A 508,380-nucleotide genomic window follows, 5' to 3' on the forward strand; every position below is an offset into this window, starting at 1 on the left:
TCATCCATCAGCCCATCCAAAAGACTCTCCAGTGGGACTCTCTACCTGTGGTAGGCTGAATAATGGTCCCCCAATGTTACCCACGTCCTAATCTCTGGAACCTGTAAACGTTACCTTTTATGTCAAAAACAGCACAAAACTTTGCAGAAGTGGTCACATTATAGATTGTTGAGATGGGGAGACTATCTTTGATTATCCAGGTGGACCTCAAAATGCAATCACAAGTATCCTTATAAGAGAGAGGCAGAGGGAGATTTGACACAGAAGAGGAGGAGCCAATGTGACCACAGAGGCAGATATTGGAGTTATATGGCCACAAGCCAAGGAATGAAACAGCCACCAGAAGCTGGAAGAGGCAAGGCATGGATTCTCCCCTAGAGCATATGGAGAGATGTGGTCTGGACAACACCCTACTCTAACTTCAGACTTCAGACCTCCGGAACTGTGAGGGAATAAATACCTGTCATTTTAAGCCACCAATCTTGTGGTGATTTTTTTAAAAAATACTTTTTAACATTTATTTATTATTGAGAGAGCACAGGAGGGCAGAGGAGGGGAAGAGAGAGAGACAGAGACAGGCTCCAGGATTCAGGAAGCAGGATCCAGGCTCCAAGCTGTCAGCACAGGGCCCAATGCAGGGCTTGAACTCACAAACCATGAGATCATGACCTGAGCCGAAGTCAGATGCTTAATCGACTGAGCCACCCAGGTGCCCCTCTTGCGGTGATTTTTTTTTTTTTTTACAGTGGTCCTAGGAGATGAATGCAGTATCCTCTCTCCAGGTGGCTCTAAGCTGGCTCCTTTCCTTGTGTGCTTCATTTGGTCCCTGAGGAGTACACATTCTTGCCCCTGCTCTCAGTGGAAATGCAGACAGCTCTGAGGACAGCCCATTATCAGAGGATACTTAAAAGCAGTCTCATGGTATTTGATACTAGCTTATGAATAGTTTCTGTCTCAAAAAGAAATGCAGGTGCCAGCATTGACCAATGGTAAATAGATTGACCAATGTAAGGAGTATGTTGAAAGAACTGAATGCACTAAGTAGGCTGTGACCTACTTAGCGAGTGAGGAGTAAGGAGGAAAGGAATTCTCCTCTTGCTCTGTTGGTCTCATTCTCTCTCTCCCCTCAGACAGGTAGCCATGGCCTCTCCTCAGTAGGCATGTGTTACCCTTCAATCCACCATATCCCCTACACTCCAGGGGCCACAGATCAAGTTCTCCAAGTAGTTTCCCTAGAGCCCCTCTCTTTTTGTTAAAGAGGAGAGCTCCCTCTTTCCCTTCCCCTTGGGATATACAACAGCAATCATAAAACTCCTTGCAAGAAAAACTCTTTGCCTCCACTGTCCTCCTTCAGGCCTCAAATACCCCAGCCCTCACTCTCCACCACGGTGCAAATCCATCTAGGACAGGCAGCCCCCCGGTTTAGAAAATTAACTCCTTTCAACAACTCTCAGCCTGTGGGCCTCAGCACAAATATAGGCACCTATCTTATCACCTAGAAATCCCTATGTGACAATTTCATTACTGGGAAGTATGCTCAGAGCTGGGACAAGTGAACAGCTTGCTCCAGCCAGGAACTAATGCCATGACCCCCATTAAGTCATGTCTAACTGTGCCAGGAACTAATGCTGTGACTGCCATCAAGTCACATCCCCACTCAGGCTTTGCTAGTTTCTTTCTCAGGAAATTAAAAGGTTAGAGGAGTCTCCAATTCCAAAGCCACAGCACTGTCAGTGATGTGCACATGTGCAACTTCAGAGCTAAGATGGACCTACCTATGACAGATTAGACAGAAAAGACTCCTTCAGTTTGTAATAGGTTCATAAAAATAGTCTTTGCCAACTCTATACCTCAGCCACAAAAAAAAAAAAAAAAAAAAAAAAAACCAAAAACAAAAAACCTGAGGCATCAGAAAGGGAATTTAACTTTTTAAAATAAAAGTTATCATTACAAAAGAAAGGAAGGAAGGAAGGAAGGAAGGAAGAGAAAGAAAGAAAGAAAGAAAGAAAGAAAGAAAGAAAGAAAGAAAGAAAAAATAAGAAAGAAAGAAAGAAAGAAAGAAAGAAAGAAAGAAAGAAAGAAAAAGAAAAAGAAAATGTAGGATGAGTGGAGACATCAATCTTGGATTTCACATGAAATTTTGCTCCATATGGGGCTATAGGTTTTCCCACCATTTCTGTCTTCCCTTCATTCCTTACTCTGCCAGAATGAATTCTTTCCCCATGGAGTATTTTGCCTGAATGATTAATATTAAAAAAAACTATTCACCACATGAAAAACTGTATCCTTTTCATAAGAAAAGGTACCAACCCATAGCAACAATAAATGTGTCATAATAAGAATAGCTTGTTATTAACAAGAAAAAAGTAAAAACTAAAAATAGTGATTCCACTAGAACTAACTTGAGGAAAAAGTCATGTGCTAAACACGCCATTTCCAGAGGCACAATATACCTGAAGTGTTTATAGTTCCCCAAATTCCTGTGCTCCAAAAGCATTTCTTCAGGGCCTTCTTCAGGGAAAACCCGAGCTAAATAATCTGTTGAAAAAGGAATTGTCACATCTTCCAGATAAGAATATTCTGGCTCGGAGAACAGATCAGCAGCTTGCCCAGGGTCACACTGCTGGTTAGGGGCAAACTCACAGCCAACCCCAAAGCCAGTGTTCTTTCTTCCATTTTATTCCTCCCATCATCCTACTTTATTATCTTATTGTCAAATACAGCTTTTAATATGACATCTATTATTTTTCACTTTTGCTATTAAAAATATTAAAGTAGATTTAAGTTAAAATTTACATAAGCTTCTTTTAAAAAATCCTTTAATCATGTTTTAAAAGCATCACAGTGCAAACCTTGCCAACATACACAAATCCAAAAGGCTATCATTAATCTTGCCATGTGACTCATGGACAACTCAAAATGGAATGTGAAATACTGATTGTGATCAATCAATTCTATTGACCAATACTATTGATTATTCTCTGAACTACACTGACTTTCCACACTATCTGATTTTCTCTCCCATTCCCCCCCCCCCCCCACTATGTAAGGTTTCTCCCTTTTCCAGATGGACAGTATCTGTCGCAGATACCATCAGTGCCCCATCTGGGTCCCCTCAGCCCAGTTCTGAGATCACCCACATCTTTCATGTACAGTCCCTGCCATCTATGGTTTCCTATCTCCAGCACCTGCATTCCTCTGTCTGAGTAGGCTCCCTGACTGCGGGAGGATTCTTGACCACACACAAGACAGGCCAGAAGTGCCAGGGAGCTATACCTCCCAGGAGCATCCCTCAACCGAGGAACAGGAATTCCCCAGTTTCTTTGCCCCTAGTAAGCTGATTTAGAGTCTCTCACAAGGTGTCCAGCAGGCTTGAACCCCAGCTGTCCACTGTAGTAACCTACTCATTTTTTATTGGCTTTCTCCCTTCCATTCTTCTACTCCCTCACCTTCCCACTCCCTTTCCAAATAAACTACTTGCCCTCAAATATTTGTCTCTGAGTGTGTTTTTTTGGGGAACTTAAACAAAGAAAGAATCTAAGGAAAGATCATGTTAAAAATACCAGAAGACAGAAATAATAACCAAGTTGGGAATAAAATCAGCATCTATTTATATACCCACTAGATTATACACTCTGTGGGAGCAGGGACTGTTTATGATTTGTTCACCATTGTATCTTCAGCACCTAGCACCAGACCTGTATATAATTGGTCTCAAATACTTTTTAAATGAGTGAACGAATGAATTCATTAATGAACAAATGGGTGAGAATTCTTAGCTCTCTCCTAAGGTTCTTCAGACTTTAAGATAAGTTATCTAATTAGTGCCAAAGAAAGGACTGAGATTATAAAAGAGGAATCTAAACTAACGTAATAATTGAACAATCATCTGTAAGATTTTAATGAATGGAAACATACATCTTGCACTTCAATAAGATGTCAAAATATAGAGAGGTTAATTTTCCCTAAATAATCCTTAAATTATATAAATACCATCAGAATGCTTTTAACCTATATAAGTTACTTCTAAAGTTTATAAGGAAAAATAAACATAGATGCATAGTAAGGACAGTTACAGAAAAGGGGAGAGAATGAGGGAGAAATAGCTACATTAGCCAATAAAATATAAAGGTATGACAATTAAGCCATTTGAATAAGATAGAACAGAATAGAGCATCCACAAATGACTCAGATACATAAAGTGACAATTCAAATCAGTGAAATCCATTCAAATGATAGGTTATTAAGAATTGCATGCAATGTAAAGTAGCCTGTAGAGTGCGAGGGACACAAATCCCTACCTCACAATTTACATGAAAATGAATTCTAAACACGCAGCTGTTTAAATGTAATAAACATGCAAAAGTATTAGAAGAAAACGTGTGTTTGCTTGCTGTCACCATCTAGGATGCAAAGCTATTTTTTGACATGGTTGGATAAGTACTCACAAACAGCTCCTCTATGCTATGCTGAGACTCTTGATTTTGGCTCAGGTCATGATCTCACGGTTCGTGGGATTGAGCTCCTCGTCAGGCTCTGCACTGACAGTGTGTAAACTGCTTGGGATTTTCTCTCTCTCTCTCTTTTTCTCTCTCCCCTTCTGCCCCTCCTCCACTCACTCACTGTCTTTCTCTCTCTCTCAAAATAAAAAGAAAATGTTTTTAAAAATGTGGTATATCCATACAATGGAATATTATGCAACAATAAAAGAAATGAAGTACAGATACTTACAACAACATGGATGGATGAACATTAAAAGCTGTATGGTGAGTGAAAGAAGCCAGTCACAAATGGTCACATGTTGTGTGATTCCACTTACATGAAATATCCAGAACAGGCAAATACACAGAGACAGAAAGTAGATTAGTTATTACAGGGCCTGGGGGAGATTAGAGAGTGACTAGAAATGGGTGCAGTGCTTCTTTTGGAGGTGACAAAAATGTTCTAACATTAGATACTGATAATGGTTGCACAACTCTGTGAAAATACTAAAAACCATTGAATCATTCACTTTAAAAGTTTGTGGCAAATAAAGCTGTTATTAAAAAGTAAATAAATGGACATAGATATAATAAAATCTTTTTTTAATATATCTTTTTTTAAGTTTATTTATTTTGAGAGAGAGAGAGAGCACAAGAGGGGCAGACAGAGGGGGAGAGAGAGAATTCCAAGCAAGCTGCACTCTGTCAGTGTAGAGCCTGATGAGGGGCTTAAACTCATGAACCGTGGGATCATGACCTGAGCCGAGGTCAAGAGTTGGACACTCAACTGACTGAGCCACTCAGGCATATGATGAAATATTAACAGTTATTAAGGTAGGATTTGGAGAATATAAATGTTATTTTATTCTTCAAATTTTAACTTATAAATATTTCTAAGTTAAAAGAAATTGGGACAATTGTCTGGGACAATTGATGGTTTAGGGGAAAAATCAGGTTATTCCCTCACTCCCTCCAGCATAGACAGTTGGTGCTCATCAATAAATATTCCACATGCTCTCCTCCTACATTTCCCAGCTGTCATTGTGGCTATGCTGGGCCCATGTGACTAGTTCTAGCCAATGAATTGTGAGTGGATGTAATATTTGTTACTTCTAGGCTGAGGCAATCAAAAGTGAGTGTGCTTCTTCCATCCCTCCTTTCCCTGCCAAGAATACCTTAGAAAACACAGGATAAGAACGTCATAGCACAAGATGGAGGGAACACGAATCTGAGTCACCAGATAGAAACCCTCTCTCCCCATCCTATAGACTTCTCCTGTAGGAGAAATTAATTTTTGTTGTGGAAGCTACTGGTACTTCAGAGTTTATCTGTAACTGCTTCCTAGTCTAGACTAAGTCTAACTAAAATAAATAACAGATAGATTAAACCAGTTTGTACAGAACCATTAAGAAATAGCCAAGAAAAAATAAAAACAAACTCAAAAAAATGTTTAACATCCCAGCATGAAGAAATACTTTTTTTTAATGAAGAGCTATTTTTTAAGCACCAAAGCAATGAAAGTTATCACAAAGGAAAATTTGTAAAGATAGAAATAAAACAAAATTTTGGCACATTAACAAAGCCACCACATACAAAATGACAGAAGTGTGGGAAAATGTCTGGGATAAATGTGCCAGAGAGTTAAGGTCCTTAATATTTAAAATAAACTATGAAATAGAAGAAGAAAAGGACATGAAAATACAAATAATTTAAAACATAATCAACATTGACATGTGCTATATTTGCAGGCACTATGCATTATATTATTCTTCCTCACAGTAATTCTATAAAGGGGGTATTCATATCATTTCCATTTTAAAAAGACATAACAGGTTTGGTGAAGCATTTTACAAGGCTCAAAACTCACATAGCTAGTAGGTGTATCTGAACTTGAATCTTAATGAATGCCAGAACTAGCCGCTACCCTTTCACAGGAAAACACATGTACTCATACTTAATAATCAAATTAACATCATGGAAAACAATGATATATTATGATGCAATTATCAAATTGGCAAAGATCTATTAAGTAATTACAACTGAAATAGTGAGGGTGTGGTTAAGACATTCATTCACTCACTCCTCATTCATCTACAATTTTTAAACATTCAATAATTGTTGAACATCCACTAGGAGCCAGGTACTTTCTAGGTGCCTAGAATATAATAAGGGCAAAGTGGACCAAAATCTTTGCCTTGCTGGAGCTGCCCTCTATTCAGCTAAGAGAAGATATATATTTGTACAACTTTTCTAGGATACAGCTTAACAGTAATTATCAAGAACTCTTGGGGCCCCTGGGTGGCTCAGTCGGTTAAGTGGCTGACTTCGACTCAGGTCATGATCTCGCAGTTCGTGAGTTCGAGCCCCACATCGGGCTCTGTGCCAACAGCTCAGAGCCTGGAGCCTGCTTCGGAATCTGTGTCTCCCTCTTTCTCTGTACCACCCCCCGCTCTCAAAAATAAATAAACACTTAACAAAATCAAAAAAGGGGCACCTGGGTGGCTCAGTCAGTTAAGCGTCCGACTTTGGCTCAGGTCATGATCTCACAGTTCATGGGTTTGAGCCCCGAGTCGGGCTCTGTGCTGGCAGCTCAGAGCCTGGAGCCTGCTTCGGATTCTGTGTCTCCCTCTCTCTCTTTCCCTCCCCTGCTCATGCTCTGTCTCTCTCTCTCTCAAAAACAAATAAACACTAAGAAAAGAAAAAGAACTCTAAATATGTTCATGCATGTTAATCTAGTAATTCCACTTAGTAATTTGTGCTATTCATCATGTATATATAGTTCTCTATAATAGAAAAAAGGTTGGAAAAGATATAATACTACAAATCAGAAATCTTTTACTAATGTGTGATACACTCACATGATTAAATGTTACATTGTCTTTAAAAAGGTTTTTTTTTAAAGTGTATTTATTTCGAGAGAGACAGAGACAAAGAGTAAGTGTGCCTACGGGGGGGGGGGGGTGGGCAGAGAGAGAGGGAAAGAGACAATCTCAAGCAGGTGCCACGCTAAACATGAAGCCCAATATGAGGCTCATTCTCACGACTGTGAGATCACGACCAGATTACAACCTAAGCCGATATCAAGAGTTGGATGCTCAACCAACTGAGCCACCCAGGTGTCCCCCAAATTATGTTTTTTAAAGAACGACAGGAAAATGCCCATTATATGTGAAAAGGGCAGAATGGCAAATGATATACTATATGATTTAATTTTTATTATCTAGTTAGTAAACTACTGGACAGATATGAACTAAAATTTTAATGGTGATTAATAGGATTTCAAGGCTTTAAGAATTATCATTTCCCCAAATTTCCACAATAAACATGTATAACATTTATAATGATGGTATGGGGTAATTAGGAAAAATGTTTTCTAAAAAGTCTTGGTCATCTTTGAAGGGCCAGGTCAAATGGGAAGGAAGAACCCTGCCAGTGCAGTATTTATTTCTTACTGGGTACATTCTTCCTGGACAATTGCATCCAGCATTCTCCATCCTCTCTGCAGCCTCCAAGCCAATCAGTCAGTCATGGATTCCTATTGACTACCACCTCTTAGATTTCTCATCCTTCTATTTCAGTCTATACTCACCCTCATCACTGTCCATCAATCTGTCCGGGATGCCTCCCACATCTCATCTGGACTCTCAGATCTCAGGATCTAAATATTCTATCTCCCCTATGGCATTCCTCACACTGTATCCAGAGTGATGTTTAAAAAAAAGAAATTATGTATCACTCCCTCAATTAAAACTCTTCAATGACTCTACATTGCCTTCAGGATGAAGGTCAAACTCCCTATTATTAGTTTGGGTTCCCCTGAAGCAAACCTGGAGACAAGAGCTTGGTATGTATAATCACTTTGTCTGGGCCATAGAAAGCATTCTGAGTTATTTATTACTACCTCATTAATTCTAAAATCATATTTTTCCAAAATTTAACACCTCCAAAACTAGGATACAACTCACAATGAACAGTATTTAGAATTGAAAAAAAAACAAAAACAAAAACAAAAACCCTCCTGTATTGTTTTTGTTCTGCTCTACTTGACTGAGGCCCTTAAATAACCGCGGCCCTTTCATTACACCCCAGTACCTGGCATAATGTCTGGGACCTAGAAGTCACAAATGAATTGGTGGAATAAATGAGATAACAAAGTCTTCCCTGGTACCATTCCTACTGCCCACCCCATAAGACTGCACATCATCTCTCTCCTCTGAATTCCCAAGGCACCTTGGCTGGACCTCTTTTCTGAGTCTATCTCAAACTACAGTGGAGTGTCTGTGTTACCCTATACCACCAAAATGAAGGCAAGGCCCCCATCTTACTTATCTGGGGATCACTACACACTGTTATGTACAGTGCTTTCACATAAGCATCTCAATCAAAGTACTTTTGTTTGAAAAAAAAAAAAAAAGTACAATATCAGCTTCACTGTGGTCTCCAGTCAGCCCAGCTGTTGAACTCGGTGAGGGCAGAGATTAGGTTCCTTCTCATCTCAATAAGCACTAAATGATGAACTTGTCCACACCAACCTTTCTTCCTCTCCAACCCAGTCTGACACACCCTCCCTCTCCAACACAAGTTCATCACGAAGCACACACAGACTCATATGTTTTTATAACCAATATAGCAGCAGAAGCCCTTCAAGTTTCCCAGCTATAACAGAAGGGAGGTTAAAATAGGGTCTGTGATTCACATAGGAGTTTTCTCTCTGCAGGAAAGCTGTTGCTCTAGAGCAGGTTATAAAGCTTTAAAACACACACCACCACCACCACCACCACCACCACCACCACCACCACCACCACCAAATTAAACCAGAATCTTGGGGAGAGGGAGCCAGGCCAGCCAGCCAGTACTTTTCAATTCTGAATGTGCAGTCCCCTGTAATCTGCAACACAGAATCTTGCTTTATACAAATTCAGCATAAGGGGTGACTCCCAAGTTTTGCAAAGAACTCAATAATGGAAAACCCTGAAATGGAGCACTGTGTGAGACCTTGAGAATGTTCATTTGCCATACTTCACAACTCTACCTCTAGCACAGGGGAGGTGTGGCAGCTGGGCCTCAGTGCTGCTGGGGTTGCATGAATGACATCAAGCCTGCCACAGGTCCGTAGATAAGACTCTGGAACACCTACCTTCCAGACCAGACTCTCCAGGACCAGCTAGTGACCTCAGACAAATCTGTCCCTCTGTGGAAGTCAGTTTCCTCAACTGCAAAACAAGACTTCTCTGATGTCTTATAGCTCAAAAATTTTATAATTCTAATCTAGCCTCTCAGACAAGAAAAGTCTATAATAGAAAAATGTTTAAAAATCCTTTCATGTGTGGCAAGAATAGAATTATTTCTTAGACTGTGAGGTTTAATTTAATTCTTAGTTTTTGTTTTAAATTTTTTGACACCCAATTAACTTCATCCAGCATTGGTGCCTGTTTTGATAAACATTTTTTTTTTTTTTTGTATTGTGTGCTTGTGTGTGTGAAATGAGTTATCCTAACTTGTATTTCATTAATCAGAAAATAATGTCTAGGTAAAGTGCCTCTAAAAAAGAAACATTCAATCTTCATCTAGTAGGGCATTAGAACAAATCTCATTTAACTCAGATCTATTTGAATTTTGCCACAGCGGCTAAACAGCTATCTGAGGTTCTGCAATTTATTCTTTTTTAAAAAGGGATAGTGACTTTAAGCAGTATCTGTTTATTAATCAATCTTCTTGTGTGAGCAAGAGGGAATTTTATGTAGGATAAATGGTAAGCTAGCATCACTAAAGAAGTCAATAATTTATTCTTGAAAGCATCTCTAAAACTCATTCTGCCTAGAATAATAATAGCTAACATATGATTATGGGCCAAGCACTGTTCTAACCGAATATATTATTAACTCATTTGATCTTCAGAGCTACCTTCCCGGGAGGATAGTGTATCATCTTCCTTCTTTTACAGAAGAGGAAACTGGGTCAGGTAACTTGTCCAAGGCCACACATTCAGGACAACCAGGTCAGAGTCCATGCTCTTAACCAATGCACTGGACTGCCTTGAGAAAGTTCATAAACAATTTTTCAGGTGAGTAGAATCTGACAATTGTATGTAGGCTTTACCACAACTATTCAATTTAAGAAGCCTATACAATGCCTAGCATTATCTAGCCTAATGTTCCCTCAAACAGGTTCAAGTTTTTGTAAGGTATTCCTTGATAAAAAGGATTATTGGGTTATTAAGTCTGGAACTGACATCACTTCATTAGGCCATGCTGGTATCTAATGGCAGCTGGACATCTTGCCTGGACTTGAGACCTCCCATTCCAGTGTGATGCCCAGTCAGCACTGCTGCAGGCCCTGCTTTTACCTCCCAACATGGTTCTAGTCTTATTCTCTAGGATCAAGCCCTTCTGTTTACCAGTCCCAGCAATTGTGTTCCTGTCCTGTTATCCATATCTAAGTGCTTTGTCTGATACCCAAATTCCATCAGAATAAGAATCTATCCTTGAAGTTCAATCAAGTGGCTGATGCTTGGGATTTGCTGCTGAATGGGCCCAATGCAACTGCTCATCTTTCCAGTCTCCTACTGTTTGCTGTGCTCACAGAATCCACACCCCCTCCCCCATTATTTGCCTGGTGGTGACTCCATCTGGGAGTTCCCTGAGATTGATGAAACCCTGGTTACAGAAGTGCCAGTGCTTCCAAGAGCTGAATATTTAGCTGAAGAGGCAGAACTCATGGACAGGAAATAACATACAAAGTGCTAAAGGAGAGAGAACTAACAAAAGTTCAAGATAATCTGGGATAAGGAGACAAGGTGAACTTGAGCTGGATTTAAAGGATGGCTGAGCTTAGAGCAGAAGGGGCCCAGAAGAGGTTGGAAGCAGGCAGCTGTGCAGGGACAGATTCAAGCACAGGGCTAGCATGTGTTGAAGACAGTGACAGAATTGCCTGCCTGGTTCTACACTAGTTGGGGTGGGAGAGGAGACATGGAGGGAAAGAGTGGTAGTTCTTGCAAGGCTTTGACGCCCCCAGAGAAGGCAGAATAAAATTGTTAATTGCACTAGGTTTGCCACATACAAGACTAAAGTCACATATTGGCTCTGCCACTTATGTGACCTTGAAGAAGTCACAACCTCCCTAAGACTGTTTCCTCATCTGAAAAATAGGGACAATAGTACTAGTATCTACCTCATAAGGAGCGGAGTATGAAGTAATTGAGAATGCACATCAAAGCCTTAGCACACTGCCTGGTAAGAATGCAACACAACTGAACTTTTTAAAAAAGGGCTTTATCAACCTATGACACTGTGGTACAGGTTAAACAAAGCTGCCTGTGTTGAGAAGTTTGGCTGGCTTCTCAAGAAATGATGCGGACATTCTGACTTAGGGATTGCAAAGTACTTTCATATCTATTTCTTCACTTGGTCCTCCAGAGTGCTGCCACTTGAAGCCTGAGCTTTTTTTTTTTTCTTTTTTTCTAATTTATTTTATTTTTTTTATTTTAGAGAGAGAGAGTGTGCACAAGCAGGGAAGAGGGGTAAAAGGAGAGAGGGAATCTCAAGCAGACTCCATGGCTCAGCATGGACTCAATCCCACAACCCTGGGATCCTGACCTGAGCTGAAATCAAGAGTGACTGAAATCAAGACTGACTGAGCCACTCAGGCAGTCCCTGGGCATTTCCTCTTCTTCTTCTTCTTTTTTTTTTTTTTTAATTTTTTAAAATGTTTATTTACTGTTGAGAGACAGAGACAGAGACAGAGACAGGGAGTGAGTGGGGGAGACACAGAATCCAAATCAGGTTTCAGGCTCCGAGCTGTCAGCATAGAGCCTGACATGGGGCTCCAACTCACAAACCGCGAGATCAGGACCTGAGTCGAAGTAAGACACTTAGCCGACTGAGCCACCAAAGCACCCAGGGCATTTCCTCTTCTAATGTAACTTGTCACCAGGATAAGTAACTAGGAACTCTCTACAAGATTCAGGAACACTTCCTAAATGGTAAATGGTTGGTGACTGTAAAAAAAAAATGGCACGTTCCATGGAAAATATAGAGGGCAGTCCATGCTGAATACATAAGAGTCTGGAGCCCTCCTTTTTGGCCCAGAGAGTTACAGCAATGATGCATTCTGGACCACTTGTAAGACTAGGAGCCCCAAGGCAAATCACACTATGCCCACCTTCCCAAACCTCATTCTCAAATGAAATCCAAGATAACTTTGAAGGGAAAAGAAGCCCCCAAACATCAACATGGTGTCTAACAAATAGCAAAAGGAAAAAAAGAAAGAGGCAAACCAAGAAACAGACTCTGAACTATAGAGAACTGATGGTTACCAGAAGGGAGATGGGTGGGGGATGGAGGAAATAGGTGATGGGGATTAGGAAGTGCACTTGTGATGAGCACTGGGTGTTGTGTGGAATTGTTGAATCACTGTATTGTACACCTGAAACAAATACTTCACTGTATGTTAACTAACTAGAATAAAAACTTTAAAAAACAGATAATATTATAAAGGATTAAAAAAAAGAAACTGTGAAGATGAGAGGGCAATCCTGTCCACTTATCTTGGGACACAGCTCCTACACTGGGCTGAATGCTCCTGAGATCATCTGTCCAATGGCTTACTGCCATCTTCCCACCATGACATGAAGGGGTGTCCCTTGGTCCCCTTGGTGACAGAAGCTCCCTATGGCCATTGTTTCCAACAACGGGAAGAAGAGGGAAATGTTTTGTTTGAAAAAGCCCTGCAGAAACTTGGAAGGCAGGTCTGTGGCCTCCTTTGGGACTCACTCAGTACCAAACCTGTAATTTCACAGATGAAAATCCCAAGGTCAGAGAGACAGAGTTTGCCCAAGTATTAGGAACCAGCTGGGCCAGGACTAGACCCAGACCACTGGACTCTCAGTCCCTGCCCTTCCCATCTTTTTTGGCAAGGGCTGGCGAGTCCTCCTTTGGAGTTCTCCCCATCTCCCATTCCCAATGGAAGCATGGACTCCTAACATGCAGAGACGTGGAGCTGCCGCCAGTTGTTCTGGCAGCAGGGCTGCCTCTGACAGAGTTAGCAATGGCATGCTGAGCACATGCAGGAGATTCTTCTACAAGGAGTCTGGACAGTGTCTGGACTGCACGTGCCACTTTGAAAGTGCAATTTACCTTCGCCTGGTTTTAGCAATGGCTAGCAAGACAAGTTCAATTCTGGCTTTAAAAAAGGCTTTTTTAACTACTTCCACAGCATTGTGATCATCTGACAGCCTGGTAATGAGTGTACAATGTTAACACTCCACACTGGTAACAAGTTGTCAGCAACTCAACAGTTAAGGCAGAAGGGAAGGCAGTGAGGAAGCCACATGGACTTGGTTAGCTCACTGAATCCTCAAGGTCAAAATCTCAAATTCCCTGGTTTCATTTTGGATTAGCCCCAGTTGGGCTTCTAGAAAATTGATCCTAGTATTCCTAGGAAATGAAATTTGAGGCCTGCTAAATGTACCCTAGTTCTATTTCGAGATATTATGGGCTCAAACCTCATGGTAAGAATATCCCAGATCCAGGTTTCCCTGAGAATAAAGGTAATATTGGTAGCTTATGCTGACTTTACATAATTTGAAATAAGCAGGCTTTGTTCTATACTTAAAGTAACACCTTGGCATACCCTGGGCACCCAACTTTTCTCAGACAGTATTATTAGTTATCTATTGCTGTATTAAAAAATTACTCCAGGAGTGCCTGGGTGGCTCAGTCAGTTAAGTGTCTGACTCTTGATATCGGCTCAGGTCATGATCTCACAGTTTCGTGGGTTCAAGCCCCAGGTCAGGCTCTGTGCACTAACCTTGCAGAGACTGCTTGGGATTCTGTCTCCCTCTCTTTCCGTCCCTCTCCTGCTCACGCTTTCTCTCTCTCAAAACAAATAAAAACATTTTTTTGGGAAAAAAAATTACTCCAAAGACACTAGCTTAAACAACAAACATTTATTATCTCAGTTTCTGTGAGTTGGGAATTTGGGAGTGACTTAGCTGGGTGGTTCTGGCTCTCTCCTGAGGCTACATCAAGGGGTCAGTCAGAACTACGGGCATCTGAGTTAGATGGGTTGGGGGATCTGCTTCCAATATGGCTCCCTTACAGGGCTGCTGGCAGTTTCTCATCTCTATGTCCCCTCTACAGTGCTGCCTGAATGCCCTCACACTATGGCAGCTGGCTTTCCAAGAGTGGGTGATCCCAGAAAGAGTAAGGTGGAAGCAATGCTTTTCATTACCTTCTATTAGAAGTGACACACCATCTCTTCCATATTCCACTGGAAGGGAAGCACTAAATTCAGCCCATGCTCAAAGGAAGGGGAATGACGCTCCTCCACGTAGCTAGGAACATGTCACAGAGTTTGTGGATAGATTTTAAAACCACCACAAGTACCAAAGAATTATTAACCTGTTAACAACTTACCAGTGCCCACTGTACTTTCCATTATTTGCAAGTTAATATTTTTAAAACCAGCAAGATAAGTATCTGTCAAGTATTCAGGCAGAGAATTAAAGTATACGAATTTCTGGAACGGCAGGTCCACTTATGGGAAGTTTCCCAAAGATAAACTTCACATTATTAATGACAATAATAGTAAGAAAACACCACCCCAACCCCACCACTACAAAAAGCTCAAAACATTTCTTCTTAGGCAACAGAGGCTAAAATAATAACTTACAAAGGACTAAAATAATAATCACTATGCCAAATATCCTTCTTTTTCCCAAATTATCTATTCATATTAATTTCTTTCCTATGCAGAATCCAGCCCACGGTAAAATACTTTTATCCCGTCCTTACTTAAGGGGTATATACGGAGTATAAAAATTGTACATGTCTTCAGCATAGGCCATAGCATCATTGTTTCCACCTAGTAAATAAAATGGTACTGAAAGGGTTTGAAAGACAAAACTTGCTTCATAGATACTTCATGAGTTGCACAACATGTGTAACTTTTTACGGTCATATCACATACTTGATGTCCAGGAGTAGCTTCTATCTCAATAAATCCTGCAGAAATTTTCTATAAAGCAACAATCTTTATTCTTAAAATATAAATATTCATATATACTGCCACTTCTGGAATTCTTCATACCAACAATGTGGAATACTGCTAAGAACCAGGAATAATCCAAAAAGTCTCCTGACAGCCAACAGATGCCCCAGTGCCCATACATGGAAGTCCTGTTAGGCCGCCAACTAAAAGCGGAGCATTGGAAGCCTAGCACAAGAACCTCAGTGAAGATGTGTTAATGGAACCAATAAAGCTCATGCGTTTTACTGCAAGGAAAGTCCTTCTCCCAGAACCTTGTTCCTCTTTCCTACCTTACACACTAGTCTTAGAAACCTTCTAATCTGAATTCTAATCTTACAGATCAGAAAGTAGACTGAGCTAATGAAATTCACAAATGGCAGTAAATAAAAAAAGTATGGGATAAGAGACAAACCACATCATTCTTGGGGCCAGTGTAGGAGCAAGTGATGCAGTACAACTTGAGTTTATGATAATGACTGTGGAGTTATAAAGAAATGGTTATGTTCTACAGATATTTTTCCAAAGAAGACATACAGATGGCAGATACATAACAAAATGCTCAACGTATCTCATCATCAAGGAAATGCAAATTAAAAGCAAAATGAAATATTACCTGCACCAGTCAGAATGGCTAATATCAAAAAGGTAAGAAATAACAATTGTTGGCAAGGATATGAAGAAAAGGGGACCCTCATACACTGTGGGTAGGGATGCAAACTGGTGCAGCCACTGTGGAAAACAGTCTCCTCAAAAAAATTAAAATTAAAAATACCATATGATCCAGTAATTCCACTACTGGGCATTTACCCAAAGAAAACAAAAACACTAATTCAAAAAAATATATGCATCCCTGTTTATTTCAGTGTTATTTATAGTAGCCAAGATACATAAGCAACCCAAGTGTCCACCAATAGATGAATGGATAAAGATGTGGTGTATATATACATATATATAATGGAATATTACTCGGTCATAAAAAAATAATGAGTTCTTGCCATTTGCAACAACATGGATGGACCTAGAGGGTATTATGCTAAGTGAAATAAATCAGGTAAAGACAAATAATCTTATGATTTCACGTAAGTGGAATCTAAAAAAACAAAGGAACAAACAAACAAAAGCAGAAACTGACCCATAAATACAGAGAACTAATGGTTGCCAGAGGAGGGGCGGGGGTAGATAAAATGGGGGTAGGTAAAAGGGGAATAGGAGATACAGGCTTCCTGTTATGGATGAATAAGTCATGGGGATGAAAGGTACAGCATAAGGAATATAATCAATGGTGTTGTGATAGCCTTGTATGGTGGCAGATGGCTGCTGCACTTGTGGTGAGCACAGCGTAACTTGTTGAATCACTATGCTATACACCTGAAACTAATGTAACATTGTGTCAGCCACACAATTTTAAAAAGTTGTTTTTAAAAAATAAATTAAAATAAAGTTTAAATTAAAAAAATAATAAAGTATTGTTGCTTAAAAGGATGAGTTCTTAATTTGGAAAACACAGCTATTCAGAAAAATGACTTGCCTGAGGGTTTCAAACAATTAAAGTTTGACAGATACTTCAAGCAGATATTATTTTTTTCAATATATAAAATTTATTGTCAAATTGGTTTCCATACAACACCCAGTGCTCATCCCAAAAGGTGCCCTCCTCAATACCCATCACCCACCCTCTCCTTCCTCCCACCCCCATCAACCTGCAGTTTGTTCTCAGTTTTTAAGAGTCTCTTATGCTTTGGCTCTCTTCCACTCTAACCTCTTTTTATTTTTTTTCCTTCCCCTCCCCCATGGGTTTCTGTTAAGTTTCTCAGGAGCCACATAAGAGTGAAAACATAGGGTATCTGTCTTTCTCTGTATGGCTTATTTCACTTAGCATAACACTCTACAGTTCCATCCACGTTGCTACAAAGGGCCATATTTCATTCTTTCTCATTGCCATGTAGTACTCCATCGTGTATATAAACCACAATTTCTTTATCCATTCATCAGTTGATGGACATTTCGCTCTTTCCATAATTCGGCTATTGTTGAGAGTGCTGCTATAAACATTGGGGTACAAGTGCCCCTATGCATCAGTACTCCTGTATCCCTTGGGTAAATTCCTAGCAGTGCTATTGCTGGGTCACAGGGTAGGTTTATTTTTAATTTTTTGAGGAACCTCCACTCAAGCAGATATTAAAATTAACTTTACTACTCTCACTCATGCTAAACAGTAAGTGTCCTCAATTAGATGTTAATTTTTCTTTTATTTTTTTGAAAAGCGGTCTCATCTTTGAGATAGCCCAGCATAGACTCCTCCCCAGCCCCACCTCACAATCCATGTATCTGCAATTGGCATGAAAGAAACAGGTAATGTGCTTGGTAAGAAACTTCAAATTTTACAGAAAAATAAAAAAATGCAAAGTACAAGTCTCCTTCCTAACTTCTGATCACTTCCTGCACCCGACAGACATCCAAACATGACAGATACAGACACACCTAGTTTCTCAGCAATAACCACAATTTTGTATGCATTCTTCAAAAACAAATATTAAGGCATATAAACACATGTTCTTTAGGAAACACAGTCACCACAATCGCCATGGAATTTATCTGTTCCTCGGTCATCAGTCTGTACTTTTAACACATAGGGGTTTTTATTTTTTTTCTTTTCTCCCTTCAAATTCTGAAAATTAAGCTTAAAAAAACTTCCCCCAATTCTACTTCCTACATATTCTTTTCCTTTGTGTTAAAAATAAAACAGAAAGCTGAAAAGAGTATCCCAATTTCTAATATTGATAGATTTCCTACCTGAAGGTAGCAAGAATAGGAATTTCTTTTTCTCTTACAAAACTTCTGTTTGTAACTGTAACTTAAGTTTTTCAAAGGATACATTTTCCATATAATTCAATTCAAAATGTAACTGAATATCTACATGCAAAGTACCAAGCTGTGGACAAGGCAGACACAGCCCATACCCAGAAGAGCTTGGTGCCAGTGTGGTAGAGGGAGAGAAGACCCAGGAGGCAAACACCGTAATAACTTACCTAACGCTGAAGAGGAGGCAGCTGGGGTGGTGCCTGGTTAAACGAAAAGGACAGCAAATGGCTCTCAATTGATGGTGATGCAGACTCAGCACTTTTTTCTCTTTTTTTTTTAGTATGGTGAGTTTTGTGCCTCATCCATGTGAACTGACACAGACCTGTTTCTGCTGGGTTTATTTCAACATAAATGATAAATAAACAACCAAGAGCCACCACCTGGTATTTCACAGTGAGGATGAAGTTTTAACACACCTGCTCAGCTGTTCCACAGCACTACATCCTATCTCAAGTTGGAGGAATGGAAGTCGGTACTATTTTATTTTTATTATTTTGTTTTTATTTTATTTTATTTATTTTATATTATTTATTCTTATTTTATTTTTAAAAAAATTATTGGAAGTAGGCTCCATGCCCAGCAGACACTTAACTGACTCAGCTATCCAGGCACCCCGGCACACTCTTGTTTGCTTCCCAGCCTCCTCCCTGATTCCTCATCACCACCTTCTTCACCCTATTTTAAGCCATCTGACCTTGACTGCTTCCAAATTATTTTGATCACTTCTAGATGACAATGGGACAGTGGACCTGGATTAGAATAATAGTGCCAAAGGCCTTAAATGACAAAGGAAAGGCAAACAACAAACAGCACTTTTCATCACTGTGCAGCTCCTTTCACGTGGGATCTTACCTCTGTAATTGTTTAAAACATTCTCTTCCTACCCAAGGTAGGATGGGGGTGTAAAACCCTGGGGGTCCTACCAAGACCATAAAGGTGAAAAAGAAATGATTAGAATTCAGATGCTAAAAAAAAAAAAAAAAAAAATGAGGAAAGATTCAATAAAGAGCCACACTTTTCTAAAGTACAATACTACATGATAGCTCTGGAGAGAGATATAATTCCATGCTGTCTGCACAACAAAGATGACAGTGTGACAAATAATTTTGGCTTAAGTCTCTTAGAACAGTCATTATAAGAACTGTTTTCATTCCAAATAAGCCAGGACTCTAGCAAATCTACCAACCTGTCCTTCCTCTCATCTCCATGGCTATGGCCCTCTTATGGAAAAAAACAAAAGGTCAGAAGGAGAAAAAGGTACAAAATGTCAGCATGAGCAATATTTTTCCATCAAGTCAGGTATTTCTATATGTGAAAAGATTTGTGGACTTTTCAGAGAAATACCTTCTTGCTTTTGGGCTGAATCTGCAAATAAGGCACTCAAATCACTAGGTGACAGTATCCGTCTAAAAACAGAAACCACGTAAAACTGAAATGGTTACTACATGTAGATGTAGCATGAGGTTATTCTAATTACTAGAAGTCTGACAGTACATCACTTATAGATTGCTTTCCCCCCTACCCCCCAGAGAGAGCATGAGCAGGGAGAGGGGCAGAGGGAAAGAGAAACAGAATCTTAAGTAGGCTCCAACACCCAGTGTGGAACCTACGTGGGGCTCAATCTCATGCCTGTGAGATCATGACCTGAGCCAAAATCAAGAGGCAGACAATTCACTGACTGAGCCACCCAGGCACCCCACTTATAGACTTCCTGCTGCAAAACGTAGTAATTTTAGACGTGAAAATTATCCATCTCTGATGAAAATTCTGGACTACATTAACACTGGATAAAATATTTATTGTGATTTTTTCTCCTGTGACATAAGATTATTTATTTTTCCCAGCTCTCCAAATGACACAGTTGCTGAACCTCTTTCAGCTGGTTGGGCCTGAAAATAATGAAAGATTAAAGATATTAGAAATAGATAAATACAGAGCTCTAAATTAAATCCCTTAATGCCATCATGTATTTTTTTAAATCCCCCACCCTATGTAAATAAAAAATTGAAACTAAATAGAAACATGAACCCACTAAGAAAAGTGATTTATCTTAATAACATTACCTGTGAATCATGGTATTTCCATCCTATCATGTAATAGATTTGATACGTGGCAGGTACTGAACCATCCTCATTTCCGTACATTTCTATAAAGACAAATAATATTAAAATCTGAAAAAATGGAAGTAGGAAAAGAAAACCTGCTCAATAAAAGGTCGTGTCCTTCAAAGAGAAATGGATACTGGGATACTGGGAAGACGCTGAAAATGCTTCATGTGAAAAACCCTCAACACTGAGAAGCTGACAGTTATGAACACAGTAAGGGCTGTTTGGAAAAAGGATATGGAACTACAGGATCTGTGTTCTGAAAGGAAGGACGAGAAATCTGATGAGGCCTTTACAGGAAAGGAAAAAGCACTGGCAACTCGAAGGGGCAAACATGGCAGGGCATGGGTTCCCCAGTGAGGCACGGGGGGAAAGGATGCTCAGCTCCCTTACCTCCATACACCGCTGCAGCCGCCAGCATCGTGTCTCGGTGCAGCAGGGCTTTTCTATTCCAAGCACAGTCACTCTCACCCATACCTAAAAATACACTACAGACAGTTTTAGATAATACCGCCAAAAGCATGAGCCACTCACAACACACATTTAACCTCTTCTCACCCAACACCATACCCATCCCCATTCTCTAAAACAGACTATAGCTAGGCTTCTTAGTGACTCTAAGGCCAAACAAAGTACTTGAAGATTATGGATAGTAAAACCAGTGAAGAAGTCAACTTTCAGGAGGAAGGCCCCATAAGCATGCTTTACTTGCCAGCAGTGGTCTAAAGTGGGCAAGAGTAAGGCAACTGGCCCTCCAGGTGAGTCACCAGGAATTGGCAAGTACGTATTCAAAGATGCCACATTTTATGCCCCTTTTATAGCTGCTCTTCAGAGGAGGACAGGGCACTGACTGCTACAATGGCTCACTCCTTCTAAGCCACTGATGTCTGCCTGACCATGAAACTTGGGAGAGGGCTTTGAGACTCATTAGATAGTACTAGAACTACGAGGTGTAGGAAAAACTTAAGTGCATTCTTTTCAGGGCACTTTTCTTAATGTTTCAAAATTTAGATTTAGATTTCTTTCCTTCAAGTTGATAGCTAAAAGCTAGGATTACTACTCTTGTACTGTTCATTAACAATTAATGCTGTATATTTGATTTTTTATGCACGTGTTTAAACAAAATAAATTTGAAAGGCCACATTTTAAACTAGTCCACAAAATCAACACAAATTTCAAAAGTAAAAATCCTTCATGTTTATTTTCTATATACTATGCAATCACAAATCAGTTCTTACTTTTGTTTTTTCTACTTTCACAAAAATAAAATAAAATTCCCAATATCAGTTATTTTTAAAGGTTAAAAATAATAATAATCTTCCAAGTTTTCAATGGCCTTATTAAAAACAATCAACATATCAGCTGTAATAAATGAACCTTTTTCTTCTCTCCAATCCCAAAAGGTTCCTACTATTTCTTAAAGTAATGAATCTCTGATACTAAAAGCAATGTCCAGTGCCCTGTCAGTACAACAGCCCCAATTCATGAAGAAGAACATACAAACTAACAGATTAATCATCATGAAGCAAAAAGTGGATGTTACTCCGTCACAAAGCAGCTAGAAGATCTTAGACCAATTGCTTTGGGTCTTCAAGGTGGCCATAGTAGATGATCTCTAAAGGCTTCTAGGGCTAACATCATAGACCCATTACATAATCTAATTTAAAAACATTCTCACATTGTATCAGCCAGATCAAGTGACCAGAGGTAAACTGGGAGATGGACTGGGAGGGTCTATTGCTGCTGATGGCTGTGCTGCTTTCACTTCTGTTCACCTTCCCAGTGCTGTGACTTACACATTATATGTAGGCAATGCCAGTGGAAATCAGGTTTATTTAATGTAAATACTTAATATACTACGATGGAGGGGCCAAGGAAGGAGAAAAATACTTAATATGCTAGAAATTCTAAAATGCCTTCTAAATAATTGGTATTACAGACACTAACATTATTATGCACAATGTTCTGATATGGAAATTCAAGAGTACTACTGCATAACATAGCAACTCTGCTTCCAGGGCAGCGCCCCCTGCCTCACGAGACAAGTAAACCACCATACCCACCTTCCTTTCTCCTAGAGGAAGCAGTTCAGTGATGCGGGGCAGAAAGTCTAGACTGTAAGATCATCATCCCAGTTCTGAGCCTTAAGGGATCTCGGGCAAAGTTACTTAACTCTAATTAAACTCAGTTTTATCATCTTCAAAATGGAATGCTAGCACTTCAATGTGTCATGGTAGACCACTTGGGAAACACTTTTAGGGACTTTTGACCAGCTCTGTGCTTTGGGACAACAGAAAAATCCAGGAAGCAGGTGTTTAAGACTCTCACAGTGTTTTTAAGGTTAAGTTCAACTGCTTGCATAAAAATCGAATTTTATGCTTTAGGAGTATTGTCTTAAAAAACACAACAACAAAAACTGAACTTACCTTAAAACTACTGTGAAAGCCTCCAAAACTTTTCATGCATTCATCAGCTGATACACAACTTGTTTTGTAAAATTAGGTCAACATTCTGGACTTTTTTCTGTGAATTAATAATAACAGCAGCTTAAATGAGAAATACTACAACCATCAAAAAAATGCAACAATATAAAATATCGAAAACGAATTTGAAGGTAACACCATCTTCCAGTAGGCAAAGCGGCACACCTGGAAGTAGTCACCCAAGCTCCCCACCTCCTCCCTTCATTCTTGGACCACTCTCCTTCCCATCTCAGCTGCCTCTGACCTTTTAAAGGCAGAGTGGTTGAGATTTTGGGATCTGAGGCTGCTACAATGGACTTAAACCCTGGCTCTAGCATTTACAATGTATCACCTGGGGCAAGTTATTTAATTTCTCATGTGTAACAAGAGAGATGAACCATGCTAGCTCTAGTCTTACCTTCCTCATAGAGTATGCCTTATAAACAAGGCTGGAGGGTGAGCTTTTTAAATTTTTTAATGTTTATTTATTTTTGAGAGAGAGAAAGACAAAGAGAGAGAGAGAGAGAGAGAGAGACAGTGTGAGTGGGTGAGGGGCAGAGAGAGAGGGAGACAGAGACTCCGAAGCAGTACCCAGGCTCTGAGCTGTCAGCACAGAGCCCGACATGGGGCTCGAACTCGTGAACTGTGAGATCATAACCTGAGCCGAAGTTGGACGTTTAACCGACTGAGCCACCCAGGCATCCCTGGAAGATGAGCTTTTTAACACACTGATCTGATGGTCTCTCCTCTGCATGAAATTCTCCCCACACACTACCAGGCTCACCTGATAAAATCTAGAAGCCTCTGGTGGACTATTCTTCATCATTTCCCATCATCTCTCCATTCTACATATTCAAGCAAAACAGAATTACTGTGGAGTTTCTTAATTAGGAAAGTGAAGGAAGTGTGTTTTCCTCTTGCATTTCCATTTTACACAGACCATTTCCGTGGCCTGGAAGGCGATGCCCCAAATGCCCAAACCTGCACCCACCCATCCACTCTCCTGGCAAACTCATTTTAGCTTAGGTCCTGTCTCTTCTACAAAAGTACCCCTGACTCCCTAAGCAGATTTAGGGATTCCATTTTTCCATACTTTAAAACACAATGGTCTCATTTTATAGTTAAATGCCTAGGTCTGTCTCTCTATCTGTGTCTCTACCAGAGCACAGGCTCCCCGAGATAAGGAACTATGTATTTTCATCACTGACTCAATAGCTGGCACATGGTAGATGTTCAGTAAATGGTAAGTGAATGAACATAATATCAACCAGTTAATGTTCATATCTACTTTGTTAAATATCACTTTTATAAGTTATCTTTGGATAATACTTCTTAATCCTCCTAAGGATAAGAGAATCAAAGATTAAAATATACGATTTATGTACAAGACTGTACAGCAAAAATTAAAGCAGCACTGGCAAAAGCCTCTTAAGGTAAATATTAGGCAAGAGGTCCTCAAAATATATGACCTATTTAAAACTCTGGGGGGAAGCAGTGACTACCAACTGGGTAGCAGCATCGGGCAACCTTCTGAGAGGGCTGGAAATGTTCTAGTCCTTGTCTGGATAGTGAATAAAAATATGAGTAACTATACAGTCGAGATGAGAGCATTTTACTATGTTAGATTTAATGGAAAAAAATGCACACAGATCAAGTAGGCAGTATTGGACTTTGGATTCCAGATCCCGTGTGACCACAGACAAGACACTTCACAATGTCTCCATTTGCCAATCTGTAAAATTAGGATATCAGAAAACTTCACAGAACCGCACCCAGCACAGAGTAACTTCTGTATTTTTAAATCAGTGGGCAGTAACCTTTTCCAACTGATACATCTAATTTCTAGTCTCTCTTGCTTCTCTCTTAAAATGAATCGTGAGCACAGTATTTATTATATAGCAGAATAAAAGTAAATGCTGCATTTGAGAAATATTTTTATCATTAGAGTCTGAATGATACATCATCAGCCCACCACCAACACTCAAGCCTTTGAGATGAAGGAGCCCCATGATTACATCATGGGGAGCCAAGTGCTTGGGGCAGTGCTTGGGAGGGGATGTGTGATTTATACTGGTCCCCTGTCATCTTAGGCATGCATGCTATAGGCTACCAATCCCTGTATTAAATTATAATGAATGAAGAGTGACTCTAATAGTAAGTTTTCAGCTACATATCTTTCCCCTTGTAAAGCCATCAGAAGTCCCATTCCCAGAGGAGGCTGGATGATGGGTAAAATGAACTGTGTTACAAATGGGTAGACAAAAGCAGTAGTAGAGTCAGGTAAGAGAGTGCCAGAGCAAGAGTCTGGCATCTAATTCTGCCACTAACAGACAAGTGTCCCCTTGGGACTAATATTCCTCACTTATAATCTAGGGATACACTAGTTAGCAGAGGACTACTGAGAGAACTGCAACAACATGTCAGAACAACTATAAATCTGTAAACAACTGCAAGCTACTTATCCTTACAATTCTCTTGCTTAAATCATCTTCTCATTTTTCAGGATCGGATTAAAGTGCCCGTAGGTAAGCAGAGTTCTGGTTTCAAAGATTAAAAGTTTTTAATTGCTTCAGCTTCTCTCATTCATCAAAACTGCCTATGCCGATTGTGTAATAAAAAGCCAAAGCTCACGATTTCTTAGGCAAGTTGAAGCTTTCCTTGGAGAAAAGCAGTTCTCCAGAAGCACCCTCAGTGGCAGATATGTATGTCTGCCTACCTTATCTATTTCGGGATGCAGAGATAGGGTTTGTATCCTTGTTGCTCCTCAAAGCCTCCTCCAGGCCATTACCCCTCTAACTTGTTAAAAACCGTTGCCCTGCTGAGACCTGCACTATTTAGCCATCCCTCTTTCCCACTCTTGCTTGCTGTCAGACTCCCAGTCCTTCTCCTCAATAATCTGAGGGTTTGGCACCTGGTTCAGCTCCTGTCTGTACCCCAAATCCTGCCATGACCCTGGGTGACCTCATTGCTAATAATCACCAGTACCATGGTCTTTAAGATATTTTAGTCCACTCCCCCACTAATGGTTCTCCATTACTCTGCCTCTGCCATCACATCTGTAACATGTCCAGACATGTCCCTCTTCTGTAGTCACTGTACATTAGGTTCCTGAAGGATCAGCATCTGGCTGTGTTCTCTTCTCACTTCATGGCCTCATCCCAGGCAAGTGCTTCAAATACCACCAATTCACAAATGACTCATATTTTAACCAGGCAATTGCCTCCTCTAAACCACATATCCACACACCAACCACCTACTTGACATCTCCTCTTAGATATTTCACAAGCACTTCAAACCCAAAATAGTCACGTGTGAACTTAAGAGGTGTTCCTGCCCATACTTGGTCTTCTACTGTTTCCTCTATCAAGGAAGGGGCACCATCTCTCTGGTTATGTGAGCCAGAAACTCAGCAGTTGTGTTTGAAATAGCTCTCTCCACTCACCCACATGTAATCCATCAGCAAGGACTGTCAAATTTACCTCCTAATTATCTCTAGAATCCATTTACTTCTCTCAATCTCCACTGCTACCACCTTAGTCCAAATCACCATCATTTCTATTTTTTTTAATATTTATTTTGAGGGGGGGAGAGAGAGAGAGCACATGTGAGCAGGGGGAGGGGCAGAGAGGAGAGAGACAATCCCAAGCAGACTCCATGCTGTCATCTCACAAACCGTGAGATCATAAACTGAGCCAAAATCAAGAGTCAGACGCATAACTCACTGGGCCACCCAGGCACATCCACCATCATTTCTTAATAATCTTTATAGCAATGAGTCTCTCTCAACCAGTTTATCTGCCAGTCCATTTTCTTTCAAAATGCAAATCTGGCATCATGACTTCCCTTTACCTCCCCTCCATTAAAATGCCTCAAGGGGTGCCTGGGTGGCTTAGTTGGTTAGGCATCCGACTCTTGATCTCGGCTCAGGCCACGATCTCAGGGTTCGTGAGTTCAAGCCCCACGTCAGATTCTGTGCTGACAGCACAGAGTCTGCTTGGGATTCTGTCTCTCCTTGTTTCTGCCCCTCCCCTGCTGTGCTGTCTCTCTCAAAATAAATAAATAAACAAAAAAAATTTTTTTTAAATGCCTCAAGGGGCATTTTAAGATAAAGACAAATAAATCATCTCAACAGGGACTGTAAGGCCCCCGTTTACTCACCAATTTCATTATTTAATTCTCTTTTCATTCCCTGTACTCTAGCCAAATACCCTTTCAGTACTTGCCATGCTCTTTCTTGCCCCAGAGTCTTTGTACATGTTGTTCTCCCAGCCTGTGACCTACTGCCGTGCCCCTCTTCACCTAGTTAACTCATTTTCATTTTCTAGAGCACAACACCACTTCCTCAGACAAGACTTCATTGACTCTCTCAGACAAGGACTTACCCTTTTGACAAATCCCACTCGTACACTAACCCAACTACCCGCTTTCTTGTGCCTGGATCCAGGCTGCCAACTGTTGTTGGAGAAAATCACCGATATGCTCTACCAGCCTCAGGTGTATGCTTCAAGAAAGTCCCACCATCATTTTATAGGCAGTCATAGCACTCTGCACCCCAATTTGTGGCTCTTACCAGAATTCTAATTTAACATTTATCTTCATGGCAGTTGTGTGATGTCTGCCTCACCCATTTTATTTTATAAGCTCCATGAAGATAGTCTGCTTTCTCCTCACCAATCTATCCCTAGTGGTTAGCCCCTGTGCCCGTCAAGAATCTCTTCTCGAAATATGACTCTCAAATGGAATCTAAACATTCTTTAAAGTGCCTTACCTTGTAAATCTTCCATCAATTCAAACATCCCAGGATAGTTAACTTGAATTTCATCAGTATCCTATTTAAAAAGAAAAAGGAATATTCATTTGACATATATCACTAAACCCAGATTTAAAAACAGGTCATAGAAATTACCCAGAACAATGTTTCATGGTAAACAGAAACTTTTTTTTAAAATTTTCTTCACAGATGTCATCTGGTTTATGCTTGTTTTTTTTTTTTGTTTTTTGTTTTTTTTTTTAATTTTTTTTTTTCAACGTTTTTTATTATTTTTGGGACAGAGAGAGACAGAGCATGAACGAGGGAGGGGCAGAGAGAGAGGGAGACACAGAATCGGAAACAGGCTCCAGGCTCCGAGCCATCAGCACAGAGCCTGACGCGGGGCTCGAACTCACGGACCACAAGATCTTGACCTGGCTGAAGTCGGACGCTTAACCGACTGCGCCACCCGGGCGCCCCTATGCTTGTTTTATGAAAAGGTCAAATTACAGAATAATCCGTCACTATTCTAAGAGAAATTTTCCTAACACTCCATCAACTGGTTCCAGGTCTCTCCCTGGGAACAACACAGAAAAAGTGTTTTGTATCTGCAAATCATCGCCCTCTTCAAGTTTCTGAAAACTCCTCCAGGACATTGTAATTTTTTAGGGGGAGGGGTTAGTCCTCTGGACAAAATTTATAGATTTATAGATCTTTACACATCCTTACTGCATTGCTCTATACGTAGTCAATATCAATCTCCTAAAATGTGGCACCAGAATCAAGCCAAATAGGGTCATCTCTCAAGATGTCTTCAATCTACCTCTAGCAATGCAGTCATACTGCAATGGCTCACTTGAATGTCAGGCACACCACTGACACAAAGTTTATTTCTCAAATGGACTTCTGGGACATTATGTCCCATTCTCTCTGAAGCTTGATACACAAGTTTACTACTGACTGGTACAGTGGCAGAGAGTACTGATGTTCCCCAAATGTCCGGTGCTCCTTGATACTTCCCAGACCCTGAAAGACATTTTTTTCTGGTCAAAGAAGAGAGCAAGGTAATAGAGAACTAATGATCCTTTTCCAAGCCATCCCTTTTGCTGTGGTAACCTCAGAAGATGCAAGAGCCAGATGGCACAACCATGGGATAGAGATGGGCTGCCCAATCAGCACAGGGCTGTAATGTGATAAAAATCTGTGTAAGCATGAAGGTATAGGAGTTTGTCTATATTGGGAATTAGCCCCCAAATACAGGACTCATGCTTTTTTTTTTTTTTTTTTTTCAAGTTTAGTATCATAACGCAGCATATATCTCAAACTTCAACTTATTTGCACTAATCACTTTGGAGTGTCATTTTTTGTGTTTTGTCATTCTATTTAATGTGTTAATTATTCCTGCCAATTTTGGACTTTAACATTACACAGAATTAAGTACACAGCCCAAAAGAACACTTATCAAAAACATCCACTCTAATTCCTAGAGAAATGCAAAACAAAAGAACATTTTTTTAACCTCAGAAATAGAAAACAAAGTACAAGCAAGAGTTCACATATACTGTTGATGGGGCATATAAATTGATGTTACTTTTAGAGAATCATTTGACCCTATCTGTCAAAATTTCAATGTACAGATCTCTGACCCAGCAATTCCATTGCCAGAAATTAACCTGGAGATATGCCAAGATTATGTGAAAGGATATTCACTGCAGCATTGTTTGAAATAGCAACAAAACAAAACAAAAAACTAACTGGAAACAATCTAAATGTCTATAAATAGAGAACTGGCTATATAAATTGTATCTATTTAATGAAATACTATACAGTTGGTTAAAAAAAAAAGCGGTAGATACGGTGGATATGTGTAGGGGGAGATCTCGTAAGATACACTATTGACTAAAAAACCTCAAAGAGTGCTTATAAGAAAAAAAGCAACAGAGTGTATAATTTATTTTTTTTAAATGTTTATTTATTCTTGAGAAAGAAAGGGTGAGTAGGGGAGAGGCAGAGAGAGAGAGGGAGACACAGAATCTGAAGCACACTCCAGGCTCTGAGCTGTTAGCACAGAGCCTGACGCAGGGCTTGAACTCAAAAACCGTGAGATCATGACCTGAGCTAAAGCCGGACACTTAACCAAATGAGCCACCCAGGTGCCCCAACAGAGTGTACATATGGTTGTATATGTAGGTTTAAATGACATAATTGTATTGTGGCCTATGATGAAAAATTGTTCTGAAAGTGTATACAAGACAACAAAGATCATCTTTGGGGTGAGTGACCAAGTATCTGAAGTTAGGAAAAGGAGACTTCTTTCCACTTTAGACCTGCTGTGTTTATCTCATTCTCTTTATACATTTTTTTTACTTCCTTTTTCTTGCTAACATATGCATGATCATGTTGTATGTGCACTTTTTAATAACACCATCTCTGGGTAGTCAATTTCTTCTCTATATTTTTCTACATTGAGAAACTATTTTATGAGATCATAAGATTAAAAAAAACATTCCTTCCAGCCTGATACCTAGCCATTAAGCAATATCCTTTGAAAACAATCTTTCAATGAAACTAAAAGCATTATCTCCATCTCAATCAAAAGAATACAATAGCTTTGTCAAAGTCCTTATTCAAATTAAGATGGACCATATCTGTAGTTTTCTCCTAATATATTATTATATTAAACTGGCAACTCTAAAAGGAAATGAGCCTCATTCAGAATGTCAACTAACTCTGAAAATAATTCACTAAGAAAGTCATATAAAGGTAAACAGGCAATACTGATTTAACTTGAAAATAAAAATCCATCCCAGTGTAAAAATAATATACCTAATGTTGTATGCAATATAAAACTGTGTAGCTGATTATATATAAAAGCTTTGGGGGATGGGATTTTTAGAAAATGAATTATGATATAATGTTAATACCGCACATTAGAGACAGTGTATGTTTCTCAAGGAACAAATTTGGATAGATTATTAAATCAGCAACTCTCTTAATTTTATAAACCATAAAGAAGATTCCACACCAGTATTTTTGTATTATCTTAGTGTTTGAGTTATTCAGCTCATTTTTCAGAGAAGAATATAGAGGGTATTTCCGTAATAGATTTCCCAATTAACAGAAGTGTAGGATTTTAAATGCTTTAATGTTAGGTTAAACATTTCTGGTAGAAATCTTTCTAAAATACACAATCCACTTTACAACCATACAAAACCACAAGGCAGCACACTTTTGGGGGCCCACAAAGTCAGAATTATTCTTAAAATAATACTAAGATGCTATTTGGCTTTTTCACCTCTCAGCCTCTCACGAGTACAACAGATTCTTCGTAAGTTACATGATATGTGACATTCTAATAGACAGTCTCATGACTGCAGAAGCAGACATGAGAATCTAGTGCTCTTTTATCATGCCATACATTAAAGAAATTTGTAAAAATGAAAAGCAATGATATTCTTCTAATTTATTTTCTTTGGGAAAATAGTTTCTTTCTCCCCCAACAAAACACAAGTTATTTATGATAACATATAATAGGCAGACTATTGTTAGTTTTAAACATATTATTAAATACCAAAATTCAGTTTCCATTTCTAATATGGTTAATATTGATAGATATAACCCACATAACAAAAACTCTCTAAGGTCCTCAATAATTTTAAGTGTGTAGCGAGGTCCTAGGACCAAAATTTTGAAAACCGTTACTCTCAGGAGAGAGCTAAGATTTGGGAGATTAAGGGCAAATGACAGACTATCACTTTATCTGTACAGTTTAATGTTTAAAATGTATGTATTACTACTTACATAATTAAAAAATATACAGTGATCCCTCTATGTACAATTGCCAGTGTTTGCTTTAATTACAAAGCAGAACCCTCACATGAGGCAGAGCTATCCCATTTCCAGCTGCCAACATCTCAGAATGCAGTATCTTCTGACTCAGGCCATTAACAGTTTACATAAGACACAGCTGTACAGCTGTGAAATCCTGAAAGTTGCTGTCATTTCCTAATGTACTGTCTCTTCCCTTCCCTTGAAGCACCTTTCCAACTTCAGAGACCCTACTGGTCTAATGCCCCATGCTTTCTACCAAAGCAAGGAAGGACAGGGCAATCTATTTTTGGTTGGTTGATTTTATGAAAAATATTCACATTAAATCTCCTTAAACAGTTATTTCAATCTTAAATCTATCATCAATGAGAAATCTTTGTCAAGAAATTCCTATGTCCTCCAGGAAAGAGATGTGTCTAGACCTGAGCAGTTAGGAAAATCATAACAAGTCTACTCAACCGATATCTGGAGGCAGCAATGACATCCTTTAGAATGACTCTGCTAATGAAAGGAGCTGGAAGGGGGCAACCACTGTCTTTCCACATGACTCCTAGTTGGAAGCCTAGGATGGCAAAGTGCAAGGAGTATGGGTGGGGGAGAGAGGAAGGCAGGAGCAAATATTTACTTAGCATCTACTATGGTCAAGGCACTTCACACCCTTTATCTTAATACTAACATCCAACCTCAGGTGAGAAACATTTGAATTTTTAAAAAAATAATGAATGTTCAGAGACGTGAAGTAACCCCCCACCCCCTGATTCCCCTACCTAGTAACGGGGCAAAGTAAGGAACCAAATTATAACTGTCAGACACCAATGCCCTGTAGCATCACTGTACTGTGCTGACTCTGTATTTCTTCTAACAGCCTACAGGTCCTCTTTCCAGATCTCTCCAGCCCTAATGGAGTACAGCCCCCTTTCCTACATTCTCTACCCTGGATCATGAATAAAGATACCTTCATTTCTGCCTTGTGTGGCACTATTTCAGTTGAGGGCTAGTGGGAGATGCAACACTACAAGTGCTCCTGTACCTCCCCTTTTCCCAATCACCTAAAATGTTCCCTCATATTACACGTTACTCTAGATCTGAAGATTCTAATGCACTGGAATAACAGGTCTTAGAAAATAACCTCCTTGTTAACTAAGGTTTGGGTTTTTTTGAGCTATTTTATTTATTCAGGTAACAAGTACTAAAAATTTTATGTTTGTACCTGTGTCAGTCAAGATATGTTTATATAAACTAAATTTAAAAAGAGAGAAAATGCCAAAACCTTTCCATAATACCATCAATACCTATAATTTTCTATCTTTAAGATGAGAAGTTCTTTCTGAACTGTGTGATTAATGGGATAATGAGAATTAATCAACTCTCTTGATAGTTACCACAGTCAGTGTATTAAAGCCAGCTCTCCCAAGCAGATGTCCTAGGTCACTGACAGCAGTGAAAGGAGAAACATGTGGAGAAAATCCTCCTTCCCTTTCTGTTTCTGCTAACTGTAACGAACACCGAAGTTCATAGAGTGTGTCGCCTCCAAACATTGCACCAATAAACACTCCATCTGGTTTTAAAACATAATGAATCTGTAATAAACACAAGACAACAAAACTACTCAAAATTTCATATAAAAAATTATTAAAAGGATAAAAATACGTTAAAAGAATACATACATGGTGTCTGAATCAATATTTTTACGATTACCATTCTTATTTAATCAGAAAAGTTAATAAATAATATCTAAGGCATCCAGGTCAGAGAAGCACTGTAGAATAATATTACTGTAAAGATAGACAATAATTTATTGGTAGCATTAATACCTATTGATATTAATAATTAGTTGATAGCATTAATACCTACAAAATATGTTCTGTTTTCAACTTTTCTAATAGACATATATTACTTTTGTAACTATTTTAAGTTTATTTACTTATTTTCAGAGAGAGAGCACGTGAGTGAGCACACATGTGGGAGAGGAGCAGAAAGAGAAGGGGAGAATCCTAAGCAGGCTCAGTGCTGTCAGTACAGAGCCTGACTCAGGGTCGGTTCCACAAACTGTGAGATCATGACTTGAGACGAAATCAAGAGTTGGGTACTTAACCGACTGAACCACTCAGGCACCCCACAGTTACTTTTATAATCATAAAAATACTGAAAGAAAAAAAGTTTAAAGTGCAATAGATTGCGAAAATCACAAACCTCTATCTGTGCCCTTTAAATGTCACTTTGTAACAACTCCCATCAAAAGACAAAGTCTACTTCCCCTCTCCCTGAATCTGGGACAGCCTCGTGACTTGCTGTGGCCAAAAGAATGCAGTGCAACTGACAGTGTGCCAGTGTCACACCAAGGTCTGAGATGGCCTTACAGGATTCCCTGTGCTGCCACCATGTCATAAACAAGCCTGAATGAGCTAGCCTGGTAAGGGATAAGAGATAGGAGGAGCAGATCTCAGTCAGGCATTCCAGCTATGGCCATTCTTGACCAGCCAGCTTCAGGACAATCTAGCAGCTGATCACAGACACATGCGTAAGCCTGGCCAGACCCAGAAGTATTTCCTAACTAAGGCCAACCCAAATTCCAAGCCCACCAGATCATGAACTAAGTAAACTGTTGTTTTAAACCACTAAGTTGGAATAGCCTATTATGCAAAAAAGCTAATTTAAACAGAAAGTTTTATGATTCACAACATTAACCTAGTCAAATATTAGTTTCCTGTAATGAGAAGTAACTAACTCATTTTCCAGCTTTGAAACAAAAACAACTTTTAATTGACAACTTAAGCAAAACAGTGGTTGGAATGGATTCCAGAACCACAAATGTTTACTCACTGACTCTTAGAATTACCATCCATAAATAGATTTGACTCTATTCTCAACAATGAGGAACATTACAGGAAAGGGTTGATTCTGAAGTAAACCCCAAAATCACAGTAGGCTCTGCTAATCAAAGTACCCATCTTAAATTTATATTTAATGTATCATGAAACAATTACAAAACAGTATACAAGTAAACCAACTGTAAAATCTTTGCTTTCTTACCCTCTGCCCCTTTGGTGTTGCTTCCTTCTCTTGTCGCCTAGCAAGTATCAAAGATTCCCTCCTCAGCTCCCTGCAGCTTCTCTCTACTTCAGAGGGCTTATCAATTCCCATGGATTTCACATGGATGACTTCCCAATCACTATCTTTAGACTGGACATCTTCCCAGAAATGTGCTAAACTCATTTTCATCTGCCTGTGCCATGGACATTTGTCTCTTGGCACTCACCCTCCCAACACAACCAACAAATACATAACACTTATTCTCAAACCCACTCCCCTCTCCAACTGCCTATTTCTGTCAATTACTATTTTCCATTCTCTTTATCTGATCATTACCAATCCTTCCCCTACTTTTACTAATCATTTTCCCAGGCATCCAGATTCAAAACTTTAAGGTTGGATCTTCAGATACAACCAGCCAAATAGTTGACTCCTCCTTTACAGGAGTCCCAAATAGTCTCTATTCCTGTTAATTCCTGCTACTGCCACCTAGCTTTAGTTTCTCTCATGCCTGGATGACAGAAGAAGCCTCTTTAATTGAACCAACTTCTGGCATCAGTTTTCCAACTAGCAAAATGAAAACATCTTACAGAGTTATTTATTTAACAAATATAAAACAAGGCACAGTGATTGGCAAACAGTATGTGCTTACGATATGGAAGTTATCCTGCCCATCAACCTTTTAATTATGTTATTTTCCTCTTCAAAATTCTCCAGTGGCTCTGAACTGCATAAGGAATGAACTCTAAATTCCTTAATCTGTTACCCAAGTCTTCCTAAATTTGGTCCCAACATACCTCATTTCCCAATACTAAACTAATCTCCAAAAAGGCTCCCTCTCTGTCCTTTCATCCTCGTGAGGCTGTTCTACCTCCCCCCATCCTGTGATTCTGCCTTCCCACCCCAAATCTGACCTATGCTCCAAGGCCCTGCTCAAGTAATTCCCTCTTCCTGAAACTTTCCTCGGCTACTCCATGGCCCAGTGATTTCCCTCCTCTGAACACAATGCTCTTTACTCACCAGTTCACTGATAAATGCCAAGCAACAAATGTACCTCACACTAAGTGTAAGGTGTAGGGAAGATATAAATAAAAACAAATAGGTTCCTACCCACAGAAAAAACTTACAGACAATTAAGAAAAGGAACCCACACAGAAAATGTCTTATATCAATGTGATGTCAATACTATTCAAAGTTATTTGGGACAATATATAAGCTTTTGTAAATATTTAAAACACTTCATAATTAGATTCATTGAATTCCTAGGCAAGGGGGAGTCACCCACTGTACTTCTTCATCATTTCATTTCATTTCATTCTATTCTGAGAGACAGCATGAGCAGGGGAGAGGGGAGAGAGAGAGAGACAGAAAGACAGAAAGAGAGACAGAGAGAATCCCAAGCAGGCTCTGCGCTGTCAGCCCAGAGCCCGATATGGGGCTTGATTTCACGAACCGCAAGATCACAACCTAAGCAGAAATCAAGAGTCAGACGCTTAACCGACTGAGACAACCAGGTGCTCACCCAATGTACTTCTCAATATGCCAAAGGGCATCAGGTGTATTTGGCCCATAGAAGATAATAAATACTTGATTTACTTTCATTTCCAATCATCAGAAGTATAAAATGGAAAACATCTGGAAGTTTCTAGTAAAAACAAATATTTAGAAGTTTCTAATAATAACACAGCCTATTGGAGTCAACATTAAGTTTCTTACCTGTTCAAGTGCTCTAGGAAGGTCATTCACCCAGTGTAAACTAGAATATGAAAACATATTTGCTTTAGCTTAATTCATATAATTAGTGTAATTATCACTCATATAAAGAAAAGCCACAAAAAAAGGTGTTAATTTTGAAGTCTGAAACTGCATATCAAAATTCACTGATTATTTTCATGTAAGTTTTAAAGCAAAGAATATTCCCAGGGGAAAACCTTCCTTCTGTCACACTAGAAAATGTGACAGTACTATAATACTATAAAGTATTTAAAACTTAATTTAGGAAATCTCTTCCATTTTCTTTTGCCTCTATTCACCGTCTCCTAGTGTGTGGTGATATGTGATGGCAAGAATCAGTCTCTGTAGAGTATGGTCACACTATCTTGACTAAGGTGGCATCCTCTTATGCTGACTTCCAGGATAGCACTGAATGCCCATTTCAAACCATACTGTGTTAAGCTCACATTTATCTTTCATAATGTTGTCTAACAATTATTAGATACTTTAAAAATTAAGAAGGTCATACCATATCATAAGGTCTATCATACTTATGGGGAAACTGAAAGCAATGGAATTAGGCACTTGCAAACAGCAAGCAGAGGAGCTAAAACTCACATTCAGACTCCCTGCCCAGGGCTGTTTTCCTTAGACCAACATTCTCTGTAATATTTTTCATTTCATGATAGAACGCAAATAGTTTTCTAAATTTGTTTAGCATATCTTAAGAAGCAGGGAAGAGATTATAAACTCACTGAAGAAAACAGCAAGAGTGCAACTCTCCCAATTTGTCTGGGGCTGAGAGATTCCTGGGACATAAGCCTTTTCAGTGTTAACACTGGCAAAGTCTTGGGTGACTGGTCACCCTAAAAACAGCTATCAAAAGGGCTGTGCTGACATGAAGAGCATGTTGAATCTTTGAAAGAAAATATGACTATAAAACAAGACAGGGGAAGTAAGAATATTTTATTTTGAGGGCACCCGGCTGGCTCAGTTGGTGGAGCATCTGTAAGTTCAAGCCCCCCAGGAGGTACAGAGATTACTGGAAAAAAAAAAAAAAAAAGCCTTAAAAAAAAGGAATATTTAATTTCTCTATTAGACTCTGAGTTCTTTGAGGGCAGGATCTCTGTCTGGGTTCATTTTTGTATTCCCCAAAAGAATCTAGCTCAGAGCCTAGTATATTATAATCTATTCAATAAGTATTTATATATTTATGTAATAAATGTGGAGGGCCACAGTAGGAAGCACAAATGGAAAAAAATAACCTTCGGGACTATATTTCTGTGTGGAAGAAAAACTGATGTTGAAGGAAATACTAGCTTTTCCCTATTTGCCAGAATGAGTTTGTAAGGGCTCTAACGTTTGAATATTGGAGCCAGTATATTCTTTACAACTCCTGCCTCCATTAATATTGATACTAAGTAACGTGTATTAGGAAGGAAAATCCTTCTATCATAGATTAGCTTTAGCAAGCTGAAAAAAGTTGGGGAGAAAAAAGTTAAGATACTATATCATATTATCTCCACTAGGGAGTATATAATTTATAATTCTTTACCAAAGAAATCTTATTGTTTATAAACCAAGAAAACTGGTTTGTGACTTTAAAAAAGGTTATTAAGAATTTACTCCGGGGTGCCTGGATGGCTCAGTAGGTTGGGCAGCCAACTTTTGATTTCCACTCAGGTCATGACCTCACTGTGGGATTGAGCCCTGTGTTGGCTTCACGCTAATAGCACAGAGCCTACTTGGGATTCTCTCTCCCTTTCTCTCCGTCTCTTCCCCACCTCAAAATAAATAAACATTATAAAAAAAAAAAAAACTTGCTCTATTAGCTATTTTACTTATCTCATAACAATTAAAATTTTATAGTACGAATTACCTATTTAAAACATACATTTTGAAGAAGTACAAACAGATTACCAACCTTAAGCTGCTAACTACCAGGTCAAATGTATTTTCTCTGAAGGGAAGGAACTCTTCATCAGCTAAAACACTGACAGTAGGGATTTCCATTTCTAAGGTATTTTTCTAGTGATTAAAAAATAAACACATTCATATAGAATGTCAATTACTAACACAATCATTATTTAAGTCAACGTTATATTTATTTGGCAGTTTCTATCCCTTTTAAAACCAGAGTCACAGAGAAGCTCAAGAAGTGTTTCTTAAATGACACAAACTGGCTAGTTGGAAAAACATAAACAGGATCCTATCTCACACTAAAACAAATCTCAGAAGGCTGAAAGTTTCAGTGGCATAACTTAAGCCATAAAAGTAATAGACGAAAATAGGGGTGAACATTTTCATACTCTAGGTGGAAACATTTTAAGCAAGCATAACTCAAAAGCCAGAAACTATAAAGGAAAAGACTAATCTACATGATGATAAACGAATCAAAAACTTCTAAAAACCCATAAACAATGTAAACAACACACTTTGGGAAATATTTACAACACAGATGATGAAATTAATATCCCCCAAAAACAAACTCTTACAAACTCCCCACAATAAGAACATGCTAAGGCAACAATGCAGGTACAGGCACATCACAAAATTACTTACAAATTCACAAATTAAGAAATACCAATAGCCAAAAGACATCAACAGCTGGTTGGCTGCATTCATAATCAAAGTGCAAATAAAAATATCAGTAAGATTCTACTTTCTGCCTATTAAACTGACAAAGACAGAATCCATTGGCTCAGTGCTGCCAAACAGGAGAAAAAAGTGCTTTCATACAATATTATATCTTTCTAATGGCAGTCTGGAGATGTATATAAAAATTTTAAAGATGAACATTGATGAGTTCATAAATTCCACTACTACGAATTTATTCCCAGAGAGAAAAATAAATCAAATGTACAAAGTTTCTTTGTATAAGGATGTTCTTCCCAGTGTTGGTTATTAAGAAACTAGAAATGTAACTGTCCTTCAATAGAAATTTAGCCAAATAAACCATGGAATATTCTTATATTAGAATACTATCTGGTCATTTTAAAAGGTGGAATTTGTATGTATGTATATCATTCATTGATATAAAAGAATGATATCCTGTGAAAAGCACGGCATGTTATCATTATATCATTTGTATAAAATTGTAGAGATAGCTATACATCTGCAAAGGTGGAGACCCAAATGTCAACAGTGGTTGTCCCTGAATGGTGGGGACCAGGGGTGATATTTTCTTCTCCTTTATATTTCCTCCATTGTCTAATTTTTTTATGTGTTATATTTATAATCAGAAAAAAACCAATAAAGCTATTTTCATTTTGAAGGAAATAAAAATAAAGAACTAAAAATAAAACCAAGAGATCAGAAATCAATAGTGTTAGAAAGCTACCTACCAACGCATTTTCTGCAATGTCTACTTGGAAGAACTTTCCAACAGTTTCCTGCAATGGAATAAAATTAATTAGATAATACAAAACAAAAGCCTACTAACAAAACAAAATAACTACTGAAATTGCTCAAGGAGAAAGTGATAATTCGTAGGTAAATTTTTAGCTTTGTAAGGGTATTTTCCTGCAGTAAAACCAGTATAGTACACAACTAGCTTTAATAACACATAGTAAGTTACACAGATTTAAATTTAAACAACCATGCCTATATTTAACACAGTTAACTATACTTAATAAAATATATAATCCAGGTGTGAGTAATCAACATCCTGAGTTTACTCCAGAGGATTAAGACTTATGTGTGCTGAGAACTGGTCCCTGCTCCTGGGCCACAGAAGTCCTGGATAGTTTTCCTCCCTCTTTTAGCTGTTCATTCAAAGAGTTTACACAGAGTAAAGAAAAGACTAAATAAACACAGATACTTGGGGGCGGGGGGGGGGGGTGTATAGGGGTTCGCTGGTTTCATTTTCCCTGTTTCATGTCTCCCCTCTTCTTTCCAAAAGGAAAAAGCACTGCACCACTTCTTTCCTAAGATTAACACTTTCCACTATGCTCTTTTCTACAGGATCCTGCTCCCTCCATCACCATCTCTATCAAATCTTTCATCTATCTCTTCTGTGTCTCTTTCCCTCACCTCGAAACAGTCATGAGCCTCCCAATCTGGAAAGATCTCCTCACCTCTAACTACCTTCTGGTTGTTCTGTCTGCAATCTGCAACTCTAATTCTCACCAATGTCTTTCTCCTTAATTCTTGATAATCTATTCCTACTCTCCCTGCTCATGCTATTTATAAAGATTACTAACAACCTAATCAACTACAACGGTGTGTCTCCTCTCAAGTCCTATTTCACTTGACCTGTCTGAAGTCCAGCTCTGTTGTAGTCCTCCCCTCCTCTGTTAAAGAAGCCAATCCTTTCCACTTCATGCACACCCCCTTCTTAAAGAACCTCCTGCCCACAACTTGAAAAGATACCCTATCATTACCTGGCCACTGCTGACTACCCAAGTGCAACTGCCAAGTGGCAGAGCTAAATTTGAAATCCCTATCTGCCCAAGTTCAAGGCAATGCTCTTAACCTCAACACCCCAATTCCAAGTACACATTTCCAACTACCTGTCAGACATTAACACTAATATAGTCCACTGTTACCTCAAACTCAGCAAATCTAAAACAGGAATAGCCTGTGCTCCTTGCCCCACCACATCCCCTGACTTTTTCCAGTCAGTGAGGGAATAACTTCAAAGTTACTTTGCATTTATTCATGTAATGTTCATTTAATAAATCTTCATTGTGTATTCTAGGTACTGGGAATTTAGCAGTGACCAAAAACAAGCAACTCTATGGAGTTTACATTCCCTAAGAGAAGACAGACACCAAATAAACAAACACATCAGGTGCTAAAAAGTGCTGTGGAAACAAATAAGGCAAATACCCAGCAGAGAATGGGGACCTTATTTTATAGAATGGTCAGGGAGGGAATTTTTGATGAGGGGTCATTTAAGCAAAGACCTGAAAGAGGCGAGGAAGTAAGCCGCACAGATATCTTAGGGAAGAACGCAAGAACAACTATAATGCAAAGCCCTGGCCAGTTTGAGAGTCAGTGAGAAGGTCAGGATTGCTGAAAAGTAAGGAATGAGGGGAAGGAAATGAGGTCAGGGACATGTTAGGGAGCCAGATCACTGAGGGCCTTATGGATTAAGACTGGCTTATTACTGAGTTAGATAAGAAGCCAAAAGTTCTGAGCAGAAGACTGGCAATGAACTGACCTGTGCTTTAAAAGGATTACTTTGCTGTGAGAATGGACTACTGGCGGCAAAGGTAGAAGCAGGGAGGTCATTAAGGGGCTACTGCAGTGTAGACCAATATAATAGTGAAAGTGGTAAGAAGTAGTAGTTAGGGCTATATTTTGAAATCCAAGTAAAATTTGCTGATGGATTCAATGTGGGAGGGGAGGACACAAGAAGAATCAATGAATAAGTTTTCTGGCCTGAGCACTGTTTGTGTTTGTGGAGCCTCTCACAACCCCCTCCCACCACCCCTGCCCAAGTGTATGCTTTTTCGAAGTAGATTTTACACAGAAAGCCCACTTTAATTGGTGTCCAACACAGTATCATATACACAGGGGTTAAAACAATAAATGTCTTTATGTTCTGAATTAGAAAATGCAAAATAAAATGGTATAAGCCTTAATAATGGCTACTTATAAATACACAAAGATTTCTAATCAAATGATAAAATATTTTTCCCAGCTAAAAAATTAGTTCAATCACATTTTCCAAATGAATGTCGATCTGATTTTAATTTGAAGTATCAAAAACATCTGCACAGAATGGGAATGAAGAGCAACATATCTTACATAGACTTAAACTATAGGTAGGAATCACTGTATAAAATGGATTAAAAAAAAAAAAAGAAAAGCCACTTTAAGAAAAAATACTTAAGAGGAGACACAAAACAACTATTGATTTGCCATTAAAAAAAAAAACTTGGCAATTTTGATATAATCAAAATCTAAATATGATACAAGCTGAATTAAGGAAGACTTTAAGATTAGCCAATTTTATTTCTTAAAGTAAATTAAGTCATTGAATAGATATACCTTATTCAAATGCTGTGCTATGTAACCTCTTCCACAACCAACATCCAAAGCAAGGGAAAATTTTCTAAAAAGTAGACACAGAAGTTATGATTTGTCTGTAATAACAGTCCATAAAACAGTTATTAAGAAGTAATTTTTCTTAAATAAAAACATATTAATGAATACAACTTTCAAAAAGTTATATTATCTGCCTTTTCTGCCTCACCTCACAAGCTATTTCTACCAGAGAACATATTGAAAGAGCAAGTCTGTCTGGTACAGACATTCACAGGACCCCACAGTTAACCAGCTTTCCATGAGGCTGCTCCAAGATATGAATTCAAAGAACAAATTTGGTAGGAGTATTTTAATTTGATAATATATCCAAATAAAGAATGAAGAGAAGCTAATGTAAATTAACATGAAAATATCTGCATACTTATTTAGAACTTACTAATTATCTTTTTCTCAAATTTGTTGAGGCAACAGGTGACTTAAAATCATCATGTAAAATATCATGAACTATTAATATGTTAAGCTAAACACAAAACAAAACACCAACTAAATAGTAGCTAACTTTTACTGAAATCTTACCAGATTCAAAGCAATGTGCTATGTGCTCAAAGTAACTCAACCCAAGGTCACTCAACTAATAAGCAGCAGTCAGAACTTGAATTCAGTTAGTTTGAATCCTGAACCCAAACTACTACCCCTATGCTATGTTGTCTTCTCTAAATAAATGTCATACTAAACCACACCAGTTAACACATCTAAGTGTAGGCCATCCACAGGTTTAGGAAAAATTTGTGACAAGAAAACTTAAAATTGCATCCATTAATAACATATTTTGTATTGGAACCAAAAGAGTCCTTTTCCAATTTCTGTCAAAAACCTATGTCAAAAATATAGAACACCAGTACACAATTGGAGAACTGGCGTGAGAAAGAACTGTTTATTTACAAAATGCTCACTATCTTGACTGTGAACACAGGCAGTGTGACATGCTGAAGTGCACAGCTTTGGGATGAGAAAGATGTGACTTAGAATTCTGGGCCAGCAATTTACTGGTTCTGTGACCATAGACAAGTGACTTAATCTTACTGAATCTGTTTCCCCATCCATAAAATGGAAAAGTTACTACCTCACTCGAGAGAATTTTATGAAATGGGGCATGGAAAGTATCTAGCACAGTACAAATGCTCAACAAATGTTGGATATGAGTTGCTATTATTATCATAAGTTGTAACAGTATTAAGTGGACCTCAGATACCACAAATAAGACATTTAATAATCTGCGGGGCTAGTTTTTAAAAATCAACAAAAGATCAGGGTGGACAATATAAACTATACTTTGTAACAATAGAACATTACTTCAAGGACATTTACACTGGTACTTTTTTTTAGACTGGTATTTTTTAATGATTTAATTCTAAAGAGTTAATGTTAGTTTAAGACATGCCATAATCACAAGTCTCTCTGTAAACGATGTTTTGCTCAGTACTAAGGCATACTAAGACATACAAAGACTGTACAATCCATACTGACTTAGAAAATTCAATGTTTCATTTTTAATAAATGGCCTAAAATCCAAGCAAATGTAGAGAACTATTTGTTTCATTTCCTAATAAAACAGATGAAATGGGGGTAACTATTTGTAACAATGAAGCACTTTTTCTTACCTTATGAAGTTAATTCATACCAAGATTCTAAGTAGCAAGAATATCTCTAAAAAATTACTGTTTTTGATTTTATAAAATTCCTTTTATAGACAAATGTAATAAATTCATCCCATGTTGGTGTAATTTAACCAACAATTTAACCGCAATGTTTTCATTAGTGGCTTTTGGCCAGATGAAATTGGATCAGTCATTCAGGCTCAGAGAGAAGCTAGGAGTTGTGCTTTTTTTTTTTTGCAAGAATGAAATAAAAAGAAAACTTGTTCTCCTATATATGTATATATATATGTATATATATATATATATATATATATATATACATACATATATAAAGGAGAGACTTAGAGTGTAACATTGAAAATCCTGGTAATAAATTCCTCTAGATTCTGCCATTCCATACATTAAGCTCTCAGCATTCAATCTCTTGAATTTCCAGTCAAAAAATTGTATTTTATTATGATAATCATCACTTACCTAGCTATGTCATATACACGGTCTGCAATCCGACTTCCAACCTGAAGGATTACAAGCGGCAACAATGTGTATAAATCGAGTATGCATAACAGAGAAGCAACACTCTTTTTCCAGCATTCAACAATCCATAGGTTACTTATGTTTCAACATGCTGATAAGTACTTCTCCCTATCCCATTTTCAATCTGACCACAAATTATAAATAGGAACATAATTATTAAATTACCCTAGGAAACAGATTGAGGCAAATTACTTCAGAAGTCAATTTAATGAAATCAAGACTAGATATTCATGTATATGTATATATGTATTTGGCTGTAAGATCACAAGGATAAGAAGTAACAGGAGGATAACAGGTACATTATTGTCCACAGAAACCAGCATGAGACATATGAAAGTGAAAAAATATTGTTAGCTGGGGTTTATTACAGATCAATGTATAAGCAATCATGTAAAAACTTTATTACTTGAAAACTACTAAGAAATTCTGTGGAACTACTACACAGGTAAATTTTCTAAGCAACATGTGCAAATTAGAAAGTCAACCAAACCTGAAGAGACTGCACTTCCTGCTATTCTCCCCAATCCCACCCCAATCTAAAAGAGGTCATAAGGTCGGTGCCTCCTTATGCTACGCTAGCTTCATCTGGCAGGAATAAAGATGTGGGAGCCTAATATTCCTCACATTCCACTAATCCTTCATAAACACCCCAGAGGTTTTATTAGGACTTGGGAGTTCAGAATATATGTGTATTTGCTTTTGGGGGGAGAAGGGGAAGGAAAGAGGTACGGCAGAAGTCTTCTAGCAGGGTACACTTGGTGTATCATTCCCACTATGAATACTTTTTGTTTATGTTAAAAAGAACTCTCATACGCTTTATCTCATTTATTCTAGTCCTGTACATTGACAAGGCTTCGGTCAAGTTGTAATCTACATGCTTTGCTTGGAGAAGAGTGGTTAGAAATATACATCTTCTAAGTACATATCATTATGAACCCTAAAAAGAAACAGAGTCAATCACCTGGTCAGGCCAGGCTTGCACAGAGTTCTGTCCAAAGGAGCTCAAAAACTGTTTCCTGCTTTTCCTTGAAAGAGTTCATTATACTTAACTTCAATTTTGCTTCATCCCCAAAGAAACACTTTCTTAGGATGAACTTAGTGCTGCATATACAGAGAGCAGAAACCCATAGTTTCTAGTCCACGTGGACATAGGAAGAGGTCTTTTAAACCAGCACAAATCAGAGACCTTAATTTACCTTAATTAATTTTCCTAAACATAAAACGGATCCCATCGCTTCACTGCTTAAAACCACTCAACAGGCTTGCACTCCTCTAGAGCAGTTGACCAACAGAAAAGCAATGAAAGCCATATATTTAATTTTTAATTTTCTAGTGGCCACTTAAAAAAAATTAAATTTTTTTAATGTTTATTTATTTTTTTAAATTTTAATGTTTATTTATTTTTGAGACAGAGAGAGACAGAGCATGAACAGGGGACGGGCAGAGAGAGAGGGAGACACAGAAGCTGAAACAGGCTCCAGGCTCTGAGCGGTCAGCACAGAGCCCGACGCGGGGATCGAACTCACGGACCGTGAGATCATGACCCGAGCCGAAGTCGGACGCCCAACCGACCGAGTCACCCAGGCGCCCCAATGTTTATTTATTTTTGAGAGAGACAGAGTGCTAGCAGGGGGGTGGGGGTGCGGGGGAGCAGACAGACAGGGATACACAGAATCCAAAGCAGGCTCCAGGCTCTGAGCTGTCAGCACAGAGCCTGACGTGGGGCTTGAACCCATGAACCATGAGATCATGACCTGAGCCGAAGTCAGACGCCCGACAGACTGAGCAACCCGGGCACCCCTCTAATGGCCACATTCAAATAGTAAAAAGAAACAGCAGAAATTATTTTTAACATATTTTACTTAACCCAATATATCAAAACTATAATTTCAACACGTAATCAAGATAAAAAAAAATTAATGAAATATTTTGCATCCTTTTTTCAGTCACTGAAATCCAGTGTATTTTACACTTAACAGCACATCTCAGTTGGACTAGCCACTTTTTTTTTTTTATTATTTTTTTTTATTTTTTAATATATGAAATTTACTGTCAAATTGGTTTCCATACAACACCCAGTGGACTAGCCACATTTCAAGTGCTCAATAGCCACATGGGGCCAGAGATCACCATACTGAATGGGCAGCTCAGTTAGACAAGTAAATCCGAAGTCCTCATCTCTTACCGCCCTAATAACCCGAGTCCTCTCGGCCTGACCTCCTCTTCCACTCTCCTCTTCACGGAAGCTTCACTGGAGGCCTCAACAAGGTCCTTCCCGCCTCACGGACACTTGTCCTTCCCTTTGATTACAAGGCTACTCTCTCCAGATCTCAGCTTGCCTCATCATGTCCTCTGCCTGAGCGGCCTTCTCTGACCATCGGAGTCCTCACCCCACTTCACTTTAGTACCTCACCTTACTTTGGCTGAAATTACATTTCTTGTTCACCTACTCGCATAAGAATGAAACCCCCTGAGGGTAGCGGTCTTACACTGCCCAGGACATACATGTACACAATTCAAGCGATATTTGCTGAGTGAGTGAGTGAGTGAATGAACAGCTTACAAATATCCCGGTCCACCCCTTCAGGGATTACAGTAGAGGCTCAGGCAGAACAGCTGCTCAAGGTCACACGTGATGTGGGGTCGGCTGGGGCTTGGCCGGAGCCCCCGGACTCGGAGCCAGAGCTCGGCGTCGCCCTTCTCCTGCTGCCGCGCGGACTCACCTCCTCCTTCAGATAGTCAAACTTCATGGGTTCGGGCTGCCGGGCGGCCCAGTTCTTCTGTTTTCTCTTCAAATCCCGGTCGAAGATATTTAGGGCTCTGGGCGAGGTGCTGCCCGGGGGAGAGACGCCGGAAGCAACCTTTCTAAGGCCGAGGTTCTTTGCTGGGACCCCAAACACCAGAGGTCTCCGCCGCCACAGACAGAGCACGCCTAACCGCAACATCTCCCCTGGTAAGCAGGCGCGTTTACGTTGCGCCTGCGCCACCGCGGATCCGGCGCCTACGCTACGGGTCGCCGCAGAGGTAAAGGGAACGTAGTTTGGACCAGTTCTCTTGCCGTCCCGGAGGAGCGTCCCGCGGAGGACTCTGGGTCTGCGTCGCATGTGAGACGCGACGAGGAGGTGAGTAGGGTTGGATTTCTGAAAGGGCTGCAGGGGATCCCGAACTAATCTCTGACAGGGTCTCCTTAGGATTCACGGGGGGTTACCCCTTTTTCCCTTGCCATTCTGGTCTCGTTTTTCAGACTTCCTTGATCCTCCCCAGGGTCCTTTTGAGGCACCTCAGTCCGTAGCTGTGCCCTGAGGTTTAAGGTTGGGTAGGAGATCGTCATTCTGGGACCACCCTGGTGTTCTCCGCGTTAGAGGGTGGGTACAGGGGAGAGTGGGCTATGGAAATGAAGGTGGGGGTCAGAAGGTGACGTCAGGTCGCCCTTCTCTGCCTGAATATCTGACGTTTATCGAATGCTTTCAGCGTAAACATTAATACTTACACCTAGATGAAACCTAACTAGATGAAACACCTATTCCGTTCCCACCTGTTCAGAGGGTTAAATGATTAAGTGTGTAAATGCATCATTGAAACCTGTGATTTTTTTTTCTTTTTGGTTATAAAAAGTTGTTTTCAAATTTAAGGAAAAAAATAAGCCTTACTTTCAAAACAAAGCACTACCCTGTTTGATTAGTTCTTTTTTGTTCTTAATAATCAATGACTCTTAGCTCTGCAAAAGCAAATTGAGATGTTAAACCATTAGGAACTATTTTCAAGGGAACAATACTAATCTCTCCCACACCTACAGAGTCTAATATGTTTCAAGGAGAATCAGCCTGTTTGGGCCTTAGTTCTTATAAAATAAGAAAAAATAGAAAGAAGTGAAATTTATTAACTGCGATGAAACTTTACCTGATTTTTGAAGGATGCTCGGATTTATAGAGGGAACTTTGTGAGCTAAACCTAACTGATTTGGATCTGTTAGGACACTAGCCATGTAGAATTAAGGGCTGTCCAGAGTAGCATGAGGTGAAGACTAACAGAGAATGGGACCAGAGTGTGAAGAAACAAATGAGACCAACTGAGGCTTGGGAAACTTTTGATTACATCAGCTTTTAACTTGTAACAAGTACAGGTATATAAAAAGAAATGTACAAACTCTGAGTGCAACTGGCTAGTAAGCATTTTGCCTCCCTCTGTAAAGCCCTGGAGTTCTGTTTGATTTTGCCTTAAATTTGTTTCTCCGAATGCTCTGTAATCAAAAGAGGATGTTCTGATTGTTTTTGCTTTTCTGCATGTGACTAAGATTAAGTTTGGGAAATGAAATCGGATGTGTTAACTTTATGTACGTTTAACTTACAATATATTGTGAATTAGTATTTTTTCCCAAAGCATCTTGTATTCCTAATCCTTCATTATTATAACATCTGTTTTGCTTTTTAGTGTTTGATTTCTTCAAAGCATTTGTCCAGTCAGACATTTAAAAATGGCATCCAAAGAAGAAATAATGAGTGACCAGCGGTTTAGGAGGGTTACAAAGGACCCAAGATTTTGGGAAATGCCAGAAAAGGATCGAAAAGTCAAAATTGACAAGAGATTTCGAGCAATGTTTCATGACAAAAGGTTCAAGTTGAATTATGCTGTGGATAAAAGAGGACGCCCCATCAACCACAGCACTACAGAGGACTTGAAGCGTTTTTATGACCTTTCAGATTCTGATTCAGATCTGTCTTATGAAGATGATAAAGCATTGAACCAAAAGAAAAGGAAGAAGAAAAAACCCCAGACTAACAACAAAATAGAATCAAAAAATCTAGTTGAAGAGAAAAAGAAAGAAAGCAAAAAAATTAATCAAAAGGATTCTGGAGATAAAAATGATTTGGATAACTCTGACAGAATTCAGAAAATGGAAAAGTCATGCAAATCTAAGAAGGTAGATTCAAAAATAAGTTCTAAGAAAAACAGAGAAGAATTTACACAGAAAAGTACAACAGGGAAAAAAAACATTGTTCAACATAGTACAGACTCATGTCCCAAAGGAAAAGTAGACTTGGGCGTCTCTGAAATTGTGAAATCTCCCAAGCTCAAGTACTCTAAGACAAGAAGAGAAATGCTATCAGGTTTGTTGGAAAGAATTACAGATACTTTGATGTTACATTACTAATTTTTATACTGATTTTTTTAAAAAGGAGACGTGTAGTAAGAATTTCTATAGTATAATGAGAATGATCAAATGCTTACTTGGGAGATAAAGCTATGAAAGAAAGAATACCATGTAATGATTATTAATTTTTTATTTTGTGTTATTAATTGCTAGGAGAGAAAAACTTGAGGCTACACAATGATTGTGATTTGTGGTGGGGACTAGTGAGAGCTATGTTCTGTAACCAAATAAAGCGTTATATGTTGTCATCCCACAGTAAGAAGAGGTGTCTGAAGAGGGTTAGTAGAGTTGGGTACTCATTCATCCTTCATTCAGCTACTTGTAGTAACTTGTGGCAGATAAACATGAGTAAGATATGGGCCCCCATCTTAGGCCTACTACTAGCTTATATGATGTCTGTGCACATTAGAAAAAGTTACGCCCTTTTAGACATGCAGAGCTCCCAGAGCTCACAGTTTGGTAAGGGCCAGCAGCTTTGAGTGAAGCAGTTAGGTTTATTTCCCCTGAGCAGACACAACACGCCTGCAGGGTGCAGAGCTTGTTAGTGGAGTTTGGCCTTGATTTCAGCCCTTCCTGGCCCTTTGCAGATCCTCTTTTGTAAATAACGTCCTGCTAAACTCTGCAGTGGCATCAGCTAAAGCGGCACTGTCTAATAAAAAATGTATAATTTTGAATTTTCTAGTTGACACATTAAGAAGTAAAAAAAACAGGTGAAATTCATTTTTAATAACATAATATTTAACCTAACACATCAAAAAGTTCATTCAAGATGTAATCAACTTAAAAAAAGTTTAATGATATAGTTTACATTCTGTTTTCATACTAATCTCAAGTATAAAATTTGAATGAGCCACATTACTCAATTGCTACATGTGGCTGCTTGTACATACTGGACACCACAGATCTAAAGTGGAAGAAATTAGGTCCATAATATATGATAGAATAATGGTAAGTGGTATAAAAGATTTAGCAGAGGGCTATGAGAATTCAGAGGAAGATGTCGCTCAAGATATGGCAACCAGAGAAAAATTGATAGGGGAAGTACCATCAGATTTGGAAAAAGTAAATTGAGGGACCAGAGCATTCTATATAGAAAGGACTTTTTGAGCAAAGATATGGTTGGGTATGTTCAGAAGAGATAAGTATTCCCATTTGATTAGATAATAAAGTCTCCAAAGGGGTGAGTGGATAACACAGCTAAAAGTGGTTGTTTGGAACTAAGAAATGTCTGATTCTAGTTCATGCCTACTTGTTTACTTATTAAAATTTTGTGTCCCGTCCAGCAGCAAGGAATTTTGAGTGTTGGTGTTGCCAGTTGTTGATGTTGTTAATTGAAAATTGGTATTCGGATGAGCCCAAAGCTGGCTGTGATTACGAGACCCAAGGAGGATAGGCATCCAGGAAGAGCCCGAGAGGTCTTGACAGGCTGAGATTATATTGGAAAGGTAGGAGGTATCAGGCAGTAGATAGAATTCTAGATAGGGAGTAGGAGGTCAGGATGGGGTGTCATTTCGTTTGTAGTGGAACCAGGCAGCAAACTGAGGTGTAGGGAGAAGGGATAGGAGTTTGGTTATTGAAATTGGAGAATAAGATCAGAATAGGAACAGCAGCAAGATTTGTTTGATGCTGAGTTTGTGAGATAAGTTAGTCTAGCCTCTTTGAAATTTCACTTGATTTGGGGCATTGGATTAATAAAACATACCCATATAATCCTTTGGATTGATTTTATAGAATCTTTTTATATATCTCCATTAAATTTCTCAGTTAAGCTTGAGAAATTAGGATAGATTAATTGGGAAACAAGACTAAAGTGATTTATGTTAGGATACACAGAACTGGGCCTGCGACTCAAGTCTTTGAATCTTTCTTTCTACCCCATCATGTTTCTTCCAGTAATTTACATCAGTTCTGTAGTCTAGAAAGGCATTAGGTGTAAGTAAGGAATAGTGACTTTGTATATAACCATCTTTTGTTCATTATTCATTTGTCAGTTATCATTCCAGCAACTACTATGTGCAGGGGTCTTTCTAAGTGCTTCAAGGTACAGGTGATGTGAGGAGGTATGGTTTGGTATTATGTGTCATTATGATATGTTGATGCCCAGCACTTGTACTCCTAAGAACTTATTTTAATTGGGCATATGTGCAAATAATATGCATTATAACATTGTTTTAAAATGTAAAATTGGCATAAATCAGGGGATTGATTAAGTAAATTGTGATATATCCAAATGTTTATGATATATGAAGCTTTAAAAATAAGTTGCAAAATAGTGATAATGGTATGACAAGCTACTTAAAAAAATTAATGGATACATCATAGAAAACAGATTTAGGGAATTATGTACCAAAATAGCCATCCAGGTATCTCTGCATGAAAAATTACTAGTCTTTTTATTTTCTTTATTAAACTGTATTTTCTTAATATTTTTCCAATGAGCATTCATTACTTTTATAATGGGGGGGTAACAAAGCATTTTTTTAAGTAGCAAGGTAAGTACTGTTTACAGTTACTGTAGAGCAGTACCATCCAGGAATAGAGAGATAATCCTACATTATCTAGTATTGTATACCTGGTGGGCCCTGAGCAAATAAATCAGTACTCTGAATGTACTCGATATTATCAAAAATATTAAAATACTAGATCTTTTTTAAGTCTTTCGTGTATTGATTTATTATATAACCCAAATCACACACAAAGTGTGATGTATGTGCCATTGTCATACGGGAAAACATGGCATATGTAACAAGATACTCAAAGTTTTTTATGTTAATAGATATGTATTTAGGAGTAAATATTTATTTAAGAAAAAGTATAACCACTACATCACATCTGTGACTTCAGAGATACTTAGAACAAAGCTAATTTTTTTAATTAAAAAAAATTTCAATTTCACTGATGAAAAAACATCAGTGATACGCAAAAATCATGAAAATGGCATAATAATGACTGATGCTTGAGAAATAATTGCAGTATTAGATAAAGGTAGATCTCTGAGGTGTTATTTCTGAGCACGTTGCTTAAAAGTGAATTCTGGTGCTTGCCTCATAGTAACTCTCCTTCACCGCTGTGGTGTTTTTTGATCTCTTATGCAGAACTTATGATAATTCCTTTTTTTGGCTTTTTCACATCTACTGGCTAGTTATTTTTTATGGTCCCACACTCTCTTGTGGTACTAAAATAGAAGCCCATTTCTTTTCCTCCTAGCAGAACTCTTTCATTTAGTCTCATATCAAATGGTATCTTTGTGAAGCCTGTCTTAAATACCTCTCTGCAGGCAAATTTAGATGTCTCTTCTGTGTTACCTTAGAATAAAGCTTCATTATTCAATAAACAATTTCTTTTGGCTTATGAACCATCAGGAGCATAGGATCATGTTACAAGCCATCTCCCTTTTTCTTTTCCTGAGTTCAATGCCTTTTATTTACCTAGTAAAGTAAGTAGTAAATACTAGGTCAATGAATAACTATTATCAGATTATAGGACCAAGGGAAAAACTAACTTTGAATTTCATTCTAAGCATTAAGCTTTTAATATTTTTTTTTATTTCTCCAAATAGAGCTTTAAGCAGAAACATAAGCTCCAACTTAAAGATGAATATAATGTGTGAGATACTGTATATCAACATACACATACCCATAGTAGAAAGAATCATATAAATTGCTTTAGAACTAGAAAATGAGGTTTTTCAGAGTTATGAGGGTTAAAAAAAAAAATCAATATAAGTAAAAACAATCTTTCACTCTTCATGGTATTGCTATTAGTTAACAAAGTGATCTGGGTACATATCAAAATTTCTATCAAGTAAATTAGGCATGAACTTTTGTTGAATTTAGGGTTTGTTTGTTTTTTAAGTCTCTTTCATAGAAATTACTTTTACTAGATTTGAGGTCAGAATAACGTGATTTGAATTTAATTGTGTTTACATTTTCTTAATTTCTCCCTCCTTTAATGTTTTTTGCAGTGGTTTCGCTAATGGCAAGAGACAGTGATGGTTATGAAAACTCGACAGGTGGTAAGAGGTTTGACAAAGATGCTCTGGAGGAAGAATCAGAAAGTGCTAGTGAAATAGGTGATGAAGAATCTGAAGATGAAATTAAAGGCATTGGTAGAAGTTCAGCTGATGATGATGATGATGATGATGATGTTGATGGAAATGAAAATGATGAGGAGGAGGATGAAGATGAGGAGAGTGAGAATGATGATGAAAGTGACAGTGGTCCTGATCTTGCAAGGGGTAAAGGAAATATAGAAACTAGTTCTGAAGATGAAGAAGATATGGCAGATTTACTGCCAGAGGACTCTGGTTTTGAGCATGCTTGGAGAGAATTAGATAAAGATGCTCCTCGGGCTGATGAGGTGAACTTTTGAATAAATAACATTATATGTGATGAGCACAGTACAAGTAGCTTTTATGAATGGTAGAATTGATGTCATTAAATTGGGAAAAGATTTATTGGTAAATACTCTTAATGATGATTCTCATTAAAACTTCTTGATATGGAATTGATTGTTTTAGCTGGTAGTTTTTATTTCAGTTTCTACTGCACCTATTAGAAATGCTATAGGGTAATCTACTTAACCTCCATGCTCATGCATGGGAAGCAAAATAGCTTAACAAACTTGGTTATTAAAAAATCAGCTGATTATCGTATTCTGATTCAAGAACTAAAAACCATATAAGAGAAAGTGTTTATCTGTTGACAGTTTTATCATGTGTGACTCAACCAAAGTTTTCTTTTTCTTTTTTTAAATATCATCTTTATTTTTATTTATTTTTTTATATTAAATATAATTTATTGTCAAATTGGTTTCCATACAACACCCAGTGCTCATCCCAACAGGTGCCCTTCTCGATGCCCATCACCCACTTTACCCTCTCCCTCCCCCCGCCCCATCAACCCTCAGTTTGTTCTCAGTATTTAAGAGTCTCTTATGGTTTGCCTTCCTCCCTCTCTGTGACTTTTTTTTTTTCCCACTTCCTCTCCCCCATGGTCTTCTGTTAAGTTTCTCAGGACCAAAGTTTTCTCTTATAAATACTTCTATTGATGATGTCAGAATTTTGGGGGAAAGAAAGCATTACGTTTTTTGTATATTTTATAAGTGTTGGGAATGATAGAGGTTATGTAATATTTAATTTTTCTCATTTCATAGATTACACGTCGATTAGCTGTTTGCAACATGGACTGGGACAGATTAAAGGCAAAAGATTTGCTGGCTTTGTTTAATTCATTTAAACCTAAAGGAGGTGTTATATTTTCTGTAAAGGTGAGAATTGATTTCATTTTGAAGTAAATACTTCTAAACATTTTGAATCTCATCTTTTTTTTTTTTTTTTAAGTCATACTTTTCCTTTTAAAGAAAATAATCTGGCAGTTGTCCACTGTAGTTAGGCATGAAACCAGTATAACAAATGTAAAAGGAAGGAGTAAAATTATTGCTATTGATGGGTTAGGTGATTGTACGTAATTTAAAAACCCAAAGAGATCAATTGGAAAGCTATTACAATATATAAAGCTCAATAAAGGGACAGAGTATAAAATAAATATTTTTTAATTGCATTCTTCAATTCTTAACCAATTAAGAAAAAAAAAATCTATTTTTACTAACAGCAGAAACACAAAATCCTTGAGAATTCCCTTAAACATATGTGACATATGTGAAATGGTAACACTGGTAAATTTGAAAAACTTAAATTTTGAGATACCATATTTCTGGAGAGCAAGCATAATGGTTAAGAATCTAGGCTTTGTTGTATGACAGACTGCAGGCAGATCTTGATTCTGGGGGCACCTAGGTGGCTCAATCAGTTAAGTATCCAACTCCTGATTTCAGCTCAGGTCATAATCTCATAGTTTGTGGGAACCAGCCCTGCCTCAGGCTTGAACCTGCTTGGGACTCCCTCTCTCCTTCTCTTTCTGCCCCTCCCCTGCTCATGCTGTCTCAAAATAAATAAACATTTAAAAAAAAATACAAATCTTGATTCTGATACATGGCATGTGATTTTGGGCATTTTATTAATCTCTCAGATGTGTTCTCTCATCTGGCAGTGGATACAAAAATAGCATTTCCTAGGGTAGTTGTAAGGATGAAATGAAAAGAAACTCACACTTAGTATTTAGTGTAGTGCCTGAAACAGCTCTAAATTATAATTCTGTTTAAATATTTAAAGATGTCAGTTCTATAGGTTTAGTGTAGTTTCAGCCATAATCTCAGTTCAAATGAAAGTAAAGAAAAAGGATACCAGTAATCATCTAAAAGAATAAACAGTGAGAATGACTAATACATTTTTGGGAAAATACACCAGTATAAAAGGATTCTGTCAGGTACAACATCTAAATCTTTTATATTGCTGTGTGAGTTAACAAGTTTGGGTAAAAATAGAGGGACAAATAGATGGAATGGAATAGATAAATAGAAGAGTTTATATTATAATTTAGACCAAAATAAGTTTGAATACCTGATATTAGAACAAGTGGATGAGTCTTTATATGAAGAGCTTATTTCAGATCTTTACCTCATAATAGCCCAAAATAAACTCTAGATAAAGTATGGGAAAAACTTAAAAAATCAAACCCCAGAAACAGAATAAAATGGAATTGTGTTTTTATTAAATCTGTGTTTCAGGAAATGGGTATTAGGAATTTCTAGACTTAGAAACGGGAAAAGGAATCAACAGATGTGACTACATATATATTTAAAACTTCTACGTGAAAACCTATTGTTGCCACTCACACTAATAGGAAAAACTCAAATCCCCTATTTGATAAATTGCATATTGCACAGAATTGAAAAAAATAGTTTTAGTTAACATATATATTAAGCCCAGTAGTATCCAAACAAGACAAATTAATACAGTTATATTTCTTGACTCTCAAAAGTAGCCAATATACAAAAATACCAAATCCTGGGTTGCCTGGGTAGCTCAGTGGGTTAAATGTCCAACTCTTGGTTTCAGCTCAGGTCATGATCTCACAGTTCTTTGAGTTTGAGCCCCACATTGGGCTCTGCCCTGACAGCATGGAGCCTGCTTGGGATTTTCTCTCTCTCTCTCTCTCTCTCTCTCTCTCCCTCTCCCTCTCCCTCTCTCTCCCTGTTCCTCCCCCATTCATGCTCACACACACACTCCCTCTCTCAAAATAAATAAATAAACTTAAAAAAAAAAATAGTGTCAGATCCCAATGAGGGTGAATCCTTTTTTTATACCAAGATTGTATCTAAACTATGTGATAACTTTCAGTTATATTTAAAGGATTTCTTAATTTTTTTTTAAGTTTATTTATTTTGGGGCGGGGGGAGAGTAGGGGCAGAGAGAGAAGGAAACACAGAATCTGAAGCAGGCTCCAGGCTCCCCAAGTTGTCAGCATAGCCCAACATTGGACCCAAACCCACGAACTGTGAGATCATGACCTGAACCAAAGTCAGACTGAGCCACCCAGGAGCCCCTCTATTTAAAGGATTTCTTAAAGCATTGGATAATGGATATTGGATAAATGATATGACTTAAAAGATAAATTGAGTATTACAAAATTATTTTTTATTACGTATGTTTTATGTCCTTCAGTAATCATTTTTGTGTATTTTGCGTCAACAGTCATTTCTCATGTGTGTGTTTACATTGAGTTCCTTGAGTGCCTAGACTCTTGTTTTGCTTTTATTTTTCCCTTGGATTCCAGAACCATCTTGTCCTAGTTGATGTATGCAGGAGACACTCTGTTTTTGTTCTCAAGTTCCACATCTGTTTCATTCCAACCAAAACAACTATTTTTAAGGAGATTCCTCAGAATGTTTTAGCTTTCCGTAGTAGGTTTGGAAGTGAGTCATTCTTGCTGTTTTCATTGAGTTCAGTTGTAATTCTTGGAGTTCCGGATATTGTAAGTAAAGAATATATTGATCTTATCTTATTTTTTTTTTGTGTGTGTGTGTGTGTGTGTTTAGATATATCCTTCAGAATTTGGAAAGGAGAGGATGAAGGAAGAGCAAGTTCAAGGACCAGTAGAGTTATTAAGTATACCTGAAGATGCCCCTGAAAAGGACTGGTATTAAGCCATTATAGAAAATAAAATTAAATCTCATAAGTTCATGTCACTAACTCAGAATTGTGGTCACTGTAATGGAACTAAAGTTTATGCTCTGCCTGCCATTCATCGTTAAAACAGGTTGCAAAAGCAGATTAAAGTCTGTCAGAAGTGGCACACTATTCCAACAACATTTTGTGTGTATATTTACATTTCAGTATTCACAAATTACTGCAGTTTTGAAAAACATTTCTCAGCCTCATTGCTCTGAATAAGTTTTGTTTTTTTCCTGAGATGTTGCTTTCCATAATAGTGGCATTGAAACCCTATTTGTCTTCAAAATATACAGTTTTTGTAAATTTGAGGATTAAATAAAAAAATAGTGATAACATTGTTTTATCATCATAATGTATTATTGAAAAAGAATTTAAGGTAATTTTTAAACCACTAGGTGGAGCTATGTGCATGTAATAAAAATGGTAATTGACAAGATTGGGGGCAGAAGAGAGCCAATGAAGAGTTTCAATATGTTAAATGAAATTAAACTTACAACCATTTAGACTTGACAACACATAAATCTGAAATAAACATTTTACCAGATCAGGAATTTCTTTGTACTTAGAACTAATGCTTTCCTAGCATAGTTTGTAATATGTTTAATTATTAATATTATCTTTAATTATTAATTATCATTAATTATATTATTGTTAATATATTAATATAATACATTTAATATTATAAACTTGTTCAGCAGTTTTACTTGAGCGGTTATATGTGGTAGCAAAATAAAAAAAATGACTATTCAAGAGTTAAACTCTAGGTAACCACATGTAATTCTTACACTCTTCTAGATACTAATTTTCAATCAAAATACCTAGTCTGTGCCTTGTCAAAATAATAAAATGAGCCTAAGTATTAATGCCCATAAAGGCAGAGTCATGAAAGAAAGATAGATTGGGATGAAACAATTTTTTGAAACATTTACATTCATTTTTTAAAGGAAGATTGGTATTTGTGTTCTAAGCTTAATGAGTTTTCTACCTTTTAGGACTTCTAGAGAAAAACTGAGAGATTATCAATTCAAACGACTCAAGTACTATTATGCAGTAGTAGACTGTGATTCCCCTGAAACAGCTGGCAAAATTTATGAGGATTGTGACGGCCTGGAATTTGAAAGTAGTTGTTCATTCATAGATCTAAGGTAATCCAGTATGTCTTACCAATTTTATCTTGTAGCACATGTGATTATAAGAAGTAAAATAGTAGACTCCTAGTATTTTATGTTGTTTCATGTTGTGAAAGAGGATTTTTTGCTCCTGTGGAGCATCACTCTTAAAGAAAACTATAACAAGGAAATGCTAAACTATTATGTATGAGTCACCCCGCATTTATATCCTGAATTTCAAACATACTGGCTATGTTTTTAGTTATACGTAGTGATATTTCTTTGCAACTCTCTTTTAGAACTAGGAACCAGGTGAATTAACTTAAAAAAAAAAAGCATTGAGGTAGGGGCAGAGGAATTTGCTAATAAACTGGTACCTCTACATCTGTGCTGTCTAATACAGTAGCCACTAGTCACATCTGACTATTTAAAATTTTTAAAAATTTTAAAATCATTCATTTGCTTAGTCATTAGACATATGTAAAGTACTTAATGCAGAGCAGATATAGGGCAGACCATATGTTGGATAGAGCAGATTGCCGTCATCACAGAAAGTTTCATTGGACAATGCCGCCATAAATGCTGTTCAATGAATGAATGGTGTTGCCGGCATTGTCTTTGGACTTCAGCACTTTCACCACGTGCACAGGCTTCACTGACCCAGAGCTGAAAACCCTTAGGTGGTTGTAAATGTCAGTTCTGAGGAAACAGGAAACTAAACTACTGTACCATTTTATCATTAGCCTAGTCCTTTTGAACCCAATACACCATTTTACTATGACACTTTGAATAGAAATCAGTTCTCTGTATCCAGGTTTGTGAGAGGCTTTGTTCTCAAAATGAAATATTTCCGAAAAAAAATGCATCATTCATAGTCTGTGGCTTTCATACTTTGAAAGCATTCCGACTGGTAGAAAAACAAATAAAAATTTTTGAATTGATAATTTGGAATAAAATTTTAGTATGTTTGCATATTTAACACAAAGGGCTTATCTCATCAGACAAGTGTTTCCGAATTCTCTTTTATGTTAAGAGTTTCAGTTGGAGGTACTTGTTCTGAATGTTTAAATAGTAGTTACCAAACATTTGTTAGAATATCAAACTCTTTGGATGTTACGAATTCATGTTAACATGTTGTTTTCGGGATCATTTTGTTCTTTCTAGTTCTGTTTGGGGACATTTCCATACTATGTTAGAATAAGGTCTGGCAGGCCTAGAAAATAAGATCAGTGACCATGGAAAAAATTTACATTCCCTGTTTTATTTTGTTAAGCATGCATCAGAAAAGAAAATTGAGTTTTCTGCTACTGTCCAATTATCTAGAGAAACTTTTTTTCACCTGCCCAAAAATATAAATGCATGCACATTAATAACACTTAAAAATATTGATTTCAGATACCTATTTCTCTTCTACTAAATCTGCAAAAGTGTAGCTGGAGGAGGATACTGTGTAGACCTAGTGAACCTTAATTATCTGTTTCTCTACCAACAAATAATTTTTAGTGGATTACAGAGCATATGCTTTTTTGTGTATGGAACAAAATCTATATAAATTACAAAACCTAAATATATTAACCATGGGTTATTTAACTATGCTTTCCCCCCCTATTCTTTAGCCTGATGCCTAAGCATTGTCAGACAATTACATTTACACTTAGTAGCTAATTATTTATGAAAAAATATTGTAAGATAATATTGTGAAGATTTTTTAGCTTAATTTTAAGCTTATTCCTTATTTTCACTGACACCTTCTGTGTCTGATACTTTATATTTAGAACACTTATCCATTACTAGTTCTATTTGATCTTCAAAATACCATATACAAGCCAAGACTGTGCCATCAGGAGTCTAGGTCGTTTTGACACATGGGGGGCGGGGGGGGGGGGGGGGGGGGGGCATGTGTGTTTGCACCTGATTCATATTAACTGATTCCTAATGCAGGGTTTCTACCTACAGAGTTCATTCAAATTTAGTGGAATTACAGATTTATGGTTTATGAATTTCAGAAATTTTGCGCCAAGGTCATTTCTAACATTGTTTGCCTCATCTACATGTGTGTTTTATAGAAACTTTTTTATGGTATGTATGTATAAACTAGAACTAATTAGGGGAGAATCTAAACTCTGGTTGTTTATCACTACAGCATATGTTTAAATAAATTTATTTTTTGTTTCTTAGGTTTATACCAGATGATATTACCTTTGATGATGAGCCCAAGGACATAGCCTCAGAAGTGGATTTAACAGCATATAAACCAAAATATTTCACATCTGCTGCGATGGGAACCTCAACGGTATTTCTTAACTGTTAAAAGTGTATAGCTGGATTCTTGCTTTAAGAAAAGATTTTATGTATTATTTACTTATAACATCTTTGAAAATGGAAAGTATTCAAAATTTTAATGCACAAATACAAGTAGAAGGGAAACACAAGTATATTTGCATTTTTATTTGTTTGAACCTATTTTCAAATTTTTCTTATGCCTTTAAGCTTGAGTCATTTACCCGCAAATGTTTATCTCCTCTGTCTTTCCCGTACATTCTTATTCAACTAGATTCTTTAATAAGTTATATGTCAGTTATTAATACCCTACAGAGTAAGGAGAAGGAGGTAACAGATTATTTCAAATCACAGTTAAAACCAGTAGAAATTTTAAATAGAAACACATTTTTTCTGCGGATATGATCCAAAATTATAAAAACAATTTAAGTAAAGTAATTCAGGACTCCTAGATGTCACATTAATGCTTAATAATGAACGGCCAGAAGATTTTTATTGAATTAGTTTGTTACTTAGCTGCCTACCTTCTCTCTTCTTTCCCCCCATAAACCTTCTACCCACAGACTCTGCAGCAACTACCCAGTCTTCCCATTGCCTTTTCTGTGACAGACCACTGTGCTCTTCTGAGGACAGGCTGATGGTAGAGAGACCTATTGTATCTGTCTTCCACATGCTATGATGGGCACTATGTAACCTTGATGAGTTACTGAGTATGGTAAAACCCCACCATTGTGATAAGTGTAGTTTAAAAGATTCAGTAACGTAAAATGTAGGGTTGGTTTCTTTTCAAGACTGAAAAATGACCAAGGCAAGACTGTCCAGACAGCTTTTCTGGAATTCCTAGGGTACCATCCACATCTGTACCAGTTCCAGCAGCAGTTTTATGGTTATCATCTCAGGGAAATTTTCTGAATAGGGGTAATTCTGAATCCTGTGACTAGTTAGAGCTTCTAAGCTAGTGACAGTTATCTTAGGGATCCTTTGGTTAACTGGTGCCCATTTTGTTGTCCTGATCTGGGGAGATTAGTCTGAGGAGAAAACAAAACAAAACAAAACATAGGGGACCCACCCTTATAATTCATTAACTTATAATGAAGTTAAAACATCTGACAAGACCCCATCTGAGAATAGCGGCAGCATAGAGGGCAGGAGCCAATCAACAGATTAATCATGTTATAGATGAATTTCTGTATCGTGGGGTTTACTGCACTTCCAACCAGTAGATACATTTCTTATCAGTGGCTCTTAATCTTTTTTTGGAAAAAGGACCCTATTGAAATTGTGTTGAAAGCTTTAATAGATTTCACATAGTTTGTAGCCCTCCTGAAATACTTAGAACTCCAGGTGAAAAACATGTTTTGTTGGTTCATAATAATGTAACGTTTTCACTAATGTGTTTTATTTCTTTTCCCTACAATTAATTAACACACCGATGAATTTTTACTCCTAATAATAGAGTACCTTGCATATAGCAGAGAGATAGAAGAACATAGATTGATGAAAATGGTTCCTCTTTCATAAATAAAATAGTTTTTATTAAGCATGTCATTTATGATTTGCTTTAACATGTCTTAACCTTTTAAATATTGTTAAACATCCACATTAATGACAAATATTCTGATACTTTTTTATTCTTATTGGTGAAGGTGGAAATCACTTGGGATGAGACTGATCATGAAAGAATTACAACACTCAACAGGAAGTTTAAAAAGGAAGAGCTTTTGGACATGGATTTTCAAGCTTACTTAGCTTCCTCTAGTGAAGATGAAGAGGAGATAGAAGAGGAGCTACAAGGTACTTGTTAGTCTTTTGGTGTTCTATGTTCGCAAGCATTTAGATCCCTAATCTAGGCTTATTAGTGGAAATACGTCTTTGGCAGTAGCTTAAAGGGAGTGCCAAGCTAATTCTTAGGCTGCCTGCAAAGCATACTCAAGTGTACAGTATTATATACACCTATGGATAATATTTGAAACTTTTTAGAAGTATTTTTTTGGCCTGAATTTCTTTAACCACAAACATTTTGTTTAAAACTTTTACCAAACAGGGTCGCTTGGGTGGCTCAGTCGGTTGAGTGTCCAACTTCAGCTCAGGTCATGATCTCACTGTTTGTAGGTTCGAGCCCTGCATCGGGCTCTCTCGGCTGTCAGCATGGAGCCTGCTTTGGATCCTCTGTTCCCCCCACTTTTTCTGCCCCTCCCCCACAGCTTATACCAAACAAAAAAAGCCTGACCTTCTAATTCTTTTAATTTTAATTTTTTTTTTTTTTTTTAAAGAGAGCGTACGTGAGCCGAGGAGAGGGGCAGAAGGGGTGAGAGAGAATCCCAAGCAGGTTCCACATTCAATGTGGAGCCCAATGGGTGGCTCAACCCCATGACCCTGGAATCATGACCTGAGCCCAAAATCAAGATTTGGATGCTCAAGTGGCTGAGCCACCCAGGTGCCTAAAGCCTGGCCTTTTAGACTTGTCCTAATTCACATAGTTTTGTAGTCTCTTAACAAACTAGTAAAATGCTCTATAATGCCCCCTTTTTTAATATTAAGAGTTACTTTTGGATTGATTATTTTTTGTATTCCATTTTCTCCTCAACTAGTTTGGAAAGTAGACTGTTTCAGTTCGTTTAGTGATTGTTCTAGAAATTGTGACTTGCATTCTTAATTTATTAAGGCCTAATGGTAATTAATATTTTTACCCTCTTAGATAATACAGAGAATCTTAAAACGACTTTCATGTTATCCTCTGTTTTGTTATCCTCTTTTTTTATAAGTTCCACGGGATATTGATATTTAAACTGCCCTATTTCATTTTACCCACATTTTCTTCACTTTTTTTTGCTCTTTATTCTTTTCTAAATGTCATACTTCTGAGGACCATTTTCCTTCTGTCTTAAATATATCCCTGATAAGTTCTGGTAGTGTTTGCTGGTGTAAAACTCTCTTGAGTTTTAGTAAAAAAAATATCCTTGTTTGGCTTTCATTTGAGAAAGATACTTTCACTAGGTAAAAAAAAAAAAAAACTTCTAGGAAGTCCTCTCCATCCCCACACTAATGATAATGATAATATCCTACTGACTTGTAGTTTCCTCGTTTTTGAGAAATCACCTGTCTGACATTTTCAGTGTTTTGAAGATTGTCTAGAATTTTTTTCGTGACTACTTTTTTTCAGTCTTTTGAAGGTTATCTAGATTCCTGGATTTCTTTTTTCTTTGACTACTTTTAAAGTTTTTTTGTCCTTTTTTTTTTTTTTTTTTTTTTTTGTCTTCAGTTTTACTGTGAACTAACAGATTTATTTGTGTGCTTCGGGTTTATTGGATTTCTTGCATTTGTGGCATGGTATCTTCGATCCCTTTTGGAAATTTCTCAACCATTGTCTAGTCACACATTTCTTCTTCCCTCTCTTTCTGGAACTCTAATTATGTGTGTGTGGACACACACACACGCACACACGTATATATATGTATGTATATAAGATATTTTCACTGTAATTTCCATGTTGCTACTCTTGTATATTTCTTGATCTATCATCTCTCTGTGCTGCATTCTGGGTGTTTTCTTCTGACCTATCTTCCAGTTCCTAATTTGCTTTTCAGTGGTGTTGAATCTGTTGATAGACTTCCAAAAGTCCTCTTTGGCCATTTTTCAAAACAGCAATACCACTTTATATAATTTTCTGTTCATTGCAGATATTTTCAACACTTCCATAAACTGAGTTAAGTATCTTCTTACAGTCTGTATCTGATGATTTCAGTATTTTAAGTCTTTTTGGGTTCATTTCTATTATTTTTGTTTCCTTGTATATGTTGTTAACCTTGTGTGCTAATTTGATAGTTGAGATGAGAGTATCTAATCAGAGAGAACTTTCATTTACTCTGGTCATTCTGGGACTACATTACTCCAGTTTTTTGGTTTTTTTTTTTGAGCCTTTCTTTTCTTCTGTTTTAATAGACTATATTTTTTACAACAGTTTTGAGTTCACAGCAGAAATGAGCTGAAAATACATTGTTCCCACATCCCTCTGCCCACCCTCCTAACACATGGATACACACAGCCTGCCTCATTATCAACATCCCTAACCGAGGTGGCATGTTTGTTACAAATGAGGAACCTACACTGATATATCAGTATCACCGAAAAGTCCATTGTTTACATTATGGTTCACACTTTTTTTTTTCCTTTTTTTTCCTTTTTTCTTTTCTGTTTTTTTTTTTTTAATTTATCTAATTTATTTTTTATTTAAATCCAAGTTAGTTAGTATGTACTGTAATAATGATTTCAGGAATAGAATTTAGTGATTCATCACTTACATATAACACCCAGTGCTCATCCCAACAAGTGCCTTCCTTAATGCTCATCACCCATTCCCAACACTCCACCAGCAACCCTCAATTTGTGCTCTGTATTTAAGGGTCTCTCATGGTTTGTCTCCCCCCACTCTGCTTTTATCTTATCTGTTTTTGCTCCCCTTCCCCTATATTCATCTGTTTCGTTTCTTAAATTCCACATATGAGTGAAATCATGATATTTGTCTTTCTCTGACTTACTTCACTTAGCATAATACATTCTAGTTCCATCGCATTGTTTCAAATGGCAAGATTTCATTGTTTCTTATCACCAAGTAGAATTCCATTGTATATATATACCGTATCTTTATTCATCCATCAGTCGATGGATATTTGGGCTCTTTCCATACTTTGGCTATTGTCGATAGTGCTGCTATAAACATTGGGATGCATGTGTCTCTTTGAAACAGCATACCTGTATTCCTTGGATGAATATCTAGTAGTGCAATTGCTAGGTCCTAGGGAAGCTCTATTTTTAATTTTTTGAGGAACCTCTACATTGTTTTGCAGAGTGGCTGCACCAGTTTTCATGCAGAATTGCATCCTCGCTAACATCTATTGTTGCCTGAGTTGTTCATGTTAGCCTTTCTGACAGGAATGAGGTGGTATCTCATTGTGGTTTTGGTTTGTATTTCCCTGATGATGAGTGACGTTGAGCATTTTTTTCATGTGTCAGTTGGCCATCTGGATGTCTTCTTTAGAGAAGTGTCTATTCATGTCTTTTTCCCATTTCTTCACTGGATTATTTGTTTCTTGGGTGTTGAGTTTGGTAAGTTCTTTATAGATTTTGGATACTAACCCTTTATCTGATACGTCGTTTGCAAATATCTTCTCCCATTCTGTCAGTTGCCTTTTAGTTTTGCTGATTGTTTCCTTCGCTGTGCAGAAGCTTTTTATTTTGATGAGGTCCCAGTAGTTCATTTTTGCTTTTGTTTCCCTTGCCTCCGGAGACATGTTGAGTAAGAAGTTGCTGCGGCCAAGATCAAAGAGGTTTTTGCCTGCTTTCTTCTCGAGGATTTTGATGGCTTCCTGTCTTACCTTTAGGTCTTTCATCCATTTTGGGTTTATTTTTGTGTATGGTGTAAGAAAGTGATCCAGGTACATTGTTCTGTATGTCTCTGTCCAGTTTTCCCAGCACCACTTGCTGAAGAAACTGTCTTTATTCCATTGGATATCTTTCCTGCTTTGTCAAAGATTAGTTGGCCATACGTTTATGGGTCCATTTCTGGGTTCTTTGTTCTGTTGTGTCTGTTTTTGTGCCATAAAATTCTTTTTAGTATTATCATAGGACCATTAAACTAACTTTCTGAGATCCTATGATTGGCCTATCATTTTTTAGACTACTGAAGATACTGCATTATTTTTCTAAGTTTTTCATAACGTGAATTGTACTCCACACATGGAATGGAAAAGTCATCCTAGTTTCTTTGTTCAGACATCTCATATTAATAAAACCACATAATTTCTCAGGTATTTAATAGTCTCTGAAAAAGTATGATTTGCAAGGGTAGTTATGTTGGGCATAAAAGCCTTCTCATTTTTTTCAGGCTTCAGTGACTGTTGCTTATTAATTTTTGGCATTTCAAACTCAACTCCAGATTGAGTGACCATTTTATTTCTAGTATGATCAGAACAACCAAGTCCTTTTTCAAATAGCCTGTCTTTCTCTCATATACATACTGATTTGTCTATAGATTCTTTTTATCCACATGCCTGTATGGTCATTTATCACTTTCTGATAATTCTGGAATAGTTTTTCTTCACTAGCTGCTCTAAGTTAAAGGAAAGAAGAGAACATGTATATTTGTGAAGAATGTTAATAGGTTTCTTTGATTGGTTTGAGAGAACTGACCTAGACTTGAAATGATACTGACATTTGGACAAAAATGTGATGTGTAGTATATTTTTAAGATCTTGTGCTCCACTGGTTTCAAATCCTGAGTTTACCACATAGTAAAGTTACATAGGTTAACTTTCCTAAGCCCTTGTGCTTTTCTTTCCACAGCTATGAAATGAGGATAATAATAGTACCTGGCTCATGTTTGGAAAGATTGAGATAATGGTCACAAAGTGCTTACCATACTACCATGTATCATATATTTTTACTTCTAAAACTTTAAGAATTAATGGCTTTTTGTTTTAAATATACTACTCATTAAGTTTTAAAAGCATGCATTTTTCTTCATTATTTTAATTGATTGCCAGCTTACTTTAATCTGCAGTGTAGTGCCTCTGATAGATACATTAGTATTTTTGAATGCTTTAGAGTTACTAGATGTTCCTGGTGTTGTTTATAAAAGATCATCACAGGGCTTCTTACTGTTGGACTACTTTTTTTATTCTTTATATAGTATTAAGGCTCTCACAAAGTATTGTCCTTGAATTGGGAAAAAACAGATTTACATGAATTATCCCACATTTTAGAGCTTTGGAAAGTAAAATTTTAGTACTGGAAAAAATCAATTTAAAGTAGGCCATCAGAGACTTACCACTAAAATTTCAACCTGGAAGGAGCTTGCTTCTAATTATGTTTTCAGAAGTAAGCTTTTAATAGAAAGAAATACATTGCCATTTTGTTAATGTGTTCCTGATGTTTTATCCATTGAGTTATGGGATACATGACAGAATTCTATCCAACATTATTTTTGTGGCACAAAGCACAAACAGGAAAAAGATGAATTTCAGCTGTTTGAGTGAAAATATAAAAGTGTGATAGGATGGAAAGAATGTCCTGGACTATTTTTTTATTCATTTAGAGAAAAAAACTATGAAAACATTTACTTGACCAATGTTTTTTCCATGTCACCTTTTTTAAGATGTGAGGACAATCTGTTAACATTGATGTTTGACAGCTAAATGTTTGATGATATTAGACATTTTTAGTGACCGGTTAGCCATAGCTTATAGAAGAGAGGGTCTTCATTATGCTGCTTCTAAATTTTCCTTTACCAGGGACATTTAGTCAATTCAATAAGTCTGTATGTTTTGCATTAAAACCTAGGTTCTTAATTTATGTTTTTGACTTGGAAAATTACAGTGGAAATATAGACCGGACAAACTTTTCACGTATTAGTTTTCTTTGGTATTTGTTGCCCTGAATTTTATATTGTTCCTTTGTATTCTAATTATTATTTTTATAAATTAAGACATGGAAATGTGGATATTTTTCCACAGAGGGATATTAATTGAATTAACTTCTAATTTATTTGCTTTTATTCTCAGTGTATTAATGAGATCCTGAGAGTAAGCCTATCAAATGGAAAAGACTCTTTATTGTTCATTTTGGACTACAAGCAGCTTCCTTTATCTGTCTCTTCAGTATAACAGTTATATCCATGTACCACATGCATCCCAACAACATTCACCCTTGTATTGACCATAACATTTTAAAGCCACTATGCCAGATGGTGGAAGACGTAAAGAGGGATAAAAAGCTATCTCTGCTGTCTTATTTATAAGGAAGAGAAGTCCAAGGATGTTACATGTCTATAAAATTATTTTGAAATATGAATTGTAATAAAAGAGAGATTTCGAAGTACACTACTTAGAACTTATATTGCAAATGATTTTTATTATAAACAAGACCTAATTCTTTCAATGAATTCATTTAATATTAAGAAATTTGTCTGATTTTGGTATTCTGTTTTTGCATTATATCTAACAACATCTTTTAGAAGGTGCTATAGTGACTGTGACACAGATTTAAATACTAGATTTAAATGTCAATTATTTCTGTATGTTAGATGAAATTGATTTTTTTTATTAGGTGATGATAAAGTCAGTATGGAAGAAGATGGGAAAACAAAGAAAAGTCAGAAGGATGATGAAGAACAAATTGCTAAATACAAACAGCTCTTGCAAGTTATTCAAGAAAAAGAAAAGAAAGGCAAAGAAAATGATATGGAAATGGAAATTAAGTGGGTTCCAGGTAAGAATTATATACTTACTATGTTCATTTATTTTTCTTCATTTCAGGATATTGAGGGTATTTTAGATATGAAAGAAAAGAAGAATAACTCTTAGAAACAAAAACAAATCTTATTTTCCAGGAATATTTTGGTGAGGAAGTTAACATGGTATTTGCATACATCATTTAATTTTTTTAGGGAGTAGTGTTATGGACTCTTGCCACTTTATTCTTGGTTTCTTTGATTTACTAACTGTAAAGTATTTCTGTCCATTTATGAAGATAGACCTTTCCTAGGTTTGATTCCGGTATTGTTAGGATGTACAAACTTGAATACAGGCACCATGTGTTCTAAGGTCATTAACTTCTTTTTAAAATATGTAATTCGTAAATGTACTTTTCTCCCATAACCCCTGTTAGACCTTAATTAGTGAGGTTTCACTAGCACAAAATACATTAATACATAGTTTTCCATCTCAGTTTTGCTGTGAAGAGTCAAAGAAATATAGTAAGTGATTTTTATAACTGCCTTGAAGGGCTCAACAGTTTTTTTAGAGTAGTACAATACTAATTAAAACCATGTCAAAGCTAAACAAAGATAAAAGCTATTATAAATGAGGATTGTTTTCTAGCATACTCATTTTTTCAGCAACCTGAGAAAAGCAACATGTACCCTTGGAACCAATATTGTTTTTGCAGATTACTGCTGTTTACATACATATATATCTTTTTTTTTTTTTTTAATCCCAGTATAGTTAATATACAGTGTTGTTAGTTTCAGGTGTACAACATACACATATATCTTTTAAAGATAGGTATAATTTTTGACCAGGATTCAGTTCTTTTCCCACAATTCATCTCTAGATCAAAGAGTATTAACAACTTGTAGGAATATCAATTGTTCTTGGGGTGCCTGGGTGGCTCAGTCGGTTAAGTTTAACTCTTGGTTTTGGCTCGGGTCCTGATTTCACGGTTCATGGAATCAAGCCTCACCTTCAGGCTTTGCCCTGACAGTGTGGAGCCTGCTTGGGATTCTCTCTCTCTGCCTCTCTCTTGCTCACACACACATGCATGCACATTTGTTCTCTCTCTCAAAAAATTATAAAACTTAAAAAAAATTAAGTGTTCTATATTCAATTGTATCTATTTCATACAATTAGTATGCTTTTTCACTGGTAATGTTTGTGTAGATTTTTATTGGGGGGGAAACTAGCATAGTTTGATACTTGGTAGTTGTTTGACTAGTGTAATAAAATTCCTAGGGTGGACACATCTCCTGCATATTCCTGTAGGAATGTGGTGCTACGTTGTAGCCCATTTATTTTAAATGTTTGTCTTTTGCAGGAAATGGTGGTAAGAAAAATGAAATTTAGTAGTGTTATTGAAACAGTTGGGAGAACTCAAGTTTAGCCTGGAGAGGAAAAGTCTACAAAGTGACTTACTGGTTATTTTCAAGTATTTGCAGGATGACTGTATTAATGAAGACTTAATTGCTCTTATTATCTCAGAAGTCAGTACTTCTGCTAGTAAGTAAAAATTGAAGGAAGGTAGAGTTTAATTTAATATAAAGAGTAATTCTCTTCATCATTAGAATTATCCACCAAAAAAATCAAAGAGGCTGCTTTAAGGGGTTAGATGCTCTTTTCAGTAAGTCTCACAATAAGGTGATCTAACCATTCCACTTGAGAATGTTTGTGAAGAACATCTTTCACTTTATGATTGAGGTTCTTTACTTTATAATTCCATGGAATGTTGAATTCTGTCTTTTAAGTAAAATACATTGTAATTACAGTTTAATCTTAGAATGAACTCATTGAATGAAGATATTTTAAATGAACATTTTTTTTTAATGTTTTTATCATTTTATTTTGAGAGAGTATGCATGCACATGATCAGGTGGGGGGCAGAGAGGGGGAGAGAGAATACCAAGCAAGATCTGCACTGTCAGTGCAGTCTGACGTGGGGCTCAATCCCATGAACCATGGCATCATGACCTGAGCCAAAATCAAGGGTTGGACGCTTAAATGACTGAGCCACCCAAGCACCCCTAAAATGAACATTTTGAATTGGAGTGTTGAATTGACTGAGAAAGCAGATTTATAATAAACTTGATTGAGAAGTTTTATAGCAAATACTTCAGCTTTGTCAAGTGGACCAGATCAAACTTTTGTCTACATTAATATAGTTATATAGGGAAATTACAAAAAAGTGATATTTATACTTGTTTATACCTGGAAGATATAAGTAATACAGTTTTCCTGGGGCTAAACCTCACTTGGTCATGGTGTATTATCCTTTTTACATATTCCTGAATTCAATTTAGTAATGTTTTGTTAGATTTTTTACACCTATGTTAATCAGAAATATTTGTCTATGGTTTTTGTTTCTTGCAGTGTTTTTGGTATCAGGGTAGTGCAGACCTTATGAAATGAAATGTGAACTCTTCCTTTTTCTGTGTAGCAGTACGTTTTAATCTTGAGTTTAATTTCTAGATGTAATATTAATGTCACAGAAAATATCTTGAAAATGTAAAATGAAAAATTATTGTCTGTTAATTCCAGTACCCTAATTCAGCCACTGAGTGATTAGATGGATTGATTTATCATCTCTCTGTTGTTGAACACTTAATCATATTTCTGATCTTTCACTCTGGTAGACTTAAGGTATTGGAAAGAAATGTGACTGAAGACCATTACTAATTTTAACCTAAAAATATCAGTACTTTCTTAGACTCTTCACATTCATCACCAGCCAAGTAACTGGCTTACTATTTTAGGGCCTTTTATTTTTAATGTTTATTTACTTTTTGAGAAAGAGAGCATGAGCAAGGGAGGGGCAGAGAAAGAAAGAGACAGAATCTGAAGCAGGCTTCAGGCTCTGAGCTGTCAGCATAGAGCCCAACACAGGGCTCAAACTCAAGAGCCATGAGATCATGACCTGACCCAAAGTCGGAGGCTTAACCGACTGAGTCACCCAGGTGCCCCATAGGGCTTTTTACTTTTAAACAGTTTTTTAATGAACATGTCCATTCCCTCTGTCCCCATTTTAGAAATGTTTCTGAGCATCTAGAGAGCAGTCAGACCACAAAGAAAGCTAAATACTGGCAGTCAAGCTCACTTGGTAGTTCTGTGACTTTCTCATTCACATAGCAACTTGACATATGCTGTGGATCAACCTGTGGTTCTCTCACAAGTTGTTAAAACTACCAGTGTCAAAACCTCAAATGTTAAATCTCAGATGCCAAGCATCTAGGACGTTATAAATAATCTATAGCTTTTTCCATATTTTGAATTATTTTTATAGGATAACTTCCCAGAAATGGAATTACTAGGAAAAGGCATGAATACTTTTTGTGTCTTGAGATAATTGCCAAATTGTTTTCCAAAAGGGTTGTACTAGCTTATAATGCCTTTAGCAATAAGTAAAAGTGCCAGTTTTGTGGACTTACCATCAAAATTGGATATATTCTTTTTTTTTTTTTTTTTTTTTTTTTTTTTAACTTTATTTTTGAGAGAGAGAGTATGAGCAGGGTACGGAGAGAGAGAGAGGGAGACACAGAAACTGAAACAGGCTCCAGGCTCCGAGCTGTCAACACAGAGCCTGACGCAAGGCTCAAACTTACGGACCACAAGATCATGACCTGAGCCAAAATTGGACGCTTAACCGACTGAGCCACCCAGGCACCCCAAATATATTCTTTTTTTTACTGCTAATTGAATGGAGGACAGTTGATATTCTAATATATAGTATATATTTTTTAAGTCTTTAGCCATAGTATTTTTGAAAGTCTCAAATAGAGTATTGCTATCTGTGAATCCTTGGTATGTGCATGCACACGAGTATCTGCATAAATGTGCATGTGTGTAAATATAAAGGGCCTTTTATATAATGTATATAGTAAATGACACAAATAAGCTAATCTTCAGGATCTGTTTATTTGTTTGGAAAGTGGGACTAATAATACCTTTCTTGCTGAAACTGAGATATTTATAAAGGTACCTGATAAGCTACAGTACTATTCATGTCATATGTGAATTTTGGTGGATTTGTGTTCAGCAAAATGTGTGTTCCCAGTAATAGTTACCTGGAACCACAGGGATTTTATGTTATACTTCAATAAACCACAAAGGGTCAGTATGAGATTATACTATCTCATTTACTAGATGTTCTGTGGCTTGAATTTCCAAAATATTAAGCTTTTCAGAAAAATAAGTATCCTTAATCACTAACACTTGTTGGAATATGGTTTGTTTGTTTGTTTTTACACTATTTTAAATTTTATTTTTTTTAATTTACATTGAAATTAGTTAGCATACAGTGCAACAGTGATTTCAGTAGATTCCTTAATGCCCCTTACCCATTTAGCCCATCCCCCTCCCACAACCCCTCCAGTAACCCTCTGTTTGTTCTCCATATTTAAGAGTCTCTTATGTTTTGTCCCCCTCCCTGTTTTTATATTATTTTTACTTCCCTTCCCTTGTGTTCATCTGTGTTCCCGTGTGTCTTAAAGTCATCATATGAGTGAAGTCATGTGATATTTGTCTTTCTCTGACTAATTTTGCTTAGCATCATTTGGTTTTTAAAAGGAATTTTATTTTAGAGTATTTAAACTTCTAATCTTTTTACATTGGGTTATATACTATAGTAACAGCATGAGTTTAATTCCTTAAAGGTATAGTATTAAAGGAGGCAGATAACAGGTACATTGATGTAACAACTAGAATAAACTAGACTTTCTGTTGATACTTTAGTTCCTTATGCAAATGTAGTAATACGATCACATTAGTTAGTATTATGAGTAAGTAAAAATGTTGAATGATAAAATTTTTAAATAAAGTTGTGGTTCATTATTTTGATGTTTGTGGAGTAATTTTTCCCATCTCAGTGTGTTACTAAAAATGTATCCTGGCTGACTCATTTTGATAAATAGATAAGGTGATGTATGTTGGGTCTTCACCAGTGAATGTGCCTCATTAGGGAATTTGTAATGTACATATAAATGAAGGATAGTCAGTTTTAGCTCATATGTTAAATAACCTCTCTTACATTATGGTTCAAATAATCGATGTGACAATTTTTTGGTTGTAGATGATACAGGGTATATGTAAATAATATTTTTGAAATTCCATCTAGAATATGAACAAATAATGACGTTTGTTTATAATCTTAAAACATTAGATATGATAGAAGTCCTCTTTTCCTTAGTTATCTTTGGTTTAATAGATGCTAGTGAAAAGGATATCTGTTTCTTTTTTTCTCAATATCCTTCAGCACTCCAACTTTCCTTCAAATACTTATTGCTCACCTGCTAATGCCAGGAACTTTTCTAGACACAGTGTGAGCAAAACATACAAATCCTTGACCTCATAAATCTTATGTTCAGATGAGTCTAATAAAAAAAAGTATTTGAGCAGAAACTAGTAGAAGTCAGATAGTGAGACATGCAGAGAAGAGTATGAGAGCAGAGGTAAAAGCAAATACATGGCCCGGAAGCTATAGTTTATCTGTTGTGTTTAAGGAATAGCAAAGACAGCAGTGTGACTGGAGTGAGTAAGTGGGAAAAAGAATAATAGATGAGGTCAGACGGGTAATGTGGAGCCAGAAGGACTTGAACTTCTTCTGTGATTGAGATGATAAACTGTTGGAGTTTTGAGCTGAGGGGTGATAAGATCTGAATTATTTTTTTAACAGGATCATCCTGGGTGCTGTCTTGAGGGTAGATTAAGGTAGGAGGCAAGGACAAAATGGAGAAAATCAGTCAAGAGGCTATTGTACTACTCCTGATTGTGGATGGAATAGGTTTGCAAAGGAACCTCAAAAATTCTCTTTTAGTCACATGTTAATTTTAAGATGCCTATTACATCTCAAAATAGGCATGTCAAGGAGACATTTGAATATACAAGTTAGAGTTCAGGAAAGAGGTCATAGCTGGAGATCTGAATTTGGATATCTTCCTTGTCCACGCCTCTGAAAGTGAAGAGCACCAAAAGAGTGAGTATAGGTAGAAAGGAAGAAAAGAAGTTCAAAAACTGATCCCTGGAATACTGCAGCATTTAGAAGGTGAGGAAAACATACATAGATTTATCCAAAGACAACTGGGAAGAAACCACCAAAAACCACAGGAGGAAATTCAGGATTGTAGGGTATCCAGACAGCCAAGTGAAGAAAGCATTTCAATGAAAAGATGGGTCAATAAAATATAGACTAAAAATGATCGGTGTGGAGATCATCAGATATCCAGTGATTTTTAACTGTTTTGGTGGAATGAAAGGGATAAGATTAATGTGGGTTCAAGAGAGAATGAGGGGTGGAATTGGAGACAGCATGTACAGACAATTCCTTTTTCTAAAGTATTTAACTGTTCAAGAGTTATAGGCATCATGACAGTTCATCTCTAAAAAGTACTTCAACATGTAACTTCCAAAAACAGAGTCTTCTACATCAGCACAGTATCACACTAAAGGAATTTAATATTGATAAATAGTCAAATTTCTCATTCATTCCAATAATATTCTTTATAGTTCTTTCGTGATTGTGTCAGTCAGTTTTAAAGTCTACAGTAGTGAGTTATAGAATACCCACAATCTGGATTTGTCTGATTGTTTTCTCACAGTTAATTCAGAGAGAAAGGTTTTGGTAAGAATTCTCCATAAATGGTGTTGTATACTACCCATTGCTTCATATCATGAAGTTCCTGATGTCAGTTTGTCCCATTATTTGTGCTGTTAACTTTGCTCACTCAGTTAAGGTGGCATCTGACTGGTTTTTCCATTGTAAAGGCACTTTTTTTTTTTTTTTTGGTAACTGGTAAGTAATTTGTGGGATGTATAAAATTACCCTATTCCCCAAAATCCTATCTGATGGCATTGCATTCTTTGATGATACTTGCTTGAATCAAGTTATTGTACCATCCATTGAAAACTGCTGATTTTTTGTCATTCCTTCTACGTTTATTAGTTAACATCTACCCCCTTTCTTAATTTCTTATGGACCAATGGATTGACAGATCTGGAGGAGTTTTTCTATATTGGGTCACAGAGGAATGGGAAAGAAACTGGAGGAGGAAGTAAGATCAAGAGAGCATTTTTCTTTCGTATGGGGAAAGTAACATGCTTCTAGAAATGACCCACCAGAGAGAGGAAAAAATGATGATGCACAGAGAACTGTGTTCTAAAGTAGGCAAAAAGAGTTGGAATATTTTTACACAAGTGGAAGAATTGGCTTTTGATCTATGTGCATGGGCATTTCATCCATTGTACCAAGAGAGAAGGCAAGGAGTCTGATCACAGGGTAATGGGTAGAAATGGTAGTGACAGCTTGTAGTGCTCTTCTATTTGCTTGTATTTTCTTAAGTGAAATAGGAAGAAGGTCATCAGCTGAGAGTAGGGATAAGAGAGGAGATAGAGATTTGGACAAAAAGAAGATATGAAATAGTTGTCTAAGAGAGTGGTAAAGAGGGAAATTTAATAGTACTGCTGAACATCAATAAGGGTGCACTTGCAGTTCATGTTCACGTAAAGTTAGATAAGTCAACATAATTATATTTTTCTTTAGCCACATTTAATGATGTGGTGCAATCATGGAGTAAGGGGAGATTTGGACTAAACCAGTCTAGTAGATTTGTCAACCAACTATGACCAAGCAGGAGAGGGGTAAGGGGATTGAAAGTTATATGCAAGGCAGTGATTGTCATGATGGACCAAGGGATCTATATTGGGTTAGGAGGAAAATGAGGGTATGTTGAGCATGAGGGATGGGGAAGAGGTGAGAAGATCGATGGATTGTAGGTCCCTATGAGACAGAAGGTTAGATACTAGAGAGAATATAATGGAAAGATTACAGCTAGTGTTTGAAGAGTAGGATACTTGAAATTAAGATTATGCTGAGATTACAATTTAGGATTATGACATGGTCTAGTTATGGTCGTGGGAGTAAGTTTTTAAGATGGAGTATAGAGTAATAGGAAAAGAGGAGGTCAGTGAACTATAAGGCCCAAGATCATCTGTGTAGATATTGCAATCACCAATATGACAGCGCTTATATTGGAGAGTGGCAGTGAGCCAAGGGCTTAGCTTTTCAAGATATAAGGGGAGAGACTAGTTATTAGGTATCTACAATAAGAAGAGCTTGTAGGGGTGCCTGGGTGGCACCCAGTTGGGCATCCGACTCTTAACCTCAGCTCAAGTCTTGGTCTTCAGGGTTGTGAGTGCAAGCCCCTCACTGGGCTCTGACACTAGGTGTGAAGCCTACTTAGAAATAAATTAAAAAAAAAAAAAATTAAAAAGGGCTTGTAGGTAGTATAGTCTAATAACATGCCATTCAGAGTTGGGGACTTTAGGGAGAAGGGCCAGCCAGTGGACTGGAGGTGGCAATTAGTAGTAAGGACAAACTATGGGAAAGAAAAATTCACCACCTAAAAAGGATATTTGGGATATAAGCCCCAGAGGAGAACAGGTTTCAGTGAGACTCAGATTAGCAGGTAAATGAAGAAAATTCTGTTAATGACTACTAATGAACGATTGTAACTGACTAACTTGTAGAAGGCCTTCATTGTTGGGGAAGAGTGAGAAATGGTAATGTTCTCAATCTTTATTAGATGAGTCGGAAGTTGTAGACTTCTTGTGGTGACAGTTTAAAATAGGGATAAAGGGCATAATGAGATTAGTACTGGTGGTACTAAAGCTTTAATGTGGTGAGACTGAATTTCTTGAGGGAGCTCTTGTCTGATACCTAGAGCTGTAGGATTCTTTTTCAAAGGAGACATGGAAGCCAGAGGAGAAGCAGCAAGGACTCCTCTTACTGTCTCAGTCAGTTCACTCAGCCAGAAGGTATGGGTACAGCTCTTCCTTAACTTACTCTTTCTTCTACCCTCTACAGTTGTAATTCTGTTTTTATTCTGGTGTCCACTTTGTCCTTTGTCCTTCCTTTTTTCCCCTTTATTCCACCCTCATGCTTCTGTTTAGTGTCCAGTGGGAAGCTTAAACACAGAGACCCATTAATGACACATACCTATGTTCTTTGCATTATTTATTCTCTATTCAAAACTAAAATGTTTTTGAATCAGTTGGGTATTTTTTGCTAGGCAGCCCAGTTTCAAACATTTTAATTTTCATACATCTCAAAACCTGTTCACTATTTACTTTTGGCTATATCAGTATATCCAATCATTGTCAATGTATTCATTATTTGAAATGTATTCACAAAAATGTTTTTTGGTTGGAACTTTTAAAATAACCAGATGTGTAAAGTTTTGAGTTGAGTGGAGAGGAAAGCATTAAATGGGAAACCTGAACTTTAGGCTAAAGAATTTGCAGTATGCTTTGTGTTTTGATGATGGGATGGAAATGAGTTTGCAGCACATTATTCTGTCTTGTACACAGCTAGTAAGTGGCTAGAATTGTAGGGTGTGTGTTCCTTCCATGAATCATCCAGTTAACACATTGACTGTAAGGATTTTGTAAGGTTATAAGCTGAAACTTTTTGATGTGAAAAAAAGAAAAAAAGAATCATTTGTGGAATGTGTAATAAAAATGAAAACAGCTAGGGTTATCTAAAAAACATTGATTGGTAGCACATTTTCTACATAGAGTTGCCAGTAAATTTCTCTGAATTTCCTGGATTATTTTAAAGATTATTTTCTCTCTTAACAATATTAAGACTTAATTTTAAAAAGAGCTTTCCAAAAAGCTTTAAAAAAATATCTGAAGCAAGAATTGAGGATATTTTTGTATACCAGTCATAGTTTCAGAAAGTGCTAAAATTCCTGTATGTTTTGAAGTTTCAGGTTAATTGGTCTGCTGTCTTGGAATGCTTGCAAACATCTAGGATGACTTTTTTTTAGTCAGTCATTCCTTCTCTGCCCATATATCACTTCAGTTGTACTGTTTGCATCTGTAGCCACTATTTCCAGACAGTAGTACTTTTGCCACAGATTTATAATCTCCCTGAAGTCAGTTCAAGAAGAGTGAGCTTGTTTCATGTATTGTTTTCCCACAGCCCACAGCTATGCTGATTTGTTTGAAGTTGTGAATTCTTTGGTCTTTAAAGCAGAACTTTTGCCTATTCTGTTTGAGGTTGCCCCACGTCATCATTCTATATGCTAACTGCCTCGCTAGCCAACCATCATTTTTCTCACACATGTTCCATATGTTATTCTGATAGAATCCACTCAGACTACTTACTTTCAGCAGTTTCATTACTGTTCTTTTTTTTTCTGAAACTGGAAAATCATATAACGTTATGTTTACTAAACACATTGATTTTTTTCTTGATATTTTTTATTGTTATGAAATACATATAAAATTTACCATCCTAACCATTTTTTAAGTGTACCATCAGTGGTATTAAGTATATTCATGTTGTTGTACAGCCATACCCTCATCCATCTCCAGAACTATTTTTCATTTTGCAAAACTGAATCTGTGTCCATTAAACAGTAACTTTTCATTCTCCCTCTCCCCTGCCCCTGGCAACCACCATTCAGCTTTCTGTTTCTATGATTTTGACCACACTAAGTAACTCACAAATGGAATCATACAAGATTTGTCCTTTTGTGATTGGCTTATTTCAGTTAGTGTAACGTCTTCAAAGTTCATCCATGTTGTAACATATGTCAGAATTTCCTTCCTTTTTAAGGCTGAATAATTTTGTTATTACACACACATGTACATGCATGCCCCACATTTTACTTATCCATCCAAGTGATGGTCACTTGGGTTGCTTCCATATTTTAACTGTAACACATTCATTTTCATACATTTTCTATAAGCAGACATAATTGATTATATTAGACCCTCATTTTCAGTTCTCCTTTTTTTGTTTCATTTTTCATACTTATTTTTATTTGTTTCTAAATAATCTTTATAATCATAATGCCTGTACCACATTCCATTGTGTTTCTGATATATAAATGATGAATCACTCCCCTAATGTTGTGTTTTAGGCTCTTTCTAATGTTTTGCTGTTGTGGATAACATAATAACCTTATATTGGGGTTTCTTAGGGTAAATTCCTCTTTTTAAAATTAATTAATTTATTATTGTTAATGTTTATTTATTTTTGAGAGAGACAGTGCAAGTGGGGGAGGAGCAGGGAGAGAGAGGGAGACACAGAATCTGAAGCAGGCTCCAGGCTTTGAGGTGTCAGCACAGAACCTGATGCAGGGCTCAAACTCAAGAACCATGAGATCATGGCCTGAGCCAAAGTCGGATGCTTAACCAACTGAGCTACCCAGGTGCCCCTAGGGTAAATTCCTAATAGTAGAACATCTTCACGTCTCTTATCATATATCTTGAAACAGTTCTATTAATTCATGATGCTAACTGGGAAACATTTTTTTCACTTCTGAAGATGCCTCAGAAATGCTAATAACATTTTGCACAGAATCAAAACTAGCTTCTACAGTAGGTTCAGGTTTTGAAGCCACATAAAGGAAAGGACATATGTACTTTCTGCAGATCTTTGGTTTGATACAAAACTTAATCCCACTGTGGGACCATATGCCATATTCTGGTTCTCTGAAACATTTGCCAGCCTTTCTCAGTGCCCTTTCGGTTAGACTATTGTAGACAGATGTTCACTGACTATATAGTGCAATGATAATTTTCAGCTATGAGGTCCAAGATAAAGCCAGTAAAAATGTCTGTGGCTTGAACTGGTGGCTAGGCTAAGCAGGCTGAATCTGTCGATTTTCATGTGGGAAGGGCTCTGTATTACTCATTTCACATTGACACTGTTTGCCTGATGAGACATTGTTTGCCTACTCGAGAAAGAGGTTGCAGACCTTCTTCCCTTAGGATAATCTTCATTAATGATAGCACTCATCAAATGAACTGTCAAGAGATATATCCTTAACTCAATTTACTCATTCAGTGACATGGAAAACCTGTATCTGTTAAATTATTTGGCATAGCTTGAAAACCTGATCCTCTGTATGCCAAAAGAGGAGTGCCAGTAATTGTGACTTGAGTGAGTTCCCTTTGGTGTTTGAAATAATATGCCTTAGTGGTAAGTTGAAGCATGTACTTTGAAGGCATATGCTTCCCTAAGAATTGACTCACATAAAATAGGGAATTCTGGCTGCAAAGGACTTAACCAAGATTTTTCTAAGCATTTCAGCTTTGGTTGTCATAAAATAGATTTCATTTTAGATTCCCGTTAGTCCTTTATGTAGAAGCATGGGGGAGATTTTAAAATATTTGTTAAAGTAATTTGGATGCATAATTTTGATCAAGAAGAATTACATTTTTTTTTTTTAAGTTTACTTATTTTAAGAGAGAGAGAGAGCACGTGAGCAAACACAGAGGAAGAGCAGAGGGAGAGGGAGAGAGGGAGAATCCCAAGCAAAGCCCAGTGTGGGGCTTGATCCCACAAACCATAAGATCATGACCTGAGCCAAAAACCAAGAGTTGGACATTTGACTGACTGAGCCACCCAGGTACCCCAGAAGAATTACATCTTAAGATGCTCTTTGGGGATGCCTGTGTGGCTCAGTTGGTTGAGCAGCTAACTCCTTATTTCAGCTCAGGTCACCATCCCCGAATTGTTGTGATTGCAGGATTAGTTATGATCTCCAACTGTGCTGAGCATGGAAACTGCTTGGGATTCCCTCTTTCTTTCCCTCAGTCCCTCTTTCCTGTGTACACTCGTGCGCTCTGTCCCTCAAATAAAAAATAATAAGTAAAAAATTCAAAAAAAATCAATAAAATAAATAAATACAATGCTCTTAGAGGAGAAATTTGCACTTACTGGATGCCTATTCTGTATCAGAAACTGTGCTAGGTGCTTTATAAAAAATATGACATTAAATTCTTCCAGCAATTCTTTAGTGATTATTAATGCATCTTACAGAACACTTAACTAGGCACAGACTTACACAAGATCACAAAGGTGGGAGATAGAAAAACTATATTTCAAACCTTGATGTGTCTAACTTAAGTACCCATTAAAAATTTTAAAGAGTATTTTCCTTGGATTACTAATTAAATCTGGTGCCTACTATCTTCATTTAGTGCTCTTCTCAACCTGTATATGTTTACTCTTGTGTACACAAAGATACGTAAAGATGTGTTCAGTGAATTTTATTTGAGAATTTGGAGAAATTTTATTTAAAAAAAAACAATAAGCACTTACCTGGGATGACCTAGTGTGTACTTTCATAGACTTCTCAGGCTGTTGGGAACATTTTGGTCTGCAGCCAGGGTCACCTGTGTGATGATGTCAGAGAAGGCTGTCCTCTGACTAATAAGCTGCTTTGGAAGTTAACAAACAGAGAAGGCAAGAGAAATCTTTTGAGTGTTTGTTGTTGAACACTACAAGCTTCTGGGCCTACATGTTATTAGTTGGTATTCCAAGATTCTATCTTTTGAGGCCTAAAGAATGTCTGGTCTGTCATGGTTTCCTTAGTAGATTATGTCACCAAAGAATCCCTAAGAATAGAAGCAGTGCTGACATAAGATAAACTGTGGAAGTATTGAAGTCCTAAGGTTTTGTTGTTGTTTTTAAAAATTTTTTTTTAATTTATTTATTTTGAGACAGAGACAGAGACAATGTGAGTCTTTGTGAAGAGGGGGAGAGAGAGAATCTCAAGCAGGCTCCACACTCACAGCACAGAGCCTGATGCGGGGCTCACATGAGATCATGAGCTGAAACTGAGAGTTGGACGCTCAACCAACTGAACCACTCAGGCGCCCCAAAGTTTTTTGGGTTTTTTAAAATGTTTATGTGTTTACTGGGGGGAGGGAGGGCATGTGAGCAGGGGAGGGGCAGATAGAGAGCCTCAAGGAGCCTGATACGAGGCTCCATCTCACAAACTGAGATCATGACCTGAGCCAAAATCAGGAGTTGGATACTTAACCAACTGAGCCTCCCAGGCATCCCAAAGTCCTAAGTTTTACTGGTACTTTCATTCTATATCACTCTCATTCTATAATTTTTTAAATGTAATGGAGGACATTGCCAATGAAATAGACTCTGGGTTAATTACACATCCTGGAAAAGTTGAAAGAGTAACCTTTAAATGATAGTCTGTGTCAGAGATTCCCAACCAATATACTGCCTTTGGATTACAAATTTGCCAAAGTGTTGATCCCTTTAGACCTTAGGCCAACCAGAGCCCTCAGGTTGGTTTCCTTCTCTGGTTGCCTCCTCCATTTATTCCAGTGTGCTATGTAAACATTTATCATTTATACTGCAATAGGAAAAAGTTTGCCAGGGTACTGCTACCTAGCAGTTATTTGCAAAATCTTTTTAGAAGTAGTCAGAGTGTATAGTTTACTTATATATAAACTCCAGCTAAATGTGGAAGGAAATACTTAGGTTGCAGCAAGAAAAATCTAACTTGAAAAGTTGTTAAATACTGAAATGCTAGGGAGGTTGATGTGTTTTTCATTTCCTTTTACTTTTGTAATATAAAGTTTTTTCTTTAATTGACTTAGAAATACAATTTTGGTTGGACCCTGGCCTCAAAATGTCCTTCTATATTAATAGCTTCTGTGGTCAGAAACTCTTCCAGGGAGGAAAATAGTTAGGCTCAGTTTCAAGCCACTAATTTATAGGTAGATTTTTCAAATACACTGTCTAGATTGAGACCTGCTTATAGTGAAATTTGTCATAGCATTAATAGTTTACTGTGATTATGAAAAGAGCATAGAGGGCTTGGTACCAGAAAATCTGGGTACAAGTACTTATTATTTTGATGGAGAGTAAATGACAAAAGACAACTGAAAGCCATTTTAATTTTAGCACACAGCTGTCAAAGAGTAAGCACTAACTACTTTTTTTATACTTTACTACCTGTATAAAAAAACAAATTCAAAATGTAAACAGTGTATTCTGCAGTTAAAAATAATAACAATAAAATGAACACCTGTGTACCAGCTTAAGAAAAAACATTACATTAATGTTGGTGAGAATGCAGCTGGTGCAGCCACTCTGGAAAACAGTATGACAGTTCCTCAAAAAATTAAAAATAGAACTACCCTACAACCCAGCAATTGCACTACTAGCTAATTTATCCAAAGGATACAAAATGCTGATTCAAAAAGGCACATGCACCCCAATGGTTATAGCAGTGCTGTCAACAATAGCCAAATTCTGGAAAGAGCCCAAATGTTCATTGACTGATGAATGGATAAAGAAGATGTGGTATATACATATATTGGAATTCTCGGCGATGAAAAAGAATGAAATCTTGCCATTTGCAATGTTGGGGATGGAACTAGAATGTACTGTGCTAAACTAAATAGCTCAGAGAAAGACAAATTCCATATGATTTCATTCATGTATGGAATTTAAGAAACACAATAGGTGAATATAGGGAAAGGGAAGGAAAAATAAGAAACAGAGAGGGAGGCAAACCATAAGAGACTCTTAAATACAAAGAAGAAACAGGGTTGCTGGAGGGGAGGTGGGTGGAGGGATGGGCTAAAAAGGTGATGGGCATTATGGAGGGTACTTATTGGGATGAGCACTGGGTATTATATGTGAGTGATGAATCACTGGGTTCTACCCCTTAAACCAGTACTACACTGTATGTTAACTAACTGGGTTTTAAATAAATACATTTTAAGAATTAAATTAAAAAATGAAAGAACATTACTAATATCTGTGGTCCTTTATGAGACTCCTCAGTTACAACCTCTTCCTTCCTCTACCAGAGGAAACTATGAAACTACATTTCATGTTAATCATTTTCTTTTTCTGTGTAATCATTTTACCACATATACATATATCCCTAAACAGTTTTGTTAATTATGACCTTTATAAAAAGTATCTTCTCTGTATCCTTCTATCATTTCCTTTTTTCTATTAACATTCTATTTTTGAGATTATCCATATCAATATATAAAGATATGGTCTATTAATTTTCACTATTACACAGAATTCCATTGTAGATATGTAACAATGTGGCTGTTCTATTGACAGTTATTATAGTTTATTCCTATCATAAACAATATCTTTGTGAACATTCTTGGACTTCTCACCTAGGAACACAGAGAGAGAATGCCTTAGGTATATGTAGAATTCCTTGGTTGTGGAGCCTGCTCACAGAATTACCTTGACTAGGTCGTGCTGAATTGTTTTCCCAGCTTTTACTCTAACCAGTAGTTTCCGTGAGTTCCCAAAGCTCTTTATCCTCATCTTTAATTGATATTGTCAGGCTTTTCAGTTTTTGCCAGTTGAATATATAAGTAATGGTATCTCAGTATGGTTTTAATGTGTGTGTTACTGTCAAATATTTGTTGAGTTCCTGCCATGCGTGCCAGACTCTTCTTTTCTCTGGACATGGAACACTGAACAGACTTTTATGGGGTCCTACATTTTAGGTTATGGAGGTTAGGAGAAAGGAGAGAAGGGAAGATAGAAAATGAATAGGTAAAATAATGAAGTGGTGATTAAGGGCTATAGAAACAAAAAGATAAAGTCTGGATGGGGAGTAGGAAGTTCAGGGGTGAGAGTAGGTAGTGATTTAAATAGGACAGTCAGGAAAGGCTTCATTGAGAAAGTGGTGTTTGCACAAAGACCTAATGGAAAGGACAGTACACACTAGTTGTTATCCTGGGAAAGAGCATTTCAGGCAGAGGAAAGAATAAATGCAAAAGCCTTTAGGGGGAGTATTTCTGATATGCCCAAGAACACTAAAGCAGAAGTGACTGGAGCAGAATGAGCCAGGGAATGGAGAGTAGTAGAAAATGAGGGCAGAAAGGTGGCCAAATCACAGAGGGTTTTGAGACCTCTGGATGGACTTTAGCTTTTACTCTAAATGAAATGTGAAATGGAAGTGATATGTCTAACAGTCCTTTGTCTTTTATAGGATTTTTGATAACAGTCCTTTGTCCTTCTTCAATATGAAACTCTTCCCCAGCCTCCACCCCTTGCCACACACTCTCTTGGAGGTTTATCTAATGAATAAAAGTTCTTGATTTTAATATTGCTAAGTCAGTCATTATAGTTAATGGTCTCCGTGTTTCATCTAAGTAATCCTTTTCTATACAGATGAGACTGATATTCATCTTTATTTTCTACTAAAGGTAGAAAGTTTTGATGTGTTTGACATTTAAGTCCTTGATTAATCAGGAATTGATGTTTTATATGATATAAGGTAGACATCCAGTTTCATCTTCTTCTACATGGATTTTTTTAAATGTTTATTTTTGAGAGAGTGTGAGCGGGGGAGGGGCAGAGAGAGAGAGGGGGGGGGGACAGAGGATCTGGAGCAGGCTCCACACTAACATCAGTGAGCCAGCTGCAGGGCTCAAACCCACAAACCATGAGATCATGACCTGAGCTGAAGGTGGACGCTCAACCAATTGAAGGTGGGCTCTCAACTAACTGAGCCCCTACATAGAGTTTTTTTTTATCCTGTTCCATTTATTAGATAATCTCTCCTTTTCCCCAATAATCTGACCTATCACCTCTGTCATGTACCAGAGTTTCAAAATTGCATGGATTTTGTCTATATTGAATATATTCTGCATAAACAAAACAAACAAACAAAACTGCCTGGATCTATTGCTGGGCTCTCTGTCTTATTAGTTAATCGGTCTATCCCTGGACTAGTACCACACTTCTTAAACTGGATAAAGAGTACAAATGACCCCCATATATACCCTGCCCCCCCAGAACAATTGGTTGAAGGCTCTTTGAAGAAAGCAAACTCTAACAACAACAACAAACCACTTGCGAGTACTGAAGTTTGCAGTATTTTCAGGACAGGGCCAAAATTCAGTTAAAGCAAGATGATGAAGAAAATGTTCAGAGACATAATAATTGAGTTTTTACTGTTAATGCACTGTTAATTCCAGAGATTTAGTGGTAGAGAGTGGAGGGAAGAAGAGATAGTGGCAGAAAAGTAGATGTATAGTTAACTTCTGAGATTAAGAACATGGGAGAGGGGCGCCTGGGTGGCGCAGTCGGTTAAGCGTCCGACTTCAGCCAGGTCACGATCTCGCGTTCCGTGAGTTCGAGCCCTGCGTCAGGCTCTGGGCTGATGGCTCGGAGCCTGGAGCCTGTTTCCGATTCTGTGTCTCCCTCTCTCTCTGCCCCTCCCCCGTTCATGCTCTGTCTCTCTCTGTCCCAAAAATAAATAAAAAAACGTTGAAAAAAAAATTAAAAAAAAAAAAAGAACATGGGAGATTAGGGGGGACCTGATGATTAGGGGCTTTTTGGGGTGACCAAAAATAGGGATAAAAAGCACAGAGATTATTCCTGGTGGGTTCAAGGCGGATTTTGGTGGTGAGGCTGTGAGTATTGAAGATTAGGGAAGGAGGGGTATCTACTTCTGTTGCCATGGATGCACCAAGGTAGTCCCCCTACTTAACCCCATTCTGGGGAGAGGCAAATTTACTGTGTATCACAAGACTCCCCCTTGACTCCTGTTGGCAATTACAGGTGAGGAAGCCAGTATAACTAAAGAACACACCATCTTAATTCCATGTCCCAGGGGCCCACTTCTGAACCCTGCTAGGAAAGGGTTGCCTTTCTCCACAGTGCTATCTTTTGTCCCTGGCTTTTAAGATACTTTAGTGTTCTAGGGTTTCATTTTGGTTTATCTAGATCATATTTTTGCTTGGTAGCTTTAATCTTGTGTAGAGTTAACAGGATACCCACAGTCTTGAAGATTATTATCTTTCATCGGTTCTGAAAACTTCTCAATCACTTTCTCTTAAAATATTGTGTTTTCCTCATGTTCTCTATTTTTTCCTTATGGAAATCCCATTTGATATGTGTGGTACCTTCTCATTCTATCTCTGATAACTCACATGTTCCATACTTTTGAACCTATGAAGCATGCTGGGTAATTGCTTCAGTTTGTCTTTCAGTTCATTCATTTTTTTTCTTTACCTCTGTATAGGCTGCTGTTTAACTTGGCTGTTGACTTTATTATTTCAGTTATATGTTTCATTTGAGGAAGTTTTGTTTCCAAATCTGTCTCATATTTTTGATAATCTTATCTTTTAATTTTCTCTTTTGTTTTTTTTTAATGTGCTGATTTCTTATTCTGTATCTGATAATTCCAAAATCTCTAGCTGTTATAGATCTGGTTTTTGTATTATTTTGTTTCTGCGGACTCTGGCTCATATTGGCTTTTTATTGTGATCTCATTGTTCTGGGATCCGTCTTTACCTATGGGAATTCTCAGGGGCCTGGGTCAAAAGTACTTCTTCAGAGAGTGCTTTAGAAAGTATTTGCCAGACGCCTAAGGGCACTTCCATTCCAAGACCAATTGAAACCAAATTTTTGGTTTGAGGTATTTGGGGCCACACAGATAGTGTGAATTCTAGCCACAAACCCATGGATTTGTAGGCTTGTGGTTATAAATTCTCTGGGGAAAAAAACATGTTTTTACTTCCCTTGTTCTGCTCAAAGCCAAAGCCCAAAAAGGCATGTATTCATTCCCTCTAAATTTTTGGAGGAGGGGCAGCACCCACTGAAGGTACCCTTAAGGATCCTGGCTTCGAGGTAGTGGTCTCTGATAGGAACTTCCACCATAATCAGACACTGAACATTGCCTCTTGCCTCCTTGGCTAGCAGCCCATTAAAACCCAAGATCCATGCTAGACCATAATGGATGGATGTATGTCCCCAAGGGAAAGTCCTTGCTTCTGAGCTAGTATAACATTTCTATTTGAGCTTTCTTATTGTGACTAGACTCCAAAAAATCCCCTTTGTTTCCTTACATCTTAGCCCTTCTTAAAAATTATGTATTAACTTTCTACCTTGTCTGTAAACATTACATGTAAAAAATAAGGGTAGAATAAACAGTTGTCATTCCTCTTTGCCATAAATTAAATAGCAAAATGGCTTCATCAGAGTTAGCCAGAATTTTATTCTGTTATTATTAGGACAGCTTGTTATTATATACATTGTGATTACAAACTACTTGAAAGGGGAAAAAAAAAAAACAAAAAAACAAAGTACAGACAAATACAGAAAACAATAGCTCCCTAATGAGGCCCAAATGTCTTGTATTTGAAGTCGGCTTTTTAAGAACATTCAATTCTAAGAAGTGAGGACAGCTTGGTTCATAATAAATTGAAAATACTTATAAATGGAAGGCATCACTCTTAAGGGAGAGTAAAAGATTTAGAAGAGCTTAGAGTATAAGCTCAAATTCAAGGCAAATGTAAAACAGTTGCTACCCACTGATAGTTTTTAGACATTCAGCAACAACAAAAAACATTAACATGTATTCATTCAGTACATACTTTTTAGGTATTTTCTATGGATACCTCATTGAATGCTTTGGGAGATACAGAATTAAATGTTATGGGAGAAGCCATTTCCAGTCCAAGTAGTTTATCTCTACCCTTTTATCCTTATTATCTTTATTATGTTGTTTCCACATAGTAGGTATAACCGTATTGTAACAGTATTAAGTGTGTACAAGGAGCATTTGTATCAGTTCTATCTGATTGATAATTCTTACTGTTTACTATTGTTCCCCGAACTAGTTATTTTACTTTTTAGTTTCACGCATTGTTGCCCTCTATCTATAGGTTGGGAACAAATTTGACTTGTTTATCCTTTCATTTGTACTTTTCTTTTAACAGACATTAGGTGTCTGTTTAGGTCCTCCACTAGCCACCAGGGTACTCTTGCGAGGCCAGGGGGGAAACAAGCTATGGTCTCTATCTTCATGAGGCTTGCAAGCTAGTAAAGGAGGCAGCCATTAATAATAATTTTAAAAATCACACAAGTATGAAGTTGCAACTGTGATAAATGGTATAGAATAAAAGAATATAGTACTGTAAGAATTTAAGAAAGAGGGATTTACAGAAGTTAAAAAAAAAGAAATTATGAACCAGATTCTGAACATGTTCTAAACAATTTCTTGTTCTGAACAAGTCTTAAACCAAGTTCAAAACATATCAAGTATTTACCTTTCTTATTTCAAAGGTTGATAGTTTGACTTATCCAGTATGCTTTAAGGATACCTAAGTACATAATCACTTGATTATTGTGGAGAAAAAAATACCACCGGGAAGATCCTCATTACTCACATGGACCAAGTATTCCTGTGACTTCTATTATATAAGTAAATGTGTTCTTCCCTCTGCCTACCCCATTGAGGATAACTGGCCCATTTGAACAGATACCTTTGATTTCAGTGTTCTTCAGGAGATGGCTGGTGGTTTTCCTCTAAAACCCTTATACACAGAATGAATTCCAAGTTGGGAGTTCTCTCTGATGGTGGTGGTGGTGGTGGTGGTGGTGGTGGTTAGTTACATTTTAAAAACTGCTTTTGGAATTACAACCATGAATAAAGATTGAATCATTAAATGTTCATAAGTATTCTCAATGGATCCTAAGTCCTCACTTAAATAAAAAGTGCCAGTTTCAGCCTATATCAGAAATCTTAAAATATGCATTTTGTTTTTATAAACAAAACCAACTATACTACCTACTTGAGTTAAGTTATTCATGTCCTGCCCCTTGAAGACTTTTCAAATATTTCAAATGAGTAAGGTCAGGAGAAATATATAGTCTTGTTTTAGTGGATTTTAAAAACATATTTGAAAGTATTTTTGTATATATGCAAACTACCAAAATAATTTTGAATGGATTGTACTTAAGTTATTGTCATAATTGAATCATCTGTTTGTGGCTGGCTTTGAAAGAGTTTTTTACCTCTTATTTGTAGGATTATTGAGTTATTTTTAACTAATTCAGCAGTCCTTGGCTATACACTTAAACTTTTTAAAAACAAATTTGTGCAAAACTAAAAACAGTTATAATGAAGTTGTTTTTTAGTCACATAGTGGCTTCTCTCAAATGAGGCTAAAACTGTCTGAAGAATGTTCTTGTGCATATGCCAAGAGGCTTCTGGGATGGACATATTTTTAAGAACCAGAGCATAAACAACTGTGATCTGTGGCAAGAGATATAAATGACCTCATGATGACAATGAGAACAAAGCATTTTTAAGTTATCATGGTGTTGTGTTCATTCACTGCAATGTGTTTGTCATTCTACTTAATACACATTTGGTGTATTAAGTGAGAGCCAGGCAAAAAAATTACAGACTGTATTGAACTGAAGATAACTATTTCTTTGTTGTTATAAACCAACTAAATATCAGAAAAAAAGTTTAAAATATTTTCTGAGAATAATATTTCATGAATTTTCTACAGCTATAGGTCCTTAAACACACATACCCAGACCACTTTGGGATAAAGGCTATTTATTTATATCCTAAAGTTTTGATTCATTTTCTGTTGGAGAGAATATGTTCCAAACTTACAAGATCAAACAGTTGGCTTGAAATAAGAATTCCTCCTTCAAGACAGATCAATTAAGTGTTTATTAAGTACTTACTATGTGTCTGGCACTATGTTAAATATTATGGAATACAAAAGAAGGTGACTTTAGCTGCCTTTGGTTTAGTTGGAAGAAAACTCTAAAGTAAAATAGATGTTATATAATCAAGTACCAAATAAAATAATATATAACTTCTCTGATACAAGTAATGAAATAGCCCTTCTTTTCAGAAATGACTTCTAATCATTGTTTAGAACAGTGGTTCTCAACTAGAGGTAATTTTGCTCCCAAGAAGACATTTGGCAATATCTGGAGACATTTTTATTTTCATGACTGAGGCTATTGGCATCTAATGGATAATGCAGAGATATTGATAAACATCCTTACAACTACAGGATAGTTCCTCACAACAAAGAATTATCTGGTCCAACATGACAGTAGTGCTGAAGTGAGGAATCCTGCTATAGAACCTACAAATGTCACAGTGCTAATAAGTTTTGAAGTTATGGGAGCTGGCCTCCTGTTTTCCTGTAGACCTCCACTGCACCTGTAAATGTTCTTTGCCTGAGACCCTTAGATCCTTATATAGAAATGACCTTTGAGTATCCATAAGCCCCTGAATGCTGTATGCAAGTGTTTCCAGTACAGTGTTTCAGAGAGAGATTCTATATCTTATCAAATTCTCAAGGTACCCATGTTCCAAAGAATGTTAAGACCCTACATGTGTAGTAGAAGTTCATAGTGATTGAGACACATCAAAACAATGTCCTAGTTACTTAAAAGAGACAATGGTACGGAGCTTTCCTCAGCATCATTCTAAGCATCACGTTAAGCTTCAGGGATCAAAATTAAACAATACTTTTTGGTGAAAAAAAAGTCTCTAAATATATTAATTTAATATTTTGGAATAATAAAATCTTTCTTAGTGTTTGAAGAAATTATACTATAATACCTTAAAGATTATTTAAACATCTTATTTAATAATACAATACTGTGCATGTAGAATTAGACTAGACTGATTGCATGTTAACCCACAGGCATAATATACAAACCTACTATTTTATTATTTGAAATCAACGTCTTTTGTCAGGATTTGTTGCTTTCTCCCAAATGAGGGTCCCAATTTACATTTCCTTAGTGCTGTGTATCTGTTGATTCAGTCAGAGATCTGGACATCATTTTGTACAGTACACATATCTCTTACAAATGGTTAAGTAAAGTGAATTGTATTTTTCTCATAAGAAACATCTTTGAATTGAGAGTTGTGGTTCTGATTTGGCATGCAATAAATCAGAGATCTTACCAGCAGTATCTCATAAAAACAAATCTACATAACCTTGAGTATGCATATAATTTAATACTTTTCTAAGTCATAGAAATTTGGAGATTAAGTCTTGGCTTAAAAGCCAAGGAAGGGACCTTAGAGATCATCTATTCCAGCTGTTTCAGGCTGTTCTTTGAGGCACAAGACCCAAAACACTACTTTTAGTTGTTATGTATTTGGACTTCTACCAGATATTTTCTTTGAGGGGGGGAAAAAAAGGTGTATGTGGGTGGGAGGGTTGCATGCTTCTGATCTAGACCAACTGCTCTTTGCAGATAAAGAAACTGAGACCCAAAGCTTTTGATTTTATTCATCCACTATATACATTTCTTTTCTCTGGGTCAGACCAGCATTTTAGATGTATCTGGCCATGGTATAGAGGATAGCCAAGCAATTACAGTCATGTAGCTTCCTAGCTGTACGTTCTTAGGCAAGTTGCTGAATGTTCTTAGTCTCAGTATACTTACCAGGAAAAAAAAAAAAAAAAAAGAATTGTTATATCCTTAGGATTGTTTTCACCTTAGAATTTAAAAAATATCTGGGAAGATGATCTGGATTGACCGTGACTCTCTTAAAAAGCATTTTGAATCATTCCACTAATATTTTTCTGAAATGAATATTGTGTCATCTAAATATTGAAGCTGCCTCCTCCCCCAAATTGAACCATGATGTCCAGAAAATACTGTAAAGTAAAACAAACATCTTTATTATCAAAGGTGACAACACCAGTAATCACATTTTCTTTACTTTGGCAGTAGTGAGGGTCTTCATGGATGGTAGGTCAGCCTCAGGGCTTTTTCTTCCCCACTTTCACTCCTGTCCAGATATTACATAAGCCTCGTAGAAACACAAGTTAGGTACTGCAGAATATAAGAAATAGAGATGAAGTATTTAGAGATGAAGTACAAGAGCAAATGACAGCATTGAAAGAGGTAAACCATACAAAGTGGAATCAGAACTTGGTGGTCCTTTTGATCTTAAGGATGTATTTCACAGAGTAGTTGAGAGATTATGAGAACTCTTTCCTCCTGGCCTATTTCAACAAGGATTGCCTTACTAATCAATTTTTGATAGTCACCTATAGTTACCAGGGAATGCAGTCTTTTTATTTGGGCAACAGAGCAATTAGATATAATTATGTTAAAGACCACTTACCATTTGCTATTAAAAGTGAATGATTAGTTGTATCCTGAGAAGATTTTGTTCCAGGATTTTTCTTAGAGTCTCAAAGCATTTAAGTATAGAGAAATAAAATTTAAACCTAAACAAAGGATTTTTCTTTAGTGGTTTGACTGCATATCAACTTGCTGGGTTTGCTTACTTATTTATTTTGGTTTGATTAAGTTTATTATTGTTTGTTATTAGGAAATAGCATTGATATGATTTGATCCTATATTACTCTGATTTTGGAGTTACATAATTCAGTATTGTATTTTATTTTGTTACTCTATTAAATATCTGTAAGTGATCTTTTTGGTAAATTATATTTTCAACTGAATGAAGATAATAACATTTTATTTTTTTATTTTATTTTTTTTTAAATACTTTTATTTTACCTAAGGACGAGGGAAGCTTCTTTTTGTAGAATATAGAACTATATCCAGCTAATGTATGAAAAGGGACAGCATAGAATTTAAAATAAGATAATAACATTTTAAACTGAACTCTATTTGTGTTTTTTCTTAGGTCTGAAAGAAAGTGCAGAAGAGATGGTGAGAAACAAACTGGAAGGAAAAGATAAACTGACCCCTTGGGAACAATTTTTAGAGAAAAAGAAAGAGAAGAAAAGACTGAAAAAGAAACAAAAGGTATCAATGATAATTTTGGGCAAATATTTATTGAACAACAATCATGTATCAGAAGATATCAGAAGATAGATAGCTAACCACTCACTAGAGTAGGCCATGTTATCACAATTTTAAGAAAGAGGAAAGGGAAAACCCAATAGCTTAAGTGTTTTCTACAAAGCTACATAATGAGGTACAAATCCTAATAAAAGCCCAGAGCCATTTTAACTACTGTGCTCTAGTATTTTACATTTACATGCTACCTAAATAAAATAAACAGCTTAATTGATACCTAGATATAAAACAGTTTGGTTCTGTTTCTATTTTTAAGAAAGAAATATGCATACAGATTCTTCTACTTGAGGATATATACACATAGAAATTTTTAACATGCATGAATTTTTTTCTACATTTGTGTTTCTCAACCTGAATTTTTCATTTTTCAGTATTAATCATATGAATCTTTTAACATCTTGTCATTAAATCCCTTTAATTAAGGCTATTTCCTCTGTGCTAATATGTTGTCTTGAAAAATCTGATTTGACTCCCATTATGGGGGGATAATATCTTTTCCACAGAGTCCTTAGTAACAGCAGAGACCACTTAATGGTTTTTGCTGCTAAAAATGCTCTATCTTGTCATTGAAATGTAGCATTCTAGCAGTACAGTTATTGCCTTAAGATAATATCAGTAATCACAGAATTTTGCAACTTTAGTAATCTTAAACGATTAGTTCTAGTCCAATCTTGATGCTTTATAGTTGTTGGAAATTAAGTGATTCATCTCCAGATACACAGCTTATTAATGGCCAAGCTGAGACCAGAATCCAGATCTCTCACTCCAGTGTCCTTTCCACTATACCGTATTCTCTAAATATACTACATAAGCTTGTGCTTTTGATGCAGATGTGACTTTCAGTGCTTGTGAAGATGGAACCCTGCAAAATTGAATGATGCACTGGAGGGACTTTTAATACTCCTCTATTTAGTCAGTGTTCCTGGAAATAGATAATACAATGAGGATAAAGGGTAAAAGCCCTGTCCCCCCTCTTCCTTAGAACTTCTTTTAAAACTAAGCAGGAGGGGTGCCTGGGTGGCGCAGTCGGTTGGGCGTCCAACTTCAGCCAGGTCACGATCTCGCGGTCCGTGAGTTCGAGCCCCGCGTCAGGCTCTGGGCTGATGGCTCAGAGCCTGGAGCCTGTTTCCGATTCTGTGTCTCCCTCTCTCTCTGCCCCTCCCCCGTTCATGCTCTGTCTCTCTCTGTCCCAAAAATAAATAAATGAAAAAAAAAAAAAAAAAAAAAAAAACTAAGCAGGAAGTAAAATATCTTCTAAATAGAATAATTTCACAAGTTATTAAGCCATCTGTGTACTGTAAAACTTACAACTGGGTCTTTTTGGGTCAATAAAGTAGTCTCTTGTTTCTGAGACCTTTAGTAGCTATTCTCTTTTATTTTCATTTGCTGGGCACTTTGAGCTTATCTTGTGCTTTTACTCTTTCCCTTCATTGGGCTAAGCCTGGACTCATTACTACCACTAAAAATATGTTTGTTGAGTGCCAGTTTGTTCTAGGCTCAGTGCTCTGTACTGGATCACTGCTGGATTCCAGCAGATCCCTTCCACCCACAGGTTCTCGTATACAGAGGAGTTTCAAGAATTTCCTTCATATTAAAAATATTTTGCCCCTTTTCCTCACTGTGGCTTCCATTTTGATGTTGAAAAATTATTACTGAAGAAATGAATACATGTTTATATGCAATAATTGATGCAGCTAAAGTTTAGATCTAAAATCAGTGATGTGAGTAGATAGGTAGTTATTCTATAATCTTTGTTAGAAAAATTTATTACTACTGAATCTACTTTAAGAGTTTGGTAAACAAAATTCATAGAATCTCTTGTTCTTAAAAGGATATTAATATCAAAATGAATACTTTTTAGGGCTTGGTGGGTCTTCTTCAGCATGGAAGATCATGTTTAACAGTATGTATTCTGAATATTTTTGTTAAAATGACTCACTTTGTAGATTCTTGGAAATAACCTCAATCTGGTTTGTCCGACCTCAGTTCACATGTCCTATTTATTATATAGGTTTGATTTTTTATTTAAGTATTCTAATTTAGTAGACTGTTGAAATTTGATTAGGAAAAATATTAACCAACACATTTGCTTAAAAATAGCCAAAGAGTTTTCAAGGGTGGATTATAGATAAAACAAAATAATTGTTAAAATTGGGTGATGAAAACAGGGGCTTCATTAAGCTGTCCTTACTGCTTTTGCATATGTTTTAATTTTCATAATAAAAAAAATCACTTTCTTGGGGCACCTGGGTGGTTCAGTCGGTTGAGCATCCGACTTTGGCTCAGGTCGTGATCTCACAGCTCGTGAGTTCGAGCCCTGCGTCGGGCTCTGTGCCGACAGCTCAGAGCCTGGAGCCTGCTTCGGATTCTATGTCTCCCTCTCTCTCTGCCCCTAACTCACTCGCATTCTGTCTCTGTCTCTCTCAAAAATAAATAAACATTAAAAAAAAATAAATTAAAAAAAATCACTTTCTTTAACCAGCAAATAAATTGTTATAAATAATTATTTACATGATAATCCACAATGTATAACTTCAAGCTGTTGATAGTCACTGCCATTTCTCAATTTTGTGAGAGATAAGGCCACATCTTTTCACTGATCACCCACATAAAAGTGTTCTTCTCTTTTGAATGTCTGTATCATTTCATTTTTGCTTCTTCTAGCACTTCCTATCTTGAACTGCTATTACTAATATATGTGTCTGTTTACGTGTCTAGCTTTTTTTTTATAGATTGTAAAATTTTTATTCATTTTAATTTTTTTAAATGTATTTATTTTTGAGAGTGTGAGTCAGGGAGGGACAGAAAGAGAGACAATCCCAAGCAGGCTCTTCACTGTCAGCACAGAGCTGAACACAGGGCTTGAACTCACAAACCATGAGATCATGACCTGAGCCAAAATCAAGAGTTGGACACTTAATCAACTGAGCCACCCAGGTGCCAGATTATAATTTTTTTAAAGACAGAAACCATGTATCTGATAACTTTCACTTTTCCCAACAACCCTACATAGCTTTATGCATTTATTAAATATTCCATAAATATTTATTTTTATCCATAAATATTTGTTGAAGAAACAAAAGAATGATCAGATAGGAGTTATTTTACAAATTAATTTTAAAAATTGGTTTCATTCTAGATTGAACTGTTTGATTTAAAAGAAATAAGATGTTGGGGTGCCTGGGTGGCTCAGTCGGTGGGCGTTCAACTTCAGCTCGGGTCATGGTCTTGCAGTTTGTGGGTTCGAGCCCCGTGTTGGGCTCTGTGCTGACAGCTCAGAGCCTGGAACCTGCTTCTGATTCTGTGTCTCCCTCTCTCTCTCCGCTCCTCCCCCACTCACACTCTGTCTCTCTCAAAAATAAACATTAAAAAAATAAAATTTAAAAAAAATAAAAATGAGATGTGATATATATATTTATGGATATATGTATATACACAAAGTGGAATATTAGTGATCAAAAAGAATGAAATCTTGCCATTTGCAACAACATGGATAGAATTAGAGTGTATTATGCTAAGTGAAATAAGTCAGAAGACAAATATATGATTTCACTCATGAGAATTTAAGAAACACAGCAGATGAACATAGGGGAAGGGAAAGACAAGATAAAAACAGAGAGGGAGGCAAACCATAAAAAACTTAAATACAGAGAACAAAGTGGGGGTTGCTGTGGGGGGATAGGCTAACTGGGTTGATGGGCATTAAGGGGGGCACTTTTTTGGATGAACACTGGGTGTTATATGTAAGTGATTAATTACTAAATTTTACTCTTGAAACCAGTACTACACTATAGGTTAACTAACTTGAATTTAAATTAAAAAAAAAAAATAGGGTACTTACATAAAAAAAGAAAAAGAAATGATAGGATTTTTCTTCATGGTCTTTGTAATAAACTGTATATATTTTTATATTCACCTTAAGGCTCTTGCTGAAGAGGCCAGTGAAGATGAACTTCCCTCTGATGTTGATCTGAATGACCCATACTTTGCCGAAGAAATTACAAAAATAGGTAAGCCAGCCCATATTTGAGTTTTTAATTGGAATTTAAAGAAAGGTGACATGGGTGGAAACAGTGTAAACTACTCATTCTCTTAAAATTCCTAGAATTTGTGTACCTCCTTTAGTGGCTTATAAGCAAGGTCTGTCCTTTGGGGTATAAACATCTATCTAGTTACAAAGGGTCAGCATACAAATAATTTCATTATAGGAGGCTTTGGTGATGTGATTGATTTAATGGTTTACTAGGGATCCCTTTTTTGGAAATATCCTTATAGACAGATTGACTATAAAAAGATGAGGGGAAAGGAAGTGATCTTCTTGTGTGCTTACACTGCTTTTCTATGACATATCTCTAGGTCTTTACAAAGACTGTGAAAAAGTGAAAGTGTGAAATAAATTTTTTTATGTGGATGTGTGTATAAATTTCTTAGAATTTTTACATGGTGTTGTAGCATGAAAGCTTTTCTGCTCAAATATACAAAAACATCTATGTTTCATTTATCCATTTTTACATTTATCCTGCTTCATCATTGTAGATGAAAGCCAGCTTCCTCCCCTTTTACCTTGGATCCCAGAACTATCTGGTATTTGATTTCCTGTATCCAAGGAGCTTTGTTTCCATTGTATATGCACTGCTCATTCTTTCCCTAATGCTTTCATTCTTACCTTTTGGTTATGTATAAATGTGTGTGGTAAGGTTCAGCCCATACATACACAAGTCAGTACAGAGACTACTATAAGCATTTTCCATTTGTTCTCATGCATTTTGCCTTTTTCCTGATCAGAATACCACACACATGAACTCCAAAAGGCTTACTCCTGGAGCAACTCCAAGCTGGCATTGTAAAGAGAAGGATTTTATGAAGTTTCCCTGCTTCTTGTCCCTGGTGACTAGTGGGCCAGAATAGTTCTCAACAGGAAAGTCAAAATTGCTCAAAATTATTTCCTGGTTGTTATAGCCTTTTAGCACTTGCATTTTTTTTTTTTTTTTTTTTTTTTATGAAAAAGGAGATCAAGATGAATAAAGTCTATTATAGGATGTCAGATTCTTAGGAATTGGAAAGGGAAATGGAAACTTAGCATATTCTGCTTTTTATCATACCTGAGCGGTCATTTCTAGAAGATGATGGATTTTAGCCTTATCCTCTGCTTTCAGAAAACCAAGTTTATAATGGAGAAATGCAAAGCATTATAGTTTCCTTGTTCTCATTCCAAAGTGCTTCATTTGGCATGTACAGTCTGGTCAGATTGTAGAACTCAGGGCAGGATTCAAAGAGTAAGTTAAATTGTTTGATGGCTTGGGGTGGCTTGTGTCTTGGAATCAGCACATGTAAATAGTGAATAAGCTCTCACTAAAGGTAGTAGCAGAAGTTCCAAGGAAAAGTGTAGATAAAATTTGTTTGCTTTCAATATACTTTTGATTTCAGAATAAATCCTAAGAGTAATTATTTGTATCTGGGCTTAAGTTGTTTCTTTAAAGGGAAAAGAAAAACAGAAAGGCTGAGAATTTTTTTTTTTTTTACATAAATTTTAGGACAAAAAAAATGTATCTTGCCATGTTTGTTTATTCATACTGTCAATAAATATTGCCGCCTCGGTGCTGGACACTGCTAGGCTAGAGATATAACAGTAATAATACAAGCATGGTTATGTTTCTTGAGAAGTCTGTGGTATTAAGGAAGTCATGCTAAACAGGTAAACAGATAAGAGTATTGTAAGAATATGATCAGTGTCTTAAAGAAAATAGGGTAAGAGTGCCTGGGTGGCTCCATCAGTTAAGTGTCTGACTCTTGATTTTGGCTCAGGTCATGATCTCACAGTTGTGGGTTTGAGCCCCACATGGGGCTCTGCACTTACAGCATTGAACCTGCTTGGGATTCTCTCTCCCTCTCTCTCTGCCCCTTCCCTGTTTTCTTTCTCTCTCTCTCTCCCCCCCCGCCCACCCCAAATAAACAAACTTTAAAGAAAATAGCGTAATATAGAGGATAAAACTGGGAGGAAGGAAGAGTAGCTTACTTTAGACAGAGAGGGGGGCCAAAAAAAAAAAAAAAAAAAGGCTTTTCCAAGGTGGTGACATTTGAATAAGACCTGTAGAATAAGAAGGAGTCAGGCATAAAGAACATTGCAAACAAGGGAAAAGTAGGTATACAGGCTGTGAGGTGAGAAAGAACTTGTGTTGGAGAAATTGAAAGACCCAATGTGACTGGAAAATGGTCAGAGGAGTTTGATAGGAGGCCAGGCTGGGACACAGGATCAACCCTGCATGGCCTTGTGTCATGGCAACACATTTTGATTTTACTCTCCTAACAGCAGGAAGCCACTGAAAGGTCTTTAAGCAAGAACATGACATGATCTGGTGTATATGTTGGTTCCTGTGAAGAGAACAGATTGAAGAAAAGGCATCAGTGAGAGCTGAGAGACCAGGCTTTTCAAGAGGTGATACTGGTTTAGGTAGCATGCCAGTAATGGAATTGGAAGGAGAAAAGTAAATGGAATTCTAGATATATTTTAGACATACACTTGTGGACTTACTTGAATAAGGAAGAAATTTAGCAGAACTAGATTTTTGTTTTGAGTCTCTAGAAGAATATTCTTCCATTTACTGAGTCAGGAAGGAATGTAAAAACAGTAGGTTTGGGTGGGAAGTAAGGTCAATAGTTCCATTTTGGGTATAATCACTTTGAGATGTATTAGGTTACATTTATAAAGAAGTCTTGGTGATCAGCCGAAAAGTCAGTGCAGATACAGACTTAGGAATCAATAGCATATAAATAGTATTTCAAACCATAGAACTGGAAGTTAAAAGCATTGGTAAGAGAGGAGGGTGCGTGATTGGGCTCTAGGTTGGGTAAAGCTTACATAAGGCACTATTACTCTGTCATACTGGAGAAGGTACTACTTGGAAGGTAGGGAGAAAGTTGAAGAAACTGAGAAGGAGCAGCTGTGGAATAGGAGGAAAAGCGTTAGTGTTTGGAAGGGTGTATAGTTCAAGCCCCATGGCTGAGCAGGACAGAGACATTTTAAGCCAGATGGACTTGGATACATTTGTAACACCTTTGCCCTTGGCAATCCCATAGAGCTAAACTTACATACTCTTCAAAATATGGAGGAATTGAGTTCATTGATTAATGCCAGACCTGATGTTTGGCTTGGGTTAGGAGCCAGTTGTGAGTACTAGAAATCTTTTCTCACTTTTCCTTCTGTTTTTCCCCTACACTATAAACTTGCTATAATTTTTTTCTAAACTACAAATTTGATATCAGATGAGAGGTTCAAAAATATGTACTTCTAGAATTAGTTAATAGTTAATTTTTTCTCTTAGAAATGAAATACGGTTGACCCTGAACAACATGGATTTGAACTGTGAATCCACTTATACGTGGATTTTTTTTTATAAATGTAGTACAGTACTGTAAATGTATTTTCTCTTATGATTTTCTTAATAACATTTTTTCTTTCCTCTAACTTTATCATAAAAATATAAATGTAGTAGGTACAAATATGCAAAATATGTGTTAATCGACTGTTTATGTTATTGGTAGGGTCTCTGGTTGACAGTAGGCTATTAGTAGTTAAGTTTTGTAGAAGTCAAAAGGCACAAATGGATTTTCAACCATGTGGGGGGTCAGTGCCCCTAACTTCTGTGTTGTTCAAGTATCAGCTGTATTGGAAAAATTTGTTTATTGCTGTCTAATTGCATAAACTCTTTAATAAGATTTTGTTTTTGAAGAAGTAGGAGAGAAATAAAATACATCACATGTAAATATACCCTATTAACATGTATCCTTTGTCTTGACAACCTAGATATTTGATAAACAATAAACCATCCTGAAAATCTAATAATATGGTATACATACTTGATTCATTCAAACAGTATGATGAGTGCTTATATCCTACTGCTTGCATATGTGGCTTGCAGTTTTAAAATGCTTTTATATGTACTCTGTCTTCTAATCCAAACTTCAGCCCACTTTATAGATGAGTAAATTGAAATTCAAAAAACATAGTTGAATTGCCCAAGGGCCAGTGGTAAATGGTAGAACTTGAGTTTAAATGGGCTCCCATTTTGTAACCCTATGAGTATGTTGTGAAGACCAAAGCCAGAGCCAAGGACCCATGTGTATAAGAAGTGGATATAGGGAACTGCTGGATTTCCCAGAAAAGCCAGAATGCCCAGGTCCAAAGGATGATTAACAATCTGTATCTGTTAATCTTGGAACTTGCTACAAAAACAGTGAATTGCAAGGGGGCTTTATCACTCCCTTCTGGTCAGTACTGAGACCGCATTTGCCCTCCAGTGAATTCTTTTAACTGTTTTCCTAAGAAGTACTCAGCTAAACCCTCTGGAGGAAGTTTTTTATGAGAACGCTTCTCAGACATTACAAGTAATAGAATATGAAATTTCCTTTACAGATATTCCTTGTACAGGTCAATTATTTTTACAACAAATCTTTTTCCATAGATGTATTCTGTTACATTTGTTGCTTAAAGAGATAGTAAGGATAGTAAGCCCCAGTAAGGATTGTTTAGATTTATTTTTTTAAGCCATTAACATCTGATTTTGAATCTCTGTCTATGTATTAGAATCATCCATATGTACTTTTTGCAGCAGTCCCAGGACATGTGGTTTTTTACTTGCCAGAAGATTTACTAAAAAATAAATACAACATTTCAGAACAGGGACTTTCATTTCCCTAGTACTCTTATCTAACTTAGGTCTGAAAACTTTCCAAGGAGAAAAAAAAAATGTTTAAAAAAATAAATAAATAAGATATGCTCTCTTAATATGATCTTGTTAACAGTGCAGAAAGGATTTCTACACATTATTTATCTTCTGACTAAACAGTTCAGGCCGGCAGAGTAAATTCTTTGTGAGCAAAAAAATTTTTATCATGCTAAAATTGGATATCATTTTTAACCCTTACCATTTTGGAGATTCTTTTTCCTCCTTTGCTACAATCTTTCTTTCAAGTTTATTTTTATTACTTTTCACCAGGTTGTTATAAAATCTGGAACAGTTAGTTGTGGGTTCTTTGAAATCATTTCCCACAGTTGTATATGAAGATCTTTATCTCCTTTATGTATTAATCATATACAGCCTGTTTTTTTCCTGCCACGGGATGATCTTCTGCGTACGTCACTTGTCCATTCACTTCAGAAGGAACTCTTGCCTTGAGAACATAGGAGCAGAAGTAAACTTAGGGTGTGGAAGTCAGACCCTAAGAAACTAGAACCCTGATGATATATATATAGATATAGATACACATTCTTTAAAATAGAGAAAATGTCATAATCTGAAAACAGATACCTCCATTTCCTGGAGAATATTTGAGATGGGAGCAATAAAGATTTTCACTTTAGGAAGAAGGGCTGTCTACAAATGTTTCTTCCTGGAAGTGTAGACAAATGTCTTGGTAGCACTGAGGGGTGAACCTAAACACTTTATGCTGGCGTTTTCTCTCAGCTGGGTATGGCTGCCGAAGTACAGCAGGGACTTAATACACACGGAGCAGTTTCTAAAGCCTCTCTCCACTTTAGGCTTTGCTTTTCTTATTATCCCTCATTAGCTGCAGTTATTCAACCATGTTACATTCTGTGAATTTTACTTTTTCACAACAAAATGCATTTTTTTTAATGTTAATTCATTTTTTGAGACAGAGACAGAGACAGAGTGAGAGTGGAGAAGGGGCAGAGAGAGAAGGAGACACAGTCCAAAGCAGGCTCTAAGCTGTCAGCACCGAGGCCAATGCAGCAACGTGCAGCTCAGACCCATGAACCATGAGATCATGACCTGAGCCAAAGTTGGACCCCTAAACAACAGAGCCACCCAGGCACCCCACAAAATGCATTTTTTTTTAAATTTTATTTTTAATTTTTTAAAATTTACATCCAAATTAGCATATAGTGCAACAGTGATTTCAGGAGTAGATTCCTTAGTGCCCCTTACCCATTTAGCCCATCTCCCCTCCCACAAGCCCTCCAGTAACTCTCAGTTTGTTCTCCATATTTATGAGTCTCTTCTGTTTGGTCCCTCTCCCTGTTTTTATATTACTTTTGTTTCCCTTCCCTTATGTTCATCTGTTTTGTCTCTTAAAGTCCTCATATGAGTAAAGTCATGTGATTTTTGTCTTTCTCTGACTAATTTCACTTAGCATAATACCCTCCAGTTCCATCCACGTAGTTGCAAATGGCAAGATTTCATTCTTTCTGATTGCCGAGTAATACTCCATTGTATATGCATATACCACATCTTCTTTATCCATTCATCCATCGATGGCCATTTGGGCTCTTTCCATACTTTGGCTATTGTTGATAGTGCCGCTATAAACATGGGGGTGCATGTGTCCCTTCAAAACAGCACACCTGTATCCCTTGGATAAATGCCTAGTAGTGCAATTGCTGGCCCGTAGGGTAGTTGTATTTTTAGTTTTTTGAGGAACCTCCATACTGTTTTCCAGAATGGCTGCACCAGCTTGCATTCCCACAAAATGCATTTTAAATGGAAAGAGTTGTTAGAAGGAGAATTATATTTGATAGTGAAGGAATATAGCTTAGTGATTAACATTAGAGAGCCTGAGCTGGACTGCTTAGGTTTAAATCATGGTTCCTTCACGTACTAAACTTGAGAGAATTACTTAAGCTCTCTGTGCTTTGGTTTCCTCATCCACAGAATGAAGATTATAACAAATAATAGAATCTACCTCAGCATTGTTGTGAGGATTAAATTAGTTAATATATATAAAGTGAAGAGAACAGTGCTGCTGCCTATCACAATAGTAAGTACTATGTAAGCTTAGAGACCATTGGTTTCTCTGCGTTGAGAGTGCAGAACACAGCTTAGCCAAAGAAGACCGTGTTCAGTAGTTCAGAGAAGATTGGCATCGTGTAATAACATTCTAGAGTAACAGAACATGTCTTTGTAGATTCTGAACTGTCTTATTCATTACACTAGTGTTTCATACTTTTGCACCCTGACACCCATTCCCTTTGTATCCCTCCTACTCCAAAGACCCAAAAAAGGAAGAAAAAATCAGGCATCAGCATGATCACCAAGGAGCCCAGGACATCTTATGTATGTGTAGTCAGACTATCATAACAGTAACAACAAGCATTTTATAGCACTGTGTGTTAGGTATTAACTGACCTCTTCATGTTTACTAGTTTATTTAGTCCTCACAGTAACCCTATGAAGTAGGTGCTATTATTATAATTGCCATTTTACAGATAAGGACACAGACCCACACTGCTTCAACCAAACTGTGGTACAGCCAGAATTTAAACCCAGGTCAACTGCTCCAGACTCAAGTGCCTTTATTTTTTTAAATTTTTTTTTTTCAACGTTTTTTATTTATTTTTGGGACACAGAGAGACAGAGCATGAACGCGGGAGGGGCAGAGAGAGAGGGAGACACAGAATCGGAAACAGGCTCCAGGCTCCGAGCCATCAGCCCAGAGCCTGACGCGGGGCTCGAACTCACGGACCGCGAGATCATGACCTGGCTGAAGTCGGACGCTTAACCGACTGCGCCACCCAGGCGCCCCTCAAGTGCCTTTAATTGCTGTTCATGACTACCTGTTACTCAGGACAAGAACATCTCATCTAACATCTTGTCTCCAGAAGTCCCTGAGTCCCTAGGAATATAAGCAGGGTACCAATAAGGAGCCATTATTACCATAAGTAGTTTTGCCCAAAAATAGCACTAGAAAGTTAACCGAAGATCAAATTTGTCTTCAGAGAATGAGTTTTGTTAAACTTTTACTGTGAAATTCTTAATGCAAAGATGAATTTTTCATTTTCCAGATGAGTTTTTTATATACAGAGTTTTAAGAGTTTATATACTAAAGTAACTTTTGTGTGTGTGTGATTTTTTCTGTTGTTCTTACACTAAAAATGTAAGCTCTGTTTAAGCTCAGATAACTATTCTCCTGGATATCTCTTAGGTGTTGTTTTCTTCCCCCGTAATGTTAAACTCTTTAATCTATCTGCATTATTTTCCTGTACATTGTAAGATGATGCTGCAACTCAATTTTTTTCCCCCAGAATAAAGCAAGTTGCCCAGCACCAGTTATTCAATAATCTCTTCTTTTTCCAGTGATGTATGGTGCTGCATTTTATTATATACTAAGCCATAACTGTTCTATTTCATGAATGGATGTTGAATTTTATCAAATGCATATTCTATACCTATTAAAATGATCTTATGGTTTTTCTTTTTTAGTTAATGATGTAATCATACATTACTTTCAGAAGAAATTCCTTCTTTATAATATTCAGTCACCCCATCCAGATGTATTTATTTCATTCACACCCATAGCCATCACTTAGTAATATTTTTTTACTTTCTTCAGTTTCTATACGTTTATTGATAAGATTATTCCTAGATATCTTGCATTTTTGTTCCTAGCATAGTCAGAATGTTATGAATAGTCTTACAGTTTTCCCCCCTTCTGTGTTGGTTTGTTGTGCCAGGTATAAAAGAAAAGAAAAAATCAGTGAAATCTACAAAAGATGGCATATCTCCAGTGGAAGAAGCTGAAATAGAAAGACAAAAGGTAAAACATCACTGTTACATGACTAGTGGATAATTGATATGTACAATTTAAATGAAGTTAGTTGTCTATATAAGTTTCTACTGTCCCTAAAAAAAAAATAACTTATAAAATAAAATATAAAAAATAAAAATATAATATAAAAGATAAAACTTATATAGCAATGGTATTTATAATTAAGTTATAAAACACATAATTAAGTATTTTAGCAGTGCAGTTTTTAAGTTTTACCAAACATTTTTCCAACTAGTACAAAGTTGAAATTTATCTCAAACCCAAAGCATGTCCTTTTTGATTAAAAGGAAAATAACTCATTATTAAAAATTCTTACTGTGGGACACCTGGGTGGCTCAGTTGGTTAAGCATCCGACTTTGGCTTATGTCATGATCTCGTGGTTCACGGGTTTGAACCCCACATCGGGCTCTGTGCTGACAGCTCAGAGCCTGGAGCCTGCTTTGGATTCTGTGTCTGTGTCTCTCTGCCCTTCTCCCACTCACTCTCTGGCTCTCTCCCTCTCTCTCTCTCAAAAATAAATAAACATTAAAAAAATTTTGGGGGGGCTCCTGGGTGGCTTGGTCAGTTACGTGACCAACTTCGGCTGAGGTCATGATCTCATGGTTCGTGGGTTCAAGCCCTGCGTTGGGCTCTATGCTGAACGCTTGCTTGAAGTCTGGAGCCTGCTTCAGATTCTGTGTCTCCTTCCCTTTCTGTCCCTCCCCCACTTGTGCTCTGTCTCACTGTCTCTCAAAAATAAATAAATGTTAAAAAAAAATTTTTTTAATAAAAAAATAAAAATTTTTTTAAATTCTTACTGTAAGACCAAAAATACTACTATTAAAACCTTGAAATAATATTGCCATAAGTTTTAATTCAATCCAGATCTGTCCTATAATTCAGACTGCTTTTATGTTGTCAAGTGCTAATTTCTCTCTTATTATGTAAACAACATAAATTTAATGTATAAAATTAAAGTTTTTCTTGAAAATGCAGTGACCCTTATGCTTCAGTGACTCCAAAGATCCATGGCACAGATTAGTATGTATTTTTGTTGAGGTAGGAATTGGAGTCAACAGTGTCCCTATGACTGATGTTCATGTCACTCCCTGGGAGTCAGCCTGACTGGTCACCTAAACTCTGCACCATAATGCATATTTTCTAACCTCCATTTATTGCACGTAACAGTAATGTTCATAGAGTAAAGGAACACAAAGAAAATCTTTTGTGGAAAATGGCTTTAAAAAAGAAAGCCAACTAAAGGTGCCAGTGATGAAAGTGAAAGGAAATTAAAGCCATTTAAGTGTTAGTATAGGAAAATTCACCAAAGCCTGACAGCATACTCTGTATTTTCTCTAGTACACATTTTCTCTAGTATTTACTCAGTTCCTCAAAGTTCATATTTAATCCCATGGTCGGTAGAAAATGCCACTGTTCAGTGGAAACAGACATATTAGATTTCAGAAGCAAATATTAAGATCCTGCCTTTATAGAAATGTATCAATATTGAAAAGTTAAAGGTAAAAAAAGCAAAAGAAAGAAGAAATACCTTGCTGTTAAAGCACATGTTTGGAAAGTGTAGTTTGTGTCACAAAATACTACACATTTGTTAGATTGAGTGTCATTACTTACAAAGACCAAAGTGATGGGGCTCCTGGGTGGCTCAGCTGGTTAAGTGCCCAACTTCAGCTGAGGTCATGATCTCACAGTTAGTGAGTTTGAGCCCCGCGTCAGGCTCTGTGCTGACAGCTCAGAGCCTGGAGCCTGCTTCAGATTCTGTGTCTCCCTCTCTCTCTGCCCCTCCCCTGTTCACACTCTGTCTATCTTTCTCAAAAATAAATAAACATTAAAAAAAATATATTTTTTTTAAAGACCAAAGTGAAAATGAGGAATTTTTATTTGAGAGATTGAGGGAATCTTTTCTATAGCCTATTAATCAGTTATAATAAGTGAAATGTCTGGTTTTTAAATACAAACTTTCATTCCTCTTGGTGATGCTTCTAAAACTTTTACCTTATTGCTCTACCAAGATCTTTGGGTTTCTTTATGAGTTTTGGTAATCTACAATCAGTTTATAGATGATAAATGATGTCCCAGAGCATTAGCGACCAGGTTCTCTTCCTAGAGGGGATATCTGTACCCCATACTTCTGCTTGGGGGAAAGAAAGCACTGTTGTGTATTTGATCTTTATTTTCTCTCAACAGGCTGAAATGGCTCTGCTCATGATGGACGAGGAGGAAGAGAGCAAGAAACACTTCAATTATAATAAGATTGTAGAGCACCAGAATCTAAGCAAAAAGAAGAAAAAACTGCTGATGAAAAAGAAGGAATTATTAGAGGATGACTTTGAGGTAACCAGGGACAAAAGTCATTAGCCTCTTAAAGGTGGTATTGAATTTAAAGTCAGCTCTGGAGATGATCACGGAGCACAACCAAAGTTAGCCTGAAATGTCTTAAGAAGGGCCCGTAGTAGAGCCAGAGCTACCATCTTTTAGTCCAGAACAGCCAGTTCATCCCAGGGTGGATCAAATCACTGTTTATTTAGTTGGGTACCAGGTGAAGTATTGGCTTGTCTTTTGGTAGCCCTATTGCACCAAAAATACATACCTTTTAATGTTAGAATCGCATGCAGTGTGATGCTCACAGTGGGAAAGATATGCATACTCAAGCTTGACTGAAAAATAACAGGTTCATGTCACATCATATCACTGTGTGCAATAGCCACTGCAATAGGCTATACTTTTTTCATTGCTATATCTCTTGTTTCTGTCACTCCCTCTTTTCCCTCTTTTTGCTAATAAGTACATATTCCTAATAGTCATACAGGCCTTATGTGTGGGTTTGATTGAGCCTGTACAAAAAATCTAGAAACAGCAGTCAGCAACTACTTAATGACTTCCAAGAGTAGGCCTTAAAACTCCATTGGACTGTCTGTGGGATACAGTTTTCTAATGAATCAATACAAAATGCTCACATTTGTATTTTATACAATCAACAACTCACTTCAAAATTTGGCCCCATTTTGGGCCTTCTGATTTATTAATTTATTTGTTTTTCTTTTGTATTTGCAGGTAAATGTTAAGGATGCACGGTTTCAGGCAATGTATACTTCCCACTTGTTCAATTTGGATCCTTCAGATCCTAATTTCAAGAAAACAAAAGCTATGGAAAAAATCCTTGAGGAGAAAGCCCGGCAGAGAGAACAGAAAGAACAAGAACTTACTCAGGCAATAAAGAAAAAAGAGAGTGAAATTCAAAAGGAATCACAAAAGAGGTCCATTGATCCTGCCTTGTCAATGTTGATTAAATCTGTAAAAAACAAAACAGAGCAGTTTCAAGCAAGAAAAAAACAAAAAGTCAAATAGCTGTTTGTTGTTTCTTTTTGGATTGAGAATGTGTTCTCCTAAAGTGTACTGAAGTGATGGAATATTTATTGGGAACAAAGCTTTCTTTCAAGAATATGAATAAAATCTTATTCTGACAGTTGTAAAATTTCTTCCCCTATACAACAGTTTGACTTAATTGTGGATGATTGACAGATTTGTTCTGTATGTTTCCACAGATTAATCATAATTAATTAAACTGAAATACAAGATTTATAAAATTTTTGTATTTTATGAAATTGAGTCATACTAGTAGAAAATTACTCTTGTCCTAATTTTTTAAAAGATTATTTACAATTCTATATAAAAATAGAGCAGTGCCCAGTTGTTAAGTCTGAATAAGAGTTAGGAACAATTTGAAAATATGTAGATGCAATATGTTAATTTCTCTGGAAAAGGAGGCAGATTTAGGTATCTATGTAAATTTATTTTTCTGGCCATAATGGATAGAAGCCAATAACTTCATTGTTTGTTCATGTTTATTATAGTTTGTTTATGAAATTAATTTGTAAATAAAAGTATAAAATATTTTTATTATTTTGCGTAGCACTGACTTCTTTACTTTTATATCTATATATAGCACCTTAAATAAACTCTCTGAAAAAATACCTGAAAAATTGACTAAGAGGACAACTCTACGAAGAGGCAGTTCCAGGTTTGCATTGCTCATAATTGTATTTGAAATGTTCGTGAGCTCTGCAATGATTTTTCTATTTGTAGTAACAGAAAATTCTGTCTGCCCTTCAGATTTTTGGAATGCTTAGAAGGGTAGATATGTTACTATAGAGTTTAAGGATTCTTAATTCATTTTAAAATTAAGTTAAAACACACCTGTAGGGCCTTAATACTCCTGGATCTCCTCTGGCCTAGGTTTTATAAACTATTAACCATTTAGAGAGGAGAATTAAATGTGCTATATAAATAAGATAAAAAACAAAATGGTCACTTAGAACAAATGATAAATACGGTAGCTCCTGAAAGGCAGTAGGAGTTTAGCCAGGATTGTGGTAAATAGTAAGCTTAACATTTTTCATATAAAAATTCAAGCCTGCTAATGTAGTATGTGTTTTTAAGAATAAAAGGATGGAAAATTCAGAGGAATATCAAGATGACAAGGGCATATAAACAGACTCTGAAAGGAGAAAGAAAAAAAGAGGACATTGCTCATTATAACAGAGAAAAAGGCAGAGAGTAGTGTGTGTGTGTGTGTGTGTGTGTGTGTATGTTTTCATAAAGCACTGCCATTGTTAGGTAATTCAGCCAAATAAAGCAGTGTTCCTATCGATGCTCTGTGAACTTCCCAGTATTTCACTCACTGAAAGACCATGAATCTTTTTTTTTTTTTTTTTTCCAACGTTTTTTATTTATTTTTGGGACAGAGAGAGACAGAGCATGAACGGGGGAGGGGCAGAGAGAGAGGGAGACACAGAATCGGAAACAGGCTCCAGGCTCCGAGCCATCAGCCCAGAGCCTGATGCGGGGCTCGAACTCACAGACCGCGAGATCGTGACCTGGCTGAAGTCGGACGCTTAACCGACTGCGCCACCCAGGCGCCCCAAGACCATGAATCTTAATATGTTTATGAATATAGTCTATAAACAGTTTTATAATTATTCGTTTCCTTTAAACTATTTAATCATAATGTAGGAATTACTCAGGGTTTGATTTTAAGATTCCTGTGAAACTTAGCCCTTTGGTGTTTGATTGGTTTGGTTTGGTTTGGTTTGTTTTTTTGTTTTTGTTTTAGAGTTCTATGTTTTTAAGTCACTGTTTTTAATTGTAAATCTCATATTACTAATCAGGCACATAATTGCTTACAACAAATAAGTTGAGCTTCTAAGTTATGCATAGCTCTGACTCCTTTTCTCAAAGAATTGATACTTTTTAGGTAGAAGAAAAAATGAAAATAGTACTATCAGGTACATTAAATAAACATTCCACACCAAGAATGTGAGGATATCAATAAATAATTGCTAGTAGTAAAACTCAGGGGAAAAGTGGACACTGTCAAAATTCCAACAATGTGAGAATAGTTCGGGTGACCTTTAAGGTCACATTTATTTTATTTGTTTATTGTTGGTATCCTTGATACCAAAACCAGACAAAGACAGTACAAAAACACTGACTGACATGGTTAGTATGTAGAAATGTGACTCCTGGAGGATCTGTCCCATGAATTTAGGCATAAAAGTCCTCAAAATTAGCAGATTGAATCCAACATTGTAAAAAGAATTATACACCATACCAATAAATGGCGTTTAATTTCAGGTACACAGAGCTGGTTGATTCAAATTCAATCAACATAATCCACTATATTCACAGACTAAAGAAAATAAAATCATATCAATTGATGAGATAAAGTATCTGATAAAATCTAACACCCATTCATGATCAATAATAGGTTTGGAATAGAGAGAAACTACCTAACTTGATAAAGAGTATCTTTATGAAAAAACTAAAATTAACGTACTGACTAGTGAAAGACTGTATGCTTTCCTAAGATTGAGAAGGAAGCAAGGCTGTTTTAACCCTGTCTCTGGAAGTTTTCTGCATTATGATGGCTTTGACCGCTGAAGCCTCACTGACCCTAGAGAAACTGCCCCACCCCATGCTAGCCAATTCCTGGAGATAGTAAATAACTTGCAGGCAAGCACGCTTTTCAAATGCAAACCAACCAATCCAGAGCCCATATCCCCAACCACCTCCTTTACTGGGCTTTCACACTCAGGGCTCTATCCCCCTACTCTATTAACCCTGTGTCCCGGAAGCAGACATACTAGGAACAGCCCATGTACCCTAGAGCCTACTGCAAATCCTAAACCTGCTTATCCCATCTTGCCTATCCCTCCCCAAAGAAACCACAAGGAAAGCTCTTGCCCATATCTTCCCCTGCCCTCTCTGCTTCCTGACCAAACCTAGTGTTTCTCTTTGTGGCCCCTTTCTGTGATATGCTATGCCCCCATTTTTGAAGGAATATGAGTATAAAAAACTTACATCATGACTGTCATTCCCATGTCTGCTTGTCTTATATCTGTATAAACATATCCCAGGTATCCTTAAAACAATGTCCACTCTCACTACTCATTCAAAAAACGAATAAAAAAGTAAAAAATACATAAAGATTGGACAGAAAGAAATATAACTGTCCCAATTTGCAGATGATACGATTGCCCTCATAGAAAATCCCAAGGAATCTACAAAAACAAAAACGGGCTCCTGGGTTCAACTCTTGGTTTCAGCTCACGTCATGATCTCACATGGTTTGTGAGATGGAGACCCACATCATAGCCTGCTTGGGATTCTCTCTCTTCCTCTCTCTGTTCCTCCCTCTGTCTCTCAAAATAAATAAATTTTTAAAAAAACCCTCAAACTAATGAGTTCAGCAAGATTATAGGATACAATGTCTTGCACACAAGAATTAATCACATTTCTGTATATGTACTAACAATGAAATATGAAAACTGAAATTAAAAACACAGTTGTTCTGGGGCACCTGGGTGACTCAGTTAAGTGTCCAACTTTGGCTCAGGTCATGGTCTTGCAGTTCGTGAGTTCGTCAGGCTCTCTGCGGACAGCGCAGAGCCTGGAGCCTGCTTTGGATTCTGTGTCTCCCTCTCTGTCTGCCCCTCCCTCACTCATGCTCTCTCTCTCTCTCTCTCTCTCTCTCTCTCTCTCCCCCCCTCCCTCTCTCTCTCTCTCTCTCTCTCTCAAAAATAAACATTAAAAAAAAATTTTAAACCACAGTTCCAAATAAAATAAAATACTTAGGTAAAAACTTACCAAAATGTGCGGAATTTGTATGCTGAAAATGACAAAATGCTGATGAAAGAAACCAAAGACAAATGAGATGAGAAGACTCAACATAGTAAATATGTCAATTTCCCCCCAAATGGATGTGCATATTTGAGGCAATTTTGTGGGGATATTTTTTTTTTCCTTTTTACTGAAGTATACTTGACATATAATATTACTTTAGTTTCAGGTCTACAACACAGTGATTTGACAAGCTTGTATGTTATGCTATGCTCACCACAAGTGAGATACCATCTGTCTCCATACAACGCTATTATGATGCCACTGACTGTATTTCCTATGCTGTATCATTTATTCCTGCAACTTATTCATTGCATAACTGGAGCCTGTATATCTCACTCTCCTTCACCAATTTTGCCCATCTCCCCACTTACCCTCTAGCAACTATCTGTTTGTTTTCCCAGTATTCATGGGTCTATTTCTGCTTTTTGTTTTTTTATTCATTTGTTTTTTAGATTCCACATATAAGTGAAATCATATGGTATTTGTCTCTCTCTGACTTATTTCAGTTAGATAATACTCTCTAGATCCATCTATGTTATTGCAAATGGCAAGATGTCATCCATTTTATGGCTGAGTAATGTTCCTGTGTGTGTGTATACATACATATAAATATATGTACATATATATAAATACTTATATATATGTACATATATATAAATACTTATATATATGTACATATATAAATATTTATTTATATACTTTATATATATAAATATATATATAATATATATATTTATATATATAAATACTTATATATATGTACATATATATAAATAGTTATATATATGTACATATATAAATATTTATACATATCAATATAAATATTTCGCATGTATTTATATATATACATGTATTTATACACACACACACCACATCTTTTTTTTTTTAATGTTTATTTATTTTTGAGACAGAGAGAGACAGAGCATGGACGGGGGAGGGTCAGAGAGAGGGAGACACAGAATCTGAAACAGGCTCCAGGCTCTGAGCTGTCAGCACAGAGCCCGACACGGGGCTCGAGTTCACGGACCGCGAGATCATGACCTGAGCCAAAGTCGGCCACTTAACCGACTGAGCCACCCAGGCGCCCCTACACATGCCACATCTTTATGCATTCATCTATCAGTGGTCTCTTGGGTTGCTTCCACATCTTGGCTATTATAAATGCTGCAATAAACATACGGATGCATCTTTCAAATCACTCTTTGTTTTCTTCAGCTGAATACCTCGTAGAGGAGTTACTGGATCTTATAGTATTTCTATTTTTATTTTTTTGAGGACCATCTGTGCTGTTTTCCACAGTGGCTGTACCAATTTACATTCCCACCAACAGTGCTTTAGATTTTTTTTTTTTACACATCTTCCCCAACACTTATTTCTTATCTTTTGATTATAGTCATTCTGACAAGTGTAAGGTGATATCTTATTATGGTTTTGATTTGCATTTCCCTGATGATTAGTGATGTTGAACATCTTTTCACCTGTCTGTTTGCCATTTGTGTATCTTCAGAAAAATGTTTAAGTCCTCTGCCCATTTTTTTTCTTTTTAAAAGTTTTTATTTAAATTCCAGTTAACATACAGTGTAATATAATATTAGTTTCAGATGTAGAATTTGGTGATTTATCATTTACATACAACACCCAGTGCTCATGACAACAAGTGCCCTCCTTAATACCCATCATCCATTTAACCCATCCCCCCACTAACCTCCCTTCTAGCAACCCTCAGTTTGTTCTCTATAGTTGAGCCTGTTTTATGGTTTGCCTCTCTGTGTGTGTGTGTGTGTGTGTGTGTGTGTATGTGTGTTTATCACCTATGGTTTTCTGTTTTCTTTCTCAAATTCCACATATGAGTGAAATCATATGGCATTTGTTTTTCTTTGACTTATTTCACTTAGAGTAATACTCTCTAGCTCCATCCATGTCACTGCAAATGGCTGTGTAATGTTCCATTGTTTATATATAACACATCTTCTTTATCCATTTATCAGTCGCTGGACATTTGGGATTTTTCCGTAATTTGACTATTGATAATGCTACTATAAACATGTTTCCCTTTGAATCACTTTTTTGAATCCTTTGGGTAAATACCTAGTAGTGCTATAGCTGGGTTATAGGGTAGTTCTATTTTTATTTTTTTGAGGAACCTGCATACTGTTTTCCAGAGTGGCTACATCAGTTTGCATTCCCACCAACAGTGCAGGAGATTTCCCCTTTCTCCACATCCTTGACAACATCTGTTGTTTCCTGTGTTGTTAATTTTAGCCATTCTGACAGGTATGAGGTGGTATCTCAGTGTAGTTTGGATTTGTAATTGCCTGATAATGAAAGATGTTGAGCATCTTTTCATGTGTCTGTTGGCCAGACATTCATGGTCTGAATGTCTTCTTTGGAAAAGTGTCTATTCCTGTCTTCTGCCCATTTTTAAACTGGATTGTTTGTTTTTTGGGTGTTGAGCTTTATAAGTTCTTTATTTTGGATGCTAACATTTTATCCGGTATGTCATTTGCAAATATCTTCTTCCATTCTGAAGGTTGCCTTTTAGTTTTGTTAATTGTTTCCTTGGCTGTGCAGAAGCTTTTTATCTTGATGAAGTCCCAATAGTTTATTTTTGCTTTTGTTTCCATTGCCTTAGGAGATGTATTTAGTAAGAAGTTGCTATGGCTGATATCAAAGAGGTTACTGCCTGTGTTCTCCTCTAGGATTTTGATGGTTTCCTCTTCACATTTAGGTCTGTCATCCATTTTGAGTTTATTTTGTATATGGTGTTAAGAAAGTGGTCCAGTTTTATTCTTTTGCATGTTGCCATCCAGTTTTTCCAGCACCATTTGTTGAAGAGACTGGCCTTTTCTTATTGGATATCCTTTCCTTCTTTGTGGAAGATTAGTTGACCATATATTTATGGGTCCATTTTTGGGTTTTCTATTCTATTCCATTGATCTCTGTGTCTATTTTTGTGCCAGTACCATACTGTCGTGATCACTACAGCTTTGTAATATAACTTAAAGTCTGGAATTGTGATGCCTCCAGATTTGTTTTGCTTTTTCAAGACTGCTTTGGCTATTTAGGGTCTTTTGTAACAAGTTTCATACAAATTTTAGGATTGTTTGTTATAGCTCTGTGAAAAATTCTAGTGGTATTTTGATAGGGATTGCATTAAATGCGTAGATGGCTTTAGGTAGTATAGACATTTTAACAATATTTATTCTTCCAACCTATGACCATGTACTGTTTTTCCATTTCTTTGTGTCATCTTCAACTTCTTTCATAAGTGTTTTATAGTTTTTCTAACATTTATTTGAGAGAAAGAGAGAGTGAGAGCGAGAGCGAGAGCAAGAGCGAGAGAGAGAGTGTGTGTGTGTGTGTGTGTGAGTGGAGGAGGGACAGAGAGAAAGGGAGAGACAGAAAATCCCAAGTAAGCTCCACATCATCAGCACAGAGCCTGTACTCTGACACAGGGCTTGATCTCACAATTTGTGAGATCATGACCTGAGCCGAAATCAAGTGTTGGACACTTAACCAAACTGAACCACCCAGACGCCCTTGGGTTTTATAGTTTTCAGAGTACAGATCTTTTCCTCTTTGGTTAGGTTTATTCCCAGGTATCTTACGGGTTTTGATGCAATTGTAAAAAGAGATTGACTCTTTGATTTTTTTTTCTGCTGCTTCATTATTGGTGTATAGAAATGCAACAAATTTCTGTACATTGATTTTATATCTTGGGACTTTACTGAACTAGTGTCTCAGTTCTAGCAGTTTTTTAGTGGAGTCCTGCAGGTTTTCTATGTAGAGTATCAATTCATCTGCAAGTAGTGAAAAGTTTGACTTCTTCCTTGCTGATTTGGATGCCTTTTATTTCTTTTTGTTGTCTGATTGCCAGGGCTAGACTTCCAGCACTATGTTAAATAACAGTGGTGACAGTGGTCATCCCTGTCTTCTCCCTAACTGTAGAGGAAAAGTTCTCAGTTTTTCCCTATTGAGGATGATATTAGCTGTGGGGTGTTTTTTTTTTTCCTATATGGCCTTTATTATGTTGAGATATATTCCATCTGCCCCTGCTTTGTTGAGGGTTTTTATCGAGAATAGATGCTGTACTTTGTCAAATGCTTTTTCTGCCTCTATTGAAAGAATCATATGGTTCTTATCCTTTCTTTTATTAATGTGGTGTATCACATTGGTTGATTTATGAATATTGAACCACTCTTTTGTGGTGAATGATTCTTTTAATGTACTATTGGATTCAATTTGCTAGTATTTTATTGAGAATTTTTGCATCCATGTTCATCAGGGATATTGGCCTATAGTTCTCTTTTTTAGTGGAGCTTTTGTCTGGTTTTGTAATCAAGGTAATGCTGTCCTCATAAAATGAGATTGAAAGTTGTTCCTCCATTTATATTTTTTGGAATAGTTTGAGAAGAGGAGATATTAACTCTTCTTTAAGTGTTTTGTAAAATTCCCCTATGAGGCCATCTGGCCCTAGACTTTTGTTTGTTGGGAGATTTTGGATTACTGATTCAATTTGTTTTTGCTGATTGTTGGTCTGTCAAAGTTTTCTATTTCTTCCTGTTTCAGTTTTGGTAGTTTATATGTTATGTTTCTAGGAATTTATCCATTTCTTCCAGATTGTCCAATTTTTTGGTATATAATTTTTCATAACATTCTCCTATAACTGTTTGTATTTCCGCAATGTTGGTTGTTATTTCTCCTCTCTCGTTTGTGATTTTATTTATTTGGATCCTTTCTCTTATATTTGTGATAAATTTGGCTAGGGGTATATTAATTTTATTAATTTTTTCAAAGAATCAGCTCCCAGTTTCACTGATCTGTTCTACTGTTTTCTTTTCTTTATCATTTATTTTTGCTCTAATCTGTATTATTTCTCTTCTTCTGTTGGCTTTAGGCTTCATTTGTTGTTCTTTTTCTAGCTCCTTTAGGTGTAAGACTAGGTTGCTTATTTGAGATTTTTATTGCTTCTTGAGGTACACCTGTCTTGCTATGTACATCTCTCTTATGGCTGCTTTTGCTGCATAACAAAGGTTTTGGACTGTTTTGTTTTTATTTTCATTCATTTCCATGTATTTTTAAAAATTTCTTCTTTAATTTTTTGGTTGACCCATTCATTCTTTGGTAGGATGTTCTTTAACCTCCATGTCTTTTTGGTCTTTCCAAATTGTTTATTGTGGTTGACTTCAAGTTTCATAGCATTGTGTTTGGAAAATGTACATGGTATTATCTCCATCTTTTTGTACTTGTTTTTTGCACTTGTTGAAGCCTGATTTGTGACCTGGTATGTGATTTATTCTAGAGAATGCCCCATGTGCACTTGAAAAGAATGTGTATTCTATTGCTTTAGGATGAAAAGTTCTGAATATATTTGTTAAGTCCATCTGGTCTAGTGTATCTTTCAAACCATTGTTTCCTTGTTGATTTTCTGTGTAGATGATCTATCCATTGATGTATGTCAGCTGTTACAGTCCCCTACTATTATTGTATTATTATCAATGAGTTCCTTTATGCTTGGTATTAGTTGTTTTATACATTTGGGTTATTTCAAGTTGGGAGCATAAATATTTACAATTGTTAGGTCTTCTTTTTGGATAAACCTCTTTATTATTATATAGTGCCCTGCTTCATCTCTTGTTACACTCTCTGGTTTAAAATCTAGTTTGTCTGACGTAAGTATTGCTATTCCAGCTTTCATCTGATGTCCATATGCATGATAAATATTTCTCTATCCCCTCACTTTCTATCTGCTTGTGTCTTTAGGTCTAAAATGAGTCTCTTGTAGACAGCATATAAATGGGTCTTGGGTTTTTTTTTAATCCATTCTGACACCCTATGTCTTTTTATTGGAGCATTTAGTCCATTTACATTCAGAGTCATTATTGATAGATATGAACTTGGTGCCATTTTATTACTTTTTTTGTCACTGTTGCTGGAGATTTTCTTTGTTCCTTTCTAGTCTTTGTTGCTTTTTGTGTTTCTCCTCCACTGAAAGGGTCCCCTTTAATATTTCTTTCAGGCTGTTCTAGTGGTCACAAACCCCTTTAATGTGTGTTTGTCTGGGAAACTCTTTATCTTTCCTTCTATTCTGAATAATAGCCTTGCTGGATAGAATATTTTTGGCTTCATATTTTTCCCATTCAGTACATTGAATATATCATGCCACCCCCTTCTGACCTGCCAAGTTTCTGTGGAGAGATGTGCTGCTAACCTTATTGGTCTTTGCTTATAAGTTAGGAACTTCTTTTGTCTTGCTGCCTTTAGGACTTTTTCTTTATATTTTGCAAATTTAACTACAATATGTCTTGGTGTTGGCCTGCATTTGTTGATTTTAATGGGAGTTCTCTGTGGCTCCTGGATTTGGATGCCTGTTTCCTTCCCCATATTAAGGAAGTTTTCAACTATAATTTCCTCAAATAAACCTTCTCCCTGCCCCCTTCTCTCTCTTCTTCTTCTGGGACTCCTATGATACAAATATCATTACAATTGATAGAGTCACTGAGTTCACTAAGTCTACTTTTGTGATCTAAGATTTTTATTTTCCTTTATTGTTCAGCTTCATTTCCCCCCATAATTCTATTTTCTATATCACTTATTCATTCCTCTCCATCTATCCTTGTGGTCTTTACAACCAGTTGGTTTTGAATCTCAGTTATTGCATTTTTCATTTCGGCCTGATATGTTTTTTACGTTTTTTTCTCTATAGTAAGGGTTTTCCTGATGTCTTCAATGCTTTTCTCAAACCCAGCTAGTATCCTTATAATTGTTGCTTTAAATTCTAGATCAAGCATATGCTTGTATCTGTTTTGATTAGACCCCTGGCCATGACCTTTTCTTGTTCTTTCTTTTGGGATGAATTCCTCAATCTTGACATTTTGTCTAAGTCTCTGTGTTCTCTGTGTTAGGAAAGACTTAATTTCCGGTTCCTGAGAGTAATGACTTTATGAAGAAGAGGTCATATAATGTCCAGGGACTGGTGCTTCAGGAAGTGACTCTGCATGCCCTCAGCTGCTATGTTATGGCTGCTCTATCCCTCAGGTCAGTCATCTGCAGAGTTTCTCCTTGCTTGTAGTGGGGAGTGTTTGGACCTTGGCCAGAGTGTAGCAAGTTTTAACTAGATATGCTCTGGTCCACTTGCTAAAAGAGAACTGATGCTATTTCCACTAGATATGAAGGTCTTGTAGAACTCTATGGCCCATGAATGTGGTGTGTGGGTTTGTGCTGGTCTTCTTGGAGAAGGGCCTGTTGCACTGGTCCTCAGGCACACTTGCAGGAGAAAAGCAACACCTGCACAGAGCAGAGGGGTGGGACTTGGTGTGAGCAGTTTAGGCTGCCAGTGTTAGCGTTGTGCTGTTTACTGAAGTTGGTTTATGCTGAGGGGCAGGGAAAGGAAATGGTGCCAGTCTTCTCTTTTTACCCTGGAGAGGGGAATCCATGCCTGCTGCTCTCAAGGAAACACTCTCAGAGAAGTGAACAACTTCCCCTTGTGCATCACAGGTGTTTTTCAGATCGGTGATTTCACATGATCTGTCTCTGGGTTGCTTGACCACCTAGAGCAGCACAGCACACCCTGGGCTCTACCCTAGCCAGGCTGTTGACTTTCAAAATTACAATTCAGGTACTTGGTTATGGCAGGAACATGCACTGGTCTTCTGAGAAAGGGTCTCACTGTGCTAGGACTGATGCAAGTTTCACCCAGAAGTGTAGTCATACCAGAACTCAGGGGCATGGGGTTTGGAGCCAACAGACAAAACAGCCCATGTCCCAGTTAGCTGCCCTCAGTAGGTGTCTCTGCACCTACACTGAGGGGCAGGGAAGGGAAATGGCTCCTGTTTTCTCTTTTGTCCCCAGAGAGGTGCTCCAAAGAAAACAGTCTTTCCCCTTACCGCTTAGGCGATCTTCAGATTGCACAGTCTGCCCCTGAGATTGTTTGCCTGCCTCCAAGAGTAGGGCAGTGTCTTCAGGTCTCTATCACAGCCAAGCCTGGGGACCTCTGAAACTCCAGGTCTTTGAGCTCTACTAGTGGCAAAAACACAAAATTCAGCCCCTCTCATTTTCCCAATGACTTTGAGGAAGTGTTCTCCTTGTGCTTATCCTTGTCTGCTTCATTCTCTCTCCCCTTTCTCTGCAACCAGGGCTCCCTACCCTCTGCAGCACCTGCTATCTAATCCATTTCTTCACACTTCCTATCTTCCTCAGAGTGGCCTCTTATCTCCCCTTAGTTGTGCAGTTTGTTTCATCAGTCCTCAGGTTGATTTCATGAGTATTTAGAATGATTTTATATTTATCTAGCTGTACTGGAGGAATCAGCCATGTTTAGGGTCCTCCTATACACCGCCATCTAGCTCCCCCTTCCCTCTACCCGTTTTTAATCAAATTATTTTTGTTGTTGTTGCTGCTGAGTTGTAGAAAGTTCTTTATGTATTTTGGATATTTGCCTTTTATCAGATATATCATTTGCAAATATCTTCTCTCATTCAGTAGGTTGCTTTTTCATTTTGTTGACTTTTTTCCTTCACTGTGCAAAATAATACAATTTCTACCAAATCCCAGCAAAGTTTTCTATAAGCACATTCAAGTTTATTCTAAAATTTAGAATGAAAGGTACAGGCCCTGGAATAGTTAAAATAATCTTAACAAAGAACAAAGTGGGAGGAACCACTCTACCTTATATTAAGGCTTACTATATAGCTACTATATCAAGACAATGTAGTATTGGCAGAGAGACAAACACATAAGTTAGTGGAACAGAATAGAGAATGTAGCAATTGACCAACACAAATATGCTCAGCTGATTTTTGACATACGTACAAAAGTAGCTCAGTGGAGGAAATATACCCAGAAAAAAAGTGGATAAATCATCAAAAATTTTTTTGCTCTGTGAAAAAAGCTCTTAAAGGATAGAAAGATAAGCTACAAACCACAAGGAGATATTTGTCAACTACATATCCAACAAAGGGTTGAAACCTAGAATATAAAATAATTCTCAAAACTCTACAGCTTAAAGGAAATTCGTAAAACAGGCAAAGGACAGGAGCAGACATTTCTCTGAAGAGAACGTACAGATGGTAAATAAGCATGTGAAAAGATACTCAACTTCATTAGCCATTAGGGGACTACAAATTAAAACCAGAATGAGATATCACTACATATCAGAATATGTAAAATAAAAAATAGTGACACCAAATGCTGGCAAGAATGCAGGGAGATCGTTAAATAGGTCAGACCAGGAGAAAGTTATGCATGCTCCCCAAAGAACTTTATGAGACTATGAGTGAGACCAATGGTTGTTCCCCAATATTTGTTCTCTCCATCTTCTATGGTAATAGAATCCTTTAGTTAAGCATAAAGCTTTGCATAATAAAACCATTTACCCATACTCCTTTGCAGCCTGGTATGGAAGAAAATTACAGTTTGTAGGGACCTTCTTTGAAATCATCAGACTAGTAAATTTTACCTCTTGCTTTCTTCTGTCTTTCACTCTACTGCCTGGAATGCAGAGGTAATGGCTAAAGTTGTTTTGGATCCTCAGTACAAAAGCCACACTCCAGGTATTGTAAGTGTTATATGATGACAAATGGTGAGCATAGCATAACATATAGACTTGTCAAATCACTAAGTTATACGCCTGAAACTAATGTAACATTGTGCATCAAATATACTTCAATTTAAAAAAAAAAAGCCACACCTTTGTAGCAACGTGGATGGAACTGGAGAGTGTGATGCTAAGTGAAATAAGCCATACAGAGAAAGACAGATACCATATGTTTTCACTCTTATGTGGATCCTGAGAAACTTAACAGAAACCCATGGAGGAGGGGAAGGGAAAAAAAAAAAAAAAAAAAGAGGTTAGAGTGGGAGAGAGCCAAAGCATAAGAGACTCTTAAAAACTGAGAACAAACTGAGGGTTGATGGGGGGGTGGGAGGGAGGAGAGGGTGGGTGATGGGTATTGAGGAGAGCACCTTTTGGGATGAGCACTGGGTGTTGTATGGAAACCAATTTGACAATAAATTTCATATATTGAAAAAAATAAAAAAAATAAAAAAATAAAAGTCACATTCCGTTATCTAGCCATAATGTATGGTAAGCTAGAAAGAGCCAAGATCCCTGAGAAATTTGTGGAGCATAGCCACCATAACATCCATGGGCTGTTTTTTCAAGACATCTATGTGACAGAAAATAAAATACTACCTTGTTCAAGCCACTATTTTCTCAGTTCTCTGTTACTTCCTGTTCCACCTGTATCCTAACTAATGCAAAGACAAATATAATGGTATAGGGCCATAGTCTTTATGGACTATTTTGCCCTGGTTTGAGACTATTGCAGACTATTTCTCCATATTCTTTTTTTTTAATTTTAATTTTTTAAATTTGCATCCAAATTAGCATATAGTGCAACAGTGATTTCAGGAGTAGGTTGGTTCCTTAGTGCCGCTTACCCATTTAGCCCATCCCCCCTCCCACACCACCTCCAGTAACCCTCACTTTGTTCTCCATATTTATGAGTCTCTTCTGTTTTGTCCCCCTCCCTGTTTTTATCTTATTTTTGTTTCCCCTCCCTATGTCCATCTGTTTTGTCTCTTAAAGTTCTCATATGAGTGAAGTCATATGATTTTTGTCTTTCTCTAAGTTCACTTAGCATAATACCCTCCAGTTCCATCCACGTAGTTGCAAATGGCAAGACTTCATTCTTTTTGATTGCTGAGTAATACTCCATTGTATATATATACCACATCTTCTTTATCCATTCATCCATCGATGGCCATTTGGGCTCTTTCCATACTTTGGCTATTGTTGATAGTGCCGCTATAAGCATGGGGGTGCATGTGTCCCTTCGAAACAGCACACCTGTATGCCTTGGATAAATGCCTAGTAGTGCAATTGCTCAGTCGTAGGGTCGTTCTATTTTTAGTTTTTTGAGGAACCTCCATACTGTTTTCCAGAGTGGCTGCACCAGCTTGCATTCCCATCTCCATATTCTTTTTTTTTTAATTTTTAAACATTTATTTAATTTTGAGACAGAAAGAGACAGAGCATGAACGAGGGAGGGTCAGAGAGAGGGAGACACAGAATCTGAAACAGGCTCCAGGCTCTGAGCTGTCAGCACAGATCCCCACGCGGGGCTCGAACTCACGGACTGCGAGATCATGACCTGAGCCGAAGTCGGATGCTTAACTGACTGAGCCACCCAGGCGCCCCCCATCTCCATATTCTTAAAGAAACTCTTGGCAGTACATTATGGTCAAAGTGCTTGCAACTTGAAAGTGCCAAAATAAGATACTCAGTAATGTAAGTTTCCCAGGTTTCTGGAAATGGACATGAGTCAAGAGAAATGAGGCAAATCCCCTTCGAAGGCAACTGGGACCTTTTGTCCTACAAGCCCCACTGACATTGGAGTTACAAACTCTATATTCAGCATCTCTGGGTTCACATTATCACTTTCTTGAAAAGTTTATGAAGGAGCAGTTGCCAACAGCAAGCAGAACCAGGCCCATGGGAAAATGAAAAAGCATGAATGAGAGTCAGTGCTCAGCCTTAAATATGGTTGCCCAAACTTTGCCAAAATGTGGAGGTGAAAACTCCATACTGTAGGAGAGTGCCAAAGCAAATAGACTAACAAATTATATTGTGTTAGGGAAAGCTGTGAGAAATGCTAGCTTTTGGGGTTATGAGCTGTTTTCACGAATTTTTTTAAAATTAAAATTGAGTCATAATCCTTTATCACTGTACATGCTTATGTCTTGAGTAGCCTGTCATGAGTTTTTAAACTCTTTTACTAAAATCTGAAATTAGTTAGTAGTGCCTTTTCTCTTAGACCAGTAAGAAGTAATAATCTCTATCATATTTCAAATAGTTCTTCTGGATGAGAGAGGCAAGAAATGGCCAATAAAGCATATTAAAAATATTTAATTTGGGGGGGAAATTATTGAACTAAAACTAAGAATTAGGAAAGACCTTTAAGTTAGTAGTGGAACAACTGTAAAAGAATAAGTTTAATCTATAAACTGACAGTAGCTCATTATTTGATGAAAGAAAAATTTTGAAAACAACTATTTGAGTACCTATCTTCTTCCATTTGGGTCTGCTACCTGAACTTGTTCGAGGACAACCTTAGGATTCCTTTGGAGAGCCCAAGCAATATCAGAAACCATCCAGTAATTGTTGTGTTCCTTCAGATTTCTTTGCATTCAAGTGACCCTCTATTGCCCTATCCATTCCATTCCCCTATGCCTCAGGAATGTTGCATGTAACAGAAACCAACTCAAGCTAGCTTAAGCAACAATTTTAAAAGACTGAGAGTGGATTTTATTATAAGGGTCCTGTGGGATCTCATAGCACAGAATCCAAAGGCAAATCTCAGGAAGAGACTGGGAGCAGGAACCAGAATGTCCTCAGAAACTCTCTTTTGTTCATCCCTGTTTTCTTCAATTCATCTTATTTTGCTCATATTACTGCCTATACACCTCTCTCTTTAGCCCATTGGGAAGTGGAATAAGATGACCACATCAGGGTTTCCATGTTTTAAGTTACAGGCTCATATTTTATGTTACTGAAAAAAAAGTTTTTTGTCTTCTTTTTTTTTTTTTTTTTTTTTTTTTTGAGAGAGGGTGCAGGTGAGTGAGGGGCAGAAAGGGGTGGGGGGAGAAAGAGAGAAGCAGGGCTCACCTGAAGTGGGGCTTGTGTTTTACCTGAAGTGGGGCTCAAGTTCACCCAATGAAGGACTGGAACTTCCAAACCGTGAGATGATGTCCTGAGCTGAAGTCAGATGCTTTAGTGACTGAGCTACACAGGTGCCCTAAAGGTTTTTGTCTTCTGTTTAAGATTCAGAAATGAATTTAAAATTTTTCATCACAGCACCATTAAAATGAAGATAAATTAAACTTTTATATGATTGCATACAGTGTAATATTAAAAACAGCTTAGGAAGGGCACATGTGTGGCTCAGTCAGTTAAGCATCCCACTGTCGATTTTGACTCAGGCTATGATTTCATCGTTTGTGAGTTTGAGCCCTGCATTGGGCTCTGTGCTGACAGTGTGTAGCCCTCTTGGATTCTCTCTCTCCCTCTCTCACTTTCCCTCTCTCTCTCTGTCCCTCCCCATCTCATACTCTCTCAAAATGAATAAACATTTTTAAAAAAACAGCTTAGGAAATTTACTTTTGAATCTTATATACCAACCAATACAATTTAAAAAACAATTTTTACACTATTATTTTATGATTTATATAATAATCTAAAAGATGTTCCAAGCATTTAAACAGCTAAACAACAAAGGAACCTTAATTTCTACAAAGAGAAAAATAAATTATTAAACTGGCAATATATTAGTATTGGCAAGAGAAGAAATTTTGTCTTTTCTAGGTGGTCAATGACTTTGATATTCAAAATCTGGGGAAATGTGGTGCACTTTGATGGCTCAGTTGACTCTTGGTTTGGGCTCAGGTCATGATCTCAAGATGTGGGATCAAGCCCTGCATCAGGCCATGCTGACAGTACGAAGCCTGCTTGGGATGTCTTCTGTTCCTCTCTCTGTCCCTCTCCTGCTCCTGTGTTCTCTTTCTCCCTCTCAAAACAAATAAATAGGCTTTAAAAAAAAACCTGGGAAAATGTATTCACTTGGAAACTTCCTTTCTTTATCCTTTGTCTTGATGACAATCAATAAAGTTCTTAATGGATATCTAACATTTTTAAAGGAGGAACTCCTATATCTGATCTTATTTTTTGCCTGAGCTAAGAGGAATTTTGACATCCCACTTCACCAATGTACACACATAAGCTGTGTATGATAGACTGTAAGTATGCAGGAGAAACTGGTAACAGAGATTGCCTCTGAAAACCAGGGGAAAGGGGAGACTTATTTTTCCCTAAATACCTTTTTAGATGGCTTTGTTTTACTGTATGCTACTTTAAAACTTCATTAAATAATCCAATCTCTAATAAAGAGACGTGATGATTCTGAACTGGACCTTTTTGCTATAAAGGACATTACTGAGACTGTGATAGAACTGGGGTGGCCTGAGGATTAACTGGTGGCTAGATATCAGTGTGGATTTTCAGATTTTGATGGTTTAATTTTTGTCATATAAAAGAATGTCTTTGAGGGAAATAAACACTAAACGGTTTAAGGGTGATGAGGTATCGTGTCGGCGGCTTACTCTCATATGATTTAGGGACAAACAAACGTCTTTGTACTGTATTACAACTTTTCTGTAAATCTGAATTTGTTTCAAAGAAGAAAATTTTTTCCCTCTTTAAATAATTTAACCTCCAAATTTCCAGAGAAACAATGTGACTGGCCAAAGTTAAGGGCACGCTTGTGTCCCCTGCCTGTGTCCCCTGCTCATCCATCAGCTGTGGTCAGTGGGAGCCATGAGACAGTTCTCTCAACAGTTTCTACAACGGCATTGGAGAAGTGATCCAGTAGATGTCCCCTCCACCGACAGTGGCTTTATGCTATTGGATTTTTTGGTAACCCATAAATATTTATGAATTAATCTTGTTAGTTCTCTTTTTTCCTCTTTGTGGAAGAAGGGAGAGGCAGTGGACTAGGCATATGAAAGGCAACAAGAATCTGAGATGCCTCAGAGAAGTGCCCAATGTGGAACTACAGGCTGTAGACACACTGTAACGACCCCTGCTTTCCTGGTGAAAATCCCATCCATGACTGAAGACAATGTCTTAAATTTTTGTTTTGTTTTATTTTATATTTGAGAGAGAAAGAGAGAGAGCATGAGCAGGGGAGAGGCCGAGAGATGGAGACAGAATCTGAAGCAGGCTCCAGGCTCTGGGCTATCAGCCCAGAGCCTGACACGGGGCTCAGACTCTAGAACTGCGAGATCATGACCCAAGCTGAAGTCAGACCCTTAACCAACTGAGCCACCCAAGCGCACGTGAAGACAATGTCTTATCATGATGCGTTATCATAGTCTCTGCCTGGACAAGAACTAACATTGACAGTGGACCGTTTTAGTGTACTACAAAAATGCGAAAGTCATAAATGTTTCTTCATCAATTCATAGTACTTAGTTATGTATAGGTTGCACTTTACTCTGCCACTCCATTTCCCCTTGAGTTTTCTTGGAGGGTTCCCTTCGTATGTCCCTTAGAGCATTGGAAACCACTGCACCACAGGGACCTTCCTGCTTTGGCTTTTCTGGGGAAACTTTTCAGCCATTATCTTCACTTGCCACGTTTCATCACTATTAAAATACATTTAAAATTATTTGAGGAGAGCCTGGGTGGCTCAGTTGGTTAGGTGTCTGACTTCGGCTCAGGTCATGATCTCACAGCTTGTGACTGAGCTGTCAGCACAGAGCCTGGAGCCTGCTTCAGATTCTGTCTCCATCTCTCTCTGCCCCTCCCCCACTCATGCTCTGACTCTGTCTCTATCTCTCTCTCTCTCTCTCTCGAAATTAAATAAACATTAAAAAATTTTTAATAACATTACTTGATATAATCAAGTGTGGCCATTTAACACTACACAAAAATTTCTTTCATGAAATGGAAAGTTCCAAATTTGTTCTGAAGTGTCTCCTTCCCCTAAATTATGATCAACTGTAGGAGTTTTTCAGTCTCTAGCATCTACTATATATGTTCTCTTCACTCACAAAGAAACAGGAAAAAAGGAAAGGTAATGGGCACTTTTGTGCCATTCTCACAACTGTCTTTACCTTTCACAGGTCACCAGAGTAGTAGTTCTGGTCACCTTATTTCTGGCCCTTCCATTTTTTGGGCACATGGCAGGGATCTTCCCCATACCTTGTGAAGTTATATGTGGCCGTTGACCTTTTTTGGTCAATGAAATATAAGTGGAAGAGATGTGTGTCACTCCCATACAGAAATGTTAACAACTAATACAGAATGTATTACATGCTCCTCCCCCTTCCCAGCACCACTCTGATAGCCATATCAACAGCCAACCCCTATTGTTCATGTAGCATGAGTAAAAAACAAACCTTGCTTTAAGCCACTGAGACTGAAGTTGTTTGTTTCTGCAAATAACCTCACCCATCCTGCCAGATAGAGATACCTCACTCCCCCAGCCTCTGCTATTCTGAGTTCAGTTTCCTTCCTCACCCTCAAATTCCCTATGTATCTACAAAGGAAGCCTCTCCCTTCTCTGAGAACTTGATCAATGTTAAAAATTGCATAGTATTTATTATTGTTTATAAAAATGTGTTTTTCTTATGATGGCCTACTTATGAGATATCTACCAGTATCACATCATATTACATCCCTCCTATTGGGACAATTTGGTAGACCAACCCAAATGATTTTTCTTTCCTTCTTTCTTTCTTTCTTTCTTTCTTTCTTTCTTTCTTTCTTCTTCCTTTTTCTCTTTCTTTCTTTCTTTCCCCTCTTTCTCTTTCTTTCTTTGAAGCAAAAAGACATGTGTGCTTAGTAAAACCTAATGAAAATGAAAAGATGTTCCTCTTTGTTGTTTTTTGATTAAACCTCACTAAAGCTATGTTGTGTCTAGAGTCAATAATGCAATGCAACTCAGGGAAGCAGTGTGACCAGAGGTGCTTGGAAAAGCAGAGGCAATTCGAAAAAAAAAAAAAAATCCCAAACTTCAAAGCTGTTGTATGACAATAGACAGCTCTCATGATCTGCACAGTGTGTAGGGGCCTAGAACAGCCCTTCTTGTCCTAAGCCCAGGGCGATTATTAGGAGTGATTACTGGATGTGTAAGTCAGGACATGCAGGGATATAAGATTACAGGTTGAAACCACAAGAGCTTTTGATTTTTTAAGTAATTTAAAGAGATGAGACAAACAGATGAACAGCCCCACGTGATTTCTATTACTCTTGCCTTCTAAAACTAAATGCAATGTTTCCAATTAGTTGTGACAGTTGGCTTTTGTATCCTTTTTATATATTTGGGGATTCCAAAACTAACCTCACTAAGCAACACTAACACGTATTTTAAATAACCAAGGTGGCCAAAGAACAAAATGACTGGGTATGGTGAGTTCTCTTTGGACTGTGTCTTGGAAGTCTGTTTCAAGACTTAAACCATAGCACACATTCATTGGTATGTTTGGTCAAGAGGGACAAATGGACAGGGTAGATGAAAAATGAAATAGCTTATCAGCTGCTGATTCTAAAGATAGAACTGGAGAGGGGGAGAGGGAGATGGTCATTGAATCTTAGGGTGAGCATAAAGTAAGAGACAGATTTACCACTCACTTCTTGTATTAGGGTCCCAGTAAGAAAAGGAATTCATCTCAGATGGTTCGAATGAGGGGACTGTAATGCAAGGACTACTCACCAGGGAATAATCAAGGAGTGAGAAAGGACTCAGAGCAAAGCAACCATGGGGAGTTACTTCTCTATTCTGGGAGGGTCATGGAGAGGAAATGCACTCACAAGAGCTCAGGGGAGATGGAATCATGAGAAGGAACTTCCTGGTGAAATTGCTGATATGGAGGCAAGCCTCCTTCTAATATTTGTGGGACCTAAGCAGTCATATACAGGTAAATGTTTAACAATCAGCTGTCTGGAAACAAAAAAATAGCCCCGATTTGTTGTGTTTGCTGATTTCCATAGTATAAATACTCTTACCATGACAATTTCTTTTTTTTTTTTTTTTAATTTTTTTTTTCAACATTTTTTATTTATTTTTGGGACAGAGAGAGACAGAGCATGAACGGGGGAGGGGCAGAGAGAGAGGGAGACACAGAATCGGAAGCAGGCTCCAGGCTCCGGGCCATCAGCCCAGAGCCTGACGCGGGGCTCGAACTCACGGACCGCAAGATCGTGACCTGGCTGAAGTCGGACGCTTAACCGACTGCGCCACCCAGGCGCCCCTTACCATGACAATTTCAGGCTACCAGACTGATGTGACTAAATACGGAGTTGAGGGGCGCCTGGGTGTCTCAGTCAGTTAAGCGTCTGATGTCAGCTCAAGTCATGATCTCATGGCTCATGAGTTTGAGCCCCGCGTCGGGCTATATGCTGACAGCCCAGAGCCTGGAGCCTGCTTTGGATTCTGTGTCCCTCTCTCACTCTGCCCCTCCCCCGCTCATGCACGCTCTCTCTCTCTCTCTCTCTCTCTTTCAAGAATAAATAAACATTAAAAAATTTAAACATGGAGTTGAGAGGAGATGCATGGAATTGGTTATGGAGATCTGGTATGAGCTGACTCTAGCACACCACTGGACTGGAGGAAGTGTGCAAATGGAGACCCACATATCATGCATTTAAATATTTAAATGTTACAAAGCAAGACTGCATACTGTATGTGTTCTGTTCTCCTACCTTGATAATCATAGCAAATATGGTGCTTTACCCAGATCCCTTATATTAGAATTCTTCAGAAAAACAGAACGAATAGGATGTGTGCGTGTGTGTGTGTGTGTGTGTGTACAGAGATTTATTTTAAGGAATTGAGTCATGTGATTATGGAGGTTAGAAAGTCCAAATTCTGGAGGGTGAGCTTTCAGGCTAGAGGCTCAGAGAAGAGCCAATGTTACAATTCAAATCTGAATGCTGTTTGCTGGCAAAATTCCCTCTTGCCTGGTCAGTCTATTTTGTTCTATTCAGGACAATTAATTGAATGAGGCCCACCCTCATGCTTATGGAAGGCAATCTGCTTTACTCAAAGTCCACTGATTAAAATGCTAACCTCATCCTAAAACACCATCACAGAATCATCCAGAAGAATGCTTGAACAGATATTTGGGCACTTGGCCCAGCCAAGCTGAGACTTAAAATTAACCATCACATCCTTCCTTAAGATGAAGATACTTGTGGGGCACCTGGGTGGCTCAGTCTGTTAAATGTCCAACTCCTGATTTTGGCTCGTCATGATCTCATGGTTTGTGAGTTCAAGCCCCGTGTCAGGCCATGTGCTGACAGAGCAGAGTCTGCTTCGGATTCTCTCTCTCCCTCCCTCTCTGCCCATCCCTACCTCTCTCAAAATAAATAAATAAACATTTAAAAATTGTTTTTAAAAAGATGAAGGCATTTGTTCCTCAGGTGCTGGGAGGTCACAGCTGAACCCCTCCTCTCCAAGCACTGCTCTCTCCTTAAGGGAGCTTCCTTTTCCAAGATCACACCTTGCCCTCCCTGCCCAGGACATGTCAAGGTATAAAGACCAGCCTCTTTTGCTTCAAGGTGGAATAACACTAAAGGGCTGTCCCTGATACTGAGCTCCTCATGGGATCAGCTGAGGTATGTGCTATGATTGCATCATCCTAGGCCTATTTCTCTTTGTGCTAGCCTTACTTCCCCCTACACTTGTCATCTGACGGTATTCTCAGTAAGTCTCCTGCACACAAATCTCCATTTCAGAGTCTGATACACCTGGCCACAGGGGTCAGCAAATTATAACCTGTAGGCCAAATGGAGCCCACTGCCTGTTTTTGTAAGTTTTGTTAGAACACAGCTATGACCAGTCATACGTATGGTCTATGGCTGCTTTCACCCACTCAGCTGAAAATCAAGAAGTTGCAACAGGGGTGCCTGGGTGGCTCAGTTGGTTGAGCGTCTGACTTTGGCTCAGGTCATGATCTCGCAGTTCATGAGTTCGAGCCCCACGTTGGGCTCTGTGCTGACAGCTCAGAGCCTGGAGCCTGCTTCAGATTCTGTGTCTCCTCCTCTCTCTGCCCCTCCCATGCTCATGCTCTATCTCTTTCTGTCTCTCAATAATAAATAAACTTTAAGAAAAAAAATTAAAAAAAAAAGAAAAAGTTGCAACAGGAAATGTCTGGTCCACAATGCCTCAAATAACTATCTGACTCTTAACAAAAAAAGTGTCTGTGGGGTGCGTGGGTGGCTTAGTCAGTTAAGCATCTGACTTTGGCTCCAGTCATGATCTCACAGTTCATGAGTTTGAACCCCATGTCGGGTTCTGTGCTGACAGCTAAGAGCCTGGAGCTTGCTTTGGATTCTGTGTCTCCCTCTCTCTCTGCCCCTCCTCCACTTATGCTCTGTTTCTCTCTCTCTCAAAAATAAATAAACATTAAAAAAATTTTTTTAATAAAAATAATAAAAAACAAAAAACAAAAAAAAAGTTTGCAAATCCTTGCCCCCACACAACAAATATACTTTTATTACCACAAAATTGAAAAGTATGTGTAAATCTGAGGCTTTTGTATAGTTGAAAGTGAACAAAATATTAAAGACAACTAAATTAAATTGTTATTTCATATGATTGGCCTTGTGTTAAGGCCAGCAAGATTTGGATGAATAATAAAATAAAGATATAATAAATGTATAAATTTATTCCATTCATATATTCCACAAAATTAATTTTTGTCTTAATTTTAATAAAAGCACTATGTTTATAATGTAAATTCCACATAACTTTTGTTGATCGTAAAAATTGGAGAACTAAAAATAAAACATAATTGTACTTGAAGTGTTCACCATTTCAGTAAATTTTCATAAAACTTGCAAAGTAAATATAAATTTTAAATTATTTTTCATGTTTTGCTTCAAAAGTTTTTTGTTTTAGAATATTCAAAATTTATTAAGTTTTTAAAAATGCTTTATTTATTTTTGAGAGAGAGAGAGCACAAGTCGGGTAGGGGCAGAGACAGAGGGGAACAGAGGATCTAAAACAGACTCCATGCTGGCAGCAGACAGCTTGATGAGGGGTTTGAATTCACGAACCAGGAGATCATGACCTGAGCCAAAGTCGAATGCATAACCAACTGAGCCACTCAGGCACCCCTATTAAGTTTTTAAAAATGAGCAAATTATTAATTAGTTTCAAAGTTAAATAAAAAATATGTGAAAGGCAATTTTGTATTTATTTTTTTAATTTAATAAAACCTCAAAATATTTTTAAAATATAAATCTGTTCACAGTTGTAGCATTTGATGTCTATCCAGTTGCCAAATGTAAAGAATTGGTATCATGCTAAGTTCAGGTGACATCTAGACTGCATATACACAACATATAATATTCCTTAGCTACCACGCATAACTGTTGTAAATACTATACTAAATTGTGAGGACTTCTAGAGCAAGAATTGGAACATCCAAAGAGCAACAAGAAAATGGATACCAAGCACTATTAGAAATCAATACTGCATTCTTCAAAAACTGTATCCCTGAAGAGTGGAAGAATTTAACAAGTTAATTCATAGATCTTTTATCTAAGGACTCTGGTATTGAATTCTCCCACAGTCCAAGCATTGTTTGCACTGTTGGTAGTGCTTTATCCCAAGTGACAGAGGTGCCCATGTGCCCTTTGAGATATATATATATATATATTTGGCCTGTGTCTGTGATATGCAATGCTTTCTTAAGTATCAGGTGCAGGGCTGCCCCCTACAGCCTGGGCTTCAGAGCAGTACTACCAGTGGCTCCCATTGACAAAACCCAACAAGAAGCAACTGCAAGGAGTTCTGGTTAGCTAGGGTCAGACTCCCAGGCAGGGAAGGGAAGGGAAGGGTGGAGAATGGATGGGAGCAGGGTGTGGAGTAGTGGGAGACGGGGGTACCAAATAGTCTTACACTCATCTTTACCTGCAGAGCTAGTTTATAGGACAGTGGAAATTGTCATATATGTCATCTCTGGAACATGTGCTGAAGGTCATTGACCTCATCCTTTCTCGTGCTTCCATAGTAATCCATGTCTCATCACAGGAGAGCTGAGTATTTAAGTTATGTGCCACTTCAACTCACTCTTTTGTTTGTTTGTTTTACTTGCAATTATTTTATGCAAAATAAAATTTATTCCCAGGCCATAAGTTTTTATTTCTTCAGTTTCTTCTGGGATGTCTTTGTTCTTCTGTGCAAGTTCCTCTTCTGGTTTAGGAACAATCTGCTCTTTTTCAGGAAGGATCATCTCAATGTGGCAGGGAGAGCTCATGTATGGGTTAATCTGACCATGAGCTCTGGTAAGTTCTACCACATCTTGGAGGCTTTGTTCACCTGATGTGCTCAATGACCAGAGAATCTATATCTAAAGCCTTAAGTTCAGCATTATTCTCTGTATTTTTAAGCATGTTCAGTAAAAAATTCAGCACTCTTTTTGGGTCACTGACCCTATGTTCAGCTCCATTGTTTGGCCTGGGCACACCTACTAACTACTCAGTTGGCAGTGACAGAATGGCACACATTGCTTCTGCAAAGTGACATCCTTCAGATACTTGGTGTCTTTTGGGGTGTGGATACCCTTGATGGCCTGGGAAGTTTCACATTCACTTCTTAAAGTGAACACAAAGATTTGAATCTCTTGATTTGCACGATTTTGTACGGTTGTCTGGATCAAGTGAATAGTGAACCATTTTCGGAGACCACCTTTCGCCGCTTATGGGAAGAACCACTTCAATTCACTCTTTTTTTTTTTCCTTTGTATCCCCCGTAGCACCTAGCTCCATAAGTATTTATTGATTTTATTCGAAAAGATTGTTTGATAAAGTGAGAGGAACAATGGAAATATAGCTAATTTTTTTTAAACATAGGGATAACAGAATCTCCCCCAAGCTGTCCATTATCTCGTTGTTTCCTGTATTTGGTGACGAGCACCTTTGAAATGTCTCACATTTACAGCCCAGTGATAAATGCATTTTTTTGATGATTTTTTTAAATGTTTATTTATTTTTGACACAGAGGGAGACAGAGCACGAGTGGGGGAGGGGCATAGAGAGAGGGAGACACAGAATCTGAAACAGGCTCCGGGCTCTGAGCTGTCAGCACAGAGCCCGATGCGGGGCTCGAACCCACAAACTGTGAGCTCATGACCTGAGCCAAAGTCGGACGCTTAACCGGCTGAGCCACCCAGGCGCCCCTGATAAATGCATTTGTAGGAAGGAGACAGTGGTCATCATCCCAGATCATGGCTTTCCACTGTTTGTACCCAGTCTCCTCAAACATGCTCACGGATTACCAGAAAAATCTAAACTTCCAGCCATCTTGGTTGTAGATCTCACTCTGCCAAACTACCACTGTGATGCCTGCATCCACTGCCAGGCCTGGCCCAGACACAGACTGACACTCTCCTCATGTGTCACCCTCTCCAGATCTCCAGCCCATTGGTGTGTCATTCCTGCTTCTGAAGAGGATTTTAGGAGCCAGTGGCCCACTATCCTGCCTCCATCAGTTTAACTGAGTGAAGATAATTTAATTGTTTTTTTTTAAGTTGTTTTATTTTTTGTTTTTTAAATTTATATCCAAATTAGTTAGCATATAGTACAACAATGATTTCAGGAGTAGATTCCTTGTGCCCCTTACATTTTTAGCCCATCCCCCCCTCCCACAACCCCTCCAGTAACCCTCACTTTTTTCTCCATATTTATGAGTCTCTTCTGTTTTGTCTCCCTCCCTGTTTTTATATTATTTTTGTGTCCCCTCCTTATGTTCATCTGTTTTGTCTCTTAAAGTCCTCATATGAGTGAAGTCATATGATATCTGGCTAATTTCACTTAGCATAATACCCTCCAGTTCCATCCACGTAGTTGCAAATGGCAAGACTTCATTCTTTTTGATTGCCGAGTAATGCTCCATTGTATATATATGCCACATCTTCTTTATCCATTCATCCATCGATGGCCATTTGGGCTCTTTCCATACTTTGGCTATTGTTGATAGTGCCGCTATAAACATGGGGGTGCATGTGTCCCTTCGAAACAGCACACCTGCATCCCTTGGATAAATGCCTAGTAGTGCAATTGCTGGGCCATCGGGTAGTTCTATTTTTAGTTTTTTGAGGAACCTCCATACTGTTTTCCAGAGTGGCTGCACCAGCTTGCATTCCCACACTTCAATTCGCTCTTAATCAAAGACTTAGATCTAAATGTTTGACAGAGCAACACAAAGGGCAAACCAAAGCACTCACCCTGAGGTTGAAGTTCAATGGCTTTCATTTTTCTTTCTTTCACCACAATAATAAAATCATAAGTTGCAATCTTTGAGAAATGAAATAGAAACCTTTTCATGGACACAAGAGTATGTTGATTTAAGAAATAGTGGTGACTTGGTTCAATTTCAGAGACTTTCCAGATTGGTCTGAGAATGTCTTGAGTCTTTCTAGAAGTGCCTCGCCCAACCTGAAGTTTTTTCTCTACCTTATATATGTGGATGGCAAGGAAAAGAATATTGCATCACTAGCCCACTATCAAACAAACATTCTTCTATACTCAAATGGTGTTGATTCTCTGAAGGGGCAAAATTAATATTTATCAAGAGTCTACCAAGGGATTCATGGAAATTAATTTCTATTGAGTGTCTACAAAATATCTCCTGGGAGGGAGAAATAATGTCAATCAACCAGGTTGGCAAGTCATATAGACTCAAGCCAAAGTCATCATTTGGGGTTGATGGATGACCTGTTAGCTAATAAGCTATTGGTGAGAGTCAGGCATCAAAGAGAAATGAGATGAAACATTTAACATTATGCTTTGCTCTGAATAGCTGAGACTACTTTTCATAATTTATACCTTTCCTGAGATTTTGAGGTCAAAGATCATAAGTGAAGCGTTGGCAACATAGCACTAGAAATACCGTCTCCATTAGGATGGTTGTGGAATTCTGGAGAATCTGTGCTTACTGTTGGGTTGTATTTTTGTATTGGGTTATATTTTAACATCTGAAGGTGTGTTAAGCAGGATAAATTGTTTACTGAATATATCTGGAGACACCAACATTGTTTTTCATCTGAATGTTTTTCCTTCTGTATAGTATTCATTCTGCCCTAAAAGACATAGAGCAGCTGCCCAAGACAACACAGGCCACTGATTTTTAATAACTCTGAAAAACAAGTAGAGTAAGCATTTTTGTTTTCCCATCCCACCAGGGGGAAACCTGAGACTCAGGGAAATTATGTAACTTTTCCCAGGTCACAGGAATAATTCATAGCAGAAATGGAATTACAAGTTAGGATACCTCTCTCTCTGCACTAAACCACTGTGAAATGCCATAAAAGAGCATTCAAGCAGGCGGGGTCCAGATTATCTTACCAAGCTATGTCCCTGAGTTCAGCCATTTTGCATTAATTTCACAATATTTATTAAGCTCTAACCATGTGGAAAGTACTGAGACCCATTTAAATAATGGCTGAATATGTGTCAAACCATCAAACAGGTCACATTCTTAAACACACTGATATTCTCTATCTCCCACTGGCCAGCTTCACATGAGTAATTGTTACCTGTCTAGATAAAATGGAGTCCTATCTTATAAATCAGCAAAATTTCCCTCAGAAGTGTTTTAGGAAAAGGTTCCTCGGAAGTTCTTTTTGTAAGTTACCTTTGAAAGTACTCTGGAAATGACACATGTGAGTCTGACATACTCAATATGTGCTACTCAGTCAGTTCTTCCACCATTTTTGTACCTTTTGTTGAGTACCAGTTAAAGCAGTGGCTGGCATAGGCTCATCTTTTACGATACGTATACAAGAATCACATTATGTTTGACAAGATGCTCACACCATGGGAGAAAAGACAGAGCCAAGACAGGCTGAGGAAAGAGCTGCTGCCATCTGCCATCTCAGATGGAGATTGGTGGAATGGTGGGTAGAGCCACCCAAGCAATTTAAGCTGCATTGTCCTCTTCTATAAGCTAAGTGTCCATGTGATACAACCCCACTGTGTCCAACCTCTCCCCTGAAACTTAGACTACCTTTAGTTTTTCTGTCTTCACTATTCTAGTCAGATGTCTTAGTTAACATTCTTTGACTGTAAGTGCCAGAAGCCAATGTAGATTTTAAAAAGAGGAATCATAAAGTTATTGAGGTGTCTGGCCAAACAAGAGAACAAACATAATGAACATTCATTGGCTCCCTTCTGAGCATGCACTTCCCTCCTGCCCCCTGCCAATTGTTCCAGGTTTCTACTTGGAGATCTGTATGGATCTGGGAGCTGGACTCCAGTTCTACTCCAGGGGTGGGACATGTGACCTAGACTCATCCAATCAACAAAGGCCATCTCACTTCTTACCCTCCAAACTCCCCTCCCACCACAGTAATTGGTGTAGAGATGGACATGTGACCTATGTCAGTCTAGTTAGCATGACTCATGAGACTTCAGTTTTTGGATCTCTTTCTTCTTGGATGAAAGAAAGCATATGGCTCTGAGGGCTATGGCAACCATTTTTACCTCATCATAGAGAAGAGATGAAAAAAAAAGCCAGGTCTTTGGGACTATCATTGACCCACTTGATCAAGTCTCACTTGAAATGAGATTCCTCTGTCTTTTCAGTAGTATAAACCAAGAAAATCTCTCCCTTCCCACAGCCCACACCCTGTCTTTACTCACCATCTTTATCTTTCTTTCTTTCCCTTTCCTGTCTTCTGTCTCTCTGTTCCTCCCCCTCCTTTTTGTTCTCTCCTCTCCCTTCCTTCCTCCTTCTATTCCCCAGACCATATTTACTCACCATATAGCCAAATATGGTTCTCCAAGATTACTGATAGTTCCTAGATTCATCTCAGTTCAAATGAGCAGGTCAGATTGAATTAAAATGTCTTAAACCAACATCACACTTCTGGGAATCAGGAATTTGGCTCAATCCTCCATAGCCTTGAGAGAAGAGTCAGAGAGTGGTAGATTTGAGAGGCAGAAAAAGACACAAACCCCACCAGTGATCTACCACAGCAGTGACACGGGGAAGCTGGACAAACTCAGACCAAATTTGTACCCTAATAAATTGGTTGAGTCAAGGACCCCAAGATCAAAATGAAGTGAAGGTGATGACATATTTTTTTAAGTGGAAAATAAGCTGTCAGAAGATAAATTCTCCAATTATCTAATTTTTCTTCAACAAAAATCAGATGAAATGATGTCCTTTTGAAGAAGTGTATGCAGTGCAAGATTTCATCAAGTAAACCAAAGGCAATTCCTAGAAGCCCTTTGAAAAGAAAATGCTAAAATTCCTATGACCACACGAGATGACAGATGGATGGCAGGAAGCAAACGGTAAAAGAAGAAATAAGGAGCAGCATTTATATTTAGGGACTTCCGTTCACATGAGTTGCTAAAAATGATTACCAAGTGATTTAGGAAAGATCTGGTTTTTAAAGTTATAATTATTTCACAAGTAAAGTGCTTTGAATTTCTTTAAGTCTGGCACACACAGAAACCTCTGGTTCAAGATTGCATTATGATTATCCCTTTGTGGTGGCAGACATAGTTCAAGAATGTTCTGTGCTTAGCTGAGCTCATTGTTCCTGTTCAGAAATATTTCAAATTCTTATTAAAGTTTCTTGGGGGCAAGGAGAGCTTTGCCCTTCTGAAAATTTAACTCAGCTTTTTTTTTTTCAAAAGGTATTCTTAATGAGCAGATTTTTTTCCCCAATACATTTGAAAGACGTTTTAAAGTTTTGTATCAGTTAGGATTCTTTCAAGTTGACAGAAATGCAACCCAATCCATCCAGGCACAGAGAGAATTTACTCACGGATCTGAGAAGTCTAAGCTTGGGTATGCTTCAAGCATGAAATTATTATTTTAAGTCATCAATAGACATTAATAACCATCAAGATTTTAGGTGATCTAATATTTGTACACCCATGTTCATAATAGCATTACTCACAATAGCCAAAAGATGGAAATAGCCCAAAGATCTATCAACAGATGAATGGATAAGCAAGTTGTCATGCATGTATACAAAGGAATATTAGTTAGTCATAAAAAAGGTGAAGTACTGATACATACCACAACATGGATAAACCTCAAAAACATTATGCTAAATGAAGTAAGCCAGACACAAAAGGGCAAATATTAAATGATTGCATTTATATGAAATATTCACAATAGGTTAATTTATAGAGACAGAGCATAGGTTACCAAAGGCTGGGGAAAGGAAAAGATTGGGAGTAACTGCTTAATGGGTATGGGGTTTCTTTTTGGGGGGATGAAACATTTTGAGTCAGATAGAGGTGGTGGTGATATTGTCAAAGTATTAAATGGCACCACATTATTCACTTTAAAATGAAATGCTATGTGAATCTCACTTCAATAAAAATCAAGAGTAAAGGAAAATAATTTTTAAAGAAGATTTTGTGTTCTGCCTTAAAAAATAGGATTTTAGTAATTAAAAAAATACTGCCGACTATGATCGTAATTATAGTAGTGCTCTTATGGTTGGCTTACCTCTTTTTTTACTTTTAATTTTGAAACAATTTTAGACTTAGAGTATGGTTTTAAGAATAGTATGAAGAACTTCCATATGCCCTTCACCCATATTTGCCAATTGTTAAAATTTCACTGCATCTCTGCTGTAGAGAGTGGAGTGGTGGTTACCAGGAGCTGGGGGTTGGAGAAATAGGGAGATACTGGTCAATAAGATTCTGGTTATAAAATTAATAAATTCTAGGAAATCTAATGTATAGCATGGTGATTATAGTTAATAATTTTGTATTGTATACTTGAAAGTTGCTAAGAGAGTGGATATTAAGTGTTCTCACCACAAACAGGAAATGGTAATTATGTGAAGGGATGGAGGTATTAGCTAGGAGGTGTTAGCTAATGCTATTATGCAATTATTTTGCAATATAAAAGTGTATCAAACCAACATGTTGTGCACCTTAACTTAGGCAATGTTATATGTCAATTATATCTCAGTAAAGCTGTAAAAAAATAAAATAATTTAAAGGTTTTTTTTTTTTTTTTTACCACATTTGCTTATTTTCTTTCTATCTTTCTTTATTTACTACTGGCTAGCAAGTAGGTCTGAAGACACCTATAAAGCAATGGCCTCTGGGTAAGTGAACCTTAAATGCTGTGGTTTGGGGTAAGAGTAGTGGAATGGGGGCAATGGAGAGAACATTGTGGTGAGAGAGGAAGTTCCTGGCCATCTGCAGCAGCTTTGCAAGAGTGATGGGTCACTGCCAAGATGAGTGCTGGGTACCATCAGCACAGGAAACAGAGGATGTGATGGCACTGGTCCAGCTCCCTAAGTAGAGGGACCTGCTAATCAAGCCATCAGGCCCATCTGCCCACATTTCTGATTCTTCTTTGGATTGTGCTTGCTGTCCTCTGCTTTTGAAGATGACACCACCAGTAATGCGCCCCAGCTGGAAGAACAGGTGTCACTGATAAGACCAGCAGGACCCAGTGGTCTTCCCACGCTAGGACCATATGGCGATTCCTCTTTGTTTTGAGGCTCTTGTTGCCACTCACAGTCTTGTGTTAGATGCGGTTAGTTTTTAGACCGTGGACTGCCTTATTAAGAGGCCTCTCATTTCTTGTCCTCCCATGTGTGAGAGCCTCTCTAAGCCACAGTAAATACTTTTTCATCCAACACAGTTCTGTGGGATTCTCAATTGTCATGTGGGAATATATTCCAGCTTTATTCACACTAATGCTGTTTATATAATTGATTCTATAAATGCACATATGCTTTCAGCTGTTTTTAAAGCAAGACAGCATGTTTAGAAGTTCTTTATCCTTTTACTGGCAGAATGTATTGAAAAGGACATTTTTGGAGAGTTGTCTTTAAAATATACACAATTGTGTAGAAAATAAAATGAAGAGCCTAATAACCCTGCTTCAGCGTCGGAGTGGTTATCACAGCTTTTATGCTTGTAAATACACATTGATGATGTGAGTTTGAACCACTTCAACCAATGAAAATTCAGCAATGTCCTGAACAAAGGCAAATAACACAGAGAGACTGGAGTTTTCCAGGCACTAGAAAGGTATAAATTTCTTCATTTTGACACTCCCAGAAGCAGACTCTGAGACTGGAATCTGAGTGCTAGTGGTCTGTCTGGGATGAGATCCCAGATGTTGGGGGAGTAGGGAAGGGAGACATGGAGGGGAAGGAAGCCAACAAAGGGCAAATTGGTTGATAGGTTAAACTATTGTGGACTGCTCAAGCTTAACTCTACTGGAGTTCTTATGGAGACAGCACAGAACAATCACTTTAGAGTGAGCCCCCCTGAGGCCTGAGGGATCTGGAGTATTCATATAGCAGTTATTACTTGAGGATTGCTCAGTGACCCTACTGCAAGTAGAATGGGGCAGAGCCTGGTCTAGCTAAAAGGCTTCAGGCGAAGACATTGAAATGCTAGTAGCTGAAATTTGGGTAAGCCTGTATTGTGATAGAAATGCTTAAGGGAATATGATAATATCTGCTATCTATGAGGTAGTCAGGGTTTATAGTTTTACCATGTTGCTACTTGGGAAACAAGTTTAGAGCTATTTAGTGACATTCCCAAGGTCACATGGTGTTCCAGGGTTCTTCTAGCTACAGATTCTTTTACTGAAAACCCAACTCTAGGAATACAAGCTGGTGCAGCCATTCTGGAAAACAGTATGGAGGTTCCTCAAAAAACTAAAAATAGAACTATCCTATGACCCAGAAATTGCACTACTAGGCATTTATCCAAGGGATACAGGTGTGCTGTTTTGAAGGGACACATGCACCCCCATGTTTATAGCAGCACTATCAACAATAACCAAAGTATGGAAAGAGCCCAAATGGCCATCGATGGATGAATGGATAAAGAAGATGTGGTATATATATACAATGGAGTATTCCTTGGCAATCAAAAACAATAAAATTTTGCCATTTGCAACTATGTGGATGGAACTGGAGGGTATTATGCTAAGCAAAATTAGTCAGAGAAAGACAAATATCATATGACTTCACTCATATGAAGACTTTAAGAGACAAAACAGATGAACATAAGGGAAAGGAAACAAAAATAATATAAAAACAGGGAGGGGGACAAAACAGAAGAGACTCATAAATATGGAGAACAAATTGAGGGTTACTGGAGGGGGGATGGGAGGGGGGATGGGCTAAATGGGTAAGGGGAATTATGGAGCTTACTCCTGAAATCATTGTTGCACTATATGTTAACTAATTTGGATGTAAACTTTAAAAAAGAAAAAAAAAAAAAGAAAAGAAAACCCAACTCAAACTGACACAAGCAAAATAGAGAATATATTAACTCATATTACTAAAAAGCTCAGGGGTAGGTCTTCGCATTCAGGGGGATCCAGAAGCTCAAATGATGACATTAGCACCATAGTCTGACCATTCTTTTCTGTGTATATTTATTCATTAAATATTTATCTCTAGAAATGAAACCAAATAAATAGTTGACAGGACATCTAATAAACAACACAACTCAACCAAGAAAGTAAATTCCCTATGGAAAAATTATAAAGTAATTTAAAATAATTAAATATTACTAAGTAGATAATAATAGGATCATAAAAAGTGTATATATGTCTACAAGTTGGGGAACTTTGACAGGTTCAGAAATTGGAATGAATCTATACAAAAAAGCAGCCAATTTGGGGGAAAAAATGTGTTTTATTTCCTATCCAACTTTCACCTGAAATCTTACAACTCCAGTGCCCTCTCTGGTATTTCAGCAGTTGCTCAGCAATTCAGAATCTCATTCATAGTATTTTAAGCAGTGCGGGTGTGCATGGGTGGTGTGTCATATCCACTATCTTGGATTGTGGTGTCACCCCTTTAGTGGACCCTGTGGCTATTTCAATATGCTTCTACCATACATTTTCTTTTTATCCATCTCAGACAGTATGACCCTCACCCTGTTCCAAGACACTAATGTCGGGATCCACAAAAAAGAGCCTAGGCTAGTAAGATTAAGCAGGTAAACCGGGGCGGGGGGGGGGGGGGTTGCTTTTTGGTGATAAGAATAAGAGAAACTGGCAAGAGTGGCAGGTTCTGGGAAACTCTGAGCAAAAGAATGAGTTGTCAAGTTAGTTCCTGGGAAAAAGGGGGGAGGAGGCACCGTGAAGGCATCAGGAAATAGGAAACCCATGAGGATAACTAAAACAAGAATGAGATGAGGGAGTGTCCTGCAGGTTGGGTTCCCTGGGAGAAACTCTGAGATGCTGAGATGGAGTTTGGTTTGCAGGATAAACATCCTGGGAAGTTTCTTGGGATCAATGCCTGAGGAAAGTAGGGGAAAGAGGCAGGAATGGACAGAGGGAAAAGTTAAGCTGCAGTGGGGGGGCTAACAGACTCAGTCAGTTCATGGGAAGCTCAGAAGCCAGAATGCGTCTTCAGAGTTGTTCTGAGTCAAGCTGAGATGGCTGGCCTTTGAGCTTCAGCATTGATTAGTCTTTGTATGAGAGCGGCCCCTGGAAAGAGGTGGTCTTGGATGAGTCAGCTTCCTGCAGCCAAGGCAATCTTTGAGGCCTGAATGACTCAAAAATATATCTTCTGAAATTCAGATCTCTGCATGCAACTGCCAACTTGACATCTCTTTCTTATCTTAAACAAGTTAGGAGATGGACATCCAGGAATGGGAGCACAGAGAGCAAGATGATGATGGACGGTGCAGAAAAGTCACAGAAGACAGAGGCCAGGGCACCAAAGCTTGTATCACTCCTTTCATAGTTTCCCAAAGGTTGATCAGTCACCCTAGATATGGCTCCATGAGAATAAACCCCAGATCTTTAAACACTCCTGTGATCTCTACTCCTCCACCCAGTATCCCTCTCATTGAGGAACTCCTCACATTTCACACAGTTTATGAATATTTTCTCCTTTTGCTTTGAAAGTTGATCTTTTATTACTAGTTCGGTGTGAAAAGACCTTTGGGAACTAACAGAAGACCAATGTAATTTAAAGATCTCAGAGCCAAAAGACTTTGGAAGAAAGGTCCTGGGCCTTCAAAGCAGAGATGACAGCCAACGGCCTCAGCTATTGAGATTTTCTTGGGCAGCAAAACCCTGGAATACAGGAATGAGACTTCCTCCCTCCCTGTCTCCCTTTTCTGTCTGCAAATTGTTCCATGGGGCAAATACTGAAATGGAGGAGATTTCAAATTTGATCCCCAAAACTAAAATTTATCTCCAAAAATTTGGAGGAAAGAAAAACAAAGAGAAAAACTTCAGAAGAATGAAACTGTACATTTGTGGTGGTGGAAAGAGTATGGGACTGGACGCCAAGAGATTTGGGTTTCTGGTCCTGATTCTGCCACTGAAAGTAGTTGTGTGACCTTGAACAAGACACTGGTGTTTTCTTGGCCTGCTCCATAAAAGGAAGGGGTCTGGGAATGGTTATTTGTAAATGCCCCCCCTCACTTCTTTTCTTTTCTAACTTGTAAAACATTTTTATTCTTGGTTATCTTTCATCCAGTTGAGTTTACTTGGTGGAGCTCGGTTGTTTCTTGTCCCAGGATGAAAACTCTGGGCAGCCAGAATGACTTTTCTGATAATTCATAAGTAATAGAGTTTCCCAGTCTAACTTTCCTTTTAATGCAAAGACTCTATTATTTGCCTAATTGTGAGCAACAATAGCACACATTGCAGAACTATGTTGAAGTCAGCAGTGTCCTTCCATATATAGTAATTCAGTTGAGCATCACTAATGTTAACAGGTCTATGAGGTAGGCTGGGCAACTAGTGACAGTTTTCCCATTTTGCTCGTGAAAGGAGTTTAGAGACATTTAGTTACATACTGTAACAAGGTTCTTCTAGTTGCAAGTTCTTCCTGAAAAACCAGTTCAAACTGGCCCAATAAAAAATGAGAGCTTATTGACTTATGCAATTGCAAAACCCAAAGTTCGGTTTTCAGGTTCAGCTGGATCCAGGAGCTCAAACTATAATATTAGCATCTTATCTCTTGTCCATAATCTGGTCATTCTTTTCCATGCATATCTTTCATTAAATTAAAAAGCATTTCTTGAACATCTGCTATGTGTTAATCAGTGTAGGCATAGGGAATCAAATGAACAAAACATTGTATTTAGAACAGTGACTAGCACACAACAATGTTCGGTAAATATTCATGGAATTTACATTCTTACATTCAAGGAAACATTACTAGAACATATGTTCTATCAGAAGGAGAAGGTATAAACAAACAAATAATGTGTATTATGTCAGATGTTGATAAGAACTACAAAGATAACTAAGGAAAAGGTAAGGGAGATGTGGTCAGAAAGGAGTCTATGATAAGGTAATTTAAAGGCTTTTTAGTATGGAAATTTTAAATACACAAAAGGAGAGAAAATAGAATGACCCATTACCTGGTTTCACCCATTTAGATGCACCCATGAACAATATTTTTCTAATCATGTTTCACCTATTTCCCTTCTGTCTTCACACACATCCACACATGTACACATACACACAATCACAATCACACATAGCAAACCAAACCAAGACACCATGCCATCCTGTCCATAGGTATGCAGTCATGACAGATGAGAACATTTTCAGCACAATCTACAATACCATTATTGCACCAAACAGAAGCAATAATAAAATCTTTAGTATCAGTGAATACTCAGTGGTAAGGTGATATATGAAGGAAGTGAGGGAGCAAATCATCAGCTATCTAGGGAAAGAGCTTGGCAGACAGAGAGCTGGAGGTCCAAAGGCTCTGTAGTAGGACCTGCCTGGCATGTTTAAGGAACAAAATGGCAGCCAGTGTGGCTGGAGCAAAGGGAGCAAGGGGGTGGATGGGAGGAGAGTGGTCAGAGTTTAATTGGGAGCTGGACCCAGGAGAGCATCAAACAAGGTAAAGACTTTACTGAGTGAGACAAGACATTTCAAGGAGATTACTATGGAGGTTTCAAGCAGTTGAGGTAACACAGTCAGATTTTTGGTTGAAAGGATCACTGGCTGTATAGTGGAGAATGAACTTTAGGTGACAGCTTAGAAGAGATAAAACTTCAAGAAACTATTGCAATAATCCAAGCAAGATAGAGTAATAGATTGGAGCAGGCTGGTGGAGACAATGAGAAGTGATTGGATGCTGGATACTCTTTGAGGGTAGAGTAGAAAGGGTTTCCTGATGGATCAGATGTGTGATGTGAGAGAAAGAGAGAAGTCAAGGATGACTCCATGGAACTATTTATGGGATAGAGATCATGGGAAAAGCATATTTGGGATATGTGGATACCTGTGGGGAATAAGCTTAGGAATTCCTTGAGCCTGCACTTATGTGTTAACAAGGCATAAAGAATTACAAAGCCGTAGGATGCTCACACCCACGTTTGGGTAAACAAGATTGGGTGAATAAGGATAGAGAAGGGGGGGGCTAAGACCCCCAGAATTAAGTAGGAGGGGCAAAGACTCCCAATAAAAGGTATATGAGGTAAGCAAGATTAGGTATTCAGGGCAAAAGAGGCTGCCAATTTAGTACTATAGCAGAAAGCTGCTTTCACAGGAGGGAAGGACCAAATTAAGTAAACAGGTAAATAGGGCTATAGACCGCTGCACTGGGGATGAAGCTGCCCAGAGTGGAGCTGATTAACAAAAGAAAGGTGCCTTGTTAACCCATCAATACAGGCTCAGGGAATTTCTAAGCTTATTCCCCACATAAGTTAATTGCCTACATAGCACCCATTTCTTCTAAAAGCACCCCACATGTGAACTGGGTGACAGAGGTCCTATTCTTAGGTTAAGCGGTGACCTATGATTGATTTAAGGGATTCAGTACATTGTTGTTGTTGTTGTTTTAATTTTTTTTTAATGTTTGTTTATTTTTGAGAGAGTGAGAGAGTGTAAAAAAGAGAGAGAGAGTGTGAGCGGGGCAAGGGCAGAGAGAGAGGGAGACACAGAATCCAAAGCAGGCTCTAGGCTCTGAGCTGTCAGCACAGAGCCTGATGCAAGGTTTGAACCCACAGACCGTGAGATCATGACCCACGCTGAAGTTGGACTCTTAAACGACTGAGCCATCCAGGTGCCCTGGGATTCAGTACATTCTATAACCTAGTGACTGGGTTAGAGACAATTCTCAGTGATTTTTCTGAATGTGAATGAGGGAGCATGTCCCCCAGTTGTTATTGGTGGCTACCATGTGACCACAGAAACAGCCAGCCCTGGGATAAAACCAATACTGTGGGAAGAATAATTAAGGTAGAAAGACCCTGGAGGGACTGAATCAGCCCTTTCCTGAAGTTCATCTTACCTGCAGATTTCTTAGTTGCATGTGGCAATAAGTCTTCTCTCTGGCTCAAACTAGTTTGACTTTCCTTGTCTGTTGTTTGTAACTGATTACACCCATCTTGATTGCTTCTTTGAAAAGGATGGCCACATTTCAGACTGAACCATATAAGCTTTTATGAGATTAATTTCTTGAGGCCTTATTTTTCAGGATGTCCCTAAACTGTAGAAGAAATAAGTATTTGTTTGGCATGATTTCACCATTTTCCATCCTACCACACATTTGCTCACAAGAGTAGAACTCCAATACCCTTCTAGAATTTTGATACGAGGATTGTGAAAGGGAAAGGCAATTCTTTGAAAGTAGGTTCCCCAATTTGAGGGACATTCTATAAAATAACTGGCCCCAATAACAGGTCAAGGTCCTGAAAGATGAAGAAAGATTGAGTAACTGTCCAAAAATAAAGGGGGCTAAGGAGACATGAAAACCAAAGACAACATGTGATCTTGGATTGGATCTTGAAGCAGAAAAAGGAGATTAGTAGGACAACTAGAAACATTCGAATAAAGGCTGTAGATTAGCTAACAGTATTGAATCAATGTTAATTTTCTGATTTTGATAACTGATCTATGGTTATGTAAGTTGTCAACATTTGGAGAAGGTGGATGAAGGATATACAAACATCTTTGTAGTATTTTTTGCATTGTTTTTAAAAGTTGAAATTTATTTGAAAATGACAAGTTTTTTAAAAATTTAAATTAAAAAATAAATAACAGCTTTGGAGTGGCCCTTCATTAATGCATTTATTAAAGTCTCCATTGCCATGGTTTTTCATGAACACAGAGGGGGTATGGATCTACAAAACTGCCCTGGAAATTCATGCATCTGCAAGACTTAGAAATTCACATTTCTACCCTGGAAGACACCAAGCTGAAGGCAAATCTCTTTCTTTTATGATGCCTTGTTAAGGGCCTCTGACCTGGTCTTAAAAGAATGTTAAAAAATGTTTGCTTTGAGAGTAAGACAGATGTCAATCCAGAACATTTTTAAAGCAGGCAATCATTCAATTAAGACTTTCAGTGTCAGATTAGAGCAAAAGGATTTGACAGAGAAATGCAGAGGAGGCTCATCTGAGTGCATTGTTTTGGCACCTATGGGTGAGTGGTAAGCCAGCATTTAGAACGGGTAAGCCTGGAAAATAGATTTGGTGGAAAAAGAGGATGATTCACTTACCAATAATAATAGTGATAAATACTGCTGACAAGGAACTTTTAATTAGCAAATGGAAAATAAGCTCAAGACACATATGCCGAGTCCCTTAAAAGTGAGGTCAGAACAAATTCCTTTCAAAACCAGGAACATTTGTAGTAGGTCCCAGCCCTGGAATCTATTGACCTTGGTTTTTTCCTTTTCTTTTTTTTCAATGTGGGAGATAATGTTTTCTCTTTCAGAGGAAATCTAATTACTTTCCCACTGAGTTAACATGAAGATTATTCTGAAATGCATCAGAAAATTACCACACAGTGTATTTATTTCTTTCTTCAAGTAAAAGGAGTATCTTGTTTTATTTTTCAGGATCATTAACTATGATTCTGATTCATATTCTGCAATTGAAAAGGAGGCCAGGACCCAATTCTGGGAAGTGGGCTCAATGAAAAGCCTTAATATGGAAACTTGTTTGGAGAAGTTCCTGTCGTAAAATGAGGCATTGACTGGGCTGGAGGGGATGTCACCCCCGGAGCATTCAGTGGGAGACATGTTAACATTCTGTGCATGATGCCTCCACCTCAGAGGTGTGTCATTCTATGTTAAATAGGATCATCTCTGATTTTACCTTTTTCTCTACTTCCTGACAGAAAATGCCCTAAAATTTTTTCTTCTCTTCCCCATGTTCTCCTTCTTCCTTTCTCTTCTTTTCTTGTTTATTTACTTCTCAGGTCCATGACCACAGTCTTCTTTGCCATCATGTGCAGTTTCATTTTGCATGGTTCTAGGGAATAAGATATTGGGAACAGAGAAGAAAGTGACAAGTGATAAGGGTCCAAAGTCTTCCTTCCATTGAGGGTTTCTGGACATCCAACTCCAACTGTGGACAACATCCAACCTGATCCAGTGTTTGGTGTAACCATACAAAAACATTATTATTTGTGTCATTCCTTTGAGAGCAAGTGCTGATCTCCATCCTGGTTCCACTCCTTGCTTAAGTCAAAGCCTCACTTACTAACTTCCTTGATCTTTTTTTTTTCACACCCTGGTGGGCCTTGGGTTCATTGCATTATTGTTCCCAATATTTCACTGCAATAATCATTTCACAATATATGTAAGTCAACTCATTATACTGCACACCTTAAACTTATATAGTGCTGTATGTAAAAAATTCAGAATTCAAAGACCCATAGAGTTGACTTATTCCTGGGAGCTTCAGTTTCCTCGTGTTTAAAATGGGCATAATATGGGACACCTGGGTGGCTCAATTGGTTAAGCATCTGACTTTGGCTCAGGTCATGCTCTCACAGTTCATGGGTTCAAGCCCCACGTTGGGCTCTATGCTGACAGCTTTGAGACTAGATCCTGCTTCAAATTCTGTGTCTCCCTCTCTCTGCCCTCCCCCCACTCTCACTCTGTCTCTCCTTCTTAAAAATAAATAAACATTAAAAAACTAAAAAATAAAATGGACATAATAAATTGAATATAAAAATATTTTTAAACCCCTAACAGCTATGCAGAGGAAAGTTGCTGTTGTTCGATTCTGAGCATATATCACTCTACCCATCTCTGCCATGAGAAAATAGAAAAAAACATTATGGAAAGGTTGATGGTTAGTGGCCGTTTCTGGCAAGCGATGAACATTGCAATAAGAACAAAAAAAATAAAAGAAAATACAAGACTCAGGCTTCTTGAGGTTTTTGGCTTGGCCCCCAGCTAATCACAATTCCAAATGCTGGCCAGCAAAACAACACAATCACATTTAGTTAGGCTCTTTTGCGATGTTGTGGAACATGCATTGGAAAGAGAAAGCTAAGGGTGTGATGCACCTGGGACTCCCAAGAATGTTGCAGAAGCCCAGCCAGGAGTGGCCTCGGAGGCGTTCCAATCATGTAAACGGAGTGATTATGTGAACCGAGTGTTTCTACTTGGCTGGACATCAGAAAAATGGCTCAGTTAGTATGGAGGTGAAGGTAGTGTGCCTGCAAACTTAGACTTATCCTGAATGACTTCTCTTCGGGAGCAACGCCAGGTTCTTGTAAGTCATATAGGCTAAGACAGAGATTGGCTACATTAGTTGTTTTTGTCTTCTTGGCTGCATCTTTCCAAAATAAACTCTCTTGTATAACTACTTCAATGAATGAATCTGTTACTATAGATTAAAGGATTGACTCCTATTTAGAGTCAACAACCCCTTCCCAATTACCCAGTGGTTCCCAAAGTGTGGTCCTCAAACCAGCAGCATCAACACTACCTGGAAACTTAGAAATGCAGAATTTCAGGTTCTACCCCAGACCCATTGAATCAGAAGCTCTGGGGGTGGGGCCCAGAAAACTGGGTTTTTGCAGGCTCTCTAGAGGATTCTGATTCACACTAGAGCTTCAGAACCACTGACCTATACACATTCTCTTTTGGCCTATTCAAGAAAAGAGCTCCAACAATTCTTCCCTTTGCTCTCACATCATCAATTTCTCCTTCTCCTTCTGATCATCCCCATCAGCACAATTATTCATGCTGTTATTTTTCTCGTTGTAAAACATTCTCTTGACCTCACTTCTCTTGCTATATAGCTTTGTTCTTTGCTTCACTTTAGTTTTGATAAACAAAACTCTTCAAAAGAACTGTCTGGGTTTTTCTCCCTTTAAACTGACCCAGATTAAGCTTTGCCATGAGCACTCCAAGAAACTGTTCCAGTCAAGGCTGACCAATGACTTCTAAGCTGGTATCTAATGGATGATTACCACTCTGTGTCTCACTTGGTCTCTCCCTCCTCCTGAGAACACTTCCTCACTTGCTTTCAGGTCTCCACTCTCTACTGTTTTTCCTCTGTTAAAAAACAAAACAAAACAGGGGTGCCTGGGTGGCTCAGTCAGTTAAGCGTCCAACTTTGGCTCAGGTCATGATCTCACGGTTGATGAGTTCGAGCCCTACATCAGGCTCTGTGCTCACAGCTCACAGCCTGGAGCCTGCCTCAGATTCTGTGTCTCCTCTCTCTACCCCTCCCCTGCTCATGCTCTGTCTCTTTCTGTCTCAAAAACAAAAACATTAAAAAAATTTAAAAACAAAACAAAACAAAAAAATAGGAGCGCTTGGGTAGCTCAGTCAGCTCAGCCCACTCTTGATTTCAGCTCAGGTCATGATCACGCAGTCATGAGACGAAGCCCCACATCAGGCTCCCCACTGAATGTGGAGGCTACTAAAGATTGTCTCTCTCTCTCTCTCTGCCCTTTCCCTGCTCCTGTGTGAGCTCTCTCTTTCTCAATCTCAAACAAACAAGCAAAACTGTCCCCAAATGGCATCACTTAGGTTCAGGCCCAAGTCACTAAACCTAACTGCAGTTTAAACCTAACTTTAATCCCTAACCTAACTGCAGTTTAATCCTCCCAGGAATGTAACCCTTAACAAGTCAACATGGAATTTACTGGTTAATAATGGAAATTTACTGATAGACTCCTTTCCCTCCCCTTAGGAAGGCAACTTTGCCTAAACTATGCATTACTTGCTAATAAATCTTTTTCTTCTTCTTTTTTTTAATGCCCTCTCTCTCCCTTTACAAACTTCTGTTTAGCTCAGTGGAGTTACCTTCTATTTTCTAGGTGGGATGTTGCCTGATTGAGAATCATTTAATAAAGCCAATTTTAGATCTTCAAATTTACTCATTTGAATTTTTTAAAGTTTATTTGTTTATTTTGAGAGAGAGAGAGAGAGAGAGAGAGAGAGAGCACAATCTGGGGAGGGGCAGAGAGGGAGAGGGAGACATAGAATTGAAACAGGGTCCAGGTTTGGAGCTGTCAGCGCAGAGCCCAAAGCAGGGCTCAAACTCACCAACTGTGAGATCATGACTTGAGCCGAAGTTGGACATTTAACCCACTGAGCCGCCCAGGTGCCCCCAAATTTTGTTTAATACCTCCTACCCCACCGACTCCTTCAAAGCCTTCTTGGCAGGTTTTTCCTCATATCCTTGCCATCCTAATGCTGAATGCCAGGGCTCAGTTTTTGACCCTTCTCTTCTTTGTCACACCCACTCCCTTAGGTGATCTTATTTTTATTCTCATGATTTTTAAACATGAACTATATGTTTATAAGTCTCAAATAGGGGCGCCTGGGTGGCGCAGTCGGTTAAGCGTCCGACTTCAGCCAGGTCACGATCTCACGGTCCGTGAGTTCGAGCCCCGCGTCGGGCTCTGGGCTGATGGCTCGGAGCCTGGAGCCTGTTTCCGATTCTGTGTCTCCCTCTCTCTCTGCCCCTCCCCCGTTCATGCTCTGCCTCTCTCTGTCCCAAAAATAAATAAAAAACATTGAAAAAAAAAAATAAGTCTCAAATATATATTTCCAACCCAGAAATGTCCCACAAATGCTATATTCCCATATCCCACTGCCAAGCTGGTAGCTCCACTTGATTATCTATTAGATATATCGAAGTTAACATGCCCCAGCTGGACCTTCTGATCTTTCCCTACTCCATCGAAGTTTGCATCTATAGCCTTTGCATGTCACTGATTGAAAATGCCATCTTTCTTTCTTAAGGCCAAGAAGCCTGGAGTCATCTTTTAATTTTCTCTTTCTCAAATAGCACACATGCAATCAAACAAAAAATCATGTTGGCTCTAGCTTCAACATATAACTAGAATCTGACCATTTTTTTACCATGTCCACTGTTACCACCTTGGTCCTGGCCATCATTATCTCTTACCTAGATTACTAAAGTTGTCTCATGAATGGTGTCCCTTATCTTTCTCCATTGATCCTCTACAGTAGTCAGAAACTAGAACAATACATTTATTTTATTTTTTGTTTTTAAAAATGTTTTAGTATTTATTTACTTATTTATTTAGAAAGGGAGTGAGTGCCTGAGCAGGGGAGGGGCAGAGACAGAGGGACAGAGAGAGAATCCCAAGCAAGCTCTGTGCTGTCTGTTTACAGCCTACCCTGGGACTCAAACTCAAAAACTGTGAGATCATGACCCTAGTCGAAATCAAGAGTTGGATGCTGAATTGATTGAGCCACCCGTGTGCCCCTAGAACAACCCATTTAAAATATGTAAGATTGGGAACTCTTGGCTGGCTCATTTGGAGAGCATGGGACTCTTGATCTTGGAGAAGTGAGTTCAAGCCACACACTGGGTGTAGAGATTATTTAAATAAATAAAAGCTAAAAAAATAGTAAAACATGATAAGATCATGTCCCTCTTGGTCTTAAAACTATGTAATAAGCTACTGTGATATTGTGATTTATAATAAGAAATATATATTTGCTCTTCATTCCATTCCTGGCACAGAGCTCCTAAAACCCTGGGAATTTCCTTATAGATGAGAGCTATAATGATGTTTTTGTTATGTTAATGATGTGAATTTTGGAAAATACCTGAGTATGGGAGCTGGTTACCAGGGGAACCAAAGGCAGGACTGAAGGGTTGGAAATTTTAGTCCCATCCCCACAATCTCTGGGGAGGGGGAGAAGGGCTGGAGATTGAGTGCATTTGCCAATGGCCAATGATGCCTCAATCATATCTATGGAATGAAGCCTCCATAAAACACAACACAACAAAACAAAACACAAAACTTCCCAGTGGGTGAATATGTGGAGATTTGGGGAGAGTGCCAAGCCTGTAGAGGACAAGGAAGGACACCCTTTTCCAAATACTTTGCCCTATGGATTTCTTCCATCTGCTCTTCCTGGGTTATACCCTTTTATAATAATCTAATAATCTAGTAAGTACAATGTTTCTCTGAGTTCTATTAGCTGCTGTTGCATATTAGTCAGACCCAGAGATTGGATCATTGGAACCTCCAATCCAAAGCTGGTGGTGTGGTGGGGTTAGCAGTCTTGTAGGACTCAGCCCTTAACCTGTGGGATTTGACATTCTCTCCAGGTAGATAGTGTCAGAATTGAGTTCAATTGTAGAACACTCAGATGGTGTCAGAGAGTTGCTTGATATGGGGAGCGAAACTCCTACATTGTAGTTGGGTACAAATCACAGCTCCCTGTTTCATTTGAAGTCCTCCCCCATTAATTGCCTCTCTGTCTCATCTCCTTACCCCCCCACCGCCCCAACTTCCTGCTCTAGCTACACTGACTTTGCTATTCCTTGAAACCTCCAGGCTTGCTCTTGTCTCATGACCATTGAACTGATTGCTCCTTTTGTATGAAATGACTGGGCCCCTTAACTTCTTCAAGTCTTTTCTCAAATGTCACTTTTTAAAGTGAAGCCACTTTGTCCATTCAACTTCAATTGCAGCACCCCTAGTCCATCTTACATGTCTTGCTCTTTTTTTCCTCTCGTTGCACTTACCATCTCCAACATATATTACTTATCTGTCTGGTTTATTGCCTGCCTCCATGCACCAGAAAATACATTTTACAAGGGCAGAGATCTTTGTTCAAATCCCCAAATCTTAGAACAGTTTCCAGCACATGGTCGGCTCTCAATAAATATTTGTTAATATTCAACTGAATGAATAAATGAGTGTGTGAGTAAATGCATGTGGAGTTATTTGGGGTTTTAGTGATACTGATGTCATCACTCTGTGTCTTTGATCTTAATGTATCTTGTCCAGAGGAGTTGAAAATTTTCTTCCAGTTGTCATAAACCCATCTGGATTTCAGTTTTTATTGCTAACATCATTGAATATCATATCTTCAAAATCTCAAATTAAACAGAATATAAATGGAAGGGGAAGGAGAAGAGGAAGCCAGACACCCCAAACTGTAAATTTCAAGGGGGAACTAACACATCTAAGCTTGAAAATATTCACTGTTGTTGGTGTTAGTTTTGTATGGAGGCCAGAAGAAAGTGATGGCACTTGAAACATAATTGCAGTTGAGTTCAGTAGACGAAGGGCTGGGAAAATACAGAATACCCCATGACAGGCAAAAAGAATAGTGGGACATTTCAAATACAGGTCATGAAAATCAAACTGAGTCAATAACAAAAGAATTTTGGCCATGATACAGAAGTTTTGCACTTTCTTCAGAAGTAGCAATGAACTTGAAGAGCATATTGGTTATGTCAGTTTGCAGTTGTTGCTATCACAAATTACCACAAGCTTAGTAGCTTCAAACAACACAAATTTATAATCTTACAATTCTGTAGTGTGAAATGAATCTCACTGAGCTAAAATCAAGGGCTGTGTTCCATTCTGGAAGCCCTAGGGGAAAATCTGTTTGCTTGCCTTTTCCAGCTTTGGAGGCTTCTCACACTCTTTGGCTCATGGCCCCACTTCATCTTCAAAGCTAGCAATGGTTACCCAAGTCTTTCTCACATAGCATCCCTCTGGCACTGATGCTTCTGATTCCTCTTTCCACGTTTAAGGACCTTCTCATTACATTGTGCCTAGCTGGGTAATCTAGGATAATCTCTTTATTTTAGAATCAACTGATTAAGTCTTAATTCCATCTATAGTCTTATTTTCATTTTGCCTTATGTGATATTATAATTTTTAACAAGAAATACACACAGTAGTCCCCTCCTTATCTGTGCTTTCACTTTCCAAGATTTTCCTACCCACAGTCAACCTCAGTCTGAAAGCAGATGATCCTCCTTCTGACCTTTCCTGCTCAGAAGATCAATAGTGGCCTAACCCTACATCACAATGTCTACATGATTCACCTCACTTCACCTCATTACGTAGACATTTTATCATCTCACCAAGAAGTTCAGTACAGTAAGATATTTTGAAAGAGAGAGAGAGACCACATTCACATAACTTTATCACAGTATATTGTTATAATTGTTCTATTTTATTATCAGTTATTGTTGTTAATCTCTTACTGTGCCTAATTTATAAATTAAACTTGGGGCATCTGGGTGACTCAGTCGGTTAAGCATCCAATTCTTGATTTGGGCTCGGGTCATGATCTCACACTTCATGATATTGAGCCCCATGCAGAGCCTGCTTGGGATTCTCTCTCTTCCTCTCTTTCTGCCCCTCCCCCACTTGTGCTCTCTCTCTCTCTCTCTCTCTCTCTCAAAATAAATAAATATTAAAAAAACACTTTATCATAGGTATGTTTGTATAGCAAAAAACATAGTGTATATAAGGTTCAGTACTATCTGTTTTTTTAGGCAGTGGATGCTGGTCTTAGAATGTACCCTCAAAGGATAAGGAGGACTCCTGTATTTGGTTCCTGGCACAGAGCTCCTAAAACCCTTGGAATTTCCTAAGTGATGAGAGCAGTAAAGTATCTTTTGTTTATTAATGAGGTGACTTTTGGACCCCCCCCTCCCCCCACCGAATGATGAGGGCTGGTTGCCAGCAAAACCAACCAGGTGGTTAGAGGATTGGAATTCAGTCCCATCTCTCTAACCTCCAGGGGAAGGATTCGATCAATCACCAAAGGCTAGTGATTTAATCAACTATGCCAATGTAATGAGGCCTCCCTAAAAACCCGAAAAGACTTGTTAAAAAGAAAACCACAGCTCAAAATGGTGTCACTTAGGTTAAGACCGCAAGCCAGTAACCCAAGACTTCATACCTAACCTAACTGCAGCTAACCTAACCCCCCAGAAATGTAACCTTTAGCCAGCCAACATGGAATTTCCTGGTCAGCACTAGGAAATTTACCAATAGACCTCTTCTGATCCCCTCAGGAAGGCAACCTTGCCTAAAAAAAAAGATTTTTTTGCTAACAATTTCCTTTTGTTCACTCCCTCTCTACCTTTAAACACCTGTCCTCTTCTGTAGCTCTTTGGAGCCCCCCTCAACTTGCGAGATGGGATGCTGCCCGATTCACGAATCGATTAATAAAGCCAATTAGAGCTTTCAATTTTACTTGGGTGAATTTTTGTTATTTAACAGACTGGCTCGGAGAGCTTCTGGGGTTGGTGAACATGAGGAGGTGCTGGAAGAGTGGTGTGCCTGGAGAGGGCCTGAGGCTCCATGCATTTACCCTATACCTTGCTCTATGCATCTCTTCCCTATGGAAGAGTTCCATAGTTCCTGAGTTCCTGAGTTCTAGGCTTTTACAATAAACTGGTAATCTAGTGTTAAAAAAACACAAATTCAACTAAGTTTGAAGGTCTAATTGGATTTATTAAACAATTCGTTAACCAGGCAGTGTCCCCATCTAGAAAGTAGAGGGGAGCTCCAAGGGATTGTATAAAATGGAAAGTTTTTATAGGAAGGAGGGCAGGGCAAGAAACTTACTAGCAGAAGAAAAGAAAGCATTATTCTAGGCAACGTCACCTCCTCTTAGGTGGAAGGGAAGGGGCTCTCATTAGGTGGGTTACCTTCCTTTGGAGGATGGAGAGGGCCCATGAAACAGGTTACCTCATTGGTGCTTACCAGAAAATTCCTGATTGACAGGGTAAGACTTATATTTCTGGGGGAGTTTGAAACTGCAGTTAGGTTAGGTATTAAGGCCCAGTTTGGTGACTTGGCCTAAGTGACACCAACTTGGGCCTGTGATTTTCTTTTTAACACTAGTAAGCAAAATGTTTCCTGAGTTCTGTGAGTGGCTCTACAGATTAATCAAGCCTAAGGAGGGAGTTGTGGGCAACTCTGATTGGTCAGAAGCGCAGGTAACAATCTGGGCTTGCAATTGGTAGTCTTATGGCCCTGAGCCCTTAACCCGTGGAATCTCATGCTATCTCCAGGTAGGTAATGTCAGAATTGAGTTCAGTGGGAGGACACCCAGCTGCTTCCGGACCATTTGTTATTGTTGTGGGGAAACCCTACAGCCTCCCCTCTTCCACCTCTCCCATTGGAATTGGAGGTACAGACCCCTTTTACATTATAAAATAACGTATTCACAAGTTCCTGAGGTTAGTACATACATATTTTGGGGGGGCATATTATACCTACCACAGATGATATTGTAATCACTACAGTTTGTTTGTTTGTTTGTTTATTTGTTTAGAAATGGGTTCCAGAGGTGTGCCTGGATGGTTTAGTCAGTTAAGCATCCAACTCTAGATTTTGGCACAGGTTATGATCTCATAGTTCATGAGATTGAGCCCCACATTGGGCTCTGCACTGACAGCATGGAGCCTGCTTGGGATTCTTTCTGTCTCCATTTCTGTCTCTGCCTCTCTCTCTCTCTCTCTCTGTCTCAAAATAAATGAATAGATGTTTAAAAAGAAAAAGAAGAAGAAGAAATGGGTTCTAGAAAAAAAAAAAGAGAGAGGGATCAGACTAGTCCAAGTAACCTCTATTTATCCATGTTCCTCACTGGCTATTCTAAGTGCTAAGTACTCAAGAGCTCTGCAAAAAAAATTTACATGACTGATTAGAAAACAGGAAGCATCCATAGCTGACAGTAAATATTTTTTGGATGGATTATTATAAAGTACAGTAAGATTAGTCGTGTTTTTACTCCACAGAAGTGTTTAGGATCTCTTGGGGGCAAATAAGAGGATTTCCTACAATTTCCTATCTGTCATTATGTCATATATTTACAAACTTTAGAGATAAGTAATAGAGATTAGAAGACAATGATATTAATTATCAAATAATAATGTTTCAGAGTTTCTCGGTGAATGCTGTTGGACTTAGGTAAGTCCACGGATATTTTTTTACTGGCCTCCCTCCCTACCTTTGGAATAGATGATGCACATACTTTCCAATTGATCTTCATTGACTTCTCCCTCTCTCACCTTCCTCAAGTGGTGGTTAATAATGTATGAATGATCCTGAATTCATGGATCTGTCATTGGTAACACCTTCTTCTGGATTCTCACACTGGTTCTGATGGAAGATAACTTGGACCCTGGGTCAGAGGACTCTGTCATTTCCACTTTCCTAGAGATCTACTTCTCCATGGCTAAACTGGGCCCAAAATATAGTAGGCCTTTAACAAATATTTGTGGATTGATAGATTGGGTTAATCCTTTGTGAATGAGTGGTTTGGAGCAGATGAACTTCATCTCAGATCTTACATGGGGCTCTTCAGAAACATGTCCTGAAATGAAGATTTGTGTGTAAGTAATATGTTAAGGAAGGACTTCTGAGAGAAACAGGCACCAGTGTCAGGGGGACAGGACGAGGGGAGGAAGAAGCCAACCAAAGAAGTGATCTCCACAGAGCCGCAGCTTCTGCTGGATCCCACACGGAGGCTCTAAATTGAAATTATAGCTTAAAGTTAGTACTTTTGTCAGGGAAAGGAGCTGGGATTTATATTCTGCTATCATTCACTTGTTGGCCAAAGGCCACCCAAGGGGGATGTGAACTCCCAGGCACTTCCAGCTCTCAGCAAAGTTAGCAAAGTGTCTTTGGCAGCTCAAGAGATGGCCTCTGAAAAGAGGCACAGGTGATGGTTTTCCTAAAAGCAAAAACACAGAAGGCAAGGGAGGGACACAGAAATGGTCAAAGAGATCTGAGGGGATCTAGGGAAGCCCCAACAGCATTCACCACAGCTTCTTCCAGCCCTACAACTGTAGAAATATTGCTGCAAAGTGACAAAATTTCCTTATTTGTATGGGCAAAAATTCACATTTTGAGAATTCTGAAAGAGAGGTACTCCTGTACTTGAGATACATTTGCCTTTAATAAATATGGGTTTGCTCCCAGGAAATAAATTTTTCCAGTGGTAAATGTGGCTCTAAAGTACCATGGTATACATAACTTCTGCATTTAAAAAATTCCATTTGGTTGTTTCTAAGGGTATTTCTGACTTTTCTAATCCAATTCTACAGAAATTCTACAGAATTTCTAATCCAATTTTCTAATCCAATTCTACAGAAAAATGCATTTGACTGCATACTAGATCCAAATGTCCTTCTGATTGGTTATGGTATTAATTTGGTTTAATATTGATGTTTTGGACATTATTCATGGCACGGTTAAAAAACCATAAAAATGAAACTTGAAGCATATGTTCTTTGGCTCATTTATGAACAAATATCTCCACAATTAAAGCAAAAATTACTGAAAATAAAAGAAACTGAAGAGGCCCATCTCCTCATGATCCTGAAACCAACGAGGGCAGAATGGTCCCTCAGAAGATTGAGACATTTCATGTATAAAGCTTTAAGTTAATCTGGTTTCCAGTGCCGGTCAAAAAGGCACTTGAAAGCAATGCAAAGTGTTGGTTTTGGATCATTTTAACGCTAAAACACATATTTAAGCCATTTACACAAGACAAACTAACAATTTTTTTGGCCAAGAGCCTGCCAATTACGATGTTAAAAGAGCAACATAAGAAACCATGAGTTGTTTGGGATGTAATTTGAGCCTGTTCTTTGGACCAGCAAAACTGTGAAAGACCAACATGTTCCTATTTAGGACCCACTTGTTTCCGTAGGCTTACAGGGCTTCTGTGTGTCAAAACTATTCTTGAAGCTGTTTATCTTTGTCTAGAAAATGGCAGAATTACAAAGATACCATTTGACCAACACAGTTATGAGCAAGATGTAATATTTCAATCCACCTAGAAAGAGCAATGACTGATTATTAAATATACCACACGTATTTCCAGTCATAATGAGGATGTTGATGATGATGGTGATGAGGAGTAGAAGCAGGAAGGGGAAAAGGAGGGGGAGGGAAGGGAATGGAGGGTACTGTGTTATGTTTCTTTCTGTTACTAAGCTGCTCTGGGGCCTTTTTACTTGCTCTTCCTTCTGCCCCAAACTTGTTCCACATTTTGATGTAATTGGTTCCCTTCTTCAATGAGGTATAATCCCAAAGTCATGTTCACTAGGCAGCTTTCCTAGGGCTGATCTAATATTATTTTCTCTGACACACAAACATCCTCTATGATATTGCTCTGCTTTGTATTCTTCATAACACTCATTAGTAACAAAAATTATTTTGTCCACTTGATTTTTTACTTATTTGTTGTGTGTCTCTTCTAGGCTCACCACTCTTATCCTGTGGAGGCCTCTGACTCACATCCAGCCCCCTTCCTTTCCCATCCCCGGTTCCATCCTGTGCCATGAGAGGCCCTTGTACATCACTCATATGGGCAAGCTTGCCCATCCAAGTCCCGTCCAATATACCACCATGCCTATAAAGGGTGGGGTATAGCAAAGAGGACTTTGCAACTTACTTTGCAACTTGTTTTTAAAAATGAGATAGATTATTGCCTGGATAGAGAAATGGCTAGATGCATGAAAAGCAAGTACAGCCAGACATAAATGGTAGAATCTACATGGTAGATATATAGGTGCTTGGTTTTTTTTGTTTTGTTTTGTTTTTGTTTTTTACTTTTTAAGTTTTATGAATGTTTGAAAATTTTCATCATACAAAGTTGGAAGAAACACAGAAAAATAAAAGAATTGGTTTGGACTCAGGAGACCAATGATTGGGTCGCAGATCTGCTACTCACTAGCAGAGCTAACCTTGGACAAATTCCAAACACTGTGAGAATTATATTAAAAATAAATAGTTTGACTATGTATTAGTCAGGACTTTTTTGGCTGGAAGTGACATAAAGCCATCTCAAAGTAGCTGAGAAAGAGGTTAGCATACATACCTGGGAAGAAGAAACCTTCAAACTAGACCATTTGAAATTTCTCCCCATTTCTTTAAAAAAACTTTTTTAAGGCTTATTCATTTTTGAAAGAGAGAGAGAGAGAGAGAGAGAGAGAGAGAGAGAGAGAAAGAGAGAGAGAGGCAGAGAAAGAGAGGGAGACACAGAATCTGAAGCAGGCTCCAGGCTCTGAGCTGTCAGCACAGAGTCCCACATGGGGCTCAAACTCATGGACTGTGAGATCATGACCTGAGCCAAAGTCGGACATTTAACCAGCTGAGCCACCCAGGCGCCCCTCTCCCCATCTCTTGACTCTGCTTCTCTTTATGTGTTGGCCTTTCCCAACACATAGTTTTCCAACTCCATATGGACTTTTCCCATGCAACAGAGAAAGAGAATGGCTACAGATATTATCTCTTTCCAATTTAGTGGCCCTACATGTAAAAGAGGATTCTCTCCCTGGGGGCACCTGGTTGTCTCAGTCAGTAGAGGATATGACTCTTGATGTTGGGATCATGAGTTTGAGCCCCATTTTGGGGCATAGAGATTACTTAAAAAAAAAAAAAAAAAAAAAAAAAAAAGAGGACTCTTTAAACATCAATAATGTAAGATTCCAGGGAAGAATTTGGATTGGACTGAATGAGTCCTGAGCCTTCCTTATAGCCCCAGGATGGTATGTGATTAGCTATGTCTGGATCATGTGCTCATACTTGCTCCAGGCTATGACTGGAAGACTCAGCAAAGCCACAAAAAATGGGATTAGGGATCAGTCTCCATAGCCCAAGGAACATTGTTACCAGAGGAAAAAAGGGAAACTAGAGACAGAAAAGAAAACAGATGCCTACTATATAGCTTGGGCTCTCAAGAATCTAGTGCTAATGTTTTAAAAATGCTGTTCAGACTTCTAGGCTGGTAGTAGATGCTCAGAAAGTATGTGTTGAGTAAAAGAGTATGTTAAACACCCATGGGAATGACAAATTACTTTAAATATTAGTAATGGGAAAGTTCTTAGAGATCAGCTAGACTAACCCTTTCATTTCACAGATAAAAGAAAATGAGGCTCAAAGAAGTTAAGTGATGTTCCCAAAGATATGTGATTACTTCTAGAACCAAAGCATCCCATTCTCCCATACTGCCTCTTCATATTTCTTTAAAGCATTCCTATTTCCAACAGTTTCCCTTTGCCCCTCAGCTTTCAGTAGATTAACCATCAGCTAACACCACCCAGGCATCCTGATAGCAAAGAAAATAGAGGCTAAAAATTACAAAGAAAAGGAAAAGAAAAAAAATCTACCTTTGTTTAATTGTTATTCTAATGAGTTAAGCCTCATGTTCAGCACAGGCAGACTCTTCTGACAGAAAAAAGACAGATCCGTTGGCTGCCCCCATGGACTGCTTGTGGATAAAAGTGTGTTTACACAGCTGGGTTGGTCCAGAAGGAGCCAGGACTGAAAACAGTCGATGAGCAGGCTGATGGCAGGTGACAGCTGGGAGCATCTGTTTCCTATTACAGATATTAGGCTACAATAGTGCTATCCTCTGACCCTTGGGTCCAGCTTCCTTGGGGGCCTGGGTGTGTTCCCAGATCTCAGGTGCTGACAGCCAATTTGCTCGCTAACACATCCTCAGGGTACTCCTGGGTTAGAATGGTTCTAGTCTGGGATTTGGAAGAAAAGCTCAGAATTCAGATAGGGTGGGTGAAATTATTGATGTTCAGCTCCTAAAGCAAAATTTAATTCTGTAGTAAAACCTGTTGGAAAGAATAGGTCATTCATTTCCTTCCTTAAGCTTCCTTCCTCCCTCTTTCCCTTTTCTTTGTCCCTTCATTTGCTCTTTTCTTCCTCTTTAGCTAAGCAAGAATATTGGAAGAAAATCTACTCTTAATTTTGGTAGAAAAACAGAATTATGCTGCTCCCAAGTTCTCTATGGCAGTTAGCCACACTGGCCAGCATCTGGAAGAAGATCTATTCTGTCTTCATAAGAATGAATATTAGACTTAGAATATCACCAAAAGGTATGACTGGATGAAGGATGCTGGTCTTCATTTGGGTTCCTCTGAACATAGACCCTGAGAAAGGAACTCAGGTGCATGAAGTTTTTTGGGAGGCGGTTGTAGGAAGCAGAAGTGAGGACCATGCAGTAAGGCAGGGGGGAGGAAGCAATTGGTGCTGTAGGCAACCCATGACTCGATACCCTGAGATCTGAGAAATTTATAAGAATGACTTTCAGAAATGGGGGAAGAACAGAAAGTTGGAGCATGAAACCCCTCTTTGGTTGAGGGTTGCCCTGGGGAGTGTCTAGACACAATTGTTTCTAGGCTGTGTTTGGGCATTAAGGCTGAGAAAGCTATGTGGCATTGGAAATGGCTTGAGGCCAGAAAATAGAAAGCCAGGGAAGCTGACATTGCAAGTTGGAGCTGCTTGCTAGAGATGAAATCAGAGCCAGAGGCATCTGCTAACAAAACGTGAGCAGACAGAATAAACCCATATAACTACAGGTTAATTTGTAACTGGAATATGGGATGCCATTACATTATCCTCCTTACTTTTGTACATCTTTGCAAATGTCCATAATAAGAAGTAAAAAAAAAAAGTTATAGCTTAATATACAAATCACTTCCCTTTAATGTCATTCTCACACTTAAGAGAAGCATTGGAATAGAAGCTAAATAACCCATCCCCCCCCCTCCGCCCCCCGTCAAATACTATCAGGCACATTCTTCTTTGTAAAAATTATAAACATGGAGACATGTTATGTGTTCTAAACAATATAAAATAATGAGTTAATAATTCCAAACAAATAATTTGTTTTAAGTTTGCTGAAATTGCATTGAATTCACAAAAGTAGATTATATAGCATTGGCAGATATAAACGTTATTGGGAGGGGAAAGACCCTGACCCTATATTGAAAAGAATTATAAAGTTGCATTCAAAGCATCCTGGACAATGGGCATCTATTGTTTTTTGCAGCCTACCATCCATGCATGTCCCCTGCTCTTTTTCCTCAGTTAGCTTTTGGCTTTTGTTTGGGAGTTGAAAGAAGGGAGAATGGGGAGGTAAGATTTTTCTTGAAGGAGATTAACTAGTAGAAACCTTTCTTTTATATTTAACAACTTCCATGAATTGATTAGATAACTGCCCATCCTTAATATTTCAAAAGACCTTAGAGCAACTGCACTGACACAGGTTAGAAATCTGAAAAATTGGGTATGAAGGCAGGTTAGATAGAAGATTGTTACTTTTACTTAAACTGCTAGAGGGTGTCAAGAGAGGTGTCTGGGTTGGGTGCCCAAGATAAAGGTTTGCAGAACAGCTTTGGGAAGTGATTGCTACATGTAGCTAAATTCTGGGAATGCAGTCGGTAACAGTGTTGTCCTATCAATGGAAGGGAGCCTATCTATGCATTTATTTATTTATTTATTTGTTTGTTTATTTGTTTTATTTCAGTATAGTTGACATACAATGTTACATTAGTTTCAGAGGTACAACATAGTGATTTATCTATGCATTAAAAACTACGAACATCTTTTCTATTTCTGCCTGTTCCATTTAATATTGCTGTTAAAAAAATGCTCCATATTCAATGATATAAAAAATCAACTATTTTATTATGCTTATAGATTGACTATGTAGGTCAGGAATTCAGGCAGGGCACACTGGGGATAGTATGTATCTGTTCCCCAAAGCTTGGGTCGAATTTTTGGTCCTATGTAACAAGGGACCCTTCTCAACAACATCTTCCTTAGCTCCCTTTGTGCCCTTAGTGCAGCCTCCTCAAGGCCTTTTAGATTTCTAACATTCTCCTTTAGGATCCCCTCCCATTCAGGTTGCTTCACCTAGTTCCAAAGGCAATGCCACATGTTTTAGTCTTGTTACATTATTTTGTTATGTTTTGTTATGATATTCATCCACTTCTAAGTAACAAAATCTGTTCCAGTTACTACTGCCATGTAATAAGTGGTTACTCTTACAATTACTATGTAATAAACTTTCTCTTCCATCACTAGAAGTCACTGGTAGAAATATAAAGAAAAAAGTCCCCATGTGACTTATCTATGGTGGGAGTGTACAAAAGAGAGAGAGAGAGAGAGAGAGAGAGAGAGAGAGAGAGAGAGATAACTAGTTAGTGAAGATAAGATGGGCAAACTGGAGGCACTGGAGTTGTCCAGAATCATGAGGACATCCTCCCAGCCATTGCTATCTTTCTTTGGGCTTTCAGTGTCAGGGTCATGGCATGATGCCCTCAATATAAGAGCCAGTGGACTGTGGTTATGTTGTTGGAGCCTATGACTAAGTACTACTTGTACTGTAAACATAAACAAAAGCTATTTCATTGTTATTATTATCAAGATTTGGAAAGGGCAAGGGGAGATGGCCTGTTTCTGCTCATGACACCTAAGCTGGGAAGACTCAAAGGCTGGAAGTTAATCCATGGCTGAAGACCGGATCTTCTGAAGGCCCATTCAATTACATGTCTGGTAGTTGGTGCTGGCTGCCAGCTGGGATCTTACCTGGAGCTGTTGGTCACAATGTCAATATATGATTTTCCCATGCAGTTGCTTGTGCTTCCTCAGAGCATGGTGGCTGGGATCTAAGAGCAAGTATTGCAAGAGAGAATTGCAAAGAAACTGCATTGCTTTTCAGAAGTTACATGGCATGGCTTCTGCTATATAGTCACAAGCTGGCTCAGAGTGTCAAGGGTGGGGAACATAGGTAGACACACCTTTATATGGAAGGAGTATCAAAGTCTCATCGTTCAAAGAGCATGTGAGATGGACAATGTGTGGCCATTTCAGAAAAATTATCCACTGCACTGTCATATACCAAAACAGTAAGATGACATATTACAGATATAGAACATTCTGTGGTTGCTGGTGATATGTCAAATCCTTTACCATAAAAAGAAATAGCACAGATATCAGAGGATTAGAGACTAAGTCTCTGGAGGTAAAGGCAACTCTTTAAACCTGTCATAAGAATCTTAGGCTCAGAACTTGGGATTCTCAAAGTCAACATTTCTTTTCAAATGATTCTTCTGGAATTATCTTCTTCCTCCTGAATTGTATCTTTTATAAATATTTTGATTCATAGTAAATTTTCTCAGTTTGGTTTCATCTGAAAATATCCTCAATACACTCTCATTCCTGAATGCTTGTTTAGTTGGGTAAACAATTCTAGGTTGACATTTCTTCAGGACTTTGGAAATATTTTATCAGTAATTCAAAAATACCATTTTCATCTTCTACCTTCAATTGTTAAACCAAGACATCTAATTTCAGTCTAATCATTTCTCTTTAGGGATTTTGTCTCTGGTTGCTTTTAAGATATTTTTGTCTTTGATATTCTGAAATTTCAGTATTATGTGTCTAGGTTTGGATTTCTTTTATATATCCAGCTTGAGATTCATGACCTTCCAAAATATGAGAGTTTCTGTTTTTCATCAATTCTGGATAATTCATATCTATTGTCTTTCTTTAATGTTTATTTATTTATTTATTTTTTTTTTGAGAGAGAGAGAGAGAGAGAGAGAGAGAGAGAGAGAGGCAGAGAGAGAGGGAGACACAGAATCTGAAGCAGGCTCCAGCTCTGAGCTGTCAGCACAGATCTGGAGGCAGGTCTCAAACTCAAGAACCCTAAGTATATCTGTCATCTCTTAAAATATTACATCTTCTTCGTTCATTCCATTTTTTTATGTTCATGGAATTCTAATGTTATATATATTAGACATTCTATCCTTACCATTCTCTCTTCCGTGTCGATTACATTCTCTTCCATATATTCCACCTCTTCGTTTCTTTGATCCTCATTCTGGGTAATTTCTTTATATCTACTTTCCAATTTGCTTGATTTTTTTTCTTAAGTAGTGCGTAAGTAATATTTAACCCATATGCTGTTATTATTATTATTATTTTAGTGAACAATTTTCTAGTCTTAGATCTTTAATTTTTTCAATTCTTTCAGATAATTTTCAGGTATTTTATTTTTTTAATGTTTATTTTTTATTTTTGAGAGAGAGAGAGAGAGTGCATGTGGAAGGTGCAGAGTGAGAGGGTGGGGACAAAGGATCTGAAGCAGGCTCTGTGCTGTCAACAGAGAGCCCAGGTGCCCCTTGTATTTTCTTAATCTTTGCTTGGTTTTCTACTCCCTCACTTATTTTTTTCTACTCCCTCACTTATTTTTAAAAACATTTAAGAAATATGTTTTTCTTATTCTGTATCCAGTGACTTCAAAACCAGAAGCCTATGAGATCAAGTCCATTGTCTCTTGTTTCTGTTCTTACTAAAGACTGTTTGTGTTGTTTCTGCTTTTCACCTGATGGGCTTAAAAACCTAGACCTTAGCATCCTGCTATATGTAAGTGCCCTTAGTAGATAGAAATGGGCCTTGAGCACTGGCATCCTGATGTAAATTAAATAAAACAAAAACGATTTCACCCCAACTCAATCCAATCTTATTTCTGTTAGTAGTTTCATTTGTATTTTAGTACATGACCTTCTATTTCCCACATATATTGTATATGTATGTATGTAAATATAATAAAAATAAATACACAGACACACATATGTAAATTATATGTTAAGTATTATTTCGGATTTTTTTTTTTTTTTTTAGTTAACCACATGCCATTGATAGCTTTTCATTTTAGTACTTAAAAATGGTTAGATCATCATTGTGTTTTAATAACTTATTTAGCTATTCCATATTGATAGAAATTCAAGTTTCCGGTTTTTTCCTTTTCTCCTGCACAAGCAATGGTGCAATCAACCTCCTTGAGCAGTGCCAAACTTGTAGACATTATCTGGTGAGTATTTTTTTTTGCATGAATATGTATATCTTTGTGCACATATAGAAATATTGTAGGTAGACTCTTAAAAGCGGTTCTTCTTTTTTTTTAAAATTTAAGTTTATTTATTTATTTTTGAGAGAGACAGAGAGGGAGAGTGGCAGAGGGGCAGAGAGAGAGAGGGAATCCAAAGAAGAGAGAATCCCAAGCAGGCTCCGCACTGTCAGCATGGAGTCTGATGCCAACTGGAACTGATGAACCATGAAATCATGATCTGAGGCAAAACCGAGTCTGATGCTCAACCTAGTAAGCCACCAGGAGCCCCTTTTTATTTTTTTTAAGTTTATTTATTTTTTTGAGAGAGAGAGAGACAGAAAACTGGATCTTCTGAGTCAAAGGGTAAGTACATTTAAAATTGTGGTAGATGACCATCAAATTGCCCTCCAAAAATATGCGCAAATCTTTATTCCTCCAACAATGAACAAGAGTGATTGTTTTCTCAATCCTCACCAACAGGATATAGTATCATCAGTCTTAAAATTTTAGATAATGATAGAAGCGGACTGCTGTCTATTTCAATCTGCAATTAAATACTTAAAAAAAATTTATTTATTTATTTTTTTTACACCCCAGCGAGGTGGGACTTCTTTTCATAAACTGTACTTCTAGCAAGGGCCAGGGTTAAGTTAAACTTCTGGTCTGGGGACCATAGAGCTATTGCTTTACTTCTTTCAATCTTTGCTTCCTAAAACAGGTTGAAAGGTGGTTGGTTACTTGTTAAAGGACTCTTGTTAATAGTTACAAAGAAACATTAGAGGGATTACATTGTTGCTGGATCTTGATCTTGGATGCTACGTGTAAAAGAAAGGTTATCTACACTTTCATTGTCCCCAGGGCAGGGCTAGCCCTCACCTCCCATATGGAATCCGGGCAGAACTGTAGTTTTCCCTACTGTATGGGGCCGGGCGGCGGCGGGGGGGGGCTGCAAAGACGGAGTAAAATTAAGTTCTGAAGTGTCACTTCATTAAATCATGGCTGCTCTAATTTCATGTCCTATCACATCGCTGGTCTGCCAAACCACTCGGATCAGTTACAGTCACAGGACTCCGGCTCACTAAGAGGCAGGTTGAGGGGAGATAGGCAACAGCGCCTGCGCAGCTCAGAACGAAGCTCCAGGTGAAATCCACGCAGAACTTCTGCGGCCAGGTGAAACGTTCGCTAGCAGTGGGCAGAGTCAGATCAGCGCGTGGGCGTAAGCTTCCGGCCACGTGGCTAGGCGCATGCCCAATGGAAAAGCTTGACGTAAGCCCCGCTTCCTCACCCTGGCAACGGGCGGGTGACTACTTCCGGTGCTGTGAGGGCTCGGGGCTGACGCGGGTGAGTGTCCCTCTTTCTCACGCTGTCCGCGCTGCTGCAGCCGCGGCGGCGCTGCCTCTGTCCAGGCCCCGTACGCTCACCGGGACATCCTCTCCGGGGCCGGGACGGGGCGGCGCGCATGATGCCCACTTGCCTGGGGCGGTGCTGAAGGAGCGGATCCGGGACGTCCCTCGGCCCCTCGGTCGCGCGTGGCGCCCGTGTCGGTCCCCTTCTCAGCGTTGGCTCCAGCTTGGCGGTCTCATTCCTTCTCCGAGGAAGGGGCTGTCTGTGTGTGGGCAGTCCTCACTGTCCTTCACTCACTTTGCAGTGCGGGCTGCGGGGTTCTCCGAGTCGGAGGCTCGCAGAGACCCGAGAGTGTGCACCCTAGTCGTGCGTGGCGGGTTGGGGCCAGGGCAGCCCCGTGGTGTAAGAGGCCTGGTTAGGGTCCGTCAGGACGTTAGCATTTACTGCTCAGGCGGCGGCGGAGGAAAGGACCGAGAAGATGGAGAGGAGGGTGGAAAACAGGAGCTGGAGCAGCCCTGGAAATAGAGGGCATCGTGTTTCCGGAAGGAGGGAGTTTAACTTGACTCGCCTCTGTAGGGGAGGGGAAAGGAAAGGTATTTTCGGGACCATGTGACTGAGATCGTTGAATACTAACCTAAGGAATTTTTATACAGTCGGGAGTTAAAACAGTTTCCTTTTTTGTTTGTTTTAAATAAAGCTCCACCCCCACTCGTAAAAAGCAGTGCATGCTTATTAAAGAATATCTGGAGAACGCAGAAATAATTATAAAGAGATCACCTGTAGTTTTACCAACCCAGCATTTTGATCCCTTTCCTTTTTTTTTTTTAATAGCAAATTCTCAACCTATTTGTGATTATAGTGTGTGTGTATAAAGTGTGGTTATAACCAAAAAGCATAATTTTTGTACATTGCATCCATTGCATAGATTGATCTTTTTTTTCCCCTTTAGATATAATTAACATACCATAAACCCATCCTTTTAAATTGTAAATTTCATTGGTTTTTACTATACTGATAGAGTTGTGCACCTATCACCACTATATAGTTCCAGAACATTTTCATCATCTCCAAAAGAAACTGCCCATTATAATCACTTCCCCGTTTGATCCCCCAGTCCCTAGCAGCCACTAATCCACTTTTGTGTCTATTGATTTTCGTATTCTGGACATTTCATGCACTTGGAACTATATGATATGTGGCCTTTTGTGTCTGCCTTCTTTTACTTAGCATAATGTTTTCAAGGTTCATCCATGTTGTATTATGTATCAGTACTGCTTTCCTTCTTAATGACTGAATAATATTCCATTATATGAATATGCCACATTTTGTTTATCCATCATCAGTTGGACATTTGAATTGAATTCTCTTTTTGACTATTATGAATAATTATGTAAACATTCAGGTACAGGTTTCTGTGTGGTTATAGGTTTTCAGTTCTTTTGGGTATATATCTAGGAGTGGAAATGCTGGGTCATATGGTAACTATATTGAACTTTTTGAGGAGCTGCCAGATGTTTTCCAAAGTGGTCTGTCCAGCAGGATAAGAGGGTTCTGATTTCTCCATATCCTTGTTGGCACTTATTATCTATTTTGAATTACAGCTATGCTATTGCTTATGAAATGGTATCTCACTGTGGTTTTGATTTCCATTTCCCTGATGGCTAGTAATGTTGAGCATCTTTCCATATGCTTATTAGCCTTTTTTGTATCTTTGGAGAAATGTCAGTCTAATTCCTTTGCTCATTTTTATGTTGAGATTTTAAAAACTTTGATGTTATATGAGTTCTTTATATAGTCTGGAGGCAAGTCCTTTATCAGATATATAATTTGCAGTGGTTTTTTTTTTTTTTTTTCCATTTTGTGGGGTTTCTTTTTGCTTTTTGAATAGTGTCCTTTTAACCTTTTGGTGAATACTAATTTATTTATATTTTCTTTGGTTGCTTGTGCTTTTGGTGTCCTATGTAACACCATTGTCAAAGACGAGGTTATGTTTTTTCCTAAGAATTTTATAGTTTTAGTTCTTACATTTAGTTCTTGATCTGTGTATATCAAGGAATAGGTGGGTAGGAATAAGTAGGATTCCAAGTTCATTCTTTTGCATGTAGCTATCCAGTTTTTCCAGCACCATTTGTTGAAGACTATCCTTTCCTCATTTAATGGCCTTGGTACCCTTGTTGAAAACATATTGACCATAAATAATAAAGGTTATCATTTGTTAACCATTTTTCTATGTTGGATATTTAGGTCACTCCCAGATTTTTGTTTTTCTATATTATCCTGTGTTAAACACAGCATAAAAGACATAAAGTCTTTTTTGTGTTTGAAGTTATTTTGGTAGAAAGTGTTCTCAAAATTGAAATTATTGGGTCAAAGATGAAATAAGTGTGTTTTGGAGCTCATTGAATGAGGCATTAAACCTTCAATGTCATGATGTTAAGAGTGGCAAAATGTTTCTTTATCCATCAGTTGCTATAGCTTAAGGGCTGTATTTCTATAAAAGCCTTTTGCTATAAGATGAATGGATTCCCTGACTTATTATTCTTTCAACTGTTTCTAAAAGACTAAATAAATCTAGAGTGAAAAACTTCAACACCAGGGGCAAACAGGACATGCAGTAGTTTTCTAAGTGGTGTAAAGAAAAAAAAAGTGTCATCACATGCAGTAGGAAAATAAAACAGTCTTTGAGAGAAATGGGGTCAAGATTTAGACCTTAAATCAGTGTCTTCAAAGTCCCTAGAGCAGAAACAATGTTTTATTCTGAGTTTCTTTTCTGGCCTTGATAATCAGATTAATTTACATTCATCTTAGTCTCAGAGATGGCTAACTTAAACCTGTAGATAGTACATGGTTTAAAAAAAAAAAAATCAAATACATAAAGCTATTAGAAAATCAAGTTTTCCTTTCATCTTTGCCCCTCAGTCTCTGAGTTCTCCTTAGAGGTATCCACAGTATTATTGTTACTTGTGCTTTAGTGTAGACTAGTTCATACAGAGTATCTCTGGAAAGGTAGTATATACAAAATTACACATTTTAAGTCTCCTGATACTGACGAATTCCTTTTCAAATGGTTACATCAGTTTATGGCGGCTGTACAGTGCTAGTTAGGAAGATTTCATTTTTATTTGTATTTTTTTGAATATTCTTCCCTTAATATTGGATATTGAGTTTATATTTCCTCTTTTGCGTATTGTCTGTTCATGTCTTTTGGCATGCTATTCGTTTTGATTGGAGTTGTCCTTTTATGAGATTTATTTTGGCAGCCTTTTGTAGTTGGTTGTTTTACAATAGTCTGGATTTGGGGAGAAAAGTTAAAATGCTTTTTGTAACATTTATGCTAAGAGGTATGTGAGCTGAACAAGGGTCAAGGCAGTAGGGAAAAGGAAGTTAAATGCTTGAGGGAGAAACTTATAGGACTTGGAAAGTAGGTATAGTCCTAGATGACATGAAGGTGTGTTAGAAAAAAATTAGTGCTATTAAGCAAAATAAGGAGTAATGTGTAAAGAACTAGATTTCTATGGAAAGATGAGTTTGTTTTGGGTAGGCTAAGAGTGAAGAGGATCCAGGTTGAGCTGTGCAGGAGACTCGTGGCTAGAGCTCAAGAGACAGGATAAAGAGTTGCAAATCATCTGATTTACTGAGGGATGATTGTTTTGAAAGATTGGCAGTGGATGAAATTGCTGAAATTTGAGAATTGGTCCATGGACAGGGAGTCATGTAAGAGGACGAAGTTGGGAAGGGTCAGAGGGCCATGAAGAGCAGGGGATCTAGGAGACCTCTAGGGGATCTAGAGAACAAGGGTTGTAAGCAGAAAAGGCCATTAAGTTTGGTAACTTGGAAAAGATACAATTTATGTGAAGCAGAAAGTTTGTTTTTTTCCAAACAGCTTTATTAAGATAGAATTCATTTATCATATAATTTATCCACTTAAAGTGTACAACTCAGTGGCATTTAGTATATTCAGAATTGTGCAACCATCACCACAATCAGTTTTAGAACATTTTTATTGCCATCAAAAGAAAGCCCGCCCCCATGAGCAGTCACTCTCCAATTCCCCTTTAGCCTCCCAGCCCAAGGCAACCATTAATCTACTTTCTGTCTCCTTAGACTTGCCTACTCTGGACATTTCACATAAATGGAAGCATACTATATGCAGCCTTTTGTGTCTGACTTCTTTGATTGTTTTCAAGGTTCATTCATGCCATACTATGTATCAGTACTTATTTTTTCTATGGCTAAATAATATGCCATTATATGAATGTACCATATTTGTTTATCATCAGTTCTTGGACATTTGAATTGTTAATCATTTTTTGACTATTATAAATAATTCTGCCAAAAACATTCATGTACAGTTTTTTTGTGTGGCTATGTTTTCAGTTCTCTTGAGTATATACCTAGGAGTGAAATTATTGGGTCATATGCTAACTTTGTTTCGGAAGATGGACAAGTTACCAGTGTTTGTTAGAAATAATAAAATGAATTTTAATATCATCACTAGTGGAAAATTGCAAAATGTCCATATTCAGGTATATTATTCATAAATAAAAGCATTATAAAAATGAACCATATAATTTTTTTCTGTTGTGTAAAACTATAACATGTTTGTGCATCTCCTTTCATTGGAAACTTTGTGTATTGAATGTTACCTCAAAGCTTGGCTGAAATGTTAGACATTTTTCTTGTGGATCAATATATTGATGTAAGTATGCTTCATCAATTTCAAATAATGATTTGTAACAATTAGTACAAATGTGATAAAAAATAATACCAGGGATATTTGATGTTAGTCTACAGAAATGATTTAGTTTTTACTCCTTAGTCTGAACTGTAGGGGTCAAACACTATGATCTTTTTTTTTCCTTTTTCTTTGTTTGTTTTTTTTTTTTTTTTTTTTTTGGATTACCTGTAGTTTGTGTGGCCTCAGAAGTTCAAGATCCAGAAAAACAAAAACAGACTTCTTGGGCAGTATTGTGGTTTGGCCATGTTTTTGTCTATTCCTGCCCTGGGTGGGATGAGTATTGAGAAGTTTCAGCATATGACATTTCCTCCCTTACTGAAGTTTTTAAGTGAGATCTCATAGGCTTGCTCTATTTTGGAACTTGGATTTAGCTAGTTACTTCATGTTTCCATAAAAAAAAAAAAAGAGGTGGGTTTTTTTTTTTTTTAATAATATGTTTAGATTTTTAAGAATTGAAAGGTATAAACTATGAACAATAAATTTCCACCCCACTTTTGTCCATTAGTCATTCAAATCTTCTTCTGGTGGCTACTATTATAGTATTTTTTTTTTGGCATATTCTTGCAGATTTGTACTTTGCGTATATATTTAGCTGTATTACTTTTTCCCCATTCCCTCAAAATATGGTATTGCATGTACATCTGTACTATGCCTTTTTTGCTTACCAAAATATCTTTAAGGTTAGTCAATCTGTATTTCTTTATCAAGAATATTCTCATTTTTTCCAAAGGATGCTTTTATTTTTAACCACTTACATTAAGACATATTGTTGGTTCATATTTTTACTATTGCAAATAATCCTTCAGCGTGCATTCCTAATTTTGATTGATTTTGCCAAATTGCTCTTGTTCAGTTTTGTCATCTTTAGGTTACTACTATAGTGTGTGAGAACTCCTGATTCTCAATTGCCTCAAAACGTGATATAATTTGGATGTTGGCCAACCCAAGTTAAAAAATGGCATTTGGGTGTAGTTTTGTTTTGTATCTTTCTTTTGAGTGAGGTTTAGCCTTTTTTGATCTGTTTAAACTGTTGTATAATTTTTCTATGAACTGGGATTTGCCCATTTGCCCTTTGTTGTCTTTTTTTTTTTTTTTTTTTTAAGTCTTTTGTTGGAACTCTTTATTAGGTCAGACCTTTAATAGGTTTTGAGTTAAACAAAAACTGATGTTGGAGTAGAAGTTGCTTCATTTCTAATTGAACTCAAAACATTCTGGTAACCATTGGGAGTTGGAGGCCAGAGTTGTACATTGGATAGCCTGTGTATTTAAGTTCCTTTCCTAGTCCAGCAGAACCTTCAGGCCAACATTTTTGGAGGAGTTTATGGAGATGACATGATTAGCTAAATATATTTCAGATATTCTCTCTCTGAGGGATGGTAGATTGCTCAAGAAATAGCATATTAATTCATCTTCCACATTTTATTTTTTTCAGATAAGCCTGAGAAGCAATGTTTTTAAATCTCTCATATATATTAAAATGCTATTACATCAACCTTATTCATTGTAAAATATAGGTGTTTCAGTTTCTTACTTATGAAAGAATGCATCTGATAATGGTGAGTCAGAGTAGCTTGAAGTTTAATAACTCATACTGCTTGGATGTGTGTTCATTTTAACTGAAACTCTTAATTTTCCGAGGCCTGAGTTTTCACTCCACCTATGTTTGTGGGACTATTGGGCCTAAGCTCATTTCATGGCTGGGTCAGACATGATGGCATGTATGCTAATCATTTAAATTCCACTTCGAAAAAAAAAAAAAAAAAAATCCACTTGGTCAACTGACACATGAATAAGTAGTAACCAAAGTCGAATAAGTGAAATAACCAAAGAGAAATAACTAAATAACCTAAGTCAAATAAGTGAAGTCATTAGAATAGAATCCTTCCTTAGAAAGTCAGCAATCACCACAAAACAAAAACAAAAGCAGGCATTTCAATTCATGTTTATTTAATCAATATCAGCATTCTTTTGTAATCCAAATTTTCTTCCTGCATTTATGAATATATATAAACATTTTAGTACAACAGCAAATATATTTTTTGATTTAAAACTATCTGTCCTTTAGGGACACCTGGGTAGCTCAGTCAGTTAAGCCTCCACCTCTGGTTTTGGCTCAGGTCATGATCTCATCCTTAGGGAGAGTGAGCCCTGCATTGGGTTGTGAATGGATGTGGGGAGCCTGCTTGGGATTCTTTCTCTCTCGTCCTCTCTGCCTCACCCCACTCAGGCTAACACTGTCTCAAAGTTAATAAATAAACATAAAAAAACCTCTATTTGTCCTTTTTTTAAAAAAATATATATTTTTTAAAGCTTATTTATTTTGAGAGAGAGACAGTGTGAGTGGAGGAGCGACAGAGAGAGAGAATCCTTCTGTCAGGGCTATAAGCACAGAGCGCCCTTTAAATGAAATGTTCTGTGATAAAAGTTCACTGGACTCTTTTTTTTCTATCAAACTTTTATTTTATTTTATTTTACTTCATTTTATTTTATTTTATTTTTTTATTTTTTATTCTCAAGTGAGATAACATGCAGTGTAGTCCTGGTTTCAGTAGAATCCAATGATTCATCATTTACGTATAACACCCAGTGCTCATCCGAACTAGTGCCCTCCTTAAAGCTCATCAGCCATTTTACCCACCTCCACCAATCCTCAGTTTGCTCTCTGTATTTAAGAGTCATGGTTTGCCTCCCTCTCTGTTTTTATCCTATTTTTCCTTCCCTTCCCCTATGATCGTCTGTTAAGTGTCTCAAATTCCACATATGAATGAGAACATATGATATCCGTCTTTCTCTGACTGACTTATTTCACTTAGTGTAATACCCTCCGGTTCCATCCACGTAGTTGCAGATGGCAAGATTTCATTCTTTTTGATTGCCGAGTAATACTCCATTGTATATATATACCATATCTTCTTTATCCATTCATCCATCGATGGACATTTGGGCTCTTTCCAGACTTTGGCTATTGTTGATAGTGCTGCTATAAACATGGCGATGTATGCATCCCTTCTAAACAGCACACCTGTATCCCTTGGATAAATGCCTAGTAGTGCAATTGCCGGGTCATAGGGTAGTTCTATTTTTAATTTTTTGAGGAACCTCCACACTGTTTTCCAGAGTGGCTGTACCAGTTTGTATTCCCACCAACACTGCAAGAGTTCCCGTTTCTTCACATCCTTGCCAACATCTGTTATTTCCTGAGTTGTTAATTTTAGCCACTCTGACTGGTGTGAGATGGTATCTCATTGTGGTTTTAATTTGTGTTTCCCTGATGATGAGCAATGTTGAACATCTTTTCATGTGTCTGTTAGCCATCTGGATGTCTTCTTTGGAAAAGTGTCTATTCATGTCTTCTGCCCATTTCTTCACTGGATTATTTGTTTTTTGGGTGTTGAGTTTGGTAAGTTCTTCATAGATTTTCGATACTAACTCAAGGGACTCTTTTTAACCAAGAATTAAAAGAAGTTAAAATACTATATTGCAGTGCTTCTCAGACCACCTCTGGTGTAAAGAACCAACTTAAAAAAATTTTCAATCCATTGTTGACTATTTATTTTGTAAAGTGCAAATGAACCAAAACCCCAAACCAAAGAACTAAACCACAAACAAAATGGAAGTATGGAACTATGAATGAAAGATAAAAATAAAGGCTCAATTTTTTATTATATTTAATAGATAAAAATTGCTTCAAAAATAGAAACAGAACAAGGAAATAGAAAAAAAAATTACACAAGTTGTACACATTGTTTATTGAAAATGTGTATACAAACCAATTAAAATATTAATGAAATAATAATCTCTTGCACACTGGTAGCAAACCCTGGTCTGCAGACCACACTTTGAGAAACACCAGTTTTTTGGATTAGGCAGCTAAGTCACTTTTTATATTACTATTTATGTTTTATATTAGAAAAGAAAGACTTATGCCCCTCCCCATTTTAGAATAAAGTACAGATTTTTACCTGACAGTATGAATCTAGGTGTTTATGTCAGCCACCCGACTCTCAGATTTTCTTTAAATCTCTGTGTTGATTTTTAAATGATTCATTTTTCCCTAATCTGAGATATGTTCTGCCATACCATAATTACTGTTGTTAAGCCAAGATTGCTAGAAGCTTGTGAGCTTGTGAGAAAAATTAGGAACTTGGTGGTATAAGTTGTTTTTAGTTTGTCTCATTACATTTTATATGTCATCTATCGAGCACCTCAGAAACAAAGCTTTTCATGAAAATTAAGTATTTGCACAAGTGTTGTTATTTTCATTTCTTGGTTTGGTCTTACAATTTTGTTAGCATTTATGTTTTACAGTCAAGCTGTGGAGCATTGTACTGTTTGTCTTAAGTTCTTCACAGGCAAGTGCGAATCCGTTGCTTCATATCTTTAAGCAGCAATTTATAGATCTTAAATTTTCGCATCACACAAAAAACTAATTATGTGAGGTGATGGACATGTTAACTGATATTATTGTGGTGATCATTTCACAGTATGTGTGTGTGTCAAATCATTTTGTACGCCAATTTACATAATGTTATATGTCAGTTATATCGCAATAAAGCTGGTGAAAAAAGTAAGCTGCAACCTGGGCTTTATATCAAGGCACCATCTTTGATTCTACAATGTCCCAGAGATTATTAGTATTTGGTTTGGAGGGAGTAGAAAGTCATATTTAAGTTATATTGAGGTTTTCTACAGTGTATATGCAGTGAAAGATAAAATATCTTTAGACTCAGTAGGAAGTCTTTTTTCAACAGTTCTTTTGTTTATATGACTTCAAGCAAGTACTGTCTGTGGACAGAGATTTAAATCTTACCTTTTCATATTCTTTGTATTATCCAGTTAAATGACTTTAAAATTAGGTTTCTGGAAAGTTATCTTTGCACATATTTGTATAAGTTATGTTTGTGTTAGAGAGGGAAATGTATACCATCTTTGGCTGTTTTTCTTTAGGGTAATTCTTCTCCTGCAATTACTTTTGGATGGAAGTATGCACTTTCCCCAATAGAAGATGGTAATCTCAGAGAATGACCATGGAGAAGGGGATGAGTTCTGGAGAAGGGCTGCCTTCCAGATCATCTCAGGTTTCGGCTGCTAAAATAACAGTCAAAGAGTTGGAAACAAAGCAATCCCATAAGGAGAAGCGAGGGGGCTTTGTGTTGGTACATGCAGGTAAGCTCTAAGTGGGTGAGTCGGAAGATGAAAATAATGTTGATTTTTTTTTTTCTTGCCTTGAAGTACACTGAGAATTGAATTTCACATCTGGAGGAGGCAAACTGCCAGAGAGGAGTTGGAACCAAAGAGTGACTTCAATACAGGCCTCTCCTATTCCCTACTTGGAAGATCTTATACTGACAGCTCTTCTTATGTCTTCTTTACTTCTCTACCCTGTTACTTACTTTCACCCCCTATATGTAATAGGTATAATTAAGTAGTGTTAGAATCAGACAAAGTAATTTTTTTTTTTAGTTTATTTATTTATTTTGAGAGAGTGTGAGTGGGGCAGGTGCAGAGAGAGATGAAGAGAGAGAATCCTAAGCAGGCTCCACACTGCCAGTGCACAGCCCGATATGGGGCTTGAACCCACGAAAGTGCAATATCATGACCTGAGCTGAAACCAAGAGTCGGATGCTTAACCAACTGAGCCACTCAGGTGCCCCAAAGTCATTTCTTAAACTCTAGTTTCTGTTTTTAAAAATAATGCTACTGAGAAATTTTACTGACCCCATATTGAGTTGTGGCCTTTTTAGAATAGAATTATACGATCATGGAGTTAGTTTGCCTTAATACTAAAAATGAGGAAGAGAGATTAAGTAGCTCCAGCCTCACGGCTAGTTTGCACTAGAGCCAGGTTGAGAAACCCTTATGTGGACCCTTAGTCCCAGTCTAGTGCTTTTGGTAATACATCAGCCCATAATCTCTACTTCAGAGGATCTGGGGGACAGACACAGTGAAGTTCAACTCCTGGGTCCCCACTCATTGAGGATTTTGGATTTCAGAGCAGGGCAGCTCTGCTCTCAGCAGGCTTTTTTTTTTTTTTTTTTTTTTTTTCCTTTAGTCATTTTTATTTGCCTGCATTTATCTAAAATGCATGACTTCTGTGAAGGGAGAAGGAATGGCTGGATCTCCTTTTAACTATCCCCAGTCAAACAGGGTGGGATCAAGATTAACTTTGATATGGGGTGAGGAGTAGAATTGTTTTTTCTTGCCAAACTGATGTCCTGCCTGGTCATTAAACTTTGTCTATATCTAGACTAGATAACTTGGGGAGTCTTACAGAATCTAATCCAGGAGAATCTAAGAAACCCAGGTTCAATTTGCTTTTCTTTCAAAAGATTTTTACAAAGAAATGAGGTAAATTTTAGAAATAACCCAGTTAGAAGTAGACTTGGGACCAGAAATGCCTGCCTTCAGACTCCTAGTCCGGGGCTCTTCCTACTATAATGTTGCTGGTGCACTGGTACCCAGTGTTATTTTATTTAGAATGAGTATGTGACAAACATACAAGAAAGGTTTAAAATTTTTGACAAGCAACAACATAGAGCTTTTGATTAGTTGGAAAGCATTGCTTTTTATGACTGTCATGGTAATGTCCCTCTTCTTTTACTCACTGGATGGGAATGGCTCTTAGATATCTTAGATAAGTTGGTGTTAGGGCCAGCAGTAATAGGCGGAAATTATGTGGATTAGAGTGACTCTTTTTCTAAACCATTAGAAGGTCAGATAGACTGACCATGGAGAAGTATATATTTTGCACATTTAAGGGACGAAATTTCAATTCCTTATCCATTGTAGAGATCTTAAAGCTTTTTTCCCCCCCCACTAGAGGAGACTTGCCCAGATTTTAGTCATTTGAGTCTTAGATTCTTGATTTTTCCTAGTCTGTATACTACCTATACTGTTTACCTAATATCAAAAGGCTGAACGCTTTTTACCTTAAAACTTTAAAGCTGAAACTTATCTTTACTCAAATGAAATGTCAGTATCACTTGCATGAGAAGAAAATAACTTAAAAAAAATTTTTTTTAAGGTTTATTTATTTTTGAGATAGAGACAGAGCATGAGCTGGGGAGGGGCAGAGAGAGAGGGAGACACAGAATCTGAAACAGGCTCCAGGCTCTGAGCTGTCAGCACAGAGCCTGACGCCGGGCTCGAACTCACAGACCGCGAGATCATGACCTGAGCCAAAGTTGGACGCTCAACCAACTGAGCCACCCAGGCGCCCCAAAAATAACTTTAAATACAGTGTAATTTACAGTGTAAATAACCACACCAGTGTAATTAAATTTTAGCTAAATCCTGTTGCATGTCTGTGGCTTAGATCCTGAGCCTACCTTTCCTTTGTTAAATAGAGAAATTAGCAAATGTTAACCAGATATTAAAGATGTATTGTGGCCATGCTGAGACTTTTCCCTTATTCAAAGGGGAGTTGTATGTTAATCCTATTAAAACTGTCATCCATACACTAAAGTTATTTATTTAGCAATAGTGTCCCATGATTTGGGAAATACTGCTGAAAGATTGAGGCCCCTAGATCTAAGGCGACAGACCTGTTAGAGTAGCATGAAAAGAGGCCTGTTCAATATTGGCATAGGCTCTATGAAGTTTTGAAGTTCTCTTGAGAAATAGGATTAGAATTTGGGTGTATGGATTCCTGTTGGTTTTGCATCTTTTCTGCTCTTCTGGGTCCCTGATTGATAGTTTCATGGGCTAGTTTTTTCTCTGACTTGAGGAAAGGTGGGTTAGGTTTGTGTTAGAGTCTGTAGGCCTACATGAACAGCCCTGAGGCTTAGAAATGCAGTTCTTAACCTTCTTTATGTTGGACCCCTGTAGGGCCTTGGTTCAGGGGAGTTGGGGGGAGTGATTCAGAGTTCTCTGTTAAAGAACTTTGTTTAGAAGCCTAATCATCAAGAGAGTTTCAGGGCCCTTGTCTTGGTTTCTTTCTTATTTATATTATTCTCAAGTCCCTAACTAAGCAAGTATTCACCCTCTTAGGGCAACACATTTCAGAGCCATTCTCTTGAGTAGGTTGCTGGGTGTTTAAGAGACAGGGACACCAGGATTTCTTATAGACACACATGAATGTGCTGTCACTGAGGTTTCAGAGACACCCTGAGCTACAGTCCAGCAGTGAGAGGGTGTAAAAAGTTTGGATAGCAGTGATGGTATTTTGGTGGTTGTGGGAAATAACTTCAAATGTTATGTAGAAACTACCTAGTTTTCTGGTTATTTTTAAGGATTCAGGATTCTGAGCAGTTATTTGCCAAATGGCAGGGGCTTTCTAAAGGTCAACAGAAAGGAAAGTGAAGGGACTCTGTCCCTGACACCTCCTGGGTTATCAACTCCAGACCAAAAAAAAAAAACAAAAAAAACAAAAAACCTGACTTTGGAGAGAGGTTTTTGAAAGGAGATGATCTTGGTGGAGTCCCTTTGGGGATATGAGCTATTTTTAGTGCCTCTGTCAGGAAAATAGCCTTTGAAAAAGAAGGTAAGGCATGGCATTAAAAAGGCTATGGTAGAGAAGGAGGCGATTAGATTTTGAAAACTCCATACATGTAGGATAATACTTTTATTGTCACCAAGGGAGCATTAGTTTGTATGAACTATGTATATAATATAAGCAAAATCTCTGATATTTTAATGATGACTAGCAATCGGTTGTTTTTTTCCACTACAGGTGCGGGTTATCATTCTGAGTCCAAAGCCAAGGAATATAAACATGTATGCAAACGAGCTTGTCAGAAGGTATGAACAGAGTGTGTATGATGGAAACATTTCAGTTTTGACCAGCAAGCAGCTTTACCTTGAAATTCAAAATTTTAAGGTTTGACTTAGAAGAGAGTCTTTAGTTTGGACCATGAAATTATTTTGCTCATATTTGCGGGGTCTTTTGTTTTGTTTTGTTTGTATTTTTTATTCTCCAAATGATGCTTAGATCTTTCCCTCCCTTTCCCAGATTAAAGTCTGTATTTTTGGAAATGTGGGCACATAATCATATATCTTTTAATCTTTGCAAAGGCATTGAGCTCCATTGAAGGAGTAGGGAAAACATTTCAAAGGCAGCCAGTGTATCTTTCAATGAAGAGAAGAAAATAAGTAATAAAAAATTAAAATGGGTACTTTCTTAGGGAGATTATCCTGTACTTTTTCCTTCTGTTTTTCATTATGTAGTTTGTATCATAGCAAATTCACTGTCATTCCTGAGTTTAGCTTTGCCCTTGTTCTCGGTTGTGCTTTTTTTTCTCTTTGGTTTTTGAGGTTTTGCTAAATTGTTGAATACTTAATTTGGATGCAGGAATGGACTCAGAAGTAATATTGTTTGTTTTTATTTTGATCTTGACTGTATACTCTTACTGGCAAAGCATCCATTACTTTTTATGCAAATACAATGTTAATGGATATTATATATCGAGTAAATTTGGGTCTCTCCCTGCTCTTTTCGTTTATATTTAAATACCATTGAAAAGAAAGATTATGAGTCATTAATGAAATCCCATAAGTAAGAAAATTTTGTTATAGGGATTTTATCGTTTTTTAAATTTATAATGAAGCTAGAAGTTCTCTAAACTATTTCATATTTTTTCTTATTTTTTAATTTTGTAAGTTTTTATTGTCTGCAATGTTTTGTATCACTATAGTCCTAGAATCCTAATACATCTTGAGTGTATAATCAGCCTTCTCAATCTATACAATGAATGAACTTATTAAAAGCTTAATGAGGAATACAGCTCTTAATTTTTGAGCATTCTCTTTTGTTGACTAAATAGGAGCTTTAATTGTTCATTTAGAAATCAGTTTTCCTTCTCTCTCTCCCCTTTATACTTAAGAAATAAGGTGATTTTATAGGCCGCTACTCTGTATAATTCATATTACAAAAGAACATTGTTTGTTTATCTCAATATTTTGTACAGTGGTCTGCCCTTATCTATGGGGGATATGTTCCAAGACCCCCAGTGGATGCCTGGAACTGCAGATAGTACCAAACCCTATATGTACTTGTTTTTCCCTATATATACATACGTATGATAAAGTTTACTTTATAAATTAGGCACAATAAGAGATTAACAACAACAGTAATAAAATAGAACAGTTATACTGTGTGTATATAAAAGTTATGTGAATGTGGTCTTTCTCTGTCAAAATATCATATTGTACTGTACTTACCCCTTCTTCTTCTTGTAATGATGTGAGATGATAAAATGCCTACATGATGGGATGAAGTGAGGTGTATAAAGTAAGCATGATGATGTAAGCGCTAGGCTACTGTTAACCTTTTGATGATATGTTAGAAGGAGGATTATCTTCTAGACTGCATTTGACTGGGGGTAACTGAAATTGAGGATAAGGGGGAACTACTATAGTACCAAAAATGCTTTTGTCACATATATATGTCCATCTAAATGTTTGTGTGACTGAGAGTCACTGCTTTTTAGTTAGGGATGTGGAGAGGAAAACAGTGGGAAAAGATGTTATTAGCTAAGTCTGAGATTCAATTATGAATATGAAGTATAAATTATCAGGGTATTTATGTATTTATTTTCGTCTTTCTCCAAATTTTTATGTAAATTCCAGTTAGTTAGCATACAGTGTAATATCAGGTTCAGGTGTAGAATTTAGTTATTCATCACTTACATAGAACACCCGGTGCTCATCACAAGTGCCCTCCTTTGAATTATCAGGATATTTAAACGAAACTGAATTTGATAATATCTATGGCTATTTTGAATTGCCCTGTGATGATTGAAGCCCTTCCACTTATTAAATTGCCTGCACTTTTCATTTAGTGGCTAGATTGTATTCATTGTCTTAATTGGAATTATCAGTGAGCTATATCATAAATTATACTAAATATAAACACTTGCTTGTTTTAAATCTAAGTGGTTTATGTCTTGAGGTACAGAATGGGACTAGTGATCAATTTTTATTAACTTTAAATGTCTCCTATACTTCTTTATGGCCTTGGAAAGTTTCTGGGCCTATTTGGGAAGTTGTGGTTTTACAATGAATAATCTCTCCCCTTGGTTTCATAGGCAATTGAAAAGCTACAGGCTGGTGCTCTTGCTACAGATGCAGTGACCGCAGCTCTGGTGGAACTCGAGGTATTTCTTTTCTCTATGTTTTATTGAAAATATTTATGAGTTTATGTTCATTATTCTTAAATGACATAAAAGTATTGAGTTAGTTAACCATCAATTATATGACCAGTGTTTCCCAACTGTATTAACAAAGTTATGAAGAGCCCTGTGATATTGCTAGGTTATTTTCCTTGGGGACTTCTCTTAGTAACATAAAAGTTGGTTAAATCAACCCTGCCTCCCTCCCCCCCCCCCCCCTTTCTGTGAGATTCATGAATGCTAAAGTTACTGGTGTTTGGGTACTTAAATTTTCTTAATATGTTCAGTAGGAAAATTCCTGAAGTTAACTCCTCTTCCCCAAAAGTAATATATTAGAGAAGAAAAAATTTCAGCTGTCTAGAAGTATCTAAAGTGAAAGGGAAGTTTCCTCATAAGCCTGACAGTTAGATCTATATCCTGAAGCTATGCTCTGTGAAGTGTGACTTGTCCAGTGTGATTGTTAAGTTGGTCTCTGGTTAACTGAAGACATTGAGGAATTCAGTGGGGAGGCTCTCAAGTTTGCTATAATTTGTTGCAATCTGAGTGTTTCCTTGTTCTTATAATCTGGAACTTTGAGGATGAATTTGTCCTGGAGATATTGAGGCCTTCAGAAGACTGACTTTTGTTGATCAAACTTTTAGAAGATAGATAGATAGATAGATAGATAGATTTGTATCAGTCTATTTAGAGGATTATAGTGAGCCAATAGTTTTCTGGTTGAGAACACTACTTGGGAAATCAAATAAGATATGAAGATAAAACAGTGATGAGTTTGAGGTAGGAGGTGAATGGAGTAGGTCTTCCCAAGTTGACTGGATTGTGGCTCTTTTGTTTACACCCTCATTTCAGAGCACCTACCCAGTCATGCCAGGCCTTGCTTTTCCCTACAAAAATTGTCCAGGAGTTTACCAGAAGTCTTAGCCCTGTTTTCTGTTTATTCCCCTGATTAGTTGTAGAGCTACATTTTTGATCACTCTTTGTGGATTTTAATCTATCCTATTAATGCCTTCAGATTGGTCCAAGTGTATTCAAAGAAGGTGAACATATATGATGGGTACAAATTCTATTGTAGTGTGGTCCCTGAGAGAGACATCTAACTTGGGGTATGTTGTTCCCTCCTCTTGTGACTGATGCATCTTATACCAGATCTACTAGTCATTAGCCCTGGGCACCTCACAGATTCTCCTTGACTCAGTTTCTCATTTATAATATGGGGGTAATTTCTGTTTCATAGAGTTCTGAAGATTAACCGAATTAACGTGTGACAACCACTTAGGTCATTGTATGGCACATAGTAAGCACCCCTTAAAAGTTAGTAATTATTGCTATTATGAAGTGCTTTGGAAATGATATATATGAAGTGAATATTTATGGTAACTGTCAATGACACATTTTTACAATGTCAAGAAAAGGTTAATTATCATGGAGGAAAGGAGAAAAGTGCTTCAAGAAAGAAGATTGATATATTAACTACCAGATCTTACCTTTACTCAAAACACACACACACAAGGAAAGCTTCATCTATCTTAATTCAATTGTTAATTGCAAATTACTGTCCTTTGTGCATAAGACAATGTCCTGAGATAATCTGTGCATGGAATCAGTGTGGGTCCAGGGAAAGAAAAAGAAGGTTAATGAGTAGCTGGGGGATATACTGTAATGGCAATTGTAAATACAAAATTGAGCAAAATTAAGTTTTTCTTTTCTCTTCATCTTAAAATAACTTTAATTTTCTCAAGTTATACTTATATCATGTTGAATATTTTATTACATTTTTCTCCAGTGATGAATCAATCATACTTTTAAAGGGTTTACTTATTTATGCTTAAAAGTGATTGAAGATACATTCTGAAATAGTAAGTAGCTCATGAGTAAGTGAGCTTTATAGTTTAAAATGATGACCTCTGTTTTTTAAGAGTGTGGATAAGAAGTTCTTTTTTAAACAAACTTGTTCTATTTTTGACTGGACTATGTTATATGGATGAATACTGACCTAAGTGAGTGTAGTGTACTCCTCCCCCTAACCCCCATTGTTAAATCTGGAGAAGAATTTCAATTAATTATCTTTAAAAAATCATTTTTATGTGGAGTCTTTGAAATATGTTAATAGTTTAAAGGCTAAGGCTAGCTGGAAGAATTTTCTTAAATCTTAAGAATTATTGGAAGTTGTGCTTATACTGCCCCCTGCAGTTTCAGCCACTTTGATTCACCACCTTTAAACAAGGTGAGGTTTTCAAGTAGAGTTCAGTTGAAGGAGTATTATAATAGTTTGGGTCAATAGAAAGCTACAAGAAAATCAGATTCTAATATTTTCTATACTTAGAAATATATAAATAACAATTTTGAGTCCTTTCAGCTTACTGAAAAGTCCCAGAGAATCTGATTTATAATGTGTTATGTTTACTTTGAGAGTAACTACTTATCTTTAAGTTTAATCAATCTATTTGGTAAAGCTAAGTCTTGTCCTGATTACCAAAGCCATACCTTTGCTTTTTGACTTTGGGATGTACTTTTTGAGTAAAAAAAGGGCCCCCTTTTAAAAACCTGTCTGTTACTTTACTACTTAGGCAGATACTGAAATCGGTTTGAATTCCTTGAACACTGTGGACTGAAATGACTGAAGTAGTTTCATGGTCCTTACTGGCTAGAAGGGATATCTGGCCTTGTATTTAAAAAAAAATATGAGAATTGCAGTTACCCAAATAGTCAAAAGTATAATGATCTCAACTCCATGCCATAGGGGAGGAAGAGACAAGATAAAAGAAGTTTATACCTAGAGACACATACACACTTAATGCAGGCCACCCAGACTCATCATTTTGAGCTTTTTTTGGAAGCTGGTTACCTTGTGTAGTTTCATTTTCCTCGTCTACCACTACAGACAAGTGGAGTCATCCTAAGACAACCACTTCTGGACACTAGAGGGGTGTTTCCATCATTTAAATAAGGGAGGAGGTGAGTGCATAAGTTTCTGCCTTTAACTGACCAGCTTCTCTCTTCAGGGTTTTGGGAGGGAAGGTGGCCAGTCCCATTTGAGAGGTGTTCTGCAGTTTGGGAATGAAAATGATATGATACCAAAGTGTATTTTGTTTATCTTCAAAATGTGAGGGAGGAAATGGAAATGTCAGTTTATAGATCATATTTTAATTTATTGTTAAATTTATTTGGTCCTATTGTTTCATTTAGCTATTTATAGCTTTTTGAGATTATCCTTATAACTCATGGGAAAGTGACTTCTATTTATTGGATAGTACATTTCTGATGTCACTCATAGTAGAGAAGACAGGTATCATGAAGCATCTTGATCTTCCTGTCTGGGGCTATGCATCTGGAAGACAGTTGTATTTATGGCCGCTTCGGGAATAGTTTTGGTTCAGGTAGTGGCAGTGGATTGTAAATTCTAGACCGTAATTGGCACATTTCACATGGTATAGCTTCTAATGCGAATTTCTTCTTTGAGGAAATTGGCTTTAGATCTGGATGAGTCATGATGCAGCTGCTAAAGTAGAAAGTGTATCATGGATTCTGATGGAAAACACACTACTCATAAAATACTTGCTGAAACTCTCTTTGCACATTGATGTTTTTCTATAAAAGTATTAAGACCCAGCTTTAAAATTTCTAATAAGGAATTATAGGTGATATGGGAATGACAGACTTTGGAGAGGTTATTGATGAATCTGGCTGAGAGTTTGAATATCTTGGTGTAGACTTTGAGAGATTTTGGCCAATTCATTTTGAAAACTGGTTATTTTAGTAGGTAGAATATTGTGCATTAAACATAGTGGTAGATACAGCTTTCAAATTTCATATAGTGAAAGGCAACTTGCACAGGCTCCTTTGTTGAAAATGTTTTGTTGAGTTTATGTTATTTTAAGTGGACCCTGCAGTTCTTTCATTGACTTGATTTGATTCATCCTTTAAGGCTCCCTGTGGTCAGAGGAGATGGTAGTTCATGGTTGAAGCTAGTTTATTGTTCAAATGTTTTAGCATTTAAAGAGCACATTATATTGGGCACATATTTTCATATCTGTCTGCCTCAAACAGTCTATTGTCTTTGGTCTCTATATAATCCAATATAATGCTTGCTTATAAACTCTAGGAAAATTCTTTAAGAAGTAACTTCTTATCCAGATGGCTGATAGTTTAGGGTGTGAGAGAGAAAAAAGTATTTACATTATTATATACTTATATTATTACATATAATATTGTTACACATTTATCTGTCTCTACATCCTCTTATACCCAGAGCCAGCTCTGCATGCATTTCTTTAAAGCAGGGATCTCCAGAAGGTCATCATTGTGTACTAGTCTGTTGTTGGTACCCTGGTCCAGGCCTCTGGGCAGCTGCAGGATTAGGCCACACCCCCTTCTCTTGGGCTGGAATTGTCTATATGCCACTGGGAGAGAGAGCACCTAAGGCTTGCCTGTCCTTGAAATGCTTAGTGGTCATGGAGATGGTATGGATTGCTCATGGCATATGGGTATATCTAAGATGGAAGGAAACATATGGGAAGCGCTGATATACCTCACTTTCTCTCAACAAACCTGTTTGCAAGTTTGCTTGTGGTGTTTTTGTGAGTAGACACTTAACCACATCTTGCCTCCTACCCAACTTCAGTGTTTGTTTTTTGTTGTTGTTGTTGCAAATAAATAGGGGTTTGCTTTATAGGCATTTCTGTTTATTTGGGAGGTTAGAAAAGTATGCAAATAAATAAGCATCTCCAATTTTCTGAACATTTTCTGTTTTGCAGAAATCATCTTTTCATAAGCAGAGGGTAGCTGAGTATTTCAGTGGTTCCTTGCTTCCTCCGCCCCTCCTCTCCCCCAAGGGGCTGCGCTGAACACATTGGAAAGACAGTTTGATGCATTTAGCTCACAAATACACAAGTGTCCATTAACCATAATGTGACTGATGAGTCCAATTTTAGACCTAACACTCTTGAAAGTCTCATTTTTCTCTTCAATTGAAAATATCTTTTATTCTCTATAATATGGGGAGGATCTGTGTTTATATATTTGAAGCAAAGAGTTTTTTGTTTTCATTTTTAAAGTGTTTATTTTTGAGGTGGGGGGGGGAGAGGCAGAGAGAGAGGAAGAAAGAGAATCCCAAGCAAACTCTGCGTTGTCAGCCCAGAGCCTGATGCGGGACTTGAACCCAGGAAACAACGACCTGAGCAGAAATCAAGAGTCAGATGCTTAACCGACTGAGCCACCTAGGCACCCCTTGAAGCAGAGTTTTACTTCTTTTCCTTTGTAGTACTTAACCCGTTTTCATTGCATAAAATTTGAGTTTTGACTTTAGATGCTCTTTTTCCTTTTTTTTTTCCAACTTAGTATCATTGATTATTTCAGTCAACTACCCCATTTGCCTGTCTGTTTAGCATTATTTCCAGTGGTGCTTCAGTATTTCTGTGTATTCCAGCTGTTTATAGAGTCTTTATGTTTCTCTGCATTTTTTTTTTTTTGTTTTATTTTTTGAGGTGTACATACACAGTTACACTTCATGGAGTTGCATCCAGCCAAGTGTCCATGTTCTTCTTGTGAAGAGGCAGAGAAAATCACCTCTCCCAAGAATTTCCACCTTCTGACCAAGGGAAATGTGTCCTGAGGAGCTGTACGCAGATGGGAGGCAACTTGTTTGCTTGTTCTGCTGCTAGAGCATTGATTTAATTAGAAGACAGGCTGTGGGTGGCCATGTGCAGACAAAGAAGCACCAGACAGAGCCCAGTTAGCCTGGGACAGTAAAAGTAAGTTACGCTCTTTTTAAAACACTTTTGAGTACTGATGCTGATTCTTGCCTTTAATACTAAGGGGCAACTTGTAACTTACTGTTTGTGTTTACACAATAGGTACATTTATCTGTTCTTTTTGTAAGACCCTAGAAATTAAATGTGCTCTCTAGCACAAAGTACCTGCTTAATGGACAAGCAGTGATTTTTTTTCCTTTAAATTTTTTTAGAACAATAAGAAGACTGAGTCACTTATTACATTCTAAATTAATTTTGCACTGCATCAAAACCATGTATTAGTTTTTGGTGAAGTCAGAACACTGAAGTACAGAGCTTGTTGTGTTTTACTTTGTACTGATGGGAACATGAAACATTTTTCACTTTTTTTCTAGCCATTTCTTGATGAGTTGTGTGACCTTATCAGATGTATTCATATTGGCTAAATCTAGTAGAAGATACGGTCCAAGACCAGACTTAGCAGTTCCCGAGGAGCATGTAGCTTTATGAATGAACCTTCAGTTTGCTCTTGGAATTGTTCTTCTCCGAACATACTACAATACTTTTATATATTAAAGCCACATTTGGTGGAATGGTGGAATTGGTGGTAATCTGTATTTTGGCTGTGTGAAAGCAATTTAGACTTATGAATTGAGTGTAAAATATCTTCTTGTCCTGTATTAATAGAGTTATCAGATTCATTGGCCCTTAGATTTATAGTGTAGTGATTATTGAATCATTTTGTGTGTGTGTGTGTGTGTGTGTGTGTGTGTGTGTGCATGTGCTTGTGCATTTGGGGCATCAGTTTTATAATTGAATATCTACTGTATTTTTTTGTTTTATTTAAAAAATTTTTTTATTTTTTTGTAATTTCTGGGCTAAGAAGCTTTTTCTGTGTTCAGCAAAATCATGGGCTGATATCATGCAGGTCAATCTGTAAGACTGCCCTTTGATTTTAAATTTTTGCCCATTTTCTCAGACCTGGCTTTTATTTAGAATCTGGAAAGGAATGAGGAAGAAACTTAAGTTACATGATTTTTAGGAATCCAATCAAGATAACATCCTAACTCCTGCTCCAAAGTAGAACAAAATATTGCTTCAATTTTCTTTGATTCATTTTCTGTCTGTCTAGTTTTTATGTGTATAGTAGGCTTTACCTAAATGCTAGAATGATGCAGGATTGCATCGCACTCTAGCAGAGCAAACAGCTTAAAATTGAATTCTAGGCATTCCAGTTGATGAAAGTTCTTTGGTCATTACCACTGCCAGGGAGTTTTTACTGGTAGTCATTCTCACTCAGGGTCTAACCTCCTTCATGGTACACACATTTCCTGGCAGTTCATGACATGCTTATACTATAACATAGGACATCAACGCTGTTAACACTTGTTAGGCTTCTTAGAAGATTCAGGGTGAGGCATTTATTTATGTTTTCTTCTCTTGGAGTACATGCAGATGTTAACATTTTCTAGTGTGCTGGAAGTCTTTGTAATAAAAAGAAGCATTATAAGTTACTACTTATTAAGTTAGTAATACTTCTTTCTCCCTTCCAATTCTTACCATGTCCTCACCTCGCATTTGATAGAAGGATGGTTTAAGTTACTGTAATTCCATGGTCTGTTAGATTCTTTTTGAGTGATATTTCCATATTATTGTCAACATGGTTAAAAGGTATAATTATTTATACCCTTTTGAAAGGAAGTGTATGTGGATGCCAAATTTGGCTCTACTAGAGAAACAGCTACATTTGTCTTTTCTATTGTACCTCTTGTGGAAAGGACAATTTCAGGTACTGTGTGTGCTAACCTCTTCCTGGACATCGTAAAGAATCCAACTAAAACAAAGTTTAAAACTATTTCAGATGTGCAAGTATATTGGAGCCAATATTTTATTTTAGAGATCTGTGTTGTGTTTGACAAGTAACTCTTTGTACTGCAATTCTGTGGCCTTCAATTAAAAAAAAAACATGAAAGTAAATTGCTGTGATGTCCTTTTTCTACTTAATTAATTATGATATATGTTTATTTGCAAATTAGTCAGATTAATAATAGAAAGGAGATTCATAAAGATCTGCAGTGCTTTTTATTAAAATGTTTTTTGTAATAAATTAGAGAAAAACATGGTCCTATTTTTTGACAGAATACTGTATGCCAGATCAACAAATGCTCTAATGAACAAGTATCAAACATTTGTTGTATTTATTCTGACATTTCCAGAAGAGTTTGGATATTTCAAGAAGATCATAAAGAGTCTTAGTTCCTAATACATACGCTGTTGTGTGTGAAGGTTTTTTTTCTCCCAACATAAAATATGTTGTCTTTTGTGTTATTGAATAGTTAAAAAAATGAACTGTCGCAGATGCTAAAACTGGGTATTCAACATACTATATTTGACTCAAATGTTCACAGAGTGTGATGCAAACAAATGTTCTCTCAACTTACATCCAGGATAGCTAAAATATTACTTTAACACATGTTAAAAGTAGAGCACTGTAACTATTTGGCTAGATATAATTCCGGGCTGTCTAAGTTGAGTAATTTCCTCAGGCATTCCAACTTTGATCAACCGCAGCAAGAACTTTTAGCATGTCTGTAAAGCAGCCAGTGCATCTGTAAATATGTCCTGAGGTAGAGAGAAAAGAGAATGCCAAAAAAAGAAAGAATACTTTCTGTCATTAAGGAGCAGTTACAGAATGAAAATGGAAAGTTTTTTGTTTCCCTAGGAACTCTTTTTAGATCATTGAGCCTCTGATGTCTAAGCATGCCCTGTGGTTCTGTATTAATGAATGAAAGATACCTCATTTGGGCCTAGTAAAAATGTTTTTGGCTAACTCTGCTGCTGAGACTTATTGGTTAGAGTCCATTAATTCTTAAACTTTCCAGTCTTTCTTAATGTAATGTTAAGTGGCTAAAAATCTAACATAAACAATAGTATATATCAGTCAAGTGGGTCTTGCTTGTTTTTATTTGGCTAGTATTTGAGTGAAATATGATCCTATTTTATTTTTTTTTTTTTTTTATTTTTTTCAACGTTTTTAATTTATTTTTGGGACAGAGAGAGACATAGCATGAACGGGGGAAGGGGCAGAGAGAGAGGGAGACACAGAATCGGAAACAGGCTCCAGGCTCCGAGCCATCAGCCCAGAGCCTGACGCGGGGCTCGAACTCACGGACCGCGAGATCATGACCTGGCTGAAGTCGGACGCTTAACCGACTGCGCCACCCAGGCGCCCCTATGATCCTATTTTAGAGAATAGTTCTAAGTTTGTTTTCAACACATGGATGAAAGAAAAAAAAGGGTTTCTGGGTTTTGTTTTCAGTGACCTGAAAATGAATTTGCAAATATCTACTGGTTTCTATACAGAAGCATTAACTAAGAATATTTATAATGGTAAATTGCCCAGTGCTATGTTGGGAGCTGCATGTTTCTCATATTTTTAGACACAGCATGCTCCTATCACATTGATATCACTTGGCCTGAAGATCTTTCAAGGAGTTAACAACTACTCGCAAAGTGGATATTAAATGGAATGTTCTGTCTAGCTTCTTTCCAACCATGTTGACTACAGTCTCATGATAACAAATACTATGACCTTTTAATTAGCTCCAGTTGTGAAAATTCTCCTTTTTGGGTCAATATTGTATCAGACATTACGACAAATCCATAATCTTGTAATTTCCTTGTGGCAGATCTCTATTGTCCACATTCTTCAGTCAGTCAGTCAGTCAAAACAAGGTTAACCCAGTTAAATAAAATTTACTAGTAGTAGGGGCACCTAGGTGGCTCAGTCAGTTAAACATCCGACTTTGGTTCAGGTCATGATCTTGAGGCTCATGGGTTCGAGCCCCACATCGGGCTCTGTGCTGACAGCTCAGAGCGGGGATCCTTCTTCGGATTCTGTGTGTCCCTCTGTCTCTGCCCCTCCCCTGCTGGAGTTCTGTTTCTCTGTCTCTGTCTCTGTCTCTCTCAAAAATAAAACATTAAAGATTAAAAAAATTACTAGTACTAAAAAAAAGTTTTATTGTAGTTTTACCATCTTTTCATGGTGCCCCCCCCCCCCCCCCCAAACTGGACAAGTCAGGCAGTATATATTGGTAGATTTATACCTTTTTAAGCCCATCCCCTGTATCCTGAAAGAGGTGTAGAGAAATGGTGAATGGGAAAGTTGTGGAGGATAGGTAGGGGAAGGGCAAGGCCTGGGTAAACTAATTGTGATTTTCATGGACAGGGTACTTGAGCAGATTTCTGAGTTGGTTACCTTGTTACTGTTTCTTTGTTTACCCAAGAATTTTTCTTCCTGTAAATATTGTCCATCTGAATGCCATAATTTCTTCAAATTTAATGCTTATTTAGTTTCATGTGCTTATTGCTTTGATCTTGAAATCATTACAGTTCACACTGAGATGAGAGCCAACTTTCTAAAACAATGTGGAATCTGATATCTAATTTATAGATAGGTTCTTACTATCCTTTAATTATTTCACCTGATTTGCGCTTTGTCTTTTTTTACGTTACCTGAATATTGAAGCCCCCACCCCATGGAGCTATGTAAGCTGTGTGTGTGTGTGTGTGTGTGTGTGTGTGTGTGTGTGTGTTGTTTTTTGAGTTTTTCTGCTCCAAACTACTGGCTCCAAAGAATATCATGTTTTATCATTTTGATATGTCAGTTCACCATTAAGTAAAGTTCTATATGAAGTAGACTAATGGTGACCAACATAATCTTGAGAAGAATACCATGATTCATCTTTCTTCTTGTGGATTCTGGGTAGAAAGCTTATCTGACTTATTTGGAGAAGCAAAGAAGTATTATAAATTCTAATTGTCATAATCAGAAGATATGTGGCATTTGACACTAACCTGGCTCTTCCTAGTAAAGTGTGTTGACACATTGTAGTTAGACTACAGTGCTTGTAGTGGCTTACTTCTGTATCTATTCTTCTTGTTTACGCAGCAAGAAGAAAGAATATTCAGTATTTTAAATATTCAACTAAGCATGAGAATGAAATCATGATTTGTTGTTTGGACTGGCATTTGTGTCAAAGAGCTACTTTGCCTGAAATCTGTATTGTGTATTCAGTTTTCACTGAAGACTTAGCAAAGCTCAGATTTTGCAACAGAAGCTTAATACCTTATTAACCATTAGGCCAGAGGTTGCAGAAGAGACAGTTCACAGATATGTGTTGATTGGCTGTTAGACTAGTTCATAAAAATTGGAATTTGTTGCCAACATTTAAAAATTAGGAGACTAAAAAATATGTATTTCTAGCTTCTATTGAAAAAATGATACCTGGCTACATGGAGCATGCATTCTCTCAGGCCTTCAGTCTGCCAGTTTTAAGTATAGGAGGCTTTGTAATTAAGATTGTATTTTCAGTTCAAGATAAAGCTGAAAATAAGGCTTGGGCAGATACACCAACTTTTGTCTTGTTGGAAAGGCCTAGAAAATGAATTGATAGCTTAACAGGGATTTCTACCAAAAGTAAGGGTAAAAGTGGAATGAGCTTTGATTTGAATTTTTGCAATTGGAATTGGACTGAAATATTAACTTATTATTTTGAAAATGAACTTCAAATCAAACTAAAGACTTTTCAAAAAATTTCCCATCAAAGCAGTTTGAACCAGAACCAAAGTATCTCACTCCAGAGAGTTTAGAGCTGGAGCTAAAGCAGATCAAAATACCGTATGGCCCAACTAAACTTGAACTAAATTGTTCATTTATTTACTTCTTGTCTCAGGAATAAAATATTATTTTCAGTGTTTTGTGGTGAAGAATGTACCAGAAATGACCATAAGTACAAGCATATTGCACTGATTTCCAAACTTTGTCTTGCTAACCTCCTAAAGGACATTTAGCGTCCAACATCATTTATCTTATCTTGATTCCACTACTTCTTAATGGAAAACATACTTAGAAAAGTCACTGATTTGCACATAATATCTGTGGCTGCATCTGTGATGATTATCCAGAAAGCTTTGTATGTTCTTTTCAGTAATTCTCTCATTTTATTAATCTTCCAGTTCACCTAATTTTTCTGCAGTAAAAGTTGAGTCTTGGCTTCCAAAGTGGTTAGCTTTTGTAGCCTCTCTTAGCTCACGTGTGCTTCCTTGCTTCTCACCTCTTCCATGCTTTTGCTGATAGATGCGTGGGAAAGCCTCCTTTAGATGAGGTTCACAGAGAAAGTGAAGTTAAACAGATTTTGGAATTCATTTAGGTTGGAGTTTCTCAAGGTGTGAGTTGTGGCCACCTGGATTAGAATCACTTGAGGTAGCTTTTTCAAAAAAATGAAAACATTCCCTATCTGCACCTCAGAGGACCTAAATCAGAATCTTTGGGGATGGGAATCTGGAAATTTTAGTTTTCTGATTCTTTTTAAAAAAACCTTTTTGTTTTGAGATAATTGTAGACTTACATGTAGTTGTAAGAAATAATACGGAGAGGGGCACGTGGGTGGCTCAGTCAGTTGAGTGTCTGACTCTTGATTTCAGCTTGGGTCATGATCTTGCAGTTTGTGGGTTCACATCCTACATTGGACTTTGCACTGACAGTGCAGAGCCTGCTTGGGATTCTCTCTGTTTCCCTCTCTCTCTGCCCCTCTTGCAAGCTTTTGCTTGCTCTCTCTCAAAAATAAATAAATAAACTTAAAAAAATAATACAGAGAGATTCCTTGGGTCTTTTACCCCACAATGGTAACAGTTAAAAAAAAAATTGCAGTTAATCTTTTATTTTCAGAATTATACATTATAGTTTCAAAACTTTTTAATGATGTATAATATACACATAGAAAAATATACACGTTTATTATAAGGGACAGCTCCTTGAATTTTTCAGAGTGGACATAGCCCCGTGGAACCAGCACCCAGATAACAAAATATTTGTACCCCTCCAGAAGGCCAGTTATGTCCCCTTCTAGTCACTCTGGGGTAAAGCCTGTTCTGAAATGGAATCATGCTGTAAATAAGTCTTTTGTGTCTGGTTTTTGTTTTTTTTTTTTTTTTTTTTTTTTTTTTTTTTTTTTTGTTAATTGAGGTGAAATTCACATAACACAAAATTAGTCATTTTAAAGTAATTGAGTGGCATTTAAAGATTTGTAATATTGTGCTACTGCCACCCTCTGTCTTATTCCTGGAACATTTTTATCTCCCTGAAAGAAACCGTGTACCCATTAAGTGGTTGCTTTCCATTCCCTCCTCCCCTAACCCCATGGCAACCACCAGTCTGCTTTCTGTCTCTATGGATTTACCTGTACTGAATATTTCATATAAATGGAATCATACAATATGTGATCTTTTGTGCCTGACTTTCACTTAACATAATGTTTTTAAGGTTCATTCACATTGTAGCATGTATTAGTACTTCCTTCTTTTTTGTAGAGTATAATTCAACATTGTTCATGTATATGCCACAGTTTATTTATCCCTTCATCTATTGACAGGCAGATCTAAGTTGTTACTACTTTTTCCCATTTGTGAAGAGTGTTGCTGTGAACATTCCTGTTACACGCATTTGTCTGAGTACCGAATTGCTAGATGATACTAACTCTTGTGTTTAACTTTTTGTGGAACCATCAAACTGTTTCCACAGCAGCTGAACCATTTTATATTACCAACAGCAGTGTATGAGGGTTACAATTTCTCTACATTCTTGCCAGCACTTGCTATTTTTTGTCTTTGTGAGTATGGCCATCTCATAGGTGTGAGATGGTATATCATAGTGGTTATTATTTTTATTTCTTTAATAATTACTGATGTTGAACACCTTTTCATGTGCCTGTTGACCATTTGTGTATCTTCTTCAGAGAAATGCCTATTGAAGTCTATTCAAGTCCTTTGGCCATTTTTTAATTGGGTTATATTTTGGTTATAATTGAAAGTTGGAGTTCTCAATATGTTCTAGATACTGTACTACTATTGCAAGTCTGGAATTATGTCAAAATAAACACTTGAAAAATAAATTGTAACTACCGCTGTAGTGTTGTCTCCCCATTATAGTCCTCTGACCATGCCCTATCTCCTGTCCTGTTTCATTTTTCTCCATCATATTTACTGCTATCTAATATGCCATCTAATTTATTTAGTTTTTTATTGTCTGTCTCTCTTATCTAGAACGGAGGCTCCATGTGGGCAAGGATATTTTTCTGTTTTGCTATATCCACATAGTTTACATTATGGATTTACAAACTAAGGCCTGAAAGCCAAATCTGGACTGCTGCTTGGTTTTGAACAGTCTGCAAGCTAAATATGGTTTTTACTTTCTTAAATGGTTGGAAAAAAAGGTCAAGAGAAGAATAATATTTCATGACACCAGAAAATGTTGTGAAATTTAAATCTCACTGTTTATAAACAAAGTTTTATTGGAACAAAGCTAGGCTTACTTGTTTTTGTATTTTCTCTGGCTACTTTCATGCTAGAAAGGCAGAGTTGAGTAGTTGTAGAATTGCCTGTGTGGCCCACAAAGCCTGAGCTGTATAATATATCTGGCTCTTTACAGAAAAGATTTGCCTGGCACATAGATGTCCGATAAATATTTGTTGAATGAATGAAACTTAACCTATGCTACCACAGAGGTATCTAAACTGGAAGTCCTTCAGTAATCCCATTCTTGAGAGTTTGAGTTTCATTAGCTGCTAAACAAACAAACCAACAAAATATCCCCAAATGATTTTTTGGGAAATACATTTTCATTGGTCTCTATTCATCCTGTAAATAATGATGATTGATGATAAAATACTAGAGAATTTGTAATTCTTAGGATAGTGTCAGGTAGGATATGTATACACAGGTTTTATCAGGGTTAGTTTGAGAAAGGCTATAACAACATGGAGTGTACATCCTGTTTTTATTACTCTATTTAAAAGAGATTCAACAGCTAGTTTGTTTCAGAACCTGTTTATTTTTTCCTTTTCTCATCAGCTTTAGATTAATAAAGCTAACCTGCATGCTAATGAAGGTAGTGATTAAAATAATTTTGATATCTTAGCATACTTCATGTGAATAAGAAACCATATTATCACATAATTTCATTCTACTGTATTTTATTCATCTAATGGTGTGTTTGTTGATTTGTACTTGAATAACAGGGTATGAATACTAACATACCAGTAATTTCCTGTAAATGTCTAACTTCTTAAAGGGAGATTAGAAATTGGACAAACATAAATCATTTTATATAAAAATGATTTTATAATGTGCCAGTCTAGTTTTTGTACAACATTTGAAAGCTAAATTGTTTGCATCTGTAAGAGCTGATAATAGAGGTCTCATAATAGATCCCCAGAGGTACAGTATACTCTATAGCCTTGCAAATAGTTCTTATTTTATGCTTTCAGCAAAGGATGTTAAATGGGTAATACAGGTTGTGGTTTGTAGCGAAAGAGTAATGCTTTGCAGATCTTTGCCTTGGCTTGGTGTTTGCAAATTTTACTAATAGGAAAGGGTTTACATGTCCTGATGGGGGTGTAGCTCCTCACTTGCATTTTTGGCCTTCCTGCTCTCTCTTTGCTGGGTTACACAGTCAGAGGGATCTTATTTTGTAAAACTTTGTTTCCTTTGAAAGTCATGAATAAACTTAAAAAATATTTTGCTTTTGGGGAGCGTGGGTGGCTCAGTTGGTTAAGTGCCTGACACTTGATATCAGCTCGGGTCGTAATTTCGCAGTTGTGGGATTGAGCCCCACATTGGGCTTTGTGCTGACAGCATGGAGCCTGCTTGGGATTCTGTATCTCCCTCTCTCTCTGCCCCTCCCCCACTCCTTCTTTCTCAAAATAAACTTGAAAAAATATTTTGCTTTTAAAATTTCATCTTTTAGAAGCTGAAAATGCTATTGCTTGAATTTATTTCATTTCTCTTGTTTTAATTGTGAAACAGTTGAATTCTTTTTTTTTTTTTTTTTAAGTTTCCTTATTTATTTTGAGAAAGAGTCAGAGTGTAAGTGGGCATGGGGCAGAGAGAGAGGGGGAGGAGAGAGAGGGAATCCCAAGCAGTCTCAGCACAGTCAGTGCGCAGAGCCTGCTGTGAGGCTTGAACTCACGAAACCTTGTGTGATCATGAGCTGAGCCAAAATCAATAGTTGGATGCTTAACTGACTTAGCTACCCAGGTGCCCTGAAAAGATTGAATTCTTAATACTCTATTACATTTTTCTGGTATTTCTCTATAAGGGTAACCTGTAAGAATCAATAAGTATCAGCTTAAGGGGTTACAGTTCACAATCATTCTATTTATATCTGGTTGTAATTAACTCCTATTCATTCATTCTGCAAATATTTATCAAGTAGCTACTAAGTGCCAAGCATTACGTTAGACATCTGAATACAATATCTAAAAAGACAAATTACTATACTTTTCGGGCTTAACAGTCTATGAAGAGAATTAGACAAACAGAAAGTACATATAATGTCAAGTAGTAAAAAGTGCCATAAAGAACAATAAGATAGTAAGAGAAAAAAAATGGTTGGGGAAGTTTGGAGAAATGCTAATAACTCAGTAAGCAGAGTGCCCACTGATGTCATTTGAGTAGAGATCTGAATGAAATGGAGGAGAAAGCCATGCAAAGATGTTGGGGAAGGGAGTTTTTGGTTAGAGGGAAAATTATCCCATTATCTCTTCTTAACCTATTCTTTATAACACTTTATCCCCATGGAACATCAGCTATTTATATATATGTATATGTGTATGTTTCTGCACAAACACAGAGTCTTTATTTATTGACTTTTTCTCCTATTAGAGTGACTCACTAAACTCAGCATTTCAAAGGAATGAATGAACAAATGTAAAATCCCTGAGGTGGGAATGTTCTCTGTGTGCTCATGGAATTACAAGGAGGTCAATGCGGCTTATAAATAGTATGTGTGAGGAGGGAGGGGCCAGATTATGTAGGGTCTTGTACATCTTGGAAATTAAGACTTTATATTTTATTCTGAGTATTATGGGAAACCATTATAGGTTTTTGAACATGAGAGTAACAAAATTTCTGACATATTTTAAAAGGATTGCTTGCTACTGATTTGACATAATGCTTTCTAGTTGAACAAACTGATTCAGGTCAGAAAATAAAAAAATGACCATTTAAAAAACTTAATGTATATTTTTTATAAGGGGAAAATTAATATATAGGGTGATCAGTTTATATCAAATGAGAGATACACTTCTTTTTTTGTCAGTTTTATTGAAGGGTAATTTATATACAACAAAATTCACCAATTTTAAGTGTACAGTTTGATTTTATAACAAATATATACAATCATGTAATCACCATTGCAGTTGTATATAAGATTTTCATCACCTCTAAAATTCTTTTTCTCTCTTTTTAAAGTTTGTTTATTTTGAGAGAGAGAGTGTGAGGGAGAGGGGCAGAGAGAGAGGGAGAGAGAGAATCCCAAGCAGGTTCTACACCACCAGCACAGAACCTGATGTGGGCCTCCATCCCATGAACCTTGAGATCAAGACCTGAGCCAAAGTCCAGAGTTGGATGCTCAACCAACTGAGCCACCCAGGCACCCCCAAAATTCCCTTTTAATGCCTGTTTGCCTATCCCCTCCTTTTCATTGACCTCTGGCAACCATTATCTGCTTTTTATCATTTTGCCTTTTCTAGAGTTTGGATTAAATACAGTCATATGATATGTGGCCTTTTGTGAATGGCTTCTTTCACTTAGCATGATGCTTTTGAGATTCCTTCATCAGAAAGAGGCTCCAGGCTCTGAGCTGTCAGCACAGAGCCTGATGTGGGGCTCCAGCTCACAAGCTGTGAGATGATGATCTGAGCTGAAGTCGATACTTAACTGACTGAGCCACCCAGGAACCCCGCTATTGTCTGTCTTCTTAATTTTAGCCATTTTATTTTTTTATTTTATTTTACTTTTTAAAAAATTTATACAGGTTATGTAGTGGCATCTTATGGTTTTAATGTGCATTTCCTAATGACTAATGATGTTAATATGACTAATTTCATTATTTTCATGTTATTTGCAATCTGTACATAAAATTATTTGCCCATCAAAAATTTTGGATGGTTTGTCTTACTGAGTTGCTTGGATTTTTTTTTATAATCTGGATACAAGGACTTTATTTTTATGTTTTGTAAAAATTTCTCCCAAGCTGTGGGTTGATTTTTTAAAAGAAACTTTTTTTTTTTATTTTTTTTATTTTTATTTTATTTTTTTTTTTATTTTTGGGACAGAGAGAGACAGAGCATGAATGGGGGAGGGGCAGAGAGAGAGGGAGACACAGAATCGGAAACAGGCTCCAGGCTCCGAGCCATCAGCCCAGAGCCTGACGCGGGGCTCGAACTCACGGACCGCGAGATCGTGACCTGGCTGAAGTCGGACGCTTAACCGACTGCGCCACCCAGGCGCCCCAAAAGAAACTTTTAATTTTAGAACAGTTTTAGATTTACAGAAAAATTCAGAAGGTAGTACAGAGAATTCCCGTATACCCAACACCTGATTTCCCCTATTACTAAAATCTACTTTAGTATGGTGTATTTTTCACAATTAATGAACCTATATTGACACATTATTATTGCTAACTAAAGTCTGTACTTAAGATTTTATTCATTTTTACCTACTGTAAACAGTTTTTCTGTTCCAAAGGGTTTTTTACCTTAGATTATTATATTTTTCATCTTAGAAGTTCAATTTATTTATTTTCTTTATAGCTTCCTTTCTTTTTACCCTCATGTTTTTCTATACCTACTTGAATATATAGATTATGTTTATCAGAACTATTTTAACATTGTTAGCTACCTTTGGAATTGTTTGCTCATTCTATTATCTGTGTCATTTCTGGGTCTCTCTTCATTATTTGATACTTTCTTCTGGATATGGACCATAGTTTTCTGCTTATTTACATGTGTGGTCATCTTTGATTTTATACTAAATATTGTGAATTTTGTATCTTTGGGAGTCGGCTATTGTGGAACTTCTTTGGGGCATACTTGTTCATTGAAATCATTTGGATTTTTTTTTGAGGCTTTGCTTTAAAACTTTGTTAGTGTAGGTCTACAGTAACCTTTCTAAGACTAATCTGGTCTAACTTTTGAGGCATTACCTTCTGAGACTTTCCCTGATAGCCTCACGCTGGCTGATGGGAACATGACCTATTCTTGCTTCTGTGTGAGCTCCAGAAATTGTTCAGCTTACTCTTTTCCAGAGCTTTTTTCTTTGGCCTTGGTAGTTTCCTAACAAATATATGCAGACTAATACTTATTTAAAGACTCTGTATCTTTAGACCTCTCTCTTTGTCGCTCTTTCCTCTTTGTAACCTATACTGCATATTCTAACCTTCTTGGCCTCTTTGCACTCATAACTTTGTCTCCTCACTCTCTTTAGGGTTTCTCTTCCCTGTGCTATAGCCTGGAAAATATTTCTGGGAATTAAGTTGAGATATCTGATTAGCATCTCTTCTTTCAGGATCACAGTCCTGTGCTGGCTGTTGATTGAACTCCATTTGCTATATATTTTGCCTGATTTTTCTAGTTAGGAAGATCAGTATAATCCCTATTATGATTTCAAAATCAGAAGCAGAAGTTCAGTGGACATACTTTTGAAGTTATAAATATATTTCAAAGTAGGAGAAATATTTTTGAAAAAAATGTTTCTAAGATACCCTTTAATTTTCTTTACCTTTTCTTATATATTTTTAAAATGTCAATTTAAATCATCATGCAGTAGTCATTTTCAGAATAACTTTGTGTTTGATGAGCAGAGGGTGTTATGTGTAAGTGATGAGTCACTGAATTCTACTGAAACCAAGAGGTTAACTAACAAGAATTAAAAAAAAAAAAAAAAGAATAACTTTGTTCAGTTTGTGAAAAAATTGGCAGAGCTGATTAGCTGATATATTCCATTTCAAAGATTGTTGAAATAGTGTATACATTGGTGCAACCTTGTGTGTGTATTTTGGGAATTACTGCATATGGGTAGATGCTTCACATTTTCCTCACATTTCAGTTCCTTTTTCATACTTTGAAGATATACATGAGTAGGCAAAGGAGGTTATGTGAAATAAAACAAAACAAAACCTTTGTAATGTGGTAATTTACTTATAATCTCTTTGTTCGGTTCTCAAAATATGAAATAATCTAAGGCAAGAATTCAGAATTCATCTATTTTAAACCATAATCTTTCTTTGGTTGTGTTCTCTTTCCCAAAATTTAGTTATGAATTGATTTAGCTAGAAATATTAAGTTGGAAAGCCTTATTCAGAAGCATTACGCCTAATTATGCATACTCTTTCCAACATCTTATAAAATGCCTTTTCTTTTTCGTGGTTTAATTTCTCTCTCAAGTTTCAAAGTTCTGATCCCCACCCCCCTTTTTTTTGTGTTCCCATTTCTATGATTTCCATGCCACGTAGTTAGTATTTCAAGCCTATGTTGTAAAATAGCCCCTAGTTTAGTCTCTCTGATTCCAGTCTTCTCCCCTTCCTTTTCATACAACATGAGAATGTCAATTAGTTTCCTTGACCAATATGCTAACCTTGACTTTCTCTTATACAGAAAGCTTGACTGGCTTCTTAGTGTTTTTCAGTCAGGTTCAGATTCTGATGAGTAGCATAGCTCTATCTTCATATTTGGCTCCAGTAAACCGTTTTTCCTGAATGTTTCTTCTGTGGCTCTGACACTTTCCCATTGCCTACATGTTGCTCACATCATTTTTACCAACTGTCATTTTCTACCTTCCTGGCTAGTTTTTACTTTTGTTTAATGTCCTTCAGGAAGCCTGCTGTAGGCCATTTCTTTTTGGGTGCTCAAAGCATTTATTATCTACTTACTCATATCTATTTAATTATATAACCTTTTTGTTATTTTCCATCCTGTGATCTTACTATTAATATTCTGTGGACAATTAGATTATCTAACTGCATTAGGACAAAAGCCCTTTTCTTCAATCCCTGACCCCTTTGCTCTAGTTGTAGGTACATACTGGGAAGGTTTAATGTTTTGGTCAGTTTTTCTCGGATCTTGCAGAAATACAGGAAACTGGGGACATTTGTAGATGACTTGAGTCTTTTGGTGATCTATGGATTGATCCAGATTTGCCCTGATTTCTTAGATAGTATTGGTCTTACCTTAGAACAGAGTTAATTTTCTAGAATGTGAGGTAGAATTGTTCATTTTTATGGCCTTTAGTTATTTTGGAGTAGGCCTTTCATTTATGCAGTGACTCTCAGGAGTGTCAACCTAATTTTTCCACCCCTGGGCCTTTTTTTCTTTTCTTTTCCTTTCTTTTCTTTTCTTTTCTTTTCTTTTCTTTTCTTTTCTTCTTCTTCTTCTTTTTTTTTTTTAATGAAATCTTTTGGGACTTTGTCCCCATGATTTTTTTTTTTTTAATTGTAAGATTTTTTTATTGTTAGATTTTGTTCCCATATTCTGTGGTGGGAGATTATGTATGATATTGTCTTGACATAACAAGACTAATGGTATATATTTTTAAAAACTGTATTCACAGTATTAGAAAAATAAGGCAGTATTTTTCTTTTAGATTTCAAATACATGACTGGCTTCTGATTCCAGGCTTTTATGTTCTATGTAGCCTGTTGATGTAAGCTTTTATTTTTTTTCCTTATGATATCTTTTTAAAGATGTAATTCATATACCAAAGAATTCACCATTTTATAGTATACAATTCACTGGTTTTTAGTATATTCATAAAGTTCTGCAGCCGTCACCCTAATTTTAGTTCATCTGAATCACCCCCAAAAGAAATGCAGGATCTATTAGCTGTCACCCCCCCATTCCCCCTTTCCTAACCCCTGGCAACCACTGATCTTCTTTTTGGATTTGCTTATTCTGGACATTTCATATAAATTGGATCATCCAATATGTTATCATTTGTGACTGGCTTCTTTCACTTAGCATTGTTTTTTAGGTTTATCTACATTTTGCTGTGTATCAGTATTTCATTACTTTTAATTGCTGATTAATACTCCATTGTATAGATATACCATGTTTTACTTATCCACTTTATCAGTTGGTGGATATTTGAGTTTGCAAAAATGCTGGAGTATGAGTATTGAATAAGCTGTTAAGAATATTTGGGCTCAAGTTTTGTGTAGACAATTCATTTCTCTTGGGTATATACCTGGAAGTGGAATTGTTGGGTCAAATGGTAATTTTATGTTTAAGTTTTTGAGGGGCTTCCAGATGTTTTCCAAAGTGGCATTACCATTGTACATTCCCACCAGCAGTGTATAAGGGTTCTAATTTCTTCATATCCTTGCCAGCACATCTGTCTTTGTGATTCTTTTTGATGTTATTGTAAGTGGAATTGTGGGTACGAAGTAGTATTTTATGTGGTTTTGATTTGCCTTTCCTTGATGTTGAGCATTTTTTCATGTGCTTATTGGCCATTTATGTATATTCTTTGGAGAAATGTTCATTCATGTCCTTTTCCCTTTTTAAAATTGTGTTTTTATTTTAGAGTTGTGGGAAGTTTTTATATATCCTGGATACAAATCTCTTAAGGGTAAATGATTTGCATCCCCCCCCCCCCCAATTCTGTGAGTTTTTCTACTTTTTTTATTGTGTACTTTAAAGATTTATTTTTAAAAAGAGAGAGAGAGAGTAGGGGAGAGGGCCTTAGGGTGGGGGAGGTGGAGAGAGAGAAAAAGAGAGAGAGACACACACACACACACACTCCTAAGCAGGCTGCACGCTCAGTGTGGAGCCTGATGCGGGGCTTGATCCCACAGCCCTGGGATCATGACCTGAGTTGAAATCAGGAGACAGATGTTCAACCGACTTAGCCATCCAGGTGCCCCTATTGTGTACTTTGAAACCCAAAAGTTTTTAATTTTGAAGAAGTCCAACTTATCTAGTTTTTTCTTTGGTTGCTTTTGCTTTTAGTATCATATCTAGGAAACCACTGTCTTATCTGAGACCGTAAACATTTGCTCCAGTGTTTTCTTTGAATGGTTTTATAGTTTTAATCTTTACATTTAGGTCTTTGTTTTACTTGGAGTTAAGTTGTAGATGGTGTGAGATAGCATCAAACTTTCTTCTCTTGAATTGAATATCCAGTTGTCCTAGCTCCATTTATAGAAGACTGTCTTTTCTTTATTGCATTTTTCTGGCTTCCTTGTTGAATTGACCATAAATGTGAGTCTTCCTTTTTTTTTTTTTTTTTAATTAAAAAAAAAATTTTTTTTTTATTTATTTTTGAGAAACAGAGTGAGACAAAGCATGAGCGGGGGAGGGGCAGAGAGAGAAGGAGACACAGAATCTGAAGCAGGCTCCAGGCTCTGATCAAGGGGTCAGCACAGAGCCTGATGCAGGGCTTGAACCCATGAACTGTGAGATCATGACCTGAGCCGAAGCTGGACACTTAACCGATTGAGCCACCCAGGCCCTGTGAGGCTTCTGTCAATCCTATTACATTGATCTATAGGTCTGTCCTTAGCTACATGCTTATATCACATCGTCTTTTTTTTTTTTTTTAAGTAGGTTCCATGTCCAATGTGTGGCTCAAACTCACGACCCTAAGATGGAGAGTCACATGCTGCACTGACTAAGCCAGCCAGACACCCCTATATTACCCCTATATTGCTGTATACCTCTTGATTGCTGTATTTGTGTAGTAAGTTAAAAAAAAAAACTAGAAGTGTGAGCCCTCCAATTTTGTTTTTTCTTTTCAAAGTGGTTTTGGTGGTTCTGCATCCCTTGAAGTTCCCTATGAAGTTTAGGATTAGTTTGTCAATTTCTGCCTGAAAAAAGGCAGCTAGGATTTGATAGGGGAATGTGTTGAAGCAGATCAGTTTTGGAGAATATTGCTCTTAAAGCTATTAAGCCTTCTGACCTATGAACATGGCTGCCTTTCCATTTATTTAGGTCTTCTTTAATTTTTTCTCAACATGTTTTTTAGTTTTCAGTATATAAATCTTATACTTATTTTGTTGAATTTCTTCCTAAGTATTTTATTCTTTTTGATGTTATTGTAAGTGGAATTGTTTTCTGAATTTCATCTTCATATTGTTCATTGCTAACGTGTAGAAATATGATTGATTTTTGTACATTAATCTTGTATCTTGAAATCCTGTTGAACTTATCAGTCCTAATAGTTTTTAGTCAAGTCCTTAGGACTTTTTATTATCTTCAACTAAGAGGTAATTTTACTTTTTCTTTTCCAATTTAGACACTCATTATTTCTTTCTTTTACCTAATTGTTTTGTCCAGAATATCCAGTATAATAGTAAATAGAATTGACAAGAGTGAACTTTGCTATATTATTCCTAATCTTTAGGGAATACACAAATAATTTTTTGTTAGAAAATTCAAACCATATAAATAAAATTTACCATTGATCTTCCAAATCTTTCCTTCTCATCCCTCTCTCCTTGGGGGGCTTAACCAGCAAAACACGGTGTATTTATCTGTATTTTTATATAATAAAAGCATAGGTTTGCACATGTGTTTTTTAAAAAATATTCAGTTTTTCACCATTAGTTATGATGTTAACTCTGGACTTTTTGTAGATGCCCTTTATCATGTTAAGGAAGTTCCATTCTGTTTCTAGTTGAGTGCTTTTCTCATGAAAGGGTATTGGATTTTATCAAATGCTTTTTCTATGTTTATTGGTATGATCCTGTTTTTTTTTTTTTTTCCCCTTTCTTTATTAACATGGTGTATCACATTAAGTTTCACATATTAAACCAAATTTACTTTTCTGGGATCCCTCTTATTCATGGTGTATGAGACTTCTTTATGTTATGCTGCATTTGGTTTGCTACTATCTTCTTGAGGATACTGTGTCCATATTCTCAAGATATATTCACCTGTAGTTTTCTTTCCTCATTGATGTCTTTGTCTTGTTTTGGAATCAGGGTAGTACTGGTATTGTACAATGAGTTGGGAAGTATTCTTTCCCTTTCTAGTTTTTGGAACAGTTTATAAAGGACTGACATTAAATCTTATTTAAGAATAACTGTATTTTAGGGACATCTGGCTGCCTCAGTCAGAGGAGTATCTACAACTCAGGGTCATGAGTTTGAGCCCCACCCTGGGAGTAGAGATTACTCAAAAAAATAGATAAAAAACTAAAAAAAACCCACAAACTAATGATAGTTTGATTTTTGTTTTTATCTCTTAGGATTCTCCATTTACAAATGCAGGAATGGGATCTAATCTAAATCTCTTGGGTGAAATTGAATGTGATGCCAGCATAATGGATGGAAAATCCTTAAATTTTGGAGCTGTTGGAGCACTGAGTGGTATGTGGACATTATAAGACATTATCTCTATTCTTTAAAGAACTATGAATATTAAGATTTGATGCCTCCTAAAGACTTAGTCAATCCAGTGTTTTCTACCATTCTTGCTAGGAATAGTGTTGAAAATAAATTGTCTTTTCCTTAATTTAAAACATGAAAATCTTCGGTGTGAATAGTTTTAAAGAAAACAGTGACAGCTTATGTTCAACTTTTTGTTAGAGTTTGATCATTCTCCTTCATTCCCTTGAGATTATAGACATGTAACATGTGAGTTAGCATGTTCTATTAATTTTATAATTTTTGAAGTACACAAATAATATATTTCTTGTTAGGAAATTCAAATGATACAAATAAGATTTACCATTGATCTTCCAAATCTTTCTTTCAAATCCCTCTCTCCATGGGGGGCTTAACCAGTAAAATACAGTGCATTTATCTATATTTTTATGTAATAAAAACATAGTTTTGCACATGTGTTTTTTAAAAAATATATGTATATTTGTGTATATGTACATTGTATGTATTTTTTTCTTATACAGGATGTCTCAGATTTTTTCCCACATCAGTACATATAAGATATATCTAATATTTTGCAGTTCTTTTATAAAAGCGAAATATACATGAAATGCACAGATTTTAATTAGAAAGCTGCATGAATGAATGAGTGAATTAAAAATTATTGTCAAGTTAGCTAACATACAGTTTAGTTTTGGCTTCAGGAGTAGATTCCTGTGATTCATCACTTACATACAACACCCAGTGCTCATCCCAGCAAGTGCCCTCCTCAGTGCCCATCACCCATCCCCCCACCTCCTCATCCCCTCAAACCCATCAACACTCAGTTTGTTTTCTGTATTTAAAAGACTCTGTGATTGTGCCTCCCTCTGTTTGTAACTTATTTTCCCTTCCCTTCCTCTGTGGTCTTTTGTTAAGTTTCTCAAATTCCACATATGAGTGAAATCATATGATATCTGTCTTTCTCTGACTTATTTCACTTAGCATAATACCCTCCAGTTCCATCCACGTTGTTGCAGTGACAAGAGCTCATTCTTTTTCATCAATCAGTAGTATTCCATTGTGTGTGTGTGTGTGTGTGTGTGTGTGTGTGTGTGTGTGTGTGTGTGTGTATACATATATCTACACAACATCTTTTTAATCCATTCATCAGTTGATGGACATATGGGTTCTTTCCATGATTTGGCTATTGTTAGCGCTGCTGTAGCAGGATTCTCGCATAGAGAGTCACGACACCGAGGCTTTTCTTTCCAGGAAACAACTTTATCAGTGCCGGCATGGCTCAGTTGGGTTCGTACCTGAAGAACTGAACTCTCAACGCCACGTGGCATAGTTTTTTAAATGTATTTTCTACTTCTTTGTCTCCCATATATGGTAACACACAAACATGCAGTCTGATTAAGTGATCTCATGATACAAGGTCATGAGGAATGTCACATATGCATATAGCCAGGTTGCCTTGAAGTTTGTTTTTTTTTTTCATAGGGAAGGAAACATTGGGGTGCATGTGCCCCTTCGAGTCAGCATTTTTGTATCCTTTGGATAAATTCCTAGTAGTGTAATTGCTGAGTCATAGGGTAGTTCTATTTTTAATTTTTTGAGGAACACTGTTTTCCAGAGTGGCTGTACCAGTTTGCACTCCCATCAACAGTGCAAGAGAGTTTCCCTTTCTCCATGTCCTTGCCAACATCTGTTGTTTCCTGAGTTGTTACTTTTAGCCACTCTGACCCATGTGAGGTGGTATCTCAGTGTGTTTTTTTTTTTAATTTTTTTTTGAATGTTTCATTTATTTTTGAGACAGAGAGAGACAGAGTGTGAGCAAGGGAGGGGCAGAGAGAGAGCAAGACAGAGAATCCGAAGCAAGCTCCAGGCTCCGAGTGGTCGGCACAGAGCCCAACTCAGGGCTCGAACTCACAAATGCGAGATCATGACCTGAGCCCAAGTCGGACGCTTAACCGACTGAGCCACCCAGGCGCCCCTCAGTGTGATTTTTGATTTGTATTTCCCTAATGATGAGTGATGTTGAGTATCTTTTCATGTATCTGTTTACCATCCGTACATCTTTGGAAAAATGTCTATTCATGTCTTCTGCCCGTTCCTTCACTGGGTTGTTTTACGGGTGTTGAGTTTGATAAGTTCTTTGTTGATTTTTGACAGTAACCCTTTATCTGATATGTCATTTGCAAATATTTTCTCCCATTCCATCGGCTTCCTTTTAGTTTTGTTGATTGTTTCCTTTGTTGTAGCTGCATGAATTTTTAAATGTACATAGCCATGTAAACCATTACCCAGATCAAGATGTAAAACACTTCCATGTCAAAATACAAAACATTTCTATAATCCCAGAGGGATTCTTTATGCCTTTTTCTTGTCCATACCTCTCATACTCTGCTCCTACCTTCCCTCCTTATCCTCTTCTCTCCTAATTGTGACTTTAAGCACTGTAGATTAATTTGCCTCTTACTAAAATTTACATAATGAATCATACACCTTTGTGTCTATTTTTTGTTTGTTTTTTTTGTTTTTGTTTTTGGTTTTTTTTTGCTTAACACTATGCCTATGAGATTAACCCATGTTTTGTGTCCTAGTAATTTTTTCTTTTTATTACTTAGTAGTATTTTATTGCGTGAATATATAATAACTTATTTATTCTCCTTCCCGTGATAATTTGAACTGTAAAGAATAAAGCTCCAATGAATATTCTTGTACATGCCTTTTGATAGACATGTGTACTTAATTCTCTTGGGTATTACCCTAAGATTTGGAGTAAATAAGTTTAGGTGCATAATATGCTTTGCTTTAATAGTTACTGTTAGACAGTTTTCCAAGGTAGTTTTTACAGTCTCTACTCCCGCCAGCAGTGTATGAGCATTTTGGTTACTCTACATCCAGGCCAACATTTAGTATTGCTATTCTTTTTAAATTTCATCTGTTTTGATATTGGTGCAATGACGTTATTGTTTTGATTTGAATTTCCCTGATGACTAACAATACTGAGAACCTTTTGATATACTTACTGGCCTTTTAGATATTCTTGTTGCATAGTGTGTGTTCAAATGTCTTTTGCATATTTTGTATTGGATTATCTCTTTTTATTGATTTGTTCAAGTATTTTATATATTTTAGATACACATCCTTTGTCTGATACCTGTATTATGAATATCTCCTCCCAGTCTGTGGATCACCTTTTCACTCTTTAAATGCTATCTTTTGATGAACTGAAGTTTTAAATTCTAATGTTTACATTACTAATCTTTTATGGTTATTTAAAAAAATATTTTATTTAAGAAATCTTTGTCTACCCAAAGTTCTGAAGATCATCTCCATTGTTTTCTTTCTTCTATTTTTTTTTTTTAAGTGAGCTCTACACCCCAAGGTGGGGCTTGAACTCATGACCCCGAGATTAAGAGTTGCGTGCTTCACCAACTGAGCCCGCTACGCATCCTCATTAGTTCTGTTGTTTTTTACTCTTCACGTTTAGCTCTCTTATCAAGCTCAGGTTAATTTTAGTGTATGTGAAATAGGAGCTGACATTAATTTTTTTCTACTTACGGATATCCAAATGGTTCATTGCCATTGTTAATAGAAAGGACAGTGCTTTCCTCACACAGCTGTGTTGGTAAATCAGGTGACTGACTATGCATGCAATGGCTTGTTTCTGTACCCTTGATCTATTCTATTGTCCTATTTATTGCCAGTGCCATACTGTTTTGATTACTGTAGCTTTATATTCTTTATATCTAGTAATATATTTATATATTCTTCATATCTGGTAGTATGAGACTTCCAACTTCCTTTTTTTCTTTTTTTTTATTTGTTTAAAGATTATATTGGCTATTGTAGGTCTTTGGCCATTTTCGTAAAAATTAAAAAAAAATTTAATGTTTATTATTTTGAGAGAGGGAGACACAGAGTGTGAGCAGGGGAGGGGCAGAGAGAGAGGGAGACACAGGGTCTGAAACAGGGTCTGAAACAGGGTCTAGGCTCTGAGCTATCAGCCCAGAGCCTAATGTGGGGCTCGGACTCACAGACCTCGGGATTGTGACCTGAGCTGAAGTCGAACACTTAACCTACTGAGCCACCCAGGCACTCCGTTTTCGTAAAAATTTTAAATCAACTTGTCAACGTCCACAATAAAACCTTGCTGGAATTTTGATTGGTATTGCATTGAAAGTATGGAACATTTGTGGAGAACTGATGTCTTAGCAGTATTGAGTATTCCATCCCACAAACATAGAATATGTATTTTTACATAAATATTGCTCATTTTTTCTCAGCAATGTTTTATTTTCAGTATAAATTCCATGTATATATTTTATTAGGTTTATTCTAGATACTTAGTTTTTTGATGCTATTATAAAGTACGTATATTTTAAATATTGATATCTAATTGTTTTATTGTATTTAGAAATACAATTGAGTTTTGTATATTGGCTTTGAATTCACTGTCCTTGATAAATTCACTTACTAATTTGAAAAAGTTTGAAAAAATAAGTTCCCATGAAATTTTATATACATAATTACCTATGACTCATGTAATTTTGCTTTTTTCTTTCCAATATATATGTAAACTTTTTATTTTTTTCTTACATTATTATACTGGCTGTGACATCCAGTGCAATGCTGAATATAAGTGGTGATAATGTATATCCTTGCTTGATTCTTGATCTTAGAGATCAGGATCATTCTGTGTGCTCTGCTAGCTTTTGGATTGTTATAGATACTCTTTATCAGATTGAAGAAGTTCCTTTTTAATCTTAGTTTGCCAATAGTTTTTATTATAAATGGATATTGAAAATTATCATTAAGGGCTTTTCTGTATCTATTGAGAGGAAGGTTTTCCCCCCTTATATTGTTAAATATGATGAAATTTGTGATTGATTTTTGAATATTCCCTTCATGGCATAAAATCTTGGTTGTGTTTTTATCTTTTTATATTCTGCTGGATTCAAGTTGTTGATGTTTAATATTTTGACATCTATGTTCATGTATATGTAAAAATTGGTTTCAATTTTCCTTTCTTGTAATATTATTTTAAGGTTTTAGAATCATGTTATGGCTGGCCTCATAAAATGAATTGAAGATTTTTTTTTTTTTCACTCCCTTTGATAGAGTTTATGCATGATTGGAATGATTTCTTCTGAGAATTTATTAGTTATTCTAAGTTAGTGGAGTTTTCTTTGAAGGGAGTTTTAAAAAATGGGATTCAATTTCTTTAATAGTTATAAGATTATATTTTCTTTTTCTTGTGTGTGTTTTCAAGGAATTTGTCTTTTTCATATGAGTTGTCAATTGTATTTGCCTAAAGACTTTATTAGTTTTCTTTTTGAGTTCTAGTTTAATTTCACTGTGGCCAGAGAACATCTTCTGTATGATTCCAGTCCCTTGAAACGTTTTGAGACTTGCTCTATGGCCCAGTTTATGGTGTGTTTTGATAAACACTCCACGTGAACTTTATTTTTTTAATAAAGTTTATTTATTTATTTTGAAAGAGAGAAAGAGAGTGGGTAGGGGCAGAGAGAGAATCCCAAGTAGGCCCTGTGCTATTAGCGCAGAGCCCAATGCAGGGCTTGAACACACAAACTGTGAGATCATGACCTGAGCCAAAACCAAGAGTCAGACGCTTAACCGACTGAGCTACCCAGGAGCCCCATTCCGTGTGAACTTTAGAAGAGTATGTATTTTGTAGTTGTTAGGTGTGTGTTCTGTATGTGTCAACTAGGTCAATTTGGTTATTCACTTCTTCCAATCTTCTATATCCTTTCTGATTCGTGTGGTAGGTAAGAAAGGGTATATCAATTAATTTTAATTTTAATTTCTTTTATTATGATATTTTATTGGGATTTAATGAAATTTCATATATTAAAAGCTATTAGCGTTTCTTTGTGAACTGACTGTTCCATATCTCTTGTGGTTTGCCTTTTAACTTTATTTATAATGTGCTTTATTATATTGGAATTTAAAATTTTTATTTATCAAGGTTTTACTTGTTCTTTTGTGGCTTTTGTGTTTTGCATTTCTTTTTTTTTTTATTTAATTTATTATTTATTTATTTATTTATTTATTTATTTTTTTAATATATGAAATTTACTGTCAAATTGGTTTCCATACAACACCCAGTGCTCATCCCAAAAGGTGCCCTTCTCAATACCCATCACCCACCCTACCCTCCCTCCCACCCCCCATCAACCCTCAGTTTGTTCTCAGTTTTTAACAGTCTCTTATGCTTTGGCTCTCTCCCACTCTAACCTCTTTTTTTTTTTTTTTTCCTTCCCCTCCCCCATGGGTTTCTGTTAGGTTTCTCAGGATCCACATAAGAGTGAAACCATATGGTATCTGTCTTTCTCTGTATGGCTTATTTCACTTAGCATCACAGTCTCCAGTTCCATCCACGTTGCTACAAAAGGCCATATTTCATTTTTTCTCATTGCCATGTAGTATTCCATTGTGTATATAAACCACAATTTCTTTATCCATTCATCAGTTGATGGACATTTCGGCTCTTTCCATAATTTGGCTATTGTTGAGAGTGCCGCTATAAACATTGGGGTACAGGTGCCCCTATGCATCAGTACTCCTGTATCCCTTGGATAAATTCCTAGCAGTGCTATTGCTGGGTCATAGGGTAGGTCTATTTTTAATTTTCTGAGGAACCTCCACACTGCTTTCCAGAGCGGCTGCACCAATTTGCATTCCCACCAACAGTGCAAGAGGGTTCCCGTTTCTCCACATCCTCTCTAGCATCTACAGTCTCCTGATTTGTTCATTTTGGCCACTCTGACTGGCGTGAGGTGATATCTGAGTGTGGTTTTGATTTGTATTTCCCTGATAAGGAGCGACGTTGAACATCTTTTCATGTGCCTGTTGGCCATCCGGATGTCTTCTTTAGAGAAGTGTCTATTCATGTTTTCTGCCCATTTCTTCACTGGGTTATTTGTTTTTCGGGTGTGGAGTTTGGTGAGCTTTTTATAGATTTTGGATACTAGCCCTTTGTCCGATGTGTCATTTGCAAATATCTTTTCCCATTCCGTTGGTTGCCTTTTAGTTTTGTTGGTTGTTTCCTTTGCTGTGCAGAAGCTTTTTATCTTCATAAGGTCCCAGTAATTCACTTTTGCTTTTAATTCCCTTGCCTTTGGGGATGTGTCGAGTAAGAGATTGCTACGGCTGAGGTCAGAGAGGTCTTTTCCTGCTTTCTCCTCTAAGGTTTTGATGGTTTCCTGCCTCACATTCAGGTCCTTTATCCATTTTGAGTTTATTTTTGTGAATGGTGTGAGAAAGTGGTCTAGTTTCAACCTTCTGCATGTTGCTGTCCAGTTCTCCCAGCACCATTTGTTAAAGAGACTGTCTTTTTTCCATTGGATGTTCTTTCCTGCTTTGTCAAAGATTAGTTGGCCATACGTTTGTGGATCTAGTTCTGGGGTTTCTATTCTATTCCATTGGTCTATGTGTCTGTTTTTATGCCAATACCATGCTGTCTTGATGATGACAGCTTTGTAGTAGAGGCTAAAGTCTGGGATTGTGATGCCTCCTGCTTTGGTCTTCTTCTTCAAAATTACTTTGGCTATTCAGGGCATTTTGTGTTTCCATATGAATTTTAGGATTGCTTGTTCTAGTTTCGAGAAGAATGCTGGTGCAATTTTGATTGGGATTGCATTGAATGTGTAGATAGCTTTGGGTAGTATTGACATTTTGACAATATTTATTCTTCCAATCCATGAGCAGGGAATGTCTTTCCATTTCTTTATATCTTCTTCAATTACCTTCGTAAGCTTTCTATAGTTTTCAGCATACAGATCTTTTACATCTTTGGTTAGATTTATTCCTAGGTATTGTATGCTTCTTTGTGCAATTGTGAATGGGATCAGTTTCTTTATTTGTCTTTCTGTTGCTTCATTGTTAGTGTATAAGAATGCAACTGATTTCTGTACATTGATTTTGTATCCTGCAACTTTGCTGAATTCATGTATCAGTTCTAGCAGACTTTTGGTGGAGTCCATCGGATTTTCCATGTATAATATCATGTCATCTGCAAAAAGCGAAAGCTTGACTTCATCTTTGCCAATTTTGATGCCTTTGATTTCCTTTTGTTGTCTGATTGCTGATGCTAGAACTTCCAACACTATGTTAAACAACAGCGATGAGAGTGGGCATCCCTGTCGTGTTCCTGATCTCAGGGAAAAAGCTCTCAGTTTTTCCCCGTTGAGGATGATGTTAGCTGTGGGCTTTTCATAAATGGCTTTTATGATCTTTAAGTATGTTCCTTCTATCCCGACTTTCTCAAGGGTTTTTATTAAGAAAGGGTGCTGGATTTTGTCAAAGGCCTTTTCTGCATCAATTGACAGGATCATATGGTTCTTCTCTTTTTTTTTTTGTTAATGGGATGTATCACGTTGATTGATTTGTGAATGTTGAACCAGCCCTGCATCCCAGGAATGAATCCCACTTGATCATGGAGAATAATTCTTTTTATATGCTGTTGAATTCGATTTGCTGGTATCTTATTGAGAATTTTTGCATCCATATTCATCAGGGATATTGGCCTGTAGTTCTCTTTTTTTACTGGGTCTCTGTCTGGTTTAGGAATCAAAGTAATACTGGCTTCATAGAATGAGTCTGGAAGTTTTCCTTCCCTTTCTATTTCTTGGAATAGCTTGAGAAGGATAGGTATTATCTCTACTTTAAACGTCTGGTAGAACTCCCCTGGGAAACCATCTGGTCCTGGACTCTTATTTGTTGGGAGATTTTTGATAACCGATTCAATTTCTTCGCTGGTTATGGGTCTGTTCAAGCTTTCTATTTCCTCCTGATTGAGTTTTGGAAGAGTGTGGGTGTTTAGGAATTTGTCCATTTCTTCCAGGTTGTCCAATTTGTTGGCATATAATTTTTCATAGTATTCCCTGATAATTGTTTGTATCTCTGAGGGATTGGTTGTAATCATTCCATTTTCATTCATGATTTTATCTATTTGGGTCATCTCCCTTTTCTTTTTGAGAAGCCTGGCTAGAGGTTTGTCAATTTTGTTTATTTTTTCAAAAAACCAACTCTTGGTTTCGTTGATCTGCTCTACAGTTTTTTTAGATTCTATATTGTTTATTTCTGCTCTGATCTTTATTATTTCTCTTCTTCTGCTGGGTTTAGGCTGCCTTTGCTGTTCTGCTTCTGTTTCCTTTAGGTGTGCTGTTAGATTTTGTATTTGGGATTTTTCTTGTTTCTTGAGATAGGCCTGGATTGCAATGTATTTTCCTCTCAGGACTGCCTTCGCTGTGTCCCAAAGCGTTTGGATTGTTGTATTTTCATTTTCGTTTGTTTCCATATATTTTTTAATTTCTTCTCTAATTGCCTGGTTGACCCACTCATTCGTTAGTAGGGTGTTCTTTAACCTCCATGCTTTTGGAGGTTTTCCAGACTTTTTCCTGTGGTTGATTTCAAGCTTCATAGCATTGTGGTCTGAAAGTATGCATGGTATAATTTCAGTTCTTGTAAACTTATGAAGGGCTGTTTTGTGACCCAGTATATGATCTATCTTGGAGAATGTTCCATGTGCACTCGAGAAGAAAGTATATTCTGTTGCTTTGGGATGCAGAGTTCTAAATATATCTGTCAAGTCCATCTGATCCAATGTATCATTCAGGGCCCTTGTTTCTTTATTGACCGTGTGTCTAGATGATCTATCCATTTCTGTAAGTGGGGTGTTAAGGTCCCCTGCAATGACCACATTCTTATCAATAAGGTTGCTTATGTTTATGAGTAATTGTTTTATATATTTGGGGGCTCAGGTATTTGGCGCATAGACATTTATAATTGTTAGCTCTTCCTGATGGATAGACCCTGTGATTATTATATAATGCCCTTCTTCATCTCTTGTTACAGCCTTTAATTTAAAGTCTAGTTTGTCTGATATAAGTATGGCTACTCCAGCTTTCTTTTGGCTTCCAGTAGCATGATAAATAGTTCTCCATCCCCTCACTCTCAATCTAAAGGTGTCCTCAGATCTAAAATGAGTCTCTTGTAGACAGCAAATAGATGGGTCTTGTTTTTTTATCCATTCTGATACCCTATGTCTTTTGGTTGGCACATTTAATCCATTTACATTCAGTGTTATTATAGAAAGATATGGGTTTAGAGTCATTGTGATGTCTGTATGTTTTATGCTTGTAGTGATGTCTCTGGTACTTTGTCTCACAGGATCCCCCTTAGGATCTCTTGTAGGGCTGGTTTCGTGGTGACAAATTCCTTCAGTTTTTGTTTGTTTGGGAAGACCTTCATCTCTCCTTCTATTCTAAATGACAGACTTGCTGGATAAAGGATTCTTGGCTGCATATTTTTTCTGTTTAGCACACTGAAGATATCGTGCCAATCCTTTCTGGCCTGCCAAGTTTCAAAAGAGAGATCAGTCACGAGTCTTATAAGTCTCCCTTTATATGTGAGGGCACGTTTATCCCTGGCTGCTTTCAGAATTTTCTCTTTATCCTTGTATTTTGCCAGTTTCACTATGATATGTCGTGCAGAAGATCGATTCAAGTTACGTCTGAAAGGAGTTCTCTGTGCCTCTTGGATTTCAATGCCTTTTTCCTTCCCCAGTTCAGGGAAGTTCTCAGCTATAATTTCCTCAAGTACCACTTCAGCACCTTTCCCTCTCTCTTCCTCCTCTGGGATACCAATTATGCGTATATTATTTCTTTTTAGTGTATCACTTAGTTCTCTAATTTTCCCCTCATACTCCTGGATTTTTTTATCTCTCTTTCTCTCAGCTTCCTCTTTTTCCATAACTTTATCTTCTAGTTCACCTATTCTCTCCTCTGCCTCTTCAATCCGAGCTGTCGTCGTTTCCATTTTGTTTTGCATTTCGTTTAAAGCGCTTTTCAGCTCCTCGTGACTGTTCCTTAGTCCCTTGATCTCTGTAGCAAGAGATTCTCTGCTGTCCTGTATACTGTTTTCAAGCCCAGCGATTAATTTTATGACTATTATTCTAAATTCACTTTCTGTTATATTATTTAAATCCTTTTTGATCAGTTCATTAGCTGTTGTTATTTCCTGGAGATTCTTCTGAGGGGAATTCTTCCGTTTGGTCATTTTGGATAGTCCCTGGAGTGGTGAGGACCTGCAGGGCACTTTCCCTGTGCTGTGGTGTATAACCGGAGTTGGTGGGCGGGGCCGCAGTCTGACCTGATGTCTGCCCCCAGCCCACCGCTGGGGCCACAGTCAGACTGGTGTGTGCCTTCTCTTCCCCTCTCCTAGGGGCGGGATTCACTGTGGGGTGGCGTGGCCCGTCTGGGCTACTTGCACACTGCCAGGCTTGTGGTGCTGGGGATCTGGCATATTAGCTGGGGTGGGTAGGCAAGGTGCACGGGGGCAGGAGGGGCAGGCTTAGCTCGCTTCTCCTTAGGTGATCCACTTCAGGAGGGGCCCTGTGGCAGCGGGAGGGAGTCAGATCCGCTGCCGGAGGTTTGGCTCCGCAGAAGCACAGAGTTGGGTGTTTGAGCGGAGCGAGCAAGTTCCCTGGCAGGAACTGGTTCTCTTTGGGATTTTGGCTGGGGGATGGGCGGGGGGGATGGCGCTGGCGAGCGCCTTTGTTCCTCGCCAAGCTGAGCTCTGTCGTCCGGGGGGGCTCAGCAGCTCTCCCTCCCTTTGTCCTCCAGCCTTCCCGCTTTCTGAGCAGAGCTGTTAACTTATGACCTCCCAGACTCTAAGTCGGGCTTGCTGTCGGAACACAGTCCGTCAGGCCCCTCCGCTTTTGCCTGCCAGACTCGGGGGCTCTGCTTGGCCGGCGAGCCGCCCCTCCGCCCCGGCTCCCTCCTGCCAGTCCATGGAGCGCGCACCGCCTCGCCGCCCTTCCTACCCTCTTCCGTGGGCCTCTCGTCTGCGCTTGGCTCCGGAGACTCCGTTCTGCTGATTCTTTAATATCAAGACCCTGCCAGTCGGTGGTCGGGAAACCACGTGGAGCAGTCCCTGCCTGTGTTTTGCATTTCTTAAGGTTTCCCTTATAAGTACAGTTAATCTATATTTTCTTCTAATACACTTATAATTTATTTTTCATTTACTTCTTTAAGAAATAACCAACAAATTGTCCCTATACAATTTGTTGAATGATAATAACAATAACAACTACCATTTATTGGGTGATTGTTGCATACTATGCATTGTTCTCCAGTAGCTTACGTATACTTAGTCACTTAGTTCTCACAATTACCTTTTGACGTCAGTACTTTTATCCCCATTTCACAGATAAGGAAACTGAAATACAAAAGAGGTTTAGTAATTTGTCCAAGGTTGCTGTATCAGTCTGGGTCTAACTAGGAGATAAACCACACAGTAGATAAAATAGGAGAAGTTTAATATAAAGGATGATTAAACAGTGATAGGAGAGTAACTATATAAAGATGGAATGAAAACTCAAAATGTGTCCTAGGGCAGAGGGAGAATACCCAAGTAAGGATAGACTTGAAAGGAGATTCAGACATCAGTAAAGAAGGTATGGGTGCAGCTCACTGTGGGGCAGAGTAGTTGTTGGGTTACCCAGGCTACAGTCACTGTGAGACCAGGAACGATCCTGTGGGGCACATGTGAGCTCAAGCTGGTGGGCAGATACACAGGGGTCAGGAAACTATGGGAACTGAACCTCTGTTGCACAGGATAAAGATTGGGCTTTTGGCTCATGAGGCAGTGTTCCCCATAGGACAGTTTGCTGTTTGTGCTTGTGAGGCTGAGAAGGTGTGTGACTTGAGCTGGGCACAGTCCTGTTCTTTCTGGGGCTGTCAGCTATGCTGTTGTAGTTTGAATCAGGAGCTGGGGAGAACATGTGGTGGCCAAATGCTGGAGAAAGCTGCACTCTGCAGGCCCTTAGCACTGGGGAATACCATGTGGGCCAAATAGTGAAGAAGAACTGACATTCTGCAAGCCTGGCTAATAAGGCACTGTTCCTTCTGCAGTATGTCTCCAGTGGCCTCTACTGATAAAGTTACCGGTGTGCCAGCTGGCAAAGGGAACACATTTAAAGGGTTCATATCTATTTCCACAGGTCAGGCAATGAAGGGAGAATCTGTAGCTGAGAAGTAATAGATTGATAGCCAGTACAGTTATAAAACAGTCTGACTCCCATCACTCTGTGTTCTTTCTACCTCTCACATAGAGTCTATCTTTTCATACTCATTTGAACTACTGTCTGTGTCATGGATTAAATGTCCAAATGAATGTGTGTCTGTGTCTGAATGGTAGCTTTATTCTATTCAATTGATGTATTTGTTTGTTTGTACCCAAATCACACTCTCTTAATTAAGAATAGATTTTAGTAAGAAATGGTATCTTGTAGGGTAAATATCTCTTCATTTTTTCCCAAAGTGTTCTCTTCCTGATGAGTTTAAGAGTCAGCTTGTCATACATCATAGAAATCCTTTTGAAATTTTGATGGAGAATTTGTTGATTTGAATTTATAACTTGATTTGACAATTATTAAAGTGTTAACAATATTGAATCATCATATACAGAGATGTAAACATTTTTTTTAATGTTTTTTTATTTAATTTTGAGAGACAGAGCAAGCACGAGTCAGGGAGGGACAGAGAGAGAGGGGGAAAGAGAATCCCAAGCAGGCTCCGTGCTGTCAGCACAGAGCCTGATGCTGGGCTCAAACTTAAGAACCATGAGATCATGATCTGAGCTGAAATCAAGAGCTGGACGCTTAACTGACTGAGCCACCCAGGCACCTGTGCAGAGATATAGTTTAAGAGCTAGCACATGTTTTTGTTGTTTAGCTAAATGATTTTGTTTTGAGGCAATATAGTGACTTTAATTTGAGTTTTTATAGTCTCTTCATATCCCACTATTGATTTTTTTCTTTTTTTGGCATTAATGATATCCTGAGAGGCATCCATTGATTAGTGGTTAAGGGTATGGTCTCTGGCATTAGCTGCTTCTGTTAAAATCTTAACACTGTGATCTTGGTTGGGTAACTTAACCCTCTGTGCAAATATTTCCTCAGTAATCAGGTTTCGTAAGTATACTTATATGATAGAGTTGAGAGATCAGTGAAATAACCTGATACATTTAAGGGTTTGGCAGTGAGCCTGGCATATATTAGATACTGAGTTACTTTGCTATCACTATCTTTGGTCATCATCACATTGTCATATTTGTCATTGTCATTGTCATCATGGCACCGTTTTTCACACTAACACTTGCTGTCCTATCATCCCTTCCATATATACATCCTCTTCTCACTTTTCTTCACATTCTGTTTTCTGTTCTGAAAACAATCTGAACCATATTTTAGGTTACCAACCTGTATATACTTGACCTCTTTTCCCTACTCTTACCTAATTTGTAGGATATTCTCTTTATTCTATCTCTCCTGTAGGTGAGATTTAAAATTTTTGGCCATTAATTCCTCCTCCTATGTTTGTAATCATGTTTATGCTTTAGAGGAAATTCAATTTTTGGTAGTAGATGCTACACTTTCATTACTTTTTTTATTCTGTTCTGAAATCTAACAAGAAACCTAATTTAAGTATATATTTCAAATTCAGTCTTTGCTGCTGTAGCACATGACAAAACTGAGAATGTATGTTTTATATTCTTTTCTTGCATCTACTAGGTATTCATATGTTTGTTGATTTTATCCTTATTGTTCATGATAATTGAGGGTTTTCATTAGTATGTATATAAGAAGAGTTTTCTAAGATATTTTAAAGTTGTTTTATTGAAACACCACAAAACTGAGTGGGAAACTTGAAGGCATTTTTCTGACTCCATTTTCTGCCAATTTTATTTTATAGGAATCAAGAACCCAGTTTCAGTTGCAAACAGACTCTTGTGTGAAGGGCAGAAGGGCAAGCTCTCGGCTGGCCGAATTCCTCCCTGGTAACAGCTTTGTTCTGCCTGACTTTCCCTGGGTCTTTGGTCTTTGGTGCATGCGGTGTTTGAAGGCTATTTTTATCCACAGAAGGCTGATGCTATTGGTTACACACCAGCAGTAGCTTGCTTTTGAGAGGAAGACACACTTTGTTCTGTAATCTTGGAACATTTTGTACACTTGATAGAGCTTCAGATGGAATAGAATATTACAGATTAAAGCAGAAAAGAAATCAGAGTTAATTTTTGGTTTTGTAGTTGATTACAGAGATGTTTTTGCTGTTACTAAGTGCACAGTTGGGTCTTTTATTATGAAACTTTAAAAATTCAGAGTCCAAACTGATTTTAATTTTGAGATGATCTTAGACTAAAAGTACTTAATTTTTCTCTTCTGGAGAAACACACTGTGATGTTAAGATTAGTAAGATACATCTTTTCTCCAACATTAACATACAGTTTTCATTAAAAAAAACTTTGAACTTTTGAAGTATTTATAAATGTAGAATGAACATGGTGAAAAGCCCTCATGAACCTGATACCTGGCTCCAATAATTACATTGTTTTGCCCTTCATCTATTTCATTCATCTTTCTTTTTCCTTTTTGTAGTATTTTAGTTTTTTATTTAAAGAATTTTTTAAAGTTTGTTTGTTTGTTTGTTTGTTTATTTATTTATTTATTTTAAGCAATCTCTACACCCAACATGGGGCTTGAAATCATGACCCCAAGATCAAGAGTCATATCCTCCTCTGACTTAGCCAGCCAGGTGCCCCTTTCCTATAGTATTTTAAAGCAAATCCTTGACATCATATTTTTTACCCTTAAATAATTGTAAACTTCTCTGTTTGCAAAACAATCACTATCCTATTAGTATGCCTAATAATGGTAACAAATATGCTTCAATGCCATTGCATACTCAGTATATCTTCTGCATGCCTGGGTGTGTAGGTTATATTAATGTGTGTGTTGAAAATTGTGATATTACTGTACCACTTTATTTGACTGTTATAATTTGAAATCATAGAAAATAAATTGACATAGTTTTGAAAAATCTTGAAACTTTTTACGCAAATATACTCAAGTAATCCTTTTAATCATATACTTCTCAGGTGTGTTTAATTGTGATGCTAGGAAGGTCAATTATAAAAATTTTCAGAGAAATATAATTTTTAATATTTGTGTCTTCAACAAAACAAGGATAAGGAGAAGCAGATGTGAAATTTTGAGATTGTTTATAATATGTCTGGTTGATACCAGTAAGTTTACTTTTATAAATCTGAAAGTAGGAAAAATGTTTAGAAAATTCTTAGACTTTTCTCATAATTTGTATTAAAACCATGCTATTTTTTTAACTGGTATGAAGTCCACTAACCCAAAATTTACTAAGTTTTCTTTAATACATACACAGAGTCCTACTGGATGGGACTTATTTTGGGGGAAGTAGTAGATGTAAAGAGATTATCTCTGGATTCATATTCTCCTCAATGTTGATTTAAAATGTTCTGTTTTCTTTCACCCATATCTGCTACTGTACGTAAATTAGCATAATTAATTCTAAACCAATTAGAAGACACATGTAGGGAGGAAACAACAATAAAGTTGTTTTAGTTGACAAGAAAAATAGCATAAACCTTGTGACAAGTATTTTACAGTTCATCTGCAAATCATCATAATCCCATTCCCCACACTACTCCTGGCATTTATCAAGTTGATTCTTAAGTTTATATGGAGGAACAAGTGTACAACCATAGATAGCCAAGACATTTTGAAACAGACCAAAGAGTCGGACTTATCTAAAAGCTATCCTGATACCTCATAGTATTATCATAATTAAAACAGGAAACAGATTGACAGAGGTATAGGGATATATATAGAAAAAATCAGTAGGACTGAACTGGGAGTCCAGAAGCAGACCAAGTATGGAATTAAGTTTAGTCTCTCCTAAATGTCATCTCAAAGTATTGTGGGGGAAAAAAGGATGGCATATTAAATAAATTGTGTTGGGACAATTGGCTACCTAGTGGATAAAAGTTAATTTAAATTCCTCTGTCATACCATTCAAAAAAATAAAATTCAAACATGAGGTTAAAAAAAGCTTAGTATAAAATTTTTTTAAGAAAAAAATGAGAGATTATGTTTATGACTACAGGGTAACAAAGACCTTATTAAGATTAAAAATTAAGGCTAAAATATGGAAACATGACAAGTGAAAATGTCTAGCGTTATACAACTGAAGGCACTATGATCTGAATTAAAAGACATTATGGCCTTTGGAACTGAGGACAATTATTTGCAGTGTAAGTAGCAAAAAAAAAAAAATAGTAACCATGTTTAAGAACTATGAAATATTAAGACAAAGATAGCCTCAACTTTAAAAATTGGTAAGCAGTACAAATAGGCAGCTTATAGAGAATAAAATATTAATGGTATAAAAGTGCCCAACGATAATCAGGGAATTGTGAATTAAAATGATAAGATGGCATTTTCATGTTATTTAAAGTAGCAAAATTAATAAAGACGAATGTTATCCAGTGTTGTTGAGGTTATGGAAAAACAGGTTCTTTGTTCTACTAGTGGTGGGAACATAGATTGATATGGCCAGCTGAGGGACATTTTGTTATTATTTATTAATGTAAAAAATTGAAAATGCACATGCTATGTGCTCCAGCAATTCTGTCCTGGGATAGAACACCTTCACATGTACACAGGAGGGCTTCTATAGCACAAGAAGCATACAGGAACACTGCTTCTGGTGTATAAAATGTAAACAATCTAAATGTCCATCAATGGCTAAATAGACTGTTTTCTAGTCATATTTTGAATAATCTGCAGTATTGAAAGGGAGAAACATTTATATATAGTAAAAATGGATAGATCTCTATATTGTAAACAAATCAAATTGCTGTATGATATATTCAGTTTAACTTATGTTTTCTTAAAAAAATACAAAATAATGTGATGTTTATAAATAAGAATACCTGTTTCCTACCATCCAGTTTGGGAAATAAAATATTACAGAGTGATTTGAAGCTTCCTAGATGGATCCCTTTCTAATAGCATCCTTATCCTTCCCATTGTCCCACACCCTTACCCTGATTTTGCCTCTGCTCCTGCTCCTATGTAACAGTTGTCTTGAATTTAAGCTTCTCTTATTCCCATGTATTCCTTCATAATATTGCAACATAAACGGGGCTCTAATTTTTTAAGGCTACATATATATGTACATAGATGTACAAAGAAGGTCTGCAAAGGAGGTTACCAAAGTCACTGTGATTACCTCTGGGAAAAGAGGAAGGGAGGGAACAAGATGAAGCAATTGTCAAAGGGTACATGTGCAATATTTTTATATTTTACAAAGATAAAATATGTGGGAAAAAGTGATGGCTTTTATGGTATAGTGATGCTATACTTGTCTGGAACTAGTTGTCTTATTTTATCATGTATATAGTTCTTCAGCTTTGTTCTTTGTTTTCAGAATTGTTTTGACCATTTCAGGCATATTGCATTTCCGTATGAATTTTAGAATTAAGCTGCCAGTTTCTATAAATACCCTGCTCGAATTTTGATTAGGATTGCAACATATTCATTTATTAAAGTCTTCCTTAGCCTCTCTGAACAGTTTTATAGTTTTCAGTGTACAGGTCTTGCAAAGCTTTTATCGAATTTATACTTCAGTATTTCATCCTTTTTGATACCATGATAAATTATATAAATAATAAATGTTACTTTCCAATTATTCCTTGCCAATATAGAAATATGATTGATTTTATTACATGGATATTCTTTCCAGAGAATTTGCTAAATTCTCTGGAATTTATTTGGTAGTACTATTTTTATAGATTTGATAAGATTTTCTATATAGATAGTAATGTCTTCTGAGAATAAAGATTGTTTTACTTCTTCCTTGTTTTTCTAATCTGGGTTACTTTAACTAATTTCCTTTTCTTTATTATAGTGGCTGGGACCTCCAATGCAATGTGGCATAGAAATGTGAGAGTGGGGGAAACAAAAGAAATGTGAGAGTGGGCATCTGTGCCTTGTTTGTGATCTTAGGGTAGAAGTGTTTGGTCTTTTACCCTTAAGTATGGTGGTTACTGTAGGTTTGTCATAGATGTTCTTTATTATGCTGAGAAAGTTCTCTTCTTGGTGTTCTAAGAGTTTTTAATAGGAATGGGTGTTGTACTTCTTCAAATGCTTTTCTGCATCTATTAAGATGGTCTTACAATTTTTCTTACTTGGTGAGTTAGTGATTGGTTGATTTTCAACTGTTAACAATGCATTCCTGGGATAAATTCCACTTGGTCATACTGTGTTATCCTTTTGATATATTGTTGGACCCAATTTGCTAAGATTTTGTAAAGAATTTTTATAATATATGAGATACATTGGTCCATTGTTTTTTTCTCTTGTTTTTGGATTGAGTTTATTTTGTTTCTTGGATATATAGGGATACATACTTTATCAAATTTGGAAAATTTTTGGCTATTATTTCCTCAGATATTTTTTCTGACTCCTCTTTCATCCTTCAGGACTCCAGTTGCATGTGTATTTGAGCTCTTGTGGCCCTGCAGGTCACTGATAATTTATTTACTTTTTCCATTCATTTTTCTCCTTGTTTCATGTTGAATAACTTCCATTGCTGTTTTCAAGTTCACTAGTTATCTTTCTATAATATCTAATCGCTTGTTAATCCCATCTACATTGTTTTTCATCTCTGACTTTGTAACATCTCCAGAAGTTTGATTTGCAGCTTTAGAAAGTGTCTTCCATGTATCTACTTAACATGTTTAATCTTTCCTGTAGCTTCTTGAACATATGAATAGAGTTATAGTAACTTATAATATCTTTGTTTACTAATTTGCTATCATCTGTCATTTCTGAGTTGTTTTCAGTTGAATGATTTCTTTCATTGTAGGTTGCATTTCCTTGCTTATTTGCATGCTTGGTAATTTTTTATTGCATTTGAGGCATTGTGAATTTTACTATATTTGGTGCTGGATATTTTTATATTTTAATAAATATTCTTGAGTTTTATTCTAGGATATAGTTATTTAAAGACAGGTTCATCCTTTCAGGTCTTACCTTATACTTTGTTACATGTGACTAGAGAAGCATTTCACCTTGAGCTAATTTTATTTTCCTATTGGGGCAAAACTCTTCTGAGTACTATAACAGATGTACCTAGAATGAGGTTTCTTACTTTGACTGATGGGAGCAGGAGCTGTTCCTGGCCTTTGTGAACTTGGGGCTTGTTTGCTCTAAAATTTTTGTGGTAGTCTTTCCCGCACTTTGGGTGGTTTCTTATTACACATACACTCATCTCTACTTAGCTGAAGACTAGAGGGGACTCTGTAGATGTCCGAGTCCTTTTCTGTGCAGCTCTCTCCTCTCTGGTATTCTGCCCTGTGAACTCTGGCTGTCTGGGCTTCTTTGGATGCCCAGCTCTTTCTCTTCAACTGAGAGACTGCTGGGCTTTGCCTGAATTCTTCCTGGGCCATGGCCTGGAAACTCTCTAGGCCGTAAGCTGGGTCAGTCATAGGGTTTACCTTGTTTGTTTCCTTTCTCTCAAGATCACTGCCCTTATGTTGCCTACTAATGTCTGAAAACTATCATTTCCTGTATTTCTGATTTTTAAAATAATTTCTTCAGATAAGGGTGTAAATTTGTTCTCTGTTATGCCATCTTGTCCAGGAGCAGAAATCTCTCTCTCTCTCATGTTCCTGGAAGTTCACCGCACACCTCTAGTAATTGAGAAAAAACCAAATTCTTTTGGTGTCCTAAGTCAACAAAACCAACTTTATCATGTTTTTAATTTGAGTTTATTTTCATATGACCCTAATAAGTCTAGTTATCTAATTAGTGTAATAATAATAGCTAACATTTATTGCATTTGTACACTATTTCAGGCAGTGTTTTATGTGGTTTGCATGTATTGACTCATAAAAATTATACAGTGATTTATGAGGGTAAGACATTTTGCAGATAATGAAACTGGGTCCCATACTTGACCACTGTTAGGCTATTAGGAATTTATGGAGTCCTTCCATATCACATTAGAAGCAGCAGATTAGAAGTAAGGGTAGAATAGAATCCTTTTATAATAATGAGAAGTTACTGTTTATACTCATGTAGTTATTTATTCATTTTTCAATTCACTCAGCAAATATTTATTGTTCATTTTCTCTATGCCAGGCATAGAGGTACAAAAACTATAAAAAGCAGACGGAAGACTTAGAAATCATGGTCCTCTGGTGTCATCTGTCACCACTCTATGGGGATAGCAAGACATTATATATAATGAATGTTTTTTTAGGAAGTCTTTAAATAAAAAGTTCATTGGGGCGCCTGGGTAGTTCAGTTGGTTGAGCTCCCAACTTCAGCTTGGGTCATGGTCTCGCAGGTTTTGAGTTTGAGCCCACGTCAGGCTCTGTGCTAACAAACAGCTCGGAGCCTGGAGCCTGCTTCAGATTCTGTATCTCTCTCTCTCTCTCTCTCTCCCTCCGCTGCTCATGCTCTGCCTCTCTCTGCCTCTCAAAAATAAATAAATGTTAAAAAAATTAAAAAAAATTAAATAAAAAGTTCATTTATCTGCATACCTTATTTTTTGGTTATAGCCACTAAGATATGTTGTATTGTTTAAGTAGTGGTGTTTGGTCAGATTAGTAGAGTATTTGATATCTTTATAAACTTGGTGGGCCAACCTTCATAAACTGTGTCACATTTACTCAAGTTTCTATATTTTATTTTATAGCTTGGATCTTTCTTCTTCCATTATGATAGGGTATAGCTTTGACAGGTGTTATCATTTAGAACAAGGGATTGGCAAGCTATGGCTTATGGGCCAAATCTGGTCTGCTGCTTGCTTTGTAAATAAAGTTTTATTGGGACACAGCCCTACCCATTTGTGTATGTATTGTCTGTGGCTGCTTGTACACTCAAAGGCCAAATTGAGTTGTTGCAAAAGAGACATTATGGCCAGAAAACCGACCTATTTACTATCCCATCCTTTACACAAAAACTTTGCTGACTCCTAATAAAGAAGTTATAATTTTTGGAAATTATGTTTCTTTTCATGAAAAAGGGAAAGCCTGACAAACATTGTTTTATGTTTAGTATAAATGAAACCTAAGGTGCTCATTTGACCCTAGGATTTTCTTCAGAGGCAAATTTAGCTTTTGGTACATTTTCTTAAAATACTATTTAATCTATTATATTTCATAAATTCATTCAAATTTGTACTACTTTTGTTGTGTGAATGTGAAAAGACAATTAAAAAAATGTAAAGATGAAATGTAAGAAATAAGTTATTCAGAAAGTATAGATTTAGTTGGATAACAATAGTAGAAAAAATTTTCCAAGACAACCAGAGAAATGTGAACATTGATGAAATATATTTTGATTCTAAAGATTGTTTATTTTTTATGTGTCAATTGCTTATGCTGAGGTTCTGTGTTTTAAAAATTCATTTTTTAAATTAAAAAAATAAAAATTGAAATTAAATTAAAAATGGTTTCAAAGAGTTATGTGCTTATTGTTTAATTTGGTTGTTACATGTTATTTCCAAATACAGCAAGTTCTCCTTTATTTGCACTTTGTGTATAAGCTTTTAATGATCAATAGCCATTAATTTGTCTTTCATCAGTTTTATATATTTATGATGAACAAAGAAGCAACAGATAAAATAGATAGAAATCAGTTTTAAGTCAAAGAAATAACTATCATTTTCTCCTATATCTTTCTTTTCCAGAATAATATATTTTGATTATTGGGATCCCTGAGCAATCTTGAGAGCTTTCTGAATCACGAAATGACACTTTTTAGACTGATTATGGAGTCATGGTTCTCTGGAAATGGGTGGTTGCCAGCCATGAGATTGCAGTTCGCATCTTGCATTTGCGCCCATAGCCCTTGCCCGGACCTTGACTGTGCTAGTGCTTGCTGCAGCACCCAGAGGGCGGCTTGGTGGAGGTTTCATTCCCCCCACCCCAGGGCTGCTTCTAGTAGAGTGTTGCTGCTTTTTGTTTTACATCACCGTGAGACTTGTTTTAATGTAAATTACATTGGGTAAAACACAAGGAAAATACTGTCCCTTAAGGAATTTTGACCCCCTAGCTTATTATTACTTGTTTAATATCTTGCCAATGTTTGTTTAATGCTTAGTATGCTTTAGGCACTCTTGTAAATGCTTGGGTATGTCAATGAAAAAACAAAGATTCCCATCCTTACGAAGCTTACAGTTTATTTGAGGAAGATAGAAGTAAATAATGGACATATAAATTATAAAGTGTATAGTATGTTAGAAGGTGAAAAAAATGTGAAAAGAATAGAATGACAGGGATTGAAAGTCCTAGGTAGGGGAATACAGTGTGTTGGGTACAGTTTTTTGTTTTTTGTTTTTTTTAGGTTTATTTATTTTGAGAGAGACTGAGTGTGAGTGGGAGAGGGGCAGAGAGAGGGAGAGAGAGAATCCCTAGCAGGCTCCATGCTGCCAGCGCAGAACCTGACACGGGGCTTGAACTCACAAAACTGTGAGATCATGACCTGAGCTGAAACCAAGAGTCAGAAGCTTAACCAACTGAGCCACCCAGGTACCTCATGCTGGGTACAGTTTAAATAGGCCTCCTCAAAGGAGACATTTGAGCAGATGAGGGAATATGCCATTTGGGAAATAAGGAAGAGCCCAATAGAGGGAACATTCAGGGTGAAGGCCTTGAGGCTGGAGGTTCCTTGACATGTTTGTGTTTTTATAGGAGGCTGGAGTAGGGTAAGCAAAGGGGCAAGGGGAGTAAGAGATGAGGTAAAGAGGGAGCAGAAAGGATCAGATCACTTGAGAGCTTGTAGATTCTTATGAAGACTCCAGTGTTTACACTAGAGTTCTCATGAGAGGTTTTGCAAGTTTTGAGAGGAGGGATATAATTTTTGTCTGACTTGTGTTTTACAAGGATGTCAGCGGCCAGTGAGCATAGACTGGGGCAGGGAGCAAAGCAAGGCAAGCATTAAAGTATTGAGTCCATTGCAACAATCCAGGTAAGAGATGATGGTAGTTCAGAGAAAGGGGTTAGCAGGGGAGGTGGTGAGAAGTGGTCAGATTCCAGATATTTTACAAAGGTATATTCTATGGGATTTCCTAAACTTGATTGAGGCAAAATTTCCCTAAAAGCTTTCTCCTTGGGGAGTCATAAGACTGAGAAATTGGAATTGATACTGCATGTAATATTCTAGAAAATGAATTTTTGGCATGTTAGTATCATGTAGCTTTTCAGAATTTTAAAATTACTTCGAAAGCACTGTGCCATTCTGTGTGATGATTAACTACTAGACAGGTAGTTTTTGATAGTAGGAAAAGGTCAGATATTCAGTGTTCTTATTCATAAGATGGCATCCAAATAGTCAACTTCCTATGAATATTATAAAATGGCTAAGGTATTTTAAAAACTTGCATAGCAGCCAGTGGCAAGTTGGTTTAATTTAGAAGCAATGACTGTTTAATAAATGAAAAATAAAACTAAGAATATTTTGTAAAATGCCATTGATTCCAGATACTGGGCTTGAACCCAAGATGAAATGGGCGTGCTAAGAATACTAGATTCAGCTCCAAATTTCTGTTCTGATCACTTAATATGCTACTTCGGCATCTCTTTTACATCTTTGCATGGAGAGAAGTTATTTCTTATATCACATTCCTTTTTTGGAAGGAGGAAGTGCTAAAAATGCCATCAGGACAGCTTAACTCACATTCAAGTTTCTATTTCAGTTATTCTTCATTTGAACTTTACATGACAGCTTTTCTTTGCATTTTCTTTGCAGTGGTCTTCATTTGATAAAAGAATAGGAGAAACTGTTTTCTATTTCAGAATCCTCTAGAATTTAAAAAAAGATATAGAGGTTTGAAGGAGTAAAGTTGTCTATTCTTGTTGGCTCTCTCTCCATATATTGGAAAACAGTTATTGGACGTAACCATTTAGTTTCTCAGTAGAACTATTTGGACATTTCTGAGTATCTCCTTAGATTTTGTTTTGCCAGTATGTCATTGGTCTCCTTACTAACAAATGAATCTAAAGACTTCAGTATGCATTACTTTGAGTTTTAGTGTTGGAATGATTAGAAGAACAGAAACAAAAACTAGAGAGCCAAAAACTAATGAGCAGGCATAAGTTCAAGGAAACCCATTACTAGCTGGCTGAGAGCTTTAAGAAGTTGGCTATGGAAGGAGATGAAGTGATTGACTTTTATGGTAACCACTTGCTGTTACTGTGTTAGGGAATGGAGTGGTTAATTATCCTGCATGCCCTTTGAAATCTTTGGAAATAAGTCTTTTACAGTTAGCTAACAGTATCCTTTCATTTACTTCATTATGTTAAAACTTGCAGTTTAGGGCTTAAAAAATTACTTTTGGGACACACCACAGTACTCGCCACAGTAAAAATGATTCTGAGAGTCATATATTTTATAGGTCATTTATATATTTTCATTGCATTAAGACATGAAAATGTAAGCACATCTCATTGTTTTTGGGCATCTCTAGATGTACCCACTCATTTTAGGTAGACCCAGGTGTTACAGTAGGTAAGAATACTAAATCTGAGGACATTCACTGATACTGTGACTCTTAACTTGATTAAATAGATCGTGTGACCATGATGATCCAAGATAAATCTTAGTATTTTCCATGGGGAAATCAACTATTTTTTGCATCTCAGGGTGAATTTTGCTGGTTTTTACTTGTTGGTTATTGCAAATGAAATTGTACCATTTCCAATTGTAAAATTCCTAACTTGGGGAAAATGTTTAAATAATTTTGGGGCATGTAGCCATATTGTTATTTTGAGGTAATAAACCTAGAATTATATCTATATGCAAAACATTTTTTCAGTTGCCTTACTATATGATTTATATTACTTTATTGATATAGGAAAAGATGAAACTGAATTTTTAAAAGAATAATTTTTCTGTTGTTAGCTTTTTAGTTGGAGAAGGAGCCTACAGATGGGCAGTAGATCATGGAATACCCTCTTGTCCTCCTAACATCATGACCACAAGTGAGTAAAAATTTTTCAAAATTAAGCTATATTGGCATATATACCTGAAAGTGTTACATTGTTTTAATCCACATGGTACTCTGATATTTAAGGAAGGAAGCTTACATGTTGAAATATTTAAAGTTAAAAGATACATTGAAAGTTATTTGATTTTAAGCCACTTTTTATATTCCTGAGGTTTCCCCCATTCTCATGCTTTTATGGAAGTATTGCTAAAGGATCCCTTTTAGGTTACTTAATATAATTACTAAGAATAAAACCTTAATACTACCCCCCTCATAGAGGGAGAAGAAAACAGAGGTCAACATTTATCTGTCCTTGAGCTGAGGAAGGCCTTCCTAGGTACCAAGTGCAAGAGAAAGAAGAACAAAAGTATGACTACATAAGAGTTAAGACTGAAAAAACACTTACCATAACACTTACCATGACAAAGTGATACATATCCTTAATCCGGGAGAAGGTATGTCAAATTTAAAACCACACAAATACAAATAATACCCAAAAAGAAAAATGATTAAAAGTCATAAATATATAATATAATATAACTAATAGGGAAATTCAAATTAAAAAGAGTACATGTTAAATTTGTTCCCTCTTAATTTCTGAAAGAGTTAAAAATACTGTATTACTGCTCATAAGTGTGTGGCGAAATGAACATAATACATTGTAGGTACAAATGTAAATTGGCAGAAATTTTAGGGGACAACTAAGTCGTATAGAGCAAAACCTTAAATTTATCCTGCTTGTAGGAACTTGTCATTAGAAATAGAGACAAAGATTTATGTAGTTCTCAATAAGCATTATTAAGAATATCAAAACTAAATGGCAACCAACAGAATGGGAGAAGATCTTTGCAAATGACATACCAGATAAAGGTTAGTATCCAAAATCTATAAAGAACTTATCTAACTCAACACCCAAAAAACAAACAATCCAGTGAAGAAATGGCAAAAGACATGAATAGACTTCTCCAAAGAAGACATGCAGATGGCCAACTGACACATGAAACGATGCTCAACATGGCTCATCATTAGGGAAATACAAATCAAAACTACAATGAGATACCACCTCACACCTGTGAGAATGGCTAACAGTAACAACTCAGGCAGCAAGAGATGTTGGAGAGGATGTGGAGAAAGAGGATCTCTTTTGCACTGCTGGTGGGAATCCAAACTGGTGCAGCCATTCTGGAAAACAGTATGGAAGTTCCTCAAAAAGTTAAAAATAGAACTACCCTACGACCCAGCAATTGCACTACTAGGCATTTATCCAAGGGGATCAGGTGTGATGTTTCGAAGGGGAACACTCACTCCAATGTTTATAGCAGCACTATCGACAATAGCCAAAGTATGGAAAGAGCCCAAATGTCTATCGATGGATGAACAGATAAAGAAGATGTGGTATGTATGTTTATAATGGAATATTACTTGGCAATCAAAAAGAGTGAAGTCTTGTCATTGGCAACTATGTAGATGGAACTAGAGGGTATTATGCTAAGCGAAATTAGTCAGAGAAATACAAAGATCATATGACTTCACTCATATGAGGACTTTAAGACACAGAACAGATGAAAATAAGGGAAGGGAAGCAAAAATAATATAAAAACAGGGACGGGGACAATACATAAGAGGCTCTTAAATATGGAGAACAAACAGAGGTTTACTGGAGGGGTTGTGGGAGGGAGGGTGGGCTAAATGGGTAAGGGGCATTAAGGAATCTACTCCTGAAATCATTGTTGCACTATATGCTAACTAGCTTGGATATAAATTAAAAAATAAAAATAAAAAGCAAAAAAAAAACCAAAACAGAAAACAAAAAACACTCAACAGTTTGTGAAAAAAAAAGAATATAAAAAAATTTGAAAAAGTCTTAATGCCCAACAGAAAGAAATGTAAGCAAATTATCATATGATGATATGTAGTAACTCGAAATTGTTATCAAGAATAATGTCTGATAATGATTAAGTCTAATGACTGAAAAATGAAAAATGAGTTATAAATATTTACATGTGAAATGTAAAAATGTTAAATTTTTATTTTTTATCATGCTAATCTATGACTATAATTTAAAGAATCAAATGAGAAAATGAGGAATCATTAACTGCGAGGAGTTAAACCAAAAAAGTAATGATTATATATCATAAGAGGTATTTGGTAAGGATCAGCTCTTAATAACATTATATTCAAAATGAATAATCATGTAGCTGAATGTTATAGGGAGGCTGGTGGGCAGAGAAATATGTACATGGTAGGCAAACAGGGAGTGTTAGAGGTCTAATTCTCATAGCCCCCACCACTAATTCTACCTTAAAATCTTCCCAGTAGCATTTATTTAGTTTTTATGTCAGGCAAACAAATCTGGTCAGTTGATAGTTCCATTTTGTTTTTTCTTGGAGACATGCCAGCTGGCACCTTCAAGTTTAGAATGGGTTCACAGAAAGCCTGCTGAGGGATTGTCATCCCTGGTCTTTACCTCACTATCATTTTGGATTCCCATTTTGTCTCTCCAACATCAAATTCTCTGATTCCTGAGTCTCATATGTTTGTTTCTTTTTCACTGTATTCCATTACTTGATATATGTAAGACTAGAAATTGTTTTCCCTGGGTTTTGAAGAAATTGTTCTCTCATGTTTTAGTTTCCAGTCTTTCTGTTATGCATTTTGATTCCCAGTTCTTTGTGGTATATTTTTCATCTTTGGAAGGAAGGCTTAATTCCTATGTTCTTATTATTATAATGAAACATCTTGGAATGGGTCTTTTTTAATTCAGTATGTTTGGTACTCATCCTGAGTACTTTCAATCTGGAAATTCATGTGCTTTATTTTGGGGAGAAATTAAAAAATTGTGTATTAATATCTTCCCTTATCTTTCCTCTTTTTTATTTCTCTAATTTCTATGAATTGGATGTTGGATCTCATGCTCCAATCCCTTGTATCTTTTTCAAAAGTGATTTATTCTTCTTTTTGAAATCATTTTGTCCTACTGTCTCAGAAATGTCTTCAGTTTTGTCTCCTAAACTTCTGATGAATTTATAATTTTGGATTTTATTGTCTTAATTACTAGAGATTCCTCTGTGATTAATCCTTTTTTTTTTTTTTTTTTTTTTTTTTAATTTTAAGTAAGCTGTATGTCTAGCGTGAGGTTTGAACTCACAACTCCGAGATCAAGAGTTGCATGCTCTATTGACTAAGCCAGCCAGGCACCACACTGACTAATACTTTTAAAATGTAGTGCACTGTTCTTATTTCATAAGCTCAATATTTTTGCTCATCTCTTAGGATATTATGGTTTAAAATTAGCTATCTGCTGTTTCTGCTTCTTTCTTTTTGTTTGTTTCATGCATGTTAGCAAATTTTTCTATCTAGTGACCCCTTGCTGTTTTCACATTTATGAATATGGTACTTAAAAGCCATTTGGAAGCTTTGTGTTTGATGACAGGTCTGGTTGACCTCAAGAAGGGTGGTGTGATCAGGCTCTTTTGTTGGGGGGAATTCCCAGGTATTCCCCCCAACAAAACCAGTTGTATCTGTTTTCTTTTGGATTAGTGAGAGAGAAATTTTCCCAGGTCTGCCAGGGCTATAGCCAGTATTGTGGTGCAGAACAAGGGCAGGGGCTGGAGGTCTCACCTTTCCTGTTTCAGACTTATGTAGAACCCTGATGTAGAACTTTTGTGTAGAGCCCCTGATGATACCTGTTCCCACTTGTGCTGGATGTACACTAATTCGAGGTCCATATGGTTTAGTCAACCTCATATTTTCTGCGGGCATGAAGGGGGGATTTAGGCATCTCCATGTTTCTTACTGACACTTTCCACCAGTTCTCCTATTTTTAGTCCCAACCTGGCTTTCAGAAATATCAGGTGCCTGGGGCGCCTGGGTGGCTCAGTCGGTTAAGCGTCTGACTTCAGCTCAGGTCACGATCTCACGGTTCACGAGTTTGAGCCCCACGTCGGACTCTGTGCTGACAGCTCAGAGCCTGGAGCCTGCTTTGGATTCTGTGTGTCCCTCTCTTTCTGTCCCTCCCCTGCTCATGCTCTGTCTCTGTCTCTCTTTCTCTCTCTCAAAAAAATAAACATTTTAAAAAAATTAAAAAAAAAATACCAGGTGCCTTTTATTCTGAGGTCTTGTAGTGTTTCTTTGGAAGGAATTTGTTTACTTTGGAAGAGATTAGTTTGCGTTGTGATGTCTTGGCTACCAGGCATCTGGATTCATCTTCCTCTACTCAATCAGTAACTGTCCATTTGCTTTCTATTTTCTGAAATTGTGTTGCTACTGCCCTTTTTGTCATCATCCCTTATGTATGTCAGTCTTTTTTCTCCCTTCAGTTTCTTTTTGGTAAGATTTTAGTAGGGTGTGAAGTGAACTCATTTATATATTCACTTTGCCAGTTTTACTTCAGAGCATTTATATAAAAAGGTGTTATAAAATCACAATTACTAGATATTTTGCAGGAGGACAAAAATATTTTTGACTAATATATTAGTATCCTCAAAATAAGAAATATATATTTGTTTTATGCCATAAACTTCTTATATAACCAACCAGCAAGAAATATTCTCTGAATAAATAAAGTGTTTGAAAGTTGTGTGATTATATTCACACACACACATATAATATGTATATTATATATAATATATTACAAAAAATCATATTGACCTATGGTCAATTTAGAGGGAGAAATTATAATTATTATTTAGATTAAACATTTTTTTAAATGCTATTCTATATTGGGCACTTGTCTATTCCTCAGTAAAAATTAGTTTCTATACTTGGTAATGATGTGTTTTAACCTTGACTACCTTTTGTGTTGGTGGGGGGCATAACTGGTGGGTTTTTATCCCCTTTCAGTGTTCCAAAGTTTTCGGAATGTCTTTCTCAGTTTATTCTAAAATAATATTTTACATAGTGTCTCACATACTTAATATTTCATTCCTCTATGTAGATGTAAATTTCTATCTGGTATTATTCCCTTCATCTGGCACAAGCATTTCTGGTAATGTGACAGGTGTCGTGGTGAAAAATGCTGTCAGCTTTCATTATCTGGAAAATCTTTATTTTGCCTTTACTTTAAAAATATTAATTTCTTGTGGAATACAGACTTCTAGGTTGTCAGGTTTTTTCCTTTTAGCACTTTTTTTTCCCTTTTTTTTATTATGGTTAAAAAATGTGACATAAAATTTACTATTTTGACAGTATTTAAGTGTGTAATTTAGTGTGTATTCAGTGGTATATAACCAGTACGTATTTCCATAACTTTTTTATCATTCCAAGCAGAAACTCCGTATCTGTTAAACAGAAAATAACCGTTTCCCGTAACCTCCATTCTGCAAAGTCATTCTCTATGATTGCCTGTTCTGGGTACCTTCTATAAGTGTGAATCATACAGTATTTGTCCTTTTGTGTCTGGCTTATTTTACGTAGCATAATGTGTTTAAGGTTATTCCATGTTTGTAGCATGAATGAGAATATTGTTCTTTTTCTCTCCTTTTCAGATTTTTTTTTAAAGGTTTTTTATCTTTGGTTTTAAAAAGTTTAACCATGGTATGCCTAGGTGTGGTTTCTTTGTGCCTAGTTTTTACTGTGCCTGCTGAATCTGTGGTTAATGTTTTCAATCAAATTAGGGAACCTTTTGGACAATATTTGTTTAGATTTTTTTTCTGGTTCATAGTCTTCTTCATTTGTTTCTGGGACTTCATTTCTACTTATATGAAAACACTTGATACTGTCACATGTTATTGAAGCTCTCATTTTAGCTGTTTTTGTTTTTTGTTTTTTTTTTTTCCCTCTGTGCTTTCTGTACTAGTCAGGATTCTCTACTGAAACAGAACCAATAGATCGATTGATCTATCAGATTTATTATTGGCTTTTATATTTAACGCAATTATAGAGGCTGACAAGTCCCAAGATCTTCAGGGTCAGTCAGCAAGCTGGAGACTCAGGAGAACCAGTGGTGTAGTTCCAATCCATGTCCAAAGGCCTAAGAACCAGGAGAGCTAGCTGTGTGCTTCCAGTCTGAAGCCTGGCAAGCTCAAGACTGAGGAAGAGCCAATGTTTTAGTTCAAGTGTAAAGGCAGGAAAAAGTGTTGCAGTTTGAAGGCAGTCAGGAAAAAAGGATTCTCTTTTATTTAGGGGAGAGTTTGCCTTTTAGTTCTATGAAGGCTTTTGACCGATTGGAATAATTCCCCCTATATTAGGGAGGGCAATCTGCTTTACTCAGTCTACCAGTTTAAATGTTAATCTCATCCCCATCAAACACACCCTCGCAGATATGCCGAGAATAATGTTTGACCAAATATCTGGGCACCCTGTGGCCCAGGCAAGTAGACACATAAAATTAACCAATATGCTTTCATTTGTATGATTCTGTTGAATTGTCTTCAGGTTCACCAGTCTTTTTTTCTGCAGTGTCCAATTTGATGTGAACCTAATGTAGTTATTTCTTTACAGTGTAAAATATTATGTTTTCATAATATTTAGAACTTTCAGTTCTAAATTCTAAATTTCAGAATATTTAGAACTTTCAGTTCTAAAGTTTACATTTTTATAAAATTTCTATATTTCTCCTGAAATTCCCTTTGTCTTCACTTATTATACCCATTGTTAACATATTGATTGTTATTTTATTTATTTTTAAAAATGTTTATATCCGGGCACCTGGGTGGCTCAGTCGGTTAAGCATCCGACTTCAGCTCAGGTCATGATCTCACAGTCCATGAGTTCGAGTCCTGTATTGGGCTTTGTGCTGACAGCTCGGAGCCTGGAGCCTGCTTCAGATTCTGTGTCTCCCTCTCTTTGACCCTCCCCCATTCATGCTCTGTCTCTCTCTGTCTCAAAAATAAATAAACATAAAAAAAATTTTTTTTAAATGTTTATTTCTTGAGAGAGTGAGAAAGAGAGTGCACATGCGTGAATGCATGGGAGCACGAGTGGAGGACGGGCAGAGAGCGACAGGGAGAGAGAATCCCAACCAGGCTCCACACTGTTAGAGCAGAGCCGGACAGAGCAGAGCAACCCACGAATCGTGAGATGATGACCTGAGCCGAAATCAGGAGTCAGATGCCTAAGTGACTGAGTCACCCAGGTGCTCCTGTTTATTGCTATTTTAAAATCGTTGATTGCTAATTCTGAAATCTAGGTCACTGGTAGGTCAATTTCTATTGACAGGGTTTTTTTCCTCTTGACTCTATCACTTTTTTTTGTTTAGTTGTATGTCTCATAATTTGTTTTTTTGTTACATCTTGGGCATTGTAATGATATGTTGTAGAGACTATGGGCATATTATCTTCCTTTGAATGATGTTGGGTTTTGTTTTAGCATGTAGTAAAATTGTAGATCACCTTGATTTTGTTACCGCCTAGTTTTAGACTTTGTGACAGTGAGTCCATTTCAGTTTTGTTCTTAATTCTAGAGTTAATCCTTAGTACTAGTTTGTGGTCTTTTTTCCTAAGATATGGCCTTTCTAGGGTTTCACTTAAAAGTCTCAAGCTTTAAACTTTGTCTCTCCTACAGCAAGTGTTTGTCAAAATCTGTCAGCTTTTCAGCTGTTGTTTTCCTCACTAACCTCTATGGAATCTTGTATCTTATATAAACAGTTAAGGGCTCATTCAAGAATTTGAAGGGATGTTTACATAAATTTGGGGGCTTCCCTTTTTCTGTGTGTGTGGCTTTCTCCTTTCCAGGATTCCTCCCTCAATTTCCAGCTGCTTCAATAGTCCCAAACACTTTCAACTCCACCTGGCAAGACTATAGTTTTCTATTTGAGATCTATTTGCTGTGCCTCTATAGTTTCGACTGTAGTGCCTCATAGAGAAAGCTGTATGAATGTTGATGTCATCCAGTGTGTTTCTTTTCTTTCAGTGGTTGAATCTTCTCCTATTTCTACCGGCTTTTGGTCACTAGTCTTCAAATAGCTTTTTGTTTTTAATTAAAAAAATTCTGACCAGAGTTTCTAATTGTTATTGTTTTGTGGGTTAGTCTCATATAAGCAACTCCATTACCAGGAGCCAGAACCTATGCTTTGTAAATGTGTACTATTAGCAGATATAATAATATAAATAACAAATATAAGTTAACAAATATAACATTTCACATTATAAAAGGGAATTGATTACTTAAACATTATATTTGTTACTTTTTAATTGTACCTTTTTTGTTACCTTTTTTTAAAAAAAGATGTTACTTTTTTTTTTTTTTTTAATTAGAGCATTCTACATAAACCTTCCCCTTTCCCAGTCCCAGCCTCTCCTGTCCACTCCGACAGCCACACTTACTTGTTGATTTGCTTCTTTCTGTGTCAACAGAAATGCTGGAATATATAGTATTATTCTTTTTGTTTTAGATAAATGGTATCATACTCTATAGTATTTTTGGTAAGTTTTTAGAGGAGTGATATCATAATATGATATTTCTTATGTTTTTCATCAGTCAGCAAAATATATTCTGAAATCTATCCATGTTGATATATATAGAAATCAATTAATTTTTAAACTGCTGGATAGCATTTACTATACATTTTTTTTTTAGCTGTTTCCTTATTGATGAGCATTCATGTTGTTCCTAGGTTTTGCCATTAATGTTGATGATTTCACAAATATTCTTGTACAAATGTGTTTTATTTATCTAGTTGGAAGTAGATTTGCTCACTCAGAATATACATTTACCATTATCCTGGCTATTGCCAGATTCCTCTCCTAAGAGCTTTTATTTTTTGTCTATTTTTGAGAAATCTGTATTTGTAAAGTTGCTGCCATTATTGACCATAAAGTAGCTCAGAGCATAGGCTTTAGAGGCATACAACTTTGTGTGACCACGGACAACTTACCTCCAAGGAACTTTTCTCATGGAGAGGTTGTGTTTACTTGAGATAATGTATAAAGAATTCTTATTCCAATCTCTGGCACATAGAATCACTCAAATGTTAACTATTAATATCACTTTTACTATCATTAATGTGTTGGACATGAAAATAATTCTGGTGATATAATTTCATCAGAATTTAATCAGTCTAGCTCTTCAACACTGACTTGTGGTTTTAGTGATTGATCCAACTGGAGTTAGGTGTAACCATTAGAGCAGTGGTTTTCAACTTTGGCTGCACATTAGGATCCCTGGAGAGCTTTGAAAAACTCTGAAGCCCTGGCTGCACCCAAAACCAGCAACTCTGTAGCTGGCACCCGTGCATCTGACGTTTTTAAAGTTTTGCAGGTAATTTCAATATATATTCAGTTTTAACATGTCTGAGATAAAGCTTCTGTGTGTTTTATTTAGTTATTATAAAAAATTTTTTTTAATGTTTATTTTTGAGAGAGAGAGAGACAGCGTGCGAGCAGGGGAGGGGAAGAGAGAGAGACACACAGAATCTGAAGCAGGCTCCAGGCTCTGAGCTGTCAGCACAGAGCCTGATGCGGGGGTCGAACTCACAAACCGTGAGATCGTGACCTGAGCTGAAGTTGGATGCTTAACCCACTGAGCCCCCCAGGTGCCCCAAGCTTCTACATGTTTTTGAGTTCTTCCAGAAGACTCATTAAAGTTGAAATTGAAAGTAGTTTTGTTGTCCCTTAGTAAAGACCAATCTTAAATAGCTTGTGCTACAAAGTTGCCACCATCTATTCCTTAATTTTTAGCTGTTTTATGCTTTGATTGGACCTGAGGTACATGTTTATATTAAGTAAGGAGTTGGTTGGGGACATTATTATATCCTGTCAATTTATGGGCATGATTCTGCTACAAGGAATCCTATTTTTTTTCTATTGGCTGGGTTGTGATTTTAGAGTTCTTCTGCCTTTGAGTAGGATACTTTGAAAGACAACATGATTGATAAAACATTTTATGTACTAATTTTAGAATTTTATTATAACAGGTGTGTGATATATTAGTACTTCACTCTTTAATATGACCAGTTATGCTATTTTAAATTTTTTATTTTTAGGTAATTATAAATTCACATGCAGTTGTAAGAATTAATATAGAGAGATCCCCGTGTACCCTTTGCTCAGTTTCTCTAATGGTAATAATCTTGCAAAACACAGTGCAGAATCACATTTGGGATATTGATATTGATGTAGTCAAGATACAGAACACTTCCATCTTCACAACAGTTTCTCAGGTTTCCTTTTTTATAGTCATACCTCCTCACCTCCATGCCCTCCTTAGCCCCTGGAGCCACTAACCTATTTTCCATTAGTATAATTTTGCTATTTCAAGAATGTGATATAAGTGACACCATACAATATGTAACCTTTTGGGAACTGGCTTTTTAATAATTCAGAATAATTCTTTGGAGATTCATCCAGATGGTTGTATTTATTAATAGCCTATTTCATTTTATTGCTAAGTAGTATATGATATGGGTATACCACTGTTTGTTTAATCATTTACCCATTGAAAGACATCTGGATTGTGTCCAGTTTGGGACTGTTATAAATAATGCTGCTATAAACATTTGTGTACATTTTTTTCTATAATTCTTTTTGAATATTTTGGCAAAATACACATAACATTAAATTTATCATCTTAAATATTTTTTAATGGTACAGTTAAATGGCTTTTAGTATATTCACATTTTTGTGCAGCCATCACTCCCATCCTTCTATAGAACCCTTTTTATCTTGCCAAACTGAAAACTCTGTACTCCTTAAACAGTAATTCCCTGTTACCCTCCACTTAGCCTCTAGCAACCATTCTCATTTCTATCTTTATGAATTTGACTACCGTGGGTACTTCATATTAGTGGAACCACACGTTATTTGTCCTTTTATGACTGGCTTATTTCGTTTAACATGATGTTCTCAAGGTTTATCCATGTTGTAGCATCTGTCAGTTTCTTTTTAAGGCTGAATTGGAATATGAATATGGAATTCCATATATATGTATATATACACGTGATGTATACACACACACACACACCACAGTTTATCCATTTACCTGTTGATGGATACTCGGGTTGCTGTTTGGCCAGTGTTTATTTTGCTGCTATGAACGTGGGTGTACAAATCTCTGTTAGAATCCCTGCTTTCAAAAGTTTTGAGTACTAAGAAGTGCAATTGCTGGATTTTATGGTAATCCTATTTTCAATTTTTGGGAGGATCACTGTACCCTTTTCCATAGTGGCTATGCCATTTTAAATTTCCACTAATAGTGCACAAGGGTTCCAGTTTCTCCACATCCTCACCAACATTTGCTATTTATTTTCTTTAAATAATAATTATTCTAATGGGTGTGAGGTGGTATCTCATTGTGGTTTTGCTTCATATTCCCTAATGCTTATGATATTCAGCATTTTTAATGTGCTTATGGGCCATTTCTATATCTCTTTGAATGTCTCCCAAAAGGGGAAAAAGAGGTAAGTTGAAGGTGGAGAAAAAGCACAAGTCTCTTAAATTCCTTGAAAGTCAGTTCAGCTGGAGGGGGAGGGCATTGCAACAATAGCTGCCTACTTCTGTTTCTGCACCTTGTGACCAGTACCAGCAAGAAGAAATCAGAAGCACAAATTCCAGTATTTGGAGGACAGGGTCTTTATTGCCCAACCTGGCTCTCACAAGCTCTGTGCAATCTGTTCTCAGAATATACGTGTGTGGTTGTCTGCCAAACGGATGGGGATGGAGAATGGGTCAATTTCAGTAAGAGCTGAAATTGGCCCCAACTAACCACAGTTTACTTCAAGCCTTCCTTTGAAAGTAACAGCCTTAAATAGACTCCAGAGGTCTGTAACACTTGTATTAGATTTTGGCAGGACAGTTATTGTTTAGGTAGGGAGATAGATTCCTGTCACTTCCTACTGGGCCATCCTCTTTCTGTAACACTTGTATTAGATTTTGGCAGGACAGTTATTGTTTAGGTAGGGAGATAGATTCCTGTCACTTCCTACTGGGCCATCTTCTTTCTAACTCCATTTTATTAATTTTGTATTATAATCATTATGATTTAAGGATATTAATCCTGTCTCAATAGCTATTTGCATATACTAAAAAGTTTAAATATGTTATTTATCATTACTGTTGCATATGATATCTTTTGTCATATAGACATTTTAAATTTTATATGATTGTATCAGCCAACCATTGTTTTAACAGATTCTGGCTTTGATAACATTTTATGGGAAATCTTCTACTTTAAAACAAAACTATTAAACTAAAAAATAGCAAGTATCTCAAAAAACTCTGTTATTTATGCCTATATTGTTGGATAATGTTTTAACTTTTTTGGGCATTTAAAAAATATGTGTTTAAATTATTAATATAAGATTTGATTTTTATGTGTAGTGTGAGGTAGGAATCTAATTTTTCCCCCCAAATAGGTAACATATTGTGCCAAGACAGCTTATTGAGTAACATTCATTTCCTACTGGCATGAAATATCATTGTTTTTTCTCAAATAGAATATACATCAATTTGTTTTTGGATTTGACGGGTAGTTCCGTTAACTTTTTTTTTTTTTTTAGTTCATTTCTGTGTTATTACTACAGTATTGTTTTCAGGCTTCATGATTAGTTTATTATTGGATATTTTGCAATTTGGGTTCATTTTGAAAATAACATTTCTCCACTTTGCTTTTTTAACCTATTTATTATAAACTATTGTATACCTTCTGTAGGTAGACTATTATTATGTTGGAGTTACAACAAACTTACAAGTTTTCTTCTACGTATATTCTGTGTCAGTTGGCTTTCTCTAATATACGCACTGTAGTAGAATTGTTGGATCATAGTGTCTGCCTATCTTCATCTTACCAGATGATGCCAAAATATATTTCAGAATGGTCGTTGCCAATGGATATAATTGTTTTCATATATGTATATTTATGTATATGTTCATATGTGTATATATGTATATACACATACATTTATATAGCTGCCTTGCTAAACTCTTCTATTAATCCTTATGATTTATCTGTAGATTCTTGTTGATTCCTAAATTCATAATCATGTCATTTGTGAATAATGATAGTTGTGTTTCTTTCTTTTGAATCTTTATACTTTTTTCCCTTCCCTTTCATAGTGACAAAGGATCATTAGTATAGTTTAACTGAAGTGATGATATTGGACGTACTTAAGTATAATGCGTTTGATTGAAAATTTAGTGATATGTCATATTTAGGGAGTTTTATTTTGAAAGATTTAAAAAATTGTAAATGAATTTAATATTGTATTTTTGTTTATTAAGAGGACATTAATTTGTTAGTGTAATGAATTATGTTGAATTTTTAAATGTTCAAACAACTTCATATTTTTTATATTTGTCACATACTATATTATGAAAAAAACTTATTTTTTTTTTCTTTTACTATAGTTGCCATATATTTACTTGCATGTATTAGTAGCCCCATGAAAGACTTTGGTTAGTTGACTTAAAAAAAAATTTTTTTTTTATGTTCATTTATTTTTGAGGGAGGGAGGGAGAGAGAGAGAGTGTGTGAGTGGGGGAGAAGCAGAGAGGGAGACACAGAATGCGAAGCAGTCTCCAGGCTCTGAGCTGTCAGCACAGAGCCTGGTGGTGGTGGGGGGGGGTTTGAACTCATAAACTGTGAGATCATGACTTGAGCCAAGGTTGGAAGGTTAACCGACTGAGCCACTCAGGAGCCCCAGAGTTGACTTTTTTTTTTTTTTTTTTTTTTTTTTAAAGAAATGGCACTCTGTATCTAGTAATGCTTACTGCCTTGAAGTCTACTTGTTTGATATTAAAATAACTGTAGGGACGCCTGGATGTCTCAGGCAGTTAAGTGTTCAATTCTTGATTTCAGCTCATGTCATATTCTCAGAGTTAGTGAGATCAAGCCCCACGTTGGGCTCTGTGCTGACAGTGAGGAGTCAGGTTGGGATTCTCACTCTCCCTTTCTCTCTACCCTTCCCCTGCTTATGTGCACATGCTCTCTCAAACTAAATGAGTAAACATTAAAAAAAATAACTATAATAGCTTCCTTTGGTTAGTATTTGCATGTATATCTTTTTCTATCTTTTTAATCTGTCTGTGTATTCTTATGTTTAAAAGCAACACATATATATTAAAAAAAAATTTTGTGTGTGATCTTTGTATTTTAATTAGTGCATTTAGTCCATTTACATTCAATTTAATTACTCATATATTAGATTTGAATCTAATCTCTTACTCTTTGCTTCTTATTTGTCCCACATGGTCTGTGTCTCCTTCTATATCTCATTTCTTGCCTTCTTTAGTATTATTTTCCATCATTACATTTTCTTTTTCATTAATATGTTTCTGTTGCCTTCTTTTACCATTCTCTTTGAATTAACTTAGAGATTTCAACATACATACTTAGGAAAGTTTATTAGATAATAGTACTTTTTACCACTTCTCAGCCAATGCAAGAACCCTAGAATACTCGAATGAACTACATGTAATGTCTTCCCAACTTTTGTGTTTTTATTTTTAACTCGGTATGCATTTAAAACAGTGGGAGACATTATTGTTTTATAACAGTGAGTTTTCATTTAGATTTGCCTATTTACTTTTTCCTTTGCACTTAATCCCCTCTGCTTTTTTTTTTGTCTTTCATCTTTCACTTTGTATCATTTTCTCAGTTTCTGAAGAACACCCTTTAGTATTTTGATTACCATAGGTCTTGATGGTGATGAATTTGCTCATTCTTGTTTATCTGAAACTATTTTTATTTCACTTTCATTTTTGAAGGATATTTTCACTGAATATAGTGTTCTGAATCAGCAGATATTTCTTTTTAGCTCATTGCAGGTAATTAGTCCACTGTCTCAGGCTTCCATTTTGCTGTTGAAAAGGCTGCTGTCATTTTAACTTCTGCTTATTTGAAAGTAATCTGTTTTCCCTCTTGCTGTTTTTAGATTTTTCTCTGTCATTGTTCTTACTCTCTTTTACTTAATGTATCTTATTATGAACTTTTATGATTTTAATTTAATTTATGGATATTCTTTGGAATTATTAAATCTGTAGATTAGTGGCTTTTATAATTTTGGAAAAGTTCTTTTCCAGTTTTCTAAAACATTACCTTTATTCCATTCTTTTACCTTCATCTTATTAAATTCTGATTAAACACATATTAGACCATCTCACCTTATCTTTCCTGTTTCTTAGTGTTTCTTTGGTTTTCTCTATTATTTTATTTCTTTTTATTTTATTTTATTTCTTTTAGCTGTATTCTGGCTTTCTTCTGATCAGTCTTCCAATTCATCAGCTCCTTTTTCTATATCCTATCAGCTACCAAACATATACATTGAGATTTTAGTTTTGAGTATTTATTTTTTCATTTCTAGAAGTTCTAGGTTTTTTTTTTTTTTGCTTGTTTTTTTAAAAATCTGTGCTATCTTTAGTTTACAGTATGAACTATAGCTACTTTCATGTTTTTTGTTTGTTTTTAAATTATTTTAAGTGTGCTTGTTTTATATTTCTGCCTGATAATCTGAAATCCTAATTGGGATTTTTTTCTCTGCTTGTTGTCATTTATAGTGCCCCATCTTTTTTTTTTTTTTTTTTTTTTTTTTTTTTGTGCCTGATTATCTTTATGTGCTTATCATTGCCCTTAAATAATTATTTGTGTAATTTCACCATGGCCTAGGATGAAGGTGTTTTTCTCTTGTATTATATTTTGCATTTATTTTTGCCAATTGTGTGTTTACTGTTTATGGGGAAAATACTCCTCTGTCTGTCCTTTACTCTCATCCTACTTTCATACTCAGAACTCTCTACATCACTTTTGATACCAGATGTATGGGTTTCTACACCAAGCATTTCTTCAACACCGTCTGGGTGTCCTACAATTCAGTTCAATTCTGACTCTAACTGGAGTTAGTGTAGACCACACAGGTTAGGGCTGTCTTACTAGTTTACCCCCACCTCTTGCCTCATTAGATGCCAATTGAAAGTGTAGGTTGTCACTTGTACTGACCAACTGGCTATAAATCATAGGTTCCCATGAGGCCATCCTTAGGTCCAATTAATTTGTACCATCCTCCCAACATGTAGATATGTTTAGCCAGCTGGCAACTCTCCAAACCTTGTACTTTTGGGATATTTATGGAGGTTTCATCTTCTAGGTATGCTCAGTCATTAACTCAATTGCCAGTCCCTCTCTCCTTCCCAGAGGATGGAGATGGGGCTGAAAGTTTCAAGCTTTTAATCATGGTTTAGGCTTTCTGGTGTCTAGTCTTCAGCCTGATGCTAGCTAGGTACCCACCAAGAATTGCCTCATTAGAACAAAAGGCATTCATATCACCCAGGGATTCCAAGGGATTTAGGAGTTCTGTGTCAGAAACTAGGGTCAAAGACCAAATATTAGAACAAAAGATGGTCCTAGTGCTCTTATAATTTAGGAAATTACAAGAGTTTTATGAGATCTGTGCCAGGAACTAAGGTCAGAGACCAATATATTTTTTTTCTATTATTTCACATACCATTCATCAGAATTTACTTAAACTTAGTTCAAAGCTTAACATTCCCTGACCTACCCAGACTTCATGTTTGCAAATCTGTTGAAGGGCTCCAGTCAACCCCAAACTTATTAGGGGTAGTTTTTTTTTTTTCTTTCTAATTCCTCTTATCACTGTCCTTGTCCTCCTCCTCATTTTTTTTCACCCTTAATCTAAGACAGTCTTGTCTGAATGGACTTCATGTTGGGATAGAAGGTAGGGACAGACTTGTATAGTTCTGAATCAGCTCTACTATGAGACCATTAGCCCTTTTAATACCTAGCTTATTGTGGGAAGTGTCTCTTATGAAACTTGGCTCTGGGCTTGATTTATATCTTTTCTTGATGCCTTTTAACCAAACTCATGTGTGCTTGTGTTGGCAAATGCTTACAGTGCCATAATAATAGCATTAGTCTCAGTTTACCCCCAGAATTTAGCTTGGTACTTTTTATAAGTTTTTTTTAATGTTTTTAAGGTGCTGTGTTTTCATATTTTATCTGACATTTTTAGTAAATTCAGTAGAGAATTACTCTGAATAATTTAGTCTGCCATTATCAGAAAACTTTGATAATCTCTTTAGCATTATATTCTAGTTCATAATTTCTGTCTGTTTTGAAAGATTTTATTTTTAAGCAATCTCTACACCCAACATGGGGCTCGAATTTACAACCTTGAGATCAAGAGTTGCGTTCTCTACCAAGTGAGCCAGCCAGGCGCCCCTCATAATTTCTCTTTTATCAGCTGAATCTAATTGGCTGTTGAAATCTATATGTTAAGTTAAAACTTTTTTTTTTTTTAATTTTTTTATTTTTAGAAGTTCCATTTTGTTCTTCTTTAAGTCTGCCTGGTCAGTGTATCATTTTTTGGTCCCCTAATTATATTTTCAATATCTTTTTTTAAATTTCTGTGAGCATAAACATGTTTTTATTCTGTATCTGATTATTCCATTATCTGAGGCTTTGTAGGTCAAATTATGTTTTCTTATATTTGGCTGACTTTTTAAAAAAGTAATGTTTTTTTATTTTAGAGAGAGAGAGAGAGAGAGAGAGAGAGAGAGAATATCTCAAGTAGACTCCAAGCTGAATGTGGAGCCCAATGAGGGGCTCCATCCTACCTCCCTGGATCATGACCTGAGCTGAAATCAAGAGCTGGGTGCTCAAGTGACTGAGGCACCCAGGTGCCCCTTATTTGGCTGACTTCTATTCTTTATTTTTGGTGGTTCATTTCTCATATACTTTGTAAAAAAAAATTTTTTTTTTTAAACTATGGGCTCATGTTAATTGGAACCTGTGAATTCTCTAAGGTCTGGTAAGTTAAGGTATGCTTTTCCAGGGAGTATTTCATTTGTGTTTAATGGGTTTTTGAAGCACTGAAACACCAAGATGTGCATATGTGTGTGTGTGTGTGTGTGTGTGTGTGTGTTCAGACCGGACAGATAATATGAATTCTCCTCTAAACTTGTCTGAATGTACTTTTTGCTCATAAATTTTCTAGTGAGACCTTTCCCCCTTTTACATTTATAGCCACAGCTGAGACTTGCAAATTTCCTGTTTCTTTGTGAACAGTGGCCTTTTCTAGTTTTCCCTTTCACTATGCATATTACTCTTTGAGATTCCTTACTTTTTTTGTCCAAAATCCTAAGATGTTTTCTCATGCTGCATTGTCCCAAGATTTCGTCTTGTCATTTATGCAGAGACCTTCAAAACTAAAGTTGGTAGTAGCATGCGTTAGCAGATACCTCTGGGTACCATCTCCCTTTAGGACTCTTCTTGTCTATCTGTATTTTGATCTTTTTCTTAAGGTTTTACCCTTTTCTCAGGCTATTTCTTTTATTCTCCTACTACTTCAGTGTACATTGCAAAAAATCTTAAACCCTTTTATTTGCCATTCTTATGGATTTTATTCTGAGAAGACTCTTCAGGATATTTCATTACCCCATTGCTCTAATATTTCTCAAATGTTATTTTTAATGTTTCTTTTATAGGATTCAGTTTAGCTGCATTTAAAAGAAACAAGAGGAAACTAGAGCTGGCAGAAAGGGTGGAAACAGATTTCATTCAACTAAAGAAAAGAAGACAATCAAGTGAAAAGGTCAGGAGATGTTTGAAATATTAATCATTAATGTATCATCATGGTATCTATAATTTGCATTTAGACATATAAGCTTTAGAATAGTACTTTCCAGTAGGAATACAATGCATGGCACATATGTACTTTTAAGTTTTCCAGTAGCTACATTAAAAAAAGTAAAAAAAAAAAAAAAGGTGAAATTAATTTCAATAATTACTTTATTTAAATCAGTGAATCCAAAGTATCTCTTAAAAATGTAACCAATGAAAAAATTAGTGAGCTATTGAACTTTCTTTTTTCTTTTTTGTATTAAGTCTTCAAAACCAGTGTATATTTTATGCTTATAGCACATCTCAATTATGACACTAAGTTTTCATTGGAAATATTTGGTTTGTACTTATATTTCATAAAATTAACAGTTGAAAAAGTAGGTTTACATAACAGATTATTCCAAACAAACTTAAAAACTTTCCAATAATTGAATTGAATACATTTTAAAATTAAAATTAATTGATATTTAATAAAATTAAAAATTCAGTTTCCCATATGCCCCTGTCATATTTTAAGTGCTCAGTAGCTACATGTGGCCCATGACTACTGTTTCGGTTCTTGCAGCTCTAAATAGTGATTCTTAACATGGCTATTTAGAGGGTAGAGTGTGTTTTAAGGAAATATATATATTGGATTCATGTAGATTTTTTACATTCTAATTACATGTTTCTGTTTTTTGTTCTTTTGCATTCTTTGTTTGCATTTCATGTGTTAATGTGCCATCATGAGTCCATGTGTTGTATTTGTTAGGTGTTTTGAGGGGTAGAAAGAAGTTGAAAACCACGACATTCTTGCTTAGCCTGTTGGGGGCCAACAATTCATGTTGGCTGTCTCATATCACATTTGTTTGATGTACTTTGACATCTCATTAATGTTCTTTATTGATTATTCCTTCTATAATTGCTCATATACTGGTTTATGCTTTAGCTGTCATAGTTTTATATCATTTACCCTATATAAAAGCATAATAAATGATCTTTCATAGCTATATATATTTTCCCAGTATGTTGCCACAAGGAATCAAACATTTTGACCCAAATCTTTTCATATTTCTGCCAGAGATGAGTAGGAAATTAGAGGGTGAATGAACAGATTAGTAAATAGATCTTGGTGAAAAGGGATAGTAGTGTGTTTCCGTTTCTTGGGTTATCTGAGGGAGCAAATTTAAGACTTTAAAACCTTTGACCTTTTAAAATACTGTGATAAAATTTGCATGCAGTGAGCAATTTAATCACTTTTATAAATGAGCATACCCATGTAACCCATATATATGCCTGTTAAGGTGTAGAACATATCTAGTTCTTTTGTACTTCCTTTTGGCCAGTCTCCACCTTGTACAGGCAACCACTGCTATGATTTTTCTCATCAAAGATGTTTTGTATTGTTCTTAAACTATGTATAATTGGAATAATACAAAAGGTACTCTTTTCTGTTTGGTTGCTTTCACAAAGTGTTTTTGAGATACTTCTCACTGGCTCATTTTTTTAATTTACTAATTAATATTCTCTAGTATGAATGTACTGTAATTTGTGTCTCCATTCTTCTCTTGTTGGACATTTGGTTTCCAGATTTTAGCTATTCTGAATAAAGCTGCTCTAAACATTCATATATATATATATATATATATTTTTTTTTTTTTTTTTTTTTTTTTTGACATAAATGTAGGATTTTGATGCAGAGAAGTATCAGTTGAGAATATATTTAGCTGGTCTTATTCAGAAGATTCATTTTTTTTTCTTCAGAAAGTATTTGTTAAGTCGTTACTCTTGGTACTGAGCTGGGTAGGAAGAAAAGCAATGATAAACAACGTGGAGGAAATTCATGATATAATGAAACTATATTTTAGTGGATACAAACAGAAACTTATAAGCATACAATTAGGTAAGAAAGTTACTATGTTTGGTAACTGTTATGAAGGGAGTCCCTCCTCCCCTGAAGAGGATGTGATCCAAGAGTACCTTGGATGTGAGAGACACAAGAGAGACTCAAAGGAAGACTCCTTTAGTTAGTGATCAACAGAGACCTGTCTGAGGATGTAACATTTGAAAAATCAGAAGTGAGTTTTATGAAGAGTTAGTAGAACTCATTTGAGGCAGAATGAACTGCACGTGCAAGGGTCCTGGTGGGGAGTTAGCATATTGGAGGAATGGAGATGAAAGTCAGTGTGCCTAAAGCAGAGTGCAAGAGGAGAATGGTATGAAACAAAGCTGGAGAGGTAGCCAGGTGCTGGCTCTGCTAGGATCTGGTTGATCATGGGAAGGACTCACAGTTTTAGTTCATGACTAATGAGTAGCCATTGACGAATTAAAAGCAGAGAAGTGATGCCATCTCACTCTCATTTTACAAGGTTCTCTTGGGCTGTTTTGTGTTTTATGGTTTTGAGGGTAGGGGCAAGAATAGAAGTGAGGAGACTAGGAAGTTACTATAGTTGGGAGATGTTGACAGTGTAGACTGTGGGTGATAGGGATGAAATTGAAGAGAAGTGAATATATCAGGGATGTATTTTGAGAGTTCCTAGAAATACAGGCATTATTGCTGTCTGAGATATTGGGAAAGAAGAGACAGGAATTAAAAGTTTAGCTTCAGCAAAACTTTTGCCGTTTGCTAAGGTGAGGAGGGCTGGAAAAGGTATGGCTTCATTATGATAGAGGTGGGAAGTGGAAATTTGGCCCATATTCCCTTAATGGACTCAGATTAACCAATACTTCCCATTTTCACCTTAAAACATGTTTCCTGATGCCAACAGCACCCTAAACACCCTGCAGCATTAGTTTAAAACACCCTAAACACCACCTTGTAGAACCATGCTCCTCTGCTAGTGTCAGTTGAATTATATGCCACCTAGAGCCTCATTATGCTTGCTTTTATCGTTGTAATTATATAATTCATTAAGTCTCCTGTAAACTGATGAATACTGAGTTTAAAAAGAGAGTTGTGGGTTTGAAAACTAAGATTGCTGTTTGAGCGCTAACTTGAAAAAATAGAGTTGGTTTATAAAAAATTGCTCTAGAATTAAGTATGGGTAACCCAGCTGTAAAAGATTGAGAAAAATCATAAAAGCATTCTGCATGCAGAGTGCATTGTTAGTGTTTTTATATTCTTGTTCTATTTTAAATAAAATGAAACTTGAAATCGTAGGACAATTCAATGTATTATAGTTTATGTAAGAAAGATGATATGGAACATTTAGTTGTGGGACTGCATTCAAAGAAAAGTCTTTGGTCTTATATAAAAAAAATTGGCCAATGAATGAACCTTTGTGTTTTAAATAAAAAGAAAATGTTTAAGTTATGCATACTTTGTTTTTAAACGATTCTCTACTTTACCAAGAGAATATTCAACTTTTGAAAAATTTAACCAACCCCTCATCATACTGGTTAGGAGGATTTTCAATAAAAATCTTGATATAGCAGAAGGAGAGATGAATTGTGGAGTTGGGTTACTATGCATCTGAAGCTTGTGGGCAGATCAGGAGAGAGATTCCCACTTGGAAATTATTGGCATCAAAAGGAATATAAATATATGTGGCTAGATAGCTCACTAAGAGTTTAGAGAAGATAGAGGTCTGAAAGTTGAATCCTGGGCCAGTTCAACATCTGCAGGCTGGGAAGAGGAAAACTCAGCAAAGAACAAAGATGCAGCAGGTAAGACAGATGTATCACCAGGGGAACGTCTAGTTAGCCAAGAAAGGAGCAGTTCAAAGTCAGTCATCACCTGGGTCAAGCACCACTGAGAAAAGAGCTAATGAGAATGGAGGACTCGCCATTGGAGGCTTTGGGCCTAGATGAGGACAGTTTCTGTGACATAGTGGTTGTGGACCCCAGTGGCATGGATTGATCAGGGAGAAGAGTGTAGGTAACTCTTTTGAGAAGTTTTACCACGGAGCAGTAAGAGAGAGGTATGAGGTCAAGAGACTGTGCCATTGTCAGTTATGGTCTATGAATTCAATGAGTAATGTAACATACAAAGTCTCAAATTTCTTACGTCTAAATGAAAATAGTGATATTCTCTCACAAGCACTGTCTGTTATGAGGAAGAAAAGTGATAATAAGTGTCAAGTGCTTTGTGGCTATCATTGATTTAGTCAGATATAATAGTGTTTGCCATTGTGGCCTTCATCTTTAAAGTCACTTAGCCAAGAAAGAAAGAAAGAGAAAGGAAGGAAGAAAGAAAGAAAAGAGAGAGAAAGAAAGAAAAAAGGAAGAAGGGAGGGAAAAAGGAAGGAAAGAAGGAAAGAAAACTGCTGTCCAAATTAGTTACCTTGGGTGGAGTCTTGTAATGGAGAAAGGGGGCTTGGTAAGGGAGGGTGGTAGTGGTGGATGGAGAGGTTGAATTCAGGCATGATTCTAATAGAATATTTTAGATATCTTAAATGACAGGAAAATATTTTTTAAATGTTTGTTTGTTTAGAGTGAGAATGCACACGAGCCAGGGAGGGGCAGAGAGAGGGAGAGAGAGAATCTCAAGCAGGCTCCATGTTCAACATGGAGCTCGATGTGGGCTTGATCTCATGACCACAAGATCACAACCTGAGCCAATACGGAGTTGGACGCGTAACTGACTGAGCCATCCAGGCCCCCTGGGAAAATATTTTTAACATTCAGAATATATGATCATTAATGCATACAAAGCTTTGTGCTTAGCACTGACCAACAGAAATGACTAGGATCCAAGGGCCTGCCATTAGGGAAAGATGCAGGCCAGAGGCTTTGTTTTAATAGATGTTTGCTACATAACCTTGGTAGGCCTTGTCTCTAATAGTAAAGTTAAGAAAACATGCTCACAGAGAGAAAAGACCACCAGGTAATGAGCCAATGGGGCAGAAAATTATAAATTTTAAGAGGAGGTATAGTAATTTTTTAGACATATGACAGGAAAGGACAAATAGCTGTTTTCTAAATCAGCCTGTATTTAGTTTATTTTTCCTTATCCTGGATGTGTAGTTTCAACATAGTTTTGATTAGCCAGCATTGACTGTGTTTGTTGTCAGTGAACATAGGACTAAGACTACTGTTTGTTGTGGCTACTTAATGTAACCTGTGAGTTGGGTATATAAATATGATAAAAAGAATAGTGTTTGGTAATTGTCCTAATGTTGATATTTTTTGTGACTCAGTGTTGAAGGAAATAAATATTGTCTTGAAAAGTATATGGTACAAAAAGCCAACATTTTTAATTCTGAAAATAAAGTAAACCAGTTAGGCCCTTTTGTTGCATTGATATTTCTTGTTTTTCTTTAAAAATGTAATTGATTGTACAGATATTAGCACAATACCAATAGAAATAAAAATTAAAGCAAGAAAATTATTTAATAGCTTCCTATCTCACTAAATTGTAGTGTTTTTATTTTCCTCAGTCTTTGATCATTTACATTTACGTTTGACTTAGTTTAAAATAAGAATGGTTAATCCATGGAATGTTTTTGGCGGCAAACAATAGAAAACCTGACTGTGGTTAGGATGTGCATGTTTGTCTTCCTGCTCCCTGGCTTCTGGCCATATAATAAAAAGTTTGGAGGTGGTTGGTTGCTGGCATTAGCTTAGGTTTCCAATGATGCTAGAGCCAACATATCTGGGATTCTCTTAGTCCCTTCTCTCATGTCTTTTGCCTTATGGATATAATATAGCTCCTACAATTTTAGATGTCACATCTGCATTCAAGGTGAGAAGAAGAGAGATGATGTGGGTGGGGGAGACTATTGCCAGATGTATCTGTTACTTTTTAAATCTGGGATGCAAGAGTTTTCCAGAGTCTCCCTATAGACTTCCCCTTAGTTATTTTTGGGGGGAGTAGTAGAGAAGGAGCACAATTCAGTCACTTGGCTGTTCTTGGCTGCAAGAGAACTTAGAAAGTTGAGTGGGTCATCCCAATGACTGTCTTTTATATAGCTCATGGCTTGCTGCTGGACACTTTGTTTTCCCAGACAAAATAGTGGTTTTATTATCAAAGGAGGGGGAAGAGAGTGGTTATTAAGTCTGCAATTTGTAGCATGTGGCATAGGGGGAGAAAGTTTATATGTTTTCCTTCCCCACAATTAACATGTCCCTTATTACTATAAACTGATACTGGGTTAGGCAGCTAATCTACACATAAATTGGATAAAAACATATTTTTCTTGACTTTCAGGATATATAGATTTTAAGATACAATATTAAAACATGAGGAACATAAATTGTTAGTAATTGTCCTTTCTTGGTAATTGGCACCTCTGTTTCATTCTTGTTTATTTTTTATAACTTAGAGGAAAGACAGGCTGGAGAGGGAAAAATTACTATTTAACTATAGTATTGTATAATATAAAAATAGTAATTGTTTACTCTCTGTTCCACTCCCCTCCACTCCCAACCCTTCCAGATTTTTCTTTTACTCACTTCTTTCCCTTATGGTATATAAACAGTCCATGCTTTGTGCATGATAGTGCCGGACCATAAAAATGTGAAAGGTGGAACTGTGCAAAGGGGTCTTAATGGCCAACAATTATACTTGTTCCATGACATTTAAACATTTTTGTCAACACATTAAGAACTCTTTTACTGTTGGTTTTAAATGTATAGAGAAATGATTAAAGGCAAGTAAAACTAATACTTATTTAGTATACTAATTTGAAACATTAGAGGCATTAGAGTGTTTTTATTTCTGCTTTGAAAAAAAAAGTTATCAAGAGGAGTTTGAACAGCGCTTACCTTCTTGTCATGTAACTTATGATACGGTGTGAGCATCTTTTTATGTCATGGTGAATTGTTAGACTCCTTTTTAGTTTTGGATCAGGTTTTAACATTTTATCTTTTGCTCTTTCCATGTTGCAAAATACCTCCCAGAGTTTGTTTCCTTCTTGCTTCCCTCCCTGTCTTCCTCCCTCCTTTTCTCCCTCCCTACTGTCTCCTTTGGGTTCAGTTTATTTCTTTATTTATTGTATAGTTGACATACAATATTACAGTAGTTTCAGGTTGTACAACAAGTGATTTGGCAATTTTATACATTACTCAGCGTTTACTATGATAAGTGCAGTCATCATTTGTCATCCTAGGACATTATTACAATATTATTGATTATATTCCCTATGCTGTACTTTTCATTTCCATGGCTTATTTATTTTATAACTGGAAGCTTGTACATCTTAACCCCTTTCATCTATTTTGCCACTTCCCTCTGGAAACTACCAGTTTGTTCTCTGTATTTATGGGTCTGTTTCTGTTTTTTGTTGTTGTTGTTTGTTCATTTGTTTTGGTTTTTATATTGTACATAGAAGTGAAGTAATATGTACTGGTCTTTCTCTTAGAGTCTCTTTAATGTAAGTGTTTTTTGTTTTTTTTTGCCAGTGTCACTTCCTCTGGGACATCTTTGTCCATTTTATCACAACCACATTCCTTATTTATGTTGATAAATTTGTCTTCACCAAGTTCCTCTGACTCTAGAACTAGGAGTCTCTTGAGTGTGTCAGTGTCCGACATACCCACTATTACCTGTTTCTTCTATGACTTCATTTATTTTTGGTTAGAATTTCACTTTCGGCATTATCACTTTTCATTTCTTGGCTTCGCGTTCATCTTTGCTGGTCAGTTCCTTCTTTTGATGACCATTTTTGGTAAAATGTCGTATGAAATTATCACTAGGAGACAAGGAGGCAGCACAGCTATACCCTTTGCTGTCCGTGCACCGTGACCCATCACTGACAGACTTTGAAGGAAGTGACATGATTGATTACTGATTGTGATGGGCCTCTGAGGATTACATAGTGATCTGTGAACTGAAGAGCTAAAAGTGAAACTATTCACAGTCAACATACCATGGTAACTGAAATTTGAACCGTGGTGTTGAGTGACTGGTACTGTTTAAACTGTGGTAACTGAAATTGTTACTAGGCAAAGTGAGGACTATGTTTCTGTAAAGGAACCTGAAATATTTGTCCTGTGGAGTTTCCTTCAGTATGAGTTTTGCTGCTCACATATTCATTGTACTTTTCTGTCCTTTTAAATTTCTGCAAATTGGCATCTAGATCTCCCCTGACAGTATTGTCATGAAGTCTCATTGTTCGACTGTGTATCGATAGGTCTTGTGGTATGTGTGATGAAGTGATGACATGTTTTAAATTTACTTTTTGCTTTGTTTTGATACAAAAAGAAAAAAGGTAGTTAGCAATAATCTTTTTCATGTTTGAGAAAGAAAACCTTCATTTTGGAATGAAGTGGTTAGCTCATTGGCCAATGGCTGTGATTGGCTCATGCCACAGGACTGACTGAGTTGCTACAAAGAGGAGATGCTCACACTGGGAAAACAAACAGACTCAATGTACACCATAATCTAGATTTTATAAATATCAGTTTCAAACAGTTAGCCCTGGATATTACTAGAAGGGACTCTTTTATTCTTAGAGTATTAAAAGAAGTTGGGGGTATTGTTTGATCTCAATATATTTGATGTTTTAAGCCTTCCCCCCCCCCCCCTTCATTTTTCACAAGCATATTGTTGGAATAGTTTCCATGTTTTTTTCTTTAATAACAGATTTTACACTTGAATGTACATAGAATTCTTTGCCTCCTCTCACCACTTTTACAACTTAATTTGAGTTTTTAATTAATTTCATTGGTTTTTAGATAAAACAGTGCTTGCATAGGGTCATGCAATGAAAGATAATCAGGTGTTTTCCATTTTGTGAATATCTTTTATTCTCTAATTTCTAAGGACAAGTTGAGAAAAATTTGCAATGCTTTATACAATGTTGTGTGTTCAAAACCACTCTAAAGAGATGCTACAACTTTTAATTTTGTGTTCTTTGGCCACCACATAGGGACATCAAATTGGCCACATGTTTCAGAAAGGAAATGTTGGGCCTTGCTTTGTGCGCTTCATATAAATATATTCTATTCTTTTGAAGTATATTGTGGGTAACATTCTTCTCTTTTATCCACCATCTTGAAATTATTATGTAAACGCTTAACTGTATCATACTAAATCACTGTATTTTTTGGGTGAGAGGTAGGTTAAGATCAAAGAAAATAAATGCACAAAAAACAACATATTTTCCTCAGATTGTTCTACTTGTACACATGTATAATGTGTACAGGGAAAGGAGTAATTAGTCTTTTATAGAAATTTACTTGATCTGGAGTTTTGTTGTGTTTCTTAAGAAGATGGTTAATGCATAGATATGAGTAAACAGAAGAAAGTTCTTTGAATTCTCTTTACATAAAGAAATATATATTGAAGCTTTTCATAAAATTGAAAATTCATTGTGAAGTGATTACTTCTGTTTGAAATTATTACTTTGAGTTGCGATACATTAAAAATTATATTTACATCACCTAAGACTATTTTGATTACTGTATAAGCCTATAGAATTGACATGTAAGTCAGATATGTCTGTCTGCGGTTTGTTGTACTTTATGTAGTTAATCAGTTATTTAAATTCAGAACTTTCAATACTTGATAGCTGGACAATTGCAGTATTTTTTTTTTTTTTTTTTGGTCCTGTTTCAGGAAAAGTTTCTTAGTTCTCATATAAAGATTCACTAGCTAGTAGGTTGGGTTTCTTCCCAAGTCTACCTTGAATTCATGCCAAGCTATGCCTTAAATCTATACTGAGTCTTAAAATTGTAAGTGAGATAAGATTGAGGCAAGAAGACATTGTTAACAAATCTTAACTGCTCCTTTTATTTTGTAATGAAAATAACCCGTGGTTTTCCAGGGGACTTGTAAATTGGCATCAGATATTGTCAGCCTTGTAAATCCTCCCTCTCTTTTTAGTATTCAACAGTTCTGTAGACTCTCCTTTAAATTTTAGTGTTTAACAGAATTAGTGGAGGGAAAAAAGAGCATTCCTTCATTATCACTGGAATAGTCCCAGCTGATCTTGTGTATAATGTAGAAATCGCCATATTGTAGCTTTCCTAACAGGAAATACCTTCATTGAATAGAATTTCACTGGGGCTGCAGACAGAAGCCTTCCTATCTGGGAACTGGCTCACACCATGGTGTTAAGAGCATCAGGTTCTAAGATCTTTGAAATATGTCCTCATATGATATCACAAGGCTCTAATGATCTGGGTTGACCCATTACAGACATAGTAATGCTGACACATGTACAGCTAATAAGACCAGCAGAATGAACCAATATGTGAAAAGACAAGTGTGTGTATACATGTGCGCACACACACAGCAAGAACAAGGGTGTTTTAGGGTCAGAAGACAAGAACCAGTGATTAATTAGGTTGAAGGAAAACTATCAGAGCTTTTAAAGGCTTGATTGCGCTACTTCTCTAATCAGCAACCCTTCTCTAATCTTCTGATCTATTTACCAGAAGATTTTGATAAATAGGTAGTTGCTGGGAACTATTGATAATTCAGGAGGCTGGAATTACTTGAATGGAGGGAGAAGGGTAGGCTGAGAGATGGGGCATAGTAGTTCACGAGTTCTAGTTTAGGTCTGTCATTGGTCAAGACTCTGTAAGCAGTAAAGTCAGCATGTTGAACCAGGTGATTACCATGGTTCTTTCCAGCTTGAGAATTCTCTGATCTATTTTCAGTAGCAACATGGGGTTTGTCCAGACCCCCTTCCTAGATCCTCTCATTAATAAGAGATTCTTTTTTTCTAGTGTATTCTAAACCTGACATATGATTCGATTCATCTGAGGAGTTTTACAACTATAGGTTCTGAGGCACTACTCTCAATATACTGAATCAAAATCTGCAGGGATGGATAAGTTATTTGGCCAGCTTTTGAGAATTATTACTTTGTTCTTCCTAATATGTCACAGTGGGTGTAGAAAAACATCTGCATAGTAATAATTGTTTAAATAAACACAGAACATTCTAGGGGAGTTAGGAATTACATAATTTGGTTGATAACTTCATGTGCACTGTCACTCAGTTGGCTCTCCTCCAGGTAAACTAGAACTTGTTTCTCCCTTTTCTGTGCTTCATAGTTTCTCTCCAGGTCATTATCATCGTCCATAGGCATCTGTTTTAGTTACCATAGTTTCTCAGCTTGGCATATAATAAGTGCTCAATAAACATTTGTTTAATGAATACATGCACTGTTTTTTGTTTTTTGTTTTGCTTGTTTTGTTTGCTTGTTTGTTGGTATTATTACCACCATCTAGTCCATAAATTTCCATCCTTGATGGGTAGACAGTAGCAGTATCTGCATAACTGGTTTCCCTGCTTTTAGTCTTACTCAGTTCCTCTTTTATCCTGTATATTATTCCAGGATATATTTCTTTAAAAATACCTGAATTGCTTTTGTTGTTTGGGAAGGAACCTTAATAGAGTCTTTACCCTCCGTAGCTTACAATCCAACTTTTCAGTCTAACTTTACAAATCCTCTTGAAACTTGGACCCAACCTACTTTTCTATTATTTTTCTTCTGGAATAATCTTTTTCTCTTGCCAAATATATTTGATTTTTTATGAATTTCATGAAAGTCTTTACTTCTATGTTTTTGCTTATGTCTCTTTTTTTTTCATGGAATAAATGATAATTAATAATGGAATTCTAGCCACTTCTGCCTACTGAAATTCTGGTCCAAGTCCTGTCCTCCTTTAATAACTGGCTGAAATGCTACCCAGATCAGAACAAATTTCTTCTTTTTACTTTGTGCATATAATGGTCATTCAATAAATTCTTATTGAATTCAACTCTCTATACCTTTGCCATTTTGAGATTGGTGTGTATGGTTATTTTATAATATTTGTGTTGGCTCATGGAGCCATGAGTATTTTGATTTTTCATCCTTATCACAGTGCCTAGAAACAGTACTTTTACTCAGTTAACATTACTAACTTAAACATCTACAAAAGATGATTGTAATTTTAATTTTGACAGAGAAAACCATATAATGTTATTTCCTTCAATTTTAAGTTTTATGGTCTTTTCAAGATAAGTTTGAATCTGTTATTTAAGTGCTTCAAGCAATACTTTAGTCTAAACAATGCTTCGCTATTAAGAGTAAGCTTGTTTCTTGGGATGTAATGAAAAGAGAGGATATCTGAAATATTACTAATAATATCACTGTACTTCTTCAATATTGTAAAGATCTGAAGATACTATATAAGTAAGTGAGGGAGATTGTGGGGAAATAATATTTTAGAAACAGCCCCCAGTCTCAACCAACCATTCCAAAGAGGTGAGTCAGGAAGTGCCCACAAGAGGGCGTGCCCATCTAGAGAAAATTTGACCATGTCTCTTTCCTGTTATGCAGGTAAAAATGTCTGTTTTACAAATGCACTTCTAGATCATGTCTTTTTTTTTACCCCCTTAAGAAAAAGAATGGACTCTCACCACTATAAGAATTTCTATCCATTTTCTAGCACTTGTTTATTTTGGTTGTGTGATTTTTCCAAGGGCAGGTGACAGAATGGAAATGGGGATTGCCTTGCAAGCTAAATTTATGAAGCTGTTATTGTGCTTTTGTGTGTGTGTGTGTGTGTGTGTGTGTGTGTGTGTGTGTGTGTTGAGCATTTTCATTTTTCAAGCATTGCCATCTCTTCTGTGGTCATTTTGGGTCATTTGCTCAAGGGATAGACAGTGCTTTCTTTTCATTGCTGCATAGATTTGTGTAGCCCGAGGTTACGTGGAACTCACCAGCAAGTCACCTTGAGGAGTACACAGGCTTTGAGTGATGCTCCCCAAGAGCCCTCTTTTATGCCGGCTTTTATATAGGTTTAGGGAGTAAATGGAGCATATAGCACCTAGGCCCTGACCACTATATTTAGTTGAGGGGAATGAAACAAAAGAGAAATCACACTATGTATTATGTGCTGGAAGAATGAAGCCATCGGTGAGAGCTATGGGAATTAGTAGGATGGAGAAATCACTCTAAACTCTCTTAAGTTTCTCATGGTAGGTTTTATGGAAGAGGTAGAATTTAAACTGGGTCTTGGATAAAGGGTAGGACTCAGGTATCTAGGTGGAGAGAAAGAGAAAGCCTTAGGTTTAGAAGCCTGTAAGTAGATATGCTTTGTTGCGCTACAGAGTTTCTGCAGGACCGTGGTTTAAAATGCAAGTGATTCTGGGGTCCAGCCAGGTGGCCTAAATGTGTGAGACAATCTAGAGAGGTGGAGCAGTTGGTGATACATGTTCCATTTTAAGGTATTCAAAACGCAAAATGTCTAACACCAAAATTACACTTTGCTGTTGAAAGCAAACTCTGGTTTTGGCAGTTTTTAATCCCTGGTGAGGGCATGACAGTTGATCAGATTCAACTGTGCACAAAATTTAGCATAGTAAAATAGGCCATAGAGGAATTAAGTCCATAGCCAGAGTTCTCCCTGAACATTTGTCTACTTTTTTGTTTTTTTGACATTTATCTACTTTTATTTGTACTTTTAATTGTCCTTAAGAGCCAATGAGAATATTTTGAAATATGTATGAATGGGGCCCATCCTGGTGACTATTTGTCATTAAACACAGGCTTTTGAATGTTGAGAGTCTGAAGATATCCTTGAGATTGAATGGCATTAGAATTTCTAAGATATAGTATTATCATAATTAGTTTAGATGGATTTTATATCCTAGAATATCCTTAGCTCCTCTCCTACTCTTTGTGATTCTTTGATTTCTTCCTACCTTCTAATAAAATTTTAAGCTATTGAGGAATAAAAGGAGAAAAAGTATGTGGGCACTTTTTCTTTCCTTTTTGTTTTTTTAATATCTTTATGTCTTAATATATTATCTTTTAGTAGTTGTGTATTTATGATTTTTAATAATTATATTTTTGTGGGTATACTCATACAGTTATATGGTCAAATAGATGTTGCTATACTTTTAAAGTCTCATATCAAATAAAGTAACTTATTACTTTGTTATTAAAGTCAGTGTCAAATATTCAATCTGGAGAGGGTTGAATTTAAATCCAGGTTAAATGACCCATCCCAATTGTCATGGTGTTTCATTGGCAGGAATAGACTCCAGATTGTCCAAGTTACCTTCTAGTCCTTTATCTGTTATTCCCCACTGCTTTAAGACTCAGTTCAAAGGCCAGTGGAGCTCTGGTATTTAAAAGAAAAAGTGTAATTTTATCCAGAGAAGGTAAATGTATGCCCTGAAATGAAAGAAAGACCAGAGGTCCAGACCATGGCCAGGTGTTCCTGGAAAGAGCCAAATTGGACAACTAAATTGAAAAAGGTTGCCTGCTCTTATTAAAGAGACTTTGTTGCTGTCTATTTAATTAGCAAGGTCTTAGTTCGTTTACTTGGGTGTTTTTTAATCTGCTCAGGTAATGAAGTTCATAGCCTATTAGTGAGTATGCTGGTAGCATGTTGCACTATCTCTGTCACTGAAGTACTATGATATACATGCCTATATGAAATAAAACTGCTAAATAGTCTTGATTCCCTCCTCCCTTGAACATGTTTCTCAGACAGTGTTGACTGAGTTTAGTCTCCAGTGGAAAAACAAAGTTAAAGTTAAAGTATATTATATGTATTACTTACATAGAGTTTTTAGGAAAGCAATTTGGAGTTAAAGAAAGTGAACAGGTTAGTTAAAAATGAGAAGAATGTGATCTGGTGCCAAATGACCCCAGAGGATGGGAGGGCAGTAAAGAAGTGTTATCAAAAGAAAAACATTGGATGGGAGAATGTGATCAATATCAAGACATATAATTTCTTTATAGATTAGGTGAGGCTTAATGTTTGATGGTAAGAGTAAGTTTGTTTTGAACAGTAGTCCAGAGGGTATGCAAAACCACTTGAAATAAAAAGCATTCCTATATTGTAAAAAATGAGTCTGGACTTCAGTGTGGTTATTATGAGGACCAGCCAAAGATTTCATACTTTTGGGAAAGGACCTATTCAGGAGTGATGTGCAAAAAGCATTGCATTTAGGGAAGATCTAAATATGAAATAATCAGAGAGAAATATGTGAGGTAATAGGAAAACTGCTTTAGATAGGCTGAGTTTGGATCATGCAAATATATTGAGCAAGATGCAGTTTCAGAGGGCACAGAGTTTGATTTATTGATGAAGGTCAATTAAAAAATATTTAGTTACAGTACTTTTGTTAGTTGCTGCTTACAGGTGGATGAGGAACAAGACAAGACACAAAAGATCCTAGGACAAGCCAACATATAGAGTCTTCCCATAGAGGGGAGAGCCACCTGTTTTAGGTTGGACCTTTAGATGCAGGGGCATCCTACGTGGTTGGGTAGAGATTAAGGAAGTCCTTTCTGGAGTTATTTGAGACCTCAATGGCAATATTTTGGTGTGGGATGGGGAAAGGGGGCAAAGGAGTGGGGACCCACTTTTGTACTGGATGAAGTGTGAGTTCGGAGGGATGCCAGTATCTGCTATTACTCCAGAGAGCCAAGGTTCTCTTTAGGGGAGAAGGTAGGAGGGCTGGATCTTTGCTGAGATTTAGGTGATATACAGAGAAAATTATTGCCTATAAGACTTAATTTGTTCATTCATTCAATAAGTAGTTTTTTCACAGAACTGACTTGCCTTTTTTTTTTTTTATCTATGTATTTAATGTTTGTCTTTCACTGATTTTTCTCTATTTTCTCCTTTCTCTTTGTGTTTATATTGTCCTCTAACTTCTTTAGTTGGACACTTAGGCCCTTTTTTGTTCTTTTCTAATACCAACATTTGGGGTATAAATTTTTCTCTACCACTTTTTCTGTATGCCACAAATTTTGAAATGTAATATTTTTATTATTCATTATTAAATATTTTTGTTTCTATTTAGATTCTTATTTGAGTCGTAAGTTATTTCAAACTGTTTTTTTTAATTTCCAAATTTTATTTAATTTTATTGACTCCTAATTGTATCATATTCAGAGAGCATGTTCTATTTGATACCATTTCTTGAAATTTGTTGTAATTTAGCTTATGGTTTAGTGTATGATCAGTTTTTACACATATTTATATGTGTTTGAAAATAATGTTTCTCCTCTAATTGTTGCTCCCCTCTAATTGTTCACTTTGCAATCACACTTTCTAAATTGAAAAAAAATTTTTTAATAGTTTATTTTTTGAGAGAGAGAGAAAGAGGGAGAGAGTGAGCGAGCAGGAGAGGGGCAGAGAGAGAGGGAGAGAGAGGAATCCCAAACAGGCGCCATACTGTCAGCGCAGAGCCTGATGCAGAGCCCAAACTCACCACCTGTGAGATCATGTCCTGAGCTGAAATCAAGAGTTGGACTTAACCGACTGAGCCACCCAGGTGTACCTGCAATCACACTTTTTGATGTATAATTTGGGCCTCCTGTTTCTTACTTGTAATTGAGAGAAATGTGTTGAAATATCTCATCATGAGGTATGGTTTATTGCTTTCTCCTTGTTGGTGTGCTTTTGCTTTACGTACATTTGAGGCTATTCTTTTTAGGTACATACAAATTTAGAATTATTGTATCTCTAATTATATCTGGTGCAGTTAAACTTTCAGCATTTGTGATGTAGAGACTCTGTCACTATTAATACCTTTTGTCGTAAAACTTACTTTGCTTATGTTTGATTGGTACTTGTTTGGTATATCACTTTCTTCCCCATTTACTCTCAACTTTTCCATATCCTTATGCTTTAGGCACATCCCTTATAAATAACATGTAGCCATATTTTAAAACCCAACCTGACATTCTAATAGCATGTTATTATTATTTTTAAAGATAATATTAGTTTTGATTTACATCAGTTTTGCCATTTCATTTGCTTACGTATTCCTTCTTTCATGTCTGACTGTCCTACTTGGATTATTGTCTTAAGTCTGTTTGGGCTGCTCTAACAATATACTATAGACTGGGTGGCTTATAAACAACAGAAATTTGCTTCTGACAATTCTGGAGGCTGGGAAGTCCAACATGAAGCCCCAGGCAGATTTGGTGTCTGTTGAGGGCCTGCTTCTAGATGGCCATCTTTGTGCTGTAACCTCATATGGCCCAAGGGGCAGGGGAGCTTCAAGGGCCTCTCTAGAAGGGCATTAATTCCATTCATGAGGGCTCTGCTGTGTTTCAATGCCCCACCTCCTAATAGCATCACCTTGGCAGCTAGGATTTCAACATGTGAATTTTGGAAGGACACAGACCTTCAGATCACAGCAATTATTTTCATTCTCTTGAAGTATATAATTCACTTGTTTATTCATGCATCCATTCAACAAATAGTTATTGAATACCTAAGAGATGTCAAGTACTTTTCTCAGTGCTTAGCAAATTTTAGTGAATAAACTATACAAAGATTACTGCCTTTGTGGAGCTTCCAATCTTGTGGGTGAGATTGGCAATTTAAATAATGCAAAAATAAATTGTACAGTTTAGACAATGTTGAAATATTATGGAAAAAAAATAAAGTTGAGCCAAGAAAGGGAGATTAGGTGTGCTCGTGAGTCAGTGGTAGAGAGGATATAGTATTAATCATGCTCCATGGAGGGCAGCTTGTAGTATTAAAAAGAATGGTCCTTCAGGCTTTCATTAAGTGCAGATCTCTTGGTGGTAACCTCATTTTATTTATTCATTTACAAATGCCTTTATTTTATTTTTGTTCCTAAAAGGTAATCTTGTTGGGCACCTACTTCTAGGTTTATAGTTCCTTTTCTCTGTGTACCTTGAAGATGTACCACTGTCTTCTGGCTTTCATTGGGGTTCGGGAAATTCATTCTGTTGTAGGTGATCTTTTCTTTCTATCTGGCTCCTTTCCTTTTGTGGCTTCTGGGGGATCTGGATTCTTATATTTCAGCAGTTGTGGGAAATTTTAGCTTTCTTTCTTTCATTATTTTGTCTGCTCCTTCCAGTTGGACATTTGCTAGACTCTCTCATCCATATATATATATATTTTTTACCACCTCTTTGATGTTTTCTATCACCTTCTCCCCCTACTTAAAATACTTACTACTTAAAATTGATTGTAATCAAATGTGTATTAAATGTTATATAAACATAAATATAAATGTGTTATAATATTAGGAAAAAATTAGAAAATTTGTTCATGACTTGGTTTTTGAATTCTTGATTGTGTACTTTTAGATAAATACATCTGCTATTGATTTTTTTAAAGGTAAAACTAATGTACAGTGCAATGCACACATCTTAATTCATCTTTGATGAATTTTGACATTTATAAACGCATGTAACACATACCACTATCAAAATATAAAACATCATTACTCCAGAAAATTTTCTCATGCTCCTTCATAGTCAACCTTGCCTCCTAAAACAACACTTTTCTGATTCTTTTTCCCCATAGAGGAGTTTTACCTTTTCTGAACCTTCATATAAATGGGATCATATGTTATGTACTCTGTTGTGTCCAGCTTCTTTGATTCAGCATATGTCTAAAAGGTTATCCATACTGTTGTGTGTATCACTAGTTCCTTTTCATTGCTGGGCATTCCTTCCCTACTGCCTGTATCACAATGTGTGTACCCATTACCCTCTTGATAGGTAGGCATTGTGTTGTTTCCAGGTTTGGCTATTGCAGTTAAAAGTGCTATGAACATTTTGACAAGTCTTTTGTCATATATATTTTGATTTCTCTTGGGTAAGTACATAGAGGTTTAAATTCTGGGTGTATATTTAATTTAGGATTAAAAATTTTTGATTTAAAATTTAAAAATTGTGATTAATATTTATTCCAGAAAAATAAGAAGCCAAATTGGATATATTAATCATCATATTTTTAAGCTGATATTTGAAGTCATTGAGATGGATTCTCTAAGCATGTTGATCAGATGAATGCAATTTAATGATCTAGCTAATATTATCTAAGGGCTTTGTCAGAATTATCATTCTTAAATTCCTCAATTTTTATTTCAACTTCAGTATATCTTACGTTTACTTTCCTTAACCAGTGGTTCATTAAAAGTATAAAATAATTTTAATTATGTAGCATATGAATATGAATAAAAATGATTTAAAGCTCTGTGGAACTCCCCTTGTGGTTTTTACTCTTCAGCTGTGTAATAAGTTAAGTCATGAGTATGTTCATCTGGGCTTTTCCATCACTTATACATGATCACTCAACATGCACACCGAGGCTCTCAAACTGTTCCATTTTGAACCAAACAAAAAACAAAAAAACCCAAAAACAAATAAACAAAAACAACAAAAAAAACCCCACACCTTACTATAGTTAATTGAAATGTTATTTTAAAAACCAAGATTAAAATCATTGCTTTTTTCAGGAAAAGACCTCTCTGACCTCAGCCGTAGCAATCTCTTACTCGGCACATCCCCAAAGGCAAGGGAATTAAAAGCAAAAGTGAATTACTGGGACCTTATGAAGATAAAAAGCTTCTGCACAGCAAAGGAAACAACCAACAAAACTAAAAGGCAACCAACGGAATGGGAAAAGATATTTGCAAATGACACATCGGACAAAGGGCTAGTATCCAAAATCTATAAAGAGCTCATCAAACTCCACACCCGAAAAACAAATAACCCAGTGAAGAAATGGGCAGAAAACATGAATAGACACTTCTCTAAAGAAGACATCCGGATGGCCAACAGGCACATGAAAAGATGTTCAACGTCGCTCCTTATCAGGGAAATACAAATCAAAACCACACTCAGATACCACCTCACGCCAGTCAGAGTGGCCAAAATGAAGAAATCAGGAGACTATAGATGCTGGAGAGGATGTGGAGAAACAGGAACCCTCTTGCACTGTTGGTGGGAATGCAAATTGGTGCAGCCGCTCTGGAAAGCAGTGTGGAGGTTCCTCAGAAAATTAAAAATAGACCTACCCTATGACCCAGCAATAGCACTGCTAGGAATTTATCCAAGGGATACAGGAGTACTGATGCATAGGGGCACCTGTACCCCAATGTTTATAGCGGCACTCTCAACAATAGCCAAATTATGGAAAGAGCCTAAATGTCCATCAACTGATGAATGGATAAAGAAATTGTGGTTTATATACACAATGGAATACTACGTGGCAATGAGAAAGAATGAAATATGGCCTTTTGTAGCAACATGGATGGAACTGGAGAGTGTGATGCTAAGTGAAATAAGCCATACAGAGAAAGACAGATACCATATGGTTTCACTCTTATGTGGATCCTGAGAAACCTAACAGAAACCCATGGGGGAGGGGAAGGGAAAAAAAAAAAAAAAAAAAAAGGTTAGAGTGGGAGAGAGCCAAAGCATTAGAGACTGTTAAAAACTGAGAACAAACTGAGGGTTGATGGGGGGTGGGAGGGAGGGCAGGGTGGGTGATGGGTATTGAGGAGGGCACCTTTTGGGATGAGCACTGGGTGTTGTATGGAAACCAATTTGACAGTAAATTTCATATATTAAAAAATAAAAAAAAAAAAAGAATATTATAAAAAAAAAAAAAAATCATTGCTTTTTTTTTTACCTTGAATGTTGCGAGCCTTAGAACACTGTGTAAGTATTCTGCCATTTGGAAAGCATTGCCCTTTGTGGTCTTTGAGAGTTTGGAACTTTAGGTAATCCTCTGGAACTTTGTTATGGTATGAATTTATAATTAAAGCTGTAATGTAGAATATTAAAACCCCTTAAGAGCATGATTAACCCATGCCTTTTTTTCCCAGTTCTATAATATTTTTTTATTTTTTAATTTTTTTAATATAATTTATTGTCAAATTGGTTTCCATACAACACCCAGTGCTCATCCCCGCAGGTGCCCTCCTCAATGACCATCACCCACTTTCCCCTCTCTCCCACCCTCCATCAACCCTCACTTTGTTCTCAGTATTTAAGAGTCTCTTATGGTTTGCCTCCCTACCTCTCTGTAACTTTGTTTTCCCCTTCTCCTCCCCCATGGTCTTCTGTTAAGTTTCTCAAGATCCACATATGAGTGAAAACATATGGTATCTGTCTTTCTCTGACTGACTTATTTCACTTAGCATAATACTCTCCAGTTCCATCCACATAGCTGCAAATGGCAGGCTTTCATTCTTTCTCATTGCCAAGTAGTATTCTATTGTATCTATAAACCACATCTTCTTTACCTATTCATCAGTTGATGGGCATTTAGGCTCTTTCCATAATTTGGCTATTGTTGAAAGTGCTGCTATAAACATTGGGGTGTATGTGTCTCCATGCATCAGCACTCTGTATCCCTTGTAAATACCTAGCAGTGCTATCACTGGGTCATAGGGTAGTTCTATTTTTAATTTTTTGAGGAAACTTCACACTTTTCCAGAGCGGCTGCACCGGTTTGCATTCCCACCAACAGTGCAAGAGGGTTCCCGTTTCTCCACATCCTCACCAGCATCTATAGTCTCCTGATTTGCTCATTTTAGCCACTCTGACCAGCATGAGGTGGTATCTCAGTGTGGTTTTGATTCGTATTTCCCTGATGATGAGTGACGTTGAGCATCTTTTCATGTGTCTGTTGGCCATCTGGATGTCTTCTTTGGAAAAGTGTCTATTCATGTCTTCTGACCATTTCTTCACTGGATTATTTGTTTTTTGGGTGTGGAGTTTGGTCAGTTCTTTATAGATTTTGGATACTAGCCCTTTATCCGATATGTCATTTGCAAATATCTTCTATTCTGTCGGTTGCCTTTTAGTTTTATTGGTCGTTTCCTTTGCAGTGCAGAAGCTTTTTATCTTGATGAGGTCCAAATAGTTCATTTTTGCTTTTAATTCCCTTGCTTTTAGAGATGTGTCGAGTAAGAAATTGCTGCAGCTGTGGTCAGAGAGGTTTTTTCCTGCTTTCTCCTCTAGGGTTTTGATGATTTCCCGTCTCACATTCAGGTCCTTCATCCATTTTGAGTTTATTTTTGTGAATGGTGTTAAGAAAGTGGTCTAGTTTCATTCTTCTGCCTGTTGCTGTCCAGTTCTCCCAGCACTATTTGTTAAAGAGACTGTCTTTTTTCCATTCGATACTCTTTCCTGCTTTGTCAAAGATTAGTTGGCCATAAATTTGTGCGTCCTCTTCTGGGTTTTCTATTCTATTCCATTGGTGTATGTGTCTGTTTTTGTGCCAATACCATACTGTCTTGATGATTACAACTTTGTAGTAGAGACTAAAGTCTGGGATTGTGATGCTTCTGGCTTTGGTTTTCTTCTTCAATATTACTTTGGCTATTTGAGGTCTTTTGTGGTTCCATACAGATTTTAGGATTGTTTGTTCTAGCTTTGAGAAGAATGCTGGTGCAATTTTGATTGGGATTGTATTGAATGTGTAGATTGCTTTGGGTAGTTTAACATTTTAACAATATTTATTCTTCCAATCCATGAGCATAACCCATGCTTTTTTAACTTTATTTTTATTTTGAGCTAAAAATATTTTTGTTAAGTTTTTTTTATTTTTGTTGAGTGATTTAGAAAATAAATAACAATTATTATTTACTTTTTTTCCTTTGTTGTAGATATGTTTGGCACTAATTTATGTGGTGCTTCATAGATATTTAATGCATATTTGTTAAAGACAATAAAGAATTATTTAAGAATAGACACTTTTTTTCTTTTAAGATTTTATTTAAATTCAAGTTAGCTAACATATTGGTGTAGTATTAGTTTCAGGAGTAGAATTTAGTGATTCATCGCTTACATATAACACCCAGTGCTCTTCCCAAGAAGTGTCCTCCTTAATGCCCATCACTCATTTAGCCCATCCCCCACCCACCTCCCTCCATCAACTTTTAGTTTGTTCTCTATAGTTAAGAGTCTCTTATTGTTTGCCTCTCTCTCTGTTTTTCTTTTCCTTTGTTTTATTTTCTTTCTTAAAGTTATTTACTCATTTTTTAAATTTATTTTGAGACAGAGAGAGAGCAGGAGAGGAGCGGAGAGACAGGGAGAGAGAGAATCCCAAGCAGACTCCATGTTGTCAGTGCAGATCCTGATGCAGGACTCAGTCTCATGAACCCGTGAGATCATGACCTGAGCTGAAATCAAGAGTCAGATGCTTAACCAACTGAGCCACCCAGGCACTCCTGTCTGTTTTTATCTTATTTATTTTTCCTTCCTTTCCCCTATGTTCATCTGTTTTATTTCTTAAATTACACATATGAGTGAAATCATGTGGTATGTATCTTTTCCTGACTGACTTTCTTTGCCTAGCATAATACTCTCTAGTTCCATCAATGTCATTGGAATGGCAAGATTTCATTCTTCTTGATTGCTGAGTAATATTCCATTTTATATAGATACCACATCATCTTTATCCATTCATCAGTCAGTGGACATTTGGGTTCTTTCCATAACTTGTCTGTTATTGATAGTGCTGTATAAACATTGGGGTGCATATGCCCCTTCAAATCAGCATTTTTGTACCCTTTGGATAAATACCTTGTAGTGCAATTGCTGGGTCATAGGGTGGTTCTATTTTTAACTTTTTGAGGAACCTCCATACTGTTTTCCAGAGTGGCTGTACCAGTTTGCATTCCCACTAGCAGTGTCAGAGGGTTCCCTTTTCTCCCCATCCTTGCCAACATCTGTTGTTTCCTGATTTGTTAATTTTAGCCATTCTGACAGGTGTGAGATGATATCTTATTGTGGTTTTGATTTGAATTTCCATGATGATGAGTGATTTTTAATGTGTCTGTTAGTCATTTATATGTCTTTAACAATAGACATCTTGACTGTAGTTCACAGAAACATCACTTATAGTATTGGGCATCAGAAGGGTGAAGAGAGAAGAAAACGGTCATTGGGTGTTCTTATATCCACATTTTCCTTGGTTTCAGCCAAGCCAGACACATGAGAGTAGGTAATTCTAGCTAAATCCTACTTTGTTTACACATACCTGATATACTCTAAACCTACAGTGGCCCACTGTGGGGCTGGTTTGTGGAAGATAGACATGGAGCCAGATCTAGGTCTCTTGTAGCCAGAGCTATCATTCCATGGTTAGGATACTAAAAGATCGCAAAGCTTTATGCTGCCGTTGCTGTATTGTCATGGAGGGCATCAGTCATCTGCTTTGCTCAAGTGGAAACTCATGTCAGTTATAATACAGCTCATAAACCTAACAAAAGTGTATTATGAAGGTTTGGTATCTTCTCAAAAAATATATTTCTGTCTTTATTATTGTATTAGGATAGTTCCACCATATACCAATTTCAGGATGCACTTATATATTTGAGATATTATTCTTTCATTGTAGCTCTTTGATATTTGAGTAATTCTGTGTAGAAGAAATACCAGGTTAATGAGATAAGTAACTGATAGATGGTGTCTCTTGGCAGATTTCTGAGTTAGAATGCAGGTTAGAGGCATAATTTTCTGGTGGGAAGTACGTAAACTTTGTTTTAAGAGATTTCTTCCTTTTAAAGTAGTTCACGTGTTACCTAATTTAATTTTTACACAATTGTGTAATAGCAATCTCCAATTTGGAGCAGAGAATAATAAAAACTTTTGACATTAAGCCCACCAATGGTTACTAGTTTCTTGGTTACTTGAAGAAAATTTTATTTCAGTGTTTTCCATAACACATGAAATCTCTGTGCCAACTTTAGATACATGTGTTTATTATAAGGAGAACTATGAGTCTGTACAGTTGCTTTTTAGTCACAATTTTATCAAAAAAATAATGCAAATAGCATGTTTCAGTCAAGGACAATAAATGCATGTGTACCTATGTGGTGCATATACTTTCAAGTATTTATGGAGTGTAAGAGCATAATAGTAGCTCTATATAGTAACAGTCATTGTGTGTTTTTTAACCTTTCTAAGATTTCATTTCTGTACAAATGAGTTCTGTGAAATTATTATGGCCAAAATACCAGTATTTGTCTTTCACTCAATTTATCTACACTTCATAAAAATGCTTAAATATTACTTCATCATCCTTAAATTTGCCTTTCAGAATGTGAAATATATGAACTAATTCTTGAATATTTATGAAGTAATTCTGATTTTTGCAGGTGTTACAAGCCCTTAGGAATATTTAGCTTAATTTGGAACAGGATTCTTTATTTTTTGCTTGATTTTTCATTTTTGAAAACTAAGTTACAGTAAATCCATCTATGTATAATAATTTTGTATTTTTCTATAGTAGTTTGGTTAGACATGAGTCCTCATAGTTTATGATATCATGATTGAAATGCTAAGAGAGTTGTCTTGTAAGTAATGTATATCATTATGTATACATTATGTATCCCCTTAGTAAAATTCTGTTTTACAGAATGCATGGATCAAAAGTCACAGTTAATGAACTAATACCCTTTCTTGACTTTATTGTTGTTAAGGAAGTGTTTTATAGTTTATATTTATTCATATAAGAGTTATCTATTTCTAAAAAAAAACAGTATGAGATCAATAGTTTAAAATACTCTATGTTCTTTGTGGTATGATCATGGTGATATGCTACCAACTGATAGTTGAACCAGATAGAACTTAAATCTTTTATGCTGACATAATGATAGTCTTAGGTGGTTTAAATTTCTCCTTCAGTATATTTGTGCCCATAAAATTATTTGCCTTAAAATGAGTAGAACAGATATTTGGCTGAAAATGAATCCTGTAGGATGCTGTCTTACCTTATTTCTTAAGGTAGGTTCTAGGAACCAGCAACATCAGCATTATGGGGGAAGTTTGTTAGATATACAGTCTTGACCAATGCCAGATTACTTAATCAGAATCTACATTTAATAGATTCTCAGATGATTTGTGTGTACCTTAAAGTTTGAGAAGGCCTCCTGTAGAAGACATAAGACTTGGCATTTGGGTAAGGAACAAACACTTCTCTATCTGAGGTTGAAGTGCAAGAGTATAATAAAGATTTAGGAATTATTTCTTAGAATAATGAAATGTTTCTCCTTAAAGTACATTTCTCTTTGGGATTCCCCCCCTCCCCCCGCTTTTTTTTTTTCCTGGAATAAAATGTGTCTAATGCAATTCTTTACTTTGATACTTTCATCTTACCTACCAAAGAAGATAAACTTCACTTCTTCCATACCAAATGAACAAACCTAATTATTGTTAAGTCTTCCCTAAGATAGTGGCATCCTGTGGATTTGCATGAAACTGAATCTTGAGAAAAGGAGACGGAAGACTGAGACCCTGATGTTAGAATGACCTGGCATGTGTCGTCACTTGTTTGGCTTGTTTCTGTGACACCATGGATGCAGACATGCGCTATTTCCTCCTAATTAAAGAATAAGTATGCCTGAATGTCTGCTATGTGCAAAATGAAACAGTGGATCAGGCCTTCCTCAGAATTTATAGTCAGGTTGGGGAACTGTCCTTGAAAGTCAGGTATCCTGCCACCCGCATAACTGTGGTATTTTGGGATATGGTCATGTGGATCCATTGGCTAGACGTCCCCTAGCTGTGGTTAAAAGGGAGAGTGGGAATAAAGCACTTATTTCAGTCAATTACACATTTTCTATTTAAGTAATATCATAGCGTATCAGTATATTTAAAAGGAGTTAGAATCTAGAGCAAAGCCCAAAGAAACGTACATGTATAGATGTACCTTCTCCTAACAAACTAATGGAATATTTGTTGAGGCATGCTCTACCTCTGGATTTGTCAGTTTGCTTCAAGTAAAAATCTTTTGTTTGCACATGTCTCCAATATTTCAGAACTCCCCTCGGCATTATTCAACTTCTGTGGTGGTCCTAGGAAGTCACTGACTTTTCTGGGGATTGCCTGAATGTGGTATTTCTGAAACTTCTTAGCTGGGAATCCCTCAAGTACAGATGAAGTCTTACTCAGTAGTATGGTTCACAGCATAGGAGGAGGAACTGCTTTTGTTGAACCTGGTGGGGTTGTGCCTGGCTCTTTCCTGCATTCTTGGGGCCAGGAGTGAGGGTGGGAGTCTTGAGTTCTGGTGCACAGTTTAAACACCAGTGCTCTAGTGTAGGAAAACTACTGTGATTGCCATTAACCTAAAGACCTGCAGTAGCCTCCCTTTTGAATATACAAAAAGAGTTTTTCTTTTAATGAAACTTACTTCCTGCTTCCCATAATTCTGATTTTTATCCAGTATTTTAAAGTTTATCTGTCTTGCACAGGCGACCCAGAAATCTTTGAGGGAGGAGACAGCTGCTTATAGTGAATACATGTGAAAAGCCTTAAGCCTGTGTGACCTGGAACAAGACTCAGAAACACAAAGATGCCTCTCAGAAATGTGCCGTTTTCTGCTGTATATTTGGCAAGCATATTATTAACACAGCAGAGGAGGGAGGTGGCCATAAATTTCTCATAAGGAAGGAATTGTAAAAGAAAATTATAGCATAGTATACTTCAAGATTGTAAATGCCATTCTCTTCATTTATTGTGCTGAGGACATTACTTTTAGAAATTTGTATATAATATTTTAGAAAATACTGTTAATGTCATTTATTGATTCACTTATGCCATGGATAGATTCCTCTACCGATTTTTCAATCATGAACTTAATACTTGAGATTGGGGGGCACTGTTATACACTAATTTATATTAGATTGTGTTTTTCTTTCTCCCTTAGAAAGGCATGCATGGCTTATTATTAGAGAAAAGCAACAAGACAGCTTCTGCTCAGGATTTTTCGGTAGAAAATACATTTTGACTTGAACAGGGTTTTGGTGGCAACTTGATAATAGATAATTTTAGGAGATTGGTGAATTCTGTCATGATTGTACTGAAAAGTGCTATGTGGTCATATTGAATTGTGACACACTGTGCTTAGTGAGTGCCCATGCCCTGCTTGCTCTCCAGGAGAATGACTCAGGCACTTTGGACACAGTGGGCGCTGTAGTTGTGGACCACGAAGGGAACGTTGCTGCTGCTGTCTCCAGTGGAGGCTTGGCCTTGAAGCATCCAGGGAGGGTTGGACAGGTAAGTAATTATGGGGTTTTTAAACTGGCTTGTTAATTTAAAACATGGAGTTTTCTGGCTCATCATTTTTTAAAGCCAGTAGAAACATTTTTTCTTTAGAAAAAATAAATGATATTATGGGGTGTGTGTGTGTGTGTGTGTGTGTGTGTGTGTGTGTTTTAGTATTTATGTAATACAAATCATCAAATACCATTTCAAGATTCTAAAAAAAACTATCTCATGGCAATAGAGTTCTCTATGATCTTTACAATCAGTAATACTGTATGTTGTTACTTCAAAAAGGCTGGGTACTGGATATTTAGTATACATTCAGTAAATATGTATAATCTTCCATTTCTTTCTTTGCAAATGTCCTATTCGTTAGGGGTAAACACTACCTGACTATATTGTGGCCTGCTTTTTAGGTGGGAAAATGACTTTAGAGTTACATTTTTATATTTCTTCCATTCAAGGAACAGTAAAATTTTGACCCTCTAAAATCCTCCTCTGGTTAAGCATTTCAGCAATGGAACCAACACATGATCCCATTCAAGAAATCTAGATATAAGGGGGGGGGTCTTTTTTATGTGTAACTGGCTTATTCCTGTTTCACTTGCACATTTTCTTTACCATTCCTCCTTCCCCCCATCTCCAAACTTTAGTTCTGTACAGAGAATGGGATTTCACAGTCCATTTGATCTAGTAAGCTTTCTGAGTATAAACCAATTTGGTACATTACTTATGGGCTTAATAAATATTTGTTGAGTGAACTAATGACTCATGGAGTCTGTTAAAGTTGTTGCAAGGACTGTGCTTAAGCTCAGTACTTGGATCTCATGTTACACGCAGGGCACTGCTTGGCATGCTCTGTATGCTTTGTCCCTCACATTTGAGGAAGAGTCGGTATCACAGTTGCTTTGGACGTGGTGGTGAGTGAATGCTTGGAGGCCGGTGATCTGATTCATGGAGGACATCTTTGCAAAGCCCCAAGTGATGTTCCTTGATATGCCCTTTATAGTCTACAGGCCACTTACAGTCCCATGGCAGAGGGAAGGGGTAGGGAAGAATAATTAATTTTGTGCTACTCTTTGTCTACCATACAAGGGGATTTGTGAGGAATGATTACTCAACATATGTACAATGCTTTGAACTCATTATAAAAAGCCTTTGTCTGGTCATGGTGTTTTTCCACATTATAAAGCCCTGTGTATTTGTCAAATTTGGGATAAGAACCAAGCTTGGCATATCAGATTTGGACACCTTGGTGGAGAAGGAGAAAGAAAAGCCAGTATTAGCCGCCTTCATTGCATTGCAATTCCCATGGCTTTCTCACTGTTTTTTGTTTGTTTTAGTTAGCAAAATAGCAACAACAGAACCAAGGATAGTTATGGACTATGTTAGCAGAATATTTCATTGAACAATCATGTAGCCATTCTGCCACTACACATGGGATGTCGTGGAAAAAGAAAGACTTCTGTAAAACTTAAACTTGTTGATTTGTGCCACTTGGCTAGTTTATGAAGACACAGTTTGTGGGAGCTGAAAATCAGGAAGAGGTGTGGTGGATAGAAGTAAAGGTACTTCACAGGGAAATGCATTTGCTTAATTGGATTATGTTGCTTAGATAGAGGAGATATAATAAAACTGGAAATACGTAAGCATCAGATGACAGTAAGGAACCATTCTTGACAATCAGGAGGGAAAGAGACAAAATATACAAGCAAAGTATTGAAAAAAATGGCTTTTTAAAAAATATGATGAAACTAGGTGCTTTTAAATACATTCTAAATGCACAAGTGAACTATTTAAGAGTCTTAAATTACCCTGCTCTGGATATATGATAACAACCATTCAGATGGTGAAATGGCAATTTGAATTAGAACTTACTTGCTTGGCTTACCAACACTAATTAGAATTTACAACTGGGACACAAGAAAGGAATTATTAAATTCCACTCTCCCCTCACACCGGCAACCTACTCCCACACAAATAGGCAGTTGATTTTAGTGGTTAAGAGTGTGAACTTTGGAGTCAGGTAAACCTTTATTCTAATCTCACCTCCCCACTTTGCAGTTTCTTTACCATAAACAAGTTATTCAAAGTCTTTAAGCTCCACTTTCCATAACTGTAAAATGGGGATAAATAGGTACCTTAACAAAGTTCTAGAAGATTCAGTGATGCAATGCATTTAAGTTGCTTATCACAGTCCCTGATAATAACAGCTATAGCTACTGTTATTAAGCTCTTGCTACATGCAACAAGTGTGTTCATTCATGTGATCCTACAACAACATTATGAGGTTGGGGTTTTATAATCCTCATTTTATAAAGGAAAACAAGTCCCAAAGAAGATTAAATAATAATAATAATGATGATGATAATATTTATATGACCTGTTTGTAGTGAATGTTCATATTTTTTAAAATGTTAATGAAATTTTACTACTGAAAAGAAGGAAGCTTTTTTTTTTTTAAGGCCTGCTTAATGTTATGTTTTATCCAAAGAAGTGGATAAGAGATGAACAATCTCTGATTCTTTCTTTTATCTGACCTATCACTGTCTCAGCCCAATTGATATCAGAAGGTTAAGAAGGAAGACAGCTTCAGGTCATGAAATTGAGGGGAGGTAGCATAAAAGGAATTTGCTTAGAGAGAAGAAACAAAGAGTAAGAATAAGTGTTTTTTTCTTTTCTAAAAAAAAAAAATGACCTTTGGGTTTCTAAGAGCTGTTCTTGTGGCCCTGTTTGTTGTTTTTGGGTGCAGGTTCCTGGTCAAGATAATTGTTGGGAATGGAAAGGACAGTGGACTAATGTCCAGGGTTTTCAAAGAAGGAAGAATGGGCCCTTCTCCTCAGGTGACAAGTTCTCTGAGGCTTTGACTGACTTAGCACCTGTCCCAGGTAGAACCAGATGAATGGCTTATCCCACAAGTCTGCTAGTTTTATTCTGAAATCACTTCTATAGGGCTTTCAGTTACTACTCTGACTCAACAGTCTTGTGTATTTTAGAAGCATTGTGTTTTCTAAGGCTATAATAGATTTCCTACTGTTTGCCTCATGGGAGTGTTGTGTTCAGTTCTTGGTTCTACTTTTAAGAAGGTTATTGTCAATGACATCTGGGGATGGCATGGGGTACTTCATCTCCAATTATCTTGGACTTTGGATTATTTCTCAAGGAGGGTGATTAGGGGAATAGGTGTGTGTGCATCTCAAAGTTTTGAGGAATAGTTCACAAATTCCTGCTCTGGGTAAAATATTGAAGCAAATGAATTCTAAAGTCCTTATAAAAAAGGATACAATACTGTAGAAAGCTAAAGTCTGTCTGGTCAGCATTCCCAGTCTTAGCTTCTTCCCCCAGTCCTTACAAGTAAGCTCCTAGAAATAGCAGTTACTTTTTTCTCTTTTATGGGAACATATTTTTTTCTCCATCAGTGATAAGTCATGCTGCATACTCAGTGTATCGTAGCTTGTTGCTGACTTCTCCTCCTCCTCCTCCTCCTCCTCCTCCTCTTCCTTCTCTTCCTCCCAGCCCGACAATATGTGTGGGGTTCTTTCTCTTTAGTTCCTAAACATCTTCTTAAAATTTTTAATTCTTTATTTTGAACCTCTGCAATGAATCCCACACATTGCTGTGCCAACAGTTAGCCATTTCTTTACTGATGGACATCTATGGTTTCAGTTTGCTATTCTTACCAAACTTGTGGTGGTGAGCATTCTTGAGCAGTCTTTCTTCTATTTCTCTGGGATGGCTATCAAAAGATATTTCTAATTCTACTTCTAACTAAGGACTGGAAAAGTTACCAGTTTTGATTCCCCTCCCAAAGGCAGAGAAGTCATTGTGGAATTGGAGAGGTGAATCCAGGCATTCTGGGTGGCATTATTAGAAACAAAATAGGAATAATTGTCATGTTCTTACCATAGTAATTTGTGTTATGGGTGGTTTCGGCCAAATAAATCTGCTCTACCACCTCATAAAGTGATTAGCTTGAATTGACCTATTTGCCTCCTTTCTTTATATCTGGCAGAATCTAGCACAGTGGTGAGCATATACTGGGCCCTTTGGTAATAACTGTTTGCAGTTCCTATTGTGCCACTTTAAGGGAGGCATGGCAAAAACCCTCCCAAATAGGGTTTCTTAGGGTATGCCAGGAGGACCCCCTGCATCCCAGCCCCACCCCCTACCACAGGGCCCTGATTAATAATGGCAATTCATTGGCCAACCCCCAGACCACTGAATCAGAATATCTGGGAACCATGGTTCTTATCACCAAGCTTCTCAAACAATTTGACATATACCTAGTTTCAGAACCACTATTTTAAGGAAACCATGGGGGTGATTTCAAGGGGCCAGAAGAGAAATTCCGCTGACAAACTGCAATAGGGGAAAGGTTTTTCAAGGAAGGAACAAAACTACTGCTGATGAGAGTCTAAGGAACTTTCTCTTACTGTTTCTGAAAAATTTTAGATTAATACAATAGTTGGAATATATAGTTTAGATAGTGTTAGAACCATTGTTTAGGTAGGTCTTACACAGTCTCTGGTATTATTTCCCATTTGATATACATCATTATTAAACCAGGCTTTATTAGATGGGTATGATTATGTCTTCTGTTGAAAGCTAGTAATTACATATAATATTTCTGAAATACTCTATGTATCTATTTTCTTTTTTCCCAGGCTGCTCTGTATGGATGTGGCTGCTGGGCTGAAAACACTGGAGCTCATAATCCCTACTCCACAGCTGTGAGTACCTCAGGTATTTGCTGCTTTCATGACCATATTTCATAACTTCAACATTGTTAGGTCATTTAATGATTGAAAACAATATTTTTATGTAAACGTAAAGCAATATTTTTATGTAAACATAAAGCATGTGCTGAGACATTGCATAGACAAGTGCATTAATGCATGAAAGATCTTTGATATTTGGGAGGTTTTAAAAATTGTTTCACAATGTACGTATCACAGTATAAATGTTTTCCTAACATTTTCATTACACGTCTGGAGTTAACTATAACAATTATAGTTTTAATGTTTTTTTCCCCCCTAGTGTGACTCATGATAGTGCCAGATTTAGATCACAGAAGATATAAAAGTAATAAGGCATTTCAAAACTAAGATAATCTCTTGATTAAAATGTTGGCATAAAATATAAGATGTATTTCAAAATGTATGTTTTATGACATTTATTCCTCTAACTATACTTTTAATTAAATGTAGGTCCTCTTTTTGTATCTATATTAGAAGTCATTATCATTTAGAAATTGTGTGTGTGTGTGTGTGTGTGTGTGTGTGTGTGTGTGTGTGTGTGTGTGTGTTGGGGGTTGGTTAATGGGCAGAATGGTTGTTGTCTAGATCCAGGTTTTCATGTACTTATGTAGGTATACTTGAAGCCTTTTCTCTCAGTGTGGTGATATGCATGGTTGACAAAATAAAATCATCCCCTTTGCTGTGTTATCTCTCAAGTTACAGTTCTAAGCTTTTCTCCTCAATATCCTCAGGCTTTATCAGGCTGCCTTTCCTTCCTTTCTTTCTACAGTTGCTTGCCACTTTGGTTTCTATTTCACCATACTAACAAACCCCCAATCCAGTCTAGTCCTGTTTTCCTGCTTACTCTTGACTCTGTGGTCTCTGCTTCAAGCAGCTCTCTCCTTTCTGTCATAGCATAGATCCTGGAACTCTCTTGGTTTGTCCTGTTCCTCTGCCCTGCTCCATCTTGGCTCACTTCACAGACTCTTCCCATTTCTAACAATTCCAGTCTTGGGCCTCTCTTTACTTTCCTTCATTTCGCTCTGTGCTTTCTCTTGGTGCCCTGGTGTTTTTTGTGTCACTGATCTATCAGGTGAAGTCTAAACATGAATTAATGTTGAATCTTAATCATACTAATATAATTGGCAAAAAATTGGTTTTCATTCTTTCATTTTTGAGGAGATGAGTATAATATAATAGGAGTTAATTTTTAATTTAATGTTGGTGGCACATGGAAATCTCTATGCATGATATTTAGAAATTAGCTTGTTCACATAATTAAGTATGGCCCTGTGTTGATAGAAAATTGTGGCATTTGAACGAACTGAAGTCCGAAGTAGATAATACGTTTCATTTTTATTTTCCCAAAGGAGTATTACTCAGTATATGTTGTATGGACTTTATTTTTGATCATTAGGTTATTCAGTGAGTTGGTTTGGCATTGTTTAAATGTTACTCTAATTGTCTAGATGTTAGGAGACCTGGATTGTACTCTAAGCTGAAATCCTGAAAGCCTGCCTGACTGTCGTTTTGGAAAAGAAATTCAATCTCTTTGGGATTGTCCTCCTCTCTCCTTTTAATTGGTGATGTGGAAGTTGGAATAGAAACACATTTCATCGATTTGATTCTATTAAGTACAGTGCAGTGGGTGGGTAAAACTAAAATTGTAAAATTAAGGTCTTTTCCCCTTCCCCTTAGATATTTTCTCCTTTGTTGATCTTGCATCAATTGAAGATAGTTTCATATGACTAAAGATAACTTTTGGTTTTCTAGTTCATGACATCCAGTGCAGCTTTTAAACTTGGATGCCCAGTTTGTCATGTTATATCATTCTGAAGTTTAAGGACTAATCATCATCAGTCCTCAGAGCCTGAGGGAAATAGAGCAAGTCTCCACTTCCTGCCATTCCTGGGACTTTTGTGTGATTTCTTCACACTTGTTTCTCCTGGGGTTGTTGCTATAAGGTTGACAGTAAAAACACATGGCAGAGTTGGGTGACCAAGTCAGAAGAAAGGCGGTGCACAGAATTCTGGTTGTTTGGCCAAAATAGACTGGTGCCTTAGGCTGTTGCAGAAAATTTAGAGACCTGGCCTACATTTTAGGTTTATAGTTCTTGTAAGGCAATAATTGAAAGGCAGAGGGAAGATAGTTATAGTCAGGGTAGGGCTCTCCCAAGGCCACACAGGTGATTTGATCATTAGCCTTAGGGATAATGATCCATCATCTTGTTCTCATCACTGGGTAGGGAGGAATGAGTGCGGAGTGGGGAAGAGAGAGTAGTGTGGCAGGAGCTGACCGTGTAAACTCTAAGGTTCTGCATCATGGAAATTTGTCTAGTTAGGAAGGGAGCAGGGTAGATACCTGCGTTCTTGTTCAGTCTGTTTCACTTACTGCCTGTGACCCTGGCATGAGGTTATTTGTAAAGTAGGAATATCTACCTTAATATTAAATAAGTAGACGTATGTAAGGCACATAACATACTTCTTGGCTCAGAGAAGTGATTCAATACTTAACTGTGTTTCATTGAATTGAAGTCACACCTTTTATAAGGTACACCATTATCTTAAAAAAACATTGGTTGATTCGTATTTTTTTTATTGTGATAAGAACACTTACCATGAAATCTATTTTATTAACAACATTTTTAAATGTTTATTTTATTTTTGAGAGAGAGAGACAGAGCATGAGCAGGGGAGGGCAGAGAGAGAAGGAGACCCAGAATCTGAAGGAGGTTCCAGTCTCTGAGCTGCTAGCACAGAGCTGGACATGGGTCTTGAACCCATAAACCGTGAGATTATGATCTGAGATGAAGTTGGACCCCCAACCGACTGAACCACCCAGGTGCCCCATCTTAACAACATTTTTAATGTATAATGCCCCATCTTAACAACATTTTTAATGTATAATACACTATTTTTAACTTTAGGCACAATATTGTACAGCAGACCCTTGAACTTATTCATCTTTCATTACTGAAACTTTATGAATTTTCACTATCAACTCCCCATTTCCCCCTCCCCCCAGTGCCTGGCAATCACCATTCTATTCTCTGCTTCTATGAGTTTGACTATTTTAGGTTCCTCATATAAGTGGAATCATGCGGTATCTGTTCTTCTGTGACTGGCTTATTTCACTTTGCATAATGTCTTCAAGGATTATCCATGTTGTCTATGGCAGGATTTCCTTCTTTTTTAAGGCTGTTATACATATATGCCACATTTTCTTTACCCATTTATCTATTGGTAGACATTTAGGTTGTATCCACATCTCAGCTATTATGAATAATGATGCAGTGAACATGGAGGTGCTGAAATCTCTTCACGATCCTGATTTCAATTCTTTTGGGTAAATACCCAGAAGTGGAGTTGTTGGATCATATAATACTCCTATTTTTAATTTTTTGAGGAACCCCCATTCTGTTTTCCATAGCAGGTGCACCATTTTACATTCCCACCTACAGTGTACAATGGTTTGAATATCTCTACATCTTCACCAACTTTATTTATCTCTTGTCCTTTTGATGCTAGCCATTCTAACGGGTATGAGGTGATGTCTCATTATGATTTGATTGGCAATTCCCTGATGATTAGTGAGGTTGAACACCTTTTTATGTACCTGTTGGCCAATTGTGTGTCTTTGGAGAAATATCTATTTAAGTCCTTTGCTGATGCATTAATCTTGCTATTTGTGTTTTGCTATTGAGTTGTAGGAGTTCTTCGTGTCTTTTGGATATTAACCCCTTATCATTTAATTTAATTTAATTAATTTAATTTATTTATTATTTATTTATAAATATAATTTATTGTCAAGTTGGTTAACATACAGTGTATACAGTGTGCTCTTGGTTTTGGAGTAGATTCCCATGATTCATTGCCTACATAGAATACCCACTGCTCATCCCAACAAGTGCCCTCCTCAATGCTCATTACCCATTTCCCCGTCTCTCCCGCCTCCCCCCATCAACCCTCAGTTTCATCTTTGTATTTAAGAATCTCTTATGGTTTGCCTCCCTCTCTGCTTGAAACTATTTTGTCCCCTTCCCTTCCCCAATGGTCTTCTGTTAAGTTTCTCAAGTTCCACATTTGAGTGAAAATATATGATATCTGTCATTCTCTGACTGACTTATTTCACTTAGCATAATACCCTCCAATTCCATCCACATTGTTGCAAATGGCAGGCTTTCATTCTTCCTCATTGCCAAGTAGTATTCTATTGTATATATAAACCACATCTTCTTTATTCATCAGTTGATGGACATTTAGGCTCTTTCCATAATTTTATACCCCTTATCAGGTATATGGTTTGTAAATATTTTCTCCCAGTCCATAGGTTGCTTTTCCATTTTGTTGATTATTTCTTTTCTTGTACAGAAGTTGTTTTTGTTTGTTTGTTTGTTTGTTGTTTAATTTACATCCAAGTTAGTTAGCATATAGTGCAACAAATGATTTCAGGAGTAGATTCCTTGATGCCCCTTACCCATTTAGCCATCCCCTCTCCCACAACCCCTCCGGTAACCCTCTGTTTGTTCTTTATATTTATAAGTCTCTTATGTTTTGTCCTCCTCTCTGTTTTTGTATTCTTTTTGCTTCTCTTCCCTTAAATCCATCTGTTTAGTATCTTAAATTCCTTATATGAGTGAAGTCATATGATATTTGTCTTTCTCTGACTAATGTCACTTAGCATAATACCCTCCAGTTCCATCCACGTAGTTGCAAATGGCAAGATTTCATTCTTTTTAATTGCCGAGTAATACTCCACTGTATATATATATATACCACATCTTCTTTATCCATTCATCTGTTGATGGATATTTGGGCTCTTTCCATACTTTGGCTATTGTCAATAGTGCTGCTATAAACATTGGGGTGCATATGCCCCTACAAAACAGCACACCTGTATCCCTTGGATAAATACCTAGTAGTGTAATTGCTGGGTCGTAGGGTTGTTCTATTTTTAATTTTTTGAGGAACCTCCACACTGTTTTCCAGAGTGGCTGCACCAGCTTGCATTCCCACCAGCAGTGCAAAAGAGATCCTCTTTCTCTGCATCCTCGCCAACATCTGTTGTTGCCTGAGTTGTTAATGTTAGCCATTCTGACAGGGATGAGGTGGTATCTCATTGTAGTTTTGATTTGTATTTCTCTGATGATGAGTGACGTTGAGCATTTTTCATGTGTCAGTTGGCCATCTGGATGTCTTCTTTGGAGAAGTGTCTATTCATGTCTTTTGCCCATTTGTTCACTGGATTATTTGGTTTTTTTGGGTGTTGGGTTTGATAAGTTCTTTATAGATTTTGGATACTAACCATTTATCTGATATGTCATTTGCAAATATCTTCTCCCATTATGTCGGTGGCCTTTTAGTTTTGCTGATTGTTTCCTTCTCTGTGCAGAAGGTTTTTATTTTGATGCAGTCCCAATAGTTCATTTTTGCTTTTGTTTCACTTGCCTCCTGAGACCTGTTGAGTAGGACGTTGCTGCGGCCAAGGTCAAAGAGGTTTTTTTTGCCTGCTTTGTCTTCTAGGGTTTTGATGGCTTCCTGTCTTACATTAGGTCTTTCATCCATTTTGGGTTTATTTTTGTATGAAAGTGGTCCAGGTTCATATTTCTGCATGGTGTAAGAAAGTGGTCCAGGTTCATTTTTCTGCATGTCGCTGTCCAGTTTTCGCAGCACCATTTGCTGAAGAGACTGTCTTTATTCCATTGGATATTCTTTCCTGCTTTGTCAAAGATTAGTTGGCCATACATTTGTGGGTCCATTTCTGGGTTCTCTATTCTGTTCCATTGATCTGAGTGTCTGTTCTTGTGCCAGTACCATTCTGTCTTGATGATTACAGCTTTGTAGTATAGCTTGAAGTCTGGGATTGTGATGCCTCCAGCTTTGGTTTTCTTTTTCAAGATTGCTTTGGCTGTTTGGAGTCTTTTCTGGTTCCATAAAAATTTTAGGATTGTTTGTTCTAGCTCTGTGAAGAATGCTGGCATTATTTTGATAAGAATTGCTCCTGTACAGAAGTTTTTTAGTTTGATGTGGTCCCACTTACCGATTTTTGCTTTTGTTGCTTATATGTTTGATGTCATATCCACGAGTAAAATACACAATATAAGATACATATATTAAGTAGGGGTGGGTGTTGGAGGGTGGGGGGAGGAGACTGCCAATCATCGAATGACACTCTTCTTTCTCATCACTTAACACATGGTTGTTGCTTTACAAGAAAATACACAACTTGGGGGCATTCCTCCAACAAGAAATATTTGTTGCACTGATAGTAATTTCATGTGCCATTGCTGTTTCCATGCCTTCCTATGTTTTTAATTACTTTTTGTTTCAATTCTGTATCATACTATACTCCTTTTGAACCCATGGTAAATGACAGGTAAACTCAAAACATGTAGTTTCAACGTGGCACATAACTCAACTGAAGGGTCAACAATTGGAACAGCTTACTTACCGCTAGAGGCAGTGCTATGTCACAGCTGCAGCCTAGAGAGGAGGCACAGGAGGATGTCATCAATTAAAATGAATCTCCTGATTTTAGAAAATTTTAACTGTGAAAAAACAATAATTTAGAATTAATAAACTACAATTAATAAACTACAATAAAAGATTTTTTTATTCTCAGCTTCTTAATTTTTTTGGTGAAAATAACAATTTATTTTAGTCTTTCTTAAGCAGTGACATAAGCTCTTGAGAAAAGGGGTTACCTGTGGGTATATTTGTTTTTCCTGAGTGCCTGGCATAGGGCCTTGCACTTAATAAGTGCTTACTAGACAAATTAAAATTAAGACAGATGATGATTATTATAATCATCTAAGTTGCTGAGAGACTGGAACTTAATTATTTCAGTCACTAAAATGAAATGATAATTCTGTAATGGGATAGAGGTGCTAATTATTGCTGTAGTGGCAATCATATTACAGTGTATAAATGTATCATTAACATGTTGTACACCTTAAATTTATACAATGTCATATGTCAAATACATTTCATTAAATGAAAGAAATGTATATGTGATTCCTCACTCTTCTAGAAGGATGCTTCTCATTTCAAAAAGATTATTCACCATGTAATTTCTTTATATAGTACTTTAAAATTTTATTTAATTTGCCAAAGTCAGAATCACACATAATTTTTTAGTAACACATAGATGCATAATGTAAGATATATCTGTGATCTTTCTCTGGCTATGGAAAGGAAGAGCAGATTGAGGATTAGAAGATCAGAAGGAGGAAAAAAGAAGGAGATTAAGTTTATGCTCTGATTGACCTTAACACTGGTATGCCGTTACTTGTCTGTATAGTATGTTTTTTTCTTAAAGAGAAACAGTGAATCCAGCAGTTATATGGCAGTTGACTGGAGTTCAGGAAACACAAGCTTCAGTCCCTCTTTTTTAAAGTGTTTTGGCCTGAAGAAAGATCTGCTACTTGGTTTCTGGTATGTGGCCCAGTGATTTCTGATTTTGTAGATTCTTTGATTTTCTAGATTTTGGCTCTGGGAAGTTCTAGACCCCTGAACGTGGTGAGGATGTGGCCATTGCTTGCCAGGAATAAGTTCAAAGGTTGGTGTGATAAAAAATGCAAAAAATTGAGACCAGGCTTTTGCTTAAGTATTTCTGAGGCAGTGATTTTTTTTTTTAAAGTTTATATATTTATTCTGATAGAAAGCATGAGCAGAGGAGGGGCAGAGAGAGAGAAAGAATGCCAGCAGGCTCTGCGCTGTCAGTGCAAAGCCCCATGTGGGGCTTGACCCATGGGGCTCAAACTCACAAACCTGAGCCAAAAGGGTAAGGCAGGGGGTTGGTAGGAAGAGAGAGAGAAGAATGAGAATCCCAAGTAGGCTCTGGGCTGTCAGCGCAGAGCCCAATGCGGGGCTCAACATGGGGCTATAGAACTCACCATGACCTGAGCTGAAATCCAGAGGTAGATGCCTAACTGACTGGGCCATGAGGGCACCCCTATGAGCCAGCGATTCTGAGCCAGCCCTCTTCCTCAAGGGCTGAGAATTATGTTACCGCTTCTTGGTTTTCCTTCCCAGTCTCCTTTGTTAATGTTTCTCATCTCCCTGACTTCTCAGTTTTGGAGTACCCTGAGACCTAGTCCTTGAACTTCTCTCTTTGTATACCCACTCCTTTGGTGTTCTTATCAGTCTAATGGCTAAGTACCATCCATATGTATGCTGATGACTCCCCCATTTTTATCTCCAACCTGGGCTTCTCCCAGGACACCGTTGTATATTCAACTGCTTGTTCAGTCTCCAGTCATATATCTGATAGGCATCTCAAATTTAGCATGTCCAAATATGAGCTCTTGATATTGTATCCCCTTTGCCGCCTGCCACCTGCTTCTCTTGCAGTCTTCCCACACAGCAAATGGCAACTCCAGCCTCCTAGTGGCTCGGGTCAAAATGTTGGATTCATGCTTGATCCCCTTTTGCTTGGTTTGGTTTGGTTTCCCTTCCCCCCCTCTACTTCCCTCCCCTTCCCTTCCTCACCCACATCCAAGCCAACAACAAACTCTGACTATTCTAAGTATATTTATAGCCTGACGATTCTTAGCACCTCCACTGCTACCAACAGATTCAGTGTGCTATCACATCCAATCTGGATTCTTTCAGTAACCCCCTAGCTGGTACTTGTTTTTGCTCTTTTGCCCTTTTATTCAGTTCTTAACATAAGAGTTGGGGTTCTAACCTATCAAATCATGCCATACCTCTTCTTTGAACTGTCGAGTCACTTCCCATCTGACTCAGAGGAAAAGCTGAGGTCCTTATGAAGGACCTCTGAGGCCTTGTATACAGTGTTCCCACTTTCTTCTCAGACTTCAGCTCTTGCTTTTCTTCCCTTACTTATTCAGTTCCAGCTACATTGGCTGCTTACTGTATTTTAAACATGCCAGGCACACTCTTACCTTCAGAACTTTGCCTCAGTTGTTTCCTTTCCTGTTAGCTCTCTACCCTCAGTAGCTTAAGCTGCTGCCTCCTACTTCATTAACTCTTTATTCACATGGTTCACCTTCTTACTGAGATCTTCTCTGACCACCCTATTTAAACATACAAATCTTCTCAGCCAACATTCCTTATTCTCCTCCCATGTTTTGGCTTTTTTGTCACAGTATATCTTTCATCTTTCTTCTTGCTGGAGCTTGCAAGCTAGCTCTGGTTTCTCTTCCTCTTTGTATTTATTTTTTATCTAAAAAATTTTTTTTAATGTTTATATATTTTTGAGAGAGACAGAGACAGAGCGTGAGTAGGGAAGGGACAGAGAGAGGGAGACACAGAATCTGCAACAGGCTGCAGACTCTGTGCTGTCAGCACAGAGCTGACATGGGGCTCAAACTCACGGACCATGAGATCATGACCTGACCTGAAGTCAGACACCCACTGACTGAGCCACCCAAGCGCCCCTCTCTTCCTCTTTTTATAAGGACACTATTCCTATCATGAGTGTCCCATCCTTATGACTTCATATAACCTTAATTACCTCTCCCCAAATACTATCACATAAGAGATAAGGGCTTCAACATATGAATTTGTGAGGGGACACAGAAATTAAATCCATAACAGGTATAGTAAGCTAGGTCAAGCCCAGATGATTCAAGGCTGAGAGGAATGTTAAGGGAAGTATTGAGAGTGGTTATTCTGGTGAGAATGGAGGATGCCTAAATAGAGGGGTGAGTGCAAGGTGTATAGAGCTTAATGTAGGATCTCTAGATGGCTTTGACTTAGTATTTAAATATTCTTTTGTATGAAGTGGGGATCTTTTTGAGTAGGGAGATGCTCATACTTTTGGAAGATAGAGAGATAGATCTTTTATCTCTGAGATTGTTCAGGAATGATTAGCAATGATTCAGACAATGAGAGGCAAAACTGGTCAACAAGTTAAATACATTGCTGTGAGTTCTACTGAGTTGGATTCCAGACTCCTTCAGCCTACTCTGGTTCTTTTATCTGCCTTTTCAGGCTATCCTAGTCCTGTTGCATCATCTTCTTACAGTCAACAGGATTCTTGGGGGGCTCAGGGTACTGAGCAACTACTTAAGCTGAAATAATTTGGTATATAATACATTGGGTTGAGAGTCATGCCATGAGAAATCTTTCTGTGAATTATGACTTCTAGATGTGAGCATAGATAAAACCCTAACATTCATAAACACCATCATCTTAAAAGCACTTGACTCTTTGGACTGTTTGGTTAGTGGGGGTGGGGAAGAAATATTGTTCATTTACAGATAACAGAGTATTTAAACTACCAGTACATTTCTAAGAACTAAGGTAATTATCTGGGATGGGAATTCTATTCTGACACTGTTGCTTATTTTAATTATGTCACTTCATATCTGATGAACTATTAATATATTATTTCCTGCTTTTTACATAAGTAAAGTCACTGATGGTTCAAAGTTAAGTACAATTCTGAATTATTGTAGGTCATTTTCTAGGAAACCAGTTCAGTATGACAGCTTTGGTTATCATGCATCTTAGAAGTTTTAAATGAGTGGATTTTTTTTTTCCTAATTGTGAAATAACACATACTCATTGAAAAGAGCTTGGAAAACGAAACTGATAATTTTGCCATCCTGTGGTAGTCTGTATTAATATTTTTGGGAGATTTTTCAGTTTGTGTTATGCTTTATATTGTATAATTAATGATGTGTCATTAAATATTCTTCAAAACATAATTTTAAGGGATATGAAGGATGTCTTTTCATGTATATGTGAGTTCAGGTATTTTGCTCTTATGTCAGATGACTTGTAATTGCTCTCATGCTATAAAACAACCTGTTTTAGAGGCTTTATCCTGTGCTCAGGTCTGGGTATGGTAAAAGAGAAGTAAAGACATTTAAAAGGGCATGAAATCTCTGGCCTTACTTGATCATATAGGGAAGTTTCCTATTACCAGTATAGAAATATGTTGAGGGGCGCCCGGGTGGCTTGGTTGGTTTAGCGTCCAACTTCAGCTCAGGTCATCATCTTGCAGTTCATGAGTTCGAGCCCCATGTTGGGCTCTGTGCTGACAGCTTAGAACCTGGAGCCTGCTTCAGATTCTGTGTTTCCTTCTCTCTCTGCCCCTTCCCCCTTGCTCATGTTCTCTCTCTCTCTTTCTCTCTTTCTCAAAAATAAATAGACATAAAAAAAAAGAAAAAAAGAAATATGTTGAAATATAGGCTATACCAAGGGCTTGCTAGCCCTGGCTCTGGTTCTGCTGCATCCATTCACCTGAGGAATGTGCATTAAGTGCCTCCCAGAGGGTCACTTGCAGGCCCTCAGGGCACCTGATGAGTTGGCTGTTGCTGCTGCCCTTAGTACATCTTTCTTCCTGCCACACCCCCTTCCCCTCAAATCTCACCAAAAACAGTGACTTTAAGTTTAGCACTATCTATCACCCTCATAAACTCACTAAAATGTTTCTAGCACCCTAGTGTGAAGAATAGTAGATCTTTCTTTGGAAAAGATTATAGAGTTGGGTTATAGGGGAACAAGTGAGCCCCAAGATGTTCTTTTTGATGTTTGTACTTTCTCAGATTTATTTTTTTGCCAGATACTTATGTTGTATTGCTTTGTTGTTGTTTTTGAAAGAACAGACTTCTAATTTTAAAACAGAAGGTGAAGAAATGGTAGAAACAGAAGCATAAGATCAAGTGATGGGTTAAAATGCCAATGCTGTGATCCTTAATGTAATTCTCCCTTTGATTGTTCTCACTTGAAAGAATGCCTTTTCCTTCCTATTGTCGACTACTACCTGCTGTCAGTTGGAGAAGGGAGTAAGTCGAGCAACTTGTCAAAGACTTTCTAAACTCCCTTCATATGGTTCGCCGAAGCAGAGCTGGATTTTCATTTCTTCTTTCATTCAACAGGAGTCCCTTTCATGTTTGAAAATTGAAAACGCGTGTTTTTCAGTGTGGAGCGAGGATGTGTGTGCCCTCTGGCACACCTGTTTCTAATTTCCTGACTTGAAAGCATAACCCATCAAAAGGAGCAGAAAAACAATTTCTTTCTGACACGCTGCTTCGTGCTCCTTACTGGACTGAAGGCCTTCGTGGCTTTGCCATCTTAGCTCCCTCTGTAGAAGGTTCTTGTTAGAGGCAGAGTTCACTCAATACAAGCAGTGCCTTTTATAGCACAGAGCCATTTTTGGTATTATTTTGTTGTGGTGGTGGTGGTTCTTTTTTAGCTCAGGAAATTTACTTGAAATAAGATTTATTTTAAAAATACAAAAAGGTCTTTAAAATTTTTAAATATTAAATGTAGCTGGGCAGTATATATTGGAACGATATATGTAAGCTGATCAGTGAGCCGATTGGCCAGGAATAGGGTTTGGTTGAGCATATGAATGTTTAAATTCCAGAGCGCTGTTTAACATAAATCAAATATTTCCAACGCATGACTTCAGATTTGTGTGTACTTTAAAGTCTTGCCAGCTTAAACGACTGTAAGGCACAATATGTTGACTTTGAGTTTTGTAAATTGATAATTTGTTGCTATGAAAGTTGTACATGGTATAACTCATCACTTTCTGAAGGTACATAGTATATCTGATGTTGGCAAGCTGTTAGGAAAAAAATGATGCCCAGGGAATTTGGGCTTTAGCTCTCAGATGCCTGAGGTATGGGTCTTTGGTTCTTTTAAAGTTTCCCTGGCCATTTTCAGCATAAGGTACATAGTTCTTTAGACACAAACCTTGGTTTAGGCTTCCTATTTCTGAGAGTTGTTTAGGATAATAATCTTAATGGTAAGTCTTCAAAAACAGTTTCTCAGGCTATTTTTTAAAAAACACCTACTCTTTTCACACTTTAGCATGTATGAATAACCTGTTAAAATGCATATTATGATCCAGTGGGCCTGGGATTCTGCATGTTTCACAAGATGCCAAGACTGCTAGTCTGTAGATATACTTTAAGTAGTAAGACAACATTTCAGTAGGCAGTGTCGTGCTGTCCCCCAGCTGGGCCTTGCCTCTAACACTTATCCCATACAATTTCTCAGTCTCTTCCCACAGTGGGTTTTGGTGGATCAAAAGCTAAAGAGATCTAGTGTATATCCTAGACCATAGGTATCCCTGAGAGCATTAACAGTGTAACAAGTTAACTTATGGGCCAGCATTGTTAAGGGAGCACTGAGACAGGATTATTGTGCTGGCAGAAATGATATTTATGTTTTCAGACTCTTCTGGGATGCTCCTTGCCCTAGCCAAGGTTCTTGTTGAAAACAGAAGTGGGTAAAACAACTGCTGACTCTAAAAGGTGCTGACTCTAAGAGGGGTCAGGAAGAGATAATGCTGAATCAAATGTGTATTATTTTAACTAGTTCTGTCCATGGTGACTGATTAATTTGGGCAAAAAGATTTATTGGTGAATCATGGAGAAAAAGTGGAGATAATGTAAAATGTTGAAATAGCTTACATTTTTTTTTAACCTGTTACTGAATACATGTCGTGTTTCTCGTTAGTGAATCACAGCGTGATCAAGCCCACAGTATAACATGTCTCAACCAAAGGATACCTTACATTTTTTTTTTCAGAATGTTTTGTTCATATCATGAAAAAGTATATTTATTTGTGTGTTGTATTTGTCTTTTGGCTAGTTGAAAGCATGGATAGACATTTTTAAAAATCTGAGTTAGATATTGAAGAATTAGCGACTTCATTAAATTTCTACAGTGGTATTGTAGGTCTACATATACCCACATTGAATGTAAGATCAGGTGCATGCTGGAGGCAGTTTGGGGTGCAGGATATCATGGGTTTGGGAATCAGACTTGGGCTTGAATCGTTACGGAGGGGGCATGTTGGAAGGGTATGTCCACCTGTGCCAAGATGAGGACATCTTTCTTTATGGAAGAGAAACATACAGATATGTTAATTATCATTAAGATGATTACTTTGTGGCATTGTATCTCCTGTTGGTTGGAAGTCAGTATTGTGAGGGTGTTTTGAAATGCTGAGGAGTTCTGTTTATTCCCTCTTTTTCTCTCTATTCTAGCCCTACCTGACAATGTTTTCCTAGTTCTTTATAAATTATGTGTTGTAATCTGTCATATTAGTGATTATTTACTAATGTTGATGATGGAATAATAATCTCCTGCTTGGATTCTGCTATGATGATGTGGTGGTGTATTCTCAGAAATATGAGAGTATCTGCCCTATGTAGCCAGTATAGGTTATAAAATTCATGTCAGAGGATAGATAATACACATGGAAGATTTACTGAGCATTTGTTGCATCTGAGTTCTTTATCCTTAAAAGTTTAGATTTAAAAAAAAAGAAGAAAAGAAACGAAAAGAGGCTCCAGGGTGGCTCAGTTGGTCAGTCATCCGACTTCAGCTCAGGTCATGGTCTCAGAGTTTGATCCCCGTGTAGGGCTCTGTGCTGACAGCTCAGAGCCTGGAGCCTTCTTTGGATTCTGTGTCTCCCACTGTCTCTGCCCCTCCCCCACTCATGTTCCATCTCTCAAAAATAAACATTAAAAAAAAAGTTTAGACTTGCCTCTGCTTTACCTGTTAAGCTTTCATACTTATGCCAAAGTAAATTTAGTGGAATATAGAAATATAATATTTTTGACTGATATATTTTTCATACTTTCTTGTATAGATCTTCATTTATCTCATTTGTCTTACCTGCTTTGACTTTCCTTCACATCTCAGCAGCAATTCTTTCTTTGTAGCTTTTCACATCAGAATTATTTGTATCTCGGTACAGACTTGGGTTTGTGTACAGCCCTGTGCTTTCCTCAGAACAACTTTTGCATATTAAACCCTGCCCATGTCTTCAAGTTCATGGGTAGTTCTTAGCAACTCACTATGCGAATTGCACAGGTAAGTTTTTATGATGATCTACACAATAAACTCTTACTGTGAAGTCCTAGCTGTTGTCCTTTATTCATTTCTTTATTGCTATCATTGCAACATAAACAACTTGGCACACAGTTTCTTGAGGAAGGAGTGCATGTTTCTCTTGGCTCCTGCGTAGAATCCCTTCCCTTCTTATCCATATGGTGAAGTCTGGTTGATCTTTCAGGTTTGAGCTCAAATGTCTTTCTTCTCTTTTCTGCAACCCTGCTCTTTCCCTCTTCCCCTCCTTCTCACTCAGTCCTGCAGATTTACTCCCTCCATGGTCAGTGGGGTCAAGAGTTAGCATTTATATGACTTACATGATTGTTCCTCATTACAAAGCCTGGGAGCTCCTTGTGGAAGAAGCTGGTGGCTCAAAGATAATAGTTAAAAAATAAATAAATCTCTGTTGAATTGAAGCACTGTTTTTGCCTATTTTGATTGCCATACGGTCTGATTGGCACTTTGCCCATTTTGAAGCACTGTCATACAGTCTGATTGGCACAATGACTTACTTTGTAGCTTTTCAGCTACATGTACATGTGTTGCCACATTGGTAAACCAGAATTAGTGCCCCTGCTTATTGAAGAGCTTTTTACATATTCATGGTAGAGGCTCTGTTCTTTTGAAGAGAAGGGTTGTTTCACTTTAGTTTAGTTGTGATAAAATCTATTACAGTTTTTAATACCTTTCCATTACTGTAGTGATTAGAATGCTTTGGCCTGCAGGTTACAAAACTCACAACCTGAACTGGCTTTAATAGTAAGGAATGGTATGATGTTACATAAGAGGAAGTCCTGAAATAGGTGGACCCCAGGGTTGGTTGGTTTAGGGACTCCACTGATGATATCAAGGACCTAGTTCTCTTCTGTCATCATCATTGTTGGCCTCTTCCGTAGGCTGATGGCAGAAAGGCTGCTGCATTGCCAGAAAAACTCATCACACAAAAATCTCCAGAGAAAGGGAAAAAAATCATTTTTTGGGTAACTCTTTTCTAGGATTGAGGAATACTTCATCAGAAGCTTCTCAGCAGACCTCTTCTCACATTTTGGTGGTTGGCTAATGTTGGGTCACATGTCCATTCCTGAGCTAATCACTGACAAAAGGGAATTATCCATAAGCCTATCATGGACACATGATATGCCTGTGGATCACATATGTGACTTTGGGCTGGGGGGAGTAGAAAGCAGAACAAAATTAGGATTCTGTTAGGAAAGAAGGAAATAGGTATGCAGATAACCATCCTACTAAACTTGGCACTTACCATCATTTTGTGATCAGTAATAAGGATGATAACTACAGCTATCATTTGTTGAGCATTTGCTGTGGGCAGGTACTATGCTAAGTACTTTTTACATAATGATTCTCATTTTCAAATGAGAAATCTGAGGTTCAGAAAGGTCAAACAGTGCTTGAGTGCCTAAAGAATCTAAGGAATCTTCACTCAATGATAGCAGAGAAATATGAAAAAGAAGAGGGGCTAAATTGAAATTTAATCAGCGATTATTGTACTTAAAATGTTATAGGTTGCATATTTAAAGAGTTAAAAAATATATAGTTGTCATTTAAGTTTGTCCTTACCAAAGCCATGCCTTTTGCCATTATTTTTGGCTAACACAGAGCTGGCTGTGGAAAATGGATGTTTTTGTTTTGAAAAATCAAATGCAGTAGATTAAAAAAAAAACGTGCCACCACAAAGTTTGTTTATATCTTCATTTCACTCAAATTGAATAGATGAAATGGGATCTGGCCTTTTTCATATTGTTTATGTTCTGCTTTGCTTCTTGGTTCTGGGGCAGAATTCCTGGTTCTGTTTGAATTTGTTTTCCTCTCAAGTATCATTTGCAAGATTATTGTGTAAATTAATAAAGGGAAAGTATTTCTAGTTGGTAAGCATTGTAATTGTCTTAATATGACATAATACAATGCAATTTTATTAGCATTATAAAATACCTTTTAAACACGTGTTCTCTTAACCTCATTCTACTTTTTTTTTTTTTAAGTCTAGAGGGTGATTTACATAAGTAACCACTATAATATTTAAAATGAAAGCAATTTACATAAGTAACCACTGTAATATTTAAAATGAAGGGTCATTTGAGGGTCTCACTCCTTTTCATCTCTTAATATAAGGGCAAAGTTAGATGCTTGATCTGTATTTCATTTATGTGTAATAAAAGGGCCTATGTAAATAAAGTACATGAAATCGAAGTGACTAAAGTTGTTTTTGTTCAATGAAACTGTTATATAAATGGCATTATATAACTGAGGAATGGTGTTATATCCTCTGATGGATAGCTTCTGATTTTTGTTTTAGCTATTATAATGCAACACATTAGATGCTTAATTAAGTGAAGTTAGTCTAAAGCAGCCATCTGTAACTATTTGGTTATCTATTGCTGTTTAACAAACCACCCCCAATCTCTGTGGTTTAGAAGAACAACCTTTTCTTATTTCTTATGATTATGTGTGTTGGCTGGGTCTCAAGTAGACAGTTCTTTTGTCGGTTATGCTTGGGTATTCTCATGTGGCTGCATTCAGATGGTGGCTTAACTAGATGTTCATGATAGTTTTATCACATGGATGGTGCCTTGGTGGGGGCAACCATAAGGTTGGGCTCAACTGGTCTGCTGGGATGCTTTGGACTTGCTTTTCTTCCCACATAGTATCAGAGCTTATTCCTCTTTAATATGGCTTCTCCAGCAAGATAGCTGGATTTCTTACATGGTAGCTCAGGACCCTCAAAGTGCAAAAGTAAAAACTGTCAAGCCTCCTTAGGGCTTAGGTCTAGGACTAGCATTCTGCTTATGAAAGGGCTAATCCAGATTCAGTGTAGGAGGAGATGAATACTGGGCAGCTTTTTTCATTGGGGACCATCTTTGGAGATTAGCTACCATAGTAACTATATTTTCTTGAATTCTGTCCCTGGAAACAAGCACATAAACATTGTTACCTGCATAAATGTATACACAATCCTAGTAGAATTTTATGGGATTCGTAGTCTTGGATTGCTCAGCTTAAGTACCCCTGTTCTAACTCATAAAGTTTAGGAATTTAATAACTCCTAAGTTAGTGATTTAAATAGTAATTTTATTAGTTTAAAATAGCTGCATAAAATTCTATTCTATGGTTGTTTCAGTTTTTTAGAACGACCATTGAGTTGTTTCCTGGTTTTTGTTTTTGTTTTTTGTTTTTTATTTTTTGTTTTTGTTTTGTTTTGTTTTGCTTTTTGCTGTTCAAATAGCAGTGATTTTCTTGTACATTACATTTGTATACTTGTCTATTTCCTTACCACAAGTACCTGAAAATATACTTTATGACTCAAAAGGAATGGACATTTTTAAGGATTTTGGTAGATATTGACTTATTATATCCTTTTTTCTTATTAAGAACTAAGTATTTTTAATTTGTGTCATTTAATATATATATATATATTATAAAAGAATGCATCATAGATGTAAGTTATGAAACATAAAAATAAAATAAAATCCCTTGCATTTTTATCATTAACTTAACATGAATATTAGTATTAGTAATATCTACTCCTATCCCTTCCCAAACCCCTGCGTCTCCTCCAGAGTAATTATCTCTGATTCACTATCCTGAATTTTGTATCATTCTCTTGCCTTAAAACAAAGTTTAATATGTATACATCCTAAACAACATATTACTGTTTTATGGTTCTCATTGAGCTCTAGAAACATAGTATCATATGATATACAGTTCTCTGTAACTTGCCTCTTTCACCAAATACTGTATTTCTCTAGTATTTGTCCAAAAACTTGCTCTATAACTCTTCTGCATTTATCTTAACATTTGTAGAATACTGCGTTGTGTGACTATATTTCAGAATTCTATGATTTCCCCTGCATTTATTGGCTCTAATTATTATTTTACTTCTCATTTATATATTTTTTATTTTAATTTTATTTTTTTTAATTTACATGCAAAGTAGTTAGCATATAGTGCAACAATGATTTCAGGAGTAGATTCCTTAATACCCCTTACCCATTTATCCCATCCCCCCTCCACAACCCCTCTGTTATCCCTGTTTGTTCTCCATATTTAAGGGTCTCTTAGGTTTTGTTCCCCTCTCTGTTTTTATATTATTCTTGCTTCCCTTCCCTTGTGTTCATCTGTTCTGTGTCTTAAAAGTCCTCATATGAGTGAAGTCATATGATATTTGTCTTTCTCTGACTGACTAATTTTGCTTAGCATAATACCCTCTAGTTCCAGCCACATAGTTGCAAATGGCAAGATTTCATTCTTTTTGATTGTGGCTCTAATTATTTTAAAAGGAAAACCCTTTCCTCATCATCTGTTTGGCTACCCACAGATACAGTTTATACAGGAAAGGCAGAAAAGATGCTGAAGTCTTTTTATTTATACATCAGTTTTCAAAGTAATGAAACGATGCTCAGGTAATTTCATAAGATACTCAATTAGGTTTTATTGTACTGAATTTATTTTTTAAATGTACACTTATTTGTTCATATGAGAAATCGTCAATTTATAGATTTATATATATATATATATATATATATATATATATATATATATATATATATATTTGATGTGTTTCAGTCCATTGAATTCATTTAGAAGTTCTGACATTAGAAAGAATTCTAAATACAGCTGTGTGTTTAGAAGTTATTAGGTACATACACATTTAGGATCATAATGTCTCCTTGATAAATTAACCCTTTTATCATTATAAAATATTCTTTTTTACCTCTGGATAATCCTCTGTTTTGATAACTGTTTAACATTGAGATAGTCATATCAGCTTTCTTATGTGTAGTGGGCCTGCCTGGGATATCATTTTCCACAATTTTACTTTTATCCTATCTTGCTTTTTATATGAAATTATGTTTCTGATAAAGTGGGCCCCTCCCCTTTTAAATTTAATCCAGTTTGATAATCTGAGACTTTTACATGTAGAATTTAGTCCATTTACAATTAATGTAATTATTGACATGATCAGGCAAAATCTGACCATTTTGCTTTTTGTTTTGTATTCTTTCTTTCCTTTGTTCTTCTCTTCCTGTTTCCCTTTGGGTTGAATATTTTTTTGGTAGTTCATTTTTTTCTCCTCTGTTAATATTTTGTTCTGCCTCAATATATTATGTTTTTTGTGTGTATTTGCTTTAGAGATTGCAATATGTATAATTAAGTTACCATAGTTTATTTTATGATGATAACAATAATACTGTACTTAATAAACAATGTAAGATCCTTTTACTAGGATAAATTCATTATTTCTTTTTTACCTTTTGAGTTCTTGACATATATTTTAATGTTCCTATTATGTTATAAACCCCACAGTGTATCGTCTTCATTATTATTTTTACTTTAAATGGTTTGTTATCTTTTAAAGAAATTTGCACACAAATAAACACATGGACACATACTTAATAGCTTTTTAAAATTAAAATGGTTTTAGCCAACTAGCTCCTCTTTTTGATGCTTTTTATTTGTAATACCAACCCTAAAGAATGCTTTTTAGTATTTTTATAGTTCAGCTTTGCTGGTGATGAGTCTGCCACCTTTGTCTGTCTGAAATGTCTTCATTTCCTCTTTATTTTTGAAGGATATTTTCTCTGCACAGAGAGTTCTATGTTGACTGTATTTTTTCTTCAGTAATTCAAAAATGTTATTCTGTTGTCTTTTTGACTTTCAGTGTTTCTGATGAGAAGTTTTATAGTTGTCCCCTTGTGTGTAATATGTATTTTTTAATTTGTGTATAATATTTTATCTTTGGTTTTCAGCAGTTTGACTGTGATATCCCTAAGTGTGATATTCTTTGTATTTATCTTTCTTAGGCTTTGCTGAGGACCCCAGTTTATTGAGTTGGTTTCACTTGTCAAGTTTGGAAAATTCTCCTCTATTATATCTTCAAACATTTCTTCTGCCCTGTCCTTTCTTCTTCTCCTGAGACTGCCATTATATGCATTTAGTATTCTACAGATCTATGGTGCTTTGTTCCATTTTTAGTCATTCTTATCCTCTTTGTGTTTCAATATGGGTAGTTTCTCATGACCATTATTAAATTCACTGATATTTTCTTTAGCTATCTCTTATTTGCTCCTAAGCTGGTTGAATGCATTTTCATTTTTGATACTACTTATTTTATTTTATTTGGTTCATATTTGAAGATTTTCTCTGTTAAGATTTTCCTCCTTTCCACTCGTTACATAAAATAATAATTCTAGTTATTTTAAGGTTCTCGTGGTAATTCTAACATCAGAGCCATTAGTAGCTTGTTTCTGTTGACTGTTTTTTCTGTTGTTTATAGGGCACATTTCTTGCTTTTTCATATGTTTGTAATCACTGGTTATATGATAAACATTATGGTTGGAACACAGACAAGATTGAAGTAAATATTTGCTACTGAAAAGGAATGCATTCTATACATCTAGGAGAGAAGTGAATCAATCTCATTTGTAATTGACATATTCAAGGACTTAGAACCATTATTCGTTTTGCTGGTAAAATTGTTCCATCTTTTGTCAATAAAAGCCCCTTTAAGTTGGATTCAGTCCTCTTTAATGTAACTATTATTGATAGTTTCCTTGCTTTTTGGTAGAACAAGATACCTCAGACTCCTCTTGGGGACTGCCTTAGCCAGGCCCAGAACCAGTTATTTTTCCAAGGATCCTTATTTCTTTTTTTAATATGAAATAGTATGATTCTAACATGATAATCTAATTTCATTATTTTCGCCGCAGTTTCCACATTAGCCCCTAGGCAATGAAAGTGTCACTGTTGCCTTTGTCACATGGAATTCATGGTCCCAGCAGAAGGTATTTGTATTAGAAATCAAAATGAAAGTTTGCTTCCTGGTTTATAATCATATACTTGTATATTTTAAAGTTAAGTCAGAGCTGTGTGGGTTCTTTATTTGTGGTTTGTGGATCCTACAGAATCTATATATGGCTTTTCATGGAAAATACCCTGAATTTCCTGAGACTGTTTAATTTTAGGCAAAGATAGATCTTTTTTTTCATGCCCTAGGAAGCAGAGTCTTAGGCAACTTTTGAATAAAATTGTAAATAAATTTCTTGGCTAAACTAAAAGTTTAAGTGTAATACACATGAATGTATTTTCTTCTTTAACTAGCATTATTTCTTAATGATGTCAAATGAAAACCTTGAGAGGTGCTAAATTTTATACTGTCTGTTTGCCTTTTATTAACATGTTTTACTTGAGGTGTCCTACCTGTTTTGCTTTTTCCTTCTTTTATCTGCTTCTGTGATTTTTGTTAGTTGGTGGTAAGATAGCTTTAGGACCATATTTTTACTGTTATTCCTTAAATTCTACTCTGATCTAGACAAATGAATATGATTACTATTTTCCCTTTTCACCTTCAGAACTTGTGTGTCTTTTTCTAGTCTCAGAACTACCCTTGACACTGTGTTGACTAGAGAAAGGGATAAGCAATGACTGGTGAGCAGATTTAAAACTTTTTCCCTATCATACTTTATGAGGCCTCTAAATACTGAATGTTGGTTTTAAACTCTGAATATGGCTTTAAGACTGATGAAATGATTTATATTGCCTCTCCTTTGTACAGAGGAATTTATTGAGAAATAACATCAACTCAGATTTCCTTTTTCAGATTTTAAAGAGACTGTGGCCATTCAAATCACTCCCACAAATCACTTATATATTTTGTCATTAAGAAAAGTATTAATTAAATGTTTAACATATATGGCTGACTTGGTAATTATAGGCTAAATTTATGGTATAGTATAACTGTCTTGCTTATATTCTGTTTGTGGGCTTTGTAAATAATATATAATCTATATGTGTACTGAAATATTTATTTTACATTACATCTACATTATTATAGATATTTATAACTGTGTTTGGCTTTTTTTACTCATAAAGTACACACTCTGGCCTTGATGCAAAATGAAATTTCCAACTTTAATATTATTTCTTTGGGGCTTGCTTAGTGACTGTTTCTAGGATGTTGTGGTTTAAATTGGGAGTTATCTACAGTCCTAATTGTTGGTATCAAAATTTGTTGTGCTCTTTATCTGCAGGTAATTATTACTTTGATCTTGACCATGGACTTAGAGTTTTGAGGCTTTTGAGTTTTCTTTGTATCTCTTTTTTTTGGTATGGCATGATTTCTACAGTTGTGGGCCATCATGGAGCAAGCATGTTACTTAGAGTTACAAGACTTGGATCTTATACTCTTTGTTTTTCCAGTTTAACACTTGTTATTTGTCCAGTGGGGATGGCAATACCTTCTTTACAAGTTAATTGTAAAGCTTTAATGAGATGATACTGGAAAAGCCCCAGATACACAGTTGTTGATCAATTGATGGTGAGTCTGTGAATCATGACCTTTTATCTTTCCCCTTAAAAAATAAAGTTCTCAGGGTGCCAGGGTGGTTCAGTCAGTTAAGCGTCAGACTCTTGGTTTTGGCTCATGTCATGACCTCTTGGTTTTGTGGGTTCAAGCCCTGCATCAGGCTTTGCACTGGCAGCTGGGAGCCTGCTTGGGATTCTCTGTCTCCCTCTCTCTCTGCCCTTCCCCACTCATGCTGTCTCTGTTTCTTTCAAAAATGAATATAAACTTTAAAGTTGTCTATAGTTGAATTTTAATATTTTATTGATTAATAGCATTTTAAAAGGGGTTTCTCATAAGTTGTTATTTATTTTTGAGAGAGAGAGAGAGAGAATGCAAATGGGGGAGAGGTAGAGAAAGACGGAGACACAGAATCCAAAGCAGGCTCCAGGTTCCGAGCTGCCAGCACAGAGCCCAATGTGAGGCTTGAACTTGTGAACTGTGAGATCATGACCTGAGCCAAAGTTGGATGCTTAACCAACTGAGCCACCCAGGCACCCCTGGAATGTTATTGAAGTTCTAAAAGTACTTACAGCTATAAAATTTTTCCTTATGAGGAATTTAAGACCACTTAAGCTTAAGCTTAAGCTTTTTTCCAGTGAGAAAACTGAAGCATGGAGATCTTAAGTGACTTATTTCAGATTCCATAGCTGGAGGTGGTTCTACTTATCTGTGGTCCTCTCTGATTGAACAGGACTCTGGATAGAAGATGTCCAAGAGCATCAGCTGAACATTACAAACAATGAGGCTTCTTTTATGGCTACTGCCCTAGTGAGGTCGCAAATGTAGATTAGTCTAATTCTTATGCATGTAGTATGTTTCCCAGGCAAACTCAACAGTAGTGATAGGATTTTAGGGGCTCTATCATAGCTAAGAACACCATAGTTAAGAACATCATAGCTAAAAACTAAGGTGGTTTTCTCTGATTTTCACCCCCTGCCTGGCACCATTTGCCCTGGGGCTTTAATTAGAGTGTTGTAATTTATTATTATCATTATCATTATTTTGTTTTTTGTTTTAGAGAAAGAGAGCACGTGCACGCATGTGAGCAGGGGAGGGGCAGGGAGAGAGAGAATCTTAGGCTCCATGCTGGCCCTCCAATGCAGGGCTCACTCTCATGACCATGAGATCATGACCTGAGCCAAAATCAAGAGTCAGATGCTTAACCACTTGAGCCATACAGGTGCCCTAGAGTGTAGTAATTTAGATAACTAAATCTAGAATAGTTAGATCAGAAAGCAAGGTACTATTTTATTATCTTTATTTACACTCAGAATAAATATGTGGTATAGTCCCCACGTTGAGATGTGACTTTGACAAAGACAGGACCAAGGGAAAGAAGGAGTGGCTCAAGCTTTGGTGGAGGATGCTTCTGTGTTGTTAACCACAGACTCTTTCTGACATGGCAGATTGGATAATGGCTGTTCACTACTAATTTTTGTTGGAGCTTTTTTATTTGTTTTTTAGTTTCTGAAAGTATTTGCATTCACAAACCTGGAACCCTTCTCATTTATGTAGCTACCTCTTGTTCAGACAGTTGAATCTTTTGTGGTTTGGTTATACCTTCTCAATAAAATTGATAATAGTGGTAATAACTAGTAATTGTCAAACATTTAGTATATATAGCATATGCGGAACACTGTGCTGTAGATGAGATATTTTCCTATGTTTAATTGTAACTGTTGTAATATATTTTTCTGTACTTTAAATAATTATGAAATGCTAAAGCACATATTAATCACATCCTTCTTTGTAAGAGATGAGATCTATAGGAGCTAATTATAAAATTGGTTTCTTTTCATTATTTATTATTGATCGAAAAAATCAGAAAAGCCTGAGTTGTTTTTGATAGATCACTATAAATATCCAAAGTGTGTTGATGGATTATAGATTAGAGAGAGCTAAATATTGAGGAAATACTAAATGTGTGTTGGTGAATATAACTTTTAGACTTGACTGGATTAGACATCTTCACTTTTATTCCATCTCTTTATAAAGCTCCTTATGTTTTCTTCTTGTATGTAATAGGTTCCAGGTTTGATAACCATAGGGACACTGTGAGGACTGAAATCATGTGTGTTCTATCACTTTTAAGGCAGTCCTCTCTTTAATTTCACAAGACAGGCTTGAAAACCAGAAGTAACCCAACTCCAAAATTGGCAGTAAATCCTCCGAAAGGGAAAAGGTGACGTACTGTGTAATAAATTCCTTTGTTGAAAAAGAGATGTTGCAATACTGGAAACTGAAGTACCAAATGTTTCCTTTTAAATTTGGAAAGGCCTTTCCTCATTACTTATCTGTCCCTGTGGACTTCTAACAGGGGATGTGTTGAAAGATTTTTCAGATGCCCACTAGCCGCAGTGAGAGTGAATGGCAGCATTTATAAGATGACATAAATACTTCACAATCATCAGTAATCCTTGGAGATGTGTGTTGTGCCAGTGGTACTGAATGTGAGCTTTTGTTGCTGCTGATCCTGTACTCGTGTATGCAGGCTGCCTGGGAATGTGGCTTATGTCTCTCCTGTGAATGCAACTTCACTTTCCCCCTCTGGGGGCTCTTTGTATTAGAATGAGTCTAGAGTGGTTTAGAAGAAATAAAGTTTCCCAACGAAGAGAAATATCTGGATTAGGAGTTATACTTTAAAATCCTAATCTCATTGTGAGATCCTGTGGAGGAGTTATCATAATCTTCTATATGTAAACATTACATTAAAACCCTACATTTGAAAACTACATCAAAAACTTGACACATAAGGCCCTTTTAATTTTCATTTTGTAACAATTTGGCTCATTAAATTGAGACACCATTAAATTGAGACAAAGATTAAAAAAAAAGATGAAAACTTATCTTGAAATGATGAAAATGTATCCTAAGTGTTACCCAAGAATTGGTAAAATTTTGTTTCTCTATACTTACTGCAAACACTTTATTTTGTTACTTACATATTAGGACTAAAACATGATTTGACAGTATGATTTTGGGGGGCTGTTATGTTTGCATATTTTTAATTGTCTTAGTTTGAAGGCTGTATCTATCACTAGACCTGAGGTGAAAATACTCAGTGTGATGAAGGTCAGATGAATAAAACACCTGTAGCATTAGTTCACGGTCTCATTTACCAACTCATTAACTCAGGTAAAGGGAAGTAAGTGCATGGGACCAAATCCCATTATGGGAGTCTCTGCCTTGGTCTTTACATCTTGCCTTAAGAGAAAGTATTGTGAATGCCAGAGTATAATGTTGAAGTCAGGCAATAAACCTGCTGGGGGGGGGGGGGGCGGGGGGGAAGGTATTTATTAAAGGAATTAGGGAAAATAGTAAGAGTAAATAATGAACAAAAATCATGCATAACCTACAATTCCTGGATAACCACAGTTAAAATGTTTTCTGCCAGACTAAAAGGGATTTTTTTTTTCCATATTATTTGTTTTGTTTTGATAATGAAAGGTTTACTCAGGTGATCATTTTGACTCTATGTGAAGTCTCAGTTTGCTTTGAAGCAATAGCCTTTAGAATTGCAAATCAAAGGCTAAACTCCTTTTCAACTGTATTCTAGGCTCTCGGTGATGATTGTCAGGCTACCTGAGAATCACTTTGTCACAATAGAAGAAAAGTACACAGACTAGGTTGAGGTGAGACAATGACAGAAAATGGTTTTCCTTAAGGTTATTACCTTTATTTTAATATTTATTAAGTGCTTACTAAGGGCCCAACTCGATGCTAAATGTTTTATGTGCATTATTTCATTTTTGTCCTCACAATAGCTCCATGGGGTAGTTGCTACTCAGATTTTTCATTTTACAATTGAAGAAACTGAGGCTTAAATAAAGACTTCCAAAGTCACTCAGCTGGATTTAAACATGAGTGTGACAATAGAATAGAAAATACTAATTCCTACTGTATAGGGCCTTAGACCTTAAGTAGGGGTGTGTGTGTGTGTGTGTGTGTGTGTGTGAGAGAGAGAGAGAGAGAGAGAGAGAGAGAGAGAGAGAGAGAGAAATAGAATGCACAAGGGGTCCTCCTCTAAACAAGACCCTGCTGCTTGACTGAGAACTCTCAGATTTCTCCTTTAGTAAAGATACAGAAACTCTTTTGTAATGTAGGCCAATGTGTTTACTAGAGAAATGATGGCATTATTGGGCACTTGTAGATGAGGGAAAAATAAAGATGCTCTATTTACCTTCTAGTTTCTTTGGAGTTTTGCCAACTTTTTCTGGATCCTAAACAAACCCACTAACAGGCATTCTAAAGATTGCCTCCCTATAGTGGTCTTATGACTTAGGGAAGTGGTCACTTTTTACATGGATAAAAAGTGCTATTAAATATGTAAGATTCCATTTTTCAGGCATTATAAAGGATTTATTTTAATTAAAATGACTCTCATTTATTCAAATAAATTTGGCTGTTGGTAGCAATTAAATATATCATGGATTTTCCAGAGTAACTCAGTGAAAATAAGTATGCTCAGACCAAATGATATTTTTCAGGTATTGCTGCGAATGATATTTGATAGATAAACCTACACAAACTTATCAAAAATTATATTTGACTCAATGCACTTTTATGTTTGAGTTGAAGGAAGTAAGTAGAAGTTATCTTCTTTCAGTGTAAAGTTTTCTGAGTCATTTTCTTTCTCAGCAAATAGCTCTCTATATAGATTAAGAATGCATTTGGCCCAAATGTCCACTGACAGATGAATGGATAAACCAAATGTATATATACATACAATATATTATTTAACCTTAAAAAGGAAGGAAATTCTGCAACATACTACCATATGAATGAGACTTGGAGGACATTTTGTTAAGTGAAATAAGTCAGTCACAAAAGGACAAAAGTATAGGCTTCTACCTATGTGAGGTACCTAGAGTAGTCAAATTTGTAGAGATGGAAGTTAGAATGGTGGTTGCCAGGGTTGGGGGGAGAGAAGAAATGGGGAGCTGTTGTTGGATGGGTGCAGAGTTTCAGTTGAAACTCTGAGTTTCGGATGAAAAAATTCTGGAGGTAAATGGTGGTGATGGTTGTACAGCACCACAAATGCCACTGAAGGTATGTTTAAAAAATGATTAAATGGTAAATTTTAAGTTATATGTATTCCAAGAGAAGAAAAATGAAAAAAGAATGCGTTTGGGCTTAAAAAAGAGAACTCAGTTATAGTGGCTTAAACAGATAGGTTGTTTTTATTTTAGATCTCATGCAACAAGAAACCTGGAAGGAGGCTGGGGTCAGTAACTGGTCTGTCCTTTCTCTCCTACATTCCTCTGTTGGTATGCCTTCCCTCTTATGTATGTCCCCCCATGGTATAGGATGGCTGCTATACCTCATTTAGCTCTGCAGATGCAGACATGGAAAATCAGATTGAGTCACACATGACAGAGATATTTAATGTAGTGCTTCCTGACTATTTCTATACTCCTCCATATTTCACAGCCCATTTGTGGTTGCCTGAGACCATGTGACTATTTCTGGCCACTAGACTGGAGTGGAAATTATATGTGTGACTTCCAGGCCCTGGATGCCCTCTTGTTCTGGAGTAGGTATAATCCAGGAGGTGCAGTTATAGATGATGGCATCTCTATGAGCCTAGGTTTGTTCCTGAGTGACTGTGTGGAGTACATTCTCTGGTGACCCAGGTACAACCTATAACATTAATGAGAATTATATTTTTGTTATTTTAAGCCACTGGGACTTGGTGGTTATTTGCTTTTGCAGTCTTGTGTAGTACTTTGACTAATACTCCCGATTGGGCTTCTGCCAGAGAAGTTTGGTGAAGGCAAACTTGTAGGCTTTTAGGAGTAAGAGAATGGATATAAGTTGATGGAGCATTGGAGTTTTATCCGGATAAGGAAGGAGGTAATGCCCCAAGAGGAGTGCAGGATAGTTCGAAAGCAACAGAATTAATGGATGGCAGTTTTTAGTGAGGTGGAGGGAATCGAAGTGCTCCAGAGGTGAGCTGGAAAGATAGGAGGGGTGGGATGATTGTGGTTGAGACTATGGAGGAGTTAATGTTATTGATAATGACATAGTCATGGGAGGGAATGTATGAGGTAGTGCGGATAACTTGAAGAGAGGATATCAGAGAATCTGGATGCCACTGTTTGTTGGGAGAATCATCTAGGTAAATATTAAAATCAGCAGAAATTATGACAAGGAGTAGTGTTGGGAAGAGTAGAAGTAACCTGGGAGATAAAATCTCAAAGAATTCTTTTTTTTATATGTCTGAACTGTTTGTATTCACCCTCACTCTCACATGGTAGTTTTAACTGTTTCTAGGTTGACAAGTTATTTTCTGTTTATTGCCTTAGCAATAAAGATATTAGTCTTCTGGTCTCTTTTGTTGGTTGGGAACTTATCAGTTATAATTTTAAATTTCTTTGTAGATGATCCTCCTTTTCTTTATGATTAGTTTTTAATTGCTTTTGGTCCAGAGCTTCACTACAGTAGGATTCATTTTCTTTGGAACTCTGTATGCATCTTCAGTTTAAGAATTTCCTTGTAACTTAAGTTCTGATAACACTTATTCATGATCTCTTCAAATGTTAGTACTCTCTCACCCCATTCTTTCTTTTCTCTATTTCAAAATGCCTGTTAATATGTTGGATATTCTCATTTTATACTCTAGGCTTCTTAACTCCTCATTTTATCATTCTAGGATACATTTTAGATTTTTTTTCCCATAGGTATACATTATATTTCTCTCTCTTGCATTGAGTTTTTTTTTTCTTGCATTGAGTTTTAAACAATTTTCTTTTAATTTAAGAAAGTTTTATTTGGTTCCTTGAAAAATCTTGTACACCTCCTCCTGGCCCCTACTGCCAGTTTGCCTTGTTTTTAAAAATTATGATCTCCCTTCCTTTTAATCTTTGTACTACAAATTGTTCTAATATAGGGATAGTCAAACTATGACTTGTGGGCCAGATCTGGCCTGTGGTCTAAATTTGTACAGCCCATGAGCTAAGAATGATTTTTAAATTTTTAAAATATTGTTATAAAAATAAAAGAAGAAAATTTGACAGAGATCATATGTAGACTACAAAACCTACAATATTTACTTTATCTGTTTTAACTGAAAATGATTATCAGCCTCTATTCTATTAACACTTCTTGGTTTGATAATCTTTTACATTATTTTTTTTATATCTGCTCATTCCATCTTGGTGTGTGTGTGTGTGTGTGTGTGTGTGTGTGTGTGTGTGTGTATGTGTGTATGTGTGTTTGTGTACGCATGCGTGCCCATGCATGTGTGGTTTGTAATTTTTTTATTACGAATTCATCTTCAGTTTGGGTTTTGAAAGGTTAAGGATCCCCACAAGAGGAAATGTATTCTAATTCTTACAAGAGAGGACATGTATTATAATACTGAAGGCTTTGAGTGTGGGGCATATTGAAGTTTCAGCAACAGGAAGCACATTGGGAATGAGTGAGCTGAGACTGGGCTCAGGGTTGGGATTAGTGGGAGATGACTTGGCATGGAGAGTGGTTCATAGTGGGCTGTGGGAATGTCCAAGGTTCCTGCTGAATCTAGGGTTCTCATCTAAATCCCCAAGGTTGATCTATAAAATACACAATGAGGGCACTGGCATCTGGACTGGACAGGATGGCAGTTTACTGAATACTCAGTAGTCAGGGAGGGGTCCAGCACCACTGGGGAGATCTGACATTATGCAGCAGCATCCCTGCCAACTGCTGTGCATTCTGGACCTGGCACCAAGTAAGTGCTCAGTAACAATCTGGTGAGTGAGTTGATGGGGGAAGAAATGAAAGTCAAGTCCACATTTTGGGGACTGTTAAGTACCAGGCAGGTGTCTGTTGCCAACTTTTGCCCTAGACTACTAACAAGATAGGAAGAACCTGGAGAGACACCTCTAGTAGTTGTTTTATAGATACCCTTGGTTTCTCTACATAAATAATTATGTCATCTGCAAAGCAGTTTTGCTTCTTTCTTTCTGATATTTATGCCTTTTATTTATTTTTCTTGCCTAATTGCAATAACTTGAGCTTCCAGAATATTGTTGAATAGAAGTGATAAAAGCAGACATCATTATCTTGTTTCTGATCTTAGGGAGAAGCAATTCAGTTTTTCACCATTAAGTATGATGTTAACTGTAGGTTTTTTACAAATGCTGTTTATTTATGGAAATCGATAATCGAATTTAGAGGCTTGTTCAGATTCAGGCTTGTAAATATTTTGATGTGGGGCAAGACTACAACGTGCAATTTTATCAAGGGGCATTTAATGTCTGGTTGTATCTTTTTGTGCTATTAGCAGCTATTGATGATTGTTGCCTGTGTTAGTTATTACATTATGGGTTATAAGTGATTATATTCTAATTCTCTGTAATTATTATTTACTTATTAGTTGGGGCATTTCTATGGAGAAAATTTTCCTTTATAAACTATTTGATTTCCCTGCTGTACAGTTGCTATAGGAAGGACAAAGAAATGCTAGATTTTTTGCTTTCACTTACCAATTTTCAGAAGAGTGAATTGGTTCCATAGCATCTTTCAAACATAAAAGCTTTTTAGAACATAAGTTATGAATTCACTATGTTTTTCAATCCATGCAGTTTTCATTCTTACTGATGCTAAAATAAGTAAGTTTTTATAGAAAATTGATATTTACAGATATACCTTGTTTTACTGTGCTTCACTTTGTTGTGGTTCACAAATTTCTTTTTAAAACAAATTGAGTATTTGTAGCAACCCTGTGCTGAGCAAGTCTGTTGGCAGCACTTTTCCAACAGTATTTGCTCACTTTGTGTCTCTGTGTCACATGTTGGTAATTCTCACAATATTTCAAACTTTTTCATTATTATTATATTTGTTATGGTGATCTCTGGTCAGTAATTATGACTTGCTGAAAGCTCAGATGATGGTTAGCATTTTTTAGCAATAAAGTATTTTTTAATTAAAATATGTACATTGTTCTATTAGACATAATACTGTTGCACACTTAATAAACTAGAGTGTAATGTAAACATAACTTTTATATGCTCTGGGAAACCAAAACGTTTATCTGACTCGCTTTATTGCACTGGTCTGGAACTGAACCTGCAATATATCTGAGGCGTGCCTATATCACTTTTCTTCTAGGTTTGCTGTTAGGTCTTCATTCTATGTATAATTCATGTTTTCTGCTAAGACCTGAGAACATAAGTATATACTTGTATGAATAAGGACAAAAGGAGGATGCAGTGAAAGCCTTATTTCTTCATATCCACATATAAAGAATGGAACTGTTTTCTTTTGAATCACACTTCAGCTATCTGGCAGCATATTCTAAGAAACCTTGGAATTTTGTGGGTGAAACCACATAAGTCAAACTTTTCTTTGATTGGAACCTGCAGGAGAACAAGCTTTTGATGTCAACGCTCTTATGTTAGAGGTGATATATGTCCGAATAGAAGTCATAATTTTAAAAGTTTCTTGGTGAAAAATCAGTCATTGGAAAACCCTGTATATTCTTGTATAACAACGGAGGAAAAGTCTCTCTGACACATACTGTGTATTTTTGATGTAATGTTAACTTCATGTGGTTTAGCTCTTTGACTTCAGGCATGTGTACATAACCTTCTGAATACTCATTTAGCTTATAATATGCCAATTTCCTAACAATTATTATTGTTCTAAAGTATAACATTTCACTCTTCAACATCAAATATGTACACAAGGGGAATTAAAATTTATGGGGTTTCATGAGCTTAGCACAGTGTCTTTACATTGTAAGTGTCAAAAATGGTTTATTTTCTATTAACTTTATTGTTGTTTTATCCCTGATTATAAAAATAATATTACAAAAATTTAACAAAATAGGGAGCACCAATAGTCTTGCTCACAGAGTTATATATTAAATTGCATATCTAGATCTTCTAAGTGTAGATACTTACAAAATGATATTAGATCTGGAAAGATATTTACATTTACACTTTACCAAAAAATATAGGGAAGTTACTTCTGGAAAAATGTCAAGTGATTTTTTTTTTAAGTTTATTTATTTATTTTGAGAAAGAGGGAAAGCACGAGTAGAGGAGGGGCAGAGAGAGAGGAGAGAGAGAAAATCTCAAGCTGACTCTACACTGTCAGTGCAGGGCTTGAACTCACAAACCATGAGATCATGACATGAGCTGAAGTGAGATACTTAACCGACTGAGCCACTTTGGTGCCCAGTGTCAAGTGATTTAAAAAAAGCTTTTGACATTTTTTGAATGGTTTGTATTTTTGGCAGTGAGTACATATTTTATGTGTATTCATAATATACACATATGTGTATATACACATATGTGTGTATGCATCTTTGCATGTATATACTGAGAGGGTGCAGAGGAAAAGAGGGAAAAAGTGGGAAGGAAAGGCATATATATATATATGGCATATATGTATATGGCAATCTTTTTCATTGCTAAGAACCTTCTCTCTCCATTTACCAGTGTTGTGTGTGTTTGTGTGTGTGTGTGTGTACGCAAATTAATAACGTGAGAAAATGTTACTTTGTCCCTGGACCTGTTGGGGAATCTGAGTGGATTGTTCCTTCTTTTGCTGTGAGTTTTTTGACTATAGAGTTGAGTCATACTTCTCCTTTAGTCTCAGTAGATGCTGAGATCATTTGATATCCTTTACCTGTTGTGTGAATTAATGAAGGACCTGATTTTCTAAAAAAAACTATTGGAATACCTTTGGCAGTTTTTTTTTTTTTAAGGTGAGCTTTTTATTTATTTTTTCCATGACAAGAACATTTTTTACTTGAAGCATACTTCAGAATATTTGGTTCTAAAAGATGTATATAAACCATTCCATTCAAGAAAAATAAGAATACACATTTTCCTCAGGTATACACAGAAGAATCCCCTGGTGAAATCACATAAAAGACATAACAAATATTAAAAATTTAAGAGTACGGAAATCATACCAACTATATTTTCCAACCACAATGGTACAAAACTGAAAATCAACAATAAAACAAAGCTGAAAAATCTACAATGTAAATATTAAATATTTAACATGTAAATTTTAAACAACACACTATTATACAAGCAATGGGCCAAATAGGAAATCAAATGGCAAATCAAAATATGTCTCAAAACAAAAGAAAAAGAATACACAATATTCCAAAACCTATGGGATGCAGCAAAAGCAGATGTTAGAGTGAAATTTATGATATAAATGCTTGTATTAAGAAAAAAAAGTTCAAATAAACAACATTATACCACAAGGAACTAGAAAAAGAAGAAACTTAGCTGAAATTTAGTAGAGGAAGGAAATAACAAAGTAAAATCAGAAATTTAAAATAGAGACCAAAATAACATAACATTGAAAGTTATGTTATGACCAGTTTAAAACCAAAAAAAAAGCAAAAAAACCCAAAAAAACAAAAAAACACACAAAAAACAATTGGCAATGCTTTAACTACATTAACTAAGAAAAAAAAGAAGACCAAAAATCAACATGGGGAATGGAAGAGAAAACAATACAACAGATAACCATAGAAATGCATAATGTGATAACAGATTATTATAAACAATTATATACCAACATCGGATATTTTAGGGGAAAAAAAACCTAGATAATCCCTAAAAACGCACAAATTACCAAGATTCAATCATGAATCTTAAAATCCAAGAAGTAGGAAATCTTCTTAAACCATTAACAAGAATGAAAGTTGAATTAGGAATTAAAAATCTCCCAGCACAGAAAAGCCCAAGACCACATGGTTTCATTGGTGAATTCTACCAAACATTTATAAAGTAATAATAACAATATCAAAATCTTACAAATAATAGAGGGAACACATTCAAAATCATTCCATGAGGTCAGCGCTATCCAGATACCAAAGCAGGATGAAAACAATACAAGAATAAAGTCTAATTTGTCCAATATAAGTATTACTACCCTGGCTTTCTTTTAATGTCTGTTTGTGTGATAAATGTCCCTCCATCCCCTCACTTTTATTATTATTTTTAATGTTTATTTTTGAGAGTGAGGGTGAGAGTGGCATAGGGACAGAGAGAGGTTGACCGAGGATCCAAAGCAGGCTCTGCATTGACAGCAGAGACTGACATGGGGCTCGAAAACATTAACTGTGAGATCATGACCTAAGCCAAAGTCAGAAGCCCAACTGACTGAGCAATCCAGAAGCCCCACTCAAAGTAATTATTGATAAATATGTATTTATTGCCATTTTATTACTTGTTTTGTCATTGTTTCTGGAGATTTTCTGTGATCCTTTCTTTGTCACTTTTGGTCTCTCCTTTGCCCTCAGAAAGTCTCCTAATATTTCTTGCAGGTCTGGTTTAGTGGTCATGAACTCCTTTAGTTTTTGTTTGTCTGGGAAACTCTATCTCTCCTATTCTGAATGATAGCCTTGCTGGATAGAGTCTTCTTGGCTGCAGATTTTTCCTATTTGGCGCTTTGAATATATCGGGCCACTCCCTTCTGGTTTGCCATGTTTCTGTTGAGTTAATCTGTAACTTTCCTTGTAAGTTAAGGACTTCTTTTTCTTGCTGCTTTCAAGATTTTTCCTTTATCACTATATTTTGCAAATTTAATTACAAGATGGCTTGTTATTGGCATGCTTTTGTTGATTTTGATGGGAGTTCTCTGTGCCTTCTGATCTGCATGTCTGTTTCTTTCCCCCAGATTAGGGAAGTTTTCTGCTGTTATTTCTTGAAATAAATTTTCTGTCCCCTTTTCCTTCTCTTCTTCTGGGACTCCTATAATATGAATGTTATTACATTTGATGAAGTCACTGAGTTCCTTGAGTCTATTCTCATGTTGCATAATTCTTCTTTCTCTTATTCAGCTTCATTATTTTCCATTATTTTGTCTAATATATCTCTTATTCATTCCACTGCTTCTTTCAGCCTGCTGTTCATTGCATCAAGCCTGTTTTCCAATCTTGTTTATTGCATTCTTTATTTCTGATTGGTTTTTTAACTCTTTCATCTCTGTTGTAAGGGTCTTACTGATGTCTTCTATTCTTTTCTTAAGCCCAGTAAGTATCCTTATGATTTTTGCTTTAAATTCTCCATCAAGCATGTTTGCTTAGATCTCCAACCATGGCCTTATCTTGTTCTTTCATTTGGGATAAATTCCTCCATCTTGGCATTTTGTCTAAGTCTCTTCCTTCTTCTTTTTTTAAATTTTTTAAATTTTATTCATTTTTGAGAGAGACAGAGTATGAGCAGGGGAGGGGCAGAGAGAGAGAGAGAGAGAGAGGTAGACACAGAATCCGAAGCAGGCTCCAGGTTCCGAGCTGTCAGCACAGAGCCTGACGCGGGGCTCGAACTCACAAACTGTGAGATCATGACCTGAGATGAAGTGGGACGCTCAACCGACTGCGACACCCAGGCGTCCCTAAGTCTCTTCCTTCTTTGGTGTGTTAGAAAAGCCAATTATGTCTCCTGCTTCTGAAAGTAATGCCTTATGAAGTCATGTAGTGCCCAGGGTCTGGCGCTTTAGGGAGTGTCTCTGGTGTATGCTGTGTGTGCTGTGCTCTTGTAGTTTAGCTGCTCTGTCCTTTAGGCCAGTCATTTGCAGAGGCTCTCCTTGCCTGCTATGGTCAGTATTTGGTCCCTGGCCTGAATGTGATGAGTTTTAACTAGGTGTGCTCTGGTCTGTCTGTGAAATGAGATCTGACACCAACTCCACCAGAACTGAGGCCCGGCAGAACTCTGGTCAGAAGATGTGGTGTGGGCAGGAGTTTCTGTTAGTCTTCTGGGTAGGAGTAGGGAGCGGCTGTCACACTGGGACTTAGGCAGGCTTGACTGAAAAGGGCAGTAACCCTTTGACTGAAAAGGGCAGCAAAGGTGTGTGGGACTTGGTGTAAGCAAGTTAGGCAGCCTGTGTCCATGCTGATCTGCTTCCCTCAGGATTTTATTTTATTTTTTAAAAGATGGGAAGCATAAGGTCTTATGTATCTACTCTTGTCTTTTGGGTAAGAGGACATTTATATTTTAATTAATGCAGCTGATTTTATGTATAAAAAGCATTTCAAAGGGCACTTAGTATTTTTTTGAAAAGGCTTATCCCTCCAGTGTTTATCAAAGTAATTTTTAATATTTTGTATATCTAAGAAAAAAATCAGTCTCCTCAGAAATCTTTTATTTGAACTTATCAACCTGTAATGTAAATTAAATTTCCTTTGTCTTAACTTTGGCAGACAGTTTCTAATATTAACAGGTAGAAAATTGAAATAGAATTCTAGGCAGTGCTTCCTATTGCCATCATGTCTACCCTTTTTTAGTGTGTCTGAATGGTCCAAGTTCACTCCAGGGATTTAAAATGCATTCTTTGTTTTACAATTACAGAGAGTATTCACCTGTGAAGGCTATGTAAGTTACTATTATAAGGTGAGAAAGGTGCTATTTTATTAAGTCCACATTACAGCTGTTGATGTGACATTTTATCGAAAGGTAGGTAGAGGGAGATGCAGGTTGTTGCTGGCTGTTTAGATTTCTCCCATGCCCCCAAGTATGTGGGGTGCCAGAGGCAAAATGGTAGACTCAGGCCACTTGTATCTAAACAAATAACGAAATGTAAAACAATTTTTTGTAGTTACCCAATAATGGAAATAAGACAGAGCCCTAGGAGATTCCTAGGCAGAGAATTTGAATTCTTTCCTGTATTATGTAAATCATTCCTATGAAAAAGGGGTTTTCTTTTATTTTTGTCTGTTTCCTTTTGACATTAGACAGTTGTTTCTTTATTTTCTGCTGAATCTTATTACTAAAATCCCAGATTGTTCATAGAAGTCATTTCATCCATCACTGAATTATTCTGCAACACAACCACTTCTTAAGTAGTACATAAGGGTGTTTTAGTGCTAAGAGGATAAGAAGGATGTTTATAGCATTGTTTTTCCTCAACTGTTTTTGGTTTCCTTGGATTTCTAGGATGTGGGGAGCATCTTGTGCGTACCATACTGGCTAGAGAATGTTCACATGCTTTACAAGCTGAAGATGCTCACCAAGCACTGTTGGAGACTATGCAAAACAAGTTTATCAGTAAGTATAACATTAAAAAATTATGTTCTTCTAAATATAGATTGATTTACTGAGCTGCAAACTAGTTGGATACCTCATTTGTTCCATGAGATCTAGCTCCAGTCCCTAGGATAGACTTAGACCTTCAATTAACGCTGGTCATAGAGATCTGGTATACCAGATACCCACTAATGCATGAAATTTGCCATATAACTGATCTAATGCCCAAGCTGTGAGACATTATCTAGGATTAGAGGGATATACACAGTAGCATAAAATCCTACTAAAACAAAATTCAAGGAACAATATCCTTTAAAAGTTTTATAGTACACTTTGATTCTTTTTTTTTAATTTTTATTTATTTATTTTTTTTATTAACATTTATTTATTTTTGAGACAGAGAGAGACAGAGCATGAACAGGGGAGGGGCAGAGAGAGAGGGAGACACAGAATGTGAAACGGGCTCCAGGCTCTGAGCTGTCAGCACAGAGCCCGACGCAGGGCTCGAACTCACGGACTGTGAGATCGTGACCTGAGCCGAAGTCGGACGCCCAACCGACTGAGCCACCCAGGCGCCCCTGATTCTTTTTTTAATTTGTGTTATATTAATGAATCTGGGGCTGCCATGTACAGTTGTATAAGGTTGAGTTGAAATCCTTCCTGGGCTCCACTTGCCAAGCTGTGTAACCAAATGTGAAGCTGCATCAGTTTGGAGGAAAGGGTGCCTTTTTCTAATCTGTAGAAAGGTTTTGTATGGCCTAACAGTGGCTGTATCTATAACTGTTACATTGGTTTAAAACTACCTGATTTAGTCTGATTTTCCCATCATGTAACATTGAGCTTACCACCATGGAAAGAATAGTGAAGTTGTATAAGATGTACAGTTAAAAATAAGTTAGGGTAATAACCATGAATAAATTAGAGAAAGCGTATTATAGGGTTAGTCTGGGAGGTTGTATCTTTACTTGGAGAATTAAGACAGAGTATAATAAGATGCTAATTATGTGATAAGGACAACACAGACAAAAATCACAGAAGGCCTTAAAATCTCAGCATAAGAGTTCACATTTGACCTGATAGAAAGGAGAGAATCCTTATTTGTTTCTAAGTTGACAAGTAAAATGGTATCTTGGGGGAGGGCTTATAAAGTGTATCTAAGATTGTCCAAGACCATCTCTGTAGGCAAGAGACATTAGGACCTGGAAATGGTCCAAGGGATGAAGAGGATGGAAGAAATGGAGAAAGTGGAAATATTGATAGACTCGGATTTTGAGACTAGGTCGATGTAGCCCTCTGGATCAAATCAGGACATAGAAACATTAACATTAGGTTAATCAGGGGAAGTTTAACATAAAGATTTGTTAACTATGTTGAAAGTGTAACTATAATATATAAAGAAACTGTTGTACTCTAGAGAGTGTTCAAGGAAGGACATACTTGTAAAGGGTATAGATCTTGATGAAGAAGGTATGGTTTGGCCGCTGGGTAGCAGAGAAGAGAAGTTCACTGGTTTGACCAGGCTGGGACTAGTATGGAGTTTCTGAGAAAACAATAGTCCACTCTCTAAAATGCAGATAGAGAGCAGATATCAGTACCCATTGGCTGGGTGTGTAGTGGGAGCCTGGTACTAGTGGGGCAGGGACACAGAGGACTTCACAGTCCACCAGGCCACAGAGGGCTTACAGAGGGACTGACTACTTGGTGTTTGACCCTCTGGGCCACAGGGGCTACATGCAGACTATGCAGGGTCTTGCCAGTGGAGTCTTGTGCAGCTGCAGGGTCCTATTGATAAGCCCAGGCTTAGATGTTAAAGTCACCCACCCACACTGTCTTCACACCCACATTGTCTCTCCTCCCCAGCCCATGCTGGATATTGCAGGAAGGGTGCCTGTTGTAACTGTTTATCTTCTCTAGTTCAGCTGAATGTCTGAATCCTTGCCTTCATTCTGCTAGTCCCTTCCATATAAGCCTAGTCTCTTTATACATGTCATTTTATATTTGTTTGCCACTTTTCCCTCTCTACTGGATAGTATCGGGATTCAATGGACCTTCTTTGTCATTGGGAGGGACCATCTGCTTCATGGTCACTCTGTTCCCAATGTTGGCTTGTACTGAGATAGGACTTGCTCTCCACTTCCTTACACGTTGCTGGCTACTATTGCTACTAAATTCACTATGGTGTCCTTGGTATTTTTGTAGTCTTTGACTTCTTCTGTACACACAGCTTCCACTTACAGTAGATGCTAGTGGTAGTAGAATCAGATGATTGGAAACTTCTTGGAATAGTCAGTGAGAATGTCAAGTCCTCATGACCTAAGTATATCAGGCTAGTTTTTTGTTTGTTTGTTTGTTTTGTTCTGTTTTGTTTTGTTTTACTTTACTCCTAGAGCATCTTACTGGCCTGAGGGAATGGGGAACTTTTCTATGTGGCTTTCTGTGTCTTGAGGCCCCCTCTATTCTTGGATCCTTCAGATCTAGCTAGGGCTTTTTTATTTGTCTCCTCTTTTTCCTCCACTCTTACCAGCTTGGAAGGAGGGACAGAAGCCTATACCAGTGATCAAGTCTTTTCTTCTGGTTTTCCCACAAATGTCCAGTGTGTCCAGTCATACCCTGACCCCAGTGCTACCTTTAGGGTACTGGTGGGGAACTCCAAACTATTGATTTTGCCAAATTTTAGGCTTTACCTGCTCAAATCATATTTAATTCTAGAGCTGTCTGTACTTAGAATTTATGAAAGTCCACTTAGAAGCTCAAAGGATAAAACTTAATATCAGCTACGTAAATACACAACTGATGGGATCAATGGAAGTTTCCGGGGATGGAGATAAAACTATATTTCATTATTGTACAGGCCTTTAGTAGGTATTGTGCTCTATTAGGAAAGATTTTTAGGGCAGAGAGAGAAAGAAAAACAGATTATGGACAGGAAAGAATTGGCTATATCTGAAGGAAGAGCAGAGTGAATAACTATAGGAAAAGAATTCAGTATGAAGAGATTTTGTACACATGCTTTCTTACAGTTATTTGAACTGAGGTTATGAAGATATAAGGAATGGTATTAATTGTATGCATGCTAGCAAGAATTGCTTGATAGCAAAATGTGAGCTGAGGAATGAGTTAGGGACAGGTCTTTGAGGTCTGCCTCTCATGATTTTTCTGAAAAAGGTTGATTACATTTGTGTCACTATATCATCAAATATATCAGAATCAGACTTCGGTATTATTGGTCTTTTGTTGTAACAGTTACCAACTGTTGATTGCTGTTTTTAAAGGAAACCAAATTTTTGACCTTAATAACACATATAATTTATATAATCTGGTATTTGTTACCCAGCTATATTAGAAGCATTCTTAGAACATTAGTGGGAAGGAAGAGTAAGAGGTGAAAACTGGATGCTCAGGAGAAGTTAACTTCCTGGAACCAATGGTGGATGTGGAACTATGGCATGTGGCAACTTTCTGAAGCACTTTACTGAGTCTAAAACCACAGATTAACCAGCTGGTTGTACCTTTCCAGATTTAGGTCCATGCTAAGGAGTTCCTGAATTCTACTCTGTTCTCTTCTGTTGCTTGTCCTCTCCTTTTCTCTAGCTTTTTGCAGCTACTCAAGAGAGTTGGACTGCAGTCTGTCATTCCGCCACTGGATTCCATGACCTAATACATATTGAACCCCATCTTAAAAATTCCAGAATAATGGAAAGGTGTAAGAAACTTCAGAGCCCACCTGTTTATTTAATAGTTGAAGAAACTTAAGTTTCCAAGTTTGATGACTTGTCCATGTCACTTAGTCAGTGTGTATACTTTCTGTAAGATCACACTGCTTTTTTTTTTTTTTTTTTTTTTTTTTTTTAAATAAAATGAATGGGAAATAACAGAAGGAGAATGTTCTGGTGGTTAGCAGAGTTGGGTTCTACTCTCAACTCTGTGTCTGACTCACTGGATGTAACAAGTTACTTAAGCTGTTTTGTTTTCTTAAAAAAAAAACAAAAATAATGTTAGGCAAGAGACAGTTTCTAAATTCCTTTACATGCTAAGTTCTATGAATTCTCTACTGCATTCAACCTGAAAATGTGAAATTCTTTTTAATCAGGTGATTTGGAAATGGGATTAGAAAATGCAAATTTTTCAGAACCACTTGGGAATTTTCAGGAACCACAGATGATATTTATAAAGTAGGTAGAATGAAATAAACAGAGTTTACCAGAGGCCTGGACAAGGAGCAAGGAGGTTGGGTTCTTTCTTCTTTTAACAGTCATGAAATTCGTTGTTTGTTATGGGACAAGTCTCTTTGTTCTCAGTTTCCTCATGTGTAAAATGAGGGGCCAGAAAGTCCCTTCTAGCTCCAAAATTCTATTTGATCCTTAGTTTGTTTACAGCCCAATCTAAACTATTTGTGTGAACATACAGTTGTAAATCAAATTGCTCCTTAATTGAAGCTATGAATTAAAATTGTTAATGGTGGATTTTAAATTCCTATTTGAAGTAATTTGATTGAAATCCTTCTGACAGCGACTGCGACAAGCTAGCAAATACTTTTCTTGGTTTTATGGAAAGACACTACTGTATTCTTCCTTTCTTGCTTCCTTTGCTTTTTCTTTAAAAAATCATTTGCATAGATAATATATCTAGAGATTCTCATTGCAGTGGATACATAGAAAAATTTTAGATAATAATCAAGACAGATACCCATTTCCCATTTACTCTAAGTCCCATTGCTTTTGCCAGAAAGAACCACTACAATTTGGTATGTGTCTTTATAGTATATTCTTTTTGTCCATGCACACACCTCTCTCTATCTTTCATCATTTATAACAATTATAGAAGAGATTTCTAATATATTGTTTTGCAAAATACTTTTCACTTAACATACCTTGATACTTTTAATGTGTCAGTATGCATAGATTTATAGCTGCATATCCCATATCATAATTTATCCGTTTCCCTACTGAGAGAGATTCACATTGTCTGTAATTTTTAAACATTTTTTAACGTTTATTTATTTTTTGAGAGACAGAGAGAGAAAGAGCATGAGTGGGGGAGGGGCAGAGAGAGAGGGAGACACAGAATCCGAAGCAGGCTCCAGGCTCTCAGCTGTCAGCACAGAACCTGACATGGGGCTCGAACTCATGAACTGCGAGATCATGGCCTGAGCTGAAATCGGATGCTTCACCGACTGAGCCACCTAGGTGCTTCTCTGTAATTTTTGTTTATATCATTTTCCCATGTGTGAATGCCTATTTCTCTGACTCTGAGCATTTTACACGATGCCATTTTCACTCTGTAGCATATCAGTTTTATTTTTTTAACTTTTTTTTAGTGGTTGCCCTAGAGGTTGCAATATACATTTACAACTAATCTAGGTCTATGTTCAGATAATATTATGCCATTTCATGGGTAGTGCAAGTACCTTAAATAACAAAAATTCCTAATTCTTCCCTCTCATCCCTTCTATCATTGCTGTCATTCATTTCAGGCATAAATAATCACATATAAGTACACCCTCCCACACACACAAGTGGGTATGTTGTTGCTATTATTGTTTATATAAATTATTATATATGTTGGATCACTTAAGAATAGGAAAAGTAAAGTTTATTTGCCTTCCCTTATTCCTTCTTTAATGTTCTTCCTTTCTTTATGTAGAATGATGTTTCTGCCTTATCAATTTCCTTCTCTCTGAAGTATTTCTTTTTAACATTTCTTGCAAGGCATGTCTACTGACAACATATTCCCTTAAAGTTTGTTTGTCTGAGAAAGTCTTTATTCCTCCTTTTGAAAGATAGTTTTGCAGCATACACAGTCAAGTTTGGTGGATTGGGTGTGTGTGTGTGTGTGTGTGTGTGTGTGTGTGTGTGTGTGTGTTGTTTTTCTTTTGACACTTGAAATATTTCACTTCAGTCTCTTCTTGGTTTCATGATTTCTGAGAAGTCAGATATAATTCTTCTTTGCTCCTCTATGAGTACGGTGTTTTTTTACCCCTCTGGATTCTTTCAAGATTTTTTTTCTTAATCTTTGATTTTCTGTACTTTGAATATGATTTGCCTGTATATAGTTTTTTTGGGGCATTTATGTTGCCTGTTGTTATCTGAGCTTCCTGAGTTTCCACTGCAAATATGTGATTTGGTGTTTGACTTTAATTTGGAGAAACTCTTAGTCATCGTTTCAAATATTTCTTCTGTCCCTTTCTCTCTTCTCCTTTTGGTATTCCCATTTTGTTTAGTTTACATCTTTTGTAGTTGTTCCACAGTTCTTGAATATTCTGTTTGATGCTTGTTCTGTCTCTTCAAACGGTGTTTTGTGGTTTTTAGTATGCCTTGTAATTTTTTCTTGGTAACTAGACATGATGTATTAGGGAAAAAGAACTGTGGTAAATAGGCTTTTAGTAATATGGTGATGAGGTGTTGGGGGAGGAGAAGTATTCTATATTCCTGTAATTACGTCCCAGTCCTTTAGTAGCCTATGCCTCTGGTCTGTGAACTTCATAAGTGCCTCTTAGTTTTTCACCCCTACACTCTTCTCCCATGTAGAAGGTTAGAGCTGGATGGAGTTGAATATTTTGCATTGAGTTTAGGCTCCAACAAAACCCCAACAGATTAAGCTCTGATAGAATAGTTTCTCTTGAGGGTAGGCCTTGTTAATGAGAACAGAATGTTCTCTTGTATTTATTTATTTAAAAAAATTTTTAAATGGTTATTTGTTTTTGAGAGAGAGAGAGAGAGACAGAGTGTGAGCAGCGGTGGGCAAAGAGAGAGGGAGACACAGAATCTGAAGCAGGCTCCAGGCTCTGAGCTGTCAGCACAGAGCCCAATGCAGGGCTAAAACTCATGGACTGTGAGATCATGACCTGATCTGAAGTCAGATGTTTAACCGACTAAGCCACCCAGGTGCCCCATCTTGTATTTAAAAATGGTTCCTTTTCTCCTGTTTCTGCTGGAAACAAGAAGGGATTTTTCTGAGGTCTTCACTACTGTGAAAACTTGGTAGAGCTCCAGGAGTTAAAACTCACAAAAGTGTCATCCCATTCCTCACCCCACAAGTTTTTAACTCACCAGCTTATCCACACTGAGACTCTAGTAGTTCTTCAAAATCAGTTCTGGTTTTCCACTAGTTGTATGGAGGTTTCTCTTCATGACTTTGCATTCTGATAAGTTGGGATTCTCTGTATCTGACTGTCTCTATTTTGGGGGGCAGTAGTTTACCTTGTAACCTTACTTTTCTGATGGATCTAAGAAGAGTTGTTGATTTTTCATTTGTTGTTAGGATGGAGTAGCAACTTCCAAGCTCCTTACATACTGGACTGTAAATTGGAAGTCTCCTTCACACTCTTTTCAAATGGTTATTATCAATTTTAAGAAAATATTCAAGGGGCTCCTGGGTGGCTCAGTTGGTTGAGCGTTTGACTCTTGATTTTGGTTCAGGTCATGATCCCAGGGTTGTGGGATTGAGCTCCACACTCAGCATGGAGCTTGTTTAAGATTTTCTCTCCCCCTTCTGTTCTACCCCAGTTATGTGTTCTCTCTCTCTCTCTCAAATCAATCAATCAATCAATCAATCCAAAATCATGGATAAAAAGATAGCTTCCAGTTTTGAGTCATCTTTTCTTGATGAGTGAGGTTGAGCAACTTTTCACATATAATTTGGCCTTTTGTATTAATATGTGAATTATCTGCTCATAGTTCTTGACCATTTTTCTGTTGTACTGTTTGAATGATTTTCTTTTAATTGATGTTTAACTGTTATTAATAGTAAAATTACCTAAAATGAAAATTTTTTAAATGGCATAGCAGTAACCATCTCTTCAGAATTTTAAAATGACCTTGTTTTTTTTTTTTGAGTGGTGATACGTTTGATATCTGTGACCTTCTGCAGAAATAAGGTATTGTTTTAAAGTAATTTTACACTTATGATTAAGTAATTTGTTTTCATGTATTTTTTCTAGGCAGTGACTTATTATTTTCTATTTTTTGTAATTTGAAATAAACTCTGAAATTATCTTAAATGTAGGGCTCTTTTAAAATCTACTTTTGAGAGGCACCTGGGTGGCTCAGTCGGTTAAGCAACCGACTTTGGCTCAGGTCATGATCGTATAGTTCGTTAGTTTGAGCCCCGCATCAGGCTCTGTGCTGACAGCTCAGAGCCTGGAGCCTGCTTTGGATTCTGTGTCTCCCTCTTTCTCTGCCCTTCCCCTGCTTGCACTCTATCTCTCTCTCTCTGTCAGGAAATGAATAAACATTAAAACAAATTTAAAAATCTCCTTTTGATAAATGAGACTTTAATGTGATAGAATGGAGTGAAATTGAAAGACATTTTGAAGATTGAACTGTTTTTGTTTCTACTTGCATTACCATTATGTCAAGATCCAGAGGTTTGGTTTGACTTAATATAGGAACATGAAAGAGAATAACCAATTCATGCATTTTTAAAAAAAACCACTGTTTGTGTAACATACAAAACCCATAAAAATGGGTACTATAAAAATAGTGCTTTAATAATACTTCATGCTAACCAGCTGATTATAGACCGAATGCTTAGTTAACTAGGGAAAAGAAATAAATAGGTTTCCTTTTTAGTTGTGCTTTTTAAGTGATTACACACACACACACACACACACTTAAAAGCTCTTACAATGATTCAGATGTGACTTTTCCTATTCATGGTTATTTTTGAATGAACTTGGTTTCATGAATTATTCTTTTTTTCCATGCAAACTGTGGCTGTATGTGTGGTATGTGAACTTCAAGGAGGCATTATAGCTTCTTGCCCAATTCTTAACAAGTAATGTCCCAGTACATTTTTTCGTTAGTTCTGCTCGCTACCAAAAATAGTAGTTGATCAAATGTTATCTGTAAAACTCAAATTTCCCTTTTCTTCTCTTTAGCTTTCTAAGCTATTAGTATTATCAACCAACAGTCTCTGTGACCATTGTTGAAAAATACTGTGCAGTATACAGTATTATTATTTAAAAAGTGGTTTTCACTGTATGTTATTTTATACGTTTGGGGGATATTCTTACACTGTTATGACATCATAGGTTTATTGTCAAATGCAGAATGCCATCTACAATTGAGTTGAAGGGAGTCCCCTCTTGTGATTTTTCTGCCAAATTGAGAGGTTGTATTTGATAAATGTTTTCTTGTAATGACAAAATTTTTAACTAAAACCCTAATAATTCATGAGCATTAGCTTCCATAGGAAGAACAAAAGTACAATGTCAGTACACATTTTAACCTCTTCCTGAGATCAACTATGTTTCATGAATTTCTTTATAATTTAAAAAACTTTAAAAACATGCTGTTCTCTTTTTGAAACACTAAAATCTTTTTCTTTTGTACCATTCTGAAGCCTACTCTTTTTATCTATTAAAAAATCAAATGTGTTTTTCCTTCATTTTCAGAAATGATGTGATGCTTAGTCTGTTGTATTCACATGTCCAAGTTGCAAAATAAGGAAAACAATAAATTAGGCAAATTGCAAAGCATGATTCATCACTAATCCTTGGGCCCTATACATTTATACTTTCAGAATTTTTAACATCTTTTTGTTAAGCAAATATTCATTGAAATCCATTTAATGTACTTTGTTGGCTAGTGCAAGAGGTTTAGAGATAAATAAAACAGATTTGTGGGCGCCTGGGTGACCCGGTCGGTTAAGCATCCGAATTTGGCTCAGGTCATGATCTTGTGGTTCATGGGTTCAAGCCCTGCATTGGGCTCTGTGCTGACAGCTCAGAGCCTGGAGCCTGCTTTGGATTCTGTTGTCTCCCTCTCTCTCTGCCCCTTCCCAACTTGTGTGCGTGCGCTCTCTCTCTCTCAAATAAATAAACAAACATTAAAAAAAATTAAAGGAAAAACAGATTTGCTGTCAAGGAGCTTGCATTGTAGGTGAAGAAAAAAAGCAAATGCATAATAATAAAATGTAAGATGCAGTAAGTGCCACACTAAAGTTCAGGAAATATAGGCCCTCCTGTTCCTGGCAATTTCATGAAATAGAAACTCTGGAACCTTCTGATTACAAATAATCCAACAGTGCTGGGCAAAATACTAACTGAAAAAGACTCATACTTTCAAGTGAATAGAACAGAATTTTCATTTAAGGTGGTCCTGGATACATGAAGCTCTCTGGGCTTAATGAAAGAAAATTTAAGTCTTTCCTGAAAGAATGTTCTTTCAAGTCAAATGTTAAAATGCTCCTCAAACATGAATCCAAAGTATAGTCTTAAATTGCAATGCAACACTTTACGTAAAGAGAGTTACCATGAGAGAATATATGTCAATAGAAACTGTAACTAGATTACCAAAGATGTTACATATTAGAATTGCTAGATATAAAATATGAAATAAGTATGTGGTAGACGTTAACTTGTTTAAAGCTTTTATTTTAATTCCTGTTATTAAATATACAGTGTTATATTAGTTTCAGGTGTACAATATAGTGATTCAACACTTCCATGCAACACACAATGCTCATCACAAGCGTACTCCTTAATTCCCCCAGCCCCCTCCCCCTCTGGTAACCGTCACTTTGTTCTCTATAATTAAAAATCTGTTTCTTGATTTGTCTCTCTCTCTTTCTTTCCCCCTTTTGCTGTTTGTTTTGTTCTTTAAATTCCACATATGACAGAAATCATATGGTGTTTTTCTTTCTCTGTCTTATTTTGCTTAGGGTTATACTTTCTAATTGATGTCATTGCAAATGGAATGATATCACTTTTTTATGGCTGAATAATATTCCATGGTGTATATGTACCACATCTTCTTTATCCATTCATCAATGTATGGATACTTGGACTGCTTCCATAATTTGGCTATTGTAAATAATGCTGAAATAAACATAGGGGTGTGTGTATCCCGTTGAATTCATGTTTTTGTATTCTTTGGGAAAATACCCAGTACTGCGATTGCTGGATCATAGGGTAGTTCTGTTTTTAACTTTGTGAAGAACCTCCATACTGTTTTCCCCAGATAGCTGTTCCAGTTGTGATTCCCATCAACAGTAAACAATTGTTCCTTTTTCTCCACATCCTTGCCAGGGTGAGCACCTGTGTGGCTCAGTCGGTTAAGCATCTGACTTCAACTCAGTTCATGATCCCATGGTTTGTGAGTTTGAGCCCCATGTCGGGCTCTGCACTGATGGTGTGGAGTTTGCCTGGGGTTTTCTCTCTCCCTCTCTCTGCCCCTCCCCCACTTTCTCTCTCTCTCTCTCTCTCTCTCTCTCTCTCTCTCTCTCTCACACACGCACACACACACACACAAAATAAAGAAATAAACTTTAAAAACAAAGCAAAACCAAAAAGAGTCTCTTGTGGTTTGTTCCCCCTTTCCTCCTTTTCCCCCTTCCCCTAAGTCCATCTGTTTTATTTCTTAAATTCCACATATGAGTGAAATCATATGATATTTATCTTTCTCTGACTGACTTATTTCACTTAGCATAATACATTCTAGTTCCTTCCATGCTGTTGCAAATAGCAAGATTTCATTCTTTTTGATGGCTGAGTAATATTACACAGTAGTGTGTGTACACATATACATCTTCTTTCTTCAGTCGATGGACATTTGGGCTCTTTCCATAATTTGGCTATTGTTGATAGCGCTGTAATAAACATTGGGGGTGCATGTACCTTTTTGAATCAGCATTTTTGTATCCTTTGGATAAATACCTGGTTAGTGCATTTGTTAGGTTGTAGGGTAGTTCTATTTTTAATTTTTTGAGGAACCTCCATACTGTTTTCCAGAGTAACTGCACTGGTTTGCATTCCCACCAGCAGTGCAGAAGTGTTCCCATTTCTCCATGTTCTTGCCACCATCTGTCGTTTACTGAGTTGTTAATTTTAGCCATTCTGACAGGTGTGAGGTCGTATCTCGTTGTGGTTTTGATTTGTACTTCCCTGATGATGAGTGATGTTGAGCATCTTTTCATGTGTCTGTTAGCTATCTGGATGTCTTCTTTGGAAAAGTGTCTGTTCATATCTTCTGCCCATTTATTCACTGGATTATTTGTTTTTTGGGTGTTGAGTTTGATAAGTTCTTTATAGATTTTGGATACTAACCCATTATCTGATATGTCATTTGCAGATATCTTCTCCCATTCTAAAGGTTGCCTTTTAGCTTTGTTAATTGTTTCTTTCACTATGCAGAAGTTTTTATCTTGATGAAGTCCCAAAAGTTCATTTTTGCTTTGTTTCCCTTGCCTTTGGTGATGTTTCTAGTAAGAAGATGCTCCGGCCGAGGTCAAAGAGATTACTGCCTGTGTTCTCCTCTAGGGTTTTGATGGTTTCCTGTCTCACATTTAGGTCTTTCATCCATTTTTAATTATTTTTGTGTATGGTATAAGAAAGTGCTCCAGTTTCATTCTTTTATGTGTTGCTGTTCAGTTTTCCTAAACATTTTGTTGATGAGACTATCTTTATTCTATTGGATATTTTCCTGCTTTGTAGAAGATTAGTTGACCATATAGTTGTAGGTCCATTTTTTGGGTTTTCTATTCTTTCCATTGATCTAAGTGTCTGTTTTTGTGCCAGAGCCATATTGTCTTGATCACCATAGCTTTGTAATACGGTTTGAAATCTGGAATCGTGATGCCTCCAGTTTTCTTTTTCTTTTTCAGAATTGGTTTGGCTATTCAGGGTCTTTTGTGATTCCATACATATTTTAGGATTGTTCTAGCTGTGCAAAAAAATGCTAGTGGTATTTTGATAGGAATTGCATTAAATGTGCAGATTGCTTTGGGTGATATAGACATGTTAACAATGTTTGTTCTTCTAATTCATGAGCGTGTGGAATGCTTTTCTATTTCTTTGAGACCTCTTCAGTTTCTTTCATAAGTGTTCTATAGTTTTCAGAGCACAGATCTTTTACCTCTTTGTTAGATTTATTCCAAGGTATCTGATGGGTTTTGGTGCAATTGCAACTGGGATTGATTCCTTGATTTATTTTTCTGCTGCTTCACTATTGGTGTATAGAAATGCAGCACATTTCTGCATATTGAATTTGTGTCCTGTGAGTTTGCTAAATTCATGTAATTAGTTCTAGCAATTTTTTGGTGGATCTTTCAGGTTTTCTACATAGATTGTCATGTTGTCTGCAAATAGTGAAAGTTTAATTTCTTCCTTGCTGATTTGGATGTCTTTTATTTTGTTTTGTTGTCTGATTTCTGAGGCTAAGATTTCCAGTACTATGTTAAATAATAGTGGTGACATTGGCATCCCTGTCTTGTTCCTGACCGTAGGGTCATCCCCATTGAGGATGATATTAGCTGTGGGGTTTTTGTGTATGGTCTTTGTGATGCTGAGGTATGTTCCATCCAGCCCTACTTTGTTGAGATTTTTTGTTAAGAATGGATGCTGTGTTTTGTCAAATACTTTTTCTGCATCCATTGACAGGATCCTGTGATTCTTATCCTTTCTTTTAATAATGTGGTGTATCATCACGTTGATTGATTTGCAAATACTGAACTAACCCTGCAGGCCAGGAATAAATCCTGCTTGATTATGGTGAATAATTCTTTTAATGTTGAATTCCATTTGCTAGTATTTTGTTGAGAACTTTTGCCTCCATGTTCATCAGGGATATTGGCCTGTAATTCTTCTTTTTAGTGGGGTCTTTGGTTTTGGAATCAAGGTAGTGCTGGCTTCGTAGAATGCGTTTTGAAGTATTCTTTCCATTTCTAATTTTTAAAACAGTTTGAGAAGAAAAGGTAGTAACTCTTCTTTAAATATCAGGTAGAATTTTCCTGGGAAGCCTTCTGGCCCAGGACTCTTGTTTGTTGGGAGATTCTTGATTACTGATTCACTTTCTTTGCTGGTTATGGAACTGTTCAGATTTTCTATTTCTTCCTGTTTCAGTTTTGGTAGTTTGTAAGTTTGTAGAAATGTGTCCATTTCTTCCAGATTGCCCAGTTTGTTGGCGTATAATTTTTCATAGTATTCTCTTATAATAGTTTGTATTTCTGTGGTGTTGGTTATGATCTCTCCTCTTTCATTCATGATTTTTATCTATTTGGGTCCTTTTTCTTTTTGTTAAGTCTGGCTAGGGGTTTATCAATTTTAATACATTCAGCTCTTAGTTTTGTTGATCTGTTCTACTGTTTTGTTTGTTTATATATTTATTTCTGCTCTAGTCTTTATTATTTCCCTTCTTTTGCTGGCTTTAGGCTTTATTGGCTGTTCCTTTTCTAGCTCCTTTAGGCATACGGTTAGGTTGTGTATTTGAGACCTTTCTTGCTTCTTGAGATAGGCCTATATTGTAATGTACTTCCCTCTTAAGACTGCCTTTGCTGCATCCTATGCATCTTCATGTTGTGTTTTCATTTTGGACTGTTGTGTTTTCAAAATTCCTTCTTTAATTTCCTTTTTAACCCATTCTTTCTTTAGTATGATGTTCTTTAACATCCATATATTTGAGGTCTTTCCAAATTTTTTCTTGTGGTTTACTTCAAGTTTAATGGCCTTGTGGTCTGAAAATATACATGGTCTGATCTCAGTCTTTTTCTACTTGTTGAGGGCTGATTTGTGACCCAGTATGTGATCTATTGTGGAGAATGTCCCATGCACACTTGAGAAGAATGTGTATTCTGCTGCTTTAGGATGAAATGTTCTGAATATATCTGTTAGGTCCATCAGGTCTAGTGTGTCATTCAGAGTCATTGTTTCCTTGTTGATTTTCTGCTTAGATGATCTGTCCATTTCCCTGGGATGCTAAAGCCCCCTACTATTATTGTATTATTATCAATGAGTTTCTTTATGTTTGTGATTAATTGATTTATATATTTGGGTTCTTCCACATGGGGGCATAAATATTTATAATCGTTAGATCTTGATGGATAGACCCCTTAATTATGATATAATGCCCTTCTTCATCTCCTGTAAAAGGCTTTGGTTTAAAATCTCATTTGTCTGGGATAAAGAAATTGTGGTTTATATACACAATGGAGTACTACGTGGCAATGAGAAAGAATGAAATATGGCCCTTTGTAGCAACGTGGATGGAACTGGAGAGTGTGATGCTAAGTGAAATAAGCCATACAGAGAAAGACAGATACCATATGTTTTCACTCTTATGTGGATCCTGAGAAACTTAACAGAAACCCATGGAGGAGGGGAAGGGAAAAAAAAAAAAGAGGTTAGAGTGGGAGAGAGCCAAAGCATAAGAGACTCTTAAAAACTGAGAACAAATAGGGTTGATGGGGGGTGGGAGGGAGGGGAGGTTGGGTGATGGGTATTGAGGAGGGCACCTTTTGGGATGAGCACTGGGTGTTGTATGGAAACCAATTTGACAATAAATTTCATATATTGAAAAAAAAATAAAATAAAATCTCATTTGTCTGATATAAGTATGGCTGCTCCAGCTTTCTTTTCATTTCCATTAGCATGATAGATGGTTCTCCATCCCTTCACTTTGAATCTGCAGGTGTCTTTAGTTCTAAACTGAGACCCTTTTAGGCAGCATATAGATGGATCTTGTTTTTGTTTTTGTTTTTTTAAAATTCATTCTGATACCCTGTGTCTTTTGATTGGAGCATTTAGTCCATTTACATTCAGTGATTATTGAAATATATAAATTTAGTGCCATTGTGTTACTTGTAGAGTTGGTGTTTCTGGTGATGTTCTCTGGTCCTTTCTAGTCTTAGTTGCTTTTGGTCTTTTTTCTCCCTTCAAAGAGCCCCCCTTAAAATTTCTTGCAGAGCTGGTTTAGTGGTCACAAACTCCTTTAGCTTTTGTTTGGGAAATTCTTTATCTCTCCTTCTATTCTGAATGACAGCCTTGATGGGTAAGGAATTCTTGGATGCATATTTTTCTCATTCATCACGTTGAATATATCTCTTTTAGCCTGCTAGGTTTTTGTGTACACATCTGCTGCTCTTCTTATTGGTCTTTCCTTGTAGGTTAAGAATTTTTTTCATGATCATTCCTTGTCTGTATATTTTGTGAATTTGGCTATGATATGCCTTAACAACGTATGGCTTTTGTTGAATTTAATTGGAGTTCTTTGTGCTTCTTGGATTTTGATGTCTGTGTCCTTTCCCATATTAGGGAAGTCTCAGCTATAATTTGTTCAGATAAACCTCCTGGCCCCTGTTCTCTTTTTCTTCTGGGACTCCTATGATACAAATGTTATTCCATTTTAGTAAGTTGTTGAATGCCCTAGGTCTACCTTTGTGATCCATTAGCTTTCTTTTCCTCTTCTTTTCACTTTCATTATTTTCCATATTCTTATCTTCTGTATCACTGATTCACACCCTGCTTTGTCCATCCTGATTTTTATGGCCTCCATTTGGGTTTGCATCTTGGTTATAGCATTTTAATTTTGGCCTGACTTGATTTTAATTCTTTTATCCCCACAGAAGGGGATCCTCTCACGTCTCCTGTTTCTTATAAGTCCAGCTAGTATCCTTAAGAAGTTGTTTTAAATTCTAGTTCAGATACCTTATGAAAATAAAAAATATATATAATTTATAAAAATAAAATTAAAAAAACAAAAGAAAGAATTGATAAAATAAAATAAATGAAGAAATAATGTTAAAAAAACAAAGAGTAAAAGTAAAAGGGAAGCTAGATCCTATTTCCCCTAGAGTGAAGCTTTGTAGCTCTCTGTGATCAGTAGACTTAGTGTGAGTGAGTTGTTTGTGCTGGTCTTCTGTGGGAGAGGCCTTTTTCACGAATCTTAGGTGGATTTGCCCTAGTGGAGATGCACTTTAGGGTGCAGGGAGGTGGGTCTTGGTATAAGTGGCTCTGGTCTCCAGAAGGTGGTGCTGTTTGCTCCCTGTAGGCTTTCAGTGCTAATGGGCAGGACAAATATGGTGGCACCCCACTCTCTAGCCCAGGAAGTAAAATTTCGTGCCCCCCACTCTTTATGGAACCCTCACAGAAGGGCAATCAATCACCCCTCTTGTGTCCCCAGTTGTGGTCACATCACTGCATTCACCCTGACTTTGTCCAAGCTTTTTTATCTCAGGTGCATGACTAAATTTCAAAACTCAAAATTTTAGGGACTACTGCTGGACGGACCCTCACTGTTCCTCTGGGACAGGGTGTCCTGGAACTTTTGCCACTTGTCACCCATGCAAAGAATGCTGTGGTATAATCATGGTTCAGAGTTTATGGCAAAACAAAGCAGAAAGCCAGCACCCCAGCTCCCTGCCCCCGGCAGGAGTCCTACTCCTGTGTTTGGGAACAGTGCAGCACATTAGCACCGCCCGTTCTTGTGTCCCAGAGGACTCTCAGTCCTCACTGTCACTCCTGGGACTCCACCCTGCTTTGCCACCTGAGCATCTTTAAGCCAGGCTCTCCCTTCACGGCAGCAGACTTCTAAAAAATTCAAATTATATGCTCCACTGAACATAATACTTGTGGTTGCCTCATAAAGCAGGCTACCTCTCCACTGCCGTATCCACAGTTATATCTCCCCCAAGTCAACTCTTTGCTCCTCCTACCTTCCATAACATGGTTGCTTTTCTACTTACAGACTTGCAGTTTTTGTTCTCTCATCTCTGATTGATTTCTTGGGTGTTGAGAATGATTTGATAGTTATCTGGCTGTGTTTGAGGGAGGAGACAAGCTTAGGGTCCTCCTATCCCCTGCCATCTTAACTCCTCCTCTTATATGTTCTTTATACATTTTGGATACTAACCCTTTATTGGATATGTCATTTGTAAATATCTCCTCCCATTCTGTAGGTTGTCTTTCAGTTTTGCTGATTGTTTCCTTTGCTATGCAGAAACCTTGTATTCTGATGTAGTCCCAATAGTTTATTTTTGCTTTTGTTTCCCTTGCCTCAGGAGACATATCTAGAAAAAAGTTCCTACAGCTAATGTCAGAGAGGGTATTGCCAGTGTTCTCCTCTAGGACTTTGATGGTTTCAGGACTCACACTTAGGTCTTTAGTCCATTTTGAGTTTATTTTTGTGTTTGGTGTAAGAAAGTGGTCCTGTTTCTTTCTCTTGAATGTTACTGTCCAGTTTTTCCAGTACCATTTGTTGAAGAGAATGTCTTTTTCACATTGGGTATAGTTTCCTGCTTTGTAAAAGATTAATTGACCATATAGTTTTGGTTCCATTCCTGGGTTTTCTCTTCTGTTCCATTGATCTAAATGTCTGTTTTTGTCCCAGTCCCATGCTGTTTTGATTACTACATCATTGTAATATAACTTAATATCCAGAATTGTGATGCCTTTACTTTTCTTTTTCAAGATTGCTTTCACTATTCAGGGTCTTTTGTAGTTCCATACAAATTTTAGAATTGTGTTCTAGTTCTGTGAAACATGCTCTTGGTATTTGATAGGGATTGCATTAAATCTGTAGATTGCTTTGGGTAATATAGACATTTTAATGATATGTGTTCTTTCAGTCTATGAGCATGGAATGTCTTTTCATTCCTTTGTATCATCTTTAATTTCTTTCATCATCTTTCATCAGTGTTTTATAGTTTTCAGAGTATAGGTCTTTCACCTCCTTGGTTAGATTTATTCCTGAGTATCTTATTATTTTTGATATAGTTGTAAATGGTATTGTTTTCTTAATTTCTTTCTGTTGCTTCATTATTGGTGCACAGAAATGCAACAGATTTTTGCACATTAATTCTATATCCTGTGACTTTACCGAATTCTTTTATTAGTTCTAGAAGTTCTTTGATAGAGTCATTGGGTTTTCTATATATAGTATCATGCTCTCTGCAAAGAGTGAAAGTTTTACTTCTTCCTTACCAATTTGGACACCTTTAATTCTTTCCTCTTGTCTGGTTGCTGTGGCTAGGAGTTCCAGTACGACGTTGAATAAAAGTGGTGAAAATGGCCATCTTTGTCTTGTTCCTTATCTTACATGGAAACTTTCAGTTTTTGACCATTGAGTAAGATGTTAGCTGTGGGTTTCTCATATATGGTTTTTATAATGTTGAGGTATATTCCCTCTAATCCTACTTTGTTGAGGGTTTCTTTTTTTTAATCATGAATGGATGTGGTACTTTGTGAAAAGCATTTTCTGAGTCTGTTGAAATGATCATATGGTTATTATCCTTTTTCTTATTGATGTAATGTATCACATTGATTGATTTGCAAATATTGAACCACTTTTGCATTCCAGGAATAAATGCCACTTGATCGTGGTGAATGATTCTTTAGATGTATCATTGCATTTGGCTGGTATTTTGTAGAGGATTTTTGTATCTATGTTCATCAATGAGATTGGCCTGCAGTTCTATTTTTTAGTGGTGTTTTGATCTGGTTTTGGTATCAGGGTAATACTGGCCTCATGGAATGAATGTAAATTTTCCTTCCTTTTCTATTTTTTGGAATATTTTAGGAAGAATGGTATTAACTCTTCTTTCTATGTTTGGTGGAGTTTGCCTGTGAAGCCATCTGGTCCTGCCTGGACTTAGAGTTTTTGGGAGTTTTTTGATTACTGATTCAGTTTCTTTGGTGATTATTGGTCTGTTCAAATTTTCTATTTCTTCCTCATTCAGTTTTGGTAGTTTATATGTTCCTAAGAAATTTATTGGTTTCTTCTACATTGTCCAATTTGTTGATATATAGTTTTCCTAATATTCTCTTACAACTGTTTTAATTTCTGTGGTGTTGGTTGTTATTTCTCCTCTCTCATTTGTGATTTTATTTATTTGGGCTATTTCTCTTTTCTTCCTGGTAAGTTTGGCTAGAGGTTTATTCATCTTATCAAAAAAAACAGCTCTTTTTTTTTTTTAATAATTTATTATCAAGTTAGCTAACATACAGTGTGTACAGTATAGTCTTGACTTCAGGAGTAGATTCCCATGATTCGTCACTTATATACAACACCCAGTGCTCATCCCAATAAGTGCCCTCCTTAATGCCCATCTCCCATTTTCCCTTTCCCCCAGCCCCCCACCCCCACAACCCTAAGTTTGTTCTCTGTATTTAAGAGTCTTTTATGGTTTGCCTCCTGCTTGAAACTTATTTTTCCTTCCCTTCCCCTATGGTCTTCTGTTAAGTTTCTCAAATTCCACATATGAGTGAAAACATGATATCTTTTTCCTGACTGACTTATTTTACTTAGCATAATACATTTCACTGATTTGTTCTATTATTTTGTTTTTTTATATAATTTATTTCTGCTCTAATCTTTATTATTTCCTTCCTTCTGCTGCTTTAAGGTTTTGTTTGTTCTTATTTTCTAGCTCCTTTACTTGTAAGGTTAGGTTGTCAATCAGATTTTTCTTGCTTTTTGAGGTGGGCCTGAATTGCTATAAACTTCCCTCTTAGAACTGCTTTTGTTGCATACAAATGTTTTGGAATCCTGTGTTTTCATTTTCATTTGTTTCCATATACTTAGTTAAATTTCCTGTTTGACTCTTTCATCATTCAGTAGCATATTATTTAACCTCCCATATATCTGCGGTCTTTCCAGATTTTTTCTTGTGGTTGACCTCTAGTTTCATAAATGTTGTGGTCAGAAGAGATGCATGATATGACTTCAGTCTTCTTAAATTTATTGAGGATTGTTTTGCTAGTATCTGATCTATTCTGCAGAATATTCCATGTGCACTGAAGACAATGTGTATTCTGCTGTATTAGGATGCAATGTTCTGAATATATCTGCTAAATCCATCTGATCTTGTGTGTCATTCAAAGCTATTGTTTCCTTGTTTATTTTCTGTTTAGATGATTTGTCCATTGATGTAAGTGGGGTGTGAACGTCCCCTACTATTTTTGTATTATTATTGATTAGTTCTTTTATATTTGTTACTGTTTTATGTATTTGGTGCATAAATATTTACAATTGTTTTATCTTCTTGTTGGATTGCCCCCTTTAGTATTATATAGTGTCCTTCTATGTCTCTTATTAATAGTCTTTGTCTGAAAGTCTATTTTGTCCCTTATAAATAACAATATAAATATATTGCTAGTCCAGCTTTTTTTTCACATTCATTTTCATAATTGATGTTTCTCCATCTCCTCACTTTCAATCTGTAGGTGGCTTTAGGTCTAAAATGAGTCTCTTGTAAGCAGCATATAGACGGGTCTTGTTTTTATCCATTGTGTCATGCTATGTCTTTTGATTGGTTCATTTAGCCCATTTACATTCAAAGTAACTATTGATAGATATGTATTTACTGTCATTTTATTATTTGTTTTGTGTTTCTAAAGATTTTCTCTGATTCTTTCTTGTCTTTCTGTCTTTCATGACTTGCTGATTTTCTTTACTGATATCTTTGGATTTATTTCTCTTTATTCTTGCATATTTATTGGTGATTTTTGATCTATGGTTACCATGAGGTTTGTATATATCTTCTGCATATAATAGTCTGTGTTAAGTTAGTTATTTTTTAAGGTTTTTTTTAGTTAAGTTAGTTATTTTTTAAGAACCCATTTTTTACTTCTCTTGTTTTAGTTATGTGTTTTTATATTACCTTGACTGATTTTTTACAGAAATATTCATTTTTACTGCTTTTGTGTTTCCTACCTCTATACTGTCTCTTTTGGTCTCTCCTTTCCACTTAAAGAGTCCCCTTTAATATTTCTTTCAGGGTTGGGTTAGTGATTGAACTCCTTTAGTGTTGTTTGTCTGGGAAACTCTATCTCTCCTTTTATTCTGAATGATAGCATTGACAGTATTCTTGGCTGTAGATTTTCATGTTCAGCACTGAATATGTCATGCCACTCCCTTCTGGCTTGGAAAGTTTCTGCTGAAAAATCTCCTGCTATACCCTTATGGGTTTTCCCTTGTAAGTTACTATTTTCTTTTCTTTTTTGTTTATTTTTCTTTTTTTTAAAATTTTTTTAAATTAAAATTTTTTTTTTTATTTTTCCAAATTTTTATTTAAATTCCATCTGGGCAATACACAGTGTAACATTAGTTTCAGGTAAAGAATTTAGTGTTTCATCACTTACATACAACACACAATGCTCATCAGAACAAGTTCTCTCCTTAATACCTATCACCTATTTAACTGATCCCACCAACCTACTTCCCTGCCAGCAATCATTAGTTTGTTCTCTACAGTTAAGAGTCCATTTCTTGGTTTCCCTCTCTCTTTTTTATTCCTCCATGTTCATTTGTTTTGTTTCTTAAATCCCACATATGTGCAAGATCATATGGTATTTGTTTTTGTCTGGATTATTTCTCTCAATATAGTACTCTCTAGCTCCATCCACATTGTTGCAAATGGAAAGAATACACTGTTTTTTATGTATGAGTTATATTCCATTGTATATATTTATATATACCATATTTGCTTGATCCATTCATTAGTCGATGGACATTTGGACTCTCCATAATTTGGCTCTTGTTGATTATTCTGGTATAACATTGTGGTGCATGTATCCCTTTGAATCAGTATTTTTGTGTCATTTGAGTGAATACCTAGTAGTGAAATTGCTGGGTTGTAGGGTAGTTTTATTTTTAACTTTTTGAAGAACCTCCATACTGTTCTGTAGAGTGGCTGCACCAGTTTGCATTCCTACCAACAGTGTAGAGGGTTCTCCTTTCTCTACATTCTCACTGACACCTATTATTTCCTGTGTTGTTAATTTTAGTCTTTCTAACTGGTGTGAGCTGATATCTCATTGTAGTTTTGATTTGTATTTCCCTGATGCTAAGAGATGTTGAGCATCTTTTTCATGTCAGTTGCATATTTGGATGGCTTCTTTGGAAAAATGTCTATTCATGTCTTCTGCTTATTTTTAAACTGGATTATGTGTGTGTGTATGTGTGTTGAGCTTGATAAGTTATTTCTATATTTTGACTACTAACCCTTTATCAGATATGTCATTTACAAATATCTTCTCTGATTCCATAGGTTGCCTTTTAGTTGTGAATATTTTCTTCATTGTGCAGAAGCTTTTTATTTTGGTGTAGTCCCAATAGTATTTCCCTTTCTTCAGGAGACATATCAAGTAAGAAATTGCTACAGCTGGTATCAAGGAGGTTACTGCCTGTGTTCTCCTCTAGGATTTTTATGATTTCAGGTCTCATATTATGTGTTTAATCCATTTTGAATTTCTTTTTGTGTATGGTGTCAGAACATGGTCCAGTTTAATTCTTTTATGTGTTGTTGTCCAGTTTTCCCACATGATTTGTTGAAGAGACTTTTTATCATTGGATATTCTTTCCTGCTTTGTCAAAGATTAATTGACCATATAGTTGTGGTTCCATTTCTGGGTTTTCTATTGTGTTCCATTGATCTTTGTGCCAATACAATACTGTTTGATCACTACAGCTTTGTAATGTAACTTGATGTTTGGAATTGTGATGCTACAGCTTTGCTTTTGTTTTTCAAGATTCCTATGGCTACTCAGGATCTTTGTGGTTCCACACAGATTTTATGATTGTTCTATTTCTGTGAAAAATAATGTTAGTATAGGGCTTACATGGAATGTGTAGATTGTTTTGGGTAATACAGATATTATCTGTTCTTAAAATCCTGGAGCATGGATTATTTTTCCATTTTTTTATGTCAACTTCAATTTCCTTCATCGGTGTTTTATAGTTTTCAGAGTACAGAATTTTTACCTCTTCGGTTAGGTTTATTCCTAGATATCTTATGAGTTGGTGCATTTGTAAATGGGATTGATCCCTTGATTTCTGTTTCTGCTGTTTCATTATCAGTGTATAGAAATGCAGCAGACTTCTGTTCATTGACTTGGTGTCCTGCAACTTAACTGAGTTCATGGATCTGTTCTAGCAATTTTTGGGGGGGAATCTTTTGGGGTGTGTACATATATATATGTATGTATGTACATATATATATATATATATATATATATATATATATATATATACAGTCATCTGAAATTTAAGTTGCTGTCTTCTTTTGTCTTAGTGATTGAAAAATTTTTCTCTTTGTCACTATATTTTGCCTTTAATTACAATATTTCTTGGTCTGAATCTGCTTTTGTTGATTTTGGTGAGAGTTCTTTATGCTTTCTCTATATGAATATCTGTTTCCTTCCCCAGATTAAGAAAGTTTTCAGCTATTATTTCTTCAAATAAAATTTTCTTCCCCCTTTTCTCTTTCTTCTTCTGAGACTCCTATAATAGGAATGTTATTAACATTTCATGGAGTCACTGAGTTCCTGAAGTCTACTCTTATTTTGCATAATTCTTTTTTCTTTCTTTTTTTTTCAGCTTGAATACTTTCCATTACTCTGTCTTCCAGGTCACTAATTCATTCCCTGCTTCTTCCATCCTCTTATTCATTCCATCAAGTGTATTTCTTTATTTTTTTAAAAAAAATTTTTAAATGTTTTATTTATTTTGAGAGACAGAGAGAGAGAGAGAGAGAGAGAGAGAGAGAGACAGAAAGAGTATGAGCGGGGGGAGGGGCAGAGAGAGAAGGAGACACAGAATCCGAAGCAGGCTCCAGGCTCTGAGCTGTCAGCACAGATCCCGATGCAGGGCTCAAATTCATGAACTGAAGGATCATGACCTGAGCTGAAGCTGGATGCTAAACGACTGAGCCACCCAGGAGCCCCCATCAAGTGTATTTCTCATTTTGTTTATTACACCCTTTTTCCTTACTGTGTTATTCCTTATGTTTGTGTTAAGGGTCTTACTCATGTCTTCCACTCTTTTGTCAAGTCCAGTGAGTATCTTTATGATTATTACTTTAAATTCTCTGTCAGGCATGTTATATATATCTGTTTTGCTTAGATCTCTGGCTGGCTGTGGCCTTGTTCTGTTCTTTTATTTGGGATAGTCTTTGTGTTGTTGTTGTTGTTGTTGTTGTTGTTGTTGTTGTTGTTGTTTTGTCTTCTCATTTTGTCTTAAGTCTCTGTGCCTGTTTCTCTGTATTGGGAAAGTTAGGTATGTCTCCTATTCTTAAGGTTAATGACCTTATGAAGAAGAGTTCCTGAAGTGCCCTGCCATGTGGTATCTCCTGTTTTCCAGGGCCTGTTGCTTTCAGGAGTGTCTCTAGTGTGTGTTATGTATGCTCTCTTGTTTTGTCTTGGCCACTTTATCCTTCAGCCAGTGGTCTGCAGAGACTGTCTTTTCTGTTGTGGGCAGTGTTTCATCCCTGGTCTGAATGTGGCATGTTTTTACTAGGTGTGTTCTGGTTTGTGAAATGAGACCTGTCACTGCTGTCACCAGAATGAAGGCCCTGAAAAATTCCCCTGTTGGGAAATTTGGTGTTGGCAGGGGTTTGGAATAGTTTTCTGGGGTAGGGTGTCTGCCCTGCTAGGACTGAGGCAAGCATGACTAAGTGGGGAGGTTTCACTGGTGCCTGGGTGTGTGGGGCTTTGTGTAAGCAAGTTAGGTAGCAAATGTTGGTGCTGCATTGCTTCCCACAGGTGGCCCTGTACTTATGCCGAGGGACACAGGAGGGAAATGGCACCTGCCAATTCCTTTGTTTCTGGAGGGGTCTCTCTGTGAATGCTGTCTCTCTTGGACACTCTGTGAGATGAGCAAATAGCCTCCCCATGTCCATCAACAGATTACTGCATGACAGTGAAAATGAGTGCATTACAGCTATACACTGAAGTATAGATGAACCTTAAAATCATAATACTAACAAAATGCAGTTTGCAGATGGCTGCAGTGAGTAAGCCACCGTTAATAGGACTTTGCAAAACCAAACACTATTTAATTATAAATCCACATACTGTAAAACTATACAGGAGATGAACAAGTTATTGACAAGTAGTTCAGGGTAATTTCCCTTGGGAGGGAGGACCGGGGAGTCTCAATAGTATTAAGAGTGTTAGATTTTTCTATTTGTTGAGTAGATTAATGGATATTATTCTTTTAATATGCCTTGTAAATTATGTTATGTTGTTCCTTTTATAATTAAAGCTCTTAAATATGACAAAGTAGGAAGGGCAAAGGAGTTCAAAAGAAGCAGATAAGAGATGTCATATCTGGTAGACTGAGGAAAGTGTCATGAATGAGTCGTTTTTAGGAGGGAAAATCTTGGACTTGTTTAGTGAATAGCAAGTAGTCTGATTTAAAAGTGTACAGAATAAAAAAAAATAAAAATAAAAGTGTACAGAATAAAGACAGTGTTGTAATTACAAGTGAAAAACAAAGCAACAATTGGATTTACTGTAGTGTTGACCACATAAGGCTTTTGTAATAAAGTACAATACTAGATGTTGGATAGATTGGAGGAAGAAGGCCCTGGAAGTGAAGGCCATTGCAATTATAGAAGCAGAATTTTATTGGATAGAGAGGAGAGTCAGGTATCAGACTCTCCACGAGAGAATCTCTGGGGCTTAATGGCTGATTGACTATGATAGTTGCAGTAAAAAAGGAATCGTAACTAGAGTGACTTGAAATTACATGTCAGTAAGAGATTATGAGAATGTCATTTAACGAGCATTGGACATGTGGAGAAAATGGGGTTGAGCTTGACCATGTTAGCACAGAGGTATTTATAAGCAAGATAGTCAGTTGGATATATGGGCCTGAGCTTGAAAGGGAAGTTGAGACTTTAGAATTGAGTGGAAAGTTGAGACTTTATGGTATCTTCCATGGAATGTATGATGCAGCTGAGGAGGCCAGATCTACTTGCATGTCATTTCCTCAGAGAGGTTGTTCCTAACCACTCTACATAAAATTCTTACACCTCTTCTTACCCTCCTACTTAGATTTATGTTCCTTCTTAGCACTTCTTTTTTTTTTTTTATGTTGTTTTTTTTAAATTTATTTTGAGACAGAGAGAGACAGAGCATGAGTAGGGGAGGGGCAGAGAGAGGGAGACATAGAATCTGAAGCAGTCTCCAGGCTCTGAGCTGTCAGCACAGAGACTGATGGCGGGGATTAAACTCACAGACTGTGAGATCATGACCTGAGCCGAAGTCAGACGCTTAACCAACTGAGCCACCCAGGAGCCCCTCTTCTTAGCACTTCTTGATTCTATACTTTTTTGTTTCTTATTGTGTATCTCCCTTTAGCAGGAATCAACTCAGTGAAGGCAGTGATTTTGACTTATTTTCCTCCCATTGTTCTATCCCCAGCTTCTTTTTAAAAAAAATGTTTATTTATTTTTAAGGGGGAGGGAGGGGCAGAGAGAGAGAGAGACAGAATCTGAAGTAGGCTCCAGGCTCTGAGACATCGGCACAGGGCCTGACACAAGGGCTCAAAACTAGTGCACTGCGAGATCATGACCTGAGCTGAAGTCGGACAGTTAACCGACTGAGCCACCCAGGTGCCCCTGTTCTATCCCCAACTTCTAATAGAATATTTTTGGAATGAATGAATGAAAGAGTGAATGAATGAATGAATGAATGAATGAAGAGCCAAAGGTAAAAACCTCAGAGGATGTCTGCCTTTGCAGTGGATGGAAGAGAATCCTGTGAAGGAGATAGGAAAGAGAGGGAGAATGGATATAGCTGAGAAAGATACTGGTTTGGAAGACAGAGGCAGAAGAAAATTTTTTGACATAGCCAAGGGATATCTATGTGTTTAGAGATGTAAATGAATATCAAGAAAAAGCTTTTTGGTTTAGGCATTAGGAGGATGTAAGTCAACTTCTCACCTTGTATCATAGTGACAAAAGGAGAACAGTGAGCAGCTGGGAAGGAAAGAGACCTAGAAATGGTGAAGAAGTTCTTGAGCCAAGTTCTTTGGTGACAGGTGAGGTGGGTTTAGAGTTTGGTAGATGACTGGCATCCACAGCTTTGCATAGTACATAAAGTTATTGAAATTAATACTTTGCTTTTCATCTTTTTCTTCCTTAACTGGAATGTGTCTCAGGGAATGTCACAAAGTTGCAAAATAAATTATATTTTTCTTCCTGTGTAACAAAAGATACATATGTAGAATCCCAGAATATTTTTAAATGTGTAGAAGTTTTATAAATCAGAATAAATTTAAGTGAGAGGATGGATTGGAAATAAAAGGGAAAAAGAATAATAGCAATTAACTATGAAGATAATTATTTATTTATTTATTTATTTATTTATTTATTTATTTTTAAGTTTTTAAACAGTCATTTTAGAAATTTAGGTGGTTTTCTAAGGGTCTTCAAGAATGCTGTTTGGGAAGCTAATGGCAAAATTGAGCTTTTTCCTTGTCTTTTTCTGAGGAGTTGCTGTGGTGAGCTCTGAAATACTTCTCAGAGTGGTCTCCTTTTTGTGTTTATTTTTAACATAAGTTTAAAAAATACTTATGTATCTTATTTAAAACAAGGTGCAGAAACATTGTACAGAAAGGCTAGGAGATCCCATAATAGGAAGAGTGATTATAGATAATATTCAGGAGAATTGTGAAAGTAGTAAAAATTTGAGGCATTTTTTTTTTTCCTTTGGCTGGAAAGGATGGTGGAAAATCACATTTATTGACTTGGATAATCATTTTGGAAATAAATAGTTTATTTTCTTACTAAATTGAGTAACACCCAAGTTTGTTTTTTTCAGTGCATATTCAATGTAAGAAACAGAAGCATCCCAATTTCAAAAGAAACCCAGAAGTTCCCTTCTGTGGCATGGCTGATGCATTATTCTTAAAGGAGAATCTTGAAATAAAACTAGGCAGCCTCAATCAGTTTTCTTTTCTTCCTCTCCTCTTACAAATAAGAAAAAAAACACACAAAAAACAAAAACAAAAGCCTTGTTATTGTATTAAATTACTAACAGAGTTGATCAGCAGCAGACTAATAATATGGACTTATCAGAATAAGTGGAAATGGGTAGCCACCACCAGAAGTCTAACTTTGTAGGGCTTGGGGCATTCCCAGCTAATGTTGGTTTTCTCCCTGTGGCCTAGGTTTCCTGTTTATACAAGAGCTCTAGCCTCCTCCTACAGCCTGGAAATCCCAAATATTTTGGATAGTTGGAGCTTTTAAAATAGCAAAGGATGATTTGTCCATAGCAGGTGTGTTCTTACTCACACAGACCTTTGGGAAAACAAAGAAAAGACCATTTAAATTAGCTATGGAATTTTGGTACCTGGAAATAATTTGGTAATATTATTTGGATAGAAGGCAAATAATAAGTACAGTATTAAAAATGAAAAACAGCAACAACACCTTTGTAAACATGTTACATTAAAAAGAACAGTAGTTTTGTTGCTGGTCTATTTGATTCAAATGTGGCCAGATGTAAGGGACTGTGGACTTGATTTTAGAAGTTGGTACCATCACGTAATTTGAATTTTATGCTAAAAGATGTTTATGAAATATTAGGATGTAATTAAAACCACACAAGGAATTTGTTTCATCCCATGCAGAAAAGAAATAAAGATCTTTGTTTCCATATTAGCAATTTTTTTTTTTCCTGAGGATACTGATTAGGTGATCAGAAAGCTTTTTTGTCTTTTCCTTTAGTTTGTGAGCATGTGGACAAAACCACGAATATTAGTTATAGTAAACTCCAAGAGCATAATTATAATGTTGCAAGAAGGAAAGGAAAATTAAATCATATGAAGCTGAAGGCTGAGTTGTACAATATATTGACTGGTTCATTTGAACAGACCTTATATTACATTTGATGGATGTGGGTAAATAAATAAATCCATATATTGTATGCTCATAATAAATTTTAGAATTGTTTTTGTGGTTGTAAAGTTGCTTTCCCACATTGTAGCCTAATGTTCTTTGTCATCAGATATTTGAGTGTAAGTATAATTTTTGAATCTGTGAAAACCACGTATTCATGAAGGAAGAATAGGGTGTGGGTAAACAACATTATTCAGAACCTTTTATGAATGTGGTAGAACCCAGTTCATTCATTAGCATTAATCGTGGGAAGCTTATTCTGAGTGCTTCTCACATAGTCCCTCTGAGGCTCAATGACACTGATGATTTTCTGCTATGGTACCTGGCTTCTGGCTTGATTTTCAGTTTCAAATTGGGTAAGCTCAGAGTATTTTCTTTATTTGATTTAAGTAGCAGATTTATATTCATTTTAAACATTTAAATCAAGTAGTTTCTTATTTGTATTTTTGACTTGGAATTCTGTAATTGTATTTTTGGGGTAAACTTTGAGTGTGTTTGCTGTAAGTGTGTGTGTATGTGTGTGTGTTTGCATTTCCATATTTTTTTTAGGTCAAAAATAATCCTGCCTGTTTTTCTTCCCTACTTTCCTTTCCTTCCTGTAAAATATGATATTCTCAAGAGCTTCTCACTGTATTCTGTAATTATTTAGATACAAAAATGCAAAACAATTGACTGTTTTATAAATATAGAAACCTGTATTTAAAGAATCCAACCCAAACACCACCTGACTGATAGCCAGTAGAAATGATATAAGTAAAAATGAACTCCCTTTGGATAAATAATTTTGAAAACACAGCACTTTAAACAAAAACATTTGGGAATGATTAGCCTTTGATATACTTTTAGAGACAATTAGAGAAATTTTAACAGATTAAGTAATAATTAATAGTTATTCATAAAAATTGCCAATTAGTAGTATAAGAATTATTAATATCTTAGACATGAAAAATTCTGAAGGTAAGAGAGTGTCTTTGTTTTTAGGGGGTCTCTTCCACAGTATTTAGAATGAAAGCTTATAGTGTTTGCAACTTACATGGAAATGGCTCAGGAAAAAAATATTTTTATGTGTATTACTTTTGCACTGTAGACTAATGATGACACTCAAGGGTAATTGACTTCCTTTGTAGAAAAGCTTATGATGAAAGTAACAACTCTTTGGGACTTAAGTTATAACAAAACTTTACCAGTTAACAAAGTGAAGGGAACAGAACTGCTTTACAGATCCTGAGAAATTAATTACAATTATAACATAGTTCATTAAACAAATGAAAACTTATATTTAAGGAAAAATATACAGAAAATAAATATGTGTGTTTTGGATGTGCATTTATTTGGCAGGACAATTACATTTAATATGAAGGCACATAAATATGAATATATGATGTGTACATTAATTTTTTTATTTTTTGGATTTATGAAAATCTCTCAATATTGTCACATATGAAAATATTCTGAAAGCAGGCAATAAAGAACACAAACTGTCAGGGGTCACATTTCATCATCTCTACATGCCAACTTTTGCAGTACTTGTGGCACACACTGTGGGCTGGTTAGAATGTCTAGTAGTCATTCTAACTTATTTCACCCTTGCATGCCTCTATTACACAGACTGTAAAAGCTAAATATTTATGTTTTAAGACTCCTTTTCAGAAATAGGCATACAGTATTGGGTCAGGCTAATGAGATGCAAGTGAGAGTCCACTTGATGTTTTCTGGGACAGTCTTTTGTTTTCTTGATAAAAAGAGCTGATATTACCTCTTTTATCTTCTTCCTGTCTTGAATATGGATGTGATGCCTGGAGTAAGAGCAACCATCTTGTTTCCATAAGGAAACAGACAAGACTCACAGAAATCATGGCCTTGACACTGTAGATATGCTGCCACAAATGCAAAAGCCACTTTCCTCTAGACTGCATGTTAGGTGGGAAAAGTAAACTCCAATTTGTTTAAGTCACAGTCAGATTGGTCTTCTCTTAGGTGTTGCAAAAAACACTCATAAATGGTTCTGTGTATATCCCCAGTGTTTATGAAATGGAAAGTGTATTAAAGATCTGGCTACTCATTTATTTTCAAATTTTATTGTGTTTGTATGTGTGTGTGTGTGTTTGTGCATGTATATACCAGCATATACACGCACATACTTACATACATAAATGGGGGCATGCTCTTGTTTGAATCCCTAATTGGTCACTTCCATCCCCTGTTTTTGTTAGCAGAAACATGCGTTTGCCCAAATATTAGGTAACCATGTGCTTTGTGGTCCCCACCATGAAGGTAATAGGGAAGAATGGGATTATTGTTATATTCCAGTCACTACCCTATGTTAACACAACTGTTGTGTTAGACTATTAAGCCTAGAGTTGATTGTTCTGGCAGCCAAATGCATCAACCTCTGTGCTTGGTTATTAGAGATCTGTATGACCTGGTGGTGTCTTTGTCCTTCCATAAGGTTTATGCTGTACTGTACTATCAGTCTATTATTTATTTGGTACAAAGTTAGTATAGTCACATGATGCAAGATACAAGAGATACAAAAGGATAAACAGGGAGAAGTCTCTCCCAAACTCTGTTCTTCAGCCAACCCAGCTCTTCTTTGTGGAGAAAACCAAGGTAATTTGTTTCTTTGTATTCATCAAGAGAGATCCCATGCCTTTATGTGCAGCAGCATGATGTGTGTGTTCTTTTCTTGCCTTTTACACGAACAGTGGCAAGATAGTTATATGACAACCTTACATTTAGCTTTTTTCACTGAATTTATCTAGGCCATCCTTCTGAGTTAGTGCATAAATAGTTTCTTTATTTTTCTTCACAGCTGTATAGTATTCCATTATGTGGCTATGGCATAATTTTATTATGTAGACCCTTTTTAGTGGATGTTTATAGATTGTCAGTCTTCTGCTATTGCAAACAGATGCCATAGCAAATGAAAGTCAATTCGTCAAAATCATTTAAGGATTGAAACAATATGTGTATGGTTACTTTAAATTTTTTTATTTTGGTTCCTGAAGATCAACAGAGTAAGGAGGTTATGACTAGAACAGGGATGGGAATAGAATGAGGCAAGTCATTTTTTGAGGGGAACATTATGGTCCTGAAGTCCCAGAAAGGTGGTACCCAAACGTTCCTGTCTTTGTTGTCTAGACCAGTTGTGATCTGAAGCCTTTTATGTTGCTCCTTATTGTAACGAATGTTTTAAAGATTGTTATAGGTTTGGATGAGGTAAGAAAGAGTTTCTTTCCTATTTTTATCAGTTGTATTTATTCACTTATTATAATAATCTTATATATTATATAGCGCTTTATACTTTTCTAAGATTTTTTCAAATACTGTTTCAGTCTCTCTTTTAATACTTCAGGCTGATATTGGATGAGTCATCTCCAGAACCAAATATCAAATGTCAACCTGGTGACTTGCATCATGCATCTAGGTAGTCAGAGTTAAGCCTACAACACAGATCTCCTAATTTCCTGGGAGAGGCCAAAAAAAAAAAAAAAGATATGTGTGTGTGTTTGGGCACACGTTTCAACACTCCTCTCCAGATACAAGAGACCATTCTTTACTGAAAGGAACCATTCAGACCCCATTTGAGTAGGGCTGACCCATCTCCCATGTCACAGGGGTGGGCATGTGACCCAGTATAAGCCAATCGGAATAGTCATCCTTCTGGCTGTGGTGGTTGATTCGAGAAGGAATGTGGTATCCAGTCAGGCAGATGGAAACACTCCCTTGGTCTTTTTCTGCCAAAGCTATGCAGAGGAGCCATCTTTCTCTTTAGTTTGAGTGATAGGATTAATTTAGGGGTTATCAGCGTTATGGATCTGAGGTCTGAAGCTAGGTAAAAACCCCAGAATTCCTAGTTATCTGAGCCTGGGAAATGATCATTTTTGGATAGGAACAAAGCTTGCTAATTTACATGCTGTCTTCCTTCCATGGAATAGAATGTTGTGCCTTTTATTCTGTCTTTGAGTAGGGAGTGGCGTGGAGAGAAAGGCTGTTGAAGTGGAAGTCATAGAATCAGTTCAAATCTCTATTATGCCACTTGCTGGCCTTTAGGGTCTTGGATGATTCATTTTGTCTTTTTAAAAGCTACTTTGAGGATGGCACCTGTTGGGATGAGCACTGGGTGTTGTATGGAAACCAATTTGACAATAAATTTCATATTTAAAAAGAAGCTACTTATAGCTTAAGCTTATTAAGCTTAACCAAATATTTATTTTCTCTTTTTGAAAGCCATTTATCATGGGACACTAGTTTTTCCTTTTATAAGAAGACATCAGGAGGACCTGTGCACGAGCTCCACGGTATCTTCACCGTACCAGCCTCCCATTCTGCTGTCCTTAGAGTGTGGCTCTAACCACTCTCTGGGCATCATATTTGCATTTAAAACAGGAAGAGGGGCAAAGGCAATGAACAAAAAAGAATGTTCCACCTGTCAATCCTCTTTCAAGGACTTTTCCTAAAATGCCCTCACATGACTTCTCTGTGTGTCTTATTGGCCAGAACTGTGGCCTGTGGTCACCTCTAGCTACAGAGAGTCTAAGAAAGTCATTTCTTAGCTGGACACATTGCTGTCCCCTCAACAAAATGGGTTTCTTTTAGTTAGAAAGAAGGAGAGAATGGATGCTAGGTAAGCATCTATTGTCTGCCATGGGGGTTAGATTGGATAATTGGTCTATTGGCCCTACCTCTAGAATTTATGAACTCTATTTAATAAATTTGAGGAGAACTGGTGATTAAGGCTTTAATGCTTAGTGCAGCAGAATAACCTAGATTAGGGTTTGGCAAACCATGGTCGACAGGTCAAATCCTGCTGGCCACCTGATTTTATAAATAAAATGTTATTAAAACACAGACACATTCGTTTGTTTACACATTTTGACTCCTTTTGCATTACAATGGCAGAGTTGAGAAGTTGTGACTTGGACCAGAAGGCCCGCAAAGCTGAAAATGTTTACTATCTGGCCCTTTTGCAAATCTCTGGCCTAGATGATTCAGAAAAGCCCCTCCATCTTGATGCTTCCAGAAACATACATTTCTTCATTTATTCAACAAGTATTTGAACATACACCACATTTCAGGCATTAGATCAGGCACAGGGGTTATAGTAGTGAATGAAACAAAGTCCATGTCCTCCTCATGGAGCTTCTATTTTATCAAGTCAGGCAGACAGTAAATAAATAGGTAAAGCTTCTTATTTGTCATATGGTTATAAGAGCTACAGAGAAAAATGATGTAGGAAAGGTAGGTAGTAACTGTAGGGGAGCTTGCAGTTTTTGAGCATGGTCAGGGAAGACCTCCCTTAGAAGGTTACATTTAAACAAAAATCCAGAGATGAGGGATGGAGCCATGTGGCCCATGAAGGGAAGAATATGCTAGAACAACATGTGCTAAAGACGTAGCAATGTGTCTGGAGGGACTGAGGATTCGGAGGAAGGCCAGTGTAGCTGGAGCAGAGAGAACAAGGGGGAAGATGACTAGGGATGAGCTCAAAGGGGTGGTTAGGACCTCTATGTAGAAACTTACTCATGGAGATATATGAGGAGAGGAATAACATGGCCTGACTTGCATTTCAGCATGGTTATTCTGGCTGCATTACCAACAGTAGACATGGAGGGCTCAGACTGGAACGTGGGAGACCAGTCAGATGCTCTCATGCTATATCAGGCAAGAAATAGTAGTGGCTTGGACTAGAGTGACAGTGGTAGAAGGGAAAGAAGTGGTTGGATTCTGGCTAGTTTTTGAACGTAGAGGTAACATGTTTTGCTAATAAATTGCTATAGAGTAAGACAAAGAGAGTCCAAGATGACTTGGCTTTTGGCCTGGGCAACTGAAAGAATGAAGTTTCTGTTTACTGATGTGGGGAAGCTTCCAGGAAGAGTAAGTGTTGGAGGCAAGTTCAATAGTTCCAGGCAGTTCTTATCAAATACGCAAGTGGAAATGTTAATCAGGCAAGTGTTTATTCAAGTCTCTAGTTCAGGGAGAAGGCCTGGGCTAAAATACATTTGAGAATCAAGAGTGTGCAGATATTTTAAGGTGATGGACTATATATATGAGATTCTCAGAGGAATGAATCTCGATAAAGAAGATGGTGAAGGACCCTGGAATCACTGTCATGAGATCCTTGAGTGAGAGAAGGGATGTACCTAATGAACAGGCAGGAACATGAGCAGTTCATCTGTGATAACACACAAATCAAGAAGATATGGTGGGGATGTATGAAGGTTTTCTTTCCTTGTTTCTGTTTTTTTCAGGGAATTGGGAATCAAGGTCAGCTGCAGAGTTAGAACTGGAGGAGATATTGGAAATTTGAGGGTAAGTGAGAAAGTATAGGTCAGTCCTTGGGAAATGTATGATTTCTGAGCAGCATTAAGGGACCAAATTGAGGTTAGTGATCATGAGTGGTTAGCACAGTAGTGCCATTCTCTGGTCAAATTCAGCTTATGGCTGTAGACATGGAGTAGGATTTAACGATGGTTGGAATTTTGCCAGGTGAGTATGATGGTCAGTAGCAGGGCAAAATAGTTGACAGTTTCTGCAGGGAATTAATTATAATGATGGGACATAGAATTTAGCCCACTTAAGGACCAAAGTGAGGATATGAAGTGGGTGGGAGACAGCCTGAAGGATTGTTGGAGTCTGGGTACTAGAGGGAGTACAATGGAAAGTTAGGGGTAGTAGGTAGTAAGATGCTTGCAAGTAAAGTCTATGAAAGAGGTGGAAGTTGTTGGTAGTCACACTAGGGTATATAATAAGGAGAATGAGTGACTGACATGGAATAAAGGATAAGATTCTTGGGAGAGGATAGGTCAAGGAACTGAGAGATCAGGGAGTTTGGAAGCATAATCTCCATACCTTGAAATCATGAGAACTTACAGCAGTATGGATGTCAGAGAAATAATGATCTAGGACCTTAAATCTTTTTTTTTTTTTTTTTTTTTTTTTTTTTTAATGTTTACTTATCTTTGAGAGAGAGACAGACAGACAGAGCTCATACTCTGGAGCAGGGGAGGGGCAGAGAAATAGGGAGACAGAATCAGAAGTAGGCTCCAGGCTCCAAGCTGTGAGCACAGAGCCTGACATAGGGCTTGAACTCACAAACCACAAGATCATGACCTGAGCAGAAGCCGGACGCTTAACCGACTGAGCCACCCGGTGCCCCAGGACCATAAATCTTTGAGGAGTGACGGGGAGTGACTTCTGGGGACCAGTGGATGAACTGCCACATGGACAAATCTGAGGATAGGAAACTCAAATCTCAGTAAGAGTCTGTGGGCAGCCCTGAGGAAGAGGAAAGATACTACCCCACTCCAGGCATGACATGAATATTTTTATTCCATGAAACTCTTTACGTTAGTATAAATTTTAAACCTTGTATACCCCTAATAAGTGTAGCAATGCCAACCATTTGTCACAATTAAAATGAAAAAAATGTACAGTTTTCTGAATCCACAAGTACTGACATTGTATGTTGGCAAGTATACCTGAATGTTTTGAAATCTGCTTGGTTTTTTTGCTGAGCTGGGCCATTAACTGGCATGAACATGAAACAGCCACAGGGCTCAGGAGCCCTGAGATGGAGTCCAGCCAGATGGGTACAGGAAGTGAGTGATTCTTCTTTTCTTTAGCCCAAAAATTAATGCATAAACTTAAGTATGAAAATGAAAAATTTGAATTGCTGGCATTACCCCTTTTCCTTCAGGGCGTTCTCCATCGAAGCATTGTTCATTCAACCGTCTGCATAGATCTTGCTCTTGTTAAAAGTGGCCCTAAAATGTGTTGTTTTGAAACTTTTGGATTCACCACAGTTTCTAACATTGTAACCTTTTGGTTGCACACTAGATTAAGGTTTTGTGCAGCACAACTGACCAGGCTATATTTAGTTGTTTGTCTTGGTGGGAATGCATAATTGAAAACGCACAAATGAAAATATCCCTCTATCCCCTCTTCAAATTTAGAATTTTTTATGAGTCTCACAGTGGTGCTTCACTTGATTTGTGTGTTGTTGGACAGTTTTGTGGGTGAAGGATCTTTCTGCTCTTTGGTTAATTATCCCCTTCTGGGAGACAGGTCCAAAATAAACCTTGCTTATACGGAATTCCCCGAATTCTTAGTGACATTTCAGTGTTCGTCTCAACTCTTAGAGTGACATTTCAGTGTTCGTCTCAACTTATTAACATAGCAACTCTCTTCATGAAATTGCAAGTTGCATATATCTGTGTATCTGGATTAACTTGCTCATCTATATGTAGATAGAGTTCCTAAGATTCTTAAAAGCAACATTTCAGCTTTATTTCAGATTATTAATTGCTATTTATGAAGTTGTGATAGTTTTATACATTGATTTATATTATAGGTAATATATGTAAAAAATTTTTAATTTAATTTTAGATTAATTTAAATCCTTCAAATGGATGGTTTTGTGTTTCTATTATTTTTTTCTTACAAAAGTTCTATAAAAGTTGTTGTTAAACATAGAATTATTTATTGATTGATAATTTCCTAAAGCCACCTTATTATATATATATACTATACTGTTTTCCAATTTTATTTACCTGAATTATCAGGTTTTTCATAATGTATATAACTTACAGAACCCAATTTTCATTTTTTCTCCTTTTCAATATGTTATGGACAAAAAGAATCAGTAGGTTACATTGCTTGTTTTTTCCTGCTATGTGCCTACTTTGATTTTTGGCCCTTTTCTCATTACAAGCTTTTAAATTTAACTTTATCTTACTTTATTATTTTATTTTTCCTTAGAGTTCCTTGAGTTTGGCAGTCTACTTACTGCCCATTCTTCTAGAAGTTAAAGATGACTGATAAATCAGTTTGGCCTTTAAGTGCCATTGATAACATATGACTTCTAGCAGAGACACTTCTACAAAAATACAAATGAAGGAAAGGAGTTAGTTTTTTGGTTACCTTTGCTTTCTTTCTAGTTGTTCTGTAATGATAGCATCTCACTCTCCAAAATGTTTTTAAAAATTTAAAAATTCATGGCTCTCACTTTTGCCTGTTGGCCAATCTTTAAGACATTTATCGTTTTCTTCTGCAGTTTCTTTTTTCATTTTATTTAGTAGGCATAGTGAAAGGTTATCCACAGCCCAAGGCTTCTAGGCATGTGTAGACTGTAAAAATCCACAGTTAAGTAGGGCAAGCTGAAATTCCACAACAAAGATGAAAAAAAAAAAAAAAAGTTTAGGGCTTTATTTAGTAAAGAATGACAAGCTGAAAAATAGACCCAGCTCAGCACCCTATGGTTAGCAAATTAGAGCTCGGCTGAATTAGGGCAGGAAGGGAATTCCAGAGATGAACAAGGCCATGATGGACCCACAAAGGGAAGGAAGTTGGAGCAGTAGACCAGCGAAAGAATTTCAGAGGAAATGGTAGACCTCACTGTGCTTGGGATTCTCTGACAACTGTCCTCAGAGCACTGCAGTTGATCTTACATAATGATAAGGGGACATGTAAATTACCTGATTGAAATGACAAATCTAGGTGCATGACTGCTTCCAAATATTCCAGTGTGGCACATGGGCTTCATGATGGAGAGCAGTGACCCAAATGCTGTCCTTAGCAGACACCTGCCATCATTCCCCAGTGCAATTTCTCCTTGTCCCACTTCTACTCTAAGCAGCATCTTCCACAGTATGGTGGCCAGGGGTATGGTCCTTTTGCCACCTCAGTGGACCTGGGCAAGGGAAGCTATCCATGGGGACATGGGGATGTCCCTGCACACTCACTAAATAACATCTTATCTGGACTACCATAGAAGTATCGTCAGCAATCTTCCTGCCTCTTCCCATGACAACTGCCCTCAACCTAATCTGTTCTCCACATAGCAGCCTGTTCCAGTTTCTCATCTACTGTTTTTTTTTTTTTTTAATGTTTATTTATTTTTGAGAGAGACAGAGACAGAATGCGAGTGGGTTAGGGGCAGGGAGAGAGGGAGACACAGAATCCGAAGCAGGCTCCAGGCTCTGAGCTGTCAGCACAGAGCCCGACACGGGGCTTGAACTCACGAGCTATGAGATCATGACCCGAGCTGAAGTCGGACACTCAACCAACTGAGCCACCCAGGCGCCCCTTGTCTATTGTTTTGATGGTCCTCCATTATAATGAGGTCCTCCGTTATAATGCACACGTTACCTCATGGATCTCTAATGCAATTCCTGCCTGTTCCCTCAGTCTCATCCCTGGTCATTCTCCTCCATTGCTTATAATGCTGGCTTCTCTGGTCTTCTTTTTGTTTTTACAATTTCCCAGGTTGTTTCATACCTCAGGACCTTGGCATGTGCTATTTCCTGTCGGGAATGTTCCCCTTTCCAGTCTTTATCAGGTTCCTTTCTCCTCATCTTTTAGTCAAAATTAAAATACCACCTGCTCAGAGAGGCCTGTCTACCACCATTAGTCTCCTTCTTAGCCCCCCTGTTTGTTTCCTCTGTGGAACTGTCACAATTATAAATAATGTGTGTGTATTTGCTTGTTTGGTCATCTCCCCCATCAGAATATAACCTTCCTGTGTGCTAGGACCAAGTGTGCCTTGTTTACCAATGTAATCCAGCACTAAGAATTGGGTTGAATACGTAATTAATAGGTACTCAATAGTCATAGAATAAATGAAGGAAAAGTAACAATAATATTCACAAAATCTTCCAGGTTATGGGTTACCTTTTTGTTGTCCCCTCCCCTTTCAAGAATAGCGTTTGTATTTTCCTTAACCCAATTTATGTGTGTGACAGTTCAAGGAACAGAATGCCTCTCAACACTCACTGTGGGAGTTCTAGGGTCTAGCCTTGTTCTTGCTTGACTTTTTGAAACAACTAAAAATATTGTTGGAACTCTGTTAGGATATTAAGTCATTGGTTAACATGACCACTGTCATCACCTTGTGAAGCAGAAGATCTTGGAAGTGGTACTACCTTCCTGACTTTCTTGATTACTGATTGCTATATCTTATAGTTTAATCTCATTCTTCTCTCTTGCCACAAGATTCCAGTGGCTTCACTAAATATAGAATATGTGAAGATTTACATTCAAGTGAGATACAAAATCCCACATATTACTGCAAGGATACATTGTCTAATTGCAGTCTAGTTCTCTGTGTAAATGTCCTCCATTACTGGGTGCATTAATGGGTGTCTCACTGTTATGGGTTCAGAATGTATTAATTCACTATACATGGATCCAGGACAGATTCATTTAAAGTTCATAGTGTAAACAGTGTAGTGTTTCTAGAACTAGAGTTGTAAGCTCAAGCACTGATAGAAAATTGCATTTATAATTTTCTAAGTAAATGCCCTCTCAATACAATAATAAATGTAAAAAATATTGAAGCATCCAGAAACTTACAACAATCTCAATATCACCAATCACCATTTGCTAAGGAAAAACACTCCTGTATCTTTTCTGTCAGTACTTCACTTTAACACTTGTGGTCACCAAGTGTGTGTGTGTGTGTGTGTGTGTGTGTGTGTGTGTGTGGTAGTGGTGGTGGAGGGTGGAGTCCCACACTAAGCAATTTTCGGATTCTCTGATATCACTCAGTTGGGTGTCCTACAACTGAACTCACTTCTGAGACTATCTACTTGGACGTAGCATCAGATACCAAAGCTTAAGGGCTCAGAATCCCACAGGATTGCATTACCCCCACCCCCAACTCCAGATGCCAGTCACAAGCCCAGGTTGTCATCTGTGCTATGGATATAAATTGCACGTTCTCATGATACTCTCCTTGGGTTTAATTAATTTGCTAGAGTGGTTCACAGAACTCAGGAAAACAGTTTACTTACTAGGCTACTGGTTTGTTAAAAAAAAGGATGTAACTGAGAAAAGCCAGACAGATGAGATGCAAAAGGCAAGGTGTGTGGGAAGCAGCTGGGACCTGTTGTGCCTTCCTTGGACTTACTGTTCTCCCTTTTGTCAACACAAAATGAACAAACCTTTTAGAATTTATAAGAAAGAGGGGCACCTGGATGGCTTAGTTGGTTATGTGACCAACTCTTGATTTCAGCTCAGGTTATGATCTTATGGTTCGTGAGCTAAAGCCCTGCTTTGGGGTGAAGGGGCAAGTGGGTTCTGCACTGACACAGTGGAGCCTGCTTGGGATTCACTGTCTCCCTCTCTCTGTCCCTCCTCCACTCAAAAATTAGTAAGTAAACACTTAAAAAAAATAATGAACAATGACAGATGGGTATATAATGCTCTTAAATGTCTGATGTCCTTTGTGTATCTTTGTGCAGTAATTGGTGGAGATGTTGAAGGATTCCTTACCTCAATAGCCAGGGTTCCTTGTCTCACTACTCCGAAGAATGAAGAGATGGACACAGAGTAAAGGGAACAGCAGGCAAAAGTTTATCAGAGTAGAAGATCAGACAATAAGAACAGTATGGAAGCTTTCTTTACAGAGAGGGGGCATTCAAAAGTGAACTGTAGGTAAGGGACTTTTGTAGGATTTTGGTCAGCCTCTTTCCTTCCCCATTGTTCCTTCTCGGGTTCTACCCTTACTGGCTAGGTGACTCTAGCCATTCCTTTACAATTGGCTCGTTTCCATCCTATGAGGGGTGGTCTATGACCAAACCATTCCATGTGGGTCATACATTTTATGGTCTACTTATCTTTAATCAGGTCTTTTGTTTGTCAAATTTCTGAGGGAAACCTGAGGGAAACTTGAGGGGGAGTAGGTCTGTTACATTTTAAGAGGAACCTTCTGTCTGAGGGAGTTTGCTCCAGGTCAGATGTTCCCAGCATTGTTTTAAAACATGTGTTTTTTTCCCCACCAGGGACCTTAGGTCCTAACTTTTCCCTCTTTGCCTATTTTTATCCTACCTTTTCCTATTATAGAGACAGTCTGGTAAAATCCCAGATGTTTATCTGCATTATTTGATCACATTGATTTTGTTTACTAAGTTGAGATAAAAAAAAAAAAAATACCAGCGTAGTCCTCCTGAAGCAAATGATGTTGCTCATGAACATTGGTCCCTTGGATAATATTGTAAATACCATAAGATAGTTCTTCCATTCTAACAGGAATGGAATCTAGGATTCAATGAGCAATAACTTTATCTACCCAGAAATTTTTTTATATTTTAAACACTTTAAAATTTTTCTAATATTTTCTTTTTTTTTAAATTTGTTTTTGGAAGAAAGAGAGCTAGAGTACAGGAGAGGGAAGGGCAGAGAGAGAGGGAGACACAGAATCTGAAGCAGGTTCCAGGCTCTGAGCTGTCAGCACAGAGCCTGACACCGGGCTTAAACCCACAAACTGTGAGATTATGACCTGAGCCGAAGTCAGATACTTAACTGACTGAGCCACCCAGGCACTCCCCAGATACTTTTATATACTTAGGATTGATTAGTTGACTTAAATATTTGCCAATTCAGTGTTTTCACTTCACTCACAGACAACTTGCTGTTTTGCCTGTCTTAGAACTGAGGGGTTTAGTTTTGGTTTTGTCCTGTTTGTGTGAGTAGGCTGAGGGTTGCTGAGAATGATTTTCTTGATTTGGAAATATTACTGATGGTGACTATAGCCTGTAGTTAATCAGGTAAGATGGATCGGAAGAGAAAGAACTGATCATGAAGAAAAAAAATTGTTTTTTTCTCATACTAACATCTCAGAAGATATTCTATAAAGGTGTTTATTTGATCCTTTTAAACTAGGAAGAGGTAGGGGCACCTGGGTGGCTCAGTCGGTTAAGTGTCTGACTTCGGCTCAGGTCATGATCTCACAGCTCATGAGTTCGAGCCCCGCATCAGGCTTTGTGCTGACAGCTCAGCCTGGAGCCTGTTTCAGATTCTGTGTCTCCCTCTCTCTCTGCCTCTGCCCTGCTCGTGCTCTGCTTCTCTCTCTCTCTCTCTCTCTCTCTCAAAAATAAATAAATATTTTAAAAAGTTTTTTAAATAAAAAATAAACTAGGTGGAAGCATGCTTGCAAATTTTATTTTAGGGGTGCCATGTCACATTTCCTTGTCTAAAAATCCACATGGCTCCACCATTTGGAGGTGTCAAACATACAACTAACTCCACTTCTGGCTTTCCTTGGAAAAATTTACCAGGACAGCATAAATCTTAAGCAAAATCACAGTTTTATTAAATTATATTCAATGAAAATTCCAGTGAGAGAGGTAAAAGTATAAGCAATATAAATTTTTTGTAATTTTTTAGATGTTTATTTGTTTTGAGAGAGAGCAAGTGCATGAGCAGGGGAGGGACAGAGAAAGAGAGGGAGAGAGAGAGAATCCCAAGCAGGTTCTGCACTGTTGGTGCAGAGCCCTATGCAGGGCTCTAACTCATGAAATGTGATATCATGACCTGAGCCTACACCAAGAGTTGGATGCTTAACCAAACGAGCTTCCCAGGTTCCTGTAAGCAAGCTTATTATTAAGATGATATGGAGAAATCACATGAAAGTAAAAAAGAATATTTTGAAAATAATGACTAATCAGAGGAACCTGACCCGGTCAGGTAGAATATACTATAAAGCTGTAATAATTAAAGCCATTTGGTATCTGTGTGGGAATAGTTTCATCAAAGGAACAGGATAATCTAGATATAGATGCAAGTATATATGGGAATATAATGTGTGATTAAAAATGCATTTCAAATCATTGGGTATGAGATGAATTTTCCATCAAATTTACATTGGGCAATTTGGTGATGGTTTAGGAAAAAAATAATAAAGCAGGATCTCCACTGCAGTCCTTACACCAAAATTAATTCCAGATGGACTGAAATTTTAAATGTAAAAACTGAATTATAAGAGTACTAATAGAAAACATGGACTTCTTATTTTCATAATTTTGGACTACAGAAAACACTCAACACAGAAGTTGTAAAAGGCAATGGTTGATAAATTTGACCACATAAGTATTAAAAACTTATCTATTACAAAAAAAGTCATAGACAAAATCAAAAGATATGTGACAAACTGAGGGAAAATATTTACAATACACATGACTAAGTACTTATTGCCTTAACATGTAAAGAGTTTAGGAAATTAGTAATAATAAAAAAAGAAAAACCTGTACAATAGAGAAATGGATAAAGGAAATTTTTGGTTTGGGATTATGTTTGACTGACATGATGGAAGGCCAACTGCAGGGCTTAACACAATGAGGGCTCATACTAGAAGTCTGAAAGCAGTCCAAAACTGGCACAGTGGCTTCATGGTACACCAGAGGCCTAGACTCTCTGTTTGGTAATCTCTCATGGGTGGCTCATTCTTCTTGGCCACAAGATAGCTGTTCCACCTCTAGGTGCTACATCAGAGACAAACGGAAGCAGCTAATAAGATGCATCTGCTAGGTCATGATCTCACAGTTCACGAGTTCAAGCCCTGAGTTGGGCGCTGTACTGACAGCTCAGAACCTGGAGCCCGTTTCAGATTCTGTGTCTCCCTCTCTCTCTGCCCCTCCCCTGCTTGTGCTGTCTCTCTCTCTCTTTCTCTCTCTCTCTCTCTCTCTCTCTCTCAAAAATAAATAAACATTGAAAAAAATTTTAAAAACAAAGATGCATCTGCTAAAAACTCTGCCATTTCACCTGCTAGCTGCAAAGCAGTTTGGGAAGCTGGACACATTTCTGCCCCAAACAAAACTAGAGGTTTGTCTGTAAGGAAGAAAGGGAGAATGGATAATGGGTAGGCAAAAAGTTGCATATAACAGAAATATGAAGGCACAGATAAATACAGATGGCTTGTAAGCCTACAGATATTTAACTTTATTCATAATTAAATAAATATAAATCAAGATACCAATGAGATACCATTTTTCATGTATCAGATTAATAATAATGAGTTTGGCAATACCCAGTTTTGGTAAGTTTATGGGGAAAAGGACACTGTCAAACACTGTTTCTTATGGGTGTAAGTCTTTTTAAAAGGCAGTTTGGAATCTGTAGCAAATAATTTAATGAGTATGCTGATTGATTCATCAACTCTACATTTACAAATGTATCCTATATATATATTTATACATGTATGAATGGTAAATGTATACACATGTTCCCTGTAGCATTACTTGTAATAGGAAAAAAAATAAAGCCAGAAACAACCTAAATGCCTATCCCCAGGGAACTAGTTAAAGAAGTGATGGTATATATGTCCAAGAGTGTATTTGTTGTTAAAAAGAATAGGCTAAGTTTGCGTGAGCCAATATGGAAGGATCTCTAAGTCATATTATTGAATTTAAAAGACCAGATACAGGGGCTCCTGGGTGGCTCAGTAGGTTGAGCATTCCACTCTTGATTTCAGCTCAGATCATGATCCCAGGGTCATGATATTGAGCCCCCCCATCGGGCTTCATGATGAGCATGGAACCTGCTTGAGATTCTCTCTCTCTGTCTTGCTTTCTACTCCCTGTCTCTCTTGTACTCTCTCTCTCTCTTTCTCTCAAATAAAAAAATAAAAACTAAATAAATAAAAATAAATAGAATGCCAGATACAGAGCAGTTTACATACCATAACCCACTGAGTGAAAACTTGAAAATGGATGTGTGTTAAGTATGGATAATTTCAGAAAGGATGTACATGGAACTCTTGATGGCACTCACCTCTGTGGAATGGGACTGCAGTAAGACAGATACTTCCATTGTATATTATGTTGTTCTATTACATGCTCTGCATGTGTGGGATTCTTAGTATGTTTTTAGGAGTATAGTAATGAATTAAAACTATGCCTTTAGTCGGGATAGTCAAGAGAGTTAACAACCAGTAGGGATACCAGCATTAATAATCAGCTGAATACTGGCCCTTGCTTATCTTGATTTAAAATGAGAAATACCATTCTTGGTTGTTAGGCATGATTATATATGGGGATGTATTTATTTACTGTGCTGGAAACGTTGTTGCTTCAGGGCCCCAATACCAGGATTGCTATTCTTTGTTGGATTTTTCTCCTCAAATGTCACCGTCAGAACAACTGTCCCTGACCATGCTGATTAAAATGCTCTCTTCCTTTTAACCCACCTTAGCACTGTATCTCCCTTATGTTGCTTGATTTCCCTTTCTAGCATTGATTATACTTATATATTGTCTGTCATATCATACGTGCCTCGGTATGTCCATTTGGGCTGCTAGAACAAAATGGGTAGATTTTATAAGCTAGATTGGGTAGCTTATAAACAACAGACACTGATTTCTCACAGTTCTGGAGGCTGGAAGTCCAAGCTCAGAGTGCTAGTATGGTCAAGTGAGGGCCTTCTTATGGACTGCAGACTTCTCACTATAACCTAACGTGGCAGATATGGTAAGGGAGCTTTCTTGGGCCTCTTTTATAAGGGCACTAATCACTTCCCAAAGGCCTTATCTTCTAGCACCATCACATTGGGCATTTTCAACATATGAATTTGAAAGGGATACAAACATTCAGACCATAGCACTTGTGGACATATTTTGCCTTAATCACTGCATACTCAAGGGCCCAAGCAGTGCTTGACAGAGTTGATTCTTAAATGTTTTAAAGTGAATGTTTATGAAATATGAAGTATTTGTTGAATGAATGTTATATCTCTCAAATTCATGGCTTCTAGTCTAGTATTAATAAGTAAGTGTGAATCCACACCACCATACCCTATCTCCACTGAAGACAGCTTGCTCCGTCAGGACCCCCTATCTTCTGCCATTATCACAATTTTGGCCTCTTCTGCCTTGTGACATTCCTGGAGATGGAAGTTCTGGCAACTGTAACTGTGGGGGAAATGGGTTCTCTGCACAGCCAGCAGCTTGGGGTGACCTGGTAGAGTTGAGAGGGAGAGAATCTTCTTACTTGTTAAAATTAATATGGAATATGCCAGGACCAGGGCTGGAAAAATGGCCCATTTGGTTTCCCCTCCAGTGACTCTTCAGTTGTCTGTAGGCCACTCTCACTTGTTTTCTCTGTCAAGGATTCATGTTTCTCATCCATTCATTGTTGCATAAGGGTGAATTGGTGGAATCCTGGATACCTCCACTAGCAGGTAGAATACTGGGCTGGAATTTCAGGAAAAGAAAATACCTACTGATCCTTCTTAAATTGTTTTATGATTTTTTATGAAGTATAATTGACATAACATTAATTTTGAGTGTACAATGTAACGATTATATATACTGCAAAGCGATGAGTACATTAAGTTTAGTTAACATATGTCACCATACATAGTTACAATTTTTTTTTTCTTTTAAGACCTACTCTTAGCAACTTTCAAATATACAGTACAATATTATTAGCTTTAGTCACCATGTTGTACATTACATTCCCATGACTTATTAATTTTATTACTGTAAGTATGATTTTTAAAACAAGTCAGCTGAATTGTTCTCTTCAGAACAGACTTTGTGTCAAACTTTATATGTATATATATATATATATCTATATATATATATAAAGATATATATATATAAAGATATATATATATAAAGATATATATATATATAAAGATATATATAAAGATATATATATATATAAAGATATAAAGATAGATATATATATATCTTGTCATTTTTGTAGCAGTATTAGGTGAATATATTCTGTGGATTGGTTAAACCAAAAAGCAGAAGCTTTAATGGACTCAGTTTGGTTTCTTACTTGTAATCTTTGTGGCAGAATCAGTAAATTTATCCACAGACTGTCTCTCTGATATGTTTAGGTTCTGATTATAGTTTGGAATTTTCTGTTCTGACACAAAAGTTAACTTTTTCTATCTTTCAAATTATGGTAGATAAGGGATTTCAAAAGGCCAATGACCACACTTAACTCTTCTCTTTACAGTTAAATTGGAGTCTTGAAAAGTATGTTTATCACCAGAAAACCACACATAATGAGGACACCCATGAGCTGTGGTAGAGATGGGTTCTTGAGAATAGGTATAGTCCTCAGGGTTTGTAGTGAGAGGATCTGGGTCAGTGGTTAGTATCCTGATCCCCACTTCCTCTTCATGTTTCTGAAAGCCTGTCATTTACCTCTGTGCATCAGCTTCTTTCTTTTTTGACTGCGTTTTCTCATGTCAGATGAATGTAGTAATACTCCTTACATTAGGATTTTTGTAGGAGCAGGAAATGATAGAATACAGTTAATATACATCTAATGGGATGATGGTGGTGGTCTCACAGATTTCTTTTCAAGGGCATCACATAGTGGCACTTCATTAATGGAGCTAATGCTTCTGAACATGGTTGTTGGCTCCTCTCATTATGTTATGTGGTCTTCATGTCATTCTGCTTACTCTTCACATCCAGAAAAGATAAGTTAACTAACTCAAGTGCATCTTTAGGAAAAAAAGATTCTTCTTCCAAGAAATATAAACTGTTACCCTGCTTCTGTTTTTAAAGAATATTTATAATAATCTCTCTAATTCTTTTGGAGTTACAGGTATGTGTTTCCAGTAGGGTACATTCATTATTCCTCTGCCCTCCGTTTTCTTGCTCATCTGACCTTCAAACCATCTTTGTGTCTCTCTGTATATTTCCTTTTCTCAATAGATGTGTAATTCCTTCAAGAGAAAATGGCGTTCAAATGATTTGGCATATAGATGTTAAAAATAAGAAAGCAATGTGTAGAAATGTATTTGAAAGACAGACGCTCTTTGTTAAATGTAATGGGAAGGTGAAACACTAGCAACTGCCTTCTGGCTATAGAATCACTCTCTCGATAAGTTCTCACATGTTGAAGAGGAAGCATTGTATCAGGTGTTGCAAAAGAAGCTTTAATATTTTGTCTTGTTGGCATCAGATAGTGGCTGATTGCTGCTGTGGGTAGACATGAATCTCTAAAACTGAAAATACTCCCGCCTATTACAACTGGTAGAAGATATCAGAGATTGTTACTCTAGTCTCCCAATATTTCAGATGAACCAAGAAAGCAAAGTAAAGTGGGTTGTCTGAGTTCAAGTAGAGCATACCAAATCTGGGATCCTGATTTCCTGATTCTGTAGCCCATTTGAGTTTTCTGGACATTTTTGGATTTGTCTGTCCATCCATGAGTCCACTCCACTGGCCTCTTGGTCATAGTTGATTGTTCTAGGCTTCACTGACTAAAGCTAGGCCAATCAGGTTATTTTATTTTCCTAAATCCAATTGATGGCCCCTGAGAATGTTAAAACTGAAAAAGAGGGCACCTGGGTGGCTCAGCCAGTTAGGCATCTTGATTCTTGATTTTGGCTCAGGTCATGATTTCATGGTCCATGAGGTTGAGCCCCGCATCGGGCTTAGTGCAGAATGTGGAGCCTGCTTAGGATTCTTTCTATCTCCCCCTCTCTCTGTTCCCCTCCCCAACTTGTGCACACATATGCTATCTCTAAAAATAAATAAACTTTAAAAAAAATTTAAAAACTGAAAATGAGAAATAGTTTCTGGTGGTGCAAGTTCAGGAATACAGTTCTGGAACTATCAATGGGCATTGCTATCCATAGAGAGCTATTTCCAGCTGTTATTGAAACCTGTCACATCCCTACCATTGGATTTTATGAGCCACCAAATTCTCCTTTGTACTGAAGATCATTCTGATTAGGATTTGATACTAGCAATCCAAATAATATGGGTTAATATTCACATTGACTTCTGTAATACTTACAGTGATTTTCCTTTCAAATTCTTCATCCTTAAAGATCATGGCACAAATTTAGTATGTAGGTGTCTCATTTGTTTACAGTATGGATTTATGATTTAAAATTTTTTTTTAATGTTTATTTATTTTTGAGACTAGAGAGAGCATGAACAGGGGAGGGGCAGAGAGAGAGGGAGACACAGAATCTGAAACAGGCTCCAGGCTCTGAGCTGTCAGCACAGAGCCCGACGCGGAGCTCGAACTCATGGACCGCGAGATTGTGACCTGAGCCGAAGTCGGCCGCTTAACCGACTGAGCCACCCAGGCGCCCCTGGATTTATGATTTAAATGAATATTCAGATTATACACATTTGATCACAATAACTATTTCTCTTACTATCTGTAATTATAAGTTTATTCCATAACAGTTTTAGACTTGGGTATTTAAGGAATCTGTTTGGGATATTTTGTTAGGGTGAATGAAGCTTAATTTTTATTATTTCATTATTAATTTTCTTTAGATATTTTATGCAGCTTCTTGCACATGTATTAATAGAGCTTTGGATTGTCTTAGTTCATTAATTTTTTCCCTATTTGGGTATGAAAAGCACAGTGCCCAACATGTTACTCCATGTTAATGTTTCTTTTTTTTACTGGGAAGAATAAGGAATAGTGTTTCCTTATATTCAGAGACTGTTTAACATTTAGGAAAACCGATACCCTATCACAACCACTGAATGTCAGTTGAACACTGTTTCTGGCTATTGTGGAAGGTTAGCCAAGTAGTTACAGTAATAGGTCTTGTTCAACATGACAATTTTTGAGAACCAGCAAAATGCTGAAGTGTCTTCCCACCATCAGTATTACTACCACCAGATGTTTAAATAACACTTCAGAGGTTACAGAGCTTATATATATAATTCAATCCTTACAACAGCCAGAAAGGTGTCTTTTAATATCTATAGTTTATAATTTAAGAAACTGAACCATAGTTGCTACCCTGAGACTCAAAACAAGGCCTTCTGTCTGAGTCAGCATTTTTTTAACATCACAGTGATAATGTGAAATCTGAGTACTTTTCATGAAAAATTTGAAATCTTCAAATATACTTTAATCATTGTTTCATCAAATTATTGAATGAATGCATACTGAGAGTGAGGAGCCCTGATGTAGCTTCCATGGCGCCCTGGGGGCCCACTCTCCTTTCATTGCATTAACATCCTGTCTTGCCATCCTCAATGTCACACTTCAGTGGTGTAAGCAGGAGTGTGTGGGTGTGTGTGTGTGGGGGGGGGAGGTATGTTGAGGAGGTTGGGGATAGGAGAAGGCAGTGAATAAGTGGAAGAATTTCATTAGTCACCAAAGGTGCTTTAAAGGTGAATCAGATATCCTCACCCCAGAGAACTGTGTCTATATATGAAACGCACTGGAAGGATAAATTCCAGTTCATGGGGAGATAGGGATCCAGGAAGAATAGTTCACAGGGGGAGGTCTTGGGGAAGTGGGATACAGGGAAGAGAGGAAGGCTTGCCTAGCTAAGGCATTTGTATACCATTCTGTAGGCACTTGGGGTCTATTGAAAGTGTTTGAATGGTTTAATGATATAATCATAGCTAGGCTGCTTATTTCTTATTAAACTTTGATGTCTCTGTTTTCCATGTCCCCATATTTAGTCTATGAACAGCCCTCCTGGTTTTACTTGCAGAATATATCCCAGAGCCAGCTTCTACTGACAGTCTCTGTTGCCATCAGGCTCACCTAAGCCACTGTCATCTGTCAGTTGGGCTGCCATTGCAGCTTCTTTAGTGACTTGCTGCTTCCATGCTTGCCCTGCCAATCCATTCCATACTACAAAGTAGCCTTTTGCAAGTGCAAACAAAAACTATCATTGTCCTGGTTAAAGATTTCATCATCTTTTCATCACACTTGAAGTAAAATTCAGACTCCTTGCTGTACCCATAAGGCCTTCTGTAACCCTATGTGACCTGGCCTTGCCTCCCTCTGAATTCCTGCCTCCCTCTGAATTCATGTTCTGCACTCTCTTCCCTCTCCCTCAGTCAGCTCTTACCACCCTACTCCCTTTGTATTTCCTGAACATCCAGGTTCCTTCTCACCTTAGGGTCTCTGCATTTGCTTGTTCATCTGCCTGGAATGTTCTTTCCTCAGGTCTTCACATGGTTATTAGCTCCTTACCAAAAGAGGCCTTTCCTGACCCTTGATGTAAAATAGCCCCTGCTTGAGTCACACCTTCTGTCATTTACCAGGATTCATTTTCTCCACAGCGCCTATCACTAATTGGATGAATTTCTTTATTGACTTGTAAGTTTACTTGTCCCCTAACCTGTTCAACTATATTTAAGAAAGGACTTCATTTTTTCCATTGTTACATCCCAGTGCCTTGAAGAGTCCTGGCATATAGTACATATTTATTGAATCAATTAATTTAGGGATTTGAATGACTGGAGTAGGGAGCCTACTGCAGTGTTTTCAGTACAGTGAGGGTACATTGAGGGTTTGTCAGTGGGAATGAAGAGGCAGAGCTCAGTACACGTGGAATCATAGGGAACTGTTGGGATTTGACTTGGTTTCATGTTTTGAGTCATTGAAGAGGGAAAAGGTAGAGAGTTTTGAGCTTGGATGAGCTATTAGAAACCTAGGAGAAGCTCCTGGATTTGGTGGGGAAGAGAACTGTTCTAGAGGTGTCAAGAGTTTGGATGTTGATGGGGTGGAAGTTTTTAGCAGCAGTTGGAATGTGACTTTATCCAGAGTTTCCCATTCCCTAAGAGGTATTGCTGCCAAGTAGTCAAGGACCATGGGCTCAGAGACATGAGGGAAAGCCACATTCTCTGTTCAATTGTGGCATGGCTGTGACAAGTCATTGAACCTCTCTGAACCTTAGGTTCTTCATCTATAACATGATAAAAATACCTCATGGCATAGTGGTGTTGGGGAAGAGAAATTTTACTCTATGTTTCAAAAGTTTCTTCCAGCTGGTCTAAGATTAAATTGACATGAAATCAATTTACAGAAGAAAATTAAATTTAATTTTATACATTGAGAAACCCCTTATACATGAGAGATTCAAAGACAGAAAGGTAAAATGAGGTATTTATGCCATGCTGAGCTAAGGAATGGTATAGGGGCCAGCAGCTTCAAAGGGGAGGGGGGCAATAAGAAGAACAAATGTTTGGTAGTTAGATATTTGCTATGCCATACAAATGGGTTACTCAGATAAAATTTATCCCTGGTGATAACTCTAATTCTGAGAAAGACCCCCAATTTAGATTCTAGGTAAAGGAGGGTCTCAATTGCCTTCAGCTCAAAATAGCCTACATGCCAAAATGACACATTTTGGGAAGATTTGCTCTGAACCCTCTCAGTGGTTCTGAAAATTCAACTATAGAACATGAAAGCATGGAACCAAGCCCTGATGCAGAGTAGTTTCTCAATGACTGTGAATTTCCTGTCTCCTTCCCCCTTCTTTAAGAGGCTAAGGATTAAAAAATTTACTCCAGTTCCACAGTTTAAATTTGTGTTGTTTTTCTTTGCAAGGCAAAACAAATAAGTGGTTTAAAAAGGCAAACAATACCCCCAGACTTAAAATGAAAATGAATGGTTCCCTGTTCCAACTCCAATTCCCTGCCCCCCAGTTTCCTCTCCCCTCGGGCTACTACTACTTTTAACTCTTGTAGCTATTTCTTTTAGAACTTAAATCTGTAATTCAAAATAACACACTTGTACTACCATTCCTTCAGTTTTCAATTTTAGATATTATTTAGATATCAAGATATCTTCATATTCATACGAGGGAAGGCAAAGATTTAATTCCCTTATATTTCCAAGCCCAAACCTACACATACTACATCCATCACTCCTCTAAATGTATTATGTCCCCCTGCCTTTTTTTTTTTTTTTAGCTCATCAGTATTGTGAGTTTATATTTTTGACTCTAGCTATTGACATCTGAACTATGTAGTATACTGTGATTCTGTCTCCTTTCTTATACAAATTCTTATTTTTTTCTGCATTAATATTTGCCTCATTATTTTTTAGGTTTCTTTTTGTTTGCTTTTTGATACTGATCACTGGTTGATTGTCAAATTTCCCTCAAAATCTGAAACATTTCCTCCTAATAATTTCAAACTCAACATGTATTCTATAAGTTTGATTTATTTTCCCCTTGGAAATCTCTTTCCAGCCTTCTCTGGCTTTCTGCTCCAATTTGGACTGTTGACTCTCTAAGCCTGCTGCCTCACTGTGTGTCATCTAGAAATCTTTTTGTATTCTGTTGTTTTGGATCCCCTATTTCCAGATCTTGTTTTCTTTCTCATTTTGTACCTTATTACTTCATTTTGCCAAGGCACATTCATCCTACAGCTTTCTGAGAAAGTATGTGGGAGGTGAATTCTTTCAGACTTTGTAGAGCTTTATTCTGTTTTCATACTTGATTGACATTTTGGCCTAGTATAGAATTCTAGGTTGGAAATAATTTTCCTTCAGCATGTTGAAGATGGTGCCTTCCTTCTAACCTTGTAGTTTCCGTTGTTATGTTGAGAAATCTGGTGCCATTATGATCCCCTTGCTTTGTGTGTGTGTGTGTGTGTGTGTGTGTGTGTGTGTGTGTTTTCACATGGAAGTTTTTGGACTTTTCTTTATTTCTTCAATATTTTGATATGTCACAGTGATATATATCTGTGGCACTTTTATTTATTTATTTATTTTCATGAGTTGTGCTGGCAGGTTGATGAGCCTTTTCAAACACTCACCTTTCAATTCCTGGAAATGTTTTTGAATTACTTCTTTGAAGTGTTATTTCTTCTATTCTCTCTTTTTGAAACTCCTATTATTCAGATATTGGACCTTCTGGCCTGTTCTGATTTTTTTTCCTCCCATTTTCCATCTCTTTTACTTTTCTTTTGCTCAATGCATTGGCCTACATTTTCTCTGTTTTCTTTTTTGTTTTGGTCTCTGTCTTTTCTAGAGGTCACACTGAAACAACTAGTGAACCTAGGTTGTCTATACTATTGAGCAGTTATATACCAAGAAGCTGAACTGAAAACCTTCTGAATGAGCCACATTTGTCATCTGGAAGCCCTTAACATAAGGCAGTTTTTGTTTAGGGTCTCTCAAGTAGTTCTTTATCCTCGAGATGGTTGTGTGGCTGGAAGGGAATTATCCAGTCACGTGCTTGGAGTGTATCAGTTTGACTTCTTGTATTCTGGGAGCCTGTGGGTAAAGGAGCTAGTTATTTCACTGTTTAGCATAAAGACTTCCACTTCGACGTCCTGTGTTCATTGTGGACACTCCCTCCTGCCTTGTGCTGAGTCTGATGACCCCACAACTCAAGTCCCTCTGGTTTATCCTCTCTAGAGAGTAAATATCCTGGCATCTCCTACGTAAGGAAGAAGTAACTTCTTGTCTAGGCAGGAATCGGGCTGATCTATCAGGGGTTGGCAAGCTATTTCTGTTAAGGGCCAGAAAGTAAAGATTTTAGACTTTTGGGACTACATCATGGTCTCTATCACATATTCTTCTGCTTCTCCTTCTTTTTAAAAAAATAATCCTTTAAGGCATAAAATAAACATTCTTAGCTTGTGGACAGTACAAAAACAAGTTGCAGACCAGACAAGTCATAGCTTACTGATGCCTGGTGTAGAGGGTCCTTTTGAACACTCTGAATCAACCATCTTCATTTCAGCCCCACCTTGAATCCCTGTCTTCAGAGGAACTTGAAGTTTCTAATTTCTGATTCTTTGTGGGTTTTATGACAAAACTGGGTGATTTCTTATAGGTGCTTCCCCCCCCCCCCCCCCAGTTTTAACCATGTTCCCCATTAAAGCTTAGGTTTCAGCTTCTGCAGGTCCACTAGGTGAGCAAGTAATGTCTATCTTCTTTTCATTTTCTAAAACATGAGTTTTTTTCTTGTTTGCCTTTCTCTCTGTCCTTATTGGGTCATGCTTTTGGAAGGAGTGGAGATAAATATATGTGTTTAATCTACTAAGTTTAACCAGAAGCTTCCCCCCAAATCCAATTTGGTTGATTTTTATTTTTTACTACTTTCTTTGATAGCTCTTGGGTTAATTTTGCATTTGTTTTCCACGTGCTTACTTGCTATGCCAGATGTTCGAAGAAGATGTCCTTGGGGAGGAAAAATGAGGGGTTTTAAAATGTAGTGTTCTTGAAATGCTCACAATGGTTCAGTGTGTGAGATCCCAAAGAGGCCCAGTTGTTTCTAACCACCAGACTCTCATAATAGAAATACAGTTTCACCCTTATTTGTGTAAACCATCAGGATCATTTTTAAATGTTTGTAGTAAAGTTTGTGGCTTATTGTTTAAAATTGAATTTAAGGTAGTAAATCAAAGCTTTTGGTGGCATGCCCCTGACAGCAGGGAGAGCCTGGTAAGTGATCCCTAAAAGCTGATCAAAGAGACTTGCTGAGCATTTTTTCCTGTATTTGTGTTTTGGTCCTTTAATCTGGTAGTGTTTCCAATTCCCTTCTGAATACTGTAATGCACACTCCACCCCCACTCAAGTCTTCTTGGCGACATCTGGGATAGTCTTTGCCAAATGGCCCCCGTTTGGGCATAAGCCTGCCTTTGCCATCAAGCCTATACAAGGTTCGAACAATGGTGATTGTCAGAAAATGGGCATTCACACCACATTTTTGTTCTTGTAATAAAATGAAAATTGAAAATGAAAAAAGCAAAATTCACTGAAAAATGACCATTTGCCATTTCTGCCTAGGTTCGCCTTTCCTGGCCAGCGAAGATGGCGTGCTTGGAGGAGTCATTGTTCTCCGAACTTGCAGATGTTCTGCAGAGTCTGACTCCTCCCAAGATAAGCAGACACTTCTAGGTAAGCTGGACATACACCTTATGGCATGTCTTTCTTTTTCAATTTTTCAAGACACAGAAAGATTTTTTCCTTAATAAGTTATGGGAAGGCCGGAATGCTCCCTTGGTATCTAAACATGTCTATCCTACTAATCTTTTAGCATAGGTAAACATGTAAAAGATGAATATTCATTTTTAAGTGTATGCTTACAGCATATTTCAAACGGGCTTAGAACCTAGGACCTTCACTAAAGCCCAATATTAAGAACATTGGACCATGTATTTGTTCCCTGCCTTATTCCACAAAGCATTTGAGATGACCCATAACAACATACACAGTAACAAACATAGAAGAAGCTTCTTCCTCTTCCCCTCCCAAAAAGGAATCAGAACCATGTGAAGAGCTACTGGCCTAGGAGTCTGTTCTGGCTCCATTGCTTATTAGCTATGACGCCTTTGTATATGGGTCTTACTGTTCTGTGCCACTTCCTCTTCTGTAAAATAAGGACATCTGCCCGCCCTCCTTGTAAAATTGTGGTGAAGAAGGGTCAAATGAGTGTTTTGCAGATTTGCAGATGTCCATCCAGATGTGTGGTTTTGTGTCTAGCCAAATGTAGTAGTGGGGTTAAAAAGCAGCCAGTCTTCCATTTGCCAAGGCACAAAACTGTGGGGCTGCCTCTGCCCACAGGGGTGCCTTTTTCATTCATTCATACAGAGGGGACGTTTTTTAAAACTCCATAAAGGTGCCACAGAAGTTAGGAGGGGGTCTTATATGTTTTTTTTTTAATTGACTTTTTAATTACCTATATATACATTCCGAAAAGTACACAAGTTATAATTGCAACTACTTGATGAATTATTATAAACCGAACCCACCCATACAACCAGCAGACAGATATAGTAGAACTTTACCACGACCCCAAAATCTCCCTGGCAATCACCTCCATTCTTTGCCTCTCCAGAGTTAGCCACTATGCCGATTTTAAAACCATGATTAGCTTTGCTTGGGTTTATATTTTACATAAATGGAATCATGGAATATGTACTATATGTATCTGATGTGTTCAGTCAGCATTAAGCCTGTTATATTTATCCATGTTACATGTGGCAGTAGTTTGTTCATTTTCGTTACTGTATGGTATTCCATTATACAGACATACTACTGTGCATTTATCTGTTCTTTCCTAAGTATTTTTTTAGTATAAGTGTTATAGATCATCCACAGGAACTGTGGTAGTTAAACCCTTTGTATAAATTTTCTTACGGAAAGTGTGGGTGCTGCCTGATCTATATTGTATGGTTGTTGTGAATTGATATAGTACAAGTTGAGTCTGTAAATTAGAAAATCAAGCATTTCATATGACTTTGAGAAAAGTATTTTTTTCTAGGAGCCCAAAGAGCTTTCGTAAAATTTCTCCCCTAATTACTCAAAGAGAAAAAAAAAATGGACTTTGGTCTCTGACTACTAACCTCATCGTTTTGTTTTGTTTTGTTTTGTTTTTGGTATTCCCTTTCTCTTTCCACGCACTATATTTGGTACCCAGGTTGCTCCCAGGAAATGTATTTTTAAATGGCTGTCTTTTGTTAAAACAAGTCAAATTAGTCAATTGCTTCTTTGGTATCTTTAATCATTGGTGAATCTTTTGAATAAATCTTCCATAGTTAGATAGAAGGGAATTTGCTTTTAAAATATATAAGAGGAAGGGGCACCTGGGTAGCTTAGTTGCTTAAACATCCAACTCTTGGTTTCATTTCAGGTCATGATCTCAGTTCATGAGTTCGAGCCCTGCATCAGGCTCCACACTGATAGTGGGGAGCCTGCTTGGGATTCTTTCTCTCCCTCTCTCACTCTGCCCCTCCTGTGCTCATGCTCTCTCTCTCTTTCAAAGTAAATTAAAAAAAAAAAAAAAATATATATATATATATATATGTATATGTGTGTGTGTGTGTGTATACATATATACATACATATATATATATATATACACACACACACACACACACACACATATATATATATATATATATACATATATATGATGTACATGGGCCTTCCATAAAAACTCAGAACAACCCGGCTCAGTTGGTTAAGCGTCCGACTTTGGCTCAGGTCATGATCTCATAGTTCAAGGGTTCGAGCCCTGCATTGGGCCATGTATTGACAGCCCAGAGCCTGGAGCCTGCTTCAGAGTCTATGTCTCCCTCACTCTCTGCCCCTTCCCCGTTTGCACTCTGTCTCTCTCTCTGTCTCTCTCTTTCTCAAAAATAATAAGCATTTAAAAAAAAAAACCTCAGAATAACCCTTAGTACTGGGGACCAAGGGACTAGTTATTAAAACTGTTTCATAGACTATTCCTAGGATGGACTATCAGTTCTTTACTGAGCCTAGATTCTTGCCCTTTAGAGTTAATCCTGAAAATTGTAAGGTTGTCCTTTCCTTTTTGGTGGTAGAGTATAGAAAAGCATATATATAGAAAAGTCATAGAATTCCAGCTCATTTTAAATAGTTTTTATCACCAATGTAGTAATTTGTAAACTGATTCCTACTCTCTGTCTCAAGAAGAATGAGATGCAAAGTGTGAATTTCTAAAATAAGTGAAATCTTACCATTTGTTAAAAATAACTAGAGTGATTGATGTTTATAAAGTTTACCTAAAACCTGGTGAACATAGGTTAGTATAAACTTATAGATTATACCAAATCCATGGATTTTTACATTTGTTTGCTTCAAAAGAGTCATGTACGTTCAGTACAGATAAGAAAGCAAATCTAGTATAGAAATATAGGAAAGGAGATGTGAAAGTCACCTTGGCCACCCCAGTCCCAGAGTCACCAGTCTCTGGTTCTGGATATTCTTTTTTTTTTTTTTTTTTTTTTTAATGTTTATTTATTTTTGAGAGAGAGAGAGACAGAGTGCGAGTGGGGGAGGGTGGAGAGAGAGGGAGACACAGAATCTAAAGCAGGTTCCAGGCTCTGAGCTGTCAGCACAGAGCCCAATGCAGGGCTCAAACCCACAGACCTTGAGATCATGACCTGAGCTGAAGTCAGACACTTAACTGACTGAGACACCCAGGTGCCTCATGGTTCTGGTTATTCTTGTAGGAAACACCTTCACTCTATAGGATATGCTCATATTTCTATTTCTTGGTTAGTCAGTAGTGTGTGACTTCTTTTTAGGAAAAAAAAATTAAGAATGTAGTTCATACCACTTTCCACTTCCCTTTCCTCCTGGCTTTTGATAGATTTCTACTCTAACTTGAAATCATAAGTTTTAATTTTATTGCAACTGTAACATTGTTTCTTGATTTATTTCTTGATTCCTCAACTTTATACAATTTCTATCAACCATATCTCACCCCCCTTTGACTATGTAAGTTCAGGAAAGTTCTTGTGCTCTTCTTTTCTCCTCCTTCCCCACTCCAACTCTCACCTCAATCCCTAGCAATAATGTCATAGTTATTACCATCCATATTCTGTCCTATATCTAACTTGTCTTCTACACTTTGATTGGAGGTTCTGAACAGTGACAATTAGTAACCAGTATAGACAGTATCAAGATTTTATAAATATTATTCACTGCAGATCCCAGTAGTGGAAGACTGGATCCATAAGAAGTATCTGTCATAAACCTCTGCCTGTAAAGGGAGAATATTTAAAATATCAAGGTCAAGTGAATTCTTCCATGCTATACCCCATCAGTTGCTCCAAAGCAGGCCACAATTTAATTTGCCTCATCTTTGGACCATAACTTCTCATTTACTGCCTTATAGAACTCTCATGAGACTATAACTTTATAAACTTATGCTTCCTAATACTTAGTAATACCTAGTAACCAGGAGAGCTCAGAAGTCTTTCTTTTCTACAATCCAAATAAAATAATTCCCAAAATTAAAAAAAAACACTTGATTGCTGTATATTGTTCATTTTTTATCTGAAGAATAGTATAAGCAAAATAGTCTCTAACTTAAGCTTTTTCCGTGCCCACTCTCTTTTCTGAAAATCGTAAATAGTGTTTCCATTACACCACAAGAGCAGTTTCAATCAAACGCTATTGTCATTTGGTGGAGTTTCCAGAAATCCATTACTGAACCTTTCCTCTTGACAAATACATCAGTTACAAGAGCCCCAGTGGGCCACTTCAGGGCGTGGGATGACTCAAATATAGGGCACTTTCCAGGTTTATCCTCTGTTTACTGGTTTATTAATAGAATTGGCTAATCTCAGGTATGAAGGAATGTTAAAAATCCTCTTGTGTGACCTTGTTACATATGCTTTGTCCATAAACTGTTTGCAAGAAGTGGAGCTTAATTCCTCTCTTGGGACTCTTCTTCTAAGGCTTAAGAATATGGCAGTGTGATAGAGTGTGACTTCTGAGGCTAGATCAAAAAAGGCATTGTGGGGGTGCCTGGGTGGCTCAGTCTGTTAAGCATCCTACTTTGGCTCAGGTCATGATCTCACTGTTTCCGAGTTCAAGCCTCACATCCGTGCTGACAGCTCAGAGCCTGGAGCCTGTTTCAGATTCTGTGTGTGTGTTTTTCCCTCTCTCTCTCTCTCTGTCTCTCTCTCTGCTTCTCCCTTGCTCGTATCTGTCTCTCTCTCTCAAAAATAAACATTAAAAAAATTTTTTTAAAGGCATTGTGACATCCTCCTTGCTTTCTCTATTGGATCACTCACTCTCAGAAGGACCAACTGTCATGTTGTATGAAAACTCAGGCAGCACTAGAGAGGGGTCCATGTGGCAAAAAACTGAGCCCTCCTTCCAGTAACCAGCAAGGCATTGGGACTTCTTGCCAATAGCCTCAGCTCTGAGCGAACTTTCAGGTAACTGCAACCATGAGGGAGAATATGAATCTCTGAGCAAGAATCACCCAACAAAGCCACTCCTGAATTCCTCACCCACAGAAACTGAGATAATAAATGTTTGTTGTTTTAAACCACTACATTTTGGTGTGATTTATGCCAACACAGATAACTAACAAACCTTTTAAACCCTCTCACTGCCAAAGGGGCCTCTAGTTTGTCTAAATAGTTATAACAAATCAAGGTGCTCTGTTGCATCTTTAGGCAGCTCATTCTAAAATATTGCATCAGTGGATCCTGGTTTTCTTCTTTGACATCCTCTGGGACAAATGAAATCAGTGCCTTCCCTAGCTTGCAGTCCCTAGTCACTCTTTTCCAGACTGTCTCCTTACCCACCCCACCTCTATTCGTCTCCCATCTCCATATTGTCACCAGACTTTGCTCTCGATAATACATCTGTAGCTGGTCCAGAGAACCTAACTGTGGGCTCAGAAATGGGCAGTCAGGAGAGAAGCAGGCTGCCATGAAGAAAGGACAAAAATGAGAACTAGACCTAATTGTGGCTTGGAGAGACTAATCCTAGGATCAGGGGAATAGTGGTCAAAAGAAGAGCCACTAAAGTATATGTAATTCGTTTACTCTATGTCTAAGCTAAATGTTTAATAACTTTCTCTGTGTGTTAAAATAAAGACAAAACCTGTATCTGTTACTATCACTCACTCCCTACTTTTCAGTTCTTCCCTGAGAACACATACATACTCCTGCCTCTGCTGGTCATTTCCCTAGAAGACAGACAAGAACTACTGAACTGGATGGGAAAGTCCTCCTCTGATCTAACCCCAGAACATGCTTTCATTGTTGTTTCCAATTAGTCCTTCCCTCTACACATCCTCAATGCCCCAAGTTCTTGCCACTCCAGATTGGTTGGTCGTCTTCCAAAGGGTCCTGTTTTTCCCCAGTAACCTTCATGTGCTTTTACCTGTGCTTGGGATGCCTTGGGCCAATTACATTCCTTCTTTTAAGACCCAGGACAGATGTGAATATTCTTGGAATCCTTTGGAAATCCTTTCCCCAGGTGATTTGTTCCTTCCTTGTGTGTGTGTGTGTGTGTGTGTGTGTGTGTGCATTTTTTTTTTTTTTGCAACATGCATTTGGCATCCCTTGCAACACTTGCCGTGACACATCCTAGACATGTGTTAAAGTGTCTGTCCCTCCCTCTAGGCTCACACCTCTTAAGCTTTTTTCTGAGCCCAAATATTTGACAGGAATAGATCACAGATTTTTGAGTGCCAGTGACTCACATGGAGGATCCAGGGGTTTAAAATACCTTTCCAAGCACTAGAAGCTTCAGCTGCCTCTGAGAATCACACCACCAGATTGTGAATCATTTGAGGGCAATGACTGTGTCCTATCCAACCTTATACCCACCCACCATAGTAGCCTCTAATTATTAGGTGAACGAGTTAAGTGCCAAGTGGAATTTCTCTATTGATTCTTTAACAGAAATGCTAAAAGAAATTGACACTCTTCCAGAAAAATGAAATGTCATATAAGGTATCTTCACGTGCTCTAAAAACAAACAAACAAACAAACAAACAATATGGCTTGGAAATGTTGGATAATGACGAGTGTTTGGGAACAAGTTTTGGAGACAGTTTAAATGGATCGCAGGAGACAGCCTCTGCAAACAGCCTTGCAAAATGACAATTTGGATGTGAATGTGTTTGCAACACCCATCTCTCCACCTCCCACCTCCCAGATCATGAGATGCTGGCAAATCTCAGCCTACAAATCACTGTTTTAACGTAAAGCAAATGCTTGTCCCTGGAGTGAAACAACTGAAAAGAATTAATTTTTCTCTCTGCTTTTAGAGAGAAAAAAAACAATAACAACAATATATATTTTACCTGCTAAAGTACAATTACATGTGCTTTCCAGGCCTGTACAAAAGTGCTTTATTGAGGCTGCTATATATAGTATGGTTAATAATTGTGTAAACAAAGTCATCTCAAACCTCCCAGTGGAAAGAAATGAGTCCTTTTCTGTTTTAAACTTGTGATTTGATACAAGTAATTAGAGTCTATGCAAATATATGGCATAAACAGCCATCTCACTATATGAGTTCATTTCTTTCCTTGTAGCTTGCCTTTACTGTGTTGGTGGGAGCCTCACAGACCTTGTGAAGTTCAAGGGTCCCTGCTTGAGAATGGTTACTAAGAAGCAGTGAGTATGGGGATCAATGAGAAACAGCCTCCATATATTTAAGGAAAATCTTAAGCAATTCAGGATAGGAGGCATAGGGGCTCTTAGGGGCTGTGTGTTCAGCCAGTGGCCTCTGTGCTGCTGTTGGGAGTCCTTTATCCAAAATAAACTTGAGGCACACAGTTCAGCCAGAGGCTGATCATCTGATGAACACATATGGTAATTGTTACTCCCCCATTAAGTTACCCTCACCTTACTCAGAGAATGACTCCAGGTTCCTTGCTATCCAGGCATATGTTCATTATGCTGATAATTAAGTGGTGTACACGATATTGCTTATAATTGTCCAGCTACCCCTTTTTCCCGTTTTTCATCTTAACTATGAAATGTTTCATATATTTTTAAAAGAATGTAATAAATTTGTGAGTTATAAAGGATAATAATAAAATGAACACCTGTGAACCCACCACCCAGCCTAAGAAATAGCCCATAACCCGTATTTTTGAAGCCCCCATGTGGGCCTGACTTTATATAAATGGTATGTACATGATTTTTCTATGTGAGAAGTTTTGCAATTTCTTACATAATTACTTCAAAGAATAATGAATCCTTCTATCACTTTCGACTTAGCTCTATCAAATTAAACTGTTCTTCACTTGCCAGTTAGAGCTTAAATGTGGCATTCCCTTCCCCCCTTCTTAGAACAAGCAAAGTTCTTTATCAAGTACTCTTCTTGTCACTGTTACCAAAACATGCTATGGTTTAAGAATAAAAAATGTTAGATTGAGTTGATGCTTCCTGGAACATTAAAAAGATAAAAGGTCATTTTACTGTAAGTTAAAATTCCAAACTGCCTTTTGGTTTTACTGGCATTAAAAATTTGGCGAGCACACACAAACACATGCACTTCAAAGGAGCTTCATTCTTGGGGCCCCGGCAGTATCACTTATTTCCATTTCATGGCACATGCCACCATGAGCACTTACGAGGAGGCATTCTGTTGGGCTCACATGATCATAAAAATAACTCCTCAAGAGAAGGCAAATTAGCTATTAGGCTGGTAGTGGAAAAGAGGTAGTGCTGGATGCTTGTCTGACGTTAATAACTTGTCTTAGAAATATAACTAAAACTGTCTGTAAAGAGGGTCCAGTGTCATGGCTGGAAACTGCTTTCTTTTCTTTTTATTTAATTTCCAGTTAGTTAACATACAGTATAATATTAGTTTCAGGTGTACAATACAGTGATTCAGTACTTCCATACAACATCCTGGGAGGTGGGTGGAAAATTATTTCTTTAGTGCCTCAGCAATGCTTTGGAATTATTATATCTTCATTATAGTCTTGATAGAGGCTGACATTTTGGTTCTTATTTAGGGATCAGATGGAAATAAGCAAATTAAGTAGTTGTTTTTAAATGCAAAGTAAATAAGCAGACATGATATTTAAACTTTTTAATAACTGAGTTGCATTAATCTATTGATGTAGTGCTCTGAGATTTATATTTTTCAGAATTAGTTGTCATTTTTAAGACAAAAATGTTGATTACAAATAGATATAATCTGCTTTGTTTGCCTTATAAAAGAACATTTTTTTCCTTTAAATATCACTAACTGTAGTTTTTTAAAAAATTATTTGTTTTGAGAGAGAGAGAGAGTGAGCAAGTGGGTAGGGCCAGAGAAAGGGAGTGAGAGAATCCCAACCAGGCTCTATGTTGTCAATGCAGAGCCTGATGTGGGGTTCAGTCTCAGGAACTGTGAGATGGTGATCTGAGTCGAAATCAAGAGTTGGACGCTTAACTGACTGAGCTACCCAGGCGTCCCATCACTAATGTACTTAAAAAAAAGAAAAAAATTAGAAATAGAGGTTTATCTGTAATTTTTTTCCTCCATCCTGAGAACTATAGTTCTAGCTGTAATCAAACCATGTAGGTTTTTTTTTTTTGTTTTTTTGGTTTTTTTTGGCTACAAAATTTTCCATCTGATATAAATAATATAAAGATTTATGAATAGAATTCTAGTGGTTATGTAACTCTTATTACCGTGGTTCTCCTAAAACTCTCAGAAAAACATTTTGACAAATTTTATAGTCCATTTTCATCTGCTCAAAAGGAGATAGAGATTACTCCTATATGAAATAAATCCTAAAAAAATATTTGTTGAATGGATGAAATCATGTTTCAGTAAAACTTGTGTCACTGAATGCTTTCCTGTTCATCAGAGAACTTCTAGGTTCCATCCAGTGGTCCCTATTTCCGGAAGTTTCTAATACAATAAAATGATAAAGGAAGAGAGCTGAATTGTCCTTTGAGGCTTGTATTTGACCCACATCCCCTTCCTCCTTTTCAGTCATCATGCTTCTTTAGTATTGAACCAATCAGGGTGAGCCTTGGGAAGAGAGAATAGTTATTTTCTTGGCTTAGTATAGCCAAGGTTCTATAGAACCCATTCTTTTTAATACAGTTCAGTGGTTAAAGTTTTTTAGGGAGGCAAGCCAGCTCAAAACCACTTAATGGCCACAGGGGGACACACAAGATGAATCTTAAGGATTCCATGTCAGGACAGTAAAGCATCCCTGTGTGAGCCCCATACTGGGTTATAAAGAAACTAACAACCAGGGGGAAAAATCTACAGAGACAATAGGAGGCTGTTCCATTTATGGTTCCTCACTCTTCCCATTTTAAAAATGAATTTGTCTTTATTCAGCAAGCTATAACTTAAAGCACTGTGTAGAACGTCTAAGGGGAAGACATTCCACCTAAGTCTAAAGAGCAGCAGCTGACTTGGCAACTGCCTAGCCCAAGACAGTTCTGATGTTAAAGTTCTGTTTTCCTTGCAAGAAAGTCTGGGATGTGAAGCCAGGCAGAGGAGTTTTAAATGGGTGCGGGAGCCAGTGCAGATGGGGGTTGTTAACAACAATTGAAGAACAACAACTTTTTTTAGAGGGATGGCTAAGAGCTTCTCTCTGGTCAGAAAAGAGAATCTGTTTGGATAGAGAAAACTTGCTTGCACCCCTGGTAAAGAAATTTTATTTGACTTAATTTAAACAGAATGACCTGTGAATCATTTTGAAAGAGAAAGAGGTATCATGGGGGGAACATCTTACAAGGGATGGCTTGTAGCTCTAATGTTAACCAGTAAAGGTGGTGATTTAAATGTCCCCAGGAGTCAAAGCCTTACATAGGGACTAAAGGCTGTCTCATATAGTGGAGGGACACTATGACTAAAGTAGAACCACTCTTGGGCATTATACTGTGGGTGAGTTTCTTTATTCCAAACCATTAAATGCAACTTTCCAGAAAGGCTAACCTCTAAGATTATGTGCGAATCCATTCTGGATGTCCCTATAATACCATTAACCTGTCATTCATGAGGAGCACATGCACAGCACATCCTACCTAACACATTCTCTGGCACTGCAACAGGATCAGTAGTGTTGGCCTTTTTTCATATCATACTTATGTGATGTGATATGATGTGATGTGAAGTCAGCTGGTAGAGAAGAAACTTGCCAAATCCTTTGACCATTTTTCACATGTTAAACCCATTCAGGAATTTATTTCAGCATGGCTTTGGTTCTTAAAGTTTTCTGATGGAGATCTTTTCATGGTCTGGTCATTTTCAGTAGCTTCACAATCCCTGTGCTTTGGCTTTCTACAAAACAATAGGCTTTTCAGATTAGTAGTTTAAGTGCAGTCACCAGCCACTACCAAAGCAACATGGCTTTTTCACAGGCTCAGGCATTGCACTCCAGGCTATTCATTTACCTTGTATGCTGCTTGAGTTCATGATTCTCTACATGGAATAATTACACGTGGAAAAATCCCATTACTATAATATAACATCTGCCTGGTTTGCTGTGTTATTATTAGAATTATTTCTTAATACTCTTACCATAAACTTCCATTTTAAGTTTATGAAATAATTTCAATTATAGTCCTTAAAAACAAGAAACAAATTATAGACTTCTAGATATCACTCATGATAAGAAATACTACTGTTCTATTATTTTTTTTCCCTATGTAACTCTATCTTTTGCCAGGTTTTAATTATAAATTAAGAGTTAATTAGACAGTTTTAAAAGTTTGTGAGATAAACTGGCCTGAGACAAATAAATGTTTTGTATTCATTTTTAAAAACTTATAGAAGTTTTGCAATTTTTAAATTTCTATTGGGAATAAATTTTTGTTCATTTTGATTGTTCTTTAGACATAACAGATTTTGCCCTAATTATATGTGCCCAGTGTAAATTTATGTAGGGACTTATTCATGGCCTTTCATAAGATTTGATTATATTTTAGGTAGTCATGAGACATAAAACAATTTGATAGCATTAGATCAGTTTCATATCATAATAAAGCATTCTCATGAAGGACAATTGAAAATTTATGGTATTATTACATCAAATTTCAGAAGTTCAGAATGTCATAATCTATAGAAGAAATTAATTCTTAGATAATATAGATTGATAGGATAATTAAGATTTTTAGGGAGGTGTGGAGAGAAAACTAGGGTAGCAATACTTACATAGAACAAAATAGACCTTAAAACAAACACTGTAACAGAGACAAAGACACTATATAATCATTAAGGGGACAATCCAAGAAGGTAGAACAATTGTAAATATTTATGCATCCACATAGGAGCACTCAAATACTTAAAGCAGTTAATAACAAACATGAACTAATCAATAATAGTACAATACTAGTAGGGGACTTTAACACCCCACTTACATCAATGAACAGATCATCCGAATAGAAAATCAACAAGGAAACAGTGGCTTTGAATGATATATTGGACCAGATGGATTTAACAGATATGTTCAGAATGTTCCTTCCTAAAACAGCAGAATACATATTCTTTTCAAGTGCATATAGAACATTCTCCAGAAAGATCATATGTTAGCCCACAAAACAAATCTCAACATACTCAAAGAAATCAAAGTCATTTCATGCATTTCTTCTGACCACAATGCTATGAAACTAGAAAACCATAAGAAAAAATCTGAAAAGAGAACAAATACATGGAGGTTAAATAACATACTACTAAACAATAAATGGGTCAACCAACAAATCAAAGAGGAAATCAAAATGAAATTAAATGAAAATGAAAACACACAGTCCAAAACATTTGAGATGCAGCAAAAACTGTTCTAAGAGGGAAGGTTTTAGCAATACAGGTCTACCTTAAGAAACAAGAAAAACCTCAAATAAACAACCTAACCCTTACACATAAAGGCGTTAGAAAAAGACGAACAATTGAAATCCCAAACCAAAAGAATGAAGTAAATAATAAAGTTAGAGCAGAAATAAGAAAAATATATGAACTAAAAAATAATAGAACATATCAATGAAACCAGGAGCTGCTTCTTTGAAAATATCAACAAAATTGATAAACCATTAGCCAGACTCATCAAAAAAGAGAGAGGACTCAAAATCAGAAATTAAAGAGGAGAAATAACAAATGATAGTACAGAAATACAAAGGATTGTAAGAGAATATGAGGAAAAGTTATATGCCAATAAATTGGACAATTTGGAAGAAATAGATAAATTCCTAGAAACATATAAACTACCAACATTGAATCAGGAGAAATACAAAATTATATAAATAATCAGCAGTGAAATTAATCAGTAGTCAAAAAAATCATCACAAACAAAAGTCTAAGACCAGATGGCTTCACAGGCAAATTATAACAAATATTTAAAGAAGCATTAATACCTATTCTTTTCAACATGAATAGACACTTTCCCAATGAAGACATCCAGATGGCTAACAGGAAAAGATGTACAACATCACTCATCACCAAGGAAATACAAATCAAAACCACGATGAGATACCACCTCACACCTGTCAGAATGGCTAAAATTAACAACACAAGAAACAACAGGTGTTGGCAAAGATACGGAGAAAGAGGAAACTCTCTTGCACTGTTGGTAGGAATGCAAACTGGTGTAGCCACTCTGAAGAACAGTATGGAGGTTCCTCAAAAAACTACAAATAAAACTACCCTAGATCCAGCAATTCCATTACTATGTATTTACCCAGAGGATACAAAAAATATGGATATGAAGGGGTACCTGAATCCTAATGTTTATAGCAGCATTATCAACAAGCAGCAGACTATGGAGAGAACCCAAATGTGCATTGACTGATAAATGGATAAAGAAGATGTGGTATATATAAATGATGGAATAGTACTCAGCCATCAAAAAGAATGAAATCTTGCCATTTGCAACAACCTGGATGGAGCTAGAATGTATTATGCTAAGTGAGATAAGTCAAGCAGAAAGAGAAATACCATATGATTTCACTCATGTAGAATTTAAGAAACAAGACAGATAATCATATGGGAAGGGGAGGAAAAAAACAAGAAGAGAAGGAAACAAATCACAAGAAACTCTTGATGATAGAGAATAAACTGAGCGTTGATGGAGGGAGGTGAGTGGGGGATGAGCTAGATAGGTGATGGATATTAAGGAAGGCCCTTTTGATGAGCACTGGGTGCTGTATGTAATGATGAATCACTGAATTCTACTCCTGAAACCAATATTGCACTGTATTTTGCCTAAAATTTAATTTAAAAAAAGTATTCTCAAACGATTCCAAAAAATGAAAAAGGAAAACTTCCAAATTTATTCTATGAGGCCTGCATTACCTGATACCAAAAGCAGATAAAAACACTACCAAAAAAGAGAAATGCAGGCCAATATCTTTGATGAACATAGATGCAAAAACTTCTCAATAAAATACTAGCATATTGAATACAAAACTACATTTTAAAAAGTTATTCACCATGATCAAGTGGAATTTATTCCCAGGATGCAAGCATTGTTCAGTTTTCACAAATCAATGTGATATATCACATCAACAAGAGAATGGATAAAAAGCATATGGTCATTTTGATAGATTCAGAGAAAACACTTGACAAAATACAACATCAATTCATGATAAAAATCCTTAACAAAGTAAGTTTAGAGGGAACATTCCTCAACATAATAAAGGCCATATATGAGAAACCCACAGCTAACATCCTACTCGATGAAAAACTTAAAGCTTTCCCCCTAAGATAAGGAACAAGACAGAGATGGCCATTCTCACCACTTTTATTCAACATAGTAATGAAAGTCCTTGCAAGGCTCTTCCAAAAAACTGCTAGAACTAATAAATGAATTCAGTAAAGTGGCAGGATGCAAAATCAGTGTGCAGAAATCTGTTGCATTTGTATACATCAATAATGAAGCAACAGAAAGAGAAATTAAGAAAACAGTCCTATTTATAATTGCACCAAAAATTATAAGATACCTAGGAATAAGCCTAACCAAGGAGGTGAAAGACCTGTACTGTGAAAACTTTAAAACACTGATGAAAGAAATTGATGATACAAGGGAATGAAAAGACATTCCATAACTTCAGCAATCAGACAACAAAAATAAATAAAAGGCATACAAATTGGCAAGGAAGAAGTTAAACTTCCAATCTTCACAAATGACATGATACTCTACATGGGAAACCTGAAAGACTCCATCAAAAAATTGCTAAAAGTGATACATGAATTCAGCAAAGTTGCAGGATATAAAATCAAAGTACAGAAATCTTGCATTAATATATGCCAATAATGAAACAGCAGAAAGAGAAGTCAAGGAATTGATCCCATTTACAATTGCACCAAAACCCATAAGATACCTAGAAGTAAACCTAACCAAAGAGGTAAAAGATCTATATGCTGAAAACTATAGAACATTTCTGAAAGAAATTGAAGAACACACAAAGAAATGGAAGAATATCCCATGTGCATGGATTGGAAGGACAGATATTGTTAAAATGTCTATACTACTCAAAGCAATCTCCACATTCACTGCAATCCGTATCAAAATAACATCAGCATTCTTCACAGAGCTAGAACAGTTCTAAAATGTGTATGGAACCAGAAAAGACCCCAAATAGCCAACGTAATGTTGCAAAAGAAAACTGTGAAGATGGAGGCATCATAATTCCAGACTTCAAGCTGTATTTACAAAGCTGGAATTATCAAGATAGTATGGTATTGGCACAAAGACACTTAGATCAATGGAACAGAATAGAAAAACCAGAAATGGACCCACAAACCTATGGCCAACTAATCTCTGACAAAGCAGGAAAGAGTATCCAATGGAAAAAGGCAGCATCTTCAGCAAATGGTGTTGGGAAAACTGGACAGTGACATGCAGAGGAATGAAACTGGACCAATTTCTTTATTTTTTTTAATTGTTATTTTAAAAATTTTTATTTTTTGAGAGATAGAGAGCCAGTGGGGGAGGGGCAGAGAGAGAGGGAGACAGAAACCCAAGCAGGCTCCATGCTGTCAGCACAGAGCCCAATGCAGGGCTCAAACTCATAACCGTGATATCATGACCTCAGCTCAAGTCAAGAGTTGGATGCTTAACCAACTGAGCCACCCAGGAGTCCCTAAACTGGACAACTTTATTACACCATGCACAGAAATAAATTCAAATTGGATGAAAGACCTAAATGTAAGACAGGAGACATCAAAATCCTAGAAGAGAATACAGGCAGTAACCTTTTTGACCTCAGCCACAGCAACTTATTACTAGACATGTCTCCAGAGGCAAGGGAAACAAAAGCAAACATGAACTACTGGGACCACATCAAGATTAAAAGCTCCTGCCCAGTGAAGGAAACAACAAAACTAAAAGTCAACCTTTGGAATGGGAGAAGATATTTACAAATGACATGTCTGGTAAAGGGTTAGTATCCAAAATCTGTAAAGAACTTAATTAAATTCAATCCCCCCCAAAACAAACAATCCAATGAAGAAATTGGTAGAGGACTTTTCCAAAGAAAACATCCAGATGGCTAACAGACACATGAAAAGATGCTCAATATCACTCATCATCAGGGAAATACAAATCAAAACCACAATGAGATACCACCTCACACCTGTCAGAATAACTAAAAGGAACAATTCAGGAAACAACAGATGTTGGCGAAGATGCAGAGAAAAGGGAACCCCCTTGCACTGTTGGTGGGAATGGAAACTGGTGTAGCCACTATGGAAAACAGTATGGATGTTCCTGAAAAAGTTAAAAATAGTACTACCCTACCACCCAGAAATTACACTATTAGGTATTTATCCAAAGGTTACAAAATGCTGATTCAAAGGAGTCCATGCAATATTAATAGTAGTGCTATCAACAATAGTCAAACTATGGAAAGGGCCCAATGTCCATTGACTGATGAACGGGTAAAGAAGTTGTGATATATATATGCGATGGAATGTTACTCAGTGATCAAAAAGAATGAAATCTTACCATTTGCAACAATGTGGATGGAACTAGAGTGTATTATGCTAAGTGAAATAAGCCATTCAGAGAAAGACAAATATCATATAATTTCACTCATGACGAATTTAAGAAACACAACAGATGAACATAGGAGAAGAGAAGGAAAAATAAAATAAGATAAAAATAGAGGGGAGCAAACCATAAGAGACTCTTAAATATAGAGAACAAATTGAGGGTTGATGGAAATGGTGGCAGGGGGAATGGGCTAAATGGGTGATGGGCATTAAAGAGGGCACTTGCTGGGATGAGCCACTGGGTGTTATATGTAAGTGATGAATCACCAATTTCTACTCCTGAAACCAATACTACACTATATGTTAACTTACTTGCATCTAAATTTAAAAAAAGGGGGGGGGGGCACGCCTGGGTGGCTCAGTCGGTTAAGCGTCCGACTTCAGCTCAGGTCATGATCTCACAGTCTGCGAGTTCGAGCCCCATGATGGGCTCTGTACTGACGGCTCAGAGCCTGGAGCCTGCTTCAGATTCTGTGTCTCCCTCTCTCTCTGCCCCTCCCCTGTTAATGCTCTGATTCTGTCTCAAAAGTAAATAAACATTAAAAAAATTATAAAAAAAGAAAAGATATTCAATGCTCATAGGTTGAAAGAACAAATATCATTTAAATGCTATATTACCCAAAGCAACCTACAGATTTAATGAAATCCCTATCAAAATACCAATAGCATTTTTCACAGAACTAGAACAATTCTAAAATTTGTATGTAACTACAGAAGAATCTGAATAGCCAAAGCAATCTTGAAAAGCCAAAGGATCATAATTCCAGATATGAAGTTATATTACAAAGGGGTAGTAATCAAAATGGTATGGGAGTGGCATAAAAATAGACACATAGATTAATGGAACAGAATGGAAAATCCAGAAATGAATTCACAACAGTATGGTCAGTTAATCTTTGACAAAGCAGGAAAGAATATCCAGTGGGAAAAGGACAGTCTCTTCCAGAAACGGTATTGGGAAAATGGACAACATGCAAGAGAAATAAACTGGACCACTTTCTTACACCATACACAAAAATAAACTTAAATGGATTAAAGACCTAAATGTGAGACCTGAAACCATCAAAATCCTAGAGGGGAACACAGACAGTACTCTCTTTGACATCAGCCATAGCAACTTTATTCTAGATATGTCCCCTGAGGCAAGGAAACAAAAGCAAAAATAAACTATTGGGACTACATCAAAATAAAAAGCATCTGCACAGCAAAGAAAACAATCAGCAAAACTAAAAGGCAGCCTACAGAATGGGAGAAGATACTTACAAATGATATCTGATAAAGGGTTAGTATTCAAAATATATAATTAAACACCCAAAAAACATAATCCAATTAAGAAATGGGCAGAAGACATGAAGAGACATTTCTCCAAAGAAGATATACAGATGGCCAATAGACAAATGAAAAGAGGCACATCACTCATCATCAGGGAAATGCAAATCATAAACTACAATGAGATCTCACTTCACACGTGTCAGAATGGCTAAAATCCATACAAGTGTAGGAGATAAAGAAATCCCCTGCGCTGTTGATGGGAAGACAAACTGGTACAGCTACTGTGAGAAACAGTATGGAGGGTCCTCAAAAAGTTAAAAATAGAACTACCTCTTGTACTGTTGGTGGGAATACAAACTGGTGCTGTCACTGTGACAAACAGTATGGAAGGTCCTCAAAAAGTTGAAAATATAACTACCCTATGATCCAGCAATCACAGTACTAGTGTTAAAAATACAAAAACATTATTTCAGTGGGATATATGCACTGCTGTATTTATTGCAGCATTATTTACAAAAGCCAAATTATGGAAGCATCCTAAGTATCCATTGATAGATGAATGGATGAACAAGATATATCACACACACACACACACACACACACACACAATGGGATATTATTCACTCTTGAAAAAAGAATGAAATTTTGCCATTTTCAACAACATGGTTGGAGCTAGAGAGTATAATGGTAAGTGAAATAAGTCCGAGAAAAACAAATACCATATGATTTCAGTCATATTTTGAATTAAAGAAACAATGCAAACAAAAGGGAAGAGAGAGAGAGAGAGAAATCAAGAAACAGGCTCTTAATTATAGAGAACAAACTGATAGGGAGATGGGTTGGGGAGATGGGGGTTAAAGAGTACACTTTTCATCATTAGCACTAGTAATGTATAGAATTGTTGAATCACTATATTGTACACTTGAAACTAATATAATACTGTACATTAACTATACTCAAATTAAAATTAAGATCTTAATGAAATTAACATGGCCCCCAAGCTCAGTGTTGAAGTGTTTTCCTAATGCAAAGAGGTTGTGCTGCCTTGTGGAGAAAGGGTGCATGTTAGATAAACATCATTCAGGCAAGAGTTGTTACGCTGTTGACGATGAACTCAGAGTTCATGAATAACAGTATCGTACATCCAGAAAAAGGAAGAGGAAATTCATTGATCTGTATGTAGGGCTGCTCCAAAAATTCCTAAAATAATGTCTGTGGTGCATGATGAAGCCATGGAAAAACTGGACAATTAGCTAAACTTGTGCATTCATAAGATAATGACCAATAAACAGAGCATAGGGGACAGCATTGTTTTGAGGCTGAAAACCAAATTAATTCATGAGCAGGTCATCTAGGGTCAGGAAAATGGTTAACTCTTCTTTGCTTGTGTTTCATTATAAAGAAATATAAGATGTCTTATACAGAAACACTTAAGGTTACTTACTGATTGAAAATGTTGTGACCAGAGGCTTGTGGGAATCGAACCCAGTATTTTCCTTAGGAGCAATAGCTCAGTATTTGCTAATTCAATGTTCATGGCAACACTGTAGAATATAACTACCACAAAGTGCAGGGATGTATTTTCAAATGGCTATGCTTCCATCATTTGTGAGAGTGCTCTTTTCTCTACCCCAGCTAACATAATGTTTCAAACTTTGATATCTGATAGTTGAATAATGGTAGTTTGCAGTTTTAATTTGCATTACATTTAGTATGAAAAATGTAGATCATCTTTTCATGTTTTGGAGCCACTTATATTCCCCTTGTTTTCTCTTTTTCCTTTTGTCTTTTTCTCATTGATTTGTGGCACATCTTTATGTATGAAGAAAATTAGCTCTTTTTCTATGCTACAAATTGCAGATATTTTCACTAGTGTGTCATTTGTCTCTATACTTTTTTCCCCATATGGCAAAAAAAAATACACATTTTTTTTTTTTTTTGATAGAGAAAGAGAGAAAGAGTGTGAGCAGGGGAGAGGGATGGGGGTGGGGGGGGGGAGAGAGAGAGAGAGAGAGAGAGAGAGAGAGAGAGAGAGAGAATTTTAAGCAGGGTACACGCTGAGCATGAAGCCCGATGTGGGACTCGATCCAACAACCCTGGGATCAAGACCTGAGCCAAAATCAAGACTTGGACGCTCAACCAACTGAGCCACCCCAGGCACCCTTATAAACATTTTTAATGTAGTCAAATGTATTGATCATGGCTTTTGTGGCCTCTTGGGTTTGTTACAGTTTTAAAAGCTTTTCTTAAGAGATGTATAAGAGTTGTGTTTGTGTTTGAAGTTTTGTGATCCTTTGGTGTTGTTAAGGAATTTAATCTTTTCAGTATATAACATTAATTACAAATCTTTCTTTCCATGCTGGGTAAATTTCAAAGCAATAGAACGATGGAAGTTCACCAGGTTTTGGAATCCAAAAGTCCAGTTTGAATTGTAGTTTATGCACTTACTAAAGTGACCTAAGCCATGTTACTTACTTGCTCTTAGCCTCAGGTTCCCCATCCGGGCATTAGTGAGTTCTATTACAAAAGACAGTGCCTGGCACGTGATAGATTCTCAATGTTAGTTGCTCTCTCTCCTGCTTTCCTGAAGCCCTTGACCAAGAAATATTTTGATAAATTAATGTAAGACATATACTTAAATAAATAGGATTTCTTTACAAAAGCATTCTATAATTTAAATTATAAAAAAATTTCTGTTGAGTTTCTCAAGCCAGCCTGAACTAGTAACTCATACATACATACATACATACATACATATTTGAGTTGAAGGTACTAAAAATTGTGTGTCAGTACAATGCACATTGCAAAAATACATTTTTTTGGTAATAAATGGTTTTTGGTAATTTGGTAATATATGGTAATTTTTTGGTAATAAATGTGAAAAAAGTAAATGAAGACTGAATTTTTAGACACTGCATTATTTTCTTTAAGAACTCCTAGACTATGTCTAGAAACTTCATTGGAAGCCCTTTAATTAAAAAAGCAATTAGTTAATGAAATCAGTCAGTGTACCCAATTTATCCTGTTTCGTAATTCTAAATTTTTTACATATTATATTTTCTTAAAGCAGGCTACATTTTTAGAGAGAATAATGCATTCTAAAATCATCAAAATCGTGTCGTAAAAAATAAAGCATAATGTGTTTATCCTTTAGTTTCATGACTAGATCAACTATATTTCCATGTATTTTTCTTTCCATGGCTAATTCATGAGCCACCTTAACATGTGGAGCATAAGGAGAAGTCGCAATTTTAGAAATGCCTTAACTTTGTATTTAAATACAATTGCTTTGTCACTACTCTAAGGAAATTCAGTAAGACTTGAATGCCTTTGCTCTATTAGGCAATTTAGAATATCCCAGACCTTGCTCTGGACTTCAAGATTTTTTGTAGTTCAAAGCAGATGTGTGAGGAAGAAAAAACATCTGGTGAAGAGAACTTGCTTCGTCGCGTGATGCTGTTTTCCTGCACTCTTCAGCAAAGCGTCTGTTGAGCAGGTTGGCAGGTTTGATAATTAATTAATGATGAGGGAATGAGCCACGTATCTGAGGATTCAGTTTTGCCCCTTACTGCTTCTTTCTTCCCCACATGTCTGGCAAAGCCTTCAGAGTCTAGGATCACTGATCCCACAGTTGTGTCTCAACTCCAACACTTGTCTTCAGGCTTAATTAGCTCAGAGATATAAACAGATGGATGGTCTGGGACCCAGAGGGTTTAGTGTTGAGCAATGCAGTTTTATTATCAGGGACTTTGAAATTTTTGTTGGAGAAGTACATCATCAAAACTTAAAAAAAAACCTTAGAATTTTGAAAGTACATACTTGAAGGCGACAGAGCTGTGTGTATCTGTATATTTGTGGGTTTTTCTTTTGTCACTTTTTATTTAAATAGAAGTTCAAACTTACAGGAAAGTTGCAAGAATAATACAAGAGACACCCATTATTCCTTTACCCAGATTTACCCACTGTTTTTATTTTACCCTGTTTGTCTTTCCATCCTCACTCCTTCCTTCCCCTCTCTTCCCTCTAGACACACACACACACACACACACACGCACACACATCATACACATTTAAACATGTGCTTTTTTTTAATGAACTATTTGAAGGCAAGGTGGATGTCAGCTATCTTTACTCCTAATAGTTCAGTGTATATTTCTTAAAGACAGGCCATTCTTCTAAATAATCACAGTATAGTTATCAAAATCATAAAATTTAATATTGATATGGGATTATTATCTAAGCCATAGTCCCTTTTAAATTTCATCAGTTGTCTCAGTATCGTGCCTATGATGTTCCCCACCCTCCCCAGACCTATTCAGGATAACACATTGCATTTAGTTGTCATATCTCCTTTACATGGGAATGGTTTTTGTGTATGTTTTGACTTTGACATTTGTGAAGAGTTCAAATCGGTCCTTTAGTAGTATTCCTGTAATCGAGTTTGTGTGGTATTTCCTCACGCAGTCTGGGCTCTGCAATTTTGGCAGAAGTACCACAGGAGTGGTGGTGTACGTCTGACGGTGTCTTATCAGGGGGCACGTGGTATTGATTTTTTCTTAATTGGTGATGTGAGTTTCGATCATTTGATTAAGGGGGGGGCCCATTGGTTTCTCCACAGTGAACCTACACTTCCCCCGTTTCTATTTTGTAAGAACATTATGGAGAGATATGTTGAGACTATGTAAACAGCTTGCTCATCTTCAAATTTTCACCCACTTGTTTTAGCAACCGTGATGATTTTCTAAGTCTGTTATTTCTTCTATATTTACTAGTTGGCATTCTGCTGCAAGGAAGAGCTTTCTTTCCTTTCTCTTTTATTTATTCATTTATTTACTTGCATTAGTATAGGTTCATTGGTTCTTATTTTATTCAGTAGTGATAATTCCTTACTATCATGATTTATTTTGATACTTTGGCCAGTGGAAGCTCCTCAGTCTGACCTCGGGGTCATTTTGATAAGTTGTCATCATTCCTTGAGCTGCCTTACTTTCTGACATGCAAAAAGATGTTCCAGATTCATTTTATATTTTCTCTGCCCCAGCCCCAGAACGAACATTCTCCAAGGAATCCTGGTTCCTTTTCATGGAGAATGGTATTTAGAAACCAAGACTCTGTGTGTGTGTGTGTGTGTGTGTGTGTGTGTGTGTGTGTGTGTTAAAGGAAACTACGTTATGGAATATTACATGTGCTAAATCATTGTGTACTGTATGTATGAATGTATGGTGCATGTGTGTGTTTAAGTTTACAAGTTTCAAACAGAAGAGCACTTATTTTACATGTAATAATCATAAGTTTTGACAAGAAAGAAATACATTTTTCATTTCACAGTAAATGGCATTACACAGTTTTGAGTTCTAAATCATCTTGACATTTATGAAGGACCAAATGGAAAGTAGGGAACTGTGTTAAATATAAAGCTATCTTTAACTGTTGTATTAAAAAGCAAAGATTTATTTTCCATCTGTGATCTGAATGTGCCTACTTGTGTTCTCTTCCACGGCAGTGGAATTTCTGTGGAGCCACACGACAGAGAGCATGTGTGTTGGATACATGTCAGCCCAGGATGGGAAAGCCAAGGTAAGCGGGAACACTGGGGCATAACCTGAAAACCTTGCAGCTGTTGCATGAACCTCTAACTGGCTAAGTTGATACAAATGAAATTTTTCAGCTTCTGTTGGGCAGTAACTCTGTGATCTTTATGGGAATCTGATTAAGCACAGTTAACGATGCCAAAGAAAAACAGCAGATCTTTTTAGCTTTTAATGACAAAGCAGGGGAGATTAGGAAACACCACCTTCCTTTTATTTTCATCTTGTTCTTCCTCATCTATTGTGAATAATTGGAAAAGAAGAAACTGGGGATTGAGAAGAGAAAGTGGGAGTAGAACTGATGGGCTGACCGGGCTGGGTGATTTTGCCGGGAGTGTTGGAATAGATCAAGGAAACAGAGGGAAAAACAGTGCTTGTATACCACCCTACATGTTCAAGGGCAGAGGCAGCCGATGTGCTTGCACATGCAACTTGTCCAGTGCTCTGGTGTGTTATGGCATTCCCTGGCATGATGCCCTTGTGGGAAGAGTCAAAGGTCTGTGCTCTGGGCGACACGTGCCTGTGGCATGCATCCCTCGGTGAGTCACAACAATCACACAGACATACACAGCACCTCGTGAGTTGCTTGGTTTCACTGCACCCACGGTGGGTGAGTCTGGGAGTAAGAAATATAATTTGTGGGTTTTATTTTATACTGGCCTCATGTTCTTCTTGTTCATAAAAGTTTTAGAAACAGCTGTGGCATATGATGTTTACTTGGCATTAAAGTGCCTCAATTGCAAAGCTGTAAAGTTGGGCCACCTCTTTTTTAAAGGACATAATTTATTTTGCACATTGGGAAATATAAGTAAGGAAACTTCTGATACAAACTGTCTGATAAATATTGAATCATTAACAAATCAAAGATGCATGCAGCAAATTAAGGGTACATGTCAGTTTATTGCTTATTGCTAACCCATCCAGACTGGCCTCTATATTATTCAGCAAGCCAGGAGCATCACAGGGCTTCTGTGAGTACAGCATACAAGAACATTTCATCAGACAAAGATTGACTTATATTTGTAATGGTATTGCTGAGTTCTCCTCCCCTTTGTCTTACCCTCAACTAATACAGTTTTCACACATTGTATTAGTAGGCTTATTTCATAAGAGAATGCACAGAGATTGCTTTGTTTCATAGTATATACGGAGAAGAATTATAATTGCTCACTTTAAAGGTGATTTTTGAGTTTCGAGCAACATTGCCTAATAGAATTTTCTGTGATGAGTGAAATTATTTATATTTATATTTTGTTATCCAGTGTGATAGTCACTAGTCACGTGGCTATTGAGCACCTGAAATATGGCTAGTATACCTGAGGAACAGAATTTTAAATTAGTTTAATTTAAATTACTTAGGGTTTTTTTTAATGTTTATTTATTTTTGAGAGAGAGAGAGAGAGAGAGAGAGAGAGCGAGCGCATGTGCACAAACAGGGGAGGGGCAGAGAGAGAGGGAGACACAGAATCCAAAGCAGGCTCCATGCTGTCAGCGCAAAGCCCAATGTAGGGCTCAAACCAATGAGCCGTGAGATCATGACCTGAGTTGAAGTCGGATGCTTAACTGACAGAGCTACCCGGGTGCCTCTAAATGACTTACTTTTAATTTAGATAGCCACATGTGGCAAAATAGCTACTGTATTGAACATCATGGGTTTAAAGAATGAGTGGAAAAATGGTTATTCAAATAAGTATTTTCAGAACACTCTTTTCTTCCCAATGGCAAAATAATTTCCAAATATAAATAAGCCTGATAAGCCATAAAAATGGCTTACAGCCATTTAAGTTTCTCTTACCCATGCATATTGACTCCGAGCTAAAATTGCTTTTTAATAAAAGAACAAGTAGGAGGTGGACTTCAGTATTTAAGCCAGTGTGGTGGGGGTACCATCATGTTATTTAAGTCCCTTGTGTGGAAATGTTCCAGTTATCCCTGCTGGTGGCCTCTGGAAGGCACCTTACTATTTAACATGAAATATGGGTAGTAAAGAGAGTGGAGAGTCCTGCATTGAGCCCAAAGATGTTTGGCCTCTAGTTGCATTGCTTGACATCTGGTCGATGTGGTTTTCATATTGCTGGTAAATTCTCCAGCTGGTAGTCTTGATTGGGCCAACAGATACAGCTGCTCCTCTTGCCTCACTTGTAAATTATGTCTTTGACCTTCCTTGCAGAGAGTTAATCCCTCTCCCTTTCTTCCTCCTTTGAGCCTGTGGCTACAAATGCTTTCCAGAAAGAAAAAAAAAAAAAAAAAAACCCACCCAAAACACTAATGCTTTGGCTGTTGAATTCTATTGATCAAAAAACCATCTCTTCTGTCATAAAGGCTGGAATTTTATTGTATTGCAAGTAAGACAATGTTAGAAATGAAAACCTGGGCTCAAAAGAGAAAGGGGCAATAGCAAAGTTTGTATTCCTTTTAAGAGAGTAAGTAAGCCTTTGGCGTACCCCTCTGTTTTCCTGACTTCAATGAAAAAAATGCTGAATTAATGGTATACCCATTCAGTATGATGACTGGTTTGTAAAACATGCTCTTACATAATGTTGAGGTCCATGGTAGCAAAATAAGAAAGAAGGCATCTTTAAAAATTAAACCAAAACAAAACTCAAAAACCAAACAACAAAAAACACACACATTTTTAAATTTAAAAACTATTTCTAAAAAGTTCTTTTTTTTTTTTTTTTTTTCCAATTTGGACTTATTGTTACCAACCTCAGAAACTAAACCACCTGGCTATTCAAACATTTTATTTAAGCTAGCTATGTTCAATCCAAGTTAAGTCCTTGAATTAAAGTTCACCTCAAAATCATACTGCTTTAAAAAGACTGGATAATATTGTAACCAAAATCCATATATGATTTGAATTAAATAGAAGAAGTAGTTTCTTTTACAAATTTCTTTGTTTTCTTCTCTTTTTTATAGAACATTCTTTCAATTGTATAATTTCTAAGCCTGGTAACATAAATTAAAGAGATTTTTTTATTAAACCAAAACTAGGGCATTGATACCAGTTGGATTTAAAAATCAGATTGCCTATATCCTACCCAGATAGTGCCTAATGAATAGTTTTTAATAAACACCCTGTGTGCATGGACTACTGTAATAAAAACAGATGTTAAGACTGCATGGAACTTATTCCAGTGTAATAAGTGAAACCTAGGTTTCTTTTACTATGTAGAGGTCACTTTTTATAACAATAGTGAAAATACTGTTATAAAAAAATTCATTCTTGAGGAAGAGCAGGCTGTTTTATGATCTTAACGTGTCTCCCCACAGAATTCTTATTAGTTGCAGAGAAAAATAAATATAAATGGGGAAACCAGGCAACAACTTGACCTTGTGATCAAAATTAATGTGACTAGTGAGGGGCAGATGGACATCATGTGGCTCTGGATGTGATAACCTGAGAAAGGCACAACATCATTTTTATAGTATTCCATCTGGAAGTGCATAACCTGAATCTAAGCACAAGGAAACATCAGACAAATCTAAAATGAGGAACATTCTATGAAAAGAGAAAAAAAGGACTATATTCTTCAAAAATGTCAGTGTCATAAAAGACAAAAGCTGAGGGAAATGCTCCAGATTAAACAATAGTAGAGTCTTGACAACTAAATGTAATACTTGATCCTAGACTGGATCCTATATGGGAAGGGGGAAATGCTATAAATGTGTTACTAGGTCAATTTACAAAATTGGAATATAAATAGAAAAAATTATATCGTTGTTAAATTTGTTACAACTGTACTGTGGTACGTAAAGAAATATTCTCACTCTTAGCAAATACAGACTAAAGTATCTAGGGATAAAGGGCCATAATATATATACTATCTTCTTGATGGTTCAGAAAAAATATGTGGATGGATGGATAGTTGGAGAGCAAATTACAAAGTAATGGAGCAAAATGTTATCAATAGGTGAATCTGGGTAAAGGATGTATGGATGTTCCTCGAACTGTTCTGTAATTTTGATATTATTTTTGCATAGACAATTTAAAATGTATTATCACTCTTGGCTATTATGGCACATTTGATTAGGTTTGAAATGAATACGTAATGGAATGATGCAGTGCCAGGAAGCTGGAGCCTGGGTTTTCCCTCCACTCTCTACACTTGGTGTGATCACTCTGCTTCTTGGGATCTCAGGAGCCTCATCTGTAAAATGAGAATAAGAGTACCTTATTATGCCTAAGTCCTTTCTGGGAGAAGGTATGATAACAACAAAGAAACAAAATCTGTCTCTGAATACAGATGACTGGACCCTATTAACTCCTTGATGTATCTATATCTGTATCTATATCTATATCTATATCTATATCTATATCTGTCTATATATCTATATCATAGATATATTGTATATATTATAGATATTTGCATATATTATGACCCCCTAGATATTTGCATGTATTAGTACCCCTAGACACTTGCCTCCAATATGCAAAATTCTAAATTCTGCATTCCAGATTACATAAGCAGATATGATTCTCAGTAGAATTTTTGCAATCCGAATGTTGTATTTACCATGTTTTGTCTTTTTTGAAGATAGTTTCTGAGGCTTAAAAAAAAAAAATAAACATCTATATAAAAGGAATAGAACATATGGGATTTCTGAGAGTTTTTTGTTAGGCTTAATGTACCTCTCAAATAAAGTCTAGGAGGAAGACAAATACAAAATGTGAGGTAGACAAGAAGGAGTTATCAAAGGAATCGAGAAAGAAATTTCTACTCCCAGTTAGCATGAAGAAAGTCACAAGAGACTGTTGCTCCTACTCCCAACAATGAGAATGAGCTGGATAAACTATAAAATCATAAATTTAAAAAACCATCCAAAAAGCTGAATATGCTAGAAAAACCTGAATGAACTAAGTCCCAGAAAGAGACAAACCTTTTTTAGGAGAGAATAAAAACTCTTGACTGGTTTATTTCTGGCAGAACATCAGGAAGAAGAGTAAAACTGACATAGAAAAATATAAAGAGAAACCAGCCCAACTTTTAATGAACTATTTATGGCCACATGTGTGACAGCTTAAAATCCTAAGAAGCCCCAGTCACAGGGTGAGTCTCACACCCACCACCAGTTCTTCCCTATGAAGCCTTCACCAAGTGAACACACCAAAGGCTTGGAGCATGGTAAAGAACTGAGTGATTCATCAAGGTGTGTAGGATTTGCACCAAGTACATGGCAGTGGCCAAAGAAAGACTGGAGATAGAGCAAGAGAGCTGAGAGACATCTCCCTGAGGTATAGTGGCCCTTTATCAAGTGCAAGGCAATTGTAAGAGAAGGCTGGGATAAAGCAAAAGAAATGAGAAGAAACCTCCCTTATTTCTGCAAGGTGTACAGGACCTTCATCAAGGGCAAAGCAGTGTACTAATGAATGCTAGTGCCTGGGGAGCAGGGTGAAGAAATATGCTATGGCATGGAAACCCGGGGGAGATTATCAAGAGTAAAGAGATCACCTAAGCATACCAGAAATCTGGTGGTTAGGCTATAAGCAAAGAGAAATAGCCCATGATTAGAATACTGGCAGCTGGATTATAAGACATAGAGAAGTCTTCAGAGTCTAATCAGGGCTCAGATCCCAGACTTTGCTTAAGGGAGATCCCTGATCCAGACCTCAGAATATTAGCCAAGAGTGAATTGAATCTAAACCTACCACAAAGCCCAGAACCAGTTCACTAGAGATTAGACTGATTCACACTCCTAACCTGTAGGAAGAGGGTGTGCCATTTTCTTAGGATAAATAATATCCATGTTAAATATAATTTACTATTATTTTACATGCAGTGTCTATCACACAATTAAAATTGAGTCCTCTGAAGAAACAGAAAAAAATTAATGGAAACTTATCCATAGATGACCTGGATGTTGGAATTAGCAGAGAAGGATAATAAAATAATTATGATAACTACAAAAAGAAATAACAAAATGGAAATGGTATAATGGAAAAATACAACATCAGAAATAAAGTACTTATTCGATGGGCTTAACAGGAAATTGGGGTGGAAAATATGATGAGTGAACTTGAGAACCATTCAGTAGAAACTGTCCAAAGTTAAACACAAACAAGAAAATGAATCTAAGAAACTGAAACGAGTGTCTGACCTATGGAACTATCACAAGTGGCCTAAAATGTGTGCGTTTGGACTAATATAGCTGTGAAGTTCTTATGTTAGTATTTGAATGTAGTTTGAGGTAAGTGTGCTTATTTAATTTCTAGAGCAACAAATTTAAACATAACAAAAAAGTTGTTAAAAAAATCAATGCAAGACATATAAGAAAGTATACTACAAAATATTAACCAAAAGGTTGGTAGGAAAAGAGGAACAGAAAAACATATAACATAAAACAAATGCTATAAGACTTTAGTTCAATTATAACAATAATTACATTAAATGTGAATAAACTAAACATTCAATTTAAAAGGCACAGATTTTCAGATTGAAAAAATTTCAGAAGACCCAACCATATGGTGTTTATAAGAAATAGACAAAATTAGTAGTATAAAGACTCAGACAAAATTAGTAGTGAGATTGTAGAAAAAAATGTATCTGCAAACACTAAGCATAAGAAAGTTGGTATGGTTATATTAATGTCAGGCATAGGAAACATTCTAAGGTGAGGCAGCATATTTCATATTGATAAAATGGCCAATTCATTAAAAGAAGACATAAAAATTCTAAGGATGTATGTACCGAGTAAAGGAAGTAAAAATTGAGAGAACTATAGAGAAGAAATCAACAAATCTACAGTGTAGTTGGAAATTTTAACATTCCTCTCTCAGTAATAAGTAGAATAAAAACATGAACAGCACTATGATCCAGCTTGACTTAAGCAATATTTATAGATTCCACACTCAATAAGCTATTCTTTTCAAGTTTACAAGGAATACTCACCAAAAGAAATTGGAAATTACTTCAAATAGAATGATAATGGAAATGTCTCAGAATTTATAGTATGCAATGAGAACACTAAAAGAAAAAGTGTGTCCTTAAATGCTTATAGCAGAAAATTTAAATAAATGAGTAAAATTTCCATCTTAAGAAGATTTAAGGAAAGTAAATACAAAATAATCAAGATTAAAAAGTAAAAACAGTGATGTAGAAAATAAAAAAAATAGAGAAAAATCAACAAAGCCAGAAATTGGTTCTTTGAAAAAAAGTTAATAAAATTGATGTAGCCTTAGAAAAAATGGTCAGGAAAGAGAGAATAGAACAAATTACCAATATCAAGGTTAAAGAGGGAATATCAATGCAGAATCATGGATCCTACAGACATTAAATGGATAATAAGGTGATACAATGAGTAACTTTATTACAATACATTCAGTAACTTAGATGAAATTCATAAATTCCTTGAAATAAAAACCCAAATTAGGAAATCTAACACAGAAAATTGGAAAAAAGCATATACATATTTAAGAAATTGAATTTATCATCAAAATCTTCTCACAAGGAAAACTTCATGCCCAAAGAGGCAAGAAGAAATAGGGGCACCTGGGTGGCTCAGTTGGTTAAGCATCTAACTCTTGGTTTTGGCTCAGGTCATGATCTCGGGGATTGGTTTATAAGTTCAAGCCCCACATCGGACTACATGCTGCTGGTGTGGAGCCTGCTTGGGATTCACTCTCTCTTTCCCTTCCTCTCTCTGCTCCTCCCCCCACTCATGTGTACTGTCTCTCTCTCTCTGTCTCTGTCTCTCTCCCTCTCAAAATAAATTAACTTAAAAAAATAAAGAAATAATACAGTCTTTCACAAAATCTTTGGAAAAACAAGGCAGGGGGAATGCTTTCCAACCCATTTTATGATGTGAGAGTAATCTCCATGTCAAAATTTGGCAAATATTTTACAAGCAAAGGAAACTACAGACCAATATCCCTCATAAACATAGGTGTAAGAATTCTTAATTAGTTAATTATTAATTTAGGATTAAAACTCTAAAAATATTACACACGCACACACATATATACCATAAATACACACCAAGTAAATTCTTTTTTCCAAGAGTGTAGAATAGAATTAACATTTAAGAACCAATCAATGCTGGGGTGCCTGGGTGGCTCAGTCAGTTAAGTATCTGACTCTTGGTTTCAACTCAGGTCATGATCTCATGGTTCGCGGGATCAGCCCTGTGATGGGCTCTGTGCTGACAGCACAGAGCCTGCTTGGGATTTTCTCTCTCCTCTCTCTCTGCCCCTCCCCCACGTGTGTGTGTGTGTGTGTGTGTGTGTGTGTGTGTGTGTGTGTGTGCACGCGCACGCACACATGCAAAATAAACATTTAAAAAATAACACAATGTCGATAGTTGATCCCAAAACATTTGTATATATCTATATACAAAAGAACGAAGTTGAAAACTTACTACACACTATATATAAAAATTAATTCAGAATAGATCAGAGACCAAAATGTAAGAGCTGAATCTATACATTTTTTTGAAGAAATCGGGAGTAAATCTTCATGACTTTGGATTAAGCAATTTTTTTTCCACTGTGACTCCAAAAGCACAAGTTACAAAAGAAAAAAAAATAGATAAATAGGATGTCATCAAAATTAATAACTTTTGTGCTTCAAAGGACACCATCAAGAAAGTAAAAAGACAACCCACAGAATAGAGAAATAAATGTATTTGGCAAGGGATTTGTATTCAAAATATATGAGGAACTCTTTAAATTCAACAATAAAAAGACAAAAATGGGCAAAGGATTTAAATAGACATTTCTTTTTTTATTTTGAGACAGTGTGGTGGGGCGAGGGTCAGAAAGAGAGAGCGAGAGAGAGAGAGAGAGAGAATCCCAGCAGGCTCTGTGTGGTCAGTGCAGAGCCTGATGTGGGACTCGAACTCACAAAACTGTGAGATCGTGACCTGAGCCGAAATCAAGAGTCGGATGCTTAACTGACTAAGCCACCCAGGTGCCCCTAGACATTTCTGCAAAGGTATATAAATAGCCAATTAGTACATGAAAAATGCTCAGCATCAGTAGTCTTTAGGGCAATGCAAATCAAAACTACAATTAGATATCACTTCACATCCACCAAGATGGGTATAATAAAAAAAATGAACAACAGCAGGTGTTAGGAATATATGTAGCCTTCATATATTGCTGGTGGGAATGGAACATGGTATATAGCCACTTTGAAAAACAGTTGGCCACTTCCTTAAAAAAATTAAACCTATCAGAGTACTGCTACTACTATTTGAAACTCTTCTGAATATTTAAACCAATATAATGAACGTGGAATCAAAACGACGTATAATTTCTGAAAAGAAAGGAACAGACAAGAAAGCACCCATATCTTTGCGATATGATGTAGACCTAGAAAATCCAAGGAGATAAACTATTAAATTCTCAGAATTATGAATTTAGGAAGAACAAGTAGAAAATAAAGATACAAAATTCAGTGTCTTCTGCTTATAGAAGCAATAAAGAAAAAAAAATTAAACCTAGAGTTATCTAATAAACCAGCAGTTCCACTCCTAGGTATATACCCATGAGACTTGAAATGATGACCACACAAAAACTTGTGCACAAATGTTTATAGCAGCATTATTCATGATAGCTCCAAAGTGGAAACAAATATCCACCAACTGATGAATGGATAAACAGAATGTGACAGATTGTAGATTAGTGGTTTCTGGTCGGGGAGGAGAGTGTGAGAGTGCTGATGGGTAGAGGGTTTTTTGGTTTTTTGTTTTGTTTTTTTCTTTTTGAAGCGATTAAAGTGTTCTGGAATTGGAGCTGCACAACTTTGCAGATATACTAAAAGTACTAAATTGAACACTTACTTAAAGGGTGAATTTTATGGTACATGAACAAATCATGTTCAAATATCTCAACAAATGTGTTAAAAATATCAACCAATGTTATTTACTGTATTACCAAAATAAATGAGAAAAACCATATGATCAATCTAGATATGTGCTCATTTCAACTTCCATTCATGATAAAAATCCTTGCAATACCAGATATCTGGGAAATACCTCAATTTGTTAAAAGTCATCTCCCAAAAACCTATAGTTAAAGTCATGCTAAGTGGTGAAACAATGGACACTTTCTTTCTAACATTGAGAACAGGCAATGGGGAGATCCACTGTCATTACTTCTATTCAGTATTTTACTGGAATTCCTAACCAGTACAATAAAGCAAATAAAAGAAGTAGAAAACAAAAATTGGAAAAGTAGTAAAAACTGTAGTTATTCTCAGGTGCTATGGAATGGTTCTAAGACATGATGTGCAAGACCTGTCCTCTGAAGGTAACAGTGTTGCTGAGAGAAATAAAAGAAAACCTAAGTAGGTGGAGAAATATGCATGTTCATGGATTGCAAGTCTCAATAATGTTAAGATAGTCATTCTTTCCAAATTCATCCATAGATTCAAAGCAATCCCAATAAAAATTCCACCTGGTTTTTAAATAAGGAATTGACAAGCTGGTTTCAAAATTTCTATGGAAATGCAAGGTATCTAGAATTGTAAAAATCAACTTTAGAAAAGAAGACGGAAGTTTAGAGAACTTAACTGATTTTGAGACTCCCCATAAAGCTAAAGGTAGTGTTGTCTGGTGGAAGAGACAATCCTAAATCCAATATATCAGAAGCTTTGAGATCAGCAGGAATACATCTCTCTCTTCTGCAATTTCACGTTCTAAAGGAGTAAATTACCAGACTTGTTGATGTAGCAGGGTTCATAAGACACTGCGGGATTTATAAAAACATTGCCTCAGAAACTCAGGTGGAAACTTGCGTCTCGAGAAGAAACTGAATGTATCCTACAGGGAGGTCTGGAATAATCACTAGCAATTTGGCTGCTGCTGTTGTTATCAGATAAAAGAATTGTCTTTACAGTAAAGGTCCTCTAAAGTGACAAAAAATAAAGTGTACCTTCAACAACTTTATTTAATAAAATGGTCTGTAAAAAAATGAAAGAAAATTTAGATGGATACCAGTATCATCTAATTTATGTGTCTAGGTTTGCTTCTTCAAGAAGCTTACCTAATTGTTTATCAAGTATTGCCAGTGTTGAATGGTTAAAAGCACACAATATCTGGTAACCTATCATAAGTTTTTCATAATTTCACTTGTTTTCAGTGTGTTTAGACTTGGAAAGAATTTTATTAGGCAGAATTGCTGTTGTAGGGAAATGTTCTTTTGGAAGTTATATTAAGATCAGTGAAAGAATTATTGTATTACTTCTTTTTAATCCTCTAAGATTTTTTCACTTTCAAGTATAACATGCTATGTAAGTGTATCTTCTCTAAAAGATAACTGTATAACAAGGTAAGGCAGGTGACTTGGGATGTTGAGACTGGGGAGAGAATGCAAAAGACTATTTGTAATCTATATTCAGAGAAAATGTCAGAAAGTGTAAAATGGAAAATAAATTCATAGATCCACATGGATATAGCCTGGGAATAAATGTTTGATGAAAAATTGTACTTTATTATGTTTTGAGGGGTATTAAAAAGTCTTGTCCTTTGGTTTATTTTACCATTATATGGTTATGTTTACAAATCCTGGCCACCATTAACTTTTTCTAACAATGTCTGACAGCTTCGTAATATCAGCCTAGATATTTAACTAATTAAATCAGTTTATGAAGTTTTAAGAAGGTCTTCTATGCCAAGGGTTTATACCATTGTGAAAGTAAATCCTCACAAAGCTAAATAAATTCTTCCGTATACCTTTCAAAACAAACAAATCTAAAAACATTACGTTGAGTGAATACAGCCAGACACAAAAGACTATTTTCTGAATCATTCCATTTATATAAAGTATACTAGGTGATAGAAATCCAAAAGTGGTTGCTTCAAGGAAAAAAAGCACAAGGGAATTTGAGGTGTAATAGAAATATATTTCATATGAAAATTTCCTTTTAGGTTTTGGTTTCAGTTTCATAGTTATACAGATGGTCAAAAGTCTTCAAATGCTTTACTTAACATCTATACATTTTATCATATCTAAATCAAACCTCTACTTTTTAAAAGTCTAAGGAAAGGTATTAGTGGGCCTGTCTTTAGGTGTGGTGTGATGGTAACAGGAATGGGCTTTGGAGTTAGCCAAACTTGGATTTTGATCCTGGAGCCCCTGCTTTTATAACCTGGGGCAGGTTACAACTCTGACGCTTAGCTTCCTTATATTTAAAGTGAGAATACTACTGATGCTCTCATAGGTTGCTGAAAATTAACTGAATAATATAACTAAAGTGCATATAATAGAGCTACGTAAACAACACTGGGTGTTGGTGATGGTGGTTGTGTTAGGAGGAGGCAGTGATAGTGGACATCGTAGACATTCTCTCAGGGCCTTCACACTGCACAGCTCCACAGCCTTCGATACACTACAGTTGTACTCCCAAAGGTGCCTTTTACATGGTCTATGACAAGAGCAGTACCTCCTGGATTTCTATCCTGCACCTCTTGTGGAGCAGTTATTCCATTTGACAAAATGTAACTCTAACTCGTAAATATAAATTGATGAGTGAATTCAAAACTCTCAGAAAAACAAAAAAAATTGCTTGAAGTTACAAGAAAACACACACACACACAGCCTCCAACCCTGTAGTTCAGGCTTATATGATAGTAATGCCTTTCAAAAAGCTGTCTGACTGGAGGCCTATCCGCTTGATAGCACCACAGACCTAAGTTTTTTATGAACTCCAAGATTTGCCTGCTGCTTTTCTGTTAAGCTCACCCAACTAAATATTTTTTCTTTTAAAATAGGGAAAAATATTGGTGACTAGCTCCTGTTGAATTTCTCTTGTGTTAACCTTGAACATACAGGCAGCCTTGTTAGATTCTACTGAGCAATAGACAGTGGAATACTTTAGGGTATATTGCCTGTGAATTCCTTAAAAGAGCTCCGTGATAGTACCCCGTGGCATTCAGTCACTGGATTTATTGGGCCATATGGGTTTATTGGACATATGTTAGATTTATGATGATCACCTAGATACAAGTTGGCCCTAGTCTAAACCAAATTTTAGCTGCTTTTGGTAATTTAGCCCCCATACTGAAGGAGCCTGACAACCTAAGGAGCCTAATCCCTGACAGGAAGCCCAACTGCCTCACGATGGTAACTTAGGTACCACCAACAAGCTGTGTATGAAGAAAACATCCCAGACAGCAAAATTTGCTGGAGACACTTAGGGAACACAAGGAAAAGTGGCTAATCAGTGATTTTACTTGTACCTTTCAAGTTTGCCCAGAATTTCAAATGTAGAAAATTGTATTTCTTGTCCATGCTGCTAAGACTGCAAGGAGGATCCCATTAGGTCTGTTTAGAAAGTCCTTTAGACAAACAGGAGACGATTGTATAAAACCGAATGTGTGGAAAACAAACTTGAAGACAGAAGTCTCCTCAGCCTCCAGTTTATTTCTAAGAGTAATCGGTAATTTTTGCCTAATTAGTCTTATGACATCGATTTCTTCCAAATGGTTCATTGACATTGCTCCAAAGCAGTAAAAAGAATAAACAGCAGAGAATTCACATGTTGGCAAGAGCATAAATCTCCTCAGATGTATTAACCATATTTATCCAAATAAATCTCATTTTAATCATGGTATAGGTTAAGATCTTTGCAAAGATAAATAGATCTATTACCTAGACTTGTAAACACTGGATGTTAGTTGAAGTGAAGTGAATAAGCCTTTTTGTTGTTGTTGTTATAGCAACATGGAAAATAACAAAAACATTACTTTCTCAACCTCTACATAGTTGCATAGTCATCAGTCTATGTAGTTCACATCAGGTGTGAATTGAACAGTAGACTATTATCTTGTTACCTTTTAGTACTCAACATTTTAGGTAAATATGTATACCTTCCCAAGGCAGACTGTCCACAGGATGCATAACCATGGCCTGTAACTAAGACAAGTGCCCTTGAGAATGATTGCCCTCATTACCCACAGTGAGTGAGTAATGATTGCAGAATGCTGTTTTCTTTTTTTTTGGTTAAAAAGCAGAGGACAAATGATGAAAGGAATCTTCTTTTTTTGAAAAAAAAATTTCATTTTTTTTTTTTTTAATTTTTTTTTTTTTCAACGTTTTTTATTTTATTTTTTTGGGACAGAGAGAGACAGAGCATGAACGGGGGAGGGGCAGAGAGAGAGGGAGACACAGAATCGGAAACAGGCTCCAGGCTCCGAGCCATCAGCCCAGAGCCGACGCGGGGCTCGAACTCACGGACCGCGAGATCGTGACCTGGCTGAAGTCGGACGCTTAACCGACTGCGCCACCCAGGCGCCCCAAAAATTTCATTTTTAATTGGAGTATAGTGGATGTGTAATATTAACTTAGTTTTAGTTATTATGAATATTGGGCACCATAAATGTGTTACAATATTATTGATTGTACGCTCTATGCTGTACTTTTCATCCCTGTGACTTATTTATTTTGTAAATGGAAGTTTGTACCTCTCAATTCTCTTCACCTATTTTGTCCCTCCCCCCACTCCTCCCCTCTTGGCAATTACCGGTTTATTCTCTGTATTTATGAGTCTGTTTCTTTTTAGCCATTGTTATTTGCTGTTTACTTGTTCATTTGTTTTTTATATTGTACATTATAAGTGAAATCATATGTTATTTGTCTCTGTCTGGCTTATTTCACTTGGCATAGTACCAGTAATACCCTCTAGATCCATCCATGTTGTTGTGAATGCAAGATTTCATTCGTTTTTGTGGCTGAGTAATACTCCATTGTGTATCTATACCACATCTTTTTTTTTTTTTTCATTTTTTTTTAACATTTACTTTTGAGAGACACAGAGAGACAGGGCACGAGTGGGGGAGGGGCAGAGGGGGGGGTACACAAAGAATCTGAAGCAGGCTCCAGACTCCGAGCTGTCAGCACAGAGCCCCACGTGGGGCTCGAATGCATGGACTGCGAGATCATGACCTGAGCTGGAGTTGGATGCCCAGCCAACTGAGCCACCCAGTCACCCCTATACCGCATCTTCTTTATCCATACATTTACTGATGAATACTTAGGTTGCTTCCATATCTTGGCTGTTGTAAATAACACTGCAGTAAACATAAGGTGTTTTTATTTTCTTTCGGTAAATACCCAGAAGTGGCATTACTGGATAGTGGGGCACTTCTTTTTTTTTTTTTTTTTTTTTTTGAGGAACCTCTATACTGTTTATTTCATAATTGGCTATACCAGTTTACATTCGCACCAGTAATCCATGAGGGTTCTCTTTTCTCCACATCCTCATCAAGACTTGTTATTTCTTGTCTTTTTACTTTTTTTTTTTAACGTTTATTTATTTTTGAGACAGGGAGAGACAGCATGAATGGGGGAGGGTCAGAGAGAGAGGGAGACACAGAATCTGAAACAGGCTCCAGGCTCCGAGCTGTCAGCACAGAGTCCGACGCGGGGCTCGAACTCACGGACCGCAAGATCATGACCTGAGCCGAAGTCGGATGCCCAACTGACTGAGCCACCCAAGCGCCCCTATTTCTTGTCTTTTTAATATTAAATATTCTAAGAGGTGGTGTCTCATGGTGGTTTTGATTTGAATTTTCCTAATAGTAATGTTGAGCATCTTTTCATGTGTCTGTTGGCGATTTGTGTGTCTTCTTTGGAAAAATGTCTGTTCAGGTCTTCTCATTTTTTGATCAGATTATCTGTTTTTAGTGTTGAGTTGTAGGAGTTCTTTATGTATTTTGGATATTAACTTGCTATTGGATATAGCATTTGTAGCATTTTCTCCCATTCAGTAAGTTTCTTTTTTGTCTTGTTGATGGCTTTCTTCACTTGCAAAAAGCTTTTTAGTTTGATGTAATCTCAATTATTTGTTTTTGCTTTTGTTTCTCTTGCTTGAGAAGACAGACCCAGAAAAATACTGCTAAGCTTGATGCCCAAGAGATTACTGCCTATGTTTTCTTTTAGTTTTCTGGTTTCAAGTCATACATTTAGGTCTTTATTCCATTTTGAGTTTGTTTTTAGTATGGTATAAGTAGCCCATTTTTATTCTTTTGCATGCAACCATTTAGTTTTCCCAGCACTGTTTATTGAAGAGACTGTCTTTTCTCCATTGTATTCTTGCCTCCTTTGTCATAGATTAATTGACCATATATGTGTGCATTTATTACTGGGCTCTCAAGTCTGTTCCCTTGGTTTATGTGTCTTTTGTGTGTGTGTGTGTGTGCCAGTACTATACTGTTTTGATTGCTATATTTTTGTATTAAATCTTGAAATCTAGGATTATGATAACTCCTGCTTTGTTCTTAAGATTGGTTTGGCTATTCGGGGTCTTTTGTGGTTCCATAAATTGTTTGTTTGTTTGTTTGTTTGTTTGTTTGTTTGTTTGTTTTGTTTGTCTTATTTTTGGCTCTAGTCCTGTGAAAAACTGTTGGTACTTTGATAGGGAGTGCATTGAATCTGTAGATTGCTTTAGGTAGTATAGACACTTGAACAATATTAATTCTTTTAGTCTATGAGCATGGTACATCTTTCCATTTGTGTCACCTTTGATTTCTTTCATCATTGTCTTATAGTTTTCAGAATATAGGTCTTTTACTTTTTTATTATTAATAATTATTTTTGAGTATAGTTGATATACAATGTTACAGTAGTTCCAACTGTACAATGTGGTGATTCAGTTTCTCCATACATTGTGCTCTGCTCTCCACAAGTATAGCTATCATCTGTCACTATACAACACTATTAAGATATTGTTGACTATATTTGACAATGGCTATTTTAACCAGAAGGAAAGTTTTTCAGTGTGTTGTCATTTTTGACTACTACAAAAGTCTTTAACTTCTTTGGGTAAATTTATCCCTAGGTATTATATTCTCTTTAATGCAGTTGAAAATGGGGTTGTTTTCTTTATTTCCCTTTTAGCTATTTCATTATTAGTGTATAGAAACACAACAGGTGTCCATATATTGATTTTGTATCCTGAAACTTTACTCAATTCATTTATTGGTTCTAATAGTTTTTTGGTAGTCTTTAGGATTTTAGTATTGTGTCATCTGCATATAGTGACAATTTTACTTCTTCCTTACCAATATGGATGACTTTTATTTCTTTTTTCTTGTCTGATTGCTATGACTTGGAGTTCCAGTACTATGTTGAAGAACAGTGGTAGGAGTCATATCCTTGTCTTGTTCATGATCTTAGGGGAAAGGCTTTCAGCTCTTCACCATTGAGTATGTTATTAGCTGTGGGTTTGGCATATGTGGCCTTTATTATGTGAGGATATGTTCTGTACCCACTCTGTTGAGTTTTTATCATGAGTGGATGTTGAATTTTGTCAAATGCTTTTTCTGCATCTATTGAAATGATCGTAAGATTTTTATCTTTTATTTTGTTGATGTAATGTTCACACTGATTGACTTGCATATATTGAACCATCCTTGCCTCCCTGGAATAAATACCACTTGGTTTTGATGAATGTTTTTGAATTTGGTTTGGTTATATTTTGTTGTTGAGCACTTTTACATCTTTGTTCATCAGAGATATTGGTCCCTGATTTTCTTTCGTGTGGTGTCTTTGGTTTTGTTATAAGAGTATTACTGGCCTTAGAATGAGTTTGGAAGCATTCCTTCCTCTTCTTCTTCTTCTTCTTTTTTTTTTTTTTTTTTTGGAATAGTTTAAAAGAATAGGTATTAACCCTTGTTTGAATGTCTGGTAGGATTCACTTGTGAAGCCATTTTGTCTTGGACTTTCATTTATTGGGAATTTCTTGATTACTGATTCAATTTCATTACTAGTAATTCATCTGTTTACATTTTCTGTTTCTTCCTGATTCAGTCTCAGAAGGTTGTATGTTTCTAGGAATGTATCCATTTCTTCTAGGTTGTCCAATTTGTTGGCGTATACTTTTATGTAGTAATCTTTTATAATTTTTTGTATTTCTGTGGTGTCAGCTGTAACTTCTCTTACATTTCTTTTTTATGTGAGTTCTCTCTCTCTGTCTTTGGTGACTCTGGTTAAAGGTTTATCAATTTTATTTATCTTTTCAAAGAACTAACTCTTAGTCTCATTGATCTTTTCTTTTTTTGCCTTTGTTTTTATTTATTTCTGCTATGATCTTTATTATTTCCCTCCTTCCATTAACTTTGGGTCTTGTTTGTTCTTCTTTTTCTAGTTCCTTTAGGTGTTAAAGTTAGTTTATTTGAGATTTTTCTTGTGTCTTGAGGCATCATTCTTAATTCATGTCAACTTCCCAACTCAAAGTATTGGTTTTATGATTTTAAATATTCAGTATTACCCGTTGATTTTATAAGAACTTTCATTACATTATTTTATTGGTGAGTGACGGGAGCTGGATCTACCAAGCATAGTATATGGGAGGTACTAATGACAATGACCACACAAGACTTTAGCACATGTAAGCTTTCCATGGTTACATCTTTAGTGAGTGACTCCATGTCAAGGTTAAGGGTAGAACTTTGAGTCCAGGTGGTTGTTCGGACACAACATTTTGTCCCCACTGTCTCTCCTTCCCAGATTTGAGGTCTAAAGTGGGGTTCATTTACAGATCAGCTTTTTCAAAACATTAAAAATTTTTACATAAAAAATTAAGATTATACAAAATGCAAATTTTATATAACATTTTTGTGCAAGATTTCAACATTTAAATTTTACGTGAAAATATGATTTTTTTCCTTCTGATTTGTTTTATTCTCTAAGAGAAGATTTGGCAACACTGGTAACCACCCTCTTTGGTAGGACCTGCCACTCCACTTTGACAGTCCTACACTTGGCCTGCTTCACTCACAGACATTTGAGATTGACCCATGTTGTATATTTTGAACCCTAAGAAAAATCTGTCTGCTAGAATACATTTTAATTTCAGTACCACGCATTCAAAAAATATAGTTTCTGTCTTTTAAAAAACCTTCATCTTGGAGTGTCCAGTTTGTCTAATCCTAAGAATTAAATTTTTTATGATAGTTACACTGTATGATTTTCATGTCTTGTAAGTAAAGCAGTATTGTAAATTTGTGAAAACTTATCATTTTAGTAATAACTGATTGAGACATTTGGATATGGTTGAGTTATTCTATTTATATTCCTTTCAAATACTTCTGGATGCAATAAGTGGTAGGTACTGGCGATTGACTTTTATGCTCTTTAGCTGTCATCACTGTGCTATACACGTTTGGACTACACTGTTTGCTGTACTGTTGAAGGGGTAAAAAGGAACTTCATTTAGGATAAAGATTGTATTAACATTTTGCTATTAGGAGATGCTCAAAGTACTTTAAAACAGCTTTTTATTCACTTGAAATAGAAAATATTGTTTTAAAGGTATCTCCTATAACAGATAAAAAACCCAATAATCCCCTGATTTCTTCCATTGATAGTTCTTGTGGATATTATGATCAACATTTGAATAGTTAGAACTGCCAACTATGGGAGGCCTGGGTGGCTCAGTCAGTTGAGCATCTGACCAGCTCAGGTCATGATCTCACAGTTCCTGAGTTCGAGCCCTACATCGGGCTCACTGCTATCAACTCAGAGCCCAACTTGGACCCTCTGCACCCTCCCCTCCCCCCCCCGGCTTGTGCTTTCTCTCTCAAAAATAAATAAACATTAAAAAAAAAAGAACTGCTAACTATACTGCTCTATTAAAAATGTTTATAATGTGGGGCACCTGGGTGGCTCAGTCGGTTAAGTGTCTAACTTCCGCTCAGGTCATGATCTCACCGTTCACGAGTTTGAGCCTCGTGTCAGGCTCTGTGCGGATGGCTCAGAGCCTGGAGCTTGCTTTGGATTCTGTGTCTCCCTCTCTCTCTGCCCATCCCTTGCTCATGCTCTGTCTCTCTCTGTCTCTCAAAAATAAATAAACATTGGGAAAAAAAATTTTTTAAAAATATTTATAATGTGTATTTTAAGGATAAAAATGGAAGATCTTAGCAAAACAAGCTCTTAATAGACAGTTAGTAATAAGTCCCAATAATAACTTAATAGAATATACTTCCATTCCAAATTTCTATACATTTCCAGTGCCATATGGGCAGATAGGAAGACCTGGTCTTTAATATGATGACCCTCTTAGATACAACAAGTTCCTGAATCTAGCATTTGTGTTTATGTTTTCTTTTTTATGTTTTTGTTCTGTAAGCCATATCTGGGACAAAAGAGAAATAAGTATAACTTATAAGATCTTCACACACGTCAAAGTGACAAAAACACATTTTTTTAAAACTTCAGTTAACCAGTATTAGGGCTACTCAAGGATTTATTATAGTGCTTAACAATGATTGACTAGGAAGGAAGCCCTAATTCTTTGGCTTTGAGAATTTAGCTATTTAAAAACTCAGTTTAGGAATAGAATTTTGATACAATAAAGAAGCTCATTTTTTAAAATGAAGTATTTATTAAGTAGTATTGAATGCCTTTTATATTCAGGTACTTCCCTGGAGACATAATAGTGAACAAGGAAGTCAAGAATCCCTATACTTGTGGGCTTACATGCTGAGGGTAGGGGGGTAATAATAAACAAGGTAAGTAAGGAATATACTATGTTTGTGATAAAGCGCAAAAAGAAATGTGAAGCTGGGAAGGGTTTTAGGAAGTACAAAGGTTCCGATGTTAGGTAGGTCTCACTGAGAAAGTAACATTTGAGTGAAGTCTGGAAGGTTTATGGAAGCAAGGCAAGAACATTCTGGGCATAGAGAACAGCAAGTGCAAAGGCCCTCAAGTAGGAATATTCCTGGTATGTTGTAGGGTCATTGAGAAGGCCAGTCTTAGTGGATCAGAGTATGTAGCAGGGGACCAGATCATAAGTTTATATTGGTCAGTGTCAGGGTTTGGGCTTTTTCTCTAAGATGGGAGTCATTGGAGGCTCACTAGCATCATGTCATTCACTAGCCCATGTGTGACATGATCTGACTTACATTTTAAGAGGTGACTCCAGCTATGAAGGGGAGACAGAGTGTTAGGTTGTTGCCACTCATATAAATGATGATAATGACTGGACTAGAGTGTTAGCTGTGCAGAATCAGTTGTGTGTGAGAATCAGTTGACTTCTTTGTGTGTTTTAAGGTAGAGCCAATGATATTTGCTGATTGATTGGATAGAGGTATGAGGGAAATAGAGAAGGCAATGATGACTCCTAAGAGTTTGGCCTGGACAGTTGGAAGAGTACATTTGGCATTTACTAGGGAAAGGAAGGTGAGTGGGAGAGGAAGAAGGCTTGAGGGGAATGAGGGGAAGTAGAGCTGAATTGGAGTATCTTAATGTTGAGACACGTGTTAGGCATTGAATGGAGATACTCAGTAGAGAGTTGGATATATTTGTCAGGAGAGAGGACTAAGCTGGAGAATACTTGGGAATCTCAATATAAATGCTTTTTCAAACTAGAAGACTGAAAAAGATCACCAAGTGAGTGAATACAGACAGGAGAAAAGAGTCCTGAGGACCTCACATGTTTATAAGTTTGGGAAATGAGGAGTAAAGGAGGAGGAGTTTGGGAAATTGGGAATGAAGGAGATTGCAAAATGGCCATAGAGTGAGAAATGGCCACAGAGGTTGATGGAGAACAACATGAATGTGGTGTTTTAGAAACCAGGGAAAGAAAATATTTTAAGGAGAAGAGGGAGACCAACTTTATCAGATGCATTAGTCTAGTACCACGAAACTACGTCTGACCATTGGGTTTAGCATTGGAAGTTTTTGCTTACCTTGACAAGAGCTGTTTCAATGGAATGGCCAAGGCAAAAACCTGATTATAGAGCAGTTACAGAGAGAATGGAAGGGAAAAAAATTGAGGTAACAAGTTCAGATAAGCCTTTTAAAAAACTTTGCTGTAAATGGACATAAAGAAATGGAGTGGTAACTAGAGGAGGAGGTTGGTCTGGAGAGTTTTTATTCTTTCCTCTTTCTCCAATACAGCCAGATGCTTTACTATATGTCCAAAACGTTTCACAAATATTTTTCTATAAAATGAGCAGAGGAAAAGCTGTCCAACTGTTGAGTCCTGAGGTTCCCCAATATTTAGTGGTTGATATGGTGAGGAAGAACCAGCAAAGGGAGCTGAAGTCTCAGCATTAAAGTAAAATAAGAGCAAACTCTTAATAGTAGTTTGAGTGTAGCTGGAATTAAAGAAAAGCATTCATTAACTTTTGGGATGAGCTGGCTTAAAGTTACATAGAATTCTTTTTTTTTTTTTTTTAATGTTTATTTATTTTTGAGAGAGTGTGAGCATGGAAGGGGCAGGGAGAGGGAGAGACACAGAATCTGAAGCAGGCTCTAGACTCTGAGCTGTCAGCACAGAGCCCGATGCAGGGCCCAATCCCATGAACCATGAGATCGTGACCTGAGCCGAAGTCGGACGTTAACCCACTGAGCCACCAAAGCGCCCCTATATAGAATTCTCTATTGAAATGTAGGGGAGGAAATTTTCTTCTCTACCCTTCTAGGTTCTTTTGGCTGGTCTATTAATTAAATTGACATAAAATAGATTAACAGGAAAAAGCAAGTTTAATTATGTACATATACGAGTCCCATAAAAAAACATGAGACACAAGGACAAATGAGTCTCTTGAGGCCTGTAAGCCATCTTGAGATAAGGAATGGGATAGGGGCCTGGGGCTTCCAAGGGGAGAAGGGTAATTCACAGGACAGTAAGAGCAGATGTTTGGTAATTAGATGTTTGCCCTGCGCTACAGATAAGCCTTTCACAGACACAATTATACCTGGTAAGGGCTCTCTTTCTGGCCAGGCCTCCTATTTAAGTTCTTTTGTGTAGTTAAGGGAGAGATAAAATGGTTTTCTTGATTCTGCCAGGTCTCAGTTGCACTCAGCTCAAATAATGCATATGCCGAAGTGGTATATTTTGGGGTCATGTATTTTGCTCCCCTCAGAAGGATGTCTGAACCTTGAAGTGTTCACATGCCTATCCAGCTCTAAGAAGAGTGGACTGGGTTGAGCAATAAGTTTGCACCATTTCCCTAACATTTAACCATGCTCTTTTTTTCAGAGAGCATCTCCCAGGAGTCAGCTTGGGAAATGCTGCTGTCTAGGTCTCAACGCCTTAGTTAGTTCATTGGTATTACATGGGTCAGATCAATAAGAAGTCAGGAAGCAGATGGTTTTAACAAGGAGAACTTTCTTCAAAGGGTTTGTTGGTGGCTTTTATTTTTACCCCTCCCAAATTCCTCACTGACAGATGGACTGAAATTCTCAGGAAATAGTCCATTACACAAATAGTAGTTTCACTCTTTATGATAGTTTAAACATTAGCCTTTCATTTCTTTTCAAATACAAGATGCTCCTTTCAAGCAGTGGTAAAATCTATGTTATCTGGCAGCTTACCAACCAGAAGATTGTAACTGACATTTTGGATTTTCACCCAGTATAAATCATTAGGATGTTGAGCCTTTCCTACCAGGTTCTCTAAGAATTAGAGGCCACTGGCCTGTCTTTACCAAGAAATTGGTGACTCAGAACCTCCCCTTATAGGACTGAGTATAAACCCCTTCCTTGGCCTGTAGGACTCAGCTAGACGCTCTCCTCTTAGCTCAGAACACTTTGCCACCACTAGCCCCTCAGAGAAGAAATATCTGAGATATCAAGTTAGTTATCTACGGTCACACAGCTACAAAGAGGTGGAACTAAGATTCAGGCTGGACAGTCTGAACTCCAGAACCCAAGCTTCTAACCACTTAGTTATCTGGAGAGGCCTTAGCTGGAAGTGTATATTTAGGAATCTCAGCATATGAATGTTTTTTTTGTTGTTGTTTTTTTTAATTTTTTTTAACGTTTATTGATTTTTGAGACAGAGAGAGACAGAGCATGAACGGGGGAGGGTCAGAGAGAGGGAGACACAGAATCTGAAACAGGCTCCAGGCTCTGAGGTGTCAGCACAGAGCCCGACGCGGGGCTCAAACTCATGGACCGCGAGATTATGACCTGAGCCGAAGTCGGCCGCTTAACCAACTGAGCCACCCAGGTGCCCCTTTTTTTTAATTTTAACATCAGGGGCATTTGGGTGGCTCGGTTGGTTAAGTGGCCGACTTTAGCTCAGGTCATGATCTCGCAGTTTGTGAGATTGAGCCCCACATCAGGCTCTATGCTGACACCTCAGAGCCTGGAACCTGCTTTGGATTCTGTGTGTCCCTGTCTCTCTGACCCGCCCCTGCTCACACACTCTCTCTGTCTCTCAAAAATAAATAAACATTAGAAAAAAAAGAAAAAAAAAAAACCTTTAAGATCAGCTGAGATGACCAAGGGAGTGAACACAAGTAGAAGAAAAGAGGCCTGACTCCTGGAGAACTCCAGTGTACATAAGTTGGTGACAGGAGGAGGAACCTGCAAGGAGACTGAAAAGTTCTGGCCTTAGAGGTTGAGGAGAACCAGATGAATGTGGTGTCCTGGAAACCGAGAGGAGAAGGTGTTCCGAGGGGAACAGAGGGACCAACTCAACCAGGTGCTGTTGCTGAGTCCTATGTGGACATTAGAGTTACTTCTGTTCCTTCCTTTTTCAGCAAAGCTGGGGAGTAGAGTGGGGACACAGTCATACTTTCCAAAATGAGTCTAGAACAGTAATAGATTGTGTTCTACATTAAACACTCACTAAGTCACCCTTCTACATAATTAAGAAAGTACAGGAAGATTATGGGAAGAAAAAAAAAAAAATTCAGTCCTGGCCCTGAGTGAATCCTTCTGGAATACAGTGAACTACCCACATTAACTGTTTTTAACATTTTGGTATATTTCCTTCTGTTTTTGCAACTATGAATTTTTTTTTTTTAAACACACAGTTGTGATCACGTGGAAAGCATGGAATGGCATATACTGATTTATTCTTTTATCGGTAATAATATATGGGGCGCCTGGGTGGCTCAGTCGGTTGAGCGTCCGACTTCAGCTCAGGTCATGATCTCACGGTTTGTGAGTTCGAGCCCCGCATCAGGCTCTGTGCTGACAGCTCAGAGCCGGAGCCTGCTTCAGATTCTGTATCTTGCTCTCTCTCTGCCCCTCCCCTGCTCATGCTCTGTCTCTTTCTGTCTCAAAAATAAATAAAACATTAAAAAAAATTTTTAATAAAATCAGTTTTTAATATAAAAATAGCACATGTTCCTCTTACAATATTTGAAAAAGAAGAGTAAAGAAATTTTTAAAAATCAGAGTACAGTACAAAAGGTCTGTACAACCTGAGTATGCATTCATTCACATTATGGTATCAGATACATGTTTACATTTAGTCTGCATGACCTATCCACCAACCTTTCTTCCTGCTTGCCTGCCTACCTACTTATCCAAGAGGTAGCCTAGGACAGGCTTTGCTCCTGCAGAGATGGGAGTAGGGTGAAAATCCAGCCTCCTGGTCCCAACCTCAGATACTCAGTAGGTGGTTCTCAGTAGGTGGTCATAAAACTACCCTCTAAAAAGACCTCCCAGTACTAGGCTGGGTCTAAGGAAAAGGTGACACAAAGTCCCGGGACCAACTGGAATTTTAGTTAGTTCTTAGAGGGGCTATTAAAAAAATCTTTAACCTGTAAGCGTGTGACTCTTGATTTTGGCTCAGGTCATGATCTCACGGTTCTAGAGTTCGAGACCTGTGTTGGGCTCTGCACTGACAGTGTGGAGCCTGCTTGGGGTTCTCTCTTTCCTTCTCTCTCTGCTCCTCTCCAGCTCATTCTCTCTCTCTCTCTCTCTCTCTCTCTCTCTCTCTCTCAAAATAAATAAATAAACATTAAAAATCTGTAACCTGAATTCTAGAAAAATTTAGACGTGTGTTTTTTTTGAAAAAACGTATTCAAACATTTAGAGGGCCTAATACAAAACTATATAGAATGTTAGAATCAGAAAGACTCAGAGTATGATTGAGTTGACTTTTTCATTTTTACCTACAAAGTAGCTGAAGCCCAGAGAGCTGGTAACCTCCTAGTCCTGTGACCAACTAGTTTGTCAGCAGCAGAGTTAAAGCTCAGACCCAGTTCTCTGAATCCCAGAACCATCCTGAAATTTGTTGGTAAAATTTGTGGCAATAGCTTTTCTGAGCAAGCCCTATTTCACCCTGGGAAACTACTTAGTCATAAGCCTCCTGCAGTGAGAGGTGTGTCTGTTAACAGAGCTAGATTTAGAATCCTTCATGGTAAGGCTTTGTGGGAGTAAAGAGAGCCCTAAATTTGGAGTCCACAGGCATTCCTTCAAGTTTCAGTTTTTCCACTTCCTCTGTGACCATAAGCAAACCACATAACCATTCTGAGCCTTGCTTTTTTCCACCTGAAATACAGGTATAGTAAACATCTTTGTACATGGCATTTTGAGGAGATCTCATAGATGTAAAAACATTATGCAAATTAAAGTATTATGCAAATATAGGGACTTGGTGTTTTTATTAAGATTTCTTAAGGAACTAGGTTCACGAAGAGCTAGTTTCTGCATCCTGCAAAGACATAATTGCCTTCAGAGTACAACCCATGTGTGTTTCATTCTTTTGTTCCCTCATAATAAGTGCAGAATAAATATTTGCTAAATAATGGAGAGCTTTTATCACCTTTAGCAAAATGGAATACTCATGATAATTCTCCATGTGAGTGATGGTATAATAGGTACTGTGGGGCCTGCCATGTTTATGCGGATGCCTTCCCAGGGCTTTTAAGTTAAAAATAGGAGGACAATCTTGTCTGATGTTGCCTGTGAAGTGTGGTGTTGCCTGCATGGTAAAAGAAGTAACAAAAGTTGCCTTGAGACTGGAACAACATGCTGTTCTCATCAGACAGCATTTTAAGGCTCCTTGGACATGATATTTATATGTGAGAACAATAGAACTTTTCCCTTTATGTAGACATGTTTCAGCGCTAACAATGAAATTCACCATAATGCTGTCTTTGTGTTTTGTCCACATTCACCATTGGATCTTTTATGGCATCCTTGTTTTAAATGTGGAAAACTAGGTAGGGGTGACATACAGTAAAATGACTAACATATGGCATTAATTTCTCATTCTGTTGATATTTCTGATTTGTTAAGTTGAACTTAAAAATTACATCTTGAAATTGCTCTGGCCTATTTATTACTTTTAGTGTAAGACAATGATGGAATAAAAGTAAAACATTTGTTTTTGGATTCATTAACAATGTATACAAAAGCTAAATGAAGTAAGCATCAGAGAATGTTAAAACTTGAGAGGCTACTCTAGAGAGAATCCAACCCAAAGTCCTCATTTTATAACTCGGGAGACTTTCACTGATTTGCCCACGAACACAGGGGCTTAGGAAGTGAGCACCCAGATCTTTTGACCTGACGTTAAGTGGGCTTTTCTTCTATAAAATATACACATTATTCTGGACTATATTAAGCAAGTTCATGTGAAACTGTCAACTACTTGAGGACATCTGCTTTCAGGATGAAGTCTAAAGACCAAACCCTATTTTTAGAGCAGTAAACTACATTCCAAGGTTTAATACCACACACAAAGAATGCTCAGAATATACTTATTCACAACTTGTATCTCCTTGAAAGACAGCCCTTGACAGCAGTGGGCAAGGAACTTCTGGGAAAAGGGTGGGGGTGGTAGTGCCTCCTGACTCACTCATTGAGGGGTGAATGCCCCTAATAGAAACAAAGCGATAAAAGCCAACCAGACATATTTCTCCTGCCCTTCTCTCTGGAATCGGTCATTTAAGGTCTATCACATTTGTGCCAGTAAAAGAAAGCATGACTATTATCACATCAGGTAAGAATTCACTATGTAAGGACATAAGATGTGCTTAGCCAACAGAGCCAACTCACAGTACCAAATGTATGGGCCCCGAGTAGCACAGTGATAAATACAGAAGACAAACTTGGCCTGTAGCTGAATGGGTCTTCATTCTATGAAATATATACATTATTCCATAGTATTTTAAGAAAGTTCATGTGACACTGTTAGTAGATGGAAAAATATAAGTTACTGAGGACTCAACAGTTGGAAAATTATGGCAGAATTAACAAGAGAAGGGGAAATGGTAGGGAAAAAGATCTGTCTCTTCAAATGCTCGTGATAATGTAAGATTAAGCAGGAGGCACTGATGTCTCACTAGGCTAAAGTCCTGTTTTCCATATTCCTCCTCATGCTGAATTCATCAAAATTGTATTAATGCGGCCTAACATAATAGACACATAAGGCACACAGCCTGCACTTGACCACTACCTAGTTAGCTGATGTCTGTGATGCTCTCTCTGTCTAAAAGAAAGTGATATGTGCACTGACATGCAATTGTTGTGTAAATGGATGAACAGAATCTGTTGAATCATGCTATGTCAGTCTTGGAAAATAAGCAGGCTTTTATTTTCAGACTTTTTAAAGGTCCACAGCTTCAATATCATTTTGACTATTTAATTTATACAAGTCTCTTTAAAATTTTATAACAAATGTAAGTGTAAAAATATAAAATTAAGAAATATAAAATGTCTAATTTGCAGTTTGCTCTCTTTCACTTCCCAACCCTCATTTAAAAAAAAAAAAAAAAGTCTTGGGGCACCTGGGTAGCTCAGCCGGTTGAGCAACCAACTCTTGATTTTGGCTCAAGTCATGATCTCATGGTTCCTGGGTGGGATTGAGCCCCATGTTGGGCTCTGTGCTGACCGCGTGACAGCACGAAGCCTGCTTGGGATTCTGTCCCTCTCTCTGTCCCTCCCCTGCTTGCACATGCACACAAATAAACATTTTTTAAAAGGAAAGAAAGAAAGAAAGAAAGAAAGAAAGAAAGAAAGAAAGAAAGAAAGAGGGAAGGAGGGAGGGAGGGAGGGAGGAAGGAAGGAAGGAAGGAAGGAAGGAAGGAAGGAAGGAGGTTCTTTATTCGTTTGCCAAGTATACTGAACCCCTACCATGTGCCACACTATCTTTTAGGAACTGAGGAAAAAGCAGTGAACAAATAGATAAACTTCCTGCCTTCATGGAGTTTATGACCCAGTGGGGGAGACAAGCAATGAATAAGATAAAGGAGCAAAATAAATGGCTAGTTAGATAGTAGTAAGGACGTATGAAACATTGAGGCAGAGAGGGTGATGGTAGTGAGATTCAGGTGAGTGGCCAGAGTAAACTTTCTTGAAAAGGTGGCTTTTGAGTACATATCTGGCAAAGTTGAGCAAGTGAGGCACAGGGACAAGGATGGAAGAGCTTTCTGGGCAGTGAGAACACCACTTGTAATGGCCTTCAAGCAGGGGTGTGCTATGTGGTTGAGTAACAGCAAGAAGGCAAGTGGAGAGAGAGAAAGGACTGAGCAAAGGAGGGAGAGCAGGAGGAGTTCAGCTCAGAGAACTAAGGGAAACCAGAACATATGGGGCATTTTTGGATTTTACTCTGTATCACTTTAAGATCTGTATCTATTGAAGACTGAATTATGTCCCCCCAAATTCGTATCTTGAAGCCTGAATGTGACTGTATTTGGAGATAGGGCCTTTAATGAGATGATTAAGGTAAATGAACAGAAGGGTGGGGCCCTAAAGTCCTTGTCGGATGAGGAAGAGACACTAGGGTTGTACTAATAGAGAAGAGAACATCTGTAAGCCAAGGAGAGAGGTCTCAGAAAAACCAAATCTACAGATATCTTAATATATGAGAAAATAAATTGATGTTGTTTAAGCCACCAAGCATGAGGTATTTTGTTACAGAAGCCTTAGCAGACTCATACTATCTTAACACCCAGTTCACTTTGATGAAAGAACTTTCTGCTAGTCAAATTGATCTTGAGCAAACTTTATTAACTGACAGCAATACTTATTTTATGTCAATCCAAAAGGAGCTAATTCATCCTAAAGGCTCTGTATTTGACTTAAAACATATGAGTGTTCAGATTAGTCATCCAGAACAGAACTAGCAAGTCAGTCCAGCTAGATATAGTTTCTTTTGCGTTGGAGTTTGAAGGTACCTCTTACAGTTCTTTTATTTCTGTCTCTTTTTTATATAACATAGAAGAATTGGCCTTGGGCTGGTATGAATGAAGAAGCAAAATGCTGTAACTTCTCTTTCCATCCCTTTTATCCCCTCAAACCATGTTCCCTCTTTAATCTCTTATCATCTTTCTTCTAACAAAACTGGTTTCTTAACATCACAAAAAATGATGAGGGGGAAAATGATTGGCTGCTTTTGGAGCCTTATTATTTGAGCCCTGAGGCAGTGGAAGAATCAAGTATTTATCCTTTCTTTCTTATGTGAACTTTATTTTGGAATATCAAAAAGTTGATGAGAGAAAGTTCTTCATAGATGAATTTCAGCTGTTAATGTAGTGAGAATGACAGAATTAGGAAACCACCCTTTGGGAACTTCCTCATGAAATAAGGGGTCTTAAGCATGATTATCAGTGGCTGCTACAACCATTGGACAAAACGTTGATGGGGAAACTTTATATGGAAGGATCGGGCTGCCATGACCTAAACCCAGTGGATTAAACCCACTGAAAGAACATCACCAGATATTAGGTGCCTTCTGAACACATGCCACAGGAGGAACACAGCTTCACCTGTGGAAAATTCTTGCCAAAAATGGTAGCTGCTACTTCACCTCAGTGAGGGAATATAAGGGTTGCCAAATTTTTCAAGACGAGCTAGAAATCAAGATGCTTTTATATAACTTCTCCATTTAAAAATATTTTCTATTAGGGCACTTGTTGGGATGAGCAGTAGGTATTGTATGTAAGCGATGAATCATGGGAGTCTACTCCCAAAGGCAACAGCGCACTGTATATACTGTATGTTAGCTAACTTGACAATAAATTATATTAACAAAAATATTTTCTAGTTTTTAAAAGTTGGAAAAACTGTGTGGCTCAAACCAAGTAAACTTATCAGCTCTTCCTTACAAAGGTCCAACATGTCATTTTTGTGTCCCTCTGCCCTCCCATTCTACTTGCCTTCTAGTGCCAAGGCCTCCGGAATGTCTTCCTCAATTCTTTGATCCACATCCGTCTTCTCACTCCTAACTTCCTATGGCATTTGTGGTTGGGTATCTGTGGTATTATGATTTATCATAAGAAATGTTTATTTGGTCTTCCTTCATGGTTCCTGACTCACAGCTTCAAAACCCTTGTAATATCCTAAGCAGTAAGAGCAGTGGGATCATATTTTATTATATTGGTCTTTTGTCCTCAGTTCCTAAAATCGAGATACATCTTTAAGAGTGAAATGGGTGTCTTGTTATTCATAACAAACCCCTTTCAACCACACCAGAGTTTATGTTAATGAGACAACTTATGGAAAACCCCAAGGTAACCTAAGGATGGGGACTGTTGCCAGGGGAATCAACCATGTGATTAGAGAGTTGGGACTTTCAACTTCACCCCCTAACATCTAAAGAGAGGTGAGGGGCTGGAGATAGCTCAGTCACCAATAACCAATGATTTAATCAGTCATGCCTATGTAATAAAATCTCCAGAATACCCGATAGGGTGGAGTTGGTGAACATGTGGGGGTGCTGGGGCAAGTAGCATGTCTGGAGAAGGCATAGGAGCTCTGAACTGCTTCCCAATTACTTTGTCCTCTCCATCTCTTCCATCTGGCTGCTCCTGAATTATACACTTTTACAATAAACCAGTAACTTAGTAAGTAAGCTGTTTTCTTGAGTTCTGTGAGCCACTCCAACAAATTAGCAAACTTGAGGAGCGGTTGTGCTATTTATAGTGGGTAGGTCAGAGGCACAGGTGACAATCTGGATTTGTGATTGGCATCTGGATTGGGAAGGAGAAAAAGTCTCGTGGAACTGACCCCTTAATCTGGGGGATCTGACACTATCTCCTGGTAGATAAGTGTCAGAATTGAGGTAAATTGTCAGACAATTTGCAGAATTGAGTTAATTGCTTGGTGGTGTTAGAAGACAACTTTGGAGTATTCTACCCTTACAGTGCATGGTCACTATAAGGGCTTTGGTTAATGGTTTTCTAATCATTTTATATGGCTATACTTGTCTTCCCTACAATGCTACATGTTTTTAGAAGGCAATTTGCCAGTATTCTACAAGTTTGGTTTTCTCTATAGTACCCAAGTATGCTCATTGTTTTTGAGCCTTAGAAGATTAGTTATATAGCAAGCAGATATGTACAAACCTTTAGGAGTCACTAAATACTTAGCAATTGTTAATTATTTTATCTGTAGCAGCAAAATAGCCCCTATCAAAAATACTGACCTAAAAATGTCAATTTTCCTGAACCTTACCTTTTAGCATGCAGCTAACTTTTCTTTAAAATACCTCATTCTATTTTTGCAAACTATAGAACTTTTAAAATAGAATTCCTCAATTCTGGGATATCCAAAAATCTATAATAGAGATTGTGCTATATAATGTTTTGTTCTATGGCTATGTGTTTGTTTGAATAACAATAACCTAACATTTATTGACACATGTTTTCATTGCATGCAATATCTCATATAGTCCTTATCAACCTGATCATAAATGCTACTATTATATCCATTTTAGAAATGGAGCCTGAGAAGTTAAGTAGCCAACAGAGATTATGCAGCTAGTAAGTGCAGAGGCCTGTATTATTGGGTAAGATAGCACTAGCTGCTCTAAGAAGGAACCCCCAAAATGTGTAGTTGCTCAAATACAATAAGAAGTGTGTTTCTTATTCACGTAAAATCCAAATTGGGGATTAGGATTAACAGGATGCTCTCCTCCCAAGTTGTGAACCAGGGTCCAAGCTCCTTATAGCACATGGGCCTCAATGTCATCAGAGAAAAGAGCATGGAGAATAGTGCATAGGAAGATTTTCTGCAAAGCCTGGTAGTGGCTCATACCACTTTAGTCCACTGGCCTGATTCAGTCACATAGCCACACCCAACTGAAAGGAAACAGAAATGTAGTCCTTCCATGTGTCCAAGAAGAAGAAGAAGAAATGGCCCAGAACCTGAGATGCTCTGATTCAGTAACCCATGCACACAGCCATCATGATAAACTGTCTCTGTAGATTAACCTTAGAATTGGGCATAATATGTTGTGTATTGCACGTACTGTTTAAGCTTCTGGTTGATAAAAACACCTCTTCTCTGTTTTGAAATACTGTTTCTTAAGTCTGTGCAGAGTGTTTTTTTCAGCGTCATTTGTTCTATTTGTAAATGTCTGTATTGCTTTGACTGTGCTATCTTGCTGCAACCTCTATTTTTTAAAAACAGAAAACCAAACCCTCAGAATTATGAAACCAATGAATAAAATATTTCCAAGAGCTTTTTTTGGACTGTGTCTGTCCAGATTTTATTTTTCTAACCCCACTGAAGGAGGATAAACTTGTTTAAGAGGCTCTTTCCTTGACTTTTGTGGCAGATCGCAACAATTCTAAGAGTGGAAAGATGGATTAAAATATAACCACTAAATAAAGGCTTTGAGACTTTTAAAATTAAATTGTGTGCTTACAGTTTTCCTAGAAACCACAAAAGAGCAGTCACTAAGGTGGTCTTCAGAGATTTAAAGACATGAATATGAATGATAGGAAGTCTCAGCTACTACTTAGATTGTGATTAGGACATCAAGGAATTATACAATTTCTATAATATTTTTTCTTTAAGTTTCTCATTTTGAAATCTTAGGCTAAATATGTTATTATACAATGTATTTGGTTTTATAGCAAGATATAGGCCTAAGAATATTGGCTGTGAATTAGTTTAATTTTGAAGTAGATAATTCTTCAAGGAATGTTAACCTCAAGGATCTCTCTGTGTCAGTCAGGGAATTAGCAAGAAAGCAGAGAATTGTGAGTACAAGGCCATTGGGTTCCACTGGTGTGGAGCTGTTAGCATCTGAGAAATCTAAAACTCCATCTTATTCTAAAAACATAATCACTTGGAAAATTGAAAAGTTTAGTCTTTAAAAAAATCTGTTTAAAAGAATCTTTACTATGACAACTAGTTTGATTCACTTTTTAATCAAACTGGTTGGTCACACACGTTAAAGCACCTGAGACCCTGTGTATTTGTAAGTATAGCCCTTGAGGGTGTATTTTAGTCACTTCACTCAGTGAGCATTTCCAGAGTGTGCGAACGTTCTGGGCCAAGCATTTTGACAGGTGCAAGGAATATAGAGGTACGTGTAAGACAAGCTCCTGTCTCCAATTGACTTTCCGTTACAGAGACTTAAAAATTAAAAGCAAACCAAAACCAAGACAGTTACATCACAGGACGAGAAATGCTCAGATGGGTGCCATTAGAGCTAGAAGAAGAGCTTCTAGTTTGAGTTGGGGATCCAGTCAAGGGAGTCTTTACATGAGAAAGAACCAGAAAAGGACATGACAGACATGGAGTCATGGTTAAGTGTATGAGTAGGGCATGCAGCAAGAAGTGGAGGAAAATAGCCCAAAATGAACCTGTCTGCTGCTTTTTCATGTTATTTATCATTAGTTATAAATTTCAATAAAAATACATTGCTTTTTAAATTGCCTTAAAGACACCTTGTTATGGGGCGCCTGGATGGCTCAGTCGGTTGAGCGACCGACTTCGGCTCAGGTCATGATCTCACAGTTTGTGAGTTCTAGCCCCGCATTGGGCTCTGTGCTGACAGCTCGGAGCCTGAAGCCTGCTTCGGATTCTGTGTCTCCCTCTCTCTCTGACCTTCCCCCACTCATGCTCTGTCTCTCTCTGCCTCAGAAATAAATAAACATTAAAAAAATTAAAAAAAAAAAAAGACAGCTTGTAAAGTTCTTAATGATTATAGGGTACCCAAGAATCTACACAGTCCTCAGACAATATAAAATATTTTATTGTGCTTTTAAATGGTGACATGTAAATTCATTATAGAAAATGGTCTATTTTTAGCTACAAGAGGAATTCAAACCCAGTTCTCTAAAAGAACTTTTCGAGATAAACACTCATATAAACATTCTCTTAAATAGCTCCCATTGTTTATAATGTGATTTGATGCTCCATTGAAATTTCCAAAGAAAGCTTCAAATTCTTCCGGCTCAAACTTTTTCAGACCAAGGGCAGTGATTTTCTGATGAATCAGAAGATCATGTTGATGGATGAAACTGGGGAAGTACTGACATTTGGATGGATTGTTGCCCATTGTATTCCTCCCAACACCAAGATCACGCCAATGTGTTTTGCAATCACAAAATCCCTCCTGACTAGATGATGATTTAAGAAATTAATCTTAGCTAGTTTGTCTAGTTGAGCATTTCCGTCCTATGTAAACAGCAAAATTTATACAGATCTCCATGTATTTTCGAAATATTTTGCCATGTACTGTTAACAGATTATCTCAAGACCAGTCTCATCTTTTCCAATCCTTTTTCTTTTCCTTTCTAACTCTCCTAGAGACTTTGCAGTTCAGTTCAGTTTATTTAGTTGTTCTTCTGTCGTAAACCTGGTGGGGGTGGGAGTGTCAGAGATAAGTTTAAATTGGCCATCTGTGTTTTTGTAAATCTCAAGGGATTGCTATCAAGTCCCCTGGTCCGTGGGGCAAGAATTTCTTCCTTCTAGCTCTGGTCTTTTCTTTGGTCAGCAGGAAATCAGTTGCTTTAAGACCAACATCCCCCTGGTCAAGTTGCAGGCCATCTGCTTGGACATATGTTCACTCTTTGATCTTTAAACAATTAATTTATTCTCTGTAGCCTCTGGTGCCTGGACCACCAGGCCTGCCAGGAGGTCCCATTGTATTCTCCCTGAATCTCTGGGAAACATGAAGACAGGTTTTCCTGTGAGCTTCTCTTTTAGGGACAGATATTTTAATGAACCTGATTGGAGAATTCCAGCCTATTTGTGAACAGAACCTGATGGTGTTAATGTTTCTTCTACGGGGGTCTGCATTGTAGATTCATTCCTAACTAGCCCCTTCTCTTAATACTATCATATGGACTACTGTTCTGGTCCAGGTCAGAAATTGTCATTTCTGCTTTATTCTTTTATTATTACTATGGTAAAATTTACATAACAAAATTTACCATTTGATCCATTTTTGAGTGCGCAGTTCAGCAGTATTTAGTATATTCATGCTGTTGTATAACCATCACCACCATCTGTCTCCAGAACTTTTCATCTCCTCAAACTGAAACTTTGTACCCATTAAACAGTGACTTCCCATTACCCCTCCCCCAAACCCTGGCAACCACCATTCTGTTTTCTGTCTCTATGAATTTGACTAATAGACACCTCATATAGGTGGAACCCTACAATATTTGTCCTTTTGTAGCTGGCTTATTTCACTTAGTATAACATCTTCAAAGTTCATCCATGTTGTACTGTGTGTCACAGTTTCCTTCCTTTTTAGGGCTGAATAATGTTCCATTGCTATATATACTATATATCACATTGTGTTATGAACTCCTGGGTTGTTTCCACCTTTTGGCTATTGTGAATAAGGTCACTATGAACATGGGTCTAGAAATACCTTTTTAAGTCCCTGCTTTCACTTGTTTGGGATATATATCCATAAGTGGAATTGTTGGACCACATGGTAATTTTATGTTTAAGTTTTTGAGGAACCCCCATGCTGTTTTCCACATTTTCGATCCCTGTCATAGTTGCATGATGGTGTTTATGACTGTAGGGGGTGAGATTAGGGATGAAATTGACTGAGGGACCTCTATCTACTCTTCCAGGGATCTTTCTTGTTTAGAAGAACCTTTTTAAAAAACTGATGAATGATAACTGGGGAGAAAATTCTCTTTTACCTCATGTTAAGAAATTTCTGGAAGAATAAAAGTGGCCGTATCAACACTGAGAATTGTGAGAATTGAGATTTTTGTGCCTGATGTGACAAGGACTTCTGGGTAGCAGAATTGAACAACACACCCTGTTCTAACTCCTGCTAGATTAATGAGGCACCACAAGAAACAAAAGAGCTACAAGTTTTCCTACTGTGGACTTCTCAGGTACAATATATCCATATGGTGAGACCCAAGTTTGGCCCTCAAATGCAGCAATGAGGCCAGATTTTGGGACAGGGTTCCCAGAAGCATGAGCATGGTGAGTGAACTCACTGATCCTCATATCCCAGGAGATACCACAGAGACTGCCTCACCCAGCTCTCCACCTGAGGCAACAGACCTCACCCCCCTGTAGGTTACAGGTTGCTTCCTGCCTTGCACACAGAAAAATTAAGTGCCCAAAGAACACTTCCCATTCTCTAGAACTTTCCAAGTTGTTGACGTATGTCAGCTACTCTAATGGGACTTGTGTGGTGAGATTAAAGAATAGTGTCCACGCTCAAACTACAACAGAGTTAGCTTAGCTGTTACTCCATCTAAAACAGGCTTGTTTCACATTTGGTTGCGTGAGAAGATGTCATTCCCATTTTAGACTTGGCCACTTCACTAGCATCTAACAGCCTCACCTTGGGCTTGAACTTACTTCAGTTCAGTCCTTAGGAAAAACTTGTTTAGAGTAGCAGAATTAGAGAGGATTACCTAAAGGGATATGCAGTCCTTCTGTTCTTCTTAGAAACTCCCGACATTTATCTATCCCTGGATTAAGCCAGACGGTCAAAAAAAAAAAAAAAGGAATTCCTGGCTGACATCATCCTGACCCTTTATGGAACAGCTTTTACTATCTTCTGCTCAGGGCCAGCCTCCTTTGAGTGATGTTAATACTCAGCCCTACAAAACTCCTTGTTGTACACTGATGTCTTTACTCACCCACAAAACATGGTACCCAGTGTGTATGAAGCCCTGTAAGAGAAATAGTTCCCAGACCTCGTACCAGGAACAGGAGTTCTCCTCTGAGCAGTTGGTTTGTTGTGAGGCTGTGAACACACACATGAACCACCTATCTGGTCGTGGAATGAGGATGCTGAGAGACAGGGCAACAGTCTGCCTCTAGCACAGGTACAGAACTCAGGCTAGAATTGCGTGGTAATCTCATGCCTGTCTTTACCTTATTTTATAAGCTCTTATTTTTCTTTTCTCTCATCACCTCACTTTTTAGGTTGTTGAATTGTCTGAATTTTTGCAAGCTATTCAAATCCTTTAGGGAATAAATATAAACATGAATCGGGTATTCTCAGTTGCTTTGAATGTTCAGAAGACAAAATGTATATAAATTACTAGTTTTCAGAGGAACTAGAATATACTTAATATAGTTGGCGTTAAAACCATGACTATTTTGAATACGATGAAATTCTAAGTTCTTGTTCAATCTGTATCTCTAGTTGCTAGTGCTATGCTTAGCATATAGTAGTTGCTCAGTAAACATTCCCTGCAGGATTTGAACAAACAAGATCTCTCTGCACTTAAAGGTTACCACCCTCATGTTCTGTAGATACTGAGAAGCAAAGAGAGGCTGTGTCACTCCAGTATTTCCTCCATCCTTGTCACATATGGGAGGACACAGCTGGCACTTCTAACGCTCTCCTGTCTCCCTCTCTGCAGACTCACATTTCAAGACTCCCTCCCGGTGCAGTGGCAGGACAGTCCGTGGCAATCGAAGGTGGGGTTTGCCGCCTGGAGAGCCCAGTGAACTGACCCTCAGGCTGAGCATGAAGCGTCTGAGAGGCATTTCAGAACCTGAGCTTTTCGGGGTTTTTAACTGAACTTGGATGTTTTATCTTCGCCATTTTATAATTCCTGTTGCAGCCTCGTGCACTGCTCGCGACACTAGTGCTGCCGTGGTTAGCGCTTAGTGACATGCAGGTCTTCGGCAGGTGACGGGACTGAGTGTGCGTGTGTATGTGCGTGTGTGTGCAGTGCGTGTGCTTGCTTCTCCCCTGATGAAATAGAAACTCCTTACTGTGTAACCTAAGACCGGGAATGACTAAATCATCTTCACAAAATGTGTGCTTTACTGTTTACAAGTAAAACCTAGAGTTGCAGGAAACATTTTTGATTTCATAAAGAGGTACCAGCTGTTGTTGATGTAATGTGTCCGAACTGAAGAGTAAATCTACTTGTTTAAATGATTTGACAGTGGTAGTGCTCCATTTAATAACAGTAATAAGTGATACAGTGTTTTATTTGTTAACCAGTTTAAGTGGATCCTGTGGTAACTTAAACTGTTATTCTCATCCCTCATATGGGGCATTTTTCTTTAACAAAGAATGGTTTCAGTGAAACAATCTAGCAGAGAATTAAGGTCAGAACCTTTTTAAATAATAGTCTTATTGATAAAGTTTGTACTTCTTTCCTCAAGCTTTTCTAAGCTTAAATACTGCATATCTTCGAGCTATATGTACTATATTATGAAAGAATATGTAAAGAGAACATACAGTAATGCACAGTCCCTAATTTGTGTATAATGGAATGTTATTTACAATGTAACACTGTAAATAAGAAAGCAAAATTTATGGGAAAATTCAATATTATCTTTGTTTCCTGTTTAAATATATTTTTAAGATAAAGGCACAAAAATAAAAGAAGCATATTACTGGGTACAGTGTGTGACTCCTCTTCTCAGACTAATAAATTAATCTTTTGAATCCTAGATTGGAGAGCCATTTTTTATTTTGTTTGTAAAAAGTTACTTCTTCCAGAAATCATCCCTTTATCTTTGTTGCTATGATTCTGATAGTTCAAACCTGTCTTTGTGCAGTTAGGCCTGGACACTAACATGATGAAAGTTGAACTTAGCTCATGATTGAATGGCCAGTATCAAAATCCCTAAAATGTTTATTGTGAGTTGATAAAAACTAACAAAGGGAAGGAGTAAGACCGCTTTGGTTTGAAAAACTGTAGTGGCAGCTGAAAACTCAATGGTTTCAGCTGATAAATTGCTTCTAAATGTTATAGTTAGTGATTCTGGAGCCACATAAGAAAACCAAGACTTTTCTTTTGATTTTATGTGTAAGAAGTGGCTATCAAGAAGATACTAAAGATAGACTCACTCAGGGAGAGGAAGTTCCCTGCACCATATAATCATGGCTCGGGCGGTAACTGATAAAGCCCCAGATGAAATTATATACTTGACATCGATGTATGGCCAAATTATAAAGGAAAGACAACCAAAATGGAGTGGGTGTAAATATGAATGATTTGGGAGTTGCTGATTTATATTCCTTGTACAGGCAATTACATTTGTCTTGCTGTGTTCTCGTAGACAGGTTGGTGCCATGATATCTGTTTCTCATTCTTAATGAGGCTGAGAACTTAGTAAGTGATGGGCTGGCTGGTGGGGAGCCTTTGGCTTCAAAAGCTTTCAAAGACCTGTTACCTGTTGGCAGAGTTTTTTGAGGAACTGGACTGGATCACGTAAAACTATCAGGACACTTTGGAGTCTGAAAATCATCTGACCTATTTCACCAGGAATGCCATTTCTTTTCATCTTCTTTTGACTTTATTCTACTCATATTTAAAAGTTTGGGCTTGTTAAAGACCCTTTTATGAAGATTTTAAAAACTGGTCAGTATAAAAGAGCACAGCCCCTCCAAGAACAGTTTGTTAAAGCTTCATTCTCCAATTTCTTTTTTCTTTCTTTCTTTCTTTTTTTTTTTTGTTTTTTTTTTTGTTTTTGTTTTTAAATTTAAGGAATATTGTCAAACCAGGAGGGAAAAAAAGTGATATTCAGAATCATTGAGGCACAAACGTAATGGGCAGTATAAGTGCCTTAGTGAAAAGATCAGATATTAAAGAGCAGATACCAGAACCAGAGGATATTGACAGATATAAAATCAACCTCATTTCACACAAAAGTAGAAAGAGTCGAAAGAAACAGATAAGAAAGTAACTTCATTCCCTAGTCTGGTTTATATCACCAAGATTCTGAAGCAGTATTTTAACATGGATGAACTTACCGTCTGCCTATATTCCATTTCCTTTTAAGACCTGATCATTGGATGCTCGGTTCTCTTGAGTACAAATAAGCCTGGTCTGGATCCCTCAAGGCCATCACTGCAATCCTGCTCTGGGTTTGGAAATGGGAATCTTCTGGAAGGGCAAGGAGATGGAGGCCATGTGCTCTACCTTAAAGGAGCCTAGAGTGTCCATGCTGTCTGATGAGGCATGAAGGTCTTGTCCAGGACTGTCCTTCTCGCTTGTCAGCTCTGCCTCTCCTCCCTGCCTCCTGTGTGTCTGCCCAGAGCAGACCCTTTCTCAGCTTTTCACTGCTGCTTCTAAACAGGAAGTTGAAGTCCGATATCGATGTATGTATAAATCCATCCTAAATGCTAGTCTGTGGTGCTTATCTGTGAGCAAAAATGGATGAATTGTAGTTTATGGCTATAGGAACCTCTTTGTTGGCTGCTCAAAAGTCTTTTTTGCCTAATTCCTCACTTTCTCCCATGTTTGAGAGGCGGTGATGGTGCATTGTAGTTACCAGCAAATATGCAAAGTTTGGCTGTTTTGAAGCACTGGTAGGAGGGGGAGGGAGGAAAGGAGGCTGTGAAGAAGGGAAGATTTAGAAAAGTGCGGAAATTATTCTTGAGTCTTGAGATTGTATTAAATTATTGTGGATTTTTTAAATGTTTACTTATTTTTGAGAGAGAGATAGGGTGCATAGAGGGGTGGGAGGGCAGAGAGAGGGAGAGACTGAGAGTCCCAAGCAGGCTCCTCACTGCCAGTGCGGAGCCCGACGTGGGGCTCAAACTCATAAACTGTGAGATCATGACCTGAGCCAAAATCAAGAGTCTGATGCTTAACCAACTGAGCCACCCAGGCACCCCTGTGGATTTTTTTTTAATCTGGTCATTGTTATTATAAAAGCAATTCATGCTCATTACAAAAAAAAAAAAAAAAAAATCAGAAAATAGGAAAGCAAAAAAACAAAACAAAACAAAACTCGTAACTCCACTTCCCTAGAGACAACAGTTAACACTTTATCTTGTACCCTTTATGACCTTTTTATGCATACATTTTCTGTATTTTTAACACAAAAATGGGTTTATATAACCTGCCATTTTCACTTAATAATGTCATAGGAAGATGTCCAGACTTAATAAGAATTACCTCATTTATTATTGGTTCAGCTAATGTTCAGTACATATATTTTATCCTAAGACTTCTGTGGAAATCTGTCTCAGTACTAACAGACTAACAATACAGTCAGCATCTGTTTTCTCAGGGCACAGATCCCTGCAATGAGCACTGTGAGGTCTTACTTTCCCTTGAAAGCCAGCTGAGCAGGTGTCCTAGGGCAGACCATTGCCATTGCCCATTGATCCTCCATTGCAGAGTGCCCCCAGACAACATGTAAAGACTAGTATCTGCACCTCTATGCCTCAGGACTTGTTCTGGAACCATAGAAAACTGCACTGTCCCTGCACACAGCAGGCCAGTAGTGTCAGGGAATCAGCATGGCCCAGAAGCAGCTCACAGTTGATGAACGAAAGTTGTATAAGCATACTAGTTCCCTTGCTTCTTGGGTGGTATAAGTTGGGTGTGTGTTTCACACTGTTTGAGAGATTTTCCATAGAAATTAAGCTTCAGTTGCCGCCTGTGGCAGTTGACTTAATACACCTTGTGTTGACTTTTTTCCCTTCCCTATTCCCTTCTTAGTGCCCCTGTTTTATGATTCATGGGGTCATCTCCCAGATGAACTGTTTGTACTTGCCACCCTGTCTCAGGGTTGCTTCTTGGGGACTTGAAACTAAGAAACAATCCATTCTACATACTCTTGGCCAGGAGGCATTTATACCCTCTTCTGATTGAGAGGATGAATTCACCAGTCTACTTGTGCCCTGCACTGGAGTCTCTTCCTGCCTTGTGCTCCTGATGAACCATTTTAATCCATAATATCTGATTGAATATTCTCCAAGTGATAAGGCTGGATGTGCCACAAAACTGGAAGGAAGAGAGCCTGGGAGGCTCAGTTGATTAAGTGCTGACTTTGGCTCAGGTCATTATCTCACGTTTCCTGAGTTTGAGCCCCATGTCAGGCTCTGTGCTGACAGCTCAGAGCCTGGAGCCTGCTTTGGATTCTGTCTCCCTCTCTCTCTGCCCCTCCCCCACTCATACTCTGTCTCTCTCTCTCTCTCTCTCTCAAAAATAAATAAAACATTAAAATTAAAAAAAAAAGTGGAAGGAAGTTCATAGCCAAATCAGCGATGACAGGCACCCGACAGGAGACAAGTGCATACTTTTAAGGAGGTAGGGAATAAACAAGCTAAATAGCAGCTCTCCATCAAGGATTGAGGGACTCCTTAAGAGAAAGAAACTGGAATTGTGTTAATGGGACTTGGAAGAGACCACAGCCAAAGGTGTGTTACGAAGTTAAGAGATTTGAAGAGACCAAAACAATGGTAGCCAGTGTTCCCATGTCATGAACACATGTCCACCATGACCATGCATAACAACTTCATATGGCACCCACTTTCAGAATGCCACCTCTCAAGCCTAGATATCCCCAACATAATTTTGTGGTTAATTTTTTTAAAAATGCCTCCCAACATTTTTCTTAAAATGTCTATTAACTTTTAACGTTTAACTAAAATGTTTATTAAAATCAACTTTTTTTTTTTGACATAAACCCTACAATTGCTCAACATTGTGAATCTCTTTGTGCCATGAAGCCCAGTCTCCTATCCAACTTAAGCTTGCAGTGGTTAGTCATGGGGTGAAGGACCAAAAGGGGACTATGGGCCCCTCTCCCAGGAACACTAGTCCAAGAAAAGATTGAGCCCAGAAAAAATGAGCCCCTGCGAATATGATTAATTTCTTTTACTTTAGCTATGTTCTAAACCTTCCCCAAATGCAGATTAAGCAGGGAAAGGAGATGTGGGTGTGTAAACGTGGTGAGCTATATAGGTGGGAGTGAGTGAATGGGAGGTTGACCGCATAAGAGTAATCCTTTTACATTAATATTTGCCCTGGGACATTAGGAATTCTTAATGAATACACCACTTTTCCCCAACACTTAATTTGGGTTCAAATTCATAAGGTATTAACCCAGATGCCTATCATCAGAGACCTACAGGCTGGCCAGATTAACCAGGCAGTTTTTCTTTGCCCATATACTGCTGTCTCTGAAGTGTATGGCCACAGGAAGGATTAAATCTAAAACTGGCAAGAGCCTCCCTCCAAGACTCTGCTCTCAGCTTCCAGAAGCCCGTCAGCCAAGCCCGCGGTGGTTCACCGTGACCAGTTGTGGAAGGCGGGAGAGAAAGCAAGCACAGTGGTCTCTCCTTTACATGCTAGAGTCACTGAAGCCCTGAAACCACAGTGGCAAAGCTGGAAAAAACTGGGTTTTTCTCTGCCTTGATGGGGATTTCACTGATTGTCAACAGAGCTTCAGAAGCTGGAAAGGAAAAAATGCTAAACAGTTCCCTTAATCACTGATGTCACTCTCCAAAAAGGTGCTCCTAAAATGGCTTTTTCTGGCCTTGGAAAATCCAGGAAGAAGATTTTGTTCTAATATATGAAGAAAAATATGTTCTTTTTCATTTATAAGTAGTAAGATTATAATCTGTCCACCCACGTTTTTCTCCAAACCTGTTAACTAACAGTCTTTTCCATCTAGTTAATGGTAACTCCATCCTCTTGGGTGCTTGGGTCAAAATTCTTGGCGTCCTCTTTTTATGTTTCTATTGTTGCTTAACAATTCTCCCCAAATCTTACAACAACTATTTTTTTTTCTCACAATTCTGTCAACGTGGCTTGGCTTCTCTCAATGGTTTCTCTGTGGCACTTGCTGGTAGTCACAGGTGTGCTGCACTCAGCAGGAGTGTGAACTGGGGGTTGGGCTGGATGAGCTTCCTTTTTTTCCACATGCAGGCTCAGGGCCTTTCCCTCTGCTCGTGACCACTCTACATGGTCTTTTCATGCTGCTTCTCCCATAAGACATGGCAGCTCAAGGTTCCCAGGAGCATAAAAGCAAAAACTACCAGGCCTTTTTAAGGTTAGGTCAGAACTGGCCCAGCCTTACTTTTGCCACATTTATTGCTTAAATCAAGTCCTCTGGCCCACCCCAGATTCAAAAGGGGACTGCATAACTGTATAAATATAGAAGGAAGGGTCTTTGGGGGCCATCAACCTGAAATCTTTGAATCTACTTCTTCTCCTATTTTACAACTGCAAGAAACTCTGCACAACAGAGAACAAACTGAAGGTTGATGGAGGAAGTTGGGTGGGAGATGGGCTAGATGGGTGATGGGTATTAAGGAGGGCACTTGTGGGGCACCTGGGTGGCTCAGTCAGTTGAGCATCTGACTTCAACTCAGGTCATGATCTCGCGGTTCTTGAGTTCAAGCCCCGCGTCGGGCTCTGTGCTTACAGCTCAGAGCCTGGAGCCTGCTTCGGATTCTGTGTCTTCGTCTCTCTCTGCCCCTTCCCTGCTCATGCTCTCTGTCTCTCAATAAACATTAAAAAAAAAAAAAAAAAGAGGAGGGCACTTGTGATGAGCACCGGGTGTTGTATGTAAGTGACGAATCATTGAATTCTGCTCCTGAAACCAATATTGCACTGTATGTTAGCTAAAATTTAAATTCAAAAAAGCATAAAAGAAACAAACAGTCTGTTAGTAAATGCTATTGGCCCTCCTTTAAAATGTGTCCTAAATCCAACCACTTCTCCCCCTCTCCACTGCTACCATCCAGATCATCTCTTACCTGAGAAATTACAACAAGGTCCTCACTGGCCTCCCTGCATCCAGAGTTACTAGTCCACTTGGCAGCAGAAGGAGTCTCATCATGGTGCTCCTCTGCCCCAAACCTCTAAACAAATGTGTCAGTTATATGGTAGATTAGAAAGGGTTGAGTTCCAGAGGAAAAAATGAAGCAGAAAGGGGACGCAGAGTGCTGACGGGAGAGTGGTAAGGAGGGTGCTCATTGAGAAGATAACATTTAAGCAAAGAGTTGAAGATGAGGGACGAGTAAGCTGTGTGGATCCATCTGGAAAGTGCTTTCCAAGGAGAGGTAGAGGCAAATTCTTAGAAAGATACAGACCACCACAACTGACTCAAAAAGAACTAGAAAATCCAAATAGATTTATAACAAGAGATTAAGTTGTTAATCAAAAGTCTTCCCAGGAAGAAAGTCCAGAACTAGATGGCTGTACTGGTTAATTCTACCAAACATTTAAATAATTATTACCAGTTCTACACAAATTTTTCCAAAATACAGAAGAGGAGGAGACACTTCTCAACTTATTCTACGAGGTGCAGACACTTTGAGACAGTCAGGAGGCTCTCCTCAAATAGTTAAACACTGAGTTTTTCCCCTCCTAGGTACATACCCAGGAGAAATGAAAACATGTCACACAAAAACTTGTACATGAATGTTCATAGCAGCATAATAGCCACAAAGTGGAAACAACCCTAAAGTTCCCCAACTGATAAACAAAATGTAGTATATAATACTACTTTTTAGTAATATAATTTAGTATATAATACTACATTATAGCAATATAATGGAATATTATTTGGCAATAAAAACAATACAATACTGATAAATACTACAACATGAATGAACTTTGAAAACATGCTACACAAAAGAAGCCAGTCACAAAGGACTACATGTTGTGTGATCCCATTTATTTGAAATGCCCAGTGTAGATAAATCTCTAGAAACAGAACCTATAGATTAGTAGTTTCCTAGAGGTGGGAGGGATGAGGGACAGGGAAAGTTAAGTGGTGATAAATAAAGAGTGTAGGGTTTCCTTGAGGATTAATTAATGATGTGCTTAAATTAATTATGGTGCTGAATGCATCACTCTGAATATAGTAAAAGCCATTGAACTGTATACTTTAAATGGGTGAATTGTATGATAATATAAGTTATATCTCGATAAGTTGTTAAAAAATAGAAAACAATTTAGGATATAATTTAGGAAAAAAAATACTGGAAAAGAATATCATACCCTAGCAAATTCTTCATTTTCCTGGTTGATAATTTCCAGTTTTTCCCAACATTTTTCACTTGCATTATTAAAAATTAAGGTGTTTTTAACATAACCACAATAACTTAGCCATGGTATTACATCTAAAACATTTTATAATAATTCTTTCATATCATTAAAAGTCTATTAAATGATTGCATTTCCAATTGCATTATGTATTACTATGTGCTTGGGCTGCCATAGCAAAGTACCACAGCCTGGGTGGCTATGAAATTTATTTTCCTCACAGTTCTGGAGGCCAGAAGTCTGAGATCCAGTTGTTGGTGGGATTGATTTCTTCTGAGGCCTCTGTCTCTGGCTTTACATGGCCATCCCTATCTGTTTTCTTTGGACATTGTCCTTCCTCTGTGCATGTCTGTGTCCTAAGCTCCTCTTCTCATAAGGACACCAGTCATATTGGATTAAGCCCCACGCATATGACCTCATGTTACCTTAATTAGCTCTTTAAAGGCCCTGTCTCAAAAAAGACACATTCTGAGATACTGAAGGTTAGAACTTAAACATATATGGGGTGCCTGGGTGGTTCAGTCACTTAAGAGTCCGGCTCTTGATTTTGGCTCAGGTCATGACCTCATGGTTGTGGGATCAAGTCCTGCATCGGGCTGTGTGCCATCAGCTTGAGACTCTCTCTCTCCTCTCTGCCCCTCCCCCCCCCCCAATTAAATAAACTTTTAAAAAGCAAACAAACATATGAATTTTGGTGGGGGAGGCACAGTTTAACATATAATACATTATAATGTCATTTAAAAAATGTTTTCTTGTTTGAAAGAAATGTTTCCTTTTTAAAGGAAAACAAAACATAATTTCCTAGTATTAATATTACTTCAAACTATAGCCACTTAAAAATGTACAAACATAGAACTAAGTATAAACTTCTTGTGTGTAGAGCTCTTTTACAATTATAAATCCAGGTAGATTTCCAAGTGAATACAACAATATCCAAAATCAAAGTTTATATTAACAATTATATGATGGCTATATTACATTGTTTTGTTATTATTTTACCTTAAATCATTATTTGATTTTATTTTGGTTATTGGGTTTTTCCATCTTAAAATTTCCATGTGATTTTTCTTTGTATCTTAAATTTCTTTGCTGAAGCTTTCTATTTTTTTATTCATTTATGTCAAGCATGTTCATAATTGCTTGTCAAAGCATTTTTATAATGGCTGCTTTAAATTCCTTATCAGATAATTCCAACATCTTGGGCATCTGTTGACTGTCTTTTGTCATTCAAGTTGAGATCTTCCTGGTTCTTGGTATGAGTGGCATTTCACTGAAACCTGGATATTTTGGTTATCATTTTATGAGTCTCTGGATCTCACTTAAATCTTAAATTTAAAATTTTAGCAGATCTCCTCTGATGCCACTTTGGTGGGAGAAGGGGGGTGCTCCCTTGTTACTTGCCAGATGGAAGTAGAGAAGCCTGGACTCTCCACTTAGCTGCTTAGATACCCATAGGGGAGTGGCTCCTCATTACTGCCTGTGGAGGTGGGAATTCAGGCTCCCACAAGGCCTTTTGCTGACATCCTGCCCACTGTGGGGAGGGGGGGAAGAGGCTCTTTACTCCTTGGAGGAGATGAAAGTTTCTATTCCCCCTCAGCCTTCTTAGACACCACTTGGAAGAGTTGGTGGGGGGGGGGGGGGCGTTAGGATGCTTGTAACAGCTTAATGAGGATGGAAATCTAGGCTCTCCCTGTGACCTTCACTGGAGGGGGTGGAGCTGGGGTTGTAGCCTTTTTATTTACTGTGGTATTTGGCTGAAAGTAGAGCCATTATTGTCTAAAAGTTTTCTGTTCTGCTAGATTGCCCTTTCTTGGTCTGTTGGCCTGAGAGAGCAGACTTTTCCTGGGGCTCTTTTGTCTGTGTCCATTGGTATTTCTGGGTTGCTGGCTCCTCCACTAACCAGTCTGGGATAGATGAGGCAAAAATGAACTCTCAGGGAACTCATGACCATGTTCCTTAGGACTCATGGTCCCAAACTGGCCTGCCTTCTTTTCTCCACCTGTCCAACTTTTCTCATGTTTGTTTTGTGTATAATGCCCCATGTTTTTAACTGCACTTAGTAGTAGGAAGGAATAAGGGAAAATGCCTCTACTGCATCTTTCAGAAGCAGAAGTCCTGATTTTTATTATAGAAGCCTTTATTTGGAAACTGAGTATTTCACTAGCTGACTTGATTCTTTGATTTTAAACTTGACAGCCATCATTTGAGTTGCTAACATGATTGGCATTATACTTCTTTTTTGATAATGAACCTGTTTTTTAACTACATACCCATTATTTTTCTATCCAATCCACTTAATAGATACCCTGGGAAATTGTGATATAGCCATTTAATGAAAAATTCCTTAATTGAGGGTTTAGTACTACATTTACTGCTGGCAAATGTTGGTGCGTAGAGAGACTAATCCATGCACCACCTCTGCTCAACCCTGAATGTAAAGATAATACCACAGAGGCTATTTTGTTTTCAGCATAGCTTATTACTGATCGTGACTTGGTTCTGTCACTTATTCTTTTCCAGCCACCTATAATCTTCATTTGGCATCAACATTACTACAACCCCAGGTACAAATGCAAATGAAATTGCCTGGCATGAATTAGTTGCAAGGTGATCCCTGAATATGTTTGTATTAATTCATTTTAGTTTATCATCAAAATGAAAAATTCTTAAGTTATAAATTCATTGAATTCATGGGTTCTATGGAGGCTACATCTATATGGACTCACAAACTCCAATTTGAGAAACTTAAGTCTGCACCATTTCCACATTTAGCTAGTTAATAAGAAGAGTTACTAATGTACTACAAGCTAGCCTGAAGGTAGTTGTTAAAAATTGGGGCACATGGTTGGGGACAGACAGTCCCATCTGACCAGTAGAGTAATGAGGATAATAGGTTCATTCTTTACTCATCTGTATCTGACAATCCTCCTCCATTTCCATTACCATTTCCAGTGTGATCCAGCTGATTTCCAGTTGCTATACTCTAATTACCATACTCTGTATCTCTGTGCTGGGAGTTCTCTCCAAAATCACAGAAGACAGCTCTGCCTGTGGCATGCCAGAAGGACCAGGGCATTAACATCTCCTGGACTAGCCCTCAACTCATGATTCTCAGGAGTTGGTATACAAATACCCCAACTCCTTTACCTCTGGAGTGGGATATCACTGGGGCTAGTGTTTGCACCATTTCCCAGAATTTCCCTTTGGTGTTTCCAGTTTCCCACAGTGGTGACTGCCTTGCTAATGCATCTTTTATTGGCTGTCTTCCCCTTTCTCATCTCCTATCCCCACTATCAGTGTTTCCTGTACCTCCCAAATAAAGCCCTTGCACTCATATTCTTATCTCAGGATTTGCTTCTAGGAGAGAAGCACATTATAAAATGCTTTTGCTTATGATAACTTATTTGACCCATAAAACAACTCTGGAAGAGAGAAAGTTATATTGGTTAAGTCTAGCAATGGAATGTGAGTCCCACGTTCTGTTACACTCTCTCATGTATCCCAAGAACAGCACCTGGCATGTTGTAGATGTTTAATAAATAATTGATGAGTAAAGGAAGAAACTGATGCTCCTGTAAGCAATTTTATCAAATTGCCAGTGAGAGAGCCAGGGTTCTTTGACCCAAGCACAGTATTCTCTCCATTATACACTCACGTCCTGTTCTTAACCCTGTTGTCTCAGATCATAGCCTGCAGAGGAACTTAAAGATGACTTAAATACGCCAATATTGTTAGCCACCTCTAAACCATAGTGATGTCAATGGTTTCAGAGTTAGTGGAATACAAAGATCTGTGAGGATATTAAAGATATTTATGGGACAAATTGCCAAGTCGCACAGACATTTGGGGGGGCCACATCATTCCCATGGTGACCATCTGGAGCTGCAAAGGCCCATAAAATAGAGGCAACTAGTCTTTCTCAGCTCCAAGGTAGTTAAACACATTCTAGCCCAGACTTGTCTTTATATTGTTTTCCTCATCAGCAGTATGAACATATAAAAGTCATTTTCTTGAAAGAACCTTGTTTAACACTCCAACTTATGCTTTAGAAAAATTGTATCATACCTTCTTCTAGTGAGTTCTATAATAAATGGACACTTGTAGATAAAACCATATTTAGCAGTATGAACAGAGAAATAATATGTATTACAGTTAGCTATCAGATTAGATATTAACTCATTAATCAATTTTTACTGAAATCATGCATCTTCCCTCAAATGAATGGTTATTCTCTGAAGCCATTTTGATTCCTGAGCACTGCTTTCCCTAAACTCCTTAAAGTCATCAGGCACATTAAAGGATATCCGATTTCATTAGTCTAAGCTGAGTGATCGCAATTCATCAAGGCATGAAAAGTCTGTCCAGTCTTGTGGAATATCATTAAATGGTTCAAGGACGTTTCTAATCTTAATGATGGCCAAGGGGGAGCAACTATTACGATGATGAATGGGAATGAATATCTGGAGAAAGTTCAAGGCATGTTATACTTACAAAGACTAATACATGTTGTTTATCTAAATCATCCAACTGATTAAAGAAACACACAAAGCCCAAGACAGTTAAAAGCAGAGAACCAAATAGGCTTTGACCTACCCTGGTATATTTATCGCTGACCATGTCATGCGTGTAAAATGTATTGCTCCACCAAGATGCCGTGTATATAAATCGGTAGGGTCTTTTGAGGCTGATGTTGAGTAATATAGGCTGTCCAGTTTATTGCCTGGCTAAATATTTATATAGAATGAGTTCATTGATGGTGGGGAAGCCTCCATAAAAGGAGTCTTTCAATGTTACTAACTGATTAGCTACAACGCCTAAGGCTTAGCAAGAGCTAGGTGGTGGTAACGTTGATACTTCCGCTCCTAAAATCAATTCCTGAGCTGCTCGGTGTTTTGAATCCTTGCTCTGAGTTGGGTTTGTGTGTGTGTGTGTGTGTGTGTGTGTGTGTGTGTGTGTGTGTGTGTGTTTACCTCTTGGTACCAAGACCAGTGCAGAGCCTGCAAGGAAAGAGGAAATGCTTTTTTTTTTTTTTTTTTTTTTTTTTGGTACACCCCTAGAAGAATGCTCTTTGGAACTATCTTTCACTGGGAGAACATGTCTATTAAACTCACACTCAGTTCATGGCAGTCAATGCTGGTATAAAAGGGGGATGGCTCATTTTATATCATAAAGGCCAGAGAATAAATCTCTTATCCAGGGGACTTGTTTTTGGCTCTCCTTTCTCTGGGCAAGAGCAGGAAAAATCAACCACACAGGTGGCTGGGAGGATGTTGGGCCACTGTCCAAATACTTAATCTTAGTAAATATCTTTTCATTAGGTGTGGGAGTGGTAGGTTGTTGGGCTGAAATAGTACAGCCATTGCTTAAAGGATTGTTGAAAGATAAGAAACTGGAGTTGTTGAAGATTTAGAATTAAAGACTTTCTTCACTTGGATTCTGAGACACTTAATGCTTTTGGTTTTCCTCATACCTCCCTGGTTTCCTTCTCAGTATCCTTTTATGGTTTCTCTTCTCTTCCTGGCCACTGAACGTTGGTGGTCCCAGTGCTTGGTTATCAGCCCTTTTTCCCCATAGATGATTTTATTCTGTCTGGTGCCTTAAGTATCATGTCTCCCAAATCTCCAGCCTGAACTGCACCTAAACTCCAAACTCCTGACTTGGTATGTTCACTGTAACACCCAATAAAGCATTTCATAATGTGCCCAACACAGAACCCTTAGTTTCTATCTCCCCATCTCCACCCCCAAGCCTGCTCCTTCCCCCAGAATTCACCATTTCAATTGATATTCTCATTTACTCAGTGGCTCATGTACAAAATCTGCAAATTGCCTTTGAGTTCTCTCTTTTCCTCATCTCCACAACAGATACCCTACACTGCAGCATGAGGAGCTGGCTGACTTAGAAAGATGCATCCTAATTTGGTCTTGGAAGATGCAGTAGGTAGGGCACCTGATGAAAAGCACGTTACTCCAGATTCCTTCAAGTTGTTTTTTCTTTCAATGGGCATAGGTATTTCAATGCAGATACGAGTTTGATCCATCATAGGGGTCAGCTATGTAGACTTCAAATCCTGGGTCTATGTTTACAAAACTAGGAGTTTCAGTCCAGCTCGTAAGCTCATGGATGGGGGCACAGGGCAAGCTGTTGTATGTCAGGTGGACCTTTGTTATCTGTCTGTCTTTGGCCACTACAGGAACAAAAAATGTGAGGAGAACTGACAGGAGCAAATCAGTCTCTGCTCCTCCCCCGATGGCCATGGTGGCCATGGCACCACTCATCTCCTGGCATTTTTCCTTCTCTAAGGAAGGAATTCCTCATCTTCCTTCCTAACCTTGCTTCATTCCTCAGCTTAGTGCCATTGAGAAAGCATGGCTTGTCCTCCGTGGGATCCCAGGCCAGCACTTTCATATTGCTTACTTTATTTTTCCTAATCAAACATGTTATAATGAAGAAATGGAATTCTTTATTTAATTGATGGTGAAAAGCATTTCCTTCTTATTATTGGAACTATAAAAGTGATACGTTTGATATACTAGAAAATGTCTTAAAAATGAGACAAGGAAGAAAATTAAAGTCCTTTAAAATCCCATCACTGAGAAATAATCACAGCACTTAACATTTTTAAATGTTTTCCTTCCATCTTTTTTTTTTTCTTAGTGAATTTATATTTGGAAGAAAAAAAAATTGTACCAAATTTTGTCTGGAATTGGACTTTTTTGTGAGTTATTATACACAAACCCCCTCATAGGAAGAAATTGGCATTTCTGATCAATGCAGATGCAATTTTCTGATGCATTCCAATGGGATTAAGATCATGTTTGAGAAGCCAGTTACTTATCCTTCCAGGTGACTCCCAGCTGACTGTCAGTAAAGATTCTAAAGATCTTTAATTAGACGTTTCTTTCACTTGGTATCTAGTCTAACAAAAATTGCCTAACCATTTCTTTTCCCATAAAACGTCCCCCCCCTCCCCTGCCAAAGTAAGTCCTTGGATTAGCCTGATATATATAGTTCCTTTCCCTGCAGCAAGATTGCCATAAAACTTTGACTCTTAATCAAATTTGGAGCAGGGTTCAGCACTCTTATTTAGAGACCAACTTCTTCCACCTTCATTTTATTAAAAAAAAAGGGGGGGTCAATTTCATGTAGGTAGAATTTATATATTATAAAATATACCCATTTCAAATGTACTGTTCAATGAATTTTGGAAAACACATATTTCTGTGTAACTGCCACCACAATCAAGATATAAAACATTTTTATAACCCTGAAAGTTTCTCTAATGCCACTTTGCAGTCAGTCCCCCCTTTCCTTCTGGCTCTTAGTAATCACTGATCTGTTTTCTGTTACTACAGATTGGTGTGGGGTTTTTTTTTGCCTTTTATAGAATTTCATATAAATGGAATCATATGGTATGTACTCATTTGCATCTGACTTTTAAATGTGTTTCAGAAATGTATCCATGTTATTACATATAGCAGTAGATTACTTATTTTTATCTGCTGTATAGTATTCCACTAAATGAATATACCACAATTTATTTATCTATTCTACTATTGATGAGTACCAGGTTTTTTCAGTCCAGGACTACTAAGAACAGTACTGCTAAGGATATTCATATTTAAGTCATATTCATATTTAAGTGAGGGTGTATGTTTTCATTTCTCCTGGGTAAATACCTGGGAGTGAAAATCCTGGGTTAAATGGTATTTTACATTTTTTTAAAAAATTTTTAACATTTATTTATTTTCAAGAAACAGAGAGAGATGGAGTGCAAGTGGGGGAGGGGCAGAGAGAGAGGGAGACACAGAATCTGCAGCAGGCTCCAGGCTCCGAGCTGTCAGCATAGAGACCGATGCGGGACTCAAACCCACCAACAGTGAGATCATGACCTGAGCTGAAGTCAGACACTTAACTGACTGAGCCACCCAGGCGCCATTACATTTACATAAGAATATAAGTATAAGAAATTACCAGACTGTTTTTCAGAGAGGTTGGGATCTTCCATTTTTACCATTATTGCTTCTTACCAGGGGTTTAAAGGGCCTTTGGGAAATGGGAGTTTAACAATGAAAAACATGGATATGTTGTCTTTTCTTTTTGGTGTTCTTCCTTTTGAAATATATTTCTCTTTCTTTTTCATTTCTGTGAAAGAGAAATAGCCAGAAGAAATCAAATGGTTATCTGATCCTGAAGATAAAAGAATTGAAGAGAATGTTAATGAATTCCTAACCTAACAGTGGTGAATTTTTCCTTCAACCTGCAAAGTTGTCCTTCAGACTCCTTTTTCAGACCTGGAGATTACTCATTCCTCCTAGCTCAGTCCCAGTGGGGTAATCCTTTGAGGATTTCCCATAGTAGGCCTAGTAAATGTTTCTTTGGCACCACACCCTCTTCCTTTATAGCCCTTAGTATAGTTTATAGTCACTGATATTTGTGGAATTCATCGATGAGTGTCTTTTCTCCTTACGTCATGACATGAAGAACCAAGCTTCTTTATCTCTCCTGGCTCACAGTAGAACTAAAAAATATATATATATATTTTAATGAATGAACAAATGAATAAGAGAAATAGAAACAGGTTAACAGAACAAGACTGCCAAGCTAACGGTTGTGGCTATACAAAAGTGGTTGAAATACATGTATTTGTTGACTGCCAACTCCCCAAAAAGACCATACCAGTACTCTACTGATCAAGCAAAACTGTTTATTACGTACTGTAATAAGGGAGAACACCACCTTGACCAAGTCTTAGTAGTAGCTTCAAAAGGAAAGGACAGAACACATGTGTGTAGGGGTTTAGATCTGGTTTTGAGTGGTTAAAGGCAGATCTTTCAATGTGGGGATTCCAAATGGGCAAAGTTCACAAAAAGGTAAAGGTTCTAGAGCAAAGTGTGTACTGATAAACAAGTAGGTCTGTCCCATAGAGCAACTTGTTGGCCTGAAAAGGGGCTGGTTGAGTAGTCCATTGTTTGAAAATAAGTAAATGTTCAGGAAGCTCCTGGAGCAAACACTGAGGTTATTTAGTAGACAAGAATTTTCTGGAACAAATGGTAAAGTCATGTTGATGTAGGCTTAGTTCTGTTAGTTATGAAGCTGCTGGCAGCTCCCAAAACCCAGTTCCCCAAGACTAAGTATAGAAAGGCAGATTATTTCTGTGACCTTTATATGCTGAATGAGGAGACTGTGCTTCACAACAATTGCTCATATTCTTGATTGTCAGGTCTGGAGAAATCTGTAGGCATGACTGGAATACTAACTTCTGCATTCCCACCTCTTGAATTTAAGCCATAAAACCTCTTATTATGTAAAATACTAACATCTCAACAACAAGTCCTGGAAATGAGATATGGGTTTGTGAGGCTCCTCTCTTTTTGCCTTTTCTCTGGCTCTCCTTTATTTTTTGATTTATGATTGCTTTACAAGACAAAACTTTAGTTTCCCTGTCAAGAATCCAGTGGGAATGAAGAGTTAGAGGAAATACCAGCAGCATGTTAGTCTAATAGCAGGAGGAAGCAGTAGGGCTGAGTTATGAGCAAGGCTGCACATGGTATCAACATAGCTATTTTGCTGCAAAGCGAGGAACAGTGAGCTTTCTATAGGACTCTTTGAGGTTGGGGGATCTCCTCGACCAAGATAAATGGGAGCTTAGGAGGAAGGAGACAGGAAGAGTTACACAGAGGCATTTAAGTGTAGCTAAGTTAAGTTGGCATCTCCCCACCAATCAGATCCCTAGTTACATCATGAACCATTCAGCTGGTCAAAATGGAAGACAGAGACAGCCTGTAAAGCATTCCAAAGGCACCATCACCATCACGTTACACGTAATTTGTGGCCAAGGCTTGACACACAGTGTTGGAGGAGGCATGCTAGAGCTCATGCAATTCCTCAGCCACGTGTATGGTGGGATAGGGATGTAGGAAAATTTCTGGCCATGGAAAGTAAACATCTCACCTCCAAAAGGGCAGAGTCCTGCAAACACCATGAAACAAAGACTCAGTATTGTGAAATGAGCCAAGAATTTCCCAAAAGGGAGGGTGGAGCTTGGGCATGGCTTTCCTTCTCTTCCCTTGTGTAATATTGTCACATCATCTGGGGGTATCGTGTGCAGAAGGGAGCCTTTAGAAAGTTGGCTGTGCTATAATTTATGGCTCCCCTCAGCAGCTAAATCTTTGCTTTCTGCTCTACAGCCCGGCAGCCATAATTCCTCTCTCCCTTTTTCACGTGTGTGTGTGTGTGTGTGTGTGTGTGTGTGTGTGTGTGTGAAATATATAGACATAATTTAAAAATTAAATAAGCCCCCAAATAACAAGGGCCTTACCAGTTCTTACCCCCAACTCCTGCTGCCCAAGGCCCACTTGCTTTCAACTGTTTCTTTCTTTTCTTTTCTTTTTTTTTCTTTCTGATTTCTCTCTTTTTGCTTATACTCTTTCTGGATTATTCATTTTAGACCATATGTGTTGACTTCCTTCTGTGTTAAATAAGGACACAATACCTTTGCACACTCCCTCCCCTTTTCCTCTCTCCCTATTCTCATAATTACATTGCAGTTTTTAGCTGAATCAATTGTCACTATTTATATTGTTATGGTTGGTAAATATGGTTGACCCCAAAACCAAGTAGGTATTGTGATTATCTTTTTTACCCAGTGCTTGGTTTTGTTGTTTTTCACTCCCAGAATTTTCTTGGTCCTACCTTAATTTTTTCCATCAGGTCTGTCAATCCCCACCTGTTGATATCTTTTCCAAAAGCTCAAACATGTCAGATAATTTGTTCTACTTATTTCCTCTGAAGTCTTCTCTCCTGAACCCCTGTGTTCTCCTGTTTTGATGCAGTCATTAGGGCTACCTCATGGTTGTCATCCTGGAGTTTTTTCACCATCACCCTGCAACTTCCCTTTTTGGATTCCTCGTTTTTTGAATCCCCATGTCTCCCACTTTCTTGGCTTACCCCCTCCTTTTGTAAGAAGGTTCACTAGTGGTTTCCTAAGGCAGGGTACATGGGAGGGACTTATTCCTTCAGTCCAGGGATGTGTCTGAAATGTCTTTATTGTCCCTCTTACAATAATTTGGAATTTGGCTGCATATAAATTCCTGGTCAAAACTCAATTGCTTTACTGTCTTCTAGCACATGTTTTGTTGTGACTAGTCCAATGCAAATTTCATTTCCCATCTTTTGTAAGTGACATTTTTTTTCTCCTTTTCTCTCTCTCTTTCTCTCTGGGATATTTTTTATGATCTTCTCTTTATTTCCACGAGTCTCACAGTGGAAGACTGTGAGACTGGTCACTCAGTGGACCCTTTCAGTCTCAAGCACACTCTTTAATTATGAAATTTTTCTTTTATTATTTCCTTAGTCATTTCTTTCCCTCTCCATTCTCTAAGTGTTCAAAATAACTATTATTTGGATCTTGGATCTCCTAGATTGATTCCCTGAGTCTCTTAATCACTCTTTATGAAAAATCTTTGTGTATTATTCTATGTGTATTGTGTATTTGTTCTATGTTCTTCCTGAGAGGTTTCATCTACTTTATTTTCCAAGCCTTCTACTGATTCTTTTAAATTTTAGCCATCTTATTTTAAATTTGTTAGAGTTCTTTCTTATTATTTCATTCATTATTTTTTATAGTTTTCTCTTCTTGTCTCATGGATGCAACATCTTCTCTTTTCAATCTAAGAATTAGTGGGATTTTTGTCATTTTCTTCTGATCTCCACATTATCTCTTTGACCTTTGTGTTTCTTTTTTCCCTAGTTCTTTGTTTCAGTTTTTGTGTTCTATGTTAGGAGACATTCCTCAACTATTTGGTGGTCTTTGGCTCTCTGTTGCTATTTCTTTTTTTTTTTTTTTAAGTTTATTTATTTATTTATTTATTTTGAGAGAGAGAGAGAGTGAGCAAGTGGCTGGGACTGAGGGGAGCAGAGAAAAGGGAGAGAGAGAAAGAGAGAGAGAGAAGAGAGAGAGAGAGAGAGAGAGAGAGAGAGAGAGAAAATCTCAAACAGCCTCTGCACTAGCAGCACAGAGCCTGAGGCGGGGCTTGAACCCACAAACCATGAGATCATGACCCGAGTTGAAACCAAGAGTCGGACACTTAACCAGCTGAGCCACCCAGGCACCCCTCTCTGTCTCTATTTCTAGTAAAGTACTAAAGACATGACTGGAGACTTTATATGCCAGAAGGGCGTCACAGTGGAATCAGGCAGTGGTCCAGCTGCTCTGTGGGAGGACTCCCAAATGTCAGTCAATTTCCCCACTGAAGAGTCTTCTAATTTTCTTACCAGAGGCTTATGCCTAACTGCTGGAGCAGTAGAGGTACATAACCCACTTCTTGGAAGTGTAGATGCTTGAGCTGACTGTGAAAGCCACATTGCCCAAAGGCTGAGTGTGGCACTGGTGATACATGAGTTGACTTTAGGGTACAAATGACTAAATATTTTTCTTTATAGTATATTTGCTCTAGTATGTGCTGGCAAAAATATAACTAGCACACCAAAACCATGGTGTCATGGATCATATCATCGCTTAAGGCAAGCTAACTAAATGAGAGTGACTCAAGTTCAAACTATTAAGATCAATAATAGTACAAGATGGATAGAAACAAGGCAAAAAGAGAGTAGAAAGGGGACTCCATGTGGAATGATGGACAAAGCAAAGGGACAGAGATGTGTGGTGGGGAAATTACAAGTCCCTCTGTGTGTGGGTGTGGAGAGTGGAAAGAGTGGTCAGAGACTAGATTATGAAGAACAATGTATTTTTGTAAGTGTTACTTTAAAAAAATCTTTTAATGTTTATTTATTTTTGAGAGAGAAAGAGAGACAGTGTGTGAGTGGGGGAGGGGCAGAGAGAGGGAGACAGAATCCGAAGCATGCTCCAAGCTCCGAGCTGTCAGTACAGAGCCTGATGCAGGGCTCAAACTCACAAGCCATTAGATCATGACCTGAACTGAAGTCAGAGGCTCAACCAACTGAACCACCAGGTACCTCTGTAAGTATTATTTTAACACTGGTTTGATGGTTGTACCGTGTCTAAGTCCAAGAGGCATCATGGTTACTCATTGTGGCTAATCCAAGTCAAGTCAATAAGTAATGATTTTCCTTTGAATTATTTACAACAGTTAAAAAAGGATATAGATTGGCTTCCTTCTGTCACATAGGAAGCTGCTGGTTTTATTTCCTGCTCCTCTCCTCTGCCCCCATATAGCCCTCATGCCCATCACTTCATTGGATATAGTACGATGAAAAAATGTAAATACATACTAACCCAAATCTCAGAAAACCTTAATCAGGAAGACAATTCTGCTATAAAATCTAAGTTAATGCATTCTCAATGAGTATACATATAATGAATTTGGGATTTCTTATCTTTGTGGATATTCTCATGTTTTCTACATCTGCACACGTTAGCTAAACTCTGGATCACAGCATAGCAATTCAAGTGTTTTGTAACTTTACTGCCCAATGCAGTAACTACTAGCCATGTGTGACTATTTAAAGTTAAAATAATTAAATAAAATAGAACATTGAACGTCTCAAACTAGTCACATTTCAAGTGCTTTCTGGTCACATGTGATAAGTGACTGCAGTACTGCATATCACAGATATAGAACATTTTTATCACCAGAAGTTATCTTAGATCACACTGTCCTTTGGTTACACAAAGTCTATTCTTTTTTATTGAGATATAATGGTTATATTATATTGTATTCATTTCAGGTGTATAACATAATGATTAGATATTTGTACAAAGGCTGCTTTTAAATTTTAGAAAATCTTAAAATAAAAGTAACCACCACCACAATTGTGACACAGAACAATCCTATAACCACCCAAATTTCCTCATGCTGCTCCTTTAGAGGCACAATTTCTCACCCTGCCCCCAAGCAATCACTAATCTAGTGTGTCTTTTCCCATAGTTTTACCTTTTCAAGGATATAGTATAGATTGAATCATATAATATGTTAACCTTTTGAGGCTGGCTTTTTTTTTATTTATTTAAGTTTATTTATTTAGAGAGAGTGTGTGTGTGTGTGCAAGCAAGGGAGGGGCAGAGAGAGAGGGAGAGAGAGAATCCAGAGCAGGCTCCACACAGTAAGCACAGAGCCGGACGTGAGGCTCAAACTCATGAACTGTGAGATCATGACCTGAGCCGAAAATAAGAGTCGGTCACTTAACTGACTGAGCCACCCAGGCGCCCCAAGACTGGCTTCTTTTACACAGCTTAGTGCCTTTAAGATTTATCCAACTTGTTGCATCTACCCAAGTCTTTGTGCGAATAGTATTCCATTATATGGTGGTTTCACAGTTTGTTAACCCACTCACCCATTGAAAAATATCTTGGCCATTTCCGTTTTAGGAGTTTATGAACAAAGCTGCTAAAACATTTGTGATCAGGTTTCTGTGTGAATTATAGGTTTTCATTTCTCTAAAGTAAATATCCAGGAATAGAGTTGCTGGGTAATATGGTAAATATATGCTTTATTGTACCAAAAACCACCAAACAGTTTCCCAGAGTGGCTATTCTGTGTTGCATTCCCAACAGCAATATATAGAGTTCCAGTAGCTCTGTGTCTTTATTAACACTTGGTATTGTCTTTTTTTTTTTTTTTTTTTTTTTTTTTTTTGCCATTCAAGTACACACATAGTAGTATCTTCTGGTATTATTTTGCAATTCCTTAATGGCTAATTATGTTTTGCTTATTTACCATCTTTGCATCTTCTTTGGAGAGAGGCCTGTTCAGTTTTTGCCCATTTTAAAATTAGATTGTCTATTTCCACACTGTTGAGTTTTGAGAGTTATTTATATTTTCTGGTTATAAGTTCTTTGTCAGATACATGAATTGCAAATATCTCTCCCAGTCTGTATCCTTCTTTTCTTTCTTTTAATAGTGTCTTTTGTGGAGCAAATGTTTTTAATTTTGATGGTTCTCATTACTATTGCTCTGTAATAAATCTTAAAATGAGATAGCATCATTTCTCCAAATTTATTATTTTTCAAAATTGTTTTGGCTCTTCTAGTTGCATTTCCATATGAATTTTAGAGCCAGTGTTACTTTATCCACAAAAGAAAATCCTACTGGATTGAGATTGGAATTTAGTCAAGTCTTTAGATCATTTGGGGGGAAAATTAACATCTTGACTATGTTGAGTCTTCCCATTCATGGATGTGGTATTTCTCTCTATTTATTTAGATATTCCATGATTTCTTTCACTAATGTTTTGTAATTTTCCTCATATATATTCTGTATTTTTAGATTCCTACAGAATTATGTCATTTCTGGGGCTATTGTAAATTATATTTTTAATTTTTTTTATTTCTAACTGTTGATTGCTAGCATAAAACAAGATGATTGATTGGTTATCTTTCTTTTTTGAAGTTTATTATGTTATCATTATTTTTAAAAGTAAACTCTACCTCCAACATGGGGCTCAAACTCACAACCCTGAGATCAAAAGTCACATACTCTACCCACTGAGCAAACGAGGTGCCCCTGCATGATTGATTGCTTTTAAATGTTGACCTTGTATCCTGTGACCTTGATAAGCTCATTTATTAGTTCTAGATTTTTTTTGTAGATTCCTTACAAATTTCTATATATACTATGATATTACATGTGAATGGGCAGGGCCTTCTTTCTAATATCAGGGTTTGGGTAACAATCTACTGAGGGATCAGATAGAAATTTCAAGTCATATAAAACAAAGCTGAGTTTTCTGGTCCCTTTCTTTTTCATTTCTATCTTTTTGACTGAAATTTGTCTTATATTATCTGCATGCTTTTCCTCCCATGCCCCTAATCATAAGAATAGATATTCTCTCAGTGATATGGCCTTGTGCTTTTGGTGACATGGTCTTTGTGAAACATTAACTATTCTAAAACCCAAACCAACTTTCCTAGATGTTCTCAAGAATAAGTTACCTGGGAGGTAAATGTTATATCTTTAGCACTAGTAATGATAATCTGAAGCTGGAGGCAGACATCCTTGTGATCCAGAGGCCTCCTCAGGAGCTCCTGATAATGGAATGGGAAAGCATCAGTCCCAGGAAGAGACAGCCTGCGGAGCCAAGGAGGAAGGGGCTGACATTTCTATCCCCTCAAAAGGCCCCTGGCACCAAACCACAGCTGGTGTCTTCCAGACATAGAAGTTCCATCATTTGTTTATGGGAAAATGGTCCTCCCACCACTGGCTGACCCCTCTTGACCCCAGGATTTTTCAAACAGCTTAGCCCACACAAATGACAGGCTGAAGTTAACTGTACCGTGCTAATTGAGGACTGTCAAAAATATCAACAGGCAGGAGGTGGCAGGACATGGGAGTTTTGCACGTCAGAGTTGCTGGCTCTTGTATGATGCACTTGATCTGTTGTGGGTCCAGAATTGTCCTAGGGAATAAGAAGGAAGGTGAGAGCTGCCTTAGCTCCCATGCTGTATGCCATTAATCTGGCACCAAAACAGGAAGCAACATCAATACTCAGGGCCAAAAATAAAGTTCAGGCGCCATGTCCAGAAGCCCTAAAGAGAAGACAAAGGGAGTCTTTTAATTAAGACTGACCAGATATAATAAACCTATGGAAACAGAACAACATGCTTTCTGGCATGCACTACACCACCCATACCACAGTATCAGTAGCTAAAAATTCACATCATTTGAATGAGAAGAGAAAAAAATAAGCCAACATGAAATTTATTAAGTCCCTAGGGATGGGTCAACTTACCACATTTCTTTCCTAGTAATGCACAGTTATGATTGGACTGTACTAAGCTCAATCTCTCTACCTCTCTATTATGTTCATCATAGAGGGGCTTCCAAAGAGGGCTGGGGCTGTTGGTGAGACCCATATTTTATACTTTTTTTCAATAAATACTCACCAACATTGGCCATACCTGAACTTTTGACAAGGTACAGGGACTTTATCTTTTTTTTTCCAATTCGTTTCCAATTTTATTGGATATAATTCACATGTAAAATTGTTTAACGTATACAACATGATGATTTGCTATAAGTATATATTATAAAATGATTACCATGAGATATTTAAGTGTTCTTGATGATGTTGAGGCAGATTCAATCCATCCATCCATCCATCCATCTTTCAATCCATCCATCTACCCATCCACTCATCCATCCATCTACCTACAATTACCCAGCACCTACCATGTGCCTGCCACCTACTGATAGAAGTGCTCAGAATATAAAGTTGTACAACACATAGATAGCCCTGCCCAAGAAATTCATAGTCTTAGCTACCCTTTCGAAAAATATTTATCCATTTTTGAGAGAGAGAGAGAGAGAGAGAGAGAGAGAGCCAGGGAGGGGGTAGAGAGAGATAGAGACACAGAATCTGAAGCGGGCTCCAGGCTCTGAGTTGTCAGCAGAGTCCAATCCAGGGTTTGAACCCACGAACTGTGAGATCATGACCTGAGCTGACGTTGGATGCTCAACTGACTGAACCACCCAGCCACCCCCCTTTTTTTAAGAAGCCATGTTATTTTCTTTCTTCTTTCCCTTATTCATTTGACAAATCCTGATTATAATATAGCCACTTTGTCTTAAATTTTAAAGTAACTTTTATTTTTTTCTTTATTACTAAGAAAATAGAAGACAAACTGCTGTCAGTATGTCTATAAATATTCTTAAGACCAAAGTTTCTCAACATCAGCACTACCAACATTTTGGGTCCAATGAATCTTTATTGCAGAGGGATGCCTTGTATACTGTAGGGTATGTAGCAGCATCTCTGGCCTGCTACCCACTCCCCCTTACATGTCAGCAGCAACTCCCTGCCTGCTTTCATCTTTGTTGGAACAACCAAAAATGACTCCTGAGCATTGCTGAATGTCTCCTAGGGCCTAACCACCTTAGGCCATTCTGGGTTCAGAGTGGGGTTTATTGACTGAATCCTATCATTCATCCCACTTCCCCTCCAGGAGTCTGGATGACACTTATCAGTTATCAGCTATGCATTATTCAGTTTGTGGCAAATGGACCACAAGTGAGCCTGACTGGTTTCATCCATCCAAAGTAAGCTGAGAAGCTGGAAGCAGAAAGAGGCCTCATTGTGCCTGTCTAAGGCAAGAATAGAGCCTATGGCCCTGCCAGAGCAGGTCTGAGAGGGCAGGAAAGGGGGAGGTTCTGTTTTAGGGTTTTGAGACAGAATGGCCCTAACTGACTTGTGTGCTGCCGACATGGCCAGTTAAGATAAGCTGCTGTATCCAGGTTGGAGGGTTGTCCCCACAGCTGGAAACCTCCTCTGAGAAAGCCACAGAGTTAGAAGGAGTTCCTGTTTTATGGGTCAAGGCAGGAATGTGAAGGACAGGCAAAGAAGAGTTCATGGAGAATTTTTTTCTATGAATGTACAGAAACATACATATTTTAAGTAAAAACCATATCCTACTGTGTTTTGTGGCCTTTTTAATATCGCACTGTATGTATGGTTTTATAAACCTTTCTTAGTTCCCATATCAACCCACATTAAATGACTTAAGACATCATTTGAAAGGGCTGCACATTACTTGCCTGTATGTAATGTATTCAGTCAATTCGCTTATGACTGTTTTCAAATTTCTTCTGGTAGGAACACAAGCATCTAGGAGATGAAGACTGAAATTTGCCACTGATTGTTGCCTACGGGCAAATTATTAGATGTGGCGTATTGGTTTAATGGTGTGTACTGCAATGCCCTCCTGAAAGGGAGCCCCGAATTATTTGTAGAGGAGCTAAAATAACCTCGCATAAATGAAGAAAGGGTAACGTAACAGATGCACTGCATACTTTTCAGGCTTCTCTGAAGCCCAGATAACTGCTAAAGTCTGGAGCCCCAGTTTCAAAGACTTGAGCCCTTTTGTGGATTTTGCTTTCTCCTAGCAGCCAACAGCTCCCACGGTCCTGGTAAGACTCTCCTCTCCTGTCCCTGGGCCACTTAACTTTTGGCACATTTTAGTGCTTTGCCACTGGCACCGAGGTGTGGTCAGAACCACTGTTTTCTTCTGGATTTGGCATCCCTGATGAAGTTAGGTGCATTTTCATAGACTGTGAGCCCCTCTGGAGAAGGCTATGTGTATATACTTTCAATTTTGTGTATATTTTGTAAATAAATTGTAAATAATTGTAAATAATTTCAATTTTCTGTATGTTTTGTCATCTTAGAAAAATTCTTCTCACAACCTCTTCCTGGGTTAGAAAATTCTTAAAGATAGCAAAAGATATGGCCAAGAACCTACCCTTGATGTGCAAACTAACCAATCCAGAGACCCACTTAACTCTATTTGGCCAATGCAACCCAGGAGACAATATTCCTCTGCCTTAATCATCCTACGGCCACGGCCAGTGCCGGGAAACTAGTAACCACTCCTAAAGCCCGGAGCCTGCTGAAAGTTTTCAAACTCTCAATCCTAAACTGTTTACCCTGCTCTGCCTGGTCTTTCCCCAGGAAACCCCAATAAAGGCTGTGGCTACAGCACAACCTTCGTTCCCATTTTCTGCCTCCTGACCACCCTCATGTCTTTCCTACATAGCCCTGCAAGGTGTGCCATGTGCCTATTGTCTCTAGGATCTGTAAGTATAAGAAATTTTGTTGTTCCCTGAACCTCTCCTCTGTCTCCTCTTATGGCCACACCTGCTGACTGTCTCATAAAATCTAAACCACTGGGGTGCAAGACAAGTCTTCAGGCTTTATGAAGCTGATCCCCAAGGCTTCCGATCTCAAGTTGTGGGGATTAGTTGTCACTTGAATGCTTTTGCAACAAAGAATCTAGGCATTGATGTTTTTATTTTTCTGTTTTCAACCAGAGGACCCCATAAGGAAGGGCTGCTGGGATTCACCCTTCTGTTCTAGAAGTTCCTAGAAAAGTAGACTTTAACCAGGGTGGATTTTAAACACTACTGCCATTTACATACTGTCTAGAAATCAAAAGCTCACTTTGTTGCAGATTTCATATTTTTTTCTTCATCTCTCTCTTCCCCAACTTAAACATGACCCCAAAAAGTGCCGTCTAAGTTGTGAAGCAGGAGACAGACAGATCGCCAAGGTTAATATTTGTGTTTGGAAGCATGGCCCCGGTGGAACAGGCAGTAGCCCTTGAGCTGCCTCCAAAGTTTCTCTTAGCCAGTGTGTTGGTCAAACAGTCCTGCTCTTCATTCGCTTTTTACAGTTTGGGAGGGAGCTGAGTGTTTTCATGGGAAGAGACCGACTAGACTTTGAGGAGGCTGTGGCAGTGGTGGGGGCCAGTCCCCTGGGATCCTGCTCAACATCATCCCCAGCTGTCCCCTTCCAACCTCTGGCAGAGTTAGGAAAACCCACTGGATCTGGGGAAAGAGTGGAACTGATGGGGTTGGCTCAGCTAACAAATGCCCAGTGTTCTACCTACTCTGAATCTGGTGCCAAGGTCCATCCTCTAGAGACACTGACAGCTCTGTTCTGTAAGGCACCAGCCTTGCGTCACTCAACTGGGGATAGGTGCATACTAGACCTCCCTCATGCAAAATGTAGGCCCACTGGGAGCCATGCCAGAGCCCTGACATTGGATTCATGCAGGGGTGTTCAACTCAGGGAGGCAACTCATTTTTCTACTGGTGCTCTGTGGAGGTCAAGGACACCTTAGATTTTTGGGGGGAAGAACTGAGAGGTGCAGTGTCAGCCCTCTGAATTGCCTCTTAAGTGGAGCCTCAGGCCCCACCCTACTATTGATGGCTTCCAGTGCCCAAAGGCCTCATGGGTCAGAAAATGCAGCTGAAATGAACAAAAAGTTGGCCAACAAAATTCCCTACATTCTGCTTACTGCTTTAAAAAAACAAAAACAAAAACCTGTATGCACACATATAAAAACTAAACAGATATAAAAACAAAAATTTTAACTGTGGTCTCTTCATTTTCTCCAATGTGGTGTATTGTCTTTATAACAAAAAAAAAAAAAAAAAAAAAGGAAGAAGAAGAAGAAAAGAAATGTAGAAAGGAAACAACTCTAAAATTTTCACCAAGTTCTCAAAGGTAGAGTCAGGAGAGGTTAATGTTTCCAGGCATCCAGCCTGGCGAATGTGTGTAAACCTGCATGAGCCTGCAGAAGGTGGTAGTGGATTGAGAGTAGGTGGGAGCAGTTTGACTGGACACACTTACCTGTGTGGGGTCTGACCTCCCTACATGGAACTGAGTACAGTAGAATCCTGGAAGACTTAGGGCCTCCGCTATGCCTCAAGCCGAAGAAATCTTGGAAGCCCCTGGGGCTATTTCCTGGGCCTGCCGTGACCCATTAATCATGTCAGCCCCTGAGTGAGACTGGAGGGGGGTGAACACAGGACCAGCATAGAGGGAGAGGGGCCAGCACAGTGGGCTAAGGGTGTTAGGCACATGGAAAAAGCAAAGCCCTAGGAAGATGGGAGAAACACAAAGGATGCTGAAGAACTTGGCCTTAAGGGACATCCTCTCTCACACTGAGTATCAACCTTATGGTCTAATCTTACCTTTACCTCCCAGGAGGGTGGATGTTACTAAGTGTAACCAGGAGATCATTGAGAGAATAAAACTTCATTCCAGAAAAACTTCCCTGGGCACAGAGATCCCTACTGGCAGATCTTCTCTTAAATTCTGAGAATATCTGATTCTAAATGAAGGATCTCTCCCCCATCTCTTATGACCCAGCTTCCCATCCCATTATGTAGACAACTACCGCTTCCCTTTGCCTCTGTTTATTTAAATTAATTGTACCCTTTTATCAGGATCTGAAAAGTCTGATTCCAAATGTTTGGTTGAAGGGAACTCTGGGTTTGGGAATCCAGTCTGGGCGTGTGTGTGTGTGTGTGTGTGTGTGTGTGTGTGTGAATATTTCAGATACTGCAAACTTGAGGCTATCCCAAGACTGGCCCCCAACAATGATTCTGATTCCAATTTCAATATGTGGGGGCTTTCCCCATACCATCAAGCAAGCAATTCTCTGACACAAGTTGAGTGTCTTACCATTCAACTCAATTCTGACACTGTCTACCCTGAGATGGCTTCAGATCCCACAGGTAAAGGACTGAATCCTCCAAGACTGTCACCTCCCCTAACTTCAGATACCCTTCAGAAATTTCGGTTGTTACCTGTATGTCTACCAACTGGCTCTAAATCAGAGGTTCACATGACCCCCTCCTTAGGTTCAATTAATTCGCTACAGCAATTCACAGAACTCAGGAAAACCTTTTACTCACCAGATTGCCATTTTATTATTATATAACTCAGGAACAGTTAGATGGGAGAGATGCATAGGGCAGGGTATGGGGAAAGGGCACTGAGCCTTCATGCCCTCTCTGAGTGTGCCTTTCTCCCCAAGTCTCCATGTAGTCACCAACCCAGAAGATCTCTGAATCACATTTTTCTGACTTTTTAATGGAGGCTTCATGACATAGTCATGATGGATTAAATCATGAGTCTTTGGTGATTGATTGAACCTCCAGCCTATCTCCCCTCCCCTATGGGTCATGGGGATGGGACTGAATGTTCCAGCCCTCCAATTACCTGGTTGATTCTCCTGGCAACCAGCCCCCATCCTTAGGTAGGGTCGAAAAGTCACCTCATTAACTTAACAAAAGGCAACTTTGCTGTACTCATTACTTAAAAAATTCTAAGGGTTTTAGAAGCTCTTTGTCAGAAACAAAGTCCAAATATATATTTATTATAAACCACACCCCCAGAGCCTGGAGATCAAGACCAAGAATACTACCTGGCCTTCATAGGTCATGCTTCTCCCCCTCAGGATGAGATTCCTGCTAGTGTCCCACAACCAAAAAGTCCATTGAATTACAGAAAAGAGAATATTAAACAAGGAAAGATGGAATCAGTCTGGGGTTGGGGAAGTTGAGAAAGAGGAGGAGAGCATCTACAAGCAGAAGGGCTAAAAGTGAGAACATTCCTGATTGGGGCAACCACTTGAAAGCATGCAGAAGCTGGTGGACAAGAGGGACTGATGGCAAGGCTGGCCTGGCTCTAGTGGCAGCTCTGTTTCCATTAGACTCGGGAATCCTCCCAGGTTCTGGATTCTGCAGGAATAGGCTCTGTTGGTTGGGGTCCTTGATGCCTTTCTTCCTATAGGTTGGCTGCATCCACTGACTGTGGGAGCTGAGCAGGCGCTCTGCAAACAAGAGTCACAGCTGAAAGAAAAGGCTGTCAAGTAGGAGCTAGAAGCACAATTCACTGAGGCCTGAGGGGAGCTAGAAGCGTGACTGGGGGAGCCCTGTATCTCAGGACAGGGTCTGGCCATCTTTGGATGAGAAGAACTTCCTGACTAATGAAGCAGGGCAGGAAGCGCAGTTGCTTGGCCCAGTTCTACTGTCCCCTGGCCAATAGGGAGAAACATTAAAAGAAAGTAGATAGATTTCTTTTGTTTGTTTCCTGGTCCAAGCATGGTCTGGGGAGTCTCCTTGGCTTTTGGATTCAGAAACTTTCATGTGGGTGCGCACAGAATTTCGCATTGTCTCTAGAGCCAGAAAGCAAGTACCTGAGGAATGAAGGCCAACAGGGCTGTTTTTCCAAGAGCCCAACTGTGCCTCCCTCAGGCACTGCCGAGCCTCTGCTCTCCCAGGAGACTGGTGGATGAGCGTGGCCACTGCTTGTTTTGGTGGAGGTTCTGGCTTTCCCACATGGGCCTCCAGGCATATCTGATGCTGGCCTCTTGCTGGACCTCATTTAAGACCTCCGTGTGGGCGGCAAGGATTGGAAGTGGAATTTCTCACTTTCCCCCCTCACATGGGAATGCCACCAAACAGACCCCTGCCAGAGGTGAGGGAGGCCAGGGAAGGGGCATTCATCCTCACTGGCCAGGACTCTTCCCTGACCCTTCAGCCTCTCAGCATGTTGCAATATTTCCTCAGAAAAAGGCTCCATCCTCGGAGGCTGTGCCAGCAAAGCTCATGAAAGCAATTTTTCACTCTTCTTGAGACATTCCTTCCTGTATCTCTGCCAGCCACGTTCACTAGCTTCTCCTTGTCCAATACCCCAGATGGCCAGAAGTGACCCAACCTGGGCGGGCACCCACCCTCCAACATACACCATCAGGGGGCACCCTGTTGGGAGTATTTGACCCCCCTCCTTTGCCCCCATCTTGTCCCCCTGTGTGATTTCACCAAACGGGACATTCCAAGGCCCTCTGCAACCCTTCATGTCACTTGTGCAATATCCAAACTTGAAAGCGGAGAAACCATGAGCCAGATAGTGTCAACCAAGGGCTAGGAGTTCCAGAAATTCATCAGGCTGGGAGTGTCCCTGATTTGCTGGTGAAGTGAACTTGCCCTGTCACCCCTGGCAGGGCTGGCTGACAACTGGTCATGCTCTTGACTTGCACAATCTTGGTTATCAGGCAGACATGAGCACTGCAGGAGGAAGACTGTCTTCTTATTTTGGAAGGGAGGACTCCAGTGCCTGGAGGGCCTGTCACGGACTCTGCTGCCTCTGTCCCAGCTTCCAGGTCCTCTGACCACAAAGCAATACTCTGTCACAGCTCATCTTAATACACATGGCAGACAGAACTGAGCCTTCTCTTTTCTGAAAGAAACATCCTGGAAATAGCATAAAGTCAAAACAAATAGAAAAACAAACAACCCATCCAGACCTGCAATCGGTGCCCCACGGGAAAAACAAGCTCTGTCTGGGTTTTTGGGCAGCGAAAATTTGGGATGGCTGGCCCACATGTGTGGCTCCAGAATACTGTTTGAGTATTGTAATTGATTGCTAAAACAGCCCCAAGTTCTTCCTAAATTTGCCTGTTACTTTGAAGCCCCTCCTCAAGAGGTGAAGTCTATTTCCTCACCTGTTGAACCTGGGCTGGCCTGTGGCTTGCTTTGACTAACAGGATGTGGTGGAAGTGAGCATGTGCCAGTTCTGAGTCAGGGTCTCAAGAGGTGTTGCATACTTTCTCCCAGTCTCCTGTGACCACCGTGCAAACAAGCCCAAGCTGCTGGAGGATGACAGACATATGGCTAGTCACCCCATTGCCTGACCGACAGCCATTCAACCACCAGACATTTGATTGTGGCCATTGTAGAGCAGCCAGTCATCAGCTGACCCTCTCCCCACCCTGCCATTTGATCATGGACACATGAGAGAGTTTGCCAAACCAGCCCAGATGAGAAGAACCACCCAGTGCATCCATAGAATTTTAATTTGTTTTGGGATGGTTTGTTATATAGCAAAAGCGAACTGATACACCAGCTCAGTCCATCATTAGGAGAAGGGTGGGGAGAAGGTGAGAGAGAGAGAGACTTTATAGGAGGAAAGTTGTCATGCCTGTTTGTTCGACCATCCCACATACACACCATCTCCTTTGCTTTATCACCAACCCTAATGTTACAGGATAGAAAAGTTGCTTAGACTCATATACAAAATGGCAGAATGGAGAGTCAGTCTCAGGACTTCTGACCTGTCTAGTGTTCTCTAGGGTCTTATTTCTCCCCACAAAAATTCGCACTGGGTGTTCATGATATTTGCAAATGCCAAACAGGTGACATAATTGGAATTCTTGCCTGGCTTTAGAATCAGAAAGACCAGGGTTCAAATGCTGGTTCCACCCTTCCGATGAGCTATGATCTTAGGCATGTGGCTTAAGAGTTTTGCAAAAGGAAAGATGAAAGTGTTTTGTTTCTAGAGAATTAGAAAAGTTAACATGCTTATTCTCTGGTTCTATGGTGACATTTTTGAAAATGTCTTAGCTTGGAATGCTATAACAAATTAACATAAACTGGTTGTTTTAAATAACATTTTTTCCTCATAGTTCTGCAGGTTAAAAGTCCAATATCAGGGTATCAGCATGGTTCGGTTCATGGTGAGAGCCATCTTCCTCAGTTGCCAAGGAATATCTTCTCATTGTATATACTCACATGGTAGAAATGAAAGCTAGCTAGCTCTCTAGCTTCTTCTTATAAGGACACTAATTCCATTCATGTGATCTCTTGTGACCTAATTACCTCCCAAAGACCCCACTTCTAAATACCATCACATTGGGGTCAGTGTTTCAACATATGAATTTTGGGGTAACACAAATATTCAGGCTATTGCAGGAAGCAAGTCCTTCTCCAGCACAATTATGAGCCCTGGGGCACCAGACTCTGTCTGGGTGAGAAGCTTAGGAAGTGAACCTTGCTTTGAATGTATTTGGCATCTCAACTGGCATTTAGAGTTGACCTCAGGCAAGTTTCTGTTTACTCAGCCCTTAAGCTGTAGGTTAGAGTATTTGCTAGAACTCACTGGGAAAAGCCTGAACATGTAATACGACTAAAAGAGGAGAGTATTTGCAACCATGATACTTGAATTTAAGCCCCAACTACTCCCTGAGCAACTCTAATCTCTTCGGCACTTTAGTTTTTTTTTTCTTTTTTTCCCCCTTAGTTTTATTGAGATATAATTGACATATAAGATTACATCAGTTGAAGGTATACTGTAATGGTCTGATGCATATAAATTTAATATATTTACATAATGATTGCCACAATGAAGTTCAGTTAACACCCATCACCTCATATAGTTACAATTTTTCTTCCTGTGATGAGAACTTTTAAGATCACCTCTCTTAGAAACTTTCAAATATGCAATATGGCACTGTTAGCTGTAATCACAATCTCCTTACTTTCAAATTGGAGATGAAAGTATGAGATAACAAAAGGTAAGTGCCATAAGAGTATCAGTTATTATTATTATTGTCACAAGAGTAAAGTTATCACCGAAGATGATTAATTGGAGAATTTGAAAAGTTTTGGGTTAAACAAAAAAAAATGTGTATCTTACCTCCTTCAAAGGTGAGAACCTTTAGAACAGTGTCCACAGGTATGATAGAATTCTTGTCTAGGTAATTGGGAGTATCAGTTAGGAATACTGCATGTGATAGAAAATGCAGTTAGCAGTGGCTTAAATAAATAAATAGGCATTTTCTCACTTGATAAGAAGTCTGGTGGTGGAGGTTTTCTGGCATTGGTTCAGTTGCTCAATGATGCCCTGTGCCCACTCTGTCACCCTTAACATATTGGCTTTTATCCTCATGCTTACTGTATCATGGTCTCAAGATAGCTGTGCAGCTCCAGTCAAGGGGAAAAAGTGGAGGAATCACAGTGTTCTCAGAAACTCCCTTAGGAATTTTTTTTCTATTTGGCTCTTATTGGCTAGAAATGTGTCATATGACCACTTAAGTCGCAGGAGGCGCTTTGTGACTCTATACCAGAGATAACCAAATGAGAATACTTGGGAATGTGTGGTCCTCACTAACCAATAGTTATGCTACTGGGGAAATGTGAATATTTTCTCTTTTCTTTCTAATTTTTGCTTGCTTGGACTTCCCGATATTTTGGTAACAGATACATTTTGTGTTTTCATAATAAGAAAGACATTGATTAAGGACTACTATTCTAATTTTTTTTAATGTTTATTTTATTTTTGACAGAGAGAGACAGAGCATGAGTGGGGGATGGGCAGAGAGAGAAAGAGACACAGAATCCGAAGCAGGCACCAGACTCTGAGCTGTCAGGACAGAGCCCCACTTGGGGCTCGAACTCACAGACCGCGAGATCATGACCTGAGCCGAAGTTGGACGCTCAACCGACTGAACCACCCAGGCGCCCCAAGGGCTATTATTTTAAAACTGATCAAATAAAATACTGCAGCCTACTGTTTTCATATTGCACATAAGAATGACCTGATTACACATATGTTGTTGCCTGGTTGTGGTGTCTCCTTCTCTGGTCTCCCAAACTAAGCAGAAGATTAATTAATGCTCAACATGTGTAAAAGGTTGACAAACTGCCACTTGTGACTTTGGGGAAACAAAGTTATTTTGGGGAGTTATTCTATATCAAACCCTCTGCAGATTACTTTCTAGACTGTTGTTCTCCACTAAAAGATCACATATAAGGAAAGAACAAACTCTTGAGATACATAGAAACTAGTTCAAATGGGTAATTGCCAAACGTCAAACTTTGGTAGGGATGTGGTATGCAGGCAAAGTTTATAATCAGAATTCTGGTCTCTGAGTCTAGGAGAAAAGTCACCAACTGTTATTGACAAAATGGCTGGTAAGCAAATAAAAGAGGTGATAAATGATGCCACCAGGAGATGCTGCCATCTCACCAGTGAGACCAGTTTCGGGGAGAGGGAGGAATGTGGCTTGATTTACAGTGGATGATAATCATGTGTCTAGTCACTGGAGATCAGAAGAAAGCTTGCCTGTAAGACACTGCTAATGAAACTGGAGCAAAGGGTAGGCTCTTCTCTTGGGTGGTTTCAAAGGGAAGTTTTGCTCTGCATCAGGCCAGTGGGATGTGAGTCATAGTACGTCCTCTGGGATGTGGTCATGGCCACGTGACCTCATGTTCAACTTCAGCAGCCCTGACCTCTGCCGATTTATCAATTGTATGTAATCAGTCCTTTTAACACCTAATGATTTGGAGACCAAAAGGTTCTTTTCTTTTCCTGTAATGTATCATTAGAGGCTGCAGGTACCTTGTTTTGTATTTTCTTAGAAAGTCCTGTTGCACATGTGTATGTGCATGCTTTTGTGTGTGTGTGTGTGTGTGTGTGTGTGTGTGTGTGTGTGTCTGTTGGTGGTGCTAGTGGGAGGATTGTGGAGAAGTGACTGACTTTCATATTCTCAGTCTACAAGACCAGATATTGAACAGCTCACCTGTGATGACTTAGTATTCTTTTTTTCCCTGAAAATAGAAACTACTATGTGGAGGGTGAATTGATCTCCATCTTCCTTGGATAACTCTGAGGAATGCTGGGGGCACTGTAAATTCAGGAAAGTCCAAGAAGTGAATGTCACATTCTCTGTACCACGGAATTAGCATGAAGGAGGGCAAAACATCCCTAGCATGAAACACCACTGAAAGAAAATTCTACTGTGTTCTGGAACTTGGAAGAAATTCATCATGGTAGAACTTACTATCCTGTTTAAGGGCAAATTCTTTCTTAAATACAGTGGAAACCACTGGCCTTGCTTGGCCCCCTTCCGTTATGTTCCATGTGCCCGAATTTCCGCAGAATTTCTATTTATAACACCACAGAGGTGCTGAAGAGCTGTCAGAGCCACACTCAAAGCTTAACTGAAGCACTCACGTTTCCTTTCCTTCTGGCCTCTGGTTACTGAAAACATTTGCTGAAAATTGCTGTCCCACTCAAGAACTGTCAAAGGTAATTGTGTTGCACAAAAGTTACCGAGAAGCAGGAAGTAATATGGTTACCACCTGGCGACCAAGTTAATAGAACCTGTCTGAGGAGCCGCAAGCCTGGCACATGTGTAGACACCAGTTTATGTCTGAAAACCACAGCATAAATTTGTGAGGAAGACGTGTATCAGAGGCCTCTTAGTGGCAATTTACGATACAAATCCCTATGTAAAGGGCAGTTGTCAGGTCACCAAATCCAGTGAAGTCTGAGGTCCTGAGGGTGGCAGCGAGGGGGAAGATGGGGGGAGAATGTGGACCTGTGTGAAGCAAGTGGCAGTACTTACTTCAAAAAGCAAGGTCTAGACTTGGCTATTCTCACAACTGGCAATGACCTTGGTGTCTAAGAAAATGAAAATCAGAGATTCAGGAGGTTGGGGGCAGGGCTAGAGAGTCTGAGTCTCCCCATCTTTGCCTCTGGCCTCCCCTGTGCCTGTCCAGATGAGCAGGAATCTCTTTTCCTCTTAAGATTTCCCAGAGATGAAAATCCTCCTCGTTCTTGATAGACATTTACAGAGTCTCACGTCCTCCCTGAGATGCCTTTGCCTTAACTTGAACTTAGAAGACACCAAGAAACTCTCAAAAAACAGGTGCCTCTATTCATATGGCAAAAACCTCACTAAACCCCTAAATCCACTCATGGGTTTCTTTGGGAGCATCTAGTTCTGTCTAGTTGTGTCTTTTTGGGTCTGAAGTTGTGGCTGTCTGGATGTGAATCCAATGCTTGGTTGTGAACACCCTAATCCAGTAGTTGGGGTGTGGCTCAGAAAAGACACATTGGAACTAGGAATTTTCAACTGTGGGATCCGGGGTCCACATTGGAATGATCCTGTCATCATCACAAAATCAACCGATATTAGGAGTACTTGCTCTTTTTATCTTCAGTGATATTCACAGTTGCACTTTTGAGGTACAAAAAAAAATTCTCACTTCTCAGGCAGTCTCTAAATTGAAACCAGGGATGGCTACATAATTCATAGGGCTCAGCACAAACTGAAAATGTGGGACCTTTTTCTCAAAGAGCAGAAAAAAAGCTTTTTTTTTTTTTTTTTTTTTTGTGACCTCTTTCAACCTCTCATGGTATTTTTTATTTGCTATTTTACTGTCACACTCCCTCAAGAATGGGGAGACTTGCAGGGTGAGTGTAGACCTTCAAAAGCACCCAGAGCCCAGCCTGGCAACTGGATGTGTGAAGTGCACATGACCAGCCCCAATCTTCTCTGCACCTGCCCCAGGGCCCACGGGAGGCAGAGGCCCCAGTAGCCCCTCGGTGGGGATCAGGGAACAGGTAGCCAGGAACCCAGGCCAGGGAGGTAAGGGGATGGCAGGACACAGCACGGTGTATGTGCCAGTGTCCTGTTGGACTTCAGTCACAATCTACAAATTCAAAGATAAAATTACTCAGGTGTTAAAAATGGTGACCACAGCACTGAACTCAAGGGCAAGGCTCCCTTCTGAGTTCCAGACCCTTTGTGACTTCACTGGTCCTAGTTGAAGCTTATTTTCTTTCACGATTTCAAAGGCATAACATGACTCATTGGGCCGTCTGAAATCTTATTGTTGGAATCTTCTTTCCTGATTTTGATTTGACCTTTTGATTTCCGTTCTTTTCTATGTAATCTGTTTCTAATTCCTGGAAGCTGTTAGGATCTTCTCTTTAACCCCAGTGTTCAGAAATGTCTCACTTCTGCACCTTGGTGTACATACATTTTTCATCGTTTATTGCCTAGAGCCCTCAGAGGACTGTTTTAGTCTGGAAACCAACGTCTTTCTGTTCTGGGAAATTGTCTTGCATTGTTTCCTTGGTAATTGTTTCTCCTTTATTTCTTTTTCTGTTCTGTCTTCCTGCAATTCCTGTTGCTGTGTGTTGGATCAGGTCTCTAATTTGTTTTTCTTTCTTTCCTAGTTTCTATCTCCTTGATCTCTGCCTCCTTTCTCTGGGAATGTTCCTCAACTTTGTCAACTGTCTATGAAATTCACAAAATTTCTGCAATCATATTTTTCACTTGCAAGAGGTTTTTTCCTTTTTAATTTATTCATTTTGCATAGCAAACTGTTCTTATTTGGATGCAATATCTTTTTCTTATGTATTTGAGAATACTAATAATATTTTCAATCCTTTTATTCATTCCTACATTAATTCTGTCCCTTTTGTCCCCCCTCTTTGATCTTTTCTCCTATTCTTTCATGTTGGAGACTTTTCATAATGTCTGGTGATATGTTTATGTGGCATAAAAAATATTTGGCCTTTGTCCCAGTTTTCTGGCACAGAACTAAAGCCCTTGGAATCTCCTGATGGAGAAGAGTATCTTTGGTATGCTAATGAGACGACCTTTGGCTGAGGGTCTCCTAGATAGTATCTGAATGGTAGCTGGTCTCTAGAAAGATCCAGCCATGATCAGAAGGTTAGGAGTCTCAACTCAACCCCCTGACCCCTGGGGAGAGGTGAGGGGCTGGAGATTGAGTTCAATCACTAATGGCCAGTGATGTAATCAACTGTGTCTATGTGATGAAAATTCCATAAAAACCCCTAGACCACAGGGTTCAGAAAGTTTCTGGGTACGTGAACACATGGACACACTGGGTAGGTGCTGGGGAGGTGGTGCCTGGAGAGCGCTTGGAAGTTTTGTGACCCTCCCACCACACCTTGCCCCATGCATCTCTACCATTTGTTCCTGAGTTGTAACCTCTACAGTAAACTGGGAATATAATAAGTAAAGCTTTCCTGAGTTCTGTGATACTTTACAGCAAAATACCAAACCTAAGAAGGGGGTTGAGGGGACCCCCAATCTATAGTTGGTGGGTCAGAAGTACCAGTGGCCTGAGACTTGTGATTAGCATCCAAAGTGGGACAGTCTTGTGGGACTGAGCCCTTTAACATGTAGGATTTGACACTAACTTCAGTAGACAGTGTCAGAACTGAATTGAATTATCGGACACCCAGTTGGTGTCAGAGTGTTGGGGAAATGGTGTCAGGAAGGATACTGTGTTTTTTGATGCCAGGAGGGAGGAGAACCTCTCAGTCTATTCAAAAGTGAGGCACTATGATTGGGTGCATTAAGACCCTGGATCGGGGCACTTCACCACAGGGTGCTCAGGGAAGGAATCACCGATTCACTTGAGAACTCCAAAGTGTTACTATTTGAAGGTCTTTTCTCTGAACGGTTTAGAGGGGAACCTAACATACACCAGGGTATATGTGAGTGTAGGTGCTCACATGCGTGTATAGGTAAGAGGAGCTCTGGAAACAGCATGGGGGAGGAGGAGTGTGGCATCCGCAGTATGGCATGTAGATTTTTCTTCACCTTCTTCCCAAGTCCAGTTGCTCTGAAGAATCAACCTCCAGCTTTCTTCCAGGAAGGAGGGAAGGGCTATTGCCTGCATGTACACATGGGAGAGGAGACTTGATGGGTTCAACCACACTGTGGGCAAACTTCCAACAAACACCCTTTCCCACAAGGGGCTTTGCTCTCACCTTTCTTTTGGAATTTTCATTGCTTATAAACACTGAGCAACTCCAAGTTTCTTCAGGGTGAAGCAGCTTTGTTCCCACTTGTCTGCAAGCAATTGGCTTTCTCCTTTCTTCATTTGCCAAGGTAATTACCATTCTTCCATTCATTTCTCACCTTCCAAAAATTTGTTGAAAGCATTTATGGCAAAATGTCTCTCATTCTCTTTGACCTTGTTGATTAATTTGTTTTTAAAAATTCTTCGCCTGTCATTTTAATGAGATTTGGATAGGAAGAAAAGGTAGTTATGGTCAATTCCAGTAGTTTTAACCAGAAGTTGCCCTTGGAAATCTTAATTTTTATTGGAATCCAGACCCTTGAACTTCTCTTTTAGGCAAATCCCTACTGTTTACTACATAAACAGTAAATGATTTAGAAAAATACTAACTTTTAGTCTATATCTCATGGCCTGTGTATATTTATTTACATACAATTCTAATAATCTTGATTATTTAGTACTCTAGCTTTTAGTAGGTTAGAGGCAGAATTTTAGTAGAAAGTTAGATCTGAATGTAACTAGTCATATATCCTGGGAGTATCCAGAATAGCTGGAAGACCAAAAGGTGGCAGAAAACTTATAAGGGGCACCTGGGTGGCTCAGTTGGTTCTGCGTCCAACTCTTGGTTTCAGCGCAGGTCATGATCTCATGGTTCATGAGTTTGAGCCTCATGTCGGGCTCTGCGCTAACAGCATGGAACCTGATGGGATTCTTTCTCTCCCACTCTGACCCTTCCCTGCTTGTTCTCTCTCTCTCTCTCTCTCAAAATAAATAGACTTATAAAAAAAGGAAACTTATAAGTTAAAAGAACATATAACAACACAACAGTTTATTTAGGTACAAACAGTCCTAGACACTTCAAAATGCATTGCTGCAATCAAGTGTAATGCTGATGCCATCTTCCTATTACACAACCTTCTATGACCCCCCAGTGTCTGTTGATATAAGCCTAATGCTCTCTCACTGTTCCATCTATTCCCAAGCATATGACCTGCAGTGCCAGTGAAACACCCTGCTCTAATTCACCTATGAATTTCTACTTACGAGCTGTGAATTTCTTAGCATGGCACACCATTTCTTGCCATCACAAGTCATTCTACAAGACCTATTTGAATCTTCATCATGTATTCTCCCTCCTTTCTCTTCTTTGTCCCTCACCCTCAGCAAGAGCCTAACCATGCTAGCCCCCTGATCTGGGACTTCCAGCCTCTGAAACTGTGAAAAATAAATTTCTGGTATTTATGAGCCACTATGGTATATTTGTTGTAGCATACCAAATTGACTAAGACAGCCATTACTCTCAGCGTAATGCCTTGTCAGTAAATGTTCCTGAGTAAAAGGTTGTTAAATCCAATTGAAAGTATGATAATTGATATTTGATGTGATAATCTTTAGTTCTCAAGGACAAGTCAAAATGGAATCTGTACAGTTCATTTAAGAAGAAGGCATATGTGTGATATATTTCAAAAAGATTTCAAAAATAACAAAAAGAAAGAAAGAAAAAAAAGAATGCCATTAATAGAATCAGTGAGTATGTGATATTTTGAGATTGGCTTTTTTCTTCAGTATAATTCCCTTAAAAATAATAAAAATGAAACAAGAAATAAATTTGTGTGATGTATAAAGAAAATATTACCTTTAATTTATCATAAAATTTATTTCGTGATGACAGAACAATGAAGTACTATTTTTCACATGGACAACAATCCTATTTTACCACCAAGCTGTTTGAGTTTGAACATTATAGATTACATATGGAACATCGACTATGTCTTTTTAAAGGGAGGCAGTGGAAAGAGATTGTGGCAGGTAGGGAAAATGTGAATATTTTTATTTCAGTATGTTTTGGAGAGCAGCTATGTGTTTCTTGACATAACTGACCTGTTCCCAAAATGTTTGGGATCAAACCTTATCTTGCTATTGACTCATGTTGTAATTTCAAGATGCTTTTATCTTTGCTTTGGATTGATCTTTGATTAGGTGTGACTGCTGACACATTTGCTTTAAATTTCTCTCTCCTCCCCTGTCAAGTGGTTAATGATCTCAAAATGTCACAATGGATTCTTCGGATTTCCCAGGAAGTCAAGTGTGGGTAGAACAATAAAAAAAAAATTTTTCAATGCAGAATCACCTTAGTGATTTCTACACATACCTTCCAGGCCAGCTTCATGGGTATGTAACTTGGGCAGTTGCATAGCCCTGTGCTCACGAGGGCCCCAAGCTTGGCTGAATGCACTGCTGTTACTATCTTGACATTCTTAATAACTTTATCTTATGTTGTATAAGTGAAGTCTGAGAAGGCAATAGAGCATGTACATGAGCTGAAGAGGTATGTACAATGTGTGGGTCCGCCGTTCTTTGCTGCCCATTTGCAATGGTCCATGAGTACAGAACTCTGCATGGGAACTCAGCACGTTTCAAGGCATGTATGTGTAAACATACAAAGTAAGCTATAGTACTGACAGCCCTGGGAGGCAACATTTTGTGTTCACACCAGACTTGCTTCGAATGCAGAAAGAAGAAAAGGGCATTGTAAGAAGCATGAATGATCAAGAAACCTTATCATCTCCTATATTAGCTAACCTTGTATGCTAGTAATGACATAAAAGGAAAGAGAAAGGTCAATGTATTGTTCCTTTCCTTTCAGTCCTTCCTAACTCACCAGGAGGCCCAAAATAGAGACTGTTGGTAGAATGTGCATGTGTGAAGAAGTAAGATAAAAACACTTGAGTTAGCTTTGTGCATTTCCACTGTTCTCATAAGAACAAAACACATATGCATATATGAGCTATGAGATACAAATTGTGTAATTTTGGTGATTCTTTGCACATGTTAAGCACTCTTAGATTTTCATTTAAAACTGGTGTTACGCAACATAAGAATGAATGGTAAAGCTCATGCTAATAACTTACATTGTAATTAATTAATTAATACATATATATATATATATATATATATTTTTTTTTTTTTTTTTTTTACTTAGAGCAACATTAAGTAGCAACTAAAAAAACACCATAAGTCAAGAAGGGAAAAAAATCCACAGATTACCAAACTCACCCAAGATAAAATAAGTACCTAAATAGAGAACTAAATAAATTGAATGTGTAGTTTAAAAGTTGCCACTAAAGAAAACTCTAGCCTTGGATTTTCTCACTGGCATTGTCTACTAATTGTGTTAAAGAGACATAATATTAATTCTATACAATCTCCTCCAGGAAATAAAAAAAGAGGCAACATTTCTAGTTTCATTTTATGAGGCCTGATTTATCCTGATACCAAAATCAATGACATTGCAAGAAATGAAGACTACAGACTGATACCCCTCATGAATATGGATACAAAAATCCACAACAAGATGTTAAAAAATAAAATTTAACAGTATATAAAGCCAACAGAGGCTTATCTAGCATATGTAAGACTGATTCGATATTCAAAAATTAATCATTGTAATCTAGCATATTAACAGTTGAAAGAAGAAAAACCATATGATCATGCAACCGATATAGAAAAAGCATTTGACAGAATTTCACATTAATGTATGATAAAAATTCTCAACAAACAAGGCATAAAACAAAGATCCCCAACCTAAGAAGGCTATTTTACAAAAATGCTAATATCATACCAACATCATACTTAATGATTGAAGATTGAATGTTTTCCCTCTAAGACTGGGAAGAAGACAAGAATGTCCACTCATTTTTCCTATTGTACATTATCCTGAAAGTCCCAGCCATTGCAATAGCAAGAACAAGAAATAAGAGTCATGCAGAGTGGAGAGGAAAAAATAAAGCTGTCCCTATTGGCAGGTGATATGATTGTCTATGTATAAAATCTCAAAAAATTTCTAATTAAAATCTCATAAGACTAATAAGTGAGTTAACAAGGTCATGGGATATAAGGTAAACACAAAATCAATTGGTTTTCTATATACTAGCAATGAACAACTGAAACTGAGTTTTTCTTAAAAGTGTGATTACTGTAATGCTTTGCTAGTGCTGTCATAACAAAGTACCACAGACTGGATGGCTTAAACAGCAGAAATTTATTTTTTCATAATTCTGGAAGCCAGAAGTCTGAGAGAAAGCTTTTGTTAAGGTCATTTCTTCTGAGACTTTTCTCTTCGGTTTGTGGATGATCAACTTCTCCCCATGTCCTCACATGGTCTTCTGTCTGTGCATGTCTGTGTCCTGTTCTCCTCTTCCTATATATACAGGGATACCAGTTATATTGGATTAGGGCCCACTCTAATCCCCTCAATTTAACTTAATTATCTCTTTAAAGAACCTATCTCTTTTTTTTTTTTAAAGTCATATTCTGAGGTACTGAGGGTTAAAGACTTCAACATATGAAAATTAGGGGTGGGGGTACACAATGCAGCCCATAATAACTATTAACAGTAGCTAATTTTTCTGAAATTAGCTGCTGTTAAAAATGAAATACTTCATTTATAAATCTAATGAAATGTGCAGAATCTGTATGCTGAGGAGTTTGAAATGTTATGAAAGAAATAAAAAATGTCCTAAACAAACAGGGGAAACATACCAGGTTTGTAGATTACTATTAAACATAGTAAATTGTCAACTCTACCCACATTGACCTATGGATTTAAGGCAATTTCGATGAAAACTGTCATCAGGATTTTTTTAGATGAAGACAAGCTGTTTCTAAAATTTATATAAAAATTAAAGTACTTAGAATAGCAAAAGCAATTTTGAAAAAGAATAAAGTTGGTGAACTCAGCCTGGTTTAAAAACTTGCCATAGGGGCGCCTGGGTGGCGCAGTCGGTTAAGCGTCCGACTTCAGCCAGGTCACGATCTCGCGGTCCGTGAGTTCGAGCCCCGCGTCAGGCTCTGGGCTGATGGCTCGGAGCCTGGAGCCTGTTTCCGATTCTGTGTCTCCCTCTCTCTCTGCCCCTCCCCCGTTCATGCTCTGTCTCTCTCTGTCCCAAAAATAAATAAAAAACGTTGAAAAAAAAAAAAAAACTTGCCATAAAGCTATAGTAATTAAGACAGTGAGGTATTGGGGAAGGGATAAACTTATATATCAACAAAGCAGAGTAAAGCATCCAGAAAAAGACCCACATAAGTACAATCAACTTATTATTGACAAAAGTGCTAAGATAATTACAAGGAGAGAGGATAGGCTTTTCAACAAATGGTGCTGGAGTAATTGGACATCTTATGCAAAAAAAGTAAACCTTGATCTAAACCTAATTTTTTATACAAAAATTAACTCAAAGTGAGTCAGAGATCTAAATTTAAAATGTAAATCTATATAAGAATTAAAAAAAAAAGAGAGACAAATGTTCCTGACCTGGGGTTTTACCAAGACATCTCAGACATGACACCAAAAGTAAAATAGATAAAAATATTGATACATTAAAATTCATCAAAATTAATAGTTTTTTCTTGGCAAAAGACACTCTTGAGAAAATGAAAAGAAAAACTACAGTCTGAGAGAAAATGTTTGAAAAACACATACTTCACAAACAGCCTGTATCCAACCTGTATCTTCAAACTCAACAGTTACAAAACCAACAATGCAATTATAAAAATGAGCAAGAAAATGAGCATTAAAGAGGATACATGGAAGGGAAATAAACACACGAAAAGCTGTTCAATTTCCTTAACCATCAAGGAAATTCAAACAAAGAACATAACGAGGTACTACCATATACCTTTTAAAATGGCTAAAATAAAAAAAAATGTATATACTGACAACACCAAGTGTTGCTGAGGATGTGTGACAACTGAAATGCTCATACATTGCTGGTGGGAATTCAAAACAGTACAGCTATTTGGTTATTTTCTTAAAAAGTCAAACATATACTTACCACATGACCCAGCTACTGCACTCTTAGATACTTACTCTAGAGAAATGAAACCTTATGCACAAACACCTGTACATAATTGTTTATAGCAGCTCTTTTCATAATTGCCCCAAACTAGAAGCAACTTACATGTCTTTTAATAGGTGATGGATAAACAAACTATGGTATATTCATACAATGGATTACTACTCAGCAATAAAAAAATAATGAGCCATGCACACACAACAACAGTAACAACAACTTGGATAAATTTCAGAGGCATTGTGCCCAGTGAAAGAAGCCATTTGCAAAGGTAATACACTGTGTATGTTTCTATTAACCATGGCATTTCAAAAAGACAGAAATGTAGTGATTGGTGGTTGCCAGAGGTCAGTAGGGTGGGGTGGAGGATGTGACTATAATTGGTAGTATAAGAGAGTGTTTTGGGGGTTATGAAACTGTTTTTAGCCATAAAGAAGCCTCCGTTTCAAACTGCTGGGGTTGAAGAACAAGGTTTTTTTTCAAGGTGAGTGTTAAATACTCTTCTTTTAAAAACTGTTAGTAATCAGTTCTATCAGTAATCAGTAATCAGTTTATTATTCATGGCATGAATAAGAAAAATCATGCCCAAACTGATGAATCCAGTTCACCACATGGGAATTATGAATGAACACATGTTACCTACATTTCAGTATTTTGATGCTGGTAGGATTCACCGAAGAGCTGATAATTTTGGATCTGGCTTTCACCCGAAGGGAGTTTTGCCTTCTGAAGGCAGCAGAGGGATTTTGGTCATGGTCAAGTCTCTGGGGACAGACAACCATATGATTGTTCCAGGAAACAGGTTGAGGTACAGTGAGTCTATATTATAACCCCTGCCCCTTTTTACCTTTTGTTTGTAGCAGAAATTGTGAGCCCCCCTCATGACATCAAATCCCTGCTCTTTTCTGCTTTGGGAATCAGAATGACAGATTTCTCCCCATTTTACTTACGGAGACAGATATTAGAAGAGCAAGCAAGCAAGAGTTCTAAACAAACATCTTAAGCACGAGGTCTGCACGTGTTGCAGATTTTTCCTCACTTTTCATGCTCAAACTCGCTTTCAGAAGGGACCAGAGACCTCTAACCCCTTGCTAAGAACAAAAGATAATAGTTTCAGTTGTGGTATCACATGTGTTTCCCATGAGAAGGGAGGATCTCCAGGGATACCCCCCATTTGTGGCACTGTCCTGTGGGCACCCCCTGGTGGTCACTTTTGTTTCTAGGTGGAGTGTCTCTGTTCCTGGCATCCAGAAGCTCCCTGGCTGGAACACTTGTGTAAAACAAATAGAAACATTCTGATATATTTCTTTGGCGCAGCAAGCATTAGCTGACCAGCAGAGAAGAAGCAGAAAAGAAACAAAGTATTTTCTGACCAAATGGTGTTAAAATGTAGTCATCAGAGCTAGGAGTACTTGTGTGTTTCTTAGCTGCAGGAGCAAACCGCTTTGTTCCCTCCCTGTGCTTTAGTTTTCTCATCTGGAAAACAAGAAACTTAAACTAGATTATTTCTAAGGGTGCTTTGACTTTAAACTTATCCATTATCTAATACATGTATGTTTAGTAAGTGTCTTCTATATAGAGGTGTTAGAAGCTATTTGTACTCCCTGACTTAGCACCAGCTGTGAGAAGAGATCAGTGCCTGGGAAATTGAAGACGATGTAAAGACATCTTGTAGGCAGCTTTTTGACCTCCATCACCAATCCCTTTCCACCTGTGGAAGGGAAAGCATCTTGAATATATGAAATAGACGATAATGATGAAGGCACAATTAAAACCAGTTGAAACTTAATTTTTTCCAAGAGGCTCTCATCCAATCGCAGTTAAAAGCCACCAGTCTTCAGAGAGACTTAAGGATGTACATTTAAATCCTACACTCCTGATAAAAATGTAGATAAGACCCTCTTTCAACACTTTTGGGTCTTGCCTATCATTTTAAGACTTCATAAGTCCCAGAGGCACCTGGGTGGCTCAGTTGGTTAAGCGTCTGACTCTTGGATCTTGACTCAGGTCATAACCTCACAGTTGGTGGGTTCGAGCCCCATAATCGGGGTCTGTGCTGACAGGGCAGAGCCTGCTTGGGATTCTCTCTCCTTCTTTCTCTGCCCCTTCCCCACCCTGTTCTCTCTCTCTCTCTCAAAATAAATAAACTTAAAAAATAAAATAAAAAAAAGAATTCATAAGTCCTGAAGCTGTAAGTTGTATTTTAAAAATACATTCACATGTAGTTATATCTTATAGATAATGAGGCAATTGATCCCTACACTGTTCTGTGTATTTTTTTTTAATGTTTATTTATTTATTTTGAGAGAGAGAGAGAGAGAAATCCCAAACAGGATCTGGCTGTCAGTGCAGAGCCTGATGCGGAGCTCAATCCCATGAACCATGAGATCATGACCCGAGCTGAAATCAAGAGTCGGAAGTTTAACCGACTGACCCACTCAGGCGCCCCTGTCCTATGTATTTTTAAGCAACTCAATTGCTCCCACCTTCCACTTCCTTACCTGTGAGGTGGGGATGTGAAAGAGAACACCCATAGGGACATGTTTTGTAAGGGGCCACACAAGCGTGTGTGAGTGTTATTAAAGCTGATTCACACCAGATCCCAGGTAGGTACCTGAAAGTTGCAACATTTTCCTACAGAACATCAAGCAATTACTTCACATGTTTCTTGGCTTCAAATTAGAATTCCTCTTTAGTGCAAATTATCCTTATTAGGAGGAAGATAGATAATATTTCTTAAAGAAAAACATGTCCTAAAAATGACAGACTCACTACATAGAAATCCAGAAAGACTCATGAGAAATACTGCATTTCCCATCGATTTGGCTCTGAAAAAAAAATAATAAATCCTGTTGGGAGAAGAGGACAGAAAAAGGCTTGTTCATTCTCCCATAAGGAAGCCTCCATTTCAAGCTGCTGGCATTGAAGAACAAGGTTCTCTTTCAAGGTGAATGTTAAATACTCTTCTTTTGAAAATTTCTTTTAATAATCAACTCGAGGAGCAGCCTGCAGCTTGTATAAGAAAAACCAGGACTAAACTGATGAACCCAGTTCCCATCAAATAGGAGCTATAATCATAAGGTGTTTATAAAGGTTAAATAAGGTGATATATATTTTTAAATGCCTAACAAAATAAATATCTAAGATGTCTTAGCTCCATATGAGCAGTACTATGTTTCTGTTTTTGGGAATAAAGGATACAAGGGTCTCAGCTGCACTAGGTAAAAAACAAACAAACAAACAAACAAACAAAAAAACACAGTACTGAGCTTTCTCTATGGAAATGCACTGGAGGGTGACCCTGGTTCTCGAGTCTTTTATCCAAGGGGACCAACTCTTTCTACCTCTGTGGTGTGATTCTAAGTTTCCTGTCCTCTTCCCTTTGAGCCACTGTACTCCTGAAAAATGACTTCCCTCCCTTTGAACCAGTGCCCAGTTCCTCAGCACCTGTCTTTTCAACAGGTCAGCCTTCGCGTGTCTCCTGCTTGGCCTGAACACACCCCACCCCCATCCTGCTCACCATCTCATCCGTCAGACCATCCAATAGGGATTGTGGCTCTCCTTGCTTGGACTCTATCCCTTGTCAGTCTGGTTGCTCCCCCTTAGTGCCTGCTTTTCCTCAGAGCTGTCCTGACACAGCGCCTGCCAGGTGGGGGAAAATGCTTGTGACAAGTGGCTGTGTGCCTTTTAGGACTCTTTTGATCCTAGAGGAATGGTGGGTGGTGGGGAATCTACCAGAGAAATGGAGATGGTGGTGCCTTCCCTCAGAGTGCACACCTAGTTGTTCTGGGAAGCCAGGAAGGATTGTGGCTTCACCAGAGTGTTTTCTGCCCTACTTTGTCAAATGTTGTCTCTTCCTACAGTAATCCTGGGACTCTTTTCATCCCTGGGTTTTATTCCAAATGGAATGTTAAGAGGGTACAGATGCTGAGAGACAGCTCAGGGAGGTGGGGGTGGGGAGAGGTGTGAGCTTGTCCAGATCTGTGGCTTTGCCAGGACTGTTTTTAAGTTGACACAGGGCTAAATAAAAAGCCCCTTGCTTTGATCTCAGGGACTTCCTGGGTAGACTGTCTGATTAGATAAAGATCACGTATCCACCCGCCTCCCCCAGCCCCCCATCCTTTAGGAAGTAATCTAAGCTTTGCAGCCATTCCTTGTCTTACACTCCTGTCTGTTTCTCTCTCTGTCTCACTGGGTCCCTCCCTGGGTCTTGAGTTTTTCTTTCTATTTGAGCAGGAAAAGGAGCCTGAGAAAATAGGGCACTTCTTCCCCCTTTAAGCCTTCTTAAGTTGTTTAGAAACAAAGCAAAAGCTTTGTTTGAGAGCCTCATATGGACCTCGTCTGGTCATGGGCATCAAAGGGAATTGGTCTCTGTTTGCAACATGGTCAGCTGCTGGGATGCTATGAAGTGAGGAAGTGGCAGGTGGAGGGTTTGGAGAGAGAAATACATTTGATCCCTGCCCTGGGTCCATCAGCCAAGGGTGTCTTTCCTTTTAGAATGACCTGTAACTCTGTAACTTAGACCTGGGCACTGAGGTGAAGCACTGAGAACCATCTCTAATGGTGATGAACTGGCTTGGTCTTGGGATTGGGGCAACTAAAAAAAAAAAAAATGCTTGAAACTCAAGAGCTGCCAAAGTAAAAATCATTTAGGCTGGGTCACAGCCTTCCAGCTTTGTTCAAGAGACTCTATGACGTTAAAACATGAGACTTTGTAAACGGGCACATTCACTTCTGATATTTTATTTGAACCTCTGTGCCAATCACTGTCCTACGTGATACACACAATTTACACAATACAAATGTTAACTCATGAAACTTCATGACAACCATGAACAGCACTACCAAATGAGGAAACTACAGCACAGAGAAGTGAAGTATCTTGCTCAAGGTCACAAAGCTAGCGCGTGACAGATTAAGGATTCAAACCCAGGCAGTTGAGCCCAAGAATCTGACTCTGCTGCTCCGCTGCCCCCCGCCCCCCGCCACCAACACTTAGAAATTCACTGAAAATACACATGGGAGGAAAAGATACACATTTATGAATTCAGTAATATTTTAAAATGTTTTCATCCACATGAAAAAGAGTTATACAAGTACGTGGGAGGCAGTTGAATGTAGACGTTCATTCATCAGTTTCATAAACATTTCTTTGAAAGCTGGCTGTGCGTGCCTGGCCCTGGGCTAGGTGCTGGGGATGGCAGAGGCTGAAATGCACCAGCTTCCTGTGTTCAAGCTGAGGTCTGGGCCCAGAGACCAAGGATCACATGTGTACAGCAACACGGCTGAGGGTTTTAGATGCTGTGGGGCTGGGGTCCTGACACTTCCTGGAACACAGCATTTCTCTCCTTGGATCCCAGCAACAATTGTCACTTCCCCTGCGAGGAAAAACTCTGTTCAAAGCAGCGTGCTTCAGTGGGGCTCCCTGTCTGACATAAAAATTTTGACTGCAGTTGTCATAGAGTTTAATAGGATTTAAGCTCCTGTGGAAGAAGCTGCTAATTTTCTCTCCAGTATCTTTTTTATTTGTCGTAGAATCTTTATTTGTTAGCTGAAACACATGGCTGTCCCAGAGAAAGACTTCCTCATCTCTCGTAAACTAGTTGAGTCCAGAGGACTGAGTTCTGGTGAACGGGATGCAAAGAGAAGTGTGCCTATAGCTTCTGGAAAGTCCCTTTTCACTTCTTTCTCTTATTTTGCTTGCTGGAATGTGAATGTGAAGGCTGGAGTTTGGGTAGTCATTTTAGACTATGAAGTGGAAATTGCTTGGAGAGAAATGTGGAAGAAACTGGATCCCATACCTCCATGGAACTCTCTAAGGCCAGATGTATTTTTCACAGGAAAGTAATAAACCTCTATCTTAGTTAAGCCATGGTTATCTTGTTTGATATGCATCCCTCTTACATGATATGTGACGTGGTTTTATTTATTTATTTGAATCTTTCTAAAGCTACCCAACATCTGCCCCATATGCTTCCTTTCTTTTTAAATTAACCAGAGTTAGTTCTCTTGGTTTCAGCCTTGAGTCCCGACTGGCACCATCTGTCTCAAAGTGTTGCCCTGGGTTTTGCAAACACACGATGATACCAGTGCTTTTAAGGTTAAAATACCTCCTGCAACACAAAGCTAGTATACCATACGGACCTCTGCTAATGAAGTATGAATTCTCCTTGGAATTTGGCAAGTATTTTTGCTTGACGTGTGCACTACTATCCTTTCCATGGATTTGTCTTAGTTCTCAGAAAGACAGGAAAAATGTCCTGTGCTTCTCCAGGGTCCATATCCCCTCAGCCTTTGCTGGGGGGTGGGAGTGGGGGCTCTCACTTCAGGACATGGTTGATGGGACCAGGAGTGTGAGCTGTTGGTCCTCTGCATGGGACCGGACGCCTGGGCCCTTTGTGCTGCACTTCCACCTGCTGTGTGTCCTCCCCACCCTCACCCCCTGCCCCTGACTTTGCAGTCCAAGGTCATCCCCTCAGAGCAGGCTGGCCAGATCCTCCAGCCCCCAATCCACAGACGGGTTGTTCAGAATTTCCAGTGCTTTCTTCCCTCCCTGCTTATGGGCCCCTGTGGGACCTGCGCTGGTCAGAGAGCCCCCTTCCTTTAACCAGACTCCAGACACACCATTGCCAGGTGTTCTGCCGGGTCCACAGCCCCAGAGATTACAAGATGCCATGCCCTCTTTGGGCCTCTGTCGTATCTGCTGTGTGTGTATGTGTGTGTGTGTGTGTGGTAGGGAGGGGCTCAGCGTTAGTCATCTTTTACATGTAGCCAAACTTAACCCCTTCATACCTTCAAGCATCATAGCAACCTTAGAACTCTGAAAACCAACCCTCTTTTTTGGGACAGATAAATAAGCTAGAATGTGGGTTATGTTTTTTCAAGCCTCCATTTCTTTTTTTTTAATATGAAATTTATTGTCAGATTGGTTTCCATACAACACCCAGTGCTCATCCCAACAGGTGCCCTCCTCAATGCCCATCACCCACCCTCCCTGCCCTCCCTCCCCTCCCTCCATTTCACCATCCTTTTTTCCCTATAGTTCTCTCTCTTCTCCAATCTGTGCCTTGTTGAGCCCTCTTCTCCCAGTTTCCTAAGTGACTGTTCCCTGTTAGGATTAAGTGAGGCTCACTCTTCAACCCTTGGCCCCTGGGAGACCCAGACAAGATGTGGATCAGCGGCCCCTGGTGTGCCTGAGCTCTGTCTTCTATAACTTCCAGTTTCTGACTAGAAGCAGAAACACCTGGCATGCCAGGCTCACATCTGGTTCTTCCAGCGGAGGCCAGAAGTTGCTCATAGTCTAAGTTGCTCTTACTCTGTTTGCTTTTCTGCAATTCAATTTTTCAAGGGAACAGACGGTGGGAGAAATCTGTGGCAGATGAATGCTGAGTCATCGGTGATGGTGATGAGATGGACCACAAGAGGGACCGGTGGGGGTCGGGGGAAGCCCGTTGGGATTCAGGGGCCCTACTTGAATTTGGAAGGTGTTTAGATGAGAATCAAATCTCACTCCCTCACACCTAATCCAGATGCTAGTTGCATGAAGGGAAGGTGGGGCAGAGGGAACAGAAGTAAGAAGACAAACTATCTCCATGTTTGATGTCCAAATGGCGAAAAGAAATGTGGATTTGGAGCCAGACATACCCAGGTTTAAATATGGATCCACTTGAGTGATTGTGGGCACGTCTTTCTACTCCCTGAGCCTTGGGGTCCTCACCTGTGATATGTTAAAAAGGTGACCGAGATGATTTCCCAATCCAGTGTCTAGCACAAAGGAGGTGCTCAGTAAGTGGGTATTTTAGCCTGAGGTGGGAGCCAATGGCCCCCAAAGGGGCAGTTTTTAAGCTGTCTTCTGGGCTCTGGGGGCAGCTCTGGGAGCAGGACTGCAGGGGTTGGGGGATGATAGGAAACATGACTCAGCAAAGCTGTGGGACTGCTTGAGGCCTCCCATCCAGGAAATGCTGGATTTGGGACCAGTGCTGTGTTTATCCCAAGCTGTACACACAAGAGAGGAAGGAAGAATTTGGAGAGATGCCAAGTGATTCTCTTGGAGTAACCAAGATGGCTGCTAGTCAGAGTGGGTTCACTGCCTGGGAGTGGGCGAATACAGATATCCCAACCTTAGTATTGCCATCAACAGCCAATGGTGGCCTGCACAACTTCCTCTGTGTATGGACTCACATGTGCCATGGGGCATAGACTCATGACCCACCTGACCTCACTACATCATTTATTTTTTTCTTTTCAGTTTTGTTTATTTTTAGTACTTAGTTTAAAATATATCAAATATATAGAGAATAATGTAACAATTGTATGTTGTCCAATGCTCAGATTTAACCAGTATTAACATCTTGCAGTATATTTTAGGTTTCTTTTTTTAAAAAAAGAAATATCATATTACCTGTAATGTTTTTTGCCTTCTCCACCCACTCACTGTCATCCATCCCCAGAGGTAACTGTTACCTTGAAATTCGTGGTTAGCCTTCCCATGCATAATTTAGTACTATTCCCTATGTCAGTGTCCAGACATCATGTAGTATTGCTTTGTGAGTTTTTAAATTATTGAAATTGTGCAATACTTAATATATTCATTTGCAATTTGTTTTTTTACACGTTATATTTTTATGACACTGTGACAGTATGCATAGCTTTAGATCATTTATTTTCACAGCTGGGTGGTATTCTGTCTTACTAATACAACACGGTTTATTTGTCCATTCTTCTATTGGTAGACAATTAAATTGTTTCCAATTTTTGATAATACAAAGAAAGCCCTCAGGGGTGAAATTGGTGACTTCTGCTACATGCACTTTACAGCATCCATGGTATAAGGTAGAGTCAAATTATCCCCAATTTATATCCCCAAAAGTGTGGCAATAAGAGTTTCTGTCTCTTTGTCACCTTGCCAACACTTGATATCATAAGACCTTTTTTCCCCCTAAATACTATGTGGCAACTCTGACTTATTAATTACAACAACTGTAATTAATCCTCACCTGGTCCCATAGTACCTATCACATTGTATGACAGTCATCTGAATTAGTCACCCCCCTGTACCATTCATTTATGACAGGATTCCTATCTGTCCCTCTATCTGTCTCCAGTACCCAGCATGGTCAATGATGACAAGCACACAGTAAGTGTTCAGTACACACATGTTGACTTAAATCTAAAGAATTAACATATCAAAGAACGGTTCGTGTAGGAGTGGAACCAAGATTGATCAAAGAACCAGAACCTTCAACCCCTCCTGGATAGAATGTCAATTAATGTAACCACTTGGGAGAATTCTTGGATGGTATCTGCTAAATCTGAACCTGCCCTAGGACCTATTAATTCCACTCCTCATGGAAATGTGTGTGTACAAGCACTAAAGGACACACCCTGGACTGTTGCAGCACTATTTGTAAAAGCTCCAAACTGGCAAGGACCCAAATGCCTGTTCATGGTAGAAAGGTTAAATAGAAAGGTACAGTCCTAGGCAGTGATGAGAAAGAATGACCTAGAGCTGCAAACAGCAATATGGAAGACTCTCATAATGTCATATTGAACAAAAGATGCCAGACTTCAGGGAGCATATGCTAGAGGATTCCATTCACTTGATGTTCAAAATCAGGCAAAACCAATATGGTGTCATGATACTGATTACTTTTGGTGGGAAGTGGGTACTAACAGTAAGGTGGCACAGGAGTGATGGTAAGTAATGTCTTCTTTATTTGTTTTCCATTGAGGTAACATTTACATATGATGAAATTCAATTTTTTTTATAAGTGCACCATAGTCCAATGAGTTTTGGCAAATGCATACAGTTGTGTAGCCACCACCATAATCAAGACATAGAACATTTCATCCCTGGGAGCTCCCTCATGAACCTTATATTCTATTTCTTGACTTTGGCCATGAGTGTGTTCACTTTGTGAAAATCCACTGAGCCACCCATTTATGACATGTACTTTTTTTCTGATTGTATGTTATACATCAATAAAATGAAGAGTATTTTTCAAAAAAGATTGGCTCAAAGAATGGAAGTTGGCTACAAGATCTCCAGTTGGGTGGCAAAGGGAATGAGAGACGAGCAGGGGGGAAGGCAACTGGGAGTGTACGAAGTAGAAATATTGAAGAAGAGGAAACAAAGTGAGTTTGCTTTTATCTCAAACTTCAGTTTTCTATGTTTGCTGATGGTGAGTAGTGTGAGCCAGGCTTTATCTTCCTAGAATGGGATGCCTGCTTTCCTCCTTTTTTTTTTTCTCTTTATAATATCTTGTAATAGTGGGAGGGAGTGCTCAAGAGTGGCTCCATGAAGGGCTTTTGCCTGAGACCTGGAGAAGGCTGCCTTGGCCTCCACTCAGTAGAAGTCCCCAGATGAGGGCCCTAAAACATTCTTGATAGAAAGGTCTGCCCTCCATAGCAATCAGCACAGAGGACCTCACTTTTCTTTCGACTGAAGGAATCCTGATCACATGGCTCTGAAGCATGAGGTCTCTGGGCACCTCTTCCTGGTCTTGGCTGGTCCCTGAAGGCGAATTTGAAGGCGCCCTGGGAACAGGTGCATCAGTGGTGTGGGTGTCCCCAGTCTTACCTGTGTAAAGATCTCATTGGAGTTATATGGACAACAGAGGCACTGAGTTACTTTAGAAGCTCCAAAGAAGATTTTGTCCTGGGAAACCCTGGCTTTTCTCTTTGCCTTTTCCTTTTCTTTCTCCTTCTCCATTTGCTAAGCTCTCCAAAGGTAAAACAAACCAAACCCAATCTAGGTGTAGAGGAGAGTAAAGGAGGGCAGAACTAGACAAAGCAAAACCACTTGTCTACTGGTGTAAAACTTTGAAGCAGTTCTTGTTAAGATCTGCTACTGCTCACTTTCACTAAGTAATTAAAGGGGTACTTCATTTAGACCATTCCCTTCCATGGCAGATAAACCTAATATGTGGCCATGGCATTTGTGAAAAATAAACTTAGCTGCATAGAAAAAATTACTTTTTTCTTTAAAAGTCAGGCTTGAAATTTTTATATCCTTTGAGTCATGTTCTTGAAGCAACTGGCTGATTAATTCAAGAAATGTTACTTTCCCAATTCAAACATGACATTTTGAAAATCATCCATGAATTACATGCCTCAAGAATGAAAGGCTTTTCTGTGCCATTTAAAAGTCTTTTTTTTTTTTCATTTTAAGGGCAATCATGAATATCTATAAGGGTACATTTATTACTCCCAGAACAGATAGAAAATTAGCAAAGTTATAAAATTCTTACCCAGCTTTGCTATTGCAGCTGTGTCTCCGTCCAGCCCCCCACCAATTCCCCTGCCACTAAAATGGTTGAGGATAATGTTATTTTTGCCATTACAGGCAAGGCACTGGCTGTTGTATGTTGGCTTTCCAAAACTTCTACAAGGAGATGGAGATAGTAAAAAAAAAACAAACCAAAAAACAAAAAACAACCCCCCCCCAAAAAAATCCCCAAATGTATCTAAACTTTGTTCTTCTGGTTCAGCAAAGAGTGCTAGTCCCATAAATTTGTTTCTAAAAAGTCTTATCTTCTGATCCCAGAAAATGCCCCTCTTCTTCTAATCCTGTATGGTAAACCAATACTAAGTCTCAGAAAAGCAATGGGCTGTAAGCTTTCTGTCTTAATTTATACTACTGTATTCAGGATCTGTACACATGGATGTATGTTTCTGTGTATACCCACCCAGTAATTACTGAGGCAAGTCTTTAATTAGTCTGAAATAGTGCAGGCATAGTGGTGACAACCCACACATTTTTCCATTGGAAATTGTAAGTAGATGACAAAGGGAGAACCCCATCCTCTTTCCTCCCCACACATAACTTCCTGTGAAGCCTTTTCATGATTTTGTATATCAGGCCAGAATCATTGCTCTTGGGGATATTGATCACTGTCGCCCAGTTGATTATAACAATGCTACTCAAAGTGTGGTCTATGGAGCATGATTGGTTTGTAGTCAGCAAGGAGATTAATTCAAAAACTAAGAAAAGGCGTTCAGCAATTTTTGGAGGTATCTGGCAGAGTCACTTTCTGTCTGTTGGCTCTAATTGTAAAAACTGAGGGTTTATCATGTTGTTTTGTAGAAACAAAAAAGATCTATTAAAGCACCAGTTTTTTTTTTTGTTTGTTTTTTGTTTTTTTTTTGGTAGAGCTATCAACAACAGCAAAACCTCATTTCTACATGAGGGTGATAATAGTAAGCTTATTTTTGAATAGCACTCAGTAAGTACTAAAGCATAAAGTCTTGGTTTGGGACTCACCCAGAAGAAAAGCCAGAGAGAATGATCTGAGCAGGTAAGCACATTTGGGAGATGATTCCAGAGAGCAACAGTAGCAGAGTCGGGAAGAAATACAGGGAAGGGAAGGAAGCCGATAAATGGTGTGTTAGCAAGCAAGTTAGCACTGTGGGTGACTGGAGCTCAGTCCCACTGAGAATTCTGGGAATGGTACAGAATATGCTTCAGAATTGCCCCACTTGAGGGGTGAGGAAGCTGGAGTGTTCCCCGAAGTTCCTGTCAGTCAACTGTTAAGTGCTCCTGGGGGGCACTGTTAAGTCCCTGGCACTTTGGTCTGTTCCTATGCAAGCCAAGTGGGTCCCACTGCCTAGAGAACGTGTTCAGGCAAAGGCTTGCAGGAGCTTCCAGTTGAGAATGGGGCTGGTGTACACAGTATGTGTAGTCAGTGTGGTAAGTGCCAAGGGGCAAGTGCTGGACATCAAAAGCATCTGCCAATGAGTAGGTAAGACAGGTGATCTTATCCAATTTATAGATAGTAAACTGAGGTCCAGTTTAACACTATAAAACAATGTGGAAGGTGGTGAGGGGCTGGGAAGGACCTCTCTTCTTTGGTTACCTACTTTCAGCCCACCCAGAGTCCTTTTTTGCTTGCTTATATTCCTGCTTTGTGTAATCAGGTAGTTGGTGATCTACCTCTGTGGCAGACTGGCTAAGTGCTCACATAGTCTTTCTCTGTTTCTTTCACCCCCAACTAAATTCCGTTTCCCAATCTTCCTTGTGAAAGAGTGTGGCATGGAACAGAGCTGTGGAGATGAAGTGGAAATGATGTACAGTACTTCTCTCCTTGACCTATGCAAACCTTTATGCACGGCCTGCCTGCTCTTTACTCTTCAAGCAGGCTGGGATAGAGATGACCCCCAGGACATCCTAGAGAGTTACATTTTGAGGATGGCCAACCCACAATATGGAAGGAGCCTGGACCCTTGACTCATCACCTAAAAGAGAGCCACTTGACCAGACACATCCCCTAGATTTTTACTGTGTTAAGCCACAGTGATTTTGAAGATTATCTATAATAGCTACTAGTATAGTATTACTATAAATAATGCAACATACATGTGTAATCAAATAATTTATTTTTCTTTATATCACTTATCATTCTCTCAGATTATGTCTTTATTTTTCAGCTGTCTGCCCTCCAACAGGAGTATCTGTATTTGTATACTGTTTTATCTCTGGCATCTGGAACAATTCTGGGCAACTGGGAGATGTTCAATATACATTTTTCAAGTGACTAAATCCCAATGTCCAAACTTCATTGCATCTGACAGGCTCCAAGAACTTCAAGGCTCTTAGTTCATTCTCATAACAACTGTATGAGGAACTGAAATGCATAGAGGCTGATTAATCTATCCAGTGGTACCCAACAGGCAATTGTGGAAGCCAGGACTATAATCCAGGAAGTTTGACTCAACCTTCAAATTCTTAAGCCCTCTGCACATTGTCTGACATCTGCCAGGGGCAGTGCTAGGAGCTGAGAGTGTAGAAAAGTAAGAGACACAACACCTGCCTCTGAGGCCTACCCAACAGGCAACAGCATGGGGTTTTCTTGCAGTAAGGAAAACAGACCAGTCTCTGTTCTAGAAATGTTGAGTTCTGTTACTGACCCAACTGGAGCAAGGGCTCTGCTATAGGAGCAAGCATCCTCTTACAGAATGACAGAACCGAGCAGAATATGTAGAAATAAAGCCAGATCCTCTGTCTCCAATGTGAGATATCATAAGGGTTGATGCAGGGACATTTGGCAGATTTGAACAATTCAAGTAAAGGCAGAGTGAGTTAGAGAAAAACAAACACCAAACTGATCCTGTGAGTGCTGTGAAGACTTAGGAAGAGAGTAGAACAAGGGTTAAGGTTACAAACGTTGGGTTGGTGATTAGAAAGAACTGGCTTCAGCTGGGTCTGCCATTTATGGAGCATTTATGACTTTGGGCAACTTTGCTAACCTGGTTGGGCTTCTTTTTCCTCATCTGTAAAATGGATGTGATGCACTATGCTTGCCTCCCATGTTAATGTGAGCTGCACAGAGGCACAAAGTGTGTGCTCAGGAAAGGGTGGCTAGTATAGTACCTATTCTTTGATCCCTGATGTTAGGCTGGAGAACTCTATCCTCTTGGCCGCTGAGCTACACAGGCAGAAACACCCCGGAGCCTGTAATCATGGTGGACAACTGTAAT

At 37.5% G+C, this 508,380-nt stretch overlaps 3 protein-coding genes across 21 annotated transcripts; 2 read left to right on the forward strand and 1 right to left on the reverse strand.

Moving 5' to 3' along the window:
- Nucleotides 1-20,148: 20,148 nt before the first annotated feature.
- On the reverse strand, nucleotides 20,149-47,564 carry NDUFAF5 (NADH:ubiquinone oxidoreductase complex assembly factor 5). Of its 8 annotated transcripts, XM_060611795.3 has the most exons (11): nucleotides 47,172-47,564; nucleotides 44,389-44,429; nucleotides 42,260-42,323; nucleotides 39,607-39,654; nucleotides 38,187-38,290; nucleotides 36,266-36,305; nucleotides 32,899-33,096; nucleotides 27,707-27,767; nucleotides 20,870-20,953; nucleotides 20,435-20,517; nucleotides 20,149-20,260 (listed from the first exon to the last, which is right to left on the reverse strand). In XM_060611795.3, the coding sequence occupies exons 1-11, from the start codon at nucleotides 47,550-47,552 to the stop codon at nucleotides 20,168-20,170; spliced, it is 1,197 nt and encodes a 398-aa protein (XP_060467778.2). In that variant the 5' UTR covers nucleotides 47,553-47,564; the 3' UTR covers nucleotides 20,149-20,167. The 8 variants fall into 8 exon arrangements, 6 of the variants coding, with proteins under 6 accessions (XP_060467778.2, XP_060467779.2, XP_078300407.2 ...); XM_060611796.3 differs by lacking the exon at nucleotides 32,899-33,096; XR_009603932.3 differs by lacking the exons at nucleotides 20,149-20,260; nucleotides 20,435-20,517 and adding an exon at nucleotides 22,903-22,999.
- ESF1 (ESF1 nucleolar pre-rRNA processing protein) lies at nucleotides 47,479-111,227 on the forward strand. Of its 2 annotated transcripts, none has more exons than XM_078444278.2 (14): nucleotides 47,479-47,570; nucleotides 48,880-49,556; nucleotides 53,565-53,959; nucleotides 54,755-54,868; nucleotides 57,539-57,639; nucleotides 58,667-58,819; nucleotides 60,962-61,076; nucleotides 62,710-62,857; nucleotides 69,167-69,328; nucleotides 94,578-94,699; nucleotides 98,676-98,763; nucleotides 107,223-107,305; nucleotides 109,503-109,649; nucleotides 110,370-111,227. In XM_078444278.2, exons 2-14 carry the CDS (start codon nucleotides 48,923-48,925, stop codon nucleotides 110,661-110,663), a joined length of 2,556 nt encoding a protein of 851 aa, XP_078300404.2. In that variant the 5' UTR covers nucleotides 47,479-47,570; nucleotides 48,880-48,922; the 3' UTR covers nucleotides 110,664-111,227. The 2 variants fall into 2 exon arrangements, with proteins under 2 accessions (XP_078300404.2, XP_078300405.2); XM_078444279.2 differs by lacking the exon at nucleotides 47,479-47,570 and adding an exon at nucleotides 47,583-47,813.
- Nucleotides 111,228-172,859: 61,632 nt separating this feature from the next.
- TASP1 (taspase 1) lies at nucleotides 172,860-483,002 on the forward strand. 11 transcript variants are annotated; one of them, XR_009603954.3, is made up of 15 exons: nucleotides 172,860-173,048; nucleotides 182,737-182,955; nucleotides 186,461-186,528; nucleotides 188,814-188,882; nucleotides 213,710-213,830; nucleotides 228,617-228,701; nucleotides 239,650-239,729; nucleotides 258,106-258,212; nucleotides 285,787-285,906; nucleotides 290,559-290,624; nucleotides 328,118-328,159; nucleotides 328,703-328,813; nucleotides 385,453-385,563; nucleotides 408,671-408,744; nucleotides 446,985-447,024. XR_009603954.3 is itself a non-coding variant. In XM_060611829.3 (14 exons), exons 2-14 carry the CDS (start codon nucleotides 182,811-182,813, stop codon nucleotides 482,977-482,979), a joined length of 1,380 nt encoding a protein of 459 aa, XP_060467812.3. In that variant the 5' UTR covers nucleotides 172,860-173,048; nucleotides 182,737-182,810; the 3' UTR covers nucleotides 482,980-483,002. The 11 variants fall into 11 exon arrangements, 9 of the variants coding, with proteins under 9 accessions (XP_060467812.3, XP_060467826.1, XP_060467821.3 ...); XR_009603956.3 differs by lacking the exon at nucleotides 328,118-328,159; XM_060611829.3 differs by lacking the exons at nucleotides 328,118-328,159; nucleotides 446,985-447,024 and adding an exon at nucleotides 482,770-483,002 and having other exon boundaries at nucleotides 290,559-290,637.
- Nucleotides 483,003-508,380: the final 25,378 nt, after the last annotated feature.

This window comes from Panthera onca, chromosome A3 (assembly GCF_046562875.1).
Source record: "Panthera onca isolate mPanOnc1 chromosome A3, mPanOnc1 haplotype 2, whole genome shotgun sequence".
Taxonomy (NCBI): Eukaryota; Metazoa; Chordata; class Mammalia; order Carnivora; family Felidae; genus Panthera; species Panthera onca.

What these genes read in the sequence shown, in the direction of transcription:
- NDUFAF5 (XM_060611795.3), bottom strand. Translation starts at nt 47,552, where the DNA reads ATGCGACGCAGACCCAGAGTCCTCCGCGGGACGCTCCTCCGGGACGGC. An exon ending in TAGCACAGCATTTGAATAAG is followed by an intron (nt 39,655 to 42,259) that starts GTATATCTATTC and finishes ATTCCATTGCAG; the next exon opens with GAAACTGTTGGAAAGTTCTT. An exon ending in CTGGTAGTTAGCAGCTTAAG is followed by an intron (nt 36,306 to 38,186) that starts GTTGGTAATCTG and finishes TTCATATTCTAG; the next exon opens with TTTACACTGGGTGAATGACC.
- ESF1 (XM_078444278.2), top strand. Translation starts at nt 48,923, where the DNA reads ATGGCATCCAAAGAAGAAATAATGAGTGACCAGCGGTTTAGGAGGGTT. An exon ending in GATAGAAGAGGAGCTACAAG is followed by an intron (nt 62,858 to 69,166) that starts GTACTTGTTAGT and finishes TTTTTTTATTAG; the next exon opens with GTGATGATAAAGTCAGTATG. An exon ending in CTGAAATAGAAAGACAAAAG is followed by an intron (nt 107,306 to 109,502) that starts GTAAAACATCAC and finishes TTCTCTCAACAG; the next exon opens with GCTGAAATGGCTCTGCTCAT.
- TASP1 (XM_060611829.3), top strand. Translation starts at nt 182,811, where the DNA reads ATGACCATGGAGAAGGGGATGAGTTCTGGAGAAGGGCTGCCTTCCAGA. An exon ending in GCAAACGAGCTTGTCAGAAG is followed by an intron (nt 186,529 to 188,813) that starts GTATGAACAGAG and finishes TTGGTTTCATAG; the next exon opens with GCAATTGAAAAGCTACAGGC. An exon ending in GCTGGCCGAATTCCTCCCTG is followed by an intron (nt 228,702 to 239,649) that starts GTAACAGCTTTG and finishes TTCTGTTGTTAG; the next exon opens with CTTTTTAGTTGGAGAAGGAG.